Source organism: Xenopus laevis, chromosome 1S, assembly GCF_017654675.1.
Source record: "Xenopus laevis strain J_2021 chromosome 1S, Xenopus_laevis_v10.1, whole genome shotgun sequence".
Classification (NCBI taxonomy): domain Eukaryota; kingdom Metazoa; phylum Chordata; class Amphibia; order Anura; family Pipidae; genus Xenopus; species Xenopus laevis.
This window is the reverse complement of record NC_054372.1, coordinates 138,805,127-139,381,842: the sequence shown is the minus strand read 5'-3', so window position 1 is coordinate 139,381,842 and position 576,716 is coordinate 138,805,127. Positions and strand designations below refer to the sequence as shown.

General features: G+C 38.4%; 7 protein-coding genes and 1 long non-coding RNA gene across 12 annotated transcripts; 6 read left to right on the top strand and 2 right to left on the bottom strand.

Moving 5' to 3' along the window:
• Positions 1 to 11,695: 11,695 nt before the first annotated feature.
• Positions 11,696 to 13,904, bottom strand: LOC108706035 (putative serine/threonine-protein kinase PRKY). The gene is made up of 4 exons (XM_041577716.1): positions 13,736 to 13,904; positions 13,498 to 13,640; positions 12,140 to 12,824; positions 11,696 to 11,948 (listed from the first exon to the last, which is right to left on the bottom strand). The coding sequence occupies exons 1-3, from the start codon at positions 13,785 to 13,787 to the stop codon at positions 12,657 to 12,659; spliced, it is 363 nt and encodes a 120-aa protein (XP_041433650.1). The 5' UTR covers positions 13,788 to 13,904; the 3' UTR covers positions 11,696 to 11,948; positions 12,140 to 12,656.
• A 24,146-nt stretch (positions 13,905 to 38,050) lies between these two features.
• On the bottom strand, positions 38,051 to 54,190 carry slc7a4.S (solute carrier family 7 member 4 S homeolog). Its single transcript, XM_018244052.2, has 5 exons — positions 53,982 to 54,190; positions 47,914 to 48,980; positions 44,719 to 45,416; positions 42,119 to 42,227; positions 38,051 to 40,501 (listed from the first exon to the last, which is right to left on the bottom strand). The coding sequence occupies exons 2-5, from the start codon at positions 48,893 to 48,895 to the stop codon at positions 40,305 to 40,307; spliced, it is 1,986 nt and encodes a 661-aa protein (XP_018099541.1). The 5' UTR covers positions 48,896 to 48,980; positions 53,982 to 54,190; the 3' UTR covers positions 38,051 to 40,304.
• An 11,836-nt stretch (positions 54,191 to 66,026) lies between these two features.
• Positions 66,027 to 79,806, top strand: LOC121399478. Of its 2 annotated transcripts, XR_005965061.1 has the most exons (7): positions 66,027 to 67,057; positions 67,145 to 67,274; positions 77,208 to 77,359; positions 77,783 to 77,888; positions 78,252 to 78,382; positions 78,769 to 79,182; positions 79,321 to 79,806. XR_005965061.1 is itself a non-coding variant. In XM_041580265.1 (6 exons), the coding sequence occupies exons 1-6, from the start codon at positions 66,908 to 66,910 to the stop codon at positions 78,844 to 78,846; spliced, it is 747 nt and encodes a 248-aa protein (XP_041436199.1). In that variant the 5' UTR covers positions 66,027 to 66,907; the 3' UTR covers positions 78,847 to 79,806. The 2 variants fall into 2 exon arrangements, 1 of the variants encoding a protein (XP_041436199.1); XM_041580265.1 differs by having other exon boundaries at positions 78,769 to 79,806.
• Positions 79,807 to 79,928: 122 nt separating this feature from the next.
• LOC121398724 (serine/threonine-protein kinase N2-like) lies at positions 79,929 to 82,172 on the top strand. Its single transcript, XM_041577715.1, has 5 exons — positions 79,929 to 80,131; positions 80,227 to 80,369; positions 81,048 to 81,155; positions 81,659 to 81,739; positions 81,931 to 82,172. Exons 1-5 carry the CDS (start codon positions 80,080 to 80,082, stop codon positions 82,111 to 82,113), a joined length of 567 nt encoding a protein of 188 aa, XP_041433649.1. The 5' UTR covers positions 79,929 to 80,079; the 3' UTR covers positions 82,114 to 82,172.
• Positions 82,173 to 82,595: 423 nt separating this feature from the next.
• Positions 82,596 to 83,363, top strand: LOC121398723. The gene is made up of 2 exons (XR_005964457.1): positions 82,596 to 82,974; positions 83,154 to 83,363. It is a non-coding gene; the product is annotated as an uncharacterized LOC121398723 (long non-coding RNA).
• A 25,524-nt stretch (positions 83,364 to 108,887) lies between these two features.
• Positions 108,888 to 463,597, top strand: LOC108707095 (tetratricopeptide repeat protein 28). 2 transcript variants are annotated; one of them, XM_018244049.2, is made up of 24 exons: positions 108,888 to 108,918; positions 118,019 to 118,311; positions 136,727 to 137,005; positions 277,731 to 277,878; positions 285,925 to 286,197; positions 291,051 to 291,181; positions 334,290 to 334,797; positions 370,646 to 371,987; positions 373,486 to 374,009; positions 376,019 to 376,128; positions 378,589 to 378,718; positions 379,904 to 380,122; positions 380,485 to 380,650; positions 398,655 to 398,795; positions 433,663 to 433,807; positions 450,143 to 450,322; positions 451,813 to 452,530; positions 454,343 to 454,467; positions 455,253 to 455,484; positions 456,148 to 456,224; positions 458,269 to 458,292; positions 459,908 to 460,037; positions 461,031 to 461,138; positions 461,880 to 463,597. In XM_018244049.2, exons 2-24 carry the CDS (start codon positions 118,279 to 118,281, stop codon positions 463,463 to 463,465), a joined length of 7,329 nt encoding a protein of 2,442 aa, XP_018099538.1. In that variant the 5' UTR covers positions 108,888 to 108,918; positions 118,019 to 118,278; the 3' UTR covers positions 463,466 to 463,597. The 2 variants fall into 2 exon arrangements, with proteins under 2 accessions (XP_018099538.1, XP_018099540.1); XM_018244051.2 differs by lacking the exons at positions 108,888 to 108,918; positions 118,019 to 118,311; positions 136,727 to 137,005 and adding an exon at positions 209,410 to 210,878.
• Positions 463,598 to 477,033: 13,436 nt separating this feature from the next.
• On the top strand, positions 477,034 to 509,358 carry pitpnb.2.S (phosphatidylinositol transfer protein beta S homeolog). Of its 2 annotated transcripts, XM_018236446.2 has the most exons (12): positions 477,034 to 477,192; positions 483,256 to 483,286; positions 492,536 to 492,681; positions 493,368 to 493,459; positions 496,414 to 496,421; positions 497,201 to 497,275; positions 499,271 to 499,354; positions 502,676 to 502,753; positions 503,480 to 503,590; positions 504,893 to 505,015; positions 506,589 to 506,668; positions 507,733 to 507,943. In XM_018236446.2, exons 1-11 carry the CDS (start codon positions 477,173 to 477,175, stop codon positions 506,634 to 506,636), a joined length of 816 nt encoding a protein of 271 aa, XP_018091935.1. In that variant the 5' UTR covers positions 477,034 to 477,172; the 3' UTR covers positions 506,637 to 506,668; positions 507,733 to 507,943.
• An 18,291-nt stretch (positions 509,359 to 527,649) lies between these two features.
• Positions 527,650 to 575,851, top strand: mn1.S (meningioma (disrupted in balanced translocation) 1 S homeolog). 2 transcript variants are annotated; one of them, XR_001934215.2, is made up of 3 exons: positions 527,650 to 532,031; positions 567,610 to 567,704; positions 575,000 to 575,137. XR_001934215.2 is itself a non-coding variant. In XM_018244048.2 (2 exons), exons 1-2 carry the CDS (start codon positions 528,569 to 528,571, stop codon positions 575,182 to 575,184), a joined length of 3,648 nt encoding a protein of 1,215 aa, XP_018099537.1. In that variant the 5' UTR covers positions 527,650 to 528,568; the 3' UTR covers positions 575,185 to 575,851. The 2 variants fall into 2 exon arrangements, 1 of the variants encoding a protein (XP_018099537.1); XM_018244048.2 differs by lacking the exon at positions 567,610 to 567,704 and having other exon boundaries at positions 575,000 to 575,851.
• Positions 575,852 to 576,716: the final 865 nt, after the last annotated feature.

Here is a 576,716-nt window from a genome sequence, read left to right as displayed (position 1 = left end):
AAGAAAAATACAGTAGCGGCATACTGTATGCGGAGGATTATGAGAATGGTTACAGACAACCCAAAGATCACCTTCAAAGACCTGCAAGAACATCCTGCTGCAGATGGTGTATCTGTACATCATTCTAAAATTCAGCGCAATTTGCACAAAGAACATCTGTATGGCAGGGGGATGTGAAAGACTCTGCACTAACACCACAAACAGAGTCGCTTGTTGTATGCAAAAGCTCATTTAGACAAGCCATTGTCATTTTGGAACAAAATGCTTTGGACTGAAAATGTAGTTATTTGATCATAACAAAAAGTGCTTTGTATGGTGGAAGAGGAACGCTGCATTCCAAGACAATCATGCTGTGGGGCTGTGTAGTTCAGGGACTGGGCCCTTGTTCAAGTAGAAGGTCAGATGAATTCAACCCAATATCAATAAATTCTTCAGGATAATGTTTAAACATCAGTCACAAAGTCGAAGTTACACAGGGGTTGGATATTCCAACGAGACAATGACCCTAAACAATATCCCGGACTTGAATATCATGGAAAATCTATGGGATGATTTGAAGCAGGCTGTCCGTTCTTGGCAGCCATCAAATTTAACTGAACTGGAGAGATTTTGTATGGACGAATGATCAAAAATACCGGCATCCAGAATCCACTCATCAAAGGCTATAGGAGGCATCTAGATGCTGTTACAGTTGCAAAAGGAGGCTCAACTAAGTATTGATGTAATATCTCTGTTGGGGTGCCCACATTTATGCACCTAATTTTGTTGTGATGCATATTGCATATTTTCTGTTAATCCAATAAACTTTATGTTACTGCTGAAATACTACTGTTTCCATAAGGCATGTTATATATTAAAAGGAAATTGCTATTTTGAAAGCTCAGCCAATGATAAATAAAACTCCAAAGAATTAAAAGTTTTCCCAAACTTTTTCATATGTCTGTATGTGTTAATAGGACTAAGTTCTCTTTTTTTTCAGTATAAGTGTGTTTGTCAGGCATGTGTTCCTAAGGTTTGTTTTTTGTCCCCCTCTCCCTCTTAAGGGGTAAGTGGGAGAACAGAATGATTTTGTCTCTCACTCTTCTTTCCCCTTTGTACACTGATGAGAAATCGAATTATTCAGAAAACCTTTTCATTAGCCTTTTTGTATTTTGTTGAATTCCATATTGTGATATATCGGTAATGTATATTTTGTTTGTAGTTATTAAAGGTGTGTTTCAATGTGATATTTATTTTTGCTTAAACAACTCATGCGAATTGTCTGTAAAAGTAAAGACAAATGAAATACCTGGTTTGTGGAAACTGATTCTAAGGCATATGAAGATGTCATATGAGTAGTTTATCCCTATGAGGAAAGAGGTGTTACAGCTTTGTGTATATGTGTCATCTCTGTCACAAGTTTACTATTGGCAGAATAAAACATGCTTACTTATTCCTAAACAAATATCTAATAATCTTTAAACTTTATAGCTGTGTTATTTGTGTACTTATAATTATTTATACTTCCGTTATAGCAAGAAAAATTGCAGTCTTGTCTTGCCGTATGGCAGCAATATAAATGAGATATGAGATAAGAATGCTAGCTGATGCAGAACAGGCACATTTGCTGTGTTACAAATAAATACATATGAAATCAAAAGTAAGTCATTAACAAATGGGGGTAATTATGTGACCTAAGTATCCCTTAACTGCAGAATACCCGCCAAATATTTATTAAGGGGGTTATTTATTTAAGTCCGAATTCCAAATGTTTTTTTTACTATAAAATCTGAATTTTTAGTAAAAAAAAACATCATATTTTTCAGGATTTAATGTACCCCGATATTAAAGTCGGAAAAAGTCTGAATCCAAGATCTGCCAAGGTTGTATATAAGTCAGTGAGAGAAGTCCCAAAGATATCCCGATCTGTGCTGGGTTTCGTGCAATATTCTGAAGATTTTGTGGTTTTTAGGCAAAAATCTGGAAAGAAAATCTGAAATTTTTTCAAGATTTTTTCATTTTTTTTCCAACTGGAAAATGTATTGATAAATAAGGGGAAATAACACATGCGGATTTCAGAAAATGAATTAGATATTTTCGGATTTTTATGAATAACCCCTTTAGTATTGGTTCTATCCTCATTGTTTTCACCATGAAAAATATGCAAGTCACTAGTTCAGTTGTGCACAGCTTGTGTAACTGGAGACTCATGGCAGAATGTTGTCCCTAGCCTTAATAAACAGCTAAATTCTTCACCACAACACAAAGTATTCTGTATATGTATCTGATTAAAGCTGTCTGAGTGCACTTTTCTCATGACTGCTGACTTAGGCTGAGATGTACAAGTTATCCATTAATTTATAGGCAAGTGATTGTAGCTCAGTGTGAGTGGATAAAGACCCAAAGAAAACAATCAGCACTTGGCATTTATTGGGCCACTTGTTTTAAAAGCTAACATTCAGTGGTTGCTTTGGGCTAGTACAGGGTTTATGACTATTACTGGAACACTATTTGTACATGCACAGATGTACTCTCCCTAACTCTAAACAGAGGTCACTGTACTTTAACCTCAACTTGCCCTCAACCCTGGTCACCCAGGTGCCAGTGATTCTTAATCATAAACAGGAAGTTTATTGAATAACAGAATTTAGTATAATGACGGCAAATTATTCTTTGAAGTGACAATGCTGGGAATCATGTTATCATTCAGTAGCAGAAGAGACAACAATACATTTAACATACCAACTTGAAACTCAAATAAGATAGGACACATCAAAGGATAGAATGTCCTGCCTCTGGACCTCAGCACTACCATCTGCCACTCAGGTGGAGCACGAATAGTCAAGCTCCTGATGATTTCACCCTTTTTATTGAAGGATGTCCTATAATATCACAAAAGCATTGAGAGAATTCCTCCCTCCTACAGGGCAAGGGTCACCCCATGTCACATTCTGTCAGAGAAACATATTAAATGCCCTACATTCCCCTACAAGGGTCAGTGGTCTGTGGTATTGTATGCCATTAACCACTGTACAGTATAAAGCAGATCTTTGTGTAGTGCTGCAAATCTATCGATACCGTCTAAATATCCACCTGAATCAGGGCAAGTATACTTAAAATGTGTTATCTGAATAGCAAAGAACCACTTGTATGAACACGTGTCTGCCATGACTCAAAATGCAGGGAGTTCAATTGAATTTAGCCTACTAGTCATACAAGCTTAATAAATACAAACCACCCAATCAATTAGTATTACTGATGCATATGTAATAACTAAGGCCATAATCATTTTGATTATAAGGCATAAGGGGGCTCCCCAATGGGATTTTAACCCTTTGCCTACCAGTGCCTTGACGTCATTCTGGTTCTCAGACCTGATACATCAGGGGTCCCCAACCTTTCTTACACTTACTCCTGAGCTACATTCAAGTATACAATGATGTTGGAGAGCAACAGAAGCATGCAAAAAGTACCTGGGGTTTCCAAATAAGGGATGTGATTGGGTATTAGTAGCCTCTATGTGGACTTGCAGGCTACTGGAGGCTCTGTTTGGCAGTACACCTGTTTTTTTAAATGCTTGACTTTAAGCCAGGAATTCCCAATGAAGCACCAGCTTGGCGGCCACTGAGAGCAACATGTTGCTTATGAGCCACTGGTTGGGGATCACTGATTTAATGTATAAATTGTACAGCACTGGTGCTTTTTTTTTCTTCGGCCACCTAGCCGGTATTTTACCAGCCTGGCCGGCTAAAAATGTTGGCTGATCCCAATGTTATTAATAGGAATAAAAGATACATATATAAGAAGGCCGGTATTTTTTTGCAGAAAAGGTGGCAACCTAACTGTAAGGTGAATTTGACCTTTAAAGGAGAATTCAACCCTGTGGGAAAAAAACCCCGTTCCCCCACCCCAGGTAGACCCCCCCTCCCTCCTCCCCCCCACCTGTCTTCCCCCTGGGGAGATGCCCCATACTTTATACTTACCCCCCGGTGCAGATTCTGCCAGCGGAGTTCCACGCATCTATCTTCTGGTTCCTCAGTAAGCTGACTGGGAGATCAGCAATCTCCGTTAATTTCGCCACATGCGCAGTTGTCGAGAACCAGCAAATTGCTCCAACTGCACATGCACCGACATACCGATCTCTCAGTTAGCTTACTGAGGACCCGGAAGATGGATGTGTGGAACTCCGCTGGCAGAATCTGCACCAAGGAGTAAGTATAAAATATGGGGCATTTCCCAAGGGGGATAGTTAGCCTGGGGGGAGGAGGGAGGGAGGTCTACCTGGGGTGGGGGTACGGGGTTTTTTTCCCACAGGGTTGAATTCTCCTTTAAACATGTGTCGAGCATTACAAGATGTATCCTGTATAAAAGAAGGCATGCGGCAAATGTATACAGTTTATAAAATGGATATAGAATCACCATCTAAGAACAATGGCAATGAGGGAATCTGGGTTGGTCCATCACATTTTTAGTACTCTAGGAGGCAGTTAAGGAGTTTTTTTGGTGTTCTGCTATTAAAAAAGCATGGCAGACAGGGACCCAAAGTCACCATTAGTTTGTTATATTAAAGAATATTCCAATAATTATACAGTATGTACTTGAATCAACTATTTATAGGTGTGTGTATTATAGGTGTGTGAGGTGTATATGAGTGTAAATGAACAGCTGAAGAAGGTTTCACACTTGACACACACGCACACATGCTCCCATTTCTCTATGAAAAGAAATGTTCTGCCATCTGTGAATTATACATTTAAGGAGTTGTTCACTTTTGAGCTAACTTTTAGTGTTATGGAAAGAACAATATTGTAAGACAACTTACAATTGGTTTATATTTGTGGTTTTTGAGCTATTTAGCATTTTATCCATCAGCTGTCCAGTTTGCAATTTGGTTGCTAGTGTCCAAATTACCCTAGCAACAATGGATTGATTTTAATAAGAGACTGGAATATGAACAGGATAGGGCCTGAACAGAAAGAGGAGTAATAAAAAGTAGTAATAACAATTCATTTGTAGCCTTACAGATCTGTTTTTATATTTCATTAGTGATATTTGAAAGCTGGAAAGAGTAAGAAGAAGGCAAATCATTTAAAAACTTTAAAAAGCAACTAGTGACAACCAGTTGATAAGCTGCTTAGAATTGTCCATTACACACATTCAGATCACTTCTTGAACAGTGAAAAATTTTCTGTTATGGAATAAACTGCAAATGATCAGATCAGAATTAAGGGTTGCCACTAGTATTTTAGCAGCCTGGACACTTTTTCGGGCTACTGCTAGGGAAACCATTGTTTCTGGGGGGAATTAATTTTTAATCTTCTGTATTAATAATTTATTGAATTATTGATATATACAGTACAGTATATAGATAATATAATAATTGCTTAAGTATAATTTTGAATTGTCGAAAGCCTGCAGTTTGTGAGATATCGCCAACTCAAAAGTTCAAGTTAAAAGGATATATATTTTATTTAATACATTTGATATAGAAACAAGTGTCCGAGGTCTGACGCGTTTCTTGTCTACGCACTTCCTCAGAGACCAAGTCTCTTCATTAAGGCACAGTGATCCGTATAAAGGAAAGATCCTCTATTTGAAAAAGATCCTTTATTTGAAAAACCCCAGGTCCTAAGCATTCAGGATAACAGATCCCAGACCATCTTGTTACAGTTCTCTTATCTCTCAGTCCCTCACTATGACCTGTAGTTATAGCCCTGCAAATCTCTATTGCCTTAACATATTTTTATAAATATATACATATTTTGTATTAGAGCTGGATTCAATCACCCAGGGTTATAGCACCCACTTTTATAATAGTTCAGAGACCAAAGGGTTCATTATAAAGTGCAAAAATAGACCATGCATTGGCCATGTATTGACACCATTCATAAAATATATTGCTCCCACACAAGCTCCTGCCCAGCCTTTTCTCATACAGGGCACGCCAAATAACACAAGGGATAATTGAATAAAACCTTTTGATTCTTTGCTTTTTGTGGCCAATTAGACGTTGGGGTGATAACCTATAATTAGCCCCACAACACTGAAAACAGGTGCAAAATATTTTATATTCTTAAAAATCAAAAAAGGATTTGGATTATATAGACCAGTGATCCCCAACCAGTAGCTCGCGAGCAACATTTTGCTCACTAACCCTTTGGATGTTGCTCCTAGTGACATCAAAGGAGGTACTTATTTTTGAATTCCAGGCTAGGAGGCAAGTTTTGGTTGCATAAAAAACAGATGTACTGCCAAACAGAGCCTCCTGTAGGCTTCCAGCTGACATAGGGGCCATCAAATAGCCAATTATAGTCCTTATTTGGCACCCCAGGAAGTTTTTGCATGCCTGTGGTGCTCCTCAACTCTTTATTTTTGAATGTGGCTCACGGGTAAAAAAAGGTTGGGGACCCCTGATATAGACATTATGCTTCAAAGATGGGCCCACAAACATTTACTAAACTAACTAAATTTATTACGAGAATGCTCGGGACCTGGGGCTTTCCAGATAACGGATCTTTCCATAAATCCTCATATCTTAAGTCTACTAGAAAATCATGTAAACATTAAATATACCCAATAGGCTGGCTGTGCTTCCAATAAGAATTAAATCTTAGTTTTCTGCATAATGGGTTTCCATATAATGGATCCCATAACTATATATATTATATTCTCACTATAGCATGGACTAGGAGGTGACAGACTTCCCCAATATTCTGCAAATCTGCATCCCTTGAATAATAAACCATTTCCAAGCTTTTGTTCCTGAGACTTCTTATTATGTTAGTTGTAATAATCCACCATGTGTTTCCCCATTTCCATATTTGATAAAGATCATGCCAGTCTTTTATCACTGGCAAAGTGCAAGGTTCCTTAGTGCCCATTGTGCAAAATAGGCTTTGATAGAGCACTGGATACAGTACATCATTACTAGTACAGTCATGGGCCCTATTATCCAGAATGTAAAAGTATACATGTAGGACTGACAAGGCATTTACATTGTCACATGTACAAAGTATCATTAGACTGGGACTGGAATGGATCTCTGTGAACTCTCACCCTCCCCCCTGTACAGCTCCTGTATGCCCCCCCCACCTGCATGACTTATATGGTATGTCCCTTTCATTCCAACCAGAACCCCCTGGCCAGACTGATATAGTGTGCCTATTGTTACTTCTCACAAGGGAATCAATATTAAGCTGCTGTTCTGTGCTCTTAGGGCAAAACATGTCAGGCAATAAGATTTTATGAAAGGCACTTTTAATACATACAATATGTGAGCCTGCTTCTGTTTTCACCTGAGTTAAAGAAAATGCTAAACGTATAAAGGCGTGCTAATGACTGTATTTATTTCTGAGACAATGTAGGCAGTAAACAAAAAAATGCACCCACAGAAAACCCTCCAAACCATGCAGAAACCATGAAAATGGAAATGACAGAAGAAATGAACGAGTGCCCATTACATACATTCCACTACATTACATTCAGTATATGTGTTCTTAATGGCAATCCCATGATTTTATAAATGACACTGCAAGTGGGGCTGTTAAAGGAGAACTTAACCCCCAAAAATAAAACCCCCTACCCACTGCCCTATACAGTCCCCCATCCCTGCTCCCCCCACACTACATGATCCTTTCTGTACGTCTGTCCTCCCCTAAAGATTCATTTAGCCCATGAACTTCTAGTGCAACTCCACCAAAGTTGATAAGCTGATGCCATGGTTCAAATCAGTGCAATACCAGTGTAATAAGCCCTCAAGGGTCAGTTTTCTGGATACTAGAGCATTTGTGTCCCATGGATGATTATGTATGGAGTGCACAAATGTTCTAGTATCCAGAAAACTGACCCGTGTGGCCAATTGGCTGTCATTAGAATTTAGAAACTACAATAATAATGGAAAGGTTTCCTTTGTTGATTTGGTGAGCTTTAAACCCTGTGGCTTTGGGCAGGCAACCAGATTTCCATGGGAGATCAGCCTCTTTTTGATGGCTTTTAAAGGAGAACTGAAGCCTACAAATGAATAATAGTAATAATGTATTTTTTTATACTGAAATTACTAGCAGGGAGGTCCTGCAGCAGCCCTGTAACAGTACTGATCCAGGCCTTGTCCACAGAAGGTCACCATCTGGGATCTTGTTAGGCTATCTTTTGAGTTTAATTGGCACTGCACATGCTCAGTGGGTTCTGGGCAGCTGTACTTAATTTCATCAGAAATAATCAAGCAGAAAATGAGACTCATTTCTTATAGAAGCTGCAGGCTTTTCCCTTTGCTTCCCATTATGCAGAGGGAATCTGGGTGACACTACCTATGGAACTGGACAGTATTTGCTTTCTAGGAGAGCAATATTTTTTTTTGCAACATTTTCTCCTCTAGGCATGTACATTTTTATTTCAACCAATGAAAATCATTATATTAAAGGCATGGCAATTATGTCACTTCTGTAACATTGGGTGTGTAGCTTTGCTGTGCACAGATCATTGGGATGTCCAGACAATACTGTGGCACAGGGAGGTATTGGCTACATTCTCCCTATAGGTGGAAATGGGAATGTTCAGTGTATACGGTAAGGCTATGCATGCCCACATGGGTGTTTCTCAGCTTCTGTATAAATATTCAGGGTACGATGTGTTCCTAGATGGGGGCATGGCTGTGCACCTTCAATGTACATGGACAATGGGAAACACCGATACCAATACCCAAAATGGGCAGATGTACCTTTAGCTCTGCACTTATAGTTTGCAGCTGTACTACATGAGGAAACAGAGGTTTAATTCTGATAATCAATAGTGCTAAAATTCCCTTTAAGTGAGTGTATGTACATGAAAGCTTGAATCATTTTACTTGCTGTTGGGAAGCTTTTACTTCAGAAAATGCATAAAATCATTCAATCATTCAATGTCCTGCCAGAACAAAACTGGAGACACTTTGTACAGGAACCTTTTGTCTATCGTTTTAAACTACCCACTGATGCTCATATTTTTCCTGCTAAAAAAGCCATGTAAATGCCAATATCTGTCAGTTAATTGGGGATCCTGGGCAACGGTGGGTAATTTACAGGTTGCCCTTATGATTCATTCACTAACCTGTTGTTCTGCAGTAACGACATGTTAAATAAGATACTAGAATGCACAGAAGCCTTATTAGGGTATATGAAATCATTATATTTCCCAGGAACCATCATGTGCTTGTAGTTACCCTTCCTGAGCAGCTGCCCAATCACAGCCCTGCTAACTACTGTGTATCTGACGTATTCAATCTACTTTTACTAGTGGTGTCCAGTCTTTTGTTTGTTTTTCTTGATGCCTTTTTTAAATATTTTTTTTTGACCATGTTGACCTCTGTATAGGGAAGCCCTCAGTTCCCTGCAGCTTAAGCAGCTGTGCAATGTGACTCCTGCTGGGATCAGCCTTATGTACAGAAAGATGGTAGGGCAGAGTGATATTGAAATACTCATTTAGCCAGTTACAGTATATTGGATAAGCAGTTATAGGCACAGTTCCAAATATACCAAATATCACTGTCTATCTCTCTCCAAATATCTGCTGTTTATGTGTAAGCTGTCTAGACACAAGCCATTAAAGGGGTTGTTCACCTGTAAATTAACTTTTAATATAATATAGTGAGTGATATTCTGAGACAATTGGTTTTCATTTACTATTATTTGAAGGTTTTGAGTTATTTAATTTTCTAGCAATTTCAGCAATCTGGTTGCTAGTGTCCATATTACCCTAGCAACATGAATTAATTTGAATAAGACACTGAAAATGAATATGAAAGGCCTTAAGAGAAATATGAATAATAATGTAGCAATAACAGAGCGTTTGTTTTTAGATGGGGTGCATGACCCTCATTTGAAAGCTGGTAAGTCAGAAAAAATTAAGGCCAATTGAAATGATGTTTAGCATTAGTCATTCAATGCCATAATAAATGTTAACTGACAAGTGAACCACCCAATTAAAAGCAACCAACTCAGTCCCTCCAGACTCAAGCAGCCAACTCAAACTCCAGGGCCCACTATTCACCTCACCACATTAATATCTGGTCAATAAAATAAATAATGCCCAACCCAAAATTCCGAAGGTCAACCTTCCATATTGGTATATCCCCTGGCAATCTTAGAAGTAAGTGGGGATGTACCAGATCTATAATTTGATTGGTCTGAGTACTGTACTTAAACAGAATACTAATATTGTTTGTTAATAGAAGCTCATTCAGTTCAGTGCTTTAAAAAGTTACTTGATTTTACAGGTTCAGCCAAACCCAAATCCTATGAAAAAGAAAAAAAACAAACCAAGTCCTGGATACAAGGATTTCCCAATAACCAAGATCCCAATAACCAAATCTTGTGGCCTCCAATCCCTACTTTGACACTTGCATTTCCTCTGAACCGTAGCAACATCAAGGCCTGCAAATCTATTGGCATCTCTTCTGCCCCTGTTTGGAGCTTGGCAGACACTTTGTACTGGTTTTGATGTCTACTGTGCATTGTCAAACATCCCTAATAAATACAACAATAATTTCTTTTTTTAAAACACATTTTATTTGTTATTATTCATAAAATTAACATTACATGCACAGTATGGAGTCTCTTAGTATTACAGTATGTTAGTAACACCTGCCGGTGCTTGGCAGGAATGGCAGCAGCTTCTTTCTTGACCGGTTCCAAATAGAGCTTTTTCATATAGAGACCACATTATTTCTCGCTGAACTGGTTTTCCTCGCTCCGTCTCACATCTGCAAAAAGAGCAAGTAAACGCATGAGTTGATCGAATAAAAAGTGTTGTTTTATATTCTAGGTGATTTTGTTATATACATATTCTATCTGTTAAAGGGATATCATTGTCATACATTATGCATTGCTGTTTTTTGGGCAGGAAAAAAAAAACAGTTGAAGGATTAAATATACTTTTCATACCTCATCGTGGGTGAAAGATTGAATCCATCTTCAATTGCTTCTTCTTGACATCTTCCAAGGTGCATCTTGATATCTTCTTCTTGACATCTTCCAAACTGCAGCCTCCCCAGAAAGTAAATAAAACAAATGTGAGGGAGGGCCTATTGGAAATTGTGGGTATAGAATTGAATTGTTTCTTACCTTGGTGGCAGATTTTACTTGATTGTTTATTTTGAATTAACCTGCAAAATCTAGAAGTTTATATTATTAACCTTGCTGAGATGGGAGACCTGATATTTCCATTATATGGCTGGCACTTCTCAGATTGATATGGACTGGCCCACCACCTTCCCCGTCCATTCCGTCCTTTTAAAGGAGAAGGAAATTCCCTGGCCGCAAAAACCCTCCCCTGTGTTGCCCCCCTCCCTCCTCCCCCTGGCCTACCTGTCCTGCTGGGCAAATGCCCCTAACTTGTTACTCACCCCTCTGTGCAGGTCCTGTCCACGGAGTTAACAGGCACCATCTTCTCCCAAACGGTCTTCTTCCTGCTTTGACCGGCGTTTTTGGCGCATGCGCAGTAGGAGCATTTACGGTACGGATATACTGCGCATGCGCCAAAAGTCACAAAGTTTTCCGATTTCGTGACATTCGGCGCATGCGCAGTAGATCCGTACCGGTAAATGCTCCTACTGCGCATGCGCCAGAAGATGCTGATTAATCCAGGAAGAAGATCGCTTGGGAGAAGATGGCGTCTGTGAGCTCCGTGGACAGGACCTGCGCAGAGAGGTGAGTAACAAGTTAGGGGCATTTGCCCTGGGGGACAGGTAGGCCAGGGTGGAGGAGGGAGGGATTTTTACGCCCAGGGGGTTTCCTTCTCCTTTAATTTGATGTTTATTCAGGTGTAAAATCAAATTCTCTGAATGCCTCTTGATGCTCCGATGGTATCTCTATAGATGGAAGTGTCAATGCTGGAGCTCGGCATTCAGGTTGCCTAAGGCTCTCCAAATTTCCTTGGTTGGCTGGCACAAATGGAGGCCTTACTCTTCTGTTTTCAAGTTTTTTCCAGTCCATATCCTGAAAGAAAGGTCATATTATGCAATGAGTGTCTATTTCAAAAACTTCTAGAATTGGTGGAACAATTGATTATAATGAATATAGAGGATGCAGAAATTTATATAAAACAATGCAACATTGAGGATTTATTAGTACGGTAATTATTAACATATTTCTGTCTGTAATTCAAGATAAGTACAAAAGAAACTTACTCTAAAGAAGGGGTGCTCTTTAACCATGTCAGCACCAGTTTCACCAGATCCCAGGCGAAATTCTGGATCCTTCTCTAAGAGCTGCAAAAACACAAATATTAAAAAATTAGACACACAAATCATTTTTATAACATGATTAATGTACGTTAATGCTGGTATCTGTCTTATATTCTAAAATGAAATGACTAACTTTTAAGAAAAGAAAAGAATAAATGATCCATCCAATTAATACTAGCAGTCTTACAGAGTCCTGTAGACTTATAGAGCAAGTAGCCCACTGGTTGGGCAGAAAAAAGAGACTACATAAGGCTTTAGTATGAAGCTCAGATTTTTACACCCATTAGCTGCTTCTCTTCTATCAGCCCAAGTTCTGTATACAGGGGGTGAGCAGTTATTATAACCCCCCACCTTCTCAAGTGGGTATTCATTGTTTCACATCTTGACCATTGGGACAACATGGGCTTAACAACAAAATACACATTTTAAGATGGTTACTACATAAACATAATGTAACCCCTTATGTATAATAACCCAGTAAAGCACATTCCTGATTACTGATGTGTTGGGGACAACTTACTTCATTTATTAATTCACAAACATCCTCTGATAGATGTTCTGGCAACTCTAACTCATCATAGAGGATGCTCTCTGCTAGCTCAAACGGATCTTCGTTGTCGAATGGTAACTGCAATAGAAAACAATTATTTATTTAGTAAACACATTTTCTGAGATACATATCACAATGTCAAATTAGGTGCCAACATCAATGCTATAGTATTCATTCTGAGAGTATGAGAAGTTATGCTTAAAGGAGTTGTTCACCATTGAGTTAACTTAAGTATGATGTAGAGAGTGATAATCTGAGACACTTTGCAATTGGTTTTCATTTTCTATTATTTATAGTTTTTTTTAGTTATTTCGTTTGATATTCAGTAATGTCTGCAGTCTGTTGCTAGGGTCCAAATTAACCTAGTGGCCATGCGCTGATTTGAATAAGAGACTGGAATATGAATAGGAGAGGCCCTGCATGAATGGATGAGTAATAAAAAGCAGCAATAACAATAAATGTGAAGCCTTACAGAGCATTTGTTTATTTTAGTGACCCCCATTTGAAAGCTGGAACAATTTAGAAGAAGGAAAATAATGAAAAAACTATAAAAATGTAATAATAAAGACCAATTGAAAAGTTGCTTAGAACGGACCATTCTATAATAAAAGTTAACCAAAAGGTGAACCACCGCTTTAAGGTTACTAAACCAGTTTTTCACCATGAGCATTTCTATGTAGGCTGGATAAATAAGACTATGACAATGAGCAGGATTTCTGAGTGTAGGTGATGACATAGGAATTGTATTTACCTCATACATGAGCATAGCATATATGGCGATTCCAAGGGCCCACCAGTCAACCGCCATGCCATATTCTATATTCATATAGATCTCGGGGGCCATGTAAGTCTTTGTTCCACACTTGGTCTTTGTGCGATCGTCGTATCCAAATCCTAAAACATGGGGACAAAAACACTGTAAGGAAACTGCAGATCTTGAAAGCTGATTTTATACCAGTAAAACCAAATGCATGGTTTTTAAAACTTACTGTTTTTGCTGAGGCCGAAATCCACGATCTTCACAAATCCATCCCGGTCCATCAGCAAGTTCTCAAGCTTAAGGTCTCTGAATTAAAATAAATTGTGCATAACAGTTTAGTACATTTTATATTGTCTTGATACATATAAAATCCTTATTTAATATAAAAACAGCAAGGGATATGGAGTAGCCCACTGTGCATTAAACAACTGTCATTGAATGACATTCCCATACTACCAATCGCTATATATTATATATATATATATATATACATATATATATATATATATATTTTTTTTTTTTCACCTCAGTTAACTCTAGTAGGAACATGTTGCTGCCATTTAAATGATACAATGATACCTATACTTCTAATACTACACATAAAGAGTAATGTTCTTAGCAATGTTACCAGCTCCTTCTGGAAATAAGAATCATTTTACTGCTATTAATGCTTACCTATGAACAATGCCAAGATGGTGTAATGTCTCCAGGCCAAGCACTACACATGCAGAATAAAACCTGAATAGAAAAAACAATTAGAATCCAATTAACATTTTATATGGATATAGAAACTGACCCAAAAAGTTGCACAATCCCATAATCCAGTTCTGATTCCCTGTGAACACTTCCTTATTCCCATTCTACTTACATAGCCTCATGTTCTTCTAGTTCTCCACATGTGACAAACTCAAACATGTCACCTCCAGGCAGATATTCCATGACATAAAAGAGGTGACTGTCTGTCTGGAATGTTCCATATAAAGAAACCAGATAGGGGTGTTCAGAACAACTGATGGTCTGCAGGATTTCCTTCTCTTTGAAGACACTGTGGGGTAAAACATCAAATTATCATTATCTGAGACTCATGCTAAAAGCAGCCAAAAGCAATAGAAAGTGGGTTTAGATTGACATGGAAATAGAAAAGAGAGAAATGGGCACTATTAATCTGTCCTGTTTCACTGACCTTTCCAAATCCTTCTGTTTTACTATCTGCCTCTTCTTCAGGGCCTTTATAGCGCACACTTCTCTGGTCTCCTTGTGCTCGGCCAGGAACACCTGCAGTAAGACAGAAAGTTTAATTACTCTGGATAAATTAGTAGGAGCTGAAAGCTAATTAAGGAATGAGTAGCTCACCTTTCCAAAACTGCCTTGTCCCAACACTTCTCCCAGGTTGTAATTTGTAAGAGAAAGCTTGATAGGGCTGAAATATAACAGAATTAAATTGTTAAAATGGGTTTTGCTCATACAAGATTTATTTTTAACATACAAACAACTTAGAATTCTTATCTAAAACAACACAATATGCCTCAAATGAGATACCTGTATGATGCTCCTCCTGCGCCCTGTCCATCATATATATCTGAGCCAGTGTCAGGATTCTGAAGCTGCAAACAAAGAAGCATTGTGTATCATTATGCAGAATGAAAATCGCAACAGCTCTATATGTGCATCATTTCTGCTTAGCAAATACAAAACCTGAAGCAAAGAAATTCTAATCCAATCATCTAATGGTGCTCATTAGCTTTTCTATCATTTAAGAAAGCTCACAAGCAGTACCAGTGAGGGGTGCTAGAATCAAATGAGTTGCATGCTAAATATAAATGGTGACATGCATACAGTAGGGATAAGGTGCCTTCTGTGGGGCAATACGTTTTTATGGTGTGGGTGTGTTCATTTAAATATACCATGTTTGTGCTTTTAGTATAAATGCTAATTTGTGATTATTATCCTGATCTACACAAAGAGAATCATATCATTAAAATGAACTTACATCTAATGGAAGACTAAAAGAGATAGAATTAGCTTCATCCTCTGTGTCCTCCTCTGGCTCAGCGTCGGTCTGCTCCTGAGTGTGTCCGATGTTACTGGACATGCCAGCATCACTTTCAGGAGCCTCTGCATCTGCAGTAAATGAAAAGCAATGAATGTCCATATAATCCTCATAAACATATTAGGAGTAAGAGTACTGTATCTGCTACATGCTACATGACTGCTGCTCACATTCTCCCCATTTATGGAAACCCTAAGGCTGATGGCTCAGGTGGCACTTTTCAGCCCTGGGCACTTTCTTAGATTTCAATGGGAAATGCCTGAAAGTACCAGTACTGAAATTGCCAGAAAGAAAAAACCAGGGATCAACAATAAAAAAGATATAGGGATTAACGATATGTTTTCTAGACTGTGTATATAGTCTGCCGGATCTGTGTAAGAAAATAAAGATAATGAACTCTATCACTGATTTCAATAAGTCAGAGGGCTACTTACTCAATAAAGTTGACATCTGGGGTGGTTCATACACATTTGCAGCAACACAAATGTTCACCAGTGCCTCAGAAATGTCCATGACTACAGGGATTTCCACCGTTGCATCCTGCAGAGATAAAACATATTCAGAAGTGAGCATTAAGCATGAAGTCACCTCAGCACTCCTGCTGTGTAACCCTCTTTAGGACTTAGGGCTCTTACAGACGAGCGTTTTTACCTGCGCTCCCCTGCGTTCCGTTTTTCTGCGTTCAGCCGCAGGGGAGCGCAGGAATAGACGCATTACATTTTTTCCGATGGGGCTGTACTCACACAGGCGTTCGGCGCCTACACGCGCCTGTGAGAGTACAGCCCCATTGGAAAAAATGTAATTCGTCTATTCCTGCGCTCCCCTGCGGCTGAACGCAGAAAAACGGAACGCAGAGGAGCGCAGGTAAAACGCTCGTTTGTAAGAGCCCTTAAAGTCATAAATGGGCTTTATTTTTGTAACGGGAATACACCTGTGCATTGCACAACCACACAGTGTACTTACAAATGAAAGCCAAATGAAGGTGGTGGGGCTGGCACTATCCCTGTTGTCATCTTCTGCTTCTTCGGAGCTCTCAGGCTCGTGAAGAGGAATGGCTCCTTCGGTTTTATGGGAATCATCAGGGTCCTCTTCACTCTCAGCAGGATGTGGAGATTCTGCAAAAATGTCAGTTTTAAAAATGGTGTCATTATTATATATCAGTGGGTGCATTATCAGAGCTAACATTACATGCCCAGCTATGCAGCTTCTACTTACGGCAGGCATGTCCAAAGTCAGGCCTGGGGGCCAATTGTGGCCCATTTTCAAATTTAAACTGGCCCTCAGCCTCCTTTATGAAATTGGTAATAATTAACATAGTTTAACTCTAAACAAGTTTAAATTTAAAAAAGGAATCGCATAGCCAGTGCAGTATTATTTGGGCACATACATACTGGCCACATACTGGCATGTAGTGGACACATACTGGCATGTAGTGATGCGCTGCTCTCGCATACTTCTTTAGGGCTGAAGGTGTCCATAGACGTACTGACGTGCCAGTACAGTAAACTAAAGAAGTATGCAAGAGCGGCGCGTCACTATTTGTCTACTACTAACACCTTCAGCACACAGGCAGCAGTATAGACCAAGTGGCAGATCATTTCACTAATGTGCACAAATATTACGGCTACACGATTCCTTGTTTAAATGAGTTAAATTATGTTAATGGTAAAAAGGATATCAAGGGTTCTGGTTGTCCGCTTCCTCTGGTGGTATATACAGATGCAGCCAGCCTGGTTTGTACGTTTGGCGCGCTGTAACTAAGCTGGATAGGCGCGCTATTCGCGCTGAATGAAGATCCTCGCGCTGCCTTGACGAAGCAGAAAGATTTCCACTTCGCTTTCTTAAACTGCAATTCTTTAAACAGACACCAGGTGGCGCATGGAACACTTACGTCATAGGAAAGAACGTATTGCAGAGAGAGATCCTTCTGGTGTGCAAACTTCTAATAACTAGCATTGAGCTCTATTGTAGCCTAATGGTTAATCCCACTTTTTAAAGGGCAACTAAACCCAATATCTGACATCCCACATTTTAAAGGGCAACTAAGCCCAATATACAAGATCACACTTTTTAAAGGGGAACTAAGCCCAATATATGAAATCCCACTTTTTAAAGGGCAACTAAGCCCAATATACGCGATCACACTTTTTAAAGGGCAACTAAGCCCAATATATAACATCCCACTTTTTAAAGGGCAACTAAACCCAATATATGAAATCCCACTTTTTAAAGGGCAACTAAACCCAATATCTGACATCCCACATTTTAAAGGGCAACTAAGCCCAATATACGAAATCACAATTTTTTTAGGGGAACTAAGCCCAATATCTGACATCCCACTTTTTAAAGGGCAACTAAGCCCAATATATGAAATCCCACTTTTTAAAGGGCAACTAAGCCCAATATATGACATTCCACTTTTGCTCTTTCAAGTAGTACTTAAATGTCACCAAAATCACCAAATTTAGGAAAGGCTTGTGACTTGGTGCTTTGGAGTACAAAGACATGCATTCCTGTGTCTAGGAGTTTGGTACTAATTATATCTAAGCAGTACTGACCATTAAATGCCCTCAGCTCATTTGCATTTAAAAAGCACAATGGTTTGTTTATATTACAGTGTTTACATATGTAGGACTTTTGTTGGGGGAAGGTCTGTTAAAGGAGAAGAAAATTCCATGTCCAGACTGTGATTTAATATAGGCCCTGAAATTTTAAGTAAACAGAGGCCCAAACAGCCCCCCAGCAGTACACTAAATAGTGAGTGTCTATGGCAGGAGTGCCCAGGACGTCAATCGCAGTCTACCAGTCGATCCCCGTCCTGTTCCCGGTAGGCCGCAACCTGCTATTAGTTTCAATGGCGTGTTAAAATATGCAACATTTACATACCTCCCAACATTTTGGAAGTAAAAAGAGGGACAAAAAAAAATTTCCCGCAGGTAGCGCAGCAATTTTTTTGACCACACCTCTTTCTGTGGCCACACCCCCTAATTACCATATTTGTTTTCAAAATTTGGCAGGTTATGAAAGTTTGAAAATATTTCTCCTTATCCAAACATGTGTTTTTGTGTCTCAAAATTGTTACAAAGTATCTTATTTGCACCTGTTAGCTGTTCTGGGCTCTCTGCTAAGAGCCAATTAAGTGAGAAACTTTGTTTCTTTTTCTGGCTGTTCAGTGCAGAGAAAAGAGGGACTTTCCAGTACAAATGAGGGACTGCGGGTTGAGCTGTCAAAAGAGGGACTGTCCCTCCGAAAAAGGGACAGTTGGGAGGCATGCATTTACATTTACTTCCAATGATATGGCTGTGTCCCCCCCCCCCCCCGAAAAAAATCAATGAGCATTTGAATATGAATTCTAGGGGGAGGGGGAATGGGATGGATTTCAAGGTCTCTCCTTAGCATGGGGAAGGGGACAGAGTGGTGGTTATTGTAATCTTAATAATTCTACTTATTTCCCCTGCTAAGGGGTTATATGTGGTGGAGAACACTATAGACAATAAGACAATAATGAAACAAAACAGGAAATAGTGTTCTCCACCACATATAACCCCTTAGCAGGGGATATAAATAGAATTATTAAGAAACATTGGGGGATCTTACAATGTGATAAAGGACTAAAAAAGATCATTCCAGACGAACCAAAGTCGTTTTCAAAAGAGCAAACAATTTAAAGCAAATTTTGACAAATAACCATTGTCGAGACAAAGACAAACAAGCAGATATTAGCGGACACCCATGGGCAGGTTTTTTCCATGCTCCCTATGCACAGCATGTAAATATGGCAAAAAAAGAAAAACGTTTATTTCAGAAGTGAACAAAAGAGAATTTAAAATTAAAACATGTATTAAATGCACAACTAAGAATGTAATATATTGTTTACAATGTTCCTGCGGACTACAGTATGTGGGAAAAACTAACAGAATGTTGAAAGACAGAATCAGAGAACATGTAAACAATATAAAAAAGGTAATGAAAAACACAGTGTCTCAAAATATTTTAAAGAAGTCCACAATAAAAATCCAGCATATCTAACATACTTGGGTATAGAAGAGGTTAAGAAAAAGTGGAGAAGAGGTGGTTTGGTTAATATAACCCTGCAAAGCGAGAGCAGATAGATTTATAACCTAGAAACATTTATACCAAAAGGTTTAAATAAAGATATTAACTTGAGGGCCTTTCTGTGAACCAAAATCCCCCCCTACAGTATATAATGCTGGAATTTTTAATTAATTTTAGGAGTAAATCCAACAATATTTTATTAGAGTAAATTATTGTTATTATTAATATCAGGTATAGCTGGGGAAGCCAATATTCATCATGATGCAAAAAAGAAAAAAACATTTTAAGGAAGGATTTTTAAAGAAGAAAACATTTTTTTTAAAAAGTTTTTTAGACTATTGTTATTATAGACTGTATTTATCAATGTATAACTTTGTAAAAACATAACTTAATATATTTATATCATATTGTAAAAGAGAGATAAGTTTATGTGAAATTATGATGGTTGCTATGGACTGGGACTCCATGGCAACAGATTGGTCATAAGGAGTTAAAGAACAATAGAGATGAATATATGACAACCCAGCAGCTAGATAGGACAAAGAGGAAGGAAGGAGAAAACACGCCACCGGAACTTTCGGCAGGACGTAAAAACGCATGCGCAAATTACAATTTGAAGCCTTTTGAGAAAGTCGAAGGACGAAACGCGTCAAGGCTAATACGCCATCGCTAAGCGCCTGGGGACGCTGAAGCGGTGACTGTGGGAGACAAAATATTTTGTGCGATTTTATTACTGGAATATTGTGAGTGCATTTTTTAATATTTGTTCATTAAAGATGTTACAATTTTACACTATGTCAGTGAATTTCCATAGTGGGATGAAGCTTTGGAGCCGCATGTACAATCCACTGCTGATATCTACACCTCTTTACTGCGCAATATCCGTTAAACGTTCGTGAGTACCCCTCTATACAAATTCGTATGAGCTAAAGTCTAGGATAGTGGATAATACACTGGAGTGGATACAAGGGACACTTTTATTTATTTATTGTATATGCTAATCACATAAAGGTGTGTGTAAACATTTGGAAAATACTACACCATATTGGCGGAAATCTCTCTTTTCTCTTTTGTTCTCTTTCTCTTTTTTTCGTGGATCTGACCTCGTGCTGTGAGCGCTGGTTTTCCTTTTGAAACTTTGGATCAATGGTTCAAAGAATGTCAGGCTGAATGGTTGGCCCCCACACATTTTTAACTCACCAAATCTGGCCCTTGTTGCAAAAAGTTTGGACACTCCTGACTTATGGGTATTAAAATTTCTGATTAGTAATGATCACTCTTACCCAATAAAGATGGCTGTGCCGAGTGGTCGGGCATCTCTATAGTGGCTATAAACTCCACCAATGAGTCACATATGTCTGTGATCTCATGTATCACCACAGGATCTCTGATCAATGTTGATTGAAGTGAATTCTGCAAAAATAAACACATTTATAAAAATTAAGAACACCCCATGATGTGCAATAAAATAGGCAAAAAGAAGCATATGAGCAGCCTTACCTCGAATTCGCACGACTTGCTTCGAATGCAGCCCATGACCGTTTCTCCTGTAACATAAAAAAGAGATTTGGTAAATTTCACAGCAAATGTGGGGTCAACAAAAAAGCTGCAGAAAATATAAGGTGCCCCTTTAAAGCCTCCTAAATCCATTATATGCTAGTGTATCTGTATCCAGCATTGCACTGGGCCTCCTAGGGCCCAATAGAGAAACTGATATCCAGGGCTGTCTTTTACAGATATTAGATATAGACACTGCTAAGATTATAGGACTTATACTGGCCCATGATGGAAATAAGAAAGGGCTGAGAGGAATTTTCTTTGTATTGAAACCACTAAGGCCACGCTTCTTATATTCTAACAGGCCAGTGCAGCAATGTTTGAAGCTTTGTAACCAGAAAGTGGATTGGCTGACTTGGTGCAGGTGCATAACAAAGTACAGATGCTTATTATAATATTATCAGCAGCACTTGAGGCCCTGCAGCAATTACTGCACTACAGCTCCCAGCATTTTTCAATTGACTTTGGTTGTAGGATAGACACCCCCAAAATGACTACAGACTCTGGCCCTGTCACTTCAAAGCCACAGACAAAAAAAACCAAAGTGATAAAGTCAAATCCCTGCACATTTGTAATGATGTGTTACAATTTCTCTGTCCATTAAGCTGCTGTCCAACTGCCATTAACTGCCAGTCTGACTATTTATGAAATTTCAGTGGCATATAATCTTATATTAAAAATGTGTAATATTCTTCTTAGATCACTTATCTTTATCTTAACTTGCCTTACTTTGTATTCTCTTTGATATGGTCTGCTTACAATTGATATGACTGATTGACAATGCTTAGAATACTACATAATTCACACAGCAGATTTCAGTGTAATAATGAGCTGGAACATGTACTTAGAAATAGAGCAGGGAATGGACAGTGATCTCTAGGAATGCATCTAAACTTGTGACATTAGGTGACCCAACTGGCTGGACACCTCCAAAAATGGCTACAAATAATTAAACATTCTAAACCCTGCTAATTCAGAGAAACAAACCACCCAGAACCCCCCCCCCCCCAAAAAAAAACCAGCACATACAGATCCCTTGCATTAAGCTGCTGTCCAGCTGCCATTGACTTCCAGCCTGACTCTTTATACAATTTCAGTGGCACAGGGAATTTTATATTAGAAATGTGTAATATTCACCTGGAAATGTACGAGAGAGAGAGAGAGAGAGAGGGAGAGGGGAATGGGCAGTGATCTCTAGCAATTAAGCTAAACTTGTGACAGTAAATTACCCAATTGGCTGGACAGCTCCAAAAATGAGTACAAATAACTGCAGATTGTTGACACTGTCACTTCAAAGCCACAGACATACAGAAAAAAGCAATTCAAAATGATACAGACACATCCCTGCACTTTTCTAATGATGTGTTATAATGTCTCTATCAATTAAGCTGCTGTCCAACTGACATCAACTGCCTGCCTGACTCTTCATAAAAGCACTGTCAGTGGCACAGAGAATCTTATCTGTTCCTAGTACTAAATCAATGATGCCCTAAAATGTACCATGTATGTGCCATTCCTCCCCCATGTGTTTCTTATATATACAAATAGGTAATATTTGGCTAAAAATTGTACTTACAGAGAGAGCAGGTAAAAGGCTGTAATCACTAGCAATGCAGTTAAGCATCTGACAACAGGTGACCAATCACCTTAATCTGCAGCAAGGACAGCAAGCACCTGATTGGCTGAAAGTTTTGTTTACATCAGCATCACCCCAATAGCAGATGTTGCAGCTTCAGCAGCCAGGCATGTGTTTGCATATAAATAGTTGGGTTTGTGCCAGGAACAGTGCCATTCCATGATGCAATTACACCCCAGGGGGGACTTGTATGGTGGGCAGAGTTTGGGTGAATCATGGGCAGGATTTTGGCAAGATTGGGGGTGGCTGGGGCCAATCAGGGCCACCATTATACACTTTGAAAATACCCCTTATGGGCACTGCCAATTAAGCTGGAGTAACACCAGTCTTAGCAATGCAGAATTTAGTTATACAGTAATATTAAAACCTGGTAGAGCTAGACTGGATTTACAGATGAGCCCTGTATATAAAATCAGTGTTTGATTTTAGATAAAGGGGTTTGGACAGAGCTTTGGGTGTACTGTGTTGTTTCATCCTGTTTACAGACAGACCAACAGTGTGCTTTGACATCTCTGTGGGTCACAGCGTAAACGCCTTCTCAGCTGTACCCTAAATTCTGCGATGAATGCAGAAAATCATTAGATAAACAGAGAAGTTACAGTGTCATCAATGACTGATGATCCAGTTCTAGCATATTTAAAGTTTAAAGTTGGCCATACATGGAAAGATCAGCTCTTTTGGAGAGGTCATGAACCAAATGGGGCTGATAATCTAATTTAATATAAAGGCTGGATCAAAAAAAGCTCATATGCAAACCCATTAGGAAATAGATATCTTTATGAACCCTATGTAAAAAATTGCTTGGGCGGACTATCCTTTCGATCCTATAGTGGCCAATAACCTGTTAATTTGGTCTCGGGTGGCCAAGGTGTCTCCTTGTGGTCGTAGTTAAAAGCAAGATACAGCCAAGTACAACCTGGGGCCGTTCAAATAGCCCAATGATGACACAGTGATATTCTGAGACAATTTGCCTTTTATTATTCATTATTTGTGTTTTTTTTGAGTTATTTGGCTTTTTATTCAGTAGCTTTCTAGTTTGCCCTTTCAGCACTCTGGTTGCTAGGGTAGAAATTACCCTAGCAACAATGCATTGATATGAAAAGGGAGGGTCTGTATAGAAAGTTTGGTAATAAAAAGTAGCAATAACAATACATTTGTAGCATTACACAGCATTTGTTTGTTTTTTTTAGATAGGGTCAGTTACCCCCATTTGAAAGCTGGAAGAAGTTAGAAGAAGAAGAAGGCAAATAATTCAATAGCTTTGAAAATAAATAATGAAAATAAATAATGAAGCCCAATTTCTCCCTACTATACCTGCTATACCACAGCCAAAGTCCCTTCCCATAGACTGTTATACCCACTGGTACTATTGGTACCATTTCTCTCTACTATACCTGCTATCCCACAGCCACAGTCCCTTCCCAGAGACTATAATCCCACTGCTACTTTAGGCACCATCTCTCCCTACTATACCTGCTATCTAACAGTCACAGTCCCATCCTAGAAGATATTATCCCTGTTACTACTATAGGCACCATCTCGCTCTACTTTACCTGCTATACCATAGCCACAGTCTCTTCCCAGAGGCTATCATCCCTGCTGCTACTATAGGCACCATCTCTTCCTACTATACCTGCTATCCCATAGCCACAGTCTCTTCCCAGAGGCTATTCTCCCACTGCTATTATAGGCACCATCTCTTCCTACTATACCTGTAATCCCACAGTCACACTCCCTTCCCAGAGACTATTATCTCACTGCTACTATAGGCACCATCTCTTCCTACTATACCTGCTATCCCACAGTCACACTCCCTTCCCAGAGGCTATTATCCCACTGTTCCTATAGACACAATCTCTCCCTACAATACCTCCTATCCCACAGCCACAGTCCCTTCCCACAGGTTATTAATCATTTCAGCTGCTGCTGAACAAGATTTCTAGAATCTTAATGACTACTAACGGCTGTAGTCGGACTTCTGATAGATGCAGTTTAACAACAACTGGAGAGCCAAAGATCAAAAAGATAAGGAACCATCCACAGCTGCGCGTCCCCAGTGCTCTTTAGCAAGCAGCCGGGTGTCATGCCGCCCCTAATAATTTGCCGCCCTAGGCCGGGGTCTTTGTGGACCAGGCTTGACCACCCTTGCCTTTGCCTTTTTTGTAGTTTTTAAAAAAAAATTAAATGTTTTTGTTGTGTAGCTGTTAGACCTAGAATTTTAATTGCTTTCTGGTTGCTAACATGTAGGCAAGTAAAACAAAAAAAAAATTAAAGACTCAAAGTGAATCTGTTTTTAGGTTGCTGGGGTGAGTTACACTAACAACTAGACAGGCATCTTCAGTTGCATATTAGAAAGAGGCAAAGCCTATTTGCCTATTTGGCACTGTGAGTAGCTCTGTGAATTTGGTTATAAACCCAGTAGGTCAAACACAATTTTGCCTGGATTACCCATTGCAAAGCAGCAATTTACAAACTCATTTGGACCAGTTTGTATTTGATAGGAAGTTGATTGTAGATCTGCTTGTCATTTTAAAAGGGATGGAACATGGGTTTTGACCATTTACCTTGTTTAAAATAATCATGAAGATAAGCAAGCAGAACACAGAAACCTCTAGCATTACAGCTGGTAAATAATACAGGCTAAAGAAAGCAATAAGGGCTAGTTCTGTTAAATGACAAAATATATTATTACATTATTAGGCATAAGCGCAACATGTTTTAATCACAGCCCTTTTGTGGTCAAATTGTTGTGCTGAAAACCTAATACAAATTTGGGACCTGTTATCAAGACTGCTTGGGACCTGGGGCTTTCTGGATAATGGATCTTTCCATAATTTGGATTTTTATACCTTAAATCTACTAGAAAATCATGTAAACATTAAATAAGCCCAGGCTGGTTTTCCCTCCAATAAGAATTAGGCTAAAGTACAAGTTACTGTTTTATTATTTCATGGAAAAAGAAGATAATTTCTTAAAAATCTAGATTATTTGCATAAAATTGAGTCTATGGGAGCCGGCCTTTCTGTAATTCGGAGCTTTCTGGATATCGGGTTTCCAGATAACAGATAAATCCACTTTCCTTAATCCAAATCCAGGTAAATCCACCTACTTTTTAATAACAATGACATGGCATGGTTTAATACTGTACAGCTAAAGTGACAGGAGAGCTGGCAGAAAGTTTTCTTCCAATAGCTGTTCCTTGTACAATGTAAATATTAGATACAATATACAATGTAAATAGGCCTGTGTAGGGAATTAGTGCAAACCCCTTGCTCGTATCCCTGTAAGGACAGAAGCACAGAGCCTGTGTCTGTGTGCTGTAAGCTGTTCCCTAGCAACCAGCTATTCAGTGCAGTAGGAAGTGACACATCAGCTAGTGAGTGGCTGACAGGAAGAGGAAGTCACAGAGACTGGCAAATGAAGAAAGCCTGGCATAGAGAACTGCATGGTGAACAGAGAAAGAGGCCAGAGAGCTGCTGGTGGGCCCAGAGAGCTGAGAGACTGCATCAAAAGTATTCATTTGGATCAGGCTGGCACAGGGACGCCAGACACTGTGCCTAGAAAGACAGAGAGTATGAAAGGAATACAGACTGGAGGAACAACCAGCAGGAGATTCCTATATGAGCATCCAAAGGAGCTGGTAGTCACACTGTATGACTGAATGTGCTGAACTCGCCTGAAGAGAACTCTAAAGTATCCAAAGAGGATTTGTGTGAGTATTCTGTTTAAAGGGACAGTACCCTAAAGAGCGCTGAAGATAAAAAGACTGTTTATTAAAGGACTTTGCCTTTTTAGTTATCTAGACAGCTTTGCACTAGCAAGTTAGTTAGTGAGGCGCTATTGCCACCATTTATTTTATACATCTACAGGGCTGGAACTAGGGGTAGGAAGAGTAGGCACGTGCCTAGGGCGCAAAGCTGGGGAGGCGCCAGGCACGTACCCTCTTTTTCTCCTACCCCTAGTCCGGTCGCCCCTCTTGGCTATCCCAGCTGAGAGGGAGTGCGGTGGCGGCATCTATTTGGGCTCCCACACCTATCCGCATGTGCATGCTCGCGACTATCTGCGTGTGCATGTGAGCGTCAGTGCACAAGAGGTGCCGCAGCCAGGTTGCCTAGGGCATCTGGGTGTCCTGGCCCGGTGCTGAACATCTGGTTAAAAGACCAGCACATGCTTTTCATACCAACATGAACAAAATATGTCCACTTAATTACAGAGTATGGATCAAGCATACTGTGGCGTATGGCACCAGCAGAGTATAATCTTGTTGGCTATAACTCAATGAGGGTCATTTATTAACACCTGGCAAATTAGCCCATAAGCAGTAACCTGTGGCAACCAATCACATTGCTGCTTTCATTGTTCTACTTGCAGCTTGCTTTAAAAATCCAATCACTGATTGTTTGCTATAGGTAACTGGCCTTGGGCAAATTTGCCCAGTGTTGATAAATGAGCCCCAGTGTGTGTCAGAAAATTCCACCTACAGAGAATATTCAAATCCACAGTACTGCATACAGATAATACTGTAGTACATAAAAGCAATCGTTTCAGCAGAAATTGCCATCATTGTTTCCAGGGAGCAGGAGCATAAATTCTACACACAAACTCTGAAGATGCAAGAAAAAAAAACGAAATTGTTCCCATTTGCAGTGTAAAATAACTGATCGGGGGGGTCTCAAAACATGGATTGTTCCCATGGAAAAACAATGCCTTAATATACAGTGTCCAAATTAAACAGCACTAACAGGGTTTACAGACGGTTTAAACAACATATTGTACAAACTCAACATGTCAACTAGACATCAACTAGATCTCCAGTTTTTTCAAGGGATACAGCTGAAACATTAGATTGAAGCAGTGATCCCCAACCAGTGGCTTGTGAGGAACAAGTTGCTCTCCGACCTCTTGAATGTTGCTCCCAGTGGCCTCAAAGCAGGAGCTTATTTTTGAATTCCTGGCTTGAAGGCAAGTTTTAGTTGCATAAAAACTGTCAGTCCACATAGGGGCTACTAATTTTCAATAACATTCCATATTTTGCACCCCTAGGAACATCTTGCACCATCATGTTGCTCTCCAACTTATTTTACATTTAAATGTGTCTCACTGGTAGAAAAGGTCTGGAATCCCTGGATTGAAGAATACATCTTTTATAAACCCTATGCGAGTGTCAGCGTTTCATGTGGATTTTATGCTTAAATACACAATTACATGCAAGTCTCTGCTGGAATACCAATATAACATACACTATCTAGTACAGAGTAGCACAAGAATAGGCCATACGATGTAAGCCTTCTACAAGCTTTTTGCAGGTTCCTTATTTTAAGAAATGTGTTCATATAATAAAAACAATAAATATATACAGTACTTATGGCAAAAGTCCAGGGAGGGGCAAGTGCCCCCCTTGACCCTCCTTCCCTTGCATTCAGTCCACACTGTTGAAGAAGCACTTTCACTTTTCTCTCTCACAGCATCATGTGACCAGGGTGTGGGGTGCAGACTGGATGAAATGTAACAAGGTTGCAATATAAGGCTGCAGTTGCCATGGAGACAGTGTAATGGTATCAGGAGAGAGGCACGGAATTAGCAGTAGCTGTGATCTTAAACTCCAATATGGGGATCTGGGGCACTTGCCATGCTTAGGGGTAAAACTCACGTGGGGCAAGTCATTTTGACCCTTTGGATTCCTATGGATGTAGAGGTGAACTGGCTCTAGATAAAATTGATATTAGTTTGTGTGTTAATGTTAAGAGAGAATACAATATAAACATCACTGAGGCAAGGATTGATATGAATGATAAAAACTCTCTGTAAACCATGACAGCACTATACAAATGAAGCATAATAAAAATACTGTATACCCTGTTTATAGCTGTTTTATTTATTGGTTCTATTCAAAAGAATGAAAGCTAACACTCACCATAAAACTTCAGAGCTCCTTCCATAATCTGGATCATTACATTAAAAAACAACAATATTAAATCAACCTGATAGGATTGTTTTGCCACAATACGGATTTGTGCAGCAAGGGTCGGACTGGAGCATCATGAACCCCCGGGGCTGCAACCTGAAGGGCCATAGTGGCAGTCACCGGAGCCCCTACTGAATCCTTAACTCCTTAACCGGCCCCTCCTCCGCTGTGCAAATGCCAATGCGATGCACAGAGCGCATGCACGAATACTGACATGGTGCAGCTGATCAGGAAGCAGGTCTGGGCCAGAGGGGAGCCAAGAGGACCATGGACCACTGGGTTTTTTGATGTTGTCCGACTGGCCTAGTCTGACCTTGGGTGTAAGAGAAAGGCAAATATTTTGAAAACCATACACACTTATAACAGGAGTAATCTTTTTCTGCTACTGAATGTATATCTTGTTGGGAAGGGAAAGGTCATGAGCCACAGAAGCACTAAATATTTCAGCACTAAATATTGATGGTCTTAGTCTTGTGTATTTTCTTTTGGTTTTGGAAAATAAGGCCTTATTGTATTCCAGCACCAGACAATACCAAATGATGACCATGGTTTTGGATAATAAAGTTGTCACAATGGTGTACCACCCCATCCTGTCTTCTGCCTTGTTTGCTGCTGTACTTGATCTTGGGCCATAAAGAGGGTTGCCACCCGGCCAGTATTTAACTGGTCTAGCCGGTAAAACACCTGCCGGGGCCGGTATTGCAAATTTACAATTGCAATGTAGCTGCCAGTAAATTTGTAATATCCCTAACAAAAGCCCTTGGCCCCTCCTTTTCTCCCATGCTCCCTTGCTCTTCTCACTCCTGCTCTGCCCTGTGTCTCTTTATCTGGGCCGATTTAGTACTATCTGAGCTGTGTTTGAAGAAACCTTGACTTATTCAATATTCCATGTTTAATAGTTGCTCCTTTGCTTTTAATTAAGCCTCTGCATCCATCTTCTCTTTCTCCTGCATTCCTCTGTAACCCCTGATCCTTGGTAATGTGCCTTGGCTCATTGTACTATATCATTGAGACCAATCCCAACAAATGCTTCTCTTTATTTCATGTCCATCAGGGGATGCAGCGAGTTTTGATAGGTTGGCACTTAGGCCTTAGCCAGTTTTGCACTTAAGTAGGATTGGATTGTTGTTTATAATTCATAGGACTACCTCTTGGTATGGGCAGCTGATTGGGTATCACTTCTGCCATAGTTCTGAGTTCATTTCCAACCTGCATAATATCTGCAAGGAGCTTATTATGTTCCCCCACATGTCTGCATTAGTTCCGTCCGGGTACCCTTATTCCTCCCACACTCCAAAAGCACACAGATTAATTGGCTCCTAATCATAATCACCAAAAATGCTTAAATGGCACCTTAATTGTAAGCTCCTCAAGGCCTGATGCAAATGATGATGATATGTATATTTTGCCAGTGACCCCACAGAAAAGACTCATTTTAGAAACTAGTTACCATAAGTGAAAGCGAAGGAAGAAACATGTGCTTCTTTGTTGAAGACATTAATGAACAACATGTTCTGTAGGTGTAGTTTCCCTCCTGGCTGGATTCAGCACAAAGCACACAGAGCCTAGGAGCAAGTTGCACAGAGAGGCACATTCTGATCTTTTTAATGAAAAATAAATAATAGTGTGGGACTTGTGTTTGGGGGTTGACGACAATGAGATGTAAGGGAGGACTATTTATTTAAACTTTGCCAGGGTGAGTTTTATTATCTACCAAACTCTATGCATGTACCATTGATTGCTTCTATGCTGCTGATGTGTACTAATGACTTAAAAATAGTATTTTTTTTAAATTTAAAATAAAAATGCTGTTGTGTTCTTATGCCTTAAAAAATAGTAATATGTGCATGGCCCAGTAATCCAAGGCAGTGATTTAGAGATATAAACATCTGGGGTGTCACCAGCAACTAATGACTTTCCTACATGATTGCATTAGTAGAAACTACTCCTATGATCCCGTAGCTGATATAACACACAGGTTATGTATGCCAAGTTGAATTGTGCATTGTTTGTTTGTACAATATGGTTCTGGGTAAATATGTACATTGCATGTACAGAATATGAACAATGCAGAAATGTAATATTGCAGAAGGGGACAATGTAAACTGTAATGCATACTCCTGCTTGAAAGACATTGGTGTATTTTCATTGACAATTTTTTGAAGAAATATACTCTATAAGCTTTTATTTTTCAACACCAAAGTGCTACATAAAGGTATTAAAAAATGTGTTTATTCTTTTTTTTTCCAGTTTATTTTTGTATCCACAGCAGGTTATAAGCAGACATTACACAATTGCTGCTCATAGGGTCGTTGTATAGTTGGCAATGTACTTCCTAGCATATTAAGCACATTTTCTGTAACTGTCCTTCCTATTTTTGAGGGTTTTAATCTTTAGGTAGCCACTTAAATATTAAAACCCTCAAAAATGAAGACAAACTGCAAATTCTTTTCTAATGCGTACACCATGCTAAACTCAGGATTATAATATGCCTCATGATCTATCTGATTATTTGTTTTGCTGGTTATTAGTTTTTCTCAAATATGAATATTTATGAATTGTAAGAAACGAGTAATATGACATGCTTCTAGTTATGATTGCATTCGTTGTGGGAAATGTAATACTGGAGCTGTACTAACATTATTGGAGGCAGTGCAGAATATAGTTACTACTGTTAGTATAGCACAATGAATGACTTCCTAATGTTATACTTATGCACATCACATCATTACACATAAAAGCTACCAGGTGTAAACTATTGTCAAAATATTTCTTATAAATAATGTAAACTGTAAAGATGACCACTAATTTGCAGATCCCATTTGATCACTGGTCAGTTTATTAACAAACATTGTGCTCCTTGTGGCTTGAATACATAAAACATGTTTGTGCCGGGCTGTGGTCACTGGTTGTGGTCCAAACCGTCTCAGGAAGCAATGTCAGCACAAGGTCTATTTATAGGTAGAGAGTTGGTGCAGGTCGTGAAGAAAACTGGAAGGTTTGTTAAGAAGATGTTGGTAAATGATAGGGCACCATAGTAAGGAGAAGAATGACATGAGAGAGAGGGAGTCTAAGCTGCTTCACCGTGGATTTTAAAACTAGGAAGGCTAGGGGAAAAACATATACAGAAATCTATATTCTTTCAAAATGGGGGTTATTAGCACATTTGGACTACATAGGGAAGAGGAGAATTACAATATCTGTGACTCTAGGGCCCAGTTGGTTGAATAGCTTGGTTGCGTATTTACCTATGTATGACCAACTAAAAGTCACCCTTATTCTAACCCTGACTGACTTACATGATGGGCATTTAGGTAATTCTAGAAGAGCAAGTGGCCATTCCTTCCATTGCTCACCCTAACTTGCTTTCCCCTGAGCACCCTCTTCCATTGCTACAAGCCACCCAAGGGAAGGAGGCCTGGACTGGCAATCTGCCTGTTTGGGCAAATGCCCAATGCACCACTCCCTTTAATGTTAGTTGGGCCAAAGTCACCACAGGGAGCTGAAGAAGAATCTACCGAAGGAAACCGAAGCTGCAGAGGAGAACAAAGAAGCTGCTGGTGGAAGAAAACCGGCTGCCAAATTTTAAAGGTAAGTTCCACTAAACACCAATTGTTTAATTTTATGGGGGGGGGAGAACCCTGACCACCAATGTTTTTTTGTTTTACTTTTATTAACTTGTGGGAGCTGGCCACTATTTTTTTTTTAAACTTGTCAACTTGCCTCATTGGTGCTGGATATTTAGAAATCCCTCTCATGATGTTACTGCATCAGTGCTGTCCTGTGAGTCCACCCCCCCCCCAGCCCTCCTAACCTTCCTCCCCCCTCCAGCAGATGCCAGCGAGCAAACTTGTATATGCCATGCAATGGGCCACATTGTCTCTGGTGGGGGCAGGTTTTAAAATGCCTCACTGTGTTTCCTGGGTGTTCCATGAATAGTTTAATAAATCCGAAAAATCAATGCACATTTAAGGGCAGATTCAAAAACCGGAATTAAGTCAAAGGATTTTTTTGGGTCGAATAGGTCCATTTTCGATCAAATAGGTCCGTATTCGGTCGCATTCGAATTGTACGAATCAAAGTAATAGCATATTCAATTGAATTCAATTCAAAGTTTTTCCCAAAAAAAACTTAAGATTTATTTTTCACTCCAACTAGGTTCTAGGAGGTCACCCATAGCTAAAACAGCAATTTGGCAGGTTTTAGATGGCGAATGGTCAAAGTCGAATTTTTAAAGAGACAGTACATGATAAATTTGATATTTAAATTTTTTGCAAATTCAAAGAGAATTTGGATTATTCCCTAGTCAAAGTACACAAAAACAGCTTGAAATTTGAATTTTTTCAATATTAAAATTCACCTTGACTTTTGATAAACCTGCCCCTTAGTCTGTTATAAATTACATTTGTAAATAAAAGCCTGTAACAAATGACCTGGAGCACTGTCCTGGTTATATTGAGATTTATTTATATACTGTAGTTTGTTTTGTTGCCACCTCACCCTTCATCTCTTCTCAAAATATCCTTATAGATTTTTACAGATATCTATATTTTGCCAGTGACCCCACAGAAAGACTCACTTTAGAAACAAGTTACCATAAGTGAAAGACAACACAAGAAACATGTGCTTCTTTGTTGAAGACATTAATGAACAACATGTTCTGTAGGTGTAGTTTCCCTCCTGGCTGGATTCAGCACAAAGCACACAGAGCCTAGGAGCAAGTTGCACAGAGAGGCACATTTTGATCTTTTTAATGAAAAATAAATAATAGTTTGGGGGTTGGACAATTTATTAAAACTTTGCCAGGGTGAGTTTTATTATCTACCTAAATCTATGCATGTACCATTAATTGCTTCTATACCACTGTTGTGTACTAATGCCTTAAAAATAGTATTTTTTTTATTTAGAAAAAAAATGCTGTTGTGTTCTTATGGCTTAAAAAATAGTAATATGGGCACTGCCCAGTAATCCAAGGCTGTGATTTAGAGATATAAACATCTGGGGTGTCACAAGTAACTAATGACTTTCCTGCATGATTGCATTAGCAGAAACTACTTCTATGATCCCGTAGCTGACATAACACACATTAAAGGACTTTATTGTAAAATCCCTTTTATGCACCAGTAGCATCCTCCTCATTAAAGTATGTTTAACTGGGTCAAGTTGGGTGACACAATTTGTCTCAATGGCCATTGATGTTAGATGTTCATACACATGGTGAGTTGGCAGCCTATGGTCTGTCTGAAAGCAATTGCGGCCTGGTTGGGGCACAGTAAGACAATGATAGCTAAAACTGGCCATACACAGAGAGATCCGCTGGTTTAGTGAGGTTTCCAAATGAGCGGATTTCTCCCTGATATGCCCACTTTGAGGTGGGTGATATCAGGCTAATCTGATCATGGGCCTAGGACCAAATAATCGAATCAAAATGAACAGAATACGGGCAATGTGATTCCTCGATCCGACATGATTTTTAAATCTGCCCGATTGACATCTTCCCGACTTTTGCCCAGATATCGGAGGGCCCCCATACACTGCCCAATAAACTGCCAACTTAATCTGTCAACAGCTTATCTCTATGAACAAAAAAGAAAATGCCGGCTCCAATCTCCTCTGGACTGATTATAATATATAAATAGAGCAAAACCACTTATAAACTTTACGGGTCAAATCCCTTATTTTTATATATATATATATATATGTATATAATTGCTCAAATTATACGTTGATGTAAACCGCTAGGCAATCCTTACCAAGCAGAAAAATCTGACCTGGGTGTCCAGACCCCAGGCCCTTCACTCCAATTGTTAGATAATAGAAAACAGCCAAAGAGCTTTACACTCACCAAGTTAGCCGAATGGTCCGGCTGCCGTGCCCCGAACCCGTAGCTTAGGCAAACTCTGTCTTCAAAATAAATCTGCATGCACTCCTGCAACCATGGCCATGGAGGTTAAAAATGTAGTGCCTATGATTACGTATCTGTTGATACGAAACGCGTTAGGACGCATATCTTTTAACTAATATGGAATAAAGTTACATTTTTAACCTCCATGGCCATGGTTGCAGGAGTGCGTGCAGAACAGCTTATCTCTGCTTATGTATGGGGACCTTAAGACTACAGAAACCCACTGTTTGAGCACTATACACTGGACTATAGATACAGTCCTTATTTGATTGGTCTGGACAGGCACCCTATGGGATCCGATTGTTGCAGTGGGGGTCAAATGATTGTATCAGTCCTAGACAACCCTCAACTTGGTGATTCATTTCACAACACCGCCTTCAGAAAGCAACTAAAGCGGCACCAAAGTCCATATAATGATACTGTAAAAGAGAATTTTTGGTACTCACACATACTGACACAACACAGAATGGGTATTTTGAAGACAAAATTGATTTATTTTCCAAGAAAAGTCACTATAACAAAATAGAACAGAAATAGGAAGGCTCAGTCTGATTTGAACTATTACAACTCTAAAGATATAGGTCTGGGTGTATGTGCATATATTATTTTCAGCTTTTAATTGTGTCAAATATGTAAAACAATTAAAATTGTACAGAATATGCTCTCTTGTTTACTTTCTAAGGCACTCAATAAGCACACACATGTATTCCAGGTATGAGCCAAGATCATGTCCCACTTCCTTTATGCCATAAAGAAAACATTTAGATCCATTCTGATGAACCATTCTCTTTCAGTTTTAAAGGAACCATAACTGACCATTCTCATCCAATATCAAGTTTTAGAAAGCAATAATATACGTTTGGTACGTGGACTGCCCATTGTCACTAAATGATGTGCAAAGAAGTCAATCCTTCAAAACTTCTGTGAAAGTGAAAGAGAGGACTCTTGGGCCCAAATACATGAAGACAAAGTGGAACCTAATTCAGCACCATTTATTTAAGAAGACAAGGTGCCTTCGGCAAATCACTTTAACCTGCTTCCAGTTCCAGGTACATAATTATACTTCTGAATCATGGAAAACAATTACTACATTGTTGACAGAAAGCTGAATGGCAGTGTGAAGAAAGCATTGAGAGATCACATGGTGCATATATACATATACATACATATATAACTTTGCATAATGTCCAACACAAACCAGAAATACTTCAATATACAGTAACTTATGAAATAAAATTACCTATAAACTGAAATGAAAAGGACTGACTTTCATTTGAGTTAAAAGGAGAAAAGAACAAGATTATTAGTCTTCTAAATGAACTAAGACAAAGGGTTCAGCAATAAAACACTGTACTCACATTGAAATTATCATGGCTACATGGGGACTCACTGCCAACTGCATGACTGTCACCCAGTGCCAGAGGAGTAGAGCTCTAAATTGCACGTGTAGCATATAGATTCATATACACAAAGACTTGCCCTTAAACACTTTCTATGGCGTTTTGGCACTGATGCTGTTTTATAAGAGGGACAACATCAGTATTCTTTTATTATTTTATTATTATTAACATGTATTTATATAGCGCCAACATAGCGTAACGCAGTAAAGTAAATGTGATTATACAACTAAATCACATGAATTATATACATAGAACATACGGAGTTACATACATCACAATCAATACCGGTATGATTTCTTTATGCAGAAAGAGCTTGCACTCCAAAAGGAAGGGAGTAATACACAAGGTGTGGGAGTGGGTAAGATCAAATTAAGTGGGTGAGAAATGTGGTACTGTATGTGGTGTTGCGTTTGGTAGTTAAGCTGAGTGAGGGTAGGCTTCTCGAAAGAAGTGAGTTTTATGAGATTTCTTGAAAGCAGAAAGGTTGGCAGAAAGTCAGACAGACGGTGGGAGAGAGTTCCAGAGGAGGGGTGCAGCCCTTGCAAAGTCTTGAATGCGAGCATGTGAGGAGGTAATGAGAGAAGAGTTGAGTAGCAGGTCAGTAGAGGAGCGTAGTAAGCGGTTGGATGAGTATATAGAGATAAGTTCAGAGATGCAGGGTGGGGCAGAGTTATGAAGTGATTTGAATGTCACCGTCATTAATTTGAATTTAATTCTGAGAGGTAGTGGAAGCCAGTGCAGGGATTGACAGAATGGCGTGGCAGAGGAGGAGCGGTTGCTGAGGTATTTAGGACTGGAGAGGTGACAGTCTCTGGAGGGGAAGGCCAATTAAAAGAGAGTTACAGTAGTCTAGACGTGATATGAGGAGAGTGATAAATGATCATATTTTGGATATGTTTCTTAGATGGAAGTGACATGATTTAATAAGTGACTGGATATGAGGAGTGAATGACAGGGCAGAATCTAGGATAACCCAAGGCACCGGGCCTGGGGATGATGGTGATAGTGGAATTGTTAACTATGATGGATACTTCCGGGATGTTACTGGTGTAATTTGGAGGAAAGAGAAGCATTTCAGTTTTAGAGAGGTTTAATTTAAGGTAGCGTTGCGACATCCAGGTAGAGATATCGGACATGCAGGAGGAGACGCGAGTTAGCAGTTCCTGGTTGAGATCAGGAGATGAGAGATAGATCTGAGTATCGTCAGCATAGAGGTGATAGTGGAAACCATACGAGTTGATTAATTTGCCGAGGGAGGAAGTATAGAGGGAGAATAATAAGGGTTCCAGGACAGAGTCTTGAGGAACCCCAACAGAAAGAGGTAGGGGAGAAGATGCTACTCCGTTGTAGGAGACACTGAAGGAACGATTGGTGATGTAAGAAGAGAACCAAGGCGGGGCTGTGTCACGAAGGCCAAGCGACAGGGCAGTTTCAGTGGAGTGTTGTAGCTTAAAACCAGATTGTAGGGGGTCCAGCAGGTTATTGTCAGAGAGGAATCAGGTTAGTCGGTTGTAGACTAAGCGCTCAAGTAGTTTAGAGATGAAAGGTAGCAGAGAGATAGGTTGGAGGTTCTCAATATTGGAGGGATCAAGAGAGGGTTTTTTTCAGAATGGGGGTGACAAGAGCATGTTTTAGTTGAGAAGGAAACAGTCCAGTTGAGAGCGAGAGATTAAATAGGTGAGTTAAGGCTTTGATTAGACAAGGATTGGTATTGCGGAGAAGTTTTGAGGGAATTGGATCAAGCGGGCAGGTGGTAAGGTGAGAAGAGGCCAAAAGCTTTGTGACAGGGGTGAAGGAGCACAGGAGAGACTGGGGAGTGTGGATGAGGAGAATGATAGGGAAGGAACAGATGGAAGAACTTTAAAAGTACAGCGGGGAGAGAGAAGCAAACCTACACCACCTCCAGGTCTGTTACCAGGTCTGGGAGTATGAGTAAAGTGTAGGCCCCCATAAGACAGGGCAGCAGGTGAGGCAGTGTCGGTAGGAGAAAGCCAGGTTTCAGTAAATGCGAGTAGGTTAAAGGAATTTGCAATGAAATGGTCATGTATAGCGGTCGTGTATATACAGTGTATAAACTCTTTCAATCATAACCATGTTTTAGAATTTAGACCTAAAAACAGGGTCATTTTTACACAGTTCTAAGTATGGCTTTGCTGCTTCTTGTTACATAAGAAAACCAACCATTTGGATGGTAAATATAAAAAAGGCCTCAAATGGTAAACTAAAGAGCAGTGATCCCCAACCAGTGGCTCGTGAGCAAAATGTTGCTCACCAACCCCGTGACTGTTGCTCCCAGTGGCCTCAAAACAGATGCTTAATTTGGAATTCCAGGCTTGAAAGCCAGTTTTGGTTGCATAAAAGCCAGACATAATGCCAAACAAAAACTTCTGTAGGCTGCCAGTCTCCATTCAAGCTTGTTTTGAATGGAGCTCACAGGTAAAAAAAAGGTTGGGGACCCTTGCTATAGATGAAGAAGCACCAAGAATTTGTATCCCTATGAACCCCCATTTTTGTTTTTCGGAGACCAGGAAAAAAAATCAGGGGAATGTGTTAAAGCAAATTATTCTTCAAGAGGGCAAGAGAACAGTTTCTGCTTGCCTACTGGGGAAATGGTTGATCCCATTTAACAACAATCGCGTTCCACCCATATATGCTTCAGTCTCAAAGACACGGAAATATCTATAAAGGACAGATACATATTATTATCGTACAGCCTGGGCATAACAAGAGTGCATACTGCAAGTTTTATTATCAAGTCCAAAACATTTAGAACTCAACAATAATTGTCCCGCTTCCAACTCTTAAACACTAATGGAAAAACAAATGATTCTACTGCAGAAAGATTGTTACACCGGCAAAACCAGTTCTAAAAACAGCAACTGGCTGCAGGACTGGAATAGTGCACAAGCTTGCGAGCAGGCAATTACTACAATAGCACTAATAAAATATTCACAACATTTATATTGGCAGACAGTACCCTACTCCTATAGGATATGTCCTTGCTGTTTTTACAAGTATGTGTATTTTTTTAATTTAAGGGCCTAACAAAGAATCAAGTTGTTTGTCGAATAGTTACTTAAACCTGGGAAAGGTTATAATCTAGCCAAGTGTCAGTAGTTCAGCTGGGGCTGAAAATCCTTGTTTATCACTCCCAGTATGCTCAGTTTATAAGATATAAAGACATAAGAGCACACATGCTAAAGCAAGGCAAACCTGCACTAGTGCATTGACCCACACTAACCAATCATAAGATAGTACTGTCTGCTGTTGAATAGTAAATGCAAATTTCTAGCTGGTTGCTATGGTTTACTGACCCAACCAAGAGAACTTCCACATATAAGTGCTCATACGACCCATAAGTGGAATGCACCCATTCCTCCCTGCAAAAAAATTAACATATCAATGTAACATTTACATTAGGGACTAAGTAACCCGTGTAGGAAATAACAAATGACTGGGTGTGGTGGACATTGTGCTAAAGCCATGACTACATGGGCATATAGGAATAAGCCCATTGTCCACTATATAAATGAATATGTCAAATTGATGGCATAGCTGTATCACAAAACGTTGTGTAGTTGCTAGATATCCTTATTTATTAAATTATCTATTCTTTGGTACGAATTCTAATGCCCCTTCTAATGATCAATAATGCTACTGTATACACCCTGGACAACATATGGATTATCGCTTCCTACAGAATAGTTTCTGTGAATCCCCAGCTGTTGTTGCACTACAACTCCCAACAACAACTCTCAGACTGGCAGCAGGATGAATATCCTTATAAATAGTAGGGGGGGACAGGGTATTCTGCCCCATGCTCTTCCACCAATTTTCAGCAGCTGCTAAAACCTGTCCACCTTAATTTTTTTTTATTAAAATCCCTTTGTGATTTATACTTGGGCAAAGTATATTAATGGTTATGACACAATAGTGCTAGTGATATGCCCAGTGTCAAACCATACTGCAAACATACCTGGGAAGAGGGTTGAGTAGATCCTTCATACATCTCTTTACCATCATCATAAGTAAACCTATGTTAAGCAAGGCTCTGTTGTTTACAATATAACTGTTCTCCATGTTCTACACATATACTTTTACAAAATAATTGATAAATACTGTACAAACCACAGTGGTGTTGTGTTGTCTCAGCTCACCTGGAGAAACTAATTGAACTAAGACAGTTACTGAGTTTTCCACTTTATGCATATTCCTAAAATTCTCAAGCATCACCTCTTTTCAGATTCCTCATCAACAATCACAGCCCTTCCCATAGTATCCTGGGAGTGAGGCTGCACTTGTTGCACAGTTTCTTCCAGGCTGCTACTCGGAAAGACAACATAACGTGCTGTGACGCTGTGGTCCTTGGGTTCCCGTAAGTTCTCCTTACTGTGCCAGATGCCATAGCCAAAATAAACTATGAGACCTTAAAGAAATTCATAAGAAAACACATTTAAAGATGTAGCATGGTAATATTTGCTGCTTACTTTATACAAGTGATAAAAAGGGGAGAAATAAAGTTGGTTAAAATATCCAACAATGACGAAGAGCAAAATACAGCCCAAGATATTTTACTTGCAATCCTGACAAACCTATAAAGAATATCTATAGGCTGCTTTTACTTTATATGTCACTAAACATATATTCCATAAAAACATATGGACATAATGTGATAGGGATCTAGGACAGGAACAGATGTGAATGATATATAAGGTGTTATTTATGGAGCAGAACACAGTCTGCAAAGTCCAAAAAAAGGTCATGATCCACCATTTCTTTGCACGTTGTACACTGGGTTCTGTTTTTCCTGTATTGCTGCAGATTTTTGCTCTCTATTTAGGAGCATAGAGACATAATACTACCCCTCGAATACAACACCAACTACTTGATCAGCACTGTAATAATAAGGGGCTGGTGGAGGGAGGCATGCAGAATTCTGCCTCCTTTCCCCCTGACTTGCACGTGATTCAGACACACAAATTAGGGAGCAGCAGAAGTGCAGGCCGCAACTGGATAGGAGTTAAGGATTTTTAATTCCACACAAGGAGCAGAGCGAAGTTTTCCCTGCAGGTCCAGACTGAGAATTAATAAAGGCACTGGAATTTCAGGTACACAGAGGCCCAATCAACCCACAAAGAGGCCCAAACAGACCCCACCAGCCCACTAAATACAGACTTTCTATAGCACCTTATAGCAACCCTTCTGGCAATTGCCAGAACCCACAGATTGCAAGTCCGGGCCTGTTTCGATGGGGCACAAGAGGGTGGGCTCTTCCACCTCTTTGCACTTGTGCCTTAGAGTTAAAGGGGAACTATCGTAAAAATGATAATTGAATATAAGCTTCATCATACGAAAATAAAAAACTTTGTAAATACAATCAATAAAATATTCGACATTGTTTCTGAAATAATCAAGTTTATGTTCACAATCCCTCTCTCAGCATCTGTTTCTCTTCATTCTGTCTTCATGCAGTAGTTGGGTGTCAGATAAAATATCCAATATATCTTATAGGGGGCTTCCTTTCCTAGCAGATGTTTTAGAGCTCACTCTAATAACTGATTGCAGTACAAACAAAATCTAACTAAATAACTGCCTTTTGCACAAATTCTGCATGTAGAGAGACAGGAGATCTAATACATCTTCTAGGCAAAAGGAGCCCCCCTCTATAAGATATATTGGATCTAACTGTCAAGGAATATCTGACACCCAACTCCCGCACAAAGAGAGAATGAAGAGAAACAGATGCTGAGAGAGGGATAGTGAAGGCAAACTTGATTATTTCAGAAACAATGTAGAATATTTAGATGATTGTATTTACAAAGTTTCTTATTTCTGTATGATGAAGCTTATATTAAATTTTAGCGATAGTTCTCCTTTAAGTAAATGGCCCCTATAATCTGTTGAGGCTATGATTGCATGCATTCATCAATCAAGATGGCATAATAGCCTTTTTAAATGGATGATATGTATGACCTAACACTGCTCTTGGGGAGGACCTTGCCGGTTTCATAGCTACATAAAGCGTAAGGAAGAATAAACGTACCCAGTACAATCCAGACGGAGAACCGTATCCAAGTCATGTAGTTCAGTTTCAACATGAGATAAATGTTTAACAGAATACTCAAAGCTGGAATAAGTGGAACCAATGGAACCTAGGAATGGAAATAACAAACAGATTCAAATGTGGCACTAGACACAATGTAGGATTCAAGAACAATGGAAAAGGACTTCAGTATATAAACCACATTCTTTGTCTTTTCAAATTTGAATCTACATTGCTCTCGGGTTTTTCAAATTAGGCATCTACCCAAAAATGTACAAAAAACAAAATACTACATCAGTACTTATGACCCCCTACTGATTAATGGTGTAGCACTGGGATATGCAGGTACAATATGAGAATTTTAAAAAAAACATTCTATTTTAGAATGATGTGAAATGATCAGGACACAACTAACAACCATATAGTTTTTACCAAGTTGAATCCTATGGGACATATTTAACATTTTCAAGAATCTATAGATCACTACCAACATAGTAAGATGTTTTGTGTTTGTATGTGTATCACCATGGGAACTTCAGGGGTCATGATTTTAGGTTTGTTTGGCTCCTAAGGGATATAAACTTTTCACCGAGTCCACACTTTACTGTTATTTAGAAAAAAATGTTAGGCCATCTGCCTAGAAACTAAAGCTTTGTTGGAAGCAGATCATGTAAGAGGAAAATAATCCTTAGAACAAAAGCATATAAAGAAATAAAGAATTACCGGCGATGTTGCCCATAGCAACCAATCAACAATTCGATTTCAGCCATTAGAAAACAAAAGCAAAGATCTGATTGGTTGTTATAAGCAACGTCACTGGTAATGCGTCACTCCACTTTTTACACAGCATGATAAATAGACCCCTACATGTTATGTAACGTAAATAATGCAATGTATCATAGTTATTATGATAATAATTATTTTATAATACTTAAAAGGAGAACTAAACCCCCCTCTGAGAGAAAGTTCCCATCTAATAGCCCCCATTTAACCCTCTCTCCACTTCCTCCCTGCATAATCCACTATTTTAAAAAGTGTTGCAAAAAGTAGAACAGACCACCCCATGCAGAATAGTGCAGCGGAGCTCACATGTGCCATATTTAGTATTTTTAGTATTTAGTATTCCCTTTGGCTATTTACAGAATATTCTGGCGCATGCGCACTAGACACGTACCGCAAACAGCTCCAACTGCGCATGTGTGAAAATGGCGGTCCTTTAGCAAACGTATTCGGAGATACAAAAGATGTCGCCTGTGAGCTCCAATGTGCTACTCTGCATGGGGAGGTCTGTACGACTTTCTGCACCACTTTTCTAAACAGTGGATTATGCAGGGAGGAAGCATGGAGGCGGATGAATGGGGGTTATTAGATGGGGACTCTCTGTAGGTGGGGGTTTAGTTATCTTTTAAAAGGGTTGTTTAACTTTAAGTTAACATTTAGTATGTTATAGAATGGACAGGTCTTAGCAACTTTTCAATTGTTCTTCATTATTTATTTGTTATAGTTTTTTTAAATTATTTACCATCTTCTGACTCTTTTCAGCTTTCAAATGGTGGTAATTGACCCCATCTAAGAATAAAAGCTCTTTAAGGCTACACATTTATTGTTATTGCTAAAGCCACACATAATAAGAGAAGTGGAGAACTGAAATGCAACAAAAATATTGAATTGCATTTGATACAAAGAGAACAAGGGCCCAGGGTCTGTCTAACAATCCTGATTTGAGGCACCCAAAAGACACAGTACTTACCTGAAACTGGGCAGGGTATCAAATGGACCAGGGGGCTGTTAGTAGATAGACTAGGATATGGCCTAAAACACCCCAATTTGTTATTCTGTAATGTTGGGAGATATTGAAACTTTGACACATTCAAGTCAAAGTTAATGTACTGTATGCCCTTGTATATATTATACATAACACTACATTTTTGCCAAGTCTCAGTGTCTAATGTTCCCACTGCATGGGTGAAGGACATGTTATAGGGTAATATGAATTTTGTAGGTAAAGCATTAAAAAAGACCACTACAGCTCACCACTCTTCCCTTTATCCAGGTGCTCTGTCAACAGTGTCCCCAGTGTAAATACATCGAAACTCAACAGGCAGACGGCACTTCTGCGATAAGGGTTATTGGGGTTACTGCTGTTGAAAACCTAACGCGTTTCGGGATTGTATCCTTTAGTCATAGGCTGACTAAGGGATACATTCCCGAAACGCATTAGGTTTTCAACAGCAGTAACCCCAATAAACCTTATCCCAGAAGTGCCGTCTGCCTGTTGAGTTAATATGAATTCTAGTCCAAACTCATCAGACCGTGGGGTTATGATGAGTGCAATTCCATATTTATATGGCCTTGACTTGCACAGAACAGGATAGTTCGTTTTTTAACAGATGCAAAATGAACTGATCTATTCAAATAAGCATAGTCCTCCTCCTCCCTGATATATAGATGTGTTTAGAAAGTTACAAACTTTAAATGGGTTATAAATCTTAAAAATAGCTAGCAGAGTTCAGCAAGGAAGGGTGACAATCAAAGAAACAAATTTGCATTCCAAAAATGCATTTCAGAAACCAGAAAAGAATGGCTTGCATTACAAATACCTGGAATGTTGCTGTTTTCCTCTGCTGTTCATGCACCCATATTAAAAACAGGCTGATTAAAAACCCAATCAAAAAAATCACAAGCAGCATATAAAAAGCCCATGTAGGAAGGTGCAGCTGATCACTCCCAAATACCAGAACAGAACACAGGCATATGCAGGAGACCATCAGTGCCACAACTGCAATGGTGACAACCTCTCCGGGGTAAAAGTCACTCAAGAACCTTAGGTATGGCTCAAAAGAAGCTTTCAGGTGTCCTGTTTCTCTGCGATGTTTGCCTTTTTTATCAGTTTCCACCAGCTGAAGCTTGTCTGAGAATGATTCATATTCCTTCATTTCTTCTCCAACCAGATTTTCACCTTTAATAGGAACACCACTGTGGCGAATGGGACTTGCCTCGTGCACCGTTGGTTGGGAAAATTCCATCTGGTCTTGCTGGAATCTCAGGACAATTATGCTTGCTGCAACAAAGGTGTAGGCCAAAAGTGTGCCAATTGATAGAAACTGCACTAGAGCTTCCAAGTCAAAGACAAGGGCTAACAAAGCCATCAAAATACCAAACACGATAATGCCAATCACAGGTACTTTGGTGGTTGGATTTAATTTAGAAAAAACCTGAAAGAACAACCCATCTTCCGCCATTGCATATACTATTCGTGGAAGGGAGAAGAGGTTACTCAAGAGGACAGTGTTCATTGCTGTAGGGTAGAGGAAAAACCATTATAAGTATGATTTAATAACAGACACAAACATTTACATTACACTGTTGGCCAGCTTGTCAGCTCCATTGACAGGCAAACATATTAGGTTACAGTAATATTTTGCCTTTACCCTGATATTTAAGGTATAGCTGAGGAATCTCATGTATTGCTTTCTATGGCTCTCTATGCTGTGCTAAACAGCGGCCTAACTAGAATTTATTGGGCCCTACAGGACCCCCTAAACTTTGGAACTGTATGAAAATGTGCTATTTAACATAACTATTCAGTAAAAGGTTAAAGTAGTTACACATTATATTAGTAGTTCACATTATAGAATTCTGAAAACACTGATTCAAATGCCAATATCAACTCTTTGGGATCTTGAATAAGTCATTAAATTCTGATGTCAAATGGGTAATTTTGTAAAGTGAGGTGTTTCCAGACCCCTGGACAATAGTGCAACACTAGATTTGTATTCCTGATGAACAAATGGTTTACACCTCAAAGAGTTGTGTTTTCACTTGTCAAATCCATGGTTGGAACAAAATGGCCTTTTTGCTGCTTAAAATATATACCCTAGCACTGAAAGGTCATCCAGTGTATACTAAATAAATCAGTATTCTAAAAAAGTATTATTGCATAGTATGTACAACCGACACTTTGGCACCCATTGGGAACTTTTTCAAGGTGCATTTACAACTCTCACTTAAATAACCTCCACCCACATAGTATGAAAGTGCCAGTGACATCATATGCAAATTTAACTCTTCTATGGTGCTATTTTTTGATGTACTTTTTTTTTATATATTTTTAAGTTTGGGAGTTTTACTTTGAAAGCAGCAAGTAAGTTGCAGGTAAAACTTAGTCCTTTTGTAAAATGTATAATGAAGCAATAGAATTCTTAATGAATCAGATGAAAATTGAGCGTAAGACTGGCCAGATATGGGATGACTTTGACGTAGTTGGCCAGCTTAAATATATTGCAATATATGGACAAACAATCCCTGTTTTGTTTAAAGGATAAGGCATTTTTCAGTAGCAGTATGCACAAAATGTCTCTGTCTTAAATATATTGATAATGGGTTGAGTGCAGAGGACTCTTGTATTTGACTATATGTATTTTGTGGTCACACCCTCATTGCACCCCCGCCTAATGGTTTTAAAAATTAGTGGTGAGCACAACTTTCCCTTGTTTGTTATAGTTATACAGGAGCAGTGACCAGCTCCATGTTGTAGCTCCCACCCTTCCCAGCTATAGTCAGGTGATCCCACTGGTGTCTAATAAAAGGGCAGCCAAGTTTGGGAGTTTTACTTTGAAAGCAGCTAGTAAGTTGCAGGTAAAACTTAGTCCCTTTGTAAAATGTATAATGAAGCAATAGAATTCTTAATGAATCAGATGAAAATTGAGCGTAGGACTGGCCAGATATGGGATGACTTTGAAGTAGGTAGCCAGCTTAAATATATTGCAATATATGGACAAACAATCCCTGTTTTGTTTAAAGGATAAGGCGTTTTTCAGGAGCAGTATGCACAAAATGTCTCTGTCTTAAATATATTGATAATGGGTTGAGTGCAGAGGAATCTTGTAGTTGACTATATGTATTTTGTGGTCACAGCCTCATTGCACCCCCGCCTAATGGTTTTAAAAATTAGTGGTGAGCACAACTTTCCCTTGTTTGTTAAAGTTATACAGGAGCAGTGACCAGCTCCATGTTGCAGCTCCCACCCTTCCCAGCTATAGTCAGGTGATCCCACTGGTGTCTAATAAAAGGGCAGCCAAGTTTGGGAGTTTTACTTTGAAAGCAGCAAGTAAACTGCAGGTAAAACTTAGTCCCTTTGTAAAATGTATAATTAAGCAATAGAATTCTTAATGAATCAGATAAAATTGAGCATAGGACTGGCCAGATATGGGATGACTTTGACGTAGTTGGCCAGCTTAAATATATTGCAATATATGGACAAGCAATCCCTGTTTTGTTTAAAGGGTAAGTCATTTTTCAGTAGCAGTATGCACAAAATGTCTCTGTCTTAAATATATTGATAATGGGTTGAGTGCAGAGGACTCTTGTATTTGTCTACATATATATATATATATATATATATATATATATATATATATATATATATATATATATATATATATACATACATACACACACACACACACACACATATATATATACACATACATATATTTATATACTGTATATCCGAAAAGTTGGATGCACAAGTGATGAATTAATAAAATCTTTTGGATTTGGAGTGCGGTTACATCTATAAGAATTATACAATTGAATTTGACCCAGCACCCACAAATACACATTGGAGTCCAAGTGCAGGTACCATCTGCCATATATATATATATATATATATATATATATAAACAGTTATCTGTTTTGGGACAGTGTTTAGCCCCTTCACCTGCCCAAGGGCCTTGACACTGCTTACATACAAGTAATAAGCTTTGTTAAATAGTAAAGTTTATGATACTTACCACAAATCGAACCAGCAGCCACAATAAATCCTGCCCATGAATAGCCCCGTCTATAAAATGCATCAGAAAGAGCTGAGTCCGGTACAAGTGTATTCCAAGGTACCATTAAGGTCAATACTGTGGACACCAAGAAGTAGACTGATGTAGCAAGTCCTAATGACACTGCTGTTGCAATAGGAACTGCTTTTTGTGGATTTTTAGCTTCTTCGCTGGATGCCGCTATGACATCAAATCCAACAAAGGCATAAAAGCATGTAGCAGTGCCAGACATAATCCCAGAAAAGCCAAAAGGGGCAAACCCCCCAAATTCAGGACCCCAGTTCTTGGGTTCTGCAAGAATGAATCCAAATATCAGAATAAATAAAATAATCCCCATACTTATGGCAGCAAAAATGTGGTTAAGCCATGAGGATACTCTGACACCAAAAGAAATAAATGCTGTGGCAATCAGCAAAATCCCCGCAGCTAAAAAGTCGGGATAGTGAGCTAGAAACTTGACGTTCCAGCTGCCAACATGTGTTTCTGTAAAGTTCTTAATTTTGTGGTCAAACATTGAGTCCAGATATCCACTCCAGGCTCGTGCCACTGCAGCCCCACCAATCATATATTCCAGGATGACATTCCACCCAATTAAAAAGGCCCAGATTTCACCAACTGAAATATATGTAAACATATAAGCTGACCCTGTTTTTGGCACACGCGCACCAAATTCAGCATAGCAAAGAGCAGCTAGCAATGAAGCAACCCCGGCAATTAGGAAGGATAGAATGACAGCTGGACCTGCAATCTCTTTGGCAACTGTACCAGTCAATACATATAAACCAGAACCAACCATTCCACCCACACCTAAAAGAGTAAGGTCAATTGTAGAAAGGCATCTTTTCAGGGACGTTTCCATTAAGTCATCCTCCAGAGTCTTCACTCTGTTCAGCTTCTGACAAAACCGACCAAGAGATGCAGCAGACGGTAGTCGATTGCCCATCTTTGCGCTTCAAAATGTCGCTCCTCTTCTGGTCAAAAGGATTGTTTTCTAGCTTGACAGAGCTGTCATCACTTTGGGTCGTTATCTATAAGGCAAAACATCACATATCAAAATCATTTCTTAATTTCCATCTTGAAAATGCACACAGCCAGTCTTCAAATTGAATCACTTTTTATACCGGTCACAAAATAGCTCCCAAACATATGAGTACAAATACATGACTAGCCATCATCAATGTATTTGTATGTCTGATGAAGTATATATACTGTATAACAGAAAATCATGGGTGGTGTCCAAATCCAGCCAGTTAAATTCACCACTAGTCTTTAGCCCAACCCAATACACATTGGCAAAAATATGACATGGATTATTTACTTAGGGGTTAAGAGTGAGTGCAATAGTGGCGACCGTGGCTTGGCCGAGGGTTGCATAAAATCAAAATTGGCACGAGCATTCAATTACATGACCTTTTATTAGTTGTCATTTCTCAGGCTTTAAAGGATCTTATGCAAATGCAATGCACAAAAAGAGTTTAGTACCCATTGCACTACCCCATAGCAACCAATAAGATGTCTGCTTTTCAACAGGTGACCAGTAAACTCTACCTGCTGATTGGTTGCTGATTGGTGCCTTTAATTACATAACCCCAAATGTCTCCTCAGTTCTAGGTATGAGGCAGTTTTTCTTTTTTTGCACGAAGGTCGCATTGGTAGCTCAAGTAGTCAGTCTCCTGAATAAATGCACACTTATTTCAGTAAAGGCCCTGTGAGTTTACATTAGTATGTATAGCACCCAGGCCTGGATGAACTACACATGAATGCTGGGCTATGCAGCTGTCTGTGATATGCAATTATATAGACTTTTAAACATAGATATTTCATTTCTCTGTGATATTAGGTTTGGCCAGGCATTGCATTAACTGTAATTCAGCCTTTGTGTTTCTCAGTTGCAGTTCCTCAATATTAGCTACAAATCCCATCGTCTAGCTTTTTTGCTTTATAGGATTATTGTGTTATATACAGGGAAAACATTTTAAATGAACAGAAAGCTCAACACTTTGGGTGCCTAATCACTTTAATCTTAATCTTGCGCTGCACTTTGTTGCCAATAAATTTGCCAATAAATTTGGAACCTGGGATACATCATCAATACAATTAGTGTATTCTTCCCTGTAAAGCTCTTTTGCAACCAGAGTGCAAAGTGCTTAAATAGATAGTGATGTGCGAAATTTGCAGAGAAAAAACGCTCATAAGAAAAAACGCCCATTGAATTTAATGCATTAGGACAAAAAAAGTCGCCATAAGAAAAAACGCCTGTTGACTTTAATGCATTAGGATAAAAAAAGTCGCCAAAAGAAAAAACGCAGTTGTCTTTAATGCATTTGGAGTGATAAAAATCGCTGCACGCATAGAAATTATCATGCGTAAAAACGCCCATTGACTTCAATGCGTTTTACAAAATTTTCGCTGTTTTGCAAATTTTATGGCGAAGCGAGACAAGACAGATTCGCTCATCAATAAAAATGGATGCAAACTAAATGTGCACTGACACTATGCAGCAAGTCACGCGTATCTATAGCTCCTTCTTTGCAACTCATGGACAGCAAGCATTTGCCCCTTTAACCTGCTTTCAATTACACAATGAATCAATGGATTCCTGGAATTACTTCAGCCTGCACCTGGCATTGATGCCATGGTTTCCTCAGTGGGTCCAGACAATAGCTGAAACTGACTAAATGGACTCTAAGGGGTTATTAAGGCCACTCCATTCAAACACAAATGCAAGGGAAGAAAAACATGTACTATAAATGCTCATTTGTGTCCATATTGGTGCATTGTGCAAATTGCAGTGGATGCAGCAGAATTTAATATATTGTGCAAAGAAACGTATGATTTTGATTTAATTTTGCACTGAGCTCATAAATGACACCAAATGTTCACACATGACACATCTGAATTGTGGTAATTTACAATGTAGTTGTTTTTATTTCATTTATGTGCCACTGTGCTAAGTCATTCCTGGTGGATTATGAGCATTATGGTGGTATCCTGTTACACTCACGTCTAATAAAATAATCTTTCTTTAAATTGATGTTATAGTACAAACTACTTTGCTGGCCCTTAATTAATTAAAAGTTTTATTAGACTCCATTCAGAGTTGTATTTCCCATATTATCTTGTTTGCATGAGATTTTTCCATCTGCGTCATCCAAATACCCAGTCATACAGAGATGGCTGTTGTGAGCAGTATATTAGAACAGCTTAATGAGCTGCTTGTGACCATATTCAAGTCACTGTCTCAAAGGGGAAAAGAAGCCCTGGAACACGCGTTTCCCATATAAGCAGCATTAAGAGTAATGTGTAAAATTGGCATGGATGGACTGCTTGCCTTGATAATGACTGACAGCCCCAGTCCCATGACTGGGAATACAATAAATGGCTCTGTTATCACTTTAATATCTCTAATACAAGTCAATGTATGGGTGTGAACTAGTGATGTGCGGGTCAGGGTTTACTGTAAGCAACTGTAAGTTATACCCTTAAATATACAATAAACATGCCCTTAAATCTATATACCATCATCTCCCTGTGGATAACACAGCACCCACATAACATGATTAAATGCCTTAGGGAATTCTAACAACAATTTCCAAATGCTAACAAATCCTACCAGGCTCATGTCCCACCGGGTACATAATAGGGCAGACAGAATATGGCACAACCAGGGAGCATAGGGCAAGCAGAGTATGGCACACACAGGGGGTATGAGGCAAGCAGAGTATGGCACACACAGGGAGCATAGGGCAGGCAAAGTATGGCACACACAGGGAGCATAGGACAGGCAGAGTATGGCACACACAGGGAGCATAGGGAAGGCAGAGCATGGCACACACAGGGAGCATAGGGAAGGCAGTGTATGGCACATACAGGGAGCAAAGGACAGGCAGAGTATGGCACACACAGGGAACATAGGACAGGCAGATTATGACACACACAGGGAGCATAGAGAAGGCAGAGCATGGCACACACAGGGAGCAAAGGGCAGGCAGAGTATGGCACAAACAAGGGGCAAAGGGCGGGCAGAGTATGGCACACACAGGAAGCAAAGGGCAAACAGAGTATGGCACACACAGGGAGCATAGGGAAAGCAGAGTATGGCACACACAATGTGCATAGGGCAGGCAGAGTGTGGTACACACAGGTAGCATAGGGAAGGCAGAGTGTGGTACACACAGGGAGTATAGGGCAGGCAGAGTATAAAACACACAAGGAGCATAGGGCAGGCAGAGTATGGGTCTAAATGGGCCTGTTCCCACATGAGCAGAAATCAATATTGAACACACTAAAACCAGATTATAGCCTATGGGTTTTTTTTGTGAGTTTAACATTGTTCTCAATTCTTGTAGGCACAGATCCACAATATATATTCACAATATAAATTGAGAACCATTCACAATTTGCCCAAATAACATTTTTCATTTTGCAAAGTAATATTCTTCGCTAGACTGTTATTGCATTGGGAATTTTAATTGCACATATTGCACTGTTAAAGGGGTTGTTCACCTTCTAACACTTAAAATATCTCCAGGCAAAATTCTAAGAAAAAAGTCTGAATGGGGGGTAAATCCACCAGAGTTCTTGTAGATCTTACCAGGCAGCCTTACAACTGAAACCAAAAGGGATATGGTTATTCCAAAACTATATGGAGAAGCTGCCATACAGCTGACCATCTGAAACAATATAAATGCTGAGTTTGAAACACATCAATGGACACCAATTCACCATACAGGATACAGGCAAAACGGCACTCCACTGGCCAGTGGAAAAAAAATAGGTTTACTAAAACCGGTATCCCTGGCAGGCCCCATGGTTGGGGTTGGGGTGGTGGGAGTGAGGACCCTACAGCACTTCTAAACATTCAGCAGCCAAAGCCAAGAAACAGCTGCCTATAAATACTCAGGGGGCAACAAAGCTATCAATACAGTGGAGCAGTGCTGACAACCCTGTCACCAACTAGAAAACTAGCTTATATTTATAAATGCTATCAGTACATCCTCCCCAGGACAGTTAGCTTGCAGACATCTATACAATGAATAAAGTTTCTAAAGTATAATTCATATTCTGCTGACATGTGACTATAAGAGAGAAGTACAAAGATAATGATTATGTGTATAATGGAAATGTATAAATGGAAATGTCACAACCACTACTCTGTACTCGATACAACTGCATACTTATCCATCCTTTACTAATTTGGTTCAAGTTGTACAATTATGCCATAAGGGCAAAGGTTCATGCCTGATAAATACTTGTATAAAGGCTTTAAGACAAGGGGGGGGGGGCAGTGGCAGACTGGGATGCCAGGGGCTCACCAGAAAACCTTAAACCATGGGCCCACTCTTCAAACTATTCCTCTCCTCACTCAACCTCTATTATCCAAGTCTTTTATCTTTCTATTCTATAATCTATTATTCCATCCATTTAGCCTTCCATACAGAAGTAGTCAATGACCATGAAACAGGCCAAATGGTTAGAAGCAGGACGCTTGGGCCCATTGGGAGTTTTGCTGGTATCCCAGTGGGTCAGTCCTACACTGAATGGGGGCAACATGGGCTGCTTTGAATTTGTACACCTTAAAAAGGATTTCTACCACAAAAACATTTTGTTTTTGCATAATGAAAGAAATTGCATCTATTATTGAAAGCGGTATCTGCCTGGCTGTTGTCTATTGTTTCTATTGTTCTGACTCCCTATAAAATAGAGCAGAAAAACAGCCCTTCTGCTACATTGTTTCAAGAGTCAGAACCAGAGACCATAGAGGAAAAAAACAAGTACTGCTTTCAATAACGGAAAAGTTTTAGTGTTAAATTCCATTTGATTTCATGATGCATAAAAGCAGTTGTAGAAAGGATGCCCCATAGGTATGATGAAGGCAATGGCTGCCTACTACTCCCTTCTCTAGTCTCAGTGCAGCCACAGAATGAGCCGATGCTGTGGGATTAGCAGCAGCGGGAGCCAGGCTTTCATCAATGATTTAGCACCGCACACAGAGCAAAGGCAGGGAAGCTCAGGACATGAAGGTTTACCTCAGTGGATTTTTCGGATGGTGATGTGGAATGAAGCAGGCCAGGCAATGGATGCACTCCTCAGCCACACACAGCATCAGGCAGTGCAGATAGATCGGCTCATGAGGGAGACTCCAGGCACAGATGGCATCTCCTCTCTCCTGCAACCTGCTAGGAAGTAGCTGCCCCTCCCATATCTGACATGGAGGATCAGCTGGGAGGTGGAGGATTCATGGCCAGGCCAGTGGTAGGCGGGTTCTGTGGTGACAGAGACAGACAGGTAAAACTGCAGTGGGTACAGAGGAGGAGGAGGAGGAGCAAGAGCTGAAAGGAGTATGGAACATTAGGACATCATCATGTGCTCTCTTAATGAAGAAGTATGCAGACTTGCCTCTTATTATACTCACTTATCCTAAGAAGCTTCAGTCTCACCTCTGTGCTGCCCACATATCCTGTTGCAATCTCCCCCCTCGTGGCTCATTTATCAGCCCTCCCTCCTCAGCCCTCTGTGCTCAAACCTCAGCTCGAGGAGGGAGGGCTGAAGGCTGAGGGTGGGAGCTGCTCTCTATTCTTCATTAAAAAGAGATTCAGGTGTGTGATCCTTTTTCCAGAAATCCTTTATCCAGAAAGCTGCAAATTGTGGGGAGGCCATCTCACAGAGAGTCTCATTTTTAGCAAATGAAACATTTTTCTTGTAACTAAGTTGCATGAATCCTTATTGGTGGCAGAACAATCCTATCAGGTTGATTTAAAATTGTTGTTTTTTAGTGTAATGATCCAGATTATGGAAGGACCTCTTATACAGTCCACCAGGTCCCCAAGCATTCCGGTTAAGTGGGAACTGAAGATTAATGGGAAATGTGTTAGCTTTTATTCTTATGAATAGAACCAAGGAATGAAACAGCTATAAACAGGGTATATTTCTATTGTGCTTCATTTGTATAGTGCCTTTGTGATTTACAGAGAGTTTTTACCATTCATATCAATCCCTGCCTCAGTGATGTTTACATTGTATTCTCTCGTAACATTTACACACAAACTAATATCCATTTTATCTAGAGCCAGTTCACCTCTATATCCATAGGCAGTGGCGTAACTACTTGGCCCCAGGCCCTCCACCTATGAACAGGGCCCCTCCTGCCATGAGTATAAGCAAAAATTAAAGCCAGCACTCGCAGATTAACTGGAAAAAGTTTTATTCCACTTTTGTGGAATAAAACTTTTTGCAGTTAATCTGCGAGTGCTGGCTCTATTTTTGCTTATACTAATTATCCGCCTTACATGGACAAAGGCAGGGCTGAAGGCACGCATAAGGCAGCATTTGGAACCAGTTATATCACACTCCTGCCATGAGGCAAGGTGAGAAACTTGCCTCAGGCGGCAGTGAGCGGCCAGTTACAAGGGGCGGCAAAAAGCCGCCTCTTGTAACTTTAAGAGCCGAATTTACGGGTTTTAACACGGAAATACGGCTCCGCAAGAACAAAGAGCACAATTGCGCTCAATGCACTAGCGATGCTGCCCCCTTTTGACCCGCTCTGACGCTGATTTTTAAGCGCGGAGTGGGAGAGAGGCCCCCCTGCTGCCTATAAATGATGGTTATTATCAGTGTGTAGAGATACTCCGTATCATTATACAGCTCAGCCTGGTCATTATCAGTGTATAGAGATACTCAGCATCATTATACAGAGCAGCCTAGTCATTATCAATGTATAGAGATACTCATCTTCCTTATACAGAGCAGCCTGGTCATTATCAATATAGAAAGATACTCAGCATCATTATACAGAGCAGTGTGGTCATTATCAATGTATAGAGATACTCATCATCCTTATACAGAGCAGCCTGGTCATTATCAATATATAGAGATACTCAGCATCATTATACAGATAAGCCTGGTCATTATCAGTGTATAGAGATACTCATCATGATTATACAGAGCTGCTGGTCATTATCAATATATAGAGATACTCCGTATCATTATACAGAACAGTCTGGTCATTATCAGGGTATAGTGATACTCAACATCATTATTTGGAGCAGCCTGGTCATTATCAGCATATAGAGATATAGAGATACTCAGTATGACTGCACATTGTGGCCTGATAATCACCATTAGAAAGAGATACTCAGCATTACTATTCAGTGCAGCATGATGGCTGACAATGACACGTGAGTATTACCCCTAAGCATGGCAAGAACAAGTGCCCCACATGCACTCCTATATTGGAGTATAAGATCACAGCTACTGCTAATTCCGTGCCTCTCTCCTGATACCATTACACTGTCTCCATGGCAGCTGCAGCCTTATATTGCAACCTTGTTACATTTCATCCAGTCTGCACCCCACACCCTGGTCACATGATGCTGTGAGAGAGAAAAGAGAAAGTGCTTCTTCAACAGTGTGCACTAAATGTGTGTGTGGGAGACTGAGAGTAGAGAATCTCCTCCTGATCTTGTTAATGTGTGTTTGTAAGAGCGACTGTGTTTTAAGGTCTGACAATCCTTGTGTGTGTTATAGAGACTATAATGAACCCGTGTATAGTTGTGGAACTACATTCATTATTGAAACTTATTGGTACAGGTTGGCTGTGGGTTTTGCCTACAACCATTTTCCCAGTGCATTTGCCACAAAGCACATTAACCCCTACAGTTCCTTGCCCTGCTGCTCCATTGTATCCCCACCTATCGATGGCCTCACTCTATTCACTGTCCTCCTTTACCCTTTCCCTTCTCATTCTGCTACCCCCGCGCTCACCTCTCCGTCTCTAATAACCCTCTGCCTCACTCCATAAATATGTATAGAAAGAAACATCTATAATATTCTAATATGTAATTTTGCACCTCACCCCCCTCTTGTTACTCTACTTTATGTATAGTAAAACCCCCATTTTACAAGCCAGGTAAATGTATTATGCATTATACATTGGTGGGAAATTGTATAACATATGGAAAAACTTAGGGTATGTAAAATGGAGGCTTTACCCTATGTATCCAGCTGTAACTAGGACTCTAGAGAGATTCTGACTTGTGTAGTTTTCCTCAGCACATCCCTTAAGTTTCTTATCCAGTGGGCTCACCCACTCAGGTCACAACATAAGGCCAGAAATTCAGCAAATCATACAAAACAGAGGCCACAACAAGCGCAGAACTGTGCTGCTACCTTTTATTGTGTCACACTTGAGAAAGGGTCCATGTGATCCAAAATATGTCATGGAATAAAAAGTAGCAGTACAGGATTACCACGCTTGCACACCCTGGCTCTCCACGATAAGATGACCCGCAAAATAAACTCAACAAGGGCTTGTACCTGCTTGAAAGAACCTTTGTGTGCCAGTGAAATCTTTCTTCGATAAAAAGTAGCAGCACAGTTCTGCACTTGTGGTGGCCTCCTTCATTTTGTATGAATTGCTGAATTTCTACAGAGACTCTATACTGTTTTGGATGTCCCTACTGAATGGCAGTCCTGCTCAGTGATTGGAAGTTCTGGCCCTGTTTGCCAGTGCTTTTAAACTATACACCTCAATAACCTAGAAGTCACTCCTTTCTGCGATTTGAAGCTCAAAGGGGGTCTATCATCTATCTATCTATCATCTATCTGTCTGTCTGTCTATCTATCATCTCTCTCTCTCTCTCTCTCTCTCTATCTATCATCTCTATCCATCTGCCAATTTGTGGGACCTCTAGCTATGCTTTATACTTTGTTCAGGCTACTCTGCAGGCAATGTAATGTGATGAATTCTGCTTTTGGTGGAGCTGAGAATTGTAGATATATTAAGTTTGTTTGTTGATAATTAAATGCATACATTTTCGGGAATATTTAAATGATAATGAGGCTGCACCTTCTGCCCCTGATATTTACTGTGCAGCCACTATAGGTTGGCTTGAGCTATGGTATCTGTACTCTGTATTAGATATTGTATGTTATATTGGTATTCCATATAATTGTGTATTTAAGCATAAAATCCACATGAAAAGCTGACACTCGCATATAAACGAACCACAATCCCTGGGTGCAGTTCAGCAGGGACAGGAACCTAATCTCACATGCACAGGGTTTATGAAAGATGTATTCTTCAATCCAGGGATTCCAGACCTTTTTTACCAATGAAACACATTTAAATGTAAAATAAGTTGGAGAGCAACATTATCGTGCAAGAAGTACCTAGGGTTGCAAAATATGTTATGTTATTGGCAATTAGTAGCCCCTATGTGGACTGGCAGCCTACAGGAGGCTCTGTGTGGCAGTACACCTAGTTGTTATGCAACTAAAATTCAAAAATAAGCTCCTGCTTTGAGGCCACTGGGAGCAACATTCCAAGAGGTTGGAGAGCAACATGTTCCTCACAAGCCACTGGTTGGTAATCACTTGAAAAAACTGGGGATCTAGTTGAAACTTTGTACAATATGTTGTTTAAAGCATCAATAAACCTTATTTGTGCTGTTTAATGTGGACACTGTGTATTAAGGCATTGTTTTCCCATGGGACCCATACAGGCTTTGAGGCCCCTGGAACGTAGGGTCACTAACAGCAGGCCATGGGAGAGGCCATGTCTTTTTACTGTAATACTACAGGTCTCTCTGATACTCCTAACATTGTATCTTTCCTGAGCCTCAGCCTGGTCACATGATGCTGTATGCCTCAGTTGGGGCAGTGGCTAAATGTGTGTGTATGTGTGTGTTTACCTGTGAGTGTGTATTATTGTTCTGCTTGTGGTGACTGCTGTATTATAGTTACACCACTGAATATGGCTCCTGTGGCTGCTGCACCAAGTGACTCCACCAAATCTTGGTCTCTTCTGAATTTATTCCGTGAGGGGAAGGTAAGCGCTGTTGTCACTTAAACATAAACATACAATCTCATGTTCAGGTCCAGTCTCTCCATTGATCGTCAACTCTCTTTCTGTTTGCCAGCCCTGCTTCTATTCTATCCCAACACATCTCTCAATATAAAAATTTATTAACCATAATACAGTGGACTAACTAGATGTTACTGGGCCCCAGAGCATATTCAGTTTAGGGCCACAAAACATTGGTAAGTTGTCTGATTCTAAGAAGAAGATATATTGAAATTGCTTTTAATTTGGGGCCTTACTAATTTTGAGCCGTCTGTAATGGGTACATAGGTGAGACTATTGGCTACAGTTGGGCTGAATTCAATGTAATGTGATTAACTCTGATTTCTGTGGCTCTGTGGATTATAAGTACAACTTCTAAATATATTACAAACTAAATGCTCTTTAGTATGACGGAGAGGGTGATATTCTGTGTTTTTTAGCTTTTTATTCAGCAACTCGACAGTTTGCAGTTTTAGCCATCTGGTTGCTAGGGTCACAATTACCTTAGCAACCATAAAAGACTGGAATATGAATAGAAGAGGGCCTGAATAGAAAAATTTATACAAAAAAAAATAGCAAGGCTCTGTGTGAACTTTGCTGTCACTTCCCCAGCTGCCCTTCATATTCACTCTGCGACTGCCAATGGTTGGTTGTGATCACTGTATTAGATATTGAATGTACGTGTTATTGGTGACTAGCAGAGATTTACTCACAAATATCTGTGTATACAGGAATTGATTTTTCCATAAGGTTCATAAAAGTTTTCATACCCCAGATCCACTAATTCCCACTGAAATAGGGATATTTTGTTTGTTTCAACACCTAAAGCGAATGAAATCTGTATTATTTGTTTACCCGGCTGTTTGAATATACAGGGGAAACAGAGAATATACAGAAAATGAGAGTTCCTAAGCAGCAGATATGGGTATTGAACTTGTTATGTAACTGGTTATTGAGTATAGTACAGCACGTTCTTAAATCATACAGGTATGGGACCTGTTATCCAGAATGCTCAGGACCTGAGGTTTTGCTGGATAATGCATCTTTCCGTAATTTGGATCTTCATACCTTAAGTCTACTAGAAAATCATTTAAACATTAAATAAACCCATTAGGCTCGTTTTGCCTCCAATAACAATGAATTATATCTTAGTTGGGAATGGGTCAAGTACAAGATACTGTTTTATTAGTACAGAGAAAATGGAAAAACTTTTTAAAAATTTGGATTATATGGATAAAATGGAGTCTGGCCTTTCCAAATTCTGAGCTTTCTGGATAATTGGTTTCTGAATAATGGTTCTCTACTTAAAGGAGAACTGAACCCCCTTGCTAATAAAAACCCCTACCTCTTATACTCCATAGTCCCCCCCTGCTCCCCCCCCCGCACAGGTGTTAACATCTGTAAATTCCCCTAAGCCTGTAATTACCCCTCATTGCAGAGTCAGCGCAGTGGAGCTCACGAGTGCCATCTTCAGTGCTTCCGTAATCTTCGTTGATCAAGTGCCGTATCATCGCATGCGCAGTTGAAGCAGTCTTCCGGTTCATGCGCCGAAAGTGATGAAAATTACCGAAGCACCAGAAGAAGACCTGAAGATTACTGAATCGCCGGAAGATGGTGTCCGTGAGTTCTGCTCCTCTGAAAATTTCTTATAGATTTCAATGCCCCAGTCCTTTTGAGAGTCATGTATATGGCAAAATAGCCTAAATTATATGTATTCTGATTATTAACCCTCTATGCACATTGGTATTTAAAATGTGAATCAAGTCATTATTATAAATAATAATATGTATTAATACAGTACCAATATATTGTGCAGCACTGTACAGGTATGGGATCTGTTATCCGGATACCCATTATACAAAAAGTTCCAAATTCAGAGAAGGCCGTCTCCCATAGACTCAGTTTTAAATAAAAATACAGATTTTTAAAAATGATTTCCATTTTCTCTGTAATAATAAAACAGTACCTTGTACTTGATTCTAACTCATTATTGAAATCAAAAAAATCCTGTTGGGTTTATTTAATGTTTACATTTTTTTTTACAGATTTAAGATATGGAGGTCCTTATGGACCCCTTATCCGGAAAACCCCAGGTCCCGAGCATTTTGGATAACAAGTCCCATACCTGTATAACAAATAGGTGGTATACATTGAACATACAAATTATATTAAAAGTACAGTGAATAACCAATAAAAAAGAGGACCCCGTTCAATAGAACTTATCACAATCTAGTTGCAAGTCTCTCAGACCCCACCATTTCGTCTCATTCATTCTCCACACTGGGCCAATGCAGTTTAAAGGGAGCCTTCACCTAAAAATGAAAAAAAAAAAAGGAATTCTAAACAAACACTGCTTTCAGTTGCAATTACATATCCACAGAATAGGGCAAAGTCAAAAAAATAAAAGCTCTAGAGGAGTCCCATTGAATGTGCTGCTGCTGTGTCACCTTATTGTAAGTTTCTTTCTAACCCTGTATAGCTAAATTATGAAATCTGATAGAAATTATCTCATATTTGAGACAATTATATTGTACTCCTAAAATATCAGGGGAAATGTATTGTCTGCAAAATCCCCACATGAGGTCAGCATTGTTTTAAAAGAGGAAATTCCTTGATTGGCTGTGCAGGGTTTTGGAAACTATAACTCATCATCAATTTTTTTCTGATTTCAATCTGCTTCCCATATCCTAACACCAATTGTATCTTCTGCACTGATGCAGGGCAGACCTCATATTAACACAGTCTATTGAGGAGACAGGTAACGGGTTCCTTATACAGATTTGCATTGAGTAGAAGTTGTAATATTAATGTGCCAGTGCACAGATACCTATCAATCTGGTAGTACAGTCCCTGCTGGGAGCACAGATTTATTAAGCGTAACTTCAACAATCTAAGCAAAACAATAAATAGATGATTTCCTACAGAGGCATCTGTCATATGATTATTTCAACTTGTAGCTCACAGCAAACGGCAGGGCAGAAATAGAATATGACAGAACAGGGGCAGAGCTAGGGTGTGACATTAGCTGCCAAGGTGCAGCATCATCATTAAAGGGATGGTTTACTTTTAAGTTAACTTTTAGTATGTTATAGGTTTTATAGATCTAAGCAACTTTTCAATTGGACTTTATTATCCAATTTTATAGTTTTTTTTTTTAATTATTTGCATCCTTCTTTTGACTTTTTCAAGCTTTCAAATGGGGGTCACTGACCCCATCTAAAAAGTAGAGCTACACATCCATTGTTATTCAAACGTTGTATTACTTATATCACTATTTAGACCCTCCCCTAATTATTTTCCAGTCTCCAGTCTCTCAGTGCATGGTTGCTAGGGTAATTTGTACCCTAGCAACCAGATTGCTGAAATTGCAAACTGGGGAGCTGCTGAATCAAAGGCTAAATAACAAAAAAAACAACTAATAAAAAGTGAAAAGCACTGGCAAATTGGCTCAGACTAGCACCCTCTACATCATAATAAAGATAGTTTGTCTACATCATACTAAAAGTCAAAGGTGAGGTAAATCGAGCCTCATAACATCCCGATTCTTAAAAAGCCTGATGGGAAGACTTTACACAGGTTACTAGTAAATGCTGTATAGTTCCACCCAAAACCAACACACATGGGTAATGTTACAGTAGTTCTCACTTTCAAATCCAAAACATGGGCCCTTTTGCTAATCTGGGTTGAAATAAAGATTGCTGGCCATATATTTGGAACCATGAAAGAGGATTTTAGAATGAAAAGGAAGAAATTAAATTGCATTGTCTCTCAACTCTCTTTCTCTATGTTTTTGGCTCTTTCTTCTTTCTCCACTTTCTAACATGTTGCCCTATCTTCATGCTAGACATTAATGTTACTCGTAATGGCAGACACGTGCTTGGAATATTGTTACATCAGTTTTGCAAGTTCAATTGTTATAGCTGGTGGGAGCCTTACACTTCCCTTTTACTCCAATAGGCCCTTGCTGTGTTGTATATCAAGGAGTTTTGAGTCCGGATGAGGTCAATAATGGTGAAATGCACATAGGCAGCGTGGAGGCTTCTTGTGAGCAGAATGTAGAATGGTGGTTATCCTTCACACTCAAGCAGCAAAACGAAACTGGAAAATCCCGACTGACAAGATAATGGGAATTAGTAAGCTCTCCTCAGCATCCCATGGATCTGTAATATAAACAGCTATGAATTGGTAGCAAAGACACTGCTTATAACTCAGTGCGGAGGGTCTGGTATGAACGTTATTTTGGAAAGTGTCAGATTCATTTATGAAAACTGTGATCTTCATTCAGTTGTCGCGTTAAGCTACCTCCTATTTATTAAAAGCGCTCTATAGAGAGACATTATCTGCGGTAACGTTGCTACAACGGATATAATTCCACCATGTGTGTTTTATAAGACACTTGTAAGGTAAATTTTTGTATATCAAGGAGACTCTGTGTCTTATTATTTTCCTTACAGGGAAATATGTTCAATAAAAAGAAACCTTTTGGGTCAGAGCATCAACCGGTGGTCCTCTTGATTTAAATTATAATGAATATTGGGATTTCATAAACAGTAATGTTAGGAAACAAATGCCCAAGATGCCAATATTAAGCTTTTGTGACAATCCAAGGAATTTTTAAGAAATTATCTATGAATGAATTATAGGTGCTGTTTACCTTTATATTCATTTTAAGTATGGTGTAGAGAGTGACATTCTGAGACAATTTGTAATTGGTTTCCATTTTTTATCATTTGTGTTATTTTATTTCCATTTTTATTCAGCAGCTTTCCTGTTTGCAATATCAGCAATCTGGTTGCTAGGGTCCAAATTACTTAGCAACCATGCATTGATTTGAATAAGAGACTGCGATATGAGGCCTGAATAGAAAAATAAGTAATAAAAAGTAGCAATAAAAGTAAATGTGTAGCCTTACAGGCATTAGTTTTTTAGATGGGGGTCAGTGACACCCATTTGAAAGCTGGAAAGAGTCAGAAGAAGAAAGCAAATAAAAACTATAAATAATAAAGACCAATTTGAAAAATGCTTAAAATTGGCCATTTTATACCATACTGATAGTTAACTCATAGGTGAACCACCCCTTTAAGCATCATGAGGGAACTCTGCTTCAGTAGCTGCAGCTTTGGCATTTGTAGCAAAAAGCAAAGAACTATTCTGTTCCCAATGGAAATACATCTTTGTAGGCTACGCAATACACTTTAGATGTGTATTTTACATTAGAAGCAAAAACAGATGAATTTGGAGAAATGACCAAAGCAACAGCTAATGGCATTAAAAGGCAGGACTGGTCTACAATACAAATAACCAAATGGCCAGTAGCTTTATACTTCTTCAATAATAGCTGCATCACCACCCAGGAAACCTACTGCCTTTTGACTTGTTTTGGTGAACTCCTTCTCCTCCATTGCTGGGCTGTAGAATATTTGCATTGTGTAGCAGGTCAATCAGCATGTTGTCTGTACCCACCCTGCAATTTAGGGTGACACTGTACATGGGCTACACTCTTGAAGAGTAGAGAGTCAAGGGCAGTGCACAAGGGAGTGTAAATAAGAGGCCTAGGGCTGCAGAATGTGAGAAGTGGCAAACTAACCCTATTGTCCTGCTAAACTAACTAAACTATGGGCTTTACTTGCCCTTTAAATTGGCACGTTTTGTCGCTGTGACTTGCTTAAATGGCAGTGCCCATAAGGGGTATTTCTAAAGAGTATCATGGTGGCCCTGCCCCATCTGCCCCAACCAAAATCATGCCAAAATCCTGCCCATGATTCACCCAAACTCTGCCCACCATACAAGTCCCCCCTGGGGTGTAATTGCATCATGGAATGGCACTGTTCCTGGCACAAACCCAACTATTTATATGCAAACACATGCCTGGCTGCTGAAGCTGCAACATCTGCTATTGGGGTGATGCTGATGTAAACAAAACCTTCAGCCAATCAGGTGCTTGCTGTCCTTGCTGCAGATTAAGGTGATTGGTCACCTGTTGTCAGATGCTTAACTGCATTGCTAGTGATTACAGCCTTTTACCTGCTCTCTCTGTAAGTACAATTTTTAGCCAAATATTACCTATTTTATATATAAGAAACACATGGGGGAGGAATGGCACATACATGGTACATTTTAGGGCATCATTGATTTAGTACTAGGAACAGATAAGATTCTCTGTTCCACTGACAGTGCTTTTATGAAGAGTCAGGAAGGCAGTTGATGTCAGTTGGACAGCAGCTTAATTGATAGAGACATTATAACACATCATTAGAAAAGTGCAGGGATGTGTCTTTATCATTTTGAATTGTTTTTTTCTGTATGTCTGTGACTTTGAAGTGACAGTGTCAACAATCTGCAGTTATTTGTACTCATTTTGTGGAGCTGTCCAGCCAATTGGGTCATTTACTGTCACAAGTTTAGCTTAATTGCTAGAGATCACTGCCCATTCCCCCCCCTCTCTCTCTCAAGTACATATCCAGGTGAATATTACACATTTCTAATATAAAATTCCCTGTGCCACTGAAATTGTATAAAGAGTCAGGCTGGCAGTCAATAGCAGCTGGACAGCAGCTTAATGCAAGGGATCTGTATGTGCTGGTTTTTTTTTTGGGGGGGGGGGGGTTCTGGGTGGTTTGTTTCTCTGAATTAGCAGGGTTTAGAATGTGTAATTATTTGTAGCCATTTTTGGAGGTGTCCAGCCAGTTGGGTCACCTAATGTCACAAGTTTAGATGCATTCCTAGAGATCACTGTCCATTCCCTGCTCTATTTCTAAGTACATGTTCCAGCTCAATATTACACTGAAATCTGCTGTGTGAATTATGTAGTATTCTAAGCATTGTCAATCAGTCATATCAATAGTAAGCAGACCATATCAAAGAGAATACATAGTAAGGCAAGTTAAGATAAAGATAAGTGATCTAAGAAGAATATTACACATTTTTAATATAAGATTATATGCCACTGAAATGTCATAAATAGTCAGACTGGCAGTTAATGGCAGTTGGACAGCAGCTTAATGGACAGAGACATTGTAAAACATCATTACAAATGTGCAGGGATTTGACTTTATAACTTTGGTTTTTTTTGTCTGTCTGTGGCTTTGAAGTGACAGGGCCAGAGTCTGTAGTCATTTTGGGGGTGTCTATCCTACAATAATGTAATTTGTGTTGATGCCAAAGAAATATGAAAATGTATAGGTACTACTACAAAATAATTAATAATTCAGAATCAAATATTAAAGTTAATCATGGAGGATATACTCACAATTCACCCCAGTCCAAGGGTGTAAGTTCAAGTCAACATTTCAAAAAACGAAAATGTGAGTATCCTCAGAAATAATGAACCAATCAATTAAAAAATAGAAAAATTTATTAGGACATAGAGCAAGACCTAACGCGTTTCGTGCCTGCTGGGGCACTTACCCATAGGTTGAATGGCACATCCCTGTACACAGGTTATAAAGGGGCTGTGACCAATCACAAAACAACAATCACATGTTACCACTTTGTGCAATCAGTAAAGATCCACCTAGTGGTTAAAGTGCTAATTGTTACCAACAGATCTGTGCAATACAATGTGCAAAAAGAAAACGGGGGAAATAATAACACAATACATACTAAATGTGCACCTCCAAAAAACAGGCCATAGTTATATACAAAAATATTGAAAATAAATAAGGAAAAAATATTTTATTTCTGGGGATACTCACATTTTCCTTTTTTGAAGTGTCTATCCTACAACCAAAGTCAATTGAAAAATGCTGGGAGCTGTAGTGCAGTAATTGCTGCAGGGCCTCAAGTGCTGCTGATAATATTATAATAAGCATCTGTACTTTGTTATGCACCTGCATCAAGTCAGCCAATCCACTTTCTGGTTACAAAGCTTCAAACATTGCTGCACTGGCCTGTTAGAATATAAGAAGAGCAGCTACTGGGTTCAGGCCTTAGTGGTTTCAATACAAAGAAAATTCCTCTCAGCCCTTTCTTATTTCCATCATGGGCCAGTATAAGACCAATAATCTTAACAGTGTCTATCTAATATCTTTAAAAGACAGCCCTGGATATCAGTTCCTCTATTGGGCCCTAGGATTCCCAGTGCAATGCTGGATACAGATACACTAGCATATAATGGATTTAGGAGGCTTTAAAGGAGCACCATATATTTTCTGCAGCTTTTTTGTTGACTTCACATTTGCTGTGAAATTTACCAAATCTCTTTTTTATGTTACAGGAGAAACGGTCATGGGCTGCATTCGAAGCAAGTCGTGCGAATTCGAGGTAAGGCTGCTCATATGCTTCTTTTTGCCTATTTCATTGCACATCATGGGGTGTTCTTAATTTTTATAAATGTGTTTATTTTTGCAGAATTCACTTCAATCAACATTGATCAGAGATCCTGTGGAGATACATGAGATCACAGACATATGTGACTCATTGGTGGAGTTTATAGCCACTATAGAGATGCCCGACCACTCGGCACAGCCATCTTTATTGGGTAAGAGTGATCATTACTAATCAGAAATTTCAATAAACGTAAGTCAGGGGTGTCCAAACTTTTTGCAACGAGGGCCAGATTTGGTGAGTTGAAAATGTGTGGGGGCCGACCATTCAGCCTGACATTCTTTGAACCATTAATATAATTTAACTCATTTAAACAAGGAATTGCGTAGCAGTAATATTTGTGCGAATTAGTGAAATGATCTGCCACTTGGTCTATACTGCTGCCTGTGTGCTGAAGGTGTTAGTAATAGACAAATAGTGACGCGCCGCTCTTGCATACTTCTTTAGTTTACTGTACAGGCACGTCAGTACGTCTATTGACACCTTCAGCCCTAAAGAAGTATGCGAGAGCGGCGCATCACTACATGCCAGTACGTGTCTATTACTAACACCTTCAGCACACAGGCAGCAATATAGACAAAGTGACAGATCATTTCACTAATATGCCCAAATATTACTGCGCTGGCTATGCGATTCCTTGTTTAAATTTAAACTTGTTTAGAGTTAAAGGGAATCTATCGCGAAAATCAAATTCTCCTAATGGGTAGGTGAGGTGGAAATAATAAAATCTTCAAATATATTTCTTTAGCAGATATGCTTACTTTTTTAGTAAACTGAAATATTAATACATGCAATCACGGCCGCCATTAGAAATCACGGGGCCCCGTACAACAACACTGACGACCAAGTGGTTAAAAGACCACACAGATGCTAAAAAAGTAACCCCCCCACACAAGTTATAAAAAGCTATTGATGGTCAGGGCCCCCTTATAAAAAATTGGGGCCCCAAAAAAAAAAAAATGTAAAAAAAAAAATGTTTTTTTTAAAAAAACATTGGTGGCAGGGGCCCCCTTATAAGTAAAAAAAATTGGGGCCCCAAAAAAAAAATGTTTTACAAAAAGATTGGTGGCAGGGGCCTATAGAATATTAAAATAAAACATTGGTGGCCAGGGGATTAAAAAAAAAAAAAATACACAAACTGGTGTTCAGTAGAATTGAACTCATGGCTTCAGTACTTCAACTTCGCCTCCTTTCGTAACTTCGGGTCTTTGCGCCGCTTCAGGACTTCGGCTGTTTTCGTGACTTCGGGTCTTTTCGGCGCTTCGTGACTTCGGGTCTTTTCAGCGCTTCGGGACTTCAGCTTTTTCCGGGACTTCGGGTCTTTTCAGCGCTTCGGGACTTCGGCTTTTTCCGTGACTTCGGGTCTTTTCGGCGCATCGGCTTCGGCTTTTCGGCACTTCCGCATTCGGCAACGCAGATGGAGGACGTACGGCTCAGGCGCTCGTAACGGGGGACCGGGATCTTCAAAAAATGCAGCGCTGCTGGGCCCCCCTTCATGCCCGGGCCCGGTACGCTTGTCCCCTCTGTCCCCCCCTTATGGCGGCCCTGCATGCAAATAGGGAGCTTTCTGTGAGAGACCGTTCAAGCTACTGCTGAATGGGAGTGGCTACTCACTAGCAATGATGTCAGTTAGCAACTAGCAAAGTCCCCCCCTGCTCCATGCTGAATAGCATCCTCACACCAACTGTTACTCTGGAAGTAAGGCTGACAGGTCTGCACATTGTCTCAGTCAAGTACAGACAGCAAGCATTACACTACCAAATTTCCAAAGCACTAACATTCCACTAACAAACAGTATGTTTACTACACATTATTGGAAAGAATAGATTCTGATGAATCAAAAATTGGTAAATACATATTTGACTACCAAGTTGCAATTCTTTCCTTAATTCATTATTTTTAATAAAAATTTGTAAAATATTTGAAAAATGATCTCAAAGCTTCCAGCTTGCAGCATTTTATCTCCAAAATAGTATTAGGTACCAAGATAAAACAGCCTAAATATTAAATAATAAATGATGAACAGTTTGATATCCAATATGTATCGGTTTACCCAAGTATGTGGCATATGGAGGCCCCAAAATGAACCTATTATTTCTGTAATTCCAGATAATGCAAAATCAACACATTTACAGCATTTTTTAAGGACAAACCGGGTCGGACTGGGGGGCCCGGGGCCCACCGGGACTCCTGCATAGGGCCCCCCCTGGAACCGAGCTGCATGCGCGAACGGAGGCGCGCAGGAGAGACCAGATCGAATGGAGCAGTGCTGCGCGAATGGCGCTGCAGCGCCACAAATTATTTCTTGTAGGCCCAGGAGAACGGAAAAGGGTGTCTGGCCCGGTGGGAGCCAATGAAGGCCGGGGCCCATAAGGTTTTTTCCCGTTGTCCCGTCGGGCTAGTCCCACCCTGGGGGCAAAGGTAGAAAAATGTAAGTTCGCTCCAGAAAACTATATATTTTTGGAAAGTACACATTCTGATGAATACATATTTGCTAATTTGTCTTTCTACTCCAAACTATCAAATTGCAAAGCTACGCTATATAAAAGGTGACGGATAATGATTCAAGCATAAAACTGCAATAAAAACACAAAAATCATATACATCAGGAAAATCAATGAAATAACAAAATAACTGATCCAACAACATGGTTAGCAGTCAGAATGCTTAATCCAATAGTCACACTGTGAAACAGGGGAAAAACAAGAGGCAAAATTATAAAATGAAAAGCTAAAAAAAAGTAAGAAAAAAAGTATGTGTGTGTTTGTGTATGCATGTGTGTATACTTGTAAAAGGTGTGTGAATATGTGTATGTGAGTGTAAATATGTGCAAAAGTGTGTGAGTCAGTGGGCAGTCACACACTGGCTAGAAGGGGCAAAAGCAGCGCAGGCACGCACCTGCCATTAGAAATCGAGGTGTTGCAGGACCCGCAGCACACGCTCCTGAGCACAGTCTCAGACAAGCGTGGTGATGCGCCAACGCAATGCTGCTGCACTGATTGACTCCTCCTCCAAGACCTTCTCTGCAGACTGTGGCAACTGGGCCTTCTTTCCACCTATTTATAGTTTCCTGTGCTAGCCTAGCCACTTCCACTGCACTGGGGGGGCGGCGATTCGTTTTCCGAAGTTGCCCGAAGTTTCCTCGTGAGGAAACTTTGGGCGACTTCGGAAAACGAATCGCCGCGTGTGATTAGCGCAGGCGATTTTTCATTTTAGCCAGGCGCAGAGCGAGGGGAGGCATTCGGGGAAGATTGGTCGTGGAAAGTCACGGCGATTAGTCGCCATGCGACTAAATCTCCCCAAATCACCCAGTGTGTCCCAGCCCTAAAAGTTCCGTTCTCTTTCTGTATAAGAAACTCCTCTCCTTTTTCAACTTCCCTCCCCTCCAGAAATAGAAAATTTAACTTCATACTTACCGAAATTTTCTTTTCCTGGTAACTATGGGCAGCCTTTACACTAAGGGTTCCCCTGCTTCCCAAGCCGACAGGACAGGTTAATAATGAATTCTCTCCCAATCCACCAATCTTAATTATCTATAAATACTCCCCCTTCCCCCATCTGCCCCTTGTCTTTTAATGTCCGAGCAGCTAGTTGTTTGGGGAGGGGTTATTGTAAAGGCTGCCCATAGTTACCAGGAAAAGAAAATTTCGGTAAGTATGAAGTTAAATTTTCTATTTCCCATGGTCACTATGGCAGCCTTTACACTAAGGGTGATATACCTTAGCAATCTACCTGGGAGAGGAAACAAACAACTTAGTATTTTATTGCTGAAACCAAATATATTTTATTCACACACTGATTCCAAAACTTTAAGGCCAATATTAGCCCTCTGTGTGGAATGCACATCCAGATGGTAATGCTTCAGAAAAGTATTTGCAGAACTCCAAGAGGCTGCCTTGCATACTTCTTCCTTTAAAACTTCTGCCTGAAAAGCCCATGAAGCACTGATTGCCCTAGTGGAGTGGGCCTTAATTCCTTTCGGTAGCTGCACTTCAGCTTTTTCATAAGCCAGCTTAATGCAGTTAATTATCGACCTGCTTATTGTGGATTTCGAGGCTGCTTGTCCTCTCCTGCTTCCTGATGGGATTACAAATAATTTGTTTGACTTTCTCCAAACTTTTGTTTTAGCCAAGTAGACTGATAAACATCTGACCATGTCTAAATTATGCCACTCCTTCTCCTGTTCTGCTACAGGTTCTGGAAAGAAAGATGGTAACACCACTTCCTTATTTAAATAGTGCTCTTTCACTACTTTTGGTAAAAATTCTGGTACTGCTCTCAGCAATACTTTGTCAGCTTGAATCACAGTATAGGGTTCTTCTGATGAAAATGCCTGCAAATCAGCCACTCTTTTTGCTGAAGTAACTGCAACCAACAAGGTTGTCTTTAGCGTTAACAACATGTCTGAAATTGTCTCCAATGGTTCAAATGGCTCTGTGGCAAGTTTTTTTAAAACTAACGGCAAGCTCCAAGTTGCAGACAGTGTATTCGTTGGAGGTCTTAAATGAAGGACTCCTGACAAAAATTTTATAACTTTTTCATTTTTTGCCCATTGCCTCTCTGTCAGGATTGAAATAGCAGAGGTCTGAAGTTTCAAAGTTCTCATGCTCAGATTTTTGTCAAATCCATCTTGCAAAAAATCCAACACATGCGACACTGTCACTTGTTCCAAAGTACTTTCCCTGTCATGTAACCAAGACAGAAATATTTTCCAAATCCTCTGATAAGTCTTATTTGTGGATGATTTTCTCGATGCCAACATTGTTTTTATTACTGCCTCTGAGAATCCTTCTTTTGTCAGCCTGATCCTTTCAACCTCCATGCCTTCAGCGATAACGTTTGCGGGTAAGGATGACTGATTGGCCCCTGCATCAACAAGTCTTGTCTGCCCCAAAGATTCAGAGGTTCGTCTATCATCATAGACCTCAACAGTGGGTACCAGACCCTCCTGGGCCAATCGGGCAGTATTGCTATTATGTTGGCTTTCTCCTTCCTTATTTTCTTGAGTATCCTCGGGATCAAAGGAATTGGGGGGAAAATGTATAATAGACCTTGTCTCCCGTCTTGAGCAAGAGCATCCATTGCCAACGATTGGCAACATTGATTCCTCGTGAAAAACTGATTCGCTTTCCGATTCTTCCGAGTCGCCATTAAGTCTATCACTGGTTGTCCCCATTTCTGGACAATTTTGAGAAATACTTCTTGATTCAATTCCCACTCGTGTTTGCTGATTACACTGCGACTCAAGAAATCTTCTACTTGATTGTGCTTTCCCGGAATGTGCAGTGCAGTCATTTCCTGTAAATGTTGTTCTGCCCTCCTCATAATGGGAATCATTTCCGCCAACAAACTCATGCTTCGAGTTCCTCCTTGCTTTTTTATATACATTACCGCTGCCAAATTGTCTACCTGTACCATTAGACAAGACCCTCTCAGCTGGTGATTTAATCTTTGTATGGCTTTCCACACCGCTCTCAATTCTAATACATTGGATGATAGGTACTGTTCTTCCGTCTCCCACCTTCCTTGGAGCCAGGTTTGCCCCAGATGTGCTCCCCAGCCCCACGGGCTGGAATCTGTTGTTAACACTTCCCAAAGGATTTCCCTCTCGCTAAGTTCACATCCTCTAACCACCACTTCGTGTCTTGCTTCACTTGATTCGGAATGATCCACTTTTGATTCCAGGAGTGACTCGAGTGTCTCCATTGTTGAATGAAAACCTGCTGCAAAGGTCTTATATGCCACCTGGCCCACTTCACCATCGGCAGCACTGAATTTAATAGACCGATTACACTGGATATCTCTCTCGCTGACATCACTACTGTCTGGATCAGACCCATAATCACTTTCTTTATCTTGATTTTCTTTTCTTCTGGTAGAGTTACAAGTGCTTGTTTCGTCAAAAACCTTGCCCTAGATAGACTAAGTCCTGTGACGGTAGGAGTTGACTTTTTTCCATATTCAACTTCCACCCGTGCTTCTGAAGATTATTCATTACCTTGTCTCGATGTTTTATCAATGTTGTCGGATCTCTTGCTCTTAAGAAGATGTCGTCTAAGTAATGATAGATTAAAATGCCTTCTTTCCTTATTTCCGCTACTAGCGCTTGTAACACTTTCGTAAACACTCGAGGTGACGTTGCTAGTCCAAAAGGTAGGCATGTGAATTGGAAATGTAGATCTTCCCCAATTGCAAATCTGAGAAACTTCTGATGACTTTCTGCAATTGGAATATGTAAATAAGCACCTTTTAGATCCAGTGACAACATCCAATCCTGTGGCTGGATTTCTGCGATAATCGTCTGAAGAGACTCCATCTTGAATTTCTTTATTTATAGACATGTGTTTATCGGTCTCAAATCCAACACCGGACGATAGTCTCCTGTTTTCTTCTCCAATAAAAACATCACTGAATAAATCCCTTTTCTCTTGAACTCCCTTGGAACTGGAACAATTGCTCCATCTACGAGTAGCTGTTCAACATGGTCTCCTTTTTCTTTTTCTGTACTGGGATTTCTGATGAAACAAACCAGTTGTGTTTTGGGGTTTTTTCGAACTCCAGGAAATAACCTCTTTGTATTGTTTGCAACACCCATTGATCTTTGATGGACTCTGTCCAGACCTCTACAAATTGTGTTAGCCTTCTGGGTATTAGGGAGGACTGGACTGTCAAGTCCTCAGAACATTTTCTTGCTTTGGCCTCCAATTCTTGCACCTCTTCCTCTCTGCTGTCTAAAAAGAGAGTTTTGCCCTCCTTTCCACTGAGTAGCTGTGAAACCTTGTCTCGACGTTCTGTTAAATCTTTTATCTTTATTAAAACGTCTATCCTGAAAATATTGTCTAGATGGACTGCTTTCTCCTTCTCTTACAGGTGCTCGATCCTGTGGCAGGAAGACACTTTTTCCTCCTGTAACTTTTTTGATTATATCATCCAACTTTTCTCCAAACAGCATCGAACCCTCAAATGGTAAATTACAGAGACTTACTTTTGGAGTTTTATCTGCTGACCAAGATCTCAGCCACAATGCTCTCCTTGCCGCCACTGATAAAGCCATTGCTCTGGAAGATGCTTTAACCATATCCACTGAGGCCTCCGCTATGAAATCTGCAGCAAGTTTTACTTCCTCCAATGCATCTACAATACTTGCTCTGTTTACTCCCTGTTTCAGAGCTGTTTCCACATTTTGTAACCAGCACTGCAATGCTCTTGACACTGATGTTAACGCTAGAGCTGGCTTTGCAGTAGCTCCCAAAGCCACATATGATTTTCTTAATGATGACTCCATTTTTTTATCCATTGGATTATAGAAAGCTGCCATATCCTCTACTGGTAAAGCTGTTCTTTTGGACAATCGTGCAACTGCTGCATCTACTTTGGGAGGTTTATCCAACACTTGTTCTTTTTTAGACGGCAAGGGATATTTCTTAAAAACTTTAGCTGGGATTGGATACTTTCCTTCAGTTTTTTCCCACTCTTTTGCTACAATCTCCTTTATCACTTCATGTATAGGAAAAGTAGCTCTGTCTCTTTTCAAAGATTTAAAGGGGTTAAATGAAGACGGTTGAGCATCCTGCTTCTCTGGTAATTCCAATTGTAACCTGACCGCTTTGATTAATGGTTCCACAAGTGACAAATCAAATAAGGACTTAGATTCCTCTTCTGCCAAATCCTCATCATCTGAATTTTCTGACAAGGCGAAATCTGGGTGCTGTTGAACATTTCTATACAGCGGCATTTCTGGCTCTTGCTCAAAATCTCCACTCTTTCTCTTTGTGGCTGTTTTAACTCCTTCAGCCACTGCTTCTCTAATACATTTAATTATGTCTGCTGTATCTGCTGCAGTATCTCCAGCTAATCTTCTTGCACATCTGTCACAAAATTTTGAATGTTTTTGTGCTTGACATGCAGCACACACTTTATTTTTCTCTTTGCTGCTCCTTTTTCTAGGTAAAGACACACTGCCAATAAATGAAAACATTCATTAACACCAATGCACTCTTTTCCCAACCACAAACCTACCTTAAATATGGCTCACCTCCTAACATTGCGGGCCGCAATTTCTGGGCTACTAGGCACCTGTGGCTCCATCTTGAGCTTTTAATCTAATTGCGAAGAAACAAACAAGAGAGCCTTAAAACACAAAAGCCCCATAAAAACATAGCCGGTACTGTCCCTACCTTAGAACAGACAAAACCGCCACTCCTAGCACAGCGTTTTGGCCACCAGGACGCACTCCTTCCAATGCGTGCTTTACACCTGCGCCGACTGATGACATCACGCTGCCTGCGCCTGGAAGGAATGCATTCCACATTTGCCCATAAACAAAATGGCGTCGCGGTTACTTCCTCCCTAACTTCGCGATGGAAAACAGCAAGAGAAGTTCCCTGGTGCCGCCCTCACCTGGTGTATCACTCAGGTATGAATACACGCTACCTCTGCTGCCTAGATTGAATCTGGCTCTTGCAAGAGGAGCTTTTAGTAATCCCGGGCTGCCTAAAAACGGGATATTGGCTAGCTGGCTCCTCTGAGAGGCAGCACCCTGCAAAAGCCCTTCCAGGGAGAGAGGCTAACTCCCCAGGTCAATGGATCCCATTCTCCGGGTCCTGATGAGCCATAAAAAAAAATTTCCTGAGCTGAAAAAGCCCATAAAAAACCAACCTTCCGTCAGCAGCGAGGACAGGAAAAAAGACAAGGGGCAGATGGGGAAGTGTGAGTATTTATAGATAATTAAGATTGGTGGATTGGGAGAGAATTCATTATTAACCTGTCCTGTCAGCTTGGGAAGCAGGGGAACCCTTAGTGTAAAGGCTGCCCATAGTGACCATGGGAAAGACCTTTACTCCCCGCCGCACATTAGTTTCTATGTGAGCACTAAATCGCACAATTGTTAGAAAAGCAGGAGAATCCAACTGAAGCAGCATATTCAATACCCATGCGATTTAGTTCTCACATAGAAACTAATGTGCGGCGGGGAGTATAGGTCTTTCTGGAGGGGAGGGAAGTTGAAAAAGGAGAGGAGTTTCTTATACAGAAAAAGAACCAAACTTTTAAAGTTAAACTACGATGCTGGCTAGGGAGGGCACTGGGTGACAGGAGAGCAGGGATTTTATCGAGCAGCATTCCGCATACTTTTCTGGAAAGGAAGTGGCGTGAAAAAGGAGTTGTGTAAAATGGAGCTTCCAATGTTAAAAAAAATAATGATGTTGGCTGCCTGGGGGAGCTGGGTCAGGGGAGAGCAAGAGTTTTGCATCAGAGTTTGATGCTGTTGAATCCACTGAGCTACAGCTGTTGACAGATTGACAGAACTGACAACCAATGAGAGAGAAAGAAAAACAATAAGAAGTATTTCACCGGCACACAGGAGTTGCAGTAGCAGGGCAAGCCCTTGCAATTTTATTATGCAGTAGTGCAACGTTTCGGGGTCACGCCCCTTTGTCAAGCATGCTTGACAAATGGGCGTGACCCCGAAACGTTGCACTACTGCATAATAAAATTGCAAGGGCTTGCCCTGCTACTGCAACTCCTGTGTGCCGGTGAAATTCTTCTTACCCTAGTTGTGAGGCGGCCGATTCCTCTATCACTGGGCACCAGGATAAGAACCTTTGGGAGTGTGTGGTGTGCGGCTTCTCCAAAGTTTACTTGAACCAACGAGAGAGAGGCAGAGTTGTTATGCATATTAATTCGACCCAACCTCAGAGCTGGCCAGAGGCAGGTAGGAGAGAAGCAGCTAGGAATGGTTTTACTATGATAACTGCAAAATTTTAAAAACTGTACATTTTTTTTAATGCATTATATTTAGAGATTGTAATAACTTGGTGCAATGATTCTTTTTACCAATTATTGATTTCGCGATAGATCCCCTTTAAACTATGTTAATGGTGCTGGCGGGCCGCATTATTACTAATTTCATAAAGGAGGCTGAGGGCCAGTTTAAATTTGAAAATGGGCCACAATTGGCCCCCAGGCCTGACTTTGGACATGCCTGCCGTAAGTAGAAGCTGCATAGCTGGGCATGTAATGTTAGCTCTGATAATGCACCCACTGATATATAATAATGACACCATTTTTAAAACTGACATTTTTGCAGAATCTCCACATCCTGCTGAGAGTGAAGAGGACCCTGATGATTCCCATAAAACCGAAGGAGCCATTCCTCTTCACGAGCCTGAGAGCTCCGAAGAAGCAGAAGATGACAACAGGGATAGTGCCAGCCCCACCACCTTCATTTGGCTTTCATTTGTAAGTACACTGTGTGGTTGTGCAATGCACAGGTGTATTCCCGTTACAAAAATAAAGCCCATTTATGACTTTAAGGGCTCTTACAAACGAGCGTTTTACCTGCGCTCCTCTGCGTTCCGTTTTTCTGCGTTCAGCCGCAGGGGAGCGCAGGAATAGACGAATTAAATTTTTTCCAATGGGGCTGTACTCTCACAGGCGCGTGTAGGCGCCGAACGCCTGTGTGAGTACAGCCCCATCGGAAAAAATTTAATGCGTCTATTCCTGCGCTCCCCTTCGGCTGAACGCAGAAAAACGGAACGCAGGGGAGCGCAGGTAAAAACGCTCGTCTGTAAGAGCCCTAAGTCCTAAAGAGGGTTACACAGCAGGAGTGCTGAGGTGACTTCATGCTTAATGCTCACTTCTGAATATGTTTTATCTCTGCAGGATGCAACGGTGGAAATCCCTGTAGTCATGGACATTTCTGAGGCACTGGTGAACATTTGTGTTGCTGCAAATGTGTATGAACCACCCCAGATGTCAACTTTATTGAGTAAGTAGCCCTCTGACTTATTGAAATCAGTGATAGAGTTCATTATCTTTATTTTCTTACACAGATCCGGCAGACTATATACACAGTCTAGAAAACATATCGTTAATCCCTATATCTTTTTTATTGTTGATCCCTGGTTTTTTCTTTCTGGCAATTTCAGTACTGGTACTTTCAGGCATTTCCCATTGAAATCTAAGAAAGTGCCCAGGGCTGAAAAGTGCCACCTGAGCCATCAGCCTTAGGGTTTCCATAAATGGGGAGAATGTGAGCAGCAGTCATGTAGCATGTAGCAGATACAGTACTCTTACTCCTAATATGTTTATGAGGATTATATGGACATTCATTGCTTTTCATTTACTGCAGATGCAGAGGCTCCTGAAAGTGATGCTGGCATGTCCAGTAACATCGGACACACTCAGGAGCAGACCGACGCTGAGCCAGAGGAGGACACAGAGGATGAAGCTAATTCTATCTCTTTTAGTCTTCCATTAGATGTAAGTTCATTTTAATGATATGATTCTCTTTGTGTAGATCAGGATAATAATCACAAATTAGCATTTATACTAAAAGCACAAACATGGTATATTTAAATGAACACACCCACACCATAAAAACGTATTGCCCCACAGAAGGCACCTTATCCCTACTGTATGCATGTCACCATTTATATTTAGCATGCAACTCATTTGATTCTAGCACCCCTCACTGGTACTGCTTGTGAGCTTTCTTAAATGATAGAAAAGCTAATGAGCACCATTAGATGATTGGATTAGAATTTCTTTGCTTCAGGTTTTGTATTTGCTAAGCAGAAATGATGCACATATAGAGCTGTTGCGATTTTCATTCTGCATAATGATACACAATGCTTCTTTGTTTGCAGCTTCAGAATCCTGACACTGGCTCAGATATATATGATGGACAGGGCGCAGGAGGAGCATCATACAGGTATCTCATTTGAGGCATATTGTGTTGTTTTAGATAAGAATTCTAAGTTGTTTGTATGTTAAAAATAAATCTTTAAAACCCATTTTAACAATTTCATTCTATTGTATTTTAGCCCTATCAAGCTTTCCCTTCCAAATTACAACCTGGGAGAAGTGTTGGGACAAGGCAGTTTTGGAAAGGTGAGCTACTCATTCCTTAATTAGCTTTCAGCTCCTACTAATTTATCCAGAGTAATTAAACTTTCTGTCTTACTGCAGGTGTTCCTGGCCGAGCACAAGGAGACCAGAGAAGTGTGCGCTATAAAGGCCCTGAAGAAGAGGCAGATAGTAAAACAGAAGGATTTGGAAAGGTCAGTGAAACAGGACAGATTAATAGTGCCCATTTCTCTCTTTTCTATTTCCATGTCAGTCTAAACCCACTTTCTATTGCTTTTGGCTGCTTTTAGTATGAGTCTCAGATAATGATAATTTGATGTTTTACCCCACAGTGTCTTCAAAGAGAAGGAAATCCTGCAGACCATCAGTTGTTCTGAACACCCCTATCTGGTTTCTTTATACGGAACATTCCAGACAGACAGTCACCTCTTTTATGTCATGGAATATCTGCCTGGAGGTGACATGTTTGAGTTTGTCACATGTGGAGAACTAGAAGAACATGAGGCTATGTAAGTAGAATGGGAATAAGGAAGTGTTCACAGGGAATCAGAACTGGATTATGGGATTGTGCAACTTTTTGGGTCAATTTCTATATCCATATAAAATGTTAATTGGATTCTAATTATTTTTTCTATTCAGGTTTTATTCTGCATGTGTAGTGCTTGGCCTGGAGACATTGCACCATCTTGGCATTGTTCATAGGTAAGCATTAATAGCAGTAAAATGATTCTTATTTCCAGAAGGAGCTGGTAACATTGCTAAGAACATTACTCTTTATGTGTAGTATTAGAAGTATAGGTATCATTGTATCATTTAAATGGCAGCAACATGTTCCTACTAGAGTTAACTGAGGTGAAAAAAAAAAAAAAAAAAAAAAAAATATATATATATATATATATATAATATATAGCGATTGGTAGTATGGGAATGTCATTCAATGACAGTTGTTTAATGCACAGTGGGCTACTCCATATCCCTTGCTGTTTTTATATTAAATAAGGATTTTATATGTATCAAGACAATATAAAATGTACTAAACTGTTATGCACAATTTATTTTAATTCAGAGACCTTAAGCTTGAGAATTTGCTGATGGACCGGGATGGATTTGTGAAGATCGTGGATTTCGGCCTCAGCAAAAACAGTAAGTTTTAAAAACCATGCATTTGGTTTTACTGGTATAAAATCAGCTTTCAAGATCTGCAGTTTCCTTACAGTGTTTTTGTCCCCATGTTTTAGGATTTGGATACGACGATCGCACAAAGACCAAGTGTGGAACAAAGACTTACATGGCCCCCGAGATCTATATGAATATAGAATATGGCATGGCGGTTGACTGGTGGGCCCTTGGAATCGCCATATATGCTATGCTCATGTATGAGGTAAATACAATTCCTATGTCATCACCTACACTCAGAAATCCTGCTCATCGTCATAGTCTTATTTATCCAGCCTACATAGAAATGCTCATGGTGAAAAACTGGTTTAGTAACCTTAAAGCGGTGGTTCACCTTTAAGTTAACTTTTAGTATGTTATAGAATGGTCTGTTTTAAGCAACTTTTCAATTGGTCTTTATTATTAAATTTTTATAGTTTTTTTTTCATTATTTTCCTTCTAAATCTTTCCAGCTTTCAAATGGGGGTCACTAAAATAAACAAATGCTCTGTAAGGCTTCACATTTATTGTTATTGCTGCTTTTTATTACTCATCCATTCATGCAGGGCCTCTCCTATTCATATTCCAGTCTCTTATTCAAATCAGCGCATGGCCACTAGGTTAATTTGGACCCTAGCAACAGACTGCTGAAATTGCTGAATATCAAACTAAATAACTAAAAAAAACTATAAATAATAGAAAATGAAAACCAATTGCAAAGTGTCTCAGATTATCACTCTCTACATCATACTTAAGTTAACTCAATGGTGAACAACTCCTTTAAGCATAACTTCTCATACTCTCAGAATGAATACTATAGCATTGATGTTGGCACCTAATTTGACATTGTGATATGTATCTCAGAAAATGTGTTTACTAAATAAATAATTGTTTTCTATTGCAGTTACCATTCGACAACGAAGATCCGTTTGAGCTAGCAGAGAGCATCCTCTATGATGAGTTAGAGTTACCAGAACATCTATCAGAGGATGTTTGTGAATTAATAAATGAAGTAAGTTGTCCCCAACACATCAGTAATCAGGAATGTGCTTTACTGGGTTATTATACATAAGAGGTTACATTATGTTTATGTAGTAACCATCTTAAAATGTGTATTTTGTTGTTAAGCCCATGCTGTCCCAATGGTCAAGATGTGAAACAGTGAATACCTGCTTGAGAAGGTGGGGGGTTATAATAACTGCTCACCCCCTGTATACAGAACTTGGGCTGATAGAAGAGAAGCAGCTAATGGGTGTAAAAATCTGAGCTTCATACTAAAGCCTTATGTAGTCTCTTTTTTCTGCCCAACCAGAGGGCTACTTGCTCTATAAGTCTACAGGACTCTGTAAGACTACTAGTATTAACTGGATGGATCACTTATTCTTTTCTTTTCTTAAACGTTAAGTAAGTCATTTCATTTTAGAATATAAGACAGACACCAGCATTAACGTACATTAATCATAAATTATAAAAATGATTTGTGTGTTTAATTTTTTAATATTTGTGTTTTTGCAGCTCTTAGAGAAGGATCCAGAATTTCGCCTGGGATCTGGTGAAACTGGTGCTGACATGGTTAAAGAGCACCCCTTCTTTAGAGTAAGTTTCTTTTGTACTTATCTTGAATTACAGACAGAAATATGCTAATGATTACCGTACTAATAAATCCTCAATGTTGCATTGTTTTATATAAATTTCTGCATCCTCTATATTCATTATAATCAATTGTTCCACCAATTCTAGAAGTTTTTGGAATAGATACTCATTGCATAATATGACCTTTCTTTCAGGATATGGACTGGAAAAAACTTGAAAACAGAAGAGTAAGGCCTCCATTTGTGCCAGCCAACCAAGGAAATTTGGAGAGCCTTAGGCAACCTGAATGCCGAGCTCCAGCATTGACACTTCCATCTGTAGAGATACCATCGGAGCATCAAGAGGCATTCAGAGAATTTGATTTTACACCTGAATAAACATCAAATTAAAGGAGAAGGAAACCCCCTGGGCGCAAAAATCCCTCCCCCCTCCCCTGTGTTCCCTCCCTCCTCCACCCTGGCCTACCTGTCCCCCTGGGCAAATGCCCCTAACTTGTTACTCACCTCTCTGCGCAGGTCCTGTCCACGGAGCTCACAGGCGCCATCTTCTCCCAAGCGGTCTTCTTCCTGGATTAATCAGCATCTTCTGGCGCATGCGCAGTAGGAGCATTTACCGGTACGGATCTACTGCGCATGCGCCGAATGTCACGAAAACTTGTCGGAAAACTTTGTGACTTTTGGCGCATGCGCAGTAGATCCGTACCGTAAATGCTCCTACTGCGCATGCGCCAAAAACGCCGGTCAAAGCAGGAAGAAGACCACTTGGGAGAAGATGGCGTCTGTGAACTCCGTGGACAGGACCTGCGCAGAGGGGTGAGTAACAAGTTGGGGGCATTTGCCCGGCGGGACAGGTAGGCCAGGGGGGAGGTTTTTTGCGCCCAGGGAATTTCCTTCTCTTTTAAAAGGACGGAATGGACGGGGAAGGTGGTGGGCCAGTCCATATCAATCTGAGAAGTGCCAGCCATATAATGTCTCCCATCTCAGCAAGGCTAATAATATAAACTTCTAGATTTTGCAGGTTAATTCAAAATAAACAATCAAGTAAAATCTAACACCAAGGTAAGAAACAATTCAATTCTATACCCACAATTTCCAATAGGCCCTCCCTCACATTTGTTTTATTTACTTTCTGGGGAGGCTGCAGTTTGGAAGATGTCAAGAAGAAGATATCAAGATGCACCTTGGAAGATGTCAAGAAGAAGCAATTGAAGATGGATTCAATCTTTCACCCACCCTGAGGTATGAAAAGTATATTTAATCCTTCAACTGTTTTTTTTCCTGCCCAAAAAACAGCAGCACATAATGTATGACAATGATATCCCTTTAACATATAGAATATGTATATAACAAAATCACCTAGAATATAAAACAACACTTTTTATTTGATCAACTCATGTGTTTACTTGCTCTTTTTGCAGATGTGAGACGGAGCGAAGAAAACCAGTTCAGCGAGAAATAATGTGGTCTCTATAGGAAAAAGCTCTATTTGGAACCGGTCAAGAAAGAAGCTGCTGCCATTCCTGCCAAGCACCGGCAGGTGTTACTAACAAACTGTAATACTAAGAGACTCCATACTGTGCATGTAATGTTAATTTTATGAATAATAAATAAAATGTGTTTTAAAAAAAGAAATTATTGGTGTATTTATTAGGGATGTTTGACAATGCACAGTAGACATCAAAACCAGTACAAAGTGTCTGCCAAGCTCCAAACAACAGGAACACAGGGGCAGAAGAGATGCCAATAGATTTGCAGGCCTTGATGTTACTACGGTTCAGAGGAAATGCAAGTGTCAAAGTAGGGATTGGAGGCCACAAGATTTTAAGGGATCTTGGTTATTGGGAAATCCTTGTATCCAGGACTTGGTTTGGTTTTTCTTTTTCATAGGATTTGGGTTTGACTGAACGTTTAAAATTAAGTAACTTTAAAGCACTGAACAACTGAATGAGCTTCTATTAACAAACAATATTAGTATTCTGTTTAAGTACAGTACTCAGACCAATCAAATTATAGATCTGGTACGTCCCCACTTACTTCTAAGATTGCCATGGGGATATACCAATATGGAAGGTTGACCTTAGGAATTTTGGGTTGGGCATTATTTATTTTATTGACCAGATATTAATGTGGTGAGGTGAATAGTGGGCCCTGGAGTTTGAGTTGGCTGCTTGAGTCTGGAGGGACTGAGTTGGTTGCTTTTAAAGGGGTGGTTCACTTGTCAGTTAACATTTATTATGGCATTGAATGACTAATGCTAAACATCTTTTCAATTGGCCTTAATTTTTTCTGACTTACCAGCTTTCAAATGAGGGTCATGCACTCCATCTAAAAACAAACGCTCTGTTATTGCTACATTATTATTCATATTTCTCTTAATGCCTTTCATATTCATTTTCAGTGTCTTATTCAAATTAATTCATGTTGCTAGGGTAATATGGACACTAGCAACCAGATTGCTGAAATTGCTAGAAAATTAAATAACTCAAAACCTTCAAATAATAGTACATGAAAACCAATTGTCTCAGAATATCACTCACTATATTATACTAAAAGTTAATTTACAGGTGAACAACCCCTTTAATGGCTTGTGTCTAGACAGCTTACACTTAAACAGCAGATATTTGGAGAGAGATAGACAGTGATATTTGGTATATTTGGAGCTGTGCCTATAACTGCTTATCCAATATGCTGTAACTGGCTAAATGAGTGTATTTCAATATCACTCTGCCCTACCATCTTTCTGTACATAAGGCTGATCCCAGCAGGAGTCACATTGCACAGCTGCTTAAGCTGCAGGGAACAGAGGGCTTCCCTATACAGAGGTCAACATGTTCAAAAAAAAATATTTAAAAAAGGCATCAAGAAAAACAAACAAAAGACTGGACACCACTAGTAAAAGTAGATTGAATACGTCAGATACACAGTAGTTAGCAGGGCTGTGATTGGGCAGCTGCTCAGGAAGGGTAACTACAAGCACAATCTGATGGTTCCTGGGAAATATAATGATTTCATATACCCTAATAAGGCTTCTGTGCATTCTAGTATCTTATTTAACATGTAGTTACTGCAGAACAACAGGTTAGTGAATGAATCATAAGGGCAACCTGTAAATTACCCACCGTTGCCCAGGCCCAATTAACTGACAGATATTGGCATTTACATGGCTTTTTTAGCAGGAAAAATATGAGCAACAGTGGGTAGTTTAAAACGATAGACAAAAGGTTCCTGTACAAAGTGTCTCCAGTTTTGTTCTGGCAGGACATTGAATGATTGAATGATTTAATGCATTTTCTGAAGTAAAAGCTTCCCAACAGCAAGTAAAATGATTTCATGTACATACACTCACTTAAAGGGAATTTTAGCACTATTGATTATCAGAATTAAACCTCGGTTTCCTCATGTAGTACAGCTGCAAACTATAAGTGCAGAGCTAAAGGTACATCTGCCCATTTTGGGTATTAGTACCGGTGTTTCCCATTGTCCATGTACATTGAAGGTGCACAGCCATGCCCCCATCTAGGAACACATCGTACCCTGAATATTTATACAGAAGCTGAGAAACACCCATGTAGGCATGCATAGCCTTACCGTATACACTGAACATTCCCATTTCCACCTATAGGGTGAATGTAGCCAATACCTCCCTGTGCCACAGTATTGTCTGGACATCCCAATGATCTGTGCACAGCAAAGCTACACACCCAATGTTACAGAAGTAACATAATTGCCATGCCTTTAATATAATGATTTTCATTGGTTGAAATAAAAATGTACATGCCTAGAGGAGAAAATGTTGCAAAAAAAATATTGCTCTCCTAGAAAGCAAATACTGTCCAGTTCCATAGGTAGTGTCACCCAGATTTCCTCTGCATAATGGGAAGCAAAGGGAAAAGCCTGATAATAAGAACAGTTAATTTATGCCCTGTGCCTTTAGCTGTCTCTCAATCTCTTCATCTGAGATGCCTGTGGAGGCAGATGCAGATGCAGATGGTAGACCTTTGGCTGCGGATGGGGCTTTAGTCATCTGTAAGAATTAAGGAGAACCCAATAAACATACCTGATTTGGAATACACATCCCTTAAATTTATATAAATAGTCATGATACAAAGCTAATTAAAAATTTATTCAGGTTCAGATTACATGGCAGCTTTAAAATCAGTGCAGTCTGCATCAGAATACCATAATCAGCCCTGTAACGTCAGCTTCTATAAGAAATGAGTCTCATTTTCTGCTTGATTATTTTTGATGAAATTAAGTACAGCTGCCCAGAACTCACTGAGCATGTGCAGTGCCAATTAAACTCAAAAGATAGCCTAACATGATCCCAGATGGTGACCTTCTGTGGACAAGGCCTGGATCAGTACTGTTACAGGGCTGCTGCAGGACCTCCCTGCTAGTAATTTCAGTATAAAAAAAATACATTATTACTATTATTCATTTGTAGGCTTCAGATCTCCTTTAAAAGCCATCAAAAAGAGGCTGATCTCCCATGGAAATCTGGTTGCCTGCCCAAAGCCACAGGGTTTAAAGCTCACCAAATCAACAAAGGAAACCTTTCCATTATTATTGTAGTTTCTAAATTCTAATGACAGCCAATTGGCCACACGGGTCAGTTTTCTGGATACTAGAACATTTGTGCACTCCATACATAATCATCCATGGGACACAAATGCTCTAGTATCCAGAAAACTGACCCTTGAGGTCTTATTACACTGGTATTGCACTGATTTGAACCATGGCATCAGCTTATCAACTTTGGTGGAGTTGCACTAGACGTTCATGGGCTAAATGAATCTTTAGGGGAGGACAGACATACAGAAAGGATCATGTAGTGTGGGGGGAGCAGGGATGGGGGACTGTATAGGGCAGTGGGTAGGGGGTTTTATTATTGGGGGTTAAGTTCTCCTTTAACAGCACCACTTGCAGTGTCCCTTATAAAATCATGGCATTGCCATTAAGAACAGATATACTGAATGGAATGTAGTGGAATGTATGTAATAGGTACTCGTTCATTTCTTCTGTCATTTCCATTTTCATGGTTTCTGCATGGTTTGGAGGGTTTTCTGTGGGTGCATTTTTTTGTTTACTGCCTACATTGTCTCAGAAATAAATACAGTCATTAGCACGCCTTTATACGTTTAGCATTTTCTTTAACTCAGGTGAAAACAGAAGCAGGCTCACATATTGTATGTATTAAAAGTGCCTTTCATAAAATCTTATTGCCTGACATGTTTTGCCCTAAGAGCACAGAACAGCAGCTTAATATTGATTCCCTTGTGAGAAGTAACAGTAGGCACACTATATCAGTCTGGCCAGGGGGTTCTGGTTGGAATGAAAGGGACATACCATATAAGTCATGCAGGTGGGGGGGGGCATACAGGAGCTGTACAGGGGGAGGGTGAGAGTTCACAGAGATCCGTTCCAGTCCAAGTCTAATGATACTTTGTACATGTGACAATGTAAATGCCTTGTCAGTCCTACATGTATACTTTTACATTCTGGATAATAGGGCCCATGACTGTACTAGTAATGATGTACTGTATCCAGTGCTCTATCAAAGCCTATTTTGCACAATGGGCACTAAGGAACCTTGCACTTTGCCAGTGATAAAAGACTGGCATGATCTTTATCAAATATGGAAATGGGGAAACACATGGTGGATAATTACCCCTAACATAATAAGAAGTCTCAGGAACAAAAGCTTGGAAATGGTTTATTATTCAAGGGATGCAGATTTGCAGAATATTGGGGAAGTCTGTCACCTCCTAGTCCATGCTATAGTGAGAATATAATATATACAGTTATGGGATCCATTATATGGAACCCCATTATGCAGAAAACTGAGATTTAATTCTTATTGGAAGCACAGCCAGCCTATTGGGTATATTTAATGTTTACATGATTTTCTAGTAGACTTAAGATATGAGGATTTATGGAAAGATCCGTTATCTGGAAAGCCCCAGGTCCCGAGCATTCTCGTAATAAATTTAGTTAGTTTAGTAAATGTTTGTGGGCCCATCTTTGAAGCATAATGTCTATATCAGGGGTCCCCAACCTTTTTTTACCCGTGAGCCACATTCAAAAATAAAGAGTTGAGGAGCACCACAGGCATGCAAAAACTTCCTGGGGTGCCAAATAAGGACTATAATTGGCTATTTGATGGCCCCTATGTCAGCTGGAAGCCTACAGGAGGCTCTGTTTGGCAGTACATCTGTTTTTTATGCAACCAAAACTTGCCTCCTAGCCTGGAATTCAAAAATAAGTACCTCCTTTGATGTCACTAGGAGCAACATCCAAAGGGTTAGTGAGCAAAATGTTGCTCGCGAGCTACTGGTTGGGGATCACTGGTCTATATAATCCAAATCCTTTTTTGATTTTTAAGAATATAAAATATTTTGCACCTGTTTTCAGTGTTGTGGGGCTAATTATAGGTTATCACCCCAATGTCTAATTGGCCACAAAAAGCAAAGAATCAAAAGACTTTATTCGATTATCCCTTGTTTAATTGGGCGTGCTTGTGCCCTGTATGAGAAAAGGCTGGGCAGGAGCTTGTGTGGGAGCAATACATTTTATGAATGGTGTCAATACATGGCCAATGCATGGTCTATTTTTGCACTTTATAATGAACCCTTTGGTCTCTGAACTATTATAAAAGTGGGTGCTATAACCCTGGGTGATTGAATACAGCTGTAATACAAAATATGTATATATTTATAAAAATATGTTAAGGCAATAGAGATTTGCAGGGCTAGAACTACAGGTCATAGTGAGGGACTGAGAGATAAGAGAGCTGTAACAATCTTGTATAGGTCTGGGATCTGTTATCCTGAATGCTTAGGACCTGGGGTTTTTCAAATAAAGGATCTTTTTCAAATAGAGGATCTTTCCTTTATACGGATCACTGTGCCTTAATGAAGAGACTTGGTCTCTGAGGAAGTGCGTAGACACGAAACGCGTCAGACCTCGGACACTTGTTTCTATATCAAATGTATTAAATAAAATATATATCCTTTTAACTTGAACTTTTGAGTTGGCGATATCTCACAAACTGCAGGCTTTCGACAATTCAAAATTATACTTAAGCAATTATTATATTATCTATATACTGTACTGTATATATAAATAATTCAATAAATTATTAATACAGAAGATTAATAATTAAATACCCCCAGAAACAATGGTTTTCCTAGCAGTAGCCCGAAAAAGTGTCCAGGCTGCTAAAATACTAGTGGCAACCCTTAATTCTGGTCTGATCATTTGCAGTTTATTCCATAACAGAAAATTTTTCACTGTTCAAGAAGTGATCTGAATGTGTGTAATGGACAATTCTAAGCAACTTATCAACTGGTTGTCACTATTTGTTTTTTAAAGTTTTTAAATGATTTGCCTTCTTCTTACTCTTTCCAGCTTTCAAATATCACTAATGAAATATAAAAAACAGATCTGTAAGGCTACAAATGAATTGTTATTACTACTTTTTATTACTCCTCTTTCTGTTCAGGCCCTATCCTGTTCATATTCCAGTCTCTTATTAAAATCAATCCATTGTTGCTAGGGTAATTTGGACACTAGCAACCAAATTGCAAACTGGACAGCTGATTGATAAAATGCTAAATAGCTCAAAAACCACAAATAAAAACCAATTATAAATTGTCTTACAATATCGTTCTCTCCATAACACTAAAAGTTAGCTCAAAAGTGAACAACCCCTTAAATGTATAATTCACAGATGGCAGAACATTTCTTTTCATAGAGAAATGGGAGCATGTGTGTGTGTGTGTCAAGTGTGAAACCTTCTTCAGCTGTTCATTTACACTCATATACACCTCACACACACCTATAATACACACACCTATAAATAGTTGATCCAAGTACATACTGTATTATTATTGGAATATTCTTTAATTCTTTTTTTTCCCACAGGGTTGATTTCTCATCAGTGTACAAAGGGGAAAGAAGAGTGAGAGACAAAATCATTCTGTTCTCCCACTTACCCCTTAAGAGAGAGAGGGGGACAAAAAAACAAACCTTAGGAACACATGCCTGACAAACACACTTTTGCTGAAAAAAAGAGAACTTAGTCCTATTAACACATACAGACATATGAAAAAGTTTGGGAACCCCTCTTAATTCTTTGGAGTTTTATTTATCATTGGCTAAGCTTTCAAAATAGCAACTTCCTTTTAATATATAACATGCCTTATGGAAACAGTAGTATTTCAGCAGTAACATAAAGTTTATTAGATTAACAGAAAATATGCAATATGCATCACAACAAAATTAGGTGCATAAATGTGGGCACCCCAACAGAGATATTACATCAATACTTAGTTGAGCCTCCTTTTGCAACTGTAACAGCCTCTAGACGCCTCCTATAGTCTTTAATGAGTGGATTCTGGGTGCCGATATTTTTGATCATTCGTCCATACAAAATCTCTCCAGTTCAGTTAAATTTGATGGCTGCCAAGAATGGACAGCCTGCTTCAAATCATCCCATAGATTTTCCATGATATTCAAGTCCGGGATATTGTTTAGGGTCATTGTCTCGTTGGAATATCCAACCCCTGTGTAACTTCTACTTTGTGACTGATGTTTGAACATTATCCTGAAGAATTTGTTGATATTGGGTTGAATTCATCTGACCTTCTACTTGAACAAGGGCCCAGTCCCTGGACTACACAGCCCCACAGCATGATTGTCTTGGAATGCAGCGTTCCTCTTCCGCCATACAAAGCACTTTTTGTTATGATCAAATAACTACATTTTTGTCTCATCAGTCCAAAGCATTTTGTTCCAAAATGACAATGGCTTGTCTAAATGAGCTTTTGCATACAACAAGCGACTCTGCTTGTGGTTTGAGTGCAGAGTCTTTCACATCCCCCTGCCATACAGATTTTCTTTGTGCAAATTGTGCTGAATTTTAGAATGATGTACAGATAAACCATCTGCAGCAGGATGTTCTTGCAGGTCTTTGAAGGTGATCTTTGGGTTGTCTGTAACCATTCTCATAATCCTCCGCATACAGTATGCCGCTACTGTATTTTTCTTGGCCTGCCAGACCTAGATTTTACAGCAACTGTGCCTGTGGCTTTCCATTTCCTGATTACATTCCTTACAGTTGAAACTGACAGTTTAAACCTCTGAGATAGCTTTTTGTAGCCTTCCCCCAAACCATGATACTGAACAATCTTTGTTTTCAGATCTTTTGAGAGTTGCTTTGAGGATCCCATGCTGTCACTTTTCAGAGGAGAGTCAAACAGAAGCACAACTTGCAATTGGCGCTGAATTGTAGAGCGGTGTACAGATACACCATCTGCAGCAAGATGTTCTTGCGGATCTTTGGAGGTGATCTTTTGGTTGTCTGTAACCATATGCCGCTCCTGTATTTTTCTTGGCCTGCCAGACCTGGGTTTTACAGCAACTGTGCCTGTGGCCTTCCATTTCCTGATTACATTCCTTACAGTTGAAACTGACAGTTTAAACCTCTGAGATAGTATTTTGTAGCCTTCCCCTAAACGATGATACCGAACAATCTTTGTTTTCAGATCTTTTGAGAGTTGCTTTGAGGATCCCATGTTGTCACTCTTCAGATGAGAGTCAAACAGAAGTACAACTTAAAATTGGCCACCTTAAATACCTTTTCTCATGATTAGACACACCTGCCTATGAAGTTCACAGCATCAGAGCCCTTCAGTTGTTTTAAGAAAGAAAAAAGTGCAGTTTCTGTTCAATCAAACTTTCCCTTTGTTTCCTTTTGTTGCAGCTTCTGGATTAGCTCCAGTTTATTCATTTGGAGCATCAGTTCCTAGGAGAACAGAAAAAGAAAATGTTAAAACTGCAGCAGCCTCAGTCCCCCACCCAGCAAATATACTGGATTAACCCAGTGCCCCTAAACAACTAAATAAGAGTGATTCCTAATGAAGTGCCTCAAAAATCACTCCATGATTTCTGTATAATCTGTAAAAAGTGGAAGGTTGTGAACCCTTTAAAATCTATAACTGAAGAATAGAATAGAAAATGGAGTATTAAAAAGTTACAATAAATGTGTAGCCTTACAGAGCATTTGTTTTCAATGGGGTCAATGAACCCCATTTGGAAGCTGGAAAGATTCTGAATTATTAAAATAATTAAAAAATACAGCCTCCAACAGTTCCTAGATATTAGCTACAAATCCCATTGTCTGGCTTTTTTGCTTTATAGTATTACTGTATTATATTCAGGGAAAACATTTTAAATGAACAAAAAGTTTAACACTTTGGGTGCCTAAGCACTATAATATTGTGCTGACCTTTGTTGCCAGTAAACCTGAAACTTGGGTACAGCATGAACATGAGTGCAAAGTGCTAAAATTCATGCAAAACTATGCAGCAAGTCACATGTATCTACTGTATATCTGCAACTCATGGCCAGTAAGCATGTGCCCCTTCAATCTACTTTCAATTACACAATGAATCAATGGATTTACTATCAGCCTGCACCTGGCATTAAGGGCTGAACTCCACGACCAAATCGTGACAGATGATGATACAACAATATGGTAGAGTGCTTCCACCCCTGATCATGTACCCTTTGTGGTACCAGGTGCTACACCGGAGAACCCACTCCTGCCGTGTGGGTCATGTAGATACGTAGAAGAAATTCCAGTGGCACACTGAATGCTGAAAAAAGTGTTAAATTTATTCACCCAAATACATACAGACAAGGGCAACGTTTCGGACCACTCGGGCCCTTTGTCAAGCCTGGTGTAACAATCATGTAATCAACCTTTTAAAGCCTGAGGGGGGGGGGTGTGGATAGTGTCTCCTCCCCTTCCCTTCCCTTCCTATTAAGTGACATCACTACATAGGTGATCATATAAAGACATTTAAAGTGCAATCCAAGTCCATGAAGTTTCAAAGTCCAAAGTTCATAGTGTTCATAAATACAGTGAATGGTAACCTTAGTGAATCACAAAACCTGTTAATACACATTAAAATCATTTTAAAAACATTGATGTAGAGCATATTAGAAAAAATCTTTTTTTGAAAACTATTTTGAAAAATACTGAAAAAATCTTGGAAAATTCTGAGAAATGCTTGAAAAAATCTTGTAATATAAAGGTTATAAATAGTATTTACCTGAGACGCCAGAGTGACCCATTCCACATACCATACTCAGCACCTTCCTGAGACACATGTTAGTATGTAGGTAATGATGTCAGCACTCAGTGTGTGTAATACTAGTAACCTTAAAAGAAAAAGAAAAAGCGAGACAAAAAATTAGTATACATATATGTCTTTACATGATTCTTAATTCACACCATATCAGACTGTATGTAAAGGACCTAGTCACCTACCGAAACATAAACATAGCAGGTGTGTATTCCCTATTGAGACCCCTGGGCCATATAGTATCCAACTTGTGGATCCATTGCATTTCAAGCTTTTTGAGCATCATAAGTCTATCTCCACCCCTTCTTGGTTCGTCCACAGAGTCAATGATCTGAAATTTGAGTTGGCTTACAGAGTGCCTAGCTGCATGAAAGTGTGCCGGGACTGGCAATGCCGTGATTTCTCTACGGATAGTGGATTTGTGCTTACAAATACGGTCACGGATTTTTTGTGTGGTTTCGCCTATATAAAGCAGACCACATGGGCACTTTAACAAGTAAATCACATATGTTGACTCACAGGTGTAATAGTTCCTTATTGGGTATTTTTTACCTGAGTGAGGATGGAAGAATGAGTTGCCCTTTATAACAGAATTACATTGCACACAGTGTAAACACGGGAATGTGCCATATTTTGGATTTTGTAAGAAACGTTGTTTATGGCCCTTTGCGCTTCCAATGTCTGCCCTAACCAATTGGTCTTTTAAACTCTTACCACGTTTGTACGATAGTAGTGGCTTGTCTTGGAAAGCTGCAATGTCTGGGTGGCATGACTGTAGTAAGTGCCAATGTTTACGAATGATATTGCCAACTTGCCTGCTGGCGGTAGTGTAATTACTGACAAAGGCCAATCTTTCATTCTGCCTATTATCCCTTTTGACAGGAGTCAGTAATTCCTCCCTGCTTTTATTTTGTAATTTGTTCAGGTTAGACTTCAACACCTCTTCTGGATAGTCCCTTTGTTTGAAACGGTCTGTCATCTCGATCTCACCTCTTTTGTAATCATCCTCCTTGCTCACAATCCGTTTCAATCTCATATATTGAGTTAAAGGTAAAGAGGCTTTAAGTGAGTCAGGATGGAAGCTGCTGTAATGTAAGAGGTTATTTCTATCCGTTTCCTTCCTGAACAGATTTGTATCTAACACAGGACCATTTCTGATGATTTGGACATCGAGAAAATTGAGAGACATCTTATCAAAGACACTTGTGAATTCCAGTGTTACCTCCATGCCGTTTAGAAATGTATGAAATTCACGTAAACTCTCCAATGTGCCATCCCAGATGACCAGAAGGTCATCTATATAGCGTAGGTATAACATACAATGCTGTAGGTACAATGGGTGTTTATATACCTTAGTCTCCTCTAAGTGAGCCATATACAAATTTGCATAGGTAGGAGCGACATTACTGCCCATGGCAGTGCCGCGCTGTTGTATATAAAAGGAATCCTCAAAGAGAAAATAATTCTGGTGAAGCACAATCTCTAGTAAATCTACTAGGAATAGTTTTTGTGGGGTGGTAAACTCAGTAGTGTCCAAGTGGTGACGAATAGCATTAACACCAGACTCGTGCGAAATAGATGTATAAAGGCTGGCCACATCAAAACTAACCAAAAATATCTCATGATCTGGGAGGATTATGTCACTAAGTATGTTAAGTAAATGTGTTGTATCCTTAACAAAAGACTTGGTGTTCTGCACCAGAGGTTGTAACATAGTGTCAAGGTAAATGGCAATGGGGCTCAAATCGTGACAGATGATGATAAACATGCAATGGGATTTATCATGAAACTACAAACTACATATATCCATGTATCCAAATGTGAACGGCCGCACGCTGCATCTTTATCCGACAGTCGGATACATGTAGTTTGTACCTGCGATTTCATGATCAGTCCCATTTTACTCTGCCTGTCCGAAACGTTGCATGTGTGTCATTGTCTGGCGACAAATTGGTCTGGATTGCCTCGTGGAGTTCAGCCCTTCAGGAACAGTTCAGTGGTACAGCCGAAAGATTTATAAGGTACAAGGAGGCCAATAAATCATGCAAAGAAGCTATAAGGCAAGCTAAAATTGCTATAGAAAAGGATATTGCAGCAAGCAGTAAAAAAAATCCAAAAATATTTTTTAAATATGTTAATAGTAAAAAAATTAAGCAGGAAGGTGTGGGACCCTTACTATCAGAGGGGGGTCAGCTGGTTGATGAAAACAAAATAAAAGCGCAGATTCTGAACTCATATTTTTCATCTGTCTACACAAATGAGGAACCAGTAAGTGAAGGTTTCCTTCTTAAAGGACCAGTAACATCAAAAAATTTTTTTAAAAAAATTCGTTACAATACAACGAAAAAAAACACCAAAACAAATTAAAATTTCAAATTTCAAAGCCTTTATTAAGAAATAACTTACCGAAACTCCACTTCCTGTCCTCTTCAGAAACGGCGATATGGCGACCATCCATAGTGCAGTGCTGGATTTGTCCTCCCTGGCTAGCTCCCATAGTCTGACAGCAGGAAGATGGTGCTGGAATGCGGCCCGGCTGGATGAAGAGCTGAAGTGCCCTCACAAAATGGTCTCTACCTCCCCGGCCCCTGGGTGCTTCACATGCAGTTGTCGTTGGCAGTGACCGGGAGCTGAAGTTTTTTTTTCTCTCTGAGCGCTCGTCGGTTTACTGAGGAGCCGTCGTGAGTTTCCGTGGGAGCGAGGGATGTAACTTTGGCGGCGTACAGTGAGGAGGATTCGCTGCTGGGGCTGTGTCTCTGCTTTGTGGCTGAGCGGGGGAGTCGGGAACTAGCCAGAGCCGTTGGAATGTGTACAATCCTGATCTTGACGGAGGATCATTTCTTTGCTGCTGCTGAGAGTGTGCGGCTGGTGTCGGGCCGGTGTCTATGTGAGGCGCAAACGTGAGCGCACACCGACAGCCGCACGCTTTTTTCACAGGCAGCAGCAGCAGCAGCACTCGGCCATTGTCATGCACGGATCTGCATCCCGCCGCTGCTCGGAAGCCTCCTTAGTCCCGCTCTGGAGAGATGCCGCTGGGATTGTACCGATTCCCCCTTTTGGTTCCACTCAAATCACCAGGGCTCCCCTCCTCCTCCTCCGGTTTATCAGCACTCCTCCTTTCACCTCCGTCTTCAGCTCCCGGACACTGCCACCGACAACTGCCGCCTGCATGTGAAGCACCCAGGGGCCGGGGAGGTAGAGACCATTTTGTGAGGGCACTTCAGCTCTTCATCCAGCCGGGCCGCATTCCAGCACCGTCTTCCTGCTGTCAGACTATGGGAGCTAGCCAGGGAGGACAAATCCAGCACTGCACTATGGATGGTCGCCATATCGCCGTTTCTGAAGAGGACAGGAAGTGGAGTTTCGATAAGTTATTTCTTAATAAAGGCTTTGAAATTTGAAATTTTAATTTGTCTTGGTGTTTTTTTTTGATTGTATTGTAACGAATTTTTTAAAAAATTTTTTTGATGTTACTGGTCCTTTAACAGTCCCAATTCTAGTAATACAACTAATGATGCATGGTTCACACATGAAGAAATTCAAAAGAGACTAGAACATGTTAAGATTAACAAAGGTCCAGGGCCAGATGGTATTCATCCCAGGATAATTAGTGAGTTTAGCTCTGTGATTGCCAAACCTCTTTACTTAATTTTTCAGGATTCATTGAGATCTGGCATAGTGCAGAGAGACTGGCGAATTGCTAATGTGGTGCCTCTATTCAAAAAAGGATCCCGTTCTCAGCCTCAAAACTATATAGGCCAGTTAGTCTGATGTCAGTGGTAGGAAAGCTTTTTGAAGGGTTAATAAAGGATAAGATACTGGACTTCATAGCAAATCATAATACTATGAGTTTGTGCCAGCATGGTTTTATGCGTAATAGATCTTGCCAGACTAACTTAATTTCTTTTTATGAGAATGTAAGTAGAGACCTCGATTCTGGGATGGTAGTGGGTGTGATTTACTTAGACTTTGCTAAAGCATTTGATACAGTGCCACACAAAAGGTTACTGGTTAAATTAAGGAATGTTGGCCTGGAACATAGTATTTGTACCTGGATAGCGAACTGGCTAAAAGATAGACTACAAAGAGTGGTGGTAAATGGAACATTTTCTAATTGGACCAGTGTTGTTAGTGGAGTACCGCAGAGCTCTGTACTAGGTCCCTTGCTTTTCAACTTGTTTATTAATGACCTGGAGGTGGGCATTGAAAGTACTGTTTCTATTTTTGCAGATGATACTAAATTGTGCAGAACTATAGGTTCCATGCAGGATGCTGCCACTTTGCAGAGCGATTTGTCTAAACTGGAAAACTGAGCAGCAAACTGGAAAATGAGGTTCAATGTTGATAAATGCAAGGTTATGCACTTTGGCAAAAATAATATAAATGCAAATTATACACTAAATGGCAGTGTGTTGGGAGTTTCCTTAAATGAGAAGGAGCTAGGGGTCTTTGTAGATAACACGTTGTCTAATTCTGGGCAGTGTCATTCTGTGGCTACTAAAGCAATTAAAGTTCTGTCTTGCATAAAAAAGGGCATTAACTCAAGGGATGAAAACATAATTATGCCTCTTTATAGGTCCCTGGTAAGGCCTCTTCTGGAGTATGCAGTTCAGTTTTGGACTTCAGTCCTTAAGAGGGATATAAATGAGCTGGAGAGAGTGCAGAGATGTGCAACTAAATTGGTTAGAGGGACGGAAGACTTAAATTATGAGGGTAGACTGTCAAGGTTGGGGTTGTTTTCTCTGGAAAAAAGGCACTTGCGAGAGGACATGATTACACTTTACAAGTACATTAGAGGACATTATAGACAAATAGCAGGGGACCTTTTTACCCATAAAGTGGATCACCGTACCAGAGGCCACCCCTTTAGACTAGAAGAAAAGAACTTTCATTTGAAGCAACGTAGAGGGTTCTTCCCAGTCAGGACAGTGAGGTTGTGGAATGCACTGCTGGGTGATGCTGTGATGGCTGATTCAGTTAATGTCTTTAAGAATGGCTTGGATGATTTTTTGGACAGACATAATATCAAAGGCTATTGTGATACTAAGCTCTATAGTTAGTATAGATATGGGTATATAGAATTTAATTAAAAGTGTGGAGGGGTGTGTGTATGGATGCTGGGTTTTCATTTGGAGGGGATGAACTTGATGGACTTTTTTCAACCCAATTTAACTATGTAACTATGTAACAATATAAAAACTAGGTAAGTAGATAGGCTGTGCAAAATAAAAAATAATTCTAATATAGTTAGGGCATAGGGCAGGCAGAGTATGGCACACACAAGGAGCAAAGGGCAGGCAAAGTATGTAACACACAGGGAGCATAGGCCAGGCAGAATACGGCACACACAAGGAGTATAGGGCAGGCAGAATATGTGTCTGCATGGGTTTGTTTGTATGTGCAGAGGCATGCAATTTTGAATTTAGAATGTTTTTCCATTACTGATTTTTTTTATTACATTTCCCCTTGCAAACTGACAAATACACCCTGTGCATACAGTCGCCAATTTGTGTGCCTGCTTCATCTTCTTCTCATTCATTTACCAAGCAGACCTCGTAGTGGGTGTGGGGCCTTGGGCTAGAATGTATATTTGGCTCCAGAAGATGCTGTTTTTTTTAGTTTAGAGTCATAACTAGTACATCTGGTGGCAATACAGAGGGCAAATAACAGTGAGCTATCTTTGGGAGCATCAGTAAACTCGCTGTGCAGAAACGTAAAATATTTCTAGGCAAAATGCTTAAAAAAAAAAAAAAAGTCTAAATGGGGGGGATACCATAAGAGTTCTTGTAGTTCATACCAGGCAACCTGACAACAGAAACTAAAAACTATCTGGAGAAGTTGCCATACAGCTGGCCATCTGAAACAATATAAATGCTGAGCTTGAACTTGTGTTGAAACTCATCACTGGACACCAATTCACCACTCCGCATCTGTAAATATGGATACAGGCAAAAGGGCTCTCCAGAGCCAGTGTAAAAAAACAGGTTTAAAAAATTACTACAAAATTTTGTAAAACACAGTGTTGTCCCAAGTCATGACCTTGGATCGAGAAACATTGATCTATAAATCTATACTTAAATTAGGTTTTGGATCTGGTTTATGGCACTAAAACACACAGTAACATAATTACTAGGGATGCACTGAATCCAGGATTTGCCCTTTTTTTGCCCAAGCCGAATCCTTAAAATTACGTGACTTTTCATTAGACATATAAGGAAATCACAATTTATTTTTCACAAGTGTAGCTCACAATTTATTTCCTTGCAGTTGCAAATTAGGGTTCGGCTTCAGTCGAATTCTCATGTAAGATTCTAGATTCAGCTGTATTCCAAATTAATGGATGCAGTGGTGCTACTCTAGTAACTAAAGCCCCAGAATATGCACTACTACTGCGAAAAAGAAAAATTAATATAAGCGTCAACATCCTGAAATAAGAAACCGTCTAAATACAATCAATTATAAATTCTGTACCTTTTCTGAAATAATCAAGTTTATCTTCACTATTACTCTCTCAGCATCTGTTTCTCTTCATACTTTCTTCATGCAGGAGTTGGGTGTCAGATTTTCATTGACAGTTAGATCCAATATATCTTATAGGGGGGTTCCTTTTGTCTAGAATATGTATTATAGCTCACTCTATTAAAATCACCAGAAATCCTGTCTCTCTACATGCAGAATTTGTGCAAAAGGTAGTTATTTTGTTAGATGTTGTTTGTTTGAGCTCTAATTCATCTGCTAGGAAAGGGACCTCCCCTTCCCCTATAAGATATATTGGATCTGACACCCAACTCCTGCATGAAGACAGAATGAAGAGAAATATGCAATATGTAGAATATTTAATTGATTGTATTTAAACCGTTTCTTATTTCAGTATGCTAAAGCTTATATTAAATTTAAATTTTTTATCATAGTTCCCCTTTTACCGAAAGGCTACTAAGACTGCACTGTGGTATCCCTGGTAGGCCCCATGGTGGGAGTTGGGGGTGCAGGGAATGGGGACCCAAAGCAGCCAAGAAAAAGCTGCTTATAAATACTTAGGTGGCAATAAAGCTTAGCAATCAATGCAGCAGTGATGACAACCTATCTTACATCTATAAATGGTATCAGTACATCCTCCCCAGCTGATATTCCGAATATCCTCAAATGACAGGGAAAGGGTTACAAACATCTGATCCTGTGATTGCTGGCGTAGCAAGATACGCTGTTAACATGAAGCAGGACAGTTAGCTTGCAGACATCTATACAATGAATAAAGTTTCTAAAGTATAATTCATACTCTGCTGACATGTGACTATAAGAGAGAAGTACAAAGATAATGATTATGTGTATAATGGAAATGTATAAATGGAAATGTCACAACCACTACAACTGCATACTTATCCATCCTTTACTAATTTGGTTCAAGTTGTACAATTATGCCATAAGGGCAATGGTTCATGCCTGATAAATACTTGCATAAAGGCTTCAAGACAAGAGTGGGGGGGGCTGTGACAGACCGGGATGCCAGGGGCTCACCAGAAAACCTTAAACCATGGGCATAAGGGGTAATGACCATGAAACAAGCCGAATAGTTAGAAGTAGGAGGGACCACTGACATGTGGGCCCACTGGGAGTTTTCCTAGTATCACAGTGGATCAGTCCTACACTGATTGGGGCAACTTGGGCTGCTTTGGATTTACACTTCTTTAAGAGGATTTCCATCCCATAAACGTTTTTTTTGCATAATGAAAGAAATTGCATCTGTTATTGAAAGCGGTATCTTCTTGGCTGTTGTCTATTGTTTCTATTGTTCTGACTCCCTATAAAATAAAGCAGGAAAACAGCCCTTCTGCTACATTGTTTCAAGAGTCAGACTCGGAGAGGAAAAAAACAAGTACTGTCTTCAATAGCGCTTACAATCCAATAAAAGTTTTAGTGTTAAATTCCATTTGATTTCATGATGCATAAAAGCAGTTGTAGAAAGGATGCCCCATAGGTATGATGAAGGCAATGGCTGCCTACTACTCCCTTCTCTAGTCTCAGTGCAGCCACAGAATGAGCCGATGCTGTGGGATTAGCAGCAGCCGGAGCCAGGCTTTCATCAATGATTTAGCACCGCACACAGAGCAAAGGCAGGGAAGCTCAGGCAGGACATGAAGGTTTACCTCAGTGGATTTTTGGTGATGTGGAATGAAGCAGGCCACGCAATGGATGCACTCCTCAGCCACACACAGCATCAGGCACAGATGACATCTCTCTCCTGCCAAGAAGTAGCCGCCCCTCCCATATCTGACATGGAGGAGATCAGCTGGGAGGTGGAGGATTCACGGCCAGGCCAGTGGTAGGCAGGTTCTGTGGTGACAGAGACAGACAGGTAAAACTGCAGTGGGTACAGAGGAGGAGGAGCAAGATTAGGAAGAAGTATGGAACGCATTTTAGGACATTGTCAGGAGAACACACACTCCTGTGTGTTCTCTCCTAATGAAGACGTATGCAGACTTGCCTCTTATTATAATCACTGATCCCAAGAGGCTGCAGTCTCACCTCTGTGCTCCCCACATATCCTATTGCAATCTCCCCCCTCGTGGCTCATTCCTCAGCCCTCCCTCCTCAGCCCTTAGTACAAAAGCTCTCCCTCCTCAGCTCTCAGCCCTCCGTGCTCGATGCCTGAGGAGGGAGGACTGATGGCTCATTGAAAAAGAGTTTCAGGTGTGTGATCTCCTTTCCAGAAATCCTTTATCCAGAAAGCTGCAAATTGTAGGGATGCCATCTCACATAGAGTCCCATTTTTATCAAATGCAACATTTTTCTTGTAATTTGTAAAGAACAATCCTATTAGGTTGATTTAATATTGTTGTATTTTAGTATAATCCAGATCCAGATTATGGAAGGACGTTTTACACAGTCCCCCAGGTCCCCAAGCATTCCGGTTAATAGATCCCATACCTGTAATGGCAAGTGGAAACTGAAGTTGTATGGGGAATGTGTTAGCTTTCATTCTTATGAATAGAACCAAGGAAGGAAACAGCTATAAACAGGGTACATTTCTATTATGCTTCATTTGTATAGTGCTGTCATGGTTTACAGAGAGTTTTAACCATTCATATCAATCCTTGCCTCAGTGATGTTTACATTGTATTCTCTACACTTATACACAAACTAATATCCATTTTATCTAGAGCCAGTTCGCATCTATATCCATAGGCAGTGGCGTAACTACTTGCCCCCGGGCCCTCCCCCCTATGAATGATGGTCATTATCAGTGTATAGAGATACTCATCATCATTATACAGAGCAGCCTGGTCATTATCAATATATAGAGATACTCAGCATCATTATACAGCTCAGCCTGGTCATTATCATTATCACAGTGCTATGCAATATGTTGGCGCTATATAAATACATGTTAATAATAATATCAGTGTATAGAGATACTCATCATCATTATACAGCTCAGTCTGGTCATTATCAGTGTATAGAGATACTCAGCATCATTATACAGCTCAGCCTGGTCATTATCAGTGTATAGAGATACTCATCATCATTATACAGCTCAGCCTGGTCATTATCAGTGTATAGAGATACTCATCATCATTATACAGAGCAGCCTGGTCATTATCAATATATAGAGATACTCATCATCATTATACTGAGCAGTCTGGTCATTATCAGTGTATAGAGATACTCAGCATCATTATACAGCTCAGCCTGGTCATTATCAGTGTATAGAGATACTCATCATCATTATACAGCTCAGCCTGGTCATTATCAGTGTATAGAGATACTCATCATCATTATACAGAGCAGCCTGGTCATTATCAATATATAGAGATACTCATCATCATTATACTGAGCAGTCTGGTCATTATCAGTGTATAGAGATACTCAGCATCATTATACAGAGCAGTCTGGTCATTATCAGTGTATAGAGATACTCAGCATCATTATACAGAGCAGTCTGGTCATTATCAGTGTATAGAGATACTCAGCATCATTATACAGAGCAGTCTGGTCATTATCAGTGTATAGAGATACTCAGCATCATTATACAGCTCAGCCTGGTCATTATCAGTGTATAGAGATACCCAGCATCATTATACAGCTCAGCCTGGTCATTATCAGTGTATAGAGATACTCATCATCATTATACAGAGCAGTCTGGTCATTATCAGTGTATAGAGATACTCAGCATCATTATACAGAGCAGTCTGGTCATTATCAGTGTATAGAGATACTCAGCATCATTATAGAGCTCAGCCTGGTCATTATCATTATCATTATCACAGTGCTACGCAATATGTTGGCGCTATATAATTACATGTTAATAATAATATCAGTGTATAGAGATACTCATCATCATTATACAGCTCAGTCTGGTCATTATCAGTGTATAGAGATACTCATCATCATTATACAGAGCAGTCTGGTCATTATCAGTGTATAGAGATACTCAACATCATTATACAGCTCAGCCTGGTCATTATCAGTGTATAGAGATACTCAGCATCATTATACAGCTCAGCCTGGTCATTATCAGTGTATAGAGATACTCATCATCATTATACAGCTCAGCCTGGTCATTATCAGTGTATAGAGATACTCTGCATCATTATACAGCTCAGCTTGGTCATTATCAGTGTATAGAGATACTCATCATCATTATACAGAGCAGTCTGGTCATTATCAGTGTATAGAGATACTCAGCATCATTATACAGAGCAGTCTGGTCATTATCAGTGTATAGAGATACTCATCATCATTATACAGAGCAGCCTGGTCATTATCAGTGTATAGAGATACTCAGCATCATTATACAGAGCAGCCAGGTCATTATCAGTGTATAGAGATACTAATCATCATTATACAGAGCAGCCTGGTCATTATCAGCCTATAGACATTCCCCATCATCATTATACAGAGCAGTCTGTACATTATCAGTGTATAGAGATACTCATCATCATTATACAGAGCAGTCTGGTCATTATCAGTGTATAGAGATACCCATCATCATTATACAGAGCAGCCAGGACAATTTCAATACGTATATACTCGAGTATAAGCCGACCCGAGTATAAGCCGAGGTACCTAATTTTACCTACGAAAACTGGGAAAACTTATTGACTCTAGTATAAGCCTAGACACAACTACAGCCCTGTCTCCCAGCAGCGCACATTCTGCCAAAGCGACCCCCCAGCGATCAACCGGACTTCTTTGCAAAGTTGATGGTGACAGAGAATTGCCAAACGGATTACTGTGTGCATTGTCCCACTGTCCCACTACCATGTGCAGAGGGTGCTGTTTGATATTGCCATCACTGTTAATCTTTCATATAACCAACAGAGGGCACTGTGTGATATTGCAGTCACTGTTATTCTTCCATATAACCAACAGATGGCGCTGTGTGATATTGCAGTCACTGTTATTCTTTAATATAACCAACAGAAGGCGCACTGTTATTCTTTCATACAACCAACAGATGGCGCTGTGTGATATTGCAGTCACTGTTAATCTTTCATATAACCAACAGAGGGCGCACTGTTATTCTTTCATACAACCAACAGATGGCGCTGTGTGATATTGCAGTCACTGTTATTCTTTCATATAACCAACAGATGGCGCTGTGTGATATTGCAGTCACTGTTATTCTTTCATATAACCAACAGAGGGCGCACTGTTATTCTTTCATATAACCAACAGAGGGCATTGTGGGATATTGCAGTCTCTCCCCAAGTGTACTGTTGGTATAGGAATGATTAAAAGTGACTGCAATCTCAGCTACTCGGGTCAGGTACCGCTGACCCGAGTATAAGCCGAGGTAGACTTTTTCAGCACATTTTGGATGCTGAAAAACTCGACTTATACTCGGGTATATAGAGATACTCATAATCATTATACAGAGCAGCCTGGTCATTATCAAGGTATAGAGATACTCAGCACCATTATACAGAGCAGTCTTGTCATTATCAGTGTATAGAGATACTCAGTATCATTATATGGAGCAGATTGGTCATTATTAGCATATAGAGATACTCATCATCATTATACAGACAAAGGAGACAAAGACAAGAGTGTCTTCCTACTGTAATACTACAGGTCTCTCTAGGGTTGCCACCTTTTGAAGCGGCTGAGACCAGGTAGGGAGGCGGGGCCGTGCTGTAGGTGGGCGTGTCAGCAACATCAGGGGCGGGGCTATGATGCTACGACCAGCGATTGGCCGATCACCATGTCAATCAAGTGAATCCTTAATTTTCCTTAGTTGAAAAACCGGGCAGGAAGTTTTGACCCGGGCAGCCCTTCAAAATACCGGGCTGTCCAGTGTGTATTATTGTTCAGCATGTGGTGACTGCTGTATTATAGTTACACCACTGAATATGGCTCCTGGGGCTGCTGCTCCATGTGACCCCACCAAATCTTGGTCTCTTCTGTATTTATTCCGTGAGGGGAAGGTAAGCGCTGTTGTCTGTATATCACTTAAACATAAACCTACAATCTCATGTTCAGGCCCAGTCTCCCCATTGATTGTCAACTCTCTTTCTGTTTGCCAGCCCTGCTTCTATTCTACCCCAACACATCTCTCAATATAAACATTTATTAACCATCAAACAATGGACTAACTAGATGTTACTGGGCCCCAGAGAAAATTAAATTTAGGGCCACAAAACATTGGTTAACTGTCGCCTGGTTGAGTGTTGTAGTTGAAGAGCAGCCTGAGAGACAAAGGTGGGGCCTTTCAGAACAGAAGAAGGCAATATACTGGGTGATTTGGGGCCCTCTGGCTGTAATGGGTACATAGATGAGACTATTGGCTACAGTCATTACGTAACTAGAAGGGGACCCTGGCCCGTTCGCACCCCCTGCTCCCCCGGTAGTTCCACTGGCTACAGTTGGCCTGAATTCAATGTAATGTGATTTACTCGGATTTCTGTGGCTCTGTGGATTATATAAGTACAACTTCTAAATATATTACAAACTAAATGCTCAAAGAGGTTGTTTGCCTTTAAACAAATTTTTAGTATGACGGAGAGGGTGATATTCTGTGTTTTAAGTTATTTAGCTTTTATTCAGCAACTCTGCAGTTTCAGCCATCTGGTTGCTAGGGTCACAATTACCCAGCAACCATGGATTGAATTGAATAAAAGACTGGAATATGAATAGAAGAGGGCCTGAATAGAAAAATTAGTACAAAAAAATTAGCAATAATAATAAATGTGTAGCCTTACAGAGCATTTGGTGTTTGAATGGGGGCAGTGACCCCCCTTTTGAAAGTTGGAATGATTCAAAAGAAGAAGAAGGCAAATAATTCAAAAACTATAAAAAGGAAAAATCAAGACCAATTGAAAAGCTGCTTAGAATTAGCACTTATCTACATAATAGAAGTTAAGTTTAACATTTCTTACAGTGTCTATAAACCAATCAGGCTCTGTGTGGACTCTGCGACTGCCAATGGTTGGTTGTGGTCACTGTATTAGATATTGAATGTACTGAGTATAAGCCAAGTTTTTCAGCATCCAAAATGTGCTGAAAAAGTCTACCTCGGCTTATACTCGGGTCAGCCGTACCTGACCCGAGTAGCTGAGATTGCAGTCACTTTTAATCATTCCTATACCAACAGTACACTTGGGGAGAGACTGCAATATCCCACAATGCCCTCTGTTGGTTATATGAAAGAATAACAGTGCGCCCTCTGTTGGTTATATTAAAGAATAACAGTGACTGCAATATCACACAGCGCCATCTGTTGGTTATATGAAAGAATAACAGTGACTGCAATATCACACAGCGCCATCTGTTGGTTATATGAAAGAATAACAGTGACTGCAATATCACACAGCGCCATCTGTTGGTTGTATGGAAGAATAACAGTGCGCCCTCTGTTGGTTGTATGAAAGATTAACAGTGACTGCAATATCACACAGCGCCATCTGTTGGTTGTATGAAAGAATAACAGTGCGCCCTCTGTTGGTTATATTAAAGAATAACAGTGACTGCAATATCACACAGCGCCATCTGTTGGTTATATGGAAGAATAACAGTGACTGCAATATCACACAGTGCCCTCTGTTGGTTATATGAAAGATTAACAGTGATGGCAATATCAAACAGCACCCTCTGCACATGGTAGTGGGACAGTGGGACAATGCACACAGTAATCCGTTTGGCAATTCTCTGTCACCATCAACTTTGCAAAGAAGTCCGGTTGATCGCTGGGGGGGTCGCTTTGGCAGAATGTGAGCTGCTGGGAGACAGGGCTGTAGTTGTGTCTAGGCTTATACTAGAGTCAATAAGTTTTCCCAGTTTTCGTAGGTAAAATTAGGTACCTCGGCTTATACTCGGGTCGGCTTATACTCGAGTATATACGGTACGTGATATTGGTGACTAGCAGAGATTTACTCACATATATCTGTGTATACAGGAATGAGAGGAGTTACCAAGCAGCAGATATGGGTATGGAACCTGTTATGGAACTGGTTATTGAGTATAATGCAACACGTTCTTAAGTTATACAAGTATGGAACCTGTTATACAGAATGCTCGGGACCTGGGGTTTGCTGGATAATGAATCTTTCCGTAATTTGGATCTTAATACCTTAAGTCTACTAGAAAATCATTTAAACATTAAAGAAACCCAATAGGCTAGTTTTGCCTCCAATAAGGCTTAATTATATCTTCATTGGGATCAAGTACAAGATACTGTTTTATTAGTATAGAGAAAAAAGAAAAACTTTTTAAAAATCTGGATTATTTGGATAAAATGGAGTCTATGGGAGATGGTCTTTCCATAATTCTGAGCTTTCTGGATATGGGTTTCCGGATAACGGATCTCTACTTAAAGGAAAACTAAACCCTCTTGCTAATAAAAAAAACCCAACCACCTACCCTACATAGACCCCCTCCCTCCTCCCCCAGCCCAATTGTTACCCCAGGCAAATGCCCCTAACTTTTTACTTACCCCTCGGTGGAGATGGGGTTTTTTAAGTTTAAGGTTGAATTCTCCTTTAAGGGAAGGCTGTCTGCCATAGACTCCGTTTTAATTAAAAATGTAGATTTTTAAAAATGATTTCCTTTTTCTCTGTAATAATAAAACTGTACATTGTACTTGATTCTAACTCGTTATTGAAATCAAAAATATCCTGTTGGATTTATGTAATTTTATTTAATGTTTAACTTAAGGTATGAAGATCCAAATTATTGAAAGACCCCTTATCCGGAAAACCCCAGGTCCCGAGCATTCTGAATAACAGGTCCCATACCTGTGTAATAAATGGGTGGTATACATTGAACATTCAGAGTATATTAAAAGTACAGTGAATAACCAATACAAAAGAGGGCCCTGTTCAACAGAACTTACAATCAAAAAACATATCACAATCTAGTTGCAAGTCTCTCAGACCGCACCGTTCCCTTTCCTTCATTCTCCACACTGGGCAAATGCAGTTTAAAAGGGCCCTTCACCTAAAAATGAAAGAAAATGGAATTCTAAACAACTTTCTAATTCTGAAGCATGAAATAATGTTGCAAGCCAGCTGATTAAAGCGGTTTGAATAACCTGGAGGAGACCTGGCTTCTATTACACTGTTTTAAGAGTCAGACCCAGAGAACAGAAAGGGATAAACAAACACTGCTTTCAGCTACATGTCCACAGAAGAGGACAAAGCCAATTGTAAAATGTAGAAGCCCTACAGGAGTCCCACTGAATGTGCTGCTGCTGTGTCACCTTATTGTAAGTTTCTCTCTAACCCTGTATAGCTAAATGATGAGATCTGATAGAAATATTCTCATATTTGAGACAACTATATTGTACTTCTAAGTTATCAGGGAATGCACTGTCTACAAAATCCCCACAAGAGGTCAGCATTGTTTTAAAAGATGAAATTCCTTGATTGGCTGTGCAGGATTTTGGAAACTATAACTCATTATCAACAATGTTTTTCTCAATTCTTAAAAAATCCTTTTCTTCAAATTTGCTTCCCAGATCCCAACACCAACTCCCTGTGTGTATCTGCACTGATGCAGGGCAGACCTCACATTAACACAGATTCTACTGAGGAGACAGGTAAGGGGTTCCTTATACAGATTTGCATTGAGTAGAAGTTGTAACATTAAGGTGCCAGTGCACAGATACCTATCAATCTGGTAGTACAGTCCCTGCTGGGAGCACAGATTTATTAAGCATAATGTCAGCAATCTAAGCAAAGCAATAAATAAATTAATTCCTACAGAGGAATCTGTCATATGATTATTTCAACTCATAGCTCACAGCAGACAGGGCAGAGCAGAATATGACAGAACAGGGGCAGAGCTAGGGTGTGACATTAGCTGCCAAGGTGCACCCAGATCACTTTGGATCCAGGTTAGCATCATCATTAAAAGGGTTGTTCACCATTAAGTTAACTTTTAGTATGTTATAGGTTGGCCAGTTCTAAGCAACTTTCCAATTGGTCTTTATTATTCAATTTTATATTTTTTTTAATTATTTGCCTTCTTCTTCTGACTCTTTCACGCTTTCAAATGGGGGTCACTGACCCCATCTAAACACTCTGCAAGCTGCCCATCCATTGCTATTCAGACTTTGCATACCTTATATTACTATACACACCTCCCCTAATTATTTACCAGTCTCTTATTCAAATCAGTGCATGGTTGCTAGGGTAATTTGGACCCTAGCAACCAGATTGCTGAAATTGCAAACTGGGGAGCTGCTGAATAAAACTCTAAATAACTCAAAAATGAAAATAAATTGCAAATTGTCTCAGACTATCACCCTCTACATCATACTAAACATTAACTCAAAGGTGAGGTAACTCAAGCCTCATATAGACAAATACAAGAGGTCCCATATCTGGCCAGTCCTATGCTCAATTTTCACCTGATTCATTAAGAATTATATTGCTTCATTATACATTTTACAAAGGGACTAAGTTTTACCTGCAACTTACTAGCTGCTTTCAAAGTAAAACTCCCAAACTTGGACATAGGACTGGCCAGATATGGGATGACTTTGACGTAGTTGGCCAGCTTAAATATATTGCAATATATGGACAAACAATCCCTGTTTTGTTTAAAGGGTAAGGCATTTTTTAGTAGCAGTATGCACAAAATGTCTCTGTCTTAAATATATTGATAATGGGTTGAGTGCAGATGACTCTTGTATTTGTCTATATTTTTTTTTGTGGTCACAGCCTCATTGCACCCCCGCCTAATGGTTTTAAAAATTAGTGGTGAGCACAACTTTCCCTTGTTAATTCAAGCCTCAAAACATCCTGATTCTTTAAAGCCTGATGAGATGACTTTACGCAGGTTACTGGTAAATGCTGTGGGGATCCACCCAAAACCAACAAAAATGGTTAACAGTTACAGTAGTTCCCACCTTCAAATCCAAAACATGGTACCTTTTTCTTATCTGTTTTGAGATAAAGATTGCTGCCCATATATTTGGAACCATGAAACAGGATTTTAGAATGAGAAGTAAGGAATGGAATTGATTTGTCTCTCAACTCTCTCTGTATCTGTTTTTCGCTATATCTTCTTTCTCCACTTTCTATCATGTTGCCCTATCTTAATACAAGACATTAATTTTACTCATGACATAGTTGTAATGGCAGACACGTGCTTGGAATATTGTTACATCAGTTTAGCAAGTTCAATTGTTATAGCTGGTGGGAGCCTTACACTTCCCTTTTTACTCCAATAGGCCCTTTCTGTGTTGTATATCAAAGAGTTTTGAGCCCGGATGAGGTCAATAATGGTGAAACACACATAGGCGGTAGCGTGGAGGCTTCTTGTGAGCAGAATGTAGAATTGTGGTTATCCTTCACACTCAAGCAGCAAAGTGAAACTGGAAAATCCCGACTGACAAGATAATGCAAATTACTAAGCTCTCCTCAGCATCCCATGGATCTGTAATGTAAACAGCTACGAACTGGTAGCAAAGACACTGCTTAATGCTATTTTGGAACGTGTCACAAGCTGAATTTATTGAAACTGTGAAATTCATTCATTTGTCACATTAAGTGACCTCCTATTTATTAAAAGCGATCTATAGAGAGACATTATCTGCGGTAACGTTGCTACAAGTGATTGGTATCAATACTGCTAATATCAGAGCGCTAACATCCCAGCATGTCTTTTCTCTACTGTCTTCTCAGTGTACTGTGTCTTGAATTCAGTGTTTGGGGGTCGTCTGACAAACTCTCTTTGACCTCCTAGACCCAAAAAGAACAACCTTGCTTTAGTCCACAAAATGTTGTGCAATTTCTCTTTAGGCCAGTTAATGTGTTCTTTAGCATAGTTACATAGTTACATAATTAAATTGGGTTGAAATAAGACAAAGTCCATCAAGTTTTACCCCTCCAAATGAAAACCCAGCACACACACCCCTCCCTACTTTCACATAAATTATATATATATATATATATATATCTATATATATCTATATCTATATATATCTATATATATTATATATATATAGATATATATATATATATATATATATATATATATATCCATACCTATACTAACTATAGCGTTTAGTATCACAATAGCCTTTGATATTAGGCAAATTGTACCCCCTTCAGCACATGTCTTTTTTCAACAATGGAACTTTGCTAGGGCTTCACAGGTAACTTTAGATCTTGTTTGCTCTTCCTGGAGCTGGAGTCTTTGCCATGTTGGTTATTCTTCTATCCATTCGAATGGAAGTTTTCTGTTTTCTTCTACGTTTTTCAGGTGTTGGTTGCCATTTTAAATCATTTGAGTAGTGATGGGCGAATTTCTCTCGTTTCGATTTGTCTAAAAGATTTGTGAATTTCCTGTGTCAAATTATTGATATTGTCGGCGGCAGCAATATCAACGCCGGCGACAATTCTGACACGCATTAATACGTCAATGGACACCATTAATTGTCGCTGGTGTCGGAATTGTCGTCGCAATAAAAACAAAATTGAGGGCAGCAAAATTCGCCAGCGGCGAAACACAGAAATTCAATGCTAATTTGCGCCAAATTCATCCATCACTACATTTGAGATCATTTTATCTGAGCAGCCTATAATTTTCTGCACTTCTTTATATGTTGTCCCCTCTCCAATCATTTTTTAAATCAAAGTAAACTGTTCTTCTGAACAATGTCTGCAATGACCTATTTTTCTCAGATTTTCAGACAGAAACGCACTATAATCAGCATGCACAACATTTGCTGCCTTCCTGCCTTCCTTCCTTAAATAAGGGCCGTAATTGACACCTGTTTTTTCACAGAATGAATGACCTCACTAATTGAACTCCACACTGCTATTATTTGGAACAAGCTATTATTGTTTGAACACTGCTATTATTTGGAACACGCCTCAATTAATGATTCAATTACACAGAATCAGCAGCATGCATGTCATGACTGTTGGGTCTGTTGCTTTTCTATTACTCTGTTTGTGTGTGTGTGATCCGTTTTCTGGAAACCATTATCCAGAAAGCTTTAGATTTTAAAAAATGATTTGCGGTTTCTATGTAATAATAAAACTGTGCCGTGTACTTTATCCATTCCTGATATAGTTAATGAAGGCACCGCTTTGTTTTTTAATGATTTTTTAGTAAAAAAAGGTAAGGTATGAGGATATAATCTTCTTCTTACATTGCTTTATGATAATATTAAAGAGAAACAATATGAATACAAAAAAGCAACAATATTGAACACAACAATATGAATACAGCATTCCCCTAACTTGGGCAGAAAAATGTGGTGTTAAGGGAAAAAAAAACATGTTTAATACAAAAATGAATTCCAACAGTAGAGTGCTAGTAAAGTAGCTGTATTTTATTTTGCCTCCATGTTGTACTTTTTCAAAATTGCTTTGTGGGTACCATTTCAGTGTGACAGTGGTACAAAAAAATGAGTGCAGATGACAGACGAATCTTTTGAAACTGACATGGTGTATTCGGATAGCCAAAAATAATAGTTTACCAAATTCAGACCTGGAGGCCACATATACAAGACACGCTGTAATCTCTTCACTTCCATTGTCAGTTAGTGTTGATAATGGCATTAGCTGCAATAAAGTGTTTGTGTTGAATTTCGAAAAGGAATGTTGCAAATTCTGTGCAACCGAAGACAGTAATGTGCCCCCTCAATAAATAACCTTTGCTATGTTAGGGCAGTGATTCAAAATGCAGCGGGACTTAGGAGTAAAGTAGTTCTTTCACTTCGTACCTGTTGGGATCAAGTAATGTTTAGGGAAATCCAATTAGAAAAAGCACCTGGATTTAATGGAGCAAAGAGGGCCTTCCTATTTAGCACCTGAACAAACAGCCATGTTTAGCGTGTCATATAAAAATGACAAAGTGGTTTTCTTTTATTACCCACAGACATTATAATGGGTTTTAATGTACTGTTTACCAGTTATGGATGCCTGGGAATCATATCTCACACAGGTTAGAAGAAAATGTAAGGTACCATTAACACCAGAATATGAAAATGCTTTATACACACCATCCCAGCATCTGAAAATATAAACTATGCTGAAAGGAGCAGTCATGTTTTGTATAATAAGGTCCCCATTGTGTGCTTGTAAGTAGCATTTGATTCATGTTTTATCAGCAAATAAAACTTGTATTCTAAATAACTTATTATTTGTTATACAAGTAGGTTCTGCAACCATTGGGCTGAGGCCAGAATCTGCTCCTCCACTGCTGCTCTGTTGATCAATGTGCCTACACCCAAATACATATAGGTGCAGGTCGAGATCAGCAATGTCGGGCCCCACCCTTATAGACCCTGAACAGAAATCTCATTGTAACCAAGTGGCTTATTTATACAACCTCATTTCCAAAAAAGCTGGGGCCCTATGTAGAAAGCGCTAAATCAAACCCATAAGAGAAATGTTTCCCACATCCAATGCCCATAACATGCCAGAAGTGTCTATTAGCATTAATGACACTATCAGTCCCTCTTATCAGATCCAGTGGATTTATTTTTCTGATTCTACCCTGTCTGACTCCTCATCATCAATCATGTCACTTACACCAAATTAATATTATTAATAAAATAATCACACAGGATACCCCAAAAGAATTCTCTCCATATGACCTCTTTAGTCTATAAAGCTGAGGACACACGATGCACAGGCTCAGCTTCTCTCGGTGAGCATTTTTCCCTCAGGCGGAATGTCTGCCAGCAGACTGAGTGGACATTGGTGTAAAAGTATTAAACTATTAATTTCTGCTCTGACTTCTCAATGTGTCTGCACACAAGCCAACAACGTTCCTGTCAGTACAGAGGAACAGTTGAGCGAATGGAAGCACATTGGCTTCTTTCCACTTGTGGGGTAAAACCCTGGTAGAGAGAAGCTGAGCTAGTGCCTTGTGTGTCCTCAGCATAATAAATACAGCTGCCAGGCTCAGAACCTTGCCAATCCCACTATCTTCCCACTAAGGTATAGCTAATGAGCTAGAGATTTAAAGCAGTTCTCAACTCTGCTCCACCCTACATCTCTGAACTTCTCCAATCACTCACCAAACTGCCCATTATGATCATCTAATGATTCACTCCTCCACTCCCCACTCATTAATTCTTCACATACTAACATTAAAGACTTCACTAGGGCTGCACCACCTTCTCTGGAATTCCCTCCCACATTCCATTTGACTTTCACCCAAACTTTCTGCCTTTAAGTAATCTTTTGAAGTACATTTCTGTAGAGAGGCTTAATGTAATGTAGCCTAGCATTCCTTCAGTATACACTTAAAGGCTAATTTACGACTGCATTTTGTCATTTACAATTTTTGATGCAAATTATATGTGTTTTACCCATAATTTACTTATTTTGGAGCATCATTGAGGCCATGTAGGGAGCTGCCTCTGATAAAACACAATTGCACTTTCATTATGACATAAATTGGGTACAAGTTGCAGCTAAATAATTTGCATTGGGGATGGCATCATTTCTGGCAATCATCATTAAAACACTCTTAGCATATGATTTTCTGGGTGGAAACCTGCTGCATTGACCAAGGAGTCCCGGAATTACCACCACAAGATTGAGGTAGCTCCAGGGGGGTTCCCCAGTTTCAACAAGTGCACATGTGTGTGTATAAGTATGTTCAAAAGCAAGTACCTTGCATCACATGCTCACAGCCTAGTGGTGATTGTAGCTCAGGTGTACTTACATGCATAAGTGTCACTGCCATGTCTCTTCTTATTGCTCTACTGAGCAGGGCCCTCTTTAGTTCATGTATTGGTCAGTATGTAATCTATATGTTTGTATGCGGCTGTGGAATACGTTTGTTATGATTTATAAATGAACCTTATAATTTAATACTTCTTTGAACCCATGCATGACTCAAACAGTGCGTAAAAGATAATTTTTGTAGACACAGAGCAAAATAAAGCAAAGGAGCTGCAAATTGTTGCAGGCTACAACAAGGGCTATCGTAACAAAGGTTCACGTCATCAATTGACTATATTATAGATTTTGAATGTTTAATTTTTAGAAACTTTTCAGTTCGTATTTGGTAATTGGACCTTTGTCTGTCCCTTCCAGTCTCTAATGTAAAATGCTATTTGGTTGCTGTGTGAGGCTCCAATGTTATTGTTACTTTTTAATACTTATCTTTCTATTCAGGCATCTCCTATTCAACTTTCAGACTCTCAATCAAACCACTGCCTGGTAACTGGGGTAAATTGGACCCTAGCAAGGAGCAAAGATGTCCTTTCAAGGGAGATGGGTCCAACCATGAGTGTCAGAGTCCTGCTGAGACAGATAGCAGGAGAATCTAGTAGGGAACATGTGCGGGTGTCTGGGAGTCACCCCTGTTGCCTAAGCCACTTAGTCAAGGGCATAGCCAAACTTAAAAAAAACAAACAAAAAAAAAACATACCTGTAAAAGACAAAGTTGTAGAAGAAAATGCGCCTGATCAATCATTTACTGTAAGTAATAGAGGAGATTGGGTAGAGAGAATATTTGAAGAGACAGGATGTGAAGTAGAAAGGAAAAAAGAAAAGGGGAAGATGTGGGGACGGAAATATATGAACATCACTTTTATTAACTAATTAACTTAAAAGCATTATTTTAAAGAATCGTCTTGCTCAGTTTGCACAGGGAAAAACATGTAAGCTGAGCAAGTGGTCCACTATATTCATTCAAAGCACTCAGCGTGGTCTCACCCTGTTGCTGTTGATGGGTTAGTGATGGGTTAGTGATGAGTTAGTGATGGGTTAGTGATGGGTTAATCAGGTTTCACTGCAGAAAAACCCCCATTGACTCCAGTATATTGTGCTCTGAAAAAGTTGCCACAAAAAGTTACAGTGGAATGAAAAAAAACCACAGCAAAAAAATGAACCATTGACTTCAATGCATTTTGTAAATTTTCCAGCAAAACGGGTCAGATTTGCTTATCACTAAATAGTGACCAGTCAGTCCCGTGGTATATTAAGCTGCCCATAATTGTTTACCTTTGAATTAACTTTTAGTTTGATGTAGAGGGTGATATTTTGAGACAATTTACATTGGTTTCATTTTTTAATTAAATTACTTTTAATTACTAAGTTCTTTAGCTTTGTATTCAGCAGCTCTCCAGATTGCAGTGTAAGCTATCTGGTTGCTAGGATACAAATTACCCTAGCAACCATACATTGATTTGAATAAAAGACTAGGATATGAACAGGAGAGGACCTGATTAGAAAGGTGAGTAATACAAATTAGCAATAACAAAACATTTGCAGCACTACAGAGCATTTATCTTTAGATGGGGTCGGTAAAAAAGTCAAAAGGCAATTAACTCAAAAACTATAAAAAGGGAAAAAATGAAGTTCAATTTAAATATTGCTTAGAGTTAGTCATTCTATAACATACTAAGGGGGTTATTTATCAAAGCCCGAATTTATCTCAATATTTTCTGCTAAAAACTCTGATCAAATCCACTCTGGGTTTTTTGTGCGTAGTTATTACACAATAAATAAATAAATAAATTTGTTTTGTGGGGACAAAAATCAGGTTTTCAAGTTTTTTTCAGATTTTTCATCTGATTCACGATTTTTTCAGATTTTTCACCTGAAAACTCAAAACTTCGGGATATTGCACGAAACCCAGCCCACATCAAAAAATCATTGGGACTTCTGCCATTGGCTTGTATGCAATCTCGACAGGTCTGAGATGCAGAATTTTCAGATTCAAATTTTGCCATCCTCTGGGTTTAATAAATTTCAAAAAATTCATGATTTTTTAAAAGTCTGGTTTTATAAAAAAAATCCAGAATTTTTCATGATTTTTGCATTCGGCGTTTAGTAAATAACCCCTCAGAGTTAACTTAAAGATGAACCACCCCTTTCATTTAAATTTTATCAAATTAGTTCGGTTTAACGAGATCTGGGCCTGAGCTACAGTATGTACTGCCTAGAAATGTGCTGTGTCACCCACAAATGGCCACATTTTGCCTGCACATTCAGGATTTAACTTGGGGGGGGGGGTTAAGGGTCTGTACTGTATGTTCTGACCTCCATGCAGAAACCACATTTTTAAAAAAATATTTACTTTTTCACTGTGGTAAAAATAATAAAACAGCACCTTGTATTTGATGGTAACTAAGCTGCATAAATCCATATTGGTGCCAAAAAATCCTATTAGGTCTATGTAATGTTTCAATGTTTTTTAGTAGACCTAAGCTATGGTGATCTAAATAACAGAAAGACCCCTTATCCAAAAAACTCTAGGTTCCAAGTATTCCAGATAACAGATCACATACCAGTAGAGATGGAGAAGGGGGTTTATTAACAGACTTGATAGAAAACAAATGCAATGTTAACAAGTCATGATCACACTCATGTTAAGCGTGCCATGCCAATTGGGGAATTCATAGGAATACAAACAAATTGCTTAAATGAGGAGAACTGACAGGGCTATGGTGTTAAGTAACTGCCTGAGAGAAAGAAGTTACAGAAAACACAATATCCGTCAAGGCTGGAATAAAGCAAACAAATTGCTTCTGTAGCAAAAAAGTTCTAAATCTAAGCAACAAATAACAGTTTGTGACTACTTTTTGTATCTGTTATAATTGGAGCAGCTTACACACTCACTAATTGTTTGTGAGGGGGGTGGATGGTGCTGTGGGTTTCCTTGTGTATCCCGTAACCAAACTCCAGCAGGGCTGAGCTCATTGTTTGACTTTGCAGGGAAAACTGAAACCTTTCCGCTTTCCCCTCCTCCTCCTCCTCCTCCTCCTTCTTCTTCTTGAAAAAAAAAGTGGAGGGGGAAGAGACTTGGCTACGAGAAAAGGATGTAAAACATGGCAAACTTTTCCTGGGAAATGCTCAGTGCAAAACCTCTATCCGGATCCCTGTGCTAGTGGCAAACACACAGACAGACCGGGGAGGTTTCTAGTGCCTTGCCATGGGCTGTTGTTCCTGTCCTGACAGCACAGTGTGAGGAAACAATGGAGCATCAGGCAGTGAAAAAGAAAGAAAGGGTAAGTTAGAGAAAACTTGCATTTTTTAAAAATAATTGATCTCATGGGGCACAAAGATGAACAGGAAGTGATGCTAAGCTGGCTTGTTTCATTATGAGAGTTGTGCTGCTGCTGAAAGGCTGTGTGACTGGCCACGGTACATAATTAGCGATGGAGTGGAGCAGATACCCAAATATTTTTATACAATGACTACATCCAAACAACCCTGGCTAACAATAACAACAGTAAGAGAGAAGATCGAGGAATCTCCTTGGTTTTGACCACAGTGGGTTCCCAATGGTCCATATTGTGTGCAGGAATGCCCAGTTGGGTCTGCATGATTGCGGAATGGGCTGGGTGTGATTATTTTTCACCTTGTAGTCTGAGATACTTGTAAGATGCTGCAAAATGAAACATATACTGTGATTCATGGTGTAAGGCAAAGAGTTCCATCCTATCTGAGCATCTCTGGGACTTGGTACTGGAACAGTCAATTGTGAGGTCAGGGGGTGAATAGGCCAGAGGGTGTTGCTGTTAATGAGGCTGAGAAAAGATGGGGAGGAAGAGCTCATTGGTAATTAGCAGGGTGTGAATGAAAGGGAAAGCGGGAGATTAGCTCCATTCGAATTCATGTGTAATACAAACAATTAATGGTGTGATGCACACACTCTAAGAGAAAAAGGCTCAAAGTAAAATATTTGCTAGTGAGGTGCCAATCCCAGGATTCCTTTTAGATACATTAGCAGAGACACAACATTTGGAGAAAGGAACCACACACCATGCTGAACTTGTGCAGCTGCCGCCAGTTGGTTTATTATGTGGAACAGCATTCAAACCATTCCAGGGCTGCTGCCCATTTTCAATCACACAACACCCATCACTGTCATATGATCCAAACATGTGACATCATGGCACCCAGAGGTGACAGCATTTTCAGTAAAATATCTACAACATGTAGAAAAGCAGATTAATATGAATAAACACCAATTCTGTTATAACATGTAATGTCATGACTATAAACATAGTTCACATTATTGCAAAAATCCAATATGTACACAGTGATTTGTAGTTCAACTATTTGCAAACAGAGACACCTACACATACCTTTCCATGTACAAACTAGGAGGTGGCATATTTTTACTTTGGTTAATCAATGATTAATGTGAAGAGGTGCATATATTGCACAGGAAAGACTTGGAATGTAACAAGGGCATTGTTTTATGTATACATGTAAATTCTGAATAGACAGATACAATATAATTCACATTTTTAGAATGAGGTTATCAAACAAGCTTTTATTTGGCAGAGACTTGTTTAATGACAGTAATGGAAATGTATATATTCTATGTAGAATGATATAGCAATATCTATATCATTGTTCTAGTGAACCTAAACACATTTTCTTTATAGAAATAGCTGCTGACCTAACTATATGGGATGTTCAGCAAAGGATATCTGAGATTTGCAGTTCAGTTACTTCTGTGCAGGGTCATCACTATGCTGTACATAAAATAATCCTTCTGTTATGGAGCAGACAGGACAATAATTATAAACAAGGGACACTATCAAACATGCAGAGACTCGCAGTGCAATGCTGTAGATAAGGTACAATCCAAAAAATATGTAAACTCAACATCCCATTGTAGGTAAGTAGAAGGGGCAGATTTGTCAAAATTCAAGATTAGAGCTCACCACAGAAAAGTTCACTAATTTCTAATGACTCCTATAGGGGGGGTCTCTATTTGGGTTATTCATTTCAAACTTATATTGGGAAATCCTATCCTTCACAAGTTGTATAGTCTCGCCAACATACCCAAACCGACAAGCGCACTTCAAAAAATGTGCTGAAATGTGTGATAGTTTCCAATGGGGATGGCCTCCCCAATCCTTGGATAATGACAAACATCCCCACAGATAGTATTATTGCAAAGACTGGCAGTTTCTGCACTGAAATGTGGCATTCAGGAGTTTAGACTAAAAATAATAGTTGTAATGCAAACATTAGCTTCTCATGGAAATTATCTTGGAGTAGAAGAAAATGAATTTCCTTATCATTGTTTACTGACTTACCCTCCAACAGTTAGTTGGGATTCTTCTATAAATGTCTCCTTCTGTTAAATTCAGCTTTGTGCAATTTTCCTTATACCTCCTATCAATAATTGTTTTTGGTAAGATCAGTTTTTGGTAATATTTCTGGTTCACATACTATCCTCTTTATACTGGACATCTGCCTAATTAAAAGAGTTTATTTTGTGAATGTGGTTGGTTGGGCTTGTTTACAAATCTCGCTTAATAAAACAAAGACCAGTAAATGTTATTGTTTCATGACAAGAGTTATATGGGTTATTCAGCTTTGGGGTAAGGACACATGGGCAAATTCGGGGAGATTAGTCGCCCCCAGGGCTGCACCGGCCATGAGGCAAGGTGAGAAACTTGCCTCAGGCGGCACAGAGCGGCCAGTGACCAGGGGCAGCAAAAAGCCGCTTCTGGTAACTTTAAGAACCACATTTCCATTTTTTAAAACGAAACTTTGGCTCACTGCGCTAGTGATGCGGCCCCTCCTTGACCCGCTCCAAAGCTACAAGTTAGAAGCAGATAGTGGGAGGTGGGGCATCATTGGGGCTGCTGCCTCAGGCGGCAGCAGCCCCTGAGATGCGCCTGGTCGCCCCAGCGACAAATCACCTCTTCTTCAGGGTGACAATCTCCCCGAACTGCCTTCCCCAGCTATAATGAAAAATTGTCAGCGGGATGGCGATTTTTCATTATAGGCGGCGGGAAGGTAGGGGAAGGCAGTTTAGGGAGATTGTTGTCCCGAAGAAGAGGCAATTTGTCGCCGGGGCGACTAATTTCTGAAGTTGCTTGAAGTTTCCTCATGAGGCAACTTCGGGTGACTTCAGAAAACTGAATTGATACGTATGCCATCCCGCCAGCGTTTTGCATTCATGCCGGTGGGAAGGCATTTCGGGGAGCGAAGATTAATCGATTGCCACCACCCTAAAGATCAATTATAATGCCCTAATCTTTAACTAGTTTAATAATTTTAGCTACATGAAAAACTGGATCATACTACTTTCAAGATCCCTTAAGCCAAATTACCTATTAGAAAGTCTAGCGCTGACGGAACCCATGGCTGAATCATTGTCTGCTAGCTGCTTTTCTAATTGAAACACGGGGGTTGATTGCGTAAAATAAGGGCAAATTCCACCAGCACATTGCTCATAACAACCAATTAGATTTTTACTATTTCTAATAGATTGATTAATCGATTGCCACCACCCTAAAGATCAATTATAATGCCCTAATCTATTAGAAAGTCTAGCGCTGACGGAACCCATGGCTGAATCATTGTCTGCTAGCTGCTTTTCAGGTGATTTTCTTGAAAATGCAATTTTCATGATGTTTACAAAAAATGAAACTTAGCATGATCTTTGTGGCAAACGCTACGCCATAAGTCTGAGTGTAGTTTCTACACTCAAATTGTGCCATAAAGGAAAAAGTTGATACCAAAATTAAAAAATGACAGTCCTCAGCCTGTCCTTTGTATACAATTATGATTTTAATACAATGTAACTCACTAGGGTCCCCCAAGGTCACCACTAAATCCCATTTCAATCCCAGTTACCCCCAAACCCACTGGTTCTGTACCCTCTATTGTTAAACTGGAGGCCCATGAACATGTGCTATGTAGGATGCATTGCCCACGCTATAGAGTTAATTAGACAACAATGTTGTATTGTAAATAAGGTTCTGTGTGCAGCTGGTGCCTTAGGGGAGCAGGGTGAATGTTTATATCCTCTCCTGTATATCTCCATATCAATATAATTTTAAGATCATTATGGGCTTGGCTTGAACACAACACATCTGAAATACTGAGTCTGCCTCACAGTATTTTGAATCAAAGGAAACCGCTGAATGGAACATTATAGGGGCTGCTGAGTTTACTTGTCCTTGATTTATGCAAAATAATGAAACATCAACATATTTTGCAAGGCAAAGTAATTGTAAAAGTAAAAAAGGTTTATTGGTACATGGAGCAAAAGCCTAACATGATTCGTGCCTGATGGGACACTTTTTTTTACTTAAAAAAAAATTGCCTATGAGTAAGTGACCCATCAAGCCAAAAATGAATTAGACCTTTGTGTCCTAATAAACCTTTTTTACTTTTATAATTACTTACTTGCCTACAATATTTAATATTTATTGCCTAACAATATTTATTGAGGTTTCCATATTTTGCATACATTTGCAATAATTTGCCAACAAACTGATGCTTATTGTATTGGATCTCAATTTCAACAATTTGCCCACTTCTTGACATTGTTTTCAGGGCCGGATTTCCGTCAGCGGCGCCATGAGGCTGCTTGGTCCTTTAGCCCACCTTTTTGCCTTCGCACATACGCCCCCACCCCTGCGAGTGCACATATACATGTGCCGGAGCACTAGTGACCTATGTGTGTCCCCAGTGCCGCCCTTAAAATTTTGCAGCCTTAGGCCCGGGCCTTTGTGGCCTCGCCACAAATCTGAGCCTGATTCTTTTACAACCTCTTTTTTTTTTTTTGTGACGACCAAATGATTTTTTATCTTTGTAACTATTTTGTGGCATATGTATGTTAGATAGTTTGTGCAGTTACTAATTGTGCTACATCACACAGCCCATTTCTGTATCTATGGGGCAAATTCTCTAAAGGACAACGCGCCTAACGCTAGCGTAGCGCATTTTCGTTGATTCGCCGATTCAATAACGGACACCGGCGGAACTACGCAAATTCACTGACACGCGCATTTTTCTGAATGCTACCTTTTACGCCAGACTTCCTTTGCCACCTCAGACCAGGCGAAGTGCAATAGAGTAGATAGGGATTGCTTCAAAAAAAGTTAAAAATGTTTCTAAGTCCCAAAAAACGCTGGCTTTTTTTCTTTTTCTATGGATGATAGGCTGAAAAAGATTGAAATTTTTTTGGGGCTACCCTCTTTCCCCCCCCTACATTTCCTAACTCATGGCACCTTAACTATAAAGTGGGTACATGTGTAAGGCAAAATAAAAATTTTATTTGCTGTTTTGAAGGTTTCACAGGCTTGTGTAGTGATGCTACATATACCTCCATTGTAACTTCAATTTGGCGCTGTATGCAAATGAAGCATCGCTAATGTAACTTCGATTTGCTTGGCGAATTAACTCTAGTGCAACTTCACAACCTTACGCTTCCCCTGAGCACAACTTCACATTTTAGTGAATTTGCGTAGTGCTGGCGAAAATACGTCTGGCGAAGTGCGGCGAAGCGGACGCTGGCGCAACTACGAATCTTAGTGAATTTGCCCCTATGTATTAGAACATGTAAGGGTACATTTACTTCTAAGAAAAAGCCCAAAACTCCTATGCAAAAAAACTCAAGTATGCTCCAATGAACAGCCAAAGTGATCGTAACTCATTGCATTAACAAAATAATCATTTTGTCTTTGGACTTACAACACGGTTAGTGATTAATTTTGTGGGGCCAGAGGACACCCCAGGACACACATGATAAAAAATACCAAACAAATGCCATCAGCTATCTGTTCATTGAGAAATGGGAGATATTTCTGTATGGGATCAGCAGTAACTACCAGTAAGGGGACATGGCAAGCTTTTGAGTCTTAGTTTACTTAGTTTGAGTACTTAGTTTACAGGTTTTTATCCAATAGCAGTCTCACCAAGTCTGTATGGTTAGCTGGAAATCTATAGTATCCTATGTATGCTTTGACCACTGTTACGCTCTGATCTGTAGTGTGAAGGGCCTAAATGATGTAAGTCAAAAGGGGTTATGTAATAAAAGGCACTAAGTTTGCCCATGAGCAGTAACCCATTGCTGCTGTGGTTGCCAGGGGGATTTGTACCTGATGCAACTTTAGCCAAATGGACGCAATTGTGTTTGTGTTTTGACGCTAATTAGTACATTTTTACTATAATGAAAGAGATTTTTTGCTTAATTTACTGTGGCCAAATGAGTGGCCCTGCAACTGTATTAACAGGCAAATCATAAAAAAAACACAACAAATACAGAATGAAATAATTGAACTACCCCTCTGACAAAAGCAGATGCCTGTTGTGCATTAGTGTATATTTCCACATTCAGGATGATCAATCCCTTTTTTTGTCAGCTATATTAAGATGTTAAATTAATATTAACTATCCAAATCCCAGAGATGAAAAGGTAAAAGTTATTAGGCGAGAGTGCAGCTAAAGAGAGATTTATAATATGTGGAGAATACAATTACAGTGCCCAACGACTTGGTATGTAACGCATGTTGTCTAGCAACCACTCATTCCACTAGAGGCATCGAGCATTTAATAACAGTTCTTTCACGACCATGTCTTCTATACGCGTCTTTTGTTGGTTTTAATTAAATCAATTAAAGGTTATATTTTAAGGAACATCTATTGGCAATATTTATGATGATACCATAGCAGAATTATGAACTAAGAGAAGAAAGGTAGATCAATAAGGGTAATCGAAGAGTTTGGTTCCATTTTGGATTTTTTTATAGTAAAATCAGAAAGGCAGGGTCAGGCCCCCATGTTTTAGTAACTTTATAAGAACAATGCTGATTAGTAATTGCCTTTTTATTGATGTTATGTGTTAATGCACATTTCTCATCAGTGGAAACAAACCTGAAACACGGGGGTTGATTGCGTAAAATAAGGGCAAATTACACCAGCACATTGCTCATAACAACCAATTAGATTTTTACTATTTCTAATAGATTGATCAAATCTAATATCTGTGGACAACTGCATTATGCTATATATACAGGTAGTGCCTATATTCATAAGCCCTACATAAAAAAATTCTTTCTTCAACAAGCCCAGGTATGTTCTGTATGTTTGCAAGTTTTCCCAAGAACAGATTTGTGCCTATAAATATCACTCAAGTCAGAAACATAAGCAGCCTTATGAATGAAACACAGGTGCTCAGATGCACAGAAATACAGAACATATTCCTGCAACCCACTAATTGTAGCTGCTTCTGGGAATACTGGAAATAATTAGGCTGCTTGGTTCCTCACGAAGTACAGAAGTTACTAGTGAAAAGGAAGGGTTCTTTATACTATTATATTACTCTTCCCTGTACAGAAACTACAAGAATAATTGTGAAATTAATGGTATAGAGAGTATGGTAGATAACAATGTGTAAATATTTCACAAGAGAGAAAATGTATAAAGCACACAAATGAATATAAATGTTGTCAAAACTGTAGGTATTTTGGCATAAAACAAAGCTTCATGTTATATAAGGCTGGTGGCACATGCAACATTCATCACCAATGTATCTGAGCTGCTGGTGAAGCACCCAAAATTGTTGTCTCCCATTCACTTCAAAACAGTAATTAGATTATCTTTGGGCTGCACAGCACCATTGCAGAATCTAGTTGTTTTTTGGGGAGCTGAAATGAGGCAGTACTGGTACAATCAGGCTTTCCTATTTAAGTGATTGTGTCGGGCAGTTTCAGGCATCTTTGTCCCCCACCACATTGTTATTAGGGATGTAGCGAACGTCGGAAAAAAAGTTCGCGAACTTGCGTCAAAAATGCGAACGGTTCGCGAACGTCGCGAACCCCATAGACTTCAATGGGAAGGCGAATTTTAAAAGCTAGAAAAGACATTTCTGGCCAGAAAAATGATTTTAAAGTTGTTTAAAGGGTGCAACGACCTGGACAGTGGCATGCCAGAGGGGGATCAAGGGCAAAAATGTATCGGAAAAATACATTGTTGACACAGCGCTGCGTTTTGTGCTGTAAAGGGCAGAAATCACACTACGTCACTCAGGTGATGTTTCTGGACACGGAATGTGAAAAAGCTCACACAGGCGGCACTTGGTTAAAGACTAGGCAAACAATGCCTGCAAGGGCAACGTATACAGTAGTGGATACGGAATATATTATTGCTGCTGTAAAAACATCACTCAGGTGATGTTTACGGACACGGAATTATTATTGTTATTATTTAGACAGAATGTGAAAAAGCTCACACAGCTAGGTGGCACTTGCATACCTCCCAACTGTCCCTCTTTTGACCACTCAACCCCCTGTCCCTCTTTTGTACTGGAAAGTCCCTCTTTTCTCTGCACTCAACAGCCAGAAAAAACCCAGTTTCTAACTTAATTAGCTTTTGGCAGAGAGCTCAGAACAGCTAACAGGTGCAAATAAGATACTTTGTAACAATTTTGACTCTGGTTGGTGCTGGTAGTGGTGAACTACTAGGAGGAGTAGCACACCAGTCCCTCTTTTCTCTGAACTGAACAGCCAGAAAAAAAACAGTTTCTAACTTAATTAGCTTTTGGCAGAGAGCTCAGAACAACTAACAGGTGCAAATAAGATACTTTGTAACAATTTTGACTCTGGTTGGTGCTGGTAGTGGTGAACTACTAGGAGGAGCAGCACACCAGTCCCACTCCCCAACACAGCTCTTACAGTAGCAAAGTAAAAAAAACAAAAAAGAAAATAAAAGCAGTCCTTACAAGGACTATTGGGTTACAGGCAGCAGTCAGCAGATGAGATCAGAAGAGATCAGTGCCCACAGCAGCTACATACAGAGCACTGCAGTAGAAGGTAGATTACTAGTCAGCAAAGCTAACTAACCTAAACTCACTGTCCCTCAAATCCCTGCAGAGTTCTGTCCCTACAATACAGAGCAGTATCAAGTAGATTACTAGCCAGCAAAGTTACTATCAACTGTCCCTCAAATCACTCAACAGCTCTCCCTACACTAGCTCTTCCAAGCACACACAGGCAGAATGAAAAAACGCTGCAGGGCTTCAGTTTTTTATATGGAAGGGGAGTGGTCCAGGGAGTGTGGGGGTGGTCCAGGAGGGAGAGCTTCCTGATTGGCTGCCATGTATCTGCTGGTCTGGGGGAGAAATGGCAAAAATAAGCGCCAGCTAAGGCGAACCCAAATTGGCGAACGTCGCGCGACGTTCGCGAACATTCGGCGGACGCGAACAGTCGATGTTCGCGCGAACTAGTTCGCGGGCGAACAGTCCGCGACATCCCTAATTGTTATCTCTTCTATTTATAATCATGTTTTTATTAACCAAAGGTAAAATTGTGATTGACTATCCTCCCAGTTGGTATAAACTAACAGTATAAAAATATGCCTTTTTCTGATGCATAAGAGCAATAGGTGCTAGTATATGATGCCTGTTTAAGAATGTCCTAGTTTAGCTCAATAATAAACCACAGGTCCTTGACCAAAAGCCTAGTCAGATGGTGACCCTCTCTGGTACATGTCAACATCCACAGGCAGACAGAAATCAACAGCTGTTGCTCCTCTTTTCAGAATCTCAGTGCAGCACACATAAAGCCAAACTGCTTGAAACTGCTGTATTAAACAAGAGGAGGCTGCTGTATGGCCAAATTTATGTTTTTAAATATTTCTTTTTTCTCTATCTACACTATAGCCACAACCATTTCATGTCAGTGGCCAGGCACCAGGTAAAAATATCACATCTGTGTCCTCAAATTGTGTTTCCTGTGTTATAAGGATATTAACATTACTTTATGATTTTATTGTGCCTAAGTTGCCAGTATAAACAAATCCTTACTTGATTCACTTGATTAAGGGCATGCTATTGTCCCAAAATGTTTGATCCTATCTTGTGTGTCCAGAGCACCTCAATAAAATTGAGAACACCCTACCTTCCGAATCTCCGGTAATGTCGTCATTATATATCTATGGGATACTTGTACGGGTAAACGGAGCACATCCACACTTGTATCTTTCGAAAGTTTGTGGTAGGCCCTTGCAGGCAAAATCATGTTTCCCTGTCTCTTTATATGTAACTCATAGGTACAGGGTTGGACTGGGCCGGCAGGACACCGGGAAAAAACATGGTGGGCCCCGCCCTGCTTGCCTCCCTCCCTGACCCCAGCTGTGGCGCACTGAAAAAGGTACACACATACACCCAAGGGGGGGGGGTCGAGGTGCGGGTTGCGGCTTGGATTGGGCTCCCCTCTGGGCCCCCCCAGTTTGATGCTGCATAGGTAGGCAAAGCAGCTCATTATAGAGGATCTATACAAATAAACTGAGTATACTGTCTGACAACAATCTCAGATTAATGTGCAGTCCACTCACATCCACTTTGCACTCCTTCAACCCCGCAACACTAGATAAAGTTGCAAACTTCTAGCCTACTCAAAACCCACAACCTGTTCCCTTGACCCATACCCTCTCGTCTCCTCTATCCAATCTCTGATACACTCTCTCCTGCACTTACCCACCTATTCAACCTTTCATTCTCTACTGGTACTTTTCCATCCTTATATAAACAAGCACTAATCACTCCTATCCTCAAAAAACCTTCCCTTGATCCCAGCTCTCCTGTTAACTATCTTCCGGTGTTCCTTGTTCCATTCACATCCAAATTACTAGAAAAGCTTGTTTACAAATGGATGATCCAGCATATCACTGACAACTCCCTTCTCGACCCCCCTGCAATCTGGCTTCGGCCCAACACACTCAACTGAAACTGCACTCACTAAAGTAACCAATGATCTTCTACTGGCAAAGTCTAAAGGTCACTATTCCATACACATCCTTCTAGATCTCTCTGCAGCCTTTGACACAGTTGACCACACACTCCTCCGAGACATTCTATACTCAGCTGGCATTCGGGACACTGCTCTTTCATGGTTTACATCTTGTCTATCTGACCGTTCCTTTTAAGTTGCCTTCTCTATCTCTACTTCTACTCTACATTCCCTCTCTCTGTTGAAGTTCCTCAAGGCTCTGTTCTAGGCCCTCTGCTGTTCCCGTTCTATACAACTTTGCTAGGAAAACATATTCAGTTGTTTGGACTTCAGTATCACCTTTATGCTGATGACACCCAACTCTACTTGTCTACTCCTGATCTTTCTAATTCTGTCCTTTCCCAAGTTACAGATTGTCTCTTTGCTGTCTCCTCCTGGATGTCACAGCGCCACCTGAAACTGAACCTTTCAAAAACAGAACTCATTATATTTCCTCCAAGATCTTCCCCTCTCCCTCAGATATCACTCACAGTAAACAACACCACCTTTCATTCCACCACACAGGCACGCTGCCTAGGAGTTATCCTAGACTCACATCTGTCTTTTTCACCACACATTGAAACACTTGCAAAATCTTGTCATGGTCAACTGCCCAACATTGCCCGAATACAACCATATCTCAGTTCAGAATCAACTAAAACACTGATTCAGTCTCTCATCATCTCCTGCCTTGATTACTGCAACCTACTCCTTAAAAGTATTCCAACAAGTCGCCTTTCACAACTCCAATCTGTTCTAAATGATGCTGCTAGACTCATTCATCTATCTCGCCGCTCAACATCACTGCTCCCATATGCATATCCCTTCACTGGCTCCCAATCTCCTCTAGAATCAAATTTAAATTACAAACACACACATTCAAGCCCCTTAATAATGAAGCCCATCCCTATATTTCATCTCTGATCTCCAAATACTCTCCTTCACGCAACCTTAACTCTGCTTCTAATCTTCGCCTCACTTCTCCTCTGATCACTTCTGCCCATTCTCTACAAGACTTCTCTTAGGCTTCTGCTTTTCTCTGGAACGCTCTGCCTCGAGCTGTCAGACTTTCTCCTTCTTTCCAAACTTTCAAGTGCTCCTTAAAGACCCAACTGTTTAAAGAAGCTCATTCAATGTATCTTAATTAATCAATCATTGATGTATCAAAAATCACAGAATTGTTTCTAAAATCCTAATGTTTCAATTGTACCCTAACCTTTAGTTTGTAAACTCTTATTTGTAGGGCCCTCTAATCCTATTGTACTCTGTAACCCCTGTTTGTTATCCACCATTTATTCCCTGTTTGTTATAAGTAAGGTAAAGCACTGCGTATCTTGACGGTGCTATATAAATAAATGATAATGATAAACAAGTATTTATGGAAAAATATTGTTTTTGTACACTACAATATTTTGTTATTTTATGGAGGCTGGGCCTGGAGGTGGGCTTAGCCTCCAATTTGCTATTTATAATCACAAGGGATATCACACAGTAGACAACTGACAAAGGGCAGGCCAGAAATGTTGCCACATTTGGAGTCAATAAAAGCACCAGCTACAAACTGCACAATTTACAGAGTGCTGCAATTAAACTTAAATTATTGGCACTTTGGCAGGTTTGCTGCAGGCACCTGACACCACAGGCTGCACTTTCTTGGTAGTAATACTCTGTAACAGTTGACAGGTAAATATATTAATCTCTTATTTATTTCTATCCTTTTCTTCTCTTTCATTAACTTTCACAACAAGCAGACATGTTGATTTTTGTCATTGATTTAATCCTTCCCAACAATGGGATGTACTCAAACTACAGCTCGCTGAGAGCGTTTCACAACCAAATTGCCTGCCACTCAGATTAAGTGATTGATCTTTAATTTATTTTGATGAAGATGAGAATGTACCTCTCTGCTATAATGAAAAAAGTAATACAACTGTTCTTATAGCAACGGGGAATGAAGACTAAATACAGCTGGAATAAATCAGATTGTCACCAGAAAGCTAGCCAAGAGCGCAACATTTGTTGTGTTTCCCAGCTTTGGTAGCTAAATCTTCCTGCTTTTACACAATCACCAATTTTAATTAAACCAAGATTACAAGTAAAGCCTGAAAATAATAAAATTAAAAAGGTGTTTGTTCTTACAATACAATGTATAAAACACTATTAAGCCAACGTTTACTTCTTTTGGATCATTGGTTTAAAGGGGTGCTGTGTCATGTTGCTGATTTGGAAATTAAATATCATGAGCACTACTCGTTAGCCGTAGATTCTAGAGACTTGCTTTTAAACTATATAAGGATGATTTTTTTTAATACCATAAGGCCAGTTGTTTTAAGGTAGATAGGTACAACTGTACTCACTGCACAAACAACCCTTCTCTCCACCCCTGCACACTGCACAGATACTACTGGGGGTGTTTTGTAACTCTTGCATCTGAAACCACAGTCACTGTTTTGCAGGTTTGCTATATATGTAGCATATTTTTTTACCAAAGGCAGAAGGGTAAAAAGCAAAAATGTAACTGTGCATGTTGAAACAATTAGGTTGACTTTGCTTCCTCTTTTTAATGTATTAATTTATATAGCACCACAAATGTACACAGTGCTTTACAAGGCATAAACAAAAACAGGGGTACCATTTTTATAAATTAGGCAGTGAAAAAATCTATTTCACAGAAAACATCCTGTAGCTCAAAATCCATAAAAAATAACTTTTTATTCAATTCACAAATAAAAAATTGTTTACATACTGGCCCCATGACAGTCCACCTTATGCATTTCGCACCCCTCGTTACTTAATCGTAGGTGATAATGTCAACATCACAGCAGTCACAAATTTAAAACCATTAAAGCCCCTCCTTCATTTGTTTAAAACAAATAGGTTGGCCATACCTCTTCATTAATTTTACTTCTTTTTAGCCATAAATTTCAGGGGTCATATTTAGTGATGGGCGAATAGATTCGCTTGGCATGAATTTGCATTGAATTCCTGTGTTTCACGTTGGGGAATAAATTCGTAAATCTCCCGTGAAAATTTGCAGGTGAAAATTCGCCGTCAATTTCTGATTTTCATGTTTTTTTTGGTGAAAATGTTCGAACTTCACGATTTTTTTTTGTGAAAACGTTCGAATTGCACGATTTTTTAGTGAAAACGTTTGAATTTCATGATTTTTTTGTGAAAACATTCGAGTTTCAAGATTTTTTCTTGAACTTTCTGATTTCACAATTTTTCGCAAATTTTTGGGACAAATTCGCCCATCACTAGTCATATTACTATTCCATGTAACCTGTTACAAACTTCAATCAAATCCCCTCAGTTTTTTTATGCTTATTTATTATTACATTTTCCCCAAAAAATTTGCGGGAAAAAATGAGATTTTTAAGATTGTTTCGGATTTTTAGTCTGATTTTCATGTTTTTTTTCGGATTTTTCACCTGGAAACTCAGATTCTTGCCCAAAAACTTCAGGATATTGCACGAAACCCAGGGCACATCAAAAAATCATTGGGTCTTCTTTTAATGCAACCTCGACAGGTCTGAGATGCCGGATTTTCAGATTCTGACTTTTCCATCCTCGGGTGATTTTTTTAAAAGTCCGATTTTATAAAAAAAAAATCACACATTTTTAGTGTTTTTAGCATTCGGAGTTTAGTAAATAACCCCCTAAATCTAAATAATCCTTTCTCCATCCTATTCCTAATATATCTCAAGGGACTATGATAAACCTCAACCTCAACACCTCAAACTTTAAGTGAAGCATCTAATATTAAACTCATAATCGAGGCCTAATGGTTAGTGCATCTGTAAATAAAAGATCCAGTATACCTTTATCTTATTCAAAAGACCTTTGGGGTCTTGCATATCTGAAACCACAGTCACTTTGGGGTCTTGCATATCTGAAACCACAGTCACTGCTTTGCAGGTTTACATGTAGCGAATTTAAATGTAACTGTGCATGTGGACACAAAGTAGTTAAGTTGACCTTGCTTCCTCTTTTTAATGTATTAATTTATAAAGCACCACAAATGTACACAGTGCTTTACAAGGCATGAACAAAAACAGGGGTACAGTTATTATAAGTAAGGCAGTGAAAAAATCCTGCCTAATTTATTAGGAAGAGGAGACAGACATGAAACAATATGGGGAGGGGAACAAGTGAACAGGTCAAGGGTTTGCTGCTACAGAAGAAGACTAGCAAAGTGCTTCCTCTAGAAAGGGATTTTTAAGGATCTTTGAGAAAAGTGTTAGTGTGGGAGCTGTCCTGATGCAAGCTTGTACAACATTCCAGAGGCTGGTGCGATGGGTGAAAAAAATGTATACACAATTCCCCTCTTGGGGTGAACTTTAATAGATTGTGTTAATCTGAATGCAGGACCTGGGTGGAAGTATATGGGGAGATGAGAGCAGATATATGGGGTATTTTTATCAAAGAGTAAAGTTATAGATGGCTGCAGTCTACTAGATTGAAATTCCGCCATTCTCTATTCATTTCTATGGTATTTTTAAAAGAGTATTTATCAACGGGTGAAAGTCAAAGTTCATCCTTTGATAAATACGCCTTTCAAAATCCCATAGAAATGAATGGAGAGTGGCAGAATTTCACTCTAGCAGACTATGGCCATCTCTAACTTCTATGGGATTTTTAAAAGAGTATTTATCAACGGGTGAAAGTCAAAGTTCATCCTTTGATAAATACGCCTTTCAAAAACCCATAGAAATGAATGGAGAGTGGCAGAATTTCACTCTAGCAGACTATGGCCATCTCTAACTTCACTGTTTGATAAATATACTCCATAAAGAGGAGCAGATGAATCCAGGGCTCATTTTGCCCAAATTGCTTTCTTTTTACCTTTTTTGTATACCATCCATTATTAATTTTCAAAGCTTATTGCTTATTAAATAAATATTAAATGCTTATTTGTATGTATGAGGTTTAAAGGAGTTAACTTTTAGTATGATGTAGAGAGTGATATTCTGAGTCAACTTGCAATGAGATTTCATTTTTTATTATTTGTGTTTTTTGAGTTATTTAGATTTTTATTCAGCCTCTCTCTGGTTTGCAGTTTCATAAGATCTAGTTGCTAGGTACAAATTATCCTAGCAACCATGCATTGATATGAATAGGAGACTGGAATATGAATAGGAGAGGCCTGAATAGAAAGATGAGTAATAAAAAATAGCAATGACATTACATTTGTAGCCTTACAGAGAATTTATTTTTTAGATGGGGTCAGTGACCCCCCGTTTGAAAGCTGATTTAGCTTTAGAAGAAGAAGGCTAATATTTTAAAAACTATGAAAAATAAACAATGACAACCAAATGAAGCGTTGCTTAGAATTAGTCATTCTATAAGATACAAAAGAACCACCCCTTTAAATACTATAATGCTGTTGATTGATTTATTGTAACGTTAGAGCTAATGCATATTTATTGCATGGCTTCCCTTTAAGAACCATTGTAGAAGGATTCTGTTCAACTTGTTATATCAATACATCCTATTTTAGGGATGACTGGTCTCTTGATTTGGCAATCCAGTTTAAGCACTTAAAGCTTAAGCAGTGCCTTTGGGACTGCTATGGTGCTATGGGACCTATTAAACAAAACCAATAGGCTGATTTTGCTTCTAAGGATTAACTGTATCTTAGTTTGAAACAATTACAATTAGGGATGCACCGAATCCACTATTTGGGATTTGGCAGAATCCCCGAATCCTTAGTGAAAGATTCGGTTGAATACTGAACCGAATCCTAATTTGCATATGCAAATTAGGGGCAGGAAAGGAAAAAGTGGAAAAAATTCATTTGTGATGAAAAGTCATGTGATTTCCCTACCTGCCCCTAATTTACATATGCAAATTAGGATTCAGATTCGGTTCGGCCGGGCACAAGGATTGGGCCGAATCCAAATCCTGCTCAAAAAAGCCAAATCCTGGCCGAATCCCGAACCAAATCCTGGATTCGGTGCATCCCTAATTACAATGTACTGTTCTATTACATTGAAAAGATTATTTACTGTATCTAAAATAGAGTCTATGCCTTTCCATAATTCGAAGCTTTCTGGATAATGGGCTTCCAAATAAAAGATCCCATACCTGTATATATGGTTTTTTTTTCTGCATTGATTTTACTTTTTTATTTTAATCTCTCTTCTTTCAACTTCTCTGTTACTGCTTACCAGCACTGAGCCCCATGAGAAGAGATGGATATCCCTAATATATTTATGTTGCCTATGTACCTCTATCTACCCACTGCAGTTAGTTTAGTATTCTAGTATTGGTGACAAAAGCCAGGGGGGGGGAGAAACAAGCAGGAGGCAAAAACCTGGAGCTATTCTGATAAGTGGTGGAATGGTTTATTATAGCATGTCTATATGGACTATATGGTTAAAGAAAAGTCAAGAAAAGTTTGTTAGACCCTTTTTGTCCAAGGAACATTTTTTGCCTATTTATTTTTAATATATTATATCTACACATACGGCCCACTATGGCCTCAAGATCAATTGGACTAAGTCTATACTCTTTGGTATTGACCCCAAAGCCCCGGAGGTCTCTACAATCCTGCATGGCCTCTCTTGGACAGGGTCTTTTAAATACCTGGGGACATGGATTCACAGAGACCTCGAGAAATTTGTAGAATTAAATCTCTCCCTGGTTCTTAGGTATATTGAGTCTAAGGTTGAGACATGGTCATCCCTGCCACTCTCCCTTTCTGGCAGGATCAGCCTCTTTAAGATGATCATTCTCCCCGAACTGACACATATATTGTACCCATTTGTCTATTCTCCTTATGTATACCAAAAAGACTATAGCTATTCACTGGAAGGCTACCATGGCTCAACAGTCCTATACTGGTTAGATCTCATTTGGAAAGCGATACCTTTATATAATTTGATGTACATGAGAAGAAACTGTCCTGAAAATTTTCTTAAAATATGGGGTGTCTGGTTAGACCTGGAAGAAGATATGTGATGGGGACCCCACCCAGGGGTGCAAGGCCTTAAACTCCTGCTACCCTAATTCAGCTGCCTCTTAACTAACTCCCCTTACATAGGGGCTATCCCTGTGACCTCCCTCAACACTCCAACCTGTATAACTTACTGCCAACCCATAGACATAACTCTACCATGCCTTCCACACATGCTATGTTACAAATGACTAGCAATATACAACTGTAAAGACTCTACACCATAAACAAACTGTAATCTGTCAAGGTTATTGTTGACTTTGTTCTTTAAATATGCAAATGCACAAATTGACTATATCCGCACTGTTTTTATATTTCTCTATTCATTTCAATAAACAGAATTGTTAAATATATATATATTAAATCTGACTTCTAAGCACCCCAGTTGATGGCTGGTAATAGGTGCTTGGCATTAGTTTGAAGTCAAACATAATTTTTAAACTGGATACTGTTTCAACTGGTCTTTTAATGGAAATGGAAACTCTAGAAATTATTGTAAAATGACACAAGGTCCTCCTTTATGCGCTTTGCAATTTATCTTAATAAATTAATGTATTAAGCCAAATTTAAGCCAAATCCTAAGCGTTCAGCCAAACCAAATTTGAGTGTGTTAAAGCTCTGGGAAAACTGAAAGTGAATATCTTTACTTTAGACATGATGTGATTTATTTCCCTCAAACTTAAATATGTAAATTAGGATTGGTTTGGTATTTGGAGTCAGTCGTCTACCAAATCCAAAAATGCTGTGTTTGGTGCATTCCTAGTATAAATAATGGGGTTTGGGAGAACTGACTAAATGTTGAGCATCAATAAGGGGGCTTGAGCCAGAACCTTGGAAAACCTTAGGTCTAGACGCACTGGCATAGTCAGCATTCATATATTCTTGCTTATGTAAAGATATAATACAATATATAATATTGTGTTCTTTTGTTTTTAGTCTTCAGTTACTGGAACAAAAGCTTTCAGTGGAAAAGTAGTGGACAATTCAGTACTGAGCAAGGAAGAATTTATTGAGAAAGTCCGCCACAGCAATGAAGCCTGTAAAAATGGAGACTTTCAGTTGGCCATCGATCTCTATACTGAAACTTTGCAGGTGGATCCTCAAAACTGTATACTCTACAGTAACAGGTCTGCCGCCTTTCTGAAAATTCAGCAGTATGAGAAGTCTCTGGATGATGCTATCAAAGCTCGACTGTTGAACCCAAAATGGCCGAAGGTAGGATTTTATATTTCATTATTTTCTTTAGAAACTGCAAAAAAATTAAATATTTAAAAATATCTTGCTTTTTTTGTCAAATACCAGGGACTTAACAAGATTAAGGGGCAGATTTACTTGAGGGCAAAATGGCTAACGATAGCGTCAGTTTGCTTGTTCTGGCGAATGGACTTAACTGCACAAATTCCCTAAAATGCTGATTTTACCTCTTTCACCAGACTTGCCTTCACCAGCTCAGACCAGGCGAAGTGCACTGGAGTGCATAGATCTTCCTCAATCCTCTGTCACTTACGTCATATTTTTTAGTGGAAAAAGCTTCTAAGTCCAAAAAACGCTGGCGTCTTTTCCTTTTTTTTTAGAGTTATAGCCTGCAAAAGTCCTTACAATTTTTGGGTAACCGGGTTCTCCCATACATTTTCTAACATATATAACATTAACTATACAATGGGTTCATGTGTAGGGCATTATAACAACTATATTTTCTTTATTAAGGTTCCCTGTACTTGTGTAATGCAATGTATTTGCTGTAACAAATACGTCCATTCAACTTTAAATTTCCCGTAGTATGCAAATTAACCTGAGTGCAAGACCTCTAGCTAAGTTGCGCTATTTGCGGAATTTGCATTGCCGAAGTAACGCTAGCAAAACGTCGCCAGCATTCATCGCCCACAACGAAACTCACGCATTCCAGTGAATTAGCGTTGTCTGAGTGAATTTTTGCCTGTCGAAGTGTAGCGATGCCCCAAAGTCTATTTTAATTCCTGGCCATTTATTCATTTTCAGTGAGTGTTTTTTTTAAAAAATGGGTACTATTGCTAGTTTTATCCTTGATTTAACAAAACAAACATAATATTTATATATTTTATATAATATATATGCTAAATACAAAGTGTTCAGCTGCACCAATTCTGAACCCTTGTCGTGTAATTTTTTTAAAATCAATGCATTTTTTTCCCTCTAATTTAAATATTCAAATTAGGATTCAGATGTGGTGTAGGATTGGGTGGAACCTTTTGTGAAGGCTTTTATATTTGTCAAAATCCAAAAATTGTGAATTTGATTCAACATGCAGCCTTGTACCTATATATTATTATAGACCTCATAAGTGACTCCCGATGTTTTTAAATAGGGGATATTCTGTATTCTTAGCACACCCGTAGGTGGGCCTGAGATATGTGTAGGGTAACTTGTTGCCAGTGTAACTTGGGCACCCTTAGTCTGTGGGCAACTCCCAGCAGTGTGCAATGGCCCTTTAAACACCTTACCCTCAGGTGGACTCCAATCACTAAATAAAACTGTCCCTAACCAAGGCCTGCCACCGGCTCAGAATCAATCCTGTACCCACTTCCCCACAAGGTTGGATCCAGGAAGAGAACCCTGAGCACATGTGCTCTCCCTTTTATATAAAATGATACTGCCACCTACTGGGCAAACCTTGAACAGATAAAATTACAATAGACCCAGGAAAAAGGGACAATAGCTGCCTGGGTAAATCAAAGGACCACTTAAGTGTCTAAATACAGGGGAAACTGCCTGAGTAAAACACTTAACCTACATAAACTAGATAATAGTGCTCTTAAATAAATTCCAAATAAATCTTTATCAATAAAAATACACTTTATTGAGATTAAAACGTGATTAATTCCAGTTAAATGGTAAAATGCTCACATCTCAAGCACAATGCTATATTCATCTATTACACAAAAATAGATTCCGTAAGCCCGGAATCAGTGGCATGCGAGCTGCCGGGGGGCCCTGAGGGGGTGCGGGCCCTGGCCTAATCGCACCCCCTGCTCAAAAAAAAACCAAGACACACTTAACCCTCAGGGTCTCTACATATTTTTAAGTCCCAGGTGCAAAGACTTTACATTTATTGACAATGAATCTCATCTGACACTTAGCTGCCCAGATTGCCAGTTTGTCACGATCCTGTTGCAAGTATGCTGCACCTTGGATGGAATTAATTGGGCTCCATAGTTTTATCGTCTGCAAACACTGATACATTACTTACAAATTCCATCCCCTTTTAATTTGCCATTAATGAATAAATTAAACTGTGGTCCAACTACATTCCAACAACCTAAAAGCTGTGAATCCTACTCCAAGCAGAGAATTTACCATTTGTAGTCACACAACACCACTGACCACCATTTGCATCGCCATTTGAATAACTTTCAGTTACAGTTACAATTTTTTGCTATTTTATTGCCCCCCCGTTGCTTTTATACACTGCCCCCTTTTCTGCTAGGAATTTAATCAGCTTTGCCATATTTGACAAAATACATGTTTAGACTGTGAGTAGCTTAATTAGGAATGACCTTTTATCTTATTGGCATCTGCAGAGGCCAGCAAGAATTCAGAATTAAATCTGTTAAGAATTTACCAAGCAGGCCTGTACTAGGAATCTAAAAGATATAGTGTGCAATGGAAAGCAGCATGGAGTCTGGGTGAAGCTTAAGTGTGTTTTATTGAGAAAAAGGAAACTGTAAATGACTCATTGCATTGTCAGGAGAGATATTCTGCAACAGGCATGGTATATTTCTAGTCTATTCTATTCCAGATGATGAGTTCATACAAAGGTGAGTATATTTTATTACTGGAAGCTGTGATATAGATTATCTTTCAGTGTCCTGTGCTGATTCATGGGGACAAACACTATAAAGTGATATCTAAATCCAGACTTTGTGCTGGACTTTATGTATGAAACAGATGCTGCTCGGCCAGGTTACAATGGAAATTACCTTACTTTGCCACCTGTGTAGTGATGGGGCAAATCTGTGCAGTTTCGCTTCGCGATGAAGTCAATAGTTGCCAAAAAAATTGACGCGAGCGACAATTATTATACACACGACTATTTGGTTCAAACGCATTAAAGTCAATGGGTGTCCGAATAATTTTAACGCATGATCATTTTTGTGCGGGTCACATTTTTTTTGACGTAGCAGATTTTTTCCTGTCGAATTGTCGCTGCAGTTTTACAAATTAATTCACTTGTGGCGAAACATGGAAATTCGACGCAGAATCTCTGCGTTTTATTTGCCCATCACTACCCCTGTGATATTTTCTCATATTCTCTTATTAGAGCACATGAATGATGTATCAGAAGTATTATAGAAGATTATACCATTTTTAAAAGGTGCAGTACACCCCACCCAGGAGCGTAACTTTGGGACCTGCCCCCCCACCATATCATTTTCCAGGCCCTTCTGTAAAAAGATCATATGTGAAACCATTTTTTATGAGGGGGCTTTGATTATTTCTTGGACATGTATAATATCCAAGGCTATAGTGATACTAAAATTTACAATGAATATAGATATTGGTATATATAGTTTCAGTGGGTGTGTGTATGTATTAACACTGGGTTTCATTTGGAAGGGTTGAACTTGGTGGACTTTGGTGTTTTTTCAACCCAATGTAACTATGATTTTGACTGAAGAAGCAGACCCCTGCTGGACTCCCCGCACCCATTGCATACTCCCCTTGCTCAACATGAATAGGGCTTGGAATAGGCAGGTATGGGACCCGTTATCCAGAAACTCGTTATCCGGAAAGCTCTGAATTACGGAAAGGGTGTCTTCCATAGAGTCCATTTTATCCAACTTTTTTAAAAATGATCCAAACTAACATATAATTAAACCTATATGGAAGCAAAACCATCTTAATAGGTTTATTTCATTTTACATGATTTTATAATAGAAGATCCAAATTACAGAAAGATCCATCATGCAGAAAGCTCCATGACCCGAGGATTCTGAATAACACGGTCCTATAACTGTATTCTAATTCAGTACTTATCTGTGTAACACTATTTTGGGCTATTTATAAAGGTTAATGTCCAGCTTATAGCAATAGAGCATGAGTTTTGACTAGATACACGGGCATCTGCCCAGCAACTAGGGAGATAAGGAAATGTGGGATTTAAAGCCATATGGACATATGAATATGTCCCTATTATGTCCCTACATCTGCTAAATAGCCTCTGCTTTATCTCCTTTTTCAGCTTGAATTGCTGCCCCCATGGCTATATAATACCCTATTTACATGAACTATAGTTGTCTTTCTAAAGCAAACACATAACTTTTACCAATGCATGGCAACAGTACATTATATTTTAATTACTTTTAAATGCTTTTTTGATGTTTCTGTACCTTTAACTTTTAGTATACAGTAGAGAGTGATATTCTGAGACAATTTGCAATTGCCTTTGATTTTATATTATTTGTGGTTTTTGAGTTATTTAGCTTTTTTATTCAGCATTTCCACAGTTTGCAAATCTGGCAATATGGTTGCTAGGTCTAGATTACCCTAGTAACCATGCATTGTTTTGAATAAGATACTGGAATATTAATAGGAGAGTGCCTGAATAAAAGCATGACTAATAAAAAGTAGCAATAACAATACATTTGTAGTCTTACAGAACATTTGTTTTTTTAGATGGGGTCAATTACCCCCCATTTGATGGAATGGTGGAAAAAGTAAAAAGAAGGGAAATACGGTAATACAGAAATTATAAAAAAAAAAAAAAGATGAAGACCAACTGAAAAGTTACTGGGAATTAGCCTATAACATACTAAAAGTTTACTTAAACTTTTTGTTTACTGCATACTAATGTGCTGACCAGCACCCAGGCAGCTGTAGATTGTTAAGAGTGCACCAGCTAAGCATATTGAATATATATATATATATATATATATATATATATATATATATATATATATATATATATATATATATATGTAGCGCTATAGTAAACTGCTTCTACTTTAGCAGTTATAGCTACTTTCCTTTGTGGGCTCTCACCACAAATGAGCTCTCTTTCTCAGGGGCAAGCCCTCGCAACGAAGTGGAGGAAGGGTGTAGTGCAACTGCAACTCGGTGCAATAGCACAATGATGGGCGCCAATAGTTCTTTAACAGTAAACCAAAAGAATATTTATTGAACAATAAAGCATGAAGATGATCAGTACAATTATCCACAATGGAGCATCAAATACCACAGCAGCATTAAAGGAGCTTATACTCACAGCACGCATAGGCTGAATCCCCACAGGCCAGGGAATAGCAGCAGAGAGTAGTTGCAGCAGGTGTGGGTATTAATATATCTTCAGTACTCAGGCACTCCTGGTTGCTCTTAGGGGAAACCTACCATCCCTAATCTCAACACATTTAGTCCCTCTCTGGGTCAGTATTACCCAGGGATCTTAATCCCACTAATCTCCTCGTAGGAGCCTTGAGCTGCTCAACTAATTAACCTCTCTATCACTCCTAGAGTGATCTATGAACAAGTATAGCTATCTACTTACTAGGGTACTGGACTCTAGGGTCAGCACTACCCATTCCCTTCCAGCCTGTTTGGTTGGGCTAAAGCAATGGACCCAGAGCACATGGCTCCTAAACCTTTTATACTCTGGCACAGCGCCACTCAGGTCACAGTGTGAATTACAGGGGTTACATAAGCACAGGAGCACAGTACTCCTCCCAACTGTGTTTTAGGACCCACTTAGGTATCCAAATAGCTAAGGATGTGCCTGTCAATAAAGTGTAAGGGTGTCTAAGATTTTCACATCCCTACATTCTCCCCCTGGTGAATTCCTTCCGTCCCGGCAAGGAACCTTCAAAAAAAAAATCAATACTGAAAATATAGCAGTTAAGGCACATCATGCAAGAAACCTTTTCAAAGAACACATTGCATTACTATACCATTATCTTATAACCTCTTCGGGGTAACTCTCCTGAGTAACCCAGGTACAATGGCATAACTGAAAGAGAACATATCAATAGCACAGTTTCATTCATGAACAGGTAAACTTTTATCAGTACACCTGCAAAAGAACACAAGTTAGAACTACTGCAGTTCAAACACAATCAGTATTCTAGTCCATCAAATAGTCGAACCCCCAATCCTCTTTGAAAATGCACTTAGGAGAAATTGGATGAACCTACCAACGGGCAGGTATTAACTAAAACAGTCCTTGGGCCTAACTCCAACTGGAGTAAAATGAAAAACAATCCTCCCCTGTAGAAAGTTCAGTCACTTTGAAGGGACAGGAAAATAGGCAGATAGCTCAAAAATAGCTACAAACAAACTCCCAATGGAGTATCAGCAGTGAAACCAAGAAATAAACACCCACCCACCAGCAGATTAAATCATGTGAAGAAATCTTGCCTAAGTATCTTCATAGGGGATGTAGTATTTGGGATGAGGTTTGTCCACCCACTGTCCATCTCCCAAATAGACTTCCAAGTTGAAGTACTTGGTGGGGTTATACTTGCCACAGCTTTTCACGGCATTCTTTAGAATGGTGCGGCCATACCACCATTCCCTTTCTATGGAACGCAGGTACTGCCAATCCTGCTCTCTCCTCACTTTGTCAGGATTGGTAAGGCAACTGTGGTGCATCTTTTCTTTGCGAAGAATCTCATCTATGAGCCAATTTTCATAAGATGCCGCCACCTTCTCGTACACCCACAGTGGTGCATAGGGCATGAAATATCCCCAAGTTCTATGAACATGAAAATTTATCACCCTCTGTACTCTGGATACAGAGGTGAATACATTGGGGTCTGCCCGTCCTGGCAGCACCCAAAAATCTTTTTCCTCCTCAGGACCAATGATGGGAGGTGCAGTGAAACTGGAAGGTCTCTCTATAGAAGGTGTTGGCTCAGACACGGCTTCAGGAGTTTCCTCTTCATATTCTTCCCATCCAGGGGCTCTTTTGAGGATGGAGTCATCAGCAACAACTGGAATGGTAGCAACCAGTCCTTTCTCCCTCTCTAGGGATATCTTACCCCACTCGTGATGGTACAGCTCCGACACGTGAGTGCTCTCTCCTGGCTCACTAGGAGTTTGAAACACTGTCACCTGGGAGCACACATTCTTTGTTGGCTCACTAGCCACAGATCGTCGGCTCTGACATCTGACCTGAGCCGGAAGGTCCAATGTGGAATCTCCATCACTGTCCACACTGGCAGAGATCAACTTTTCTAACAGGTCCTCCTCATCCTCCAGGATTGGAGGATCTCGAATGGTTGGTGCAACAGGAGCAATGGTCCCCAACCTGCCAAAGGAAAACTTCCTCCAGTCCACATCAGAACTAAGGACTGGAAGTGGTGCAGGAACAGCTAGGGCTGTATAGACAGTCACTGTTAAATCCCCATGAAGTCCCATGCCACTGAGCAATACTTTGCGGGGCAAAGGATCATCTTTGGGGCAAATCGTCACAAGAGGCTCCTGGTCAGTTCCAACATTCTCCTCTTCTGAGGCATGGAGCAATTCAGGATTTGAATTCACCTCCCATGAAACATCAGGCTCAGCATAGCTAGATATGAACGGCTGAGACATTTCCTCCTCTGAGGATACAAGAGCAGCTTCAGCCCTGCAAGCTACATCAGGCTCTAACACGTGCCACACCCCTTCTGGAAAGTTCTCTTGGGGTGTGCCGGGGACCCAACAGTCAGGGTCCTCAACTGTTAGTAAGGAATTCAAGTCTCCCCCTGGTACATCTGAAACTGGGGAAGACGCTTTAAGAGGCAAAGGCGCAGGACACGCCAAAATATTTTGTTCACCCTCGGACTTTAGCAAGGGGATATTAGGAGTCACATCAGCCGCCCAGCCGGACGGCACTCTTTCGTGACCCGCAGCGGCGGTCACAAGTTCCTCTCCCCCTGGTATGATCAGATCAGTCTGCGAGGCACAATCGCACATGAACTTAACCTCACTGAGTTTTAAAGCCGGCACTGTTGCAGACACTGAGACAGACTCGGGCATAGAAACAAAGTCCATAGCAGGCTCAGGGACTGGTGTATGGACAAGCTCTGGAGCGGGGCCGGAGACAAGCTTGGGTGCGGCTCCAGATATGGGGCTTGCAGCCGCTACCACCCCGGGGGCACCCTCTATCTCGTTATAGATGAGAATAGTTTTGCCGCTCACCTTGTCCCGTATTCGGTCCACCAAGGGAGGTTGATCAGCCCGCTTGAATGGTCCCATCCACAGATGAGCTTCACACTGGAAACAAACACTCTCCGGATCTTCCAAGGCGTTGGGTGCTTCCAAGTCGCACACGCCACAGGCCGGAATCATTGTTCCCCATTCACTTGGGGTAAAGGTTCCTTGGTATATGTACTGCCACTCAGCCTCCACCCGGATAGGAACGGAATCAGCTCTCGCTCGACGAGGCAAAGGCTCCATGGGCAGCTCCGGAACAACGGGTTCGGAAATCGGCTCCATAACAGAATTCGGGTCACAGTCCACTAGCTCCGAAGATCCTAGCAGCATGAACGGCAAACAGGATATGCCAGCCAAGCTATCTTTTAAATTAGGATGTCGCGACATCTCCTCAGTAACGCCTCCTAGAGGTGAGTGAGTATGCCCCTTACTTCTTCGCGGGCTTTCTGACTTAACCCCTTCTGGGCAGGTCCAGGGCACAGGGTGTGGCGCAGCAGAGAATTTCTTAACAGCCACTTTTCCTGTGCGAGGGGGAATAGGTGGCGGTGTAGCAAGACAGCTATCCACCAACGGGTCTTTTTCCTGGGCAATATTAGGACATTCCTCAACGGGCAAACTGACACTACAGTCCTTGACATCATCAGCTAGGAACGGATTAAGCCCAGGGGTAGACACATTAATCTCATAATCATCAGACACTTTAGTGCTGCAGCCCTCTTGTTCTCCCAATAAACTCGAGCAGTTAAAAGAGTCAGTTACACAGTCACTAAAAGGAGCTAGCTGAAACCCAAATGGAGGGAGTGTTGGCGGGCTCTGGTACCGACAAGGGCACCCTTCGCTCTGGACTCCCATCGGATAGACTCTAGAAGGCCATGTGCTTTTCTGGGGCACTACAGGAACCCAATATAAGAGCCGGACAAATCCCTTCTTGTCTGAGGGTTCTCTAGCTACATAAGCAAACGCATCAAATATAGAATTTCCCATTAGCGATTGATTCACAACGTCTATGGGACATTTCTCAGGTACATCATCTACCATAAATGTGTATTCAGGATCCGCTCCCATATCCAGGGACCAATCCCACATTGCAGCTTCAGATAGGGGAGCCATAATGTTTAATAAGGACAGAACCAAGCAAACAATACACTTCTCACTGGAATCAGTATGGCAGCACTGGGGGAATAAGAACTACAGACTTTCCCCACAGTAAGGTGCCTTTTTCCTACTGAGTCCGCACACGCAGCGCCTGTCACACTAGGCTGCGTGCAGTATAACAATTAATGGTTACAGTTAACCCTTTAGAGCCCCACGTTGGGCGCCAAAATGTAGCGCTATAGTAAACTGCTTCTACTTTAGCAGTTATAGCTACTTTCCTTTGTGGGCTCTCACCACAAATGAGCTCTCTTTCTCAGGGGCAAGCCCTCGCAACGAAGTGGAGGAAGGGTGTAGTGCAACTGCAACTCGGTGCAATAGCACAATGATGGGCGCCAATAGTTCTTTAACAGTAAACCAAAAGAATATTTATTGAACAATAAAGCATGAAGATGATCAGTACAATTATCCACAATGGAGCATCAAATACCACAGCAGCATTAAAGGAGCTTATACTCACAGCACGCATAGGCTGAATCCCCACAGGCCAGGGAATAGCAGCAGAGAGTAGTTGCAGCAGGTGTGGGTATTAATATATCTTCAGTACTCAGGCACTCCTGGTTGCTCTTAGGGGAAACCTACCATCCCTAATCTCAACACATTTAGTCCCTCTCTGGGTCAGTATTACCCAGGGATCTTAATCCCACTAATCTCCTCGTAGGAGCCTTGAGCTGCTCAACTAATTAACCTCTCTATCACTCCTAGAGTGATCTATGAACAAGTATAGCTATCTACTTACTAGGGTACTGGACTCTAGGGTCAGCACTACCCATTCCCTTCCAGCCTGTTTGGTTGGGCTAAAGCAATGGACCCAGAGCACATGGCTCCTAAACCTTTTATACTCTGGCACAGCGCCACTCAGGTCACAGTGTGAATTACAGGGGTTACATAAGCACAGGAGCACAGTACTCCTCCCAACTGTGTTTTAGGACCCACTTAGGTATCCAAATAGCTAAGGATGTGCCTGTCAATAAAGTGTAAGGGTGTCTAAGATTTTCACATCCCTACATATATATATATATATATATATATATATTGGTCTTGATAAAGGTCTTAGGAACAGACCGAAACGGTGACCTCTTTTTAACATGTATTTAATAAAATTTACTTTTTAAAAGCTACAAAGGATCCCAGTGTGCACCTTATCTTTTTGGATTTTATATATATATATATATGGGTTTCCAGATGATGCCATATGATATATTATGTTTCGATGTGGGCACATGGCACTTTCTCAACACTGCACAGCAGGGATTATACACAGTGTATTTTATAGGACTATCTCACGGATAGGGATGTAGCGAACGTCGGAAAAAAAGTTCGCGAACATATTCGCGAACTTGCGCAAAAACGCGAGCGGTTCGCGAACGGTTCGCGAACCCCATAGACTTCAATGGGAAGGCGAACTTTAACATCTAAAAAAAAAATTTCTGGCCAGAAAAATGATTTTAAAGTTGTTTAAAGGGTGCAACGACCTGGACAGTGGCATGCCAGAGGGGGATCAAGGGCAAAAATGTATCTGAAAAATCTGCCTGTGTGTGCTTGGAAGAGATAGTGTAGGGGGAGAGCTGTTAGTGATTTCAGGGACAGATGATAGTAAGTTTGCTGGCTAGTAATCTGCTTGATACTGCTCTGTATTGGAGGGACAGAAGTCTGCAGGGATTTGAGGGACATTTTAGCTTAGGTAGCTTTGCTGGCTAGTAATCTACTGTTCTCTTTAAACAACTGCCATACGTTGACCTTGTAGGCATTGTTTGCCCAGTTTTTTTGGACGCAGCCACTGAAGCACAGTTGCCAGAAAAAATATGCCATATAAATGCTGAAAATAGTCATTTTTCGCCATACGTTGACCTTGTAGACATTGTTTGCCCAGTTTTTTTGGTTGCAGCCACTGAAGCACAGTTGCCAGAAAAAATATGCCATATAAATGCTGAAAATAGTCATTTTTCGCCATACGTTGACCTTGTAGACATTGTTTGCCCAGTTTTTTTGGTTGCAGCCACTGAAGCACAGTTGCCAGAAAAAATATGCCATATAAATGCTGAAAATAGTAATTTTTTGCCATACGTTGACCTTGTAGGCATTGTTTGCCCAGTTTTTTTGGTCGCAGCCACTGAAGCACAGTTGCCAGAAAAAATATGCCATATAAATGCTGAAAATAGTCATTTTTTGCCATATACGTTGAGTCAACGTATGGCAAAAAATGACTATTTTCAGCATTTATATGGCATATTTTTTCTGGCCTCTGTGCTTCAGTGGCTGCGGCCAAAAAAACTGGGCAAACAATGCCTACAAGGTCAACGTCGTTGACCTTGTAGGCATTGTTTGCCCAGTTTTTTTGGCCGCAGCCACTGAAGCACAGAGGCCAGAAAAAATATGCCATATAAATGCTGAAAATAGTCATTTTTTGCCATACGTTGACTCAACGTATATGGCAAAAAATGACTATTTTCAGCATTTATATGGCATATTTTTTCTGGCCTCTGTGCTTCAGTGGCTGCGGCCAAAAAAACTGGGCAAACAATGCCTACAAGGTCAACGTCGTTGACCTTGTAGGCATTGTTTGCCCAGTTTTTTTGGCCGCAGCCACTGAAGCACAGAGGCCAGAAAAAATATGCCATATAAATGCTGAAAATAGTCATTTTTTTGGTCGCAGCCACTGAAGCACAGTTGCCAGAAAAATTATGCCATATAAATGCTGAAAATATGCATTTTTTTGGTTGCAGCCACTGAAGCACAGAGGCCAGAAAAATTATGCCATATAAATGCTGAAAATATGCATTTTTTTGGTTGCAGCCACTGAAGCACAGAGGCCAGAAAAATTATGCCATATAAATGCTGAAAATATAAATTTTTTTGGTTGCAGCCACTGAAGCACAGAGGCCAGAAAAATTATGCCATATAAATGCTGAAAATATGCATTTTTTTGGTTGCAGCCACTGAAGCACAGAGGCCAGAAAAATTATGCCATATAAATGCAGAAAATATGCATTTTTTTGGACGCAGCCACTGAAGCACAGTTGCCAGAAAAAATATGCCATATAAATGCTGAAAATAGTCATTTTTTTGCCATACGTTGACCTTGTAGACATTGTTTGCCCAGTTTTTTTGGTTGCAGCCACTGAAGCACAGAGGCCAGAAAAAATTAAACCAGTAGGGTTTGCACCCTAGTTTGTAACGGTGGCGGAGGGAGGAGGAGGACGCTAAAGGACAGCTGTGTGTGGAGTCATGAGGCTTGAAGAGAAGGACAGCTGCATAGAAGTCAGAACAAGTCTTCCGGCGTGCAGTAACCCTCCGAGATCCACCCCTCATTCATTTTAATAAAGGTCAGGTAATCGACACTTTTGTGACCTAGGCGAGTTCTCTTCTCAGTTACAATCCCTCCTGCTGCACTGAAGGTCCTTTCTGAGAGCACACTTGAGGCTGGGCAAGACAAGAGGTTCATGGCAAATTGTGACAGCTCTGGCCACAGATCAAGCCTGCGCACCCAGTAGTCCAGGGGTTCATCGCTCCTCAGAGTGTCGATATCTGCAGTTAATGCCAGGTAGTCCGCTACCTGCCGGTCGAGGCGTTCTTTGAGGGTGGATCCAGAAGGGTTGTGGCGCTACCTTGGACAGAAAAACATTTGCATGTCTGACGTTACAGACTGGCCAAAGGGCTTTGTCCTTGCAGGTGTGCTCATGGCAGGATTACTGGCACCTCTGCCCCTGGAATGTTGATGAGTTCCTGAAGTGACATCACCCTTAAAAGCATTGTACAACATGTTTTGCAGGCTGGTTTGTAAATGCCGCATCTTTTCGGACTTGTGGTATGTTGGTAACATTTCTGACACTTTATGCTTGTACCGAGGGTCTAGTAGCGTTGCGACCCAGTACAGGTCCTTCTCCTTAAGCCTCTTGATACGGGGGTCCTTCAACAGGCATGACAGCATGAAAGACCCCATTCTCACAAGGTTGGATGCAGAGCTATCCATCTCCGCTTCCTCATTATCAAGGACTGCATCATCCACGGTCTCCTCCCCCAGCCACGTACAAGACCAGGGGTCCCCAAAAGGTCACCACTAGCCCCCTGGGAAGCCTGCTCCTGTTGGTCCTCCTCCTCCTCCTCCACAAAGCCACCTTCCTCCTCTGACTCCACTTCTGGCACCTCTCCCTGCGTTGCAGCAGGTGCCTGGGTTCGTTCTGGTGATTCCGACCAGAAATCGTGCGCTTCCAGCTCCTCGTCACGCTGGTCTACAGCCTCATCTGTCACTCGTCGCACGGCACGCTCCAGGAATAAAGCGAAGGGTATTAGGTCGCTGATGGTGCCTTCGGTGCGACTGACCATATTTGTCACCTCTTCAAAAGGTCGCATGAGCCTGCAGGCATCGCGCATAAGCACCCAGTAACGGGGGAAAAAAATCCCCAGCTGTGCAGATCCAGTCCTACCACCCAGTTCAAAAAGGTACTCGTTGACGGCCCTTTGTTGTTGCAGCAGACGTTCCAACATAAGGAGCGTTGAATTCCAGCGAGTCTGGCTGTCAGAAATCAAACGCCTGACTGGCATGTTGTAGCGCTGCTGAATGTCAGCAAGGCGTGCCATGGCTGTGTAGGAACGTCTGAAATGGGCCGACACCTTTCTGGACTGGGTGAGAACGTCCTGGAATCCTGGGTACTTGGAGACAAAACGTTGGACTATTAAATTTAACACATGTGCCATGCAGGGCACATGTGTTAAATTGCCTAGTCTCAACGCTGCCAACAGATTGCTTCCATTGTCACACACCACTTTTCCGATCTGCAGTTGGTGTGGGGTCAGCCACCGATCGGCCTGTGACTGCAGAGATGACAGGAGTACAGATCCGGTATGGTTTTTGCTTTCCAGGCACGTCATCCCCAAGACAGCGTGACAACGGCGTACCTGGCACGTCGAATAGCCTAGGGGGAGCTGGGGGTGCACAGGTGTGGAGGAGGAGAAGGAGGACCCAGCAGCAGAGTAAGAAGAAGAAGAAGACGAGGTAGAGAGCGATGGAGGAGTAGAGGTGGTGGCAGAACCGCGTGCAATCCGTGGCGGTGACACCAACTCCACTGTTGTTGTTGAGCTACCCATTCCCTGCTTCCCAGCCATTACCAAGTTCACCCAGTGGGCAGTGTAGGTGACATACCTGCCCTGACCATGCTTGGAGGACCATGCGTCAGTAGTCATATGGACCTTTGGCCCAACACTAAGTGACAGAGATGCGGTAACTTGGCTCTGCACATGTTGGTACAGGTGTGGTATTCCCTTTTTAGAAAAAAAATTGCGGCTGGGTACCTTCCACTGCGGTGTCCCAATTGCTACAAATTTGCGGAAGGCCTCAGAGTCCACCAGCTGGTATGGTAAAAGCTGGCGGGCTAAGAGTGCAGACAAGCCAGCTGTCAGACGCCGGGCAAGGGGGTGACAGTCAGACATTGGCTTCTTACGCTCAAACATGGCCTTCACAGAAACTTGGCTGGTGGCAGATGACTGGGAATGGGAACAGGTGGTCAAGGTGGAAGGCGGAGTGGAGGGTGGTTCAGACGGGTCAAGGAGAGCAGAGGTAGAGCAGTAAGATGCTGGACCAGAAGGAGTGTGGCTTTTAGTTTGCCTGTTGCCTTTGAGGTGTTGCTCCCAAAGTGCTTTGTGCTTGCCGCTCATGTGCCTTCGCATAGAAGTTGTACCTATGTGGCTGTTGGGCTTACCAAGGCTCAGTTTCTGACTGCACTCATTGCAAATTACAATGCTTTTGTCAGAGGCACACACATTAAAAAAATCCCACACTGCTGACTTTTTGGAAGTGTGCGATCTGGCGGTAACAGTAGAAGTTGGCGGCATTGGCGGCAATGGCGGGTGCGTTGGCCGGCTGAACACAGGTGCCGATACATGTTGTTGCCCTACTGATCCCTGCGGGCTGTCCTCCCTGCTTCTTCTAAGTCTTATTCTCCTACTGCCTCTCTGACTCTCCGTCTCTCCATCTGAACTACCCTCCTCTTGCTCTCTTCTACTAGGCACCCACAAAACATCAATCTCCTCATCATCATTCTCCTCAGATGCATCAATTTCTTCTGACACATCACAGAAGGAAGCAGCAGCGGGGACCTCCTCCTCATCACTCATTATGTCCATCTCTGTCGTGTTCTCTGCCAGAATTAAATCTGGTGTAAGGTCCTCATCTCCTTCATCTTCTTCTGGCAATAATGGTTGCGCATTACTCAGTTCAAGAAACTCATGGGAAAATAACTCCTCTGACCCCAGTGAAGAAGGGGCACCGGTGGTGGAGGAAGTGTTACGTGGGGTGGCCATAGCAGTGGAGGATGAGGAGGATGTTGTGGTAAAGTTAGAAACGGTAGAGGATGGGGTGTGCTGTGTAAGCCAGTCAACTACCTCTTCAGCATTTTGGGAGTTCAGGGTCATTGGCTTTTTAAAACTGGGCAATTTGCTAGGGCCACAGGATTGCATAGCAGCACGGCCCCTAGCACGGCCTCTGCGTGGCGGCCTGCCTTTGCCTGGCATTATTTTTTAAAAAACAACAACAACAACAAAAACTCAGTTGGTTTTTCTGGAAACGATAATACACACAGCTAGATGGCGGATTACGTAAAATATATTATGGCTGCTTGAAAAAAGTCACTCCGGTGTTTTTTCTGGAGACGGTAATATTATGGATATTTAGACAGAATGTGAACAAGGTCACACAGCTAGATGGCGGGTTGAAGAAAACACTGTGCAAATAATGCCTACAAGGTCAACGTATACACTACTACAGCGGTGGATACGGATTACGTAAAATATATTATGGCTGCTTGAAAAAAGTCACTCCGGTGTTTTTTCTGGAGACGGTAATATTATGGATATTTAGACAGAATGTGAACAAGGTCACACAGCTAGATGGCGGGTTGAAGAAAACACTGTGCAAATAATGCCTACAAGGTCAACGTATACACTACTACAGCGGTGGATACGGATTACGTAAAATATATTATGGCTGCTTGAAAAAAGTCACTCCGGTGTTTTTTCTGGAGACGGTAATATTATGGATATTTAGACAGAATGTGAACAAGGTCACACAGCTAGATGGCGGGTTGAAGAAAACACTGTGCAAATAATGCCTACAAGGTCAACGTATACACTACTACAGCGGTGGATACGGATTACGTAAAATATATTATGGCTGCTTGAAAAAAGTCACTCCGGTGTTTTTTCTGGAGACGGTAATATTATGGATATTTAGACAGAATGTGAACAAGGTCACACAGCTAGATGGCGGGTTGAAGAAAACACTGTGCAAATAATGCCTACAAGGTCAACGTATACACTACTACAGCGGTGGATACGGATTACGTAAAATATATTATGGCTGCTTGAAAAAAGTCACTCCGGTGTTTTTTCTGGAGACGGTAATATTATGGATATTTAGACAGAATGTGAACAAGGTCACACAGCTAGATGGCGGGTTGAAGAAAACACTGTGCAAATAATGCCTACAGGGCAAATAATGCCTAAAAGGTCAACTTATACACTACTACAGCGGTAGTAAAATAAAAAAAAGTAAAATAAAAAAAAAATGAATATTAAAAAAAAAAAATTAAAGTTGGTGCTGCTGAACTACTAGGAGCAGCAGATTAGCACACCAGTCCCACTCCCCAACACTGCTAGACTAATAGCACTGGGCTCTTATAGTAGTAGTAGTAGTAGTAGTAAAACAACAAAAAAATAAATAAAAGCAGTCCTTACAAGGACTACTGTTATTGCAGCAGTCAGCAGATGAGATCAGAAGCAGGACAGCTGCCCACTGCAGCTACATACAGAGCACTGCAGTAGAAGGTAGATTACTAGCCAGCAAAGCTACCTAAGCTAAAATGTCCCTCAAACCCCTGCAGACTTCTGTCCCTCCAATAACAGAGCAGTATCAAAACGATTACTAGCCAGCAAACTTTCAACTGTCCCTGAAATCACTAACAGGCAGCAGCTCTCTCCCTACACTATCTCTTCAGCACACACAGGCAGAGTGAAAAAACGCTGCAGGGCTTCGGTTTTTATAGGGAAGGGGAGTGGTCCAGGGGAGAGCTTCCTGATTGGCTGCCATGTACCTGCTGGTCTGGGGTGAGAGGGCAAAAAAAAGCGCCAACAATGGCGAACCCAAAATGGCGAACGTCGCGCGACGTTCGCGAACTTCCGGCGAGCGCGAACACCCGATGTTCGCGCGAACAAGTTCGCCGGCGAACAGTTCGCGACATCTCTACTCACGGATGGTACTGGGGTTTTAACTTAGAGATCATAAGTGGGATTGGGTTCCCTTATTCATTTCATTTTATAATGAAATGGTTCTTCACGCTTTAATCACTTTTAATTGTATTTAATCACTTTCGAGGTATTAATTCCCAGTCTATCATATTTCTAGTTAATTTATTATCTGTACTGTTGTATTTAATAGGCTCGTATTTATATGGATATTTATATGATGAATTGTGTTTTTTTAATAACAGAAATGAATTTGATTAGATAATGATTGAGATTTAAAATATGGGTCTATTGGTGTTAAAGTTGGTATGCCATGGGTTAATAGATGAATGATGATGTAATCACGATCACACATCACTGATTGGATTATCACTAGTTAAAATGGGTGTTTCACTTGGTTGCACTATCCTGATGACGGCCCTGTGGGGGTTGAAACGCGTTGATCTGATGTGGGTTTAATAAAGAAACCTTTTAAACTTCAACTTTATAATGGAGCTGTGAGTGCTTTCATTTGCTGGACTATATATATATATATATATATATATATATATATATATATATATATATATATATATATATATATATATATATATATATATATATATATAGTCAATTATATATATATGTTACAGTTTAGATTGGAAAGGCACAATGAATTCAATTTCACAAGTTACATTTTACTAGTAAAATATGCAAAAGTTTGTGGCTCACTATTTGTAATCAATAAGGTACTGCCTCTTTAAAAAAAGTGTAATTGTGATTGTGACAGCTACATTTTGTAGAGTTTTTATTTTATTTTCCTTACTTTAGCCCCCTCTTGTGTTCATACTTATAATTGCAGTCTTGTGTCATTTGTAATTTATGCATTAACTCTGAAATAGTCAAACATTTTATTGTTGCTTTTAATGTTATTAATATATATTGTTATTATTATTATTATTATTTACTTTTTTTCTAGTAAGTCTAACCTAGTAAGCATGATGTCAAGCTAAAAAACACATTTGTTTTGGGCCCCAAACTTTCCCTACAGCTGCAGTATATCTTTTTGAAATGCTCCAAAAGTATCAATTCCTAAAATGAATGAGTGCTAAATATTCAGTTTCACAAAAGAATGCGGAGCTGATATACAGCTAGTTAAGTTTATGGACACTGCAGGTTTGGAAAGGCATAAACATATGTAACAACACACTGATATTCAGTTTCCTATTATTCAAGTGATTGAGGCTAATATATTAGGTTATGGTCCTTGTTTCGTTAGCTCTGAGTCGATCACAATGGGCACAGACAGTTCATTGTGATTTATCTGCTATATTCTTGGATATTAGAATCTTCATAAAATTATAGATATCAAGATATGTACTTGTTGTGGCCATGTTAAAATAATGTGTGGCATGAATCATGCTTTCAAAGAAGACTTGTGTTCCTTAATATCAGATTTGAGGCTTTGGAACCTTTACAGCAAGTACTGTATGATGCTTTCCAGGAGAAATCAGTTCTGTATTCCCTAATGAGATACTTTTGTTCATGGTGAATGATACATATAAACAGTTGTTGAAGGTTTGGGGCCCCTGGCTGTGTAGTCTCTGCAAGAGTCACGTTTAAAATCTAGAATAACGAGGCCTCTCCTGAAAACATAAATATTGAGGCCTTCCTGTTGCATTCCGGAGAGTATAATCCGGAGCTGAGTCCGGCTAACAGCATGAAACCTTTTTTTCTTTTAAGATTTTAATCTTGTTTATCAACACTTCTTTTACTGTATTTGTTATAATGAATTATGTGTGTTGCACAGCAGTAAAGGACAAAAGTAGGCTGTCTTTTATTTATTTTCTGTTTCACAAGTGTTACAAGCATACTGATCCCTATTTCACTGTTTTGGTTTGGTGCCTGAGGCATCCTTCAGCATTTTAAAGGACAAAGAAAGTGCTATTAAGTGAATATAATCATTATCCTCCATGTTTTGGACAGTGTGCCTCTTTACTGAAAAAAACCAATTGGTCTGTGGTACTTTTACTTGTGTGCGTACCATTGCAATCTTTAAGAATTTCTTACATTCAACATGAAACCCCTATTATTTTTGAGTTATTTATATTCAGCAGTTCTCTAGTTTGCAATTTCAGCAATCTGATTGCTGAATAAGAGCCTGGGATATGAATAGGAGAGGCCTGAATAGAAAGACAAGTAATAAAAATTAGCAATAACAATAGATTTGTAGCCTTACAGAGCATCTGTTGTTAGATGGGGTCAGTGAACCCCCACTTGAAAGCTGCAAAGAGATAGAAGAAGAAGGCAAATTATTTAAAGAAAACTTGTAGAATTTGATGTATCCATATAATGTCGTGTGTGTGTCTGTGTAATTAACCCTCGATATTCGACTGCTGAATGTAAATCCTTCGACTTCGAATATCGATAGTTCGATCGAACGAAAAATCGTTCAATCTAACGATTAAATCGTTCGATTCGAAGGATTTTAATCCATCCATCAAACGATTTTTCTTCGACCTAAAAATTGATAGAAAACCTATGGGGACCTTCCCCATAGGCTAACATGGCACCTCGGTAGGTTTTAGGTGGCAAAGTAGGGGGTCGAAGTTTTTTTTAAAGAGACAGTACTTCGACTATTGAATGGTCGAATAGTTGAACGATTTTTAGTTCGAATCGTTCGAAGTCAAAGTCGTAGTCGAACTTCGAAGTAGCCAATTCGATGGTCGAAGTTGCCAAAAAAATCATTCGAAATTCTACGTTTTTTTTATTCTATTCCTTCACTCGAGCTAAGTAAATGGGCCCCTTAATGTAACAATGCTCTCATCACATTGAAAGAAAGCATCCAGAGACACTTTTGCTTCAGTAGAATAAGGATTTGCCTTTCTGCCCTGACCCACAGCAGGGGATACTCAGGTTGTATCTTTATGGTATTAGCAGGGTGACAAATGCTAATATCACAATAGCTGTAAAACATAAGCTATTTTTTTCTTTTTTTTAAAATAAAGCTATTTTACATTAAAGGGGTGGTTCGCCCTTAAGTTAACTTTTAGTATGTTATAGGGTGACACATTATAAGCAACTTTTCAATTGGTCTTCATTTTTACTTTGCTATAGTTTTGCTTTATTTGCCTTCTTCTTCTGACTCCCAGCTTTCAAATAAACAAATGCTCTGTGAGGCTGCAAATGGATTGTCATTGCTACTTTGTATTACTCATCTATCTATTCAGGCCTCTCCTATTCATATTCCAGTCTTCAAATCAGTGTATGGTTGCTTGGGTAATTTGGGCCCTAGCAACCAGATTGCTGGAATCGCAAACTGGAGGGCTGCTGAATAAAAAGCTAAATAACTTGAAAACCTCAAATAATAATAAATGAAAACCAATGGCAAATTGTATCAGTATAACATTCTCTACATCATACTGAAAGTTAATTAAAAGATAAACAACCCCTTTAATTATCATTAGGGTATATAAGACAACTGGGTCTTTAGGTGGTGTGTGTGTGTTAAAGGGGAACAATCTGGGATATTTCATTAATAGTTTGTTCCATGCAGTTTCTGTTAGGGATGCACCAAATCCAGGATTCGGTTCCGTATTCGGCCAGGATTCAGCCTTTTTCAGCAGGATTAAGATTTGGCCGAATCCTTCTGCCCGGCCGAACCGAATCCAAATTCTAATTTGCATATCCAAATTAGGGGTGGGGAGGCAAATCGCATGACTTTTTGTCACAAAACAAGGAAGTAAAAAATGTTTTCCCACATATGCAAATTAGGATTAGGATTCGGTTCAGTATTCGGCCAAATATTTTGCGAATGATTCGGGAGTTCGGGCGAATCCAAAATAGTGGATTTGGTGCATCCCTAGTTTCTGTACCCTTACAAGCATGGGGTGCCTTGTGCATTCCTCCCAACATTTTGGAAATAAAAAGAGGGACAAAAAAGTTGGTGTGAGGAGCGCTCCGAAATTATTTGACCACACCCATTTTTGTGGCAACACCCCCCTAATTACCATGTTCATTTGTTACAATTACTTATTTGCTTATCTAGAAATTGTTACAAAAGTATCTTATCTTCTGCTGTGGCTGTTCAAGTTAGAAACTTTGTTTCTTTTTCTGGCTGTTCAGTGCAGAGAAAAATGGGACTTTTCAGTACAAATAAGGGATAGCGGGTTGAGATGTCAAAAGAGGGACTGTCCCTCTAAAAACGGGACAGTAGGTATGCTTGTGGAGTTGCTATTAAAGAAACATACACACCTCTTTTTAGAACAACAATAAAACTATTATATGTAGCAATATCCAGCTTACTGTTCAGGCTGAATGTTACAAAGCAATATACAGATGGTCAATGGTGAGCTCGGCACCCCCCGTGGTATATTATGGGCAAACAGAACTAAATGTCTTTTGTCTTGAATTTATTTTCCTTTGACAAAACAAGCGGCTTCTGTCAGTGTGCACTGGCATAATATAAACAGATTGTCTGCAGATACTTTACTGGGTTATTTCTCTGGCGTTGAGAAATTTTATGATTTTCGTTATTGTTTTGGAACAGCAAGGAACCCTAATCATTTTGTTAAAGTTTCATATTCATCAAAATTGTCTCTCTATTTATATATTAAAGAGAAGGATCACAGCATTATTACACTATCTCTACAAAGATCAGTATAGTTTCTATAGCAACCTTCACTCCCATTAAATCTCATGCATAGTGCGGCAAAAACATTATACCCTGCGGGAATATGCAGAAATGCCTGCGTACACAAGGCATTCTTACATACCATGTGTTGTATGTTGGCTTTTTCTGCTGAACCCCAAAAATATTAGAAATTATACATAAAAGAACAAAAAATAAATCTCATACAAAAAAGATTTTTTTTTTTATGTACTTGGCCTTGATAACTGCCTGTATAAGGATTCCATGTCACGTGTGCAACACCCAATCCCACCACAGTATTATGACATGACAGTGTTCTTGGATATTAAATTCTTCCTGAAACAGGGAATCTGCTCAGTGCTGGTTTAGGGTAGACTATAGGGGGTATTTTCTCTAGGTCGCACAAGGAAAACTGTAGTTCAGTGGATAACAAAAGCCTATATTGTGTAACAGGGGACTTGGGACTTCAAATGAGTTGGAGACATTGTGGTTTGATATCCATGATTTTCATGATATTTCTGCTCAGATTGGGACCCCAGCTAGTCTGCATTGACTGTGGCCTCATTTGATCTTTCGCTGACTGCATCAGGAGGAGCTATATTGCCAGACATTTTCAATAACATTACATGAAATGTGAAGATTTTCATCGGTAACAAAAACAGAAAGCATTTTTCTTTTTATAACAGGCATCTAAACAACCAAAACAAATTACCAGATGTTTTTTTTTTTGCCTTCCTCTGGATCAACTGGCAGGTTAAAAAAAGTTAAAAGGTTGAACTTGATGGACGTGTGTCTTTTTTTTTTCAACTAAATTACTATGTTACTATGTACACTTTTTAATCCAAAGGTATTGGAATGTGGTACCAAAAATACTGGCCAGTAACTCTATGTACCTTACAACTCATACGAAATGAGCAAAGTCCAAATTTCGGATGGGATTCCACAAATTCCCCCCCCCCCACTCCAGAATGTGTGTCGTCATAGGTGCTGGATCCAATGGAAGATACAACCCACAAAGAACCTAGGGATGCACTGAATCCAGGATTCGGTTCAGGATTCTGCCTTTTTCAGCAGGATTCGGTAGAATCCTTCTGCCTGGCTGAACCGAATCCTAATTTGCATTTGCAAATTAGGGGCGGGGAGGGAAATCGCGTGACTTTTTGTCACAAAATAAGGAAATAAAATATGTTTTCCCCTTCCCAGCAAATATTAGGAATATTAAGATTCGGTGCATCCCTAAAAGCAACCCCTTGAATAGCAGGCACCTCATGACTGGCACTGCACTTTGCTTATGCCCAAAATGAATCCGAGCAGGCAGAATGGGTGAATTAGCACTTATCATAAGGGCAGTCTTGGCAAATGGAAAAGGAAGTTGTTTACTGTAATGGGGAACAGATCAAGGATCATACTTGGGCATAAATATGTGTCAAATGAGAAGACCAGCAGCATGGCCTACAGGACCTCATTTTCAGGAAGGAATAGTGTTCTCATTATAATATTTACCCACCAGCCATACAAACCTTTCAGATTGCTCCTGGCCCCCTTTAGTCTTTTCAGAAGGAACCAGCCAGGCTTTTGTGTGCAGAGGTGAATAGGAGTGGCCTGAAGATTAATATGTGTAGTGTTGTTATCTTCTTGAAGAGGTGTGGCATTTTTACACATGCCCTTTGTTTTATTTCTACTAATTTACTGGTCTGCCAAGTACCCTATGCATCTTCAATTTTACATACCCCTTAACTTTCTCTGTGAAGACAGCACTGAATTGCCAGTGAGTACAGGGTAGGGTGGTATTGTAGGGAGTGGATCATGGGGCATGTCTGGGTATAATTCGGTGTGGCTTGGGCAAGACAACAATGCCCTGATATGTATTGTTCAGTCCTTTACCCACCTGCCTTTTGGGATCCACATATGTGGCACCCCTTCTTTCTCTGAAACACCCAGAAGGAAACCCTCATGTTTGTGTGTAAAGTGGGATAAAGAGCCAAAACTGCTGTCTGCTTCACTGCTGCATCTTTGGTCATTAGTATAAAATATAACCTGGTATACATTTAGAATATCCATCCAACTTATATTATTCCAATCTGGCATTTCTTGGGCAGGTGGTTAGTAATAATAGGTTGAATAAAACTTAAACAAACATGACCTCAATTTCTACTTAATGCATTATGCATCATTCCTTAAGGTTAACTAACCTACATAGGTTATGCTGCAGACTGAGCAATGCTGCTGGCTGTACTGGTTTCTGTACAACACATAGCGGAGCCCTGCAAATCAGCCCTGCAACATGTGGATTTTATTAGTGTTCTGTTATTTAAGAAACAGAGAAACTGCTAAATCATTGCTTTAAAACTTAATTGTAAAGTAGCTCATATTGCATGGCTGATTTTTCATTTCTTTGCACACTGCACGCCTGGACCCAGGCCAGTGCATCTGAACTTATTATTCATTAGCAGCCTGCCTCATGTGTTTTATGGGAAGCTCACAAGAACATCTAGCCTATCTTGCAGGGTAGCACTGAGTTTCCAATGCATCCAGGCAGGTCTGCTTTTTTATGTAAACAGTTAAATGGGTTGAGCTAGTCAGTGTCATTTATGTCTGTGCAGTTTTAAAGGGAAATTATCCTCTAATACAACTCAAGGTTTTAAAGATGTTCCTTTAAAGCTGTACACCAATAACACAAAATGACCAGGTTATACTGTACATTCAAATGGGGAAATTTAGATCAATGGATTGTAGATGTATTGGACCGTGGGGTCCAATATTGGTCTAGCCTAAAATATTATAGAGCTTTAAAGGGGTTTACCATCCAGAAATAACCCTTTTTCCAAATAAAACATATATCATTATATGCTACTTTCCAATATTTGTTTATTGAATGGTTTTAAAGATAAGGTAAGGGTAACGACAATTCACATTGACACCAATGGAAAGCTCTCTCTGTTTACATTCTCTGCACTCCTGGCTCTGACTATTGAAACAATGTAGCAAAAGCCACCTGATTAGAATATCTGGGAAAAGTCACAAAAAGTGGGGTTAAGTAAAGTTGAAATCAAAACTTTTTTACTTTGTCGGTTTCACCAAATGTATGCATGGATCCCTATGGATGCATTTGCATAAAAGGACATTTTGAGTGCCACTTTTATGATTCGGATATATCATTTAAAAAGTGAACAAATCTGTCAACCATTTGAAGTTGGTGCATGTTTTTGGCATAATTAACAACATTTTGCTTCCATAAATACAGTCACATTAAGAAATAAAGACTGCATTCACTTGCAACTATATGTACAAGTTACTTTCAAACCATTCCAAAATATCTGTGAATGTAAATTGGAAGTTCCATTTCCTTTCATTAAATAATATCAATGAATTGTAAAAAAAATTGCTGCTATTTTTTTTCAGTGCAGTCCCAGAAGGCTTCACCCTGTAGTAAGTGAACCAGTAAGAATTCATCTTTTCAGCTTAAAACGGGAAAAAAAATTTTTTTTCTAATACCAGAACATTTTAGCATGCGATACATGAGTCATTATTTAAAGGCTAATGAAAGGAAACATAACAGCTTGCTCTGGAACAGGCAAATTAATCTTAAAATAACAAACGCTGCCTAATTTGCTTTCATTTTAATAATTTATTGTTAACATAATGCAGAAACGACCAAAACCTCATTTATTTTTGAATTGTGTTTAATTAGGTTTAATTAATACATGTTTTTTTTTTACAATCCTTTCATTGGCCTGGTTTATAGTGAGTCTGTGTGAATATGTGCATTAACTATTTTCAAAGAATGATGTATTTGTAACACATGTTGTATAAGGCCCTGGTCACATAGAACATTGACTTTCATTCTTTCTGCATATGTTTTGGGGGAGAAGCGGATCTGCTCCCTTCCGTAGCTCAACCCAGTTGTGACCTGGCCCTAAATATATAAGTTCACTTGGCACAGGGCCCACTAGCTACCTCAAGGACCACCACTTGATCACAGACACAGATATCCCCCCATCCTACCAGCCCCATGTCCACTGCTCTGCACCCTTTCCACCTCTCCGTACCCCCCTTCTCTGCTACTTACTCCACTCCGGCAATCTTTCTGAAACTCCAGCAAAAAATTAAAGATGGACATATGTTCCAAAATGGAATGTGCTACCATCTTTTATACTGTTTTTATCTTTCCAAAGTTTCATGTGGGTGTCTGGCTTGCAGGTAGGCAGCAGGGCCCACAATAATTTTTCCTGTCCTCCTACTGGGCCAGCCCCACCTTGTATATTTATCCTCAGCCAATGGCCTTGTGCCTTTTTTTTTATCATGGATCTCCTTTGTGCTGCTATATATGCCTTGTTTTACTAAAGTGGGTAAGTGGTTCCTTATATAAAAATAATTTGCCCAACTGTAGCAAGGCTAAAAATGTTTCATCTTATTAGCTGCCAATGTAGGGCTGGTAGTATTTGACTTGCATAATGGTACTGCGTATGTTTTCTTTAAATCGTAAAGGTATATTTATGATCTTGAGATAAATGAAGTGATAATATAAACTATAATTTAATTGAGAATTAAATGAAAAAAGTCATTTACAGTATCAATATTCTGAGCTTTTAAATTTGTAAAAAAAAACAAAAAAAAAACCTAAGGTTATATAATAAATAAATTATATATATATATATATATATATATATATATATATATATATATATATATATATATATATATATATGTGTGTGTGTGTGTGTGGATTGGTGGAATTACATAACTTTAAAGAAATTGTTCAGTATAAAAATAAAAACTGTGTAAATTAATAGGCTGTGCAAAATAAAAAATGGTTTCCATTGATTGGTTACCAGGCATTAACCAATCAGTGACTTGAGGAGGGTGACTTGGGTCATAACTGTTGCTTTTGAATCCGAGCTGAATGCTGAGAATCAATTACAAACTCACTGAACAGTTATGTCCCATATGGCCACCCTTCAAGTCGCTGACTAACTCAGAGTTAGAGAACTGAAAAGCAGGACTTTGGTTTCTGTTCTATTATGTTAGACATCCAATCACTCCAGTCTTTATACATTACATTATTGGCTAAGTAATTATATTAGAAATATTTTTTTATTTTGCACAGCCTATCTATTTACCCAGTTTTTATTTTTAAGGGAATTGATTAACAGCACACACAATGCCGATAGTTTGTGTTTGTATTTACGGGCTAACATATCGGGCATGAAAATGTATACTCACAGTTTAGCCAGTCGCATGTTTTGTCGCTATATAGTAACGTATATTGTAGAGATAACATGCATTAACATTGAACTATGTTTAGAAATGATTTTTTTTAATTTTGTAGTTTTATGTAGAAAGATATATTTAGCATTTTGATTTCTCTGAAATCTGTAATTTCTAAAACTGTGGTTTTGTGGGCAGGGCTGGAACTGGTGAGCCAAGGGCAAAGCTCTTATTGGTGGGCCACCACAGCAGCCTTAAGAAATTTGTGGCAGTTCTGCCCTGAGGCAGGTGACTAAAATAAGCTAAGCAATATAGAAAGCAACCAAAAGATCTCCTTATTTGTGGTTATTGCTGAAAAACAATAAACAGAACCTCACAACCACAACAAGAGTCAAGGGACACCACAAAGAAAATAATTTTCTACTAAAGATACCAGCTTTTTCATTACAACGATGCCTTATATACATTTATTCCAATGGATCATTAAAATAATGTTGTAGAGCTTTTCCAATTGATTAAAAGGAGGGGTCTGGCATTTCTGGGGGTTGATTTATAGTGAGCCCTGGGAAAATGCTCCTTTTGCCCATTTAATAAAATAGGTTTGTTTGGGGGGGTTTTCCCTTACTGTTAGTGGCATTTAGGCCTATAAAACAGAGGAATCAGAAGTTGCCTTATTTTTACATTCTGGAATGTGGTCTTTGTCCATAAGAGCATATGGAAGACAGCACTGTATAAGTGACTTTGCTATAATATGTGAATTTTGTAAACACAAAAAAATCAATATTTGGCAATAAGCTAGTAGATAATAAAGGCTGTTCTACCTGTTGTTGCGCAGACACTGATGTGAAATAGCACGATTGTGAGACCGGGACAAAGCAGAATCACATGTTGGGGCAGATTTATCAAGGGTCGAAGTGAATTCGAGGGAATTTTCGAAGTAAAAAAATTCGAATTTCGAAGTAATTTTTTGGATACTTCAACCATCGAATAGGATACTACGACTTCAATTCGAAGTAAAATTGTTCAAATATTCGATAATCGAAGTACTCTCTCTTTAAAAAAAACTTTGATTTCAATACTTCGCCAAATTAAACCTGCCAAAGTGCTATGTTAGCCTATGGGGACCTTCTAGAGCATTTTTCGAAGTCTAAGTAAAATCATTCGATTGATCGCTGAAATCCTTCGAATTGATTTTACTTCCACCGCAGGATACCCAAGTTCGATAAAAAAAAGTATTTCAATCCGATGGTCGAATTTCGAAGTATTTTTAACTTTGAAAGTCGACCCATGATAACTCTGCCCCGTTGTGTGACTAAAGCTGGCCATAGATGTTGAGATTTTTAAAAGATCCGATCCTCATCATGAGACCACGATTTTCTCGTAACGATCGTACGAATTGACCATCAACTAAAAGACCAATTTGCCAGTAAAACAAAGGGGAGCTGCCCGCTTGGCCCTGCAAACACAGATAGATTGCACTGGGACCGACAAAGATTTTTTGACCTGGCTGACAGATGTCGGCCGAATAATTGTAAGATGTACGATCGTTCGAATACCACTAACCGCACGATAATTTCGAAGGATTGGTCGGACTTCCCTAAAATCGGTCGTTCGGCAAGAAGAATCGTTGCGTCTACGGGGAGCTTAATACAGTTACAAAGCTTATATTGTCCAATTGCCATTTTGGAGTCAGGAAGGAGTTTTTCCCCCTCTGAGGCAAATTGGAGAGGCTTCAGATGGGGTTTTTTTTACCTTCCTCTGGATCAACTGGCAGTTAGGCATGTTAAAAAAAAAAGTTAAAAGGTTGAACTTGATGGACGTGTGTCTTTTTTCAACCGAACTTACCATGTTACTATGTTGTCTTTGGAAAAATTGTATTTAGCTATGCCAGCTAGAAGTTGCTTATAGGACAGTCCCATAGAGTAAAATCACATAATTTCAAAATGCACTTGGAATTCAGCATATACAGGTGCACAAATTAATTTGACTGCAAAAGGGTTAATAATGTACAGCCAATATGAGACTAAAAAAGGCAAAAATTCCAAATGGTGACTAAACTAACGTTTCTACTAACCATGCATAATTCATGCACATCAACTGTACAGTTTCAGGTCCACTCCTACAGGATTAAGGTCAGGATCTGGTCCTTCCAAACCATTAATGTTATTCTGCTTTATCCATTTTTCAAGACATTGTCTTTAGGGTGGTTGTCTTGTTGCATGGCACACTGTTAGCAGAGTAACTGGGTAATCTGGAGTTGCAGTGACAGTCAGGACTCTTACCAGTCAGTATGATGCTGCAAGCATGGTTGATAATTTATTCTCCTAACAACATGCAGAAGAAGGAAGGATATAACATCACCTAACGGAGATTTTTCCCAGAATGCACGTTTCTGTAAAACTTTATGAACACACAACAACATGAACACTGATACCTACTGGCAGAAGTAAACAACAGTATAACACAGTATATATGAGAGAAGGGTTTTGTTGCTAACTTATAGTGTACACACACTAGTCTAACACATACTTTCTCTTGAGCTTCAGTTCACAGATGGTTTTCCTGACATTTAGTGGATAGTTATAGTTCCATCAACAATGGCAAGCAACCCTGGTCCAAAGGCAGAAAGGAGACCCAAATGATGATACTGGCAATACAATACCATGTTACACATATGAGATACGTTTCTGCTGCTGAATTGTAGTGTTTGTGTTTAACCAAACATAACACTTTCATCCATGCCAGATGTTCTATTTTGGCCTCATCCTTTGACAGAATATGTTTCCAGTTGCAAGCTGACTTTTCCACATGTTCTTTAGCAATCTGTAGATGGGTAGCAATATTGTTTTTGGATAGTTGCAACCCAGCCATGCACCCCACTATTTTTCAGTGTTGTCCTGATGGTGGACTCATGAACACAGACCGATACAAGAGAGGCCTTTAATTCCTTAGACATTGGCCTGTTTTTGAGATCTCAGGGAATATTACATGCCGTGCTCTTGGTGTGATCTTTGTTGGTTGTCCATTTCTGGGGTAACAATGGTGTTAAATTGCTTCCATTTGTACAAGATCTGCATGTTTAGTGATATAAACATACATCCAAACAGTTGTGGATACTTAATATTTATTCTTTATCATTGTGCTTCCAAATAAAGACTATTTATTAAAAAAGTAGTACTGAAGATCCACCGTAGTCTAATGGATTTTTATAATAGCGACTCTTACTCACATTTATTGCTTCCCAGACACACAAAAGACCATTACCCGCATCATATATAAATGTTACAATTCTTTTCTCTTTTTGACTCTTTTTACTGCAACATCTCCAGTTCTGATACCTCTGTTAAGTGGAACACACTCACCTTAATGCGTTTCTCCTGCCAGGTGTAAGTCTCATTTAGTCACTGGGAACAGAGAAAAAAAAAAAAACGAGTTTCACATCATACAGCTGCAGCGGCAATGTAACCAGCATGCTGTGTTTCTTTGTTCTCAAATAGCTATATAATAAAGAAAACTGCAATTCAATCTTCCATTCAATGCATGATCAGTCATTTAAAAATAATAAGATAAGATACAGTGCAGGATGGGATATTGGGCAGTGTATAGTAATGAGCAAGATAAGTTTGCTTCCTGCTTACACTGTACTGGACCTTACTGGTTCCAGTTATCATAATTGTGCCAACATTAATTTTCAGGCTCTGTCCTTGAGTTTCAGCTCTGCTAGGCAGGAACCTCCTGTGTTTCTTAGCACATGGTGCTGTAATCTTTGTCTCTGTATATTTTTTATAGTTATTATTGATAGTAAAGAATAATAATAATACATATTTATTTTATATATGTATTGCAATGTTTGTCTTTCCTGTATATTTAGTGCATTGTACAAATGTATAGCATTGCACGTGCAAGTAGCACAATATGAAGTTATACATTTAGCTCTGTGAATAGACCTACTTCCCAGTTTATGAATGCCTTTCACAGCTCAACTTTTGTCCTTCTCAGACCACTGTATGTATGAGAAAACTTGCATAAGTAGATGCACAATAAGTTTCCCTCTGCCCAGCAAGGTGCCACTAATCAGTACTGGTCAAATGAATCATTGCACTTATTGACTCTTTAAAAAACACCTGCACAAATTTTCTCATGTTTTAATTTCAACATTTCAAAAATGTAAAATTACACAGAAAGACACTGATCTGCATCATCCTCATGACTATTTGCCTCCCTCCCTCCCTCCCTGAACACACTTGTGCTCATTATCCACTGAAGAGGAAGTTATTAAACCTCTGGGTCAATCACATTTGCCTATACATACTCCCTGTTTTGTTGATCTTATTCCTTCATAACTTCTTCACAATCCCACTTAAGGTTCTTTCTTTTTGAAATTTCTCAGTTGGAATGTTCCCCTTACACCAAAAACATGCAGTGATCAATGTTATACAAAAACCTTCTCTGCCCCCCCACCCAATCTTGGTTTCCTCTGTCCCATCTGTTTGCCTCCCTTTATCTTCTAATTATCCTAGTAGATAGTATATAACAGACTGGCTTTCTATCTGATCATATCTTTATTTGACCTGCCAACAACGTGACTCAACAATAACCGGTTTTACCTTATCAATATTCCTTGATCTCCCAGCAGCTTTTGTCTCTTTACTGTTTTGGTCTTTTAACTTGGCTTGTGATTATTCTCTTTGTATTCTTCCATTCAGCTATTCAATTCATAGCATCTCTGCACTGATGATATTCAATGTATCTCTTCTCTTCCAATCTCAGACAAGATCTCACTCTTCAATCTCTTCTTGTTGTCGGCCACTTCAAATTGGACGCCCCACAACTACCTCAAGTTAAATATGTCTCAGACAGATTTGGTCTTCCCCCTCCAACATCCCAGAATTCTCTGTTACAGTTAAAGGAGAACTAACCCCCTACCATAAGCACTAACCCCCTACCATTGCCCCCTCTCCCTCCTTGCAATGTGCTTTAGTGTAAAAAAAACCCTTTAAAAACTTTTGACCCTTAAATATAGAGAAGTGCAGCAGAGCTCCCAGTTGCTATCTTGCGGATCTTTGTGTAGTCTTTGGGCCTCTTTGCCATCATAAAGTCCTGCTGGCACATACACAGTTGGGCCAAGTCAGGAATCATCTTTAACTGTGCATGTGCAAATCGCCGTTGAGACCTGAAAACTTCATGAAAATCCAGAAGATATGGACCTGGAGCTCCGTTGCGCTTCTCAGAGTTTTTTTTTTACACTAAAGTACATCACGGGGAGGGAGAGTGAAGGGGGGCAATGCCTGGAAGCTTAGGGGGGCTTATGGTAGGGGTGGGGTTTAGTTCTCCTTTAATGATGCCACTTCTATCCAGACCTAATGCCATGGGTTATCTTTGATTCTGCCCTTCCCATTACTCCTCATTACTTCCTAACTCACATAAAATTTCTAGCCCAGCATTTCTTCATGATACACTCGAAGTCACCTGCTAAGTGCAAAAACCAATGCTACATCTCTGATCTTGCTGGCTCCTTGTTCAACCCCACACCTTGTTTGTAAAACCTTATTTGTAAGCGGTACTGTTGTAAGCTGTAAATAGCATACTTCTCTGTACCTCCTGTATCAGTCCATATTGTATGTAATCTGTATGTTTAGGATATACACCATCTTTTGTGCAGCATTGTGAAATATGTTGGCACTCAATAAATATTTCTTAAAAATAATAATTGCTGTTGGCTGCTTATGGATAGAAATTTTTGTTTGCTAAAATGTTTATCGGGAGATTTTATACTAATATGATGACAACTTGAGGATTTTAACCCACCCAATAATTTGGTTGATATATCACAGGTTATATATCAGTGTTTGAAGCTGAAACATGAAAACTTTTTTTGTGTGAAAAAATATATATACATTTAGTAGAGGATTAGTGCACTTCAATGTAGTCCGTACACTTTTATTATGAAGCAAGGTGAGAACAATGGGGCAGATTTACTAAAGAGCGAAGTGGCTAACGCTAGCGACAATTCACTAACATTGCCACCGGTAGGGTCATTGCCAATCCGCTAGCGAACAGGACCAGAGCTAGCGTTCATTAGCACTCTATGGCCAATCGACTTTTCGCTCTGGCAAACGGTCATTAGTCTGCATATTCAGAAAAGTTACTGAACATTAGCTCTTTCGTGAGAGCCACCTCAGACCAGGCGAAGTGCTATAAAGCAGCTAGATCTTCTGTCACTTACATCATATCCTGTGAGCCAAAAATGCATTCAAGTTCCAAAAACACTGGCTACTTTTCCTTTTTTGAAGCAGAATTGCCTGCAAAAGTCCTGACAAACTTTTTTTTGGCTGACTTAAACCTTTTTTTGGGTATCCGGTTTTTTCCAGATATTTCATAACATATGGAACATTCATTTTACAGTGGGCTCATGTGTAGGGCATTATATTAACTCTTGTCTTTATTAAGATTCCCTGGAACGTTTTAAGAAAAAGTGTTAACTTTAAAGCATTTGCACCAACATTTATAATAAAGACTTCCATACAACTTTAAATTACCTGCCTTATGCAAATTGACCTAAGCGCAAGATCACTAGCGAATGAACGATTTGCTATGAAATATTCGCATTGCTGAAGTAACGCTAACGATAAGTTGCCAGTGTTTGGCGCCCGGGCGCAACTTTTCATATTTGAAAATTAGCGTAGTGGTGCAATGTGTGCGAAACGGACACTGGCGACAATTCGCCCTTTAGTGAAATCGCCCTTTAGTGAATCTGCCCCTAAACCTGTACATAGCCACCATTGGATATAGAGTATGCTCTTGAGATTGCTCTTGGATTTTAGTGATGAACGCCAACTGTAGGCAGTGATATGGAAGGAAGTAATTTTAATGTGACACCAATACATTGTGCATATGGGTGTACCACCTGACCATCCAGCTTAAAGAGGCATAACAAGCTTCTGTTGGTATGCTCAGAAGATATGGGGAATCTTTATCTGAAGTATATATTCTCAAGACAATGCACAGATTCTGTGTTGTAAAATTGTTCAGTTGCTATTTTTATGTATTAAGATGTCAGCTATATTTTTCAATAGCATGTCTGATTTAATGAAATGTTTGCTTTTGAGAGGTTATGTTGAGACTGTAGGTTATGTAGACAGTACATTGTAGTTAAAGCCACTAAAAAAACACCAAAGAGAATATTTCTGTGCACAGCATTACATTCTGTGGCTATCACATGCCCTTATAATGCTATCAATGTTTGGCATTGGTGCACTTGGAGATACTGGGGCAAATTGAGTTACCTTCGAACTTGCGCCAGCGTTGACTTCGCCGCACTTCGCCAGGGCTGCGCAAAATTACAATGATCTGAAGTTGCGCACAAGTTACCGTTCATTTGCGAAGTTGCGATATCGATGTTATGATCAGCGGTTCGAAGTTACGCTAGCGATCGGAAATTTGCACACGGCGTGCAGTTAAAGTACAATGGCCATATATGCAGCACAAAACACATTACACTACACAAAGCCAGGGAACCTTAATAAATGTGTTCTAATGGCCTACACATGTGCCCACTGTATAGTTTAGGTGCCATATGTTATCAAATGTAGGGGGGAAGGAGGGTACCCTAAAAAAAATTACGATCTTTTTCAGCCTATCACCCTTAAAAAAGTAAAACACGCCAGCGTTTTTTGGGACTTAGAAAAAATGTAAACTTTTTTTAAACCAAGTCCTATCTACTCCTATCTGCACTTCGCCTGGTCTGAGGTGGCGAAGTAAAGTCTGACGCAAGAGGTAACATTCACGAAAATCCACAACTTGTTTTGCCGCAACAAGTGGCAAAATGACGTAACGCTGGCAAATTTTTGCTAGCGTTAGCCACTTCGCCCTTTAGTAAATTTGCCCCATTGGCTCTTTTTGGTTTGTTCAGTTTTAAAAAAAAAATTGCGTTTTTAGGTGGGTTTTTTACCTGTTCTGTGAACTTTTTCTTCTGATTATCAGAAGGCCAAAAGGATACTGAATGAATCGGTAACTCAAGTTGGCTATACATATACCAGTAAAATTGTTATGTACAATTAGTAGTAGCTGTCTGTTGGGAAGATGAACTCTAATGATATATTTGTTGTATGAATATTGGTTAGTTCAGGATTGGGCAAGTTTGGATATTTTATCTGACAGTGTACCTTCAAGATAGTGTATAGAGGAGCCAAGACTTTTTTCAGTTTCTGCAGTTTAGATTGTTCAGGCTGTCACCTTAAACAAAACAATGGCCAATTTCCTGGATATAGGCAATTAGTGGACAGTTTATGATCTCCTTTAGAATATTCACATGACTAACCGGTAGTCATTCAGAGTATTAGAACATTCACATTAGGAAAGTGCAGAAAACCATTGGGCAGCCATGGATGGCATTGAGTATCAGAAAGACATCTTAGCATAAAGAAACAGTATACACAGTATATATACTGCGCTGGGCACTGGCTGTAGAGTAAGATATGTATCCAGTATGCCTGTAACAGGGGTGATAGAGATGCTCTACACACTAAAATATAGTCAGTTTAAGTCACTTCTTCACTGGAATAGCAGCACTGGCCTCCCCTGAGTCTTGTGCCCAAACACTTTTTCTTGTGTACACTCAGCAATGTTCTTTAGTTTATAACATTATTGCCACTTCATGATATACAGGATGTTTTGGGTTGCAGAACAATTGCAGCCATGAATTTGAGCAATTGGTTCAAGATGTCGATACAAACATGCTATGCAAACTGCTAGAATATCAAAACTAAATACCCATCTGCCGCTCTCAATGGACATAATTGTTATATTACTATAATTCACCAGAATTACAGTATAGTAAAAATATGGAAGTGAAGAAAAGCAAGTTACACTGAAAAATGCTCCTGTTTGCTGTCTCTTATATATGTATTCATTGACCACTGTTGCAATCCCATATCATTAATACCTTGTGTACATGCAGCCTCCACTTTGTGGATCATTTATGCTGAACTTGTATCGCATGCAATTCCTGCTGACCACTGTGATATTCAAGCAGTGCAGGTGCATACATTCAGGCTTAAGAAACATGTGAACCATTTCCTAGGGTAAAATTCTGCAAAATGCACGAAAGATATACAGTATCTTCAGATAAGTTCAGTGGCTTTATAGTACAGTATTTTGTAACATATTACTGTATTTGCATGTATATTTCACCTCTATTTGTCTTACATATTTATTGTAAGTTTTTTTCTAAGTCATTATTGCATGATATAGAATTCATCTGAGATGAGCAAACTTTACTTGAAAGTCAAAAATAAAACACATTTATTAATTTAATAAAACTATTTTTCATTCATTTCAGGAAGGGAACGTCAACCCAAAAAACGATTTTTTACCCAATAAAAGAAAACATGACTTTTGCAACCTTGTTTAAAAAGCAACACGCAGGAGTTAAGCAAATGCTGCTTTTCAATAGCAATTGTTTTTACAAATAAAGACACAGACATTTTTTTTAAATAAATATATATTGGAAAGTTGCTTAGAATTATATTAGGCAAATTTTTATTTTGGGCTTGATTTGCCCTTTAAGCACTATTATCAGTTTTCTCTCAGGCACTCTCATACCTTATCTTTCTTATGACAATGTAAGAAGACTAATCCATCTCTGCTATTGTCTCTGTGCACTCAGGGTCCCTGTACTGCTGATTTACCCCAGGGTATAGACTCCATTAACTTTTCTTGGTGTAGCCTTGCCTATGCCTGTGTTAACACATAGCCTATGCATTGGATAGAAAGCCCTGCCATTGACAATAAACTAATTAGTCTAAATCTAGACTCCTGCTTGGGTCACCCTGGCAGTGGCGTAACTACCGGGGGAGCAGGGCCCGCACCCCCGCAGGGCCCCCCCCGGCAGATTGCGTGCACTGCAGCTGGCTGGAGTCGGCTGCAGCCGCAAAATTAAATGCGCACGGACGAGGGGGGGGCGGCTGCACGGCCCGCACCAGGGCCTGCCCTCACCTAGTTCCGTTACTGCACCCTGCCATATGCTCTAGGTCAGTATGGTCAGTATCTATGGTCAGTACCAGCAATTATAATGATCACCCATTGTGGAACCGGAAGTAGGTGAATATTATGATTTCTACCCGAAGGTTGACGTCTCTTTTATGATTTACTATAAACTGAAATATCTACAAAAGAAGAATAACTTCAAAAATATAATGACTAAATCCAAGAATTCCAGGCCATTGCCTTATGTCTGATTAAGCGCATGACCAAAAGAAGTGTTAGAAGTATGGAGGGAAATATTAGTCACACTATAAGGATTATTGTGGACCTTCAAGAGGTTTTTGCTAATTATAAAAGATGCACTTGCACTGTGTGGTGCCTAAATAGGTTAATACTGGATTACTTGCAATCCTGTTATATAGCTAAACCTTTGTGACCTCCATGTCTATACTGAATGGTGCCTATTGATTAAGCAACATTTTGTTGGTAGTGTGAATAATGTATGAATTTGTTTTCTAGCCAAGACTCCTTCTTGACAGCAGTTCTTGAAAATATTACCTGTCTTATGACCAAGCCATAAGTAGGAGACTAAGTAGGATGAAGATTAGTGAATGATATATTTGAGTACATAAAAAGGTGTGTGATCTGAATGATATGCCACAGGGCAGCACCGACAAAGTACACTCTACAGCAGAATAATACACATTAAATGCCAGTAAAAGTAATAGCTGAATAACAAACTTATATAGTGCAGTTGTGGGATCTATTATTCATAATGCTTGGAAATTATTGCTTTGTCATCAGCACCGAGTCCTGCTGACTTTGTCTGTTGCAAATATAAACTTTAATAATCTATACTTATTTTATTTAATAAAGAAAAACTGCTGCAATCGTTTGATTGCCAAATTCAAAATACAACTGTACATTTAGAAGTAGTTTAAAACGGACAATATTATTGAGTGCAGGACCACTACTTTATGTCTTTTGCCCATCCATTTTACATTGTTGGTCTTGCCCTTTAGGTCATCAGCCCGCTCCAGCTTGTATTTTACTTTTATAAAGGTGTCTTGTGAGACAATGGAATCCATTCACTGGTCACTCAATTTTCACCCACTGTCTGCTTCTCCCTGAACTCTCTGTTGTTCCAAGCTATGGATTACAACCTGCACTAATAGACACTCTCCCTTCATGACTCTTAGGGGCAGATTTACTAAAGAGCAAAGTGGCTGACGCTAGCGACTTTTGGTCAGCGTTGCCACCCGCAGGGACACTGCCAATTTACTAGCAGGCTCAGGCGCCAATTCACTAGCGAACGGGACCATCGGAGGCGACTTTTCGCTCTGGCGAACGGACGTTACTCCGCAAATTCACTAAAATGCAGATTTTACTGAACGTTACCTCCTTCGCCAGAGTTGCTATCGCCACCTCAGACCAGGCAAAGTGCTAAAAAGAAGCGAGATCTTCCTCAATATTCTGTCACTTACATCATATCCTGTGAGCCGAAAATGAATTAAAGTTCCAGAAACGCTGGTGACTTTTCCTTTTTTGTAGCAGAATTGCCTGCAAAAGTCCTGACTAAACTGTTTTTGGCTGACAAACTTTTTTTGGGTAACCGGTTTTCTCCAGACATTTAATAACATATGAAACATTCATTTTACAGTGGGCTCATGTGTATAGCATTATATTAACTCTCTTGTCTTTATTAAGGTTCACTGGACATGTATAAGAAAAAGTGGTAACTTCAAGCATTTGCACCAACATTTATAAGAATACAGCTTTAAATTACCCACCTTATGCAAATTGACCTAAGCGCAAGTTCACTAGCGAATTTCCGCTAGGCACAAACGAAACGATGTTGCAGAAAGTGCATCTTCGCTATGAAATGCTCGCACTACCGAAGTGACGCTAGGGGAAAGTTGCCGGCGTTCGGCTCCCATGGCGGACATTGCATATTAGTGAATTAGTGTAGTGGTAGCAAATTTGCGTCTGGCAAAGTGGTGCGATGTGTGTGAAACGGTTGCTGGTGACAATTCACCCTTTAGTAAATATGCCCCTTAATCTTCTTTGGCTCAATTTAACCATAACCCACTCTGCTCTTAAGGGGGTTCTAAAGGCCAAAAATACATAATATGTGCTTGTTGTGTTTTCCTAAACACAATTTACAATTTTTTTTCTCTTTTAAAGATGTTAGCAGTTTTATACAGCTAAGACCTTGCTCTGTACTGTTGTCTCCTTCCTCCTCAAAAAAAAAACTTGGGAGAGAATATCAGCAGAGTAATGTCAGGAAATACTACCTTAATTAGTCACTTAACCTTATGTTAACACTCAACAATTTTACATTAGCTCTTTGGGGCCTTTAGCTTCCCTAAAAATGAGTGGTCTTAGCTTCTTGTCTACATTGTAATATTCATTTAACACTTACCTTCACGGCCAAGTGTACACACCTATTAACCTCTCCAGCTCTTCAGCCTTTAACAACTTGCTGATCCTCTATCTCGGAGTTATTTTTCATAAACATAAACTTCTCAATACAGCCACAATTTTCTAAAAGGTTGTAATGTATTGCAAGCTTTGCAGTACTTCATGTTCCCATTAATAAATCACTAAATGCAGGGGGCACTTTGATCTCCATTCATTCGGATAACATTAAAATGCTCACCAGCATTCGGAAATTGCTTTTAAACAAAGAAAATGTGAACTAACAATTTTTGTAGAAAGCAAAATGCCAAGAGCGAAATGTAACACCTGCCACTGTGTAATACTGCTTCAGTATAATTGAGTAAACTGCCTAACAGTATAATTAGGAAAACAAAGTTTCACAAAAAGCTCATCACATTTAGTCTGCTTAAGGTTGTCTTTTTCAAATGAAAACAACTGTTAGTTTTTCAGTGAAAAAACAACCATGCAACTATTAATGCGTAGGATACAGGTATGGGTTCCATTATCTGGAGACCTGTTATCCAGAAAGCTGCAAATTACGGAAAGGCTGTCTCCCATAGACACTGTTATAATAAAACAATCAACATTTTTAAAATTAATTTCCTTTTGCTCTGTAACCATAAAACAGTACCATGTACATGAGCCAAGCCAAGAGATAATTAATCCTTTTTGGAATTCAAACCAGCCTATTGGTTTTATTTCATGTTTATATGATTTTCTAGTAAACGTAATTACAGAAAGCTGGAAAACTCTGGAAAACCCCAGTTCCCAAGCATTCTGGATAACAGATCCCATACATGTATCAGTGGTGACTGGTTATCTATAGCCTACCCTAAAAGAGAAATATAGAAAGGTGCATTTTTGATATTTTTATGTTGTATTTTGTGTTCAGTTTAGTGAAAAGATGTAGATTTGTTGTTTTATGTAACCAAAAAAGCTTTTTGGAAATCATTAAGGGTGATGGCACATGGGACATTTTGCTTCCTGCTCTAAATTATCTCAAGAGTCGGTGAGTAAACATTAAACATTACCTTTGCATTGAAATCAATCTGAATCCATGCTGGTAAAACATTTGAATCATGTTATTGTGCAAAATTGTCTTTTCCTTCTCGTAGCATACAGTAAATATGCAATTTAAATGATGTACCTGTAGCAAATCAGGTCAATCTTTATTGAATGCAAAATGCAAATACATATTAAAATACTGCATCCTCCAAATGAATACTCATCTACAAATAAGTCCAACCCATCTAGAGAAGCTTTGTTAAGTCTACTGCTGCTAAGACAATATTAGTTAATGCATTATTTCTATTTATTGCTTTTTTTGGTATGTTTTTGAAGTAGGCTATGGTAAATTGAATTCTCTATCACTATGTTACTAAATAGAATGCAGTTTTAAGAATTATAGAGCAAATGATTTCCGCCTTACTCAAATATTGACGCTGCCAACACAAGCATTTTTGATTGTCACTAGAGTTAGACAGAAAACCTTAAAAAGGAGCAGAGATGGCCTAATGGCCTTTTCGTGCATTACTTACTTACTTAGGAGGTGCACACTGATATTTTTTTCTGTTGGGCTATTCCATTTTGCAGTATATGGTATATAAGCTTGATAACAGTGGGAAGCATCCGCTGTTGGTTGATTCTAGATATGATGTGATTTCTGGTATTGTTCTGTATGTTGCAATGAGAAGCCAATATGTACTAGGTACATTTCCATAAAAAAGAACAGCTATTTTCTTGTATAAATTCTGTTTTCCCTTGAGAAACAGATTTTTAAGGAGAGGAGACCTGGCATTAAATCTCATGTGTTTTGAGATAATGGATTCATATGAATGTAGGTACGAAATATACTAACCTCAACATAGATTACCTGCTAAAACTGCTTAATGAATGACACATGGGAAAATTCATAATAACATTTCTGGAACTGTGGTTCGTATGGCATTTAGACTTTTCTAGCTAGAAAATAGTTTGTCCTATTGTATGTACAGGAGATAGTGGGATAATGTGGGATGCTGGCCCAAAGAAATGGTACAATGGTGAGAGAGGAAGCCACATATTGTCATCATTCCCATCTGTTGCTACACCCCACAGTCCTTATGTCTTCACTTGGGAAAAATGGGAAAGAGTGATGCAATGGATGGATTTATTTTTCCTGAAAGGAATGCCAAGATTAGTAGTGGTAATGCCCTTTTCTTTGCTTTGCTATTGTTATGGATTGAACCCCCAGTACATCAAGATCCTGGTCCAGAAAGAGTTTCAGATACAGGCAGAGCACTGTGATATACTGACATACTGTTTATTAAGTCCTTATTTAATATTTAAAAATTAAATAATAAAATATATATATATATATATATATATATATATATATATATATATATATGTACATATATATATATACATGTACATATATATATATATATATACATATAGTACAATAGTACAGATATAGGAACTCTTATCTGTAAATTAATTTTTAAAAATGATTTTTTTAAATATGATTTCCATGTTTTTAAATTTAGAAGCTTTCCAAGGATAGCACATGCACATATACAACAATTATTACAATTTCAACATTTTGGCATCCAAATGCTTAACTTATTTAAAAGCCTGTACTCTGCCCCATACACATTTCTTGCAGTCAACAGCCTTAACTCGGACATATTCATGATCAGCAGGGAAACAAGACAATGCTGCCCATTATCACCCCTATTGTTTAATTTAACCATTGACCCTCTACTAAGACATTTCTTACAGAACTCAAATATTCCAGTTATACAAATAAATCAGACACAGCTGAAAGTTATAGCTTTTGCAGATGACATATTACTTTTTATACACAAACCACAAACAATATTTTCGATAATACACAGATTTGGTCATATAGCTGGTTTTCAAATTAACCCTGAAAAATCAGAGGCAGTCCAATTTCATGACACCTCATCACAAGATTGGCCGATAGACATCCCCTTTAAAAAAGCAGAACACTACTATCAAAAATTTTAGGAGGTGTCAATTTATCAAACATTAAGGAATATAATGAGGCACCACTACTAAGATATGCAGGAGACTGAACTGAAACTTATTTAGAACAATAAAATTAGACCAATACCATTCTGAAGGCCCCACTCTAAATTTTATTCTTCACTCACCACTTGCAGCTACTCATCAGCCATTAAAAAAAAACTCACTGTTTTTTGACACCTTTAAGACGTGGCAAACCTTTGAGACACAAACATTGTCTCCCCTTACACCACTCACCATATTAAACTTGGATAGGTAACAAAAAACGTTACTATAGCGTTATCTAACTACATACTTGGCAAGACAAGGGATTATACAACATACAAGATCTTATGAAAAGAAACCATGTACTGCTGTCCCCGCCAGAACTGAAAGAAAAATTCTCTTTCACATCCTCCTTCACTTCCCTTAATTTACAATTACTACACTTCGCATGACACACGATTAACAAATTAAAGGACATAGGAAATGACAACCAAGTTGACAATTTTTGGAAAGAAAAGACTACAAAACGCTCAACTGCACATATATACCATATATTATGAATTGTTATAAATCTAGACACAACAGGAATACCTTCAAAATGGGAAGCCTCCCCTCAGACAGGTGTACCTGGTGCCAAGCTCCCAAGGCAAATCTCTTACATATGGTTGTGCCCCAAAATACAAACTTTCTGGCTGGAAGTGACCTCCTATTGGATGCAGATGGCAAATAAACCACTTCAATCCACTGTGGATTGGACCTTATTTAGCAACGTAACATCCTACCCATAATTAAATAGGGCAGAAAGCACTTGACAGGAAGATTGGCAACAGCATCCCGAAAGGCAATACTACATCTCATTAAATTACACTCATTAAATAAAAACTATACCATATCTTTCATATGGACTGGTTCAATGCTATGACCAAAAAAATTCTCTATTTGGTCCACGTACATTACTAACCTTCCATGACCACTTAGATATCTAACAATACATACTTTTCAAACACAACCTGGTACGACATGGAAATTCTGCAGGGTAATCCGTTACTCCAAGAAACTAAGCAGTTCATTCAAGCTACACTCCAGGAGACCAACGGTGCTGCAAAATCTCCCCCCCCCAGGAGTCACTGCATTAATAGGCTTTTGGCATCTTATGCACGGTAAACAAATTTTAACCTGTGAAACTCAGTAAACACTCTCTGAAATCTCCGATATGGATATACAATGTAATGTTAACATTGCTTTTTGTTTTGTTTTGTTTTCCCTTTTCTTTGTCCTATTATGTTTACATTCTTAACGAGTGTTACAAATTATTAATGGGACACATACCTCTCTAGATTTAAAGAAATGCCCGCTCATACTTGCACAAAGCTCTGGATGTGAGAGGGTGGCCGGTTGTGGCCGTAAGGTTGAAGTTCTCTGAAATTCTTTTGTTGGGCAGACAATTTGCCATTGGTTTCCATTTTTATTATTTGAGTTTTTAGTTATTTCTTTTTATTCAGCAGCTCTCTAGTTTGCAATTTCAGCAATCTGGTTGCTAGGGTCCAAATTACCATAGTGACCATGCATTGATTTGAATAAGAGACTGGAATATGAATAGGAGAGACCTGAATAGACGAGTAGTAAAAAGTAGCAATAACACTACAATTTGTAGCCTTGCAGAGCATTTGTTTTTTTAGATGGGGTCAGTGATTCCCATTTGAAAGCTGGAAAGAGTAAGAAGAAAATAATTAAAAACTATAAAATGTTTAAGACAAAATGTTATAAAATGCAGACCAACAGAAAAAATGCTTACAATTGGTCATTCTAAAGCATACTAAAAGTTTACTTTAAAGGAGAAGGAAAGGTAAAAACTAAGTAAGCCTTATCAGAAAGGTCCACATAAATATACCAGTAAACCCCCAAAGTAGTGCTGCCCTGAGTCCCCTGTCAAAAGAAACACTGCATTTCTTTCCTTCTATTGTGTACTCATGGGCTTCTGTATCAGACTTCCTGCCTTCAGCTTAAACCTCATTGCCCTGGGCAAGAGCATGCTCAGTTTGCTCCTCTTCCCTCCCCCCTCCCTTCTCTACTGTAATCTGAGCCCAGAGCAGGGAGAGACTCAGGCAGGAAGTGATGTCACACCACATTAATACTGCTGCTCCTATCCTACACAAACAGAGAGCTTCTAGAGCTTTTTACTCAGGTATGGTAAAACATTCTACAGAATAAATATAGCATTCTAGCTTGCACTATTGTAGCTAATCTATTGGCAATAAAATGCCTCTGTAGCTTTCCTTCTCCTTTAAGGTGAATCACCCCTTGAAAACCCCAGGTTCCAAGCATTCTGGATACCAGTACTTCAATTTATTAAGGCTGCATAATACTATTCAGGAAGTTCCTTACAAAATTCCCTATAAGTAGATGACAAGGAGGATACATACTGTATTAATATATACCTTTAAATCTTTAAAGGACAAGGAAAGTTAAACTAAAGAAGTAGCTAGAAATGTTGTACATTATGTTTTGAGCTTCTGTACCAGCCCGAAGCGACCACAGCCCTTTAGCACGGAAGATCTGTGCTTTCAAAGATGCCCCAGTAGCTCCCCATCATCTTTTCTGCTGATTCACTGCACATGCTGCTGTCAGTTACTGAGCTTAGGGACCGACTCAAAATATACAGAACGCATAGACTATACATTTCACAGTATAAGGCTGATTAGTAATTAATATAGATAATTACTACATGGCAGCACAGAAACCAGTGCAATTTGCATCAGAATTTAATAATCAGCCCTGTAGCATCAGTTTATATAACAGGCCAACCTTGTTTTCTGCTTGATAATTTGCAATGACCCCTAAGCTTAGCTTCTCAACAGCTGCTCAGAGCCCACTGACCATGTGAGTGTCACAGACACTTTCCAAGATGGTGACCCCTATGACAAGTTTGAAGTCCTGGATCATTGCTGCTATTGAGAAGCTGAAACTTTAGGCTGGTGCAATAAGTTCAGTATGTAAAACATGGCATTTTTAGCCCTATTCATTTTTAGGGTTTAATTCTCTTTTCTTTATAAAGCCATTAAACTGTACCATATATATATATATATATATATATATATATATATATATATATATATATATATATATATATATATATATAATGAAATCCTTGTAAATAGTGCTTAGTGATATAATTTGTATCACATGACTCATTGAAGCTTGTGAATTATAATAAATAATGTATCCTTCCTCAACTTGGAGTTCCAAGACCTGTATAAACACACTGTATATACTGTGTGTATATAGGAAAGTGCACATCTCCAAATATTCAAGAACTTGGTGCTAAAAGAAGTGATTTCAAGTCAGTCGAAATGTGCCGGCCACAGGCACATCAGTCATGATACTAAACACCAGGGTCGGACTGGGAGGCCGGGGCCCACCGGGACTGCTGTCCAGGGGCCCCGCCCCCTACTAAAACCTGTCGGCCCAGCCGTTCGGCGCGCATGCGCAACAACAAAGCCGCTCGGCGCGCATGCGCAACAACAAAGCCGCTCGGCGCGCATGCGCAACAAAGCCGATCGGCGCGCATGCGCAGCAACGCCGTTCGGCGCGCAGGCGCAGGCGGCGCTGCGCATCGCCGGAAATAAAAAAAATTTTGCGATTGCAAATATCGGGAGAAGGGTTCTGGCCCGGCGGGGGCCCACAAGGGTCGGGGCCCACCGGGTTTTTTCCCGGTATCCCGCCGGGCCAGTCCGACACTGCTAAACACAAAGTATTATAACAAATTACCACAAGGCACGAAACACGTAAGGCTTTTTTTGTTAAATAAACTATTTTTTATTTGCATGAAGTTTTGAAGTGAAGTCCGGTTTGTGCCAGCCTACGACTACATATAAAGAGAAAATAAGTCACTCATATCAATTTTTGTTTCAGAGCTTTCTGAAAGCCTGAATTTTGTATAATAGATCCTTGATAATAATTAGCATACCCGTACATCTATGTGCCTTCCTAAATTAAATAAATAAAAAAGCAGCACTCTAGTGTTATGTTTTGCTTTCAAGAATATTTTACAAGTAATTTTTCAATTTAAATGCATGTAAATAAAAGACTTACAGGTAGGTATGCAAACACTGAGCCGTTTAAAATGCTGGAATTCAACCATTTAGAGTAGTGGTGAGTTTATTTTTTTATGTTCGCTGTAAGGTTCTGAAAATGGATTTTCATTTCTATCATAAAAACCATACAATCATCCTGGCCATTAACCATGGAAATGAATTTTGAGGAAGAAAAATAAAAAAAGGGACTTAAAAAGATACTAATTTGTGTTCATATTAATGGGAAGCTATTTCAAATTGAAATATGTCATTCTAGATCTAGCATAATGCATAGTGCAATATTCACACACAGGAAGCGCATTTCAACTGAAATAAATGCTAATAACTAGAAGATAAATATGCCCAAGATATTTCAAGTACAAGATATAAAGAAAGCAATAAACAAAACAGTAGCTTAATGAATCCTGAGCAATTGAATTGTTTCCCCAGCTCCGAGGGCCAGATGGTAAAGGACTGCCTTGCAATGTGTTACTCTGGCCCCTAATACTGTGTTATCAATAGTGCCTGCTGTGTGTGTGTGCTTTTAAAACATGTTAGATAGACAATGGCATGTCTTATTGCCAGCACATCTTTTTAACATTTTTCCCTAATTATTATTATTTTTTCTGTGTAGTTATGAGAATGACCTGATATTCACTACTTTGTTTAAAATCTCAGAGTTAGTGAAAAATAATGTAGTTTATGTACTTTAGAGTATAAAGCTGGTAACACTCATATTTATGTGTAAAATGTATGGCTGATTGATGTTTAAATTGATTATTTGACAGATGGGAGGAACCAGGGGTGATCCTGAGGCTGCTGCCACCTGAGGTCCCCTCTCCTGCTTCAAGTGTAAAACATCAGCATCAGAGAGAGAAAAGGGGGCCACATAGTTAGTGCAATGAGCGGAATAGCACTCTCTGCACTAGAGGAGCTGAATTTTCTGGGTTAAACCACGTAAATTCGGCTTTTAAAATTACAAGAGGTGGCTTTTTGTCGCCCCTTGTAAGTGGTTGCTCGCTGCTGCCCGAGGCAAGGTTCTCACCTTGCCTCATGGTAGGAGTGACCCTGGCAAGAACAAGGCAATCTTTTGGAAGGCATGACAATGCTTGTCATTAACAATTTTGACAGATTACTTACAACAGGTGGCAAGATGGAAACCATTACAAACTAAATTTTATGTCTGGACAGACTGATTATGATGCAGTGGAGTCAAAACGGTGGTCCCACACACATACACAGCTATGGCCAGGCATTTTGGCTGAAAGCTGACAAATGCACCTTAGGGCTCCTGGGCCACTCACCATAAATGTCTGTAGGGTGTCTATGAATTAATCTAATCCTTGTGTAAGTATCTGGCAGGCCTATCAACCCTCCAGAGTACCCCCTGGCAGGGTGTAAATATTTGGTCCCCAGAAGTCTAACATACCTGCTTTCAGTAAGATGTCTTTCCTCTCATTCCATGCCATTCTTTTATAACAGCCTCTCTGTTTGGATTGAGCTCTCTACTACCTTAGTGACATGGGTTCAGAAGTCACCGAGAGGTCTACTATTACTGCCAAATCCAATAGTAGTAGGAATTCCCCAAGTAGGACTAAAACACATTATTAAACAAGCTACAAAAAGGCATTTCACCATGTTTTTACCCACAATGCCATATTCTTTAACAGAATTCTATAACAATTGTGTTCCCCGCAATTTATACCCAATTGGTCAATTGGTACCCTTGCGTAAATTAAGCACAAGCGGCAGTGGTGCTGCTGTTGTCAGTGTCAATAAAAGCATTTGTATGTAATTAAACTGCTTCAAATGGGAATGACTATCTCAGAGAAAACCCTTTATTTACTGTCTGCTCAATGCCTGTGTTAAAGGAAAACTATACCCCCAAAATTAATACTTAAGCAACAGATAGTTTATATCATATTAAGTTGCATATTAAAGAATCATATCAAACTGGTATATATATTTAAGTAAATATTGCCCTTTTACATCTCTTGCCTTGAACTGCCATTTTGTGATGGTCTGTGTGTTGCCTCAGAGATCACCTGACCAGAAATACTACAACTCTAACTGTAACAAGAAGAAATGTTGAAGCAAAAGACACAACTCTGTCTGTTAATTGGCTCATGTGACCTAAGAAGTATAGTTTTTTTTTTTTGTGTGTGCACAGTGAATCATACGATCCCAGGGGCGGCCCTTATTTTTTAAAATGGCAGTTTTCTATTTATGATTACCCAATGGCACATACTACTAGAAAAGTATATTATTATGAAAATGGTTCATTTACATGAAGCAGGGTTTTACATATGAGCTGTGTTATGCAATATCTTTTTATAGAGACCTACATTGTTTGGGGGGTATAGTTTTCCTTTAAGTGCACGGCTCCCTTGTGCCAACTGGCATGTTAGCACAAGTAAAGTGGAGTGTATATAGGTATATAACACTTGGAATGTGGAATCATACATCCATTTGTAATTGAACATGAGCACTTACATTCTAATGTAATTATAATATAGTGACAGATATGCCAAAGTTTAAGGCAGGTATCCATCAAAATCAAAACAGGGAAAGAACTCATCTAGCTAGTGGACATATGGTTTGACAGGAAACGAAGAAATTGAGGAAACGGCACACAGAATTGAATGCAAAAGGGGATATACCCCTATGGATTTATTGTGTCAAACACCACAACGTTTCGGGGGCAGGCCCCTTCGTCAGGTGATTCTACTTTGACATATGGTTTGAGCCATAAGTAAAGGTATTGCATTAAGATAAGGAACACTGAAAATAGTTGATATATGTCTATAAATATCTGTCACTTCATCAGCTCTGGGCCCTGTTGGATCCCACATGGCTACTGCAAACAAGCTGTTTTATATGCTGTATTGATACTTTTTACCCATTGTAAGTGCAGGATAACAGAATCAACTTTTTAGGGGTTACCCATGTTTACACGCTTTATAGTTGTGGGGCAAGATGGCATGCTCTGGATGGAACAGGGAATGGTTTGTATAGTACAGGACAAGGTCTAGGCAGAAAGGGGGCATGGCCATGAATCACTCCGCTTTATATAGTGGGAAGTTGACATGTCCATAGTATATTGAAATTAAATGCTGGGGCAAATTACAGCAGTCAACAGCACTCATGTTTTTTTGTGAGCAGGCAGTTTCCCTTACAATAACCAGCAAAACATTTAAGTTCTGTGGCTTACAATAACAAGACATGTAGCAATACAAATACAATGAATCATAAAGATTTGCTGTGTTATTAATTGATGAGTGTTGCAATGCAAACGGCTCTGTTATTTACATGCAACTTACAAACAGCTGTGCGAGGTGATTCGACAGTATAAGAAGTTTTTCTTTGGCACTTCTGTAACATGCACGCTTAGGATTTTTCAGAGCCCAGAGGGAGCTCTTTGCACAAAATGTAATTCATACCAAAAACACTTGAGGAGTTGCCCTCCCCGTCTGAAATCAGCAACAGCAAATATTTGGGATGTTTCTGCAAATTGGAATAAATTAGCTCCTAATCTGTAGGGAATTAAGGGCACAGTTGAAATAGAAAGCGTATGTGGCTAAAGTATGACGTATGGTGCATAGTATTCTTTGTGTATCAGTTTATTTAATTCCACATTGTGGCTGCTGCAAGATCACTTAAACTTGTATGGCTATAGAATCACTTAGTTCCTTAATATCTATATGGATGGAACATTCAGGGAATCTAATCTTTAGAATGTGCTCTTCTTGCTAATATACATATTGCCCTATTAGGTTATAGAGCGTTGTGCTTATTTTGCATTCCATTAAGAGGATACTGAGTGTGAGAGATGTGATTCTCATGGACACCTCGGCTGTGGACTGGGGGGGGGGGGAATAAAACAGGGCCAGTGCAATAACTGGCAGCAGGATGATCTGATATGATTTGCTGGATTGTCCACCTGGTCACCAGATGCTAAGGCAGCTGTTGCTGGAAGAAAAACAGTGTATATGTTTTTACATAATTTGAGTAATTTATTCAAGTTTTAGACATATTCAAAATCTTTAAATAGGAAGTAATTTTACTCAGGTGACCATGGAGCAAATTTTATCAACTCCTTTTTAGATAATAGTTATTTAGGAATGTGAGGTGAAACCAGCCCAGTAAAATAGAGGTATGCACAAAAGGCATTCAAGGGAAAGCAAAAATGAGCCAAGGCTGCTGTGGTTTTGTTGCTTATTGTCAGAAAATAATATACATTTGTAATAGGGTAAAATGTTAATGGCTTATTATAATTGTTTAATGTTAATACTTGTATTTAGGTTGGCCAGTAGGGGGAGCTAGATGATAACAGTTGTAAGGGAAAGTCCCCCAGTGGGAGGAGAATAGTAAGTTATATAAGGGAAGGTTTCAGGAAGTGATATTAGAGATGTGTCATTGGAAGCTAGAAGAGCAGAGGGCTCTGCAGCAGTAGAGTCGTCTCTTGGAAGAGTTACTGAGCCTAGGTAGTGTGAGGCCTAGTGGTGTAAAAGTGTAAGAGGGCTAGGTAATTAGCATGGGCAGCTATTGCCCCAACTAGGAGTTAGTAGGCATAGTGTTCCCAGTGGGAATCCCACCAGACAGGGCATAAGAGGAAAGGCTAGGTCTAGAGAGTGACCTGGCCAGGACCCAAGAGGGATGCCTGTGAGTGTGTGTCCTCCCTGGCAGTGTGCAGTTATGGAAGTGTCGTATGGAAAACTGGGAGATTGAGGCCTGTGAATGTGCTGCTACTTAACTGAAGACCATGACAATAAAAGAAAACGAGAACTCTCTGCATCGTTGTTTCACTGATGGTTTGCCCCACACAAAAGTCAATGGCACATCAAGTGTTAGCAACGGGTACCGCACAGGAGATATTTGCCCCATTACAAATTCTACATGTTCTCATTCAATTCCAAAACAGAAAATCAAATAAGGAGGCTATTTAAGACTGTCTGCCTTCTTTATCTGAAGTGGGTTATCTGTTTCAGAAAGATTTTACTGTAAAAAAAAAAACACACACTTTTCCTCATGGAAAAGGAAACGAAATAGTAAAGAATATCTCCCTGAAATAGAAATCTCCACTGAACTTCTGCATAAAAGTGGTTTTAATCTTCTGATTTCCCTCAGAATTTCTCTAACAGGGGCTCTAAAATGGAAAGTATAACACCTTGACAATATGTCATCAAAGTGTAAACCGATCCTGATAAAACATGCTTAGGAAGCTGGCACACCAGTTCAGAGATATTATTTCTCTCTCGAAAAGCAAATAGCCCTGCTGGGCACAGACACTTTCTGGTAGATCAGTGGAAAAAAGTTATAGAAAGAGACTCTGTAGTGTACGTTGGCAGTAGATATGGGAAACACAATAAATTCAAAGTAGCATATCTAAGCATTCTCATGTTGTGAGCTTATAAAGCAGGGTTCATGTCCACCCATGCACAGAACATCAGAAAGACTTAACAATTTAAATGTCAAGGTCCTAAAATAAAAAAGTACCCCCTTTATCATTACCATTTGTGTCGTCAAATATTAGATCATCATTTAAAGAGATTACTTCACTCAAAATGAACTATTAGTAACCATTGGATTACTAGAAGCAGCTGCAACTGCTACTGGTCTTCATTTTTAATTTTGGATTTGAACTGGTCTCTGCTTGATAGGACTCCAACAACCAAGCAGCAATCTGGTTTACATGTATTTATGTAATTAACATGTATTATTAACATTTATTTCACAGTGCTGTAGTTTGGAATAAAAGATAAATAATAGTGGGGCCAACCAGAAAGATAAGTCATACCTGTATGGGACCTGTTATCCAGAATGCTTGGGACCTGGGAATTTCCAAATAATGGATCTTTTCATAATTTGAAATAATCCCTTAAATCTACTAGAAAATCATTTAAACATATAATACACCCAATAGGCTGGTTTTGCTTCCAATAAGCTTCCAGTTAACCATTGGTTGCTTGAGTCATTTTTCAATTTCAGACCAGAAAGCATCAGAAAATTAAGTCCAACAATTCATAAACCATAGCCAATTACAAATGAAGATGAATTGGAACAGGTTTTGGTATGACTGAGTCACATAAGTTTAATGTTGTGATTCTCAAGGCCGTAGCTTTGTAGAGTTTCATAATTATCCATTTATCCATCTTCATTGGTGAACTTTAATATGCTGATGCGTGTTTGGAAAACTTTGTCATGAATTTCAAAAAACTCCCCTTGACACATCAGATAATTCTGCTTTTTTGCGAGACAAATGTTCCTACTGGTATCATTGGATCTCATCGACGTGCTGATTGTGAGACTTCACTTATACTTACACTTTAGTTGACACATAGTGCTAATTGACAGTCAACCTTATTTTGCTCATCAGAGTAGCTGCCATTGTGATTGCAATTTAGCTGTTTTTTAATATGATTTCATAACTTCAAACACAACATCTTTTTCCATGTGGGGTTTGCACTTTCAATGGGAGCTGTTGAGCACAAAAGCCTGGTATTAGCAGTTGAAAATTGCTAATTTCTATCTCTAAAAACAGAAAATGAACGTAAACAGCAAAAGTGTTTGGAGAAACTGTAAATTCTAAAATGTTTCTGTTAAATTGTGCCTTGTATAGTGCATAGTGTAATGAAAAACATCTTGTTAAATATGTGCCTGATGTATATAATAATAATATGAATTATAGGCCACATTCAGATGGCAATGCTTCCTGAGCTTCTGGTCTTTGCCCCTTTTAAAATAAAAAATGTTTATATAAAGAACAACTACCCTTATTTTATTGAAGATTTAGGCTGAGGGCACACAAGGCACAGGCTCAGCTTCTCTCTGCCTGCATATTCCCCTCAGGCAGAGAGAAGCCTATAAGCTGTTCATCTGCACTGACAAGAACATCATTGGTCTGTGTGCAGATATTGACACAGAAACGTGAAGCACATCTGATATCCCCTCATTAATAAATAATGATTATACAGCCAATAAAAGTTGTAACAACTTAAAATCATTCAATTTGAGTGCATGAGTGCTCCTAAGATTATAAATATAATGGAAAATGTAACTTCTGATGTAATTTATGAAGATATTAGAAGTTACCAAGGGATTTATATTTCTGGAGGGCTGACTAAGAAGGAAATTGATGAGAAAACTACTGTGAGTTATGGGGGCCTTTGGTTCCCTTCCATTTCTCACCCCTCCATATCTGTTTTGCTCCTCTTTCATCTCTGATTGTGCCACTGTTTCTCTCCATTGTCCTTACTCCAATGTCCTTTCCCTTCTGTTTCTGACCTGTGTGCTTTTGGCCCATTGCCCTGCCCTGAGTCAGAGCTAAGGGCTTTACTGATGCTAAGGTCTATGGTAGTGTAAGACGTGTATACCAATTCTGTTTTGGACTTAAGTTTTCCTTATTAAGATAATAAATATTGGATTCTGTTCTGTACACTTGTGATTGTCTGTAGTAATGGTGAAAAATAAAACTGACTTCTAAAATTTCAGGAGAGCAGCTTTAATAGGATAAATTGTTTTCATGCTTGGCTTGGACTGGAAACCTTTAGAAAGATTTACAGATTTTCTAAAACACTCTCTGTTAGGCAGTCTAAATCCTAAATCCAAATGGGGAAAAGTGTACAGAAATGTTTGTCCCACTAGCCATTGTTTTGTATTGCTGTTGCCGAGGAACTCCAGTACAGTAGAAATAGCAACACCTTTCTTGCAGGATTCAGATTTGGCCAAGCTGAATTCGAACCCTTTAAATTAGCTGTGAAGCTGATATGACTTTGGAAAAGGATGAAGCACTGGGAAATTGTACAGTTCTGCATGGCACTATATAAATACAAATGTGTAACCCTTTGCTGGTGTTACACTCCACGTATGGCGCTTACCTGATGGACCGGGACAAACCAGAGCCACTCCGCAGTGGTATTGGGAGAGACTGGGTACCTGGTATGTACTAGCGCAGTGCCTCCACCTAGTGGGATCTGGGAATGCATCTATGGGTGGCCCCACTAGGAACACAGTAATAAAACACACACAGTATTTGTTAAACTGAATAACTGTTTTTCTAAAATTAAATGGCCAACTAGTACAAATATCACTCCTAACCTGGTGGGAATAAGGGCCTCACTAACTAACTGACTTGTGCTAACTATCAACCTAACTAAAAGAAGGCAAAGTACTTTAATGTCCTTCCACAAAACAGTCTCTGTATCTTCATCTCTTCTTTAGGGTACTGCCCCTATAAACAGGCTACTCACTCCAAATCCTCTTTGGATGCTTTACAGAGTTCTCTTCAAGTGAGTCCAGCACATTCAGACATACAGTGTGACTACAAGCCCCTTTGGATGCTCAGATGGGAATCTCCTGCTGGTTGTTCCTTCAGTTTGGATTCCTTTCACACACTCTGTCCCTCCAGGCACAGTATCTGGCTTCCCTGCGCCAGCCTGATCCAAATGTCTGCTTTTGGTAAAGCCTCTCAGTTCTCTGGGCCTGGCAGCAGATCTCTGGCCTCTCTCTCTCTTTCTCTCTCTCTCTCTCTCTCTCTCTCTCTCTCTCTCTCTCTCTCTCTCTCTCTGTCCACCACGGTTCTTTCTGCCAGGCTTTTTCCTTCTGCTAGTATCTGTGACTTCATCTTCCTGCCAGCTAATCAGTAGCTGCTGTGTCACTTCCTGCTGCACTGAGTTCGCTGAACAGCTGGTTGCTAAGTAACAGCTTATAGCACACAGACACAATATCTATGCCTGATCCCTTACAGGGATAAGTGCAAGGGTTTTTGCACTAATTCCCTACATTTGTATACAGAGAAACATAAAGATCAATTACAACTATTAACAAGACATTAAAAGAGCAAATGAAAACACAGTTAGTTTATCTGTAAGTGTCATGGGGCATACTGAAACAGAGAAAAAGATAACTAATGATATCAATAGAACAGTTCTGTAGTCAAATGAGTAAACAGATGCAGGACACTTCCGTTACAGAAAACAGAGATGTAAACCTCCAGGGTACTGAATCCAGTGTTGGACTGGGACACCAGGGGCCCACCAAAATATCTTAGACTATGGGCCCACTCAGTACTATTTTCTTCTCCTCACTCAACCTCTATTCTCCTAATCTCTTTTATTTACATACTATAAACTATTATTCCATCTATTTAGCCTCTTTGTTATCATAAAAAAAAGGAATGGCCGTGAAATAGGCCAAATGTGTAGAAGCAGGAGGGCCCACTGACACCTGGGCCCATCGGGAGTTTTCCTGGTATCCCGGGCGGTCAGTCCGACACTGACTGAATCCAAGTGATTTTTAGCAACATGTACGTCCTGCCCCATTATAGTCAACTACTCCCTCCACTTTTGCCCAGACCACGCCTCAGTGTGACCTGGTCACTGCCCTAAACCTATTCCTTTACTTGGATGGACACTTACTACTGGACTACAGTCCCTAGCTTCTGCCAACACAGGATCAAGCACTGTGTCATGCTGCAGTTTGTATCTCTTTAACTTCCAGCCGTCCCTAGTTTAAAAGGATTCTGTCACAGGAAAACATGTTTTATTCAAAACACGTTATTTAATAGTGCTGCTCCAGCAGACTTCTGCACTGAAATCCATTTTTCAAAAGAGCAAGCAGATTTTTTTATATTTTATTTTGAAATCTGACATGGAGCTAGACATATAACAGAGTTAAAATTGCAAAACAAAAAAAAATTAAAGGAAAAATAAACCCTCTGAATCTTTGTAGTTGAGAACCTTGATCCATATTGTTAATATTCAATGCAGTTACCAGGGTGGTGAAACACAAATCTGTGTGTGTCCTGAACCATAGAAAGTCTATGTACAGATTTCTCTTGAAATTGTTGGAAAAAATTGGAGAGGGTGGGACCTTTGGGACCATTGCAAAGGGAAAATAAATGGATATATGACATACAGACTTTTATAACCCTAGGTTTGAACATTGATATTCATTTGAAAACATTTTTAAAGGACTTTTTAGAATGGTTTTAGGATTGGTATACTGTTATATTTATTATATTTTATAGAAGGTATTTATGTATTTATTTATGTATTCATTCATTGACTGAAAGTGAACTTGTGCTTTAAAGGCAAATTAAGTACTTTTGCAAGATCCTTAAATGGATCATTGAATGGACTTGCAATAGAAATGTGAAGTGTAACCATGGCAATGCAGGCAATATAAGAAAACCGTCAGGGAAAGGAAATCCACCTCTGAAGAAGCTATCCTCAACTAAATGTGTCAGGTGTGACATCACTTCCGCCTGTAGCAGAGTAGATGCACGTTCGATGGCAGAATCCATCTCTTTGTTTTGCAAAGGTTCACTTACACAATCTGCACCATAACACTGGAGAAAGTGATATTTGATATGTGCTCAGAAGTGTGACTGGAGTTGATACTAATCCCACCCGCGAGTGGAGACATGCTAAATGTTATTGTTTGAAGAAAACACTTATTGCACCTTGCTTTAATTCATTCAACCTTGTGAAGAAAGCACTATAAGCACCTTGTTTTACTTGATTATAATTTTATTTTGGAGATACACTTTGTGAAAATCACTATAGCACACAAGAAATCTGTTCATAGATTTTCTATGGTTCAAGACACACACAGATTTGTGTTGCAAAACCTTAGTGACTGCACTGAATATTAACAATATTGTGTAAGGTTCTGTTATTGGTGCTGATCTATGATTTTATCTTAATCGGGCTAGACATGTTGTCTGTTTCTCAGGTGCGCCCAGTCATGTGACTTGTGCTCTTATAAATGTCATTCAATCTTTACTGCTGCACTGCAAGTTGGAGTGATATCACTCCCCTCCTTTTGCTCTCCAGCTGAATAATGGGAAGGTAACAAGTAGAGTAGGAGAAACAATTCTTTCTGAAAGCACATGCCCAGGCACAATGTCCTGAGATGGCTGCCTATACGCCAATAATACAACTAAAACAAGATATACTCGTTGGTTCAGGAATGACATTTTCTGTGGTAGAGTGAATTATTTGCAGTGTAAACAATGTAATTTAGAAATAAAAACTACACCATAAAAATCATGACAGAATCCCTTTAAAGGAGAAGGAAAGTCATCTTGCACTTGGGGGTGCCAAATGTTAGGCATCCCCAAGTGATTGTATTAACTTACCTGAAACCCCCGGACAGGTGCTCCTATCAGCAGAAAACTGCACCGGCCTGGGGGTATACCAGTAAGCACCACGGAGCGATCCTCTTCCAGCTTCTTCTTGCTTCAAATTTCCTGAGGCAAACGCATGCGCAGTTGAACAATATAGCCGACTTTTTATTTAAAGTTCGGCATTTCATTCTATTGCGAATGCGCAACCGCATGAAGAAAGTGGAAGATGGAAGAGAAGTGCTCCGTGGTACTAACTGGTATAACCCCGGGCCATTGCAGTTTTCTGCTGATAGGAGCACCGGCCCGGGGTTTCAGGTAAGTCAATATAATCACTTTGGGGTGCCTAACATTTGGCACCCCAAGTGCATGAAGACTTTCCTTCGCCTTTAAGGATCAAGGTATTTTTTTTTTTTTAGTGGCATATCTCAAATATTTTCACATTACTACAATAATATTAATATATTGCTCTCTCTTTTGGGAAAATGAAATATGCTATTCATAACCAAAAATGTGTATAAATCCCCCCCAATAGCATTCAATATTCTCTTTTTCTACAATGTGACCGTATCAATGCAGTACGTCTCAATACCATATAGCTTTGTGTTTCTCATGCAAAGTAACTGCATTCCCATAGATTTTACAATCTAATTAGTGGTGCCCAAGATGCTGTGCAATAAAATAACGTGCTTAATTTACAAGGAAATGGCGTAAGACTTGAACTCATCTACTTCAATGTCACTGTGAGAAAGGGAGCAGTTATCTACTGCAGCTGTTGTAATGCCTATGTAGCAAATGCTTTGTGTACAAAGGTTATAACAAAAATGCAAGGCAGGATTTTCTTTTATCCGGTTATTATAAAAAGCAACGATTGTTATAGCAAACAGGGAGAAAAATGTGCTCATTCCGTGTATTACAATCACATTTTTAAAAAGATATGCTTTAAAAAGATTGAAATACCCATCTGCATTGATGTAAATACCAGCAACTCTTTATTAAGGCATTTATTATGAATTAGTTTGTTACAGGCGTGTGCGTATAATTTGCATGCATGCAGGGTACTTATATAATCTAGTGCTCTGCTGTAGCATAGCGTCTTTGCAACTGGTGTATTTATAGGCAGGGGCTATATTGTTGCTCAGGAGAGGAAACAATTCCGCTCATAGAGAAAATATGTTGACAGGTTAATTAGGTTTTCTTCTGCTTTGTACAGATTTCCAAGAGAAGCCTCATCACTGCTCATGAGATTTGTACTTTAAAGTGACAATAATGACTAAAAACACATTTCTCTATTATGAAGGGCTATATTTCATTTGTAAACATTTCAATACTTTGACAGTACTAAAGATATATCATTCCTGTGCCACTTTACAGCAGTATATTTTGCTGGCACATGTAGTTGAGTGATTTTTTTTTAAACAAAGGTAGAAGTCTGCTCCCATCAGTAGTTGTATAGATACTGTATATTTATAATACAAACTACGTATGGCCAGAAAAGGGGCTGGGTTTAAAGGAGAGCACAAAATTCATGCTTAGGTTAGAGAGGTCATTGGTACAGCTTTACTTCAGCAAGGAATAAGTAGATTGCCTTTAGTTACTACATATGTGGGTGTTTGCCCAGTTAAAGGAGACACTAGTAGAGTGGTAGGCAATTATGGTTTAAATACAAAAAACAAGCTGTACTATTTATAAAGGTGTCAATCTCATTTTTCAGCATCCTTTGTTCTACACTGCCTCAGGCATTACCCTTTAAAGACTATGGGAAGAATTCAAGTGGGGTAAAAATTGCCCTAGCCCAGTAATTGCCATAGCCTTACAATGGCCGTATGTGGGCAAATTCAAGATGCAAATTCAGGACCTTTTTGGCAGCTTATAAGACCATGTACGGAGCCCACTCGACCGATATCTGGCCAAATATCAGCTTGATCAGGCATGTTTGATTTTTATGTCCAATCGAGGACTACATAGGCTCATTTATGCGGTCGTTGTAACCTGATCGTTTGGCCCAAGGGCCAAACCCAATAACACGCAGTTTAGGGGAGCATATTTGGAGAAAGATACGCTAATTTGGCAACCAAATGAGCGGATCTTATAGGGGCCTATTAATTATGCATGGAAAATGAAATTTGTCAAAAAACTTTGTAGAAATGTTTGTAAAATAAATGGTGAATTTATCAAGGTGTGTTAATTCAAAACTTACCGCAGTTATTTTACACTGCTTCAGACCTGTGTCGGAGGAAGTTGCTCAATGAAAAATAGTGTAAAAAAAAAATTATTTTTTATTTTGTTTTTTATTCTGTGATGCATGGAGATGTGTGGCAAATTATTCCACCATTTTTTATACCACATAAAAAATCTGGCCTATAGTTGTATGCCAAAATATCTCCTACAGAAGATTTCCTACCACATGGTCCCTTTTTGAATAATACCATGATTCTGCCAGTCTCGTGGTACAATGGTAGGCATAAAAAAAAAACACAGACCATTAATGCCATTATATATATATATATATATATGTATATGTAAACTGTTTACACATACTTAAACATTTTCTTTTAATATGGTAATGTTAAACCAAAGCCTTTATTAATTGGTTTCTCATTGTCTTCAAAGAAAAGACACATAAATATAACTTTTGTGATTTACAGCATATTACTTTGTATATACTTTAATTGAAATGTTTTATCTGATATTGGATTTACACATTTGCAACACAGGAAATTCTATGACACAAAGGATATTCTACTAAACTTGTCTTATTTTGGTTATTATAGATGGAAATGTATTAAATGTTTCTATGTGGACCTCTGCTTCCCAGCCCAAGAATGCAAGCATTTTGACTGCAGCCTGAAAGTGGTCTAAGAGTTGTGTAGTGGTTGTGGGATTCAAGCTTTAAGAATGAAGAAAATGTTAAATTGGTAGAATTAGGCTTTGATTCTAACACCCAGCACTTTGGTTAAGAGGCACAATATAGCTATCTAAATGCCAACAAAAGGGAAGCAGCAAAGGGCATAAGGTGCATGACCTTTGGTCTCTATACACAGCCCTTTAAGTCAGGATCTAAAAAAGAAATTAGGCACATATGGTGCTCTTCTGAGTATGCTGTCAGGGCACAACAAATACAATCACATGAAGTTTGACACTACATTGTTGTAAATAATGATGCAGATGTGTTAGGTACACATGGGTTTGAATTCCTTAATTAAGATAAATGCTGTGAAGTGTTTTTTCCATGGTCCCATTAAATAAAGGACTGGCACTTTATCTATCAACTAGTTCAAGAGTGAGAATTGTTTTATATTTTGGTTATTTGTATGTGGGAAAAGGTGTGTTCTTTGAGTAATATTACAGATATTTAAAACAGAAGAATGCAAAAAACCTTGGACTAGACAGGGATACCTAGTCTGCAAGCCTCCAGCTATTTATTTAGCCTAGTAGAAGATGTGAAAGATTTACATTTGGAGCAGAAACTATAATAGGATTCCTTAACACCATGCCCTAAAGGTTTTTAATCCGCTGGTCACTTTCACACTGCACTATATAACGAAATATATAATTCACCAGTAGCAAGACTTTTTCCTGTCCTTAATCTTTGATCTGGACCAGTTGACCTTCATATGAACAGCATGGACAAGCAGAAACATATTACAGGCAGGTGCTACACCTGAATAGCTGAAGAATAACATTTGTGGATGATACAGGCATAGTTAACAAAATAATAGTACTTACAGAAGCCATATTTGATTGGTAAAATGTCATAATTATAATTGAGGCACACTGTTGTCTTTTTTTTTCTTATGCTGAGAGATATTCTAGAGGTTTGAATTTGATGATTAGTTGTATTTTACAATATCTGCCTGTATGTAGCAACCTGGTGCAGTATGTGATCAAATACTTCAAATGGGGGCTATACTTAAAGGGGAAATATAGGTGAATAGAAAATTGATCCATCCATGCATCCATTTATGCATCCATCACTTGTTGAAATAAAAGCAAACATTGAAATAAACCTTATGTAAAAGCCCTGTCTTTGTGAGCCCATACACCCACAGTGCCAGTGTCACTTGCTCTATATGGAACGTATCCAATCCCTGTACAGTTGGACTTCGTAGGTAGGATTTTGTGGGTTCTGATAGCAAACCTGATAGCAAGTAGTAATTGGGCATATTCTATAGTACGGAGCGAAGACAGCTTCATTTCAATGTTTAGGAAGACACACCTATCTCCCATTTTTAAGTTCCGATATGAAGGAGTGAGAAACTCCAGGGTGCATTGTTTAAACACATGTACTCTATGTAAAAAATAGATCAAACATTTTTAAAGCAAGCAACACATATATAAATCCTGTTAGAATCAACACACATGGATTTCATCAAGGATTTAAAAGTGGCAGAACAAAAAGAAGATATGGAAGACGTTCAAGGGGCACCTAGTCACATGCGTGCTGTATATCTACCAAGACACAACAACATCAACAATCTGTCCTAACCTATTCATCTGAAGTTGATCAAACGTTGTACTTGATAAGTCATGGTGCTGTACATTAGCTACATTTTAATCATCATTGTATTTTTATTTAACATCTACTGTTTATTTGCCACTGTGTTTTAAATTCTCAAATGTTAACATCCCATCACACATTTCTTGGATCAACCAAAAATATTCTTAGGAAAAGTCTGTAGAGTCTGAGGAAAGTTAAAATAACCAACAAAAATACAAATTGGAAAAAATCTGGAAGCAATTTGGATAATGTAATGAAAATGTAGTGTTCCTGGCACTGAGCAACATATTCATATAATGTTACTGGATTTTAAAAATAGTTACAGGAGGCAGCAGTTTCTGTTAACTGTATTGGTAAATGTTAGCCAGGTTCAGCTTTTAGGCCCTGCATTTTGATTGGGTCACAATAATACTGTCAACACAAAAATGTTCCTGCTATTTTCTAGCATTCAGACGCAGCCATCTTTGATCGTAATGGCTTTTACGTGTATAGTATGTTTGCAGTCTTTACTCCCATGCTGTAAATTAAAGCTACTACATAAGGCCATGGAAGCATGTGTTTTGGTTGATATTCCTATTTGGCTTTGTTTTTCGACTGTTCTATTGCACAGTGGAAAAATCTGCACTTTTATGCCTTATCCTGCTGATGACAATAATAATAATAATCATCATCATTGCCATCAGTGTACTTTCCTACAAAGAAAGTACGGGGAATTGGCGAGTAGATGTTAGAAGGTTAGTAGAAATAGTAGAAATACTCATATTACATATAGATAATTAGGAGAGAGATGATTGATTAAGAGCAGCAGAGTAAAGCTGGCCATAGATGTAAAGATTTTTAAAAGATCCAATCGTTATCGCGAGACCACGATTATCTCGAAATGATCGTTTAAATGTACGATGTGTCTATCAACTAAAAAGACCATTTCCGGCAATATTGCCAGGAAAACTGAAGAGTGGCTGCCTGCTTGGCACTGCAAACATAGATAGATTGCACTGGGGCCGATAAAGATTTTTAAACCTGGCCGATCAATTTTCTGACAGATGTCGGGTGAGAAATCGTAAGATGTTCGATCGTTCGAATCCCACTAACCGCACGATAATTTGACAGATTGGTCAGACTGGGCTGAAATCGGTCAGTCACCAAAAAATAATTGTCACGTCTATGGGGACCTTTAGAGCAGGTCTTTACAATTCACAGAGTAGCAGATAGAACACATCACATGCAAACATGGGTCATAGGAGGCATATTAGCACCTTCTCTCTGACGATCATTATATAGACAGCCTTGCAGTTACTGAAGTACTACTAATAAACCTCAACATGATGGGGCAAATTTACTAAAGGGTGAATTTGCCAGCGTGACGTCATTTCAGAACTTCTCCGATTTACTAACGGCGCAGGCGTTAAATTCGCTAGCGAAGGAGATAGACTCTAGCGCTACTTCGCACTCTAAAGCCAGACAAATTTTCGCTCTGGCGAATGGACGTAACTACGCAAATTCACTAAGATGCGGATTTTACTAAACGTTACCTCAGCGCAACTTCGCAAGCGTTCGGAACCCTGGACGCAACTTCGGGTTTTTGTGAATTAGCGGTGTCCTGGCAAATCTACAGCTGGCAAAGTGTTGTAATGTCAGCGAAGCCGTCGCTGGCGCAATTTCTGAGGTAAGTAAATTTGCCCCCATGTGTTGTAGATCAACAACATCTGGAGATCTGTAGGTTACATGTTCATGAACTAAACTGGAAACCTAACTTGGAAGATAATTTGTCAGTCATTACCTGTAGGAAGTCATGGTCGAGGAAGCATTACGGAAATATTTGCTTCTCTTCTTTTATTCTATTTCTCCAAATGTTCACCGAGTAATCCTAAGGGCCCTTTATAAAATAAAAGGGTGACTTCAATGTACAGCAGCCAGATGTGAACACGCTTATATGTACATACACATAATAGGCTAATTGTGTCATTAAAGGAAACCAGTAGAACCCGCACTCCCCATTTTGATTAATGCTAATAGTGGCATGACTGCTTATTGCTGATAATGGGGGTCAAGGGTTGCCTTGGTTTAACCCATTATTTCATATTATAAATATCTGGCAGCTTATTATTGTTTAAATGAGTTTTTAGGTATTACAAGTTATCCATCCTAACAAGGAGAGACTCTATGGCAACATACTCTATGGCAACATAGACATGGAATATGTGTGTGCTTTTAACCTTGAAAATTTTATTTGAAAAGTATATATAATTGCAATTTTTGCCAGTTACCATTGCAAACCACACTTACAATGAATTTGCCAATTTAAAAAGTATGCATTTTATAAATTTCATATGTTGTAGTGTTTAGAAGCAATCAGATATGTGCTTATGGTTGCTTTACTACCCTGTGCAAAGGTACATTTTCACCAAGTGTCAAACATATAAATCACAATACTTAGGGCTATAATGTGCTTCCATAGACCAACTATGAAGAATACAAATTTCAGAATAGTCAAGAAAGATAATCTCAGGAAAGGGCACAACTAAGCTGAGTTGTTTTGCTTTGTAAAATACAGTACAGTATCTAATTTGTGTAAATGACCTTGGTTTTTTGCTAAGGATTTCTCATAGGACCACTCTTCTGAGATGATTGTCGACAAATTTGTTAGTTGACCCCAATATTAATTTGAACCTGTATCAAACACAAGAGCATTGTGCATGTGGTTGAACTGAACACTAACTAGAGGACTTCATCAAATGTACAAATATATATTTTCTTACTCTGTTTTCCATCTTCTTTCCTATATAATGATGATGATGTACATTTTTCTAATTTTCTAAAAATATACATTCGTTTTCAGCACTATGCTGTATAATGTAAGAATCAATATTTGGTATGCAGCCATAAACTTCAGTTAAGACACATAGGCTGCAAGTTGGCTGTATTTATGTAATTTTTTGCCAACAGTGGAAGAGTCCACTTTATATCATTGTACTCCTCTTCTACACAACAGACATCTGTACAAAACACCTGCCTGAAGCAGGTTATAAATGTCAGGTTACTACTACCCCTTGCATCCACACCAGTCACTCACCCTAGCAGTGGCATAACTAGAGTTCTGTAGGCCCAGATGCAGGATCTGCACCCAGCTCCCACTCTCCAGATGCACACATGCATGCAAACCTTCATTTAATATGCTCCATCTTTGTGCTGCTGTATCTCTGACAGCCCCAGTAAGGATTGGTCATGTGGAATCCTCATGCACCACTCCCAGTGGATGCAAGGTGTATGCACCTTGCTTCTTAGTAGTAAATTAAATACACTCGTACTTCCAGGCAGGTAAAATGTAAAAACAACAGATCCCTGCGAGGAGCTTGTTTGCAAGGAGGAGTTTGCACACAATGGGGGTCATTTATCAACACTGGGCAAATTTGCCCATGGGCAGTAACCCATGGCAACCAATCAAATTGCTGCATTCATTGTTCTACTTTCAGCTGGCTTTAAACAGCTAATCACTGATTGGTTGCTATAGGTAACTGCCCATGGGCAAATTTGCCCAGTGTTGATAAATGAGCCCCAGTCTGTTTATAAGAAGTGTAATACTCACACAGCTTATAGTCACAAAATTGCCTGTGCCAGAACCTGCTTTCTACAACATTCATGTCCCTAGATGGAAACTAACTGCTGGCAAAATTATATTTGTATACTTTTTTTCTGCACACATCAATAAATCTCAGTATGTTGTACAATGCGCACAGTCTTGATTGGCAGGGTTGGTCTCATTCCCCTTACAAATGGCTTTTTAGTCTTACAAATGTCTAAATACTGTATTTGAAAATAAAACCTTGACATTGCAAGGATCTGCAGAAGTCATCTTCAACTGTGTGAAAGTTGAACAACCCTAAATCTTAAGTAATCTGTTCATTAAGCAGCTACAGTTTATCTCTCTCTCTATATATATGAAGAAGTTGCAATGAAAATATTACATGGAAACTAAGCAGCATTATGCAAAGCAGTTCTAGTTTCCAAACGCAGTATCAGAGGCGGGCCACGCTGGCCAGGCGCCCTAGGCAAGCCGGGCAGTAGCGGCGCCTCCGCGAATCTGTGCATGCGTGAATCTGCCTGCGCGTGCGCGAACCTGCGCTCGCGCATGCACAGAAGAGGAAAAGACGCGATAACAACCAAACAGTCGGGAACCGGACTTGGGGTAGGCGACAGAGGAGGTACGCAGGGCCGCCATCAGAAATCACGGGGCCCCACACAACAAAATTTTCGGGGCCCCCCTCACGACACCTCCCCTAACCACGCCCCTAACCATGCCCTCACCTTAACCACGCCCCCTCACCACAAAGGTCACATTCACAAACTGTATGGTGGCCCTGCAGTATGGGGCTCAGGGGCCCTGCAGTATGGGGCCCAGGGGCCCTGCAGTATGGGGCCCAGGGGCCCTGCAGTATGGGGCCCTGCAGTATGGGGCCATGGGGCCTTGCAGTATGGGGCCATGGGGCCTTGCAGTTGCAGTATGGGGCCATGGGGCCCTGCAGTATGGGGCCATGGGGCCCTGCAGTATGGGGCCATGGGGCCCTGCAGTATGGGACCCAGGGGCCCTGCAGTATGGGACCCAGGGGCCCTGCAGTATGGGGTTCAGGGGCCCTGCAGTATGGGGCTATGGGGCCCTGCAGTATGGGGCTACGGGGCCCTGCAGTATGGGGTTCGGGGGCCCTGCAGTATGGGGTTCGGGGGCCCTGCAGTATGGGGTTCGGGGGCCCTGCAGTATGGGGCCCAGGGGCCCTGCAGTATGGGGCCCAGGGGCCCTGCAGTATGGGGCCCAGGGGCCCTGCAGTATGGGGCCCTGCAGTATGGGGCCATGGGGCCCTGCAGTATGGGGCCATGGGGCCCTGCAGTATGGGGCCCAGGGGCCCTGCAGTATGGGGCCCAGGGGCCCTGCAGTATGGGGTTCAGGGGCCCTGCAGTATGGGGCTAATGGGCCCTGCAGTATGGGGCCATGGGGCCCTGCAGTATGGGGCCCAGGGGCCCTGCAGTATGGGGCCCAGGGGCCCTGCAGTATGGGGCCATGGGGCCCTGCAGTATGGGGCCATGGGGCCCTGCAGTATGGGGCCATGGGGCCCTGCAGTATGGGGCCATGGGGCCCTGCAGTATGGGGCCCAGGGGCCCAGCAGTATGGGGCCCAGGGGCCCTGCAGTATGGGGTTCAGGGGCCCTGCAGTATGGGGCTAATGGGCCCTGCAGTATGGGGCCATGGGGCCCTGCAGTATGGGGCCATGGGGCCCTGCAGTATGGGGCCCAGGGGCCCTGCAGTATGGGGCCCAGGGGCCCTGCAGTATGGGGCCCAGGGGCCCTGCAGTATGGGGTTCAGGGGCCCTGCAGTATGGGGTTCAGGGGCCCTGCAGTATAGGGCTATGGGGCCCTGCAGTATGGGGCTATGGGGCCCTGCAGTATCGGGCTATGGGGCCCTGCAGTATGGGGTTCAGGGGCCCTGCAGTATGGGGTTCAGGGGCCCTGCAGTATAGGGCTATGGGGCCCTGCAGTATGGGGCTATGGGGCCCTGCAGTATCGGGCTATGGGGCCCTGCAGTATGGGGTTCAGGGGCCCTGCAGTATGGGGTTCAGGGGCCCTGCAGTATGGGGTTCAGAGGCCCTGCAGTATGGGGCTCAGGGGCTACATTGGTGGCTCAGGGGCTACATTGGTGGCTCAGGGGCTACATTGGTGGCTCAGGGGACTTACCTGCTTGTGCTGGTGTCTTCTTCTTCGTCCAGGAGGGTCTTCTTCGTCGTCTTCACCGTCCGTTCGCTGTCTCCAGGAAGCACGTCCTCCTCCAGCGAAGTCCTCGATCTTCTGACTGCAGGCGGCAGGCGGCGGCGGCGGCTTAAATAGAGTTGCGCCCGTGCGTACTGACGTCACGCGTACGCACGGGACGCAGCTCTGAGAGGAAAAATGCAGGGCAGAGTCAGGTCGCGGCCGGGCCCCCTGGAAGCGGGGAAATCCACCGGGCCCGGGAGGACTGTCCCCCCAGTGACCCCCTGATGGCGGCCCTGGAGGTACGTACCTGGTGCCCCCCCCCAGCTTTGCGCCCTAGGCATGTGCCTACTCTGCCTACCCCTAGTTCAGACCCTGCGCAGTATATTAAGGGGCTTATTTATCAAAATCAGGGACAAAATTGATTGAAAACCTGAATCGTAGGATCTTTTTTTCTACCAAAACGCTTGATTTTTTTGGGCTTTTTCCCGAAAAGCCAGAATTTTTGGCCTAATTCCAGTGCAGATCACAGAAACTTCCAAATAAAATATGGACCTCTCCCATTGACATATACAGTATATAACATCTCAGGTCTGAGATGCAGGATTTTTCCGCTAAAAGTTCGGATTTTATAGTAAAAAAACTCAAATTTTTACAGTTTTCAACATTAGGACTTTAATAAATAACCCCCTAAGTGCATGGCTTTGTGCAATAGTTGACTAAGCAGAGTAAACTATGGCCATCATTTTGAGAAATTTACAATGATTGGAATTCCACTATAAGTGCAAAATGTATACTTTCAGTAAATTCATATTCCCTCAGTCCCCAAAGTAACAGGGAAAGTGAAAGAGACTTGTCTCTAGTAGGAAGCCAGTCCCAGTCCCAATATGGTTTTAGTGTATAACATGCAATAACAAAATAACTCCGTTCAAAAAAATGCTGCCTCTCAGGCTGATGGAAAAGGAATTTTCGGAAAGTATAAATTATTAATTTTCCTCATGACCAAATGCAACACTAATTAGGGAAATCCAGAACTGTGTATCAGTGGGATTAAGAGGAACAGCAAATACAACCAAGTGAACAAAATCTGCTTTCCCCAGATACCCTGGTCTTCAATTTTTAGTGTTTATCAAAAGTATGACAGCTTAACCTTGACTTCATCTTACAGTTCTGGTCAAAAGACGTGCACGACGCCTCTGAAGCTGAAACCACACAGATGTATGTCCTCTAAAGCCTTCAAAATCATCTGTCTTGAAAGTCAGATATATAGGGCAGGCAGATTATGGCACACACAGGGGGCATAGGGAGAGGAAGCAGGCCCTGCGGGGGGGGGGAGCAGAAGGTATAGGGGGCCCCATGAGGCCCTAATTAATGGGCAATTTCAATATGTATTGGTAAACCAGGACAACCTCTGGATATATTGGTTGGCCTAAAATGTATTTGTTGTGGGGCCCAGTAACATCTAGTTACGCCACTGAGTGTACGGCCACCTTAAAGATGACAGTTTTTGTCTAATGAGGCAGGTAGAGGCTGAGCAAAGTGTTTAAGCACAAGGCTAAACACCCATTCCATAAAAGAACCTTGACACTTGCTTGCTTTAATGAACTAATGAACTCATCAAGGTCCACGTTTGGACTTAATATTCCAGGAACCAAGTGTTTAGAGGATCCTTCTTGAAGAACGTCCAGGATTGAAAAAACCTAAGCCTGTTTGGGTTCACTTTATGACTAGATCATAAGGTACAAAAAGTTGTCCAATGCCTGTGATACATCTTTTTCTATACCAGTTTAAAGTTTTGGGTCTGACTGAAAGTATCCAGGACCTTTGACTTGCTGTTGATAAAATTAACTTCTGCAGCTTCGTGTTTTTTCGACGTCACAATCAGGTCTATGTGATAGGTGTTCAACTTGATAGATTGATCTCTTCTATCAGCAGTTTACTTTCTACAATTGGTTTGTGGTGGGGGAGGTCCATGCAGACATTGGTGGCTCTGGAATATTGATAGACCCCTTAAGCTATCTTAAAACACAAGTTTTCTATTCTGATATTCTAACAGTGTATAAAAACATTTCGGTTCCCTTTCCTCTGCCCTTTGAAAATTCCCAGGCAGATATCTTATACTGTATTTCCTATAAACAAAATACAGACAATGTCTGATGTACTGTATGGTAGTACAGACTCAATAAAATGGCAGGAACAGTTTGTTATGCCACTACAAGGAGCAGAAAATTGTAACTCAGGCATTGGGCACTTACTGATAGGCAGAAGGCAATCATTGTGAAGGAAATGCATTAACTAGTTGCAAATTCATCTGCAGAGCAATGCTACATTGTAATGGGTAGAATAGCATCACAATGCGACTGTATGATTCTGACAAAGATTACTGTCTGCAAGCGCTTTGTATCTTCTCACTGTGTCTGCATGAGTTTCCTACAGGCAATCTGATTTCTTCTCATACTCCAAAAACATACATGCAGGTTAATTGGCTCCTAATGAAATTGACCCTAGTGTGATAGGGACCTGAGACTGTAAACTCCATGGGCAGGCAGGGGCTGATCTAAATGATGAGCTATCATTGTAAAGAACTCTGTAATGCTGAGCTTCTTGTATAATAAAGTATTGTAATAAATAACAATAATACAGTCATACAGCCTTGTTATTGAACAATACCACATTTTTTTGAACATCAGTGTATTTTCCCCTAAATTTGTCAATTTTTTTCTAAGAAAAAAACATTTTATGAAATAAGATATTTTAGTTGTCCGACTTGGCTCGGTTGAATATCCGGAATCCTGTTATCAAGAAATCTCCAAATTATATCTCCCATAATTAATCAAATGATACACATTTTTTCAAATGGTTTTCTTTATCTCTGTAGGAATGCTTTTCGAAGGGTTAATAAAGGATAAGATACTGGACCTTATAGCAAATCATAATTCTATGAGTTTGTGCCAGCATGGATTTATGCATAATAGATCTTGCCAGACTAACTTAATTTCTTTTTATGAGAAGGTGAGCAGGAACCTCGATTCTGGGATGGCAGTGGATGTGATTTACTTAGACTCTGCTAAAGCATTTGATACAGTGCCACACTGGTTAAATTAAGGAATGTTGGCCTGGAACATAGTATTTGGACCTGGATAAAGAACTGGCTAAAAGATTAGAAAGAGTGGTGTTAAATGAAACATTTTCTAATTGGACCAGTGTTGTTAGTGGAGTATTGCAGGGTCCTGTACTAGGTCCTTTGCTTTTCAACTTTATTAATGACCTGGAGGTGGGCATTGAAAGTACTGTTTCTATTTTTGCAGATTATAGGTTCTTATTATTTTGCAGAACTATAGGTTCCATGCTGGATGCTGCTACTTTGCAGAGTTGCAAAACTGTGCAGCAAACTGGAAAAGGAGGTTCAGTGTTGATAAATGCAAGGTTATGCACTTTGGCAAAAATAATATAAATGCAAGTTTTACATTAAATGGCAGTGTGTTGGGAGTTTCCTTAAAGGAAAACTATACCCCCAAAATGAACACTTAAGCAACAGATTAAGAATCCTACAAAACTGGTCTATATATTTAAGTAAATCTTGCCCTTTTATATCTCATGCCTTGAGCCACCATTTCGTGATGGTCTGTGTGCTGCCTCAGAGATCACCTGACCAGAAAAACTACAACTCTAACTGTAACAGGAAGAAGTATTGAAGCAAAAAACACCACTCTGTCTGTTAATTGGCTCATGTGTACGGAATGTATTTTAGGACATCCTACGGCGAAATACCCTTCCTTCCTGAGATGTCCTATGCCTTCTGAATGGCGCATCGGGTGCTTTTACCATCACTCATCGTCCAAATCTGCAGTCAAACCTCCGTCCTCTACCCTCCCTTCTCAGCCGTCAGTCATGCTAACTCCGCCATCAGCCTTCAGCCCTTGGATAGATATAATATCAAAGGCTATTATGAACAGTGTTGGACTGGACAAGGGGGGCCCACCGGGTTACTAACCTCCGGGCCCACCTGCATTCATGTGTGATCGTCAGCGCGCACGTCGGCACGGGCGACGCAATCGGGGACGGGGGGCTGGGCCAGCGTGGCCCACCGGGTTTTTTTCCGGGCCCAGTCCGATGCTGATTGTGATACTAAACTCTATTGTAAGTATAGATAATGGTATATTCAATTTATGTGAAAGTGTGGAGGGGTGTGTGTGGATGCTGGGTTTTCATTTGGAGGGGTTGAACTTGATGGACTTTGTCTTTTTTCAACCCGATTTAACTATATAACTATCCAAATTACAGAAATTACAGCATTCTGGATAACAGGTCCCATACCTGTATTTGAAAATCAAATTGGAAAAAAAATGACACTAATTTAAAGGTATAAGGATCTAATCTCTACACTGTGGGTTAAACCCATTTATGTATAACATTTGTTATCTTTAACATAGTTCTGTAGCATTCTATAGGCTTGATAGGTGGGGTTCATTTTGCACCAGTGTAAACTGGTGGGTTGTAGGGCAGTGGCACATGGGGACATTTGTGGCCAACAAATCTCCCGAAAATGCCTCTCCATAGGAATTAATTTAAATTGCTGGCGATATGACCAACATATCGATAAGTCCCCCAAAGTTCTTTGGAGGCAATGTTCTTCTTATGTTACAATTCCTATAGCCCCTCTTATCAAAAGCACTGATGGTTGCCTGCTCCTAGGTTAACTCCCTTAAAACTATGTTTAGGTTAGGTGGTTATATGTAAAAATCTGAATTCTTGTATATACGTGCATTAATTGAAGAGCCAAAAGTATGTTGCATTGTAAAGTGCTTGCATGCAAAAGTGCTTTACCTTATGGAGGTTAAAAGATCAGAGTGCTGCTGGAGCATTGAATGCTGGAGACACATGAGAAGAGCTTACTAGCAATAAGACCCTGAAGCCTGTGGCACTGTCTTGAGCAAGGCAGTGCAGTCTCTGCATATACTAGAAGGGAAGGAAGTCATTAGTGTAGAGGAGTACATTTTGTTGCTGTTGCAGGATTTCCTTCCAGCGTTTCCCAACCAAAATTCCATGGTTTTTAGGGAATTTTGTTGTTGTTTCTGTTTTTAGTTAATTAAGAGCCCTTAGAAGTGTCCACACAGCACCATTCCTGCTCACATTGCTCTCAGGATCCCAGGCACAGCAGAGCAGCAGATTTTTCATCTCTTATGGGACCGTACCTTGGAATTTACTTTTTTTTGGAGGAAAGATGCAGGAAGGCGGCTGTAAATCTTAGCACACAACTGCAAAGCTGCTCTGAGGACAGTGAGTTTCACAGAAGAGGGGATCGGACTTGTTTGTGAGCAAATCAAATGTATGCTGGGCAGCCTGAGCCAACAGGACACTTCTGGCTTTTGGATTGCAGATGTGAGCATTTATGACAAAAGAAAACTGCTGTAATCTGGGCTACAACAAAAAAAAGGGAAGAATTTTCTGACAGTGTTGCCTGCATTCACTTAGCACCATGAAACCCTGGATGTTATATCACAGCAGCATACTGCCTTCGCTCCTTCTATGATCCTCCGAATATTCTTATTATTTTGGCTTTTCTTTAAAAAAAAAAAAAAAAAATCTTTTCTATTTTGGATTGGGCAAGGAGGAAACTGGAATCACTGTCTCCATTATTTTTCTATTGCTTTTTTAACATCTTGGTTTACAAAAAAAAAAAAGTAAATATGTTCCCTGTTTAAAGGGGAAAGAAGCATGACTATCACCAACTGTATAATCCTCATTTCTGCACCTATCTCTCATATATCTTGATGTTCAACATTTTTGCCTACAAATATGATGAAATGGCAGCCCCGGAAGAAGGTAGGTAGCTGTGAGAGCGCAGACTGTGCTTATTATTTTATTATTGCAGTGCTTTTTCAGCTACAGCTGCTGGTTACATTTCTCCCCAGCAGGATGCTTTTCCTCCCAACTATTCATATGTAGTTGTAGGCAGCTGACCCCCGGATAACTTTTTTGCTTTTGTTATTCCTCTCCCCATATTGTATGCTGGCAGGCAGTTTAAATCTGTTCTTGTGATTTAGCAGAGTACTATGCATTTAATCTGTGTAATGCTAAGAGGTGAAAAAAGGGGCGTCTGCTGCAATCTACAAAAGGATCTCGCACTAAGAAGACTCTTGGATTATATTTAATGCTGCTGACTGCCACCAAGTTCTATTTTTTTCACCAGTTTTCATTAAAAAAAAAACTTTGGTTGAAAAACCCGGAGACATTCTTTTTATCATTTTATGATCCTATGCATCGTTTTGTTCCATTCCCAGCTTAGTATTTATGTGCCACTCTTACCATCAAGGGTTAGATATGCTGCAAGGATGTTTAAGCTGCTGTTCATCGCATGCTGCTAAACTACAACTTCCAGCAGCCTTTATGGCCATAGGATGCTGGGAATAGAAATGTAAATGCAGCTGAAAGGCTGCCGATTGTCACATGTAGAAGTATAAAGTGTCAGTTTCTAAAAATGCCTGTCCTGTTGTTATATATATTACAAAATCTGCATAATTCATAAAATAATCACTGTCCCTATGGATTCTGTTTTATTGTTGGAAGTTTAAAAAGGTTTAACTTGAAGTGTTGGTATTACTTACTAGTAAATGAAAGACTTATTGTTTATTTCTTATAAGAAGCTATTGATCGATGTAAAGTCTCAGGAATGCTATCTATAGAAGAAAAACGTATGTACAATAATCTTTGATGAACCTTTATTATTACTTATTTATGATGATGTTGCTATTGTTGTCATTTTTGGTTATCATTTGTGATGGCTACAGCCTGGGCTGCTGGATATTGTATTTGCTTTTAGCAGAAAGAACATAAATAGTTAATGGCTTTTTCTTGGTGAGTTCCTCTCGGGGCCCACTGGGGGGCGAGCACAGATGTAACAATGGAACATATGTTTTCTTAATAGATCTAAGGCAAATAGTAGCATGACTAACACTTTTGGCTTACATACCAGTGCTGGAAAAAAGGTTAAACGTCTGCTCGAAAGATGCTTACTTTAAGCGAATGCAGTGTTATGATAGCGAGTGCTGCAAAACCAATCCACAGAACTGGATTTAAGAAAGATTTGTCTGTACAGTGGAAATATATCGCAGATCTACACTGACCACAGACTCAGGCAGCAAGCTTTTATATAGGCTTTAGTGTCGGCTGCCACTACTGAAGCACAATGTGCCTGAATTCTGGGAGGAAAAATCAAATGTTTCTTCGGTGTTTTAATATTTTAAGAGTTGCCTAGAGTTAAATTGTTGATGGGATGCTCTCGGGCACTGCCTGTGGGCTTTCCAGATGCCACAATGTTATACAGAGGGAAGGAACTGTATGCTGACACTATCCCTTTTTCGTGGTGACAAAGATTTGATGCTGTGGCACATTGTAGAATCGTATACACACTTAAGAAGATGTTGTGTATGTGGATGACTTTTTGCCTAACCTGCCCACCTTATATGGCAATAAGGCGTCTACCGCAAAATAAAAATGCAGGGTTACAAGTCAGAAATTACAGGGCAAGAATCAGCATACCTGTATATCTCATGCTGTTACTCGGCCACAATACAAAGTATTTACTAGAAAAAAAGGAGTCAGGCATTCATTGTTAAAAAAAATAAACCCAATGGAAAAGTTTTACGTTGTGTGCAAATGTTTTCATCTGTGACAATGCAAGGACCTCCATATTTCCATCAGCCGTGAGCCCCGATTTCTAATTCTTGAGACCTGAGCAATTGCAATAATAGGGTATGCTCAGTCATGCATTCAGTATAGCTGTGAGATATTTTGGGAGATATTCTGTACTCTGGGAAACACCAGATACCATAGAAACATAAGAAACAACCATATTTATCTCTTCTTCCATTGTGGGTGTTAATAAGCATCACAGCCATTATTTATGGGATTCAAGCATATATTTTATGCCCTTTGACCTTATTAAACACATGCAGGGACTTGACCCTTTCATGAGGTTGTTCCATTTCATATAATGCTGATTGCAGTAGTTCTGTATCTGTGATATGAAACACAAAGACGGGATAGCCCTGCTGAGTCATATCAGATAACCATAATGCATGTATCAGATCTTATAGGGGCTGCTGGGTGTCGGAGCCGTAGTGAACATTGGTGCATTAATAAACTCGTCGCATTTCTGATTGAATGGCTGCTCGCTAAGGGTTGGATTCAAAAAGTCTGTTTTTACAATTCATGTGTGATGTAAAAAATGGTTTTGTGGGTTGTGGGTTTTTTTTAGGGCCATGAGTAGAAATAAGGAATGTTATTTTTTTGGCAACTGGAGCCAGTGCTGTCTCTGTAATGCTAAGGCCAAATGAAAATAAATATTTTCTTTAAGTATATCGTTCCACTGGTTGTGTTAATATTAAACCAAGATGCGAGTGCGATTGTGCTTACAGACTGCATATGTAGCGTCACATAGCGTCTCCCTAAACAACGTATGACACTGCAGTGTTTGCTTAATATATATCACGGATAGTTAGATTGTTTATTGTCTGAATACCCTGGGACTTTCCTCTTCCGTTTGTGAAGCTCCTTCCTTATTACACTGATATTTTATAGTACAAGATGAGACAGGTAGAATTCCCCCAAGAATACGCTCTAGACCACTGTTATTCAGACTGCTGTTGTGGGGGAGTATAATGGCTCTACCGTGTTCTGAAGGCACTGCACATTCTGTATATGAAATACAACTTCTTATTAATAAATGAAAGAGTATTTTGATCAACTTGTTATATATGTAAGCGCTTCCATCATGGGCATAACTACAAGTTACCCCACATGAAATAGTTTGAAGACCCATACATTTTGGAAAATTACAGGGCACTCGCTGTGTCCTTTCTGCTGTTGAGCCCATAGCAGTGTCTGGGTCTCCTGATTCCATTGTTACACCCCTAAATGCCATGTTCAAAAGGAGCTTTGGATAAATGCCATTGCACGTGCCATTTTTGGCAAGCACAGTTTGAAACCAAACTGCACACACAAATAAAGGCTATTTTCCCATCCCCCAAACTGCTTGAAATCAATATCATCCTTTTTCTACCCTGTCAGTGTGCCACCCAGCTATGTGCCTATTTTGCATCCAAGGGGCATCCTGCTACATGCCCACTGAAACCCAATTGCTTTATGACATTATAGTCTTTTTCATGTCTGTGGGAAAATCTTCCAACAATGAACGTATCAAGCAAAGTTAGGCTAACAAGTTACAACGCAGACAAATCTTGCTACTTTTTTCTGCCACCATTTATTTCAGAGAGCGCAGATGCTCCATGGAGTCCATTCATCATAGTGTCTCAAGTCTCTCATTGCTTTGATAATAAGGGCCTGTAGAATAACATAGGAAATCTTATTATTTATCTTGTGTGAGAGTTATAAAAACCTTTTGTGAATAGACCTCAGTGTGATTTATTACTCAACCCGAGATGTTACTTGTGGTTACGTCTCCCCATTTCATCTAAATGGCATTTTAGAAATTCAGGCAGTTGGTTTCAAATGTTAAGTCCAATAACATTCTAAATAAACTTCTTTATTCTAAAGAATCCACGACTCAGGACAAAAACAGTCTTAGTCATGGAATTGTTGTTGCTGTATTGGCTTTACCGTAGCGTCTACAGAAAAAAAAGGTGTATGTAATATATGGATATTCTAGGGCTCATTTACAAATATAGGCACTAAATAGCATGAATAGCATACTTACTATTTAGTAGGTATGCACCGAATCCACTATTTTGGATTCGGCCGAACCCCCGAATCCTTTGTGAAAGATTCGGCCGAATACCGAACCGAATCTGAATCCTAATTTGCCTATGCAAATTAGGGGTGGGAAGGGGAAAACATTTTTTACTTCCTTGTTTTGTGACAAAAACTCATGTGATTTCCCTCCCCACCCCTAATTTGCATATGCAATTCAGGATTCGGTTCGACCGGGCAGAAGGATTCGGCCAAATCCAAATCCTGCTGAAAATGGCCGAATCCTTGATTCGGTGCATCCCTACTATTTTGTTTTAATTATTTTACTACAAGCTAGGAAACTAAAGGTGGCCATAGATGCAAAGATCCGCTCGTTTGGCAACATCGCCAAACGAGCGGATCTCTCCGATATGCCATTAACGAGCATGGCTATATCGGGGGTAATCTGTTTGTTCGGCCGTATGGCCTACCGATCCGATTACGATGCGCAATGGGCTCCGCGGCGGGATCGGTCGGGTCAAAATCAACCCTGACCGATCGACCAAACGACCGATCTCTGCCGGACGAAAGATATGGGCACACCCCACACACGATCCGAAAATCGTACGAATCCTCAATTTGTACGATAGGATCTGTGTGTCTTTGACCACCTTAAAGCAAAGATCTGATTGACTGCTTTGGGCAGCTGAATAAGTGAAATTAACTACCTATTATGGTACATCAGCCCCTCTGTTTATAGCTAAAAACTCATTTCTTTGAAGATCACAACACTAGTAATGCTGGTTTAAAGAAAAATAATAAAATATTTAATCCTTCCTATTTTAAAGGGTTTTATTAAAAACAAGAATGTGCCAGTGCATTGTACACTTTTAAATATAGAAGAAATGTGCTAAATAACAAAAAGTCGTGTTTTGGGCTGATTTATTGAAAATTTCTGCAAAAATGTTACGGTACTAATCCGCCTATCTGTTCTACTTCCTGTTGCCTCTTTTCCCAGGCTTTGTAGGGGAGCTGGTGGCACTTGCACTGTAGCATAGGAACCAATCAGCAGCTAAGCTGACCTGAAATGGAACGGAAGCCTGTTTTTTCTTGTGTGACTGCAGGGCTGTGATTGGCTACCCATATTATCATCCCTCATTTGAAACACAGACAGGCATGTATAAGAACTATAGTAACCCCTAATAAAGGGGCTGTTTTTTAAAGAAAATATGATTTTTAGTCCAACATGAGACCAGTGCCATATTTAATTCATAAGTTTCTACAAGACTAGGGATTTTTTAGTTGTCATATATGTCTCCTTTAAAAGTGCAAGCTCTGATGAGCAGTCCTCTTTAATTTGCTTAGAGTTGAATCCATATGTTTAATGTATATGCCTTTCTGCTGCAAAGTGCTGATGAATATGTTGACAATACTTAATAATAATTATAATAATATCTGTTTTCTTCTACTGACTCTGTTATTTGTGCAGTCACTCTCTCCAGCCTTCAATTTCAAGGGTCTCTTTACTACTGATGGAGCTAACACAAGTGCTCTCTTTACCATAGAGAGTGGGAACAGGAATAACTCAAAAGATTTAGTGCTGCACGCTGCCATAGAATCAATCCTTCATCATCACATTGCACCATTCTAGCATTTCAAACCTAGTTTCTAGGTAACAGTAATATTCTCCTTTATATGGTCTATGCTCAATATGTAATGCACACTGAACTAACACTGGAATAAGGACGAGTGATAAAATCAGCAAGTGCTTATAGAGTGTTCCCAAGTATCTGACAATGTTCTGTATGTCTGCTTTAAGTTCTGATGTCTTTATTTGTATATCTGTACAAAATTGTATAATTGCATTCCCTTAATAAAAAGGGAGGAAAGTACTTGAAAAGGCCAAAAAAAGGTCTATTAATTCAATATTCTAGTTCCGATATAGCTAATAAATTAGTTTGTTCAGCTCTTCTTTTTTGACATGATGACATTGTTCCCGTGTTACCCAAAGCTGTGTTATATAGTAGCGGAGGGTCTCCTTTAAGTGCAGTTTTAGCTTCCTGATGTTTTTAAACTTCTATCTATCTGCAACTAGATATCTCATTAATAGGAAACATAGGTTAAGCAGTAGGGATGGGCGAATCTTTTCACCTTGTTTCGCCGCAAAAATGACGCCCATAGACTTGTATGGCATTGTGTGTTGAAAAAAAAAAACGTGCGTCAAAAAAATTTCCCCGCGTGGCAAAATTTTTTTGACGACCATAGACTTTAATGGGCGTCAGCGTCATTTCACCACCGGCGAATTTTTGCCGAAACGAAATGGGTCAAATTCGCCCATCCCTATTAAGCAGAAATACAACGTACTATTTTTTGTAATGTTCTTATGGGCTTTCTGCAATAAACATATCAATGTATGCTTTACACCATCATGTTATGACCAAATTACTTAAAGGGGTTATTCACTTTTAAATTAACTTTTAGTATGATGTAGAGAGTGATATGCTAAGACAATTTGCAATTGGTTTGTATTTTTTATTATTTGTGGTTATTGAGTTATTTATCTTTTTATTCAGCTGCTCTCCGGTTTGCAATTTCAGCAGTCTAGTTGCTTGGATCCAACTTACCCTAGCAACTTTGCACTGATTTGAATAAGAGACTGGAATATGAATCGGAGAGGCCTGAATAGAAATTCGAGTAATACAAAGTAGCAATACCAATACCTTTGTAGCTTTACAGAGCATTTGGTTTTTAGGTAGGGATAGTGACCCCCTGTTTGAACGCTGGAAAGAGCGAGAACAAAGCAAATAATTCCAAAAATATAAAATTTATATAAAATATAAATAAGACCAATTGTGAAATTGCTAGGAATTGGACATTCTATGACATACTAAAAGTTACCATAAAGGTGAACCACCCCTTTAAAGTTCTTTAGTTGGAATGTCTTGAAAACTGGGACATTCGCAAGAAAATATAAATAAAAAGCCTGATCTCTCATTTACCCCATTGGCCAATTTATGGGTCATTGGCCAGCATTGAATAGATTATGCTTTGCTACTGTAGAAATCCATCACTTGAAGGGGCACTATACCCTCTTTTCCAACATTAGGTGCTGAATTTACATTTGCTAATTGTTTCAGCTAAGACATATATATGGGTTTTGTTATTTCTACTTAAATAGCACAAAAACTGAAATATAAAGTACCTTTCTAGCTTCCTGATTCCTATGAGTGAGCAGCTCCAAACAAATGACAAGTATACTGTATAAATAAACCCCTCTCTCCCCCAGCTGCAGCCTATAGGAGGGAGCAATCCCTTATTCAGAGGGATTTTTAGTGGACTGGAAATATGTTTTAAGCAGCTTGTATGAATTAATAAATAGGAATGGAACATCATTTTTTTATTCCCGTATTTGCTCTGTTTAGAGCAAGAAATATAGATTTTTCTTAATTAAAACAATAGGCAAAAAGTATGTTCAGCACAAGCCTCCCAAACTCCCACCTTTTATATTGCTAATAATAATATACTTATAATCACCTTACCAAGGTCTACCTGGGTTTCAGTCTCGATTATGGTAGAGCTCCACGGGCAATTTCAGCGCTATCCGACGCACTGCGCAAAAACGCGGGTGTTAAGTCGGATGCAACAGAAATGAGATAAGAGATAAAAATGACGGATGGTGTCGCAGTATTCGTCCGACGCGACACAACTGTTGGATTCAGATGCTTTACGCTGCAACTTCATCCAACATTTCCATCTCTTACCATATTTCCGTCGCATCCGACGTGAAGCCTGCATTTTTGCGAAGTGCGTCGGGTCGCGACGACATCACCCATGGAGTTCTACCCTTAATGCCTTATAACTATACCAACCTAAATTGAGCCCCTTGTTGGCCTTACACGTACTTACAAGATCCACTTATATGATAGGTTATGAAATGAGTTCAGTTCAGCCACTCAAATTATGGGGCAAGACTGGCTAATCTACATATGGAAGTTCTTGTTTAGTGTATGAATTAATCATCTATAATTGATTTCGAAATACATGAAGAATATCCTACTTTGCCACTAAAACAAAGTTTTTTTTATTAGCTGTTGATAAGTTTACCCCCTAACCACAAGGAAGAGAAACACATTATGTTTTATGGGCTTTACTTTAGAAAAAAAAAAATAATGAGATGCAAAACTTAGTAATTACAGTAGTGCAGTTTCTCATTAGATTCAGATAATTGCTTATAATCATGATTTTTTTTCGCAGAGAATTATTCTGCTTTTTACAGGCTTAATTGTTATTGCAAGTGATTGTAATTCCTTTTATTAGTCAAAAGCTTCATTTCATTATAGCTTCAGATGGTCAGTGTTCAGCTCCGGCAGTTTAACATATACCAAGCTGCACATTCCATTTGAGCCTACATTATTGCAATTATTGCAGCATCTTTTTATGACCCCCTTTTATGGGGACTTTATTGAAATGCATTCATTTATCAGTTGCTAGAACTACATACAGTAGGTACACTACTTTACACACACACAGACTTCTGCAGGCATTACAGTACATATAGCTGATACACACATGATACATCATTGCCTCTAATAGCCTGCAATCTAATTTATGGTGCAAGGTGTCTGGTGTGAGTGAGCAGAAGGTAATATTCTCCAGGTTCATGCAATTTTAATGCTGCAGTGGAGGAACACTTGTCCACCTACACACACATTACAGCTTATGCAGTGAAATTCACAGCTACATGGTAGACCTTTTTATTTGCTCAACTCCTTCATTGGCAGATGTTTGACTCTATGGGCATAAGCTGATGAAAATCGAAATAATTATTTATATTGTGTGATTGCCAGCATAGTGCCACATGCATTATGTCTCTGGCACCACTTCTCCGAGCAATACATTGCCCAGGTGGGTATAAGGTTTGACCTACAGCGGCTACACTAAAGTGCCTGTATTAGCGGTGTCCCCATTAGAGTAGCGGCTGTCCCCTTTCTTATTAGCACAAGTGCATCGCTCAAGAAGACGAGTTATTGATTGAGCCTACTGTGTTCAGACAGATAGTTTTGAAATAAATACATTGTTTTGATTTCTATGAATAAACATTTCTCACCTCTGACCTTAGAGATCATGACCCAGTGAGCTTTCCTCATTTGCACTTATAAGGTGTCTGTATCAGGGCAGTGACATCTTGAAATGCATTGATTCATCTGCTGCCTGATCATTTAGCTGTACTGTATCATTGGCGGCTCGGGGAATATATATTGTATTTGCTGCTCAAGATAAAACACAACATGTCACGTGGTGAATTAAAAAAAAAAAGGGATGTGAGTGCAGTAATGTTTTATCTTTGATGTCAATTTTACACGAGCGCGACATCTAAATCAAACCTGTTTATTATTTCTAGAGGGTCGTTTGTTTCCAACAAAGCGTTTGCTGATAATGTTGAGGAGCAGGAGAAAGGAAGACACAGCAAGATCTGATCTCCAAAAGGGTTGTAAAAAAGAAGTGTGTAAAGACAACAGGCAGACCTTTCCTCAAGAAACCCTCACTGCTCTATGGCTCTTCCCACTGATTAACATTAGAAGTGATGACAGTTGCTGTTTTCTGCCAGATAACATTAGCAAGTCAGAATGCCTGTGTTCCATAAATGCAATAAAAATCTTATTGTATTTGGTGGAGCTAATTATATACATGTTACTTTGGCACAATAAGCTTATGAACAATATCTAGGGGGGGGGGCTAGAGAATTTTAGACATAAAGAGGAATACATTTTGCATATTTGGGGTCATTATTTTGATCACCCTTTCATATGGAATGGGCAGTTTTGGCCATCCTGTTATATAATTTCGATAAACCTATTCAGCAACTGCAAAGAAGAACTATTGAGGTGTTTTTGCAGAAATGTTGACTATATATTTTTTTGAATATCATATTTTTTTTACACAATCAGTTTGACAAGTATAGTGAATATAAGTATGAGATCCCTTATCCAGAAACCTATCTCCCATTTTAAATATTTTTTAATTTTTCTCTGTGATAATAAAACAGTGGGGGTCATTTATCAACACTGGGCACAATCAGATTGCTGCATTCATTGTTCTACTTGCAGCTGGCTTTTAAAAGCTAATCGCTGATTGGTTGCTATAGGTAACTGCCCATGGGCAAATTTGCCCAGTGTTGATAAATGAGCCCCAGTATTTTGTACTTGATGGCAACTAAGATGCTTGAATCCATATTGGTGGCAAAACGTCCCTATTGAATTTATTTAATGTTGAATGATTTTATAGAGATCCAAATTACTGGAAAAAAAAACAGATAACCCAGATGGGTAATAGATCCTATACTTATATAAACATTTCAACTTTTCATATTTAGAGTGGTGTAAGTGACAAGAAGACTTTCAGTAACAGGAGCTATTGGTTTATTAAATTTGCAACTGGTATTCACTTAATATTATTTGTGGGAATTGTTTAGCTTTTTGTTCAGCAGCTCTCCAGTTTTGAATTTCAGCAGCTATCTGGTTGCTAGGGTCCAAATTACCCTAGGAGAAGGTGTGAATAGAATGATAATGTATAAAAAGTAACAATAACTATAAAATTGTAACTTCATGGAGCAATAGTTCTTTGGCTGCTGGGGTCAGTGACCCTGGTTTTAAAGCTGGAAAGAGTCAGAAGAAGATATGATTAAAAAAAACCAAGACCAAGAACTGGCCAATAAATACCATACTAGAAATTAACTTGAACTAAAAATATACTATATGGCAAAAGAAGGTACGAGTGCATGTGCACGTGGGGAGGACTAAAGAGGGGTTGCAGCTGCGGCCGGGGTCCATAAGGAGCTTTGGGTGGGCCCCTGGTGCACCCCCTGCTCCCCAGTCTAACCATGGGTATAGTATTTAACAGGGTTGATTACCTTCCGAACACTTTTTTTTAGTTCAGTTGTTTTCAGATTTTTTTCAATTATTTCCATGTTTTATTTTTTGTACTGTTTTCCCAAAATTGAAGTTTAAACTTTAATGTTCGTTTCTCTTGTGATTCAGTCTGGAAGCTCAGTGATCCAGGTGCATTTGCAACTGTTACAATTTGCTACATTTAGTTGATACAATTAGTTTATACATTTCTCAGCAGTATCTGTGAAATATTAGCAACAATTGTATCAATTCTAACAGCTGCCCTTAATAAAACTCAGGGATTCTGGGACGAATACATAACAAATTTATCAACTAAGGGGCAGATTTATCAAGGGTCGAATTTCGAAGTAATGGGAGTTTTTTTGAACTCCTATAACTTTGAAATTCGAAAAAATAGACAAACCGAAATTTATTAAAGAAGTCAAAAAATTTTTCTTCAGGGGAAATAGTCCGTATTCGATCGAATTCAAATCGAAGTAACAGAGCATTTGATCGAATTCGATCGATTTTTCAAAGTCCAACAATTGACTCCAAATAGGTTCCCCATAGGCTAAAACAGCAATTTGGCAGGTTTTAGATGGGCGAATGGTCGAAGTGGAATTTTTAAAGAGACAGTATATGATAAATTTTGATTTTCAAATTTTTTTCAAATTCGAATCGAATTTGGACTATTCCTTAGTCGAAGTACACAAAAATGTTGTTCAAAATTCACATTTTTTAAATTCGAATTTTCACTTCGACCTTTGATAAATGTGTCGGCAACCCCTCCTCCCAAAGCGGCTTTAGAAGGTGAAAAACAAAACTTTACACTTCACTATTAGATAAACGGTCATAAATAGAAAATGGAAAGAATTGGAAAAAGTCTTTATTTCTGTGAACTATCTGACTAACCCACTGAACTGGAAAAAGTGTTTGAAGATGAACAACCCCTTCATTGTGTTTTACATTATTACTGTGTTCTTTGAGTTTATCTACAGTAAATAGAAAAAGAGCTACATTGATAACAATTATTATAAATTACACATATTAATAAAGTGACAGCACAGTATGTTTGGTAGTTCATTACTTTCTTTATGAAAGCAGGTCTACTGTGTAGTTTAATTTTTCATCAGTAATACGCTATGTATTTTACTTCAGAGGACAGTGGTGATTCAAGTGCCTATTCGATAATACAATGAAAAGCAATTATTTGCTAACTGATTTCTATTCACTATTTAGGACTGCTGCATTAAACATAGGGTAGAATAATGTGCTTGATATAATTTAGTAACGCTTTTGTTTTCACTTTAAAGTGAGATCTATAATCCTGTCTTGTACATGGCGGTACATTCCACATTAGTGAATTAAAAAAGATGGCAAGCCATTGATGAGGTCAACTGACCTCCATGCTGTTTCTCTTTGAAATGGGATGCCTGGAATAGCTCAGGCTTGATATAGACTCCTGTAGTGTGCAGAATGTTTCATTTCTTAATTGTCACACTTGGTTAGAGATATGTAGGTCTGTGACTTACACAGAAAGCATTTCATCTGTGCAGAGTGACCTGTTTTCTATTTAAATATCAGTTAACCAGTAATGTGTTCAGTTCACAGCTGTTTAGCTTTCTATGCAGCAACATATTTCCTTATGGATTGGAAAGGATCCAATTTTATCTTAAAATATGTGTACTAATGTCTTTTTCTGCAAATGCAAATATGGCCAGATTAGAGAATGGCTAAAATATATAGCCTACATAAGGAATTAGAAAAACCTTAATGTAGTCACTGTTTTTACATTTGTTTGACAGAAATCGATGTTTGTTCCCATTACTTCTTCCATGAGTTAATAAATGAGAGACGTATTATAATGGGGTTTTCCTTAGTTGAGGGTGATTTGTAGGTTATTGTGCATAAACACAATTACTCTTTGAAGGCAATATCTTCAGGGACAAAATCCCCTTTATAGATACCCGGTAACACATCAACTTGTGCATGTAATGCAGTTTTGGACCCCAGTCTGTAAGAACAATATAACATTGGAAAAGGCGTAGAGACGTGTTAATAAACAAACGTGAGGAACGAATATAGGGGTTGTCTGTTTCTCTTTAATTTTAATTTTATTACTCTTCAAAATTAAATTGAGGACATTATATACAGATAATAGGGAACTTTTTTCATAGGGAAAACCTGTGATTTAACTAGCCATGCTCTAATTTGTGTCTTCACCGTTAAATCATTTGCAACTCATGGCACGTGCTATTAAGCTGGAATTTTGGGAAACTGGCATTGTGGGTAAAAACCATGGCACTTTTTCTGGAGTGACAAAGAGACAAGTAGCCCATACAAAACTATGGTAAGCTGCAGAGCTGCAGCATTTATATGGCCTGCTAATAAATGCTGGTGTTACAACATCTGAAATCCATCCATAGGCCTTTTGCCAAATTGGACTACCAGTGAGCAATTGGTTTAGTCTACTGCAACTTGAAAAAACAAATGAAAGCATAATTTGTGTTGTTATGGGTAACGGGTGCAGTTACACTAATGTGAGTATGTGACCCTTATTAGGTTTTACTCTTCTGTACTTATTGGACTGCGTGAAGGTTGTCATCAATTCCAACCATCTGTGCCCATTGGTTAAATATACTAAGCTGGCCATAGTTCCCAACGTATTATGCTCATTGGTTAAATATGCTCAACTGGCCATAGTCATAGCATATTGGTTAAACATACTAAGCCTGCCATACGTTCCAGCCTTTTTTCTCTCTCTCTCTGATTACATTGCTATTGTTTACAGCCAAACAAATTAAGCTGACACTTTAGCAGCATACTGCTCACTATGAAGCTTAATTTTACTTTCTCAAAAGGATATGTGTTACAAAAATGCACTTGTTTTCAGAGTTTAATACATGCTTTTGCTTGAATAAACACAGAGATGCTTTGTATTTATATTGTTTCTTCTGTCTTTGGGCCATTGTGATGAAGCATAATATTATAACAGGAACAATATGAAGTCTATCTCAGTGCATGAACAGCATGGTTCTTCATTGTAACCTTTTAGGCTTCATACCTAGATTATGTATTGAAATATGCCATTATTTCCTAATGTTGCTTTGACATTTCCCTCTAGGGCAGAGTGGTGTGATTGAGAGGCTAGCCTACAAATTTTATGTAATTCACTGTTCCGATGAAGTATTACCGATTCAACTCCCAGATGTTTTGACATTAGTATAATGTATGTGAAAACTGCCTGGATTTTTTTTATCAAACGTAATCTTTGCACAGGCTACGTGTATTGAATAAATGGAAGCTTGCATAGGAAAGTGGGTTTTTGGATATTGATTTCTGTATGTTGAATGAAAATAAGATTTCTGCAGCGGAGAGTCAACCACCATACTTTATAATTAAATTTTGTATATTATGAATTTTCATGAGCACTTCTGTTGCCTCTGTGTTGTAATGGCAATTGAAAAAAATCTGCGCTGCAATTCTTGCAGAAGCGATCAATTCTGTTATAAAGTTACAAAATCATCACTTTCTAAAAGTGTAAATGTAGTTGTAACAAAAAGCAGACTTGTCTGTGCTCTAGTCTCAAGCTTTGAAGCTCCGGGGCACAGCTCAGTGGTAGTCGTAGAACATTTGTGCTTTCATTCATCTTGGACAATAGGTGATTCTAGTGAGGGCTGTGAAGTACAGTGCCCCAAGCATAGGGGCATAAAGTCTACAGGCCCTCACTATGACCAGAGTGTAAACGTGAGACTGATGAACACTCTCCCCTGTGGGAGTCCCCTTGAGGGATCTGTTATCCAGAATGCTTAGGACCTGGGGCTTTTCAAATGATAAATCCTTCCGTAATTTGAATCTTTATACCTTAACTCTACTAGAAATCAATGTCATGTAAACAGAACAAAAACCCAGTAGACTTGTTTTGCCTTCAACAAGGATTGGTTTATTTTGTGGAGGCTTATTTATTACGGGTCAGATTTTTGTGGTTTTAGAGGTTTTTGAAACCACAACTAAACTCACAAACATGTTTGTCATTGAATTAATTAAAAGATCAACAAATTAAAACACTGAGGGGCCGATTCACTAAGGGTCGAATATTCGACTAGGAATTAAAATCCTTCGACTTCGAATATTGAAGTCGAAGGATTTAGGGCAGATAGTTCGATAGAACGATCGAAGGATAATTCCTTCAATCGAACGATTAAATCCTTCGAATTGAACGATTAAATCCTTCGAATTGAACGATTAAATCCTTCGAATTGAACGATTAAATCCTTCGAATTGAACGATTAAATCCTTCGAATCGAACGATTTGAAGGTTTTAAATCCAACGATCGAAGGAATATCCTTCGATCAAAAAAAGTTAGCCAAGCCTAACTTTTAAAGAGACAGTACTTCGACTATCGAATGGTCGAATAGTCGAACGATTTTTAGTTCGAATCCTTCGATTCAAAGTCGAAGTCGTAGTCGAAGGTCGAAGTAGCCCAAAAAAAACTTCGAAATTCGAAGTTTTTTACCTTCGAATCCTTCACTCGAAGTTAGTGAATCGGCCCCCGAATGATGCCCTAAAAATACGAATATCTTGAAAACCTCTAAAAATTTGATCTTATCTGACAATCACTAACAACTTAAACCTCTAAAAGTCTGCTTTTGATGAAAAATAAGATCAATAAGATTAGAGCAGTTCCCACTGATTTCAATTGCACCTCAGCAACTTTCACTTGACGAAGTTTGGTATGAAAGATTTTTCTTTTTTTCACTTAATAAATTTGAAATTTTTAGAGTTTTTTTTAAAGAAATATAGGAAAACCACACATTTTTCGAGCTTCGTGGAAAAGTCACAATTTGATTATTAGTAAATGGGTCACTTTTGTTTGGCTCAAGTACAAGGTTCCATTTTATTATTACATTAAAAAATGAAATAATGTTTTAAAAAATCTGAATTATTTGGATAAAATTGAGTCTATGGGAGATGGCCTTCTTGTAATTCTGGATACAGGATTTCCAGATAACAGATCCCATACCTTTAATTATATATAACAAGTACACTAATGTTTTATTTTTCCTTTTAAGGGACATTATACCCCTTGTTCGACATGAGTTCACTGAATAGTACTTTTGCAGCTGCTTTATGTTTGGACCCTGCAAGATAGATAATTAGATTACAAGTATGCAAACCCCTCCCTTCTCCCTTAGTCGTGACTGTTTTGTTAGCAGGAATCCATTATAGGGGTGGGGGGATTATCTGTATCCTGGCTGTCTAATTATCTACAAGAATCCAACTTGAAGTAGCTTTAAGACATATCAAAAAAACATAGTTCTTGGTGAGTAAAAGAATAGGAAAAGTGTATGTTCAGCCCAGATGCTATTCACTGAACACTGGTTAATCAAGGGTGGATTGTGCCCCTGTAAGGCTAATAGAACACAGACAAATACGAAGACTGCTATCTAGCAGAAACAGCACTTCATCACTTCTACTGTTCAAAGGAAAGAGTTGTGTCTAAAGAACACAGAGCAGTGAGTGTTTTTTGAGCAGAGGTCTGATTGTTGTGTTTGCACACTTTTTACAAACCTTTTGGAGATTAGATTGTGCCTTCCTTCTACGTCTATCTCTCTAAACACAGTTGTGCCGAACCTTAATTGAGGGGTGATTCTGTGGGCCACTGTATACGCTATCACTGCACAAATGATATTCTTATGTATGGAGTCATCCACTACCCTATTTGACTTCCCGTCTTGCCTCTTGTCTTTCTGGATACTTGTGGGGGAATGTAATAAAAGTCGGTAACGGAAAAATATAAAAAAAAAGTTATGCCTTTGCGAGAACAAATTTTATATAGCTTTTGCAGATCCTGAAACTGTTTAGGGCAGAGACACAAGTGGAGATTCAGGGAGATTAGTCACCCGGCGACTCTTCTTTGGGCGACTAATCTCCCTGAACAGCCTTCCTGCCAACTAGAATCTAAATCCACAGCGGGATGGCACTCGGAGCGATTCATTTTCCGAAGTTGCCCAAAGATTCCTCGTCGCTTTCAAAGGCAGTTCAGGGAGATTAGTCGCCCGAAGAAGAGCCGATTTGTCGCCGGGCGACTAAATCTTCCCAGATCTCCATGTGTGTCTCTCCCCATAGCGACCTCTTCCGAGAGTGGAAGAAGGTTTGCGAATATTGTAGTTTGCGCCAGTTTGTAGTGAATGTAATAAAACTGCTTAACGAAAAAGTTATGAAGATTACGACACCTTCAAGCACTTCTCAAAAGAGCACAATTTAAATTCCAAATGCAATAACAGTTTAAGGAAGAGTATTACATTGCAAAATGCAATTCTTATTTGCGCTAATTGTTTCTCTCTTTGCAACTTTTATTACATTAGTGTGCAATGTGAGTAGTAGCATTCTACAAACAAAATACACACATAAAAAAATAAACATAGTTTTACTTGCTATCAGCATTGAATATATTATTATTTCTTCATAAAGGATGCCACTAATAAAGAAGGGCCAACTGCAAAAAAAGAAAAAAGGCATGTTTTGGGTCCGTAAACAGTGTGATGTAAATTGTTTCTGTTATTTATGTAGTGATGATATATTATACAGCAGCACTTTAAATCAATTATCATTCTCATTAGTCCCTACACAATACAGCTTACAATGCTTCCACAGAAACACTTATACCCTGGTCCTTTTTACCAAGAGTTAAATTAGATTATTTATTTAAGCAAAAAAATCTAAATTTGGATTAAAGCTAAGATATTTTTAATGTTTTTTATTCTTCAGGGAGGGCTCATGTACAGTCACTGTAAATTACAACCCCAAACAAGAAGAAAAAGAAAACCCCAAAACACAAAATATGTGACTGGGCTTTTAGAAAAATATTTGTTTTCTTTTATGTAACTGTCAGATGTCGACAGTGAATGAGTCATAGTCAAGTAAATATACCCTTTTATAGCCTTTTGATTTTCATAATTCTTTATAACTGTGTGTGTGTTGTTTCCAGATGAACCATATGTATTTTTAGTCATCCGATCAATTTAAACATGAAAGAAGAGCAAAGAACGAAATTAATCATGTAAAAAAGCAGATTTGTTTCTAACATTCTGGCCTCCATGCATAGAAAGTGCGCAACTGTCAGTGGAAGTGGCTACAAGCTGTCTTGAATGGCACATATCAAGCTTTGCCTCATTTGTATGGACAAAAAAATTATATTGTGCATATGGCTTACATCCGTGTGTAGGAAAGGGATTATACATTTGGGATACAGTAGTAAAGAGGCTTTTAAATGTGTCCAGCTTTGGTATATATCAATATATGGCCGCAAGTGACTTTTTCATGTGCTAAGTTTTATAAGGCATAAATTGAATTCACCAAGCTCATTAAGATCTGTAACTGTTAACATAATTGGAAACTGAGCTTTTGACTTTCAGCATTTACCCTTTGCTCTCCGTTTCTGTAGTTCAGTGGAAGAAAATCCATTCACTTCATATTTTGATTGTGACCAAAAACACACTTTATATACATCTCCTGCTTCATTGCTCTCTTTCTTTCAAACATAACTTTTTCATGACTTTACAAGAATGTTCCAAAGCCATAAAGAAGAGGTAACTATACTAGGGCCCTTCTCTTAGGACCCCATGTTTCACCTCTGATTTAAAAGCAGAAAAAATCCAAAAGCATAATTCATAATAATAATATTGAATTTTTACTTTTTCCAAGAATATTTGCTTGCCAAGGGGCTGTACATCCAGACTGGAAGTTCAATTGGAGAGAAAATAAAAAATCCAACAATTTTTCATTGGGTTGATCTTAGGGTTGCCACCTGTCTGGTTTTGACCCGGACAGACCAGTTTTTTGAAGGGCTGTCCAGGTCAAAACTGCCTGCCCTGAGATTGATGCGGTGAACTGCCAATCGCTGAGCAGGACGCCATAACCCTATCCTCTATGCCATGCCCTGTCCCAGCTATGTCATGGCCACTCTACCCCACCCGGAGTTAGTCGGAGGAAAGGTGGCAACCCTAGGTGAACTTTCCATATCATAAGAGGGCCCGGGTGCAACCAAATAAACTGTTAGCCTACATAAAGTAGCAAAAATGATTATTCTATAGTTGTATAGGCTGGCACAAACCAAACTGTCCACAAGAGACGGTGGTGCAATATAAAAAAAAGGGTTTATTTATAGAAAAATCATTGCATAAAGAACAGCCTTATGTGTTTCTTGTCAAAAGGGGCACTTAATCATAGGCAACCATCAAACGGTCCGATTTGTGGCAGCCTATGAAATAGAAATTTTGGAAGTTCAAATGTGCTGCAGGTTTGGAATACAATTTAGCCCAAAATATTGCTTATTTGCAAGATGAATGTATTTTCAGTAGCGTTTGGGTGCATATTCACAGAAATGACAGTTCCCCTGCAATTCTTTTGTAAAAAAAAAACTTTTTGCAACTCTTGAACTGAAGCCTGTTTGTGTACATCTGGCACACTTGATGCATATTTACTCTTATGATAGTTCCCCTTTAAAGAGTAAAAATGTTGATCTGATTGGTCTCTTTGTGTGCGCATTTAATGCTTGCTTGCCCATGCCCTCACATTTAACCGGGATGTCCACCTATTTACCTATCAAAATACTGTATATTATAGAAGCACTTTTCCCAATATATAGTAATCATCTAACAAAAACGTCGGCTTTATATGATATAAATGATTTAGAAATGCACTTTGTCATAAACAGCCGAAGTATGGTTATACTGGAAAATAGATTTGCAACATTCTACAAATCTGGTAGGATTTTGAGAAAGGTGGAGACTGTAAAACACTACTTGATTTTTTTTTTCTATATTAGTGATGGAAGGAAAAAGACAAACTAGAATATTACATTTGATTTTGCAGTTTGCAATAAACAATTAAACAGCTCTGACCCCTTTTTCCTGCTTTGGAAACTAAAATTATCACCATTTCGTAATTTCACACATAAGGCAAACCTTTAATTCTTTGGAGGCTGACATTTAATTCCAAAGTCGTATTTTTGTTCTCTCCAGTTTTAGTGCTGTATGCAGCTAGCATAAAATTCAAGGAGTATGTACACTCAGTTGGGGACGTGTCACAACACCCAGCAGGTGGCAGTTATCCATTATACCAAGTAGTGATTAAAGCACGCTGTTGCAATTTCTCTTTCATTGTTGTAGTCATTATGAGTAACAGTTTCTGACGGCACCTGTTAATATGCAATCATTCTTGTCAATCTTTTTCTCAGTTTGGCTGCTGTGTTTTTTTAGAGGATTTCAGCACTGTGTAATTAACTCTGTCTATGAATTTTTTGTCATAAACAGCCAAGATATGGCCTCGGTTCAAAGGTAGGCATTCATCCTTTATAGCATTTCTTCCCAAAGTAGTGTCGATTTATAATGGAGAGAGCAATAATCTCTGCTATGATTTGGATGGCTAAGCAATTTCAGAGAACAGAAATGGGTCTATCCATCATAATCCAGGCCATCTATAGCGTAAAATCAATCTGTTTTTCATCTTTTTATTTCGTATTTATATGGCACTTTCATATTTCATATTTATTCTGCTTTGTATACACATACTATATTATATTTAATATTTAAGCCATATTTTAGGTGTTGTATAACTGCTCCCTTTTTTTTTTTTTTTGTAAAATGTAAATTCTGTAGTTACCAAGGAAGGACACATGCCATTATGTTTTACATTTTGCATTGTGTCCCCCCTTCGGGTTGCCACCTTTTCTGGAAAAAAATACCGGGCTTCCTATATTTTTATGGTTTTTCCCTATAAATAACATTGTCATCAAGCAACATTTTTTACCGGCCAGGTCAGTAAAATACTGGCCAGGTGGCAACCCTAGTCCCCCCTTGTGGGATTCCAGACAGTTGTCGGCCTTTAGTGTAAAGGGAACAAGGGTGTAAGAAGATGGCAACTGAAATCAAATGTATAAAATAAATATCACAGTTGGGTACAAGATGTAGACCTGAAAAAGTAGTGTTGCTATGTGCTTTGAATTAATTCCTTCAAATAAATAATCATACAGATTTTAAAGAATGTACATCACTTTCAGTCATGGGGACAGGAAATAAGAAAGGGAACACATATTCCAAGATGGAGATAACCTAGGCAAAGACCACCAATATAGTAGGGAATTCTGAGCAATAAAGAAACTTTGTAGCTGCTTGATGTTATCCATTATCTACGCACCGAAAGGAAAATAAATATCCCTTGTTGTACTTTTTCAGGGTGTTTATTAAGGGCTTTGTGGCCCATAAGAACTAGTACCTATAGAATATATACACTCTAAAGATCATTAGAATTCAGCTCAGGTGCATAGTGCTGACAGCATTTGCATGTCTCATAATGTATTTGTTTCAGGCACTTTTGAAAATGCATTGTGCAGTTTAGCATGGCTTTGCTGCAGTCCCACATCAGGTCAAGTTAAATAGTTTCACAATTACTGGGGACGCTGGATGCAAAATGGCGATTGTTGTGTTAATTTCTTATTATTATAGAAACAAAAAAAAGCAAATCATTCAAATAGATGAATGAGCACCCTCACTCATGTGGTTTTGAAATTGACTTCTCAGTTTTTCAAATGACTTTTCATTCAAAACTTTCTATCCAGTTTGAAACATTAAGAAAACAGAACACAAATCCAGCCAATTGTGTCTAAGAGTTACAGTAACCCCATCCCAGCTTCATAACTCCATGGAAATTGTGCCCAACTCATACCCACCTCAACATCACAGCCTAAACCCCAATGCAATCTGCCCCATCCCCTTTGTTTGAGTTTAGCTGCCGGCAAAGTTGGCAACCCTATGTTTGTGTGTTTGTTATTAAAGGGATACTGTCATAGGAAAATAATTTTTTTTTCAAAATGAATCAGTTAATAGTGCTGATCCAGCAGAATTCTGCATTGAAATCCATTTCTCAAAAGAGCAAACAGATTTTTTTTATATTCAATTTTGAAATCTGACATGGGGCTAGACATATTGTCAATTTCCCAGCTGCCCCAAGTCATGTGAATTGTGCTCTGATAAACTTCAAACACTCTTTACTGCTGTACTGCAAGTTGGACTGATATCACCCCCTCCCTTCCCCCCCCCCAAGCAGCCAAACAAAAGAACAATGGGAAGGTAACCAGATAGCAGCTTCCTAACACAAGATAACAGCTACCTGGTAGATCTAAAAACAACACTCAATAGTAAAAACCCATGTCTCACTGAGACACATTCAGTTACATTGAGAAGGAAAAACAACAGCCTGCCAGAAAGCATTTCTCTCCTAAAGTGCAGGCACAAGTCACATGACTAGGGGCAGCTGGGAAATTGACAAAATGTCTAGCCCCATGTCAGATTTCAAAATTGTATATAAAAAAATCTGTTTGCTCTTTTGAGAAATGGATTTCAGACGTCTGCTGGAGTACTGCTATTAATTGATTCGTTTTGAAAAAAAACATGTTTTCCTATGACAGGATCCCTTTAACCTAGTAACATAGTAAGTTAGGTTGAAAAAAGACTTGTCCATCAAGTTCAACTTTTTAACTCTATTTTAACCTGCCTAACAGCCAGTTGATCCAAAGGAAGGCAAGAAACACCATTTGAAGCCTCTCCAATTTGCCTCAGAGGGGGAGAAAATTCCTTCCTGACTCCAAAATGGCAATCGGACTAGTCCCTGATCAACTTGTACTCTTGTCATCATAACATTTTAGGTACCATTAGCTCCTGCTGAGTTCAAGCAATTAAAGAGCAATATGCGTGCAATATGATCCATGAGTAGTTGCCATGGCACCAGAATAAGAGAGGAAAATCCCAATGTTTAGTTGTGCCAGAGGCTTTTCATGGCAACATTGGAGGTATGAGCCAAAAAAACAGATCCAAGTAGAAATGTAGGAATGGGCTGTGGTCTTGGTGCTGTTCTACATTCATAAAGGACCCAGGGTTGGTTCTTAGTTAGATAATGTATAATTTATTATTTTCTGCTACCTATAATGATGCCCCCTGAGCTGTATGTTTACCCCTGTTTGTTTGAGCACAGCCTTTGCTGTGGCATTTTGCTTGTGTTGCTCAACTTACACTGGTGGAAAAAATTATTTCTTCCCAGTGAACACTTTCTGGTTAAAGGCAGGGCTTTGTTCTTTCATGCCAAAGGATATGTTGTCTTGAACTGAAATAAGAGGCTTTCTGGGGAACTGTCTTTGATGTCAAACCGATTTTTCTGTCGTGCTGTGGTTTTTCCTGTTTCAGAGGTAGAAATGTATTTATCTTTTATTTGTTCTTTATCAATGCCCCTTTGTGCCCTGTTTGACTCCAAGAGCCTTTTTTTGTGAGTATAGCACCAGTATGTTACAGCTTATCTTTCATAATTGTATCATTAATAAACATTAGTTGCTAATTTCTGCATTGTTTTCTAAGGCAGCTGTATCAATGCATCTGTGTATATTTTATGTATATATTGTTAAACAGATATGAGAAGCTTTATCTGTATGACAGAGTTATTTTCACTTATAGTTTGGGATTTAAAATGAGTCACTGTGCTGTTTGACGTGGGTCTCCAAGGTGCCATTTAATTAGATAATAGTAATTAAAAGAAGGTAAATAATAAGTTGCATAGCATACTTTAAGCGGCAGTTGGGATTATGTACTGTAATTGATCAGTTTATTCATTAAACATTCAGTTTCATAATACTGTATTATAAAAACCAACCAAATAAGAGACTGTCAGATTTCTAAAAGATGCTAACATCAAAAGCCATAATACAAGCACAAAGTGGGCAGTATACACGAGCAGCTGAATAGAAAACATTTTTTAGCTACTGTGGGGTACAGGCTTATCTGATATGTAGCTAAGGAGAGACAAATGGGGGCTGTTTATGTCTCTGTACATTTATAGAAATTGCTACAACCCATACAATCCATGTTAAATGTGAACTGATCAGTCATGTGTGGCCAGCTTATAATTAATCACTGGAACCGGCATGTCTGTTACCATATTTATTTGGAAACATCAGGCTTTACCTCTTTTACCTACTAGTCATATGTCACTGATATCACAAAACGTGAACTGATAAGTTGCTGGTATTGGTAACTGTTGAGAATTTCACCATTGCTTCAGTCCTAGGGCAGCTAAGGAATCATGAGAAGGTGAGGATATTTGGCTAGAAATGGGTCTGAGAAGCAGTGCAACATTCCTATATGGATTTATAAACATATCAAGGAGAAGATTTTATTCGCAGTCTTATGGCCAAAAAGAAGGTGCCATTAGCTTGAATAGTCAGGATGCACTTTACATTGCCATCTATCGTATCTCAATGAGCTTTAGGTGATGTCATTTTCAGTCTGGATTTGTCATGATTTTTTTAAGTATATTGTGCCAAACCGTAGGAAATAATTCAATGAGAGTAAAAGTAAAAGTTTTACTGCATCTGCTACAAAACCATGACTGCAATTACTCCCCTTGGTGTCTAATTTGGTTCCTATACCATGTCTATATGTAAGTTATGTTCATAGCTTGAAGAAGTCTAGTGCACATACATCATATTCCAGGTATATGACTCAATGTCAAGTTTTGACACAAAACACCTAACAGCAGTGACTGCCAGAAAACCAGAAAGACATGGCATGCAGTGGCTTTTCTTTTTAAGCATACTGTAGGTTACCATCCTTTTGCAGACAGAGAGAACTTGGAACTTGAATGTCACTGAAATGAAATAACACAGCAGTCCCTCGTGTGAAACTTTAATTATTTTGAAAGTTTGGAAACTAATAAATAGAATTCAGCTCAGGCTGGGAAATATAAAACAAAACCACCATGGGCACCTCCTAGGCCAAACCTGTGCACCAGGACTTAATGAGAAAGAGTCTTGTCAAATAAAACTTGTATTATCATTTGAAAGTGAGCTCCAAATCCCATATCAAATAGTAAACTGTTTGTGCCTTCAATACCCATGTTAACACATTAGCTCACAGGAACCCCTAGTGGGAAACAGATTATGGTCAGTGAAAGAACAAAACCTAAACGGCCTCAATTGTAGGCTATTGAAACACTTTAAATTCAAGTTATTTAAAAGTGATACTAGTAAGATATATTTACCCAATTATGACATTATTATGAATCTTTAGCCAGCTAATTTATCTGTGTGGCTTGTCAGAGAGTTGATTTACATGGCATCATCCTGTGATGTATATTTTTATTTAAACAGCAATACTATTCCTTCCCCACATTTTCTACTGAAGGGGCAGGGGGTGTACCACCTATTCAAAACAATCAAGTCCCAGATCAATTCACACCGGTTTTCGTTATCTTCTTGCTGTAATGATGCATGAAAGTTTGGAAATTGCTTTCCAATAGAACCTGTTTACCACTTCCATTTTCCTAAAGGCAGGAACTGGAGTGAAACAGTCCGGTTGGCTGCGAATAGATGTTTCAGCAAGCTCTTTCCATTACTATATAATAAAAAAAAAACAATAAAATAAACGTGTTCCTATACAGGAAGGCAATACGTGGTCTGAGCTATGGTAGTATTAATGGTAGTTCTGATTTTTCTGCTGTGTATTGAGTGGAAAATATAAACTAACCAGTTACTGTCTTGTCCTTGTCATTTCATAGAGTATACTAGATTGGTTATATGGAGTAGCTTTCTTGAGCTAGATATTTGTATGCTGTGTGCAGAATACAAATATCTACAACAATGTGTTGAATTTGTGTTGTTGTGTTATTGTACAAGTGAGTGCTCTTTAAAATGTAACAGATAAGTCCAGTGGCATACTATAAAGCTGGCCATAGATGTAACGATTTTTAAAAGATCTTTTCGTTATCATGAGACCACGATTATCTGGAAACGATCGTTTAAATGTACGATTTGTCCATCAACTAAAAAAGATAATTTCAGGTGACATTGCCAGGAAAACTGAGGGTAGCTGCCTGCTTGGCCCTGCAAACATAGATAGATTGCACTGGGACTGATAATTTTTTTTTTAACCTGGTCGATCAATTTTCTGACAGATGTCGGACGAAAAATCGTAAATTGTACGATTGTTCGATTCTCACTAACTTCACGATAATTTGATGGATTGGTTGGATTTTGCTAAAATCGGTCGTTCACCAAAGAAAAATCTTTGCGTCTATGGGGACCTTAAGGTGCTGGGTGTCCCCTGCTACAAAATCTTTGGATGGGACCGCCCTCTGCTCATGTTGAGGTTGGAGAGTGATATATAGAGGAACTAGAGAAGGTCCAGGTCCCACTGTATCCTGGGCCCCCTGTGACCACAGGGTCTGCTATAGTTACTTCAGTGGTTAAGTATTGGCAATAAAATCATTAAAGTATAGTATATTTTTTTCTGTATAAGAGGTTGGCTGGCCATATTTAATGCCATTTTGTAGATAAAAAAGAAAAAATTGGAATGTTTCACACTTTATCTAATTTTGGCTGGAACGAAGCTCCTTTAGATGTAAGTTTAACATATTAGATGGACTTTCAAGTAAGGGAAGCCATGTAAGTGCTTCATTGCCTTCAGTGACTTGACTGTGTATAGTGACTTTGTACTTAGAGTGCAGAGCAGCCTGTTTCATGGAATGTCATTGTGGCCTTTAGATTACTGATGATATCCCTAGTGCCTTTCATGTAAGTATCTCTGTTTTCTTCTAAGTAGGATGTGGTAACAAGCCTCCTTGCTGATTTAATGGGGATGATCTACTGGATCTTTCTTTATTTTTGGAATTGGAAACATTTTATATTTTCAATGTTGAAACCAGAACTTACTGGCGTATATTTATCAAAGAGTGAAGTTAATAGTGAAGTTCCGCCACTAGAGTGAAATCCCGCCACTCTCCATTCATTTCTATGGGATTTTTATAGGCGTATTTATCAATGGTTGAACTTTCACTTTCACCCATTGATAAATGCGGCTTTCAAAATCCCATAGAAATGAATTGAGAGCTGCGGAACTTCACTCTTTGATAAATTTACCCCACTGTGACCTAAAACTTTGAGACTTTAGCCCTATTTTCTTACATATATATTTACAGCACATGAGTCAGCCCTGTGTTGCTGTTCCTTTCCTTTGTCTTATAACCATTCTGAGATGTGTTTTTCTAATTTTGTTTTTATACTGAGTTGTTGGACAATGTTATATTGTTATTAATATATACTGTATGTGGCAGTCAGTCATTTGTCTTAGAATTTACCTCCCACCTCCCCCATTTTTTTCACATCCAAGTATCATATACATATTAATGAACTCAGTCGATCTGAAGCCAACTTGCAACTGAAATATCTTTCCTATTTACTCACTCACACAGGAGAATAAAATTAATTCTTGCATGTGAACACTATGACACATGTATATTTACAGCATTGCCACATAAGGATATGATTTAGTCTAATGTGTTGCTATTTGGCCCCAGACCAATCATCTTTATTGACTTCTGAAGAAGCATTGTTGTGCCAGGGTGTGGGCACAAGGGATTTGTGCTAGTCCTGTTATTGAAATGGAGGAGGGTCAGAAAAAGCAATTAATCTGGCACATGAAAGAAAACAACTGACGTTATATGTATACTTAAGTATTCATTTAGTTTTAATTATGGTACACTGTGGGAGACTAAAAATATATTTTTGTTGCCAGTAAAACAGTAGGATGTTATTCAGCCAAGGCTTGCTATACAAAACTGCGCCCCTGCTTCCCTTTTAGATATCCTTGTTGATTAATGATTCCAATGGTTTTAGAGGGTCCTTGAGTTTTGTAAAGGTTTCTTTGTTTTCTAGGGAAAAAAACTTTAATATGGTGTTTGCATTATTTTCAAGAAGGTATGAATACAATGACTTGCAAAAAAAAATCCATATTGTATTGTGTTGTATTATGCTCCCAAATTCAAGTTGTTGAATTTCAGGCAGAATGTGTATGAGACAGGAGGTCATTTACAGGGTAGTGGAAGCTTGAAACTCTGCCAATAAGGCTTGGGAAGGGAGGTCCTGCCGTTTAAGGCAGCTTCAAGAGCTCTTGCGTTGAAAGCTGAAAAAAGGTTAAATGGGGTCCCTGGTGAGACAGCAGGTGTAAATTGGCTGGAGCAAAGTATTGATAAAGAACATTGGCATAATGAGACCTGACATGAACAAATGGTGGTACCACTTACACCATAGAACTAACTATCATGTTCAATAATGTCGACAGAAGAATTGGTGTAATTTCAACTAAATCAATGTTTTGTGACCACTCTGCCTTTTGCAGATGGAGAATAATGGTACCTGTTAGTATACAACAATAGATTTAATGGCTGAGATGGAAACCTTTTCTCTCCACTTATGTAAATGGAAGCCAGACCTGATGTATTGTCCATATTATACTTGTGGACCCACCACAAAGCAAGTGAGGTGAAGGAGGTATTGGTTCCATTCATTGCCTTACCATGTCGTTGTCCATGTGTTCACTTTCCCTGGGTATTTTCTCAGGAAGTCAGTGCTGTGTAATGCTCTTCTTTGGAAAGTTGAGTAATGGTCAAGTTAACTTATGTTCAATAAATATATAAATAATAATTAGTATTACAAGTTTAACACATTCATGCAAAAAAATGGGCCTTTATATTTAATCAGTAGTGTGTTATCATGCGTGTACATCAGTAGTGCTCAATTTGTACATGTCTCATATAAGTAAACGTGGTGGATTGTCCCACACTTGTTCATTTTAGTTTCTACATTTCTCTGCATGCATCCATGTGATTCTGCTGATTCACTCAGCATCTAAGAGAGCAATTATTTGATATTTGTTCTATCCTTGTTTTGTCTCCCATGTTTTACTTGATAAAACAATGACTATGATTAAAGCTGCAACTCTGTTTCAAACTGTCTAATTGACTGGTTCATGGCCTTAAATTAGCTTTAGCACTATTTTTTTTGGAATTCACTGCCACAATCTGTCGGAAAGAGACCCCCTCACTGGAATTATTTAAAGAGTCTTGAAACTTTCATATTTACTGCTGCTTCTAAATAGTATATCCCTTGGATATATACTTATTATTAATCGATGGAGCTGTAAATAGTGGAATTGATGGGGTGCTTATCCTGGAGGCTGCTCATAAGTGTCTCCAGAATGCTGTAGCTTTTTTTTTGCATTATGTAAAACTTTATTTAATACAATGTTCTCTTTTTAATTTAGCATTGAGTGTGCATTCCCTCTTTTGAATATACAATATGTAACTGTACAAGGAGAAAGTTATAGTGATAGTTATATTTCCCATGAATAATTCTCCAACTTCTAGTATGCAATGGATTATTATGAGGTTCAATATTGCAGTAATGCTGAATGCCCTGGCATTTAAGGTACACTCTTGTAAGCTGTTTATTGAAACTCCTAGAAGCATACCTCACAACAATGTAAAGAGGAATAAAAACATCAGCTGTGCAGGGCATGCCCATTTTATGGCTACACCCACTAATGACCATATCCAATTTAACAAAATTTGTCAGGTTATGAAGATTTGAACACATTTCTGAGAGTTTTAGGGCCATATTTTATGTGTTATAACAGTTTTGCTAATGGAGCTGAAATTGCCCTTTAAGCTGCTAGTCACTGTTCCCCCAAGAGACCTGCTTATCTTAAATAGTTACAATTGTATCTTTTCTTATCGGAAATAGTTACAAATGCAGCTTCTCAGCATTCTGCCTCTTGTTTTAATTAAGTTTTAGAAATGTTGTATCTTTTTCTGGCATCAGAGCAGGAGATCAAAGAGAAACTTGGCACATTTCAGTAAGAAACCCAGGACTGCGGGTTAAGCTGTCAAAATCGGGATTGTGCCACAGAAAAAGGGACATTTGAGAGGAATGTAGAAGTATTTCCTAATTTATAACTGTACCCCTGTTTATGCCTTTCGCTAAATACATCTTTGCTGGTATATAAATAAATACTGAGGACCAAACTGTCCCAAAGAAAACCAATATATTATTATTATTATTAAATAATATTATATATTATTAAAATTTACAGTAGCCTTTCATATTTGTCATAGTTCTTAGTTTTCCAAAACGGGCCTGACCAGAGATATTTCAGGGTGACCCTTATATTAGTTTGGTTAGTAAGTAGAAAAAGGTGGCCAGAATACCCTTATGGTGCAAATTGGGCTGTTGCTAGACATCTGGAAGTAGTTTTATTAATGTTTGCCATTTTAAAGATCAGCAAAGAAATAACCCTTCAGAGCTGAATTCGCTTGGAGAGTGTGGGAGTTTATTTAATAGCTGAACAGCATTTAAACATAGGAATAGAACCTTGTTAATAGTAAATTCTGGAATTTTAAGTATGTAAGATAAACAGGCACCATTACTCCTTTCCTTCTCCGCTAAGTACCAATAAATACAGCAGAGTGGAGCAGCGTGGCACAAAGAAAGAACATAGCAAGCAGAGAGGTGCTAAACTGTGTGAAATAACAGCCCTTTCTCTGAGAATGCTCAGAAGAATTTTTACATGCTCCCATTTGATTAATCAGGCACAAGTAGCTGTGTTGTCCATGTGGGCGTGCTTGAGCTTGCAGCATCAATTATATCATTTAAAGTATCCTTATTTATCATTTTCTCCTTAATGAAAATATGTGAAATACAATTTTTGAGCGTCGTGATTTTTCCATAGACTTCTATTAAATTTGAAGCCCATAGGATAAAATGCTTTTTTCCTGAAATTTTTGTTAGGGCTGTCTCCCCTAATATTCAGCCCTAGGCAGAATTCTAGAGTACATACATTGCTTTTTTCAAACATGAAAAAAATAGTGTATGTAATTGCCCTACTGTGTCTAACAAAGGCTGGTGTGTGTGGATCCGAATGCCAAAAACTCAAAAAAATTCTAGTTTTTTCACTATAAAATCCAAATTTTTAGTGGGAAAAAAACCTCAAAATTTTCGAGATTTATTATACCCAGAGGATGGAAAAAGTCTGAATCCAAAAATTCAGCATCTCAGACCTACTGAGGTTTTATATAAGTCAGTGGGAGAAGTCCCTAACCTATTTGGAAGTTTCTGTGCTTTGCGCTGGATTTCGGCTGAAAATATGTCTATTTTGGAAAAAATCCTGAAAAAAATTTGGATTTTGTCCTCGATACGATTAAATCGTGCTTTTAATAATAAATAAGGTATGATCGTGGATTCTAATTTTGTCTGGCTTTTTTTAATTTAAATAGTCAGAAAAGTTTGTATTTTGATAATTTTTGGCCCTTAGTTCATTCGTATATACCCTATAAAGATCTCTTAGAAAGTTTAAACATTTTCATTTATTTTTTTTTAGAAGACAAATATGTTGCTACTGTAAGGAGTGAAATTGTGAGATAGATGCTTGAAGCTATAATAGGTTTTTGATGACTCCTGTTGGTCGGTAAGACAAGTGCCATTTTTCACTAGTAACAACTGTATGCATCTCTTAGAGCCCTTGGTTCTCTGCGAGGAAATAAAAAATGATACAGTATATCTAATTTCTTAAGTGAAGCTTTGAAGCCATCATGGAAAGGCAATACCTATTATGTTTCATTGTTGTTGTAAAGCAGTTGTTTTTATTTGTGTGCTTCTTTCGACCTTGAGCTCCAGGGATTACTTAAATAAGCCATCAAGCACCACGGGCATATCAAGCATTTAGCAAGTGCCAATTTACAAACCATTTGGATCTACGGTTGGTCATTTATTAATGCTCAGTGGAATGTTACACGTAGAAAGGATGTCTTTTTTTTTTAAGTAACCTCACGGTTATCTTTAGGGAATCTCTGTTTATCACAAAGAATGGAGTAACATTTTTTATCAGGGCTTATATTGCTCTAGCACAAAGTACAGATTAGAACTTCAGCAGTAGTAGCCAATGGGGTTTATAATAACTGAATGAGTTATGTAAGGATCACAACCTTCTTGAGTCCTCTTTGAGCTGATACCATTTTGTTTCTGGTGATGGGGTGTCTTTCTGAATCTATATGTATTAGTAAGAAAAATAAGAATAAAATTGATAATAGCACACTAGCAAAAAAAAATTATATAGACTTGGTATAAGCGAAGCATCCCACTGTACTGTTGGACCAAATGGACCAAATGTTTATTAAAAGAGTATATTGGTTAGTGCTCAGTCTGAAGCCTGGGTTATATAAGCTACACATGTCACATCATCAGTCACGCAGTATAGGTATGATCATTCTCATGGTGTCGTTTACACAAGCTATATAAACTTTGCCTGCGTAACTGAAGTCTCATGAGATTTTTAGCTCACGTTTATCTTTTCCTAATCTGTCATTTAACAAAAAGCGGGTCTTCCATTAATGATAGCGAAGAGTTATTTTCCTTTTGACTCTGCTGAAATGAGACTAATTGTTTAAATGCCCCAACATTTATGGCTGTGACCTTGTGCCTCATGGATTGCTCTGTCCGCACACACGAGCGCTGTGTTTATTGTTTAATGAGCCTGTCTAGGTTTTTATTTGTAACGTCATTGCACCATTAAATTGTAAATCTCTCTGGAGAGAAAACATTTTTTGAAGTTAATTATGTGACCTAGGGCAGAAATGAGGTATTGCTGAGCAACTAAAATGTCTAACAGACTGGAACTTTACTTCTATAGATGCGTAGAATGAGCTAGGGGATATTGCAGTCGCCAAAGCAAAGGCGTGAAGTCTTATAAAATTTGTAATGCTTTAAGCAAACTTTTTAACTCTGTATGATATTGTACGGCACATTGATTATACCTCTTAGGCTGAATGACTGAACCTGTTAAGAACAATAGTTTCCTGTTGTGTGTATTCCTGTTCTTTCATCTGTGTCCACAATGTGTCTTACATTTCCTTTTGGAACTCTCAGGTGACTTGACCGATAGCTCTAGACATTTTAAACAGTGTTGTATTAATTCCTATTAAAGACAAATGTAACTGGCTCAGAAGTCATGTGACAAACACACTCACATACCCACTCAGAAGCCATGTTCCAATATCTTGCACTGATGAAAACAGGCTGTCTGCAAGTTTGGATATATGGCTCGGAACTATTAGGCTGTATCTGTGTTATAAACCAGCAGCTCTGGTTGCATAGTTGGCCAAAGGGACATAAAGTAGTGATTTGCATATCTCCGCCCTTAATGCCTTATGTAAGCGTTAAACTCTCATTTTTGTTATTAAGGCAGTGCTTTGTATATGGTACGAGGCAAGTAAATACCTTCTGTTTTCAGAAGGCCTTATACTGCATGTCTTGCATGTGAAGGTTTTTTTGGCTCCTCTTAGCCCTTCTCACACTAACCAGATTAGGTTCTCTGGACATTAAAGTAGAAACAAACCCTTAATAAGAAAAAAAACCTTACCCTCCCTACCCTACATAGACCCCCCTCCCCCCAATATAGCTGCCCCCCCGGGCAAATGCCCCTAACTCTTTACTTACCCCTCCATGCAGATTCTGTCCATCGGAGTTCATCTTCTAAATGAGACTGGTGCTTTTCGTGAGTCTCGGCGCATTAGCAGTTGTCATGAAACATAAAATTGCTTCAGCTGAACATACGCTGCTTCGCCAGTCTCATTCCGAAGATTCTCGAGGTGAAGAAGATGGCACCCGTTAACTCCGCTGGACAGGATCTGCACAGAGGGGTATGTAAAGAGTTAGGGGCATCTGCCCGGGGGGGCAGCTAGGCTGGGCGGGAGGAGGGAGGGGGTCTATGTAGGGTAGGGTTTTTTCTACTAAGGGTTTGTTTCTCCTTTAATAAACACCTTTTTATAAGAACACATTTTACAGGTCATTTTTGTATTATAAATGAAATATAACTTTAAATTTAGAAACTTTCTGTAAAATTCTGAATTACAAGGACTACCAATGAATAAATAGGACTTGATATTGATATTTTGAGACAATGTACAAACTGGTCACGAATGATGTTTATTGTGGTTTTGTTATTGTATGCCATGTTATTTACTCCCTTGCCTGAACGTTGTAGTCAGTGATGCACATTTTATGTTTTCTTTTTTTGTTCAAATGCATTTCAGTGTTAGCAATTCCTGGATTTTTAAGTACGTTTTCCGACAATTTCCACCACGTCATCATTTTGGCCTATTTTTCTTAAAGATTCCCATGCTTATCGCCTGTGAATGATACTTGTCCTGAGTTTTAAATCATTTGTACAGTTTACAGCATTTTTACAGGAAAAACCCTGACTTTATGTATCCTTATTTTAAGTTTTCCCTGATTTCCCATTTTTTTCAGGTCAACTGGAAAATATATAATTGGGTTTGACTTTAAAGCAGAATACATGTACAAGTAATAAGGTGAACTTCCCTATAATAATTGCACTAGAGTGTTTTCTAATATTTGTAGCATAGGTAATTATCAAAGAAATGGATATCTTTTGTATATAAATTTCTACATTCAATACATAATCAAAATAGGTAATGAAGTGCACTAAAAAGCTGCTTTTCTGTTTTAGAAGCCTAAAACAGATGTTTAACTGATCTCATTTAACAAAAGGAGAGCACCAGAGCATTAATAAAACAGCAGAAATCATTATTCTGTCAGTGTTGGATAGACGACCTCCCCTTCTCACTTCCACTCCTGCATGGGAGCTTGGTTAGCCATGCGATGGGAGCCATCCACATTATTACTGTCAATTTATTAGAAACCAACATTGGGGACAAGCTCTGTGCCTGTGTTCATGTACCTCTCCTTACAGGGAGTCCGTAATACATAATTTCCTGTGCTATGGAAACATCAGTACCAAGGTAGTTGCTACAGTGATATTTTTGGTAGCACCATAAAACTTCAGATCTATATAAGTATATACTTAATATTTAATTTGTCATCGAGTGGGAACAAGAAAAATACTGCATTGGATTGGAAAGGAGAAACTATTTTTTCTGGCTGGAATTCAGTCTATAAACAAAGTTCCTATTGAATAAATGTGTGCTGGGAATGATAAGTTTGATGCAAAAAATATCTTTGCAATGCTAGTAAAATGGATTGTGAAAAGCTCAGACATTTTTAGTGGTCGGTTGCACTTTTTAATACTAAAGTATTCAAAAGGGTCACCCAAAACGGAAATGAAAACCAACCAAAATGAAAACCATTTTTTGGAGAATAGTTACCACTTGGTAATTATTACTACTATTACTGACAGGTTACTATTAAATTGTTTAATTGTTGAATTAATTTGTGGTAGCAAGGAAAATAATTGTTCCAATCCCTCCTTCCCATGTGCATTATGCATGCATGGATTGTAGAGGTAATACAGCACAATTCTGATGCTGAGCTGTACCATGCACTAACACCCCAAAAGAAAAAAATAATTCTGATAAATAATACTTTTATCAAATTTGATAGGTGCATCAATTCCCTTAAATGTTTTGGATGACCAATACAAAAACAGATTGAACTGCTAGAAATCCTAGAAACTGGATCCCCAGTTTGATCAGTGATAAACCCCTTGCTTTTATTATTCTGCCTATAATTGAGCAGTCACAACTTATTTCTCCACTGGCCATATTTGCTTAACATTAGTATATTAGTACCACTATGTTTTTGTTCACAGCATTGCTTGCATAAGAAATATATTTTAGAAAAAAAAAAACAAAGGGCCTCACCATCACGGATTAGAGTCCTGTGCAGGTCCATTTTCTAAGACCCATTTCCACAACCCACAATTTGCTCCATTCGAGCTGCTACCCTGCGTGAAAAAGGTTAATTTGCCTTTTGACATGGGACTTGACAAAACGGAAGTAGAGCAGCTGACTGACTGGCAAATGGGAAAAACTGCTAAAACCACAAGGGAGGGTTGGAGGTATCAGTCCCCAACACCTTACCTGCATACCCTTGCAGGCTACCTGTGGCCAGAGAATCTGGGACTTTTTGCTTTGTGGGTATTCCGTGGATACCTGCAGGCATCCGACCCGACCTGAATTTTTTTTTAAGTATAAGCCTATGGAGATCATTTATATAGACCTAAGGATGCAAAAGCTTGCAGTACAGGCTAGGGTGAAAAGCTTAAAAAAGATGGCCTATTATGCCTGTTTTTTGCATTGTGCCTCTGGAGGTGGGTGGATTGTAGGTGTTGATAAATAATAGTTGATAAATAAAATGTATATTTTGTGACCTCCATAGCAGTCTAGCATTACCTTTTAGTTTCCTTCATTAGCCAGCGCTGCAAATCCCTCCATCAGAGACAGGAGGTGGTGTACATATGATGCTCCAATTGCTGAACCAAGGAAAATGCTCCTACCCATAACCTAGTATAATGGACAATGCAGCTCTAGTAACAGGACACAAGAACCGGTAGAAGTTCTGCACGTTTAGCTTTTGCTGGAACCAGTGGCATAACTACTCTCCGGAGGGCCCTGGTACAGGATGGGCTCCTGGGTCCCCCTGTCGGGCCCTCCTCCCTATGAATTGTGCGAGCTGTAAAATCTCCCCCTGCCCAGCATCCTGCCATAACCATTATTGCGGCTCTGGTGTGCCCCAAGGGGGTGCGGGCCCGGGTGCGATCCCCCTTGCTGCACCCCTGGTAGTTATGCCACTGGCTGGAACAGAAGCTAAGACCAATTATAAGTTTGGTAGCAATGAGTCTGTAGCATTTTCAGTATGGTTGATCTTTTCATTATGTTCACCTAATTAAGTATGCAAGCATAGTTTATAGCATGCATAAATCAGTAGAACTTATCTTCTCACCATATTTGCATTTATACAAATACACATAGAAGACGAGAACATTTTCATTTTTCAAAGGACCTTTGTTAAATGGGGGAAAAATATCTGGTAGTGTTTGACTGGTAATAAAACAAAAATACCCTCTCGGATGACAAATGAGTCTTTTTTTTATCGCTCGCAAGACCTTTTATTTTATTGCTTTATTTTATTTTATTGCTTACTGTAGGATTTTTATTCTTGACATTAATGCTGCTCATTAGAGAAATGTTTGATCTGGTACGGACTGAAAATTATAAAGAAAGAACACAGGCTTTATTTATTTATTTCCACTTCTTAAAGACAACCGAAAGGCCGTGGCATTTAATTATTCCTAGACAACTTTTTCAGAAGACGTCCATAATTATTAATCCCTAGGCACTCCGACATTTTAACATAAGTGGCTGGATAATATGTGCTGCTCTTCAAGTCCTCTGTACTTTGTTCCTTGGCTTGACATTATGGGCTTCAGTAGCTCTATTGTAGGAAAAGTGTGGCCTCAGCTGACTGACAGCTGGCCTGGGATGTAAGAGCAGCACAGGAACTTTCAAGCTTTGCCCCACGGGCCTTGCTGACACATCAATTGAAGGACTTTAAAAAGGAATGAATTAAAGCTTGTCAGATTATTGAACAGGAAAGTGGATCTGGGAGGGTGGGGGAAAGTGAGAATGAGTTGACCTCATTGTGGTAGAGCACAGTGACCCATACAAGTTACAAGGCTTGTTTGAAACTCTAATTTAAAGTGAATGAGACAAAAGGGACACACTGGCTGCAACTCCCATTGTTGATATTTTTCTGTAGTTATTTTTTGTAATACATTACTATATACTGTATCTGTGTGGTGATTCCCATTGCTTTCTGGATCCTCCACCTTCTATACATCAGAAAAAACTGTGACACACTTCATTTACAAGGTTAAGGTTAGAAAGAATAGGCATAAATCTGCATAAACCTTGCTCCAAATGTTGCATCCCTGACTCTTGAGGGGTTATTTACATAGACTGTCCACTAGAGTCCACTGCAACCTGTGTCCTCCAAAGTTCCCTAATTATTCCATAATTATAACCATTTTTGAGTTGCTAGAATGGATTGGAAAAATGTGCACCTCACTCTGTATGCTGTTAAACCATTTCTCAACAGATCTGCATAAAGAGTGGGCAGGATGTGTCACATAGACATCCCCTGAAATTCCCAGCTATGGAGCACTGGGGGGAGCAAAGTGTTGTTTGACTTGGTTAGTGAGCCAGTATGTTTTTCCGGAGCCTCCTTGTACTGGAACTCAGAAGAGAGAGAGACACACTCACAGCAACTTGTCATTCATAATAAATGGTGTTTATTCAAATCAATGCATTCAGGTCACTCTAACAGCAGTCCCAAGAGCAGCCAAAGCACACGGATTTGAATAAACACCATTATAATGACTGACAATTTCCATATGTGCGACTCCTTATTTAAAATTCCTATCAATGGGCCTACCTATTACTATATACACATGCACCCATACAGTGAACAGTGATAGAAGACACTTCTAACAAGTATTCTAGCCATTTGTAACCTTTTTTTGCTCATTTGTGTTCCGTGCAAAAAGGAAAAAGTGATTTGCTTTTTTTTTAAACTCAAATGAATTGTTTAGAAGGTGTGTAAAATGGTTTACACCTAACAAACTGTGTAAAAATGAAAGTACAATAAATGGTTGATATATCCCGAAGCTAAAACATAAATATTTATAATATAATTTGGCACCATCATTTATGCCAGTATTTTACAACACTTCACACTCGGGGACCCTTTACTGACATTCTATTTTTTTTCTTTCCATGAATCATGTATTTTAGCACTAAAAATTGTGGATTCTATTGATAACTCTACACCAAAGAAAATTTTTTTTGAGAGAAAGTTTTTTCGTGGTTTATAAAAGCACTAAAATCAGAATTTAGATAAATAGGTCTCCACACATAACCAGGCCGCCCCCAGCCGCATTTGCTTCCAGGGCACTGGGGAATGGGTGCTGGAGATTTTGCCAGTTTTATCCCCCCCCCCCAACCAGTCCCCAATGGATGTTAGAAAAAAACAAAGGAGCTGACACACATGCACAGAAGGGGGCTGGAAGTTTGGTTTGCTGAACAGACAGCTGGCCTAGGTGCACAAAGTTTGGAAATCTGGCCCTGGGTGTAACCAATTCAATAGAATGGTATTAAATCAGGCAACAAAGGTTTTTTTCCATACAAATTGGTATCAGCATCAGTGTTGCTTTTTTCGTTCTAACACCTCTTTTAAAACATGCATGTAAACACTTTCCCGCAACACCATGAGATTTTCATGGGCAAGCTAGTAATTTCTAACATATAATGGGTAGTGATGGGCGATTTTGTCCTGAAAAATTAGCGAAACGCATTGAAGTCAATGGTTGTCAAAATGTTTCTGACGCGCGTCAATATTGACGCCCACGAAGTTGTTATATGCACGCTTATTTTGGCCAAATGCATTAAAGTCAAGGGGCGTCTGAATAATTTTGTGTATTAAACTATTCGGATATGTGGCCAACTTTTTTCAATGCGGCACATTTTTTGCTGGTGAATTTTCACGAATTTCTTTGCAGGTGGCAAAATGTGGAAATTCGCTGGAAATTCACTCCTGGTGAATTTATTCGCCCATCACTAATATTAAGTTTTAATACACAGGTAGTATAATCTAACAGCACATAGCACCAATACACAAAACAGGCTGGGGCACAGAACTGCTATGTTATACAGTAACCTCAGTAATGGAACTAGGTGGGGGCGGGCCCTGGTGCAGACCGTGCAGCTGGGCCCCCCCACCCTCGTCTGTGCGCATTTTCTTTGCGGCTGCAGTCGACTCCAGCTGGCTGCAGTGCGAGCGATCTGCCGCGCGGGGGGGGGGGGCCCTGTGGGGCTGCAGGCCCTGGCCCAGTTGCACGCTTTGCTCGTCCGGTAGTTACGCCACTGAGTAATTCAATGAATGCAGTGAAAGCTCATCTCATGGCATGTTTTGTTTTGGTCATGTTTCTATAATATCTTTCCTTAGATATTTCTAAATTCTCACAGACTGGAAACAGTTGAGAGTGCCTAATGTGGCATTTAAGCACTCAGACTTAAAGGGTATGGAGTATTTAAATTAGGAATAAATATAAATAAGCCCTATTAGGCATAAAGCAGGTGTTTACAACTGATGTGTGAGTTATTTAATTTGTCAGACTAGGAAACAGAATGTGACATTGCCAGATTTTCCTAATTTGCATACAAAAAGGTAAATAGAAAATCAAGAGATCATTTCAAATGGGAATACTCTGGGGCCTTCATGTTTCATCTGTTTGGGGAATAGAGATGCTGAGAACAATTTCTCTACTAAAAAATGGCAGCTTTGTCTTTAAAGGAATGAAAAAGAAATGAGGACAATTATACACACAGTCTCAGATGGGATGGAATGACTTGTATTTAAAGCTGAAAACATGTTTAATTGAATGGTATATATAGCATATTTATCCAGCAATATATTTTCTCTTTTGCTCCTTTAAAGCACATTTGCAGTTTAAACCAAGAGAGTTTAATGTATATTATTTTGTTTATATGGAATCACCCATTCAAAAGTACATCACCATGAGTTGTCTTTCATTATTTTATAAGTTATAGGCTTTAAAAAAAAGGCACCCGGTTACAAATACTTTGTGTAACATGATCATGTTACAGTTAGTAGATTGAAGTTATCTCTCCTTTTGGAACACACAAAAATTATAATCCTGCATTTATTGTGGGCTCATAGTTGTGTCTCATGTATTTTATCCTTCATAGGTATGTTGTTGGGATTTTTCCGCATATTAAAATCTGCCATTTGTTGGCGATGCTTCATTCAGAGTAGTAGTGCTTACAGCTATAATATAATAAAAATGCAGAAACAATTAAAATGAACAAAATGATTATTCTTTTTCAACAACTTGACAAATCCTAATAAAATTCTGCAGAATCTTAGAAGATTTCTGCTCACAGAACACAGTCCTTTCTGCCCACAGGGCTCATGTCATAGTCTTAAAAAATATATACATCCATTTATATTTGATGTTAAGTCATTGAATGGTTTTTGCTTGATCAATACACAAGTTTAAAGGTGGAAGGCTCTACCTACTTGAAATCTTGCACCAGTGCAGTACCCGTTGGCAACCAATGAGTGACTATCTTCAAGTGTTTTGGTACAATTAGAGTAATGAAAGAAAATGTCAGATCGGTTGCTATGAGTTACTGCGAAAGTAGCATCTTCATTAGTACTTGTCCACCCAGTAATTTTGTTGTGAGAAGAAAATATTCTTTGTACATTACACCCATAACATTTGTTAATTAGGATTTATTTACTACAGTCGTCATCGTAGTTTCGGTTTTCTTTTATAAGACAATATGTCAATTTAAATTACTCACATATAGAATTCAATTAAGCTATAATTAGGTGTGCAAAGCAATTCAAGCTGTGTGCAACAAGTACAATATCATATATCGAAACTCACATTTCTTGTGCACCCATTTCAGGAGTTTACATAATATTGGAAGTGACTGTTTTTTCTGTCTTGAATTTACGGTATAATGCCACATATTTGTTTTTGTGTGAAGCTGATGCAAATGTGAGTTAGTAAATTAAAGTTTGGAATCAGTTTGGTCTGCTGGCAGAGAATTTGATATTTGGAGGCATCTAAATATATAGATCTTTCAGAAAAACTATGTGTATATATGAAATATGGTTGTTCTACATGTCAATGCCTGTTTCAGTTATTTTGTTTCTGGAGCAAAATATATATATATATATATATATATATATATATATATATATATATATATATATATATATATATAAAATATGTATCTCTAAAGTGAGAACTGCAGCTTTAATTTTTAATGAATGTAGTTTGGGTATCATCATCACCTATTTATATAGCACCCGCAGATTATGCATCATTTTACAATAGGAAAACAATGGTTACAGATCAGAGGTTGTGGGGGTCCTGCTCACAAGACGAGTAAGATGAACAGTGCATTACAGCCCACTAATGAAAATTACATAATCTAAGTGGTGTATTCCATTATACTATATAGCCATATACTGTATTTACTTTCAGTATTTTGGAAGCCCTGCAGAGCCCTGCCCTTGGAATAACATGACATTTTGTGATGCACAGAGACCTGATTCCTATCTCAGTCTTATGGAACCAGTGTTTAATGACCAATAACAGAAATCAATGATTTGAAATATACTGTACTTTTACAGGAGCACTACAAAAGTTAATATTGCTAAGCTGCTGTTTAGCCACAGGCCAGCCATTCAAGCTGAAACTGGGCTAGAGGGCACACTTTACAGGGCCCCCAATCATAAGGGGGTGCTTGGCAGGTACATATTAAGCGTATTGCCGCCTACCCCTATTCCGTGTTCGCTACACCTCTGTAGCTCTCCCCTCCCTCCTCTGCTCAGTCACCTCCTTCCCCTAGTTACCTCCTCCCATCTTCGTCACTCCCCTCCCTCCTCCTCCCCGTCACCCCCTTCTTCCCCCCTATCCGTCACTCCAATTCCCTCCTCCTCCCCGTCACTCCTCCCCTCTCCATCACGCTCCTCCCTCCTCTCTGCTACTGCACACGTGTGCGTTCGTTTGGACCCGAATGCACACACCCTTGGGCGCACACGCACAGGGGGTAGCGGCCTGCCCGGCCAGGTTGTCTAGGGCGCCCGGTTGGTTTGGCCCAGCCATAAATACAGGAGTGTTAGTTATAGGAGTGTTCATTTTAACACAGAAAGCTAAATAGGGGTAATTAGTGATGGGCGAATCTGTGCCGTTTCGCGAGAAAATTTGCGAACCAGCGAAAAATTCACAAAAAGCATTGAAGTCAATGGCTGTCATAATTATTTTGACATGAGACAATTAAGGTGCGAGCAACAATTTTTTTACGTACAAATATTTTGCCCAAATGCATTTACGTCAATGGGCAACCGAATAATTTTGACACACCTATTCTTTTTTTTTTTTTGTGGCAGCTGATTTTTTTTTGTTGCAGCTGATTTTTTTTTTGTTGCAGCAGATTTTTCGCCTTGGAATTTTCGCTCGCGACGAAAAGCAGAAATTTGCCGTGAAATTGTGCCTGGTGAATTAATTTGCCCATCACTAGGGGTAATATTGTATGTCATTTAGGACTCTCTACAGGACTACAGAATCAAAATCTCTCTAATAAAAGCTCAGTAAAGTGAAATTTCCCATGTACACTGACAATCATTTCCAGATAGTGTATGTGTGATATACAGAAAGTGAACACACAAGGAAAAAACACTGTTGTAAAAACATCTGAGAGCTCAAAGAGCAGAGCAGATAAGAATGACAGCAGAGGAGTAAAGGAGGGAAGGGCAGAAGGAGGTTGGAAATGGCAGAGAATGGGAAGAGAAGTAGACAGAGATATCAAATTCTTCACCTCTAGCAGCAGTTGAACTCAGACTTTGACATTCCTGGTGTAAAAATATATTGAAATAACAATCCTGTTAACTCACATGAAATTAATTGTATTATTGCCACATAGTTAATTGCTTATCACTAGGACTGAAATTGTAAAGTTTCCTTCAGAAGCATGTCTTCATCTGCCAGAATCCCCAAAACCTTCATTATCCCTGGATATTTCAGTTTAATTAGATGATGCCGTTTTCTACATCTGCTGTATTATCAGACGGTGCTAGGCTGTCGGCATGGACTGGCGCATTAACACTTATTAGGGTGTATTTAAAGACTGACCTTGTTTTAACCCCCCCAAAGTTGCCACTCCTGCCTGTATCTTGTATTTATTAAAGAGATTTGGGCAGAACTTCACTGCTGGATATCCTAAGAGATTTATTCACCCCTCCTAATTACCTACCCTTTCACTATGCATCCAGCAGCAATGCTGTAAATGTTACATTACTGCCGAGCTGGTTCATATGAATAATAATAATGAAATAAATGTCATAAGCATAAAGCAAAAAGAGTTATGCCAATGAGTATGTGTGGCCTTTCTAGTTATAATTGTATAATAAGACCATTCCAAAGATCATTGGTAAGATACCTATTCATTGTCCTTGTTGTTTGGGTTAAAATTACTGCATCTATTCCATTAAATAATGCATGCAGGGTACCATTTTTTCCCATAACTGTTTGCCAGTATCATTATTTTTCCCCACTGCTATAGTTCTTTTGGAAATTGGCAGGAGAAATATATATATAAATTCTGTAGATGTAGTGAGAAGCTTAATCAGCTTTGGTAAATATCACTGCCAGACCCATTGCTTGTGCTAAAATGAAGTCTTTTTGTACAGATCATAGTGCTAGTGATATGACTTTAATTCTAAACTGTTTCCTACTTGTGGGTGATTGTGGGCACAGTCTTACATCATTTCAATGTAACACGTTATTAATTATGTTTTATGGTTCATAAGCAGGTATAAGAAAGACTGACACTCATGAGAGTTGGAAGCGCAATTAAAGGAAAACTATACCCCCCACACAATGTAGGTCTCTATAAAAATATATTGTATAAAACAGCTCATATGTAAAGCCCTGCTAAATCTAAATAAACCATAATAATATACTTTTTTAGTAGTTTGTGCCACTGGGTAATCCTTAATGGAAATTTACCATTTTAAGAAATAAGGACCGCCCCCTTGGATCCTACGATTCACGGTGCACACACTCAAGCTAAACAAATAATACATTTTAGGTCAACTAACACATAAAGTTTTGTCGTTAGCTTCCACACTTCTTCCTGTTACAGTTAGAACTGCAGTGTTTCTGGTCAGGTGATCTCTCAAGCAACATAGAGAATTTCATAAAATGGGGGCTCAAGGTAACATAGGTAAAAGAGCAATATTTACAAGCGATGGGCGAATTTATTCGGCAGGCGAATTCGCAGCGAATCTACACGATTTGCAGCCGGCGAATAAATTTGCAAAACGGCCACGAAAATTCACTGGCAAAAATTCACCAGCATCAAAAAAATGTCGCCAGCGTCCAACAAACGGATAGCGGCGTAAATAAAAATGGCCACAGGCGTCAAAAATGAGACGCCGGTGTCAAAAACGAGATGCCAGCGCCGTTTCGCGAATTCGCCCATCACTAATATTTACTGATATCTATATTCCAGTTTGGTAAGATTCTTTACTAGGCCACTTCCATTAGGTGAAATGAAATTTTTAAGATTAAAGTGTCTCTAAAAAAGTAGTTGCAGTAATAATTAAAGTGTCACGATCGGCTGCCTAAATCCAGAACAAGTGCTAAGCTCTGCTTTTGCGTGTAGCAGCCGCCTTTGGCCTCGGGAGGAGCCCTCAGCTACTCAGATGCCGTCAGCTTTTAATAAGAGAGGAGCCAAGCAAGAGTTCTGGACAGTCAAAGGGGCACGGTCGTTACAGAGGTTTTGGATGGAAGGCAACAGTTTAGGGAATAGACGAAAAATGTAGTCAGGCAGGCCGGGTAGGTACAGGCAGCGTTCAAGAGATAGTCAGGCAGGCAATGTTCAATACTGGTAGAATTCAGAATAGCAGACAGGCAAGGGTCAAAACAGGAATCAAACAAGACAGGAATCACACCCAGGATACTAACAAGTTTAACAACGGCAATGAGTTTGAGCTCAAAGACCCTTTAAATATTTGAATTTAGCGCCACTCTGCGTGATGATGTCACACACACGGCGCGTAAAACCCAGAAGTGCACGATTAATGGCAACCGCAGAAGGAAGACCACATGGCAGGCGTCCCCACCGACCCACTGGACCAACAGTGTACGTTACTTAAAGGAGTGCCAAAACCTGTCCCAAAAAGTTTTGCGCAGTGAAAACAAAGTCTAATTCTAAGCTTCTTTCCAATATACATGCATTAATAATTAATGGTTTTATATAATGTAATTTGCTTTTGAAAGCAGTATCTGATTGTTTACATTTTCTGCACTCCTGGCTCTGACTCCTGAGACAATGTTGCGAGCCAGCAGAGTGAAGCGGCTTCAAAGATCTAGAAGAGAACTGACTCCTGTTACATTTTAAGACTTAGAGCCAGAGAACAGACCAGGATAAACAAACACTGCTTTCAACCGCAACCACACTGAACATTTCTAATGAATGTATATTGCTGAGAACTCTTTTTTTTCATTATGCAAAAAAGGGGGGAAAAGCAGTTCTTGCTGAAGGATGCTTTTAATGTCTACTGCAGCCATAAATAAAATAATTTCCTTGAAAACCTGTGCCTAAACCACACGAGGCCAGAATCAGTTTAAAGAAAAACATGTGACAGTCCTGGTGTATTTTCATATTAAGATACTAATTCTGTACACGGTGCTACCTGATCCTCATTTATTATGCCACAGATTGGCATAAGGATCCTCCGTTTCTAACCTGTGTGAATAGTAAGCACCCATGAAGAGCAAGAATAAAATTGTTGTCCTGCTGAATCCATCAGAATATCATCGCCTAAAATAACAGAACTAAAGCCTTGCAAGATAGCAATCTGCTACAGCATTAAGAAATATATCAACTCAAAGTATATGTATTTGCAAAAAAACCCATTTTACCTCTGGTTCGATACCTTTCAAACACAGAAAATGAAATCAAATTCTTTCTGCCTGCACTGTTGTTGAATTTCTCATTAATTTCGCTCATCCTCTCTTTGTGTATGCGCTTTCCCCCTCAGCCCTTTACTTCTTTTACTATTGTAAAATGTATATGCATTTTTATAATCTGTTAATCTATGTGCTTCTGGGTCTATTTATTTTTATCTCTATTTACCATACTCAAAGTGAAAAAAAAAAAATCGGAGCCTTATAAATAAAAGATACAGATAACAACTGTAAAGCTCTCCTTGCTCAAAGCAGTTACACACATTGCAGCAGCTACTGACTGATAAATAGCTTCTGTAGATAAATAGAACACAATGCCTGAGCTGCTTTATGTCTCATCACATGTGCTCAGTATCTATGGCTTGGCTTCTCAGACACGAGTATGTGCACTCGGTAATAGGCAAATCCTTTGAGACATGTCACATTGCAGTGACAGTGGAAATACACACAGCATCTCAACACTATCAGACTGCAGCTGTAAATACTCTGTGATACCTACGTTCTGTTGAATTCTAAACACAGCTTCTGCTTGTCAAAGCCACTGTCATCCATTCAGTTGTTGTTGCATATGACAAAGACTAAAATTACAAAGTATACACACAACATTTGAAATGAATACTAGTTACAATCCTGTCCCAGAGGGAATTGGCTAATAAGCACTGCTGTGTGTGTGAAAGATTTTTGTTTCTAAACTATAAAAACATTTGCCTTTTCCTGATGGTATTTGAAACACAGAGATGAATGCTGTTGAATTTACGAGATTATTTCCTTCAACTCAAGTTTAAAATATACTGTAATTAGATAGGGGAGGTAATGATGGTGCTATGATACTGTGTGAAATATATATATAATATAATATAATTATTCATTAATGTCTATTATCTAGGGTCTATTTCTAGAACCTAAACAATATCTACTATGTGGCTACAGCCACTGGACATGGGAAACCTTTATTCCCCTTTACACAAGTGTGGGCAATAAAATGCATTTATATATATGAGAATAAAGGTAATATTGTACAGTGAGAAAATTAAAGTATGTTGGGGAGAGAAATATATGTAGAATCTTTGTTATAAGATAAATAAAATCCCAAAATTTTTTGGATCGCAGTTCATGAGACATCTATATGTATTTGGAGTAAAAAAAAAAAAAGTTTTAAATGGTTTTTAAATCACAGTTAATTATTTAGCAATATGATAGCAAATTCTATTTTAAGAACTTTCCGGCGAAAAAACGACTTCAATGCTTTCGCACATTTTTCGCCCCATCACTAGTTACAACTTCTTTAAACTGGTGACAAATGGGACTTCTTTTGGGATGTTCCTTCCAACCAATCAACCAGCAAGGCCATTTCATAGTTATTGTACAAGTTATAATACACCTGCATCCACATGATCAGCTAAATCTTGATATAGTGGTATGGCAATCTCACAGGGCATTCAGTGATTTTTCCACCCACAGAATCACTATCATGAAAATAAAATGAGGTAGAAAATGATGTGACTTTTAAGGTAAATCTACTTGCGTTTGCTCCTACAAGCAAGTTCCCATGAGGTTATTTCATTTGTGGTAGAGTATCGCCTTCTGTTCTGAGAATAGTTAAAGAGAGGGTTGTGGTACCTAAATGAAAGGGATACAACGAAGCTTCAAAGCAGGAGGAAAGTGAGATAAAAGGCTAAACTCGTAGTGTTTGGATAATCCTTGTTATACTGATCTGTAGCAGTGAACCACTGAAATGTAAAAAATAAACATCACATTTCAATGGTTCACGGATAGAAATCAATAGACATTTTTCTAATATATATTTGTGTGTGTGTGAGTCTTAGTGAGCCAAACATTGACAATATACATCTTATATAAGATGCCTATAAATGTGTGCCTAGTCATTGAAGCACATTTTGTGTATTCTGATGTAGCATGACTGCACTGCTGTGCTCCCCATTAATGTCAATGTGTAGTGACCCGCAGTTGCTAGCTGTGTTTTGATCAACACTGATTGTAAAACTCCATCTACTATAGCCATTTGAATTCAGGTGATAATGGTACAGTAGGTAAACATGCATATGCTTTATCTGTAATATACAATATGTTTAATGCTAAGCTCCTGTCTATGTGCAAAATCAGTTCTGGAATAAGGGTCAAAATTGCATCCTACTATTGTTATCACTATTTCACTGACATTCACAGAAATTTCACAGACATAATTTCTACATATGAAAAAACGTTTTTTTATCTCCAATAATCAGCGAATTTGTACAATGGCACCTTTGGTATTTATTGAAACACCTGTGCCAGGTGAAATGCTCTTGCTTGGTAACAAAAAAAATCAGATTTCATTGCAACTCTCTTTCTTTTGAATTTTCAGTAATATTAGATCCTTTTTTAGTCAGTTTTAAGCATGGCTTCCCAGCATCATTTTATTGTATTGCCCTAATCTGAACATCACTACACAGGACCCCAATTATTTTTAGAATGAGTAGCTCTGTAGAGTCAGTAGCATTATTAATTTAGCAGTAATATATGTCTCCTTTATATCTCTGGCCCCATAATTGTAGCTACTCTTCTAAATGACCCCAGCATTCCTTTCCTGACCTTCCATCATCTGCAACATCCATATTTTTTATCCAATGTCTCCAGTGCCATGTAACTGCCTCCCACTTATCATTAATACCTGTGTACCCCGGCATTTGTAGTTAATCTGCCTCAAAGTTCTCAAATACCCAAATCATGAATAATTATTTTTCAAAACTTCAGAGCCAGTTCCTAATTTTAATTAGAGTGAATGACTGACTGGCATATATGCACCAGCGGAGAAACCAGATCCACTACCTTCCGCTCCCTAAATGTGGGTGCACTGACAAGCATGGGGTCATTATACCTTAATGTTTGTGCTGATAGACTGAAACCAGTGGAGCTGTTTATAAATGCCATCCGAGAAAATGACCCACCTGTGCCGTTAATGCACCTACTCATCCTATAAAATTGAAAGAAATAAAATCTGGTTATTCACAAATCAACTATAACTGTAACATTTATTTTTTTCCAAGATTCAAATCTTTTTAAAATTAGGTATCAAGGGAATTTGTGTCCGGTTATCCAAAATCTGCCATGCTTTGTTCTTTCCCTCAGCTGGAGCAGCATTTAGTATCCTTAGAGGGCAGTACCTAAATAGGTAACATCCTACACATATACTGTATATGCATGCTGGTATATCCTGAATATATTTATTATATCTCCTAAGTATGTGAGAGAGTCAGTGGATGCTGGTAGTAGTGCAGCAGTAACTGAAAAGTCTCTACTATGTCCCAGACTAAGCTTGCAGACTCCATAGCTTTTAACTCTCAGGAAATAATATTGTGATGCTAGGAAAGGCTTCATTCATTTACTACATCCAAACAGTTCTTAGAGTGAAACAAATCTCATATTTTCAACCATTTCACTGGTTAAAAGGATACAGAGATCTAAAACTCATTTTAATGCATTCATTCTGTACATTTTAGAGCAGCTGCATTTATTTATACGTTTTAATTTGTTCAACATAAGAACATAGCATTGTAAAATGCAGCCAAAATTCTGTTTTAGTACTAGATAGATTTTGTCAAAGGAATTGACATCGCTCAGTAAGATGCAGCTGTCTGAAGCTTTTATAGGAAGCAGGGAAGAAAGTTATTTGATGCAGTTGTCAGTAAATATTAATCAAGATAAATGTCATCTAGTTGATGTGTAGTTTGTAATAGAAGTCTAGTGACTCTAGTGATTCATGACATCAAATGTGCAATCCCTTCTAGGGCTAAAGTGAACTATATGTCATGGCACGTATAAAGAGTATCATCATCAGCCTGACTGATGCCTCAGCAATCCTAATCTGACAAGTTTGTTCTTGTGTCCATTCTCTCCCTATATTTATTATCCTCATGTGAAAAGCAGAGATTAATTATGCACCATTCTGCATCATGTTATTGACTTACCAATAGTAGGGTTACAAGACAATTTTCGTGGCGAATCTCGCAGGAAACAAATTGTAGAGAGAAGAAAATCATCTGTAGATGTTTAGCAAGAGCCGCAGGCTGAAGATCTGAGGTGTAGGAAAGCTATTCAGTAATTCTGATTTGCAGAATTTTTGTGTGACTATAATAATTGTGTAAAATGCATGCACAGTAGGGATGTCGCGGACTGTTCGCCCGCGAACTAATTCGCGCGAACATCGACTGTTCGCGTCCGCCGAATGTTTGCGAACGTCACGCGACGTTCGCCAATTTGGGTTCGCCTTAGCTGGCGCTTATTTTTGACCTCTCACCCCAGACCAGCAGATACATGGCAGCCAATCAGGAAGCTCTCCCTCCTGGACCACCCCCACACCCCCTGGACCACTCCCCTTCCATATATAAACTGAAGCCCTGCAGCATTTTTTCATTCTGCCTGTGTGTGCTTGGAAGAGCTAGTGTAGGGAGAGAGCTGTTAGTGATTTGAGGGACAGTTGATAGTAACTTTGCTGGCTAGTAATCTACTTGATACTGCTCTGTATTGTAGGGACAGAACTCTGCAGGGATTTGAGGGACATTTTAGGTTAGGTAGCTTTGCTGGCTAGTAATCTACCTTCTACTGCAGTGCTCTGTATGTAGCTGCTGTGGGCACTGCTTCTGATCTCTCATCTGCTGACTGCTGTAATAACCCAATAGTCCTTGTAAGGACTGCTTTTATTTTCTTTTTTGTTTTTTTTACTTTGCTACTGTAAGAGCCCAGTGCTATTAGTCTAGCTGTGTTGGGGAGTGGGACTGGTGTGCTGCTCCTCCTAGTAGTTCACCACTACCAGCACCAACCAGAGTCAAAATTCTTACAAAGTATCTTATTTGCACCTGTTAGCTGTTCTGAGCTCTCTGCCAAAAGCTAATTAAGTTAGAAACTGTTTTTTTTCTGGCTGTTCAGTGCAGAGAAAAGAGGGACTTTCCAGTACAAAAGAGGGACAGGGGGTTGAGTGGTCAAAAGAGGGACAGTTGGGAGGTATGCAAGTGCCACCTAGCTGTGTGAGCTTTTTCACATTCTGTCTAAATAACAATAATAATTCCGTGTCCGTAAACATCACCTGAGTGATGTTTTTACAGCAGCAATAATATATTCCGTATCCACTACTGCATACGTTGCCCTTGCAGGCATTGTTTGCCCAGTCTTTAACCAAGTGCCACCTAGCTGTGTGAGCTTTTTCACATTCCGTGTCCAGAAACATCACCTGAGTGACGTAGTGTGATTTCTGCCCTTTACAGCACAAAACGCAGCGCTGTGTCAACAATGTATTTTTCAGATACATTTTTGCCCTTGATCCCCCTCTGGCATGCCACTGTCCGGGTCGTTGCACCCTTTAAACAACTTTAAAATCATTTTTCTGGCCAGAAATGTCTTTTCTAGCTTTTAAAATTCGCCTTCCCATTGAAGTCTATGGGGTTCGCGACGTTCGCGAACCGTTCGCATTTTTGACGCAAGTTCGCGAATATGTTCGCGAACATTTTTTCCGCCGTTCGCTACATCCCTAATGCACAGTCAGTATGGAACTTGCATTGGATACAGTGCATTTTTTTTTCCATTTTATGTGAATATACATGAATTGGTGAGCTTAGGGAAGGCATTCTAGGAGTATGGTAAAAAATAAAATAAAATACCTTTCACCATATGTAATACATATTATATAATTCAAGTGATTACATCAAACTTCGGGTCGGGTATCAATTAAAGATAATATTTATGTGTTTATGTTAGACTTAAGAACTATAGAGCATGAAGCAATATGATCACCGCTACTGACTAGGGCAGGTTGTTTACTATTTACAGCTAATGACTGTTATGCCAGATAGCTCCAAATTACGGGAAGGCTATTTTTGCTGCAGTTTCACAAATGTATTTGCTGGCAGCGAAATGAGGAAATTCGACGCAAATTCGCGGCTGCCGAATTTATTCACCCATCACTAGTCATGTTGATAATTTTTCGCTGATAGGGCTGTTTTGTAAGTGATTGTAACTTGAAGTTCCTAAACCTCCTCTGATAAAGCACCCAATGGTGCAAAACGCATCTGGAGGGAGTGGCTAACATGATGTATGAAGTAGGACTACAGCTGCACAAATATGGAAGCCTCCTCATAGAGGAACAGGGAGGATCAGATGGTAATGTCAATGCATCTGGCAAATATGTTTATGGCCAAAAAGTATGCAAAGACAATGTTATGATTGTAATGTTTAATTTCTGGTGTCTGTATCTCTTTAAGGTTTGGAGATGCAAATTACAAAAAGACCCCTTATCTTGGAAGCCTTATTATTATTCATTTGTATTACCTAGCATAATGTTATGTAATGTAGTTCTGAAAATTGAAAATCATCAGTGACATTTAGGGGCACATTTATCAAGGGTCGAAGGGAATTTTGGAAGTAAAAAAATTCGAAATTCAAAGTAATTTTTTTTGGATACTTCGACCATCGAATAGGATTCTACGACTTCGAATTTATCGTTTGAATATTCGACCATTCGATAATCTAAGTATTGTCTCTTTAAAAAAACTTCGACTTCAATACTTCGCCAAATTAAACCTGCCGAAGTGCTATGTTAGCCTATGGGGACCTTCTACAAACTTTTTCTAAGTCTTTACACATCGTATAAAAATCTTTCGATCGTACGCTAAAATCGTTCGAATCGTTCGATTCAGAAGATTTTTATTCGGTCATAGGATTGCCAAATTTGGTGAAAAAACTTAGAATTTCATATTTGAATTTGACATTTTTCAATTCAATGGTCGAATTCCGAAGTTTTTTGTACTTCTTTATATTTGACATTAGTTATTCCCTATGTGGTATGCATTGATTAAAGACATTGGGAATTACCCCAATTTACAATGTCCAATAATACATTTATACATTTGTATTATCCAAAGAATGCCTATGTTTTTCTTTTTACCATAAATAATTTGCACACTTACTTGTAATCTGCTTTGATAATCAAGTTAAATTCATGCCTGACCTTATTTCTATGCTCTAATTTTCAGAAAGTTGCATCGTTTTAGTTCATGTGTTTACATGTCATACCTCCCAACATTTTGGAAGTAAAAAGAGGGACAAAAATTTTTTTCCGCACGTAGCGCAGCAATTTTTTTGACCACACCCCCTTTCTGTGGCCACACCCCCTAATTACCATGTTTGTTTTAGAAAATTTGGCAGGTTATGAAAGTTTAAAAATATTTCTCCTTATCTAAACTGTGTTTTTGTGTCTCAAAATTGTTACAAAGTATCTTATTTGCACCTGTTGGCTGTTCTGGGCTCTCTGCTAAAAGCCAATTAAGTGAGAAACTTTGTTTCTTTTTCTGGCTGTTCAGTGCATAGAAAAGAGGGACTTTCCAGTAAAAATGAAGGACTGCGGGTTGAACTGTCAAAAGAGGGACTGTCCCTCCGAAAAAGGGACAGTTGGGAGGTATGACATGTAAATATAATATGTTATTTTGAGTGAAGTTTGTTTTTTTGTCTAAAATGGGTCATCCAAATGGTTGGGACTCAGATTTCCCATTTCGTTTAGAGAGGAAGGAGCTGAAGCTAGATTCCCTATTTTGGTAGTATTGTAGAAGAGCTGGGTGGAGCAAGTTTACAGGAGCACAAACAGTTATGTGGTATGAGGTTCACATGTGGAACAATTATCACTGTTGTGTTTTAGGTTTGTAGTTGAATCAACCCCCTTGATCTATATACCTTTTAGCGCTAGAGCGACTGTTTTGTACTAATAAAATCCAGTTTTATTGATAAACTTGTTTGTTGCTCATGGGCATGCCTGTAAAAGTAATAGTCAGAATCTCTGTGAAATAGTGGAACTAACACAAAATGAGAGAGATATTTATAGACATGTTGCACGTGTTTTGAATTAAAGTGAATTCATTTTTCTTGTAATCACATTTTTGATCTCCCTGTCCACATTCCATAAATCCCACAGCCTGCAGTTTTTGGCCTTGCTACACCAGGTTAGGACTTTCAAATGATTTATGTGAAAAACAAGAACAATGCACTTTTAGTCCCTTAAAATCAAAGTTATTTACGTCTGCAGTGTGCCTTTTTGATCTGTGTACTGGTTAGTTAATGGGGCATGCTATTTTAGAATACATCCTTTAGATACATACTGTAGCAGATCACTTATAAATCCTGCACCAGAGCTGAAGGGTAGGGGTATCTGGATCCTCTGTGATCAGTTCATATGTAGTACAGGTATGGGACCTGTTATCCAGAATACAGAATCTTTCTGTAATTTAGATCTGCATACCTCAAGTCTTCTAAGAAAGCATTTAAACATGAAACCCAACAGGATTGTTTTGCCTGTTATAATGTTGTATTTTATTTTCGTTGGGATCAACATTACAAGCTACTGTTTGATTACAGAGAAAAGGAAAATCATTTTTCGAAAATTTAAATATTTGATTAAAATGGAGTCTATGGGGCAGATTTACTCAAGGGTGAAAAGTTGCCATCGACCGATTCGCACCCTTTGCCACACTTTGCCAGGCGAAAATACCCTGAGACAACGCAAATTTACTGAAATGCGGAGTTTCGTCCTGGTCGCGGATGAAGGTGACTTTTCGCTAGCGTTAATTCAGTTATGAGAGCAATTTAAAGCGAAGATGCACTACCGTTCATTTCTGTCTAGTGCAGATTCGCTAGATGTCTTGGTCATAGATTCATTTGCATACAACGAGAAATTTAAAGTTGAATTGACATACATGTTGCAGCAAATACATTACATTACACAAGAACAGGGAACCTTAATAAAGAAAATATAGTTGTTATAATGCCCTACACATGAGCCCACTGTATATTTAATGTTTCATATGTTAGAAAATGTATGGGGGAACCCGTCAGTAAATCAGCGAAGTCCCTGCTGGTGGTGATGCCGGAGAATTGTCGCCAGCGTTTGCCGCTTCGCCCTTGACTAAATCTGCCCCTAAGGGAGATGGCCTCCCCTTAATTTGGAACTTTCTGGATAACAGGTTTCCGGGTAACGGATCCTATACCTATACAGTGGAACTGTCTGCAAATGCGCTTATGGCAGGCTGAGGTCCAGGGTGCCACATGACCTAAATACAGCCTTGTGGTACCTATAATATAATTGATAGGCAGACCCTTTTTTATATTGCCTAGTCATAGGGTGAATGCTGAAACCCCATGATACAGGCTCCCATTGCTATCAGCACCCAATTATAAGACAGGTAAGGTACTGCTGAAAAGGGTGTCTATGAAGGTGTTTGTTCATTAAGAATATTGTAGTGATAAATCTAAACAGAACTTGCTGAGTAAAAGTGTTCAACACTAACCTAAGCTGCTCCTTCACTTGAAGCTTAGATGAGTGCTGAAAGATTTCCATGATTACTCAGCATGTCCAGTTGCTACTGTCTTATCACTAAAAAGGCTGTACTGCTGAGCAGTTGCAATGTACTTGTGGCACTATTAATAAAGCACCATTGTAACAAGAACCATTGATGGCCAGTTTCCTGCTTCTTATTCAGAGAACCAAGGTCAATGGAATATATGATCTGCTACTAGCGGGAAAACCTTACATACAAATGAAGCAAGTAGAATATAAGTGGGGCCAAATTACATGAAAAAACCAGGTCCCTAGCATTCTGGATAACACGTCCCATACTTGTAGTTTATGCTTTACTTTCTACCTAAATAAATAACTAGACTGACTGGGTAAACTGGTCTATTTCCCCTACATGTAAAATCTTAAAATATTACCTTTAAAGGCAATTGAAGTCTAAATCAATTTGCAAATGGTTTAAATTTTCATTACATACCCACCTGTATGTATTTTAATTATTTACATCTTTTGTGTTGTGTTCAGCTGTCAGACTGGAACAGTTATAAGGTTTTTTTGTACAGCTCAATTACCCTAGTAACCAGGTAACAGAAAGTGAGGAGGGAAGATGAATTGGAGAGGGCTGGAATGGATATATAAGCAATACAAATTTAGAATAAAAATCAGTCTGTTTTTGGGCTGCAACAACCAGGAAGCATGTTCAGTCGCAGGCCATGAAGATGCAAAATAGGAAGTCTAATAATTAGAAATAAAATTAAAAACCATACAAAATACATACTGATGATTGAAAATTTAGTAATACAGACAGCATACTAACAGAGCATTCAACTTCCCCTTTAAGAGATTCATGTAGGTAAAGCAAATGCAGCAGATAAATCAGGTGTCGAACTCATTCATTAGCCAGTGAGGAACTCTAGTCTGAAGGGTCTGTCTACACAACAGTGTTGGAGACATAATGAGCTGAAGTTTATTCAAAACACAACCCACATAAAGAGAGTAGGGAGTAAATGAACTGCTGTAAATGTCATAGAACCCTTAGCCAACAGGAAGATATAATTCCTTTCAAATGACTTGCCTGTTTGACCTGCTTATCTTCCTTTGTGTAGAGCAAACAGGATCAGATTATATCTGAAATCCAAAGCCACCATTATGGCTCTAGTCTAATAGAATAGCATTCAACAATTCAGGAGAACCCCCCATGCATATTATTAATCAAATGCATATACATTGCAATTATATGCATTCAGAAACGTAGCAAGGCTATAGAACAGGGATGTATTGTTTATTTATAACGATGTCTATGGTGCCGCATAGATTAGTAGCGTTATCATTGAAAGTCATTTTATTTCACTAGTAGGACCAGCCATTGTGTTCACTGTAAGGGCAGAGACATACGCTCAGATTTGGGGAGATTAGTCGCCCTGGCGACAAAACTTCTCTTCCTTGGGGCGACTAATCTCCCCAAACTGCCTCCCCTGCCTTCCCGCCAGCTAGAATGTAAGTCGCCAGCAGGATGGCACTCAGAACACTTCTTTTTTCAAAGTCGCGCGGAAAACAAAGCCCTCGAAGTGCCATCCCACCAGCGATTTACATTCTAGCCGGCCGGAAGGCAGTTCAGGAAGATTAGTCGCCACGAAGAAGAGATTTGTCGTCGGCGACTAATCTCCCCGAATTGGAGTTTGTGTCTCTGTCCTAAATGTAAGTTCTATGTAAACTAAAATAATGTCAATTAACATGTTCCATGCTATATGTTTTGCATATATTCAATTAATCAAGTAAATAACCTTGAATACTATATACAAGGTACATATAAAAACATGCTCATTCACATATTATAACAGAGTTTTCAGAGCTTGGGGGATCCACATGCTGCATTTAATCACACAAATAGCAATTATAGCGAGTGGAAAAACCCTGTTTATTTTTATTCCCATTGATCTATTTAAAATTCAGAGTGAGCATAATGACGCAGACGGAAGCATTTTTTTTAAAAGAATAGGGCAGGATCTGATTACAGTGTACTTAGTGATAACTTTATAATGAGATCCACAGGCTTGTAGCAATGGCTCATTTTAGAACAAAAATATTTATCCCAACATAATTGTGACGTCAGCGAGGATTGAAACATTAGAACATCAGAGGGGTTTGTCCTCGGGTCTCTTTCAGACAAGGAAGGAAGTTTGTCCCAAAATGAAGCTTCTACATCTGATTTAGGGCACAAACCTAATTCTGTCTGGTTTTCTTTAGAAAAAATGGTCTGTGCCTTTAGCCTTATTTATAATGTAGAATACCATATGTAAGGAATTTAGAATATTCTGTATGATCTGTTTACTCCCTAAAGCTGCAGAAGGTTTTCATACACTTGGTGAGAAATAGAAGGCATTATGAAAGCTTTAAGTCTCTATCAAGATGTTTCCTTGGGGGAAGCAGGCATGTCTTAAATTATACAGAACTCTGCCCCACTTATTTAGTAAATAACTTTCCATGACCACAACAATTTTTTACTGACAGTAAAATAGGCCATCACAGGTCCATTTTCTCGTATGTGCCATGTATGGGAAGAAGGAACCAGCAGGATTTTCTATGAGCAGCAGAGTGATTGTTCTATTGTAGCCACTGCAGTGTCTGCTGGATATGTGTGCTGGTGAGCTTCTGCTAAAACTTGGACTAGGGCCAAAGATATAGTATAAGGCTTTCTTAAGTATGGGACCTGCTATTCAGAATACCTAGGCACCTAGAACTTTCCGGATAAGGGATATTTCCGTCATTTGGATCTCCATAACGTCTGCTAAAAAAAATCATTTCTGCTAAAAAAAATCATTTAAACATGAAATAAAATGGGTTTGCCTCCAATAAGGATTTATTATATGTTAGCTGGGAGCAAGTACAAGGTTTTATTATTAAAAGGTTTTATATATGACAAGGTTTTATTATTACAGAGAAAAAGGAATAATTAAAGAAAAAAAAAACATTTGATTAAAATGGAGTCTATGGGCTTCCCTTAATTCTGAGCATTCTGTACAACGGTTTCCAGATAATGGATCCCATATATTTATGTGCTGCCCTGTTCAATGACAAATATATTCTTATAATACTGACACTAGCAATGTATTGCATGAACTCTAATCATAGTCCTATAAAATGGAACTTAGGGAAGCCTTCACTGCACAAAAATTAAATGAGAATGTCAATAAAGCTTAGTTTGTTCAAAAGGAATTATTAAACATGCCAGTTTTCTGAACCCATGGGACTCTAAGATAGCACTGTACTGATCCATATATTATGTTGACTAAGAAAAAAACGAGGATCCATAAAAATGGCTCCAACCTATCTGTATAAAGGATTTTTTGGACTCACCCACAATTAAACTAGACTTCCCCAGCACTAAGGCCTGCACAACTGAACAAGCACTTCCGGATGCCACTTCAAATAGGTAAAATTCAACTTTTATTTCAAATGCATTAAAACCATAATGTCCTGACGCGTTTCGTATGTATGCGATACGTAATCATAGTGCCTATGATTACGTATCGCATAGATACGAAACGCGTCAGGACATTATGGTTTTAATGCATTTGAAATAAAAGTTGAATTTTACCTATTTGAAGTGGCGTCTGGAAGTGCTTGCCGATTCTCTTATACTCGAAAGTGCACACACCCCCTGCTACGGGTTCGGGGCGATGCACCCCGGACCACTCAAGACTTCGGGTGAGTGTTTTTCCCATTTGTTCATCAGCGACTTCCATTTGAACATCACGTTTAAGTGCCGGACCTGGGGTCTTTACACCCAGGTCACGTCCGTTACAGGGTGAGCGAGGTTTTCACTCATCCAACAAGATTATACTTTTATTTAAACAATCCATTATAGGACTGTGCAGCTTTAAATTCTGTTGTAAATCTGCACAACTGAACAGTCAAGTATTACACTGCATGTTATCTGATAGATTCCACTACTTATAAATGATTGCATTTAAAATGCTACAGATTTAGAAAGTAGTATCCCTCATCACTTTCTGCCTGTTATTTATCTATTAGCTCATGGAGAAGTCTGCAGTCTGACTTGGCAAATATCCAGTCTGGCAGTACTGCTGGTTACTACACTACTACTCACAGAAACATACCTGCCCAGGGCATTTATTCCTTTAAAGGAAAACTATACCCCCCAAACAATGTAGGTCTCTATAAAAAGATATTGCATAAAACAGCTCATATGTAAAATCCTGCTTCATGTAAATAAACCATTTTCATAATAATATACTTTTCTAGTAGTATGTGCCATTGGGTAATCAGAAATAGAAAATTGCCATTTTAAAAAATAAGGGCCGCCCCCTGAGATCGTAGGATTCACTGTACTCACAAACATACCAACAAACTATATATGTTAGGTCACATGAGCCAATTAACAGACAGAGTTGAGTCTTTTGCTTCCACACTTCTTCCTGTTACAGTTAGAGTTGAAGTATTTCTGGTCAGGTGATCTCTGAGACAGCACAGAGACATCACGAAATGGTGGCTCAAGGCAAGAGATGTAAAAGGGCAATATTTACTTAAATATATATTCCAGTTTGGTAAGATTCTTTTCTATGCCATTTAATATGATATGAACTATCTGTTGGTTAAGTGTTCATTTTGGGGGTATAGTTTTCCTTTAAGAAGTAAACCTGTGTGTTGTGGAACACCTTGTGTAAACTTTGTGGTTATTATAATTATCTTTTATTGATGTAATGCTGACATATTTGGCCGCACTTTACTGAAATGATACACAATTCACAGTCCATGCCACAATGGAGCTTACATATAGAGCACGAGAAAAAATGAAGCACCAAAGGAGCCAATTATTCGTCCGTTACAAAATAGAAATTTATTGAAGAATCATTAAAAATGGTGAAGGCATGCCCAGAACATATTGTAGGCTGCCCACTTTTCGCTTTCGTGCCTACCGGCAACTTCCGCAGAGCTTACAATCTAGGATCTTTCTTCTCCTACATAGACAAACACATAGATTCACCCTCATTCTTCCCAATTAAACATTGATCTCCTCTTTAGCATGTCCATGTTTCAGACCTTTAAAACCTGAACAGCCCTTACAGAACCAGAACCAGTCTGTCTGGTGTGGTTAAAAATCAGATATATTGCTAATGTATAGGCTTCTTTTTGGTAAATAAACTGCCTAATGCTCTGTCTACATAAGAAAATAACCATATATAGTTTTAACGCAACAAATGTATTAGGCTTACTGCTTAATATGAAAATGAATTTGATCTTGGAACAAAGAACCATGAGTAATGTCTATCTATACAAGAGACATGACAGCAAACCAGTCATTCAACTGAGCTTAATTCATAAATGGAACCATCTTGTAGAATGTTAACCATCAGTTTTGTTCTATTTGTATTTGAGCAGCACTCATGCAGCATGTAATGTGTTTACATCATTATAATCCAATTCCAGCTCGTTTGTCATGTTGGGGAAAAGACGCTGCACAAACCCCTCTGTCTGAAAAATGGATAAGATACAATTCATTGGGGTGACATGGTAAACAATGGTTACATAGAATTATCAAGGAAAACACGATTTCACAGAGGGCTCATAATTCATTATGCTGCACAAAGCTCCATGTCAGTCAACAACATAATTTCATTTTCTTTATGGCTTGATCAGGGATTGTTTGTCAGTTACACTCTATTTATAACAAGCCATTTCCAATAGCTGAGAAACCTTACTTTTGTTGCATTATACATTACATGGACAGTTAATGCACATCAACCACAAAAAACACACAAACAATTGTTTTACTCATTCCTTTTATGTCTGCATTTATATGTGTGATATTCTGTCCCTTACATATCATTGTTTTTGATTTCTTTTAATGACTTTGCCCACCTCCATCTTGTAAGACTCCATATTGTTCCCTTTTTTTTTACTTAGATTTCATTAGTTTTCACTAGTGCTCCCTCCCTTCCCATAGGGTATGTGTCCCATGTTAGTAACACAATATAAAGTACATCCACAGTGTTAATAACATTGATGTGATAAATAAGACCCATGGCAGCATGGTGGCACTTTGGATATCACTGCTATTTTGCAGCACTGGGGTCCTAGGTATTATTCCAATCTGGGCAATAGCTGCAAGAAATGTGTATGTTCTCCATGTTTTTTTTTTCCAAGCAATCAGATTTTATCCCACACTTGAAAAAAGGGAGGCTATTTGAATAGCACCTGACCATTATAGATAGATTAGTGTGTGAATCCTACTGCAGAAGAGAATGATATAAATTCACTGTAACGCTCTGCAGAATATGTCAGCACTATATAAATAAAGGATAGTATTATAACTTAACAGAAACTCCTTGACAATGTAAAATAAAAGGCACATAAGGGAATATAAGCCACTAGCATCCCTCCGCCCCGTGCAGTTTACATAGGGTACCTGTATAGTGCAAAACTGTATGTAAAAGACACTACACTGCTCTAAAATGAAAAAGTTGCTAACAAAAAATCAGTGTATATAAAACAAATGGTCATGGGGTAATATGGTCATGTTTCCTTCTGCATAATTCACCATCATGATGATGAAAACTTTGTTAGTCTTCTATGAATAAAGTATATGATATCCAGATAAAAAGTCATCTTAAGTATTGAGTTGTTTATTGTATTTTGTGTTTCATAATCAAACGTGCACAACTCTATTTTTATAAGAAGGTTCTGCTTTGATAAGAATCCAAAAGTTTGGCAAGCACTTCCAGGAGCCACTCGATAGATAAAAGATGAGCTTTATTTCAACAGTTTAAAAACATCGGAAATCCTGGCGCGTTTCGCATGGTTTCGTCAGGATTTTGGATGTTTTTAAACTGTTGAAATAAAGCTCATCTTTTATCTATCGAGTGGCTCCTGGAAGTGCTTGCCAAACTTTTAGATTCTGAACACACCCTTGGCTATGGGTTTGGAGCGATGCAACCAGGCCACTTGTAAAATTTGGGGAGTGTGCTTTTACTCATTTGGGATACATGCTTGTCTGAAGTGTTTGGGAATCCTTAAATGTGGGGCCTGGGGTATATACACCCAGGCCAATCAGGAAAAAGGGTGAGCCATTTTGCACTATATATGGATATCTAGGAGCCGTTATATTGTCAATATTCTGATAAGATTTAAGATAGTTAGTCTGTAGAGAATTTGATTTAATTAATACCAATGGTTCTGCTTTGATACCACAATTTGCCTCCATGTACCATTCAGGGGGATCTCTGTTGTCTCCCTTACACCATCCACATATCTGGTCTTTAGCAGAAGTCTCCCACAGCAACCAGCAGCCATTCCCCTCAGATGCACTTCTTTCCCAGGCCCCTTTCTCCTCCTCCTTCTAGAAGATTTCCTTCCAATGGGATCTATACTTTCCTCACATCTATACTCTCCTTACATTAAATAATAATTCACATTATTATTTATGCTGCTCCTCCAGGTCTTATAATAACATTGAAAATTAAACAAGGCCAGATAAGATTATTTGCAAAGAAAACCTGCAGGGCTTCTTTGAATTTTGTGTTTCATAATCAAATGTTCACAACTCTTTTTCATAAGGAGGTTCTGCTTTAATACAATGGCTTTTCTTCCGCAAAAAGTAATTTAAAGCATGAAGCCCTCTTACTACTGTGAGCCAGAGATTTAATAATCATTGGACTTCTTTATCTTTAGTCCCATTTGTTATAAAGAAACATTGTGACTCTTCTTCCCAGGAGTTTTCACAGAATTCTGGATGTAGTATTTTGGCTGCTGTGATAGACAAGCTAGTAACTGAGGTGGTCGAAATCATTCCAAGCATACCATCCATAAATGGAGACTTGGATAAAAGGAGGAGGGTAATGGCCCAGCTGCTACCCAGCCCTGCCTGTGTTTTTGTATACATGGACTCAAATATACACAATTTCCTTACACCAATTAAGCTCTAAAAACATTGCCTCTTCCCTTTTAAATTACTATTCCATTTATAAAAGGAATTCCTTATATACAGCAGAACGTCTCCACCAGTGTCCCATTACTAAGCCTTTGCTGCAGGCGCTTGGAATACTACACTGCACATGAAAAATTAGCTTGTTAGCTTATACGTTGCAATGCAATATTGTGTGTTTGATGTCATTTAATGACAGCCCAATGTGGCAAATGCCACCATTTGTGTCACAGGTCAAATAGCACGTCGCTTTTCATTAGTATGAATATTTAATATATGTACATCTGTTTAGCAGCAGAAATGCTGCTCTGTTTCTTTTGTTTGTCTTCTGAATCAGGACAAATGCAGTGTCCTTGTCCACTAGTGTCTTGCTAGAAAACATATTAAGGTAGAGTGAAAAGATATGTCATGTTTGTAAAGCTGTTATTAGTTGATGCATTGAGAAAGGTCAAGTAGAACCTCTTTTAAACTGTGGGTACATTCACACATATACAATTAGTTTATTATAATCTTAGCAGTTTATAGGTTTCCTTTTAGTCCAAAAGCTTCAGGATAGATACATGGATAACACAAAAGTTAAAACATTTTTTTAGTAGGTTAGTTATCCTTTTTATATCTGGCTAAAACTAAGCTGCCAATTTGAATTTACATGAGTAAAAGAAGCCTTTTAGTCCTAAAGTTTGCATCAGTGTTCCATGATTAATGTGTATGTCATTGAATTATCCATCCCTTTTAAACATGTTATAAATGTTGTGGGTAAGCAAGTCATTAAAGTATAAGAGAAGTGAGTACCTAGGTATGGTCAAAATGAGCCCCTCTGTAATAAAGATCCCTACATTCTACTCCTGTAAATATAAATCCCATCTGACATCAAGACATCAAGGGGCCCATTTACTAAGGTTCGAAGTGAATTCTAAGTGAATTGTCGAAGTAAAAAAACTTCGAATTCCAAAGTAATTTTTGGGTACTTTGACCATCGAATGGGCCAAAATTAGATTTGAATTGAAAAAACTTTGAATATTCGACCATTCGAAAACCGAAGTACTGTCTCTTTAAAAAACGTCAAATTCGACACTTCACCACCTTAAACCTGCCGAATTGCTATGTTAGCCTATGGGGACCTCCTAGAATCTATAGCCAGTATTTGGCTAAGTTTTTAGAAGTCAAAGGTTTTTTTTTTTGGGAAAATCGTTCGATTAAATCGTTTGAATAGTTTGATTCGAACGATTTCTACAATTGATCGAACTATTTGAATTAGATCGAAAACAGCCAAATTCAATTAAAAAATAAAACTTAGACTATCGAATTTTTTCAATTCGATGGTCGAATTTCGAAGTTTTAGCACTTTGAAATTCGACCCTTTGTAAATGTGCCCCCAGGACTCCTGAAGACCTATGGGGCTCTCAACTCCTCAGTACAGTGCAATCGTCCACATTATCCAGCGGCCATCATCTCTGACCCCAAATCCCTCTTCTTTGCCATAGCAGAGACTGAGTACCCTCATTAAGGGTCATAGGTGATCTACCATCTATACTCCCAGCAACATTAATATTTACAGCCCCAGTGTTCTTTCTGTTGCCGTATGACAAACTTTTCAAAAACCACAGTTTATAAACTGTAGCCATCAGCCCTGCTACGGATGCAGTGTGGACATATGTAACTGTGATCTCAAAATTCAAACAACTTTCAGGCTCCAGGCTATTTTTTTTCTAAAACTTCAATAACTTTGATGATTTAAGCTAAATAGAATAATTAAGAAATATTTATATCATTAAAACCCACCTATGCAAGGCTAGATCCTTCAGGAGAGGTATCGTGGAGGATTGTTATATTGTTATCTGCTCATTGTTCAGTGGAATGCGTGAACAGAATTGCTAATGCTTACAAAATATTAGCTGCGGGTGGTAAGTGGAAATTTATTAAAGCCCCAACTTGTAGTGCAACAGTAAAGAAAGACTGTAGCTTATCAGAGCAAAAGTCACAAGGCTAAGGCTACATGGGAAAGTAAGAACGTGGTCTCCTTGAAAATTTCCATTTTGGTGTATTGAAAAATAGATGTCAGTACAGGATTCTACTTGAGAAGTCCTATTAACTGATGAGTTTGGATATAAAAGACAGTAACCCTTTAAACATTACAGTTTTATATTTCCATGGGAAGCAACTGCTGAGAAATCTGTTGTTTGATTAAAATTGATTCTTGAGTCGAATGAACTGAACAAATAAAGAATCCTTTGTCATGGGATTAGAGGAGTTATTATACTTTTTGTTCATCATATTGATTTGTTTTTATTTTTCTCATCCTAAATCCACCATAATAAGTAAATACTAGATCAGTAAACACTGCAAAATGACAGGGAAATGGAGGCATCATTTTACTGTCGCAGAAAAGAAGTAGAGAGCAGTGGAACTTCAGCAATGTGCAGGCCATTAAATAAATCTTACAGGACAGACTCATTAAAGGTATAAGGATAAAAGCTATTATGATGTCACTCAATATCATTTCACAAAAGGGTGATAGTGTCAAATGAATCTGCCACAGTTTCTTGATAATAAAGATTGGTCTTTAAAGATGTCTGTAAGGTCTTTGATAAAACCAAGAATAGTAACAAACGGAATAGTGCTAGATTTATAAACTTTTTATGAGAGAGCTTTTATTTTAAGGGAATTTAGGTCAATGATGCGGAACAAGTTATTTGTCTGAGTGGTCCTAGAGTAGTGGCTTCATTTTAATGTGAGACACTGTGATTAAAAAGATATTCATTAATGACCTTCCCAAGGACATCCCAGTCGTGATAAAAGGTGAGCACCGGGAAATAGCAGACAAAAGACTGTTTCATGAAGGCATTATCAACTGGGCATAAAAATGATGAGTTAGCTCAGTTAAAGATTAAAATCAAAAGAGAAATGATATTGTGTTAAGGGATATCAATGCAATTCCAAGAGGTATAAAAAGAGATCATTTGGCCAAAAAGCCTTATCACTACAGCATTTGGTACACTTGGTGGGTTATCCTTTTGTTCAGCATGTTCTCCCTGTAATTGGTCATCCCTTTGTTTGGTATCCTGAAAAAGGATAGGGGATAACATAGTCCCTCTTGTACATTTAAGGTAAGGACACACAGGCAGATTAGTCCCCATGGCGACAAATAGCCTCTTTTTTGGGGCGACAATCTCCCCGAACTGCCTTCCCGAACCTTCCCGCCGGCTATAATGAAATATCGCCAGCGGGGTGGCACTCGCGGACTAATATCCCCGAATCTGCCTGTGTGTCTTTACCCTTATTGGTCTCTCAGTTCTACAGAACTTATGGAATATTTTTTTTACTGTCCTTTGTAGCACAGGTTCTGATCCCTTTTTTAGCTAAGCACATTCTAGTGAACCTGGCATTACAAAGCATTATGTTAAAAACGAATTAGACTTTATATGTATATGTAATGATTTGAAGTAATGTGTTTATAAGTAAGATGGATTTAAAGCAACAGCTCAGTTGCACACACCAATACATTGTTTATTGAGTTATAATGATTGGCCAAAATAAAGCTCTATGTTTTGCTTTTTTTCCAGGCATACTTCAGACAGGGTGTTGCCCTCCAGTATCTCGGTCGCCATGCGGATGCACTGGCTGCATTTGCTTCCGGCTTAGCTCAGGATCCCAAAAGTTTACAGCTTTTGCTTGGCATGGTGGAGGCAGCAATGAAATCGCCTATGAGAGGTGAGTTTTACTAACATACAACATGGTAAATAAAGATATCAAGAAGCCTTCAGTCTTGGGTACTTTCATATTTCATGGGACATATTCACTCACCAAAAGTGTTGACACAAATGTTTTATAGGAGAATGCATAAAAAAATATGTTCCTCAGTAGTTGAGACAATTGTTGTGTAGTTCTACAAATGTGGAACAATAAGCCTAAATACTATGGACTGTTCCATAAAAAATAATGAATCTTGCATCCAACAAATAATACTAAGGCATGTTTCAATGAACACATTTTCTGCCTGTTCTTTCATAATTTTTCCTAGCATGACATATTTAAATATCCCCACCTGGCTTTCTACAAGTAAATTGCTTTTGGTGTTTAGTGCACTTCAATAAATTCTGTACTATGGGATAAAATCACACATTATATTAAATGATACAAGATAGAATACTAGCTAATACAACATTCAATAAACTCTCAGCTAAACAACTACAAGATGCCTTAGCAACAATAACACAAACGTGTACATTACTAATTAGAAAAGCACAGGCTATACTATTAGCCAAACTATAGGATTTTTCTCTAATAATAGCATGGAAATATACTCTACTGGGCAGGATGCCCCACTCTGATTGTAATAACACAGCAGGCAGCTGACTAAATACCTCCAAAATTTCTGCTTGAAAATGTGGGTGTATTTCAAATTACTTGTCTTCCTGGGCCATGCCTTTTAAAGGACAACTAAAAGCTTAACTAAAAAAGTAGACAAGAAATGCTGTACATAATGTTTTGGGCTTCTGTACCAGCCCAATGCAACCACAGCCCTTTAGCAGGGACGATCTGTGTCCATAATCTTTTCTGCTGATTCACTCTACATGCTTTGTGCTACTGTCAGTTACTGACGGAATGATAGAGTTTGAGCTTATTTTCCCCTTCTCTTGTAATTAGATATTACATTTCATTTGCAGGAATTTTTTCAGTACATCACACTATGTTTATTGGCTAGAGAAATTTTTACATCAGTAATTTATTCTTCTCTATAAAGCTAGATATAGTCCTGGGGCAATAAAATGGGGGAAAAGCAACGTCTAAGAAGCAATGCTTATGATAAGGAAAGAATCGTACAAGAAAGCTGTCTCAGATGGCTCCTTCCTAGACTATTTGCCACATACATTACACGTACAAAAGCCAAATTTAAAAAAACACATCTGTACACCGTTAATCACTTGTAAAGTATATTGTAACCATAAATCCTAAAACCTACTGCAATAGCGGCATCTTAATGACACTAAGGGGCAGATTTACTAAGGTTTGATTTTCTAATTTTTTTTTGGTCAAGTCCCTATTTTATGATATTCTCGCTGCCTCAGATCACCTGACCAGAAATGCTGCAGCTCTAACTGTAACAGGAAGACTAGAGGAAGCAAAAGAAAGAACTTTGTCTGTTTAATGGCTCATGTGACCTAACATGTATGTTTAGTTTGTGTGCACAGTGAATTTTCGATTTAGGAGTACTCCATGGCACATACTACTAAAAAAAGCACATTATTATGAAAATGTTTTTTATGTTATATAAAGCATGGTTTTGCATATATGCAATATATTTTTAGAGATTTAGATTTTTATAGACACTTACATTGTTTGGCAGGGTATATAGGGAATTACTGCATCTGACCCAACTGTGATACAAACCAGGAGCTGTGTTTGGTGAATGGTATATATCGTTTGTGGCTTAGAGCTTCTTTTTCATTAATATTTCAGCAACCAAAAATTAACCTCCATATTGCTACTTGTTCACTTTACAAACTTTAATATAGACCATTTTTGTAAATACTATTAACAGCAGCTGTCAAGAACAGATTAACTCTAAAACTGGGCCAGCAGACACACAAATACTTCCATCAGCTTCCAACAGCTACACAGTCTGTCTCTCTGCACAAACCAAAAAGCATTCCTGACTGTGCCTCAATGTCTGTTCCTTTCCATCCATATGGCTTTCCTGTACCCATGTGTCTCTAGTACAGAACCAAGAAGAAGTCAAACAGCCAGTACTGAGTTGCCTCGTCAGTAGCACTCCTTAATCTGTAAATACAAGTAATAATTGGCAAGACTTACATTCCAACCGGTAATTGGCTTTAGTATATAGAACTGCGGTTACCCCATCCTCCACACAGATAAAAATTAATACCTAAACAGAAGGATCACACATAGTGGCCAAGCTATGCTTGAAAAAGGTTTCCAGGGAAACCCTGCTGCCACTTCAGTGGTGCATCATGTGGGCATTCATTACTTTCCTAGTGCAATTGATTCCTGCGGTCACAATATTATAATAAATACCCTTGCCTTTTCTTTGCCTTCAATTTGGTAGACAGAGTAAACCTGTCCTTGTTTTAAGATATAAAGGGGCATGCAAAGCCTACACAGTGATATAAAACCTTTAAAATATTAGTCCAAATAATCAAATGATAAACTTAGTGTTGGTAACTTCCAGGTAGGGTGCGCATATTCCTTGTAATAGTAGGGACACATATTCTTTTTATAGGAAATTTGGTCAGGGAGCCTCTAAAATAGTTCCCAGAAAACAGAGAAGTTTTGAAAGGTTGGTTACTTTATACCACGAGTGCACATACTTTACTAATGTGAGGTCTACTTTTAGTCATGATTTCCCATTATGCTCTACATCCATAACAACATTGTTAGCATTCAGCTCCATGGAAAATATTACTTAAATATTGATTTATACCTTTGATATAAATGATTTATGAGAAAATTAACATTTAACAAACAATTTCTTATGTAACCTTAACATAATAAATATCTGAATGAAAAGCATGAAATAGGAGAGTGATTTAGACAAGCTGTTTGTTGACATTGTCTTAAAGGAGAATTCAACCCGTAGAAAAAACTCCTTCCCCCCTACCCTGGGTAGAACCCCCTACGTCCTCCCCCCCCCCAGCATACCTGCCCCCCCGGGCAAATTCCCCTAATTTTTTACTCACCCCTCCGTACAGATTTTGGCAGCCATCTTCTTTTTCTTCTCCAGTAATCTTCAGTCTTTTTCGGAAGTTTTGGCGTATGCGCAGTTGGAGTAAATTTCCGTTCTGAACCAGCCATTTTCTTCTTCTTCTCCGGTAATCTTCGGTCTGTTTCTTGACTTTCGGCGCATGCGCAGTGGTTCGGGACCGGAAATTTACTTCAACTTCGCATGCAGCGAAAATGCAGTCAATGCACGAAGAATACCGGAGAAGAAGATGATGGCTGCCGTGAACTCTGAGGCCAGAATCTGCACAGAGGGGTGAGTAAAAAATTAGGGGCATTTGCCCGGGGGGGGGGGGCAGGTAGGCTGGGGGAGAGGAGGGAGGGGGTCCTTTTACCACACTCAGTGTTTTTAATTTTGTATGCAATTTTAGATAAAGAAGTGGCAGCATATTTTTTATTTTATTGTGTGAGTGTCACTAGAAGATGCAATGGGAGCTAGACACTCAATAGGTGGTGGTCCCACCTTTGCTGGGATATTTTGCCCAAGAGTGGAATTGGCAGTAACGTCATGGAGGTGGGGACTGAACAGATCAGTAGCGGAGACTGGATGGGTCGAGAGCAGGTCCAGTGAGTTGGATTGGGGTGGATAGAGTCCTTAAATCGGTGGTCCTGTACGTTGCCTGTAAATTTGTAATACAGGCCCTAGCCTTAGCTGGTGATACCAACTAGGCCAGTGAAATACTGGCCAGAATGCAACTCTATCCATAGAAATACGTAGACTGTAGTAAGGGAATAAAGTATATTGCAGACATTAGAGGGCCTTTATATGAAGGAGTGTAAAAAAAAAAAAAAACAAAGACATACAGTACACCTATACCACACATAACATATGAACGCAAGGCACGTAAAATCGAGTGTATTCCAAACCTGTCTAAAGATTTTAGTTGTGCGCAAAGCACACTATAGAAGTTTATGTTGGTTCTTAAACCAGAATATTCTGGATTAGAGGTGGTGTACAATAAGGCTCTAAATGATGGCATTCAGGAGGCATAAAAAAATCATGCATGGTACAAAATATAAGGGGAAATTCACAGTTTTACAACAATGTTTATGTTTCACAATTTTTACAGCAGTTTTCAGCATACATCATTTTACACGTTTGTATACATTCCCATAGGAGTCCCTCATAATCATTAAATGATAAAAAAATTTACAAATGCGTTAGGGCCCACACTCAATGGCATTTTTCATGTGCTGGCAATTGTGTTACATGACAATCAGAAAGGGCATCTATGATTCCTTGGAGGCCCAATTATTAAAGGTTGAAATTTTGTGGTTTTAGATATTTTTAAAACCACGATTAAACTCTTTTTCTCTAAAATCATACATGCCATGAAAGTCAGTGGCCTGAGAACACACAAATGTAAATTTTTTTAGGCCAAGAACCACAAATGGCAACTGGTGTCTCTATTTATCTAAATGACAGGCGTCATGGAGAGGTTCCTGGTGTCATTTGGTAAAGAGATGTTACTTGGGTATTGGCTTAAGGCTAAGGTGCAAGCCAAACCTGTATGTGTGCAGAGCTGTCAATCTGGAGTACTTTTCGTTTCTAGGTGAAGTCGGTCAGCCATTGTAGAAGCGATGTCATGCTCAGACCTTTTGTGAAGCCAAAGATTTTGTGTTGAGCATGCACACATCGGATTTTTACCACAAATCGTCTGAAATTGTGGAAAATCACTAGAAATAGGGAGAATGCTTAAGGAGAACACAAAAATCTGGTAACTCCTGACAAAATAGGGGGAGTTGCCAGCTCTGTGTGTGTGGCCGTATGTAGGGGCAAATTTACTAAGGAGCAAATGTTTTTGTAGCAAAAATTCACCAAAATCAGCAATTTACAAAAAAATTGAAGATGAAAATACGCTTGCGCCAGCACAAGAGAAGTTTTGCACCACTGCACCAGATGAATTTTCACCCAGGCTAATGATTGTTAATCGGCAAATTTAGCAAAGTGTAAACTTTTTAATATGTTACCCCTTTCTCCAAAGTCTATTTTGCCAAGTTCTGCCTGGCGAATTGATAAGATGAAGCTACATCCTCAGCATTATTATGTCAGTGACATCATATCCTGTACTCCATATATTCTTTCAGTCTGCTTTGCCCTTACCCTTCTTTGTAAGTAGAAATGTGTTTAACCCTTCAATAGTGAGGTGCAGTTAGAATATTACTGCATCACGAGTATGATAACATAAGGTGCTTTAGCACAAAAATATAGAAGTAAATACTATGTGGTGTTCAATTTTGCTAGCAAGTACTTATTCTGACTAATACATCTCACATTATCTTACTGTCATAATGTTATGATCTCCTGTGCCATCTTGTGTAGTGCACTAAACCTGGATAGGCAGAAAAGACTTAGCTTATTTCAGTGCTCTCTGTCTCTAGTCCTGTAGGACTTATAACCGGCCAGACTTTAATGATATCTCTGCTTGAATGCAGATACTTCACTCGAGCTAATTAAGCATCTGATTAATGCACCTATGATTTACCGACCCTTTTCTGAAATGCTGAAATGTTTTTTGAATCTTTCACAACTGGCATTAAGTCTTACCAAGGAAAGCAAAGGAGCTGTTAGCCATCTGTATAACATGGGCTTGCTCATTGGTTTGCTGTCTGAAAGGTGTCTTTTCATTTTATCCTACATTCTGCTCATCTGTTTTGGCCACTTCATACACTACAGCTTATAGAGCTGAATGAATTATAAATATAATAATAAATATAACCAGGCTGCAGCGATATTAAATGTATATAAAATTTACTGTCAGTTATGATTAGAAATGTAAATGCACTGCATGTACGTGTCATGTGGATTTAGCTGACAAGATGTGTTGTAATCTAATTTTTCAGCCTCTTCCCAGCTGTTACCCTCTTACACTGTTTTATGTGTTCCTGCTCTCTAGCAACTTCATATTGTTACTTTATGTAACCTGCACTGCAAAATACATTCTGCCTCTCAGTTTTACAGTTTGTGCCTCCAGCCCACAAATATTTTATTCAAGAAAGCCAGACCAGAATTTGTTAATATTAAAAATAGTAGTACAGGTATTGGATCAGTTATCCAGAAAACCTTATCCAGAAAGCTTTTAATAAAGGCTGGCTCCCATAGACTCCATTATGATTAAATAATCCACATTTTTCAAAATGATTTCCTTTTTCTCTGTAATAATAAAACAGAACATTCTACTTGATCCTAATTGAGATATAATTAATCCTTATTGGAAGCAGAACCAGCCTATTGGTTTTATTTAATGTTTACAGGATTTTCTTGTAGACTTATGGTATGAAGATCCAAATTACGGAAAACCCCAGGTCCCAAGCATTCTGGATAACAGGTCCCATACCTGTAATGGCTTTCTAGGCAGCTTAAAGGAGAACTAAACCCTAAAAATGAATTTGTCTAGACATGCCATATTTTATTTAGTCACGTTATTGAGACACCCTAAAGGTTCAGCATCTCTATAGTAGTAATGATACAGGCCTTCAAAATTGTCACAGGAGTTTCCCATCTTGGATTTTGTTAGGAGTATCTACTCACATGTTCGGTGTGCTTTGAGCAGCTCATGAGAAGCTAAGCTTAGGGGTTGTTGCAAATTATCAAGCAGATAATTAGGTTTACCTGTCAGTCATATAAGCTGAAACTACTGGGATAATTATTAAATTCTGATGTTAATAGTCTGATGCTAATTAGAAAATGATCTGAATTTTATTGTGACATTTTTATTTTATATATTCAGTATATTGTGCATCAGTCCCTAAGCTCAGTAAGTGACAGCAGCCCAAAGCATGTGCAGTGAATCAACAGAAAAGAAGATGGGGGGCTACAGATCTTCTCTGCTAAAGGGCTGTGGTTGCCTTGGGCTGGTATAGATACCCAAAAATGTACAACATTTCTGCCCTACTTCTTTAGTTAAGCATTAGTTCTCCTTTAATAGGCACTCAGATGGATTTTATGGATGAATAGTGGCCACTCTCACACAGTAACTTTGTCTAAAGAGTATATCAACTCAGTACTAGTGATGGGCGAATTTGCCCTGTTTGGCTTTGTCAAGAATTTGACAAAGCGAAATTCACGAAACTGGTGAAAATTTCTTTTGACGCCAGTGAATTTTTGCCGCAAATTTATTTTTCACATCAGTATTTATGGGAGTTCATCAGCTAAAGTGGAAGTGACACTTCCTGTACCTGCCTCACATTTCCCTTGTTATCCAAGACACACACCCATCAAGTTCAATGTTTTAACTATATATAACCTGCCTAACTGCTAGTTGATCCAGAGGAAGGCAAAAACCCCATCTGAAGCCTCTCCAATTTGCCTCAGAGGGGGAAAAATTCCTTCCTGACTCCAAAATGGCAATCGGACTAGTCCCTGGATCAACTTGTACTATGAGTTATCTTCCATAACCCTGTATTCCCTCACTTGCTAAAAAGCCATCCAACCCTTTCTTACAGCTATCTAATTTATCTGCCTGTACAGAGAATTCCACATCTTCACCAGAAAACCTTCAGAATATTTAGACATAACATCCTTTCTTCTAATCAAAATGGGTGACCTTGTGTCATCTGGAAAGACTACATAGTTATACATAGTTATCATATCACCCCATAAGCACCTCTTCTTCAGTGTGAACAACCCCAATAAATATGTAACTTTGAATGAACTGAGTAATATCTTGAACAATCTACCAATATGCATCCAGATTGATTTTAAAACCCAAATTATACTTTCTCTGGATGTTTAGGAAGAGGTATGAAGGTTTACAGAACCAAGTTCTTGGTTCTATTACTGCTGCAATAGCTTATAGGAACCAATAATTTACTATTGTATCTGCAAAAGACTGAAGAAATTGGTGCATAGTTGAGTGTACAATAAATTAGTTGCATTGTGCATTACAAAACTGAAACTGATTAATCTTGATTAACCTTGTGTCTGTTGCAGGCTTCCAAGATAATAAATTCAAAGCATCCGCAAGATCTGATTTGAATTTGATTCTAACACCAATTTGGCATTATTGCTTCTTTCAGAATCTCTGGAACCAACTTATCAGCAGCTACAAAAGATGAAACTGGACAAGAGCCCCTTTGTGGTTGTGTCGGTGATTGGACAAGAACTACTGACTTCAGGACATCATGGTGCTTCAGTGGTTGTGTTAGAAGCTGCACTGAAAATTGGAACTTGCAGCTTAAAACTGAGGGGCTCAGTGTTTTCTGCACTGAGCAGCGCTTACTGGTCTCTTGGCAACACAGAGAAAAGTACAGGATACATGCAACAAGACTTGGAAGTGGCAAAGACTCTAGGTGAGAGCATGGCTTCTTTATCATTCTTTATACTATACACCAATGTAAACTAAAATGTCCTGAAAGCTTGCTATGATTATCTTAGTTAGCCAATAAAGGTATCACCTTTATACCACTTTATTATTTTTCATTTGCCCTGTAACATAATGTACACCAACAAACATCTATGTTAAAATGAAAGCTGCCAGCTTGTGTGATTGGCATGAAGGTAGAGAGAGTATAGAGGAACTTGGAATGAAAGTAGAGAAAGCACTCTATACAATTCATTTATATTCATCCAGTATTTTTGATTTGGGTTCCTGATATCTTTTAGAGAAGCTGCTCTCCACAATGCAACAAGCGTTCTTCATGGGGAAAAAAGGTTCCCATGTTTATAGTTTCTTCTAAACACAGCTTCTGGAGGAGGGAATGGGTTGGCTCTGATCCCATTGGCTTATGTGGAAAGCAAGAGGTGCACAATAATGACATCTGCCGTGGGGGGAGGGTTGAGACACAACAGACTGTGTTGTGAAACTTTTGTGCAAAAAATTGTTGCCACTGCCAAAACCGCAAATGTTGACGGAAGACTGTACCAGATGAGAACGTTGTTCAGCCCTAATCCTAACCAGTATGTGTGCAGGTGTTTTATTTCCATTTATCTGTGGAGATACAGTATGTCTGACTGCATTTATTTGTATTGCATACCTGTATGTATGTATGTATGTATGCATGGGTATTTATGTCATTACATAAGTCCATACATTCCTGCCTTTACTTCTGTAAACTTGTTGGTAGTTATTTCTTTGCATTGTCTGTATATTTGCGTCTCAATTTGTGTATATGTAGTTATGTGTGCATCTATCTAAACAAAGAGATACAATAATGTGCAAGGGATACAGAAAGACAAGAGAAAGTCTTTTTATCTTTAGAATGTTTATTTGAGATTTGATGAAGGTGATCTCAAGGCAAAGACTGCTGCTACAGAAAATGTATTTAATATACTGTATAAGTATAATATTTAACATAATACCAATTAAAGGTGCTGTATGTTTAGATTAACTACTGTCTACTACTCTCGTGTGTATACGTTGGTGCCTTATATACACAGCTTACCTTGCATGAGAGAAAGAAGTCTTATATTACACACCAGTCTAGCAGCAGTGTCAGCCTTCAGTGACCCAAGTAAGAGCAGTTTGGGTGTTCAACTCCATTAAATGACATTTTAATGGGTTAGTACTGATGTCTGTCATAAAGAGATGTGGGGCTGAAGCCAATAAAACTGCTCATGCTAAAACACCAACTCCAGGTCACCAAGGCTCCTCTTATACTTTGCTTTGATTTTACAGAAAAATAAATAGTATAGTATTAATTTATACAGCATTCTACAATGTACATGAGGGAATATGATTACAGTTTACTATACCTATATAAAATAGATATTTATTGTACAACATTAGCTAATACTGTGACACAATTGTTATTTAAAATTTGACTTTTAGATTTTATTGATGTAGTTTCCTTTATCAAGTCTGGAGCCATTCTAATCAGCTAGTAAAAGATGCAGGTACAGTTACTGCAAATCCAAAAAAGATGATATTTTTCTTGGTGGGCAGGGTATTCTTGCTCCCTCAAATTTTTTCTGGGACATTCTATTGATTGACTGTTTAAATGGCACAGGGCCTGACTGATAAAGGGTATGAAGCTCTGGTGAGACATGGTGGCTTTTTCACTGATATTTCCAGATTTGAGTCAGGGCAAGAAATGACAGATAGTTTAGCAATTTATTTGTTCCCAGCATACCAGGCAGCAGAGAATTTGTGGTAGGCTGCAGACCACTGCAATAGTTGCAACTTCTTAATTACTTAATCAAAAACTACAATTGAATCTGGTTAGAGCTTTCAAACACCATTCTACTCTATGGCATGTTAGTGCTCAGTTCCCTTTGTGCATATTTAGACACATTTAAGGTGGCCATACACAGAGAGATCCGCTCGTTTGGTGAGCAATATCGGGCTGATCCGATCGTGGGCCCTAACGAATGGGAACTGGCGGTCCGATCGCGGGACCGCATCAACGAATAGATGCGGCCGCGATCCAACGGGATTTTTTGTCCCATCCGATAGAGATCGGGGAAGCCCGTCGGGGGCCCCATACACGGGCCAATAAACTGCCGACTCGGTCTGTCGGCAGCTTTTATCGGCCCGTGTATGGCCACCTTTACTTTATACCTGTAACGATATATTAATTTGTTGACCTACTCAATCAATTTTTATATTTACACTTTTGATGTACTGTAGGGGAACATATTCTATCTGGAACTTTTGAGTTGTCTCTTGATGTGTCTTTTACTGGATGACCAAAGGCTGCCTGAAAAATAAAACTTTCATTCATGCTGCCATCTTTATCTTTCCCAGCTGATCTGCCATTCACTCACCTTTCTGTCATGCCTCTTACAGTTTTCAAAATGTGAACCAGGTCATTTTAACACTCAAATCGATGGCAGTGCTTTAAGCAATGCATATTTTAAAGAATAAATTAAATTCTAGTGGCCAGCTTTTTACTATCAACGCTATCATGTTACATATATGTCCCTATATGTTGTAGGAGCAGTGTTTTTTTTTTCTCACCACCTACCACATTGCTACAGAATTGCTCATGTGATCAGTACAATAATGAATACTCAGTGTGTGCTAATATGAGAGGCAGACTGTCTAGCATTATATGGTTATTTAAGTGATGTGCTGTCTTCCATGCGACAGCTACTGCTGACCATTTTCATCTTCCTTGCTGGTTATCTCAGTGCCAAGATAGGCTGCAGAATGATTTGTTTGATGTTTCTATTGCTTTATAGCAAATGTCCCACACAGATATTCATCTTTCCCCTGTTGTTCTGGAAAATGGCTTTTAATGGCATGATGTGCATTTGTTTTCTATCCACAGTGCAACACAATGTTGTCTGATTCATTCTCTGTAGCATGTTGGTTATCCAGTTATAACTCATGTACATGTTCAACAACTTCATATGCTCTGGGCTATTGAAATCTGCACTACGGCCTTAAGTAATGCAATGTATAGCAGCAGCTTTTGGCTTCGGGTGGAGTCCTCTGCTATTCAGATCCAGGTTTTAAAGTTAGAGGAATACAAGAGACCTCTGCACTCAACCCATTATCAATATATTTAAGACAGCGACATTTTGTGCATACTGCTACTAAAAAATGCCTTACCCTTTAAACAAAACAGGGATTGTTTGTCCATATATTGCACCCCCGCCTAATGGTTTTAAAAAATAGTGGTGAGCACAACTTTCCCTTGTTTTTTAAAGTTAGAGGACCAGGGAGAAAGTTCTGGTCAGGCAAGGGAACCATAACGTATACAGGAGGAACAGGAAACAGAGAGTGAAGTTGCGGAATAAGGTGTCACAGTACCAACCAGACAGTGCAGTACAGGATCAGGAACCAGGAGCGTAGTAGGATAAACAGGCCGGGGTCAAAACCAATTGATAACACGGTACAAAGTCAGGATCCAGAAGAGTGGTCAGACAGGCAAGGGTCGGTTCAGACAGTGATACAGTAGGGTCAAAACAGGCAAAGGTCAGGAACAGATAATCAGACAAGAATCTCACCCAGGAAATAGACCTATGTTGGCAATGAGTCAGTGCAGAGCAGGGTGTTTTATAGCCTGACTAATGGCTTACACAGATCACCTGTGGCCAGATTGGTAACAGGTGATACAAGCCATGCTTACTTGAAATTACAAGGCATTGCAATAGGAGTGAACCAGGGCTGTAGCTGTCAACTCACATAGAGCAGTGGTAATGCAGACAGCACAGGAACACCAGGTCCCTGGTTCAACTCCAGGCAGGTTATTACATTACCTTTTGGCTGGCTAGGTCCTTGGAATACAGTCGAATTTTAAATGGAGCTGCACACGCACTTATATGCTGTTGGCAAGCTTACCTCATTTATTCCATCACCAAAGTATCAACGTTTCAGGGGTAAACCCTCCCCCTAGCCATTGTAAAACTGGTGTGACTTATAGGAGAAGGAAAGCTACGGAGGCATTCTATTGCCAATAGATTAGCTGCAATAGCGCAAGCTAGAATGCTATATTTATTCTGTAGAATGTTTTACCATACCTGAGTAAACAGCTCTAGAAACTCTCTGTTTGTTTAGGATAGGAGCTGCAGTATTAACATGGTGTGACATCACTTCCTGCCTGAGTCTCTCCCTGCTCTGGGCTCAGATTACAGTAGAGAAGGGAGGGGGCGGGGAAGAGGAGCAAACTGAGCATGTTCTTGCCCAGGGCAATGAGGTTTAAGCTGAAGGCAGGAAGTCTGATACAGAAACCCATGTGTACACAATAGAAGGAAAGAAATGCAGTTTTTCTTTTGACAGGGGACTCAGAGCAGCACTACTTTGGGGTTTTACTGGTATATTTAGATGGACCTTTCTGATAAGGCTTACTTAGTTTTAACCTTTCCTTCTCCTTTAAGTCCCATTTTGTATTAAATGGAAATGATAGTGTCCACAGACTATGTGAAAGGCATAACAGAGGCAAAAAAAAGTACCATCATACAGTATATGAATGTGCAGAAACTAATTTTAATATAGTCTGTGTTTCTCATCTGCTGTACTGTTTGTTGCTTTTCAGGCAAATATAGTAAGTTTACGTGTACATGACAGACTCTTGATTAAATGTTATGTAATTTTTTAGGAAATTGAGGTAAAACTAGCTCTAATTATTGAATACAAACAAGTTGAGTATTACACTACAGAAAAAATGGGTAGGTATGTAACTCATATCATACTTATTGCACGTCACAAAGATTAGTTAATGGCACTGATGTACAACCTCATTTCATCTCTGTGATGCAGGTGACCAGACGGGAGAATGCCGAGCCTATGGAAATCTGGGATCTGCATTCTTTTCCAAAGGAAACTTTCGGGAGGCACTTACTAACCACAGGCATCAGCTTGTTCTTGCCATGAAACTGAAGGAAAGAGAGGTAAGAGGTCCATTTTGACAGTTTAAGTATGCTCAAAGATAAATTACTGAAGTACTTTGTGCAATTTCTCTTTATATATTTTACATCAGCACTTGTCACATTTTGATTTGTAGCACTCAGCAAGGCTTGTATATGCCATAGTCTAGTGAACAGCATATTCCTTTATACGTTTTTTCCCCCCAGCCCTCTACACATTCCTGTTTCAATTCCACCACCTATTCAGATACAGAATTTGTAAACGTTTTATTGCATTTTTTTTTCAACAGAGTAAGGAGTTTATGAAGTGCAATGTAATGAGTAGAAAAGATCTGCTATGGTTTCCTTGTGCATTAATCTCTCAGCTCAGCCATGGTTGCAGGGTTTGGGTAATGCAGTTATAAACTGTTAAGGGCTAAATGCTCATTGCAGTCAAATTGCAAATTATTGACAGGAAAATGTCCCACTGATTTATATATATCAGGAACGCATGATCTATTGTATGCAGCTTCCACCTGGCTGTCTTTCTTTTGGTGCTGCTTTCTGGAAAGCCACCAGCTTGCAGGCATATCATGAGCTGACGCTGTCACTCTGTTCATTCAAGCAACTCTGCAGGAAGCAACCAGATGCTGCCTGTCCCTCTCTTTGTTATTTTGCACCAAGCAGCAGATAAAGGAAATAAATGTGATACAAATACTGTGGATGCTCTATTCATTTAACTGGGTGTCAGTTTGTCCTTTCATGGAGGAGACTTAACGACATAGATTAAAAAAATAGATAATAATTTAAATGGTAAGCTCCAGAGGACAGGGGGTGTTTGCTTCCTGTTGGCAGATGGAAGAGATATATATATATATATATATATATATATATATATATTTTTTTTTTTTTAATGATTGTAGTATGACTGTATTTTTAAAAATACACATCGCCACCTATATACAGTACGTACTTACACCTGTCAGAAGAGTAAAGTCTAGGAAAATTCTCTAATGTGGGTTAGGCATTTTAGGAATTTTGGTTTGCCAAAAAGGTAAGTCATGGAATGGACGTCAAACAAAAAGTGACGGCAAAATAAATTCGCTAGAAACAAATCTGCGGTGAATTTCCACATTTCACCACAAGCGGATTAATTTGCGAGAGTTGTGGCAACAATTCACAGAGGAAAAATTTGTTGCATGTCAAAATTGACGCGCGTATAAAAAGAGTCGCATGTCAAAATTAATCGGACGCCCATTGAGTGTCGCTCCCGTCAAAATTGACGCGCATATAAATCATTTTGACACCCATTGACTTCAATGCATTTCGCAAATTTTTCGTCGATTTGCGAATGTCCCGGCAATGTGAAACTGCACAGATTCGCCCATCACTACAGACTACGCAACGTTATTTTTACTATCATCATTTATTTATATAGCGCTGTCAAGATATGCAGTGCTTTAATCCATTACGGTCTATGGGCAGTTTTTCTCTGGGAAATGAGGTGAAATATTTTGTTCATCCCTATTTATTGGCAAAATAGTTCGAAGTTCTGTACCAAATGTGAACTACAGGGTACATCTACCATTGCTCCAGATGCAAGGGCACTTCAGGTCTTAATTCTCTCTTTTCTGCACTTTGCACCAGCCTTGCATTAGTATATTACAGGTAGGCCATCTCCCAAAGACTACATTTCAAACTAATAATTCAGTTTTTAAAAAATGATTTTCATTTTCTATGTAATAATAAAACAGTACTGTGTACTTGATCCCAACTAAGATATCATAAGTCCATGTTGATGTAAAACAATCCTACTGGGTTTATTTAATGTTTAAATGATTGTTTAGTAGACAAACGGTATGGTAATCCAAATCATGGAAAGACCACTTATTCAGAAAGCCTGAGGTCCCGAGCATTCTGAATAACAGGTGCCATAACACCTGTGCCACCTTTATTTTCTAAACAAAAAAAAAAAAGTAGACTGTTGACTATCTCCACCTCACCCTTATGAATAAAGCCTAATTATCATGTATATTTTATGCTTCAGGCCTACCTATTGCTCCAAGCCCATAACACCCCATAATGTTTACGGTGCTACTTTGCGTCTTTTTAAAGAGACAGGGCAGAAACTGTATTTCTTTTTGTACCACTGAAAACATAAGGTGCTGGCATAACCACAACTCTTTAGCAATTCCCTCCCTCTTTCTTCTTTCTCTAAGAATATCATCTAACTGATATGACATGTTAAATTGGGAATTACCACAGTTCTGGCTTTTGAACAATCTGCTATCAAATTGACTCACTGTTTATTACTTAAAAGAACTGGAAAATTCCTTGCAAATTCTAGGGTTAATGTTTGGTCTATCCCTCTCACTACCTCTTGAATATGTAAAATCTGTATTCCAGTTTATTAAAAAGAAAAGTTATTCAGAGAGTAATGTTTCCCTTTTATTTGATTCTTTCAAATCGAGCTGTTTCTGTTCTCTGTGGCTGACATTTTCTGTGCAGGCAAGTTGATTGCTTTATGCTCACAAAGGTCAGGCTTTATTTTAACAGATCTGAAATCCCCCCGTGTATCATGAAGATGACTTTACAGAACATTGATTACAGGCTACAAGTTTAATATGCCATAATTATATTGTAATAACTTTGGGCTGTGGAAATGAAAGCTAATTAAAACATTTATTTTCCTAAAAAAAAGGGAAATCCAACATATATAGGTTGTTCTTTACGTCTTAAAGAAAGCTTTAAACACCATCATGATATTTACACATGAGGTTTATTAAATATGTATTTTCTTTAAAAATATTTCCTCTTCAATATGCCTGCCCTCAGGGTAAGGTAACTTACTCAAAAACTCAAATAACTTTCTTTAATACTTTATGACATGATTTATGTATCAGAAATGCATACTGAAGGAACTAGTACTGCCATTCTCCAACTAGATCTTCCTTGCAAGACATATAAGTCATTCTGCCGACCTTTAGAATTCACTCGTAAAGCTTGGGTACACAGACAGAGTGGCCAATTTGTCCATCAGTCACTGGCATATTAGTATCCACATAGGACAATACAGGTATATTTCTACTCCTTCAGCAATCGTTCATATAAATCTGAAGGTTGAGACGTCCATCTGGTGTTCTAATATGATCATCAACTGGTTGGATATACCAACATGTCTGATCGGAATCAGCAGAATTCTGAGCAGTCTCTGTTTGCAAATGTGTTCGTTTGGAACAGAGCACCATGAGCGGCTGCCAGCGAGTTTGGTTGAAAATTGGCCAGATTTGCTCTGCTTGTATTTGTATCTGAGGGCTGCCACTGCCATGTATCCTTTTGTGGAATGGAATCCTAGTTTGCTTAATACCGACTTATGAACTAACATGTTTAAATCATTTAATCATTAGATGACAGTCATATTATTTTTGATAGATCCTTGAATTTAATAAAATGCAATATTAAATTTTTTTTATCTTTAAATAGGGAAAAACATCTTCATAGGAACACATTCTGTAAATATTTCAGCAACAATATGAAAGTATTTCCATACAGGTTCTTACAACAGAATCCACCAGTGCACCATAGATGTGCTATATGGATTGTGGGTTTGCATAGGATTCCATGTCTTTATTTTTTTTGGCCCTAGGGCCTAGCAATCACTTCAGCTTGCTATGGCCAGACACTTGGATTGCTTGGCAACTTGTCTAAACCAGTGCATCTTGTCCTCTGATTCACTAATTATTTTAATATCATCTACAGGGGAAACTGTTACAGGCTTCTAGCATTTTCATAAGTATATTCTGGTGGAATACATCTGTGAGACGTCTGTAGGATGCTCTTCTTTGTCTTTCACAGTAGGAGGTTTTCAGGCACCTTTTACTCTACCTAACTGTTTTGATTATCTGCTGTAATGATTTTAGGCAAATTTATAATGTCACACTTAATGAATGCCTCTAATCAGGACTCATTGCTGAAAGATTGCTGGCTACATTTGCTGGAATTTATATAACGCGCAGATTTTCCATTGCCCTTCCTCAGACTGGCTCCATGTAACCATGGAGAAAAATAATATATTCTAATATTCTATGTCTCCTGGGTATATTGACATCACACAAGTGCTGATAGGTGTGCACTTTGCAAATCAAGACAGAGTATTAAGGTTGTTTAAATAGCGCTATACTGAATTAACCGTTTTACCATTCCATAATGTGCTTAAAAGACTACCAGTGCCTGGATGGTAGACACTTGGATTGGCATCTTATGTTTGGCCATTATGGAACTAAATCTGTATATTTTAATGGATTCACTTCAAAATTAACTATTTTTCATATATTTCACTGGAGTTGGATTGCCCATTGCATTTGATTTTTAGCTAGGTTTGTGTATAATAAAATGGAACAGCAGTATATTGGCTGTACATCAGTGAAGTTGATATTTATCATTTATATATTATCGTTTCTCATTGCACCAGTATCAGAAGTAATGGCTGGTGTTTATCATTTATATATTTATTATACAAATATACAGTATATTATTATTATTACTGGTGCACCACATAGCAAATGTCAAAATGACTGTGTTTTGTTCTGGATTTTCTTAGAGAATCTCAAGAGCCTTGCAAAGAGACAGTCTGTTCCAGATCACCCATCACTAATACTTGTCTGATTAGCTGCACACAGAAACTAGACCCTCATGAAAGGCAAACTGCATGCCTTGTTCCAGTGCAATAACCCTCATTCATGTGTATAAGACGTAGAAAGCTTAAGATGAATGCATCCTCCAGACTTTAAAGACAAGGATAAGTGCCTTGCCATTTGAAAACATTATTAAATGAGATCTGAAACTAGATGCTCCGCTGCAAGATTATGTGGCCCGTACAAGATTTGACGCAATGAGAAAAACATGTCTGCTACTTTTTCCCATAGACTTCATTTGAGTTTTCAGGTGACAAAGCCCAAGATAGAGTTTTTTGCTCTTCAAAACGAATTATTTAAAAAGCTCAGTGAGCCTTTATACTGAAGCTTCATATTGATAATAAACTAATTTTGTTTGTTTGTTTGGCATTAGAATACTCAAAATCTGACCTAATTACATTTTGATTTATTATTCAACTTTGTGTAGTATAACATAGTCTGGCCTATTCCTTCTGAGAACTTAAGTAAATAGTACAGTTCAACACCTGGGCAACCAATTAAATGTTATTGACAATAAACAGATATTACGTTTGCCTGAAAGCTAAAACTATTAAATTTCTCTTTTGGATATAGTCTTCGGAAATTAGCTGTGTGCTTTCTAGTGACCTCATTTTGACCACAAGCCTTCCTAAATATATATAATTGTTGTCATTGGCATGCTTATCGGACATTTTTATAATGCATGTGCTTTCTCCATGGCTGTAACCCTGCTGACTAATGTGAATTCCATTTCATTTGTGGTTTTTTTTAACTGTGAAGTAATGAGCTAACCGTTTAACGTGTCCAGTTATTGCCTCAAAGTAAACTGTTGTTAGTTGCTCTACCTAAGGATTTGCCAACTGATTTATGAGGTTGCCTCATTAATTATGACATAGAATTATGTACAAAAGAAGCACTGGCCAGGTCTAGTGCATGTAATTAGTCAATTTTTTGGTAGGGATGTACCGTATGCACTATTTTGTATTCAGCCGTACCTCTGAATCCTTTGCAAAAGATACCGCCGAAAAACCGAACTGAATCCTAATCCTAATTTGCATATGGAAAGGGAAACATTTTTTACTTCCTTGTTTTGTGACAAAAAGTCACACAATTTCCCTCCCCGCCCCTAATTTCCATATGCAAATTAGGATTTGGTTTGGCTGGCAGAAAGATTCATCCGAATCCTGCTGAAAAAGGTAAAATCCTGTCTGAATCCCGAACCGAATCCTGGATTCAGTGCATCCCTATTTTTAGGTAATTAATTGGTAAAATCTTAAATAGATCTTAAAATTTGCAACATTAGACAATCTACTTTCCTATAGTAAAATTATCTACACTTTATTTTATACATTTCTGCTCTTCTTTTAATCGTAATGAACAATAAGGAGATAATTCTTCGTACATTAGGGGGGTTATTTATAAAAGCCCGAATTTATCTCAATATTTTCTGCTACAAACTCTGATCAAATCCGCTCAGGCTTTTTACGCTTATTTATTATTACATTTTCCCAGAAAATCAAAATCAGATTTTCACAAATTTTTTTGATTTTTTCATCTGATTTTCACGATTTTTCCAGAACTTCCACCAGAAAACTTCGGGGTATTGCACGAAACCCAGCGCACATCAAAGAATCATTGGGACTTCTCCCATTGACTTATATGCAACCGGAGGTCTGAGATGCCGGATTTTCAGATTCAGACTTTTCTATCCTCTGGGTTTAATAACTTCGGAAAAATTGGTGATTTTTTAAAAGTCTGATTTTGTAAAAAAAAAAATCACAAACTTTTAGTGATTTTTGCATTCGGAGTTTAGTAAATGACCCCCTATGTCTTAAAGGCAGGACTGCCAAATATATCAGTGTAATACAGCTCAATGCAAAAAGAAATGAGCGATACACAACGCAGTACACAAATGCAGATATATACATAGCTTTGCTTTGGATTACCAGGGGATACAATATAATTGTTTCCATAAACATTTAGCCAGCCAGTGGGTCAATAAGGCGTGTACTGTACTTGTACTTATTCATTTGTCTAGGCACATTCACTAACACACAGTTGTAAAACATATGCACAATATACTGGTACACAAAGAAAGCTATCACAGAATAGCAGAACATATTCCTTGGCCGCCAATGGTTTTTTTTTATTGAAAACGTGCACTGCTTTTATTGTTAGGGAGCTGGAATAGCTTACAGTACCTTATATTTTTGTCTTGTGCATTGATTCCCTGCATTACAGCTGTCCTCTGACTTGTAACCGCACATAATGTATATACTTGTTATGTTTCGTAAACATGTATTTTAGTGGTTCAAGGTGGCTTTCTTTCAGAATGGGTCCGGCAGGTATGAAATTCAATTAATTGAAATGCTAAATAGGTTTGTTACTGTAGGGTCTGTTACTTGTGGTTCAGATTTAACAGTAACAGTAATGCCAACAAAATGAAAGTGAAACTATTGCCCTGCACTGGTAAAACTAGTGTGTTTGCTTTAGAAACACAACTATAGTTTATATAAACTATACCGGATATAAAGGATATATAGTAGATAACAAATACGTTCTTAAGAATCCCATTGTATACTACAGAGGTAATCTGTTATCTGCTGTGTATCCTGTGCCTTTTCTCCTATTTCAGCTTTGAATGGCTGTCCCCATGGCTACAGAGCAGCTTCTATATATAAGCTATAGTAGAGTTTCTGCAAATATACACACCAGTTATATGAGAGCAACAATCAGTAGATTATATCTTTATTACTTTAATACAATTTCCTATTTTGATGTTACTGTTCCTTTAAGGGAACATGCAGCAAAAATATGTTACAATTTTTAAAAATGATTTCCTTTTCCTCTGTTCTAATAAAGTAGTTCTTGATTCCAATTAAGATAGAATTAATCTGTATTGGAAGCAACATAATCCTATTGGGTTTAACTAATGCTTAAAGGAACAGTAACATCAAAAAATGAAAGTGTTGTAAAGTAGTACAAATATAATGCAGTGTTGCCCTGCACTGGTAAAACTGCTGTGTTTGCTTCAGAAACACTACTATTGTTTATATAAATAAGCTGCTGTGTAGCAATGGGGGCAGCCATTCAAAGGAGAAAAGACTCAGGTTACACAGCAGATAAACTCTGTAGAACATAATGGTGTTATCTGTTATCCACTATTTATCCTGTGCCATATAGACTTTTGTCAATTTCCACCATTGCTACTCAGCAGCTTGTTTATATGGACTATAGTAGTGTTTATGAAGCAAATAGATCCGTTTTACCAGTGCCGGCAACAGCACATGATATTTTCATTACTTTAGAACACTTTCATTGTTTGGTGTTACTGTTCATTTCAGTATATACTAGGAAACACAAGGTATGGATATCCATATTACAGAAAGACCCCTTATGCGGAAAACCCCTTGTTCTCAAGCATTCTGGATAACAGGTTCTACAACTGTATAATGCATGATCGTATGCAAAACAAATAACCATATATTTTTTTTCCTGCTAAAAAGTAATATTTCAAAATTGGAAGCTGATTTCTTTTGTTCAAATGTCATAATCATGTGTCAGTTGCTCTAACAGAATGACAGATAGTATCCCTTGAAGGTAATGCTCTTCTCTTGAAATCATGTAATCAACCAAAAAATAGAAGACTGAAAATTTCAAGATGCCTGCTAATAATGCTGAGCATTAAATCCATCCGTCCTTAATAGTCGACTGTTCTTTCTCTATGCCCTTGGGCGTTAGTGCAGCTTAATTTTATTTCACTGATGAATTTAAGCTTCTTGAACCGTGGATAATTTGAATTTTAATTCTAATTGGAATAGTTAACTTATGTTAATATGTAATGTTTACCTAACAATATATATATATATATATATATATATATATATATATATATATATATATATATATATATATATATATATATATATATATATATATACATAATTAAAAAACACACTGAAATGCCGCTCATCCCTTTTTTCACTTAGTTAGGACTGACGCAAGGACACTGCCTTGATGGGGTGCGTCAGCTTATGCATACTTTGTACAAATTTTGTAACTAAAAGAGTTTCTTTTTTACTAGATGTTACAGTTAAGTTGTGCAAAAACTGTTTTTCCCAGGGGGCTATATATTGGAGTGCTGGCTTTAAATTGTGCAGTATATATATATATATATATATATATATATATATATATATATATATATATATATATATATATATATATAGTCCAAATACTGGTGCACTCAAAACAATCGTTAATGCCTAGGTGCTGGTTATAACAGAACATGTATACAGCAACAAAAAACCGCACACACAGGCCTTTTCAAAGGTGCAAAATCCAAAAATGATGTTTATTCCAACGTTTCGGCTATTCACTTAAGCCGTCATCATCTTCCTGATGACGGCTTAAGTGAATAGCCGAAACGTTGGAATAAACATCATTTTTGGATTTTGCACCTTTGAAAAGGCCTGTGTGTGCGGTTTTTTGTTGCTGTATATATATATATATATATATATATATATATATATATATATATATATATATATATATATATATATATATATATATATATATATATATATATATATATATATAATATGCATAATTGCAGTGCCAGGTCAAGCACCCTAGGCAACCTGCCTGGCCACATCTCCCCCCACCTATGTCAATGTATTGCCGATGGGGTTTGGGAGACTTGAAAAAATGTGTGGGTGGTAAGGAGAAAAGAGCTGGAACTATAGATAGGCTACAAATTAGGTACCTAATTTACACTTGGGAATGCCTAACTTTTGGCACCTCCAAGTGTAAATTGAAATGTTGATTTAGAATATACACGTAGATATATTTGCTATTTTACTCATGCAACTGGTCACTTGTGTAAACACTCAAACACGCCTAAAATCATAATCAGGGCGTATTATGTTCTTACTCTATGTGCACTAGACACAGAGTGCTCTATTTGTTGTAAACAGGTTTAATCTTATCCACCAGCAAAATGAACTCATACTAATTGAAAATGTTCCATTGTTTCCATTTATTTCTCCGTCAATAGCTCAGTATTGATCCATACTCCATATATTCAGCCAATGTGCAATTTATTTGGCTCAGTCCTTGGTACACTTTTGGCTCCATTGTAGTGTAATAATAATATGGATTTGATATCTATTTCTTGCAAGAACCTTGCACTCTTAAAATCAATCTGTCTGTCTCTCTAGCTACCTGCCTATCATTTATGGTATATTGAACCGAAGAATACATCAACAAATTGCACTGGGAATTCCCTTTTTAATCTCAGGATAGGTATAAAAATATTATTTTTGTATTGTTTAACTGCTAAGACAGATAATACTCCACGTGTTAATAGATGCAAACTGAATGTTTGAGTTCTCTAACATTAACTTCCTGAGACCTTAATCCCCACTGGATTATACCTTGGCACCAAACTATAGTGTATCATATTTACTAACCAAATTACCTGTATGGGATGTACCTGAACACATGACACACACAGAATGCTCATAGCTTGTAGTCAGCCCTTAGTATCCACTGAAACCAACCAGCTACTCCCCCTGCAACATTACACTTATCCACCTATCATACAGTATTTAATGTGTTACTACCATTAGGAATTTAAGCATTATTTTTACTCAAGCATATGCAAGTAATCGATCGTCATGGAAATCTAATAAAGCATAATGAAGGGAAACAACTAAAGTAACATAAAAAATAAACACTAAGGGGCTTATTTCTTACACTGTATAAAACTAAATTTGCTGGTAAAAAAACAGTGTAAAAAGCTGTGTAAAGTAAATGGCAAATGTATCAAGGTGTGTGTAATTTTACATCATACGAATGCCAGATTTGACACAGTTATTTTATATTGCTTCTGGTGGAAGTCACTCTCATAAAAAACACCTACACAACGAAGCCTGGCGTATTATACTACTGTTTTTGCCAGGAGTGTCCAGAACAACAGCAGTGCCCTTAGATAGTGATGGGCGAATTTGCGCCGTTTCGCTTTACAGGAAAATTTTCGAATTTCCTGTGAAATTCGCGAAACGGCGAAAAATTCTGGAATTTTCACGGGCATTTCACGAATTTATTCGCTGGCGGCGAATCACACGAATTCGCGCCTGGCGAATAAATTCACCCATCACTAGCCTTAGATTAGATTCTACAATAAAATGAAATAGCATTAGTCAGATGCCACAGCATTCTTCCCCGAGGACTTCCATTAGTTAATGTTTTGTTGATGGAGGAGAAAAATACTTCTTCACAATATCAGTCATGTTGGGATCTGGTTAATGCGGCAGCTAGGGCATATGGTTTACATTGTTTTCATGCTCATCAAACCAGTCAGTGACCCCTTGAGCCATTCCAAAGTGGATTATTCCACTTAGAATAGAAATGATTTATCATAGTATGAAGGAGATCACTTTGAATAGCAAGCAAAACATTGATTGACTCTATCCAACAGATTCTTATAAAAGAGCGTTATGAACAGCCTTGACCACCCCAGAGTTTCAGCCAAACATACAGAGTATATCCAACATTTTTACACATAAACCTACACATTGTACGATAACATGTCAAATACTTAGCAGCCTGGGAATCTCGCCTGAGTTTCAGCAGAAGCATATAATTTCCTTTAACAATAAATAGAAGGGTGCAATCTTTAGCACCCATGCACAGTTAAAATAAGAATTCCTTAATAGGCGCATTCTTACCATAATCAGCAGTGTCAGCACTTCATGGAACTTAATATTGCTTTAAAGCAGCAGATTTATGTATATAAAGGTACAGATCTAAATTAGGAGCATTTAATAGCTTACTCTCACAAAACCTGCTTAGAGGTATTATTATTACATTCACCTATACCACAACGCTGTACATGATCAACGTACAGACAAATCAATCCTGTCAGCACAGATTTGTAATATACAGGGAATAGGGGTAAGGATGTAATGTATTGGATTTTCATAGCTCTTGTGTAATATAAAAGATAAAATACTGTGGGCAATATGTGGATATAAGGTTTGTGATATAAGGTGAGATGAGGATGAGGTAGTTACAATTAGTTATGTGGTAATATAGATAGACAATGAGAAAGCACAGCAACTGATGGTTTACTTCAAACTTTGATCCAACAAAAAGCTTGATTTTGGAATGCAAAGTACTTACACCTGCTAATAATATATAAAGGACCCCTTTATAAATGGTTATTTTAAATTAAATTTATAGATCACTTTTATTAAGAGCTACAGTGACACCACTGATATGTGTTTAAATTAGCAGCTAAATATATTTTTATATCCAGTATTATCATTTAATCAGAAATTCTGTGAGTAACAGCAGAAAAAGCGTGCATACATGGGGCTGATGCGGAAACGAAAAAGTATCCATTTTCAGGTTTAAATCTACACCGTATGACCATAGGGGGACCTTCCCCATAGGCTAACATTGACTTCGGTAGGTTTTACCTGCCGAAGTAGAGGGTCGAAGTTTTTTTAAAGGGGAAGTACTTCGACTATCGAATGGTCGAATAGTCGAACGATTTTTCGTTCGAATTCGAACGAATTTAACCAATTCGATGGTCGAAGTACCAAAAAAATACTTCGAAATTCGAATTTTTTTCATTCGAATCCTTCACTCGAGCTTAGTGAATCGGCCCCTTAAAGTCCAAATGGCCAAGCTACAAGCCACTGCCGAAAAAAATGACAGTGCAAAACAATAGTTAATAATTAACTGCATAATTACATTTAAATATCCAGTGGGGAAAATATAATCCCAAACTGTTCTGCTTTCACAAATATCTCAATGACAAAATGCTATTAAAGTTAAAAAATAGCCTTTGGCATAATGCACCCTAGGAATACAATTAATGTCTTTTTCCGGTATATAAGCTTCTCAATATATAAATAAAAAATATTGAAAGACGAAAAAACCGGTGTTAAATCATTATGGCCACTTTAGCCAATTATGTTTGCTTTGACCCATGCCATCACTATGTGAACTGAAGTAAGGGTATCTGACACTGAAACTATGCCTTTATTGACTCACATTGTAATTATTCCTTGAAAGCTGGACTTAAGAAAATCTTGTGTAAAAAGAGTCATTTTGCAAGGAATCAGAAAGGAAAGGATCAATTCTTATTGTACGCATGAAAATCCTTCACAATAGCTCATATCCTGCCCATGTCACCATCAATGAGGGTCTCATTTTGGAAATAAATGAAAGCTGGATAACTGTTAATGGCTTAAGGGCTTTATCAATGAGCCTTGAAATCTCTCATTGGCTTTAGGGTGGAAGAGAGATCTGTATTATGCCTCTCCACAAATGCCACTGAATCCCCACTTTTTCGCTTACATTATAGCAGAGTAGCTTTGGAAACATTTAATCCAGTGCTCGTTAAAATGCATTTTTCAGCTGCAGTTGGCAGAGCTCACTTTTAAAAATGGAATTTGCTAGCAAGCATCAGTGCTTCAAACACTGTTGCCATTTACCCTATCTTTCCTCATAATTTATACATTTTCATAAATATTCCTCAAAATCTATTTCCTGGCATGCATTTTGCAGAGGAAGGAAAGAATTCAGAAACATCCCTGTAACTGATACATAATCCCCTTTCTCCCTGCCAACCTATTTACCTGGTCTTTACCTGGGACAGGACAATGCCCTTATATATGGCCATTTGAGTCTTGCAGGTTTTGAATTAGGCTTTTTAGTAATTGAATGCAGAGTCCAATAAAAGAAGTAGATAAGAAGCCACCTGGGAATATAGCAACTTTATAGTGTTTATAATTATGTATACTTTCCTTTGTGCAATTAAGAGACAATTGATCCACTTTAATTAATTATTGATCTGTGCTATATTGTAGTATGAGGCGATGAAGTATTTTATCTAGGTATATATGTAGCTACTGTATAATATATATATATATATATATATATATATATATATATATATATATATATATATATATATTACACAAAAGCCATTAATTGTCTTGTAAATTATATCCTTATAAACGGTGACTAGTGATGTCATCAGTTATAAACGATGAGTAGTGATGTAATTTTTGTCACATGACTCACTAAAACTTGTGTATTATAACAAATAAAGTACAAACAATGGGGTTGTGGGAGCACTCAAAAGGCTAAGTTAAAATATATTTAGGTATAATGGCACTGATTTGGCCAATTAATCAATGCGCATTCCCTGGTCCCCTGTCATACGTAATTCAGTATAAATGCAAGTGCATGTGTTTACAAAAACAGGGGTTTTTAGTTACAAAGTTATTATAAATTAGATATGAAATATGATAAAGTAGATAAGCCACCATACCACATCAAGGTAAACCCCATACGGTGGTCCCTAACATGTTTACCTCCAGTCATAGTATAAAAGAGTTTGTACCTCTGCATAATAGCATTACTTGTCAGTGTCTCCTGAACCTTGGTTTCAGTCTGAGGGCTAGATCCTCCCCCGCCACTGGCCTTTAAGAGAGAGAGAGATTGGCCAAACCAACGTTTAAGGTGAGCCGAAACGCGTTGATACAAATACAAATCTGGTGCCAGGTACACAGAGTTAATGCATGATGATGATAATGTGTGTACCCTTTTTATCTCCATTCTATTCACAGACCATGTACACAGCTGTCAGTGATGAAAGAAGTGAGCAAGCCCCCAGCATGTGCTTAGTTGCTCTTAATTCAACTAAGATGAAGTCTGCAAATTACTTTACATATACAGAACATTTAGAAGGGACTCCTTTGTTAACATCTTTCCATAGAATGTTGCCATGTGTATTTGACGATCCCTGGGTTTGGTCTTGCACCCCTCTGAACATTTTAATCAATAGTAATATTCTTTTTTTTATATTGCAGCTTTAATGTCTTGCTAGAAATATAGATGAAATATTAGGAAATGAGGTTAACAAATATTCAGAATATAAAGAGATCTATATAGGTTAGAAGAGAAATCTGTTGATTTCTCCAAGTTAAAATTTTTTACCGGTTTATCAAAAAAGCAAACAAAGAACCCACAGGAAAACTTTTCCCAAAATATCTCTAACCAGCAGCACAGAGTTTAGCTCACAAACCACACACTGCAGATTTATTTATTGTCGTTTCTGGCTCCCTTACTGATGATCACGCTGTGTCTGGTGCCATAATGACAACATTAAACATGGAGAGCAAATCGACTGGTAACAGGTAACATGTTTAATTCATTTTTGGGATACCTAATTGGGAGCCTCTCACTATGCCCCCCTAAAAGAAGAATATCAGTAATTATTCCTGCGTGTGGATTTCTATTTAATGCATTTTGAATTACAGATACATTTTATTATAAGCAGCTTCTTACTTGGCTTTATGTTAACCCATATCACAGTTAGGGTTGCCACCGGTTTTACCGGCCTGGCCAGTGAAAATTATTGTTGATCCCAATGTTATAATAGGGAAAAAAAGATAAATATATAGGAAGGCCGGTATTTTTTCCCAGAAAAGGTGGCAACCCTAATCACAGTATCAAGCAATATGAAATTATATTCCACAGGAAACCTTCTCACGCTGTACCTTTTAAAAAAAAAAACGAAAAGAAAAGCCCTAACTTGATGATAAATATTTATTAACATGTTTTTGTGTCTCCCACACTGGCATGTGTTTAGATGCTTTGCCATATAACAGTTTTATTATGAATTCAGTATATTCCATGTAAAGCTCACAGAATGTTGTGGAACAGCTGTCAGAAACCTCAGCTATGAGTAATTGGCACAGAGCTTGTGCAAATTCCCGCTTTTTACCAAGAGTCTTGCTAAATGTCACAAATAGAAAGTTCGGAAGGAATTTGCGGCATTACAACATAACAGGCAAAAATCCTTATGGATTTAAAAATAGAACGATGTTAAGTGAATGAATATGTTTGTTTCCTTTTACTTGTGCCCCTGGTGGTCGAGCTCTTGAATCCTAACTGACGTGGCATTTGGATTCTTGCATTGAAGACGCCACACAAATACTTTTCGGTCTCCTGGGTTGTCTTTCATATCTGTGGACATAGAAACAGCAGGAGGAGGACTGGAGGCAGGGAAAGAGCCACGGGAAGATTGGTGTATGGTTGCACTTTTGCAAAGCCGTCAAACCAGGCAAAGGGTCAGTGTGTTGCAGTAGATGTTTCAAATTGATTTTGTAGTTAGAGAAGGAAATTCACTAAAGAGGTTCAGAGATGGGCAGATTTTTTATTTGTTTTTAAAGCAACAGCTATAGAAATTTTTAATAACCCTTGTGTGTAATAAAGGTTACTGCTTTACTTTTAAATTGATAGCAATTGCAGGTGCAGCAGTTGTATTAGCATAGAACCTGCTCTTTTCAGTCATTTCTCCATGTTTGTAGCAAGGCATGAGTGGTTTTGCAAAAGGATATACTGTATCTGGGCAGAGACCCAAGTAAATTGAAAGAATGTATTTGTATTTGTGGCTCAGGAAAGTATGGCATTTAAAACATGAAGTGCAGAAGCATCATGGAGAGGCATTGGGGCATCTAGTACATTAGACATGGAACAAATGAAGGCACCCAGACTTCATTTAAGTATTAAATATGATAATGTGACTTCGTTTACTATTATAATACTACCAGGAAGCCGCTATCAAGATTAAATGGGCTTTTGATAAACCAAATGTACTACAAACAATTGTTTAATACACTATATTCCTTGAATTTACACTATAAGAGTGCGATTTTCTTCTGTTCACTTTTAAATCTTCATAGTATGGCCAACATTTTGTGGATTTCTGACTTCTACTGACATTTGAGACTACCACAGATTTTTCATTTAGTCCTCATAGTTAATTGTGGACCTGAAAATGTATTTTAAAGGAATTGTTCAGTAAAATAAAAACTGGGTAAATAGATAGGCTGTGCAAAATAAAAAATGTTTCTAATAGTTATTTAGCCAAAAATGTAATGTATAAAGGCTGGAGTGACTGGTAAATATTTGCAATTTTTTTTTACACCGAACTGTTCCTTTAAATTCATGCACAATCTCTGGGTGCCCCTTTAAGTTTTTGCTAAGAGTTGAAGCACCTGCCTCTAAAATGACCCTATAGTGTTTCACAATGGCTGTGCTTCAGCCTGATGGGAGAGTGTCTTTAAAGGGATACTGTCATGAGAAAACATTTTTTTCCAAAATGCATTAGTTAATAGTGCTGCTCCAGCTGACTTCTGCACTGAAATCCATTTTTCAAAAGAGCAAGTGGATTTGTTTATATTTAAAGGGGAACTCCACAAAAACATAACAAGCTTTTTGAAAAGTAAACCTAATTTCTAGCAACTTTTCAATATACAGCAATTAAAAAATATGCAGAGTTTTCATGATTTTTAATGGTTTATGACAGTTCCCTAAGCCTAGCCCCCTGCTCTTCTGCTGATCTCTCTGACTACTTTGCTGAGCTGGCTGACTACTGTTACTTTGTATCAACATCCAGCTGTCCTTAGACTGCATCCTCCAAACCCCACTATTCCCTGTACATGTGATTTCAATAAGGAACAGAACATCATAGTGCAAAGCATTGTGGGTTATGTAGTTCCTGCATGCTGTCTGTAAGCTGTGGAGAAGTTGTTACAATTTGTAATATCAGTGTCTAGTCCCTCCTTCCCTGCCAGGATTTCAAATGATGCAAAAAGAGAAGAACTGTAAACCAGCTGGATTGCAGCATAGAAAATAGCACTTATTCATTATTTTTAAAGAAACGGGTAACTGTGATGGGTATATTAGGGGGTTCTGTGTTATGTGTGTCTCTTTATCAAATTTTGGTTTAGAAGCCGGAGTTCCCTTTTAATCTTGAAATCTGACATGGGGCCAGATATATTGCCAGTTTCCCAGGTGCCCCCAGTAATGTGACTTGTGCTCTGATAAATGTCAGTCACTCTTTACCGCTGCACTGCAAGTTGGAGTGATATCATCCCCCCCCAGCATCCCATCAACAGAACAATGTGAAGATAACCAGATAACAGCTCCCTAACACAAGATAACATCTCCCTGGTTGATCTAAGAGGAACACTCAATAGTAATAATCCATGTCCCACTGCAATTCTATCAGTTACATGGAGTAGGAGAAACAACCGCCTGCCTGAAGGCAGTTCCATCCTGAAGTGCTGGCTCTTTCTGAAAGCACATGACCAGACAAAATGACCTGCGATGGCTGCCCACACACTATTATTACAACTAAAAAAAATACAACTGTTAGGAATGACATTTTACATATTATATTAGGCAATAAAAAATGGGAAATGTGGCAGGAACATTAAAAAATCAATGATATATTGGGTGCAACAAATTGCTCTGTTCTTGCCAGAGTCATAAGCACTGCTTTATGCCCCCCCCACGCAATTTAGAACAGGACCTTACATAGCAGGACCCCAAATTGCTGCAGCAATATATATATATCTGTATATTTGTATTCATCAGATAACTTGATTTCTTTAAGAAAAGTTCATGTCTAGTGCCATTGATAGCAAGCCAAAATAGTTTCATATTGCTGACTATATTGCTGTATTTTCAAATGCAGACATTTTTTTCTTCTGCTATATTCCTAATGAGTATTTCAGCAGCTACTGCCTTATAGAATCATTGTATTAATGCCAAGATGACATTTGTTTCTCACTCTGCAACCGTGTAAATGGAATCAGGCGTTTTATATTCCCTAGGTAAAATCTCCAGAGCCAAATCTGTGATTAAACAAAGAGGATGTTGCCTATAAGAGAGACACATAAAATAACGCTTTCTTAATTTTCATGTTCCATTACTACGATGTCAGACATGACAATGTTTGTTGCTCTTGGGATTCGTTTGACAAGAAGAAAATATACTTTTCAGATTGCACACAGAGAATAATTTGTGGAAATCAAAAATAAATACAAACTGACTGGTCCATGAAGTAATTGTGAGATTTGTTTGATATATTATTATTTGAGCTAATAATTGTATGAGTTCAAGAAAACTGGATTTTTATTACATGTAAATTATTCATATTATTTGATATAGAAGTATCCAAATGACAGTTTTCTGCAACCTTAGTATAATTGATTCTATATTCTTTTGTTTATCTCGTTCTGTTCTCAGAGTCTGATTAAGGGGGGTGGAAGACGTGGCTAATGGGGGAGATTAGGTGCCCAGCGACAAATCGCATCTTCTTCGGCCGACAAATATCCCCTGAATGCCTTCCAGTCGGCTAGATTGTAAATCGCCGGCGGGATGGCACGTGAAACTCTTTGTTTTCCGAAGTCGTCCGAAGTTGTTATATTTTATTTATTGTTGATTTATTTGATCTGAAAAGAAAGCATCTTCAGAAGAGACAGATTGGTTATTATATTATTATATCCTATATAATAAAGTTGAAGTGTCTCTGCGTCCAGTCCCTGTGTCCGTGGGATTGCGCTACTGCGCATGTGCCCCACGGACCGTCTCTGGCGAACAATCCCACGGACCGTCGCGCACGTTAATTTAACGGGCTTAATGTCTAGTTATTATTATATTATGCCAGATGAGATGAGTGGGATTAAATTCTGTAGGAGTGAATAGTTCTCAATATATTTTATTGATAGGAAGGAGCTAATATGTGTGTAATTAGGCCCTGAATAAAAATTATTCATTCAAACAAGCAGATTAGCAGTTTCATTCGCAAAAACATTTTTTTGGCTACAGATCATTTTTAAATAGGTAATCAAAAAATCTATACCACACCAAATGACACATGGGCCCCATGCTCTGCCCTTATGCGTTTCACTCCATTGTGGGAGGGAAAAGTTCCCCTATGTCAATTCGAAAATTTCTTTTGGCAATTTTTTTCTCAGATTCTTTTTTTTGATGGCTGAAATTAGAAAGAAATCAAAATGACTTCTCAATAGACTTGCTAGGATAATTCATCTCACTCACTGAAACTGACTGTGAGGAATGGCTCCTCTATTATAGCTAGGACCCACGCCCAGTCGGTCACAAGGGTAAGCCCACAGGTAGAACTCAGTGGATTAGCAGGGTGGTCAGCGTGCTGACGTCACAGACCTGTAGCTTGAGAGAACCCCTTAATCAAAAATAGCTCAAACACTGGATTTCAGGATTGAGGCAAGACAGGAGCGATAATTTAAAATCCAAGACATTATTATTCCATGTCAAAGCAAAAAATGTATTCATAGTCGTAGGCTAATGTCTTTATATGTCTTGTATTAATATATACTGTGGGGCAGATTTACTAAGCTCGAGTGAATTTTCAAAGTTAAAAAAGTTCGAATTTTGAAGTAAATTTTTGGGTACTTCGACCATCGAATAGGCTATATTCGACCATTCGACTTCGATTCAAACGATTCAAAGTTAAAATCGTTTGAATATTCGACCATTCGATAATCGAAGTACTGTCTCTTTAAAAAAAACTTTGACTTCATACTTCGCCAAATTAAAGCTACCGAAGTGCAATGTTAGCCTATGGGGACCTTCCAGAGCACTTTTCTAAATTGTGTTCGGTCGAACAAAAATCCTTCGATCGATCGCTAAAAATCGTTCGAATCGTTCGGTTCGAACGATTTAATCGTTCAACTGAACAATTTCTATTTGCTCGCTCGAACGCTAAATTCGGTGAAAAAGCCTTCGACTTTGATATTGGAAGTCGAAGGATTTCAATTTGAGGGTCGAAGTTCGAAGTTTTTTTAACTTCGAAATTCGACCCTTAGTAAATCTGCCCCTGTGTATCCATGGAGGCCCAGAAGTTTCTTGAAGTTAGAAATGTCATGGTTTTATTCATCATATCTATCACAGAATCCTGAGAAAGAGGGAACTAAATGGCCACTACTAGGCTGTTGCTTTTCTGGCATATAATAGAGCTCATATGTTCCTTATTCCAGTCTAAAAGCTTAATCTTGTAAAAAGCAAAGGACTGTAAGGCTGATGCCATTGATGTATTAAATATTCTCTATGTATCCGTTGCAGAATAATTATGCATTTTCCAAAATTCTGGCAGATTACACACAATTTTAATTTTGCTTTAGATGCCAAGTTGGCTGAACATCTCAGTATTACAAATGCAGCAAGTTTCATTGGATTTCTTTTTTTTTTACTTTTATTTTTCCTTTAGTGGTTCTCTACAATTACCGGACATTTTTTTTGTGCTTTAGCTGCAAAATTTAAGCCGTGCGGGATCCACATTTACTTGCACGTTTGAAAAATATTTGAAACTGCTTATTCATTGGTTTTGCATCAGTACTTTCTGTCATAAAAATGTGTCCTTTTGCCATTTATTAGATATTAATTCATACTCTGTTATGGAGGAATTCCTGAGGAATATCAAATGTATAGTTCCTATGGTTAACAAGATTGGGTAATTACAGTGTGCTCATTAAAATGTTATTGTAGGTGGCATTTTAGCTTACTAGCTTATTATAATTGGTTAAGACCTCCCATACATTTTTCCATGCTGAATATGGCATAATGACAGGACCAATAACATTAAGATATTTAATTATTTTAAATGGCAGTATATTCAGTACATACAGTAAATATGTTTCAAGTGCATGAATTTTAAAGGAAAACATCTTGTGTTTTCACAGGAAATGGCACAGTAGTTCAGGAAATTTATAATGAATTTCTAAAGTACAGCAAATATGGCTGATGTGCCATTTTTAAATTCATAAGGAGCGACAGAGTAGACTTTAAAAAAAAAAACACCTAGTGCAGTTAAATAGGCACTTTGAACAGCCCAACATGCTGAAAGTTCATATGAAGCATTGACTTCTTGCAGTGGTAGCAGAATTTTGTAATGCTGGTATTTCAACTGTAAACAATATTTTCCAGATGTAAAAGTGAGCGTGGACTGGTCCGCTGGTATGCATGCTTATAGTCTTGCCCACCTCCACATATGTGTTACTTCTAACAAAGAATCACATTGACCTACAAAGGCTTTCTTTATAACTCAAGCCCTTCAGGACACAAAAATCTCCTGTATGACCCAAAACTGAAATTAGAAATAAGGTAGTGTAGGACAAAACAAAATGGCGTTGTTTTGTCTTCTTATGATCATGGCAGTTCAGCCTGTCATTTACTTGAATTCTGATGTCAATAGCAGTGACGTGTAAATTGTCGGGCAGTACATGCTCAAATTGAACATTTCTGTCCATTGGTTTTAGAATTTATGGTCTTTTTACTAAACTAAACTTGACTCAGCATTATGCAGGTACTTAATTTTGGCACAGAATGGGGCAACTTAACAATAATGACCAGTAACAAATGGAGGATAGATCCCAATTCATTAGAACCTGTGGTTTCCTTTGTATGCTTCTTCTGCAGTAGGTATATTTCCACTCAATTCCCAAAAGAACTGTAGCAATTTACTGTTGTATTCATTCTGGCAGCTTTGTAGAACAGACTTCTTATAATAAATCCTACCTGACTCAATGCATGAATTCTCTTGATACAAAGCTGAACTTGCTGCCTGTTTTTTAAGCTCTCTGAATAGTTATAAATTACAGTAAAAATTGCAGCTCCCATAGATTCCTTGCAACATTGCTGAAATACATAGAATGAAATAGCTGACGTATAGAAATTACAGCATTCTGCAACTCCCTCTGTTGATAGTCACTGATTTCAGGAACCCATAGATTTCACTACATTTAGTTAATCTGGATTTCCAAATTCATTGTATTATCTGGATAATATGTTCAAGACCTAGTCATCTGCAAACAGGGGAGTCAAGTAGCTCTAGCATTCTTTGAGGGAAACAAAACACCATGTATATTTGGGAAATATATTGATGATGTTTATTTTTCCAGACCCTTTCTTTGTAACAATAACTGCTTTAAAGTATGACATTCATCTTAGTTTATGCTGCCTGTATGACTTATCATTATGTCCCTTTAAAAGGCATACAGTGCCAGTGAATTTTGTAATAGGAAGAAGCAGAGCATTTCCACGAAGCATGGACCAACATGATACAATGACAGATGCCAGAAAAGGAGGGAAATTTCAGCTGTGAGCGAGAGATAAAACGCTTGTAGGAAGATGATGTAGAACGTGTTCATTGGTGCTTTTAATCATTACATTTGCAGATGAAGTGTTTGGCTCACATTTATGGAAATGTACTCCAATAAGGCCATCTGTTTTGCATATATTAAATTTAAATGAAATAGGAAAACATTGAAACACCAAATGAGTTATGTGAGAACTATCTGCCAAAACATTGCCTGCTTTGCCACATATATTTTTTACAGATCTTTCCGTTGTTCTCTGCTTGATAAATGTGTAAGTTTCTGCGCTGTTCTTCTCTTTAACTTTTGTACTAACAATATGCTTAGATAGTAGGTGACCCAATCATCCATTTCTGCCTTTGTAAGGCTCAGTCCAGCAACAGGTCACTTTTATGCAGGAGATAAATGAAGATGAACATTGTAGTGTAGTATACTATCATATATATGTCTAGAAATAGCTGATTTAAATGAACTGGTATGACACACAGGATTGCTGTCTTGATGCTTATAAGAAAAATAGGTCAACCTAATGGCTCACTGGACAGGATTCAGAAGACTGAATGGAGCAGAACAGAAATCCAGAAATAAGATGCAAGGAGAAGTCAGTCAAACTTTAAGGCAGGATACGAGAATTGAATATGGCTGAAATAATCCAGGCAATTGAATACAGGATTTGGGATTTGAGGCAGGTGACCTTTAGGGTTCTTACACGCAGTCTCTTTGTTTTCAAACGCATGCAATAAAATGCATAAATTGCTTTGAAAAGCATTTTGTTAATGCAACTTTTTTCCATTCCAAACACAACCCTCTGTTCAATAACTGAACACGCACAAAGTGCAAGAAAATGCAGCATGCTGCGTCTAAACCAATGCACTGAAATATGAATGGAGCAAATCACAGCTCATGAGTATATAATATAATATAATGGAATCAATTAGCAAATGTGTGTATTTGCACTCAAACCTACATTTAAACGCAGCAAAATGCAGAAAAAACAAGTGTGTAAGAGCCCTTAAAAATAGGCACTAGATGCTTGCCTTTATATTGAGCAAATTCAGTGTACTCTACATTGGCACATGCTATATCAATAAGCATGTGATTGTGAAAGAAAAAGTGTTTTGAATTTATAAATCAATTAAGTGAGGCCAAAAGCAATTATATTATTTTACAGCTGCCTTCCTTTAATTATGAGCTGTGAGGAGTGCACCCTCCTCTACAGGCTATACACCCCCAAAGGCCAGGCCTAACAGCATCCACAGCTATGCTATTTGTGAAGGCCAAATGCTGCGCAGCTAATGTTTATGTCATTTCTTACGCCTTACTTTATTAAATTATTCATTAGGATTTGCTAGAGTTACTTTCATTAAAATGAAATTACTTTGAACTGATTTAATAATCTTGTCTAAAATGTATATGGGAGAGTGTCCTATGGCATATTTTTTAAATAGGTTTGGATTTTTCATTCAAGGTTTGGGACTGAACATAAAATTAAAATTGAGCTGAAATGCAAGTTACATAAATATACAAATAATAGGTATAGTCTGGTCTTTTCATTTTCATTTCATAGACCCTAGAAAATAGTAATAGGGGAACTGTTAAGCACTCGGCTTTTTTCTCACACTGACGCCACTTTGTTCAAGGCTTAGGCCTATCATTCGTTATTTTCCCTCCAAGTAATGTTAGTGTTGGGTGACTACAATAAAAGAGAAGCTTACTGCTGCTGTCAGTGCCAAACCAGCAGTGCAGAAAGGGAGGCTGAGGTTTCATCTGCTGGCCTGTTTTTAATGAATTTGTAGGATGTAGCCTACAGTAGAAAACATTAAAGGCATCTTGGCAGGAAGTGTTTACAGTACATAGATAGTCTTGACAGACATGCTGTGGTTCCTAAAGGCACTGGCGCACAGGCCAATTTTATTATCAACATGCTGACCATGGGTTGCTGCTAGTTGACAGCAATGGGATTTGCCAAAAGGTTGCTTCAGATATTTCATTGCCACCGACAGTGCACACAAAGGATGTTTTGTTCTCACAATTCAGACTAGGGAAAAAATTGCATAGACACAAAGCAGTTGTCTTGTAACCCTTGTGTCTCCCTTGTGTAACACAGCATTACTAGTGATGGATGAATCTGACCCATTTCACTTTGCCAAAAATGTATGAAACGGTGAAAAAATTTGCCAAATGCATTGAAGTCTATGGGAGACAATTTTTTTTTGTTTTTTTCACCCATTGGAGTCTTTTATTGCGGCAAAACCCGGTGGAATATTTCACTCATTACAAAGCATTATTAAGAATTTTTGCTCTACAGCTTTTGCCTGTGAAAAGTTTGGAAAAAATGATATCAAATGCCCCATGTGCCATAAACTAGAACCTTGTGACAATGTAGAATTTCAAACCTTCAGGCTCTTCTTTAGGCTGAAAGAGAAGCAAGGTTATTACAATAGTTAGTACATACCAATTTGTTTCTCAAAAGAGAAGATTCATTTTTAATACACATAATATAGTAGTTGTTACGTGGGATGCACCAAATCCAGGATTTGGCCTTTTTCAGCAGGATTCAGATTCGGCCAAATCCTTCTGCCTGGCCGAACCGAATCCTAATTTGCATATGCAAATTCGGGGTAGTGAGGGAAATCTCTTGACTTTTTGTCACAAAACAAGGAAGTAAAGAATGTTTTCCCCTTCCCATCCCTAATTTGCATATGCAAATTAGGGTTTGGATTCGGTTCGGTATTCTGCCGACTCTTTCGCGAAGGATTCAGTTTTTCGGCCGAGTGGATTCGGTGCATCCCTAGTTGTAAGAGAGGCAGTAGGGCTGAGTGCAAGGCATGTCCTATTAGCCCTGGCTGAAATGCTTGAGGGAACTGCTACACATTGGGACTAAAGTTGAAGCAAATAATTTATTCAAGTTACATGTATCTGCTGCATGCATTTTTTTAAGAGAAGACTCCAGTAGATAAGTGAAACTGGATCTGAATCGGTATAAGTGAAGAACCACGGAGTTCTATGACCTGTATATAAGCACTTGGCCTTTGGCTTATTTTGCTTTAATGTGGTCATGGGATTCCTCTGTGACTTTAAATATCCTTATATTTTACATTAGAGTTACATTATTCACTATATAATGTATAGTCCTATAAATGTATTCAGTTCTATAGTTCTTTAAAAATTAGGGTTCGTGTATAGTATTCAAAGCATGACAAGAAATTCCGTGAATTATGTGCCGTTCTTCATCTTTAAACTGCAGGACTGCTGCATCTCATCCCGGGTCTATCTGCCATTTCATTTGGCCTGCTTGTCTTATCCTCCCGCTCATTGTTTATCTATCTAGAGCATTAAGAGACTTGGCACGCTTGCAGAGCTTATGAATATGCTGACACTGCTGATTGAAAAGTCTGCTTCTTCCCAGAAATGTTTCTCATGTGAAATTGATATCTTCAAAAAAGTCAACAAAACTCTTCTTCGCTAATTAGAACTTGTTCCTTGTTAGCAAAAACCTATTTTGTTCAGCAAATCATTCTATCCTATGGACCAAACAATTTTTCAGCAAGTTTCTCCTAATTCTTCAGTTGACCAGGAGAATGTTACTTGGAAGCTATTTCCTATACCCTCTTACCGACACAAATGCCTCCTGTAGACAAAGAATGTTGTATTCAGCCTATTATCTTGGTTTTTCTAGAGATGACCACCACACAATTATTTGTAATTTTTAAAACATGTGAACAGGGCCTTGTAAACTGCATTCTGCACTCCTTCTTTGTTAAAAGTAAACTGTCAAAACAGTTAAAGGAAAACTATACCCCCCAAACAATGTAGGTCTCTATTAAAAGATACTGAGTAAAACAGCTCATGTGTAAAACCCTGCTTCATGTAAATGAACCATTATCATAATAATATACTTTTTTAGTAGTATGTGCCATTGGGTAATCATAAATAGAAAATTGCCATTTTAAAAAATAAGGGCCGCCCCCTGAGATCGTAAGATTCACTGTGCACACAAACAAACCACATGTAAGGTCACATGAGCCAATTACCAGACAGAGTTTTGCCTTTTGCTTCCTCACTTCTTCCTGTTACAGTTAGTGTTGTAGTATTTCTGGTCAGGTGATCTCTGAGGCAGCACAGATAGAGTCACAAAATGGTGGTTCAAGGCAAGAGATGTGAAAGGGCAATATTTATGTAAATATATATTCCAGTTTGGTAAGATTCTTTAATATGTCATTCAATTTGATATAAACTATCTGTTGCTTAAGTATTCATTTTAGGGGTATAGTTTTCCTTTAAAAAGAACACTACCACATAGGCACAAAACTAATACAACCTGTTTATAGCATGGGTCAAATAATTTATGGCGTACCCATGTGCTGTAAATTTGATGTTTTTCAGCGTCTTTCTTTGTTCTAGGTAGAATATCGGTAGCCTAGCAACCTGCATCCTGGGCTGACTCTTAAAGGGTTAATCAAACATCTGCTACAGTTTTGGTCCATGTTTCATTTGTTTTGCACTCCCTTGTTTGTTAGGATATTATTGTATAATGCTGCATAACTTTTTTGGCACCGTATAAAGAAATGATTATGAGGAATGATACATTCTGAGCAATCTCGCTGCCTACTATTTGCATGTTAAAAAATATGTCTTTTTCAGCTACAATGTGAAGTTAAAATAGACACTTCAGATGCCTCACTGGAGAATTAACGAACCTCAGTGGAATCTAGTTCCATAAGAGAAACACCTCCCCTTTCTATATTATTCTTCAGAACCTTGTAGGCACTTCACTTCACAGTGTCAGAGAATAAAATATGGATGGGGAAGGCTCAGTCCCTAGAGGGAAGCTCTTCAAATTATTACCGGTTTGCTCATCTTCATTCATGTAGACTGATACTATAGGATTGTGAACCTGACCTTTGAAAGTCAAAAAGTGCAAGGATAGGAAGAGACACAAAATTGAACTTATGACGGTTTTAAAGAGAAAATATAGCAATGGATTCTCAGACTTGAAGTTCCTATACTCCCTAGAAAAAAAGGTGCATCACCCTGTATGGAAAGCAGAGAGACATGGGGGCAAATTCACTAAGATGCGAAGTTGCGCCAGGCGCAACTTCGCCGCACTTCGCCAGGCGTAGTTTCGCCAGGGCTCCGCAAATTCACTAAAATCCAAAGTTGCGCACAGGGGTAGCGTAAGGTTGCGGAGTTGCGCTAGCGTTGATTCGCTATATAAAGCGAAGTTACGCTAGCGAAGGCTAATTTGCATATGGCGCGAAATTCAAATTTCAATGGAGGAACACGTATCTGCACTACAAATGCTTAGAAAACCTTCAAATCAGCAAATAAAAATTTTATTTTGCCCTACACATGTGTCCACTGTCTAGGTAAGTTGCCATGAGTCAAGAAATGTAGGGGGGAGGAAGGGGAGCCCCAAAAAATTTTCGATCTTTTTCAGCCTATCAGCCATCATGTAGAAAACACGCAAGCGTTTTTTGGGACTTAGAAAAAAAATTGGTCTGAGGTGGCGAAGGAAGTCTAGCGTAAAAGGTAGCGTTCAGTACACTGCGCAAGTTAGTGAATTTGCGTAGTTTCGACGCTAGCGAAACTTCGCCTGGCGTAAGGTTGCGAAGTAACACTAGCGAAACTACGCCAGCGTTCGTTAGTGAATTTGCGCAGTAGCGAAAATGCCAAACGCTAGCGAATTAACGCTAGCGTTCAGCGCTTCGCGGCTTAGTGAATTTGCCCCATGGGGTCCCAGAATTTATCATTTTACAAAGGTTCAAGATGAGGGAGGTGTGACAATACACTGTGAGCCTAAGTGGGGTGGGGAACTTTCTGTGCTCCCAGCGAGCACAGAAAAAGACTTTGAATGAGTGATGGAAGTTTTTTTTTTTTTTTTAACATAACTCCAACTAAACACTTTAAAGAGGATTTAACATCTGACCCAAAATGTGCACATGATATTAGAGTGTAAGAAAATATTAATGAAGCTATATATTTTCAGGTTTCATGAAAATATATATATGCGTTATAAAAATTTGTATAAAAAGCTAGAAACCTTGTACAGGTTTGAGACCTGTTATCAAGAATGCTCAGGACCTGGGGTTTTCTCGGATAATATTAGCGACCATGTTTGCGTCCTTTTGAACAATTACAGACCTCAATGGCTTCCTCGCAAACATTCGCAGTGTATGCAATAAAATTTCGCAATTGCAAATCGTATTTTGTGATGAAATATTTAACGAAACTCCAGACCAGATGTAAATAGTAACCTTCGCTTAGCGATATAATATTCGCCAGCGAGTGATTTTACATTGCGAGCAGCGCTAAACATTCACAGAACGCCATTTTAAATATTGCTTGTGATTTTTAATTACATTCCCCTTTTAGTCTACTAAAAAAATATTTAACTATTAATCAAACCCAAAAGAAATGTTTTGCCTCTAGTAAGGATTAATTATATATTAGCTGGGATTAAGTACAAGGTACTGTTTTATTATTACAGAGAAAAAGGGAATCATATTTAAAAGTTTGAATTACTTGATTATAGTGGATTCTATGGGACATGGCATTCCCATAACTAGTAGCTTTCTGGATAACTGATCTCATACCAATATAGACTTACTGCAGACATACTTCTGCAGTTTTCCATATGTTCTGTATTTTGCATTATACTGTCACTTAACAGGTTTGGGTTCTGTTATCTGGAAACCTGTTATTCAGAAAGCTCCAAATATGGGGAAGCCCATCTCTAATAGAGTCCATTTTAATCAAATAATCCACATTTTCTTTTTCGCTGTAATCATAAAACAGGACTTTGTACTTGATCCCATTTTCATGTATGAATTGAATGTTGGTATATAAACGCAAAATATCTCACAATAAGTCTTTTAATGCATGTGCTATAAATTCTGTGTACTTGTAGGCATAAATGTGTTTTGGCAAGTGTTCCTGCTTTCATATTTAATGTCCACGGAAGCTGCCGTTTGTCTGGAACTACTATTCTAGACATAATAAATTTTGCTTAAATGTCCTCAATCTGCATTTATGCAAAAAAACACCAGGAATGTGGAGTTTCCAAATGGCTATGTGTGATGCAATAAAAGTTTAATATGTTCAGATGCTCTTACACAATAGAAGCTGAAAGCCTAATATAATGATAGCGTAATTGATCCATATCTAATGTAAATTCTAATTTAGGAAGCCAGTAAGTGATTTGAGATGAGAGAGAATGTTTTTAATGCAGAGACAATTTCGGAGTCAGTGGCAAACTGTCAGCTTGATAAATGGAAACTTAGGGGATGCTGCCTATTCCAACTATATTTGAGAACTACAAGTGATAATTCAGCCAGCTTCAATGAAAACAAACATGCTGTCTCCATTAAAAGATCTAAGTGTCCTCATCATATCTTAACTAGTAGAGTTAAGTTCCTCTGAGTTTCTAGATGCAAATATGTGGCTGCTTAACTCTCTGGCAACGTCATTGTTTTTAGTCACTTGTTTACTTGCAAATCATTAGCCTAGATAATTGTATCCATAAAAACTAACATTTTCCATTACAGTCACAGTCTTCTTGACATATTTAAGCCATGTCCTTAAAGTACAGCCTACAAAAATGACACTTTTACGGGTATTGCTTCAGTGAAACTATATGTTTTATATAAAGTCACACCTAGCCCAAAATGTCATTGCAAACTAATTCCTCTTAGAAATGTCATGCTTATTTCCATTTGATATATTCAATTTATTCTAGCAACAGTATTTCAGATTATTCATTTACCTACATCAGCTAAAGGGTTTTTGACTTAGGGTAGGGACACACTGGGCGATTTGGGGAGATTTAGTCGCCTGGCGACTAATCGCAGCGACTTTTCTTCCCGAATGTCTCCCCTCACTCTGCGCCTGGATAAAATGAAAAGTCGCCGGCGCTAATCACACACGGCGATTCGTTTTCCGAAATCGCCCGAAGTTGCCTCACGAGGAAACTTCGGGCGACTTCGGAAAAGGAATCGCCGCGTGTGATTAGCGCAGGCGATTTTTCATTTTAGCCTGGCGCAGAGCGAGGGGAGGCATTCGGGGGAAGATTGGTCGTGGAAAGTCGCGGCGATTAGTCGCCAGGCGACTAAATCTCCCCAAATCGCCCAGTGTGTCCCTACCCTTAAAGGAAAACAAAACCTCCAAACATATTGCATAAAAAAGCTGATATGTAAAACCCTGCTTCATTTTCATAATAATATATTTTTTAGTAATACAGTATGTAGTAATAAGGGCCGTCTCCTGGCATCCTATGAATCATGGTGCACACAAACAAACCATACATGTTAGATCACATGAGTCAATTAATTAACAAAGTTGAATCTTTTACTCCCAAACTTCTTCTTGTTACAGTTAGAGCTGCAGTCTTTTTGGTCGGGTAATCTCTGAGGCAGCACAGAGAATATCATAAAATAGAGGCTCCATCTAAAAGCTGTAAAAGGCAATATTCATTAAAAAAATATATATATTCCAGTGTATAGCAGAGGGTTTTACACTGATTAGTGTATGTGCCTTACTTCTTGTGATGGTTCCCTGGATGCTCCGTCTCCGGCACCCTGTATATATCCAATGTATTGTGAAGTATGGGAATCATTCACGACAGCAGGTTAACTGCAATTATGCTGCTTATTGTGTCACCACACGACATGTTTCGGACCTATTGGTCCTTTTTCAACTACTTTTCAAAATACTTTTATTGTGGGTCACACACACACACTACATGTTTCGGGCTAGGCACTTCAAGGGCCTAGCCAGAAACATTTAGGGGGTTAGTTATCAAGTTCAGTATTTCTAAGATAAAAATCCGAGCAACTCAGAATTCCCGAATGGACCTTATATATCATCCAAAAAAATAGGTTCATGCAAAAACCTGAAAACTTCGGACCTTTGCCCGAAAAGTTTTTCGGACATTTCCGCAAAAACAAAAATCCCCAAAATCATCAGATATCGGTACTGACAGCAGCGTAGTCACTGGGACCTTCCGCATTGACTAATACAGGGCATCATGAGCTTTGAGATTCGCAGTTTTCATACCATTGGACTTTAATAAATCCCGAAAAAATTCAGATTTTTTTTTTTTAAGGACCGAAAAATCTGAATTGTTTGGATTTCAGGTATTCGGCGCTTAATAAATAACCCCCATTTGTGTGTGACCCACTTCCTCAATAAAAGTATTTGCAGCTAAAAGTACTGCCTTGGACTCGTCCTACGTACTATATTTAATCTTGGATGATCCATTTGGTATATCAGCACAGGATACCCTGTGGGATGAGCCACATTTCCTAATTGGTAAACAACAGTAAAACTTATTTACACTTTTGGGGGTATTGTTTTCCTTTAACATACCAATATGAAAAGGATCATTGTAATGTAATGCAAAGTCTTTATTTATTGCTCACATCTAGTAACCCAGATTTCTTTTTAAACTGCTGGCCAGTAAATGCCACCTGCTGCTTGTCTGCTTTGGGTTAGTAGACAAGCAACAAACCTGAGACCATTTCTAACATTACCCTATAAGTGTTTAGACACCCATGCACATTGTTTGAAACAGTGATGGGTACTTAATTGTCCAGGTTCCAGTTAGATATTCCCCTGTGTTGCAGACAGTTGTTGCGAATCAATGGGCATTAAAAACATTTGCTCATCACTGCTTCAACAGTATGACTGTTATAAATGCCACCTTGCCAACAGGCACCCCTACCAGAGTGTTTGTCTTGTGTTCCCAATTTTTACTCTATACTTTCTTCCCTTTAAACATTTTTTTTTTGTTTCAATATTTCTTTATTGCAGAAATTCAATATTTACAACTCAGTGCAGTGATAAGAAAGAGAAAAAAAAAAAGTCCATGTATACAAGCATTGAAATCAACAGATTGCAATAAAACACAGTACACACAATACGACTAACCGACACATGAATAGGTGCTATAAGCCACTGAGAATGTAAACATATCAATAACCCTTTAAACATTTTTATCCATCCCATCCCCCCCAATTATATTTTATGCTTCTTTTATTATGTAAATTGTATCAAAACTTTTTAACCTTTTAAAATAAGTGTGCATTGCAAGTAATTTTGTATTGATTAGAGGACTGCATCAAAAACCTTTTGCAAATGGGATTACTGCATTAGTCTTGATTTATCCCCAGTGTGGGGTTATATCATATCCCCAATGTCATCTTTTTGCTCTGCAGTTTTGCCCTACAGTGGTTAATGTATCATAATGAATCATAAAGCCCATAAGGATCATTTTTATACTGTAACATTTGTGTCACTGCTCACTGTTGATATTCTCTGGAAAACACCCATTAGTCCCTTCTGTAAGCGCAATGCATCTGATTATGGTTTGGTTAGAAAGTGTGTAAAGCAAGAAGGTGGAATTGTTTGGCAAGGTTGCCATGATGTATGACTCTAGGAACATTCCACTTTGCACCATTCATCTTCAAACAGATGACATTCATGCTCCATTTTGGAATGTTTACATTTTAGTGCAGTTTGGAGAAGCAGTGTATCTGAAACTATTTAAAACGAAGGGCAGACAAATCTGTATTTCAGTGAACTGATCACATAGTATGAATATTTTTCAAAATGACGTTTGATTTCTCTCTGGATACCTGAGCACAATTTGTTCTGCTACAATACTTTTTTTTTTTTTTAGATATGTGATACATCAACCTATTTTTTATATCATACTACTTTTGAGTTGATCATATTTTTAGACAAAAACATTCCATTCTATGAATTAGGTCACATAAAAGGAGAAGTTCATCTTTGTATTAATCTAAAGCAAGTTATAAATAGACCTATTGTTAGTAACTTTTAGTTGGTCGTTATTATTTATTGGCTGTGGCTTTTTATTTAAAATGATTTCTGTTTTTTGGGTCAACTAACCCTGCCACAAAATGGATTAACTGTGCAGCTTCCCTTTTATTGTTATTGTGTATCTGTATTTTCAGGCCAATTTCTTCTATTTAGTTATTAAGGATAATAGCATTAGCACATATGGAGCTTTGTTGCCTTTGGAAATTCTGCATGCTACAAATCTTTACATTGGTGTCAGTGGGATCTCCAGCGCTAAAGCATATGCATTGTACCAGAGAAGGATTGTTCTTCTCAAACATTTTAGCGCCAGAGATTCCAAGTGACAACAATGTAAAGGTATTTTCTGGAGATTTTTTGCCATGGGTAGCACACACAGGTCTTAGACACTGGCCAAATAACCCCTAGCAACCACGTAAAGTCAACCATAAATTTCAGCATTGCTGTTACATTATGTTTTTAGTGGACTGATGTACTACATACCTGCTAAAAGCCATATTTGATTGGCCATGGACTCAATAGACAAATGGTTTACAACCTTCTTAGAGCATGTTTGCTGATATCATCATCATTTATTAACACCAACCTTGTTAAATAAAATTCCTTGCAACGTGCACCAAATGAATGAGCTTATGTCACAAAGGGGATGTGTTTCCCTTTAAAGACGCCCACCTATATTCTATAATTCCACCTTTATTCCAAAGCAAGTGGCACACTGTTCTGCTGAGCCCTACCTGTTTCCTGTACCCACAGTTTGTGCTTCTTGGGCTTTATATTTTTTTCCTTTGCAGTGGAATGTGTTGGAAACGTCCAAGTACTCTTTTTTTTTTTTTTTTACTTTTAATCCTTCTAGCTGTGTGTAATATGTGTACTATATATATATATATTTATTTTCAAACAATATCTCGTTATTTTACCCCATATGAAGCAAACAATTTCTTATAGAACTTTCTAGTGTAGATATTAGAAAAAAATTCTAACAGTTTCTCAACGCTTCAATAGATTTTCCTCCTCCTTTCTGAATTAAGCAGCCTAAGGCTTAGGTTGGCATGTCCTATCTTGCTTTCTTCATAATCTCAAACATAGAGACAATTTTCACTTTTCATTATGCATTCCACATTATTTAATGTCCTAATGGGGATGGAAATCTCAAGGCACTTAAACTTTTACATCATTAATCTTTTTTTATTAACCCACTTTTCATTTTGGGAATAGCTGATGGAAGTTCTCTGTCGTTTTTGGGCTTTGGCAGTCCTACAAACCCACTGGGAAATAACTACAGTTTATACTAACCTGTGCACACAAATGTATACTTAGTGAATGTTCTAATTCAACTGCAATTTGTGTCAACACATACAATTTCAGGTTCCTCTGGATACAACACCATCCTTGCTATTACCCCACATTGATAGTTTAAATATTTAACGGTTGTATTCACAAATGTTTAATTGTCTTTTATAGATGCAGGACAACTAAAGCTTAACAAAGAATACCTCTAGACATGCTAGACATTGCCTTTTAGACTAACTTTAAAAAAAAGTTACAATACTATACTGATTATTAATTAGTAATTAATTCAGATCATATGGTATAGCATCAAGTGCATTCTGCAACATAATAAATTAATGATCAGCCCTGTGGCATCAGCTTCTGCAACAGATGTAACCTAATTTTCTGTTAATGTTTTCATGGGTTGTTTGCCAATCCCTAAATTTAGCAGCTCAACAACGGCCCAGAGCACACTGAGCATGTGCAGTGTCACTGACATGGAAAATAATGGCTTAAAGGAAAAGTATACCCCCCGAAATTAATACAGAAACAGATAGTTTTTATCATATTATGTGGCATATTAAAGGAATAGTTCAGTGTGAAAATAAAAACTGGGTAAATAGATAAGCTGTGCAAAATAAAAAATGTTTCTAATATAGTTAGTTAGCCAAAAATGTAATGTATAAAGGCTGGAGTGAACAGATGTCTAATAAAACAGCCAGAATCCAACTTCCTGCTTTTCAGCTCTATAACTCTGAGTTAGTCAGCGACTTGAAGGGGGGCCACATGGTACATTTCTGTTCAGTGAGTTTGTAATTGATATCCAGCATTCAGCTCAGATTCAAAAGCAACAGAAATGACCCATGTGGCCCCCCCTCAAGTCTCTGATTGGTTACTGTCTGTAGCCAGGGCAACCAGTCAGTGTAAACCAAGAGAGCTGAAAAGCAGGAAGTAGTGCTCTGACTGACTTGTTATACATGAAATCACTCCAGCCTTTATACATTACATTTTTGGCTAACTGACTATATTAGAAACATTTTTTATATTGCACAGCCTATCTATTTACCCAGTTTTTATTTTTACACTGAAAAATTCCTTTAAAGAATTTTACCTAATTTTAATATATATATCAGTAAATATTGCTCATGACATTGAGCCCCTATTTTATGATATTCTCTGTGCTGCCTCAGAGATCACCTGACCAGAAATACTGCAGCTCTAACTGTAACAGAAAGACGTGTGAAAGCAAAATACAGAACTCTCTCCATTAATTGGCTCATGTGATCTAACATGTTTGGTTTATTTGTGTTCACCGTGATTTGTTGGATCCCAGGGGGCAGCCCTTATTTCTTAAAATGGCAATTTTCTAATTAGGATTGGCCAATGGCACATACTAATAAAAAGTATATTATTATGAAAATGGTTTATTTACGTGAAGCAGTTTTACATATTAGTTGTCCAGGCAAATACAATAAGATATGGGCTGATTGGATTGACTCTACTACCTAAAGGAGGATTACCTAGAGGGAAGTTATTAATTTTGTTAGGCTGAGTCATTTAATACTTGGTTAAAGGGACTCTATTTGTAGTCTGACATGGCAAAGGATTTTACCTTTGTATAGGAGATGCAGGTAACATATACTGTACCCCCCTTTACTTTTCCGTACCCCTTGAAAAAGTTAAATAAAAACTGTTAAGACACTGTTAAAAACACTGACACACACATGTATAATTTAGAGGGATTGCAACATCTCTGATGAGAAAATAAGAACTTCCATTGGAAAAAGACTGCTCGTCCCATGAATAGATTTCTGGGGATGGGCATGGTTTCTAAAAGGTTTCTGTATCCCTTTAAGATAGGAAAAGTTGGTCTTTCCCCCCACATATCTGTAACTGTTGTACCCAGAAAAACAGGATAAAAATAATAAATAAATAAATAAATAAAGCTCTAGGCTTACTGATGTTAGAGGGTGTGGTATCCCAAGTGCTGCAATGATTTCTTTGGAGAAAAATTAATAACATTTGTTTCTGTGGTTTAAACAAGATGGGCTTCTATAATATTATTGCAGGAAGCATGGAGGAACATCTTATTTCTCTCCTATTTCTGCAGGCTGTTTCCTTTTAACAGTACCTGCGATAGGAGGTCACCTCCAGTTCAGGAATTATTACTTGCCATTGGTAATAATAAAACTGTCTTGCAGCAAAATAAGTTGAACTCGGAATGTCACGGAAATACTAATCTTATTTATTGCTGAAGCAGTAATGAGACTTCAGATGACCACCTTTACCCAAAAATACTGGTACTAGAAATGAAAATAAGTATTTCCTTTAATATCACATTGTATATAGTACGATCAAGGACTTTTCAGAAGAACCACTTTCATTCAGACTCAAAAATGCAGAGAAATAGCTAGTTTTGTAAGTCTGAAGAAAAGCTGTATATAAAGGAAAGCAAGTAAGATATATAGATTGTTCAGTTTCTCCTCTGTGATCAAGTAAGTATGTAACATTTACTGTATATACAGTATGTATTTTAGGTTTTTAAATTGTTGTCCAATAAAAAGTGTATTTATCAGTCAAAATAGCTCTTTAAAGAGCCAATATATCTTCATTTTAAATTTTCCCTAATGTTTTGCTTGAAAGACATTTTGTTTTATACATATGAAGAACATTTTGTAAAAGTTTTACTGACTTAGCCTGCAGTTTTTCTAAGCAGCTAGTCACTTATTGCAAGAAGTCCTGATCAGGACCTCCATTGTGTTTACAGGAAGTCAGAAGACATCACTGGCGACATGGCCACTGGCCAGTCAAACAGGCCATATATTTGTGGCTCTAAATTTTCTTAAGAGGCAATGTGGATATTTCTCTGGTTGTCTGACTAATTTGTTTCAAGTCCCCTTTTGATGCCCAATATTTAAACAAGCCCTCCCCCAGTGGAAGACATTTGCAAACATTGCTAAATCATGTATTTAGCTTATTTATAATGTGTAGGATATTAAAAAAAAATGTTCATGTTCATGGCCAAATCTTGCTCTTTTTGACCTGCATGATGGTGTCCAAGTATCCAAGAGTGCCATTCTTTCCAAACCTTTTTGAACTGGCTTCAGGCTGGGTTCCCAACAACTAAGGCTCTGATTAGGAAGGAAGCCTCATCATTTGTGAACAACTGCCCTAAGTCCAATTCTCTTGGAATATCTGAAGGTCTAGCGTTCTCATAAAATGTACAAATAGAGAGGGGATTGTACATTCCATAGTGCCTTTATAAGTTATTTAGCATCTGTTCAAGTGCATGTCATTTAAAAAAAAAAAAAAGAGTTTTTAGTTAACGTTGTGATCATAAAATGGTCAGGACACCATACCTTTTCAAGGTAAACCCCATATGGTGGTCTTAACTATTTACATCATAGGCTGCATGGTAGCATTTCATGGAAGAATTGTTACCACTGCTTTCTTTAACTGCATGAATAAGAGACAGTTGCATTTTTTTAAACTTTTAGAAGTACACAAGGACTGATCTGTGAGCTGGGAAGGTACTACTGGGGGTGCATTATTTTAGCTGGAAGATGAATTGTTCTGGTATGTTACTGCAGACTGTCTGCTTTTCTTCTCAGTACTAAAGATATATAACAGAGTAGATCCCAGACTGCTTAAAAATATTTTATTATACTGTATATACAATAAGGTAGTGCAGCATTGGGAGGGAGATGGCCCTCCCTACCACAAGTGCTTACAGACTGTGAGATAGCACATTATCACAATATCCTGCCTTCTTGTAAATGATGGACGTAATATTTCTTTTATAGCTGAACATCAAGCAAGCTACGTTCATACATTATAATGCCTCAAATAGTGATGCAATAAATGACAATAAAAAAAAAGAGATAAATTGGTGGCCTGATTTTTAATCTCAGGATAAGACATAACTTATTTCCCTGGCTGTGCTGGACTTAATTTTTCTCTATCACAAAAGATGTACTTTAGAGTGATATGCTACATAAGCAATGTGCAAATGTACCGAAACATTTAAAATTCAGATCTTCATTATGTCCCCAGGGAATACTGTTTCAAACCATCAGAACAAAAAGAGTCCCTCTTGAGAAGGTGACAATGTGGGTTACTATATTCATGTGAAACTCATTTCAGTACCTGTCATGTGATTTTTTTTTTTCTCAAAAAAAGTGTTTGCTTTCTATTGTGTTTTGACTGCTAGAATTCAAACTGCTATCTCAGCTGCAGCTTTCAGCCTCTTATACCTACCTCTATATAACAAGACGGGTGCTTGATAAGTCATGTTTAATTGCTTTGTTTTCTTAATACTTCATGAAGACATGATACGTTTTAGGGTATTTAGTATGAAAATAATAGATTCAATTTATAGCTGTTAAAAGGACAGTAACAACATAAAGTGAAAACATTTATTTTACATTTATAGTGTATAGCAGTGTGTCCAACATCAGCAAAGAAAAAGTTTCCTGGCAGCAGGATTCTTATTTTACATACCTGTGAATGACATTTGTCCTTACTTAAAGGAAAAGTGCAGCACCTTTACGTTTGGGTGTTCTGTACCAGCCCAAGGCCACTGCATTAGAGTGCTGATGCAATAGGTTGGAACTAAAACATTGCTCCACCAAAGTGAGTCTTAAGTCCTCCACTTCAAGACAAGAGATGGGCAAAACTAAGATTGGCTCCTTTGGATATTTTCGGTTTCTAATCTTCCTGATACATGTAGGTCATTCTGCTAGGGAGTCAAAAAGCAGGCGTAGTCAGGAACATGCCAGCAGTTAGTCATTTGCGAGAATTTAAGAATAATATGGACTGGAGTTTATAGTTTTAATTTCGAGCATCTATTATCTATCTATCATCTATCTCTCTCTCTCTCTCTCTCTCTCTCTCTCTCTCTCTCTCTCTCTATAGCTCTCTCTATATCTCTCTCTCTATCATGTATCTCCTATCTATCTATCTATCTATCTATCTATCTATCTATCTATCTATCTATCTATCCATCATCTATATATCTATTTATCTATCAGCTACACTTTGTGTATTTTCCCATACTAACTTACCCTTCCCCGTCAATTCCCCAACATTGAATGTTTGTATTTACATTATCCTATGAAAAGCAAGAAATAAAAGAGATTAAAAGAAAAGCAACAAATGAAGAGACATGGAATGATGCGAATGATATGCTGGCTCTGTATAAATAAGTGATAATAATAATAATAATGGTAATGTTCCTTTTTGGCTTGACAGATAAATATCTGCATATATACTAAGACAAATACTTAGCACATGTTTTATCACTTTGATACTGATATGATACAAGAGGTTTTGAGTGATTTAAGTGATAATTATTCCATTTTAGTTGAAAATTTTGTACATTAACACACATTAAGGACTTCCCTCATGTTTAATCAGTTAATTACAACGATGCCTTAAATTGGTTACTGTAAGTTTTTGAATGTCACATTGTAATAATTACAATTAATTTATATTGGGGCTTCTATTTAAATCCAAATGTATCTATCCACTTTACACGTTCCTCGTTTAATTGCCTTTTTCGTTGACACAGAGGTTAACCAAATTGTTCACATGCATTATTCATGGGATTAGCTGATTATTATGGCATCTCATTTTACTATTAAAATACGAATGAAGTCAAGCTGAAATGTTTGCTCTTAGCAGTTTTCGAGAGCCTGTGATTCATTTGGAAGTTGACTTGTTTTGCATTTTCCTTGCTCTGATAATCACTCTCTTATTGAGGATCACATGGCATGCTTTCTATATACAGATGCTATTGTACTGTGTATTACTGCAGTTGCAGATTTCAAATTTAATTTTAAATAATGATATGCAAACTGTCCCATAGGAAAACAGTTATCGGTATCTGGTCTTTAAAAAGGTAAAGTAAATTATAAAAAATAATGCACATCTTTTTACAAGGCAACGTATAATGAGCATCAAACAGCAGCATATTTTTGTCTCACCATGATTTTTTGGGAGTCACCCTGATGTGCCCCCCTCAACCTCTCCCCCGCAGTAACAAGTAGCAAGAAGATAGGAACGACACACAAGGCTATTCAAATAGGGGACTAGCCCCTTGTGCGTTTATTGCATCACAATGTTTCGGGGGCGTTCCCCTTCGTCAGGTGATACAGTCACATATGTATGTGAGTGATATAAATGGGCTGGAGAGAGTGCAGAGACTAAGTGCAAGTAAACTGGTTAGAGGGATGGAAGACTTAAATTATGAGGATAGACTGTCAAGGTTGGGGTTGTTTTCTCTGGAAAAAAGGCGCTTGAGAGGGGACAAATAGCAGGGGACTTTTTTACCCATAAAGATGATCACCGTACCAGAGGCCACCCCTTCAGGATAGAGGAAAATAACTTTCATTCAAAACAGTGTACGTGGTTCTTCACAGTGAGGACAGTGAGGTTGTGGAATACAATGCTATATGATGTTGTGATGGCTGATTCTGTTAATACCTATAAGAGTGGTTTGGATGATTTCTTGGACAAGCATAATATCCATGGCTATTGTGATACTAAAATCAATAGTTAATGTATGGGGATATATAGTTTATGTGAGTGTATGAGGAGTCAGTGTGTGTATGTATGGATGCTGGTTTTCATTTGGAAGGGTTGAACTTGATGAACTTTGGTCTTTTTACCACCCGATCTAACTATGTAACTATTAAGCAGCACCTACTACAGTGGGATAGAGAGGTGGGCTTCCACTTGGAAGAGTATGCAAGGCACAAGGGAGCTCTATATCTACCACTTGCATTGTTACAATATGGCACAAGGCACACAGTATTTATGGAAGATAAAAAATGTCTGTAAATAATTAATTCATGACATGCTATTTTACTGCCAGATACCACATATCAAATGAAAAATATTCTATTCTATTTTTATACTGAACATTTCTTTTAAGGCCCTAGAACACCGGTAATTTGCCTGATTGTAAGACTCAGTGAGTTCCTGGGGATTCTAATATCTACTATTGACTCTTGGTCTCTTCTCATTTATGCTGATCTGCTCTCCGTCCAGACCCGTGCCTGACCTTTGCCTAATTCTCCATTTTGGCCTAAACGTGCCACCTTTAGGTTACTCCTAATGACAGTGTGTATACAGTAGCTCAATTTAAGCATTCACAATTCGGGACCACTATATTATTTTATTATGAAAGCATCCAGTTTGACTTTTTTAAGCACTTTTTCAGGATTTCCAGAGCTCAGGTGGGACAGTAAGAGAGTCATTTTTGCAGAACAGCATTTGCAAAGATGTTGGGTGTTTTTTTTAAAAGAATTATTTAAATTTTTGGGTTGACTTACAAAGCTGAGAAACATCACTCATACAGGGTTTTTTAACATGATTTTATTGAGACGTTGTAAATATATTATTTAATACATTAGTTTAAAAATGTGTTATTGAAGTGATCTTCTGTGAAATCACCACCGTTCAGAAATGTGTCTGTTTTGGGCTTTGGGATTTTATGTGATTCCGCTATGCACTGCATCTTGCTCATAGCAGGGAGGACATTCAAACCATTTATATCTCTGCTCTAATTGTCAGGAAACTAAAGAAAACCAACTAGAATGCCTTAAACTGCATTGTATCCTGAAAATGGAGTGGAATGTGTGTCTCTTTATGCTCTTATCTGAAATTATCACATATAATTTAATTTATATAGAAGTCTATCGCTAACCTTAAACGTGAAAGAAAAATATTTTATATTGATTTACAAGTCATTACCATGTGTCAGAGCTTATGTTGTAATTAAATTGCCTAAGGGAATCCTGGTGGTGGTGTTCCATATTGGAAGCAGGTACAAATTGTGTTATCTTGCCAACTTTCGTATCTAATTAGCTGCAAATTATAGTTTTATAGCTGAGCTGTTACTGTGTCTTCTTGTGCCAGAAATCCTGTTTATTTATTAGTCTATTCCACAAAAAAAGAAAAACTGAATGCAATTAGATTTGCACATGAAAAAAATGTTACTACTATTGTGGCACCATTGTTTTATTTGGAAATATCCACCAAACACCAAGGGCAGTGTTCATCCTTTTGCATTATTACTGGTTGACAATTAGCCACTCTGAAGACAGTTACCCTAAAGAAATGGCACAGAAGGGGGGGGGGGTTTGAGGGGCAATACTAGGTACTATAGTATTATGTACTATTCTAGATAAAGACAGTTGTGGTGTTCTAGGTATATTTATTAAGCAATTATGTATATTTTAGAGGTCTTTAAAACATGTATTATACTGTATGTATTGGGATTTAAGACCATTTTCAATAGCTCTGTATTGGTGTTTCTTGAAGTAATGAGTACAATTCACATATATATTTTTTTTCCTATAGGCAGCATCATCTGCCTTGAGCAGCTTGGGTCATGTCTACACCGCGATCGGAGATTACCCCAATGCACTGGCGAGCCACAAGCAGTGTGTACTCCTAGCTAAACAATCCAAAGATGAACTTTCTGAAGCAAGAGAACTGGGCAACATGGGAGCAGTCTATATTGCTATGGGGGACTTTGAAAATGCAGTCCATTGTCATGAACAACATTTAAAAATTGCTAAAGAACTTGGAAACAAACGTGAGGAAGCCCGGGCTTACAGTAACCTTGGCAGTGCCTTTCACTACAGAAGAAACTTTGACAAAGCAATGTCCTACCACAATCATGTGCTGGAACTTGCACAGGAATTGCCGGACAAGGCAATTGAGATGCGAGCCTATGCAGGTTTAGGGCATGCTGCGAGATGTATGCAGGATTTGGAGAGGGCTAAACAATACCATGAACAGCAGTTATCCATTGCAGAGAGTCTCAAGGACCGGGCAGCTGAAGGAAGAGCTTCTTCTAATTTGGGTAAGTAGGAGTCTAGATCCACTAACCTTGACTGATTTATATAAAGTGGTCTTGTTATCTAATCCAGAATGGGATAATGATCACTTTGCTACAATGCTGTTAATTTAGATGTCCAACATTTTTTCTCCTTAATCCTCTAAAATCTGTACTGCTAAATATACCTTAGATATGGTGCATGGCCCTGATTTTATCAAAAGAATGGTGGTTAAAAAGTAACATACCGATCTCTTCCTCAACCCAACAAACACACTCTTCTCAATACTGAGTGTAAAGGTTTGGAAGCCATGCTGTGCAGTGCTTGCGGCAATGTAACAGGTGCAAAGTTTGCTCCAGGTCTGGAAACCTGGCCACCCAAAAACAGACCTTTTGTAGATCTGTATTTTGAACTCAAACTCAAAATCTGATTGGTTGTTTGTAGATACTAGAACAGGAGCAGACACTGTGGCTATTATTACATTCCCTCTATAAGCTTTGTATTAAAGAGAAATACACATTAAAATGTAACTTTGAGTATTTTTTATTTAGATGTTTTTTTATTTGATATTATTTTGTTTTTTGCGGCTGTAAGGCTTGAGACTGTAATGGGCCGATTCACAAAGGGTGGAATATCGAGGGTTAATTAACCCTCGATATTCGACTGGGAATTAAAATCCTTCGACTTCGAATATCGAAGTCGAATGATTTTAGCGCAAATAGTGCGAGGAATAATCCTTCGATCGAACGATAAATCCCTTCGAATCGAACTATTCGAAGGATTTAAATCCAACGATCGAAAAAACTTAGGCAAGCCTATGGGGACCTTCCCCATAGGCTAACATTGAGTTCGGTAGCTTTTAGATGGCGAACTAGGGGGTCGAAGTTTTTTCTTAAAGAGACAGTACTTTGACTATCGAATGGTCGAATAGTCGAACGATTTTTAGTTTGAATCCTTCGTAGTCGAAGGTCGTAGTAGCCCATTCGATGGTCGAAGTAGCCCAAAAAACACTTCAAAATTCAAAGTTTTTTTACTTCGAATCCTTCACTCGAAGTTAGTGAATCGGCCCCATAGACTGCATTGTTGAGGTCAAACTTGAAAAGCTAAATAGTAAAAATGATTGTTCCTTAGCATTACTGATTAAACTTGATTTGACTGTGAACTTCCCCATTACAGTAGTAAAAAAATATTTTGGTTACAGAGACATGCTTGCTGATTTTCTAAGCAAGTAGATATGTACTGTTTGCTATGTTCATTGATCACACATCTCCATAGACTGTGCTCAAGGTGGCTTAGTCTGAGCAGAAACAATTTAGTTCCATTTTCACTGAATCAGTCGGAATGAGGCTTACAAGGCAGTCCCTAGTGTTTTCCCGAAATGAGCATTCAAACAAATCCTACAGTGCAGCTGCTGAAGTGCTCTAAAGGGAGATATAATATGCTCTGATTGTGATAGTTGAATCTAATAGACTAGAGGCATGTTGTAAGGCTTCAGACCTTTTGCTACAAGGATGTCTGGATTATGACCAGAATTCCATGCTGTCAGCATACTGAAAGCAGATGGCATTAGTTGAGCTGTCTTGTAAAATTTCTGGCTTGAACTTGCTTGATAAATGCCCAATAAACTGGATCAATTAGTCTGCATTAGGAAGTAAGTGGAAAATTAGTGTGTACCAAAAAACCATAAGGATGTATAAATGTGTGTATATAATCAGGGTCGGACTGGGCCGGTGGGGAAAGAAACATGATAGGCCCAGCTGACCCAGACCTGCTCCCTGCCCTGGGTGCTGCACCCTTACCTCCCCCCTGGCCCCAATCGCTCCTGCAATTGGTAAGGGTATGTGCAGTAGAGGGGGGTTGCGGCTAGGGCGGGAGGTGTGTGATTGCCCCGAAGCTGCAGCTCTGGTGGACCACGGACCCCCCAAGTCCAACATGATATGTAACGGTTTGTGTATTTTTATGAGTGTCTGTCTATTTATCTGCTACACAGGGGTGATCGATGATTACACTTATTTATAACACACAATAAGTGAATAACAATTTCTGTGACGATCAAGAAAATACATAATAAGGCACAGAAAAGTCATATTGTTTATGGAAAAATGCAATAGAACAATGTACAGATTAACAAGCCTGGGAAGTTTCTGGGTCTGGCCCATAGGAACAATTTGGCTGAGAGTAACACACCTTTCACATGCTTCATACATTCCAAAACAGGGAGAAGAAGCAGAGAGTTCACACATAGTTCCACTTGAATAATTTAAAGAGTAAAATGAAAATGACATATAAATTCTGTTTGTTGCTAGTGGTAACGCAAGCACATTGGCTCCGCTGGTGGAAGAGTAAATCCTCAGTAGACCGGGGCAATGTGCAGTACATACAAAACATGATTATCAATATAACTGTACTGTGTGCTCTGCAGCCTTTCCTATTCTGCTTCTATTACCAACCAAATCCTGCTCCTCCCCTCATTCTAAATATTTCTCCAACCTCTCCCTGACCTCAGAAGAGGCCTATTTAACAGCAGGGTTCTTTGCTAATATGTTGCTTTTATAGCAGCAAAGTATATTTTAATTGTTAAGGGTACAAGCTCACAGATTGCAAATCAGCTCCTGAGAGTGGTTTGGAAGGAGAATTATTCTGACCCTTTTCTTTGATTCCAGCAGTTTAATTTAGTTTTTTATGGCTATATACATAATTTATAAGAAGGGTTGACTTGTGAAATGTTGAAATGTTCAATAAAACCTATTGTACAAGTTGCACAGGCAGCCATTTGTATCCTTTTATGTGTGTATCTTTTAGGCTTTATGCACACTGATGGCTTTGATCTTGTTCCAGGCAGTCCAGCTAGAATTTGGATCAGAATAGGTAGATCTCATAGAGAGTTGACTTTCATTGCAGTTAAGTGTGTGGTTTGAGTATGTGGGTTGCAGACGTGTATTATGCAAATGTGCTCCAATATCCAAGTTGAGTGTTATTGTCAGAGTATATGACTTCATATCAAGTCATTGGGTAAAGTTCTTGGCATGCAGTCTGGGCAAGCTAATACAGATTCAGCAACAGTGCCATTTAACTATAGACTTAGGCTTCATCGCATGAGCTTACTTTATTCTAACCCTTCACATACAATGTGTTGCAATGTATTGTGCTGTAGAACTAGGCCTGTTTTATTTTAAAAGGGATTTATTATTTGAAAGAATGCCATTTGGTTTCTTGGAATCCTAATCTGAGTGTCCATATTGTGAATTTAGACAGTAAAAGCCAAACTGTTAAACATTATCCGCAATCATTTGGAGAAAGCTGTAAGATAAACAGAGCGCATAAGAGTGCTTTGAAACAATGGTTTACAAGCTATCCACTCAGACTGGAAAAGAAAAATCTGCTAAGAGCCATTTGTAAGGAAGATGCATAAATAACTACTTTATCTACTAATGCAGCAATGTGTTATGGAGGATAGCAGCCCTTGCTCACGCACAGACACACACTTTTGTACCCCAGTTCCACATTATTATAACCTGATCTAATTCTAAATTCCACTGAAATATTAATTCTGCTGTTCACGCCGATTACTTATACATCTGTCACTGGAATAGTCTGCATCATATCAGGAAGCCGAGACCATAAAGAGCATTCAGGTTTTATTGCCACAAGATAAAAAATAAGTTTATTATTGGCTCATGATACAGGTATGGTATTTGTTCTGGGATGCTTAGGACTATGGGGTTTTCAGACAAGGGGGGTTTCAATAAAATATTACTAAAAACGTTTCACACTTAAATACAGCCGCATTTATGCAGTTTGGTTACCTTCAAGTACAACCTACTGTCTTAATATTACATCAAACGCTATTCAGGATCATTTGTTTGAATAGCATGTTATGGGAAGTGGCATTGCTGTATTTTGGAGCTTTCTGGATAGTGGGTAATAGATCCCATACCTGTAGTATAACTTTAAAAATGTTTTCAGGATCCTCATTGGTGTTCTTTTTATGATCTCTAGATGATTTTTGTATTAGAGAGGGACAATCCAGATCAAAAAATGCAAGCTCACCCCAAAACAGGCAAATCTTGTGTGACTAGTTTAAACTAGATGTGACATCTAGAGCCTTAAATGGGAAAATTGATTGTAAATATAAAGCTGGAGTTTCTGAGCAATGAACATACCAAATGCCAAAATGGCAATTATATATGCTAATTAGATCTTGTTACGTCTTACATGGGAATGTTCTAAAGCCTTTTTTCTAGGATGATAAGTAGTATCTAGGTTCCCAGTATACTATTATACGTGTTTTTCATTGTAGGGGGTAAGCAGGGGTGTAACATCAGGAGCCCAGCCCCCCCTTAAAAAGAATTTTCCGGCCCCCTTGAGCCACCCCCCTCCTTGTCCATCTACCTCAATAGTTATGCCACTGGGGGTAAGCAAAGGATTTGGATACAAATTACTGATATCAGGTGATTGGCCTGTTACTGTGGAAAACTGGGAGGAAAGATAAAATTAGGTCAAACTTTTTGTCTGTCTCATATTAATTTTGCATATTTATTTCCTCCTCAAGCCCCTCTATTGAAGTTACTAAATTAAAACATAATTGCATTATCGTGCCTGTAGTCTTTTTAACTTCAGTGCGTAATAACTGTATTGCTATACATAAAACGCACAGCATAATGCCATTCTTATCACAGTTCATTTTACATTCACGGTTTTGAATCTGAATTCTAAACATTTGTAATGTACAATGTGATTATTCTCATTTGTGCTGTGTTTGCAAATCCTCTTTTGCAGTTACTTGCTACAGAGCTTTGTTCAAACCACAGGGCAGGGGGGGCATAGTATACAGAAACAATATCTCCTTTAAACTGCTTCTTGCTAGCGACGCACAAAATCCAGGATTCCATTTGGGATTTGGCTGAATCCCATCACGTTTTGCAGGTTCAGTTGTAGTTGAATTGTTTAGTGTTCAAAAATTAAGGATTTGGGGGCATCCTCAAGTGCTCCCGCAGGGCTTGACCATGTGATTACTGTGTCTTAGCCCCAATGTTGTGTCAGCCCCCGTGATATAATCAAGCCATAGGGCCTGCAGAATGGTGGAAAGGTTTCAGGCAGTGGGAAAAATCAGTAAAGGTATGCAGATAAGGACTCTACACTCAATTACTACAGAGTCATTGGAAGATAATGTATTATATTGGGCGCATTGATCCCAGCCTTAACTTGCAATGTATTATCACTGTGCAAGTACAGTTGCCGAAGCTGGAGACTTGTAGAAAACAGAGCAATTGTGATCACTTTGTTAGCATTGCCATTTCTTTGTCTATCCACATTGTCTTGTAAAAAAAAAATATTTTTCTAGGCCTATTATAATAACTGCACTGTTTTGAGACTAAAATGCCATATCAGCATTTCTCTTTAGTTCTTTAGGCAGCTTGCCCTTTAACATCAGGGGTACGAACAAGCTGCAATAAACTCAAATGGCATTCAGTACATTGTAATCGAATCTGTGTGATGGATAGCACATATTAAACTGCAAGATATTACAAGTGATTGCAGTATAGAGGGATTCCCGGCCCAGATGGAGGACGTGTACACTCTTTGAAGGTGAGGTGTGTGACACCAACACTGCAGTGGCAATCGAGCCCCATTCTTGAACAATTTGTTGTATTGCTTTGTCATGCGGTGCTACATGAATGCAGCTTCTCCTCTTATTAAGACTGTCCACTCAGCAGTATATTTGGGTTTCCATAACAACATAATATACCATAGGCACTGAGCATTTGGTACAAAAACACTTTTATATCTCTTGAATGCCGCTTCTAAGTGTTAGCCATTGAAAAAATGCAGAAAATGTAAAGTTTGGTGATACCCTTTATTGGCAAACTGAACTTCTACAGGTTTAACATCAAGCACGGCAACACAGATGTCCCAGTGGCAGCACACTTCTGCAGCAATACCCGCAGCATCAAAGATCTTCGGGTCACAGTTTTAAAGGGTAACTTCAAGACACAACAGGAGCGGAAGGAGTGGGAATTCAAACTCATGAGAAAGTTTAACACCCTAAAATGTGGCCTGAACAGAGACAGGAGTTTTATGTCCAGATATGACTTTAACTAAGGGATATGCCACCTAGAAAAAAAACACAGCTAAGGACAATCTACAACTTAAAAGACACTTTTTAATAGGTTGACTTCACCTCACAACAAGGTGCTGACTGTACTAGTGTCTGCTTCCTTGACTAAAGCTAAAGTGTTTACCCTAGGGGGCTTATAAATATCTGGGCTGAAATATTGTATTATCTTTACAGGTCACAATTCCTATTTGTAGTTTATTTATATGTACCTGTATCTTGTCCAATTCCTAATGTGCACTGTTGTGTTAACCATACCCTATTCTGTCTTGGTCTAGTTCAAGCTATGTGACCTGACTGAATCCAGACCCCTGGACTATTTACAACCCACCCTAATTACTTTTATTATCTCTACAAGTTATCTCTGTCTATTTGTAACTTTCTAATTTACTGCCCATACACCCTTTTTCGTCTTTCATTTGTATTTTGCCTGAAGAAGGAGCCTGTGTGCTCTGAAAGCTTGCAATTTTTACTTATTCAGTTAGCCAATAAAAGGTATCACCAAACTTTAGTGAATTTACAGGAAGTAACAATTAAAATATATATTTTTTAACATTTAGGGGTTATTTACGATTACGATAAATCCGATTTTTTTCTGGTAGGACTTTTAAAGGGGAAAACAGATTAAGAAAAAAAACAATTTTTTTTTCAATGATTTATTAAGCCTCGATGGTGTTTAATACTTAATGTCCTGTTATTTGGTTTACAACGCATTGCCAGTTAAATAACAATGGGTAATTGCTGCTTTGGTTATTGGTAACATACAGTGCCTTGAAAAGCAATTGAGCCTAACGAAAAAGAATTCTTCACTGTGATATTTACAATTTTAAAGGACAAACAAGTAAGTTTTGAAATATGAGTGATAAAAAATATCACAGAGAAAAACATTGCTCGTAGGCATTGTTATATGGAAGAGAAGTGAGAGGACTGGAAAAGGGGCAAAATAGGTTTTTGCAAGGCACTGTGTCTCTCTTTGTTTCTAGGTGACATGGGGGAACAGAATCAATGCATTTGGAGGGAGGGAATGAGAGTGGGAGGTCAGGAGGTGACCTTGCTGACTAGTAAGCTAAACAGCTGGGATGCATCTCTTGCTGCTGGCACAAGGGAACAGATGTCCAAAGGAGGAAGGAAAAGAGAGGGGGGCTAGATGGCTCATTTATGTTTTACAAAATTCTTGTTAAAAGTTTTTAAAATGCCATACAATTTAATTTAAACAGTCTTGTTTAGAATTTCATTGTTTCAAGCTCTGGACAAGGGATCTGCACTGAACTTTTGATCTAATGGAAGGGAATTAATTCCATATACTGTACAGCACAGTCGTTATGTGCCGTAGAACAGGAGGTGACAAAGAAAGACTATGTGCTGCCATTAGCTGCTTCTGCCAGTGTTTTAATAGGCTTTTAATGTTTAATAGAAGGCGTTTGAGAAGAACTGAGCTCCAAAGCTTACTTAGGGTTCCATATCAACTTTAATTATTCCCATCTTTCTCTGTCCTGTTTGAAGAGATAAAAGAGTAGTCTACATGCTGAATAGGTCAAGTTGTGGCTGTGACATTGGTGAAGATCATCACAAGGTCTGGACTTCTATGTTGCAAAGGAAAAGGGTATAAGGCAGACAGAAATGCTTTAAGACAAGATTTGATAAGGTTATTATGGGTATAAATGTGTGTGTGTGTGTATAGTATATCTAAAGACTTTATTGTAAGGAATGCAAGGTGACTGGAGGCCAGTTAAAAACAATTGGTTTGGGGGTCTATGTGAATTTTTGATTTTGATTGCAGTGTAATCTTTAAACAGTTGCAGAATAAGTCTGTTTGTGTTATATGTGTGTGTTATATGTGTGTGTTATATGTGTGTGTTATATGTGTGTGTTATATGTGTGTGTTATATATTGTGTGTTATATGTGTGTGCCAGGGGACTGTTTACAAGTGAAACCATCACATAGAGATCTCAAACATTTTTTTTATGTCATGCACAGTGTTGGACTGGCCCATCGGCCTATTTCATGGCCATTCCTTATTTCTATGAGAACAAAGAGACTAAATACATGGAATAATAGATTATAGAATGTAAAGAAAAGATACTAGGAGAATAGAGGTTGAGTGAGTGAGAGAAAGAAAATAGTACTGAGTGGGCCCCTGGATTTAAAGTTTTTTGGTGGGCCACTGGTCTTAGGTTTTTTCATGGGCCTCTGGTGTCTTAGTCCAACACTGATCATGCACTTTTCCTTTTTAAGATAGAGCAGGTTTCTTTATACCAACATTCCATGGGGTGGTGGGTTTGCCCCTAGGCTCACCTTGCAATGCTACATGTGACTGACCTCTGCTGCCTGATTTTGCAGAACAGGGTTGCTGTTCAAGGCATAAGCTAGACTAATACTGTAGATAGTATCTCCAGCAACCTAAAGAGGTCAAGCACAGTGAACCTGCAGAATTAACATAACATTGACATCTAATACCCCTCTTTTTGGTCATAAGGATGGATTGCTGGCTGTCTGAAATGATTTCTTAGATACAATCGTTAGATTTCATAAACTGGATTCATAAGGGATGTTTTGTTTCAAAATATCATCAATATTCCTAAAGAATTCATATTATCTTTATCCATCTGAATCAAATGTACAGCATAATCTAGTAATATAGCTAAGAAAATGCAATTTTTGAACACCCTAAGAAGTATTTTGGGGCAGCCTGAGCTCCATCTCTATCAAGCTGACTTCTATATTTGATTATTAAGTGCCAGTATAACTTTAACTATAGAGTATTTTTTGCTTCATGAATGTCAAGGATTTATGAAAACTAAAACCAATCTTAAATTTCAAGACAACCCCAAGATACTTGCCATTGGGCAGAACAGGCATTAGCATGATTATAAAGAAGATTTAGATGACTATGCATGCCTCTGTTTATGGTAAAACTGACCAAATAAATGTCATGTAAAAATACATAAACAAATTCTGTATGTATGTAGCAATTTCTGAAGATTTAAAGTCCTTGGAATTAGCCTTAGTTGATACATTTCAACCTAAAAAGTGACATTTGTGCAACACTGCACCCACCACCTTACACAGCCACGTAAAGCTGCATGCACCACTAGTTACCAATGCACATTTATTTCACTTTTCATCACCTGCTACATTAATTCCACTGAGGAACAGTTCAGTGAATCTACATTTATGCACTGCCTGTCACACAACAAAGCGTCTTTGACAAATGTTCTTGGTGTTTGTATTTTCTGGATGCGTGAAGTCTGATAATTTTGCCCCTGGTAATTTAATAATAGCCATCCATTAATTGTATCTGTACGCAGCTTGTAGCAGGACACTTCAATTTGCAGGATTTTTTCACTTAATGCAAAAGCATTCAATGTTTTAATTATTGTAATTTATCTGCTTCATATTAGATTTGTTCCATACATGGAAAGCACATTGCAGGCAAATAAAATAACGGAATAGTTATAATGTTGCAAACAACCTATAATTGCCTTTATTAAAGGTTCTATATAATGAAATGCTTCTGGTCTGAGACTTATGAAGAGGAGGGAGGCTGCTGTTCTCTGGTGCATATTGTTACTTTCTTCCAGTTGGTTTGCTGCTCTTCCATTCAATTCACTTGTATTTATTAGTTCTTGAGCACTGGGGAATTATCTGGACAGGAACTGCCCTTTTGAAGGCAGTTTGTTGAATTCAGAAAATATATGCATTTCGTTTGTGTCTTCAAGTCACAAAAAAAAAAAAAAACTGCAAACCTTTTTCATGCCTAAACAAATAAAAAATCCACTCAAAACCAGAATTGTTGAAATGTTACACTTTGTATCAATGATAGCATGGGGAAAGTCAACCTCAGACCCTATGGACTGATATTAGGTTTATTACTGCAGATTAAATGACTATTGTTGTTGCATGAGTTGAGTTGGGCTTGTGTAGGCAGTGGTTTTCTTCACTGGTGAGTCAATCTTCTGGTCTGACAGTGCCACATGGGGCAGATGTGTGCGTAGATACAACAGTTGAAAAACACACTGTTTGCCCCTGTCCTAATTCTCTTTAATCCTGCGGAGATTTTTTGAACCCTAAATAAACAATATATTGTAGTTAATGTAAAATAAAAGTACTGGTGAGGTTGATTTCAAGATACAGCACTATCACCTGTTGGAATATTTTGTCCATAATGCAGGGAAAAGCAGAAGGATTCAGACACTTCTTCCAATATGTAATAAAATGGTACTAAGTTTGCCAAGGAGCAGTAACCCATAGCAACCAATAAGATGATTACTTCTAAACTGGTGACCAGTAAATGCTTCTGATTGGTTTCTGTGGGTTTAAACTTGTGGGCAAACTTAGTGCCTTTTATTACATAACCCCATTATTTTTTAATCATTACAGTGTGGCATATACAGTACATTGTCTATAACCCTCAGAACCCTTATTATTATTATTTATATAGTGCTAACATATTTCACATCATTTTACAGAAACAATATATCATTCCCATCAGTACCTGCTCTAGTGGAGTTTGCAATCCAAGTCCATATCATATTCATTATGGTCAATTCTATCAGGAGCCAATTAACCTACTGTATGTTTCTGGAGTGCCCTAACTGGAATTAAACCTAGGAAACAGTTTCAACAGCAGCAGTCTCATCTTCTACTGAACATGTTCGCGTCATTGTATCATTAATGAATTTGGAAAATGTTGATGCAATTAAAGGATTTCTTCTACAGGAACACAAGAATAGACCCCCCCTTGTGTGGCCCCCCATATGAAAGTCTGCCTGCTTTGTCTGTTTACCATGTGTAAACTTTCAAAGGTATCACTACAGAGATTAACTGCCCCCTGCATTGTTTAAACCTCAAATTCAGACTAATCCCTGTATTGTTCACACATGTAATCCCCCTGCATTGTTCATGCATGTGACACCTTTATTGTTTATACTCTTAAACCCTGTACTGTTCACACCTGAGGCCCAAACTGAAACTGCCCACATTGTTCTCCTGTTCATATTCAAAATGCTAATGGGGCACCAGCACTGTGTCACTGTATGTAGTACATTTTAGACTGGTCCTGATGGGCTTCCCTGTCTCCTGCTCTGTTCTGCCTTCCCTATACTCCCTGGGTGTGCCATACTCTGCCTGCCCTATTGTGCTTGGGTGTGCCATACTCTGCCAGTGTCTGCCGTACTCTCCCTTCCCTGTGCTCCCTGTGTGTGACCTGTTCTGCCTGTGGAACATACACCTGGTATTTGCTCTGGGGCTTTATTAACATTTGAAAATTATTGTTAGGGGACCCTAAGGTGTTTAATCATGTGCTGGGGGATGTTGTGTTATCCGGGGGGGAGGAGGTATATATATTTAAAGTGTATGTCTTAATACATATGAGTGATATTCCTGCAGTGAGCACCAACCATTGTTTTTTTTTATAATGTGGACATGGGGTATCAAGTGTGTGGTTTAAAGTGGGTGTGGTCTAAAATCAGGGAGTGTCTAACACTGGCTTCCATTATTGGCCCTCCACCATGTAGACCAGAAAAATTCCATCCCTCTGTACGACAGAAGTTGGACAGGACTGCTGTAGTGTAAAACTGGGGCAAACAGTTGTATCGTTATACTTATTCACACTCTGCCCTTTCATATGAAATGTCTTTTCACTATAATGCAATATCCTTCACTATTGTTCCCTACAGTACAAAAGTGAAATCAATACTACATTTGTGCTTGTACAATAACTCCTGTTGTGCAGGCTATATAGCACAGTTATGCCAGTACAAATGATTCTGCATTGCTTCTCCTTCTGGGAGTGTGGGCACAATGCATGAAGTCACATTTACATATCTTAATGACATAAAAATTCATATATTGTATGTGAATATGAACATTGCTTTTTTGTGATTCTCAGGTGTAATTTAAAGGGCCTCCTTATCTTTTCTTCTTCTTTTATCCTTCTTTCTTATTTGAACCGATCAGTTTCCTGAAGTGAATATTTATTACTTATAACCTCCAACCTTAGTCTAAACTCCATAGCAGTATTCTTTTCATCAACATTCTTTTTGTATGAAGCCATATTGTAATAGTACTAGAAAATCAGAACACGTTTGACTAGAAGGCACAAATAAGCCAAATATAATCTGACATGGAATAGAAAAATATCTTTTGATGCCACCAAATCAGCACAATCTGCTGTTAATATTTTGAATATTATTACTGTACTGGGATGTTCTATAAGCTCATTTACTCACGTAGGATGGCAGTGGAATTAACAATCAATTTAGTCAGGTTATTATTTATCATGTCTGAATTTTTTAGCCTACATTTCTGTTCTATAGTGAACATGTATAGGGTGAGGGAAATATGACTGCAGATTAGTTTGAAGATCTCTGCAGGGACCACCACTGGAATCTGTGGGACTCCCATTGCATTAGTGATCGATGCATTTATCAGGCTAATTGTTATACAGCAAAATCTCATTTGATAGTGTGACCTGCCGGCCCATCATTCCATTAAAGGTGAGCGTTGCTAAAAGGCTGCTGACGGCTTGACTAGTGGTCTATCTAGCATTCAGTTTTTTGTCTTCTCCTATATCGTGTATATTGGAATGTCTGTGGTGAATAAATGCTGCAAGAACTAAGACTATCTGACACTAACCTAAGTCTTAAATGTATGCCTGCAATAATATAAACCTGTCTAATAAATGAGTGACACATATCATAGGGGTTCAGAAGCTCCACATTTTTATTATGAATAAAAACCTTATCTTTTCTTAGCTCATTAATTAGCTGTCAAACACAAGAAATGTAGGAATGTAGAAAACTTACTATAGGTCCCTATATTTTTCTTACTTACAGTTATAACCATAGCTGCTCATTGTATAGTGCCATGTTGGATTGAAAAACAGATTAAAAAATGATTTTCTTTTTCTGCTCTCACTTCATTAAGAAACGTTATTCCTTAATAATGTCTAGCACGGGAGCGACAGGAGGAAAGTGAAATAATATATTCACTGTACCTGAATTGTATATTGGAATATAATAATCATATATTTTGTTCTTCTCCCACAAATTATTCCTTGGCTGTTGAAAAGGATGCCCTGCTGCTACAGTAGTTATAGCTGTAGGTGATGGGTGGAAAATAAAAACAAGAATAGGCAAGGAGAATAGCAGCTTTTATAAATTTCTTCTGCTATTCTAAAAACCCAAATTCATGACATAAATAAGATTTATAATACCATAAGCTTACAAAACTACCCAACTGCCTAAGGAATGCAGTAAACAGAACAGAAGGCTTTTAAAATACAATCGATCTCCCAAAAATAGAAAAGTTTCTGCCATTATTCCCTTCTGGTAGCAGGCATAAATCTGCAGGATAGACCTTTAGAATGGACGTCATTAAACGTGTTTTATTCCGATTCTATGCTTTGATAATGTTAAAAGGTCATTCATGTACATTCACTTACCAAGTTTATTCTCTAGATTAATTATCGTAGCTCATATCAGTCTATCAACTAATAAATCATTTAATATCACATCACAAGAAAACATTTGAAAAAATATGTATCTGGTTTTTGGTCTATCCCAGTGGTATAGTAAGGTCCCTGCCAATATAATGGTATTAAATGCTCAATTAGGAAATAGCCATCACTGAACAATGTAATACAGGTATGGGATCCATTATTTGGATACCCATAATCCAGAAAGCTCGGAATAACAGGAAGGAAAACCCCAAAAAACTCCTTTTTAATACAATAATTGAACATATTAAAACATATTCTTCTTCTTCTTTGTAATAATAAAACAGTACCTTGTACTTAATCCTGCCTGAGATAAAATGAATCCTTGTTGGAAACGAAACAATCTTATTGGGTTTAATTAATGTTTAAATTATTTTTTAGTAAACTTAAGGCATGGAGCCCCAAATTATAGAAACCCCAGGTCTCATGCATTCTGGATAACAGGTCCCGTACCTGTATTGCCTTATTTAAAGTAAAATGGATTCTTGCTCAAAAGCAGACTGTGCGGTTGGCTATAAACACCTTACATGAAACCGCTGCTGCCATGTTTCTGTCAAAATAAATATCTCTGGATGATACACATTACTGTTGTTTGTTAGAGATAGTTTGTTTCATGAATTAGGAATATTGCAAATTGCAACCTTAGGTACTTATTAAACAAGGTCCGACGGGTCAATGGAAAGGGGACTGTAATTTAAAGTTTAACGGTAGAAATCTCACAGCCTAATGTTGGTGCTGGCCTGCCTTTAAAGGGCATTCCTCTACACCCATTAAAGGGGTAATTTACCTTTAAGTTAACTTTTAGTATGATATTGAATGAACAATTCTAAGCAACTTTCCAAAATCTTCATTATTTATTTTCTATAGTTTTTTAATTGTTAGCCTCGTTCCTCTGACTCTTTTCAGCTTTCAAATGGGGGGTCACTATCCCCATCTAAAAACAAATGCTCTGTAATGCTACAAAAGTATTGTTATTGTTACTTTTTCTTAATTATCTTTCTAATCAGGCCTCTCCTTTTTAAATTCCAGTATCTATACTCAATGCATGGTTGCTAAGGTAGTTTGGATTCTAGCAACCAGATTGCTGAAATTGTAAACTTAAGAGCTGCTTAATAAAAAGGTAAATAATTCAAAAACCACAAATAATAAAAAATGAAAACCAATTGCAAATTGTCTCAGAATATCACTCTCTACATCATACTTAATTTAAAGGTTAACAACTCCTTTAAAGTATTGCTTCATCATGATCCTTTCTATTCCTTCCTGCATCCCCACCAAAAAACAGAAGCCCAGCATCATTTAAGTTTATCTTATTTCACAAATACAGTACTATATCAACTATATGACTTACTGTGGGTGCTAAACATACATACCTGTTCACCACAATACATAGTACAGATATAGGATCCGTTATCCATAAACCCATTATCTGGAGAGCTCCAAATTACGGAAAGGCTGACTCGCATAGACGCCATATCTTTATAGATAGATATAGAATCCATATCTTTTAAATAATTTCCTTTTTATTTGTTGTGATAATACAGTCAATTGTACATGATCCAAACTAAGATATAACACATCCTTATCAGAAGCAGAATCAGCCTATTGAGTTGTTTTTAATGTTTACATGAATTTCTAGTAGACACTTAAGTCTAGGTATGAAGATCCAACTTACAGAAAGATTTATAATGCCGAAAGCCCCAGGTCCCGAGCATTCTGAATATGTTTTTAAACAGGTGACCTGTAAGTGCTGCCTACTGATTTTTTTGCTATTAGTTGTTATATTTGTTATATTGGTTGTTATTCCATTACGATTTGTTGCACATCACCTTTAGGTAATTCATGTAATATAACTTGGGGGCGACTTCGGAAAACAAAGCGCCGGCAGTGCCATGTCGCTGGCAATTTTTCATTCTAGCAGGCAGAAGGCAGGGGAAAGCAGTTGGGCCGGGCGACTAAATCTCCCCGAATCTCCCAGTGTGACCTTACCCTAATGGTAACACTGTTGGTTCATGAGGATTGTTCACTTCACTTGTATATCAGTGGTCCATTGGCTGTTATCAGCTCTAATTCTATATTCTAAGGGTTTTAGGACAGGGAAGATCTTATTGTCTCCTCTTTTGTCTAATTAGCCTTTAAACCTCTCCAAGTAATCTTGTACACAGCAGAAACCCTAGTAGTCTTTTAAGGTTATACTGTTCCTCTTATCTGTCATGGCATGAAAGTTTGCGCCTGGACTTGAAAAGCCTACCTTAGTGAGCTAATCCTCTAGTACATGAACTCAAACTGTCAATGCTAATTACTGTGGAGCCTTTGTCTTTCTTGTTTTTAGATCTGCTGTCACAGTAAGAGCACCTTGCTTCCGAGTGACACAATGATGGGGGGATAGATCATATCTAGGAGTTACGTAGTTGTCTAGGGGAAGCAGTAAGTGGTCCCAGCCCTCCATAACTTCACTTGTATGATTTTTTTTATTAAGAAAGAATAGATATTATCCACCTTGCATTTCCCTCAGGCTCTTTTGTAGTATTGGATGGTTTATCTCTCAGCTGCCAATACACTGCACTTCAAAAGGATTCTTCCCGTTACATAAATAACTGCTTCTGAAGGAAAGCGAGTACTTAGGTGTTTTACAGCACAACCAATAAGTCATTCATTAGCCAAGATCAAATGTGAACTGTAAAAGTTATTAAAGCTGTTGTGCCAGGAGAGCCAGAGGGTTGTAATTTAAGTCTTAAACAGATTCATTAAGAGGTTAAATGGGTGGATAATTAAACAAATGCATCAACAACTAAACACACAGTAGAAAGAAGTGTTTTATAATGTATTAGGCAAACACTCTGTGTACACCAGAGACTACAGCGGCATCACGTATTCTTATACCACTGTAATGTTGTAATTTCTAGATTCTATACATTCAAGCGCATTTTATATGAGCAGGAGCAGAGACACTCAGTACTCTGCTCATGGTTGGTGCTGCAACAGACTGAAAACGTCCCCAAGAACTGTGCTGACAGGTGCAATGGAGCCCTGCACTTACCCCTGCCTTGAAACAGGCACAACTCTTTGTTGCTCATTTGTAAATAATCCCATGTACTCTAGAGCAGTGATCCCGAAACAGTGGCTTGCGAGGAACATGTTGTTCACCAATCCCTTGGATGTTGCTCCCAGTATCCTCAAAGCAGGTTCATCTTTTTTCATAAAGACCAGGGGCAGATCTACTAAAGGGTGAAGTGACTAACGCTGGCAAAGATTCGTAAGCATTACCATTTTTAGGGCCAATTTACTAATGGGCGCAGGCGTCATAGATATAGACTCTAGCGGTTATTCACACTCTATCACCAGGCGAATTTTCGCTCCGGTGAATGGACGTTACTCTGCAAATTCACTAAAATGCGTTCGGCGCCCTGGATGCAATTTTGCATTTTAGTAAATTAGCATTGTCTGAGCAAAATTTTCAGCTGGCGAAGTGTTGCGATGGCTGCTAAGCGTTGCTGCAAATTTTAATAGAGCCTCCTGTATGTTGAGAGTCCACATAGAGGCTACCAAATAGCCAATCACAGTACATCAAGTTGGAAATCGAAAGAGAGACAAAAAGATTTGCTGCGGCTAGTGTGGCGAACATTTTGACCACGCCCATATTTGTAACCACACCCCCTAATTACCATGTTGATTTTACAAAACTTGGCAGGTTAAGAAAGTTTGAACACATTTCTGTAGTTTTTATGTGTTATTACAGTTTTGCTAATGACAGTGAATTGCCCTTTAAGCTGTCACAGTTTCCCTAAGAGACCTGCTTATCTTAAATAGTTATCATTATTTATTTGCTCATTTTAAATTGTTACAGAAGTATCCAAGTGCACCTGGTGTCTGTTCTGGGCTCTGTTCTACTGCCCTAAAGTTTTGTAAAAATGGGTTTCAGACACAACGTATAATCGGTGGCAGAATCTCAATCTTAGTAGAAGAAATTGCACTGCTGCTCAACTGTGACACGGGCTTTCCAACCCCACATCATTTTTAATAAGGCAGTATATTTTAGAGGGTGCAATATTTCAATATGCTTCAAAAATGACCCATTCTGTAATTTTTGGGGCTGTGTATTAATTGTACAAATGCTGGGGGTCTTGGGCTAAAGATTTTGGGTTTACAGCTGACATCTCAGCTATGAAGCATATCAACTTTAGAAATGGATATGAGCACAAAGAGTGTCTACTTTTTAAAAATAATATTTTTAACATTGTTTCCTGTACATTTAACAATTTACCTCTTGTAATTGCAAAACTTCACTAGCTCAAGAAGGGTTAAAATGATGGCATGCCTTTACTGCATTGTCGATAATATGGAGTGTGTGCTACAGTAACAGAGCCTGCTTTGAGTTACCAAGGCTCAGATGAGATGATTGCTCCCTCTTGCTTCTCTCTTTATTTTCCTTTAAAGCTGACTTCTATGTAATAGCCTCTACTAAGGGACTCTCCTGCTGAAGCCGTATACATAATGCATTATTCTAGCTTCCCGCGTGCCAGATAGCTAATCAATTCAATTCATAGATTCCACATTAACTGCAGCCCTGCATTCTAACCACAATTTTTAATCGTAACGTACATGCTGAATTAGTTCATCGAAGTAAGTGAGATTGCCTTCTGTACAAAAGCTTCCCTTGAAGAAAAGAAACATTTGTTTTTATCGGTATTGGCTACATGCTTTGAATGGAATCTCTCAAATAGACTGTAATTGTACTTACATCCTTTAATGACATGAAAATGTGTAAATGAAAATAATGTTTTGTTGTTTTTTTTTAAAATTTAATTTATACTTGCTCAATGTTTTGTGCTTCATTGACCTGGATTACAGTATGCAATTGGGAGTGTATGTAGTGCAATTTAATAGATATAACACATTTCTCCAAGTACCACTGCTGCCTAGTGATTTTGGAAGAAATATTTTCATTTGAAACAGTACAGGCATGTGCTCCCCCAAGCACCTTCTGTATCTACTGACTCCAGAGCACAAAATGTTATTTTTCTCAAGAGCTAGAAATCGATCGTGTTATTCCTTACTTGTCCTTATTTGTATAGCTGCTTGATGGAACCCCTAGCCTCATCTTCTTTTTCTCTCTGTATAATATTTTTATAAGTTGTTAAGTAGTATGTTACTAAAATATATACAGAGAAGTAAAATACAATATCTAAATAATATTCCTTTAGTAATTGGATACAAAATGTATAGAATTTTATAGATTTATAACCAGTGCACACCCAAAATTGGCAGGAATACAAAAAAGGGATTTGCATGGCTCTTAACATGTATAAACTCTTTTCAAGGTCAAATAGATCTATATTACCCCATCCACAAAACACTGTATATTCAGTAAAAATGAAAACCCTTTAGGATTTATAGAAAGCCATTCTTTTTATTAAAAATAATTAATACCAATATGGGATTATCCAGAACCTGTGAAAGCTCTGAAATATGGGGAATGACATTTCTTTGATTTTAACTAACCTAGTAGCATAAATGTAATTGCAAGAAAATACCTATTGGTTTGTGTTCATTCTTAAAATGTGTTTCGGGAGCCCTGGAGCCCTGGAGCCCTGGAGCCCTGGAGCCCTGGAGCCCTGGAGCCCTGGAGCCCTGGAGCCCATGCCTGTAATGCCTTAAAAAAAGGAAGAGTTTAAGTTAGTTTATTCTTAGCTTTTTCCCAAAATGAAAAAGTGAGCCCCATAACCTCTGTTATGCACTGTGTTTCTTAAAAGTAACTAAACGGATACAAGGTGACTGGAAGATGCCGTATTTCACAGAGAAGTCACTGAACTGACATCCTCTAGTTTATTGGGCAAATAGGTTTAAACCATGGTTATGTTCCTATGTTAAGCAGTTAATGTTGAACAATGAATCTCTCTCGCATCCATCTTCTGAGTCCTCGGTGCGCTGACTGGGAGATCTGTATTTCTGCGCATGTGCAGTTGGAGCAGTATCTGGTTTGCGACAACCTTGCATGCGCAAAATTCCAGTCTCCCAGTCAGGTCTCGGAAGATGGATGCGTGGAACTCCGCTGGAAGAATGTGCTACGTGGGGTAAGTATGGGGCATTTTCCTGGGGGGTAGTTAGCCTGGGGGGAGGAGGGCGGGAGGTCTACCTGGGATGGGGGTACAGGGTTTTTTCCTATAAAACAAAGAATAACTTAAAAACTTCTCCTTGTAATCTTCAAAGCTTCATTCCTCTACACCTCTCTGCATTTCTTCTTATGTGTCTCCATATGTTCCTGGCCGACTCCTCCACTTCTCACATAACAACGGATTGGTTGCAACCCCCCACTAATACTGCTGCTTCCCATCTTAAATCTTTATCTCTTGTTGCTGCTTACATTTAAAATGCCATCCCTGAATTACTCTGGAGAGAATCCTCCCTTAGTCACTTCAGAACTAGACTCAAAGACTACCTCCTGGAGCACTCGCATAACACCTGTAATGGGATCTGGCACTTATATTGCAGTGGCACCATCTGTAACCTGCAGCAACTGGTTGTTCAATTTTGAGTTCATTTTTAGTATGATGAGTGTTAGTCTAAGACAATTTGCGATTGGTTTTAATTTTTTATTTATTATTATTGTGGTTTTTGATTTATTTAGATTTTTACTCAGCAGTTTGCAATTTTAGCAGTCTGGTTGATGTGGTCCAAATTACACTTGCAACCATGCATGATGTAAATATGAGAATAGGAGAGGGCCTGAATAGAAAGATGAGTAACAAAATGTAGTAATAATAAATGTGTAGCCTTACAGAGCATTTGTTTTAGATGGAGCCAGTGAACCATTTCTAAGGCCACCACTGGGGCCACTGAGAGTTGGAAAGTGTCAGAAGAAATAATTAAAAAAACTCAAAATAAAAATAAATAATGAAGACCAATTGAAAAGGCCTTTCTATTACATACTAAAACTTAAAGGGGAGGTTTAGTTTAGCTTTTAAATTGGTCTTCATTATTTAGTCTTTATAGTTTTCACATTATTTGCATTTTTCTTCCGACTCTTTGCAGCTTTCAAAAGGGGGTCACTGACCCTAAAAAACAAATCTTCTCTACAGCTACACATTTATTGTTATTGCTACTTTTTATTACTTATCTTTCTTTTCAGTCGCTCTCCTATTCATATTCCAGTCCCTTATTCAAATCAGTGCATGGTTGCTAGGGTAATTCCAAAATGTATAAGATGAACTGTAGCTCACCAACACCAATTACTTTATTGGTCGTCCTGCAGGGTATCCTGTGTTGAGACCCTAATCGAAGAAGGTTGAAGTGCAGGACAAATTCATGGCAGTAGTCTGAGACTGTAAAAAATCCTTTTATTGGGGAGGTGAATATCCAAAGTGACACTACATGTTTCGGGCTAGGCCCTTTATCAAGTCAATTAATTTGAACCCTAGCAAGCAGACTGCTGAAATTGCAAACTGGAGAGCTGCTGAATAAAAAGCTAAAAACTAGCTTAAAACACACAAAGAAAAAAAAACAATTGGAAATTGTCAAAATATCTCTCTCTACATCATACTTAAAGTTAATTTAAAGGTTAAAAACCCCTTTAACTTAAAGGTGGAACCACCCCTTTAAAATCCTCTTAGTTGTGTCACCCACTTAGATTGCAAGCTCTACAGGGCAGGGACCTGCTTCCTCTGGTATCTTTGACACTAAGCTCTTACTCTTTATTGCAACGGTAGCTCCATATGAATAAAAATATACATACATATTTGGCCACTGCTTTCTCTTTCAGACACCATGCCAGGTGGACCTGCAAATGTCAGCAGCAGTGACTTCTTTAACACCCCCTGTAAAAGACAGAAAGTACAGGGTGAAGGGTTTGCCAAAACACTAGGGAAGTCTTGTGTGTAGTAATTGAAGTATGGGATTTTGCTGTACCCACTATACATAGTTTTGTCATCATTAAACTGGTCCTCAAGATAAATTAAGATTACAAAAAATGTTGATGTTGCCCTTGGTCCTTCAATTAAAACACGCTGAACACGTTAACTCTGTTCATAAATTTTCTTCTACAAGATCGCTTTACGCAAGGATTATAGCAAGAATAAATGGCTTCTCAGAAATATTCATTTCCCTATGCAAAAACATGTCTTTCCCGTATTATGGATTGATGAGAGCTTATTTAATAATTAAAATATTTACTTTTTAAAAAAGATATTAAAAGGTAACAGCGTGATGAATGAGCAAATATTTCAGTGGGTTATTTCACTCGTATGATCATCTATAATGTGACTCACCGTGACAATGCTGTAATTGAAATGCAGCATCATAAATTACAATATGGGCTGCAAAAGAAAGGATACAAGAAGAAACGCTTAAGCGCGACAAAGCCAATTATTTAGTAAATGGTATGGCACTTAGTGTCTGCAGACAGTATGTAGTGCATTTGTTTTTCAATAGTGTATCTGAATAAAAATGTATAGATGCTGTGGGAAGCAAGACATTCTAGCATGGATTGACTGGGGTTACACAGGCAGCAGTTATACCAGAGCTTCAAGATCTGACCTGATTAACCAGTGAGCCTGGAAAGGCATAAGGAGACACCAAAGTCTACTCTGTGGGTGGCAGCTGTGATCTGTTATTGTCAAATACATTTCTTTTTAAGCTTTTAAAAAATATTCTGGCTCCCCCCAATGAACGTATAGTTCTTTCAAACTCTCTGTGTATGCAATGCACCTGGAACTTCTACAGTAGAGCTTTGTCTATGCTGTCAGTATAAATATTATGCATGTGCTTGTTGGTGATCCTCTGCTATACCTGCTCAATTATTAAAAGACAGTCTAAAATTGTAAGGCGTCCTGGGAGAACGGCGCGTATTCTTACCTTTAGACGAGCCTCTGCCTAAACGTTTTGTACCATAACTCTGAATACCTTGGCTGTGTTTAGGATCCTTGCCTGTTCCGCAGCAGAAAGGGCAAAAGGTGAAAACTGGAATAAGGTGAGGCTCTCTGACTGCACCTAAAGGGATTTCTGACAGTCTTTGGGCTCCTATACTTACAGAACATAATAAAAAATGCTAGGAAGTACATGGAATTGTATTCCCTGAAATAGCTGGAATAAACTGCAACTCCCAGCATGATCACACCACCTCAAATCTCTCATGGTTTTGAGCAGGGTCCTCTTTAACTTTTGTATTAGTCATTGTTTGTATTTTTGTGATGTTATCTATATTTTTATTAGATAATAATTTTATGTATACATGCTTCTATTGTACAGTTCTGCAACAGCAAACATTTCACATGTTGCCTTTTTCCCATGGTTTTTTAATGCATAACAGTAGGGTTTCTGCCTTTAAGGTTTGCCCCTTTGCCAGTAGCTAAACCAGAACAAAGTGGGAGGGGTAGATAGCATTGGGGTTGAGGCAATACGTACCTCCCAACTGTCCAGTTTTGAGCGGGACAGTCCCGCTTTTGACAGCTCAACCCTCAGTCCTGCTTTTGTACTGGAAAGTCCCGATTTCTCTGCACTGAACAGCCAAAAAAGGTGCAATGTTTCCAATTTAATTGGCTCTTGGCAGAGAGCCCAGAATAGATACTTAAGATACATACATAGTAACATAGTAAGTAAGGTTGAAAAAAGACACATGTCCATCGAGTTCAACCTTTTTTTTTTTTTTAAACTACCTATCTGCCAGTTGATCCAGAGGAAGGCAAAAAACCCATCTGAAGCCTCTCCAATTTGCCTTAGAGGGGGAAAAATTCCTTCCTGACTCCAAAATGGCAATCGGACTAGTCCCTGGATCAACTTGGACTATGAGCTATCTTCCATAACCCTGTATTCCTTCACTTGCTAAAAAGCCATCCAACCCCTTCTTAAAACTATCTAATGTATCAGCCTGTACAACTGATTCAGGGAGAGAATTCCACATCTTCACAGCTCTCACTGGAAAAAAACCCTTCCGAATATTTAGGCGGAACCTCTTTTCTTCTAATCGGAATGGGTGACCTTGTGTCAGCTGAAAAGACCTACTGGTAAATAAAGCATTAGAGAGATTATTATATGATCCCCTTATATATTTATACATAGTCATCATATCACCCCTTAAGCGCCTCTTCTCCAGCGTGAACATCCCCAATTTGGCCAGTCTTTCCTCATAGCTAAGATTTTCAATACCTTTTACCAGCTTAGTTGCCCTTCTCTGTACCCTCTCTAATTCAATAGTGTCCTGTTTGAGTGATGGAGACCAAAACTGTACGGCATATTCTAGATGGGGCCTTACAAGTGCTCTATACAGTGGAAGAATGACCCCCTCCTCCCTTGACTCTATGCCCCTTTTAATACAGCTCAAGACCTTATTTGCCCTTGATGCTGCTGACTGGCATTGCTTGCTACAGCCAAGTTTATCATCTACAAGGACTCCAAGGTCCTTTTCCATAATGGATTTGCCAACATTGAATCTCATTTGCCACTTAGCTGCCCAGATTGCCAGTTTGTCAAGATCCTGTTGCAAGGATGCCACATCCTGGATGGAATTAATTGGGCTGGATAATTTTGTGTCATCTGCAAACACTGATACATTACTTACAACACCCTCCCCTAAGTCATTAATGAACAAGTTAAATAAAAGTGGACCCAATACTGAGCCCTGGGGGACCCCACTAAGAACCTTACTCCAAGTAGAGAATGTCCCATTAACAACCACCCTCTGTACCCGATCCTGTAGCCAGTTTCCTATCCACGTGCAAACGACTTCATTAAGCCCAACAGACCTTAGTTTAGAAAGCAGTCGTTTGTGGGGCACAGTATCAAACGCTTTGGCAAAATCCAAATAGATCACATCTACTGCCCCCCCACTGTCCAGAATCTTACTTACCACATCATAAAATGCAATCAAATTCGTCTGACATGACCTATCCTTCATAAAGCCATGCTGATTGTTGCTCATAATGCCATTCATTAGGACAAAATTTTGAATGTGATCCCTTAACAAGCCTTCAAATAATTTGCCCACCACAGATGTCAAGTTTACTGGCCTATAATTGCCAGGCTGAGATTGTAATCCCTTTTTAAATATTGGAATAACATCAGCTTTTCTCCAATCCATAGGCACCATACCAGATGACAGTGAATCTGAGAAAATCAGAAATAAGGGCTGATCTAAAACTGAACTAAGCTCTCTTAGAACCCGGGGGTGTATGCCATCAGGCCCTGGAGCCTTGTTTATATTAATTTGTATTAAAGCTTTTTGAATCATATCCTGAGTCAGCCACTGACTAGACTGAGCTGAACCATTCGTGCAGTTATTAAGTGAGCCTGTGAACCCAGACTCCTCTATTGTATACACTGAAGAAAAGAACTGATTTAACACATTTGCCTTATCTGTATCTGTTACAACCATACTGGTACCATTATTTAATGGAGCAACACTCTCAACCTGCATCTTTTTACTATTAATATATTTAAAAAACTTTTTAGGGTTAGTTTTCACCTTCACCGCAATTAACTCTTCATTTTGTTTCTTAGTCTTCCGGATTGCTGATTTACAACATTTATTACAGTGTTTATATTCATTAAATGCAGCTTCTGTCCCTACAGATTTGTAGTTTTTAAATGCCTTTCTCTTCTTTCCCATTAACTTCTTTACTTCTGTATTAAGCCACACAGGATGATTCTTAGAGCTTCTACATTTAGTCCTTAAGGGAATAAATTAAGAACAGTAATGATTTAATATCATTTTAAATGACAACCATTTCTGTTCTGTGTTTTTAGCTGAAAACCTAATGCCCCAATCAATGCTCTGTAGGGCAGCACTCAAGGCACTAAAATTAGCTTTTCCAAAATTCATGGTTTTTGTTGCCCCAGTATATTTTTGTTTTTTGCACCAGACATTAAAAGATATAACCTTATGGTCACTATTACCCAGAGGTTCAATGACTTGCACATTTGCTATAAGTTCTGGGTCATTTGAGATCACTAAATCAAGAATAGCATTTTTTCTGGTAGGCTCCTCAACAACCTGTGCTAAAAAATTGTCGTGCAATAAGTTTATAAACTTGTTCCCATTAACTGATCTGGCAGTACAGACTCCAGTCAATATCTGGGTAATTAAAATCCCCCATTATCATTACTTTACCTAAACTAGCAGCCTTTTCTATTTGCATTAGGAGCTTTGTCTCTTCCTCCTCACTTACATTAGGGGGTCTATAGCATACTCCTACAATTAATTTGCTGTATTCTTTACAATTGGTGAAGAACTCCACCCATACGACTTCTGCCCCCTCATTTTCTAACATAACCTCCTCCTTTTATATTAGCATTTGTAACAGTGTTGTCCCTTGGGAGAAGTTAGACTCACAGCATAAAGGGCAATTTATCTTCATTAGTAAAACTGTAATAAAACATAAAAACTACAAGAAATGTGTTCAAACTTTCATAAATGTTGGAAAATGGGCATGTAATTAGTGGGTGTGGCTGCAAAAAGGGTCATTGTCAATTAAATGTCCGTCCCAGAATGTTGGGAGGTAATTTGTGACTTTGTACACTCTGAATCAAGAATCTCCTGACTAGCACTTGTACTGCTACTTTCAGTCAATGGCATAGTAAGGAAAAAATGTGGGTTCCATTGTCACTGGGGTTGCCACCTATCTGGATTTCAACTGGACAGGCCAGTATTTGAAAGGGCTGTCAGGGTGAAACCTTCCTGTCTGTATTTCCAAATTAGGAAATCCAGACAGGACATTGAAAATAATGACATGGCGACCAGCCAATCGCTGCCCTGACATCACTGGCCCCACCCCCATACCTCCTCCGATGCCATCTGCCCCACCCCCTGTCTGTTTTCCGGCCCCCAATTGAGTGTTTAGCAACAACAGACCCATAAATCAAGTTATTAAAAACTGTATATTTAAGTATTTTTGGAAAAACTTCCTCTAAATATAGAGATATTTTTCTTCGTTTTAAAACAAATTTCACCAAATTAATTTTTTTTACCTTTAAAAAAGCAGGTACAGTATTAAGATCTTAATTCTCCATCAGAACCAATGAAATCATAGCAACTTGCTTATGGCTTTAGCAACATAAACATAGCGCAAGAACAAAACGATTTTGTGGCCCTAAGTGAATGCCCTGGAATGGCACAAGTGTGGTGGAAATAGCTGCTCACCATTCCCAGCGTATTCATCAAGCACTTAAGCTTTTGAAGCAAATGCCGTTATCCTTGGCGTCTGTTGAGCACAATATGCCACTCAAAGAGAATAAAAGACAATGCGGTTTTCACTTTGAACAGTTGTATTGATTGCAGAAAAGTGGAACGCTGATAGACCGGTAATAATTCACTTCCAACACCTGCCGTCATTTCCAGTCAGGAGAAGCTTGTGAACTATTAGTGTTGCTTGGGTGGGTATATTGATTACCCCTGTGCCAGATACAGAATTATCATCTAATTACTTGCTCTTAAAGGGCATGTAAAGGCAAAAATATAAAATCCCATTTTTACTTTCTTTAATGAAAAAGAAATCTATCTCCAATATACTTTAATTAAAAGATGTCTACAGTTTTTATCATAAACCTGACTGTATGCAGTGCAATTCCCCCTTCTTTTACTGCTGTTGATAGGAATTGTCAGATGGTCCCCAACTGCTGTGCAGGTAAACGATCATACTTTCAAATGGCAGGGGGAGCCCCCCCACCTTACTTCCCAGAACTCGAGCAGCATTGTTGTATTCCCTGTAGAGATTTGTATCCAGAGATGCAGTGCAGTCTCTATATTATGATTATTAATCAGTCTTGCTGTAATGGCTTCTATGGCAGATATTATTTGACTTGTGCTGTTTTGATAATTTATGACGAACCCTAAGCTTAACCTCCCAACTGAAGCCCAGACCACACTGAGCATGTGCGAGTCTTGATATTGCAGAAATGTCTAACAAAGTTACAAGATGACAGCCCCCTGCGCCAACTTTGAAAGCATAAATCATTTGTCTTATTAGGCTGCTGGTGCAGTAAGTTCATGTTTATATTTAGTATACATAATACAGCATTTCTAACATTATTCTATTTTAGACTTTAGTTGCCCTTTAAGCTACAACATAATGCTTTTTTTCACGTTTCCTTGTAAAGATGTAAAATAGGCCAGTTGGAACAATTGCTCTCTGTGCGCTACAGTGAATATGCTACCATGCGCTCACGTCTGGATGTTTGCTCAGGTTACTCAGGGAATTGTTGCTTTTCTACTGTGTTCATGTCCTGCAAACCCAATGATGTAGCAAAGTATAACTCAAAGCAAGTAAATCAGAGCAGGTTACCGTAACAACATTTTGTAGCATAGTTCTTTATTTTAGGCATTATACACAGGAGCTGGAGTTGCATTCGAGGTGGGATGCACCAGGGTTCATAAGGTGCAGATTGTGGCCACTATCCATCACTTTTACTTAGCCTATTTGCATTTAGGGTGGATTGTCCCTCTCCAGGATCACACCGCAACTTAGCTCCATATGGTCATGGTACCTGCTGTCTTGACTCTTAGACCTGGGGTCCACAAACTTTTGTCCAATGTTCAACATCCAGATGTAAAAAGAGTTGTGGAGCAATACAAGCATGAAAAATGCTCCTGGGATGGGCAACATAAGTGCTTTGGTTTTGGTATCCCCTATGTGGGCAGGCAGGTTACAGGAGGCTCTGTTTAGCAGTATACCTGTTTTTATGCAACTAAAACTTGCCTCCATGCCTGTAATCCTAGGGGTTGGTGAGCAACATGTTGATCATTAACCTCAGGTTGGGGATCATTGCTTTAGACTAGTGATCCCCAACCAGTAGCTCATGAGCAACATGTTGCTCTCCAACTCCTTGAATGTTGCTCCCAGTGGCCTTAAAGCAGGTGCTTATTTTCAAATTCCAGGCTTGGAGGCAAGTTTTGATTGTATTAAAACCAGGTGTACTGCCAAACAGTGTCACAATGTAGGCTGACAATACACATAGGGGCTACCAAATGGCCAATCACAGCACTTATTTGGCACCCCAAGAACATTTTACATGCTAGTGTTGCTCCCCAACTCCTTTAACTTCTGAATGTTGGTCACGGGTTCAAAAGGTTGGAGATCCCTCCTTTAGACTTTAACTCTTTTATTGCTGCCCCATGTACACATATATGTCACACTGGAACTCGCTCTACTTTTATATAAATCATTTCCGAACCCTGACACTTTCCCAGCTCTGAGGTTGAAAGTATTTATAAAGGCTATGTACTATAGTCTGCTGTCTTCCACTGCATTGCATTGTCTTCTACAGACTCCTACAGTAAATCAATAGGAATCCAAAGTTTGTTTTTTAGCCAATGAGATGTACAAGAGTCTGCTTTCACACAAAACCACAAATTTGATCACATTGTATTGTGTGAAAACATATTTCAGAAAATGTTATAGACTGTAATTTCATGTAAGACAAACAAGCCAAATATTCATTTCAACCCATTATTTTGCCTTTGGCTTGGCAAATTCTTTGACAGGTTCTTTTGTTGATTATTATATTGTCTATGATGGGCAAATTATATGTAGCACTTGGTTTAAAAAGTGGACTTGACTCGGTGGTTATTGGCATATACTTATAAATGAAACTTGACAATAGAATGACATGACATTAGTAAATGGGATTGTGGTAGTTCTTGTATTACGTGTGTCATGAGTTGAGTACATGGTGGGAGAGCAGGTCCTTCTGACAGAAACATGCATTCTCCAGAGTTTTAGAATGCAGCTGTTTTTGTTTAGCGGAAAATGTAGGACAAATGGTGCCTGAAAATGCACAATGATAATGAAAGCTCTCATTATCGGGAGCTCCTGGACAAGATTCAGCCTGAGCTAATTGTAGTAAAAGTCTATGATAGACATAAAATCATTGACCACATCTAATTACAGCTGGACTGTATGATGATAGTGGTTGGTCCATGGCAGTGAGAAAGGAAATGGGGGGTCACAACCTTCTCCTTTACATAGTTATTCACTTTGCCCAATCATTATGCCATGGAATCTCATGAAAATGTGATCTCTATAATCCAATAAAGGGAATACTGTATGATGTATAGAGATATCCCAGTTTAACAAAATAATTATTGTCTTTTTTTCAGACTTTTGACCATATTGCTTTTGCACTTGCCAAATATTTCTTTCCATTGTACACATTGGCCCACAAAACCATTTTGTCATGGGATTATTATTATCTTTTATCTTGTTGTTTCTCTGTCTGAGTAATTTAGCTGGGGATTATGTAGGGATATGGCATGAAACAGAAAAAGGTCTCCTGTTGGGTAATGGATGTAGGGTCTCCTTTAGGGTAATGGACCAGTTGGGGTACCAGGAATATCCCAGGTGGGCCATGGTCTGGGTGGGCCCAATGCAAAAATGACCTTTTACATGTTCTGCTTGTGTTTTAGTCCCAGCAGCATTACTATTTTCTTCCAAAATGAAAAAGTGTGACACTTAATTGTAAAAGGTCCTTGGAAACTCCTCTAATTTCTTGTACAGTGTTAGCCCTATTGTGTGAAACTCACTCAGCCAGAAAATCCTACTTGGAATAAATAATATAGTACAGATGGCAGAAAAAACGCATTGGAGTTTGTTGCAATCAAAGTTTTGTGCCAGTTAGTAAACTGCATTTAAGTGTATACATGGTTACAATTTATGCCTAGGAGGGAGTGGTTGCTTAGCCGACACTTATTTTATACTGTATAGTAAATATAAGCATCCTTAGTTTACTGCAACTATGTATCACTAAAAGTTGTCTTATTGAACCTATTGGACCTATTCTCTCAAAATACCAGGGGACCTTAGTCTTAATGCATTTTACCCCATAAACCTGTTCAATGACTATTGCATTAGCTCCAGTGAAGCTAATAGGGAATGGCATTAACATATGTGTTTCTCTATACCTCTAGCTTCTTCTTCCCTGAAAAACTGGTATTTACTTTGAATGGCCTCTGGAATATTTTTTGTTTCCCAGGAAGCATCATAAAAATTGTGAAATATATGCATCTAGAAAAATTAATCTTCAAGCCACCCAGGGGCTTCTAGATTCAGAGTAATATGCATTCATGTTGGTTAGCAAACCACAAATTACTAAATGCTTTTCGTGCACACGTTTGAATTACATCTATTTAAGCTGGTGAATTTGGGGATTTGCATGATAGAAGAATTTACCATTGAAGCTTGCAGAGACACATTTCGTGCCAGCTGTATAATCGACCCTTTTGCATACTCCTGAACACTGATAATCTTCATTGATTTGTTCAAACAGGCAGATGATTTGATTTTACATCTGTGCTATCTTGTTCCACTGCTTTATTCCAACTGTCCTATTATATTTTAGAAAAACCAGCGACAGTAGCTGTTCATTATGGGGGGTATAGTTGATTTATAAAATATAGGCATTGTTTTGGTGTAACACCATTCATACATTAGGCATAATAAACACAGTTAACGCTTAGATTTTGGATTGGAGATCTGGTAAAATGAAATAGGATAATGAAAATATATAGATCCTAATTCCGTGAAAGGCTAAAACTTAGGAACAATTCTTTGTATTTGTATGTCAGTATAAGCCATTTTTGCAGTGTTATAATCTATTTATGTATATACTTTGTAAATTAGAGCTGATAATTAATGCAAACCTTATATTTGACACAGTCGTTGGTTCTCTTCACTTTCCGTGTTCACCAAGAGATGTAGTAAAGCATATCAGCATTTCACAGGTCTCCCATTACACTGTATGATACACAGGGAGGAATTTCTATCTGTCAAAAATATTTTATATTTGCTGGTTTAAAATGATTACAAGATAGGGGGACTTATGGGTTCCTTGTGTTTGTGCTGCGACTGAGCTGAAACTCAGCAGTTTTTAGAGTAGGGCTGGAGAGTTCTTATAACAACAACATGCTGCTAAACCCAAGCCAGTCACCAGTGATTGCTTATTACCAACCATGTAGCTAAAATAATACCTCTGATGTGCATGTTCATTGTGGCACCATAGTCCACACAGGCTGTACATATAACTGTTTGGAGCACCTATTTACTAAACAATAGGGTGCTAAGATTATTTTTAGGAAACATTTCAGCCAGCAGTTTTGTTGCTGGAAAATTCCTTATAACACAGCATTTATACATAAAGCAGCTGGTCTCCTCAATATATACGATGCACCAGGGCATTAATACCTTGGGATTAAATAATTACAGGTACCTATATTTATTTTCTATAATCACTAAGGCAGTGTCACAATCAGCTCCCTAAAATCCAGAACTAGTGCTAGGTTCCCGGTCTCCGCTCAGTCTTCCGTCTTTAGGAGCCGCTTTTGGCTTCGGGAGGAGCCCTCAGCTACTCAGATGCCACCAGAGGAGCAAAGCAAAGAGTTCTGGACAAGCAAAGGGGCACGTTCCTTATTCAAGTTTAGGACCGAAGTCAAAACCAACTACACAAGGAGTAGACAATATAGCATGGTCAGACAGGCCAAGACGGTACAGGCAGAGTTCAAGAATAGTCAGGCAGGCAGAGGTCGGTACAGGTATGGGACCTGTTATCCAGAATGCTCGGGACCTGGGATTTTCCGGATAATTGATCTTTCCGTAATTTGGGTCTTCATGCCTTAAGTCTACTAGAAATTCATCTAAACATTAAATATACCCAACAGGGGCTGGTTTTGCTTCCAATAAGGATTAATTATATCTTAGTTGGGATCAAGTACAAACTACTGTTTTATTATTACAGAGAAAAAGGAAATCATTTTTAAAAATTTGGATTATTTGGATAAAATGGAGTATATGGGAGACAGCCATTCTGTAATTCGGAGCTTTCTGGATATCGGGTTTCCGGATAAGGGATCCTATACCTGTATAGGCAGATTTCAGCAAAGTCAGACAGGCAAGGATCAAAAACAGATAATACCAGACAAAAAGCGCATCCAGGAACTAACAGCATTAGACCTATGGGCAATGAGTTTTAGCCCTAGGCCCCTTTAAATATTTAAACTTCGTTTGACGCCATCAAACTCCATACGGAAAATGCGGCACGCCATATGAAGAAGCGGTCCCAAAAGGATAAGGACTATGTAAACATTTTTAATTTTTTCTCTGTAATAATTAAACAGTACATTGTACTTGATCTCAGCTAAGATATAAGTAATACCTATTGATGGAAAACAATCCTGTTGGGTTTATGTAATGTTAACATTTTGATAAAATTAGATTTTTGCTATGTGGATCAAAATTAGGGGAAGATCCCTTATATGAAAAACCCCAGGTCCTGAGCATTCTGGAAAACAGGTCTCATACATACATACATAGTAACATAGTAAGTTGGGTTGAAAAAAGACACACATCCATCAAGTTCAACCTTTCCACTATTTTAACCTCCTAACCTAACTTCTAATTGATCCAGAGGAAGGCAAAAAACCCCATTTTAAGCTTCTCCAATTTAGTTTAGGGGGGGGAAAAAATCCTTCTTGACTCCAAAATGACAATCGAAATAGTCTCTGGATCAACTTGTACAGTGAGCTATCTTCCATAACCCTGTATTCCCTCATATGTTAAAAAGCCATCAAACCCCTTCTTAAAGCTATCTAATGTATCAGCCTATACCACTGATTCAGGGAGAGAATTCCACATCTTCACAGCTCTCACTATAAAAAAACCCCTTCTGAATATTTAGGCGGAATCTTTTTCTAATCGGAATGGGTGACCTTGTGTCAGCTGGAAAGACCTACTTGTAAATAAAGCATTAGAGAGATTATTATACGATCCCCTTATATATTTATACATAGTTATCATATGGCCGGTCTTTCCTCATAGCTTTCCTTCCTGTATCAGCAGTGAGCTGTGTGAATAGTGGCGTTCTCAGTACCAGGATCATTGCGATACTCTTTTTTTAGCTTGCAACTCAATATTACATGACTGAATAACTTTTTAGCAATTACTTGTTTCTTGTGGAACTTATAGGTGCATTTTTTTCAGTAGTTTTTTCAATAGCTAGAAAGGTAACAAATGTGCTACGAAAGCAATAATTGCTATACCTACAGAATCTGCTTCTCAGTCCATGCCAATTTCCATTAGTGTATCCACGAGAGTGTAATGTAAAGCAATTTTGTACTAGACATGGTGTAGCCGGGCAGAAAAATAATGCAATCACCCGCAACAGCTTTTGCACTGCCTGAAACACTAAAGGCATTAACAGTTTCACAGAAATAGGCCCAAATGAGATAAAATCAACATGAGTAGTTGAAAACTCATACCTATGTGGTTCTGAATTTTAATTATTAATGAATGAAAAAAAAAACAGTTTCTAAAGCCTGAACCTCAAGCTAAGTATAAATGCATTTTGTGAAAATGTGACTTTTCTCAGAAAATCCAAAAGCTTCTGACAAGGCAAACTGTGGGCCTCTGGGGCCTTCTACCTGGCTACTGGTGCAGCAGGGCAGAAAAATAATTCAGTCATGTGTGAACGAAAAAAACAATGTGACTTTTCTCCAAAAAAAATCCCAAAGCAGCTGACAAAGCAAACAGTGGGCCACTTGGGCACTAATTTTTTAAAATGGTGTTGTTTCTAGGCACGTGGCTTTAAATGTTTTATCCCCAGGGCTTGTAAAAGAATACCCCAATTTAAGTTGGATTATCAGTAATATAATGGCCTCTAAATGCCTTAAATAGCCAATTTATATAACTAAAATCAATGCCTTTATGCCTGATGAGCAACCACTAAAAGGTCTTCTAGTCTAAGGGAAGAAAAAAGCTCATTATAAAGACAAGACTGCGATGTTGAATGCAACCAGCAAATGTGTGCCATTTATTAAGAGGAGAGCTATAATTGACCAGGGAGAGGAGGTATTGAATCTGTCCTTAGAAAGAAAGGTTATTGGGTGATATGCAAAATGTCTGTTAGTATGAAGATTATTGATCCACCAAGAAATGTTATCACCATTTACTGGTGTGAGGCTTATTGCTGTACCGTGATGCTATTTATATTTTCTCCGGTATTACCAGTAGCGACTACGCACAGGCAATCAATATGATCTCTTTCATGCATTTACTAAAAAATTCACTGTAGCCAAAATATTGAAATGCAGGATTTGTGTAATATTTTGTGGCCGAATTGCTTACAAGAGCTGAATGTACTTGCTGATTTCAAAACCTATATTAAAAAGACTGATACTCTCTACTACAAGATAACAAACTGTAACATCTGTATAATAAATATAATATCTCACCGGGCAGAGGTAAATGTTATAGTGATTTATCAGTTGCTGTATTGTGAGGCCCCAAATTTCTTTTAGAGCTAAAAGTTATGATTTGTATGCAGAGGCAGCATTAGGCTTCACTGTTCTAGAATATTGCCACATGGGTACAACTAGTATAAATTTACTGGAAATGCAGCTCATTGCATAAAACTTGTGATATTACAGAGTGAGATTGAGTTACATCCCTTGTCAAAATCATCCCTTTATGGAGATTACAATGTAAGTTTATGTGATATTTGGATCATTAGACATTACCAAATATTCTTTGGAAGATCAAGATATACAATTATCATATCATATTTTAACTTTTAGTACTAATACCTAGAGGCCAGTGTGGGTGGATCTTAAGAGTTACTAAAGTATTACTATAGGTAGTTAAATTATTTTAGAAAACATGTGTCATTTGTGTGTATTGCATCATAGTTATTGACACGGAGGCACTGTGGGCAAACAAATATCTTTTATTCAGAATCACTTTCTCTAGTTCACTTTAAAACACATGCACTTGTCAGTCAAAGCTTTTGCTGCAACTGCTGTGTTCTGCATGATGAACATCAGTCTGCAGACGGCATGTCTCCTCCTCCCAACGTCATGTCTCCTCTGCTGGAACACCTGCAGCCCAACACTCATCAGAAGACAGAGCAGCTGCAGAGGAAATGTTACTGTCTAATGCAAAATATTTAAGACGAATAAATGGCACATTTGAAGCTGGAGCAGATGGATGATTACTTAAATGCATATCTGCCAACTTTGGTAGATGTAGGTGGTAGATTGTGCAGTAAGCCCTAGGTAGGCAACGATCTTGAAGGTTTAGAGTATAATCCATCATAGGACAGTTTGTTAGTGAAAACAGTTGAGTAAGCAGGCTGGACTAAGATAAATGGTTCATATAAAATAACTTCCAAGGGAACCATAAAATATTAATTCACAGCACATATTTCTCTTTTCATTAAGCTGTGTCACCAACAATGTCTATTTATTTTAATTACACTGTGTTAATAACAGGCTAATTTTATTTTCCATAGGAATAATTCACCAGATGAAAGGAGAATTTGATACTGCACTGAAACTACATAAAACTCACCTTTCCATCGTTCAAGAGCTAAATGATTATGCAGCCCAGGGCAGGGCATATGGAAACATGGGAAATGCCTACAATGCACTTGGAATGTACGACCAAGCAGTTAAATATCATCGGCAAGAACTTCAGATATCTATGGAGGTCAATGACCGAGCCTCACAAGCATCTACGCATGGGAATTTAGCTGTAGCTTACCAGGCTTTAGGTGCTCACGACAGAGCATTACAGCATTACCAAAACCATCTAAATATTGCCAGGGAACTGCGAGATATACAAAGTGAAGCTCGAGCACTGAGCAACCTTGGAAATTTTCATTGCTCTCGTGGAGAATATATGCAGGCTGTACCTTTTTATGAACAGTACCTAAGGATTACTCCTGACTTACAAGATATGGAGGGTGAGGGGAAGGTATGCCATAATCTTGGCTATGCACATTATTGCCTTGGGAACTATCAGGATGCTGTGAAATACTATGAGCAGGATCTTGCACTAGCAAAAGATCTTCACGACAAACTAAGCCAAGCCAAGGCGTATTGTAACTTGGGTCTTGCTTTTAAAGCATTAATGAACTATAATAAAGCGGAAGATTGCCAGAAATACCTTTTGTCTTTGGCACAGTCCTTGAATAATTCTCAAGCGAAATTCCGTGCACTTGGAAACCTTGGTGATATTTTTGTTGCTAAGAAAGATATAAATGGTGCAATAAAATTTTATGAACAGCAGTTGAGTTTAGCCCATCAAGTCAAAGACAGGCGACTAGAGGCAAGCGCTTATGCTGCTTTAGGCAGCGCTTACAGAATGATACAAAAATATGACAAAGCATTGGGATATCACACACAAGAGCTAGAGGTCTTTCAAGAATTAAACGATTTACCAGGTGAATGCAAAGCTCACGGTCACCTTGCAGCAGTGTATATGTCTCTAGAAAAATATACGATGGCCTTTAAGTGTTACGAAGAACAGCTTGAACTTGGGCAAAAGCTGAAAGATCCTAGCATTGAGGCTCAGGTCTATGGAAACATGGGCATCACCAAAATGAACATGAACGTAATGGAGGAAGCCATTGGCTATTTTGAACAACAGCTAGCAATGTTGCAACAGTTGAATGGAAATGATTCCATGTTAGACAGAGGTCGAGCTTATGGAAATTTGGGGGATTGTTATGATGCTCTGGGTGATTATGAAGAAGCAATAAAATATTATGAACAGTACTTATCTGTAGCCCAGAGCTTAAATCGTTTACAAGATCAATCCAAGGCTTACAGAGGTCTAGGGAACGGACACAGGTGAGATTATCTTTCTATTATTTCTACTTGATGCAATATAAAGGTATGGGATCTATTATCCAGAATGCTTGGGTCCTTCTGAATAAGGTTTTTTTTCTATCATTTCGATCACCACACCTTATTTCTTGAATATGAAATAGAACCAGTAGGTTTTGCCACCAATATGGATTTATTTAGCTTAGTTACCATTAAGTACAATGTATTATTATTATCACAGAGAAACAGGAAATTGTTTTAAAAGACGTTAATTATTTGTTTATGGGACATGACCTTTGCATAATTCAGAGCTTGCTGGATATTAGGTTTCTGGACAATGCTTCTTCTGATATGACTAAATCTGTTTTTATTATTGGTGGATTCTAACTGTGTTTCACATTTTGGTATTAAAATGTATATACATTTTATTTTTGTTTTGTTTTTTGCTCTGTATCTAGCGGCATTACTATTGGGGAAGCAGGCCCAATATCAGTATTATTATTCTTCCTCTCCTCGCTCAACCTCTGTTCTCCTAGTCTCTTTTCTTTACATACTATAATCTTTTATTCCATCTATTGAGACTCTTTGTTCTCATAGAAATATGGCTATGACAAATGTTTAACGGCATGAGGGCCCACTAACACCTAAGCCCACCGGGAGTTTTCCCGGGATCCCGGTGGGCCAGTCCAACACTGGGTATGCCACTGTCCATATCTGTGAATAACAGTTGTTTTTCAAAGATAAAACCCACCATACTATATAGAAATCCTGACACATCTATCTTTATAAATTATGTTATTGTGGGGGATAATTAGCCTTGTCATTTTGTACTATTGCATTTGGTTATTTCGTTTATTTTGCATTTTGGTTATTTTGTTTATATCATATGCAGCCATGTCCAATAAGTTTACAAGATATAATGAGCAACACCAGGCCATAAAACATGAAAAGTGAAATCCTGGTGTTGCTGGCCTTTCTTTTCTGTCCCTTTGAATAATAAACCCATTGACATTTTTACATTGAAAATTATCGGTTATAACAAAATAAGACAAAGATGGTATTAATTGTCTCACAGAAATACTCATCACTATTTAACAGTCTATTTAATATGAGATGAGATTATTACAAGTGGAAATTACTGTAGGATTATTAAATGTAGAGGGATAAAAGAAGCACTGCTCTGGCCTAATTACTGACAGGGAAGAGATGGAATAAAACATATTGACTTATGCACCACGTCAAAAGGGGCTCTAAGTAAAGTTAAATAATTATTTTCTTTTTTATGGGGGGCTGCTGGTGTCCCTTTAATTACACATTTACTCAATGGGCTTACTGAATCCAATTATCTATGTTCCTTGTGTAAAAACATATTAGTAAAAATTACATTTCATCTTTTTGTTTAATGGAAATAACGTAGACATAAAATGATATTAATAAGCCAATAGTATAAAACAATGAGAATTTGTTCCATTTTATTATGGCGATACAAAATTCATTAAATGGTATTTCTGTGTCTCTGTAGATCGTTGGGGAATTTGCAGCAGTCTCTTGTATGCTTTGAAAAGAAACTTGTGGTTGCTCATGAACTGGGGGAAACGTCAAACAAAGCCCAGGCGTATGGAGAGCTGGGAAACTTGCACAGTCAGCTAGGAAATTATGAGCAAGCAATATCCTGTCTAGAACGTCAAATAAATATTGCCAGAGAAATGAAGGACCAGATACTTGAAAGTGATGCAGCCTGTGGTTTGGGTGGAGTGTATCAGCAGATGGGGGAATCTGATACAGCATTACAGTATCATCAACTGGACCTGCAGATAGCAGAAGAAACAAATAACCCCTCATGTCAAGCTCGAGCATATGGAAATCTTGGACTAACTTATGAATCCTTGGGTAACTTTGAGCGAGCTGTTGTTTATCAAGAGCAGCACCTTAGTATTGCTGCAGAAATGAATGATTTAGCTGCAAAGACTATAGCCTACAGTAGTTTAGGAAGGACTCATCATGCCTTGCAGAACTACTCACAGGCCGTTATGTACCTACAAGAAGGTGAGTTATGCTGGATTTTAGGTGGTATGTTTTCTTCTAGGTTTCTTTTTTTTTAATGTGTGCTTTTGGCTACAATAAGGGGCATATTATAAACACCCCAAAAAATTTGGATTTAAACGAATCTCATATGTATAAACTGCAGTGTTTCAAATAATTCTAAGTTTCCCCTTTGATGTAAAAACCTTATGTTCCAGTGGGCCTATTTTAAAATGTGCATTCCCCAAAGGTAGGTCACATTTTAGCCACACATTTCCACCTCAGTGGACCTGGAGAAAACAATTAAAATGGGAACAAATTATTAAACATGCTTGGAACTCAGCACAGTAAAATTATATAAGAAACCTTAGTGTCAGTTTTGCTAAAAGTAAAGTTTTCCCATAAAAGCTAATGACAGGAGAGGGTCTCACCTGTAAGAATAACACCTTTGTCAGTAGACTCTTTTTCCAAAAAAATTTAAGAAATTAGTCTCTTCTATTGCATAGAGCACAATCACGCTCTATGAACTAGTCCCCCTGGACCCACTTCTGTGCAAGAATGGTAAGAGTTGGGGAGAAAGGGGGGGGCATCACAGGAGCCGCAGCTCAGGCGGCAAGGGGCACAGAATTAGCCCTGATCATAGGAGTTGTACTTCTGGTCATAGATGTCACATTTTAACTTACATCTTATTACATGAATAATTGTCTCACAGAAAAGGCTACAATCCAGCATTTCATGGTAAAAATGCTGAATTTTATGAAGGTTAAAGTGACAAAACTATAGCGCACTCCTTATACCTATGTAATAAAATAATGGTATTAATTGTAATTAAAACAATAACAGGATCATTATTTTAATAGAAGGAAATGATATGATCATATCCCTTTAGCACAGCGAGGGCGACAAAAAGCACATACATTTTGTGGAAGAATCAACCCTCAGGACTTGTAAGTGATTACTTAGAACTGATTTTTCCTATGAAAGACACACTGCTGGATTGTAGACATGTGTGTGTTAAAGGAACAGTAACACCAAAAAATTAAAGTGTTTGGAAGAAATGAAAATATAATGTACCGTTGCACTGCACTGGTAAAACTGGTGTGTTTGCTTCAGAACCTCTACTATAGTTCATATAAACAAGCTGCTGTGTAGCCATGGGGGCAGCCATACAAAGCTGAAAAAGGAGAAAAGGCACAGGATACACAGCAGATAACTGATAGTATACAATGGGATTCTTCAGAACTTATCTGTTATCTACTGTGTATCCTGTGCTTGAATGGCTGTCCCCATGGCTACACAGCAGATTTTGTATATAAATTATAGTAGAGTTTCTGAAGCAAACACACCAATTATTTTCTTTAATTTCAAACACTTTAATTTTTTGATGTTACTATTCCTTTAACCCCATTAGCATATAACCATAGCACACACAAAATAACATTTTAGAACCTGTCGTCCAGCAATGCCTTGGGACACAAGTTTAAGTTAACCAATCAACAAAATAGCCTATATATAAAATAAGGTATCTTGTTATGAAGACCTCTTCACTGCTGGCACTAAAAGAACAATCTACATCTGTCATTGTCACCTGAAAATGCTGTCATTTTTCATTGCTGCAGCTTTCCAGAAATGTTGACACTATGCAGTGACTATGGCTGATCACACTTGTTAAGAGTAATAGAAGATTGTGCAGCAAATTTAACAAGCGACCTAGGGACCGGGCAGTCACTGGTGGTGCCGGCTGTTACCGGCTACAGTTTGCGTTGTCTGGCATTTCTCATACTATATACTGTAGAAACAATTTTTAGAAATGTTTGCTGTTTTTATTAATACTACCACTATTAAGGATAGATATCATAATGTGTGACTAAATAAGAAAAGAGTGCAGACATACTTCTGTACTGGTATTCTCTAGAATAAGTGAGAGCAGACCCCTTTTCAGCTGTGTGAACTGTAAAATATTTGTTATGTGTCTGCTGGGAAACTCTTATTTCAACATTACCTAACATTATTCTTGTTTGTGTTGTATAAAGGCTTGAGGTTAGCAGAACAGCTGGCCCGTAGAGAAGATGAAGCCAAAATAAGACATCGTCTTGGACTTTCGCTTTGGGCTAGTGGAAACCTGGAAGAAGCTCAACACCAAGTTAGTGCTGGTATCATTTATCAAGCCCATGTGGTTAAATACATGGTGTTCCTATATCCATTATACACCTATATTGACAGTACTTGGAATACAATATTGCTTGATGATGGTTCCCAAAATTCAGGATGAGTTATTTATTTCTCAGCTCATCAAGGTGCTCTTTGTTATTGTGCTTTTCAGCATCATGTCATAACTAGGGAACTCATCAAAGCTATTGTAGGGATTCCAAATGATTTCCAAATGATCTGTCAAATGCAATTGCTCATCACTTGGGCCCCAAGTAGTTGCATGGACTCATTTCCATATTGTTATAATTTACATCAATTTGCAGGGTTTGAACGTATCATAACACTGGCTCCAGGATTAGGACAGGGACATCAGTAAAAATTGGGCTGGGGGAGCATAGGGTGCTTGATTGGGGTGTTCACATCTTTGTTACTTGTTTTAGAGCAACAATTCCCAGAGACCTCTATCAGGTTTTGGTTGTTGATAGAAGTTGAAGTGTTACTTCAGCAGCAGCTAAAGCGATATTGCTTGACCAGACCACAAATAATTGTTGTTAGTACTAAACATTGGCTGCAGTTCCAGATCCCTTTGCAAAAATATGCCCATCTATAAGATAGTGAGGTCCCTGAATTTGTGTTTAATTTAGGTAAAAGTCCACATGCTGTTTAGAGTAAGTGTCAAAATGTCCATTCATTACTGATTCTTTGGTCACAAAAACTAACACATGCAACCTGGGTCACCAGTTTTTTTAATTAAAATTTTTCTGGAGACAAGGATTATTACATTTTCATACTTAAATCTGTTTTCTGGAGAGCTTAGGAAATGCCCAATCTATGATGCAGAATATCAAGTCACTGATGAATCCAAGATGATACTTGGGCCAAAAGTACTGCATATCAAAGCTTGCTAATATTGCTAAAAAGTTGAGGGTTTAGTCTTTAGTCATAAGGCCCATGACTTCTCTCAGTCAATTTATGTATAAAGAGGCTTGGGTGGCCAAATGACTGGCTGAAGTTTTGGGAAATCTGTATCTTTGGGCCATGGCTGCTGCTCCATTATCATTATAATATGCCACAGATACTATACTGCTGATGCAAAAATGCTGCATAATAGATACTGGCACCACCTGCCTCCATCATTAAACCTGTAAGTGCTGGCAAACATACAATCTATTGCATTGTCTAAAAAGTACCATTTTGCCAGTGTAGATCTCCAGGTTACCCTTTGTTCTGTGCTGTGTATTGTGTGTAATGGCAAGACGCTGCACACATAAATTGAAGAGGCAACAACACTCAGAGGGTTAAAGCCCCTTACTTGGATGTGTTTTACATTTGTCTTGCTTGGAGATTGTTATTAAAGTTTGTTTCCCAAATAACTGCAGCAGAAAATCTTAATTCCTCATTCCAAATAAAACACTCAGTTTATTTATTTTCTTGGCTGTATGTTTATTGTTCCTGTATAACATATCTGCGGTGCCATTTAAGGTCACAAATTCAGTTTATGCTGTGAGTAAATCCATGAAAGCTTCCCAGCAGAGGGGAAAATGCTCTTTCATTTTTTGTTTTTCAAAACAACCCAAACAGTAAAAAAAATCCTGTTTAATTTTCTCTGGGTGTGTCTCAGCCCTGTGTATGTATTCTGTACCAGCAGTTTGAATATCATAAAATAATTCAATTCAGTTGCAGACTAAAATCAGGAAAATATATATTTGGGCTATAATATTTTAAATTAAACATTGCTATTGATATATCTATAAAATATATTAGTCCCTGGATTCTGGTTTGTTAAATCAGATCTATTGGTTATGAAGATTGTGCTGTTGTTGACTAAGGCAAGCACTATAAGAATAAAAAATACTAATATGCATTAGTGGAGTGCTGTGTGTCACTGTAATCTGCATATTCATATTTTATTGTTATTGCCTGTATTCCCCTTTGAATTATATACCGAGACATCAATAAATGACTAATTAAAAGTGATACTTTAAAAATAAAAACTCACCTTATTATGCTAATAATGCATATGTTAATGTACAGTACATGTGAGTATTAATATCAGTCATATACAAATGTAGAGCACCATGTCACCTGCTGGCCTCTTCCACTGCTTGGATATTGTTATTATAGATAGACTAACTATATATATTCATATTTGATTGCCCTTTAATTGTTGTTATTCATTATTATAATTGTTAATGCATAGTTAAGTTTTAATTCACTACGAGGAGCTGGTTTCCCGTTTCATCAGTACCAGCTAATCAATATATATGAAATAAAAAACATACAGTTTACTGTAAATAAATATGCCGCAGCATCTGCTTTAGCGTGGCTCATATTTTTCTCGTTTCATCGCAGCCGCATGAAATGACCGAAATAGCTATAATCCCTCTAGGACGCTTGAATTACAAGAGAGAGGTTGTCAGATGTTTAATGTGAGTGTTTTCTCCGGTTTCAGCTTTACAGAGCTTCAGCGTTATTTGAAACAATAAGACATGAAGCCCAGCTCAGCACTGATTATAAGCTTTCTCTGTTCGATCTGCAAACATCATCATATCAGGCTCTGCAGCGTGTTCTAATCAGTCTCGGTAAGAGTTCTTAGGTCTTCTCTCTGTGACAGTGTAGGGTGACAGCTACAGTAGGTGCTCCTATTCTGCAATAGCATGCAAGATTTGTTTGTAGTTTCTATAGGCACAACAGTAGAACTTCTCCTTGAATACAGAAAAATGAAAATGGAATTATCTTTTCATTTATCATATTATATGATAGTCTAAATCAGTGTTGCCCCCACAAGGCTTGAATATGTAACGACATTATATGTGGGCAACATACTGCCATTCACATACAGAAGAGTGTATAGAGAGCCTTAGTCTACCCAAAAAATTTACTTTTCCATTTCGTCCCTTTAAAGGGGACCTGTCACCCACATATAAAAAGCTCTATAATAAAAGTCCTTTGCAAATTAAACATGAGGACCAAATATTTTTTTTTAATTAAAACATACAACATAGCCATTATAAATATGTTTGATAATCAGAGTTGCCAATCACATATTGCTTGCCCCTAGCCTCTATGCCTATGGAATTGAGACAGGACAGTAATTACTGTGCATGATCATGGACATTGGTCCCCCTTTCTGTTGCACACACAAGATATGGAGGTGATACAATACGTATCTATAATAACAGCATCCACAAAATAGCTCCTGACTTCTTGTTGTGATTGTGAATTCAAAGACTGAAGCAAACATCATTTATATAATTTGTAAAGAGTAAGAAAAGTTTATTTTGCCTAAACTAACATGATAGAATAGGATTTGGAATTATGTCTTAGGGTGACAGGTCCCCTTTAAGGACTATTGCAGAAGAAAAGGTTTGGTTAGTGGGAAACATAAATTAAAATGCTGCATGACCCATAGTTTCTGAGAGGATTTTCAGATCAACCTTCCTTCTGCTGCATGGACCTATAAAGGGGTTTCTATCCCATTAACACTTGAGTGTGTGGGTGTGATCAGTGTAGAGCACACTCCAGAGGCAATTCTGCATTTAACATTAATACTGAAACACAAGGGGGAGGAGGAGTTTACATGGCTGGATCAATGACACAACTGAGAAGCAGATATATAGTCCCGGGTAACTGTCACCAGTTCATACACTCAAGAATTCAGTACAGAGGTCCTTTTTACACTCTATATGGCTTTGCTATAAATACATTATGATATATGTGTATTTTTTTGTATTCATCTTGGTTTCTTTATATGTCTGTATGTTTAGGGCATCATGATGAAGCTTTAGCAGTAGCAGAAAGAGGAAGAACCAGGGCATTTGCAGATCTTCTAGTAGAAAGGCAGACCGGCCAGCAAGATTCTGATCCTTATTCACCTGTGACAATTGATCAGATTTTGGAAACAATTAATAGTCAGAGGGGTCTGGTGCTGTACTTTTCATTAGCTGCGGGTTATCTGTACAGCTGGCTCCTTGCTCCTGGTTCTGGTAAGTTGTACTTATCGCTCTGTTGCTTTATTTTAAGAAAATAAAATTACTTCCTTTGGATCCAAGGCTTTGGGATATACTTGACATTTGAACCCCATATCCTGAATGATCCCCTCCCACTAGTACAGGCATCACTTTATTCACGGTGGTGGTCTCTGTGCTCTGAAGTGTAGTGCAAAGACCTGTGGCTGTTGATTTAGAGTGGGCAAGGACTCGCTTTAGCAGAAAGCCTTGGTGTTTGGATCTGTCCAAAAAAGAAAAATAAACTGGATTTGGTGCCTATTTAAGCTTGGTATAACATAAACATCAAATGCTTATATGTTGTAGCTTACATTTCTTGTTCCCTCCCACACATTTTGCAGGAATCTTGAAGTTCCATGAACATTATTTAGGAGATATCTCAGTGGAGAACACCAGTGAGTTCAATGAACCAGGAAGCATGAGTTTTCAAGGCTGTAATAACTCTGTTTTAGAGCAGTACATTGCTAATGTGCGAGAAACTTTAGGAGTGGACTCATACTACACCAGGTAAGGCTTTCATATTTGACACACTGCAGAGCACAATACAGGACGATGTGCCGTTACCCTAAAGTTATCTATAGTATGTGTCTCCTTTTATCTTGGATTCCTCTGATTTTAGTCAAATTCTTGCCATATACCAGGGATACCAAACAGGGAGCTCATTTGCTGCTGTGTGCTAACAGAGCGGTTTAACATTTTCAGTATCAGTATTTCCTTTACCTCATTTTTAACATACAGCTGACCTGAAATGTCAGTATGTTCTCATGTGTTTGGAGTATACTGACTAAACTAAAAACATATGCACACAAAGACAGCTTTTTAAAGTTTTATTAAAAATCCTTAAACACAAGTTCATCCCATCTTAACATTTTTTCAAAATAGTTTCCAGATTAGGTAGTGCTGCTTTATTTATACTCTGGCTAGCTGCGGAATCCTGATGCAATATGGTAATTGCATAAGCCATGGGTTATTTTAATAAATGGAATAACATGCCTACAGCTGTAAGTTCTAAGGATTTTGGGAATCACTGGATAGGCAGACATCATTTTTTAGAATGCACATGAATTTCCAAATCGGTGGCAAAGGTCAAAGAGCAAAAAACTGCATCAAAGTGACATGATTTAAGTTTACAAGGACCATTGTTTTTTTGTCTGCTACTGTCAAGCACAGAATTTTAATGGGTCTGGTATTGGGCAGACAGATTTGCATTTTATTCTGAATAGAACACTGCTAGGCGCATCCTGGTCTGACATTTCTATTCTATATGTACTGTATATTGTGAGTTGGTCCCTAAGCTCAGTAAGTGACAGCAGCACAGAGCATGTGCAGTGAATCAGCAGAAAAGAAGATGGGGAGCTACTGGGGCATATTTGGAGGCACAGATGGGAACTGTAGCTGTGTCTTCCATTATGCTACTGGGCCATATTCAAAAGAAAGCTGTACCCTGTTCTTTTATAAGTGCCAAATGAATGAGAAGTGAAGAGCTACCATGTTTGTTCTGATGATGAGAAAGTGAGCATTGAAAGGTATGCTCCTAAAGTGTTCTGGGTTCAGGCTTTGGGTTCAGTAACAGGACCACACTTTTGTGAGACCTATGTGTTGCATGTTGGGTTAGCCCAGATATTTGCAGAAAGCTTCCCTCAAAATAATGGCCCCTATCTGTATGCATTTTACACAGCAACTTACATAGGTTCATTGCTGTTCAAAAACATTGCAACACAAATGTATTGGCTTGCATAGACAAGGCCATGAATCAATAGTATATTTGAATATGTATTGATTGCACCTTGTAGTTTATAGTGCCATACATACATACACTGTTAATTGTACTTCTGCTGGTATTCCTATTAGCAGTGGCAATAGAATAAAGACAGAGGACGGGCAAGATAAGGACAAGATACACACAAGTGAATCAAAGGAATTAAATATCACTGGCATTCAGTAGAATCACTGATCATATATGGGGTAATGATTCCTCCTTGTTTAGTAATCCATAGCCGCTAATCAGCAGGTAGCATTTATTGTTCAACTGTTTGAAATCTGATATTTCATTGGTTGATTATGGTTACAAGACTTGCAAAAAAAAGGGCGAAAGCTGCACCTTTTATTGCATTACCATGTACATGTAAATCACATTTATAAGTTCTAATGCTGTGAGCTCATGTTGATTCAAGCCCATCAGACACATCTAAGCACTGGGTTCTGAATGTATTTCTCAGGGTAAAGTATAAAGAATATACTTTACAGAAGGGTCAATGGATTTGGTATGAAGGTCAGGTGCCGCTTGTAGTAAGCAAGATTTTCTCTTTTTTTTTAAGGGAGAATTTTATTTAAACAAAGTACAGATACACACATCTGTTCAATGGCTTTGCTTGAATAGTGGTGATCACTAGTGGAGGTTGGAATTCTTTCCTTGTCAGATCTCTGGGCTATATTTATTCTTAAACATGTCTGGTGCTCATCTGATAGCAGTCATGTATAGTTGAATAACCTTCATAGTTTTCCTGAGGAAAACTGAGACCTGGATTCTAGGTTGGTTCATTGCCCTCAACCAAAGGGTCCCATCAATTTAGAGAATCTGAGTAGTTTTATGAAGAATACTAAAATATGTAATGAAAATATGGTACAACACACAAAAATTAACAAGCAAAAAAGCCTTGTCTTGTACTGTATAACACAAAGCCTACCACTACATATGCGGTGAAAAAAATTATAATTCTGTTTTCAACATGATAATTTACTAGTCACTTTTCACCAGCGCCGGATTTCTTTGCCGGCCGCCCCTAGGCCGTGCGGTCCGACCAGCTAGCTGCGCGTTCCTAGCGCCCGCCTACAGCTGGTGTAATTGAATGGGGACGCACACGTCCCCATAATACGGCTGGGCGGCATGCCGCCCCTATTTTTTGCCGCCCTAGGCCTTGCCGCAAATCCGGGCCTGCTTTTCACCACAAGCCTAGCCTTTTCTCTGCTACTTATTGGGACCAACTAACATTTCTGGTAGAGATTATCAGTGGCACCCTCCACTTGCAATGGGCAACCCCAACCCCATACCAGGGCTTCTGTCTTCATATACTCCAGGTGCTTCCATTTGAATTGAGGTGAGTGGGACTGACTGCAACAACCATGAATTAGACTAATGTATGTTTGGCTAAAGTAAATCACTATATTCAATTGCATTTAATAATCTACAGGATTATTATGAGAGATCAGTTTTGCATGTGAATAGCTTTGTAGTTACCTAGCATCAAATATATTTTAGAATGACATGTGACACAACAGTTTCAGTTGTCTGGGCTGGAATTACCCCCAAACTCTGACTTTTTTGGCAAAAATCTGAAAAATTCAGGCTTTTCAGTAAAAAGCCTGAAAAAATCCTATGATTCGTGAAAAACTTGAAAAAAAATTGTACGGGTTTGGGTTTTCGTGTGATTTTGTCCAGTTTGTCCCCGATCCGATTAAATTGTGCTTTTTTAATAATAAATAAGCTCACATTGTGGATTCTAGTTTGGTTGAACTTTTGTATTAAAAAAAATCCGAAAAAATTGGATTTTGATAAATAACCCCCATTATGTTGTTTAGTGCTTATCCATTAAACCTCTGTTGCTTTGGTAATTGCCCTGAGTATGCACCATCTATTTAAATGCTTTGCCTACACCATGCTTGTTCCCTTCTTCTTATTTTTGTTTACTAACACATCTGCATTATGTTGTATCGCCTCAATTTTAAAGGCAACAGGTTGTCTTTTCTCCAGCTTGACAGATATTATAACCATAATCAGAAGATGTGTTTTGGAGTAGCACCACTTTATAGCTACTCCTTTGAATAATCACCTCAGGATGCTTTGTGTTGGAGCAAAATTTGCTGGTTCAACAGGGATGGAGTCTCAGCTTACATTTGATAGCTCTCTGCGAGGCTTCTTTTTGGCATTTAATATCTCCCGAATATTAGATGACCTGCTCAAACTAAGAGCATTGATAAAAAGTACCAGGGAATGCCTTTTAAAGCATCTCCAGAAACAGAATATATTGTGTGCACAGGCAGCATCCATTGAAAGTCAGTGGAAACTGCATAATTTGCTGTTTCTGCTTTGACAGCTGGTACATCTTCCCTTCTGAACTGTTCCTCACGGGGATTTTTATCAAAGAAAGAGATATCCTTATGGATGTGAAGGCAATATCTTAGAAAAAAAAAACAAGCACTCATATTTAATGGCACTAGTCATGTTCCTTTACTATTATCGTATGACATTTCAGCTGGATTTTTACCTGCAAGGTTGCTGTAGATACGTTGTATTTAGTTGATTTTAAAAAAGTATTACGTTTAAATGAAAAAGGCTTATTGCCTCTTTATTGAAAAAGCATATGTCCAGTACATATGTGGGGCTTAAAGGCATGTCAAGGGTAACCTTAATTTGAATCTTCACGCTGTCAATTCCAGACATTTATTTTTATATAGTAGAAGGCGATTTCTTATAAGCATTGAACAAAGAGACTGGATTTTTTTCTCTGAAGACAGATAGGCAGTGTGAGCATTTATGAGCATGCTGAGTGTAAGGAGAAAATATGCTCTGAAGATATATAACAAAATCAAAATACCTGGTGGCAGAAAGCTTTTTTATTTACTCTTTTACCTCTTGGGTGTCTGAATTATTTACATCAGAAAAAGTCAGAAAAATATTAGGTAGTTTTTTTTTACTACTGTCACGTATAATTCCCAGAATCCTCAACCAGCATTTGTGCTCAGTGATAATAAAAGTGCTTTCAACTCAATAAAGGCCTTTGTCTAAGAGCTCGAAAGAGCACAATAGAGCATATCTGGTGGCAAAACTACCTGGGGCCAGCACTCCCTTGAAACCTTGAACACATTTAAATCCAGCCTGAAATTCATGTCTGGGGGGGGGGGGGTTTCTTGCTACATGTCCTTCACCCGAGATAACCATTGATAGCTCCATCATTGCTACTGGGACATTAACACAATATTTAAAGGGGTAGTTCACTATTAGATTAATATTTATTATGGTATAGACCAGTGATCCCAAATGAGGGGCATATGAGCAACATGTTGGTCACCCACCCCTTAACATGCTGCTCCCAGTGACCCCAAAGCAGGTGCTTATATTTGAATTTCTGCTTTGGAGTCAAGTTTTGGTTGTATAAAAACCAGTTGTACTGCTAAATAGAGTCTCCTGTAGTCTGCCAGTCCACATAGGGGCTATTTAATTTGCACCAGCCAGGAACATTTTTCATGCTTGCATTTCTCCCCAATGTTGCACACTGGAAAAAAAAGGTTGAGGACTGTGAAACAATTTTTTATTGACCTTCATTTTTTTTTTGTGTTTATTATTTTGATTTTTGCTCAGCAGCTCTCCACTTTGAAATTTCAGCAGCCATCTGGTTCCTAGGATCCAGCCAGGCAGTATGTTGAATGACGCACTGGAAGATAAATATGAGAGGGCTTTTACATTAGGATAAGCAATTAAAAGGTAACAATAATATTATAGCCCCACAAAGCAATTGTTTTTTAACAGTCAGGGTCTGTGTCCTCCATTTTAAAAACTGGAAGAAAAAGGCAAATAATTAAAAAAAAACTACAATAAATGCCAGTTGAAATGTGCCAGGAATAAGAAATGCAGTAACAAAAGAACTAAAAGTTAACATAAACCATTTTAAAAACAGAAATATTTTGCAAGCTGCTATTGCAATATTCATTTTGAGTAGGGCTGTCCATATGTATTTAAGAAAATCGTTCCACCACCAGAATACAAGAAGTGTATTGGCATTAACAGCTGGTGGCTGCTGAGGCTCCAAGGAAGGCACAAAGCAGGGGCAAAAAAATATATTTGTTCCTCCTTAAGAGACAATGGGGTATATTTATCAAAGAGTGAAGTTAGAAATCGCCACAGTCCTCTAGAGTGAAATTCCGACACTCTCCATTCATTTCTATAGGATTTTGAAAGGCATTTTTATCAAAGGATGAACTTTCACTTTCACCAATTGATAAATACTCTTTAAAAATGTCACAAATGAATGGAGAGTGGCTGAATTTCACTCTAGTGAACTGTGATGATCTCTAACTTCACTCTATGATAAATATACCCCAACGTTCATAGATTTTGAGCTAGTGGTTGATCACAGAGTATGGGTGGTGGGGATTCCCATTATTAAGGTGCTAATTATGGTTGCTATACCTGTAATGTAATATTATATATTTATACAGAATTATCCTGTGAGTTCCCCTTAACAAAAAAACTTTAGAGGTGCAGATTGCATGTTCTTAAGGATTTGGTGCATTGCGTGCAATCTGGCAATATTTAGCTGTTGTTTGTAACTTAAAAATACCAGCACTGGTGCTTTCAACCTAAAAGAACTGTGCGTATTTCTACTATGTCCTATGAATTGGAGGTGCTATATTAATTTTGCTTTTTAATCTGCACATTTAAAGGTATGTGTGTACTTTGAGGAGGTCATTCATTCAAGACTCCCTTTTGCAACTGCAGACACTGCTGACTTGAACCTTGAATCACATGCTAGCAATACCTTTAGAAGAGAAATTACTCCATTCACATCCACTTGAGAAAATACAAATATTGGATATATTTTCTATGTAGATGAATGTCCTGCTGGAGATATAAGATCCTGCAATTTAACAGATAATTAACTCCCTTTAGAGCAAAGTGTTGTTATAAAGATCAATTGCCATCAGATGATGCCAAGTCAAGACAAATATGCAGAGTTGTTGCTTTAGACATTTTCCTTTTCTGTTGCCAGATTCTGAACACACAACTATTTATTCTGCTTGTATGTTTTCCATTCAGCCTTGTGTGCAGCTTTCATAGCATTTTCCTCTGTCTTCTTTCTGACTTGTTAAGAGAACTCACTATTCAGCAATTATTTTAGCACTCTCACCTGCCATCACAAAATGAAATAGTCCTGATTTAAAATTGCTCTGGGAGTTTGGCTCCGTCTCCATGAAAGAAACAGTCAGAGTCTGGATTGCCTTTGAACCTGGGTCTTCTACCATAGTAATGAGAGAGTGCCAAAAACATTTGTCTGCTCCTTTCATGCCAGGAATATAAGCACTGCTCTGGCTGCCTGTTCCTCTGTTACCATGATCACCCCTCCCCATTTTAGCTTTGCTTAAAATATGTGTAGGAATATCTTTCAAATTGTGAGATTGTGAAGGAAATCTTGTAATAAAATTCCTGCACTACTGCAAGAAAAGTGTAAAATTAGATCATTGTGCCTAACTGGTATTGTGTCTTTTCACATGGGGGTGACATCAAGCTGGAATCTCGAATTTGCTGTGTGCTTTCATGCCTAGTTATTCAACACTTTTAGTGATGTCAGTGCTGTATTACTGTGTGCTGCTGCCCTGGGCACAAATAATTGTGTTCCCTCACAGATATTATATCCTGAACCAGTAGAGCCAGGACAGTGTTGCCCCCTCCTCCGCAGGTCCTGCTAGTAGAAGAAAAAATATATAAACATAACTTATTAATTTATAGGCACCCATGTACCATTTCTTCAACACCAGCCCAGAGGCGTTTACACGTTTAGTAAAAGATCATATTTATTTTTGCAAAAATGCACCAATAGTTTCCAGTCTACACTGCCACGTTGCCTGGTTCGCCACTTGCCCATGTTGATGGGAATTACAGCTTTGAAGAAGGAACTGAAATGTTTTGAAAACTAACTGTTATTATCATCTTAGTTAGCAAATAAAGGTATCACTTTTACACCACTTTTGTTATGCTTCATCAAATGTTTTACACTATAACTTTCTCAACTGGCTAACACAGTACAGAACACATTACCTGGAATTTCAAGAGAGGATCACACTCTCAGCCTGAGAACTACAGACCTGTTAGTTTGGCACGGGTGGTAGAAAAGAATATATTGCTAATCAAAATACTGTGAGTTTGTGGCAGCATGGGTTTATGTGTAATTGATTGCATTGCCTTCTATAAGGAGCTGTGCAGAAACCTGGACACTGAAATGGCAGTGGATGTGATCTATTTAGACGTTGTTAGTATTTAATATGGTAACACACACATACGGTCCTTTTAAATTTAAGAATTTTGGCCTGCATTTATACTTGGATAGAAAAGTATTTGAAAAAGGAAAGGATTGATTTCATGTGGTAATGGAGCATTTTCGAATTTTTTTGTTTGTTTGTAAATGACCTTGAGGTGGGTGTTTTAAGTACTGTCTCTGTATTTGCTGATGATACTAATTTATACAAAACTATAAGTTCCATACAGAATGCTGCTTCTTTGCATAGAGTTTTGACTAAATTGAATAGCTGGGTAGCAAAATAGGCAAGTTAGGTTCAGTGTAAATACAAGGTTATGCATTTCATTGCAAATAACATTAATGCTAGATACTGTATGCAATAAATGGTAGTGAGTTGGATGTCTCCTTCTCTGAGAATAATGAGGAGATTTTTGTGGATTACAAGACGTATAATTTGAGGCAATGCCACACAGTGCCTTCTAAAGAAAAAAATGTACTGTCTTACATAAAAAGGGGATTGACTAGAGGGAATATAATTGTGTCTGTTTATAGATCCCTGGTAACTTTTTGAATAGATATATGTGAGTGTATAGATAGGCCTATATATGTATATGGATATTTGTACACTCAGGGTTATTTAAAAGTATTGAACTTGAATGGGCTATTGTCTTTTTTCAAGCCAAATTAACTATGTAACTATGTAACTATGTAACTATGTATTAACTCTGCTTTACTCTCTGTACTTTATATAATCCATTAATGTACAGTGCTGTAACATTTTATAATTTACCGTCTCTCAACCTGATCTCAGGTGTAACTATTAATATTTTTCTTTCTTGCTTACTAATTTATGTTGTGCAGACAGTGCACCAATTCAGTAAGTCTTCCCTGGTCAGCCTTTGGTTTATTTATGTCCTTCTAGGGACTAGGGAACTCCATACATTAGTCAGGGTGAGGTTGTACCACTAATCTATATGGCAGTATCACTAGCAATCTCTTCCTGCTGTGAATCCATCTTTCTGTTCTGCTTAGAATCATGTTGTTATTACCCTTGTTCTACTATGCTGATCCTAATATATTATATTATTCTTATAAAAAGAGGAAGATTGCATTGGGCTAATGCTTGATGTATTTATTTATTTATTTTTTGTAACTTTTGAGTTCAATAAATTAATTTATTCCTTTAGAGAGTGCAGTCTTCTTCTTTTTATATGTTTATTACGTTATGGTAACTCTGTTGGGGAGTTCCTTTAGGTTTGCGCCTCACTTTAATATGAATGGGCGTGCTCCCTTTGAACCTTTTGTGCTTTTGTTTCATATATATTATTCTGTCACTAAACCTGTAGTCTAATCTGTGTGTAATATTTTGCTATATGATGTAATGCAGAATGCAAAGAAAGGTACACATCATATGCTTTTTAGCGTTCAATACATCCTTTTTTCCCAAGCATGCCATAGGTACTGTGCCCACCACTGCTGAGCAGCAGAAGACACAAAGAAGCACAAAGGTTTGATAGTGAATGTATAAAGGAGACAAAAAAGTGCAAAGTGTAAAAAAAAGGTGCAAATATGCATTATGGGTGCAGGTCTTTGCTCTCAACAATGGAGATCCAAGGCCTTTTCTTTCCTCATGAATACAGTGCTGTCTGTGTTCAGCAGTGCTGTATTCTTGAACAGTAATGTAACTAAGCAGAGTCGGACTCATGTGCAGGTTTGCAGCTGGGTTCCCCCCTCTAGACGCAGTTTTCTGTGCACCTTCGCATCTGCGCAAGCCCCTTCTGCACCCCCGGTAGTTACTCCTCTGTTCTTGAAGGTTGTGGGTAGACATATATATGTACTGCCTCCTAACTTCCATGGTGAGTACAAAATGCCTTGTTCCCATCAGTACAAACTAGATTTATGATGTGCCACAAGGCAGAATGCTATGCACTTATGCAAAGGTGTAAGTACTTGTTGAATGAGCACCGATTGGCACCATTTTTCACCCCCGGTGCTCTTACACTTGAGCCCAGGGCATTACTACATGACCGCTATTATGTTAAGTTAAGCCATAAATATAACACCCAAGTACAGTGTTTCATTGGGACTGAGTGTGGTGCACTGGATTTGCAAACACTGGCACAAGGGTGAATTGTGCTCCTGAATAGCAGTACTACATTAAACGCATTTTAATCCCATTAACAAGCCTAACACTCAAACTTAGTATGTCGCATGTAAAACAAACAAGGTTCAAATACCATGGTTTCGGCTTGCCCCTTAAGTATTACCTGTTTGTACAAACAATTATGGCGTCCTTGGTTAATCAAAGAAATAACAGTTGTTTAAACGACAGTGAAAAATTTTAGCTTTCTACTTATCTGCATAGGAGGACATGATAAATGTGAAGCAATAGTAACACGGTATTGTAACATGCTACAGGGCACCTTCTGTGTTCCGTTAGTGGAGAAATTCATTTGTTTTGCCAAATAGTAAATCAGTTCCATTTTTTCAGAACTTGTTTTGCACTATTCACAAGGCTAAAACATGTTACTAGAAGATTTGGTCTAAACCCAATGTCATGCTACAGTCTTGGTGTATGAGAGCCCATCTAGTGCAAAACAATTCTGCTTCCAAAGAGACTTGGCCCTGCAGCAGGACTTCAATGTTTCACATGTACATATACTGTATATTAATGGATAATAAATATCTATTTATAAAAAAAAACTAATTGTTGTGATGTAAATGCCAGTAATTTATTTTGTTGTTGCATTGTTTGACATGTGATTTTTTTTAGCAGTACACATTAAAACTCGAGCAACATTTTGTGACCGCAACTGTCCTGATTTGGTCAAGGCACACTTGTAACCTTAGGCAGGGGTATAACTACAGAGGAAGCAGACCCTGTGGCTGCAGGGGGGGGGGCTAGGAAGTATAGGGGCCCCATTAGGCACTAATTCAAATACAATTTCAATAAATATTGATAAAACAGTTCAAACTCGAGACATTTTCGGGCCTGAAAAATAATTTGCTGTGGGGCCCCCTAATATCTGGTTACACCACTGACCATAGGGTTCAGTTTGACAGACCATCAAGCATTTCTGAGTAGGAGCTGTCTATCACAACTGTGCCATATTTCTCTTGAGTTGATTGGTCAGGGTTTCCTGTAAATAAATGTGTGAAACAGGATGTACGGTATGTAAATAATTAACTTAGCTAGCCCTGTCCTAAGTGAAAACTGTTCAAATTCATCATATTTGGCTCGAATCGTTGGTATTTTTAGTGGAATTGAATAGATTAGAATAAAAATAAAAATATGCAAAGATATGCAAAAAATAACAAATCAAATCCTGTGGCTGACTGCAAATCAAATCCTGTGTTTGGTGCATCCCTAAAATATGCAGATATTTCAAAAGGCACAGATACATTCTGATGGGTCACACCATATGCAATGGCTCTGTAGGGCGGCTCCAGGATTTTGTTGTCACTGCAAAATGTTTCCAGGTTCTAGTGAGCTCGCCAGTTGTGACATCACTGTGCATGCTCACACACATTTTTAAAGCCGCTAATGTTCACGCCACGTGCTCAAGCTCCTCTGATGTCACTAAATACTTCATTAAATTTGGCTACAGAAACTAGAAAACATGGGGGAGTGAAATACAGTATAATGACTGGAGACAAGGGGAGGGAGTTCAAAACTGGGTAACTCCAGCGGAAATCAGGAGAGTTGACAGATACAGTATGTTGTAGTATTATGAGCAATGTTTGTCCTGGTACAGTAACCCATAATTACATGATGTTTCCTTATTATTTAATCAGCAGCTGACCAGAACTAAACTGTATCTGTCTTACTACATATACCCATGTATATGCAGGTAGCCAGCTCCTCAAGAGACAACACACACGTTACCCCTTTCATTACCTTGTCAGAAGCCACACTCTGGGCAGTAATTTTGCTAACTATGCTGGCTATACCTGCTCTAGACCTTGACTCATCCACTGCTGACTAATAATAACTCGGCCACGACCTCCTGTCAAGACCCAGAGCTTGGGTGGTGTTGCTCCTTTTATACTTTTCTGCCTACACCTGAATAAGAAGTACATCACACTAAATAATTAACAGAACCCTTACTATCCTCTTGTGGTCACACATTACATCCTACAGTAACTTTTAAACACATATACATATATAACATTTACCCATACTTGTATATATGACACATTTCATATTCTTACCCCTCCCCCCCTTGCAAATAGACCAGAACTTTATGTAGCTACTGAAGGAAATCCTGCACTGATTTCCACTTTTTGGTGCTACATGAGTCATTTGTCTATACACTATAAATTGGAGTGTCTCCACCCCGGGTCAGGACCAAATCTATCAGATAGAAACAACACAAATGATGGGACAGGTATTCACAGCCTCCCTACAACAGGGATTACCAGCTGGTTGGATATTGATTCTGTTCGGGAATTTGCCAGAAAATGTGCAATTTTAGAGTGTGCTATAATTAGCAAATATTTCCATTTATTTAACTGGAGTTGGAGGCTTCATCTTATTATTTTGCCAGGGCAGTCTAATGTCTTACCCGGGAGCTAAGCCCATGATACAGTGAAAGTGAGTCTGAAAGAAAGAAAGAAAGTCTGAAAAACACAAAATAAGGATCGAAATGTCGGTGGCAGCTCCGTCAATCACTCCCCTTATTTTATAGTCATAATACAAGTGAAGCAAAAGAAAAATATCCAGCTGCACCATTTATTCTTCCACTTAATCAGCATCATTTGCATGTACTTAAACACAAAAATACATTCAGTCTTTGTACACACACATAAAAAAAGAGGATGATTACAATAATTGTAGTTCTGCTTTATAAAATTCTGTTTAACTGCTATATGGATGGTAGTTAAGTGTCTGGCTAAAAAAAACATTAATAATGATTTAAAAAAAATTAATATTGGAAGAAATATATATTTATTAGCAGCTACCTCTTGGATTGAAGGCCACATTAAAGTTCTAATAAAAAGCTGAAGCCTAACATACTGTATGCCGGTTGCGACAAGCACTTAATAAACTATTCTTTCTTATCTTGTGGCAGAGATAAATTATATTTTAATGATGTGTCATTTAGATTCAGTTACTCTTAATGCTCAGCTGTGGCTTGCGATGCTCGACTGACCCCTTTCTTTGTTTTGCAGAGACTGTAAATTAAATAAACATTGCCATTCTTTTTCGATTTCTGTCGCAGCAACTGACCTGTAATCTAATTGTTTGTGGGCCTGCTTTTATCTGTACCGTTTACCAGCCCAACTGTTCTCCCCCGCCATTTGGTTTTTTGTTTATGCTTTAAACTTTAATGCTGTGCCAGCGCCAGGCACTCAGGATACAGCTGCAAAGGGGATAATAAAAAATACAAGATGATAAAAAATGCATTTTCTCTTATTTCCAAGAACAAAGCAACCAACTCAACTAAAGTGGAATCTTCTAGAAGGAACAGGTCGCGAGATAATTAAGGCTCTGACAATTGAGAATTTCATGATGGCTGATTTATTCATTAGGAGGCGGGTGCGATGTTCATACAGGTGATCAGACGGAAACACATTCTGCAGTGCTCAGTGTGATTCAACTGACCTTTTGATATACATTTTCCGTCATAGTATATTGTGAATTCAGTCTTGAAACGTAAAGTTCACTGTTTGCTCATGGGAAATGCTACAAACAGCAGCACATTTATTGAGCTTGAGCAGTCCTGTGCCACCAGATCTTCACCTGACTTGACAGTTAAATGCATCACATCCATACAGCCGGCTTTAGGCAGCAGGGATTGCGGGAATGAGGATGAAAGATGTCATCTGTGCTATAATGGGTTAGGCCAGGTGCCGGGTCATAATGCATGGTCAGACACTTTAGATAAAATGGGAAATTTGTCTCGCTTCTTTGACTGGCAGTATAAAAAAGGCCAAACTAAAATCAATATTATTTGGTCTTTATGTGTGCCGTGTGTTCTGGCATTCAACTAACACCTTGACTGGCGAATGTGAAGACCCAGGGGTCACACTGTCACATACAGGTGACTGCCAGTGTAGGTATTATCTTTAAAAATATATGCGGTGTTCTGAGTACTATTGTACAGTAAGTTTTATGCTAAATGGAGGACTTTCAAAAAAGTAATAAAAGCTTCATGTGTATCATTTAGTCTGAGCAGAGCCCTATAACTACCTCCTGCTGTATTTTAGTATATTACTTTAATACCCTTGCATATAGAAATTGATGTGACCTAGCATCTTATAAATAAAATGCCTGCCAAATGGATAAGGTGTTTGTCCCAGGGAAGACCTGTAAAACATTCCTGCAAATTTAGAGTTCACCTTGTGGATTTCAATAGACGTACTCTTATGTTTCTGTATTACACGTTGCTATGCTGTCTATTTTTGTCCATAGACTGTGAGCTAGCTTTTAAGCGGCAATATTTTATTCTTTTCTTCCTCCTACCCTACAAACATGAACTAGGACTACCCTAAAACCAGTCCAGTCTACCAGTCTATAAACGTCTGTCCCAACCAACCAGGGCTTCCTTTAACCAGACATCACAGTAGAGCATTAGCAAGTAAATGGTTAACAAAAGCATTTAATGCAACAAAGACAAATGAACTTAAGATGCTGCTGGACAGTGCTTTCTAGTAGAAAGATGTTAAAGCATCATTAGTAATAGGCCACATTCAGATAAGGCACATGACAAGTAGAATACCTTGGGGGTGGGTGTCTTGGGACCAAATATATGATATTTTTATTAGTGACCTTGTAGATAATCTGGAGCAGATGGTTAGCAGTTTTGCACATGACAGAAAGATTTATAGACAATGCCTAGAGGTAGCCATGCAGAAAGCATTTTACATCTTATGTAACTGCTCTAACAGCAATTAATACAATTACTTGTAATGATATAATTTTTTTTAGCACAAAAGATTATAAATAGTTGCAGACGGCTCCTTTAATTTCATGTTACTTAACACATTTGACTTATTATTATTATGCTAGAGCAGTGATCCCCAATAAGTGGCTTGTGTACAGCATGTTACTCACTTACTCCTTGGATGCTTCTTGCTTCCATTGGCCTCAAAGCGTTCACTGCCAAACACAGCCTGCCAGTCCACATAGAGGGTATAAAATGTCCAATCACCGCACTTATTTTGCACCACTCAGAAGCAGTTTTCATGATTGTGTTGCTCCCCAACTCTCTTTACATCTGAATGTGGCTCACGGCTTAAATGGGTTGGGGACCCCTGTTCTAGAGCTTTAGGCATAGTTCTATGATTTTTTTTTTTGTTTTTTTAATTTGGTTATTGGGACATCGGCAGATTGTTTTATAAATGGGTTGGCTAATGTATGTAACAAAAGATCTGGCATTGATCCCCCCCCATTTCCAGTTGGCAGCATACACGTATTAAATGGCAAACCTCCATATATTTCAGTTTCAGAATTGAAAATCAGGATATTTCACTCAGTCACACACCCCAACCCACCTTAATCTACAACGCATCAGTTATTTTCATCAGGGTTTCCCAATTGGGAATGTCCCACTTAAATATGGGCAGTTGGGATGCATGCACCGGTGGCTGATCTCCCTAACATTTTCAAAGCAGGGCCCTCAAATCCTATTATTATTTTATAATCCTTATTTGTTAGATTATTCTAAGACCCTTGATAGTTATAATTGATTGTGAAAATCGTAACATAGAGTATGTGAGTAGGTATAGCTGGTGCTATATGATATGAAGATGATGTTTATAGTCTGAAGCTTCCGACCGATTTTGTGAATAGACAATGCTGTGTGTCTTTCTCATGCCTCCTTGGAAAATTGGTTGCAACATAACTCTGCATGGAACAGAATCATAAAGGAAATTTAAATGTGATTTTCAAAAAATGGCTATTACTTAGCCATCTTACAAGAGCTACCTATGGTTTTATGGCCCCTTTATGTTTGGCTAGGCCTGACTTTATGGGTTCATCCACTTGCTTTGAATGTTTCTGTCGTATTTCTGGATTATGGCTGAAACTGAATTTCAAAACCGCAGAAGCACAGAAAATGCTTTTTTTTTTTTTTAAACATAATTTAGCGTATGTCATGCAATTCAAAGTACTCCAGGGACCAATGTGACACATGTAGGGTTAAGACATAAGTAATAAGACACATTTTTAAGTTACACTTCATTTCTATAAAGAATATTCACTAAAGGATCTACAGGGAAGAGTCCTTACATTAACAAGATAATCATGGTATTTTCAGAAATGTATTCAGAGATGCTTCCCGAGTATAATATAGTAAAGAGTGAAGCATTCTTCTCCCTAATCCATATGTTTATGCCTTGAAAATTCTATCAAGGAAGCAGTGGACCATTTTTGTCATTGTGGTACCTATACTAGGTAACATGGATATGAATGAATTAAATTTAATTCATTTTAATCTGTTTGAACCCTTATGCTAACAATTTTTTATAAGTTTAATTTATCCACAGTAATGCAACTAACTGTGGACAGCAATTTGGGTGTCACACCACTGGGTGCCTGTTAAATGTTTTATAAAAAAAAATATATAAAATATAACATTGTTTACTTAGGGGCCCATTTAATTAGTTCGAGTGAAGGAATAGAGGAAAAAAAGTTCGAATTTCGAATGGTCGAATATGGCTACTTCAACCATCGAATGGGCTACTTCGACCTTCGACTACGACCTTCGACTTCGAATCGAACGATTCGAACTAAAAATCGTTCGACTATTCGACCATTCGATAGTCGAAGTACTGTCTCTTTAAAAAATTCTTCAACCCCCTAGTTCGCCACCTAAAACCTACCGAGGCCAATGTTAGCCTATGGGGAAGGTCCCCATAGGCTTCCTAACAATTTCTTGATCTAAGGAATATCCTTCAATCGTTCCATCGAATAATTATTCCTTCGATCGTAGGAATAGCGCAAAATCCTTCGACTTCGATATTCGAAGTCGAAGGATTTTACTTTGACGGTCGAATATCAAGGGTTAATTAACCCTCGATATTTGACCCTAGGTAAATGTGCCCCTTACTGTAGTGTTGTGAATTCCAACACAAATATATATATAACTGTTTTAAATTTGAATAAAAAGCAATTTCTAAATAGATGGTAGATCCCACCCAACACCACCCTCCCCCTTCCAAGTATATTTTATCTGGAAACAGTTTTTGCTGTTTCAGTCGTTTTTTATGCTAATATTCAGGACATGTATTAATAATTACCGCTAACATTTTCTGCACTAGGTAATTACTAAAACATTCTTTTTACATGTGTCAGCAGTTGCTGGACAGGTTGAAGCTACCACTGAGCCAGATTTAATTAGACCTTCTGATGATAACATTAACTGTAACTGATATTTTCATTTTGGTCTGAAAAGTCCATTTTCTCTTCCATCGGTTTATTTCATTTGGAAATGTTAAATCAGGGGTTTCAAAGGTTCATTCTTTACATTTATATTTAGAATCAACCATTTCAGTTAGATGACCATTGCTGTTATTTCCATCTGTTTTAACTTGTCCACTTCTCACAATCAAACCTATCTACCTTTCTGTACTTATCTTCTGTTCATCACAGCAACCTGATATTTGTTTAATAGCACCTTGCCTTATCCTTCTTGTTGTCTTCCCTGCTTATTGCTTTCTTATTTTCTACATAATTTTTCCATTGCCTGCCCGGACTTCTTTCTAATAACTTTATTTTGATGTTTGTTTTTATTTCAGACTGTCTTCATATTATTTGTGTTCCTCACTCTGCATTGCAAGCATCAGAACTATGTTAATCTACACCCAAAAGCTTCTTCTCTAGTTGCAAAACTCTACTGAATTTCATAGAATTTTCTCAGGGGCTCCAAATCAATTTCCTTTAACAGTTGCTTTTACATTTGGCAATTGTTATCAATCTCTACATTCTGCATCTCCATTATGATTTCCCTTTTTTCTGGTTCTATAACTGCACAATCCCATATTTTTGTTCTCTGTTTTCCCAATACCACTTTGTAACCCTTACAATTATTGATATTTAGTAAGGTAATTAAGGGCATATAAATAAATCCTATAAAAGATAAAAAAAAATTTAAGAGGGGTAAGGTTATGTGTATCTGTAATCTTCTTAAGGTATAATTCCCTTCCAAGAGAAGACACCAAGCTCTCTCTCTCTGATTCAAGAAACACCTATGGCAGATTTCTTTATGTGTGTTCTTTTGTCTACCCTTGAATAATTTAACTGAAACCTTCACCATATTTGACATTTTGTTCTTTTTTATACAGTTAATTAATTGTTACATGTATTTTTAGCACAATTTACAAATATGTTGCTTTCTCAGGTGTATGCTATTTACAGTCTGATATATGATTTTCCTGATGCCCTTCCAAGTCCTGACTTTGTTGCCAGGCTTCTTTTCTAAGCATGTCATTAAAGGAAATTAAAGTCATGAACAGCAGAGCAGTATAAAATTTAATGCAGCTTGTTTTCTTTTTAGGACTTGTGCTAGCAGCGAGACTGAAAGTGAGGCTGGAGATTTCATGGACCAACAATATGATGACCTTAACAATAAAATCAACTCTGCTACAGACCCAACTGGATTTTTAAGAATGGTTAGCAGAAACAACACATTTAACAGGTATCATTTATTACTTTTTGTCTAACGCTGGATTGTGTTGCACTAGTTATATTTTGATAAAGAACACTACCCTTTCCTAGATGTTTTTTGCTTTAGAGTGTAACCCTACAACTTATATTTAATTGAAGTGCTTTTATCTAGGTTATAGAACTCAGAGGTGACTTCTAATAGTTCTTAAATAGTTAGCATAAAATGTTTATAAATTATAAAAAGTAGATTGTTTATAATCTAAGTGTTAATTTATCACGTTTACAAAAATAAGCTCATGCCCATTACCCAACAAGTCTATGAACAAATTTTATCTTGCTCCATCTCACCAAACCCTCTACAACTGCCCCTTGCAGCCTTGCACACATGCTGAGCCTAGCCCTGCTGGAAGAAGATCATGGGAGCATTATCTGGAGAGAGTGAATTGGGTTTCATAGGTTTTTTGAGTTAGATAATATGGGGTTTATTAATTGTGTTTCATTATGGTATTGTGTTTTTAGGGACAGAGCTACTGGATCCAGTTGGAGCTGGATCCAGAGAGTATTCTGAACAGGTAGAGAGAGACAGAGAGGAACATGAAGATTTGGGTAAAGGGTAAGAAAGATTTCAACAAATTGTTAGACAGATTTCAGTTTATTAGGATCTGTTCACTTGCTTTGAGCAGTAGCATTTCTGTTAAATTGGAGCCAGGTCTGGACTGGGAACCAAAATAGGCCCTGGCATTCCAAGTACACAAGGCCCAAGCAGCCCCCCACAAGCCCACTAAATAGTGACTGTCTAGTGCATCTTACAGCAGCCCCTCTACAGATTGTCAGCCCATCAGAGTCCAGGACTGTTTTGGAGCTCATTAGAAGGGAGAATTAAAGGAGAAGGAAAGCTACGGAGGCATTTTATTGCCAATAGATTAGCTGCAATAGTGCAAGCTAGAATGCTATATTTATTCTGTAGAATGTTTTACCATACCTGAGTAAAAAGCTCTAGAAACTCTCTGTTTGTTTAGGATAGGAGCTGCAGGATTAACATGGTGTGACATCACTTCCTGCCTGAGTCTCTCCCTGCTCTGGGCTCAGATTACAGTAGAGAAGGGAGGGGGGGAGGAGCAAACTGAGCATGCTCTTGCCCAGGGCAATGAGGTTTAAACTGAAGGCAGGAAGTCTGATACAGAAGCCCATGTATACACAATAGAAGGAAAGAAATGCAGTGTTTCTTTTGACAGGGGACTCAGAGCAGCACTACTTTGGGGTTTTACTGGTATATTTAGATGGACCTTTCTGATAAGACTTACTTAGTTTTAACCTTTCCTTCTCCTTTAATGATGGTCAAATCATTTCCACTCTGTAAAGAAACAGTTTAGTAGTGACCCTTGTTAATCTGCGAAGTTTCCTTTTTGTTTTACTGCTCCATTCCAAAAAAACAGATTTTTTTTTTTGTAAGCCGACTCACACATTTTGGTGTTTGTCAATGCATGCTAATTTTGTCATACAAGTCAGATATAGCTGTACAGTATAAAAAATGTAATGAGGTAATAGAGAAAGGTTAAGTTAAAAAAAAATGCAGACATAAAGCCAGACTTGAAATTAAATTGAACGTTAAACTATCTCTATTTCTTCTCTATTTACTATTTAATCATTGTTAAAATCATTGTTAAAAAATCCCATCTTCAGGCACTAATTGCTCATGTAGATTTACAAAGCTGTACGAAGCTCAGCATGAATGAATTATTTTCTTCACAATTTTCTGAATTGGTTAAACAGATCTTGTAGATCATGAATGTGGTCTGTTAAGCTCTATCTTTAGATAGAGCTATTTTAGCGGGTGTGGGGATGTCTCAGAAGAAAGACATTTCATCCTTTTTACTGAGAATTCTTATGCTCTAATAGAGTTCTCACACAGTAACTTTTTGGTAGCTAAAAATAACTGCAGATCTGTGTTCCTAATTGGCTGCAATGCAATACGGCGCTTAATGGGAAGGTAGAATAAGAAGATAAATGATCTCTTCAGGAATGTAATATTACTGACCTGATTGGGGTCACTGGTTCTATAGCAATTTCAGTCTATGTGTAGAAATCTAAGGTTTCCACATTGAACTGTTGCCCTATAATATTAAAGCTCTATAGAGATACGTCTTTTTTTGTAAATCATTTTTAATGAAATACGCAGAGGTGTGTAGGGTTTGTCGCAGAAGTCGGCTGCAGGCATGTCAGACTCAAGCAACATGGATTGCTGAATTAACGGAATAGCACAACAACTCTTAGTTAAGCAATGCACAGTCAACTGAAGAAATGCTACGTTATTTAAACTGTACCAAACATCATTACTTCTTGATTGAGTTTGTAATAGACTAAATGGGTATTTCAATGAGTGCCTTTTACATTTAGATAAGTCATTTACTCCATTTTAACAAAAATCAAATGATATGGCCAACTCAATAAGCTAAATAAGGTATCAGATCCCTAAAATAAGATTACTGAATTGAGAAATGTATATTTGATATGCTATCAGTATTCACTGAATCCACTGGACATTAACCAAAAAAATGTAGCATTGCCCATAGCCTTTAATTGGATTCAATACCTCCAACCAGTCAATCTTTTGAATGTCTGAGATATCGATTTCATGGTAGGCTTGGACAATGTACTTATAATGATTTTGATTCAATCAATGACCTTTTCTTATTTTAATCAAATCAATGTTGTAATTTGATTTGAATCAGTCAAGAATCCTACAAAGATCAAATGGCTAGGATAAAATGTCTACTATATTGTACTACAGAATGATAGTCCTACGCACCTTGTATACTGTTGATAAAATACTAAAAAAAATAGTGCCCTGCTCTACATTCTTTATATATAAGATGTAAAAACCGTATTGATATTTATTCTTAATGCTGCCGATGTCTTGGTGGTCAGTAAGCATTTGGAGACCTGAAAAAACAACATACAAGACCTATCTTGACTTGTGTGCTGTCAGTTCTATGGACTTTTTATTTCTATGCATTTGGCCTCCTCATCTCCCAATATTTAACAATAATCATCATCTTTTCTCCTTTAATAGCCAAATGATTTTTTTAATCCTTTTGTTTTCATTTTTGTAAGCCCTCACAATTGTTGCATTCTGCCTTTCTTTACCATGAACTAATAAGTTGGAACACTATCTGAGATGATGTACAGTATAAAGAATAACTAAATTGATTCATTTTACTTAGATTTTATGAACCGGAATCATTATTATTATCATTATGATCATTTTATTGTAATCATTGTGTTTCTTTAAAGACAACCATATGGTGACTGGGTCTCAAATAGATGAACATCAAGCATTTTTTTTAGCAGAAAGTAGGCAACGTTTGGTATCTGAGCATTATGGTAAAGACTATACACTGTAAATACTTAGGGGGTTATTTACTAAACTCTGAATGCAAAAATCACGTAAAATTTGTGATTTATTTTTTATAATATTGACCTTTTAAAAAAATCCCAAATATTTCAGGATTTTTTAAACCCCTTGGATGGAAAAGTCCAAATCTGAAAATCCTGCATCTCAGACCTGTCGAGGTTGCATGTAAGTCAATGGGAGAAGTCACAATGATTTTCTGATGTGCGGTGGGTTTCAAGCAATACCCGAAGATTTCTGGGTGTATTTTCAGGTGACAAATCTGAAAAAAAAAAGTGAAAATTTGATAAAAAATCGGAAAAAATTGTAAAAATCAGATTTTTCACTGCAAAGAAAAATTTTCAGGAAAATGTAATAATAAATAAGATCAAAAAAACCCGAGCGGATTTGATCAGAGTCTGTAGCAGAAAATATTGAGATAAATTCGTACTTTGATAAATAACCCCCTAACTGTATATCAAATCTGGATCCTATTAAGTGGATACATTTTTTGAACATAGTCCCAAAGGGCCTCATGTAGGTTTTATGACAGATACTGAAATAAATGTTTTGTTTAAAAAATTTTGGGAACCAAAAAAACATAGCATTCAATTATGGTATCTGGATATCAGCTGGCAAACATCTGCTGTTTATGTCCATGTAGACCAGATTTGACTGATAAATCTACCAGCTAGATTAGCTGGATGAAAGCCAGGTGTCTTGGGATGCTGAGATATTCAGCCCGTTGACGATTTTCATAAAGATATTTCACACGTAATTATTTAATCACTTAATCCGAGGGAAAAAATTGAAAACGACCATTATCACTCTCTTTCTTATGAAAACCTTCACTTAGCAGGCGCTGCGCAATTATCCTTTTATCTCCAGTTTACTGTTGCAAAAATCAGATGTTTTAGGAAATGGCCTGAACGACATGAAGGCATGTTCACTTAGGAGCCGATGCACTTTACAAAGTGAAGAAAGAATTAGGCAGCATTTTATTTCATAATGAGTTTTGTTTTGATTGAATGAAATTTGTCTCGTAATTTGTAGAAATTATATTATTAGACAGAACATATGGCTACAATTGGGGCAGAATTAACAATTATTGCATTTACAAGAGGCGCGTGCATTTCATTTTTCCTTCTTTATAGTAGCCATAACTATATATGCATTCAGATGTATTACTGGATGAATGGATGTAGATTGAACTACACATAACCTTTTGCCTGTGGGGTAAATCCCAGTAGGTACACTATGGTACAGATGGTGGGAACATGGTGCCTTATGGATTCTTTTGGATTATTGGAAGATATATTTGTTATAAATAGGATAAGAGTAATTATATATAGTCAGTCATTTCATATAACAGTTGAAATGTCCATTTTATGAACATTCATATACAAGTCTTACAGTAGGGAGAACTGATCACCTACTTCTGGGAAATAAGAACTGATCTGTGAAAGAGGAACTTTAATCATGGTTGCATCTCAAATGTTAGTTCAGGGTTCTTTGTGTAGGCTGTCCCTCTATGCAGATCTTCAATTTATTGTCTATACAGAAAGGTAGGAGATGAATGCAAATATGTATATGGAGCGGAACATGGGATTTGGTGTATGGAAATGGCTGTGCTTGGATACTCTCTAGAGCTGAGTTAAGATGCTCTTTATCAGTGAAAAAAAGTTGTTTCTTTCATGGACACTGTTCATTCCCCACAAATAATTGACTATATCACCATAAGGAAAGGTATGGATATCCAGAGCATATTAAAAGATATTGTTGCTTATTGCTTAATAATAATTGTGGCTGTACCTCCTAGTGGTCATCTTATAGTAGTTTGTCCGACCCCTAAGGGGCAGATTTGTCAAAGGTCGGGGTGAATTTTCAAAAAAAAAAATTAGAAATTTGAGCTATTTTTGGCGTACTCTGACTAGGGAATAGTACAAATTTGATTAGAATTTGAAAAAAAATCGAAAATGAAATATCGAAATTTATCATGTACTGTCTCTTTAAAAATTTGACGTCACCCATTCGCCATCTAAAACCTGCCGAATTGCTGTTTTAGCCCATGGGGGACCTCCTAGAGTGAATTGGTGGACTTGGAAAAATCTGTTTTTTTGGGGGAAAAACTTTGAATCAAATGAGCTATTCCTTCAGTTTGAACGATTCTAATTTGGCTGAATACGGACCTGTTCGATCAAGAACTGACTTATTTGACCAAAAAAAAAACCCTTTGACTTAATTTCGGTACTGTAGTAATTGGTAGAAAGATTCTACTAGTGTTACACCACGTCATTATGTATTTTCTACCGTGATGTTGATACCTTTTCAATGAATGCGAAATACAGTCACTGACTTGGGACCACATGAACTATCCTCTACTGTTCAGTAGTTATGCTTGCTTTGCCTTGTATTGCCTATGGTTGATACAGTGGGGAAATCCAGCCATAGAAAGATACCCTATCTGGCAGGCTAACTGCCCTGATTTTTGGTTTGCCTCTGATGAATTTGTGTTTTAGAATACTTTTCCATCATACACAGCAGTAGGTGATTAGTCCAGGCTAAATTTTTTGCTGATAAAAAAACACAAGATAATCCAAAAATGGCAACATAAAGCAAACATAATTTCAGTTATGCTACTGCTGAGTCAGCAGACAGATTTTATGCTAAACTGCTACAGAGTTTTGCTTATAACTTTTCTTCTTTAACTAACTTATAAAAAGTGTCCTACCCCCGGGATAGGCAAATGTAAGCACTTCATATAACAGAATTCCTTTAGCAGCTAAACTGTGGAATGCTGGGTGTTGTTGTTCTCTAGCAGAAGTGCCAGTGGCTGCTTGTATTTGATGTACATAATAATCTATAGTAGATCAGTTTTTCTTTCCAACTGGGAGTTGTATTTACAAAGTTTTCATTATTAGGCTATATTATTTTGGAGCCAGGGTTTCTATGTGTCTCTTATTTTTATCAATAAATACTGATTTTCTTTGTTGTCTTTTATATTTAGCATTGCCTTACTCCTCCCAAACTGTGCTTCTGGCTCAAGCAGGGTACAGAGCATGTCTTCAACATGTCTTAAGCTGGCCATAGACGCAAAGATCCGATCTTACGAATCATCGTACGATCTGACTTTCCCATCTCCCGACCTGCCACTAACCATTCAGATCAAATAAAGTAGTAAAAGAATAGATCAGCCTATGTTCTGCCCCTGACAGCAATCGTACGAAAGTTATGTTCGACAAAAGCTAGTGACAGACTCCCTCTGAAAATCGTACGATCGGCAATACATGCAGAGATATTATCGGCAGCCGACAGAAATATTTTAACCTGTCTGATCGACCAAACGACTGATCTCCGCCGGACGAAAAATGTCAGGACTCTCCACACACGGTCCGAAAATCGCACGAATCCTCGATTTGTACGATCAGATCTTTGCGTCTATGGCCAGCTTTAGGCTTTAATTGTCCTTATTCCCCTGACATCCCTTCTGCAAGGAATTGAAAACACACTGTCCATGGCAGATGCTGGCAATCTCACATGGGGACTGCAAATACCAAATCTAGGGTTTGGTAATTGCTATTAATTGGCAGAGGCAGTATGTTTCCCATTAATTTAAGCAATGTCAAGATTGGAAAAACATTATAACTGCCGTGGGCCTCGCAGTGGTCAAAAATGTTGGATATGCCATAGGTATTAAACACTTGGAACAATGGATGTCTGAGTGTGTATGTCAGTACTGAGAATGTCCACTAACCGGTACTCTGGGTACTCTAGTATACATTAAGGATGTTCCAGTATTGGAACTTAAATTCTTATTTTTCATGATTGTAATTGGATGAGACCAGCAGAATTCTACCTGAAACAGGCTTGACTGAGTAACCAGTGTAGCTAGTGTAAAGAGTGCATTTATTCTTCCTAAACAAAAAGGGAAGAAAGTTTTAATTTAAAATAAAAATACAAATTCTGCTTATAGACTTATGTCCCATGTAGCATGTGCTTTGCCTCTTAGAAAACATCTGTCACCGTCTATGCTGGCTGACTTTTACTTATATGGCAACAGCCTGTCAACTTTAAAGAACTGTGGTCCAAAAACAAGCAAGCGGCACACATTGCAATTGGTGACAGTGTTTCTCTGCCAACACAGAAATATCTACGTATACCATGAGCCTTTTAGTAACCGCCTCTTGCGTCATATCCGAAGTACTTTTAAAAAAAGTGAAAGCTTCAAAAGGAGGATCTGTTACCAAAAGCAATTTGTGTTGATAACAGTGCTTCAGACAAATAGAAGTTTGTGTTTGTTAAAGTACATTTCCTAGGAAGAGATATTTCCCTCTCTTATAAAACGGCAGAAGGCTTATGTATTGGTATCTCTTCCTACCGACTATAGATAATCAGTTCTAAGATGCCATTACTTTTTTGTATTCAGTGCTTTTTAAATGCATATCTCTTCCCAGAGCCAAGATTGATATGAATAGGCATGGTCTGTTTCTACTTTCAAACTCTTTTTAAATGCATACATTTCCTCTTTTTTTGACAAGGCTTTAAGATTTATAACCAGGTGTAGTCTATTTATAAAGCCTCTATCTTGGCCATTTTGCCTGCAGAGAGCTGTGTAAATGAAATTGCTCCATGAACACAAGCTATTATTTTATTTCAGTTTAACTTTATTTGGCAATGGATTTTACATAATTCCTTTATCATTTATGCTTCCACTGCCCCAGTGTTTATATGCTGCACTGCACATTGCTGCACATTTCTTTTATATAACTTTCCACATTAAGCAATGGGAATAACATACACAAAGGGCTGAAGAGGATTTGTGGGCTTTTTTTTTGCTTTTTTTAAAGGTCTCGTTCCTTTATATTGCTGCATGTTATTGCTAGGCCTAAACTGTTACGGCAGGTTGGAGGTGCTATTTAGTATTTATTGCCAGTAAGAGCACTTATCAATGGGGACAGCATGTTTCTGATATCATCGATTCAGCCATTATATTTTCAGATGTAGTTTTTTTGGGGGTAGTAACACTAAACATCAAAAAGACTTCAAATAAATGCAAAGCTTTGTTTCTGTTATCAATATCCACCAATTGCAACTAAAATCTTTCACTGTAGCAATAGTCTGTTTTTTCATGTTTCTCATTCTTCAGTTGTGTTGAGACATTTCCCTTAAACATTGCTCCTAAAACAATTATAAATGTATCCTAGATCACCTTCTATTTTCTAACCAGAGCAAGTTCATACCAGCAACAGGGCAATTTGCTTCCATGGACAAAACACAAAACGTATACACTGCTTTTTACACTGGGTTTTCTGCTTATTTTGTTTTACACAGCATAATAAATAAGCCCCTTAGTGTAAATTAAAGAATGAATGTATTTAAAGGACCAGTTACATCAAAAGTAAAAATATTTTGTTTTACATATAAAGTTCATATTTGTTGATCCCAGCACCGGATTTCGAAATGACAGACTCCTAGGCCAGCAGCCTACTGAGTCCCCTCACACATACCTATATGCGTAACATGCGCAGGATGCGCTCACTCCTTTTGGTTGCCTCCTTCACCATACCCTATAGTGGATACACATAGTGCGCTCACTCATTCCTACAGATAATCATAGCACTGAAGACTGAGCGTGCTTTAGGTGTCTGTAGGAACAAAGTAATACATATGTGACTGGGTGCAATGTTGCCCCAAAAACCTGTACCCTAGGCCCACACATCTACAAATAATGTATTTACTGTCAACACATGCCTTGTTTTATATGGGAGTTTTCAGTCTGTTGTCTTGTAGAGAGTCCTGAGTTGCAATAGACCCCTGCTTATTTTCCTAGACCCATTGTATTCTACAGAGATTATCTGTTATCTGCAAGGTAGACTCCCCCACCCCACCCCCTGGCTACACAGCAGCTTGTTTATATCAAACATCTGAAGCAAACACACCAGATAAAACAGTGTCAATTGTAGGGGCCCATAGGGGTTAATCTGCCCCTATGGCTTTAAGGCCCTACCCTTTTCCTTAGTTACTAGGCAAATGCCTATGTATCCATTTGAGTTTAAGCTCAGTGTTATTGGCCAAGAGGTGCAATGACAACTTCCTGCCACACTGCAATATAGTGTGTGTAAGGAGTGGCCTCTTCCTCTTTGGCTGCTGGATGCTGATCCAGCTGGGTGTGCCCAGGGGAGCCTGGGTGCAGCAAGTGTTCTTGAGAGAAGACGGGACCAGGAAACCCAGTGAATGAGGAATAGTTACACTAGGGCAGACTTGTAATAGTCTCTCTAGGAGAGAAAGGTAGATAGGTAAGAAAGAAAGAGCAGCTGAAGCTCCAACAAGGATTTGCAGCAGGGAGTAGATCCCGGAGGCTCTGTCTGAATGCCTCAATTGTAGGGACCCCAGTGAAGAGGGACTGTAGGGTAGAGGCTGCTTCCTGACAACTTCCTGGAGGGAATGGTTGCACTGATGTACTGCAAATGCCTAATGGAGTTCTGCTTCAGCTGAATTACCTATTACCTGAAGCTCTGCAAGAGTTATATGTGCCTCTCCATATGCTGTCTCTATCTATGAGCTCTTTGTTAGTTTACCAGTTTCTGTGTGAGCTGTAAAGTATGTGTCATGTGCTAAAACCTCATCTCCTGCGGGAGTAAACCTGTGGTCATTGTCTCTGACAATAAACCGTTTAACCTTCTGGTTTCTGTGTACAATAGCCTGTGTGGGTTGTAGTTCACTACACCTTAAAGGGAGAGCTTCCACTTAGCGAAGGCCCTGATCCTAAAGCTTGAGTCCAAATGTAACCATGCTCTGCTCACTAGCTAGAAAGTGACTGTGGTGAGGATAGCCCAGATAAGGTTACACAACATTATATTTTATTTTGATAACATAAAAACAATTTCATATTTGGTATAACTGTTCTGTTAACAGAAAACACAGATGCATGTCTTCCTTATTTCTTTGAACTTATTTGATTTGCCCAGCATTCCCTTTTGATGTCCTTTTCCTATTATGTTCTCCTCTCTCTGCTCCATCATTCTCCTTTTCTCTTCTGTTTACTCTTTTTTTCTTATCCTCTTCTTCATCAATTCCCCTTTTGCGTTCTCCTTTCTCGTTTCCTGTTTCTCTTCAGCTCACCCAGTCTATCTTCAATCTTATGTTTTATTCTTCCTGCCTTTATTTTTCTCAGCCTACTTTTGTCTGCCATGACCACACTTCTTCCTTACTTCTACCACCTTTTCTCCCACCACTCCACTTTCTTTTTCATCATCCCTCTCTACAGCTTCTCTTCTCATTTTCTCATTTTCTCTCTCACCTTCCAATCATCCATCTATTCTATTCTTTCTCCTACTCTCTCCATTCTCTTCTGTTTTTCCCCTGTCACTTCTCTTGTATGGGTAGTGCTGCAGCAGGGATTTACTTCACCCTCCTTTTTGCTATTATATTTCTACTGCCATCAGTTGTCATACGTAACTTATAAGGAGCACTTCATTAAACCTTGATTGTTCATTGTAATTATGTGATTGTGTTTTTAGAATTAAAACAAAAATATTTTAATTGATGCTATACTGAGTCTGTTTAATTTATTGGGTAAGGAAATATGTCATTATTTTCTAACATGATTTTTCGAGGCACATACACCAAAATATTGTCTAATCAGCTTTGCGGCATTTAGGAGAAGATCTAATCAACTAAACAGATATTGGAAAACTGTAACAAGACTGAGTGCTTTTTCATTTGTTGGTTATTGTTATTTAATCGGTTTTCTCCTCCGTAACCATCATAAACTGTATTGAGGACACATGATGTTTTTTGGATCCAGTGCCAGAAGAAATCCTTCCAAGCCAAGCAATTATTGGATGGAACATTACAAAAAAAATGAATATCCATTTAGGCTATAAATCAGATTACAGAATATGAGAACCCTTTTAGCCTTCAAGTGCGTTAATCATGCATAACTGGTGTAAGTTTTCTATAAATTAAGCCTCAAAGCATGATATGAAAATAAATATTAACAGGTAACTAACCATTTGATTACGCTCTATCAGAGTTTGCCAGATTGTAATTAAGATGGACTGGATTTGTTTGAACCTTATGCTGGAGGGCTATACCTTATTATTCACCCAAAATGCAGAAAAAAGAAAGGGAAAAAAATCTGACTAAAAAGTCTAGGCTTGTAGGTAATATTATTTTTGTATATGTTAAAAACATATTATTGGTAACTGGAGGTCAAGTAACTTATTACTATACTCCATTCAGACTGTATGGCGTGTATTTGAGAAAAGCATTTTGGTGACGGGAATTTGGGTATAGCATTATTCCTTAAATCTATGATATTTTTATATCTGTAAATCTATTTCTTCTTGCAATAAACATTGCTTCTTATACACAAGACAAGCACTGTGCACCTTTAGTGCAGTGTATATAATAGACCAGTGCTCTAAAGGTCTTGGAGACACTCAAGTATATGTATGGCACCTATTATCCAAAATGCTCTGAACCTTTAATTTTAAACCAGGTTTTTCTCATTAAGGCTAGGGCCACAGAATTGGTCCTGCATTTCTGCTTTGCCTGCATCCAGAAGCATTGTCTCTGCTTGGGTGCAGGCAGATGCAGTGGATTTTGATGCAGAAATCAGACATTTTAAATTGTGTGCCAAAATCCACCCTGTCTGCTGAAGAGAAAAGGGAAAATTGTATCATACTTACCGTAATTTTTCTTTCCTGGACATACTCCATATCAGAACTCACCGGGATATCCCCGCCCCCATGCCCCATCAGAAGGACCCTCCCCAAAGCTTTAAAAGCCAGCCCCACCCCCTCTATGGCGTCTTTGTTACTAGCTTTAAGACAATCATTGTAGAAGGGTTGGGAACTAGCTGATATGGAGTATGTCCAGGAAAGGAAAATTACGGTAAGTATGATACAATTTTCCCTTTTCCCTGGACATACTCCATATCAGAACTCACCGGGACATAGCAAGCTTAATGCCCAGTTGGGAGGGAACTAGGCTCTAATAGACTCCTGGATAATATTGCAGTACTTACTGTTGTGAAGTACAGCACTCGACATACTATCAGCTCCAGGTGCAGAACCTAGTAATGTACAGGAGACATTTTATAGGATTAGCTGATCTCAACTCCAATCCTAGAGGAAGAGAGCAATGAACAATTATACTTAGTTGTAGTTGAAGAAAATCCTGTTAGGACCCAGTCCTAAAGGGAAACTCACATTGAGACTGACCATCTCATATCCCTATAGCGAACTATACTAAGAGGAAGAAAATCCTGCTAGGACCCAGTCCAAAAAGGGAACTCACACTGAGACTGACCATCTCATATCCCTGTGGCGAATTACACGAAGAGGAAGAAAATCCTTTAATATAACCATTATGCAGCTCCAAGACGGTAATCTTAACCACACATCCAATACAATTGTAAGGGTTAACACCCCTGAACACTACAATCAATAGCTTAGTGAGGGCAATACAAGGGAATGTATATGTGCCCCATTTGTTTGTTGCTACCAAGCACCTTGTTTCTGCCAACAACAACAGTACAGAATAGCTTCAAGAACAAGCCCCTCAGCTGTACAGCTATTCTCAAGGCAGAGGAGATGCAACCTAATTAAGATGTGTTTTACAAGCCTTTTAATATCTTGCTTGAAATACAGAAGATGCCAATGAGACCAGCTGCCACCTGCCAGCCTTTAGGCAAAACCAAGAAGCATAACTGTACCTTACCAAGTACTATGGTAGAACCTAGCCATGCATAATTAGTGGATAGGAGCACCCACTTCAACCCTATCATGGTGCCAACCTCTGAACTCCCTTAATAACCTGCATTCTGACTGGTCTATCCCATAGATCAAACTCAAGAGAGCCCTGTGGTACACATAGAGCAGAGAAAACCATATTCAGATTAGCATACTGCTAAACTCTAGAATCCCTGCAAAACTCAGAGGAAAACAGTTAGGCAGTCTATATAAACATTGGTTATACCAGATTCCAATCCTTACTGCAGGCCCAGTGACACTGTAGTTCAACTGCAACCTATCACCCTATCCATAGGTTAAGCTGCAGTTATAGGCATGATATATCCATCTTGTATATAACAAGGTACAAGAAACATGCAGTTTACAGCTAAACACATCCATACTGTATGGCCTTAGAAAAATTGCAAGGGCCTACAACCCCTGAACTGGTAGCAGCCTATTGTGCATACCAACAACAGGACACCATTAACAGTTCATGCTGCAGATTTAGGCATGCTAATATCACAGATTTAAAACACAGTGTGTTATCAAAACATATACATAGCCTGAATATTAACACCATGTAATACATTCAGAAAGGCAGAGTACCAAACATGAATTCTGCCTGCCACAAGAATTAGAGTTACTTGCTTATAGCACACAACCCCTAAGGTCTGGAACCCAAGAGCATGTCAAGAACAGCATTGTGCAAGATCATAACATTACACACCTTATGAGTATTCCAACACCGGCCGCTGAAATACCTATTGCATATGATTTCCTAAAACAACAGCCATATAACCCACCTTGGGCTTCTGACCTCCTCTCCTGTATAGAAAATAAAGTGCTAGAATCCTCAAAAATTCATTGAGGAGGGGGATTTAACAGAAAGAATAAAATATAGTATAGTATTTTTTTTAAAAAATTTTTTTGTTTTTTGTTTTTTAAAAAATTGTTAAGACCCACCGTGATTATTAACAGTGATAATAGTGTTCTTTTATTTAACTTAGAAGAAGAGAGCCCAAAAAATGAAAGTGGTGAATTTTAAATGAAAGATAACAAAAAAAGAATAAAAAATAAAAATAAGATATGAAAAATAAAATTAAAAAATTAAAAAGTGAACAAGTGAATAATTTAGTGAATTAATAAATGCCAACGATTTCTCTCCAAGTGATAGTGAATTCAGTGTTATTTATTACTTAAAACACATTCAATTGTGCAATAGGTGAATATTAATGTAATTAAGGAATATTTGATGTGGGTTCAACTTCCCCTTAGATTTTTCCCGTTTAAGATCCACACTCTATGGATTAGAGGAAAGGTAACATAGAATACTTTGCCACAATTCCGGTACAACCGGTTGTGCAGCTCACTCACCAAATGTGAGTTAAGGGAGAGCGTCTGATAGGTCCTGTTCGCGCTGTTTCCACTCTTTTTCTACTATCCAGGTTGTTGTAGGAGGGATAAAAATAGAGAGGGGCATGTGCAGGGATCACTTTAAAACAGTTTAATAGAATAAAAATACACTCACAAACACGATCGGTAAAACTGCAAAAGGATTGGTAAAAGTCCCGCGAAAGTCGCTGTGTCTCCTTGGCGTCCCTCGGAAGATACAGACGTCTCTCTGGATCGGGTACTCCTGCAAAAGGTTAGCGTGGTCCTTTTCGCTTACGCGTTTCGCCTGGCTGGCTTCTTCCTGAGCGATGACGTCCACATACTTTCTTGCCCCTTTATTCTCTGTGCGCTCTCAACCAAACTTACAACAACTTTATTTACAAGTGTTTCAGTGCATTTAGGCACTGTTCTTTATACAGCTAGTGCGTATCATAACTTCAAAAAAATCCTGCCCTATTGTTTCTACACCCAGAAGGGATTTAGTGCACTAATTTATACATATAAAAAGATTAAGCATATGTATTCAACAATTCTACAGCATTAAACATCCATAATTTTAAAAAACTTTTTTTTAAAAAACAATTTAGAAAAACAATTTAAAAACAATTTAAACACTTGGACTCCAACATTAATTTAAGCGATAATTGTCACATTCAGTGTTTGTCACACTCTTGAGTATAACCTGTATGGCACCACTCTGTATTTTTTTAAAATTACAATTCAAAGTGTCTATTTCTGTCTTCTGATAAGACCTGAAAAGAGTAGCCATTTCCTTATCTAGAATTGTCTAAGGGAAGTGTCAATTATCATTACGAAAGTAACAGTTTCAATCCCCATAGTGTTATCAGTAGAATATAGTTACATTCAGGATTCTTGTGACTATATTACTTGTTTATTTGTCTAAAAACGCTTTAAGGTTAAAATCTATATTTAACCCCAAAGGAGTAAGGGATTTTATCCTATGTATCCACCAGCTTTCTCTTTGTAGGGTTTTGGTCACCAGGTTTCCTCCTCTCCAATTATTTTTAACTTGTTCTATACCCCACCATTTCAAGCCTGACGGATTTTTGTTATGTTTCTCTGTAAAGTGTTTAGATACGGAATGCTTCATATTTCCTTTTTTTATATTATTTATGTGTTCTCCAATCCTTTCCTTTATCTTTCTATTTGTTTTCCCTACATATTGGAGTCCGCAGGGACATTCTAAACCATATATAATATTCGCTGTTTCACATTTAATCAAATCCTTTATTTCAAATGTTTCATTTGTTACTTTACTGATAAATGTCTTATATTTTGCAGTGTGTCTGCATGCTTTGCATAGGCCACAGGGGAAAAAACCTGGATATTTTTCTTTTGTGGTAATATCTGTATTTCCTGTACGAACTAGTTTCTGTCTGATATTTGGGGCCCTTTGAAAAATGACTTTTGGTTTTGTTGGAAGGACCGATTGCAGTTCTTTATCTGTGCTTAATACATTCCAGTGTCTTTCAATTATTTTATTTATTTCCCTGGCCTTTGTATTGTATTGTGTAACGAAGCACATATTAAAGGAATTTTTCTCGTTTTCTTTCTTTTTATTTCTTTGTCTTTTTATATTCAAGCATTTCCTCTCTATTTTCCTGTCTTATCTTTTCATATGATTCTTCTATATCCTTTTCTTTGTAGCCTCTTTCTGTGAATCTTTCTTTGAGAATATTACACTGTTTATCATAGTCTCTTAAATTGCTGCAGTTCTTCCTCACTCTTCTAAATTGTCCTTTTGGAATATTTTTTATCCATTGTGGGTTGTGATTAATAGATGCCAAAATGTAAGTATTCGTGTCTACTTCTTTAAAAAAGGTTTTGGTGTGTATTTTTTCATCTTCTATAAAAATATGTAAATCCAAGAATTCTATTTCCTCTGGACTAAATTTTAATGTGAAGTCCAAGTTAAAATCATTCTTATTGATCCTTTCTATAAAGTGCATTAGTTCCACTTCACCCTTGGTCCAGATTAGTATAATATCATCTATATAGCGTTTCCAGAGTACGAGGTCCGCGTCCTTTGTCTCAGGTCCCAAAAACATCTCCTCCCAGAATCCCATGAAGAGATTTGCATAACTGGGCGCGAACCTCGTACCCATTGCTGTCCCGCAGGTTTGTAAATAATACCTTCCCTCATACCAAAAATAGTTATGCTGTAGAATAAATTGTATACTATTTAAAATAAATTCCTTCGATTCTGGACTTATTTCCTCATCACTATTTAGGTAATGTTGTATTGCTCGTATTCCCTGCTCATGTCGTATACTAGTATAAAGTGCTTTAACATCTAAAGTTACTAGCAGCCAATTTTTCTCCCATTTTTGATTTGTCAATAAATTGAGTATTTGTGTTGAATCCTTTAAATAGGAGGGTAATTGGTTTACAAACGGTTGAAGTTTTGTATCAATGTAGTGGGAAAGGTTGCTGGTTAGGGAATTTATGCCTGAAATAATGGGTCTTCCTGGTGGTATAATTGGATTCTTGTGAATTTTTGGAAGAATGTAAAAAACAGGAGTTACCGGATATTTACTTATAATATATTCCTTTTCTGTTCTATTTATTATTCCTTCTGTTTCAGCTTTCTCTATAAGTTTTTCCAATTTTTTTTGAAAAATTTCACTGGGATTATTTTCCAATTTTCTATATGTACTAGTGTCATTTAATAATTTCAGGCATTCTTTATTATAGTCTTCTGTATTCATAATCACAGTCCCCCCCCCTTTATCCGCTGGTTTTATTGTTATTAGTTTGTTTTCTGATAATTCTTTTAGGGCTAGTCTTTCTTGTTTCGATATATTAGTATTAGAAATTCTTTTTTTCTCCTCTCCTAATTTTTCTAGGTCCCTTAAGATTAATTTTTCATACATCTCTATTGCTTTACCTTTTTCTTGGGATGGTATAAAAGTGGATTTCTTTTTAACTGTTATATTTTTTCCTTTTGCCTCATTTTCATAGTTTCTTGTTTCTGCATTTCTATTTAAAAAATATTTTTTAAGTGTCAACTTACGAATAAATTTCTGTGCATCTATGAATAAGTTGAAACTGTTAGGTTTATTTGTAGGTGCGAAATTCAGTCCTTTCTCTAATACTTTTTCTTGTGCTTTTGTTAATTTTGTTGTACTAAGATTAAATATCCCGTTTGTTCTTTCCTTTGTTGTAATTTCTTCTACATTATTCTCTTTTTCTTTATTTGTTCTTCCTTTTTGCTTGTCTTTATTTGGCCTTAGTGTTCCCATCTGTCTCTTTCTTTCTGACCTTTGTGTTTCACATATGTCCAATTCCCCCCTCCCATCCGGTATTGTTCTTTCTGTGTCCATTTTTTTTCTCTCTCTTTTTCTAAGTGATTTGTTCTTTCCCAAAACTTCTCTTTGTTGTGTGTTCGGTGACCTCCCCCTAAAAAATACTTATTTCCATACATATGTGTTTCTTTTTCTTGCCTTCCATTATCTATTGTGTATTTATTTTCAGTTGTGTAATGTATTCGTTTTGGGGACCCAAATTTTGCTCTCTTCGTTTTCTCTGAGGGTTTTTGGTAGTTTCTATTTTCTATATCATGGATATTTCTGATATTTTTCGAACCTCCATTATCTAATTTCTGGGAGCTGAACTTTTTCTTATTGCTTCCTCCATTTCCTCTCCTATAGTCTTCTTTGTCTCTGCCGAATTTCTTTTTCTTAATATCAATCACTTCTCGTTCTAATGTATTGAGTCTTTCAGTTACTTCTAATTCGAGGGTTTTAAACTCCTCGAATTCTTTAAACGGTTCAATTTCCTTACGATATTCACCTATCTCTTTACCTAAGTCATCCAACTCTTTCCCGTGTTTCTGTATAATCAGTTTCATTAGGTTATTACTACACTCTTCTAATATTTTATTCCAACTATTTGTGAAATCTGTGTCTTCTAAACCAAACGTGGGGTTTTTGTGTAATCTTAAACCTCGTGGGATTCTACCACATTCTAAATATTTCTGTAATGTTGTTTTATCCCACCATATCTTTAATTCTTTTTTCATTGCACCTTCTATTTTATATAAAATGTCCACCATTTCAATATCAACCAAGTGTTCCGGCTCATCTTCTGACTCATTGTCCAAATCCCCAAAAATATCATTAAAGTCATAATTCTTATGTGATCTAAATGCAAACATTCTGTATTTCACCAAAGTCCAAGGTTACTGAGGAGAGAACAAAATCCAAATATATCAGGTTGTATCCAAGGACAAACTTTGGTTTCCCCACAGTTCAGCACTTGCAGGTCCTCCTCCACCTGTTTGAGACGATCTCCAAGTACAGAAAATAAAGTGCTAGAATCCTCAAAAATTCATTGAGGAGGGGGATTTAACAGAAAGAATAAAATATAGTATAGTATTTTTTTTAAAAAATTTTTTTGTTTTTTGTTTTTTAAAAAATTGTTAAGACCCACCGTGATTATTAACAGTGATAATAGTGTTCTTTTATTTAACTTAGAAGAAGAGAGCCCAAAAAAATGAAAGTGGTGAATTTTAAATGAAAGATAACAAAAAAAGAATAAAAAATAAAAATAAGATATGAAAAATAAAATTAAAAAATTAAAAAGTGAACAAGTGAATAATTTAGTGAATTAATAAATGCCAACGATTTCTCTCCAAGTGATAGTGAATTCAGTGTTATTTATTACTTAAAACACATTCAATTGTGCAATAGGTGAATATTAATGTAATTAAGGAATATTTGATGTGGGTTCAACTTCCCCTTAGATTTTTCCCGTTTAAGATCCACACTCTATGGAATAGAGGAAAGGTAACATAGAATACTTTGCCACAATTCCGGTACAACCGGTTGTGCAGCTCACTCACCAAATGTGAGTTAAGGGAGAGCGTCTGATAGGTCCTGTTCGCGCTGTTTCCACTCTTTTTCTACTATCCAGGTTGTTGTAGGAGGGATAAAAATAGAGAGGGGCATGTGCAGGGATCACTTTAAAACAGTTTAATAGAATAAAAATACACTCACAAACACGATCGGTAAAACTGCAAAAGGATTGGTAAAAGTCCCGCGAAAGTCGCTGTGTCTCCTTGGCGTCCCTCGGAAGATACAGACGTCTCTCTGGATCGGGTACTCCTGCAAAAGGTTAGCGTGGTCCTTTTCGCTTACGCGTTTCGCCTGGCTGGCTTCTTCCTGAGCGATGACGTCCACATACTTTCTTGCCCCTTTATTCTCTGTGCGCTCTCAACCAAACTTACAACAACTTTATTTACAAATTTTGCTCTCTTCGTTTTCTCTGAGGGTTTTTGGTAGTTTCTATTTTCTATATCATGGATATTTCTGATATTTTTCGAACCTCCATTATCTAATTTCTGGGAGCTGAACTTTTTCTTATTGCTTCCTCCATTTCCTCTCCTATAGTCTTCTTTGTCTCTGCCGAATTTCTTTTTCTTAATATCAATCACTTCTCGTTCTAATGTATTGAGTCTTTCAGTTACTTCTAATTCGAGGGTTTTAAACTCCTCGAATTCTTTAAACGGTTCAATTTCCTTACGATATTCACCTATCTCTTTACCTAAGTCATCCAACTCTTTCCCGTGTTTCTGTATAATCAGTTTCATTAGGTTATTACTACACTCTTCTAATATTTTATTCCAACTATTTGTGAAATCTGTGTCTTCTAAACCAAACGTGGGGTTTTTGTGTAATCTTAAACCTCGTGGGATTCTACCACATTCTAAATATTTCTGTAATGTTGTTTTATCCCACCATATCTTTAATTCTTTTTTCATTGCACCTTCTATTTTATATAAAATGTCCACCATTTCAATATCAACCAAGTGTTCCGGCTCATCTTCTGACTCATTGTCCAAATCCCCAAAAATATCATTAAAGTCATAATTCTTATGTGATCTAAATGCAAACATTCTGTATTTCACCAAAGTCCAAGGTTATGTGCACTAAATCCCTTCTGGGTGTAGAAACAATAGGGCAGGATTTTTTTGAAGTTATGATACGCACTAGCTGTATAAAGAACAGTGCCTAAATGCACTGAAACACTTGTAAATAAAGTTGTTGTAAGTTTGGTTGAGAGCGCACAGAGAATAAAGGGGCAAGAAAGTATGTGGACGTCATCGCTCAGGAAGAAGCCAGCCAGGCGAAACGCGTAAGCGAAAAGGACCACGCTAACCTTTTGCAGGAGTACCCGATCCAGAGAGACGTCTGTATCTTCCGAGGGACGCCAAGGAGACACAGCGACTTTCGCGGGACTTTTACCAATCCTTTTGCAGTTTTACCGATCGTGTTTGTGAGTGTATTTTTATTCTATTAAACTGTTTTAAAGTGATCCCTGCACATGCCCCTCTCTATTTTTATCCCTCCTACAACAACCTGGATAGTAGAAAAAGAGTGGAAACAGCGCGAACAGGACCTATCAGACGCTCTCCCTTAACTCACATTTGGTGAGTGAGCTGCACAACCGGTTGTACCGGAATTGTGGCAAAGTATTCTATGTTACCTTTCCTCTAATCCATAGAGTGTGGATCTTAAACGGGAAAAATCTAAGGGGAAGTTGAACCCACATCAAATATTCCTTAATTACATTAATATTCACCTATTGCACAATTGAATGTGTTTTAAGTAATAAATAACACTGAATTCACTATCACTTGGAGAGAAATCGTTGGCATTTATTAATTCACTAAATTATTCACTTGTTCACTTTTTAATTTTTTAATTTTATTTTTCATATCTTATTTTTATTTTTTATTCTTTTTTTGTTATCTTTCATTTAAAATTCACCACTTTCATTTTTTTGGGCTCTCTTCTTCTAAGTTAAATAAAAGAACACTATTATCACTGTTAATAATCACGGTGGGTCTTAACAATTTTTTAAAAAACAAAAAACAAAAAAATTTTTTAAAAAAAATACTATACTATATTTTATTCTTTCTGTTAAATCCCCCTCCTCAATGAATTTTTGAGGATTCTAGCACTTTATTTTCTGTACTTGGAGATCGTCTCAAACAGGTGGAGGAGGACCTGCAAGTGCTGAACTGTGGGGAAACCAAAGTTTGTCCTTGGATACAACCTGATATATTTGGATTTTCTCCTCTCCTGTATATTGGAGAAAAGACCCTCAGAGGAGGAGTACTTAGAATAAAACAACAGAGCACACTACCTAGCCTCTGAAGCTATATGCCAGAAGCTAAGGTTTCACCACACCTCTAGCTGGTCACATGATTACATTCAGCAGAGGTTGCTCAGGTATGCCCCAATTAGCCAGAGTGTTAACTACTACAATCTAAATTGCTTAATGACATATACAGTCAATTTGCCACCAACTAGGCCTATGACCCATTTTAAGCATGAAGCACATCTGATAGCAAGAAGAAAGGATTCAGGTCATACCCAGTGTAGCGGCAGCAGCAGCTATAACACGACTGGAGCAATTCTTTGGAAGCTCAGGTACTGAGTAGTTAATCATATATCTACATTCAGGTGAGACTACTCAGGTATGCATCCAATTAACCAGTTCCCAGATTACCTGACTCTGCACTATTATAACATAATGCAGAGTCAGCACTACCCAGAACAGGAGGAATATTCTGGAAGGTCAGGCAGTGTAGCTGATCACATAATTCCATTCAGATGATGCCAATCTGGTATGCATCTCATTAGCCAGATCTGCGAGGTTGCCATTTAACGCTGCACTAGTTGCTATAACCTTTTCCATAGCAACAATAGGATTCAGTGCTATCAAGTACACACTTGTTAAAGGGTTTTTATAACCCCAACCTGTTGTGTATAATGCAGTTATTCCGCCTTTGGCCGTATCCTTTCCGATTATACAATACCGAAATAGGATTCAGTGCATTACCCAGTTAGCACTACCCAGAACAGGAGGAATATTCTGGAAGGTCAGGTAGTGTAGCTGATCACATGATTCCATTCAGCTAATGCCAATCTGGTATGCATCTCATTAGCCAGTTCTGAGAGGTTGCCATTTCACTCTGCACTAGTTGCTATAACCTTTTCCATAGCAACAACAGGATTCAGTGCTATCAAGTACACACTTGTTAAAAGGTTCTTATAACCCAAACCTGTTGTATCAATAATGCACATTGCAGTTATTCTGCCATTGGCCGTATCCTTTCCGATTATACAATACAGAAATAGGATTCAGTGCATTACCCAGTGTAGAGGTAGGAGCCATAACACAGGACTGGATATATTCTCTGGAAAACCCTGAGTTTGGCTGACCACATAACATTCAGGTATATTCAGGTATGCATGACAACAGCCAATTGTAATAGGATTGAGCAACTTACCTCTCAGTAATACACCATACCAGCCCAAAGTTTTGATACAGTGGAGTGGGGAGTGTTTTTTTATTTATTTATTTATTTATTTTTTTTTTTACCTCAAGGGCCCCCACACACGTGCGCCTCCATGAGTGGAAGAAAGCGGAATGCAGTGGGGTGCAGACAAAAAAAAATACCCGCGTGCAAGGGCCCTAATACACAACCTTAGGAAAGACTTTGTGAGGGAGGCAGTTGGCTCAGAATTCTGACTCCATTTAAGGGAACCAAACAAAAACAAAATGGAGACTGTCAGACTCAGGCCACTAATTAAATACTGAGTACTACTAACCTTCCACCTCCCTCGCCCATCCGCAAAAATACAGGGGTGCAGGGTCACACACCATTGCCACTGGATGCTTTTAGGCAGGCCAGGAGGGCACACGGATGGGGGGGACAGGCACTTGCCGCTGGATGCCATACAGACAGCCAGGAAGGCACATGGGATCAAACATACTGTAACAGCTTTGTCCTACCTTTTCCAGCTGAACAGCGCTGAAGGTCCCAAATATGAGGTAATGTGCAGGGGAAAAGATCTCATGGATCAAAAAACCCCAGTCCCTAGGTGCCATTTCCGGTCACCTAATGCTTTCCCAAGGTTAAAAAGCAAAAATATTGCTTTCAATGGAGCAAGGAAAGCAGAAGGAAAAAAAGACGCCATAGAGGGGGTGGGGCTGGCTTTTAAAGCTTTGGGGAGGGTCCTTCTGATGGGGCATGGGGGCGGGGATATCCCGGTGAGTTCTGATATGGAGTATGTCCAGGGAAAGGGAGCATCTGGGCAGCGTAACATCTGGTCCTAACTTTATAGTGTCACTGTTATTTCAGCCCTGATGTCCTTCTCTGCAATAAATGCATGGCATCTATACAGAAAGACTGGAAGTTGCATTACCTCTTATAGATATCTTTGTGCATCTTTCTTGTCCAATAAAAACAATGGTAACGTGTTCAGAAGTACAGATGCCTGTTACTTATTAAAATATAACCAGGGGAAATAGACAATACAAACAGTGGATAAGTAGTGAAATAAAGACAGGGAAGGCATCTTTTTCATATCATCCCTGTTACTTTTACAGGGGTAGACAAAATCATTTATAAAACTAGTCACCATAATAACTTGGTGTGGGTTGATTCCTTCATTAGATATACATAGCCTTACCCTTATAGTGTTGACTGTGATATAACATACTTTAATCTCTCATTTTCAATGCTTTCCTGTCTGACGTTCATTACAAAATGCTTTTTCATGTGACTCATTATCTCAGTTTTATATTTCTGCTGTAAAAAATGTTTACAGTACAAAATAAGTGGAGCAAAAAAAGAGGAATTGGCAGCTCAGCTGGATAAAAACTAATGAAGAGCAGCCTTTATTATTTAAGTGCTTGTTCATTGCTTCTGTTCAAAGAACTGCCTCCACGCTGAGTTAATTTAGCACAAAATTGTGTATTAATATGATATCTTAGTGACTATTTGAATTAGAATGTTTAAGCTGTATCTAGGGAATGAGATTCCCCAGAAGCTTTGTTTCAGTTGGTCAAAGAACGGGCCTTCACGCAAGACATGGTGAGATCAGCTTTTTACCATTCTTGAACTATTTCACTAGTATCCCATAAAATGTAATGCAGAGACTTATTTGCTGATACTGTTCTTCCCTCTGTTTCCTACCTATGGTCATGTACACAAGGCTCATGCTTATAAAGCTCAGCTGGGACAGGAACCTACTTGTTATGTAAAATGATTATTTTATTTATGATTATTGCTATAAATCACAGCTTGGAATAATGTTTCAGTATAAATAAAACATTTTAAAGGGATGATTCACATTTAATATAATGTTTAGTATGTTATAGAATGTCCTGTTCCTAGCAACTTCACAATCGGTCTTCATTATTTATTTTTTTATAGGTTTTTAATTATTTACCCTCCTCTTCTACACGTTTCCTGCTTTCAAATGCGGGATCACAGACCCCGGCATGCAAAAAATTATTACTCTGTAACAATAACAATTGTTTTTGTTACTTTTTATTCTTTATCTTTCGATTTAATCCCTCTCTGATTAATTTTCAAGTCTTCGTTCAAACTGCTATTTGGTTGCTAATGGAAACAAGACCATAGTAACCAGGCAGCCGTTAAAATTCCAAACTGGTGATCCGTTGAACGAAAAGTTAAATAACTAAATAACACCACAGAAAAATAAAATGCAGTTGCAGATTTTTATCTCAGAATGGCAATGTTTATTTGATTCTAAAAGTTCATATAAAGGTAAATGACCTCTTTAATAATGCTGTGCTTGATAGATGTTATGTATTCTTAAATCCCTGCTTAAATATCATGTTTCAGTCTTCGAGCCCTGCAGTGTAGTTTCCATTCCCATGACCTGAGAATAATCTTCTCTCTCTAGCCCTGCTTTAGTTCAATCTGTCCTGACACCCTGTTTTAGTTCAGAGATCATCCTGACTGGCCTTTTGTCTCCAATCTCCCTTCTTGGGTTGCTCCTTGACAAAGTCCTGTTGTATTTTACCTGTGTGTCATATCCTGTGTTCCTGCCTAAATGCAGATGTGCCAGTTGTCAACCTTAAAGGAGAACTAAACCCCCTGCAATGTTAAGTGACCGCACATGCAGAGTGAGCGCAGCGGAGCTCATGGGCACCATCTTCTTCTCTTCGGTAATCTTCATGTCTTCTTCCTCCCCTTCAGCAATTCAGTGCATGCGCAGTTGTCACAAACCGGAAGATTGCTCCAACTGCGCATGCGCCATTACGCCGTTCACTACACTAAGATTATCGAAGAGAAGAAGATGTCGCCCGTGAGCTCCGCTGCGCTCACACTGCATGTGCAGTCACTATTTCAAGAGGGGACAGGATACTGGGGTAAGACTGTGCAGGGGGGAGACAGGGAGGGGGGGCAACGGAGGGGGGCCAGTGGGGACTTAACATCGCAGGGGGTTTAGTTTTCCTTTAAGAGCAAGTGCCAGTTTTGAACAGAAAGACCCAGTGTAGACCAATACAAAACCTAGTAATAAAGAATCTTTAGTCCATTACCATGCTTCACCAACTGCCAGATTAATTCATGACTTCATGATTTCTCCCTTTGTCTCGAACCACATATTTTTCTTCATAAGCGTAAGTGAGCAGGGAAGTTTAAATTTAGTAGGAACCATTGGGTTCATTGATATTGAAATGAACTCCTGAGGCAGTATAGAGGGATTCTTGATATTAAATAAGTTTTAGTTCCCTTGAGCTTTTATTGTATCTGTTCTTTGTATTTCAATTCTAGCTTTTATCTGTTGCAATTGTGTTTTCTCCTCTGTGTTTATTCAGTCTTTTCCTGGACTGAATTTGCATAATCAGGCAAAGAATTTAATCTAGTTAGACTTCACCTGACTATTTCTCATTTCTTTGGCTTTTTATAGCTGGAGCTTGGAATATGAGTCTAAGGTTACTTTTCTTTTTATATGCTTATTTTTCATCACTGTTCCTTTTCTCATACTTTCATGTCTATGAAATCTTTGAAAAGCTTTTGGCTACCTTCAACACCATTTATAAACCTTCTTTTTCCTAGCTGTTTGTCTTTCTGTGTTTTTTATGTCCTCTTTCTGCAAGAGCATCTTTCTAAGGCAAATAAAAGCAGTAATATATAAACCAGAAGTATTTCTCAGAGTGCCATTGCTCAAGGCAGCTGATACAACAACCCTATTCACGAATCTGCTAACTGTTCAATGGTAGAACCTGCATTAAATGACATTGTAAGCAAAGTCTAATGGGGGGGATGTAATAAAAGACGGCAATGGAAAAAATATTCGCAATGTGAAAAGTTATGCCTTTTTGAGAACAAATTTTCCTTTTGCGCAACATTTAATATAGCTTTTGCAAACCAGAAAACTGTTTAGTGACCTCTTGTGACAGTGGAAGAAGGTTTGCTAATTTATAATTTGCCCAATTGCACAATGAATGTAATAAAACTTCTTACTGAGAAAGGTTTGCTGCAAAAGATTACGACACCTTCAAGCACTTCTTAAAGGAGAACTAAACCTTCCCCCTACCAAAAGCCTCCCCATAAACTTTCAGACATTACCCCCTCCCCTCTTTATAAAATCTGAGAGAAGCACAGCGGAGCTCTCGTTCGCCCTCTTCTGGCTCTTTTGTCTTCGGGTCGCAACACCGATTTGCACATACTTTCTGGTGTTTCTGGTGCCAAAATCCACTCTGTGTATCTGCACTCAGACTAACCCTAACTAACCCTAAGCACTAACGTAGTGCTTGTAAATAAGGGTTGCCGCCTCTCTCTTATGAGAGATCCGGATGGGGTGAGGGGATATCAGGGGGCATGGCAATGACATTTTGGGGGAGTGACTGTAACATTTAGGGGAAGGCTTTGACATGGTGGCCTGTGATTGGTCGCATTTCACGCCATTCAGAGAACAGTACTGTCCTAGGTAGCAACCCTACTATGAGTGCAAAGAAACAGAACGGTGTTTATATGGAGGTGTAGAAACAGCAACATGTGGCAGTAGCCTAGGTGCCTTTTCACACAGGTGTGGAAATATGTAGTTTATTTTTCTAGTTTATTTATCCTTTAAACATGTTTGAGGCCACCAAGCAAATGAGCAGATACCCATGTTCCCATTCACTCATGACCATTTAAAATATAATAAACTGGAGAAATGTATGTTCTTTGCAAAAACACACTTGTCTTGCATTGATGAATCAGTTGCCCATACAGTACAATAAAGTACATTCAAATGCCCATGTGTAAAGCTGACCACACACGTACCAATAATATCATTTCATTTATTATTGGTACATGTATGGTGGCTGCCGATCCAGACTGATATCTGTGTTTAATGGATGCTGCTCAGTTCAAGGACAGTGTAATGTTGGAAAATGTTATCTGGCAAAGTAACATTTCGGACAGTGCATGGTGCAATGGTAGGGTTCCAAATGTTCTTTTTACTTTTTGTTCCAATCATTTGTGACCTTTGGACGAACAATTGGGAAAACAGAAAGGTATATTTTGTCTGTTCATCCTGTGGGCGAATAATTCAGAGAGCCTACTGATTGGCCTGTGTATAATCATCAAACACCTTATTATTACCTATTGTAGCAAGACTTAATTAAAGTGTAACATGCAGACCCACCGGAAACACCATGGGGACACAAGTTGGAGGCAATGCATCTTCATTTTTGAAATGTCTCACATGCTGCTCAATTTTGAAACAGCTGAAAAATATGGAATGTCCTATATATTTTCCTATTTGGTCACTGAGTCAACATTTAAATTTGGTTGGAGCCTTCTCTTTTTTACACTACTGCATCTTCTCTTTCCTTGTAGTGTTTCAGCCAGGCTGCAAGCTCAGAGGAGGGTAAGATTTATGCCGCCCTTCTATATTTGTATTAATAAAATGATATCCTTGCTGAAGGAACTGATGAATGCCAGGCTACCAAGATATGATCATCTCTTTTAAAATGAAACAATCTCTGTTGATTAGACATATCAATTCCGCTGTAATAAATGGTTCCGCTTTAATTATTTAATGGTCAGAAATCAGCCTAGCACTGCCATCTTCTGGAGATAAAATGATTTAGAACACTTTCAGCACCATTTAATAATTACTACAATTTATGTTAAACCTTTAATCTGCCTCTTTTGACTTGGTGGAATTAGAGTGGTTATATATTTATACTGAGGTTTTAAAAGTTTATTGCGTTGAAGTAATATTATCTTTGCAACGCCAAAAATGCATTTTACTGCCCAGCTAAGGTTAGTTGCGAAATAAACATTAACAGAAAGGCATCCAAATCTTTGGTATGCAGGCCATTTATTTTACCGCTTCTAAGTTTATCCCTGTGTATATTTCCAACGGTTTTTCCATGAGTGCATTTTATTTTGTTTTTATTATTTTTTTTATCTTAGGTTTTATAAGCACGTAAAGTATATGTAGTTTATAAATAAAGTATAATTACATGGTTATGCCTACATACTGTTTATAACGGAGTGTGTGCATTACCCACATGGATGCACAACAGTGTGTATCATAGGGAGTAGTATAAGAATGTGCCTTTCTATGCATTTTTATCAGGGCTGCTATTCCTTAGTCTAAATATACAAAGTTGTATATGTGCATATTATTCTTTGTTTACAGGGGATATATATCCCCCACCAACAACTTAAATTTGTTCTTCTTAGCAGTTTTGCAATTTACATTTTTTACAGAACGCCAGTAGCTTAAAGTGGTTGTTTACCATGACTTACTTTTAGTATGCTGTAGAGAGTGACATTCTGAGACAATTTGCAATTGGTTTTCATTTTTAACTATTTGTGGTTGAGTTATTTATCTTTTTATTCAGCAGCTATCCAGTTAGCAATTTCAGCAATGTGATTGCTAGGGTTCAAATTACCTAGCAACCATGCATTGATCTGAATAAGAGACTGGAATATGAATAGGAGAGACCTGAATAGAAAGATGAGTAATAAAAAGTAACAATGGCAATACATTTGTAGCCTTACAGAGTATTTGTTTTTAAATGGGGTCAGTGACCCCCATTTGAAATCTGAAAACGGTCAGAAGAAGAAGTCAAATAATTAAAAAATTATAAAAAAAATCAATAATGAAGATCAATTGAAAAGTTGCTTGGAATTAGCCTACTAACATACTAAAAGTTAACTTAAAGGTGAACCACCCCTTTAAGTGACTGATGAAGGAGGCATCTCCTGACACTTTTATGATCAGTCTTCCCGTTGATATCTTTATCTGCACTGGGTTACGTGCAATAATCCAAAGATTTCCTGGTTTTCAGAAAAATTTGGAGGTTTTGGGTGTCAAATCCGAAAAAGTTGCCGTTTTCGCTGACAAATCCGAAATATTTGTAAGATTTGGATTTTTTCACAATTATATCGAGTTTTTTCCTGCACAAGAAATTTTTGGTAAAATGTATTTATAAATAGGGGGGAAAGTCAGTGCAGATTTGGTCGGAGTAGTTTTCAGAAAATAGTGAGAAATTTTCAGATTTTGCTAAATAACCCACTTGATGTAAGAATGTGTGTGTATATTTGTGTAAGTTAGAGGAACTGCAAAATCTTAGCAGTAGAACCTGTATACCTAGGGGGTTATTTACTAAACTTCGAATGCCAAAAACTCAAAAAATTTGTGTTTTTATAGTATAAAATTAGAATTTTTAGTGGAAAAAAACCATGAATTTTTTGGGATTTATTATACCCTGAGGATGGAAAAAGTCTAAATTTGAAAATCCGGCATCTCAGACTTGCCTAGGTTGCATATAAAGCTGGCCATAGACGCAAAGATCTGTTCGTACGAATCGAGGATTCGTACAATTTTCGAACCGTGTGTGGAGAGTCCCGCCATTTTTCATCCGGCGGAGATCGATCCTTGGGCGATCGAATGGGTTAAAATATTTCTGTCGGCTGCCGATAATATCTCTGCATGTATTGCCGATCGTACGATTTTCAGAGGGAGACTGTCACTAGCTTTGTCAGACATAACTATCGTACGATTGCTGTCAGGGGCAGAACATCGGCTGATCTGTTCTTTTCTACTTTATTTGATCGGAATGGTTAGTGGCAGGTCAGGAGATGGGGAATATCTTTGCGTCTGTGGCCAGCATTAGTCAATGGGAGAAGTCCCAAAGTTGTTTTGATCTGCGCTGGGTTTTGCGCAATAACCCCAAGATTTCGGGGTTTTCAAGCAAAAATCAGAAGCAATCAGAGTTTTCAGGTGGAAAACCAAAAAAAATTGCACGATCCGTATTTTTCAAGATTTTTTGGGGGTTTTTCCTGCAAAAATTTTTTCAGAAAAGTGTATTTATAAATAATGCGACAAAACCTGTTCAGATTTGGACGGAGTTTTTCCAGAAAAAATTTAGATAAATTCGGACTTTGATAAATAACCTACCTAGTGGGATTTTCTTAGCTTGCACACACACACAGATTCGGTCCTCATACCTGCATTCCGCATATACCTGATAAATAATTATGTATAATTTAAAAAGCGTCACCCATGCTTGATAACAAAATGCAGTTATCTAGCACCAAATCGGTGTCTCATAAATTACATTGCTTCTTGAATGGCTGTAAATCTCAGTGAGAATCAGGGGTTTTCTGGAGTAGCAGGATTGCTTGCTTGTGAGAAAATGACACCGTAGTAATTTTAGCCTCTCCTTTGAGTTTCATTTCCATCTCTTTATTTATTTATTTTTTAACATCTCTGAAAAAAAGAGAATAGTCTCAGTGAACCACTTTTTAGTTTGAACAGGAAAATCAATAGCCGGTTGAGAAAAGTATACTTGACTTCGGAGACAAAGAAGATGCTGTATCAGCACGGGGTGAAGCAACTGTAGAAATAAAGCCTCCTTTCAAGATAAAGAAAACCATTACTTATCCCAGGGCATTTATTATTGAGATAAGACAGAGAAACAGCCTTGCCCCACTTATGAAGAAAGCTACACAGTCCTAATGCCTCGTTAAATGTTTTTCTATAAAGTATTCTCTGCTAGGCAGTTATTTCACACAAGATGTTTTCTTTCTGAGACTCAATCACACACTTAGGAAAAACAAAGCCAGAAATCTGATATCTGTAATTAAATAAAGAAAAAACAACTACAAAACACTGCTAACTGCAATGCTAAACCACTCTTTCACTTCTGGAATCATTTTATTATGCAAATCTTGTCTCATAGACCCCCTAAAATTGGTCAAGCCCTTGCTTTTTATTTAGCAGAAAGGTGCAACGTTTCGGGGATAGAACCCCTTTGTCATGCTTGACCCTGCTTGCACCAGCCTTCAAGTGCCAGTGACTCTTTCCTCGTATTGTAATTGGGAGGGTGCAGATCCCTCCATCACTGGGCACCAGGCTTCCAGTCTTGAAGGCCAGGGTGTGTGAGCGGTACCTCCTTTCCCCTAAAATTAGTACCAAGTCTGAGATGAAATATCCATTTCTAAAATGCACCTGCCTGTATTACAGGCTTCGTACTCTGTGCCCAGAAACGGAACTTTGCCTTTTTTGCAAATCTGCCAGTGCCTTATTAAGAAGATGAAATAGTTAATTCAGACATAACACCTGCAATACAGTCAGATCATTACATCTGCCCAGGAGGTGTCCTTACATGCAGAGATTGTTGGACAGTAATTTCACTTTTCATCTTTTTCACATTAATCAACAATAGCTATATTAATTACTAAATGCAAGATATTAATTGTTCAGTTCTAATTAATTTTATCTCCCAGTCCACTGAGGTTCAAGCTATTCCCAAGCTTATCTTAAAAGAATTGATAAGTGGCCTAAAAGTGTTATTCCAAAGATTTTTGAACATCCAAGGGGCCTGATTTGTTAAATATGAATGCTTTACTGAAGTAACGTATCCAATTGTTAATCCTTACATTATACAGTATGGGGGAAGATTTATCAAGGGTCAAATTTTGAAGTAATGGGTTTTTTTTTTGTACCTCCATACTTTCGAAATTCAAATAAAAAAGACCAACCGAAATTTATTAAAAAATCTAAGTTTTTTTGCAGGTGAATAGGCTATATTTGATTAAAAAAAATTCAATTAAACTTTTCAAAGTCCACCAATTGACTCCAAATAGGTTCTATGAGGTCCCCCCATAGGCTAAAACAGCAATTCGGGAGGTTTTACATGGCGACTGGTCGAAGTCGAATTTTTAAAAAGATAGTACATAACAAATTTAGATATTCGAGTTTTCAAATCTTTTTTCAAATTGAAATCAAAGTACACAAAAATAGCTTGAAATTCTAATTTCTTTACTTCAAATTTTCAATTTGACCCTTGATAAATCTGCCATTAAACCTGGCCATAGACGCAACGATCCGATCATGCAAATCCTCGATTCGTATGATTATCAGGCCATGTGGAGAGTCCCCACATTTTTCGTCCCGCGGTCAGTCGGCCAAGTTAAAAGATTTCTGTCGGCTGCTGATAATATCTCTGCATGTATTGCCGATCATTGGATTTTCATTGGGAGACTGTCACAGCTTTGGTTGGACATAACTTTCGTACGATTGCTGTCAGGGGCAGAACATTGGCTGATCTGTTCTTTTACTACTTTATTTGATCTGAATGGTAAGTGGCAGGTCAGGAGATCAGATCTTTGCATCTATGGCCAGCTTAAGTGTCAGGGTTCAGAGGACTGTTAGATCCATTCACTAGCCAAATAGTTTATTTTTCATTTTCTTTTTGGTATCTTGATTGCTTTAGTATCAAAACTCACTTGTATCCATAGAAACTGAATCCTCTTCAGATCTCTGTAGACCTCAGATACCTTTCTGCTTTGTCATGCTTGTGATTAGTATTTTTAAATGGGAATAAAGGTACAAATACAGTTTGTTGGTTAAAATCTCACATTGATGTGCTGCCGATATTCTACATTTATGAATGAGGACAGGCATCAATCAACTCACCCAGCCCTCTCCTGTTTCTTCTTCACCTCTGTCCACTGACCTGCAACTGGGACCATAAAAGTCTCATACAGTGCCTTGCAATGCATGGATCCATTTAGAGTCGCCCATGGTTTTAGAAGCCAACTTATTTATAATAAGTTCGAATTTCGAATTCATGTGAATTTTTTGTTAAGTCGAATATACTCACAATTCGACTGGGAGGTTATTTAAGAAAAATTAAAATGGCTAATATTTGATCAAATGGTTCAGATGCGAAAATTTTAATCGTGTTCAATTCATATTCGATTCATACGAATCAAATTTTTTCCCCGAAAAAAAAAAAACTTGAAGCCAGGAAGGCTATTAGCATCTCCAAATGACTCAATGGACCTCTGCCATTGACTGGACTTAAGGAGTCGAATATATGAATTAGGACTGTTTCCATGGTCGAGATGTCATAAATTTCACATTCAAATTTACATTCAAATAGGGGGATTCAATTTTGAATGTGTGAATTTAAAACTCGAAAATCCGAATTTACTATTCAACCTGCCCCTTGAAGTGGAATTATTAACATCTATCGGTAGATCCAATCGATTCAACCTACCTCTATGTCTGGCAGAGAGGAGAGGTATATGGGGGTTGGGAAATTGAGTAATTCTTCCGCAAACAAAATAATCTGGATAGTGCTTCCCTGCTGAGTGAGAAAATCTGGGCATGCTCATTATTACAGGAACCCTGAAACTGTTTTTGCTGTATATGTGAAAGAACTGCTAAGGGGTAATGCAGAATGTGCAATAGTATGTATACTTTGCAATAAAATGCTGATACTACATACTTATGTTTAACTCATGTCTTGTGCTATTTAGACTGTCATGCAAAGTCATATTACATGTAATCCCAATAATTTAAACGTATCTGTTTGTCTAATAAGACAAAGAATCCATAATGCCCCTCTAATTGCAGAAAGTCTAGAAAATATAACATTTGCTCAAAAGTTGCATTGGATTGTAGATAATAGAAAGCTTGACTGAGGCGTGAAGGCAACTTAATGTATGCCCAAGGTCTTATTTAAAAAACTTGTAGGCCATTCCTTTTTTTGATGTCCCTCTAATCTGAGAGGTAGTGGTGCTATGCCCAGTCATATCCATTATCTAAAACTTCACCAGGACAGTCCCATAAAACAGCTTGAATGGGCACACATTTGAAATTATGTTTTGATCATAGATGAGAGCATTGTTATTATCCATATCAGGCAGACAACTGGGGCTCATTTATCAACACTGGGCAGTTACCTATAGCAACCAATCAGCGATTAGCTTTTTAAAGCCAGCTGGAAGTAGAACAATGAATGCAGCAATTTGATTGGTTACCATGGATTACTGCCCATGGGCAAATTTGCCCAGTGTTGATAAATGACCCCAAGTGAGTCTACTGAAGGATTCAGCAGAACGTTTTCTCAACCTCGCATTGCTGGAAAAAAGTTTGCCATTAAATAGATTCTGATTTTACAAATATATTTGTAATTTAGACAACACATTACATTTGTCATTTTACAATTATATGTTTTGTGTATTATATATTGTATTGTGACAATGATTTCCCTCTGTTTGCTAGGAGTTGCCAAAGTATGACAAGTCTTTTAAGTAATACCATGTCACCGGTGAAGGACAACACATCTTCTCTTCCTCGAAAACAAAGCTCATTCAGTAAACCACCTCTGCGGGCTCTCTACGACTTGCTCTTAGCTCCAATGGAAGGGGTAAGATTGTTATTGCCTTCTCTATAAGGTATTCTCTTACAGGGATTTAAAAGAATATATTAGTTTGATGTTCAGGCATGGGATTTCTTATCCAGAAACATACATATACAGCAGGCTATGAATTACAGCAAGGCCATTTCTCCATTTTAAGCAAATCATTTTAATTTTTAAAAAGTGATTTCCTTTTTCTCTATAATAATAAAACAGGACCTTGTATTAATCCAAACTAAACTGCATGAATCCATACTGGTAGTAAAACAATCCTATTTGGTTTATATTTGGTTATTGGCTATTTGGTTTATATAGGGGGTTATTTATTAACGTGCTATTTTTTTGCAAAAAGTCTCTTTAAAAAAAAAAAGCCTTTTTTAATGTTCCAAGTCCAAATCCAAAACCATGGCAAATTTATGTAAAAGTCAATAACCATTTGAAGATGTTTTAACCCTCACAAAATGTTTGTCGTTTCCTGGGCTTCCATGGTCTTTTCATGAAAACTTAAATTTTTTGTGGTTTTCAGGACGTCAAATGAGAAAAATATGGGTTTTCGCTCGACAATCCGAAAAAAGTTCTGATCCGATTTTTTTATTGATAAATAAAAGCAAATCGTGGATTCTAGTTTGGTCCGACTTTTTTAATCAAAAAAATCGGAAAAATTAGGATTTTGAAATAACCCCCATAGTTTTTTTTTAAGTAGGCTTAAGATATGGAGATCCAAATTACAGAAAAAAACCCAGGGGTCAAACTTTCTTTATAACAGATCCCATACCTGTACTAATTTATAGATTTATACACAGAACCATGACATAATCTGCATTTTTAGCTTCCCAGTCGCTAACTTGTTCCCTAGATGCACATCAGGTGGACACTATAGCCAGAACTAAGTTATATACTGTAGATGTTTCAATGTTTTTTTTTTTGATTCATATAGTGGTATTTACCTGAACAGAAGTTGTAAAATATACATACTGCACATGTATACCAAGTATCAAACATCAATAGGCCACTGCATTATTATCACTGGCATAAAAATGTACTGTATTTGACTGGTTAGAAATACATTTGCACTGCAGTTGGTAAAACATTATCAATTTCTGCCAATGATTTTTAAGTAGCAAATCACTGTTCGACAGATTTTCAGCTCAGATTTATTAATGAACTCTAGAGGGAGCCAAGGGTCTAAATTATTAAGCAAAGGAGTAACAGAGAATCCAGCTACTCTGCAGAAATGCTTTGTATTAATAATGCAAAAATGCAATAAAAACACATCTGTGCGGGCACGGCTTGCATAGATAATTTTACCAATCTGCAGATATAATCACTATAAATGGATCTGTGGTACAAATCTATTAACTCGATGTGAGGTTTAATGCAAACCACTTTTTCTTTGTTCAGTTCTTACTTTATAATATATTTCTGGCAAAATACCATTTCAAAGGCTATAAAGTATGTTTGCCAAATGGGAGCACCATTTTTGTTTACATTTCTGCTACTGTAGATTGCTTTCTTTAATTTTTCCATCATTTCCAGCAATATACAGGTTTGCTCATTATTTATATTTTAACTATTATTAAATAATGAAACAAAGCCACTAAGGGCCAGATTGACAAAACAGTAGTTTTACAAATGATTTTTGGATATTATGAAGAAAACACACATTTTATCAAGTTAGGCTGATACAGAATGAAGTTATAATGAGATATATAACAGTCAATTTCAGAACGTATTACAGGTATGGGGATCTGTTATCCAGAAACACATTATCCAGAAATCTCCGAATTATGGGAAGGCCATCTCCCATAGACTTCACTTCATCCAAATAATAATTTTTTTTAAAAAAATTTCCTTTTTCTCTGTAATAATAAAACAGTACTTTGTACTTGATCCCAACTAAGATATAATTATTCCTTATTGGAAGCAGAACCAGCCTATTGGGTTTATGTAATGTTTACATGATTTTCTAGTAGACTTAAGGTATGAAGATCCAAATTACTGAAAAATCCATTGTCCGGAAAACCCCAGGTCCTGAGCATTTTGGATATCAGGTCCCATACCTGTAGTATATTAATTTTTATTAACGGGAAACAAATGTTTGTAAAATTTGACTGGTGGGCTTAGACCACAAATTGTGATCGAACTGACCAAACGTGCCTATGGAAACTATCAGACAAATATTGATCATATTTTTATCAACTGAAATGATAAAGCCATCCCTGAGATTTTCAGAATTTTCAATTATTAGAACTGTCCTAGGATTTCCTAATATTTCAATATTATATTACACCCAATTGTTTATTACTCATAATCAATATACAGTAGAGTGGAGCAATATGCATTCATTTTAGTCATTAAAAATGTGCTGTTTCAGGAGGCAGCGGAATCCACTTTCTGCTGTTTATTTATGCCTTGTTTTCTGTTACATTAAACAAAGTCTCTTCTTTATATATGATCATTAAGCCTAAAAATCTTGGCCAGATTAAACTGACTGTCACTGCTGTCTGACATGGCCATATTTAGCCACTTTCTTTCCAATAACTTTGGCAACAAAACAGAATTGTTCAGTATAAAAATTAAAACGGGGTAAATAGATTGTGCAAAATAAAAAATGTTCCTAATATAGTTAGTTTGTCAAAAATGTGATCTGTAAAGGCTGAAGTGAATAGTTGTCTAACATAATAGCCAGAACACTACGTCCTGCTTTTTAGCTCTCTAACTCAGAGCTAGTCAGCGACTAAGATTAGCTTCTCAACAGCTGCTCAGAGCCCACTGAGCATGTGAATGTCGCAGACACTTTCCAAGATGGTGACCCCCTGTGACAAGTTTGAAGTCCTGGATCATTGCTGCTATTGAGAAGCTGAAACTTTAGGCTGGTGCAATAAGTTCAGTATATAAAATATGGAATTTTTAGCCACATTCATTTTTAGGGATTAGTTCTCCTTTAACAAATGAAAATGTTATCATTACAAATAATTGCAATCTGTGAATTATTAAAGACTTTTGATCCTGGAATACTGCAAATCAAAGGAAAACATTCAAATCAAATGTTAATGCATCCAAGCTGCAGTTACCAATTTATTATGTTATTGTAAAGAAATATCTTACATTCTGCAGTCTGGTAGAGCAGACCCTTGCACACTAGTGACCTTAACACCATCATGGACATGCAGTCACTTATCATGACAAATCTGATGTTGCTAAATTATCACTTCATTAAATGCTCCTCATATTAGTGCTACAGTGCTGGCAGTGCCCCTATGGTCCAGGGCATTTGTACAATGACAGGTATTCCCTACAAGCACCTGCCAAAATGCTTTACTACAAGTATTTAAAATACAGTACTTACTCACTGCTGTAAATATCAACAGGAAACAGGTGGTATGGCCCTAGATATGTTAAGCAATGACAGCAAGTATAATGGGTACTCCCTTTGGTGCCTGCATTTTGCGTAAAAACTGCATCAAACATTAAATTACAAAGACAGAATTTGCAGCAGAAGAGAATATTGCCATAGGTGGGTACTGTTGAAGCAGGGCTTGTGATGTGTAAGTTTTGCATCTGCTACAGTAAAAAGATATGGTGATACTGTATTATGTCCCATCCTAATAATCACATTTTGTTTTAATTCTGTTCCCTATAGCATTTCTTTAATATCAGTATATTTATTCCTGCAATCAAAAGTTAGGCTATGGCCACTGTAAAAGACTATTACACTCACATGTAGCATATTGCGAACATTCAGACACCGGCGACAAGTAAACAGACGCCCATTGACTTTAATGCCCATCAAATGTCGCCGGCGTCAATTTTGAGGCCCGCGAATTGGCCTGGCAGTACGGGACAAATTAGCCCATCACTATTCTCAGCACCATGCTATCCAAGTGGTCCAAAATGGCAGGATTCTGATGAGAATCTATAATATAATAGAATATAACTATAATAATAACGGGAATTGTGTCATGATTTTTAAGGTTGACTTTTTTTTCCTAAATTACACCTTTTACATTGCAAATAATTCACTCATTACCATTAAAAATGTTATTCTTGAAAAAACAAATGTATTTTTCAACTGTAAGATTGTTGTGGAAGCAGTCATCTCAGGTCATTGTGCTTGATTTTGAGCTTTGAGAAGGAGCCAGTGCTGCCCATTAGAACTGCTTTGAGACAGCTATTGTTTCTCCCCTTCCCATTGTACTTAAATATGACACAAGTTGTGTAATACAAAGCAGGTTTCTCCTGCTTGAGTGCTATTCTCATGTCTACCACTAGATAGGGAGCACTTGTACCTGTGCAAACAATTTCTGACTTCATCTTGATCTCTACATTGCTCAACTTTTTTCCGGCCTTCAGGAAACCTGCTTTTGGAAGGGTCTGAGGTGTCAGAAACCATTGGCTCTTGTTGTATTTAATGGGTTTGAGCCTAAAGTTCCCACTGCCTCTCAGTGTATTTGTTGTATATGAGGCTAATGTTCCCCCTGTTGTATTTAACATATTGTGGGTGCCACTACTTCTCCCCCTCACTGTACAATGTATTTGGTATCTGGAGTTATTGTTCAAAGAAGCCAGTGTACCATTTTTTATGCTACATTTCAGGACAGTAGCAGCATTGATATTAGCCCATGGTGGCACTAGCAGTTTAGGCAGCTAATTCCTTCAGCAGAGGTGTCAGGAACTGCTATCTGGTCACATTCCCATTGTTCTTTTGATAAACTGCTGATGGGCTGCTTGGGCAGAAGGGTGATATCAGTCCAACTTGTAGTGCAACACTAAAGACTGACTGAAGTTTATCAGAGCTCAAATCACACGAATCAGTGTACCTGGGAAACTGATATCATCAGCAGCGTAACAACTCCGTGCCAGCCAGGCCCCCCCATGAAAAATCTTTGAAGGGGCCCAGCGCCAACTGCAACTTACTCTGCTATGCCTAGCTCTCCTTTGCTCCCCCAACCCGTTTGAGCGCACACTGGATTTCAGTGCAGAATTCATTTGGCGCAGCACTATTAACCAATCTGTTTTAAAAACATGTTTTCCCACGCCAGTGTTTTATCAAAGCTGTGTTACAAACCCACATGGGACAGGTCCCCCTGGCGAGCTTTGAAGCACTGGCAGGGGGATTCTGACTGATTGTTTATCCATCAATCTTTGCAACTACTGCTCTGTGCAAATTGGGCCTGCAAGCTTTCTGAGAAGCTTTCTGAGATGTGAGTGACAGTTTGTGTTAAGGTCCTGCACTTAGGGGCAGATTTATCAAGGGTCGAATTTAGAGTTTATGGGAGTTTGTAAAAATTGAAATTCGAATAATAAATGCTCAATCTAAATTTTTTAAAAAAAATCTAATTTTTCAAACGCTGGTGAATGGGATTGACCCGCAAACTAGAAACTGAATTCAAATTGAATTGGAATCAAATTTGATTCGAGTTTTTTCTCTGAAAACAACTAGATTTTCGGTAAGGCTGCACACAACTCCAAATGGATTCCAGGACGTCCCCCATAGGCTAAAACAGCAATTCGGCAGGTTTAAGGTGGCGCATAGTCGAATTTGAATTCTTAAAGAGACAGTAGATGATACATTTTGAAATTTTAATTTTTTTAAAAACTCAAATAGAATTTTAACTATTCCTTAGTTGAATTTCACTCAAATAAACTCAAAAATTCAAATTTCAAAATTTTCACTTCGACCCTTGATAAATCTGCCCCTTGATTGTTTAATATTAGGGAATAGGGTGTGATAACAGGAAAAGCAAAGCCTGCATGTGCTGAGGGTGGGCTGAGGAATAATGCAAGGAGCCTGGTGGTGCTCTGGCCAATGTATAATATCAGCATGTATTTGCTAAACAACACAAACAAAAAAAGTGAAAATGCACCATATTTAAAAAAAAACATGAGTTTCAGATTTGTCAGATTCCAAAATGTTATGCTGCAAGCTAAATTACATGAAAGGGATGCTCATTTTTAAGATGAGGACGATTTATAGCAGAAAATGGTCATAGAGAAAAAGAGAGGACCTCTACTTAACATGTGCACATTGATTATATACAGTATTTGGAAAACCAACTTGACATACTGTAGAGGGAATATTTTTTCTTTTACTTGTGTTACGTTTTAGATGCTTAACAGCTACCAGATCCTGAATAAAAAAAATGATTAAACAGTATCTGTCATCTATTCCAGAAAGAGTCCCTAAATTAACTTGCTGTTTTCCAGCCTGTACTTCTCATTAACAAAACCGCAGGAATCTTATTGGCTGTGCATTTTAACACATTTCAGTGCAGCCTTCTCTCATTTTCCAAATATGTTTCCATTTCCCCTTTTTTTTCGTTAATACCATATAGTATGCCTCTTTTGTTGATTTTGGCAGTTTGGACTGTTTTTCCAGCCATTCTATGTGTTGAGAAAATCTGCCAGCATTTTGTGGAGTATATGCTAATCTCTTTTTTAAGCTTTAGTATGTGACTCCTTGTATTTTCTGTTTGACTTATCTGACCATAAAGGAACATATATTATTCAAATAGAATTTGTCCACATGATATTAGATGGCATTCCCTTATGAGACCTCTCTCTTTATATCCTATAAACCTGAAGGCGTTTGGTTTTATTTCTACGTACCATTTAAATCTTTGTAACGTGCACAATATTCTTCAAGGGGTCTTATGTTTGACTTATCTGATGCCAGTATACACTCCCCTTCTTCTCGAAGCTGTGTTTGTAAGTTTGATGGTTGGAAAGTAACATCTAGATATTTCATATATGACTCAGACTAGGCATACCTCCTCTTGGCCACTCTGCTTTGGACTATGCAATCCTTGTAGGATTTCTGGCTTCCAGGCAGGATTTTAACAGGACAAGTGCCAAAAAGAATTAAACATACAAGGTGTTCGACTGAAAGTCAAATTTAAAAGTATATATGTCTGAACCAGAGTCTTTGCTTTGGTCCCAAGTTTTATTAAATTCAAGTTATGGACCCTGTTTTTAAGGCATTTCTATTTTTGGTATATGAATAACCAATTAGAATAAACTGTGTTAACAAATTCCATGGACGTTGTCTCCTTGTGACAGATTTACTAAAGGGCGAAGTGGCAAACGCTAGCGACCGGTGTTGCCACGCGAAGGGACATCGGCAATTCATTAACAGGAGCAGGCGCCAATTCACTAGTGAACAAGACCGTAGCTAGCGTTCTTTAGCACTCTATCGCCAGGTGACTTTTCGCTCTGGCAAACGATCGTTACTCCGCAAATTCGCTAAAAAGCGGATTTTACTGAACGTTACCTCTTTCACCAGGGTTGACTTCACCACCTCAGACCAGGCGAAGTGCTTAAAAGAAGCTAGATCTTCCTCAATCTTCTGTCATTTACATCATATCCTTTTCCTTTTTTTAAGTTAGATTGGCTTCAAAAGTCCTAACCGGTTTTCTCCACACATTTCATAACATATGGAACATTCATTTTACAGTGGGCTCATTGTAGGGCATTATATTAACTCTCTTGTCTTTATTAAGGTTCACTGGACGTGTGTAATAAAAAGTGGTAACTTCAAGCATTTGCACAAACATTTATAATAAAGACCTCCATACAACTTTAAATTACCCGCCGTATGCAAATTGACCTAATCGCAAGATCACTAGCGAATTTTCGCTAGGCACAAATGAACGATAGCGCACCTTTGTTATGAAATGCTCGCACTGCCAGTAACGCTAGCGAAAAGTCGCCAGCGTTCTGCGCCCCAGGGCGCAAATTTGCATATTAGTGAATTAGTGTAGTGGTAGCGAATTTGCACCTAGCGATGTGTGTGAAGTGGTCGCTGGCGACAATTTGCCCTTTAGTAAATCTGCCCCCTTGTCTTCCATCACCACTTGCCATTGTAGTTGTACTGTTTTATTTCTGCCAGCACATTTCTCTCTGGAGACAGCTATAATGCAATGTACAGATTTACTTTGTCATTCACTCCTTTATTGATACTCTTTCTCTCTCGTGCTTTCTTTATGTTTTGCTTCTCTGTTTCCTTTGCAAATGCCTGCACTTGAGTGCTATGCAATGACAGTTAGGTATTCTTCCTTTACATATATTTGTTTCTTAATTTGTGGTCGCCCCCCCCCCCGTGCTTGTATTGCCTTTGTTCTTTAACTTTGCACTTGATGGATGCTTCTTTAATAATGACAATACATTAATAAAACTCTGAAAATAAGGTTTCACAAAGGGCAAACAGATCTTCCTTTATACAGTATCCGTATCTAGTATCTATTCACCTGCACACTTCCAGAGACCGTTGGAAATATAAAAGGTACCTTTAAAATCTTGTTACCAGGTTCTGCAGTCCTAATGAATGTTACATGCTTCAACTGTAACACCATTTGGCAGGTTTAAAAGATACTGTATGCATCTGGTAAGCCTGTCCTTTATTCCCCTCTCCTGTTAGCACCAGTGTATGTCTTTATAGTTATAATAAATTAGGACGACAGCTTCTTGCAGCGTTTCTATTATGCTAACCACAACCTAGGAAGTGTGGCTTTTTCCAAAAATACGGCATGCATTGTGGGTGAGATCATGTTAAATTCATGCCTTTTGGAATACATGTGTCTGTAACACATTTTGTACAAATGCTTGGATTGAGAAAGCTTTTCATATTATAACTTTATGAAGGGATAATTTAAAGACCTACAGTATGCTAGGGGATATTAATAAATCTACCTGTATAACTCAGTTTTTGGAGCCCTAAAGGCAATGTGAGTACAAATCCAGCTATAACAGTGTAAGAGAGATCAGAACGACTAAGTGGGAAAGTCAAAACATGAAAGAAAATGTGCATTATTTTAAAGAGCAGCTAATACTCTGGATTTAAATGTAAGAGGGGTGGTGGGCAATAATGAGAGGGGAAAGTCATCCCAAAATAGATTTTACATAATGAAAAAATATATTTGTATTATTTGTATTTCCTTTGTGCTAAAGTGAATGTAGTTTCAATTTAAAAGCAGTATTTAATGATCTTAAATAGGCGGGTTTTGACATGAGTAAAGCAGTGCATAAAACACCATGGGCCTCATTTACAAAGTGAAGGAAAAGGTGCTAATTGCAAACAATGGATGCAAACAGCTAGTTTTTTTTGCATATTCGCACCCTGTTCTCCACTCTGTATCACCTATGTACAGAACTACAAACACCTATGCTTCCCCCATTATGAGTGGGGGTGGGTCGGGAGAATAAACGTGGGTGGATTTTCCCTTTGAGCTAGTAGTAATGCTTCAGAGGTGTAGGTGGTTTTCATGTTAATTGCAGATATCCCATTTAGGGTAGTGCCTGCATCTGTTATAGAGAGTAGGCACACTCATTCAAGCCCATTCCTTCACGTGCGGAAACTCAGGTGTGTGTGAATATTGAACATATCCCGTGTTGTATGTAACAAACAATAAAAAATCACCCTCTGCTTTACATTATTCAGTGCAGCAAATTCATCTCATAAATTCCCAAAATCGCTATGTCTCACTTGTATGGTTATCTAATGAACAGATTTTTAATCGCTCTTATATTTAATTTAACCCATTAATTGTTACTATAAAAATACTATCATGATATAGGTGTACTTCTAGTGACTAACAAAGCCTAATCAAATATATGTGTGTGTGTGTGTGTGTGTGTGTGTGTGTGTGTGTGTGTGTGTGTGTGTGTGTGTGTGTGTGTGTGTGTGTGTGTGTGTGTGTGTGTGTGTGTGTGTGTGTGTGTGTGTGTGTGTGTGTGTGTGTGTGTGTGTGTGTGTGTGTGTGTGTGTGTAAATGAACCCCACAGAAAATTATACATAATATATAAAAATGCAAAAAACATCTAAAAAAATATATATATACAGTATATATATAAAAATGTAAAAAATAGAAAAAACTTTCTAAAAAATGTATATAGAGTCCAAGTATCGCACACCATGTACAGTCCCGATCGTAAGTCAAGTAGTTGATGAATCATCTCACCACCCAAGCTGGCCACAAAGACTGGCTCAACCTCTGGCTCACACTGTTTAAAATAAATGTCCTTTCAAAGTTAGAGTTTTCTTAATAATATTCTAAAGGCATTGTAGAGTAACTTATCCTGTCCCTGAGTGTGTTGTAATTAGTAGTTAAATTATATAAGGGCTATGTGTTTTCCCGTCTGAGCTAGAGTATAGTGCAAAAGAATGGTTCTTATTGAGAATAGCATGGTTGTGTTTATTAAAGACACTGGTATTGTTATTAAGAAAAAGAGCGGAATAAGTGTCATTTAAGATGTTATTTTTATGGCATGTTATAGCAGCACAAAGACAAAAACCATTAACAATATTATTGTGCCCTTGGCATTACACCAGTTTTTGATTTAATATTAGCCATCGGCAGTACAGTATTTGTGCTGTCGTCCCTCAAAGCTTGGTGTCCTTTGCTGTCAACGATAAAACACTTTTACTGGCTGCATCTTTAAGAAGCACACACAACAGAGCATAAACCATCATCAAAAATTACATCAAATCTCATTTGATCCCTGAAGGATAAAGAAATCCATTTGGGAGACTTCTAGCATCTAAACAGGAAATAATATATGTTTGTCTGTAGGAAAAGAGCTGGAAACTCTTTCCTGTCTGACACTGTTATAGAGAAACAAAGGAAGAGTGTTTGGGACAATGCAAGTCAAATAGTTTCCATAATCCTCCCAACAAGAATGAGCTTGGATGCAGTGCCAGTGCTTCAGGCTCTTATTTAGCTTCTTGCCAAACAGTAATTTCTTAAGTTCACTAAAACTGTTGAGCTGGTCATATCATTTTTCAGTTGTGATTTAAGCAGCTCATCTCGAGAGGCCTCCTAAAGACAGAAATGAGGGCTACATATGGACACAGCTACTGTTACTGGGAGTATGAAGCCAGAAATCAAAAAAATAGCTGCTTGAGAAATGGACAGACTGGCAGGCAAACAGATCATATCTGCACATCCATTTTACAGTTTGCAAGGAAACTACAGGAATAGTAATGAAGAATATGACATGAAATTCAGAAGCCATTCCAGCTCAAACCATGAACGGAATAAACAGGCAGAAAAGGGCAAAAGAAGGTCAGCCAAGAGTACTTATACAGAACTAGAGAAAAGCCAACTCAAGCAAGTTCACATTTTTTTTTGCATTGCTTCAATTTTGCTTTAGGTACGATTTAGCAATAGACAGCACAAGCAGAAATATAATTTTACCGTTTTTTTACAAGTTTAATTAGGTTCTTTCAGATTATAATATTTAATATGTCATGGCTGCTATTGCTTGTGTGACCCCCTATGTTGACTTTTTGTGAGCTTGTACAAGTGACATCTTGTCATATCCTTGTGCCACAAGATACATTAAACTGTGAGCTCTGGAGGACAGTAACCTTTGAGAAGGTTATTTCATTTACAGTACAGAAGCTCTACCCCGAAACCCATCCTAAATATCAGATCCCTTGCATAGGCCACCCAACCATCACTAATCAGTAGTGATGGGCAAATAAATTCAGCCAGCGCGAATCCGCTGTGAATTTCCGCGTTTGCCGTCGGCAAATAAATTTGTGAAACTGCAGGGTAAATTTTCCTGCAAAAAATCCGGCACGTAAAAAAAAAAAAATTGGGCGCGCGACAGAATAGTCGCCTGCATAAAAATTGTCGCCCATCAAAATTATTCGGACGCCCATTGACATCAATGCGTTTTCGCTGGAAATTCACACAACCGATATGGGATAAATTCGCCCATCACTACTAACCAGACATTTCCTAGTTTTGATCACAAATCTGGAGCATGCACATTGGAAGATGCTATGGTCCTGGTTGCCAGGTCACATGCTTCTGGTCTCCAATTTCCTCCAGATTAGCAGGAATAGCAATCAACAAGGACAACCATGGTGGCTGCCAACCCTGCTTTACAGCTATGCATTTCTGGTCAGGCAGTAGGCTATCTGATTAATGATGAAGGAAGTAGTGTGCAGGGTCACTATGCTCACACCATTGGTTTAGTTCTTTTAACTCTTTAAATTGAAATTTTCAGTAGTTATTTAAAAAAAAAAATAGAATCAACTGGGTTGAGATTACCAGTGTGCCAATGCTGTAAATTTGATGTTTTTGTGTTACATTGTAAGCTATACAATGAAGACTTTATCAGTCAATGTGTGGCAGCCCTTAAAAGCTTTAATGCACGACTATCACTGATACCAAAGAGTGTTTGGGGAAGAAAATGCTGATAAACAGAACAGTTCATGTTAAAGGTAATCCAATGACAGTTCTAATTCTACAATTTCACACTCTTAGCAAAATATTCTTTACTGGAATTAATTAGTTACTGAATAATTCACAAGGGCATTGTAGGGTGTACAATGAGTCAGAAGGCAACCAAGGCTACCGGTTTACAACAGTAACAATATTTAAACCATGCTGTTAGGGCAATTAACTGCTATAACCAACAGAAGGCATTTCACTCATTTCATGAAAGTGAGATGATAATAAAATGGCCAGTGACTGATCAGAATTCGGCTTATAGTATAAAAGTTATATGTCATGTCAAGTTATATGTCATCATAGCAGTGTTTGAAGGAAGAGGAAAAGCTAAGAAACATGTTGCCAACATTGCCTTTCACTTTATTTATTTTTTCATTCTGCCTTATACCTCTCCACATTGTCTTCTGTTATCATGACATTCTGCTATCCCAAAACTGTTCTCTGTATGCTTGATTTTTCACTTTGGGCTGGGGAGCAATGTAATAATTATCAAAGAGTGAAGTTAAGAGGTCGCCACAGTCTGCTAGAGTGAAATTCCGCCGCTCTCCATTAATTTCTATGGGATTTTTAAAAGAGTATTTATCAATGGGTGTAAGTGAAAGTTCATCCTTTGATAAATATGCCTTTCAAAATCCAATAGAAATGAACGGAGAGTGGCGGAATTTCACTCTAGAGGACTGTGGCGACCTCTAATTTCACTCTTTGATAAACATACCCCTATGTCTCTTATAGGCTTCTACAACTTATTCTGGAATTAGTCTATTGTAGACACTCAGGGGTAAATTTACTAAGCGGTGAAAATTTGCCAGGGACGGCTTCGCAGCCATCACAACACTTCGCCAGGTGAAAATTCGCCCAGACAACGCTAATTTATTAAGATGCAAAGTTGCATCTAGGGCGCCGAATGCTGGCGTTACTTCGGAAATCAAAGCAAAGATGCGCTAGTGTTCAATTATGAATAGCGCAACTTCGTTAGAGGTCTTCGCTCAGGCTAATTTGCATACGGCGGGAAATTATAAAGTTGAATGGACGTATATGTTGCAGCAAATACATTACATTACACAAGTCCAGGGAACCTTAATAAAGAAAATAGAGTTGTTATAATGCCCTACACATGAGCCACTGTATAGTTAAGGTTCCATATGTTAGAAAATATATGGGGTAACCTGGTTACACCAAAAAAAAATTAAGCACTTTTTACAGGCTATCACTCTGAAAAAAGGAAAAGACGTTTTTTGGGACTTTTCCACTAAAAATATGATGTAAGTAACAGAAGATTGAGGAAGACCTATGCACTCCAATGCACTTCGCCTGGTCTGAGCTGGCAAAGGCAAGTCTGGCGAAAGAGATAACGTTCAGTAAAATCTGCATCTTAGTGAATTTGCGGAGTAACATCTATTCGCCTGCATCCGTCTCTTTCGCTGGCGAAGTTACGCCTACGCCTGTTACCAGTAAAACGGTGAAGTGCCTGAAAGCAGTAACGCTGGCGAATCGTCGCCAGCGTTAGTCACTTCACCCTTTAGTAAATCTACAGTGCAGCCTAAGGACCTGTAGGAAAGCGGAAGTCCAACCAAAGGTAGGCTGCATGGAGGGAGTGGATTCTGGTGGATTTAATAAACCTCTTTTTACACTACCGAAGGAAGCTTCCCCTTCTTAGCTAAACAAGCCTGACATACACTTAAGGCATCATTTACAATCCAGGTGGGCTCAGGTGCAAGAGTGCGTCACTTATTGCTCATTTAACAGAACTTTTGCCCCTTACCCCAGGTCGTTGCTTTCTGCAACATCATTTGCAGGAACGGAGAATGCCTACACACCTCACGCAGGCTGCACTTGATCCTGGACACAGAAACGGAGTGCAGAGGCCTGCAACTATTTTCATAATGCCCCACTCAGTGGACAACATAGGCCTTGTTTGCACTTTTCACACAGCATGGGGCATTGGGGATGTGCTAAAAAATACCTGCCTTGCATCATGCTTATCTGTGATTGATTTTGACTACTACCCACTGGTCAACAACTGAATCAAAGTGCCAATGCAGTCCTTATATGACAGGATTTTTAAACCAGACTGATAAATATCTCTGTTCTATTCCTATCCATTCTCCCTACGCACCAAAAACATGCATGCAGGTTATTTGACCCTATTGTCTGTCATGCGAATCTGATAAGGACTTTAAATTGTAAGGCTTACTTGCCAGGGACTGATATGAATGAGAAACTATAATATAGGCATGGGACCTGGGCGTTTCTGGATGAGGGGTCTTTCTGTAATTTTAATCTCCATACATTAATTCTTCTAAAACATAATTTAAACATTAGTTAAACCCAATAGGATTGTTGTGGAATCAATAAGGATGAATTATATCTTAGCTGGGATCAAGTGCAAGGTACTGTTTTATCATTACAGAGAAAAAGGAAGCCATTTTTAAAAATGTGAATTATTTGATTAAAATGGAGTCTATGGTAGAAGGTCTTTCCTTAATTTTAAAGCTTTCTGGATAATAGGTCCCATACCTGTAATAAGACCCTTCACCAAAAGAGGGTAAAATTCTATTAGTCAGGTTGTGAAATGTTACTAGAGCCTTCAATCTGTTCAGTGACTGTTTAATTTCGTCCTCTCTAGTCATGCTCCTGCACGTTTATACTGATGGTTAATATTTTAGTAGAATCAGTCTTTATTTCTTTCTCTCTCTCTCTTTTTTTTGCAAACCTCAAAGATCTTATTTTACATAATTCCAGTAAACAGCATCAAAATGCTAATATAGCGTGTTGTTCTGTATGCATGCAGTCTCCATAAGAAAAGCCAGCACCAAACCCCAGGGGTTTCTTCTAAATTGGAACTGTGTGAAGCCACATGTCACTATGACTTACAGTATCTGCTAAAAACAAATACCTGGAGCTACAGCTTCCAAAGGACGAAGTCAGACGTAATATATAAGGCAAATATTTCTGGAGAGCACTGTCCAGTGGTGGGGAGATACTTCTTGTCATTTCTCACTGTGCAGGGAAAAAGAAGAAAATGCAGGGAAATTTTGCTTTAGAGAAATAAGAGAAAACAAGTTTACCAAAGACATCGGACATTGGACTCCCTGAAGAACACTTTTTGTAAACAATTTGTCAAAAGAGTGAAGATGGTTCCCTAGAATTCTCCTGAGGCAAATGAATATCATTATTACTGACCCTAAATCTTCTCTAGAGCTAAAACTATCCTAATGTCAGAATGTGAAATGAGCAGGAAAATACATTTTATTTACACTTAAATGATATATTAGGAAAATAGCTATGCTGTATTAAATATCAATTTGTTATTAAAACATTAGGTCTGTGCAGGTATTAAATCTGTGAGCTGACAGTTGTGCACTTTGGCACAGGGGATTATGGGCAGAAACCAGTTCTCCTTTGTTCTGTGACCCATTGACAAGGGTTACTGTACAGGCAATCATATTGTTATAACCATGACCATGAAGCACATCATACATGATGGATGTGGCACATTATGCTGTGTTTCGGAGCAATTCTCATATTGACACAGCGACAAATGTCCCTAGAAATTGTTTTCAGATGGTTCCAACCATTTCTCATCATAATCTCGGCCAAAAAGCCTGAGTAAAAGTATATTACTAAAGGTATATTTTACTTTATATTTACTTTGGGAACTATTTGCGTATGATATGTGAATGAACTAGACACATGCAGCATGTTCACTTGCAGATTCTACCCAGCATGCACAGGGACATACAAGAAACAATTCTTTTACTGGTGTCACGGGTCACATATGGGGGCTTATTTAATGATATAGACACAAGCACCAGGCACAATAGTATTTGATCATAGAAAAGATCCCTCATAGATTTATCAGCCATTTTTTTACATAAGACAACCAAATGGACTCTGTTACAGATGGACCTCAGTGCCAATTGCTAGCCTAAGCATATTGGCGCCACCTGCCACCACTCCATAATTTCATATTTTCATACATTGTATATTTAGTAAATGCACTTTGAATGAATCCAGCAATGTGGTTGTTGATTATGATGTGTGCATTTGCTTAAAGGTATGGACATCAAGGTCTTATAATAAAAGATAATCTTCTTCTTTCCAGGGTCTCATGCATTCCAGTGGCCCGGTGGGCAGGCATCGGCAGCTTGTGTTGGTGTTAGAAGGAGAACTCTATCTCATTCCTTTTGCTTTGCTCAAAGGGAGCTCATCAAATGAGTACCTCTATGAAAGATTCAACCTTATTGCCGTACCTTCCATTCGATCTCTCAGTATCAATTCCAAGGTAAGAATGGAGTCATTTTATTGAGTTAATATGCGAATGCAGTCTCCTTTTCAGGAAAAAAAAATCTAAACTGGACAATGTATAGGAATACAACATTTCTGCCTATTTAAAGTTCATGGGTCATGTCATGTGTTAGTGTTGAATGAGAATGAAGTCCCTGTGTTGGATTAAAGCCACTTCCCCTTTGTCCGTGTAACAGAATGCTTTACCACAACTTGTGTGAATGGCAGAAAATAAGAAAACTGAAGGATGGTTTTAATAGATAATAAAAAAATAAAAAAATCCTATTTCATAGCCAGTTTCAGGAGAGTTTAAAGCAGAACAGAAAGGCAAATAGAGGTGCTATGCACTAATATGTTACTTCTTAAAAGGGCTATATGAGGGAATACCAATGCTGCCCCTTTTTATGGTATCTGGCTTTACCGACTATGAGCAAAAGAGAGGGGGCTTGAAACTTTGGATAATGCTGTTTCTGCAGTGTTCTATTCCCAGCCAATGTATAGCACAGCTTTATTTCATAATAAAAACATTTCTGTGTCATTTATAATACAAGAGTTTCTCCTTGCTTGGATTTTCTGTGCTATGCAATTTAATTACAAGTGGTTACAATCCCAGCTCAGGGCAGCCTTGTAAAAGTCGATGATATCTTTCCTTTCTTTCCTCTGGGTCGCTTACTGACCAGGGGGCAGGAAAATTCTGGTTCCATTTGGTAAATGAGTAACTTTGAAATGTGATTAATAAATCACCAAGTGTTGTGTTTCATCTATTTAGCAGCAATAACATGGAACATTCCCCTGCTGCAGGTCTGATTGCTAATCAATTCTGATGTGCTCTGCAGACAGCATCCAAGCTATTTAGTAGTGAGAACACCCAAATCAAAAGCTGCTGGCTTGGTTAAAAAGGGATTTAGTTGCCCTCTATACCTGGAACCTTGACATATTAATGCTGCGTGAATGAAAATAAGTGCAGTAGTGTATAGGTCTGCAATTGGGTGGAGGTGGATACTCCAGTCAAGTGCCTGGTGGCCAAGGGGGCCCCGAGAGACCCTAAAGTATAGTTTGTGGCTGTACTTCTGGAAGAGTGGACAGGGTTGTTGTAATGTGTACAGAGTTGGGCATAATCTAGCATGTCAGGTGCATGAACATGAGTTCAATGTTTTTTTATTCTGCTTGGTGGCAGGGCTCTGCTAACTGGTTGGATATTAATTCCCCCCTCCCCTGGCAGAGAACCCTTCTAAATAAGTTGTATGTGGCCTCATGGTTATTTATGGCTGCCCTGTTAGTATAAAATTCAAGTTTTTTATAGCATGTACCTGTACTATACTATGCCATATAGCATGCATTTCTTGTCTATTCATTATCTGGCCTTTAATGTGCCTTTAATTGCATGAGATTAAACTTCACAATCATTCAAGGTTATTGACAGATTATTAAAAAGTGACAATGCAAGTATAGGAGTATACACAATGATCTCTTCTATTAACCTTTTAGTCTCACTTCCGGAAGAATACTCCAATTTACTCAAATTCTACCTCAATGGCAGCTGTTGTGGGCAACCCCAAACTTCCTCCATCAGTAATGGATCGATGGCTTTGGGGGCCAATGCCTTCCGCAGAAGAAGAAGCCTATATGGTGGCAGAGCTACTTGGATGCCAACCACTTGTTGGCAATTTAGCAACAAAAGAAAAAGTCATGAGTGCCCTTTCTCAAGCGGAATGTGTCCACTTTGCCACTCACATTTCATGGAAACTAGCAGCTATTATTTTGACACCCAACAGCGAAGGTGGTTCGGGAACAACCAAAACATTTGGCAATACTTATACAATACCTGAATCTCTGCAAATGCCGGATGATGCCAGTGATGTAGAAAGCATATCAGACTGTCCCCCTCTTCAGGAGTTTTTGCTGACCGCAGCAGATGTTTTGGATCTTCGGCTTCCCGTTAAATTAGTTGTTCTTGGTTCTTATCAGGAATCCAGCAACAAGGTTACAGCAGATGGTGTTATTGGCTTGACAAGAGCCTTTTTGGCTGCAGGAGCTCAGTGTGTCCTTGTATCTCTTTGGCCTGTTCCTGTGGTGGCTTCAAAAATGTTCGTTCATGCATTTTACTCATCTCTCCTAAATGGAATGAAAGCAAGTGCATCGCTCTCTGAAGCAATGAAAACAGTGCAGAGTAGTAAGCAATACTCACATCCATCAAACTGGGCAGGTATGATAATTATTTTGTGCCTAAGTTGTACATCATTTTTATTGGATGCAGCTGTTAAACATATCATATGTAGCAGCTGCTGTTGCATTTACAGTGTGTCTTAAAGCTGTCATTGTTTATTTCCTTGTACAGTATTACAATTAGAAGCCAGTATCTAAATCAGAAAGCATTTCTAATTTGAAAATGTTGCTCATGGGAGCTATAACTGGTACTCAGCAATACAAACACCATGGGATTCCCTTGTATCATTCATAATCATTTGGCTCTCTAAACTGTGGTCAAACACAGCCAATTACTACTCCTACAGGCCTTGTGAGGTATGGGTAACTGGTAAGGCTCTGGCTAATGCACACTGTATGGTTTCAGACTGTAAATAGTTCATGTTCTTTTTAGGTTGTTATTTCAAAGCAGTAAAACAAAATTTTATTTAAAAAGATAGCATTTGGGATGGAATACCTATACAAACAGCCAGTTTGTTGGTTTTCCTGAAGATCCTTTGCTAATAAAAAAAACAAATAGGGCAAATCTACTAAAGGGCGAAGTGACTAACGCTGGAGAAAATTCCCCAGCGTGACGTCATTTTGGTACTTTGCCAATTTACTAACGGTCGCTGGTGTAATTTTGCTAGCGAATAGCGGAGATAGACTCTAGCGGTACTTCGCTCCCTAATGCCTGGTGAATTTGCGCTCTAGCGAATGGATGTAACTACGCAAATTCACTAGGATGCAGATTTTATTGAACGTTACCTCTTGCGCCAGACTTGCCTTTGCCAGCTCAGACCAGGTGAAGTGCAATAGATTGGATTGGAGTTCCAAAAAAATTGTTGACATTTTTTCTCCCAAAAAACCGTTAGCGTCTTTTCCTTTTTCAGGGTGATAGGCTGAAAAAGAGCGTACATTTTTTTTTTGGGGTAGCCGGCTTCCCCCCTACATTTCCTAACATATGGCACATAAACTATACACTGGGCTCATGTGTAGGGCAACTTTATTTTATTTTATTAAGGTTTCCCGGGCTTGTGTAATGTAATGTATTTGCTGCAACATATATGTCCATTGAACTTCCGCAAATTAGCCAACGTTAGCACAACTTCGCTTGGTGCAGTAACGCTAGCACAACTTTGCCATTGTTCGTTGCACTGGATGCAACTTTGGATTTTAGTGAATTAGCGTTGTCCTGGCAAATCTACGGCTGGCGAAGTGTTGCGTTGTGAGCGAAGCCGTTGCTGGTGAATTTTCGGAGGTTAGTGAATTTGCCCCAAAGTGTGCTAAATAAAACAAGTCTAGATACTTTTGCATAAATACAAAATAATCATTATTGCATAATAATGTAAATCCATGCAAAAAATGACTGTAATTCTATCAGCATATAGATAGGAAAAAGCCAATTTCCTAGTTTGCCTTCCAGCCTGTGCGGAATTAAATGCTTAGTGCCGGCATTACTCTGTTACCTCTGGTAATAACATAACCCCTTAAATTGTGTAGGGTAGAAATGAGTTGGGTACTTGCTGTGTGTGTCATATGAGAAAACATCCAATATCCATACATACTACTAGATGAATCTAACTAAGAGTGACTTAGATTTATATTGTAGTACGTAGGGATTGTGGGTTTTTTCTCATATGACACACACAGCAGGCACCCTGAATTTTAAACATCTTTTGTGCTGCTTCTCAACTAACGCACTACTAAACATTTTAAACAGCTGATTGTTTTTAAAATGTGTTTATTATGTGAGATGTCTCCTCTTATTCCTTTCATTGCATAATTACATCTGCCTGATTCTTATATCTGTCAAACTATCAACCCCACACAGGATTCATGCTCATTGGAAGTGATGTGAAGCTCAACAGCCCATCCTCACTGATTGGACAAGCCTTGTCAGAAATCCTTCAAACCCCAGACAGAGCAAGGGATGCCCTTAGAGTCCTGCTACATCTAGTAAGAATGGCACAGATTTTCATTGAGCATCACTACATGTTTTAAACAAATACTTTTTTCTATTATACATACTGGGGTGCTTTTATAAACTTTGCACAGTGCAGAATGTTATGCACAATTTCATTTAGCTGCTATGCAACTGATATTACATCACATAGGGGCTCTAGCAATCAGTTCCTTAAACTACGCATGAATTCCTAAATTTACGTGTGGTTTCTGAATCATTTGGCTTGCTGCCAATGTTTTGTTTTGTTTTTTACCCCAAATAAAGAATAAAAAGCTAAAATCTGCTGAGCATTTTTTTTTTTTTTAAAAAAAACCCACTTGTCGGCAATCAAAATGTTTTTTTTACCCTAACAAAGAATAAAAATCTTGGCACCTAAAATCTGCTGAGCATTTAAAAAAAAAAAAAAAACCCCACTTGGGGATAATCAAAATCAATCATCAGCAAGCCAAAGTAGCCAGATGTACAAACCACGCATGGTTTAAGGAACAATTGCTTGAGTCTGGAGGCTCAAGCAGTGATAACTGTTGATAGAATATTCTTCAGACTGAGAGCCCATTAAAAAGTCCCCAGTGTGTGTTACTGTAAATTGTAAGACCTTCTTATTTTATGGAAAAGAAATCATGTAATTTATATTTTAATATTTACACAAGCATTATTGCCAGGATGCAGAACCATGAATAAAAATTATTGGTATGGTCATGTGCAGTAACTCGCCCCAAATGTAGCAGTCACTTTATCATTCTATCATTAAAAGTCAGTTTATCATTCTATCCTACAGGCTGAGAAGTCTTTGCAGCGAATTCAGAATGGACAGCGGAATTCTATGTATACGTCTCAACAGAGTGTGGAGAACAAAGTTGGTGGAGTACAAGGCTGGCAGTCATTGTTGACAGCTGTAGGGTTTCGTCTGGATCCTCCATCCAGCGGGCTTCCTGCAGCAGTGTTTTTCCCTACTTCTGATCCTGGTGACCGTCTGCAGCAGTGCAGTACCACCATACAGTCACTTTTAGGTAACAGACTAAATATTATACATTTTAAAACATAACAAGTATAATAAGTTATAACAACAAATTATATGGGTGCAGCAGAAAAGATAAATGTATTAGAATTTGCAGTCTTTAAAATACCAGAGTTCTGGTTAAGCTTGACATAATCAGTTACCAGGAGAATGGGCCATATCTGCTGAACTCGGCCAATGACTCTTCCTGCCATGGTAGAGTTGCCAGTAATTTACACAAAAGCTTGTGTTCTGTAGCATCTTTGTTGTAACCTGCACTATATGAAACAGTAATGTACTTTCTTTACTGCTGAGTAGTGATGGTTGAATCTGAAGCGTAACAGCAAAAAATTCACGAAACTTATTGAAGTCAATGGCGTCAAAATAATTTTGATGCACGACAATTTTGATGCGAGTGACAATTTTTATACGCTTGACTCTTTTGTCCAACTGCATTAAAATCAATGGGCGTCCAAATAATTTTGACGCAGGACAATTTTTATACGTGCCACAATTTTGACGCAGTAGTTTCGTGAAAACATTCGCAGGTGGCGAAATGCGGAAATTCATAGCGAAACCATGACTGTCAAATTATATAAATTCACCCATCGCTACTGCTGTGTAGAAATTCAATTGTCATCTAACCAAAATTCCCTCTGTTATTCTTTTCTTAAAGGTTTGCCTCATTCGGCTCTTCAGGCACTTTGTAAGCTCATAACTGCGTCAGAAATTGGAGAACAACTTATCAATCGGGTAAGTGAGCTTCCACATTATTGATTATGCCATGCCAAGCTCAAAAAACATCTAGTGGCTAAATAGAAAAATGCACTAGTAAACCACTGCATTGTACAGGGATTTTGTAAGGGTAGATCTAAAAAATATAATGATAACGAGCTTTAACTCACCAATTACAGGAATGGGTCCAGGTGCACCGCCCTGAATCTTCAGCTGAGGGAGAAAATAACCATATTGTAGTTGAGCAGGCACTTCAAAGACCAATCTTCCAGACAGACTTGTAAAATGATCAGTAGTTTATTAAGGTACATAAGGATACAGCCTTACGCATTTCGTTTCTTATAGACACTTAATCATGAGCCTATACGGTTATTTTGGAAGGGTAGGTTATTGCACAGGCAAAGCGTGGAGGCTTATTTATAAACATTCTCATTTTAATGGTTTTAGAGTTTTTTAAAACCATGACTAAACTCACATTCTTTAAAACCACAATTGTCATTGAATTTTTTTAAAAGATCCGAATATAAAAAGTAATGAAAAAAAGTGATAAGCCATCAAAAAAAAAAAAAAATAATAATACCTAAAACCTCTAAAAATTCGAATTTTTCTGACAATTCCTAGAGGAAAAAAAATTAGAATACCTCTTAAAATCCGAATTGATTAAAAATGGTCCAAAAAGATCAGTGCAGCTCCCATTGACTTCTGCAGGATCTCAACAACTTTAACCTGGTGATTTTTTGCATTAGACGTTTTTGTAGTTTTTACACTTAATAACTCTCAAATCTTTAGAGCTTTTCATAAATATAAAAAAAAACCACAAATGTTTGTTTTTGAGATTTGTGGAAAAAATAGATATTTGAATGTTAGTAAATGTGCCTCATACAGTAAAAATGTTGTTACCTGAGTACCTAAGCTTTTAAATATATTTATGTGCATATAATGTAGGCAATTTGTATTATTCTCTCCGAAGTATGATAACAGCAAGCACAATAAAATCCTAGAGGAATCTGACTTGGTTAAGTTATGAATACTAGGGTTGCAGTATTTCAGCTATTTTAAATTATCATTTCCAGAATACTAGCTAAAGTGCTTTGTTGATTATTTGTGGAGAGCAATTGACTAAAATCAAGATTATATTTTGTTCCTCAATTTGAGAAAACTGTGGTGAAAAACCTAATCTAAATAATTTTTTTTTTAATTCGAGTTTTCCAAATAAAATTTAAGTTTATAAATTTTCAAAAATTGCAGATTGTTTTTGTAAATATGCTAGCAAGATCAAGCTTAATTATGATTTTTGTTTCACATTTATCCTCAAATTTAGATAGAACTTAAATGTGAAAATGTATAAAATGGTGTCCCTGGGAAAAATGTATTAAATATCACGTTGCAATTATGTGACACTCTCATTTATAAAGTTTTTTTTTGCAATCAAGTTTTCATATTGTTTAGACCTTTTTTTTCTCTGTTACCACAGTGGTAGACTTATAAAAAATAATCAGCAGTATGAGACTGATAGCTAGCAGCCCAGATAATCTTGTACTTGTTGTGATATAATTACAGATGCAAAATCAGCAGGTATTGAGTGGCCTGCTTTTTGAAAGTCAACATCTGTTTAGTTGCTATGGACTTCTAGAAAATGGTGCCCTTGTTATTAAATTAGCCTATTATGGCTCTACTGGACAGCAAACCCAGTTTTTGCCCATGCAGATTTATAAATTAGTGATGAATGAAAAGTGAAAACACCCATAGACTCCAATGTACTGTGCGGTAAAAAAAGTCCATTGGCTTGAATCCATTTTGCAAAATTTTTGGACAAAGTGGGATAGATTGGCCCATCACTATTTATATTGTTTAGACAGACATTTTTTTATATCCTGTAGTCTTCTTGCATGATGCTTTTTATGAACTCATTTCTGGTTTGAAGCTTCCCTGATCTTTCTTCACTTGCTGCTTATTGCATTAATGTATTGCAAGGTAACCTATGCTTGAGGTTTAAGGCTTTTTTCTGTTTTCTTTTTCCTGCTTTAATTTTTTTTAACTGCTTATAATCTGCTGACTGAAGGCTGTTAAAAATATGGTTGGAATGGTAAGTATACGAGGAAGTTTCTGTGCCTTTCATAGCAAATGATTTGTTTCCTCATTTACTGTACCTTATTGCATGTAGCAAGTAATCTGCTGGACTGGCCAAAACTCAAGAGATCATAGATATTTCATATCATCATTACTATCAAGAGGCATCCCATAGTTTGAGCTGATTTGGTGACATAAGCTTAGTTGGCTCACATGGCTTTCCTTCTGAAATAAATAAAGGCCAGATAAGTAGTGATGGGCAAATAAATTCAGCAGGTGTGAATTTGCGGCAAATTTCCACATTTTGCCACCAGCGAATAAATTTGGGAAACGAAAAAAAAAAATGTTGGCGAGCATCAGAATTATTCAAATGCCCATTGACTTTAATGCATTTGGACAAAATAGGCGCATGTATAAAAATTGAAACAGGCCTCATAATTGACACACGTCAAAATAATTTAGACACCCATTAACTTCAATGCGTTTCGTGAATTTTTCACCTTTTCCCGAATTCTGCTGTAAATTTACAGCGAAGTGAAATGGGACAAATTTGCCCATCACTACAGATAAGAGCACAGTGTTGGCAAAGATAACACACCATTACTGATTTGCATGCAATAAGGACATGTTTAGTATGACTTATAAGTCTATGTTTACCATCAATTCCACCTATTCTTCCATTGCATGGCACATCTGCCAAATCATTATTAATGCTCAGTCTAAGACAACAGTTTCCAAGTGCAGAAGCCATCTTAGTTCAAGTGTACTTTTGGCCTAACCTTGGTGCAACTTCTGTTTTTCAGTAGATGATGTCTGTCAAATTAAAGCATTCACTTCATTCCACTAACATGCACAATTACTTGGTAGAAATCATGAAAAAGGATGGGGCTGTTTTATCTATGTTATTTCATTCAAGGAACTATAGTAAAATGTATTAGATTTTATTTATAGGCTTGGTTATTTTCATGGTGAAATCGGGAATTGCTTTTAAAAGCACAGTATATGTTTACATCTGAAAAGTCATATGTGAATTTAGCTCTAAGTAAATACTTTGAGGGTCATGGAAACAGAGGTTTGCTCCTGTTCTAGTAACCCACAGCAACCAGTTAATAGGTATCGTTTACTGGTCATTTGTATAAAAGCATTTTAATTACTGCTAGTTTAATAGGCATAGAGATCACACTAGTCCTAAATCCCATTATCTGTGCCTAACTGAGAAAGCCACTTGGATAACTAGCGAAAGAGAAAAAAAATACAAGTCCAGCTGATTTGACTTATTACTATAGATATACCTAAGAAGGCAATGCAGATGTATATATCAAATTCGATGAGGGGGGGTCAATACAGGGAAGTATTTGACCTTGGATGTCTATTCTACTGAAATATTTATCTGCAGGCTTCAGTTTAGGGCATTGATACAAGGGGTTTCGACAGCTTGAGAATGCTTGTGGCCTTGGCTTCCCTATCCCCTAAACTCATAAATGAATCATTACAAGAACAAAGGTATGGCAACCATGATATTAAAGTTTCGAGTAGGCAGATATAGTTTCTGTTCCAGGGCATGTATTTCATTGTGACTACAAGATGCCAAACCATTTTACAGACTGGAAATGTCTTTGTTTATCCCACAGCTACATCAAGTCCTTGTTCAACTTCAGGCTGGAGACAAAGAACATGATTTCTCATCAGCACCAATTCAGGTGTCCATCAGTGTTCAGCTGTGGAGACTTCCAGGATGCCATGAATTTTTAGCAGCTTTGGGTACAGAATACTTTTCTTTTTGTTACTGTAACATTTTATACCTAAATTGTGTGGCAATTCATCATAAATGTAATAATTTGTTACGTATATGGCTATATTGATGGTGCAAATGGTGCGGATCTTCAAAGTGAGAGAGAGTTACAGGCACTGTCTCTTCTGGATCCGCAAACATATCATACACAGCCCAGAATAAAGCACTGGCAGGTCAGATATTGGACTTACTGTATAATTATCAAATGCCATTTTAATGCAGAATGAGATGGGTGTTTGCAGCCACTGTGTGAGATTTTTGTGCATTAAAATAGCGTTGACAGTAATTTAAATTCTCCATTTTCTGGACTAACTCAAATGCATATAAATATTCACAAGTGTCCAGACTCAGGAATCAATTTGAGTTAAAGAAAGTCAGCAAAGCTAGTCTGCAAATCAATATTAATCATTGCAAATCAAGTAGTGAACCAGTCTAATTAATCACATAAAAACGGGACCTTGCCAAAAAATATTCACCACTATTAATAATTAATCTCTAAGCCAGGGCCTGTTTGATCGCCATAGTTTCAGTATTGTGGATACCAAATCACCCATCGTGCATTTACTTATGAATATTTTGGATTCAAATATAGGTATTTTACATTACGATTGTAATATGTGTACATTTGCGGAAGAATTAAACATATGCTGCTGGTATTTGCCTTATATACTTTTTATGTGCAGTGTGTATTTGCTCCTTTAATTTATAATACAGTCTTAATGCTTATTAATAAGTAGAAAAATAAATACTTTATCTTTACAGAAGTTCATTTTAGTATGCATAGCAGCATGTGTTATAAACCTTAATTGCAATTCCATTTACTTCTAAAGAAGTCACTTGATCAATGGATGGGGAATGTTTCATATAATTTTGTGTACAGAGATATGTATATGTAGGTGGGGTATAATCCATCCAATCTGCAGATGAACCAGTACAATAGAAAATTACTTTGTTTCTCTTAGGTTTTGACCTGTGTGAAGTTGGCCAAGAGGAAGTCATTCTGAAAACAGGCAAACAAGCTAACAAGAGGACAATGCAGTTTGCTTTACAGTCACTTCTTGCACTCTTTGGTATGTTTTCTTAAATATGAAGCTGATCAAGTGTTGCTGGTTAGAATAAAAAGTCAAGAAAAAAGTTGTTCCTTTAATATGTATAAAATGCCTTTAAAATGCAGCAATTGTGTATGTATTGTTTTAATATATTTCTTAACAGGATATAAAAGATCATTTGTGTTTAATCGGTGGTATTTTGTAGTCTGGTTATAATTTATTTACTGATCATCAGAACAGGGTCACTGCAGGAATAGTGGGGCACATAGGGCCAGCAGGAAGCTAATGTCCACACTCTCAGATTGAATTTGATTCTTAAGTTTAGAGATGAAAACTTTGTTACCAGTGTTTTTTCTTGAAAAATACAATTTGCAATAAAGAAACGAGCATTGTTTATTAGATGTATGTGACAGTGGTGCAAGGAAAGTATAGTTCTAGTGATGAGTGAATCTGTCCCATTGTGCTTTGCCAAAAAAATGTGCGAAAAAACTCACAAAACACATTGAAAACAATGGGCATTTTTTCAAGCTGAAACCATTTCGCTCATCACTACATTTAAGCGTGACATTTAAGCATTTGCTTTCCATGCTAAGGAAACAAAATAAATACATTTTAACTGTTATGCCAGGATTAATCTACCTGTGTGATGCTTAATAAGCTATCCCATATCATTGAATTAATTAGTCATACTACAGCTTAACACACTGCCATTGTTTCATACTGAGCGATCTAATAATAAACCACTTTTGTTTTTGTTTTAAGACTCCACAGAGCTTCCCAAGCGCCTTAGTCTTGACAGTTCTTCATCACTTGAATCGCTGGCTTCTGCTCAGTCTGTGTCCAATCCAATGCCTCAAGGATATCCAGGTCATCCATTCTCACCACCTTGCCCAGATGGCATGGCTTCAGATGCTATCTCTGTCTACAGTCTGAGCTCAATTGCCTCTTCAATGAGTTTTGTTTCTAAACCTGAGTGTTTACTAGAGGGAGACCATAAAGTCCGTCATGATCATGAACGGGCAAAAAATATTTATTCTCTTAGAACCTCAGCATCAAGAAGCCAGTCTTCCCCTCAATCCAACATTTCACTTGGCAAGGAAGAGCAGGAAGAATATGATGGATTTTCTATAATAAGCACTGAACCACTCCTTTCATATATTGAAAACACAGATTCTGGAATCAAACAGGATTGTATTCAGCAAAGCATTCACGTGTCTGTTAATCCTAAAGGTAGCATAAGTACACCCAGCTCCCCTGTCAAGTTGGCTTTCATTCAAAGTCCAAATTCCCCTTTTCAGAAAGTTGGAAAGCTTGCAAGTTCTGATACTGGAGAATCTGATCAGTCTAGCACCGAAACTGATAGTACAGTCAAATCTCAAGAAGAGAACCAAAAGCTTAATCCTGAAGAGCTGGCTCAAAAAATATTAGAGGAAACCCAAAGCCATCTGATAGCTGTTGAACGTCTTCAAAGAAGTGGCAGTCAGGTGATTAAGAGGAGCAGTTCATCTGATGGTGCTTCAACTCCAAATGGTGGCTCTAGTTTTAGATCATCTGAAACAAGTGCTTTTAGCAGACCTGTTCAGAAGGGAATGTCCTCCCCTGTTACTGTAAAACCAAAGCCTCCAACAAGGAGTTCTTCTCTTCAGAAAGTTAGCTCAGGCTATAGTAGCCCAGCAAATTCAGAAACATCATTAAAGGAGGGGATAAGCATTCATAGTGGACAACCTTCACCAAGCTCAGATTCTCCTCACTTCAAATTAAAGTATCCTAGTTCTCCGTACAGCTCACATATTTCCAGGTCCCCTCTGAACATATCTCCAAGCTCAGGGCATCAGTCTCCAGCAGGAAGTACCTCATCCCCAGCATTGTCATACTCCTCTGCTGGATCTGCTCGATCCAGTCCTGCAGATGCTCCGGATATTGACAAATTAAAACTTGCTGCCATTGATGAAAAGGTGAAAGCTATTCACAATTTAAAGATGTTTTGGACAAGTACTCCACAACAGACGTCTGGTCCAATAAAAATATTACGTGGAGCTCCAGGAACAATGACTTCGAAGAAGGATGTTCTTAGCTTATTGAACCTCTCTCCTAGACATAGTAAGAAAGAAGATGCTGCAGATAACCTTGAACTGAAAGAATTATCTGTTCAGCAGAAAAACATTGATGCTGCGCAACAAATTCCTACAAATGGACATAAACAGACTGAAAATATTAATGTAGCAAATGTGACTCAATCTACACCATCCATTAATCTACCTGGAACACTTCGCAGCATAAAACTGACTTCTGGAAATGGATATAAATTCCTTTCACCTGGAAGATTTTTTCCTTCTTCCAAATGTTAAATTGTCTTTTATACGACTTTTACTGTGGTATTGCCATTTGTATTTTATGTCCAATTGCCTTCATTAAGTGAAAGACTAAAATATTACATGTGAAGCAGTGGTTATAATGAAATAAATATAATATAAAAGCTCTCTAAAACCTAAAACTAATATTTGTAATTACATTTTACAGAATTATATTTTAAAATACAAAGTGTGACTTATGAATCATTAGCAGTAGAGGAAGGTGAAACACACAAAACCATTTTGATATGCAGGCAGAAGAGGTATCTGTTATGTAAACTCAGAATTAAATCAATTGTTTAACACAAGGGCCATGGAATAACGCTGCAAGCTTGTATGTTTCATGTCCTAAGGTCTCTGGTAAACATTTTTTTAGGTCCACAGACAAAAGTGATGGGTTGGACAGCATGGATGTTTTCTTATTTGGGTCATGTTTGTATAATTATGTCTGTCCAGCAAAATTATGTAAATATATGCAATCATCTGAAATCAAAACTACATGTAAATTATTATATTCTATTTTTTCCTAATTCCTTGGTCCTTGTGTTTCTGTAGTCCTAGCTCTTAATTATGTGTTATGCTTGTTAACTGTGATAAACAGCTCCTTATTTAAGTCATATTGTTCACAATTGAAAAAGCTGCAGCTGCTTACATTGACAGAAACATTGGCTGTAGCTGTTCCCAATTATGGTTATTCTTTTAGACATCCATGTATACTGCATAGTGCAGCCAGCACATTATAATTATTCATACTCATTGATTTATATGGACAGAATGCACATTTTATATTATTGTCTGTGGTCTAAACAGGTCAGATCTATCATCTACACAACACTTGACACTTGGATTAGTCAACACAGAAAAATGTTGGTTGAAACCACTCAGGTTGGTTTATGTATGGCAGAAGATCAAGCAAGCACTGATCAAGACTGCGTAAGATATTTTAGAAAGGAGAAAAACAGTATAGGATGGATGGGCAGGTAAATGCTGGTACAATAAAACATTGTAAAAAAAAAAAGATAGGTAAGAAAAAGAAAGGATTGGTTGCCATGAGTCACTGCCCACTAATAACAAACAAGCTGCTGCTTAGCACAGACCTAGCCATACAAAATAGTCATTTATTTTAGATGAACAGACAATGGGTGGCTAAAGTACAAATGCATGTGATTGGAACCATAGGGAGGACACAGATAGCTGCAATCTATAGGATACATCTGATTAGACTTAAGGTAGATAAGTCTAATCAGATCGGTCGGTTAAAAATCAAACCTTCCCGATCGATATCGTGGCCAGATTTAGAACGGGAAGACCCGTCGGAAGCCCCCATACACGGGCAGATAAAGCTGACGATATCGGTCGTTTGGACTGATTTGACAGCTTATCTGCCCGTGTATGGGGGCTTCCGACGGGTCTTCCCGATCTAAATCTGGCCACGATATCGATCGGGAAGGTTTGATTTTTAACCGACCGACCCGTTGGAGCCCCTTGGCGCATCGTAATTCGATCGTTTGGCCATACGGCCGAACGTTCGAATTACCCCCCGATATAGCCATGCCGTTAGTGGCATATCGGGGAAAGATCCGCTCGTTTGGCGATGTCGCCAAAGGAGCGGATCTTTGAGTCTATGGCTACCATTAGCCTCATATGCAGCTACCTCTTATGGGTTACATAGGAAACTAGTTGAAGAGCTGATATTAGATGATCTGATTACAGTATTATCTGCTGAGACATAATTGCCATGCCTTAAGTAAACACTCTACCTCTTCAAGGTATATTTTACTTTAGACCCCTGCCTAAAAATGCACCCTTTATTAAATCTGAGTACAGGTGTAGTGTGGGGTACTGTTAATATACACAACATAGTGGTATTAATAATAGAGCAAACCACTTTAAAAACTCTAAGTAGTAGTAAGAAGTATTGGACTCCATAGGCCCTTTATGAAATCAGGTAAAAGATTACAGAAAAACATATTTTCTTAAATTCTATTCACACAGCAATTTGGGTCCATACAGGTGCCTCTACACATTGTATCTACACACAACTCGCTTTCCCCAACTGCTAATGCTGTTTTTACTGCCGTGCATGTCAGCAAGTTGAAAGTGATGCCATCTGCACACACATTGATTAAGATACATTGATTAAGCAAATCTAGTACTACAATGTGTGTGCAAATTACCAATGTTGGTGACTTTTTTGCACCTGCCACACCTCATTATAAACACTTACCTGATACCCCAGGTTTGCAGAAAACTTAATCTACCCGGGTTTCTTCACAGTGAGCAGCACAGAGTGATTCTATTCTCTCCGCTTCTCATTTCTTCAATGACCAGGGCAGATGCATGCGCAGTAAAAAGAAAAGGTTACTTTTTTGTTCTGCTTTTCACTCTGCTGCACCTGCCAGCCCACACGGAGAAGATAGAAGCAGGAAGAGGATGACTCTGTGGTGGCCAACTGTTTGATGCCTGTTTAGATCATGTTCTACATTATTACTTATATCTAATAGTATCTTGTTATTATTAAGTTCATTTGCCATGACAAAGATTAGAACAGTGTTTAAGAATTCTGTTTATTTTGATTCTATTATCACATTTCAAATGTAAAACGTATATATAGAATGTCTGTGCCACGAAATAACTTCCAAACAAGATGGTTCTCATAACATTATGCTAAATAATGTTAGTTTAGGACCTTATGTAAACAACAATTATTTGGTGTGAATTAATGTTAAGGTGTGATTTTACTCAAGTTCACATGCAAGTTATAGTTGAGATGTGTCTACATTATCTTGGCCGTAAACTTGCTTGTTTTGCGAGGTCACTAAACAAGTTTTGGTCAACCACACGCTGGACCATATTGGGCCAATGTCTGGATCACACTGTGGGGCCTATGCCAACAGTCCTCCTCTGATGGGATTTTTAAACCTGCCTGATTGATGTATCTGATGACTAGTCAGTCCCAGACAGAATACATTATGGTGACGGCATACTTCCTGGCATTTCCAGTGTAAACTTAGGAATACATTTATAAAAGTAAACATGCATTCTTGGTCATGCCCCCAGCCTTCATGCCATGTCCCCAATTTGCCTAAACTACTTTGAATAAGAGAACTGGGACTAACTTTGTTTAAACCTGGGACAGTTAAAATTGAAGGTGCCACCAAAAAGTATTGCTCTAAACGTTCTAAAATAATTGACCTGTACCTAGGTACAGGGAGTGAGCAGGAAAAAATAACACATACCTCTCTGGCTGCATATTTATTATTTAGTACATGCACATCAATCTTTGTAATGGTGAAGGTTGGCATGCTGCCCTGGTTCTCTGTAATGAAAGACTCACTAGGAAAATAGGGCCAGATTAATTTCCATGTAAAAAAAAATTATTTTGCTTATCACTTGAAAACTTAAGGGCAGGGTACATTTAAAGGAGAACAACTTTTCTCCTACTTCAGTAGGAGTTTTTCCCACATACTTCAGTAAAGTTTTCAAGTGACAAATGGTGAATTAAATCTGGGAAATAGGAAAATTGCATCTCTTTGGGAAAATTTGGAATTGAATTAGGAGACTCAATTTGAATTGATCTTCTTATCTTAATGAATCTTCTTATCTTATTGGTGTCTAATCATAGGACTCCTCTGTCTACAGATTAATTTTGACAAGTAAATGCAAAGACTTTTTCAGGAATTTGGGCCCTACATTGTATTTAGATTTGATGCACTTTAAATTACTGTAGAGAAGCCCTTACAATGACTGTAATGCACAAGCATGGCCACACACATCAGAACACATTGACATTATTATCCCAGCAATACCCCTCACATTTGAAACAGTTTCTACAGAATTTAGAAAACTCTCACGTTTGCATTTTTCTAAAGGTTGGAAAATGAAATGTGACTGAAATGCAATTTTTATGCATACAACTTTATGAGCTGGGTGTTCATGCTTTTGTCTGTGTTAGGACAGGTTTCTCTATGACAAAATCTTGATCGGAAAAAAAAACCCTGCTTCTCTGAAATATTTTAGCCACTGATCAGTTTACAAGAATCCTTTTTGTACTTTGTAGCTCTGAACGTAACACTGCTGTTGTACTCACATATCCCTATGCAAAACATTTGATTCCTAAAATGGGTCGTCAGGTGGGACTCTGCAGATTTGATTTTTTTTTATGATGCCCATGGAACTCATGTTAATATTACATTGTTCAAAGCTGCATGCTTGTTTTGTGGTCTGAGCCCTTGAACTCCATCTGTGCTTGTTGTTCAGTGGGTACAATGAGCCAATATAAAAAGCTATCTGGATGATAATTATGTTCTTTAAAAAGAGCATTTGCTAATGAAGAAAAATTCCATTGCAAAATATCGGTACCAACCTCAGAATGTTCTTCTGTATCGTGTTTCTGATCTATCTGGACTTTTTTGTAAATTAGACAATGTTTTTTTTTTCTGGGCAGCACTAAACTTTTTTTATATAATTACCTTGTAAAAAGTATTTCATATTTTTTATTGAAACTGCAAAGGCATTTTGCCTATTTCTTTGTGACCTAAGTGTTTATTAAAGCATGAAAGTCTGTATATCTCGTGTCATATACTAGATACAATGCTTACACGCTGAAGCCATAATTCTTTTTTCTACGGTGCTGCAGTGGCACTCTCTCTGCCTGACAATATCAACTGAATGGTAAGATCTAAATAAAGCAATTCAAAAATATAATTATATTATTTTTACATGACCTCTTGCACCAAGGCAAAGAAATATAGACTACAGTTGATTCCTGCCAAATGCCTTTGGTGTTGATAATGTTATGTGAACTCTATGTGGTCTCTTTATTTATTTGTTTTTTTTTTATGAGGCATACTATTTCCCATAAAGGCTAGCTCAGTAGACCACTTCAAAGAAAATAAATCTGAATGGTTGGAGTTTTTGGACACAATATTGTACTGTATACTTAATAAATTCTCCAAGGCATGCTAAATAAGTAAAAAAATATACTTTATTTACATCAGTTATTAAATTACATAAGAGATAACCCCTCTAGCGCCTAACGCGTTTCATGCTTACCCAGCACTTAGTCATAGGCAGAATCCAACTAGTTTCTTTTCCTTTGTTCCTTAAATACTAGCTCTCATAGTCCCTCCCCGCAATAAAACCAATTACAATCCAAAACATGTGTTACAAGACCGAGTCTCAACTATATGTTTGATGTTACTTGTTATATTTAACTATATGTATACTATTTTATATTGTATAATTATACTTCTGTAAATGCCCCGCAACATGGATTATCTAACACATAGATCATTGTATCTGAACAAAGCCATTAGCCCTATGGATGATATATGGTAGTTGTAACACATGTTTTGGATTGTAATTGGTTTTATTGAGGGGAGGGACTATGAGAGCTAGTATTTAAGGAACAAAGGAAAAGAAACTAGTTGGATTCTGCCTATGACTAAGTGCTGGGTAAGCATGAAACGCATTAGGCGCTAGAGGGGTTATCTCTTATGTATTTTAATAACTGATGTAAATAAAGTATATTTTTTTTACTTATTTAGCATGCCTTGGAGAATTTATTAAGTATATGGTTATAACTCTGTTTGGTCACTAGAGGTCTCCGGCATGCTTACAATTAATGTTCACTGGCCTCTACCTCCAATTTGACTAAAATACAATATTGTACTGGTCCACCATGGTACCAGTGACCCTCCTCCTCACGCAAGCATTTGTTCTTATGCCTATAACATGGCTACATTTCTGTATGTGCATTAAGGGGAGAAATGGAGGGAAGGGTAGGGGAAAATGTGCTAAGAGACTAGGAGACTAAAGTAGAAGAGTAAAGAGGAGAGTGGGCCTGTAGCATAAAATTCTCTTGTGGGACCCTGACACTGCAGTCTAACAATACTTAGATAGTACAAAGTTGACATTACAGGGGATACCAAAGTTTTTTCCTAGGTGTCCCAAGAAGTTATGCAAACAAAAGTGAGCCTTCTGGCACTCCAGGATTTCCACAGGAGCACAAATAAGTAAAAATAATTTTAAAACAAAATTAAAATATAAAATCTTCAGTGGCCCTACGCATTCCATGCCCCATAGACACTTTGTCACAGGCATGTCCCAAGAAGTTGCAGCTGTAAGCAGTGGGACGTGGCACGTGGGCAGTCTTTGAAAGAAAACAGACAGGTGACATATTTATTCAAGCTATTTATGCAGCCTTTGTAAACATTTTTGACAAAAGCTTTAAATTATTTTTAACATAATATATGTTTTTAAAACACGCCCCTTCACTGACATCATAAAGAGAAAATGTTCCTGGATTAAGTTGTGCTTAATATTGAAGTGATGTATCTTTATTATAAATAAATGAGTGGACCATTCTTAGCTAGGTCATATACTACATGATCAATTTGTTGGCTCTTGTAACCCCCTGTAGTGACGGATGGCTACTGGTAGCATCAGTTATATTACTAGAAAGTGGTGAAGTGCCAAAATCTGTGAAACTGCTGTCAACAGAATCACACACCACTCAACACTCTCTTCAAGATAACTCATACTTCTAAGAAAGCAAAGTGGATTCTATAAACAGATACCTATTACTGTGAACATGAATAATTTCCTGCTTCCTAAACCCCCTTCTCCATTTATTTATTTTACTTTGGTGAAACACTTTAATGCTTTTCTAGTTCTCTCATATGTGCTCATTTGATACTATGCCCCCCTATATTTAAACATTGAAAACACTGCTGCTCTCCTTAGTCAGCTTGTCCCCATATTTTCAGTTCTTTGCTTCAGTCTACATTGACACATGTCTCTGTAATTGATCTTGAGCATAACTATCTCCTGTGCTCAACATCAAAAATCCAGAGCTCTGTCTCCTAGCAATTTCATCCTGAATTACTCAATTCCACCTTAAAACAAACATAGGAAAGACCTGACTTTTAATTTTTACACCTAAACCTTTCCTTTCATGTGCCTTGTCCATCGACAACATGCTCATTAACTCTGTTGACTCAGCACACTTCCTTGCTGTAACTCTGAACCCAGCATTGGGTTCCAGGGCCCATTGGGTGTGCAGCCACAAGCTCCCCCTTTCCGACATCCACCCTACATCTGACCTCCCGGTGTTGCACTACTGCCTTGGATCACATTACTTTTGCCTGAACTCGTGGTGAGATGGAGCAGCAGGGGAGCTTCTGCAGTGCAAAAGGGAGCCGAACAGGGTTGGTGGGCATAGTCTGATCCTATCTGGACCCCTACATTTATAGACCCAACAGTTTTTTCCTCTTCTTCTGTTTTTCCTTCCTTCCTTTCCTTCCTATTTTTTCTTCTTCCACTTTTGTTGATTTGTCTCTCAAGCAATTAATGAAACGTCCATCCATGCTATCATGTTATCCTGCCTAGACTACTGCAACTTTCTGATAACTAAACTTCCAGTCTCTTGCCTTCTTTCTTCAAAACATTTAACACCAAACAGTAACAGTTCTACTTATGTTACTGTCTTTAGAACACTACCAGAGGTAGAGGAACATGCCATGCAGGAGGAGTATTGGAAGTCTCATGCAGGACTGTAAGGACTGTATAACATAAGTTTGCAATATCCAAGATTGTCCAAGAAGTCACACATTGTCATCAAAAATGGTGACTTTGGAGTTTGCATACAGCATCCTTGTTGATGGTCGTAAATCATGGGATCCATACTTGGTAAAAAGTCCACAACTACGATAAAGTCCACACTAGTAAATAGTCCACAATTAGTGAATCTTTAGATACCTGTGTATGATTGTGGATAACATTGCAATACAAAATAAGACACATGAAGTATGCAGATTTGGGTGCTGAGAACTTGGGTGTCTACTTTTTTCACACTTTGTAAAATTGGAAGGGATAGGTAATAAAAATAGGATTGTCCGTAAGTGGAAGTGCTTTTCTCATTACTGCAAAACATGCCAGGTGACTGGTAGCAATAGGAATATGGAGGTAGGTATCCCTGAGATCTATGCAGAGGAGTCAGTCCCTTTCGTGAACTGCAGCAACACTAGTGTTGATAGACTACTATTGACTAATACTCCTGCATAAAAAAGCAGAGTGATATTTGTCGTCTTCCGCAGTCGTTATGATATGCCTCCCTAGTAGGGAGAAGAATTTACTTTCTTATTGAAATGGATCTGGTAATCGCTCCTCTCCTTATCCCTCACTATCACGTACTTTATCATACTGGTTTCTATATCCCCTGATTAGAACTAAAGCAGCATTACAGGTACTATCCAAATAGACTGACTATATCTACATGGGGCAGGGTCTACCTGCTAGCTTAAAATATTTTGAGTACATGGCTGTCACCTGGACCTTCACTTCTGAGGTGGCAATATCACTAAAATGAGGGGACATGTTCAGGGTAGATTCAGTTTAAATGAAGTCCATTAAAATAATCACAAAATTCTAAAAGCCAATTTCTAGTAGGCAAATAGCCAGTCAGGCTAACAACCCTTATGATCCTTATGATCTGAAAAGGGAAGCATTCATTTAGAATAGTACCACACAAGGCTAGAGTATTGAACGGCTACACAACGGTATGCTCATCTCAAGCAGGAAAGTCTCTACAAGAGTAGCGGGATGAGCAGGAATGCAGGAAGGATACTAATGCCACTAAACCAACCCCTAACCTTATCTTCCTTCTTAAAGCACCTCAACAGAATTCATACTCACTACTACTACTATTACCTTATATTACATGCTTTTTCCTACCACTCAAAAGAGAGAACATCTCTTAACTCCTGCCTAGCCTTGTATATCAATGGCTACACCAGACTTTCTGATTTTAATTTATTTCTACTCCTCCTACAACAGGGCTATCCCTAAGCACATGAAGAGTCTACTCTAACGCCCTTGATCACAGGATCATGCCATTCAATGCTCTCAAGAAGGATTCTAGTCTTAACAAATACTAGGGACACTACACTGCTGAGAAGGGCACATTCTTTTCACTCTTCATAAACAGAATCGTAAAGCAGGAACCAATCAATGACCGGTCTTTTAATTGTTTTACCTGCTGGTGCACCAAAACCTCACAACTTACAGTTACCTTACTATACACACACACATACTGTATATCTATATGTGTATTTTGGCTTGGGTAGCTGCAATAAAAACATCCTTATTTTGTATCCATTACAAAAAACATATGGCTTTACCCTTTGAACTGAGGTGACCTTTCACACAGGAAAGTACAAATTATATTAAAATATTTAAATATTTAATATTTATTTCCTTCTAATCAAAATATGCAATTTATATCAGTACCAGATGTTTTGCTTTTGCAAAATGTTTTTTATCGTTTCAGAAAGGAAAAGCTATATGCTTGTTTAGGCACAAGATGGCAGTAGTGGCTAGTCACAAGGCAGAAGAGAAATCTGATTTCACTACACAGTAGGACTGTCTAAACTCTGTAATGTTAATATTTGATATTAATTTCAAATATGCAAATATCTAACTTAAATCAGGTCAACATAGACAGGTAAATTTAAACACTGTCTGTGATGCAGTTTTATCAGTCGCCACATTCAGCCCGGGCTTTATCTTTCAAGCTATGTATATAAATGGAAAGGAATTTTCTTTTTTTTTTTTTTTAATATTATAGATACAGTAACAGCTCTACTTGTGGTACTGCCTTTAGAACACTACCAGAGGTATGGGGAACACGCCATGTATGAGGAATATTGAAAGTCTCATGCAGGACTGTAAGGATTTTATAATAGAAGTTTGCAATATCCAAGATTGTCTAAGAAGTCACAAATTGTCTTATCAAAAATAGTGCCTTTGGAGTTTACATACAGCATCCTTGTTGATGTTCGTAAATCATGGGATCGATACTTGGTAAAAAGTCCACAACTACAGAAAAGACCACGCTAGTAAATAGTCCAGAATTTGTGAATCTTTAGATACCTGTGTGTGATTGTTGATAACATTGCAATACAAAAAAGCCACATGAAGTATGAAGATTTGGGTGCTGAGAACTTGGGTGTCTTTCATTTTTTCACCTGTTGTAAAATTGGAAGGAATAGGTAATAAAAAGAGGAGTGTGGAAGTGCTTTTCTCACTACTGCAAAACATGCCAGGTGGTGACTAGCAGCAACAAGAATATGGAGGTAGGTATCCCTGTGATCTCCGGAGAGGAGTCAGTCCCCTTCGTGAACTGCAGCAACGATAGTGCTAATAGACTACTGTTTTCTTGCAACTGAGGCTTTTTTTTCTGGAAAACATTAATTGATCACATAGACCTGGCTGCCCCCCTAAACCTGCTGCCCTGCCCTAGGCACAGGCCCTTGGGTACCTATATGTAAGTATGGCTCTAGCGAGAGCACCATGTACTACAACATGGGCATGGCTAAAAATCTCCTGGATTGAAGATTAGTGGTAGGTTACAATAGACTATTGTTGGATAGAAAATGGACATGTCAATCATGTTTTAGCAGATAAAAATGCAGCGTTCTTCCCATGCCATTTTACACTGCCTGGCCATTTTGTTCTGCCACTGCCACCTAGCTTCACTCCACGCAAAAGAGAAGTTTTTATATAGAAGCCGGTAGGACTGTGCAATGTACTTTCGGATGTGCATGGTTCTATTACCATTTCTAAAAACAGTTATTTTAGAGTTATTATTAACATTCATTTATATAGCGCTAGCATATTTCGCAGCGCTGTAAAGAAAATGTGTTTATACAACTGAGTGAGGGGTAGGGTGTCACTTATGTAGCGCACCCATGGGTGAGCCTAACTGTGTGACTTGCTGTTAGTGTACCCGGACCCCTTAAGCAAATGGGCAACTCCAAGCGAGGGACCTTTGATACCGTTTGCTCAGAAGATTCCCTGCTCATTTCCTAGAATACAAATCAACCAGCTTGGAAAAAACTGCAGTCAGGGAATTTCTCCAAACACATAACTTGTTTGTTAAAACACAGACAGGCAGTCAATCAATATCACAGTATTCATATTGCAGTCAATGCACATATGTCTCAAACAGTGGGAGACCATCAGACATCAGAATATTTTGCATAGATCCATCTTAGGAGGTTGTAAAGGTTGAAAACCGAACAGAAAGTTGAGACATCTGAACACACCTTCGAAAAACCGAACTGTTTGGGTCAAAACCAAACAGGTGGCAACCCTAAGCTAACCCCATAGACCAGTTTGCTGAAGCGTAATGCTGCTCACTAAATAACCCATCACTGCCTTTTGCTTTTAGATTGACTACAACAGAACTGCAGTCACTAAACCAAACTCTCCCTTCTCAGGCCTAACACCTGCCCAAACCCAATCCTGTCCCGTTTGGAATGATCCAGGAAAAGAGCCCTGCGCAAGTGTACTCCTCCCTCTAATCTGCCCTCTAGTGGGCAAACACTAAATTACTATGACATCAAACTTTACCCTGGAAAGAGAAATGATCAGTACTGAGGACCCCTTAGGTGTCCAAATTAAGGAGAAACTGCCTGAGAAAAAATATAACTAACCCTCAGGATCTCTACGCTTATTTATTTTTCGACATGGCTTTTTTGTCTGGCAGCACACTGGGAATGATTAGTAGTGTAGTCAGGGCCGCCATCAGGGGGTCACAGGGGGGACAGTTCTCCCGGGCCCGGAGGATTTTAAGCTGTGAGGGGGGCCCGGCTGAGCCGCACTTCACTGATTGCCGGGCCCCTTCACGTAGAGAAACCGGGCCCGGCGAAACTTTCATTGGTGTCAGCGGCTATTCCTATTGGCTGCGTCCCATGCGTACACATGACGTCAGTACGCACGGGCGCAACGCTATTTAAACCGCCGGCACCCTGCCGCCTGCAGACAGAAGAGTGAAGAAGCGGTTGGCGAAGGACAGTCTTCCGGGTGACGGCGATGATGCGGAAGACCCCGCCGGATGCAGGAGGAGACAGCGCAGAAGAAGATGACAGCGCAGAAGAAGATGACAGCGCAGAAGAAGATGACAGCGCAGAAGAAGATGACAGCGCAGATGAAGAAGACCGCACAGAAGAAGAAGTCACCATGTGAGGGTGTGTAAAGAGACCCCCCAGTTACAGGTAAGTGCCACTGACCACCAATGCTTGCCCCTGTCCACCAATGCGACCCCCTGAACCCCCACGCAGGCCCCTGAATCACCAATGCAGGCCCCTGAACCCCACGCAGGGCCACGGGCCCCTGAACCACCAATGCAGGGTCGCAGGGCCCCTGAACCCCCAATGCAGGGTCGCAGGGCCCCTGAACCACCAATGCAGGGCCCCTGAACCCCATCCAGGGCTGTGGGCCCCTGAACCACCAATGCAGGGCCCCTGAGCCACCAATGCAGGGCCCCTGAGCCACCAATGCAGGGCCCCTGAACCCCATGCAGGGCTGTGGGCCCCTGAACCACCAATGCAGGGCCCCTGAACCCCATCCAGCACTGTGGGCCCCTGAACCACCAATGCAGTGCCCCTGAACCCCATGCAGGGCCCTGAGCCACCAATGCAGGGCCCCTGAACCCCATGCAGGGCTGTGGGCCCCTGAACCACCAATGCAGGGCCCCTGAACCCCATGCAGGGCCGCAGGCCCCTGAGCCACCAATGCAGAGCCCCTGAGCCACTAATGCAGGGCCCCTGAACCCCTTGCAGGGCTTTGGACCCTTGAACCACCAATGCAGGGCCCCTGAACCCCCAATGCGGGCACCTAACCCATTCTGGGGGATACCAAAGAGCTACATTGGTGGCCAGGGGTCACAAAAAAACACTGGTGGCAGGACCCCTCTGCAAGTCACTGACTACCAATGATTGCCCCTGACCCTCCATGCAGCCCCCTGGCTTGCAGAAGGGTCTGGCCACCAGTGTTTTTTTTTTTTTTGTGACCCCGGCCACCAATGTAGCTTTTCGACATCCCCCTGAATGGCGTGTTTTTATATATAATTTTAGTAGGCCGCCCGTTTTTTTTTTCTTGGGCCCTGCCTGGTTTTCTTAACTAGCCACAAATGTCCATGGGACCTTTGTACTGGTGGGGGCGTGGTTAGGGGAGGCGTGGCGAGGGGGGCCCAGAAAATGTTGTTGTGTGGGGCCCCGTGATTTCTGATGGCGGCCCTGAGTGTAGTCACCTGAGCACCGAGGGGGCACTGGCTGCCCAGCACTAGGAGCAGGCCCGGACTGGCAATCTGTGGGTTTTGGCAAAAGCCAGAGGGGCTGCTATAAGGTCCCATAGAAATTCACTATTTAGTGGGCAGGTGGGGCCTGTTTGGGCCTCTGTGTGCGTGAAATGCCAGGGCCTACTTTAATTCTCAGTCCGGACCTGACTAGGAGCTCAGAGGTGCGTGTGAGCGCGGCACGAAGGAGACACACTGAGGGCTGTACATTTTACAATGAATGAATCGCGATTTAAAGAAAATCATTGCCCTGACCAAAGTGCTCTGATGTTGATCTATAACCATTTCCCGGCTCTCAGAGCAGGACTGTGTGGCTGCAGTGCATTCGCACGAGCAGCTGCGCATCATAAGCTGTCAGATTCCTGACCAATCACAGCTAGAATGAGTGATAAAAGGCATAAATAGGTGGGCGGGTGAGATTGGCTCAGGCAGTGGCGTGTGACCAATCAGGTTAATGGAAGGGTGCGAGTGAGTGAATTTGGGGGCGGGGTCAAGGCGGTGTCGCTCGGTCTCCCGGAAGGAGGGTGTCGCGCAGCAGCTTTGGCGCTGATATACTGACTAGAATGGTGCTGATCAAGGAATTGTGAGTTTATGCGGTGTTTATCGTACTGGGCAGCGGGTAATGAGCTCTGACTGTAGTGTGTTCCCGTAGAGCAGCGTTGCGCCGTGTCACGTGAGCTCCGCTCGGCTGCTTGCTTTCGGCATCATCTGGCATAGGGCGGACTTTACCGACACTCAGAGGTATGGCTGAGGCCTCTAGTCTCCCGGGGCCTTGTGTCATAGCCTCGCACGTATATGTGGCCTCTTACTCTCTCTGCAGGGGCTTCAATTGGCTGGGCTGCCTGGAAGAGGCTTATAATGAGCTGGTACTGGAGCCTATAGATTTCCTACCTGAGATACGATCTACTAAACCAATTAGTATGTTTGTATTCGTCCTCGGCAAAACCCATATATATTTGCACCTTGCTAGTGCTGCCCTGTGCACGTATATGACGTTTTGCCATTCTTCTCTCAATTCCACTTTACAGCTCATTCTCCCATGGTACAGCATATGTTGGAGTGTAAAACTGTGCCCTTACTGTCAGTACAGGGAACACTGGCTGCTGCATCTTGTACCATTTGTGCCAAGGAGCTCGCTCTTAATTAGGGTCATTTAACAACTCTGGGCAAATTTGCCTGTGGGCAGTAACCCGTAGCAACCAATCAAATAGTTGCTTTCATCGGTCTCCCAGCAACTGGCCGACAAAAGGCAATCACTGATTGGCTGCCACGGGTTTCTGCCCATGGGTAAATTTGCCCAGTGTTGACAAATGAGCCTTATATACAGATGCCCCAGCAACTTGTTACCCTAATATTCCTTACCTTGTGCAGTCTGTACTAGGAATTCCAGGGGATGTGCATTTGCCAAATCTGTTCCGGACTGGCAACTTGTGATGTTGGCAAGAGCCAGAGAGGCTGCTAGAAGATGCCATAGACAGACACTATTGAGTGGACTAGAGGGGGCAGTTTAGGCCTCTGCGTACCTGAAATGCCACAGCCTATTTGAACCCCAGTCCACCCTGTTTGCTATCCACCTCCCGATGCAGACCATGCGACATAGAGAGTGAGGTGCAGTATAAATGGCAAGATACAATGGACTCTTTCCCATTTTATTATTATTTTTTGTAAATTTCATTGCAATGTACAATTGTACGAGGGTTTGTGATGAACAACTCCCCAGGAGACCAAACTCTGAGTGCAGGGGAACTGGACTGTAACTTCTTTATAATGAATCCATCATAGTTAATTTATGCCAGGCACAAGGTCTAAATGGCCCGGAATTGTAGCCATTCATCTATAACCAATCAGTGACTAGCGATGTTCCAATAAATCCAGGAGGAACCATGAAAGCAAAAAGTTTGATTGCCTGACATGGGTTTGCATTAGTGCAAATGTGTAATTTGTAAAACATTTGTAAATGGGCCCACACTCCATTAGTGCAGAATCACTGTGTGGGTTGCTTTTTTTTTTTTTTAATTGAGGAGCAAGGTGCATTGTGGGAAATAGCATTTGTACCTATTTGAGGTCAATGCACCCTGTTGTAAATCGGCATTTTTAAACAAATCCTCCGGAATACAGGGAGAGTAAAGCTGGCCATAGACACACAGATCCTATCGACGAATCAAGGATTCGTACGATTTTCGGATTGTGTGTGGAGTGCTGACAGCTTTCATCCGGCGGCGATCGGTCGTTTGCTCGATTGGTCAGGTTTGATTGTGACCCGACCGATCCCAAGGGAGCACATTGTAATCGGATCATACGGCCAAACAATCGGATTACCCCCGATATAGCCATGCTCGTTAATGGCATATCGGGGAAAGATCCGCTTGTTTGGCAATGTTGCCAAACGAGCGGATCTTTGCGTCTATGGCCACCTTAAGTAAGCAAAACAACAATCTGTAAAACAATAGGATCTATTTCCTGGAATGCTTGGGACCTTGGTTTTATGCGTAAGGGATTTTTTTGGAATTTGGGCAGTCAACGACATGACAGTGTTTTATTAGAAAAAACGGAAGTAATTTTTTAGAAAATTAGAATAATTTGCTTAAGAAGGTCTCTATTTGAGATGGCCTTCCTGTACTTTGGAGCTTTATGGATTATGGGTTTCAATGTAAAGTATCTACCTATAAGAATAGATCGAATATGTTTTCAATACAAGACCTTGTGCGCTTAATTCTGTTGAAGTTGGAAGGCAGCATGGTGTAACTATGGTTCATCTAAGCAAGCTGGAATAACAGTGACGTCACCATTAGGGAGGCCCACGAACTGCCCCAACCCACACCTCGAGGTAATTTGTCATCTTAAACCAGCACAGAATGTGGGAAAACCGGTATTATTTGACTGACCCTGACATCTTTAGAAATAAACAGTAGTAATTTATACAGTTAGGTCCATACATCTTTTGACAGAGACAACTTTTTTTTCTAATTTTGGTTCTGCACATTACCACAATGAATTTTAAATGAAACAACTCAGATGCAGTTGAACTGTAGACTTTCAGCTTTAATTCAGTGGGTTGAACAAAAAGATTGTATAAAAATGTGAGGAACTAAAGCCTTTTTTTAACACCATTTCAGGGGCTCAAAAATATTTGGACAAATTTAAAAAACTGAAAATAAAATGTTCATTTCTAATACTTGGTTGAAAACCCTTTGCTGGCAATGACAGCCTGAAGTCTTGAACTCATGGACATTACCAGATTCTGGGTTCCCTCCTTTTTAATGCTCTGCCAGGCCTTTACTGCAGTGGCTTTCAGTTGCTGTTTGTGAGCCTTTCTGTCCAAAGTATAGTCTTCACCAAGTGAAATGCTCAATTGGGTTCAGATCAGGTGACTGACTTGGCCATTCATGAATATTCCACTTCTTTGCTTTAATCAACTCCTGGGTTGCTTTGGCTGTATGTTTTGGGTCATTGTCCATCTGTATTATAAGATGCTTCCCAATCAGTTTTACTGCATTTAGCTGGATTTGAGCAGTGTCTCTGAACACCTCAGAATTGATTCGGCTGCTTCTGTCCTGTGTCACATCATGTATAAACACTAGTGTCCCAGTGCCACTGGCAGCCATGTACGCCCAAGCCATCACACTGCCTCCGCCATGTTTTACAGATGATGTGGTATGCTTTGGATCATGAGCCGTTCCACGTCTTCTCCATACTTTTTTCTTGCCATCATTCTGATAGAGGTTGATCTTGGTCTCATCTGTCCAAAGAATGTTTATTTCAGAACTGTGCTGGCTTTTTTTAGATGTTTTTTTTAGCAAAGTCCAATTTTGCCTTTCTATTCTTGCAGTGCACCCTCTGTATTTCATCCACTACTGTTGTCTTCCATGGACGTCCAGGTCTTTTTGCGTTGCTGAGTTCACCCGTGCTTTCTTTCTTTCTCAGGATGTACCAAACTGTAGATTTTGCTACTCCTAATATTGTAGCAAGTTTTCTTTCTGTTTTTGCAGCTTAAGGATGGCTTGGTTTACCTGCATGGAGAGCTCCTTTGACCGCATGTTGTCTGTTCACAGCAAAATTTTCCACATACAAGCACCCCCCTCCCTCAAATCAACTCCAGGGCTTTTAACTGCTTCATTGATAGACATAAAGGAATTGCCCACACCTGCCCATGAAATGGCCTTTGAGTCAATTGTCCAATTACTTTTGCCCCTGAAATGAAGTGATTGTTGGGCTTTAGTTCCTCACATTTTTATACAATCTTTTTGTTCAACCCACTAAATTAAAGCTGAAAGTCTGCAGTTCAACTGCATCTGAGTTGTTTCATTTAAAATTCATTGTGGTAATGTACAGAACCAAAATTAGAAAATAAAAGTTGTCTGTCCAAATATTTATGAACATAACTGTATATACAGTATATTTTCATCTTGAGACAACTTTAGTCTCTTGCATGAAGACAGCAGACACACTACAACAGCCCAGCAGGGACTGCATTGAGTCACTGACCCTGATGCGTCATAAGGGAATTCAGAGGTACTGGGGAGGGCATTATCTTAGTGCTCCTGTAATGAAGGCTATTTATGGAGAGGCTCAGAATACACAATTAGGGGGTCTATTTATAATACTGTATAAAACGAAATTCTCCAAAATAAAGAGTGTAAACATCTGTGTTATTTTACCCTTCTTCAGACCTTTGTAAGTAAGTTGAGGTAGAAGTTGCTCAAAGAAAAAAAGCTCATAACATTACACTAGGTGTGGTGAATTTTGTCACCTCTTTTACACCACATAAATCTGCCCCTTAATGCATCACTTGTCATCGTGTTTGGTAGACCGCAGTGATTTGAATGTAATGCCAGCATAATATCCTCGTTGTTCCAGTGTGAAGCAAACCCTGAAGTGTATCACATAACCATATCCCTACCCTGTTAGGCCAGGGTCACACTGGTTGATTCTCAGTCTGCAGATAAATGTGTTTTAGTGCCGAAATCCACTCAGTGTGCCTGCATCTGGGCCGAAACACTGGTTCAAGTTACAGCCACAGAAGAACACTGATTTGAGCTTAGGGGCCAAGCCATTGTGAATGTAGGGTTCATGTTAGGGTTCATTAGTCATGTTGTAGGTTCTCTTTAACTCTCTGTTTTATCTATTTAATTATTGGGGTTCATGTTAACCTGCTATTAAGAAAAATACACACAAATCATGATTTGTCCATGGGTCTAAAACGCAGCAAAATATCTCTAGGCAGAAATATGCAAATCCTGTTGTTAACAAGACTATTAGAATATGGCTCCGCTTATTGGGAGGACAAGCCATGATTGTAAATGTTCACATTTAAAAACCTGTTTTGATAGTAATTTGAGGACTGAAGATGAGGAAATAAATGCACGCACATATTTCAGTGATGCAGCAGTTCCAAAACATGCATTTAGTGCAACGGTGCACCAGCAGCTAGGGGTTGGCCAGTAATCGATAACTAAAGATCACTGCTGTGTGTAAATGGGACACTAATTTGGAGTAAATATCTGTATATTAAATACACATGAACACAAAATACTGGCACAGTAGACCTTGTTCATAGTTTTTATAATGTGTACAGCATATGTAGGGAAAGGCGTCCTTCTTACAAAACGCTATTAAATAACTTTTGGGTAGGGATAACCTTACATAAACAGTAGAAAAGTGTTTTGGAATTCAGAGGGGAATGTTGAGAGCAAGAATCAAAGAGCAAATTGTTGAGGAGGCTAGAGAGTTGCTGTGGAAAATCTAAAGAGATTGTTTTTGTATGAAATTCTTAGTGGATGGGAAGGCAATATTCAATATGATGATGGTGGTGGCAATGGGGAGTGTAGAGAGTACCCATGCATCTTGTAATGTATTGTATTATATCTAATTGTGATGGAAAAGATGATACGAAGTCCAAAGAGAGTGGAATTCCTACTGAGAGATCAAGATAATAAACATGCTCTACGTAAACCTAAGGGAAAGATATAAGAAGATCTTGTATACGTTAAATCAGTGTGCACTTCATGTGTAGGTGATAATACGGATTTCAGTCCCAGAAGAAACATCTCTTTAGCTTCATAGGAAAATTAAAATATTGCGGCACCGATTCTGTATTTAGCTGAATCCAAAAAGTTTTAATTTGGTGTATCCCTAATTATGTTTGATCTGAATTCCTGAGAAGCTTATTCTTTTATGTCCTGAACTGGTCTTCCTATGACTGAGCTGATCAGCCTTTTTTTTTTTTTAAAAAAAGTAGCAGCAGATGTTTATAATTGAATGAATTGAATGTTGTGTTGGGCCTTTCACTCTGCATTTGGAGCTGTCATTGTATGATGCCATTGCATATTAGTGCCTAACCAGGCCTATCCTGACAAAGGGAGGGTTGTGCCCCCCTGAAAGTTAATGTATAGGGGGTCACGATAAAAGTGGGTAACCTCCTCACATGCATGAAATGTTGTGTGCTTATGGCTCCTTTAACATCTTTGCTATCAGTGCAGTTTGGTCATTTGCTTGTGTCCAGGCTTGTCTCCGTTAATACAATTGTTCAAGTTTTCATTCATGATATTGACTATTCGCTCCTTTTATAGTCAGCACATGAACAGTGACGTATAACATTTTAAAAATACCTTTCAGTGATTTTTCTCTGCTTGTTCTTTTCTTTTAGCCGCGTAGTTCTGCCATGCTCAGTAGAAGAGGTAAGTCATTTTTTCCTATCACTATATAATCTCTATATAAATAATTTTGCTGTTCTCATTGCTTTTTTGATTCGACCAGCTTGAAAATGTCAAGGGTTAGATATAGCCTGCAGGCAAATAGATCATTAGATTGTTCTCCAACTTATCTAACTTTTTATTTATTTAAAATCTCTGGATTGCATGAAGCAAAGCAATGCACTGTCAGCAGGTTTGCCTTACTGCAACTACTCATTTTAGAGGGACATATAAATAATGTATCATGTCTTTTTGTCTATCTGTGCAGCTGGCCTCTTTTCAATGCTTAGTTATGACTTCTGCTACTACTAATACCTAAAAGAAAGGCAAAACTATTGCTGTATATAGACTAGATCAGTATTTATTACCAAATTCCTTATAACAAACCAAAAATCCATATAAAGGTATGCTCCAGAACCATCTGGAGATTAAAGGAACAGTTCAGTGTGAAAATAAAAACCGTGTAAATAGATAGGCTGTACAAAATAAAAAATGTTTCTAATATAGTTAGCTAGCCAAAAATGTAATGTATAAAGGCTGGAGTGAACAGATGTCTAATAAAAGCCAGAATCCAACTCCTGCTTTTCAGCTCTATAACTCTGAGTTAGTCAGCGACTTGAAGGGGGGCCACATGGTACATTTCTGTTCAGTGAGTTTGTAATTGATCCTCAGCATTCAGCTCAGATTCAAAAGCAACAGATATGACCCATGTGGGCCCCCCTCAAGTCTCTGATTGGTTACTGTCTGGTAACCAGGGTAACCAATCAGTGTAAACCAAGAGAGCTGAAAAGCAGGAAGTAGTGTCCTGACTGACTTGTTATACATCAAATCACTCCAGCCTTTATACATTAAATTTTTTGGCTAACTACGGTAACTATATTCGAAACATTTTTTATTTTGCACAGCCTGTCTTTTTACCCAGTTTTTATTTTTACACTGAACAATTCCTTTCATTAAGAAGTGTATGTTTATGGGCAGACCTGCAGACATTTCCATATGAAAATGGTGTACATTTTGATGTTGCAGTCTTTCCTATCACTAGTAATTTTAACCCATTTCCTCCTGTCCTAGAAGTGAGAAACAGTTGAATGGTATTGGCACTTCAGGTATAAAGAATGCCCCTCATAGTTGCTTGATGGATGTTCTTTTCAGCAACTTTTCTGTGTTACAATATTTCAGTGAATTTAAAGTTGTCTGTACAGTGGTGCTTGAAATTTGGTGAAGAATTTTCAATGTAATTTTGCTGTTTTCACGAAAGTTCTAAAACTAGTTAATGAAAGCTCCATTAAGCAAAAGAACTGATAACATAATGCTTGTTCTTTTATTTATTGAGGAAAATTGTCATGGGCAGCAATAACTGCATCTAAACCTATCTGTTTTGCAAACATTTGTTGATCAGTCCCATTCTCTTTTAAAGAACAACTTCAACTGTTGGGGGTTCCTCAAATTAACTACAGGTATGGAACCTGTTATCCAGAATGCTCGGGACCTGGATTTTTCTGGATAGTGGATCTTTCTGTAATTTGGATCAAGTCTACTTGAAAATCATTAAAACATTAAATAAACCCAACAGGGTGGTTTTGCTTCCAATAAGGATTAATTATATCTTAGTTGGGATCAAGTACAATGTACTGTTTTATTATTACAGAGAAAAAGGAAATCAATTTTAAAAATTTGGATTATTTGGATAAAATGGAGTCTATGGGAGACAGGATTTCTGTAATTTGGAGCTTTCTGGATAACAGATCCCATGCCTGTACCAGTTTCAGGTTCTTCCACAACATTCCTATCGGATTAGGGTCAAGACTTCACTAAATGTTAACTTTCTTCTGCTTTGGCCATTCTTTTTCTGCTCATTAGTATAGGTTTGTCTTGCTGTATTGCCCACTTGCCCACTTTCTCTTGAGCTTCTTTTTACACAGGGTTACCCTGTCCTTTTACTACAGAATTTGCTGGTAGAATTCAGAATTCATATCCTAGCAATGATGGCAAGCAGACTGAAACTGCCACTTCCATGTTTCAAAGACTGGATACAGTGTTAGAATGCAACATTTGCATTTTTCCAAACAATGCTTTTCATTCAAGTCAAAAAATTCTATTTTTGTCTCATCAATCCACAGAGCCTTTTGACTCTTCTGATCCATATGGTCTTTAGCAAACTGTAAATGGCCACCAATGTTATTTTTTGGTGTAGTGGCTTTCTCCTTGCAACCATGCGTTGCCCACCATGTGTTGTCGTAGCGGTGGCCTCATAAATGCCAAAATTCGCCAATATAAGCGCGGTCTTAACTTCCTTAGCCATTTGCCTGGGATTTTTTCATGGTATAATCTTTGTTAGTTGAACACAACTTGGGCATTTAACAATTGTATTGAATTACATCCATTTGTGCATAGTCTACATGACAGTGTAGTGGTGGAGTCCAGTCTAAATAGAAATAGTTTTTATTTCATAGAAATAACCTTTTCCAGGCTGGTGAGTATCCAAACTTGTTCTTCAGAAATCTCCTATTTTCTAGCTATGACACACTAAGATCATAAATATTATAGTGAAGACCCAGATTTATTTTGTATCCTGAAGGGGTTGTTCACCCTCCAACACTTTTTTAGTTCAGTTGTTTTCAGATAATTCATCAGAAATATACTTTTTTAACAATCACTTTCATAATATTTAATTTTCATCTTCTTGTGTCTTTCTAAAAAAAGCTGTGGATGGGGGTGTCACTGATTCTGCTTTGGCCATACAGAGCAGAATAACTCTGTTTCATTAAAGGGATTGTTCACCTACCAAACATTTTTTTCTCATCTGTTTTCAGAATTGTTCACCGTAAACAGACTTTTTTCAAATGCTTTCCATGTTTTATTTTTTACTGTTTTCCCAAAATTTAAGTCTAAAGTTTAATATTCCTGTCTCTAGTGTCTCAGTCTGGCAGCTGAGTAAGTTTGAGTAAGTGACCCAATATAGAAATAAAAATAGTTTTATGCTAAGTTCTATATGCAGAAAATCCACATCTAGAAGCTGGGATTGTGCAACTGTTTTTATCCTTTCCTGAAAATTTTAAGAGAAATGTTGTCACATAATTGGTTTGTATAGTAATTTCTGATTCATACTGTTTTTTTTTTTTTTTAAATGTTTTATTTATTTCCAGAGCAAGTTCAACATCCAATGTAATACAAAAATACACATCAATAAAAGCAATATTGTTGAAACCCATTGCACTGAAAACTCGTTTTCATTTTTACAATCTCAATAATACCCTGGGAAAACAATCACATACGGGAAAGAGAGGTACCCGGGAAACAGGAAAGAAGAGAAGAAAAGAAAAGAAGAAACAAGAGGCCCTAGATAGGGAGAGAGAAAAGGGAAGAGTCATACCATTACATTGCTATACAAAGGACCTGTACCAATTCAAGTATACCCCTAAACAGCGAAGGCACTCAGCAATAACAAATAGTTCAATCGTTCCATATTAAGATGACTCCATGAGCCAGTCAAGCAAGGGTTGAGAGACATCCTGTTGCCTATTAGAGTAGGATTCGTTTTGCAGGATCCAAAGTGTCCAGACTGCATTGAATTTGGCCGGACATCCCCTAGCAAAATACACTTGTTCCAGAATCGGCAAAGCCTGTTCCACCAAAGTAATCCAGAGGGCAAGGGAGGGTGGGAATTCCTCCTTCCATTTAATGGCAATAGCTTTCTTGGCATAGAAGAGCAAAAAGGTAAGCAGTATGGTTTCTGTACGGGAAGTAGTAGTATCCGATAGGAAATTTAACAAAAGAACAGAAGGATGAATCTCGATTGGGAGTGCCATTAGATGAGAAATATAGGTGGCGATCTCCGACCAGAATCCTTGGATGGAAGGGCAACTCCAGACCAGATGGAAAAAGTCCGCATTGGAACCTTTACACCGGTTACATTTATCAGGAAAGGTAGGGTTAATCCTGTGAAGGACATGTGGAGTATAGTAGACTCTGTGAACATACTTAAATTGTATGAGCCTGTCCCTGGCTCTGATTAACGGTTGGATAGAATCAGATAAAATAACCTCCCATTGCTCCTGCGTCAGATCAGGAATATTTGTAACCCACTTTTGATACAGTTCCAGCCTAGGAGGGTTACCTCTGGGTCTAAGGCAAGCATATATGGTAGAGAGAGGTTTATGCAGATTTTCCTTACGTATGACTTTTTCAAGTGGAGAGAGTTCAATATGGAGATCAATTGATTGAAATTGTTGAGCCAGAGCATGTCGCACTTGAAAGTATCTAAATAACATACTATTAGGGATCTTAAAATTGTCCTTAAGCTGTTGGAAGGATAATAAATGGTTATCGGCATACAGATCACCAATACATTTTATACCAAAGTGTGCCCAAATCTGGGGGTCTGGAACAGAAGCTAAATGCTGTAGGTTAGGATTATACCAGAGAGGAGTATATGGAGAAAAAACCGGGGTGGGCCTCCTTAGTCTATGGGAACCTTTCTGCCAGGCTTTCACAGTATTATGGATCATTGGAGTAGGATAAGCCAGACCCGGGGGCCTACGATATATCAAGTGTCTAAGCCCTTCCAACGATCCAATCAAATGCGCTTCCAACAATGTAACAGGGTCTTCCGGAGTTGGATCTAGCCAACGAATTACAGTCGTTAATTGCGAGGCTAAGAAATACCCATACATGTCAGGCGCAGCCAAGCCGCCCTCGTCCAGTGGAGAGGTCAGGACCTTATATGCAACCCTAGTAGGGCCCGGGGACCAATAGAGTCTGGTCAAGTGACTTTGTAATTGTTTGAAAAATTGCATGGGAATCCAAATTGGAGACTGGCGGAAAAGGTAGAGAAATTTAGGCAGAAACTTCATTTTAAAAAGATTAATTCTACCGATTAAAGATAGTGGAAGTCGAAGCCATTTATCAATAGTTGTGATGAGATGTGACATTAGGGGGTCTAAGTTGAGCTCTACGAATTTAACTAACTGTGGATGAATGTGAATGCCCAAATACTTAATTGCTTCTACGCGGACCAAAGGGAGTGAGGGATCCATGTTAAGTAAAGCCTGGGGGTCTAATGCCATGATGGATGATTTCGTCCAATTAATTTTCAACCCGGAATACTCAGTATGGAGGTTAATTAACTCCAGAGCCTTATGAAGTGAAGGGCCTGCATCATTTAAATAAAGGAGAGTGTCATCCGCAAATAATGAAATTTTTTCTCTAAGTTTCCCTATCTCAAACCCCCGAATCTCAGGTGTTGCCCTAATCAAACATGCCAGAGGTTCCATAGCTAGCGCGAAAAGGCTTGGCGACAAGGGACAACCCTGTCGGGTACCTCTAGCTAGAATAAAGGGAGGTGAAAGTTCTAGGTTCGAAAGGATACTGGCATTGGGCTGGTTATACAGAGCTTTAATCCAAGATATAAAGGTTTTACGGAACCCAAATGTTTGTAAGGTCTGCCACAGATATTCCCATTCCACCGAGTCGAATGCCTTCTCGTTATCCAAGAAGGCAATGGCTCTGGTACCCTGATTTGTGTGTGGGATTATAAGATTGGTATATAGCCTACGGAGATTTAATTCTGCCGCTTTATGAGGGATGAAGCCTACTTGGTCAGGGGCTACTAGAGAGGAGATCACAAAGTTTAGTCGCCGCGCCAATACTTTGGCTAAAATTTTAGCGTCCGAATTAATTAGGGAGATAGGCCTATAAGAGGAGTGCAGCTGGGGGTTCTTTCCCGGTTTTAATAGTAGTACTATTATGGCATCACGAAATGATAGAGGGAGAGATTCAGAATGGGAAGATAAATTGAAAAGTTCCGTAAGTACTGGGGCTAGCTGTTTAGTATACATATGATACCAGAGGTTCGGTATGCCATCTGGCCCAGGGGTTTTACCATGCGGTAGAGCCGCAATAGCTTCAACCACCTCCTGTTCTTGTATAGGAGTATCCAATAGGGCTCTATGTTCCAATGAGAGGGTAGGCAAAGCTAGATTTTGTAAATAAAAAGCTATGTCAGAGGACTTCTTCTTAAGTTTAGAGGAATATAAATGTTGATAGTATTCTGCTAAACTACAATTAATATCTAAGGGGTTGGTGATGACCTCGTTATCATTTCGCAGGAGGGTATGGATGGCTGGCTTACTGCAATCCTCCCTTGCCAATAGGGCAAGGAGCTTGCCATTCTTATCCCCCTGTTCGTATAGTGTAAATTTAGAAAACAGCTGGCTTTTCCTTGCACATTTCCACTGAACTTGAGCATATTGCCTCTGCGCCAGGACATGCTTGATTTTAGTTTGCTCATTAGGATCCCGGATATACCTCGCCTCAGCCTCTTTCAACACGCCCTCAGCCTCCAACATATTTTTATTGGCAGTTTTACGGACATATGCAATTTTAGAAATATATTCGCCTCTAATATATGCTTTCAAAGCGTCCCAAACCTGCGGTAGTTCAGCTGTACCAATATTGACCTGAAGGAATTGGGTTATAGACCGTTCTATGGTATCCTTAATATCTATATGAGAAATCCAGTAGGGATTTAACCTCCAGGCTTTCCTAGTAAGGGTCGAGTGCAAGTGCCATGTGATTTGCAGTGGAGCATGATCCGAAATCCCTCTTGGAAGGAATTCTACTTTGGTAATTTTTGCTGACATGTCGGGCGAGGCAAAGGCGAGGTCAATCCTTGACATGGCTCCCCTAGAATAACATGAAAACATACGTTCCCCTGGGTGACGAGCCCTCCAAACATCCACCAACCCAGCCATCTGGGCCCAGGCCTTTAGGCCCCCAGCATCAGCCCTAGGAGCCGAGGCAGTAGTCAAACGATCCAAAGTAGTATCCATAACTGCATTAAAGTCACCAATTATAAGCAACGGATCTGAGGGTAGGGAAGCTATATGCGATAACAACTCGTACAGTAAGTAGTCATTAAACGGAGGAGGTAGATAAACACATACAATAATGTAAGGAAAACCTGCCAGTGAGGCATGCAAAAGTGTAAATCTGCCCTCTGGATCGTTGCGGATACTGAACAGCTGAAAGGGTAAAGATCTGTTTATTAACACAGAGGTGCCCCTGGAGTAGTTGGAGTAGGCAGCACAGTAAGTATGAGCTAACCAAATTTTCTTAAGGGGGTTCGAGTTGGCAGATTTACTTATATGAGTTTCTTGGAGACATATGATGTGTGGGTTATATTTTCTTAAAAATTTGAAAACCAGAGTTTTCTTCAGGGGAGAGTTTAACCCTCGCACATTCCAAGAAATAGCCGTAATTTCAGCCGCCATGATTGGGTCTACCTAAGACATATAGACTCCCCCCTATAGGGCCAGGTGAGTAAGAGAACGAGAAGGAAGAAGACGTGGAAAGTGGGCAGAAATAAGTAGAAAAGAGAGAAAGAGAGATGAAAGAGAAAGAAGAGAGATACATCCCAACCCAACCCACCCCACATCCCCTTTTTTTGGGGAAGTTTGGATCCCTTAACAATAACAATACCAGGAGGGCATACATGAACCCTTATGGCGATATCAACAGAGTTGCAACAGTAAACATAAACTTACAACCTAGTCAGTTATTCACCGACAATTCCAAAATAATAGCAGTAGAGGAGACTCTTCATGGTGAGCTCCGTTAGCCCCAAACAGGGAAGTATATTCCAATATTCCAATAATAAGGCCATAATACCCAGCTCTCGAACCTAGTCGGTTAAATATAGCGTGTAACCAAAAGAGAGCAACAGATTCAGGTAGGATTATAGTGAAAAAGTCTTCCAGAAGCCAACCAACGAGTATTCCAAAGCAGGTGACCAATGCCCTAACAAGGAACGGGCCTATTTCCTGGACTCCAGCCACTGTGTGGCCTCAGTAGGCGATACAAAAAAGTGAGTCTTCCCATCCACCGCCACCCGCAATTTCGCAGGATACATCATGGCGTATTGGAGGCCTGCGTCACGGAGATGGCGCTTGACTGCAGTAAATTGTTGCCGTTGTCGCCGCACCTCATTGGAGAAATCAGGATATAGTGAGATGATAGCATTTTCGAAGTGTAGTTCTCCTTTGCGCCTGGCAGCAAGTAATGCCGCGTCTCGATCTCTGAAGTTTAAGAACCGGGCTATCAGGGGACGTGGGGGAGCCCCCGGAGGCAGCGGTCTAGCAGGGATCCGATGGGCCCGTTCAATGACATAGGCCAGAGAGAATACATCAGGGCCGCATACCTCCTTCAGCCAGCCCTCGAGAAATTTAGCGGCCTCAGTCCCTTCAGCCCTTTCAGGCATGCCTATTATCCGGATGTTATTCCTCCGGATGCGATTTTCCAAATCGTCTGATTTGGCTTCCGCTGCCTCGACCCGGCGCTGCAGTAGGCCCAACTGTTCGGGCAAGGGATGGCAGGTGTCCTCTAGGTCGCCCAACCGTCTCTCAGTCTCGGTGGTACGATCCCTGACCTTTTGCAGGTCTTGGCGTAAGATGGCAAAATCCACCCGCAGCTCCTCAACTTTAGCCAAGGTTGCTGCGTGGCAAGTTTGGATAGTGGTTTGAAGCACCGTGACCACCCCCGCCAATGTGAGAGTAGCTGCGTCAGCAGGTTCCTCAGGGCCTGGCAAGTGCGCAATTAATGGGGCAGCTGCAGGTAGGGTTGGCGCAGCATCGTTTTGGCCGTTGGCAGTACTCACTGTTGGAGAGGCAGAGGAGTCGGCAGGAAGCGGTATTTTGGCGCGCTGAGCCTTAGGAGATGAAGGCCTAGGCGGGTCCGCCATTGTCCGCGCCGAAGTGCGTAGGTGCGCTCTAATATCGGAGGTTTCTGACTGCACTGGCTTCTTTTTACCCATATATGCTGGGTAGAATCCGTTAGAGTCGAAATCAAGGTTCTGGTAGTTGGAATAATCAGGATTATGACCGGATACAGCAGGGGATCTAACGGAGCTATCTCAAACACGTCTGCTCACATCGCCAGTCAGACACGCCCCCCCCTGATTCATACTGTTAACTGTTTTCTTTGAAATCTTTGATATCTTTTGAATATATAAATAAACCTGGGAATTGACATATGTTATAAATGTGTGGTGTTCTGATATAAAGGAGCTCTAACCTGGTAAATGGCCCATTGGATTACTGAACTGCCAGACTGAAACACCAGAGACAGGAACATTAAACTTTACATTTCAATTTTGGAAAAAACGATCAGAAACTAAAATACATTTACAAATAACTTTACAGCCATGTATTTATTAAATGTCATTATTTCTGTTTTTAGTATCAAGTTGGACAGCTGTACTCCGTTGCAGAAGCCAGCAAGAATGAAACTGGTGGCGGTGAAGGAATTGAGGTTTTAAAGAATGAACCATATGAAAAAGATGGTGAAAAGGGGCAATATACACACAAAATCTATCATTTGAAGAGGTGAGAGAGTGTAAAATTCATTATCAAGTATTAAAGGGGAACTATCATGAAAATTGAATATAAGCTACATCATACTGAAAAAAGAAACTTTCTAAATACATTCAATTAAAAATTCTGTATCGTTTCTGAACTAATCAAGTTTATCTTCACTATGTATTAGAGCTCACTCTTCTAAAATCACCAGACATCATGTCTCCGTACATGCAGAATTTGTGCAAAAAGGCAATTATTTTGTGTTAGATTTTGTTTGTGCTCGAATCAGTTATTTGAGTAAGCTCTAATATATCTGCTAGGAAAAGAAGCCCCCCTGTAAGATATATTGAATCTGTCAATGAATATCGGACACCCAACTCCTGCATGAAGAGAGAATGAAGAGAAACAGATTCTGAGACAGGGATAGTAAAGACAAACTTTTTCTTTAAATTGTTTCAGAAACGGTACAGAATTTTAAGTTGGTTGCAAAGTTTGCATTAATCTGTACCTTGCAAATGTCATCAAGGCATTTACCCATTCTGATAAGTCTTGGCCTACAATCTTACAGACATTCATTATATGTATTGTAAACATTTTAGTATTCCGGATATAAAAACCTTTACTACTTTCTTAAATTTCACAGTCAAAGTGAGTTATTTTAAATATATTAACCTTTATGTAAATATATTAACCTTTATGTAATCTGTTCATAGCAAAGTTCCTGGCTTTGTGAAGCTCTTTGCTCCAGAGGGGTCATTAGTCTTTCATGAAAAAGCTTGGAATGCGTTTCCTTACTGCAGAACAAGTAAGCACTCAACACTATTCTATCCGCTCTTTTGCTTGTCCAGTATATGTCTTCAGGGGTTCACTGGAGGGACACTTGAGTGATACTCATCATGCATTGGTATTCAGACATTTTAATTATAGTTGAAGGTAAGCATTAGTTTTTAATTGTGTTACCCCTACTTTTAAGCAGAAGCACTCAAGATAACATATTTCTCTGATTTCATATCTTTCTGTACGGTGAAATTTAATTTCCCTTTAGCTATAAGAAGGGGGTTGTCGCCAATCTCCCCAAATCTGAGTGTGTCTCTGCCCTTAGCCTGTGTCACTTCAAAAGGTTCCTTAGATATATTTATAAGACATTGCCATTTAATTAGACTACTGTACATGTCTTGAAGATGTTACAGTTTATAACTGGCCCATAACGTGAAAAATGTGTACTGCATTGCCATATTATTTATATATTGTATGTGAGTGTGTGTATGTATATATATATATATATGTGTGTGTGTGTGTATGTATGTATGTATGTATGTATGTATGTATATATATATATATATATATATCTATATATATATATATCTATATCTCTTACTAGCTCTTGGATGTAATAAATTAATAATTCAACTTCAAATCCCCAGAAAAAGTTTCTGCTAGCATGCCGTGTCACAGATTTAAATTTTTAAAGGGGACCCGTTGCCCAAAAAAATTATTTCACCATGTTAGTCAAGCAAAATTAACTTTAATTACACTGTAAAAAATATTTGAATCTTGTTTCCTTCCATCTGGGAACTCATTATAATTATAGCAAGCAGGCAGGAGCCATTTTGTGGACACTGTTATCAAGGCAAGTCTTGCCTCGTCTCGGAATCTTGTTTGTGCACCAGAATGGGGGACCTGATGTCCATCCCCCTGCACTGGCTACACAATTAAATGGTTAAGAGAAATGGGGGAATGTGGGGAGAGCAGTGACATCTAGGAAGTGCTGAATGGAAAGTGAAAGTAATTGCCTGCCCCGCCTCTATGCCTAGGCAGGGTCAGGCAATATTTGATTGACAGCTGAGATTTTTAAATGAGTTTACAACAACTATGAATGCTTAAATAAAAAAAAGAATTTGTATTTCATGTTTAATTTGAAAATGGCTTTTATTATACAGCTTTTTATGTCTGGGTGAACGGTACACTTTAAGAACAAAACCCGTAACTGTTCCAGGGCTATTTGATCTCAAGGCTCCCATACCTTTCATTTCCATTACATATCTCATCTGTAGTTATGATATGATTAGGTTTCATTTGTTTGCTGGCCTTTTACACGGCAGTGATGTGTATGATGTATCAGTATCTTTTTACTGTGCTTTTGTCTGTCTTTGATTTGTATTTAGATCACACAGTTAAATAGATGTAATAATGCCTTTGGTGCTTTTCTGTCACAGGGATTTTTTCCCATCACTGTTATATGCTCAATATTAAAAATGAAGGAAATGGAAGGTCAATAGTTAAAGCCTTCCCTCAAGCTGCTATCTTTGAGGGAGGGCATGGTTATAAAAAGAATGATTTTATTGGTTAATTGAAATGGTTATTTTAGAAAAGTATTTTCTGCTTGAATAAAGAGCTGTAGTTGCCGACTATATGGGGGAAAATGCTCTGTATGCTATATGACTTTCACTGAGGCTATCCCTAATAAATCCTTTATTAGAACTTGTTAACGCCAGTGAGGGCATGTCTAGAACTGAATATCTGAGTATATAAAAGTAAAAATATTGAGCAAACAAATAAAAAAAAAAAATAATGTGACGTACATACAATGTTTTTAGTAGCAAAAAAGGGTTGAATCTGCAAAACAGCTGAAATCCCGTAAAAGGTAGTAAAAAATCAACTGAATTTCTGTAAATGCTGGGAAAAACAGAGGGAGATTTTTGCTAGTATATGTTTGGTATGATTTTTAATGATTAGATTGATAGTGTATCATATTTCTTTGTATGTTAATGATTTTGAATATAGCAGAGTGAATCAAATGTACTAATAAAACAATGTTAAGCTGGCCATACATAAACAGATCCACTCCGTTGGTAAGATTGCCACACCAGCAGGTTTTTGTCCAGTATGGCCACAGTGGTGGGCCAAATAAGGCAGATGTCATTTTTTACTCCTGGCCCAATGGATAACTGCCCCATTTTAAACACCACAAATATTTATTTAGAAACCTAGTTAACACACTTTATCTTGACAAAATACTTTATTCCTGTAACTTACTAATTCCTGTAATTGCATTTTGCTGAAATCCGATTATCAAAAAATCTTGAATAGGTTAATCACAATTCTTGGGGGAGTAAAACAGTTACAGGGAATACAAATACGATTGCAAATATAAAAAGACTTGCAAAAAAATGCTTGAATGTGAATGCTTCAAGCTTGTTTATTTTTACCTTTACAGAGAAAAATATGATTGCTCTTTTCTCCTGTTTATTTTATTGGTTGCAAATCGTCATTTATATCACCTAAGTTTAGTGCAATTCAGGTCCCAATTTGGCACACAGGAAATTTAAAAAACCTATTGTATCTCCTGCTCATCCCCAGTGTTTCTGAACCAATGTGGGTGTGGTTGGGCAGCCCCATAGGCCCGGGCCTTTGTGGCCTCTCCACAAATCCAGGCCTGACAATTACAGCGTTGAGTCTTCTCATACATATAAAGTTATACATAACCTGGTTTTGCACATGTGCATATAAAGCCCGTCGCTACAAGATCTAGCAAAGTGACAGATGCACACTGTTGTGCAGAATAACTGTTTATTGGGCATCAGTAGGATTTTTAATATAGGTCTATAACTATAACACAAAACACGGGAACCTCATTAGCTTGGTCCCATGTTCTAGCACTGGTGTCTTTGTGTGCATATATTTATCTGACATACGATTAATTTGTGTTTTTTGTCACCCCCCCCCCCATGTTCTTTGCTGCTTTTCATTTTTCATCAGTTGTAACGGTGAGTATATGGATGACTTTTGGCATTTTGGTGGGCTTTGGCATTGCTTATTCTAATTAAGCAATGTTTATCTTTTCTTTGTTGAATGTAAAGTTATATTTCCCATGGCATTGTAATAGTAATTATGTTGCAATGCATGGAGTTAATGCAATGTCATGATAAAAATAGACCAGACACTTAATTTAAAAAATGTTGTTGCCATTATATTAAACAAACTACCATATTAAATGATTTCAAATATATTCACAGTATTAAGATTTTGTGTAGCCATCCCCCTCCTTCCTCAAGTTCAAAATCTTGATAGCAGACTCTGCATTCTGTGTGTCTTCTTCCCTTCTTTTGTGGTCCAGTCAAAGCCCTGATTCGAAACCAGTTAAGAATCTGACACTGTTTGAACATTGAGCTATACAGGCAACAACCTGAATGAATGTGCCAGAATCCCTCCTGAACAGTTTGCAAATGTATGTAGCAATAATAGTGTATGCACTATTTGTGGGCATTGAATACCCACGAACAGAGCATATGATTTTTTTAAAAAAAATTCTGGTTGGTATAGCCAACTGCATTTGTACAGTTTAGAGCCTAGCTTTTTGTAAATCACACCAAAGGTCATGAAATACAAATTAAAAATTTAATTCAATGGTGCTTGATAGTTGCCTTGTTAATGTTGAACACGTGTTCCTTCCAGATTTCCCTGCACTTTAAAAGTCCTGCTTGATCAATTTTTGCCTAGATGAACAATACTGCGCTAAATTAACTGACAAATTAATGTTTTATAGAATGAATACATGAAAGATGACTTTTTCATTAAAATTGAGACATGGCATAAACCAGATATGGGAACTCAAGAAAATGTGAGTATCTTTCCTTGCATGAATATTATTTGTATACCCTTGCATTTGCAGTTGTGTTCAGAATAATAGCGGGTAAAAAAAAAATGAATAGCAGTGTCTGCATTTTTATTTACAAACTTATTTAAAAGGCAAACATTCCCTGTATAAAAATATTTTGCTTTACTTTGAATCACTGAACTACTGTTCCTGAGAACTGCTGCACTTCTGTGTTGCATGGAGTCAACCAACTTCTGGCACCTGTTACATTCCACAATTCTTGTGCATCTCTACCACAAGTTTTCTATTGGATTAAGTTCCGGGGATTGGGCTGGCCACTACATAGCTTCAATCTTGTTGGTCTGGAACTAAAATGTTGCTTGTTTACTGGTGTGTTTTGGGTTGTTGTCTTGTTGTTGCCCATTTCAAGGGCATTTCCTCTATGGCATAAGTCAACATGACCTCTTCAAGTACTTTGATGTATTGAAACTGATTCATGATCCCTGGTATGAGCTAAATAGGCCCAACACCATAGTATGAGAAACATCCCCATATCACGATGCTTGCGCCACCATGCTTCACTGTCTTCCGTGTACTGTGGCTTGAATTCATTGTTTGGGGGTCGTCTGACAAACTGTCTGTGGCTCCTATACCAAAAAAGAACAATCTTATTTTCATCAGTCCACAAAATGTTGCACCATTTCTCTTTAAGCCAGTCAATGTGTTCTTGGCAAATTGTAATCTTTCAGCGCATATTTTTTTCAACAATTGGACTTCCCGGGGCTTCTTTTTAATAGCTTGGCTTCACATAGGCATTTTCTAATTGTAACCGCACTCACAGGTAACTATACAGCTTCTTCATTGGCTGGGTCTTTGCTATTTTGGCTATTCTTCTATCCATTTGAATGCTAGTTTTCCTTTTTCTTCCACCTCTTCTTAGGTTTTGGTTGCCATTTTAAAGCATTTGAGATCATAATATATAATTATATATTATATGTTCTTTATATGTTTTCTGTAATATATGTTCCTACCGCACACTCGCCCTTCCTCTCACTGCGTTGGTGGCGCTGGTTTCTCCGTTGACCCCGGCCAGGTCCCCTAGCAACAGCAAACAAGAAACGGATCCACACACACGCTATGATCAGCAGTTGGGGGGACACCCCTCTTTATTATATCACCTCGTGATCAACGTTTCGGGGGGATAAACCTCCCTTCATCAGGATAAGAATACAAATGTGAACAGTCCCTATATTGGTGAAACCCCTCCCCTTCCCAGGGTGGGTTTATCCCCCCGAAACGTTGATCACGAGGTGATATAATAAAGAGGGGTGTCCCCCCAACTGCTGATCATAGCGTGTGTGCGGATCCGTTTCTTGTTTGCTCTTTATATGTTTTCCCCTCTCCAAACAACTTTTTAATCAATGGAGGCTGTACTTCTGAACAATGCCTGGAACGACCAATTTTACTCAGATTTTTAGAGAAAATGCACTATAATCAGCATGCGCAACATTTGCTGCCTTCCTTTCTTAAATAAGGGCCATAATTGAAACCTGTTTTTTCACAGAACGAATGACCTCACTAATTGAACTCCACACTGCTATTATTTGGAACAAGCTATTATTATTTTGAACACTGCTATTATTTGGAACAAGCCTCAATTAACGATTCAATTACACAGAATCAGCAGCATGCATGTCACGCCTGTTGGGTCTGTTGGTTTTTTATTACTCTACTACATCTATTAGTAAATTATTTGCCATGTAGAAATATAGATCCTACCTAAAACAGTGATTGATCATGTTAGTGACTGACTGCTTTTATTCTGAACACAACTGTTTAAGATATAATTATTTTACTAAAAACCTGTTAAGTGACTTCAGCGAAAAATCTTTCCTTTTGTTGCCTTTAATGGGAGGAGTACTTATTGAGAATTAATGCAACAAACTAAGCTATGGTGTATTAGATCTAAATTCATAATATTGAGACTTTGATGTTACATGACAATATTTGAATTTTCAGGTTCATTGTCTAGATCCCAATATATGGAAGTCTGTTGACGTGATAGACATTGACATTGCAGACAGGAGCCAAGTAGAACATGCAGTAAGTATATAAAAACTGGTACTTGATGAAAATAATGCTGTTCTAATATTGCTTGCTATAGCAGATGAACAAGCACAATTAAGTGGAATGAACAAAGAGATTGCATAAAAATGTGAGGAACTAAAGCCTTTTTTAACACAATCACTTCATTTCAGGGACTCAAGTTAAAAAACTGAAAATAAAATGTTAATTTCTAATACTTAGTTAAAACCCCTTTGCTGGCAATGACAGCCTGAAGTCTTGAACTCATGGACATCACCAGATTCTGGGTTCCCTCCTTTTTAATGCTCTGCCAGGTTTTTATTGCAGCTGCTTCCAGTTGCTGTTTGTTTGTGGGCCTTTCTGTCCAAAGTTTAGTCTTCAACAAGTGAAATACATGCTCAATTGGGTTCAGATCAGGTGACTGACTTGGCCATTCCAGGCAGTATGATCTAAATCAGCCATGTTTTCAGACTGAATCTGACCAGAACAGTCTATCATTTTGTTCATTTGGAATGATGTTTATTTAAGTAGAAGTGATTTTAATTGGAAGTAAACCCTTAAATCAGCAAATCCATGCTCCATCTCTCGCTGAGATTATATTGTGTATAAACACTTGTTTATTTAGTTTTGAAACAAGATAAAACATTTTCTTAACCTGAAGTGCATTGTCACAAAACCATTTCTCCAACCTGACACTATAGTCCTGTTCTTATTTTTTTTTTTTTAACCTATTTCATGAGCTCTAGCAGTATGTTCAATACACTGATATAGTGTGCACCATATTTCTAAAATATATATTACTGGTTGTAAGAATTGTCCAGCAGAATTAGCCTACAGAAATCCTAGGAGCAGAAGATTCAAGTAGGTTACAGCTGTCATCCCCTAGAGTATTTAAACTGAACTAATGAGAGGAGAAGTGTACAGCTGGTGGCAAACAAAATAAACCACAAGCCAAAGGCTCGGCCTTCCGTGGGTTTGCTTTCCCTGTGGGATCGTGAAGGAGATGGCATGCTAACAAAGCTGGAAGGCTGTCTCCTTCCACACTATTGCTCATTTGCAGCTGTAATTGGGAGCTGCAGACTGTTTCTGTGCTGAACCTGTCATACAAAATAGGATTATTTCTTTTTTAAATTTTGATGGCACAGAGCATTAGATTATTGTAATATCATAATATAGTTTAGTTATTTTTAGTAGCATGCTTAGATTTTATATTCTAGAACCGACTATTTAATAAATAACTTTGCCTAACATGAACCATGAAATGCAAATCCTTTCATACACCCAACTTCATAGACATTGTGTGCTAATTTCAGTGCAATGGCATTCTCTTATGTATTTCTGTTCATCAAAACATACATGTTTGGCTGAGGTTATTAGATGAACAATTTGTGTATTTATTTTGGTGGTGTAATAATATATTTGTGTGGTATGTTAAACATACCATGACAATCCTATCATTGCTGAGGACTGGAGGGGTGCAACTCACCATTGCTCATAGTCAAGCCAACTGCTGCTTTGAAGAGGTGCCCAAGCCTTGGACTGTTCTGTAGAGCGTGGGTGCGTCATGCTTTCTGTGCTTCCAGGTGTCTTTAGGAAAGGCAAAAAGTTATCGGAGTTTTCTCCTAAAGGGAGCAACATAATTTTTTTTTTAACCGACTAGTTCCCTCAACTGGATCACAGTCTGGAGAAATGACCAATAGATGGTACTGTTGGTATAAAATGTATTACTTTAGCAGTACATCTTTTACTTAAAGGAATTCTGTCATTTTTGATGGTGTCGTTTTTATTACTAAATTACACTGTGTACATTGCAAATAATTCATTCTACCATTTACAGTTTTATCCTTGAACCAATAAATGTAATGTTTTAATTTAATACTGGTGTGTAGGCAGCCATTTCAGGTAATTGTACAGGATCCTGAGCTTTCAGAAAGAGCCAGCACTTCACAATGTAACTGCTTTCACATAAGCTATTGTTTCTCCTACAATTTGCAGTTGGTTTTCATTTTTTATTATTTTTGTTTTTTTAATTATTTAGCTTATTATGCAACCACGCACATTGATTTGAATAAGAGACTGGAATATGAATAGGCAAGGACCTAACTAGAAAGAGAAGTCATAAAATGTAGCAATAACAATGCATCTGTAGCTTTAGAGTTTTTTTTCAACTGGGATCCCCCATTTGAAAACTTGGAAAGAGAGGAAAATGGCAAATAATTTAAAAACTATAAAAAAGAAAAAATGACCAATTGCTTAGAATTGACCATTTTATACTTAAAAGTTAACTGAAAGGTGAACCACCCCTGTAATATAAAGTTGATATGTTTTTTTTAAAGTGGACCTGTCATCCAGACATAAAAAGCTGTTTAATAAAAGTTCTTTTCAAGTTAAACATGAAATCCAAATTCTTTTTTTATTTTTTTATTAAAGCATCCATAAGCTCGTTTAAAAATCTCAGCTGTCAATCAAATATTGTCTGCCATGCCTCTATGCCTTAGAGCAGGGGTCCCCAACCTTTTTAACCCGTGAGCCACATTCAAATGTAAAACAAGTTGGGGAGCAACACAAGCATGAAAAAGTACCCTGGGGTGCCAAATAAGTGCTGGGATTGGCTATTTGGTAGCCCCTATGTGGACTGGCAGCCTACAAGAGGCTCTCCCTGGCACTATACTTAGTTTTTATGCAATTAAAATTAGCTTTCAAGCTTAAAATTCAAAAATAAGCACCTGCTTTGAGGACACCGAGAGCAACATCCAAAGGGTTGGAGAGCAACATGTTGCTCACGAGCTACTGGTTGGGGATCACTGCCTTAGAGGCATAGAGGCGGGGCTAGCAATTACTTTCACTTTCCATTCAGCACTTCCTAGAAGTGCTTTTTCCCCACATTCCCCCAGTTCTCGTAACCATTTAATTGTGTTGCCAGGGCATGGGGATGGACATGAGGTTCTGCACCCATTCTGGTGCACAAACAAGATTCTGAGATGATGCAAAGCTTGCCTTGATAAAAGTGTCCACAAAATGGCTCCTGCCTGCTTTCTATAATTATGAATTCCCAGACAAAAGGAAACAATTCAAATTATTTATATAGTGTAAATGTAGTTAATTTTGCTTGACTAACGTGATAAAATAGGATTTGGAATCATTTTTTTGGGTGACCAGTCCCCTTTAAGTAATATATAGCAATTCCAAAAGCAATTTGTTTTTGCTATATTTTATTGATGAAATACATTAATATTGTCTTACTGTGAAATTAATAGAGATATGCTATAGAATAGAGAATACTTGAATAAATTAAGCTTGAAGCACAGTTTTTAATATTGAAATGGTTGTACTTTACAGGACTACAAAGCTTCTGAAGACCCTGCAATATTTCAGTCTGTTAAAACAAAAAGAGGCCCTTTGGGTCCCAACTGGAAGGTAAACAGAATTAATTTAAAATAATTATCAAGTATGCAATGTGAATGTATCAGTTTAATGATTACAGTGTTACTATTATATAAAAGTGTAACTGCCATTGTGGGAAAATGCATCAAATATACTGCATGCTTATTAATTTAGTTTCATGAGCCCCTAGGGATTCACTACACTACCCTACTCACAGCATGCAAAATCAAATACCTTGAATTATTATTTAGATAAGTTAAAGAATAACTCTTAACTTAGGGGGCGTCTTGTTTGCCAGTCCATACAGGGCAACAGAAGCTCCAGGACTTTGCCACAGTTGCCAAGGCACTATAGGATGATAATTCAAGGAAATGTCCCGGAGGCTACTAAATATAAAAGTCAAAGAGTATCTTTATTAAATGGACATAGTAAACAAATGGTACATACTGACTGATCGCACCCTCCGGTACTTAGTCATAAGTGTCTTTATATATGACTAAGTATCTGAGGGTACAAAATGCATAGAGTTTATCATTGGAGGGTCAGTATGTACCATTTTTGTTTTTACTATGTCTATTTAATAAAGATATTTTTTGACTTTTATATTTAGTAGCCTCCGGAACAATTATTTACCTTCTATTTCACTGGCCAAATGTCACCACATTGCCTAGTATCAAGGGGTCCAACAGGCATATCAAGTCTTGGTTCTCAATTGTGAAGACCCCTACACACAATCTTGTTTTTTCTTTATCATTCTAGAAGGAGTTGGTGAACTCTGAGGATTGCCCACGCATGTGTGCATACAAGCTGGTAACAATAAAATTTAAATGGTGGGGACTTCAAAACAAAGTTGAAAGCTTTATTCAGAAGGTAAATGACTCATTCCTATTTGTTTTTTTTTATAAAGTGCATTCCTCCAACAAATTCATTCCTTGTAGTATTAATGTTTATGCCCCATATAAATGATGTAAAGTAGGGATGCACCAAATCCAGGATTCGGCCTTTTTAAGCAGGATTCGGCCGAATCCTTCTGCCAGGCCGAACCGAATCCTAATTTGCATATGCAAATTAGGGGCAGGAGGGAAATCACTTGGTTTTTTGTCACAAAACAAGAAAGCAAAAAATGTTTTCCCCTTTCCACCCCTAATTTTCATATGCAAATTAGGTTTCGGATTCGGTTCAGTATTCAGCCGCATCTTTCAAGAAGGATTCGGGGGTTTGGCCGAATCCAAAATAGTGGATTCGGTGCATCCCTAATGTAAAGGAACCTAGCTTGTGATAAGTGTTTTCCTGGGGTAAAGAGTGGGTACAGAGAAGAGGCAAAGTTAGGACAGGTGGCCCTCAAGAACCGGCAAATCAGCCAATTAAGGGACTAGCCTTTGAATTAACTAATGCACTGGTTTTACCACATACCTGTTTAATAAGTCTGTATTGTTTGGTTAAAGAACAGTATACCTCATTGTTAAGTAAATAGGATTTGTGCTAAGCATACTTTTTCCCTTTTCTTGCCTATCACACAAAATGTATGTTTTTTTGTTCTTTATTGAGCATTGAACATTGAAGCTGAAGCTGCTCCATGTTTTGGTCCTTGCAAGTTTCATAAATAGATTACTAGCGCACCAATAAGCAGTAAGTCAGGGATGAGGGAATATCATACACTGGTCATTAAATTCATGTTAAACCCATGTTGCACAAGTTGGTATACTGTCCCTTCAAGGGTAAAGACACACAGTACCATTTGTCACTTGTGCAAAATCTGCTCTCATACAGGCAATAAAACATCTGTTATGAGTTCCTCATAACAGTCGCTGCATTGAAAACAGTCCTTTTGAGTAAGAGTGCAAGAATGCTTTATTCTTCCTGTTAAGTGATAGGCACTTCCTCCAGTGTAACTAGAGATGCACCGAATCCATGATTCGGTTCAGGATTCGGCCTTTTTCAGCAGGATTCTGATTAGACGAATCCTTCTGCCTGGCCGAACTGAATCCGAATCCTAATTTGCATAAGCAAATTAGGGGCGGGGAGGAAAACCGTGTGACTTTTTGTCACAAAACAAGGAAGTAAAAAATGTTTTCCCCTTCCCACCCCTAGTTTGCTTATGCAAATTCGGATTCGGTTTGGTATACAAAATAACTAGCATATGATTTTAAAAATTTCTGTCTTTATTTTTAGCAAGAAAAGCGAATATTTACCAACTTTCACAGACAGCTGTTCTGTTGGATTGATGATTGGATCGACCTGACCATGGAAGATATTAGAAGAATGGAGGATAAAACACAGAGAGAATTAGAAGCAGTAAGAAATTTACAACTTGAAATTTTATAGTACATGTTTTCATGTATTAATAATGAAAAATTTAAGTGGGCGATATCTGGCTGATCCGACCGTGGGCCCTAGGGCCCAATGGTCGGATCCAAACGGATGGTCGGATCGCGGGGCCGCATCAACGAAAAGATGCACCCGTGATCCGACTGGATTTTCTAACCTGCCCGATCGGTATCTGCCCGGCTTTCGGCCAGATATCGCTTGGGAAATCCCATCGGGAGGCTCTACACATGGGCCGATAAGCTGCTGGATTGGTCTGTTGGCAGCTTTTATTGGCCCGTATATGGGGGCCTTAAGTTGTCCCTTCTACTTCCCCCATCCCAACAAAGCACATGAATAGCTTTATGAATTAATTACAATTCCTTTAAACAGTTAGTAATACCATAATTATATTTTCCCTTTCTTTTTAGAACACTACTGATTCCAAAAAGAATCTAATTTATCAATGCTTGACTTCAAACTTTTACAATTCAATTTTTTTTTGTGCTAAAACTCGTGAATTCAAATTGTTTTCAAAAACTTGAATGTTCAATATTTATAAAGCATTTAAAGAAATGTTTATAAACAAAGGAAATGAACGCTCTAACAATGGCTGACAGAAAGAGAAAGGCAAATGGCTGAAGGAAGATGAAGAAGGAGAACATAGGGATAAGTATAAAAGAAGTAGCAAGGGCAAGCTCAAATTACACGATGAAACCAAAAAGTAATGGGGGAGAACATAAACTTACAAATTTGAAAATAACACATTTACATTTCCTTTTTAAATTTGGGTTCATGTGGTAGAACTTATAATGTTGGACTTTTATACCAAAATAAGCTGCTTTTGGTATTCAGGCAAAAAAGCCCTGTAACACATAGCCTTGAGCCTTCACATATTCTCAATTCAGACCATAAATATATTTATAATAGCGAGCAGGATCTGCCTAGTTTCCTTTGACTATGATGCATTTAAACCTGCAAGTTTACAATCATGAAATAATGGGCAATTTTCTGATTATAATAGTATCACACTCAGGACTAAATGTACATACCTGTTTGTAGAAGAAAGTCACAAATGTTATAGATGTGGGTCTGTTGTTCTTCAGTGTCGGTGCATGAGATTGAGTACCAATTTGAGTAGTTTAGTCTCATTTACACAGTAGTTTAATCAAATGACTTCACAGCCTGGTGGAAAGGTAATAAACTGTGTTACAATAATGGCCAACAAAATTATATTTAGTTTTTTTATTTATTGCATTTCTTCCAGTTTGCATCCTGGCCATCTTAAGTCTGAGGGGCAGATTTGTCAAAATGGGAAAGTAGAATTCACTACAGAAAACCCCACTTTCTATTCATTCTTAAGGGGTTTTTAGAAGCATATTTATCAAATTGTGAACTTTAACTTTCACCCATTGATAAATATTCTTCTAAAAATCCCATAGGAATGAATAGAAAGGGGTTGAATTTTACTGTGGTGAGCTCAAATTTCGCACTGATATATACAGTATGTAAGTTATATGTATCTTTACTTTCAGTATTCTGTAAAATGTTGTTTTATATTTAGATGCGTAAGGGTGGTGCTATTCGAGGCACATCAGCAGCTGATCAATAAAAAAGTCCTCTAGTTTGAGGGGTAAAATTGAGGTGTGTAAGTAACTAGACGGCAAAAAATTAAGGTGGTGGGAGAATCTTATTTCTCTGCTATTATCTTCACTCCTATGCGCTTGTTTCACTGATGCCACGCTTAACTTTCTAATCTATCATAGAGAAAAATTATGTTCCTAAATGCCAATTTCTTTTGTGTAGATGTTAAACGGCATATACATTAAGATAATTCAGTTACTTTTAATTAAATGTGTTTTGTCTAGGGCACAAATTGGACTGGACTCTTGTTTTAGAAAGTTCCACTCCCCTTAAAAATACCATTATAAAATCCTTACCTTATAAGTGTTTTGTCATTATACTATTCTTTTGAAAATGACTTTACCTTGGTAGTGTTTTTGGGATCCTCCTGCAGGTTGAGTAGTGGTGTGGGGTGCAGATTGCAGGTCAGAGGGCCCAGGCCAGGTTGTAGGTTCAGGTATGGGTCTGCATATCCAGAGATGTACAGGTCTCAACTGGGGAATGATTTTGTTATGTTATTAGCAGAGGTACAAAATACAGAAAGTTTTTGCAGGTCATGCTGTACCCCCAGTACAAAGAAATGTATTTGCAGACCATGAATTGGATTTGGAATAGGTGGGATTTAAGCTTCAGTGAAGGAACATCTGAAATGTTGAAAGATGCATCTTTCCTGAAATCATCTTGGATGGATTGGTGCCTCCTTTTTATTTGCGTAATGGATAGCTGCTAGGATTACTTATGGATTTCCTACATTTGTTACTAATGTAGAGCTTCTGCTGCTTTGGCTTTGCCATGGGTTGAACAACAGCAAGGCACAGATTTATGGAAACGTGTTACTCTTCAGTAAAAAGATTTGTTTTAAAGTCTTTTGCTTAAAATGAGTTTCCTTTTCTATCCTCCATTCGTGCTGAAGCTTTTCCTGCATTATTGCACATGGGAACCAAAGGCATATAACAGAATATTTGAATGTTGCTTTCTGTCTCCTGCTTCCAACTGCTCTTGGTTTCTCTATAGGGAACTATATTTTATTATTAAGAGTCTAACTAACATAAATTTCGTTCTCTGTTTATTTTCTTTACTTTAAGCTGCGCAACCAAGGTCAAGTAAGAGGAACAAGCGCTGCTACTGATGAATGAAGATGGACCTGACCAAATCGCATGCAGAATTGATTTTGCCATTTATACCTGTTTATATGCCTATACACTGAATGTATAGCTGTATAAACCCTTCTGAGCATCAGCTGCTTTAGTGTACTGTACCTGACATGAGCAAAAAGATAAGAGAATGTTTACTGTATATATCAATAGTTTAACGAATGTTACAAGAATACTTAAAGGGATACTGTCATGGGAAAAAAAAATTTTTTCAAAATGAACCAGTTAATAGTGCTGCTCCAGCAGAATTCTGCACTGAAATCCATTTCTCAAAAGAGCAAACAGATTTTTTTATATTCAATTTTGAAATCTGACATGGGGCTAGACATATTGTCAATTTCCCAGCTGCCCCAAGTCATGTGACTTGTGCTCTGATAAACTTCAATCACTCTTTACTGCTGTACTGCAAGTTGGAGTGATATCTCCCCCCTCCCTTTTTTCCCCCAGCAGTCAAACAAAAGAACAATGGGAATGTAGCCAGATAGCAGCTCCCTAACACAAGATAACCGCTGCCTGGTAGATCTAAGAACAACACTCAATAGTAAAAACACATGTCCCACTGAGACACATTCAGTTACATTGAGGAGGAAAAACAGCAGCCTGCCAGAAAGGATTTCTCTCCTAAAGTGCAGGCACAAGTCACATGACCAGGGGCAGCTGGGAAATTGACAAAATGTCTAGCCCCATGTCAGATTTCTAAATTGAATATAAAAAAATCTGTTTGCTCTTTTGAGAAATGGATTTCAGTGCAGAATTCTGCTGGAGCAGCACTATTTACTGATTCGTTTTGAAAAAAAAAAATTTTTTCCCATGACGGTATCCCTTTAAGTACAGACCCTTCAGCCAATACTCCACCAAACTGACAGATGTTCCTTATGTATATACATATATTTTTAATGAGTGACCGTACAAATGAATGCAGAAATGACTTTGCCATCTAAGTACATAGACTGTAATTGTATTCTCTATCCTGTAGAAATATATTTTTCTCAGATTGAATACTACGTAAAACCCAAACATGTCTTTTATGTTCCATATTGACAGATCTTTGTCTATTATTTGAGATGGAAAATGACCCCCAATCCTGAAACCGCTTTTAAATGTCTCTAAGGAACAATTCTGTTCCCCAGATACTGCTTTCCCACTTGATGTTGCCATTTGGTAACTATGCAAACTGTTTGGTTTCAGTATGTATGCATTAACCTCCAGCTAATTTATATACAATACTTATCATGTGGGTACAAGTGTTCAAGTATCACTCTTCACATATTTAAGTTGCTTAGGAATTCCGTTATTTACATATTTAGGCAATTATGAAACAGCCTAAATGTAGATCATGATAGGATTGTGTCCTTTTTTTTATGAAAGGTAGGCATATTCAATTCCATTTTTGGACATGCTGGTTACTAGATTTAAACTTATAGAAGAATATTTATTTTTAGTTAGGTTGTTTAACTAAAATCCAACAATTTAATACAATCTATGTAGATTCTGCCTTTTAATATTTTAGGACCTTTTTTTGAAAATAGGTATATTTAATAAACTGTTATAACTGTACTTTGGCAATGTGTCACACAAGAAATCTACCCACGTCTTAAAGGGACTGCACTTCTTTTGGAGAAATAAAACAAGGGGTGGCAGTTTGTTGCACTGTATAGAATTTGTATCCCTAAAACGCCACTATGGGATGCGCTGTCACTTCAGTCTGCTGCGTCGTTTTGTGGCGTCCAATAGAGAGAGGGAGAGTCTTCTTTTTATCTTTGAATTGGACTATTCTGTAGCCAGTACTCCCATTGGATGAGGGACCAGTTTTCCCACTGGATCAGAAACTGCATCGACTAATTGATGAACTCCTCTCTCTCAGACTGCTCATATACCAGCTGTGGTTATCTGATCATTTGGCCCTAGGGCCAACTATCTCATTATATTCTGACCCATGCAACTACATCCAACTTGTGGGATGCAATCTGGCAATCCAAAACCATCCCGCAATTGTTTAGGTACTGTATTTTTAATGTACGGGATTGGTGTGTGTGTTTTTTTAGATACAGGTATGGGTTACCTGTTATATCAGAATGCTTGGGACCTGAGGATTTCTGGATAACAGATCTTTCTGTAATTTGGATCTTCATACCTTAAGTCTACTAGAAAATTATGTAAACGTTACATTAACCCAATAGTCTGGTTTTGCTTCCAACAAGGATTAATTATATTTTAGTTGGGATCAAGTGCAAGGTACTGTTTTATTATTACAGAGAAAAAGGAAATCATTTTTTTAAATCTGGATTCTTTGATTAGAATGGAGTCTATGGGAAGGACCACACAGATATTTTCTGCACGATCCGACAAAACGCATGCGACAAATTGCATGGGACGGAAATAAGGTAAGAGATAGAAATGTCGGATGAAGTCACAGCGTTGAGCCGACGTGACTGTCGGACGCTGTACTCTGCATCCGACAGTTGTGTCGCGTCGGATCAACGATGCAACTTCATCCGACATTTCTATTTCTTACCTTATTTCCGTTGCATGCGTTTTGTCGCAGCACGTCTGATCGCATCAAACAGTCTGTAGCCTACCCTGAGGGAGACAGCCTATCCATAATTTGGAGCTTTACGGATAACGGGTTGGTTGCAGCCAGAAGAAATAGCCAAATTGGCCCCCATGTGAGCGGTTTTTATTTTTATAAAGTTGTGCACGGTGAATATGTGGCACTGTGTCTGGGAGAACTCTGGAGGGAAGGTACCTACTGTATCTCTCTCAGAATGCAAAGAGAATTACAGATGCTTTGAACAGTCTGTCCACTGAATAAGAACTGTAAGTTGCTTTTACTTACATACTGTTACCCATACTGTTCTCTGAAAAACTCACCTGTGAGTCAAACATACAGATTTCTGTTCAAGTGACCTGGATGCTATTGCTTTCTACTTTGAGGAGTTATTGTTAAAGGAACAGTGACACCAAAAAATTAAAGTGTTTTAAAAGAACGACACTTTAATAAAGTGTGTTCATGTACTAGTAAAACTGGTGTATTTATTTGAGAAACTCTTCTATAGTTTATATAAACAAGCTGCTGTTTAGCCATGGGGGCAGACATTTAAAGCTGAAAAAGGAGAAAAGAGCACAGGATACAGAGCAGAGAACAGATAAGCTCTGCAGTATACAATGGGATTCTTCAGAACTTATTTGTTATCAACTGTGTATCCTGTGCTTGAATGGCTACACAGCAGCTTGTTCAATAGTAGAGTTTCTGAAGCAAACACACTAGTTTTACCAGTGCAGGGCAACAGTGCATTATATTGTCATTCCTTTAAACACTTTAATTTTTTGTTGTTCCTACCCTTTGTGTGAAAGTCCCACAGTTCTATACTAATGAACAGGAGCAAGTTGTTTTTTTTCATGTGGTGGGGAAAGTAAATTTCGTGGCACTTGTATTAGAAATCCTATTTGAAGTTTTCTGGATAACAGGTTTGTGTATAATGGATCATATAGCTCTACTTGCATCCACACATGCTCCTTGCACCTGTGTTCTTCCATACGCACCAATGAGCCAACCTAACCTGCTCTGATTAATAGAGTGCACATACTGATGTATGGAAACCCTAGAATTACCTCCAGCAGTTCCAGAGTTCTACTATATTGTTGCACAATTAGGCATTAAAGACCTGACGCAAAGCAAATTCAATGTTGATGTCATTATTATTGCTGTGTGCCAGAAGTGACCTGATTCTAATTTAAATTGTGTGGAAATTGTGTTACCAAACAAATGCTCCTTCTGTGTTCACAATGGTGCATTAGGTTTAATTGAAATAATGTTGGAACTCTGGGGTAGAAGGAAATACAAGAGTAAAAATATACAGTTACCGTATATACTCAAGTATAAGCTGACCCGAGTATAAGCCGAGGTACAATGGTGATAATGTGACAGTGTTGGCTGGGCTGCTCTGCAGGACTATACTTTTATATGTAAAACTACAGGTCAAGTAGTGGCAATTAGTAAGGAGCCCATTCACATGCTAGCCACTGGCACAGCATAAATGCAGGCACATGAGCTTGCCCAGTCAGCTTGCAATCCTGCTACGTGTGTAGCCCATTATTAGAGGGATGCTCTCTCCCAGCATATAACTCCACTGACGAGCTCCACCCTCCCAGCTCACCTATACAGGTAATATTGACACCTGGCACATACCGGTACCTCTGACACATACCGGGACAATTCTGATTGTTCTTAACACAGCCGGCAGTAGACCGGCTTTGGACTAAACTTTGGACAGAAAGGCCCACAAACAAACATCAACTGAAAGCAGCTGCAGTAAAGGCCTGGCAGAGCATTAAAAAGGAGGAAACCCAGAATCTGGTGATGTCCATGAGTTCAAGACTGTCGGTGCCAGCAAAGGGTTTTCAACCAAGTATTAGAAACAACATTTTATTTTCAGTTTTTTAATTTGTCCAATTACTTTTGAGCCCCTGAAATGAAGCGATTGTTTTAAAAAAAAAAGGCTTTAGTTGCTCACATTTTTTCTGCAATCTTTTTATTCAACCCACTGAATTAAAGCTGAAAGTCTGCAGTTCAACTGCATCTGAGTTGTTTCATTTAAAATTCATTGTGGTAATGTACAGAACCAAAATTAGAAAAAAAAAGTTGTCTGTTCAAATTTTTATGGACCAAACTGTATGTGAAGTTAATTTTCTGTACTGCAATAAAATCATTGCCGTCCAGCAGATGGCAGTAGAATGCTTTTTTTTAGCACATTTCCCACTCCACTTTCTTTTCAGTTCATACACTGTATTTCTCATAGCGAGCTTCAGTTAACTGACAATTGAATCATTTTATATATGTTTTGGTTTACAGCTACCTTAACTGCAATTATAATAGGAATGAATGAGGATTGTATTTGTGAGATTCTGAGAGGGCTTCCACTAGTGAATAACAGAGGGACTTGACATAACATATTCCACAGAACTGCACAATAAATAAAAAAAAAAAAACAAAGCAGCCAATACCAGTTAAAGAAGGCCCTGCCATAATGAACACAGCCTCTGGGTTCTTATCTATAAACGATTCTGTAGGCTCTTTCTGCATAATCACTGGCACATACAGTATGTTATAAATGGCTAACGCCTTAAGTACTCCTTTATATAAATTGCTTAACATAGAACAACCCACTAAGAAGTGCGCTTAACTTTCCTCCACACCACGTTTTCCTGCAGTGACAGCCAAGCGCTAACAAAGCACTTTGCTGGCAATCTGGCACGGCTGAACTAATTTAAAGTCTCATCCTTGCTCTTAATGGTACAGTTCCTTACAGTCAAAAGGACAGTGAGAGAGGGTGCAAAAACCCTCTAGTAGATTTGTTTCTGTGTTGATGTGACTTCTACTACCGGGGGGGGGGGGGGGGGGGTCAGGGGCCACCGGGGCTGACACATCAGGGCCCTGCTAGTGGCAAGGCCCCTTGCTGCCCCAGTGGCTGGGCTCCTTCTGTCCCTCTCTTCCCTCCCCCACCGCCGGCGTGTACCTGCTTTGCGTATTGCGCCTTCCTTACACAATCAGGGAGGGGAGGTCAGGAGCGCCGGCTATGGCGGGCCCACCGAGTTTTTTCCCGTAGATCCCGCCGGCCCAGTCCAACACTATCTACTACCTCACCTCTTTGGAATATCAGACAGGGGCCTATCATTTTGTCCACCACAACATTTATTTATTTTCTGCAGTCTGCCCAATCTAATGATTAGATTTCAAGTTTAACTAATCAAAACACATTTGTGAAATTTTTGTCTAGGCTTGGACATAGATTATAGGGCTCATTTACTTCTGAATGATGGCATTAAATACACAATAGTCTGCTAAAAAATCATTTAATCATGAAATAAACCCAACAGGATTGTTTTGCCACCAATATGGACTCTTTCGGGTTAGTTACCATCAACTGTTTTATTATCACAAAGAACATGGAAACCATTTTCAAAAGTTACAATTAGTTGCTTATAATGAATTTTATGGGAAATGTTCTTCCCATAATTTGGTGCTTTCTGGATAAGAGGTTTCTGGAAAAGAAATCCCATACTATACCTTGCATTTATTTTATTATTAGACCTTGTTTTTTTTTTTATAAAATAAGGGCTCAATATATTTGGGTTGGCATTTGAGTTAAGAGAACCAAAAAATGAAGCAGTAACTGTGCCAGAAGGGGACACTGATCTTTCTTCTTTTTTCATATTTCTATGATTCCCACTTTGATGCACTTTGCCAGTTCTCGTCAATTTTGGAAATTCCTGTTTATAAAACTTCAAAAGAATATTTCACGGCAGTTGGAGGGATGTCAGAATAATTGTGGATACAGCACGGGAAATGTCATTGGAGAAACAAATTACAGAAATCCCATTATTTTAACAGTGTTTCAATGATATCAACAAAATTATTCACAGGTAGTAAAATATGCATAACATGGACATAACATTCCAATTGTTTTACCCAAAAAAAAAACAAAAGCTTTATAGTCCCATAGAAAATTAGCTAAGGTTGAGGTTCATTATAAATATGGAGAAGATTTGTGTAAACTGGGGGTGAGTGGTAACATTATTTTAAAAATTGAAAATTTTTTGATGCTTTATAAAAAGTCCATCTGTTTCTTCCTGTCCTTCTGGCAGTTATAAAGCCTAGCTGTAAATTCATATAGGAGATATGTCACAGAGGTTGAAACAGGGTCTCTGACACAGAGCTGCAGTTAGAGATAAATTTGGCATTCCATATACATTCAGTTTTATAGAACAGTCATATCCTGCTTGTTTCTATAGGATATTGTGGCAATACCATAACGAGAACCACTGTGTCATGTGCTATAAGCCATAATAACTTCTATTATAGGGCTAATATAATAAACAGGTTTGAACTTGTCTTGCTACTCATAGCAACCAATAAGCAGGTAGCATTTACTGCTGTTTAAAAACACAAAAGTTATTGGCTGGTATGATTTACCAGTTATGGGCAAACTGTAGGCCTTTTATTGCATTCGCCCTTTTTCTTTTGTGCCAATTTCATCTACAGCCTGTTTGTTTCCAAGAGTTCAGTGTGGTGGTTCTAAAGGCAAACTGAGTGATTATAACCCCCTTATTTTCCTTTTCTGTGCTGACTGGAGTGTATTGGTTTTATAATATATTGACAGATACAGGTATGGGACCTGTTATCCAGAATGCTCAGGATCTGGGGTTTTCCGGATAAAAGATACCTCCGTAGTTTGGATCTCTATTCCTTAAGTCTACTAAAAAAACATTAAAGCAATATAAAAACCCAATAGGATTGTATACCTCTAAAAAGGATTCATTATATCTTGGGGCAGATTTATCAAGGGTTGAATTTTGAATTTAAAAAATCTTTGAAATTAGAATTCGGAAAGAACAACCGAAATTAAATATTTTGGTCGAATAGGTCCGTTTTCGATCAAATTTGAATCGTATGAATCAAAATAATAGCGCATTCGATTGAATTCGATTCAAAGTTTTTCCAAATAAAAACCTTACATTTTTCATTTAAGTCCACCAATTGACTCCAAATAGGTTCTAGGAGGTCCCCCATAGCCTAAAACAGCAATTCGGCAGGTTTTTGATGGTACATGAATGATTTAGATGGTACATGATAAATTTCGAAATTAGAATTTTCTAATATATTTCAAATTCAAATCGGATTTGGATTATTTCATAGACGAAGTACACAAAAATTAGCTTGAAATTCAAATTTTTTAAATTAGAATTTTCACTTCGACTTTTGATAAATCTGCCCCTTAAGCTGGCCATAGACTCAAAGATTTGCTCGTTTGGCGACGTTACCAAACGAGCGGATCTTTCCCTGATACGCCATTAACAGCATGGCTATATCGGGGGTAATTCGAACGATCGAATTACGATATGCCAAGGGGCTCCGACGGGTCGGTCGGTTAAAAATCAAACCTTCCCGATCGATATCGTGGCCAGATATTGATCGGGAAGACCCGTCGGAAGCCCCCATACACAGCCAGATAAGCTGTCAAATTGGTCTAAACGACCGATATCGGCAGCTTTATCTGCCCGTGTATGACCACGATTAATGTCCCTATACATAGGCCGATATTAAGGGGCAGATTTATCAATGGTCGAAGTGAAAATTCGAATGAAAAAAATTTGAATTTTTGGTGTGGACTTTTTGAGGGGAAAAACTTTGATTAGTACGATTTGAATGTGCTTTGACTTCGAATTCGGATGCATTCGAATAAATACGGACTATTCACCCACAGAAAAAACTTAGATTTTTTTTTTAATAAATTTCGGTTGGTCAAATTTCAAAGTTTTTTAAATTCGACCCTTGATAAATCTGACCTTAACTGTTGGCAGCTTATTTGGCAGTGTATGGGGCATCTGGCTGAAAGTCAGCCTCAAGGTGGGCATATGTCAATTCACACAGGGCGCTTGCAAGCTGAAATCAGCCACAGGACTGCTCCTTTCAGCCAGTATTGACGGTTTTTTAGCAGAAACACCAATACGTCAAGAAACTACCAAATCAATAGACTCTATGGGATCTGCATGTTTGAAACCACACTTTGCGTAAATACGCAGCGTATTTTAAATATGGCGTCCAAATTCTCAATGAGAACAATAAGAAGTGCATTTTGGGAAAAGAATCCTCAGTGGCGTTTTTACACCTGGCTGTTCTTTTTTAAAAACGCAACGAAAAAACGCCACGTCTGCACTTAATCTAGAACCAATGCCAAGCACCCTGGTCTCGGCTCTTGCTTTTGCCTGTAGCAGCCGCCTTTGGCATCGGGAGGAGCCCTCAGCTACTCAGATGCCACCAGGTCTTAAAATGAGAGGTGCAAGGCAAGGGGTTCTAGACAGGCAAAGTCTTTGGGTAGAAGGTCGTGGTACAAGGCATTAGGCAATAGAGTAGTCAGATCGGGTCGGGGCAGGCAGAGAATAAACGTTTCCTCGTGAGGCGACTTTGGAAACCGAAGCGCCGCGAGTGCATTAGCGCAAGTGATTCTTCATTCAAGCATACGGAAGGCAGTTCGGGGAGATTGTCACCACGCAGAAGAGACGATTAGCCGCCAGGCAACTAAATCTCCCCGAATCTGCTTGTCTGCCCCAACCATAGACTTGTTTCAGTTTAAATCTTCTGCTCATTGTAATGAATCTTCATCTGATTAATTCCCATAGTCCCCAAAGCAAGGAAAACAAGCAAACATGAGATTAGCATTATCAGCAGTTACAATAGAGCCTACAGATAGTATATATGTACACATCATGTCACCAGCTATAAACCTGCAGAGCTAATTCAGAAATGGAAAGTTTGTGAGCAATGCAAACCCAGTACTAGCAACCGAACTGCTAATCCCCGTAGAGATAACAAGCACAAAATGAAATGAAAACACATCTATTGCAAAAAAAAAGCATATAAATCTGAATCTTTACTTACTTTTTCTGTGTTAATATTTACTGGCTGTGTAGCCGCTGGGCTTCTTATCTTTACAAAAGTAATTATCTGTTCTCACCCGGGCTAAGTTTGGTTACAGATACTATCATGTGAAATGTAATCAGAACTTAAGCTCCAGTGGAATGAAAAGGGACCATGTGAAATCCTCAGCATGGTTGTTTTTTTTTTCTTGTGATATACTGTATAATTTCCTGTGGACTAAATGAATTACATATACAACTAACTGAGTGTTCCAAGATCAATACGGCAATATGGCTTCCTCCGCCAATAGGTGCGACTAAAAAAAACAAACGCGCAGGGTGCAATTTAAAAATGGGGACAAATAATTTCAGTGTAACTGGCACTTCTAAATTAGAAATATGGTAATTGTCTGTATTGCTGTTATCTGTATTGTTTAATTTTTCTATATTGTGAAGTTACTTTTATTGGCGCCCAACATAATGTTAGGGGGGTTTATAATGATGTCGCTCTCAGAAGCAGTACCAAAATCCATATAGGATTTAGTAGACAGAAGGAACACATTACTCTCTTGCAATCAATACCCGGTGAGTATAAGGTACAGCAATGAACAAACGGATGAGGGGAATGGAAAATAAAGTGCGAGGTGTGTTACAGGTCTAGTAACCCTTGGTGAACAATCAGCAGGCAGCATTTTCTGGTCAGCTGTTTGACAGCAAACATCTGATTGGTTGTTATAGGCTACTAGCCCTGGAATAAACATGGTGCCTTTTGTTCCATCACGGTCAAGGTGAAATGCATGAAAGGTCTACCACATGGAAACACATGAAGAAAAGCTTATCTGTACGAGCCCTTGTGTTCAGAGGGCTAAGCTCTAGCAATATTGGGTTAAAGTAGTAAGACAAAACAGAGGTGCCAAAAAGGATAAAAATAGCTAAAAGCACTTAAAAACCCAATGGGTAATTCAGAGGAGGTAGTAATGAACTTACCTCCTCCAAGCAGACACCAACGAAAGTGGTAATTTTCAATAATAGTTTATTCACAAAATATTGGGTTAAAGGTGGTCCAGGAGTTCCAACTATGCAGCTTAGTCAAATGGAAGTGCTGTGTATATCACATGGGTACAATTTAAATATATTTGGCATAAAAACTTTCTGCACTAAAATGTGAATTGATCTGTAGGGCCGGATTTTGGCCTTGGGTGCCGCAGGGTCCTAGCGCCCATGCAATCGTGCCCATGCTCCAGAGCACTGGGGATTACATGTGCCCGGGGCTCCTTAGAATCCGGTTCGGCGGCTCTAAAATCTTACCTACCTAAGCCTTGCTCTTTGTGGCCTCATCACAAATCTGGGCCTGCTGATCTGTAAAGATTTCAGATGCTCTCAAATGTTCTATGGCTGACATTTTCTCCAGGAAAATTGGGACAATCTTGCATGCCAATACACGCACAGAAGTGAGAATGACATTATTCCATCTGTTTACAAGGAGGCTGAAAATTTCTGATGTTTTAATAAACTGGGAAGTAAAAATAGTTGTTAGAGACAATTCCCATTGATTTCTATAGACTCTTTTAATCGGCAATTGTTTTTGTGGCGAATTTTTGTGTTTCTTTCCTTTGATAAATTGTGATTATTATTGTTAGGTTCCTAACAATAATCTAAATTTTTTTTGTGAATCCAGAATAAACCCCCCCACAAACTTGTTCTTTGCTGCACATTTACTGAAGGGCGAAGTGACTAACGCTGGTGATGATTCGCCAGCGTGACGTCATTTTGTTACTTTGCTGATTTACTAACGGGCGCAGGCGTTGCTTCACTAGCAAAGGAGGTAGAAGCTAGTGTTGCTTCGCACAGGCGAATTTTTGCTCTGGTAAATGAGTGTAACTCCGCAAATCCACTAAGATGCGGATTTTACTGAACGTTACCTCTTTCGCCAGACTTCCCTATGCAATGGAGTGGATAGGACTTCCTCAATTTTTAGTGGAAACATTTTCTAAGTCCCAAAAAATGCTGGCGTCTTTTCCTTTTTTCAGAGTGATAGCCTGCAAAGGTCCTTAAAAATTTTTTTTGGGTAACCGGGTTCCCTCATACATTTTCTAACATATGGAACATAAACTATACAGTGGGCTCATGTATAGGGCATTATAACAACTATATTTTATTTATTAAGCTTCCCTGGACTTGTGTAATGTATTTGCTGCAACATACACGACCATTAAATGTTATAATTTTCCCCCGTATGCAAATAAGCCTTAGCGAAGACCACTAGCGACGTTGCGCTAGGCATAACTGAATGCTAGAGCATCTTCTCTTTGATTGGCAACATAACGCTTGCGAAAAATCATCGGCGTTCGGCTCCCTGGACGCAACTTCGCATTTTAGTATATTAGTGTTGTCTGAGCGAATTTTCGCATGGTGAAGTGTAACAATGGGTGCGAAGATGTTGCTGGTGAATTTTCGCAGGTTAGTAAATTTCCCCCTTTGTGACATCAGTATATGGCATTAAGGTATTTTGTGCAAACTGCAGCTAAAAATGTCCTCCCATATAAACAAACAGGAATTATTTGCAATACGGGTATGGGGCCTGTTATCCAGAATGTTCGGGACCTGGGGTTTTCCGGATAATGGATCTTGCTGTAATATGAATCTTCATACCATAAGTCTACTAGAAAATCATGTAAACATTACATTAACCCAATAGGCTGGTTTTGCTGTTTCTCTCATTCATCTGATTCATTCCCAAATATCTCGCCAATAATGGTGAGGGTATTAAAAAGTCGTTAATATAAATAGCCCAGAGTGCCTTAAGGTTCTTTAATATATTGGTAAATTTGCAAAAGAAAAAGAGGCAAAATGCTGCATTTAAAAATTACACAATATGAAAATTTTTTATCTTTATCCAGTTTCTCTGATCCTTTTATTGAATCCTGCTAAATATTACAATTGAATTCTATCATGGACTCCAGTTTTGTACTGCCGAGTCCCATATTCAGAATGCTGCTGCCTGTTGTTCTTTTCTGTATCTGATTTCAGTCTCACGCATTGGAGTTCACGAGTGCATGTGGAGCCAAGGGGGAGGTTTAACATAACAATATATTTATAATGAAGAGAGCACAAATAGTGACCAGAGGCTCTTCTTTGTATTGTATGTAAAACAGGAAACCTTCCGCCTTCTTTCCTAGAATTCCTTCTGTAGACAAAGGAGGCAGAGCTTTGGTCACTATGCTCTCATTACAGACTGTTTAATAGAGAGATATCTGGAGAGATATTATTAAATTACAATTTACAGCAATTATTAAATGTTATTTTTATACTGCCAGCATATTCTGTGGTGCTTTACAGAGATTATATATCATGTATATCAGTCGCTGCCCCAGTGGAGCTTACAATCTAAGGTTCCTATCACATTGTTATACTACAGCCAGTTTTATCAGCATTCACCTTCCTGTATATTTGCATGTATGATAGCAGGAGGAAATCCATGCAAACAATGGGAGTAAATATAAGCTCCTTAGAGATAGTCCGATGTCTTAAATTAATCCCAGGACCCCAGCGCAGGCAAGTGAGTCTTACTGCATTTCTAAAGCATACACTTTGCACGTAAGAGATGGAATACTGATAGTGATGGGTGGATAAATTAGCCTGGCAGGAATTTCTGCTTTTCGCCACTAGCGAATAAATTCATCAATCTCCTGCGAAAATTCGGCGGCATCAAAAAAATTCTGGGTGTGAGTCCGAAAAGTCACTCTCGGCAAAATCGCGCATCAACACTCGGACGCCCATTGCCAGTGTCAAAATTGACGCAATCGACTTTTTCGGCAATTTACGATTTTCACGATTTTTAGCGAAAATTTCCAAATTTTCACGATTTTTTATGTGAAACTTTCAGATCAGGATTTTTCCGTGAAACTTTTAGATTTTCACAATTTTTTGTGAATTTTCACCGTTTTGCAGGAAATTCAAGAATTTTTCGCAGAATGAAAGGGGAGAAATTCGCCCATCACTAAACACTGATCTATAACTCCCACCATCCCTTACCATCTGCCTAACATGGGTTCAGTGATAAAGTCACTTCTGCTCCTTAGGCCAGAGCAGTACAGAAACTTTTTACTAGAAATGTATGTCATGGGTAGATTTAGTGGACAGAGGGGGTTCCGTACAATATGCTATTTTCTCTATAATTTACTTTTTCTTAAGTTTGAGTCCCCTGGAGCGTTGTCTGTACATAGCATGTTGTGTTTACAGAAGAAAGAGAAAAAGTTCATGTTGGCCCTAATTGATTCAACCTGAAAATCTCACGGCTGGCAGTTTACACGATGCTACTAATGCTCGGCTCTGCCATTTGCCTCGTTCGCGGGGAGTGTGTATATCCTCACGCATAACTTAAACAAACAAGATATACAGAATTTCTTTTGCTATAACATATATAACAGCCTATAAAGTAACATTGTGTGAAACGTTGTCAAGAAAGAGCAACAACAAGAGTAAATAATATTCGAGATAAAAACACAGAACATATAGGATTCCCATCCTGACTTATTTTTACTTAGCATTTGTTTTGTTGACTTTCTTTTATTTTGCACTTCTGTTTATTCTTCCATAAATTCTATTATAAAATTTTTGCAAAAATTTTTGTTTATTATTCTGTTTAATATTATAAGAAAAAAGTTTTGAACTAAATGATTTCATCCCTGCAGAAAAAAAAAAGTCAATATAGAGTATAATTCCCAGTTGTGGAAATTGCACAGATCCAAGCCTATTGGTAACAATTAAGGAAATCTCTTGTAAGAGTAGAGGTCACTGCGTGACCTTTCTGTGTTTTTCTAAACCATTATTTCATTGAGACTTTCTAAGCATGACTAATCCGCAGAGACCGTGGATTCCACGAGCTCTAACTCTCTGAGTTCAGGGAAGAAAACTTTTCGCCATTAATATGAAAGTTTATTTGCAGCAAACTCCTGGCTAAATGCAAAGAGATCAGTAATGTTGGTATTTTAGGGGTGCTGCCTATAAACCTTTTTCAGGGAACCATGGAGGGTGGAATGAAATGATGGACCCACAAGCTGCTCTAAATAGTTCCAGCGAGCAGAAAGACTGCTGTTTCTGTTTCACTTCTATGCAACCTGAAAAGTGTTTATGTTCGGATGAATTCACTGGCTGATTTAGAAATGCATGGAAAGGAGTGGGCACCACATGTCTGACCCTTTATAGTGTGTTTGATCCACTAACAAGCCGGTTTTATGTCAACTTGTTAAATATGTGCCCCTCTCATAAAAAGTGACTTTTACAAAGATCTCTGTACTACATTTACTGCAAAAATTGAATGTCATAATCACTATATTCTTTGCTTTATGGAACTATGTACAAATGCTCTATGTGATTATAATCTATTATCCTATAATAAAAACAAGTTATAAAAAAAAAAAAAAGATACATCTCACTAGCCATAATACATTTATTTGCAAATAAATACCTCATTTTACATTTAGCTCAAACCAAGTAAAACATTATATTCACGTCTTGAACACTTAGGGGCAGATTTACCAAGGGTCGAAGTGAATTCAAGGGAAAGTAAAAAAATTCAAAATTCAAAGTAATTTTTTGGATACTACTGTCTATTTAAAAAAACTTTGACTTCAATACTTCACCAAATTTAACCTGCCGAAGTGCTATGTTAGCCTATGGGGACCTTCTACAACATTTTTCTAAGTCTTTACACATTGAATAAAAATCCTTCGATTGTGCGCTAAAATCGTTCGAATCGTTTGATTCGAATGATTTAATCGTTCGATCAGACTATTTTTATTCGATCGCAGGATTGCCAAATTTGCTGAAAAAACTTTGAATTCGATATTCGAAGTTTTTTAATTCGATGGTCGAATTTCGAAGTTTTTGTACCTTGAAATTCGACCCTTGATAAATCTGCCCTTTAGGGTTAGTTCACGTGTGGAGATTCGGGGAGATTTTGTCGCCTGGCGACTAATCCCCTCGAATTCTGGGCAACAATCTCCCCAAACTGCCTCAAGTCTTCCCATCTACTAAGTTGAAAAGTCGCCGGTGCTAAAGCACACACGGTGCAGCGTTTTCTGAAGTTGCCTCAAAGTCTGAATTTATCAAAGTCCGAATTTATCTCAAAATTTTCTGAAAAAAGCTCTGACCAAATCTGTGCGGGTTTTTTCAGCTTATTTATTAATACACTTTCCCAAAAAAAAATTGCGGGAAAAAAATCCGAAAATCGTGAAAGATCACGATTTTACCGATTCTTTTAGATTTTTCACCAGAAAGCTCTGATTTCTTATGTTTTTTGGCCAAAAACTTCGGGGTATTGCACGAAATTCAGCGCACATCAAAAAATCATTGTGACTTCTCCCATTGACTTATATGCAACCTCGACAGGTCTGAGATACCGGATTTTCGATTCTGACTTTTCCATCCTCTGGATTTAATTAATTCCAAAAAATTTGTGATTTTTTCAAAGTCTGATTTCATATATGAAATATAATGATTTTTGCATTCAGAGTTTAGTAAATAACACCTAATACATTCTGTGTGTGTGTGTGTTTGTTTAATGAAATCAGCCAATCACATAAAGAGGTAGCTCACATTAGAAATAACATTTAGTTAGTTGCTATAGACGGCAGTATTTTAAGATAACTTGTAATTAATCTTCATCTTTTTAATTTCTAGATTTCTTCTTTTCTCTGTAGCCCTCAGGCTTGGAATTCAACTCTGATCTGGTTGCAAAGGTTAAATTACCCTAGCAACCAGGCAGCAGAAGTCAGATCTGTATATGTATTAGAATGACCGAAAAGAAAGCAAAGCAATAAAGAATAAGAATAAAACTAACCGGGGTCGGCGACCTGGATCATCTGAGCAAGCTGAAAATACAATAGGAATGACAATAATTGAAAAATGCACTAAAAAACGAAAGACCATAAAAAAAGTTGCTGAGAACAGAACAAGTTACTGTAGAATACAAAAAGTTCATGTAAATGTGAATGTCCACTTTAATAAAAAAAAAAAAGCTGATTTATCATGGATCAAAAAAAAAAGATTAAAATATCTAACTTTATTTGCCTATTTTTAGTGCCATATCCAAAAGTCATTCTCTGATATTTAACTCTGTGTATATATACGATTGTTCATTAACCGCATCTTTTAATTCATCCGTGTTGTTTATTTTTGCATTTATCTCAGGGGCCCTATTACCATTGTTACCAGTAAAGAAGTGCTGTCTATGTGATGTGTTACTTCCTATTCTGCCTATGGGATTCACTTCAATAAATAATTACTGTTCTGTTCCTGCACATTTAAATACGTTCAGCTCTTTAATGCAATAACATTTTTGCTTGGATGTGTAATTATACACAAACACACCATAGCTCACATCTCCACATTTATTTATTTATTTGCTACTTGCTAGATTAAAATAAATACATTCAACCAATGAAAATGATTTGGATTTTTAAGAAGCAATTAAAAAAGAATTTTAATTATCCATGGAGTATACAGAGTTTTTTCCTTTTCTTGTTGGCACATTATTTGTTAACTGCTGTTCATATAATGTGAATATTGTTCGGTCTGAAGCTGAAATGAATCCGTAGTTAAAGGACATTAACTATAAACGTGTCTGCGGAATGGCAGAGAGCAAATCTCTAAAGGACACGCTGCACTGGCGTTGGAGCTACATCAGCTTCTAAATTCCAATCTCTTTATAATTTGTTCATCGTGACCTGGAGATTTGATTTAACTGGACCCAAAAATGAATGTAAAACTATTTCTTAAAATAAGATTAAGGGGGGGTGGGGTGAAAAAAAAAAACTTTTAAAATAAATGGATGCAGATCAATACTTTTCTTGCAGGACTGTTTCCAGCACTAGGGGGCAGTGTGGATATATGGAAGTAGGATACATGCCAAAATCTGCTGCACTCACAGACAGGCTTAAGCAAGCTGCTCCACTTGAACTGACTTTGAACTGAAAATAAATATATAAATACAGGAATAAATAACTGAAAATAAATAAGTGTTCCATATCACTGACCCTTATGGGACCGGGGGTTACCTGCAATCAGGGCTGTTTGGCTTCTCTATGATAAAGAAGAACAGGTATCATGATAATGATAGAACTGTCTCACATTCATTTGAAGCATTGTTGCACAGATTTCAATTCAGTAGATCTGAGACAAATTCTTTAAAAAAAAAAAAAAAAATATATATATATATATATATATATATATATATATATATATATATATATAACAAAGTGTGTCAAATCTGTTTTTTTCTGCGTCGTGATCGTCTTATGAAGTGAACCATAAGAAAATAGATTGCAGGCTCCACTCCCCCATCAGTTTGCTAAGTAATAATTTCCATGTCCAAATCCATTTCTTTTCCACTTCTGAAATCTCCAAGCCATCAGCAAGGAGGATAGTTCACATGAAAACTAATTACACAAAATCAATATTTAATCACAGCCCAGCATCCAGATCCTGCAGAAAAAAAAACATCCTTTCCAAATCTGCTGCAATATACAAATAGGTTTCCTCCTCCTTTCATTTTCACATGCCAATGCGTTAGTCTCTATCATTCTTTTTCCCCCTTTTTCCTAAAGTTATTATTTTCCAAATATCTGTATATTTTATAGGAAGCAGAGTGAGCCTGGAAACTGGTCTGTTCTGCAATCGCTTGATTACAATGCACTGTTCAAAGAAGCAGGTTGGTTCATTTGAAGGGAAGTAATCTACAGGCAATTTATATACACACATATATATATATATATATATATAAACAATCAACCGTTATGTGTTATGTTATATGGCTATTTGTAGGAATTTCAGATTCAGTGTAACATTACAATACAAGAAGAACACAATGTACCCAAAAATGCTTGATCTTCTCTGTCAAAGCCCGTGTTTCCCCTCTCATTTTCCCCATAATGGGGGGGGGGGGTTATATTTTCAGCATCTCGCTAATCCCATTGCATATGTGTAAGTGATCATGGAGGAGGTGGGACTTGAGGACAGTGAGCAAGATGATGGAGATAAATATTTCATAAAACACAGAGCAGATATTAAAGTGCCCTTATTGATTTTTGTATTACAACTATCTCACTCTTAGCCGCCCCAGACTAATTGATCTTTAAAGGAGACTTGATTTGCTGCAACCCCAGTTAGTGTCTTAAACTATGCAACAAAACATCAGCATATATAATATTTTATAAACGTAAGCAATGGTTAAACACAAAAAGCAAATAGAGCAGTGAGCCCCAGTGTTACACACACACTCACACTATATATATATATATATATATATATATATATATATATATATATATATATATATATATATATATATATATATATATATATATATATATATATATATATATATATATATATATATATATATATATATATATATATATATATACACATACACATTGGCCCAGCTATCTCACTCCCTTCCAATGTTTGCCACCATTCATTACTATCTACTTACTCCTGTCCTGCCATCTCTCCTTGTACCCAATGTATAGATAGAGACAGATAAACAGACAGACAACAAGATGATAGATAGATAGATAGATAGATAGATAGATAGATAGATAGATAGATAGATAGATAGATAGATAGATAGATAGATGATAGACAGACAGAAAGACAGACAGATAATAGACAGGTAGATTATAAATAGACAATAGACAGGCAGATAGATAGATAAATAGATGATAGTTGATAAAGACAGATAATAGACAGGTAGATGATAGATTGACAATTGATAGATAGATGATAAAGAGATATATAACAGACAGTGCACTGATAGATGATAAAGAAATAAATAATAGACAGACAGACAGTTGATAGATGTATATTTAAGGACAGATCTGTGTGCATGTGTGTGTGGGGTGCAAGTGTATGTCAGACAGCCCGAGCTGCATTCCTGTAGGTGTTAGTTCATTGTGGCAGGGCCAAGAAGAGCATGCTGGGAATTATAATCCAGAGGCAGCAGCAGGTGAGGAGGCAGGTAGTAGAGAGAGGCAGAGGCATGAGCAGTTCCCAATCACACATACACCCAAAGTGCCAATTGTTATGAGAAAAAGCTCCCAATCAGCAGCCAATACAGAGCCGCCCGTGTGACTGGAGCAAGAAGTTGTCAATAGAGAAAGTGACCCCCCAGTAATGAGCACGTTGCTTGCTGCTCCTCTTCTGCATCTCCCCATGTGCAACACACACACACACACACACACACATACAAGCCAAGGGGAGCCCCTAGAATATAATCTGTGTGTGTCTCTCTCCCGGCAGCAGCTGCACTTACACTCACTTACACACTCACTTACACACTCTCACACACACTCGCACAGTCAGGCTGAGCAGAGGTCGGCGGCCAGGGTCGCGTTCATTGTTATACGATGGAAATAGACGACAGTTGTGTGTCGCTCTCTCTAATGTGGAAGGAGCACCTTAAGTGTTAGCCACGCCCCTTCGCCATCACATTGGCTGCGAGCGAATGCGGAGAATTGATTGCTGCTGCCGCTGTCTCTCAATGCTAAACTTGTTGCTGCTGCCGCTGTGTCGGGCGGACTGATCGGCGAGGGGAGAGCCGGGACCTCACACTGGAATCCTCCTGAGAGGGGGGGCACATCCTATCCTGAGAAGCCCCGACTGACTCTCATCGCGAACAAAGGGACAAAGCTGCAGCTTAGTGGACACTGAGCAGCACGACTAGTGGCTGAGAGATCGGGGACAGCTTGAGCCAGTCAGGAGAGCTCCGGGGACTAGATCAGCCCGCGACCCTTCTCCCCTCAGCTCTAGGGACTTCGCACAGGCAGCGAGACCAGGAGCAGCAGATGACAGTCAGTACGTGACAGCATGTGAGAGGCGGGGGAGCTGAAAGTTTCAGGCAGTTGGAGGGGAGCCCGTCTCGCAGAGATAAAGCAGTAGGACGAGTTGTGCTTCCTAAGCGGGCCAGGGCTGGCCATGTGGATATGTGTCTGTAGCCCAGGGCATTGCATTGGCTCACGGCGCTAACGTATTTACAGAACTTTTATTGCTTCGGACCGATTTGTTGGATGTTTTTGTGGCGCAAGGAGAGCGGCAGCCCGAGTGGATTCCTGCGATCGCAATAAGAAAATGTTGACTTGTGATCTCACAGGCCAGGCCCTATCAGATTACAAAACGTGAGCTCATCTCTGCTCCGCGCACCGCAACAGCTCCACTTCTTCTTCCACTTGTGTTTGTGCAGGAATTCCGCCCGCTCTCCTTTCTGCTGCTCTGCCGCTGCGACAAGCCTCTGCCATAGCGATTAGTAGCGGGGGAAGAGCTGCCATGTCTTATTGATCGCCTTGGAATTATGTTTGGACTGGAGCAGTTTGAGCCGCAGATCAATAGCAGAAGCGCTGGCCAAGGAGAGAGAAACTTTCCAGCTCAGCCTGGGATGAACATGAGCTCACACTTCAAAAACGCAGCGTTCCATTCAGCTGGGGCCCCGGGCTCGGTGGATTCTGCCATGGGAGCGTTGAACGAGCCTTCTATGTTAGGGATGAACCTCAGTTTAAACGGAGAGACTTATGGCTACCATGCTAGGGGACAATCAGACATGCACCCTGCAGGAATGCAGCCACAACCTGTTCATGGCTTCTTTAACAATCAGCCTCATCCTCATCACGGGCACCCCAGCACCCATCCGCACCAGCATCACCCTCACTTTAGTGGCAACTTTAATGGACCTGACTCCGCTGCCTCCTGCTTGCATGGGGGTCGATTCATGGGCTACAACAATAACATCGGAAACCAACAAGCCTTCGGTGAGGGGTACGAGCAGATGGCTGAGAACCAACCAGGAGAAGGATTTGTACAGCAGAGGTCAGGTAATATGTCTGAATTTCAGCACCCCAACTCTTCTGCTACTAACCAGGCTGTCCCTGCACCTTGCCTTCCCCTAGACCAGTCTCCTAACCGTGCTGCTTCTTTTCATGGGCTTCCCACATCCTCCAACTCTGATTCTCATAACCACGAACAAAGGAGAATTCACAATCAAGGAGGCGTTGAACCTCTGGAATACAATTATCCCAGCGACGGCCCTTCAGGACACTATGAGGTACCTGTATTTTCTCCATCGGATTCAGATGGCCATTATGGAGCTGGAAGGCAGGTCCCCGGCAGTAGTTTCCCTGGTACATCTGTGTTACCTAGACCTCCTGGCTTAGTGGGAATGGGTAAAGTTCACCCACAACAGCAGCAACAACATGGTGTATTTTTTGAGCGATTTAACAATGCACGAAAAATGTCAGTGGGCATGGATCCCACGGTAAATGCCAGACATCCCTTACTGCAACAGCAGCAGAATGGCTTACTTGCAAGGCAGAACTCATGCCCTCCAGCAATCACCAGGCAACAGCAAACAGAAGCCAATACCTCCAACCCAAACTTGCAGGACAATGGACCAGTAATGCAAAGCCAACACACACAGTTTGAATACCCCATTCATCGACTTGAGAATAGGAATATGAACCCATATTCCGAATCCGTGTTCAGTATGCAACAAGCACCTCCACAGCAACCTCAAAATCAAAGATTGCAACATTTTGATGCTCCCTATATGAGTGTTACTAAAAGGCCACGCTTTGACTTCCCCAATAACCACAATGGTGTAGATAACTGTGCTGCATGGAATAATAGTAACATTCACAATGCTGCCATTGAGAGTCATCTGTCTCCTACATACCCTGGTCTTCCAGGTGAATATAATCCTCAAGTGCCGGAAAGTTTTCCTCCTGGTCCATCGCTACAACACCCTGGCTCAGATCACCAGTCACTTCAACAGCGCCAAAATGCAGCAATGATGATAAAACAAATGGCTTCCAGAAATCAGCAGCAAAGAATCAGACAGGCCAATATACAGCAATTGGGCCATCATGGGGATGTCAATCAAAGCAACATTGTACATGGAGGTCAAGTGGGTGGGATGCAGCAACCTAACTTTGATCGTGAGGGATCCAGGATTGGTACTTTTGACCCTCAAAATCCACATGTGACTCAGGAAAATGCTTGGTTTCCTGGTTCTCACCCACCTGGAGATATTCTTCAAAGGAGAATGGGTGGGTCAAATCTGCCTGCTGACCCATCATCCCATGATATGAATTTACAACAAAATGGGTCAAATTTATTATTTAGACCAGGTGTAAATAGGATGGGCATCCAGGAACCTTTGGGAATCCCAGGAGAAGGTCATGTTCAGACTTTGCATTCACCTGGTATGCACTCTCAATTTGGAAGCAATATGGCTAACCTTTCCCAAATGCAGTCACCAGGAGGAGGTGTAGGGCTTTCTAGTGCACCAGCAGATAGAAGGGGCCCTGCAGACTTTACAGCTTCATCCATAGCTGGGCAGACAGGATTCCCATTTGTAGGATCAAACAGACAGTCAACTCCACACAATCCACCAGGTGTAAACTCATCCCCAAGTTCCTACCCACCACAGTCAGATTTTCAAGCTAGCCAGCGCTCCACAGCAAGCAAACTAGGAGCACTATCTCTTGGTTCATTTAGCAAGCCCAGTACAAAAGAAAGTATGTTTGGACAAAGCTGTTTAGCTGCACTTTCTACAGCCTGTCAAAATATGATTGCTAGCTTGGGTGCTCCTAACCTCAATGTAACATTTAATAAGAAAAGCCAAACTGAAGGCAAGAGAAAGATGAGCCAGACAGAAACGGACATTAATAGTAATTCTGGCAATAACACTAGTTCTGATTATTTTCCAGGGGCCTCCACACAAAACAATCAAGTGTCTGGTTCTTCCAATGCCAACAATAAGTCTACAGGGCAGGTAGGAGCATCTCAAACCACACAGGGAGAAACTAGTCTTTCCCCAAACTACAACATTGAAGTCACTCCAGGCAATGATGGAAAACCAGTGACAGCTGGTGGGAGAGGGAGGGGCAGGAGAAAAAGAGACAGTGGCCATGTAAGTCCAGGTAATTACTTTGAAAAATACTCTGCAGACAGTGGAGGTGCTGTTGTAAGCCCAGGGCAGCAGGGTCCATCAGCAAATTCAGGGGAATCTGGGGGTGCTCCACATGACAAACCCCTGACTTCACCATCTTGGGGGAAGGGAGGTGAGCTGCTTCTTGGTGATCAGCCTGATCTTATGTCATCTTTGGATAGTGGCATTCAAAGTGTGACCAAGTCAGTTAGCAGCTCACCTGATGTTGACTTTGGGGAAGATGTCAACACCACTTATGGGAATGAAGATGAAGTGTCCTCTAGTTCAGATAACAACATAGCAAAACCTAATAGCTGTCCTATGGGAACAGGGTCTCCAAAAATCCAGCGAGGTGAACATGGACTTCTTAATGGACAAAAGTCAATGGGTCTAAACTTGTTAAATAACACTACCTCTCTCCCAGACAGTTATGGATTGAGTAGCAATGGGGGCGGTCACCCTGGCACACCAGGGATGGAACAGGTTCGAACTCCAACTAGCACATCAACACAGGATGAAATCCACCCTTTAGAGATACTCCAAGCACAGATACAGCTTCAGAGACAACAGTTCAGCATTTCTGAAGACCAGCCCATGGGAATGAAAAATAAAAAAAATGACTGTACTGCTCAAAATGTGGACAATGAATCAAACAGTTGTTGTTCTGACAATGTTAAAAACTCTATGAGTACTATAGACCTTGACTCTCTCATGGCAGAGCATAATTCTACATGGTACATGCCTAATGAGAAATCATTGATGGAGGGAGATGAAGAAGACAAATCTATCACACCTTGGGAAAAATCAAAGAGCCAACAAACCAACAAAGAAGGTATATACATTTAATTCTACACATTGAATTTACCTGTTTCCCATTTTAAATTGTTTAAAAAGAATTCTAACAGAATTCACAAGTTCTGAATATTGTTTTCAAAATTTTAATGCTTGTTGCAGTGTCAAGGGATGTTTCATTCAGCTCGCATGGTCAGAACCTAAAATGCACATCTGGTAAAAAAGGACAGGGTCTGAGTTTCCCAACCCCCCCCCTTGAATTAGGCCGAGTCATTTTGCATTAATAAGGCAAACAGAAACACTGAAGAGTTAATTATGCAACATTATACTCATTTAAACAGCATCCTTACTGGCCAATGAGCCTGATAACTGCCAGTATTATCATAGATTACGCTCAAGTATTTTTCTAGGCAAAAAGCCTCACGGAAATACTATATGTTCCATTATGGATTTAAAATATTTGTTAATACTGTTAGAAAAGAGAAACAATTTTTGTTTTTATTCTACTATAAAATGCTGCATGTTTATTAATGGGAGCTTCCTGCAGTGCAAGGATAGAGGGTAATCAATGTTTACAGTTCAATTTACAGAACAGGGGGAAATATAAACTTTTACCTTATCATATTAGGGTTAATTATTTTTTTATCAGTACAGGAAACTGCTTTATAGGTCTGCCAAAAGAAAAGCAGGAATAGCAGTCTATGTATATGTGTGCATGTATGTGTATATGTGTGTGTGTTTTTATTAATTATATATAATATATATATATATATATATATATATATATATATATATATATATATATATATATATATATATATATATATATATATATATATATATATATACACACTGATATTGTACACAGATGCTGAAACAATGCTGCTTTTAAATGAAAAGGACACGAAATATGTAAATGTGTTTAGGTTATTAGGGACCAGATGTAATAAAGTCAATAAGTATATCAGGTTTCCTATTTTGTTTAGAAAGTTGTACAATAGTGTATGTCAATTGTACAATTCTTTGTAGTGTGTATATATATATATATATATATATATATATATATATATATATATATATATACATACACACACAAGTTTCAGTAATTGCTGAATTCTATGGGATGTTTAATTGAATGTTTTATTCATGTTGAATAGCTTTGTTATTCAAATATATCATTCAAGGTCTGACAGATACCTTTTTGCTGTAATTTATTTATTTCTTGCATCAATATATTCTGTATGTTTAAAAAAAAAATCAATCGAATATAACTTTATTTTTACAAGTTTCCCCGTTTATTGTCTGTGCTTTCTTTCCATCGGTGCAGTAGCAATTGTTTTGTGTGTGGGCCAGTCAGCAGCAATATAAGTTTTATTACATATTAATGACTCATGGGTACAGGGAAGCTTCTCTTTTGAGCAAGATTTCATTCAGATTTGGGAAATTTCTGTGAGTTTGGGTTGCAGACAGCTGTGTGACTTTTTAGCTAAGACGTTAGCTTGAGAACACTGTAACAGATTGAAAAGAGCTCAGATATTAAGGAATAGGTTACCAGGGAAATAAAAAGAGAGTTTGGATGGTTTCAAAGTGCATCATTTAATGGCAGTGGTTTATGTTGGCTTTTGAGCTTTGGGTTTTGAAGCGTGAATAGTAGCCCCCGCTGCTTGCCTCTTTGTCCCTGTTTAATGCTCAGCTCAGGAGGGCTCCTACTCCAAGAAAGAGTCTTTAGCATGCAGAACAGACTCTAAGAAGCAGCACATCAGCATTCTACAGGCTTTGCCCAAGCAAGAGAATAAATTGCTCTGTTTGGGGCTCTTCATTTTATATTTGAAATGGGATTACAGGTCTAACATTCACACCTTCCACCCTCCTCCCCCAGGATTTTGTTTTCTCTATAAAATATCATAGTCCTGTACCACAGGGTTACATACATTAACATTTTCCTCTTTTTTTTTTTTTTTTTACGAAAGATAATAACATTTTGTTTTTGCCAATTACAATGTAACAACTCATTTTAGTTATACAGACACTTGAAACGTATTGTGAAGTATAATTTTTATTCTAATTTACCGTTTAATTATGATTTCGAATATTATCCTCTTGATTTTGTTTTGTTTTTTTCACACATTTCATTTTGGTTTTTGTTTATTTCGCACATTAGAATTTATGTGTAGACATTTGTATTTTTCCTATGTAACCAGATGAAGTAAATTATTCTTTAAATACTGCAAAGATTCAGCACCAGCTCAATATAAACAGGAATGCATTTTTAAACATGTTTTGATCAAGTCTATGTTCATCCTTGCTGATCTCTCAAGAGCCATTCTTGACTGTAAACAGGGCTGTACCCTCCGAACAGCTAATGAAACATCAACATTTAGTGGATTTAAATAGTTGGTCTCAGTGCCATCAATGTCCTCCAGGATAGCGACTGATCAGTTTCCATTGATCCCGTAATGCTCAGCCTGCAAAAAGACTTATTTTTTAAAGAAAAAAAACATTTGGTTCTGCGCTCAATTATTTATTGTAATATTTACCCAAATATCTGCAAATATTTTCCTTTGCACAAACCCAAGCGACGATTGATCAATGCTATGGGCCGAGTAATAAAAACAGAGTTTTTCTCTTAATTAATTATTTTTTTTAAAAAAATTTCTTTAGTTTTCATAAGCAAAATGTAAGCTCTGGTTACTGGTAAACGTCTAGATTGCCCACATTCCCAACTGAGCTATGTGATGTGTTAATTCAGAATATTTAGAACAATTGCTCTCTATCTTCCCTCGAACATGCTTTCTGTTTATTATAACTAGCCCTATGCGTTTAACCTCCCCGCATAACCTCTGCCCTTTAGTGACACATTTTATGTAAATGCTAAGTAAACCTATTGTTTAGAGAGGGGGAGAAAGAGAAGGGAAGACATCGGCATACAATTGACTTTTTATCTGAGATTGAAGAGTTTTGATTTCATTTTATACATATATCTGAAGGAAATAAAGCTTAGCAACACATGTTGTAGGCAGACGAGTTGACACGTTGCTTATAGTTGCATTCATACCCTACACTCCTGTTTTCTTACATTTATTATCCCGGCCCCTTATAATACCTTAGTTTAGTTGTATTTTGCATAATAGTCGGGTCTTTCAACCAATTCTGCAAACACTTTTCTTCCCCCCTCCTTCCCAGAGAAGATGCACAGGAACGTAAGGGTTAAGTCCATTATGTTATTTTTTTTTTCCTTGAAAATTCCTAAGGTCTCTGCAAATGCCTTCATTTGACATTTGCTCTGCAGGAACATGTAACCTAAAACCACACAGGTGTTAATCGAGCTAGATGGAAATGGATACAATTTCTCTGAATTTTGTGTAACATCTATGTTTTGCCTCAATTTCTCAAGAAACAGTATTTTAGGAAAGCTGATATCTGCCTGTGCTTCTCTAACTCATTTATTCAGTGATTATGAGGTCCTACTATTTTAAATATGTCCCTTCTGCTTAATATAAATGTAAAAATACAGTATACGCATCAGTCTTTATTTGAAATAAAACTGCCTAAAACTATGTGCACACACACACACATACATATAACATTGTATATATCATGTAAAATATATTATAAAAAAATAAAAGAAAATATTTCTATTGAGATAATCACTGGCCATGTCATTCTATTTAAATGGCGCCTTCCCATTTCTATTCAGTAGGCTTCACACTCCTTTTCAATGATCTAAATAAGCTGATTTCAGTGATAAAGAACAAATACAAAGAATTTACCCATCAAAGACTTCAAATAGCCTTTTTGCTGATTTTTATGTCATTTTCTATGGAGCAGGCTCGACTTTTTTTTCATAATTAGCCATTTTACCCCATGGGCAATTAAAGAATGTCTAAATTTCAATAGCGGCAGGGCATAGTCTGTGACAAATTACAGTCATTAGCAAAAATGCTGTTAAATGTAATTTAAATGCCTTTTTATTTATTGACTTTCAGGACTGGAATAACGGAGGATTTCTTTTTAACATATTCTTTCCTATTAAAAAAAAAAAAAAAAAGACACAAGAGAAAAATAGCCTGTGTCATTTTATGAATTTCTGCTATTCTTTATCAAATAATGTGCTTTATTCCAGGGTTACAATTATTCTGGCATTTAACAGTGTCACACATTTACATATGCCAGATCCATTTGCAGATGTGCTCAGTGAATCCTGGAGAAACGTGTTAATAATAATAATATCATAGATTCCTCCAATTAAGAAACCTGAAAAAAAAAAAATCATGTGAAAGTATAAATGGATATCTGTGTATTTTAATTTGAAAAAAAAGAGGAACAAAGAATACAATTATTTTGCATGAAGAATTTAAAAAAATGAATCTAGATCTTTATTTAAAATTTAAGTTTCTGCACAATTTTGTGTACTTACGTGTTGCCCCATACATCACATTCTTTCACCGTTAATTTGTGTGCGTTAGAAGCCCCATAATGAACTACTAATTCTAAGTGAATAATTCTGTTAGACAGTATTACTCTCTGTTTCTTTAAGGCCTTTCACTATATTGTAAAAACTTCCAGTTGCCGATGTAATGCTGGACAGTCAGTAAAATGGTCATTATCTCAGGGAGCGTGATTTAAGATGCCTTTGCATATTAAATGATCTGTTAACAGTAACTACATTTTATTGATGGCAGCATAGAATCCTGCAAACGCCTTGGCTAAACTGCCTTGGCTAAACTTTCTGACGGTGCGAAATTAACCCTTCGATTGGACTTTGTTTAACCAGCAGATAATTACCAACTTCATTAGCTGACGGGGCACTATCAGTGTGGAGCATAAATTAGCCTTCCGTTAGAGAGGTGATAGAATTGGCTATGTGAGCTTAAAAAAAACTGCAAGCTGGAAAATGCTTTTATTCTTAAATGCATTGAGGTCTTTACCTTTACATACACCTCCTGCATTTTTGTAATTTTGTCACATTATATGTTAAACATGTATTTTAACTGTAAAATGTTATATATTTTTTGAAACCACATCTAGACACAAGGGAGTACCCACACAAAAATCTGCATGCACATTCCCACTCACAGATATACACACATACACATATACTACCACATACGTTAGCCGTAATGTATTCACCTAGCAGACAAATTTGATTTATGACTTGATGATTAAGGAAACCATAGGCCTAGTTCATTAACCCACATTGATTTTATAATAAACATAATAATGTCACTTGGAAATATAGTAAAATATTACTATGATACTACACAGTAGTGTTTATTTCCTCACATTTCTTCTACTATTTTTAATACTTCTTTTTTTATTCTAAATATAAATACACGGTTGCCAGTGCAATTGTTATCATGGGAATGTGCTTATTATTATCGGCACCTATTCCCCCACCTACTTATACGTCATTTAAAGGGGGGGTAAAGAAGTCAAAGATCAATATCTTGATTGTGTGCTGAATTCACAATAGGCCAGCCAAAAGCAGTTGTGATGATCCAAACAATGATGCTAGCAGGCTGTTTGCATGTGCTTGTGGCATTATGTCGAGTAGCGGATATCGCTTTAATAAGAAGAAGAATATGAACAATACCTCCAATTCAGCTCTCAGATATGTATTAAAAGACAAGGAGCACGATACTCAGAAAACTGCTCTTTATTATCTTCCATTGTACATATATGTATGGAAAACCCATTCTATTCAGGTGGATAATTGGAAAAGACTGATGCAAATACAATGCAAATGAAGGGTGCACTGATTTCCTTTTTGGTACAGAGATATGTTGCTCTGGATGGAAATGAACCTTTATTTTAGCCCTGTGCTCCCTGCTTTAACAAGTTCCAGTTTTATCTCAGAATAACATAACAGAAGTGAGTATGCTAGAGAAATACTAATTAAATAGGCTTATGCGCACATCAATATACAGTTCTCCCTATGTGATTATGCATCTATTTCCATGTATGTATATATATAGACAAATACAAGAGTCCTCTGCACTCGACCCATTATCAATATATTTAAGACAGAGACATTTTGTGCATACTGCTACTGAAAAATGCCTTACCCTTTAAACAAAACAGGGATTGTTTGTCCATATATTTCTATATATATTTATAGATATATTTAAGCTGGCCAACTCTGATGACTTTGACATAGTTGGCCAGCTTAAATATATGTCTCTGTCTTAAATATATTGATAATGGGTTGAGTGCAGAGGACTCTTGTATTTCTCTATATGTATTTTGTGGTCACATATGTTAAGGGTTTTGCTTACATCTGTTATTAGAAACCAGTGTATGATCTCATCAGTATGAAGGTGGAGGAGTGTGTTCTTGTTCCACGGCATGTACTTTCTATAGAAATGGACAGATGGCCAAGCTGTGTATGGGCACCTTCATTTTAACTGCTGCTAGGACCTTTCCATTCACGCTACTGATTACACGTGTTGGTATATCATGACTTGGAAATACAGAATTGAATTAAGGTGAAGTAGTTAATGGGGGGAATTTGTTTAAATTGTAGGCAAGTAATAAAAAAAAGTTCAAGTTCTTTCCTACTTTAGTTTGCAAGCAAAATCCGACTCTTGCAGACAAACTGATGCCCACCCCACGTTATTAGCATATGTTGTTAATAAAGGAGGCTGCTTTTACAGTACTGTGCATGTTTTTCCAGTCACAGGTACAGTTATGGAACTTGTTATCCGGAATGCTCGGGACCTTGGGTTTTCCGGATAATGGATCTTTCTATAATTTGGATCTTCAGACTTTGTCTTCCAGAAAATCATATGATCATTAAAAAAATATAACCAAAAAGTCTAGTTTTGCTTCCAATAAGGATTAATTATATATTATTTGGGATCAAGTACAAGGTACTGTTCTATTATTACAGAGAAAAATGAAATCATTTTTAAAAATTTGGTTTATTTAGATAAAATTTCATCTATGGGAGATTACCTTTCCATAATTCAGAGCTTTCTGGATAACTGCTTTCCAGATAACAGATCTGATCCCTGTACTAATTTGCATTGAGCTTTTCAGCCAGGTGTTCTTAAGGGCCCAGCAGCGCCAATTCTAAGCTAATAGCCGTCTGAGGCGGCTGCTGCAATGCCGGCTTACCTGTCGCGAGGGGAGGCAGGAACACTAATGCGGAGAGCGCAATGCATTAGTAAAGCCGAATTTACGGTTTAAAAAAAATGGAAATTCGGCTCTTAAAGGTACCAGGAGCGGCTTTTTGCCGCCCCTGGAAACCTCTCTGGCGTTGCCGTCTGAGTCGAGTTTCTCAACTCGCCTCATTGGCGGCACGCCCCTGGGGCCCAGTTATGAATAATTTATATAAGCAAGCTGCTGTGTAGCCATGGGGGCAGCCATTCAAGCACAGGATACACAGTAGATAACAGATAAGTTCTGAAGAAGCCCATTATATACTAAAGAGCGTATTTGTTATCTGCTGTGTATTCTGTGCCTTTTCTCCTTTTTAAGCTTTGAATGGCTGCCCCCATGGCTACACAGCACCTTGTTTATATAAACTACTGTAGGGTCTCTGAAGCAAACACACCCGTTTAAGCAGCACAACACAACACTTCATTATATTTTCATTACTTTAAAAGACTTTCCTTTTTTGGTGGTAGTGTTCCTTTAAACTGCCTTGGTGCCAGTTAGCAATTATGTTCGTAAATCAGCTCCTTAGGATGAGAGACCCCAAAAAAGAATTTGCTTCTGTTTGTTTAGGCAGAACTAAAAGTTATTTTCTAAGTAATAGATGTACAGTGGTTTCTATGAGTGTGTCATCTGAATGCTGCTTTTAGAGGTTCTATTCACAAACATTGCAACATACCTTTAATGTTTTTTATGCAATATCCCATTACTTTTTAATATATTAAGGAGGAAGGGTGGTAGCCCGAGTTACCACATACACAAACACACCAACACACAAACTCACTCACTGGCATTTTTTGGGGAAATCAAATTATTGTTAATGAGATTGCGTTTTAGAAATAATCAAATGTCAAATATGTATTCCTATCAACTAAAATGCTGAAGAATATTAGTGGTAAAAGTGAGACAACGCTATTGCAACAGTTTATCATGGCGTCTCAGCTCTTTAATCTACTGTCATGTTCCTTATAGTCTTACTTTAAATTCCGAAGAGGGGTGAGGTATGGCAGAAAAGGGATTACAAGAAAGAATGTGACCTTCAGATTCTGCGAGAATCATTTCTTTTTTTTTTGTATCATCAATTTTCTTCCCTTTCTCAGGGCCAGTATTGGTTTCCTTCTCTTCGGCTTCTGGTTGTGGCGCAAAAAGAAAGCGAACATTATCCACTCTATTCCAATCAATAGTGTAAATAGCCTCAGAGAGTATTTGTAGGAAGAGGTAATTAGTCTACCATGTTAAATTACATCTTGACTTTACAAATGTATATATAGTGAGTGGTTATTCTTCATCCTTTTTTTTTAAATAGCTCAGAGGAAAAGGTTCTTGTATTTATCCTGATTTAGACGAGGAGGGTTGAGGCTACCACCTGTGCAGTAATAATGACTTCTGAAAATATATTAACATAGGAACAGTCTTGCAAAAAATAACCATCAGCAGGAGAATGGAAATTGCTTTTCCTTTTGCCTTGGTATTCACATCCTAATAATATGTCATTATTATTTTCTCACCGCTAGAATGGGTTTCTAATGTTTACTATAAAGTAAAATACACAAATATTCAGGTTGTTATTGTTATTATTATTTCCCTGGATTTGGGAAGCTGCTAAATGAAGCTGATTTGTGACGGTGCTAAAAATAATATAAATAGTGTTATCTTCTATTGGGAGCCTAAATAGCTTTACTGAGCAGATCAGGTACTTTAGCTCTTGCTACACATCAATTCACAGCACCTCTTGAAAGCCACTTAGAGTTTTATGAGCTGTAATGTTGTAACAACTGGGGGCCTATTGCATGTTATATCTGGTAGAGTAAATTTCATCATTGATTCTAAGGGAAACTGTAACGTGGCCCTTCAACTGCTCAGCACTACTGCTCCATACCTCCCAACATTTTGGAAATAAAAAGAGGGACAAAAAAGTTGGCGCGCGTAGCACGGCAAAATTTTTTGACCACGCCCATTTTGTGGCAACAGTTCCCAATTACAATGTTTATTTTACAAAATTTGGAAGGTTCTGAAAGTTTGAACTTATTTTTGTGTTTTTTTTTTTTTAGTTATTACAGTTTTGCTAATGAAGGGGAATTGCCCTTTAAGCTGTGAGTCTAACATTTCCCAAGGGACCTGTTATCTTATATTGTTACAATTACTTATTTCCTTATCTTGAAATTGTTACAAAAGTATCTTATAAGCAGCCATGGATGTTCTGGGCTCTCTGTCAAAAGCCAATTAAGTTAGAAACATTGTTTCTTTTTCTGGCTGTTCATTGCAGAGAAAAATGGGACTTCCAGTACAAACGAGGGACTGCAGGTTGAGCTGTCAAAAGAGGGACTGTCCCTCTTAAAATGGGATAGTTTGGAGGTATGCAGCTCACATCCTCTGGGGAAGATGGCCAATGGGTTGAATATCTCTGGTTTGTACCAGTCAAATACATATCATAGAACTAGATATAATGACTACCTGTGGTTTGTTAGGTTGTACAGGTATGGGATTGTTTATCCGGAAACCCGTTATCCAGAAAGCTCCGAATTACAGAAAGGTTGTCTCCCATAGACTCCATTTTATCCAAATAATCAACATTTTTAAAAATGATTTCCTTTTTCACTGTAATAATTAAACAGTACTTTGTACTTGATTCAGCCTAGGATACAATTAATTCTTTTTAGAGGCAAAACCAGCCTATTCCGTTTATTTAATGTTTGAATTATTTTCTAGTCGACTTAAGTTATGAAGATTGAAATTATGGAAAGATCCATTATCCAGAAAGCCCCAGGTCAAGAGCATTTTGTATAAAAGGTTCCATACCTGCACTGCTTTAGCAGGGCTTGTGTTAGCATGTACAACCACTTATCCCTTTTACTGGAGCTGAATAGTAGTGTTATGAAGCCTGTTTATTTATCTGTTCCTATAGATACACAAGTCTTTTTCAGGTGGAGTGTTTCTTGGTTTGTCCCAAACAACCACATTGATGCTGAAAATTTTACTTCTGTTTATGCGGCAATGGGTTACTTTGCTGTTCAGGGCAGAACAATTCCAATGCTGGTGTGTAAGTTTCCATTACCACGGTAATGGAAAGTACCAAACGTGATCCGGTTTCTTTCTGGCTGTGAAAAAGTACATAGACATTGAGCTTTTATATTACATGGGTCCTCTTTAAAACCCAGGCTACTTAAAAAATGAAGCTGAAGCTAGGAATTTTCAAGCACAGGAGTGTGACACATGTATTTATATTGGAATTGGAAGTTGGCATTGGGTTCTACAGATAACAGTGAGCTGATTGGCTACAGGCTCATCTAGCAGTGTGAATGGCATAACGGCGTATTTGGTGTTTACGGAGATCCCTTACAATTTGCTTACAAATAGCCATGTATAACAACAAACCGATTACAATTGTTGCCCCCAGTTAAGTACTTAAGTGTGTTAAAGAGGGGAAAGCACATACGTCACTCTTTTCAAAACCCTATCGAATATATTAACGGTTTCAATATTTTGAAAACCCTATTGAATATATTAACATGGTATTATAAACACTACTTTACAGTTTCCTGGTGCATAAGAGTTTTTGTAGTTTTATGAAAATTGCATATTGGAAATGTACTGTGGTTGCTGTTATTTATGTTATTTAGCTATTATATATCTACCTCTCAGCTACTTTAATTCTCTAGGTCAAACCATATTGTTGTGCTTTAAGCAATTTGTTCATTTGTGCCCACCATCCCCTGTGTTTTTAAAAACCTTCCTAGGCAATGACCTAGTAGATAATAACAACTACATTTTCTTTTTAGTTCTTTGCATATCTTGGTATTCATGGAGTGGTATATATATATATAAATATATATATATATATATATATATATATATATATATATATATATATATATATATAATATATATATATATATATATATAATTTTTTTTTTTTTAGAAGGCTAGGGTTATAATGATATGGAATGGTTTGATTTCCAGGATAATTGTATTGTTTTTTTTTTTGTAAGCTCTACCATTTTTGAGAGCTTTAACAATACATCTTTAGGATCAATAAGAATAAAAACAAATTAGCCAATAGAAGCCAAGAAGACAGTGCTGGTGAGAAAACAGTTAAAAAAAGGCAGGGTTAATTTCATCATAAAGGGGAGAACACTACAATTAACAAGTGGAATCACTTATGTGACCCCACCAACAGTTCCTTACCACTCTTCTCCCCGTACCCTTCCTATAAATTATTGAAAGTGCCAATTATGGCAGGGGGAGATGAATTACAAAGAAAGTGGCCTTCCTTTTGTGCAAGGATCATTAATTTTGGTATGTGTTATTACACTTAAAAAGTATTCCATTGATGGGATTCATCATGCTTGAGTAACCTTTAATGCCATAATAGGGTTCAATGCCCTACATTGGTGTCTAGTCAATCCCACTCTCATTATTAAGACAAAATCAAGCAGATTCTCCAAGAAATCCATGAACAATGGAAATAATCCTCTACTGCAGATGCCAAAAAATAGATGTGAATGTTCTGATATATATTTTAGGAGGGAGAAACATTTACAAGAATCCTTGTATTGTTAAATGCATATGCTGCTATTACAGCATAGTCAGTGTAATTGCCAGGCAAACTGTGCAGCATATTACTAAATAATATATTATTATAGCATATCTGTATTTGTGAGTTCTGTGAGTGTACTTAGCACTTTCAAGAGGGACGATCTGCATAATTCACAGAAAGGGGCTTAGATTAATACAGCTAAATGCAGTTAGTTCTGATAATTCAGTGGTATTTAAAGGAGGGTTGTCATAGCTATAAACTTGCACTCTGCGTGTAGTTTATGTTTAATAAATCTGTTTCATTTTTTGAGATATAATCTGTTTATTAATTTAATCTGATGCCCTTTCTCGCCATAAAATAAACGTTTGTAATTCACAAGGCAAGTCGTTTGTTTGCAGCAGCAGGGAATTTGATTGAATAAAACAAATAAAAGTCATTAGAAGAAAAGAATATTAGAAATTGTATAATACCAAGTGTAGGTTAATTGTCCCTTAAAGATATCCTGTTAGAAAGAGCTTGCAATCAGAAATCTACATTTATGTTCATGTAAAGTCCTTAGGAAAGGCATGATATTTTACTTACAGGTTTGGCAATGTGGTGGATATTGATAGAATGCAGCCCATCTGTAGCACATGTCCCTGCCCAAATGCTTTATTCAGTGCAAGAAGAAGAATAAAATGTTGGAGGTACAGAGGTGAATATGGAGCAATGAATGAATACATCTGTCAACTGTCTTTTTTTTCTCTGCAAAAAACAAATTACAGCAGAATGGTGCAATAAAATACAATGAGATGCACAGTAAACCTTCACTCCTATGTGAACCTTATTGGTTTCTGTGCAATTGAAATTTAGAGCAATTTGCATTTTTACAAAAATTTTTTTTTTGCTTTGCGATGAAATGTGCTAAATATAGATTCTCTCGCTGCTGCATCTTAAAGCCATACTGACACTACATCATACAATTTCAAACAAATGCATTTCTGTGCCTGTGCCCTAAATCCTAAGGATGGTATGATGTTTGCAATATTGCTGTATTTTTGGAGCCTCAGTCACAAACATATACAGAGCTGACTCCGTATGTCAGGTGGGTGAGGTTGCTCCCTAAGGGAATAATGAGTATTAAAACCAGGTGGAAATTTGATATTGGTGCTATTGCTTTAACATTTTTTTTTATCTACACATCTACCTTTTTTATATGGTGATACCAAGGATAAATCTGCCAAACTGAAGGCTCAGCGCTGATAGTTGCACTCCAACAACTCCTGAAGTTGGCAATACAAATATCTAGGGGTTATTTAAATTCATTTTTTTTCTGGTAAGAGTTTTAAAAGGGAAAACACCATTTTTTCATGGGAAAAAAGTAAAAGTAAGTAAATGTAAAATACTCCATCTCATACCTGCTCCATCTCAAACCTGCCAAGGTCATGTAGAAGTCAATGGCAGATGTCCCTTTTACAATTGGAAGAGATCATGATCTGCGCTGGGTTTCATACGTGAATCCGAAAAATTTGTGGTTTCGGCCAATAATACGGAAAAGTTGGAGTTTTCAGGCGTCAAATCTGAAAAAATCATACAATTAGAATTTTATAACAATTTTATCAAGAGTTTATAGAGTCTTTTCCTGCACTGAATTTTCAGAATTATTTTATTGATAAATAAGGTAAAATTGTGGATGGGAGTTTGGTTGTTTTACTAAAATAATGAGAACATTTTAGTAAATAACCCCCAAGTGTTTCTGTTGCCATCTTTTTCCACTGGCTTCATTTTGTTTTTCCTACTGTCAGTCATTATGTTGAGGGGCTGGGGCCTCCAAAAACAACCCATTTGTATGTCACCTGTAATGCAACACTGCTCTGCAAGACACCATTTGTATAGGGCCCAAGAGACCACAATTTGCACCCCTATAAAGTAATTTCTGCATCCGGAACAGGCTTTTTCATATACCTTTTGCACTAGGTAAACAGAAATGTTTCTCAATACAATGTGGTTCAGAATGCTCCTCTTAAAATGACATGATTTCATGGATTTATATTAAGGGGGTTATTTATCAGAATCCAAATTTTCCAATTTTTAAAATAATAAAGTCTGACCAAACTAGAATCGACAATTTGACCTTATTCATTATTAAAAAATCACGATTTAATTGGATCAGCGAAAACTCGATAAAACAGAGAGACAAAACAGAATCATAAAAAATTTTCAGAGGTTTTTCCATAATGGTATGATTTTTTTTCTGGCTTTTTCCTAAAAAGTGTGATGTTTTGTATTTTTACCTGAAAAGCCCAAAATAGACGGATATTTGGGGTAATTCTAGCTTAGACCACAGAAACTTCCAAAGAGGATAGGGACCTCTCTCTTTGACTTATATACAACCTCGGCACGTCTGAGATGGCGGATTTTCGGATTCTGACTTTAATCGAACTTTATTAAATCCTATAAAACCCCCTCCCCCCCCGAAAAAATAGTTTTGCAATAAAAAACCCGACTAAATAAATAACCCCCTTAGTGTTACTTATGATGGGATTCAGTTTGTTAGACAAAACTGCAAGAGAATAACATCTCATTTTTTTTTGTTAAATTCCTATTTTACCCAGTAGAACACATAGCTGCAATGGTCAGCCAAATCAAATCAGTTTTTTTAAACTATATATACAGTTTTTTAAACATCAGTTACTGTCTGGTCTTTGGGTGATTTCAGATACAGATCATTTGTTGTAAGACAACTTGAGCCATAGAGCTTATCATAATTATTATATATACATTTCAACCCAAATTTTGTACTGTCTGATGGCTAAGTCAGGGCACGACAGGAGATGCCAAATGAAGTCTGGTACAGTTTATCTGTATTAAAGTGACCTACACCCAGTACTCAGCAGTTTAGTAAAGATCTCTCTCCTAACCATTTATTGCTAATAAATCTTAATGCTATAAGTTTGTTCAATACACATGAGCGAGTGACATAAAGTTAAAGAGATTTTAAAGCAACCATCATTAAACTGACATAGGATTCATTATTATCCCAGTACTAAATGAGAAATTATTTTAGTGTGGTTCAAAAATTATCCAATTAGAAAAATATCCACGGCACACAGGCTGCTGCAAGCAAGGATCCCCTTGCACGTTTATTGCGGAAGTGAGCAACGTTTCGGGGTCACGCCCCTTTGTCAAGCCTTTGTCGAAACTCTAACATTGAGCACCAGACGTGGCATCATACATTGGGTGTGCGAGAGCCAGCTATTGTTCAAAAATTATCAACATGAGTCATAACAAACAGTCAACTTGGAATGGTTGTGTTCATTTAGGAAAAGCAAATTTCTGTTTGGTTTCTAAACGCAACAAGTTGCATTTCACTCTGTAAGAAGTGAAGTTGGATAACAGTACCATCTCTTTATTGGTAACAATGTAGACTAGATGCTTGCTGGAGAGAAAGACCATGGAACGACCATGTAACTTTCTACAGTAATTATGAGGGACTAATTTTACCTCTTGTAAAAGTGTCCGATTTAAAAATATATACACAATCATTATTCTAATCGTTAATTCCTGCATTGGGAATTAACAATGGGGATAAGCATTAGCACCCAGTGCAGAATACCGACTAACCTGGAAATATAAACAATGTCAGACTGGCCCACCGGGATACCAGGAAAACTCCTGGTGAGCCCAGGTGTGGGCCCTTCTTCTTACCTATTTGCTCTGTATGCCTATACAACAGCAATAGCCCTATTTCTATAGAAGAATAAAGAGAAGAAATGGAGGGAGAGACTGATGATAATATTTGAGGAGAAGTGATTGAAAGAATAAAGAAAGTGAATGAGAAAAGAAGGAAAAATAGTTTGGAGAGCCCCAGGCATCCCAGTCCGACACTGTATATAAATAGATCTTGTCTTTCTCTGCTCACTCTTTCTCCTCCTTCCCAATCGGACTCTCTTGCTTATTCTGGATGGATATCTAATATTTACAGCAAAATTAATCAGGCTAATGCAACACCAAAAGATATTCCGAAGGCTTAGTGTAGCTATAGAGTTATATAGTAACCTTTTATTAAAATGACATTGTATTATATTGTAAAGCGGTGAGAAGAATAGGTAACTAAACTGTTTTTGTATGCTTTCAAATTAAGTGATGTTTTGATATATTGTACAGTATTTTGGCATTAAAAGCAATATCAGCCTCAATGCAACAGAAAAAATAGAAGCAAATAATAGCTCTGTACTGACACTTGTTATGATTGCTGCAAAATTGATCATCGCCTGCTTATTATTGCAAAATAACCTATGAAATAAAAAGTCACCCAGCAGAGGCTACTTATTTCTTATAAAGATTACAAAATATATATATATCTCAATAATAAATAAATGTCCAGAATCACATCTTAGTATTTGTACACGTCGGTATGGATCTGCTGTTTATCTGTCAGATGTTTGTTTTGTTACAATGTCATCCTTAGTGAAGGCTGTTTGGTATAGTGGCTCTTGCAGGATGCTGGGAGACATATGAAATAAACCTGTTTTTCTTGACTGCCCATTAATGTACAAGCTTGTTCAGTGCAAAAGAAAATGTCATTTCTGTGCAGAGGAGATAAAAGGTGTGCCGTCTTTCATTTCTGCATTATACATCTATGGCAATAAGGTTGGCTCCCCTGTTTCTGTCGTTGTGTGCTTGTAAAACATTTGTGCTGAATATACATTTTAAAATATGTTCTTGTTTAGGGAGACGGAGGGATAAGGGGAGAGCAGGTTGCAGAAGAGCATGCTCAGAGAAAGAGAAATACTGTATGTTGACAATAAAGCTGCCATACAAGTTACTACAAAAGGGAAAAACATGTGCTGACAAACATTGTACACGTGTACCTATGGGGCTGCAATTCACCTGACATTGAACTACTTCAGGGAAAAACATATACAAGTATGTGACCTGTTATCCAGGATGCTCAGGGGTTTCTGGGGTTTTCCAGATAAGGGGTCTTTTTCATAATTTGGAACTTCATACCTTTAGTCTGCTAAAAATAATTTAAATATTAAATAAACCCAATAAGACTGATTTTCCACCAATAGGGGTTAATTATATTCTAGTTGGGATTAAGTACAATGTATTGTTTTGTTATTACAGAGAAAAAGGAAATATGTTTTAAAATTTGGAATTATTTAATTTCAACTGAGTCTTGGAGAGATGCCCTTCCCGTAATTCAGAACTTCAAGGATAACGGGTTTCTGGAGAACAGATCCTATACTTGTACATGATATTTGCACATCACTATTAAGCACAAAAAAAAAATCGAAAAACTTGAATGTTAAAGGGTTATTTATTATGCTCTGAATTTTTCTGGTCAGAATTTTAAAGGGGTAAATACAGTTTTTTCAGAGGGGAAAATAACTTTTTTTTTTGGTATTTATTAGGCTTGTGACACACGGGCAGATTCGGGGAGATTCAGTCACCTGGCGACTAATCGCCTCTTCTTCTGGGCGACAATCTCCCCGAACTGCCTTCTCGTGACTTCTCTTGTCTATGATGAAAAGCCACTTACGCTAAAGCACACGCGGCGAAGTCGCCCGAAGTTTCCTCATGAGGAACCCCTAAAATGTTAGCATCTTAAAGCTTGCGAGTTCATGTACAAGTCAGTGGGATTGTCTTAGGCAATATTCAAGCTATTTATTTTAATGTGAGATTTCTTATGTTTTTTTTTTGTTCTTGTACAAATTCCAATGTTTACAATTTTTTTCACAATTGTAGTGAGTCGAAGTTTTTACAGTATATTTAGATTTTTTAATAAATAAACAGACATTTGAGTTTTTTTAAATTGTGCATTTATTCGAAGTAGAAAGAATCTTCATAAATTAGATTTTTGATAATTAAACCCATTTGTTTTCCTGTGTTGCAGGGAACCAAAGTCTGGCCTAGTCATAAACTAGTCATAACGTTGTGTCTTGAAGTTCATTGAAGATTATCCCTATTCTGTCCATGTGTTATTGAAAAGTAGTTTTAGGCACTTGGCACGGGTTAGTAACACTAAGGAAGAAGGTCAGTAAGAAGGTTACTCACAGGAACATCAGTTCAATGACAAGGGGATTGCAGTGACTATAAAAAGGCTATTTAATATATAGGCAGCTGGATTTGGCAGGGGCTTTGGATTTTCCTGGAGCTCTGAACAGACAATTTGAAATCTATGGTATGCATTAAACTGTCAGTATAAGTCATATGCTTGGTATAGGCTGGTGCCAGCAATGTGATATTCAGGTTTGAGCACATTACAAATGCAGCTCCTAATTAAATCTTTCTGGGAATTTATTTGCCCTTTTATTTATGAATCTGTAATCATAATCTCTGTGAGAGTGTACTGGGTACATTAAAGGCAGTTGTTCCGACATGAAAGCTCATAATAAAATATAAGCTTTCAGTGCGGGTCTTTATTTTTTCATTTCTCCCTACCTGCTCCAAAATAAAGAAAAAAAAGCATGTGACTAAACCAAGCTCTATAACTATGGCTGTTGATTTATAAGAAGCTGAATATTTGTTGGATTGTAAAAAATCCATCACAATTCTGCTGCATTTTAAGAAGGTTGTTGTGTAGGGGAGAGAATGAGGCCTAAAGATGGAGAAGGGAGTGTTAAAGACAGTGGAGCACTATAAACAGTAAAGGGCCAGGACATACACATTACAGTTATATATATATCAGCAGTTAACACTGTGACGGCTGATGGCACACAGCATTTTAGTGCCAAAATGCACCGGTGCTGTTTCTTTAAGGAATTCCTTATTTAAGTGAATGGAAAGCAGTAAGGGTGGTTTTGGGTGATTCTCTGTAGGTGTACTTTAGCTCTGTGTGCCATTAACCTAAAGCTATAACATTCTAAAGGAGCTTATACAAAATAGCATCACAGCTTCTGATGATTTCATTTTCTTGGTTTCAATTAGGTTCCAATTAAGGCAAAGCATTTTTTGATGTTTTGTCACCCTTGGTTACAGTTGTTTTGTCATAATGATTGCTGAGTTTTGCTTCAAAGTTGACACAATAGTTAACATTGCAGATGATATCCTAGAACCGTAGTGAGCTAAAGTTCATAGTTACATGTCTTGACTAATTTAAAATGGTTACCAGCTTCTTAAATTTTACCTCTGACTCCAGGTGTACCATCTCAAGTGTGAAACAGTTCCATTCTCGCTTCAGGTTTTATATGACAGCTAATATCAATAGCAGTGTGGCCCATTGGGGGTTGTTTTAAGTGGTGCTTCTCTTTGAAGAGTATTTGTGGATTGCATGTGTGCCATTTTGTTTTTAAAATGGGTAGCATAATGGTTCACTTGTTAGCATGGCTGCTGAGCAGCTGTGGGGTCCTAGGTTCAATTCCAGCCAGGGCACTATCTTCATAGGAGTTTGTATGTACTCCATTACTTTCCAAAAAATATTCCAGAAAACGACTGAAAAAAACTGTATCATTTTTATAAAGCTGCAGAATATGTTGATGATACATATATATATTTAAAGCATAATAATAAAGGAGGAAATATCGTTTCTAACAGATGTGCATATTTCAAGGCCTAATGTTCTAGGTTTGTTTGACCCAAATACACATGAATCATTCAAAAGAAGTAAGTGATTATTGTATGCATCCTTGCACAAAATATTAGGGAACTTGTGATCGTGATCACTATGGAGGCCTAGTAATGAATAGGGAGTGTTGTTAAACTCCATATTTTTTATAAATGAACCAGTTACTTCTTTTCATACATTTAAAACTGTTTTAGCACAGACTGAGCAAACCAGACTTTTTTTGTGCTAAATTGTATTTAAATTATTTTGTTCTGCTTCATGGTGTGTTGATCATTACAATTATACTTAAAGTATGTTGATGCTGCACATATAATCCTAATTCACTGGTGATTTCACAGGTCATGCATTCAGTAGTCTGTATTCTGTATTACTAAATGCTCTAAGATAAGCATATGCAACCTGCTATTCTTCAGATGTTGTTGAACTACAGCTTCCAACACCCTAAGCCCAGATTCTGAGATTTATTCTAAGATCAGGTGGGGGCTGCTAGCTTGATATGTTTGCTTTATTTTGTAATTTTCTTGCATTTTTGTCTAGTGTAATTGATTTTATAATTATTTTCATTTTGCTTTATCTCTAGCCCAGTGGTCCCTAAACTGTGGGGCTGTCACCTGGGGGGAATTGGGACAGTAGGAAAGGGGGCTCAACCTAAAGGCCAGTTAGGGAATGAATGGTCATTTACTCTTCTAGCTACAACAGCCTTTACTGTCAGTTACGGTGAGATTTGGGGTGAATATGTATTTGCTTTCCTGAATATTCTTGGAATTAAACATTGATATTTTCTTATATCTGTTCTCATTTCGTGTGCTAAAGGGATCTTGAGTCCTTACAAGGAATTATCTAGGGGTGTAAGCCATAGGTATACATGTTAGTCATTGGGCAGCCAAATGCATTCCTAAATAGAATTCTCAAAATTTTCTAAATTTTTGTATTTGCTGCACTGCAGGATTTCATTAAACTATGTCAGTATTACTCTATACCAGGGGTCCTCAACCTTTTGTACCCATGAGCCATATTGGAATGCAAAAAGAGTTGGGGAGCAACACAAGCAGTTCTTCGGGTGCCAAATAAGTACTGTGATTGGCCATTTGGTAACCCCTATGTGGACTGGGAGCCTACAGGAGGTTGTATTTGGCAGTGCACATGGTTATAAAATAACCAAAATTTGCCTCCAAGCCAAGAATTCAAAAATAAGCTCCTGCTTTGAGGCCACTGGGAGCAACATCCAAGGGGTCGGAGAGCAAAACGTTGCTCACAAGCCACTGGTTGGGGATCATTGCTCTACCATATGGCCCTTATACATCTTAAATTCAGATCCCCTACTGCTATCAGGAACCACTTTAGCTCATAAAATGGACACAGACTAATGAAAATACAGATAAAAACAGATTCCTATGGTTTTAGGGAAAACCAAGACAGCAAATTGTTATACAGTTAGTTATACCTTAACTGGCCTTCAGCCAGGATGCAGCCTTTTTAGCACTTATATAGGAAGGGGGGCAGCCCCACATTGCAGGAACAAATAAAAATAGAACAATATAAAAACAATGATTTTTGGGTATATTACATTTACTAAGCCTTTCTAAAACTAGACCAGCTTCTTCCATATACAATATACTGTAAGTACAGGTATGTAATCCTTTATCCGTAAACTAATTATCCAGAAATTTAGAAAAGCCCATCTCCCATAGACTCCATTTTATCCAGATAATATAAATTCCTAAAAACAATTTCTTTTTTTTTTTCTGTAAAACATTACCTTGTAAGGTACTAAAATATAATTAATCCTTTAATGGAAGCAAAACCAGACTTTTGAGTTTATTTAATGTTTACGTGATTTTATAGTAGACTTAAAGGGGAACTACCACACAAATTCCAATTTAATATAAGCTTCATCTCACAAAAATAAGACACTTTCTAAATAGAATCAATTGAAAATTCTGTATTGTTTATGAAAAATCAAGTTAAGGTATGCAGATCCAAATTACAGAAAGATCCATTATCCAGAAAACCCCAGGTCCCAAGCATTCTGGATAACAAGTCCCATACCTGTATATAATTATAAGCTCACTTGTAGAAAGCCTCTGTCTGTGCAAACATTTGCGCCCTCCGACCCTGACATTTCTTATTAAAAAATCTTTGGTGAAAAATTGCATCTATGTCCTTTTGCAGTAGGTTGTGCATGCTTCAGTGAGAATAAAGTGTCCGTAGCTTCAACTGAACAATGACACTTTAAGAATCACCGCACAGAACACTGTGCATAATTCAACTCTTTCATAAATACCCTGCATCCTGACTGGTGTCATGTTTTACTGCTGAAAGGGAGTAGGCAGCGAACATGCACATATAATTAATAGGCATGGAACTATCTGGGTCCAGCCATTTATAATAATACCACAACTAACACATCTTGGAACGGCTTACATACGTTTGTGACAGAATGAGAAATAAGGGGTCATCCTGAGTTGAATGCACTAAAATATTTGAAATTAGCATTTAAATTTTCCTACATTAAATACATTGTGTACACTTTTCACACCTTAATACAGCTACCGCAATCGTTTTCCATAGCTAGGAAGGCAAAGATATATCGGCATCTCGATCTGTTTTAAATGAATATCTTGTTGTTGGAATAGTATTTGTGTCAGTTGTATGGGTAGCATTCATTTATTTTCATTATATAAAAGGGATATGCCATTTTTTTGTGTTTAAAGTCTCCAGCATACAGTTGTCTGCTCCTTGAGGCTGGACTTTTTGTATGAGCACATAGGGAAACTGTCTAGCCCAGGGGTCCCCAACCTTTTATACCTGTGAGCTACAATCAAATGTAAAAAGGGTTGGGGAGCAACACAAGCATGGAAAAAAAATCCCTGGGGGTGCTGTGATTGTCTATTTGGTAGCCTCTATGTGGACTAGCAGGCTACAGTACACTTGATTTTTATGCAACTAAAACTTGCCTTCAAGCCTGGAATTCAAAAACAAGAACCTGTTTTTAGGCCACTGGGAGCAACATCCAAGGGGTTGGTAACTGCATGGACAATTATCTAATATACCAATGTTTAGCCTGTTTAGACTGTTAGACTGTTTAGTAATAGTCTGTCTCACAAAGTCCAAAAAACAGTCATGCTTCCCAGGTCTTATGTCTCCCAGACTTTTGAACACATCCCTGTGTAGAGGTGGGAGCCCACCTACTCCAAGAAATAGTCTTTGGAAGAAATATAGCAAAGCATTATGGGGCCATGACTTATACCTGACATGACATTGCCTCTGGTCTCAGGAGGATCATATTCTCCCAGGGTATAGCAGCAACAGAATCATTTTAGTAGGCAGTTTGCTGTTAAGTGAATGATGTTTACTAATACTCTCTCAGGGACAGTAAATATGCTTTATTAATGACCAATTGGCAGGGAATAATGCTGGCTCAGTCATTTCTTCCTCTTTAGAGCTTGCTGCCCGTTATTGATATTGGCGGCGGATGGACTTGTGGCTCAGAATATACACTTTTTAAAAATATGGATGAATGAAAGTGTTCATGAGAATGCTGACGCACATAAAATAATGTTTGACGCATTCATCAAGTCATGTGACGGTTCTGGCTAAAAAAAAAATAACAGTTTTATCTGGGTTGTGTGCTAATTCCCATTTATCATATTATTCATGCAGACATTCAGTAAATAGATTTCTCTCTGCACATCTACTCAATCTACGTTCTCAGATTAAATGAAAAACTAAAGTGACATTTATATGGTATCCAAAGATATAGATCTTTTTTTATTTGCAATACTGCATACAGTGATCCTAAGGCTAAGTAAGGATACAGTGCATAACAGTGAATGGAACTGTACTACTATCTTCCCAAAACTGGTGTGTCCTGTCCCCAATTTATGTAATAGGCTTTAGTATGGAGATGCTAATACTGTACTGACGTAATAGTACATTATAGTAGCATAACGTAAGGATGTTATTTTAAGCATTTATTTGTCTTAGAAACCTCTGTCTATCAGAAGCCCATACCTCCCAACTGTCCCTTTTGAGCGGGACAGTCCTGCTTTTGACAGGTCAATCCGCAGTCCCAGCTTGTTTCTGAAATGTCCCGACTTTCTCTTTCATCTCCTGCACTGAACAGCCAGAAAAAGATACAATGTTTCTAACTTAATTGGCTTTTGGCATAAAGCCCAGAACAGTCACCAGGTGCACTAAGAAACTTTTGTAACAATTTTGAGATACAAATAAGTAATTGTAACAATTCAAAATGTCTCGTGGGAGAACTAAATTCACAACTTAAACGGCAACTCACCTTCATTATCAAAACTGTAATAACTGGAAAAAAACACAGAAATGTGTTCAAACTTTCATAACCTGCCAAATTTTGTAAAATTAAAATGGTAATTAGGGGGTGTGGCCACAAAATGGGCGTGGCCCAAATATTTTCACCGCGCTATGCGGGCAACTCTTTTTGTCCCTCTTTCTTTTTCCATAATGTTGGGAGATATGAAAGCCCAATATATAGGGCCTCTAATGGAGATACACTCTGCAAAATCAGAAAGTAACAATATATCATATATGTGTGTGTTTTTGTTGTATTATTAAACAGTGCACATGGGGAACAGTTTTTATTTTATACTTGATCCCAGGCGTCAAAGCAATTGTAGAAGAATGAGATGGGATGCAATCAGATTTTGTCTTCCAGATAAACTTTCTATATAATGAAGCTATAAATTCTCTGTAAGGCTGTAAGACAATTGCAGCAATGACTGGATGGGCTCTTTCCTATAGATCTCATTATCGCCAATTAAACTCCAGGCTAACTCCAGGGTGAGGGATGGAGAGTTAGTAAAATGAGAAATAATAATAAAAACATAAAATAAATCTATGTATTTAATTAGGACACATTTTCAAATAATGCCTTATTAATCTATAAATCTTGTACCGAACATGCATGCATGCTGATTTTGGTTTTATCTGTGCTGTATACATGGTTGGCCAGAAGTACATATAACAAGTGATTTTCTTTCTTCAATTTTTATTTGTTTTTTTTTAAAGGGATACTGTCATGGGAAAAAATTTTTTTTCAAAATGAATCCGTTAATAGTGCTGCTCCAGCAGAATTCTGCACTGAAATCCATTTCTCAAAAGAGCAAACAGATTTTTTTACATTCAATTTTGAAATCTGACATGGGGCTAGACATACTGTCAATTTCCCAGCTGCCCCAATCATGTGACTTGTGCTCTGATAAACTTCAATCACTCTTTACTGCTGTACTGCAAATTGGAGTGATAGCACCCCCCCCAGCAGCCAAACAAAAGAACAATAGGAAGGTAACCAGATAACAGCTCCCTAACACAAGATAACAGCTGCCTGGTAGATCTAAGAACAGCACTCGATAGTAAAAACCCATGTCCCACTGAGACTCTTCAGTTACATTGAGAAGGAAAAACAGCAGCCTGCCAGAAAGCATTTCTCTCCTAAAGTACAGGCCCAAGTCACATGACCAGGGGCAGCTGGGAAATTGACAAAATGTCTAGCCCCATGTCAGATTTCAAAATTGAATATAAAAAAATCTGTTTGTTCTTTTGAAAAATGGATTTCAGGGCAAAAGTCTGCTGGAGTAGTACTATTAACTGGTGCGTTTTGAAAAAAACATGTTTTCCGATGACAGTATCCCTTTAAACTTACAGTTCTCAACATGATTTTTAATATGCCTGTCTTTAATCCCTATGTGTGCAGTAGTGGCAAATTCATTCCTGAATTTGCACCAGTGCTATGTGTATAGCATAGGACAAGTATATTGCTACTACCAAGTGTTTATAAAGTGTTTATAAAGGGCCAAAATATTCCACAGCACTGTGCAATAGAAGATATATATATATATATATATATATATATATATATATATATATACATACAGTATACAAGTTCTTTCATAACAAAGTCAACATTGTTTATTAATCAGGTGATGCTAGTACACAAGCCTGTGCTTGTCAGATGCAAGGGAAAACATTGCTAGCAAATAAATTGCACTTACATCAATGTTCAGTTGATTTGTGATTTGACTTTATTTGATGCAATGCAGAACTCATTAGTTCCTTTTACATCAACAAATATTTTTTTTTTAATTTTGACTTTACCCTATATTTAAAATTGACAGGATTGTGGGAAATTAAGGCAACCTTTGCTAATTTTCGATATGTATAACACATTTTGCTGTATGCACTTGCCTATCACTATCAGAGTCATGTAAGGGTTCAGTGCAAAATACAAAAACATTTTGGCAGGTGTTTTTTTGCACATATCCATGTGTTCCAGTGCCCAGTGATTGTAATTGATCCTCATAAGTTTCAAGTTTACCTGAAGTAACTTTAGTTAGACAATTGCAGTGCCAGGAAAGTAAAGAGGTACAATTTAAAGGGTGAGAAAATCAGCACCGGCATTTTGTATGTTTTATACACAGGTATGGAATATGTTATATGGGAAACGTTATTAAGAAAGCACTGAATTAGTAAAGGTCATCTTCCATATACTCCATGTCATGAAAAGAATCCAATTTTTTTCTCTTTAATAATAAACCAGTACCTTTTATTGCTCCAAACTAAGATGTAATTAATCCTTATTGGAAAGCAAAACTTACAGTATAAAGATTAAAATTAAAGAAAGATTCGTCATCTGGGAAACCCCAGGTTCCGAGCATTCTGGATAGCAGGTCCCATACCTGTATTGTGCTACATGTTATTAATCTAACAGTCTTCAAAAGTCTAAAAAGATTGTTGTAACAGTAAATCTGAATGTTTTAAGCAAAAAACAATATATTCTGTAAGTGTAAGAAATGATCATTGCACTGGCTTGCTTTGTGGCTTTGTAAAGTTTTTGTTTCACTTTCTGGAGATACTGATTAAACCTATTATTAGCAGGTTAGGATAAAATATTTACATTTTTTTTAAAAAAATTATTGCCTAAAGTACTTTTAATTTACACGATTTCATTGCATATTGAGGGGCCCATTTGAAGGGGCCATCAAATAGCGTTTTTTTCGTATGAATTTGTGGTTTTCCTATATTTCTAAAAAGCTCTAGATTTTGAGAATTTTTAAAGTGTAAAAATCAGCAAAACCTCTAAGGCAGAGGTGCTATAGAAGTCAATGTGAGCAACGCTGATCCTATTGGACGGCTTTAACATTTATTCTGACTTTTGAGATTTTTTTTGCTAGGACAAAGGAATTCTTAAACCTTTAAAACCACTAAAATATCACCTTTCAACAAATAAGCCTCCACGTTAGCAATATTAATCCATGTAATTTAACATTAATAGATCCTAAACCAGAACGGCAATTTTGCCATAACAAATGAAGTGAGTTTTTTTTTTAAGTCTTTATAACAGCATATTATAACATATGGCTCATTAACCTTGAAAGATTAAGAACAGCGTGTTTATAAAGTGCAATCATCGTGAGAATGAATTTATTAATCGGTATGCTGTTTTCTATAAAAGCCAACCTATGTGCCTAATTCAAGAGAACTTTTGCCTCCCAAATGATTACGTCAGTAGTATGACCACATTTTTTACAAAAATAGCCGAGGAACCTTTACCATGATCAGTGCTTCTTGCTCATGGATTGTAGAATGCAATGTACAAAGGCAAAACTAAGATACTTGGAGACTTGCAAGTAGGTTTTCTAGGCTATCTGCTGATGCTGTGGAAAGATATTGCAAAGCATCACGGTACTGTCAGTGCTGGCTCTAAGCCAGCAATGGGCACTGCCTGCTCCATGTTCCTCCCTTATGAAAGTGGAGTTGATTGGAGAATGCAGCCTGCAGTGTTCAGTAGCCAGTTTCCCAGCTGATGTTCCTTCATCTGGCTGCATGGACAGGAGAATGCTCCCAGGCATTTTCAGAGACATCCACCTGGCCCTTGCCTAAAGGTTTGGAGCCACAGGACAAATGTTTTTAGAAAGGTCAGCGAATATTTTGGTGAAATTTCATGCAGCTCATAAACCCTATTAACACATAAATAATCTCATTCAACTGTTATAGTTGTTTTCACCTTAAAGTTGTGATAATGACACTAGAAAACAAAATCAGTATAAAAATAAACTGTAACATATGAACTAATCAAGATTTAAGGAAAGACCATAAATTCATTCCATAGTACTGACTATTTATAGACTAAATTGGTAATTATTGATTTGTCACAACAATATACTATCCAACATAAAGTGACTTTTCTGAATCTTATTCTGAGCTTTAAGTGACTTGAGAACAGTACAATATTTTTTTTTATATTTTGAGGCAGAATGGCTGATTATGGTTCTACTGAATTTGTTACAATTTTCATTCTTTGATTTCTGTACTAATATACAGGTATGGGACCTGTTATCCAGAATGCTCGGGACCTGGGGTTTTCTGGATAAGTGAACTTTCTGTAATTTGTATCTTCCTACCTTAGGTCTATTAGAAAAATCTAAGAAAATATTAAATAAACCCAATAGTCTGGTTTTGCCTCCAATAAGGATGAATTATATTTTAGTTTGGATCAAGTACAAGGAACTGTTGTATTATTACAGAGAAAAAGCAAAACATTTTTAAAATTTGGATTACTTGGATAAAATGGAGTCTGTGGGAGACGTCTATTTGGTAATACGGAACTTTCTGGATAATGGGTTTCTGGATAACGGATCCCATACCTGTATAGTAAAATGTGAAGCATTGCTTATACAGGCAGGTACATAAATATATATATTCGCATCTACACATACAATCAGAATCGGTCAACTCTCTAGAACTATTATGGATCGAATGTGGTATTTTACCAGTGGTGGTAGCTTTAAGAAATGGAGAGTTAGGTTTAATCACTGCACTTCCAACTTAGGTTCAATTCAAGAGTAACTATAATGTGTACCATAATAAGTTAGTATCATACTAAGATTACACAGGCTGTTATAATCAGGTTGGTGTCTCTTTTCCTAAGTTCTTATATTTATTACTTCCCTTTTTTCTAGAGCTCTTTTGATAAAGAGCATGATAAAATGTAATTTAAAGTGAAGTTATTCTTGATATTGGAACAAGTCACGAGTTCATGAACCTTTGCCAAATGTCTGCTATGCAAGCCAAAGCATTCAGCATCAGCAAGTTGGCTGCCAATTACTGTATATCTCATATCCCTTTTTAATCCTTAACCTTTTTTTCTTCCAAAAAAACAATATATTGGTAGAACCAAGCAATGATTTCTATTGGTATATTTTCATAACTCGGTTGCCCAACCTTTACTGTTGTCACAATGAAACCTATTTCCTAACCCCGTGTTCTATCAGAGAACTCTTTGTATTTAATTTGTACTTGCACTCTTGTACTGCATGTGATCCATCCCTTAATTCCTTTGTTCCACATACATATAGAGATAACATTTCAAAGCAAACGACAGGACAGCAAATGTAGCCATGAAGAACAGTGTAGATGTGCATTCACTGTCAGCAATGGGTTAACCACAATGTAATCATGAATCTGTCCTTTATTAGTATAAGGGCTATAAGTTATGAGACATATATATATATATATATTAACAAACAAGGGTTGCAGAAAGAAATAGGGGTGGTCTGAGTTGTCAGAATATGTTATCAAAGACTAGCCCCCCAAAAAAGACTGGTCTGAGATGTCTAATTCCATAGGACACTATGATCAGGTTTTTGCTTTTGCATAGTTTTATTTGCCGTTACAAATTATTACAGTGTTGTTATTAGTATTGTATTAGCATGGTTGGGTGTTTTCTTGCTTTAAAGGAGAAACAAACCCTTAATAAAAAAAACCCTACCACTCCCTCCTCCCCCCCAGCCTAGCTGCCCCCCCCGGCAAATAGCCCTAACTCTTTACTCACTCCTCTGTGCAGATTCTGTCCCGCAAAGTTCTCCACGTGCCATCTTATTCTCTTTGGTAATCTTCTGTTTCGCAACAACTGCGCATGCGCTGAAACTCATGAAAATTGTGAAGCGCCAGTCTCTAAAGATTACCGAATCTTCTGAAGATGGTGCCCGTGAACTCCGCTGGACAGAATCTGCGTGGGGCATTTGACTCGGGGGGCAGCTAGGCCGGGGGGAGGGGGGTTCATGTAGGGTAGGGTTTTTTTAATTAAGGGTTTGTTTCTCCTTTAAGTGCTTTTACTGAAGAGTGCATGACAATAGAAGGGTGTTATTGGGTACTTAGTCGCTCATAGATAGGGTTGCCATCTTTTTGGGAAAAAAATACCGGCCTTCCTATATATTTATCTTTCTTCCCTATTAATAACATTGGGATCAACCTTCATTTTTACCGGCCATGCCAGTAAAATACCGGCCAGGTGGCAACCCTAGTTGCCGCCTGTTCGATGCTTAGGGTTGCCACCTTTTCTGGAAAAAATACCAACCTTCATATATATTTATCTTTTTTCCCTATTAATAACATTGGGATCAACCATCATTTTTACCAGCCAGGCCGGTAAAATATCGTCCAGGTGGCAACCCTACTAGTAGACTGTTTGTTAGTGCCCTCAAAAGTATCTGCGAAATGACATTGACAGATGGCAGAGGATTGTCTAGTAGTCAGTTTGTCCAGAAAGTTTGTAAAATATTTTTTTTTATATATACAATATTAGAATTTTTTTCAACAAAATCTTAGAGATTGTCATGCTCTTTTCTTACTCCTTAGGAAGGCCCATGACAAACAATGTATTATTTTATTTTTTTACTTTTTCTTTAGTCCAATTTATTTATTTTTTTTAAAAAATGTATCCAGAATTAATAATACTTTGTCTTCCTGTTACACAAAAATAGGCAAAAAGTATCTATAGCCCTAGTCCCATATTTTAAGAAAAGTATGTTAATATTACTGCAGTGCCTGCATGCTGCTAGATAAATAAAAGGACGGGTATCTAATTGATTTATTAAAATGTCATTGGCTAATCTCCAGTCTTTAGCTAACTAAATTGTGTTATCAGCCACATGGCTTTGTTGTTTGGATCAACAGTGTGACTTTCTGAACCATTATTTGGTTTTCTTAACCCATCTGGTCCTTCCTGTAACCACAAGCCTTAAAGGTGCTTCTCTGTCCCAAACGTAGCAAATGTTATAAAATGATCTGTTCAGACTAGTTTGGGAAAGATTGTTTTGTTCCATAGACTTTTCTTCCTCTTTCTCTTGTCTGCTAGTGAGAAGCAGAGTGGAAATGTCAGGGGTCAGACAGAAGGAGGGGTAGCAGGTTAGAGGCAGCTAGGAACCCAGTGTGAGAAATCTGAAACGTGTGGAGCAGCTTAACTGTTTCCTCTCCAGCTGCTTCCCCAGTGGTGGAGCTCAGTTATATATCACTTGCACTGTCTGGATAGAATACAACTTAAATATTCTTTTTTCCCATCTACTGCATCATTTTTCCAGTTGGTTTTACAAGCTAGAAGCCATTTCCCCTTTAACAACAAATATCATCTCACATTATGGTTCTTTCAAGCTGTTATTAATATTCAAAAGTAATAAAAATGAATGTGATAAAACCAAATGGCTGTGACCTCCGAGCTGTTACGATCGGAATAGCAAAACAGATCATCTCCCAAGAATAGATACTATGTGATACTCGAAGCATTCTTCCCCGCGCGAGGACAGTTGCGAATGTCTTAAATTGGATGAATAATCCATAAAGTATTCAAAAGTAATGTCTGTTTATATTTTACAAGGTTGCTTTCCTGCTCATGGGCCCCTTGTTTCATGTTAAGAAGAAAACATTTCATTGTAACTGTTTCCACAGGACTATTTCTAAGGAAAGAAAGGAAGAAATAGCAGAGCTAAAGTTAACCCACTGGCTCTGGGACAGAATTGAGGCTTAGTCACATGAATAGCACATACTACACTAAGTCACAAATGGAGCCCCACATCCCTTATTTTAGAATCCAGAACCTTTCCACAACCTAAATATGCACACGGCATTGTCTATGTAGGTCATTTTGCTGAAACTGATTTCAAGATGCCCCCTCTAGCATTTCTTCCTGGCCATTCATGAATCCCAGCAGCTAAGGAGAAGAAAAAAACAACAACTTGTAACTAGCAATTTATTAGCCTCCATGTGCAATATAGCTGTGCATAGCAGCGTAATTAGTTTGTGCTGGGAGAATTCAAATGAGATATTTAAACGTAATCTACATTAGTAGGATTTATTCACTCATCACTTTATTATGAATGTTTGGGCATAGCTTCTTCTGCACTCTGCATTTCTTATCATGCAAGGGGAGCTGCCACGCTGGTTGCTCTGATGATGAATATGAAATCATTTTTTCCATAGAATCCAGTGAAACGGTGCACTGCAGATAGCCATTAACAATGACTGTATATTTGTTTGGATTTAGCAAGTAATACATTCTAAAAAAAAGCTTTTCCTCGCATGGATAACCAATTGGCTCAGGAACAAAACTATAAAAAAAACTACACAATTACTTATAAAAATGAAATAAAACAATAAATGCCTCTGTATTTTTAGCATGCATTTGGTTTGAATGTTATATATAGGGAATAAGGTTCCCTTTGTTGTAAAATATTAGTATATTAGAAGTCAACTTTTATGAAAATCATTCAACACTGAAGTATAAAATATGGCTTTTCAGGCTATAATATATGGGTTTTTAGATCATGTTTGTGGGTGTGATCTGAAATAAGTTAGAATGATATGAGTTAAATGTGTTGGGGAAAAAGAAAAACTACATTTTGTGAGTTATTTACTAAACTCTGTTTGGGCTTTTTGGGGCAAAACTTAAATTTATGAAGATTTATTAAAGCCCAATTCGACAACAAGCCAGAATCCGAAGAGCCACCATCTCAGACCTGCCAAGGTTGTTTATAAGTCAATGGCAGAGGTCTCTATCCTATTTTAAAGTGTCTGTGGTCTGGAATTAACTCAAAAATCTGACCTTTCAGTCTTTTCGGGCAAAAATCTGAAACATTTGGGATTTTCAGGAAAAATCCCCCAAAAAATTAGCGATTCGGGGAAAAAAACTCAGAAAAAACATATTGCATGAATTTTTACTTGATTGTATTGGGTTTTTACCCAAACCGATTAAATCAAGCTTCTTAAATAATAAATACGGTCAAATTGTGGATTTTACTTTGGTCAGACTTTTTATATTTACAAAATCAGAAAAAATTCTGATTTTGATAAATAACGCCTGTATGTTATGAAATCAGTTTCTATTTGTATCTATAAATACTACAAATATGCAGGCCTATATAAAGCCTGCTCTATCTTCACCTTATTGCCATGTGCAGAGACAGGCAAAATGAGACACAGGTCACTGAGTTCAGGCATAATATGCTCAGGGGCAGCAACCTATAGCAACCAATGAGATGTTTTCTTGTTTCTACATAAGTAATAATGTACCCCTACTGTACAGTTTACTGTATATAAGTGAGGAGTTCATGACCACTGAAAGGCACAAGTTATATAAATCTTGGAGCTGACATCCCCATTTAGTAGAGACTAAATTGTTTCGTATAATATACAAGTTTGAGTGGGTCATTTGGCACATGTTACATCACTACCCACTGACTTCAGTTCATGACATCACTAAGTAACATACAAAGAATTATGTTACAGGTTATTTATGGATCTTGTGTGTTATAAGTCTTTTAATTCACAAGTGCACTGCTGTAGGAAACTGCTCTAAGCTAAAATAGTTGTTTCTAAGAAGATTTCCTTCGGTAATGCTTTCTTGTGGATCATGTTAAATATTGGCACAGGGAGTGATCTTAGAAGCTTACAGGATGGTGTTGCTGTATAATGCATAGAGCGTGCTTGCCAGCATCAGGGTGGTGCAGGGTTCTCCCACAGATAAACAGATGGAATACTGCTAGTTGGTGTTCTGGAAGCACATCCATATTGATGTACGTCTGGAGGGAAAACAAGTGGAAGGCATATTGTATGTGTGCAGCAGACCTCCAGAACTCACCTTATGGATCATTGTTATACAAATACTATGCATGAATACATACTCAGAAAAAAAAACTCTGCATGTGTCAGTGACATTGTACATCACCAACTGTTCATGAGAACGCTCAGCGGAAAATTAGATAAACTCCATGGGAGTCGTTTGGATATTTATTAATTACTACAGATGGAATGATTTTGGTTTCTGTTAAAATTTCACACCATAGTGTCATAAAAGGAGCTTTACATTTGCTCGCAGTTTATAAATGTGTTCTTCCTTGCACACACAAGCACACTCGCATAGTACAAGCACACTCACCTAGTAAAAACATAATTCAAACATAAATTAAACCCTCCCCCCCCGAATATAAAGATCAATTAGAGCGCCTGCCTAGAGGAAATATTCATTGTGCTATATAGCTTACAGCTGTAAATAAAATAAAATGCCTTTAGGTAATGTATCCAAATGTAGATTTGCATGTGCATTAAGTGGGCTATTTATGAAAGTCCAAATGTCAAAAACTCAAAATAGAGTTTTTTTCACTATAAAATTCGAATTTTTAGTGGGGGAAAAAAAATCAAATTTTTCCAGATTTATTATAGCCTGAGGATGGAAAAAATTCAGAATCTGAAAATGCTTTATCTCAGACCTGCCAAAGTTGTTTATAAGTCAATGGAAGAGCTCCCTATGCTATGTGCTCTGCGCTGAAATTAGCCCAGAATCTGACTATTTTGGAGTTTTTGGGCAAAACTCTGAAAAATTCAGAAATTCAGAAATTTTTGGGAAAAAGGCCCAAAAAATCATACAATATGGATTTTCGCTTGATTTTTTCATGTTTGTCCCGATTCGATTAAATCGTGCTTTTTTAATAATAAATAAGGTCCAATAGGGGATTCTATTTTCATCAGACTTTTTTTTTTTAATAGTCAGGAAAATTCTGATTTTGATAAATAAGGCCCTAAAACTCTTGCTGGAGTCCTGAGTTTGATTCCAGCTGCAGTTGGCACTATATTAAAAAAAACACATAATAATAATACAAGAGATTATAGGTAATGTTGCTTTGGAAATTCTTTCCTGGGAGACTTTTGCATAGAACTATTACACTGTACAATTTGCATTGCCTGGAAAGTTTTACTGAGATGACTTTCACTGTGCCAAGTAATTCACGGAAGAGTTGTACCCATACCAGCAAAGCCTTTGTTAATATTTATCTAGTAATGGAGCAATAATACTTGACTTTTTTGTGTTATAATTATGCTATGTCTGCTCTGCCACTGCTTCTCTTTGGCCTTGTGCTGCTCTTTTTGAGATATTTGAGATTTAGGCACAAAGCTGTTTTGCAGCTGATCTGTGAAAGTCTCTTGCACTTGGTACAGATCATTACCCACAAGAGCCTGGATCCATTAGAAATGCAAAATAATGTGTGTCAAATGAAGTCCTCTGATGAGACTAGCGTGGGTTGTAACGTGGGATGCCAGAACCACCTGCAAATGTTCATGTGCCTTAGTGTGATGCTTCTCCTACGTAGGCTCCTATGTTCTCCAGATTAGCACAAAAATAATGTCTTTACGTGGCAGGTAATTTCCTTGAGGACCCAAAAACCAAGATTTCTTTAGGAATGTTCTGAAATTACTTTATATCTGACAGAAGGTACAAGACATGCTGTGTGAAATCTTACTCTATTCCTGATAGCATATGAAAAAAGTGGAGATCAAGCATACTCATACTTTGGATATATTATTGTCCTGTTACTTCAAATATTGTATAAAAATTCAGTTTTTACAAGGAACCCTCAATTTTACATCCCCTGATCTTATGTTTTCTCTAATTTTACACCATTTTTGGTGGTTTTACCAATCTATAATACATAATGCATTTCCTTGATTTTACATTTTCCCAGATTGTACACCATTCTTTTTCTGCGGGTTCTAGTTTATATATTGGACCATGCCATGATCATACTATGGTTAGTTTGTATTGCTTCTTATAATACATTGATTAAGATGACATTTAGGGTAAAATGGTATTGGGTCTTAGTTATTCTTAGAATTATGACTGAAAGACTGATCCACCAACGTTTTCCTATATCTGTAATATTTTTATTAGCTATGGGGGGTCTTTATGGAAGGTTGGACTGGCAAAGTCCTTCAACAACTGTTTTAGACTATGGCCACATCTTCAGATAGTAGTAAGAGGTTAAATCATTTTAGGTTACCTTTGGATGATTAGTTTTAAGTATATAGACATACAAGAGAGAAAGAGTGGGATAGAGAGATAAAGAGATAGGGTTCTCCTCCTTTTTCTAAATAACAATACAGACGTTTAAAATCAAGTAATAACTGCAGCTGCTTCTCATTTGTGGTGTGCCTCTGTAGCTTCTGGTGTTAGAACGCTGATATTTCTCCTGTTTTGGCAACTGGTAAAATTGATTGAACTCCTTTTAATTTTAGGGAAGAACATATGCTAGGTTCTGTATAGCTGGAGTTGCTACTTCTGGAAATGCAAATTACAAGGATGCCTAAAGAGGAATGAGAGATATTTCAAGGTAAAATAAATAGGATAAAACAAATATGAATACTGTTGCCAATAGAGAAAATTGTATTTGTTCTTCTATTCATGTGACTGTGAATTATAAACACACAGTATAAACCAAGTCCTTCTTGTGAATGTTGGGATCTTGTTTTTCAGACACTAAAATTGTTTTATAGGCTGACATTCAAACCACTTCTGTGTTTTCATGCTTGTTTCATATGTACAGATATAGCAGGATCTAGAAACCATAGCACATTTTACACATATTATATGTAAAGTATGTGTGTATCTATCTGGAGATTTGTATTAAGAATATATATTTTTAACATGGCAAAGAAAGACCTTCTAAAATATAATTTTTAATAAGATTTTTTTTTCCATTTTAATCTTAAAGGGATACTAAATGGGATTTAAATGTACCTTTTGCTGGATGACAGTGGTTAATTTGTAGATAACAGCAAAGTGTTTTCCCAAAATATACACTCAGAAACAACTCAACATTTTGGACATACTCAGTTTATATGGATGTGATTGAATGCAACTTGAATGCAATTATAGAACAACTATTGTAATTGTAGACACTATGGTGATGTGTTTATTCACAGGGTTTAAAAGCATTGATGGGACTTATTTATATATATATATATATATATATATATATATATATATATATATATATATATATATATATATATATATATATAAAATCCATCCATGTGTGTGTGTGTGTGTGTGAAATAATAATAATGTCTGTATTTCAATAAAGTGAAACCAAAAGGTTTATTGCGATCGCAATAAACCTTTTGGTTTCACTTTATTGAACTATTGTAATTTCTTTTCCTGTGAGTGCCGTCACTTTTGGATGGATTTTATCGCTTATACTTAGGCTGGCACCCAGGTTGTTATTTACCTTATGGTGTGCGCTCCAAGAACGGACTATATATACACACACACACACACACATGGGACCTGTTAACCCGGCATTTTTGGAGTGAAGTCCAGTTTTTGTGCCAGCCTATTGCAATTTAAATAATGGATCTTTCCACAGTTTGGATCTTGATACCTTAGTCTGGCCACATGGGCAAATTCAGGGAGGTGGGTCGCCAGGTGACCAATCTCCTCTTCTTCGCAGCGACTAATCTCCCGATCTGCCTTCCGCCGGCTAAAATGAAAATCGCCTGGGGGCAGGCACATGGAGTGCTTTGTTTTCCGAAGTCGCCCGTAATTGCCTCACTAGGAAACTTTGGGCGATTTTGGAAAATGAAACGCTCCGTGTGCCTGCCCCCAGGTGATTTACATGGGAGATTAGTCGCTGCGAAGAAGAGGAGATTTGTCGTCTGCCGACTAATCTCCCTGAATCTGCATTAATCTCCCCTAATCTACTAGAAAATAATGTAAACATTATACAAATCCAATAGACTGGTATTGCTTCTAATAAGAATGAATTATATCTTAGTTTGGATCAAGTACAAGACGCTGCTTTATTATTACAAAGAAAAATAAAAAAAATGTAAAAAATTTGGATAATATGGAGCCTATAGAAGATGGCCTTTCCATAATTCAGAGCTTTCTGGAAACGAGGCGTCCGGATAATGGATCACATACCTCTAAATATATATATATATATATATATATATATATATATATATATATATATATATATATATATATATATAGATATATATAGATATATATATAGATATATATATATTTAAAAATATATATAAAAGATTTATGCAAATAAATATACCTTGATTCACTTGATAAATGGAGTGCGGCTCTATGTGAAAATTATATGTATTACTTGGTGTAATTTTATTTAATTGATAAAGCTATAGCTACAATTGATACCATGTAGTTATGGGTTTTTACAAACGGGCAATTCTTTTTCTCCTTCTATGAACCAACTTTACTTAAAAGAAGACGGTAAAAATCAATTCCTCGAGAAAAATTGCAGAATCTGATTTTCTGATGTATGTAGACAGAGAGTTATCTGCCCAGACCAATATGTCATACTGTCAGCTTGTAGATTTGTCAAGGAAAAAAACAAACACACAAACACACACCTCTCCTAAGGCAACAGATATGGGTGAAAATATTCTGGACGCAGTTTTCTTTTCAGCCTCGGGAAAGTTGGAAATGGCTTCAAATGTACATATGCTAACAGAAAGGAAGGTTGAGTTGTTGGACTCATATGACTAATTTTCATCAGAGTCTGAGGCTGCTTCAGATGTACCACTGGAGATATTTGATCCAAATGAACTAATGTTACCTTAACAAGATCACTCGCAAACAGAGCAGTTCATGGTTGACTGCTTATTAGGGAATGGCCGCTACACTCTGAGCTCATGCTGTGAGAGAGTCCCGGCAGCCAAGGAGCGGTAGCTGACGGTTTGTCAGAGCCTTTGTCAAAGTGTAAGGGACGAGCCCTCAGGCCAATAGCCTTTCTAAGGATCCTCACCTCCTGTTTGTCATTTTAATCTTAAGAGCATGCAGAAAGAATGGAGTCGATTCTTTACCAGACCTTTACAAAGCTGCACTTCTTCACAGACCTCTCCTTTGATTCTGATTTTTTGTGACAAAAACAGTACACAAAGACTAACAAAAATGTGTCTTTTTTTTTTTTTGCTTTCTGCATCCTGGTATAATATTAGACTCAATAGAATCAAGAGCTTTGACTCTATCTACATGACCTAAATTCACTGGAAATTGTTCTATAGAAAGGCTACAAATGTAATGTATTTTAAAAAACATTTGGATTTAGAATCTACTTTTTGCTCATGTTTTTGAGACTTCAGCGGAACAGCATATCATATTTGCATAGCTAAATATCTTGGTCTTTAAGCCAGTTTTTAACCTTTCAAGTCCACTGAACAAAGATCTGCTTTACACCAAGACATGGAAATTAGGTTTAAGTGTATACCCCAGTCATGAAGGAGCTTAATTAGATATTTATTTATTATTAAATTGATGGTAACTTTGTCTTAAAGACATGTATATATAAGCTTTCCCTCAAGCAACAGCAGATTTAATATCCCTGATCAACAACCTCAGCCACAGAGCTAACCATTACATTCATCCTGCAGGACTCGATACACCTCAACATTCACCCATTCGCCCCTCTGCATGCTTACATTTGCTTAAATTTGTGATTTATGACTTGCCATTCATATTCTTATTTTGTACCCCTTGTTAATTACATTTTTGCAAGGCCCCTGTTTGATATATATTAATGCAAAGTGCTGCGTAACTTGAGAGAACATTATAAGTAAATTATGAGGATGAAGATTTAAAGCAGCAACGCGCTTATATTCTTCTTCCTTGAACAACAGCTACTGTATCTTCTCCTTGGACTAGATTTGGTTATATTAAAAGAAAACAGAGCCTCTCTGTCATTATCTTAATGTAACCACATATCACTGCCCCAATAAGCCCCCCCAAACCACATCAATGAGATTCAATGAAAGTTCTTACTGTGTCCTCCTGACATTGTCAGTGGGACCATATTGACCCCCCATAACATCTGTTTTGAGCACTGCCATTGGCAAGCCACGTGTGTGCACTAAAAAGCTGAGGTCTGGATGAGATAAATATGTATTCTGTCCTATATTATACTGATCCTTACCTTACAATCATAACATTGATATGGCAAGATCAAGAATTATCTACTTGCAAGATTCTATAGTTTATGCTAAATGAAATTAAATAGCTGACAATATCTATGCCACATTAAAAATGTATTTTTTTTAAAAAAATGTAATGACTAATGCAGCAATCATAAGCTTACTTAAATGCTGGCATTGGTCATTATACTAAACCAAGTACTGTACTTAATCTCATTGCTTGTATTAAGATACCACCTGTACCACCCAATCTAACACCTTTCACAGACTTATTCACAGGCTCACCTCAGTCTTATGTGATTCAAGACCAAGCCAGAAATCATTCTGTTTTTCTTCCCATTCCCATCCTGCTTTAAAACCCTCAGTATCATTATACAAGCACTAGCAGCTCTGAATGTCTCTTCATTTACTGATTCTGCCTTCAAGACCTGTCACTTTAACTCACTGAAATGTGCTCCTCTTTGTGTCTCCTGCTACTTCATGAACTTGGATTCCTATCCTTTCTATTATTGCTTATAGCAACCTTCAGCTCCTTTTACTAACCTTCACCTTGACAGTCTTTCCTTGATGAAGAAGCAACAGGAGATGTTACAAGTAAGATGTAGAAAGGCAGGGCCCTTCCTGAACGTGTCCAAGGAATAAAGGCTGGACAATTCACAATTATACAAAACATCAGAGCAAATTATTTTTTTGTGTGACCAGCGTTTGTTGCAAAACACAGATGCATTGCTGATTGTTTTTCATGGATGAGAATATCAAGAGAATATAATTTATGGCTCTTTAAATCATATTTATATCTGTAGGTGAAGTGCATAGTTATGCTGCAATTCTTAAGTTGAAACCATGTCCTTACATATTCTTTAAGCTAAATATATATATATTTTTTATTCCTCCCGAGGAATGCTCTTTGCCATTTTTATGCTTTTCTCTAATCGCATAAGTTCATCTTGTTAAACAAAATATGGCTGAAATACACTTTCCAAGGTTCCCTCGGAATTGTTATTTCACTGGGTTCACTGGAGCAGAAAAGCAGAAGTACTTACACTATCTCTCACTGTAAACCTGTTATCTCAGGCTTTCCTTCCCCTTTGCAGCTCCATGCTACATTACATGCCATGCATATTTAAAAGATGCGGTAAAATGAATTTATCACTGCTGCCTGTATGATAACAAATGTTTGAAACCTACACATGCATTAACTCTTTAGCAGCCCTGAGCAGGGACTCTCTTTTGCTTAGAGGAAACACGATTTTCTTCCTTGGAATCTCAGTTAAGTGAAAAACGCTAAATTAGCAACGCCATGGGTTTCTCTGATGAAGGAATTTGCAGATGCTGGTTGGCGTTGTGTAAGTCATAAGTTAAATTGCATCGGAAAGGCAATCTGCACTGGTCTGGAGGCAGGGAAGGAATGGCATATGTGTTATAAAGTTTTTTTACAGGCTGCAATGTGATCATGTTACAGTATTTTAATAATGATTATAGTTACAAATTAAACACTGTGTTCATGTTTGATATATCCGGTGCAGATATTGTTTGTTTTTATTGTCTCACAATTGACTAATGGTGTTCTAATCCAGTGGTGGCACCATCATTGCTTTTCAAGGGGGAAAGATAAAAAAAGACAGTGGGATGTACTGATAATATATAGTCTTGCACAGGCTTTGAACATATATTTTGAAAAAACTGTTTTGTTTACAATGTTAAGAACTGGCTAAGTTAATAAACACAAATTTTCAGGGCTGGATTTACATGGCGGCCCCTAGGGCCACTGTCATTTATCGCTCCCATCACCTCCATTTTATTCGCTCAAATTTTCATCATCGGGACTAGAGCAATGTGGATTGGTGCACGTGAAATGTAAAATACAATTGTATCTCCTGCGCATCCTCAGTGTTTCTGAACCAATGTGAGTGTGGTTGGGCAGCACGCTGCCCCCTAAAATACTGCCGCCCTAGGCCTGGGCCTTGGTGGCCTCTCGACAAATCCGGGCCTGCAAATTCAGTTTTTAACCCTTAATTTTTGAGGTATTTAGGGAATATGGATGCTGAAATTCAAGAGTTCTGGTGTGTGCTCTGCTATGGTAGTGTTCTTGATTAGGGTAGAAAGTGAGGTTGTTAAATTCACTGCCGGGTGATGTTGTGATGGCAGGTTTAAGTTTTTAGGTTTTTAAGGTGTTTGGATGACTTCAGGGAAAAGATCTACAGTTATATTTATTTATGTACGTATATAATTGTATAGGTGTATAAATGTATATAACTGTAACTGTTCAACGAGTGGTGTAACTATAGAGAAAGCAGACCCTGCAGTTGTGCGCGGGATGGGGGCGACCATGGGGAGCGCCTTGAGGGAGCAGGGGAGAGCTGGGCATAGCCAGGGAAGGTGCAGTTGGCACCTGGCCCCTTCAAACACTTTCCGCGGGTGGGCCCGGCCCGGAGTTTTTACACCGCTGTGTTCAACACAAAAGGATATAGAGAATACTGCAGCCCCTTCTGGCACTGGGAATGTGAATGAAACCAAATCACACTCCTGTCAATGTTTTCAGCATAATCCTTGTGTTATTAGTGTTATGTTGACCATAGGTGACAATTGCTGCTTTTCGATATTGACGTTCTGTTGAGAATTTATGCCCTAACAAAGGTAAAGAAGTAAAATAGCAAGTGATGTATCAGAATTTCAGGAGTTTGCACCTAGTAAAATTACTACCGTATATACTCGAGTATAAGCCGACCCGAGTATAAGCCGAGGTACCTAATTTTACCTACGAAAACTGGGAAAACTTATTGACTCTAGTATAAGCCTAGACACAACTACAGCCCTGTCTCCCAGCAGCGCACATTCTGCCAAAGCGACCCCCCAGCGATCAACCGGACTTCTTTGCAAAGTTGATGGAGACAGAGAATTGCCAAACGGATTGCTGTGTGCATTGTCCCACTGTCCCACTACTATGTGCAGAGGGTGCTGTTTGATATTGCCATCACTGTTAATTTTTCGTATAACCAACAGAGGGCGCTGTGTGATATTGCAGTCACTGTTATTCTTTCATATAACCAACAGAGGGCGCTGTGTGATATTGCAGTCACTGTTAATCTTTCATATAACCAACAGAGGGCGCTGTGATATTGCAGTCACTGTTATTCTTTCATACAACCAACAGATGGCGCTTTGTGATATTGCAGTCACTGTTATTCTTTCATATAACCAACAGATGGCGCTGTTTGATATTGCAGTCACTGTTATTCTTTCATACAACCAACAGATGGCGCACTGTTATTCTTTCATATAACCAACAGAGGGCATTGTGGGATATTGCAGTCTCTCCCCAAGTGTACTGTTGGTATAGGAATGATTAAAATTGACTGCAATCTCAGCTGCTCGGGTCGGGTACCGCTGACCCGAGTATAAGCCGAGGTAGACTTTTTCAGCACATTTTGGATGCTGAAAAACTCGGCTTATACACGGGTTTATACGGTAATTTTAACTACTTTGAGATAAACAATGATCTGCTCTTCTTCTGAAGGGCAAATGATCTGTGACATTTTGTTTTATAGTGGTTCTAGCTAATTCTTGTACCCTTTACTATGTTTCTAAATTCAGTATATAATTTCTAAATTCAGATCTGAAAAGTTGTAAAAAAAAAATAATAACCCGCTTTCTTTAATGTGTCGCCATTTTTTTTGTTTTTTAGCCCTTGATCTTCCCCAGAACAAGACCTCAGCAGCGGCACAAAATGGAAGCCATTTACAATGCCTCTCCGTTCATTGCACAGATGACATTGGAGAGTCAAAGGGTAGGACTCCTGTTCCTTCGTGGAGATCCCTTCATTCTGACATCTCTAACAGATTTGGGACTTTTGTGGCTGCCCTCACTTGAAAACCGTTGAAGAAAAACATATTTTTGGTTTCCTTTTATTACAGGGCAACTAATGATGAGTGGACTATTTTATTTTAAGTTGGTACCTGCTTAGTGGCATATGGATTTCCAAGGCTTAATTTAAAGTAAACCTCATATTTTTTAAAACTTTTGCCACAGTATGATACCAGTGTTAATTCTTCATCCAACAAGTATTTATGCTTCACTTTCCTCTCTAGTAATTCTCTATGTAAATCTGGCAAAACGACTATCTGGGTTAGAGGAGGGCTTTTTGTATGTCTAAATGGTGTATGTTTTCTCTTTCTGCTTTATTTTGTGTTACATGGTTTGTTTTATAAGAAAAATATGATTTTCTCCCCCCAAACTAAATAACCAAACAAGTTGACTGTAAAAAAAATATATATATATAAATATACATTTATGATTCTTCAGTTCATACAGTTATACCAAGAGGTTCAAATGTATTAAAGTTGTAATTTTTCTAAACCATACATTCTCCATCAAAAGAGAATCCTTTGGTCTTTAGTGCTCCAATGAACTAGATACGATCAATTAGCATCCTGTACTGTTTGTTCAGCAATGGTCTGAACAAGCCATGCCTAATAGAATACATTTTTTCATAAATGTGATGGGGGTAAGAATTGTCAATAAAATATATAATAATGTTTATTTGCTTATGGTGCTTATCATTTCCAGGTTCCTGCCTTAGTCCTGCAATGCAGTTATTTTTGGATACTCTGTGAACATTCAAATGGTCAAGCTCTAACAACAATCCATAAGAGCCTGAACATTCCTAATAGTTTAGCAACTGTCAGTTTTTTGTTTATAATTAAACATTTATTTTATAGTTTTACATTTTTAATATTAGGATATCCCTAACCATTGGTTTACATGATATGCAAGGGGACATTAATTAAAGTCTACTATTATGCACATATTTGATAAGCCTGGGACATAGTATTTTGGCTATTGGTGGTGCTGGGAAATGTAGCTTAGATGCTTTTCCAAACTATAGGTATTGTTGTGCTTGCTTTACAGTCAAATGGAACATTTATGGTACAAGAGTTTTTTCTACCTATTTTGTGGTCTTGTAGTCTGCAGGGTCCAGTGCAGTCACCTGTGCTTGACCCCATAAAGATAACTCTGGCTATTACTGACAGTGAAAATCTTTCAGTAATAATACCTTACAACAGCCTGCAATTATCAACAACACTGACAGTGAATCAGTCTGATAACTACCAGTTTCCCATGAAATACCTAGAAATAACTGTTGATTTCAGTGTCATTTGGAGCTTTGAGGTTACTCCATGTTTACTGGCCAGTAGTTTATATCAGGAACAGAAAACATCAACTTTATCATTGTAACATAATAAAAAAGACTTACTGTAAAATGGTAAACACGTTTGAGTTTACAAGTTCATTTGTATGCATGCAACAGTAGAAGGGGAAAACCTCTCAAGACTCGACCTTCACATCCTGCCCAATAACTGCTCCAAATGCTCTGTGTGGTCCGTTCCTTCTGGGTGCTCCAC

Excerpts from the sequence above, each read along its gene's own strand:
- mn1.S (XM_018244048.2), top strand. The coding sequence starts at position 528,569 with ATGTTTGGACTGGAGCAGTTTGAGCCGCAGATCAATAGCAGAAGCGCT. Across the intron at positions 532,032-574,999 it reads CCAACAAACCAACAAAGAAG|CCCTTGATCTTCCCCAGAAC; the intron begins GTATATACATTT and ends TTTGTTTTTTAG.
- LOC108706035 (XM_041577716.1), bottom strand. The coding sequence starts at position 13,787 with ATGGACCGGGATGGATTTGTGAAGATCGTGGATTTCGGCCTCAGCAAA. Across the intron at positions 13,641-13,735 it reads TTTCGGCCTCAGCAAAAACA|GATTTGGATACGACGATCGC; the intron begins GTAAGTTTTAAA and ends CCCATGTTTTAG. Across the intron at positions 12,825-13,497 it reads ATGCTATGCTCATGTATGAG|TTACCATTCGACAACGAAGA; the intron begins GTAAATACAATT and ends TTTCTATTGCAG.
- LOC121398724 (XM_041577715.1), top strand. The coding sequence starts at position 80,080 with ATGGACCGGGATGGATTTGTGAAGATCGTGGATTTCGGCCTCAGCAAA. Across the intron at positions 80,132-80,226 it reads TTTCGGCCTCAGCAAAAACA|GATTTGGATACGACGATCGC; the intron begins GTAAGTTTTAAA and ends CCCATGTTTTAG. Across the intron at positions 81,156-81,658 it reads TTTGTGAATTAATAAATGAA|CTCTTAGAGAAGGATCCAGA; the intron begins GTAAGTTGTCCC and ends GTGTTTTTGCAG.
- LOC108707095 (XM_018244049.2), top strand. The coding sequence starts at position 118,279 with ATGGAGCATCAGGCAGTGAAAAAGAAAGAAAGG. Across the intron at positions 374,010-376,018 it reads CGTTATGTACCTACAAGAAG|GCTTGAGGTTAGCAGAACAG; the intron begins GTGAGTTATGCT and ends TGTTGTATAAAG. Across the intron at positions 376,129-378,588 it reads TGGAAGAAGCTCAACACCAA|CTTTACAGAGCTTCAGCGTT; the intron begins GTTAGTGCTGGT and ends CTCCGGTTTCAG.
- LOC121399478 (XM_041580265.1), top strand. The coding sequence starts at position 66,908 with ATGGATTTAGGAGGCTTTAAAGGAGCACCATATATTTTCTGCAGCTTT. Across the intron at positions 67,058-67,144 it reads GCAAGTCGTGCGAATTCGAG|AATTCACTTCAATCAACATT; the intron begins GTAAGGCTGCTC and ends TTATTTTTGCAG. Across the intron at positions 78,383-78,768 it reads CTTTTAGTCTTCCATTAGAT|CTTCAGAATCCTGACACTGG; the intron begins GTAAGTTCATTT and ends CTTTGTTTGCAG.
- slc7a4.S (XM_018244052.2), bottom strand. The coding sequence starts at position 48,895 with ATGGGCAATCGACTACCGTCTGCTGCATCTCTTGGTCGGTTTTGTCAG. Across the intron at positions 45,417-47,913 it reads GGCTGCTGGTTCGATTTGTG|CAATGAACACTGTCCTCTTG; the intron begins GTAAGTATCATA and ends TCTACCCTACAG. Across the intron at positions 40,502-42,118 it reads CTCCGTCTGGATTGTACTGG|GTCTCATAGTTTATTTTGGC; the intron begins GTACGTTTATTC and ends AATTTCTTTAAG.
- pitpnb.2.S (XM_018236446.2), top strand. The coding sequence starts at position 477,173 with ATGGTGCTGATCAAGGAATT. Across the intron at positions 497,276-499,270 it reads ATATGGGAACTCAAGAAAAT|GTTCATTGTCTAGATCCCAA; the intron begins GTGAGTATCTTT and ends TTGAATTTTCAG. Across the intron at positions 499,355-502,675 it reads GGAGCCAAGTAGAACATGCA|GACTACAAAGCTTCTGAAGA; the intron begins GTAAGTATATAA and ends TGTACTTTACAG.